This window comes from Aquarana catesbeiana, linkage group LG04, assembly GCF_042186555.1.
Source record: "Aquarana catesbeiana isolate 2022-GZ linkage group LG04, ASM4218655v1, whole genome shotgun sequence".
Classification (NCBI taxonomy): domain Eukaryota; kingdom Metazoa; phylum Chordata; class Amphibia; order Anura; family Ranidae; genus Aquarana; species Aquarana catesbeiana.
This window is the reverse complement of record NC_133327.1, coordinates 419,142,220-419,678,429: the sequence shown is the minus strand read 5'-3', so window position 1 is coordinate 419,678,429 and position 536,210 is coordinate 419,142,220. Positions and strand designations below refer to the sequence as shown.

The following is a 536,210-nucleotide window of genomic DNA, read 5'->3' as shown; positions in this document are numbered from 1 at the left end:
GACTGGGTTGTTAGTGGTTACGGGGTAGGTGGGTGTCAGTCTGTGCTGTCAGTGCATGGGGGTGGGTGGGCATCAGCCTGGAGTGTCTGTAGTTGGGGGGATGATGTCAGTCTGCGGTAAGTATAGTTTGGGGGTGTGGGTGGCTTGTTCTTCAATAGTTAGTGTCTGACCTTGTGTGAGTATGCAAACAGGAATTCTTACAATACTAGCCACGTGCTTGTGGATCAGTAAACTTCGAAAATATTAAAGAGAGAAGATCAGCATGACAGCTAGCAAGGAGCGATAAATTAACCCTGCATCTTCACTATATAATGAGAAAGCCTGCTCGTTACTTGAACATGCCATTGCACAAGTGAGAGAAAGGGACCTTTCATCCTCTTTATCCTTTTTTGGCAGCCTGCACTCCCAGTTTTTTTTTTCATTTCATTAAATATTTTACAAACTCTTTTTATTTGTTTAATCCTAGCGCTAGAGGGCATTACCAGTAATTTTTGGAAGTAGGATTAATGTGTGAATTACAGTTATCTCCACAAAGCATGTGAACTCAAGATAAGTGCATTGATGTGAAGTGGTAGCATTCTTTAAGTGGTTACAAAGTCTTAATGTTTTTTACCCTAATGCATTCTATGTAAGGTAAAAAACCTTCTGTGCCAGAGGACCCAGCCCAAGCCCCCCCCCCCCCGCCCCCAACCTTTCAACTTATCTGAACCCCATCTTAATCCAGTGCTGTGCACAAGAGCAGTGGCTCTCTCTATTCTCTCCCTCCTCACTGGGCAAATCAAATTCTGTGATGAGGAAGCAGGGGGTGGGGCATAGCCACTTTGTCTGTGTTAATAGATGCAGACAGGGTGGCTCAAGATCAAACCCGCATAAATGCCCCCGTAGAAAGCGGCTTTCCATGGGGCACTCACCAAAGAGAAGGAGCCAGGAGCGCTGACGGGGGACCCTAGAGGAGGAGGAGCAAGACTGCTCTGTTGAATACCATTGCACAGAGCAGGGGCAATATTCCCTGTCACTTGTGCTTGTTAAATTTTGGGCATTTAAGAACTGGTGGGTGGAGTTAGTTGGGTCGTTTAGAGGATTTTGAAGAAAGTTAGTGACACTAAACAAATTCTTTGTTTTTCAAAAATAATCTGCACACTCCGCTACTTAATGTCCCTGGAATCTATTTTTCATGAAATAGTTTCTGTGTATTCCTGCCTACTTGTAACATCTGTTACTTCCCAAACTTCTTCACTTTTGTCTGTGCACGTTAGTTAAGGTCATGTGCCTTGCTGTATGCACACTACACATCCCATAATCCACAGTCCATAGTCCATCTTGGGAGTGAAAAAGAGAGGGTGGCTACATACAGTGGGACCATGGAGAACAAACATAGCCCCCCCTAACAGGAAGTTGCATCACAGTAGCAAATAAAAAGGAATTTGGAGGAGGCTGACAGCAATAGAAGGTACGTTTTTGAGTTAAGAATACATAGATGAATAGAATATATTTTTTTAAATCAGAGCTTAGTGTCACACATCAAGAGCCCTCATGTGAGTACTTGGAATATTGGTCTTTGCTCTCCCTATCAGGGGAGCATCAGGACTGCTCCCAGGTGAAGATGGGAGGGAAGGATGACGATTACTCCTTCATTGGGTAAAGGATGTTGGGGGAAGTAAAATGTAACCGTGTAAACACTGGGCCCCTCCATTTGGAGCTGTTACTTTGAAAAATACAAAGTGTATGACTGTGAAGAATGCTATACCTTTGTCAGATGTTTGGTTTTGTGAACTTTATTTATACAGTAAAGAACTAATCTTTTTTTCTAAGAATGACAATTTTGTCTGGACAATTTTTTACTACTTGAGAGTTCTCCTCTTAAAGGAGGAAAGTGGGCAGACACCAGTTGGGAGTTTTGGGCTCTGTAGTGGCACTGGTCAATCTGGCTCTGCCAGGCTGGTGGGGATTTTCACACCCAGTGAAAACCCAGCTGCCCTGGGTGATTTGTGACTTCAGGTCCCTGTGAAGGGAACTGGGGGAGCCCTAGCAACAGAGGCGTAACTAGAACCTTCAGGGTCCCGATTCAAGAAACCATGAAGGGCCCCCCTGACCTCCCCCTTCCATCCAAGCCCTGGGCTTCTAGTTCTAGGAGGGCGTCCATGGACATCCTCCCAGAACCCTGCCTCCTGTGTGCCCCCTGGGGTGCGCATCCAACATTCTCTGTGACTGCTGTGTCACAGTAAAGGGCCAATCACAGCGACCCTTTACCATGTGATCATCTGATCACAGTAAAGGGCCAATCACAGTGGCCCTTTACCATGTGATCATCTGATCACATGTAAACAGACTTGCCGGTTATCGGAAATCCTTTCTTCCCACACTGTGTCTGTGTGAGGAAAGGAGAGTTGTTAACCAGCAAGACTGTCATTATATTGTTTACACTGATAATCAGGGCTCTGATCATCAGTGCCCTGATTATCAGTGCAGCCCCATCAGTGCCACTTATCAGTGCTTATCAATTCCGCCTATCAGTGCCCATTAGTGCTGCCTATCAGTACCACCTATCAGTGCTCATTAATGCTGCCTATCAATGCTCATCAATGCCACCTATCAGCGCCCATCAGTTATGCCTATCAGTGCTCATCAATGCCGACTATGAGTGCTCATCATTGCCGCCTATCAGTGCTGCCTATGAGTGCTCATCAATGCCGCCTATCAGTGTCCATCAATGCCACCTATCAGTGCTGCCTATTAGTGCCACCTATCAGTGCTCATCAATTCCACCTATCAATGCCGCCTATCAGTGCTCATCAATGCCGCCTATCAGTGCCCATCAATGCCGCCTATCAGTGCCACTTATCAGTGCTCATCAATGCCACCTATCAGTGCTCATCAATGCCACCTATCAGTGCTGCCTATTAGTGCCACTTATCAGTGCTCATCAATGCCTCTATCAGTGCTTTCTATTAGTGCCAGTTATCAGTGCCACATAGCAGTGCTCTTCAATGCGCCTATTATCAGTGATACCCTGAGTTGAGAGGTCTATCTTATACAGCTCAGTGCCCTGCAATGACAGTTCCCCTCCTCCTCCCTTGCACGGATGGGAGAGGAGAGAGCAGCCGATTTGCTCCTTCTCCTCCCGCCCCTCTACATCTGTATGTGCACCATGGAAAGTGTGAAGTCCAGCAGTTGAATGATCACATTCAGCTGCTTAGCTTCACAGTTTCCACGGTGCACACAGGAGGAGAGGGGCGGGAGGAGAAGGAGCAAATCGGCAGCTCTCGCCTCTCCCATCCGTGCAAGGGAGGAGGAGGGGGAACTGTCAGTGCAAGGCTCTGGGCTGAATGAGAGAGAGATGCTCTTCGCTCAGAGCCCTGCTGCAAGCAACCAGCATGTCACATTCTACTGATAGAGAGGTGTTCTGGACACCCAGGACAGTGCCAGCTTGAGCAACACAGAGCTCTACAATGAAGTTCAGACTGGGGAAGGGAAGACGCCTACCTCAAATGAAAGCCCGGATAATGAAGGAGCCAATCCAACGCTCCACTGTGTCTGGCCCCGCCTCTCCTTCCCGGGAGAGCTTCACCTTCTTCAGAACCGCCCACTTAACCTATCACTGCCCGCCTTCTTTGACAGTGTGAACCGAGATTGAATACACAGCGGCGCAGGAGAGAACACAGGGGCCTGGGGGCAGCAGAGGTAGGCTGGATAGGAGGGGCGGCTGGTGGCAACATATAGAGGAACCGCTCCCCTCCTCCTGTAGCCTCTGAATGTCTGTGGGTGGGAATGGAGGATAAGCAGGCGTTCGGTGGCTGCAGGAGGAGGAGAGCAGTTCCTCTATATGCTGCTGTTCCATCAGATTCGGTGACCCGTCAGATTTTGTAACGGAAGTGACGTTCCATTATGGCTATCTTGGTACACCTCACAGACGGCGGTCTCAGTAAGGATACAGTGAGAAGACGGCAAGCGGACATCTTTTTACACCCACTGGAGTCTTGCATTTCACACTTATTTTTAACAGTAAACTGAGCTTATATAGTAAAATTCAGTATTTTCAAATCCATCAGACTGTTTGGATGTTGAATTTTCAAAGCAGCAGTGTTCCGTCAGGTTAGCAAACCTGTGAGATCAGTAGGCTTGCCGCTGCGTTTAAAATTTAACATCAAAACAGTCAGACGGATTACAAAATACTGCAGGGCTGGTGCAAGGATTTTTGACACCCTAGGCAAAACCTAATTTTGCCACCCCTCCTTGACTCCACCCATTTGTCCTGCCCATATAACCCATGTGACCTATCTGACCCTACACTGCCCCCTACATTGACCTACCTAACCCCTACACTGGCCCACCTGACCTACCTGATTCCTAATACAAGGACTCCAGTGGCAACCTGTGAAGCTCTGTTGAACTCTATGCCCAAGAGGGTTAAGGCAGTGCTGAAAAATAATGGTGGTCACACAAAATATTGATACTTTGGGCCCAATTTGGACATTTTCACTTAGGGTTGTACTCACTTTTGTTGCCAGCGGTTTAGGCATTAATGGCTGTGTGTCAAATTATTTAGAGGGGACAGCAAACTTAGACTGTTATACAAGCTGTACACTCACTACTTTACATTGTAGCAAAGTGTAATTTCTTCGGTGTTGTCACATGAACAGATATAATAAAATATTGACAAAAATGTGAGGGGTGTACTCACTTTTGTGATATACTGTGTGTGTGTATATATATATAATATATATATATATATATATATATATATATATATATATATATATATATATATATATATATATACATACACACATACATACACACACACACATACACTAGGGTTGCACCAATACCAGTATCTATATCTGTGCCGATACTAGCCATTTGCGCGGGTATCGGTACTTGTGCAAATTCACCAATACTTAAAACCGATACCTCAGTTATTTTAGTTGTCAGCGGGATTTCCCCACTAGTAGCTGAAATGTAAAGAAAAGAATGCAGACAATTACTGGTTGTTAAGGAGCGGGGCTGCCGCGTTCTTAACAACCAATGACATTTCATTTTCCTCTCCCCGCCGCCTCCTTCTGCCCTCACTTGCCCTCCTATCCCCACCCGCCATCCTGCCCTCACCCCAGCCTATCCCCCCCACCTCCAAACTACCCATCTACCTACTAATTGGTATCCATGAGTAGGGATGAGCTTCGATTTTGAGTCGAACTCATATTTGACTCGAACATCGGCTGTTCGCCAGTTTGCTGAACAGCGAACAATTTGGGGTGTTCGCAGCAAATTTGAAAGCCGCGGAACACCCTTTAAAAGTCTGTGGGAGAAATCAAAAGTGCTAATTTTAAAGGCTTATATGCAAGTTATTGTCATAAAAAGTGTTTGGGGACCTGGGTCCTGCCCCAGGGGACATGGATCAATGCAAAAAAAAGTTTTAAAAACGGCTGTTTTTTCGGGAGCAGTGATTTTAATAATGCTTAAAGTGAAACAATAAAAGTGTAATATTCCTTAAAATTTCGTACCTGGGGGTGTCTATAGTATGCCTGTAAAGAGGCGCATGTTTCCCGTGTTTAGAACAGTCTGACAGCAAAATGACATTTCAAAGGAAAAAATGTCATTTAAAACTACTCGCGGCTATTAATGAATTGCTGGTCTGACAATAAACATAAAAGTTCATTGATAAAAACGGCATGGGAATTCCCCAAAGGGGAACCCCGAACCAAAATTTTTTTAAAAAATGACGCGGGGGGGTCCCCATAAATTCCATACCAGGCCCTTCAGGTCTGGTATGGATATTAAGGGGAACCCTGGCCAAAATAAAAAAAAAAATGCCGTGGGGTCCCCCTCAAAATATAGATTTTGAGGGGGACCCCACGGCATTTAAAAAAAAAAAATAGACCAGACCCTTCAGGTCTGGTATGGGTTTTAAGGGGAACCCGCGCCAAAATTTTTTAAAAAATGGCGTGGGTCTCCCCAAAAATCCGTACCAGACCCTTATCCGAGCATACAACTTGGCAGGCCACAGGAAAAGAGGTGGGGACGAGAGAGCGCCCCCCCTCCTGAACCGTACCGGGCCACATGCCCTCAACATTGGAAAGGGTGCTTTGGGGTAGCCCCCCAAAACACCTTGTCCCCATGTTGATGGGGACAAGGGCCTCATCCCCACAACCCTTGCCCGGTGGTTGTGGGGGTCTGCGGGCGGGGGGCTTATCGGAATCTGGAAGCCCCCTTTAACAAGGGGACCCCCAGATCCCGGCCTTCCCCCCTGTGTGAAATGGTAAGGGTACCATTTCACAAAAAGAGTGTCAAAAATGTTAAAAATGACAAGAGACAGTTTTTGACAATTCCTTTATTTAAATGCTTCTTCTTTCTTTTATCATCTTTCTTCTATCTTCTTTCTTCTATCTTCTATCTTCCTTCGGTTTCTTCCTTCATCTTCATCTTCTTCTGGTTCTTCTGGTTCTTCCTCCGGTGTTCTCATCCGGCATCTTCCGCCGCGGAGCCGGCGTCTTCTTCCCTTCGTCTTCTGGGCCGTTCCGCATCCATGATGGGAGGCTCCCGCTGTGTGACGCTTCTCCTCTTCTGACAGTTCTTAAATAATGGAGGCCACCCGGTGACCCCGCCCCCTCTGACGTCACAGGGAATGCCACAGGGAAGTCCCCGTGCGTCAGAGGGGGGCGGGGTCACCGGGTGGCCCCGCCCTCCGTTATTTAAGACCCGTCAGAAGAGGAGAAGCGTCACACAGTGGGAGCCTCCCATCCCATCATGCTGGATGCAGAGCGGCCCAGAAGACGAAGGGAAAAAGACGCTGGCGCTGCGGAGGAAGATGCCGGACGAGAACACCAGACGAAGAACCAGAAGAAGAAGCAGATGGAGGAAGAAACCGAAAGAAGATAGAAGAAAGAAGAAGCATTTAAATGAGACAGTTTTTGACAATTCTGTTTTGTCATTTTTAACATTTTTGACACTTTTTTTGTGAAATGGTAGGGGTAAGTACCCCCTTACCATTTCACACAGGGAGGAGGGCCAGGATCTGGGGGTCCCCTTGTTAAAGGGGGTTTCCAGATTCCAATAAGCCCCCCGCCCGCAGATCCCCACAACCACCGGGCAAGGGTTGTGGGGATGAGGCCCTTGTTCCCATCTACATGGGGACAAGGTGTTTTGGGGGGCTACCCCAAAGCACCCTCCCAATGTTGAGGGCATGTGGCCTTGTACGTTTCAGGGGGGGCGCTCTCTTGTCCCCCCTCTTTTCCTGCGGCCTGCCAGGTTGCGTGCTCGGATAAGGGCCTGTTATGGTTTTTTGGGGAGACCCAACTCCATTTTTTTTAAAATTTTGGCCGGGGTTCCCCTTAATATCCATACCAGACCTGAAGGGCCTGGTATGGAATTTAGAGGGACCCCCCACGTCATTTTTTAAAAATTTGGTTCGGGGTTCCCCTGTGGGAAATTCCCATGCCGTTTTTATCAATGAACTTTTATGTGTATTGACTTTTTTTCCTTTGAAATGTCATTTTGCTGTCAGACTGTTCTAAACACAGGAAACATGCGCCCCTTTACAGGCATACTATAGACACTCCCCCGGTATGAAATTTAAAGGAATATTACACTTTTATTGTTTCACTTTAAGCATTATTAAAATCACTGCTCCCGAAAAAACGGCCGTTTTTAAAACTTTTTTTTGCATTGATCCATGTCCACTGGGGCAGGACCCAGGTCCCCAAACACTTTTTATGACAATATCTTGGATATAAGTCTTTAAAATTAGCACTTTTGATTATTCATGTTCGTGTCCCATAGACTTTAACAGTGTTTGCACAAATTTTTTGCCTGTTCGCATGTTCTGGTGCAAACCGAACAGGGGGGTGTTCGGCTCATCCCTATCCATGAGTACTTTAAAAAAAAGGACCCCAGATCTCTCCTCTACTCTGGAAATATCAAAAAAAGTAAATAGATTTCTAACAGGTCACACTTTAAAATTGTGCATGCTCATAGAATGGAGACAAACTACAATATTTAAAAATCACCATAGGAGACACTTTATACGTTTTTACAGGTTACCAGTTTAGAGTTACAGAGGAAGTCTAGCACTAGAATTGTTGCTCTCGCTATAACGTTTGCGGCGATACCTCGCACTTGTGCTTGCGTAACCCACATATGCAGGGGGACGGGGTGCCTTAAAACATTTTTTTAGTACTATTTTTTTTTTTTTACACTGTCCCTTTAATTTTATTTTGATCACTTGTATTCCTATCACAAGAAATGTAAACATCCCTTTTGATAGAAATAAGGCATGAAAGGTCCTCTTTATGGAGATATCTGGGTTCTAAAATACCCCAGATCTCTCCTCTACCCTGGAAAGATCAAAAATAAAAAATATATCTGATGCTTTCCAAAAGGCAGTATTTACATCTGCCCTATCTGGAAGTGATGTAATCTAGTGGCCATATTTTTTTCCTAAAATACCTCAATCAGGAAAATACTGCATTATTGCCACTAGATGGGGTTGACGATTATAGGAAAGCAACATATTAGGCAGAATACAGTCAAAATTCATGATGGCTGGGCAAATGATTGTGATATCAATTAGGGCCACTAGATGGAGTCAAAATCATAGGCAATCAACATATTAAAAGGAGAAGTATGGCCAAAGCTCTTTTGGTCATATTTCTCCTGTGGGTCACAGGAATACACTGCACTTTGTTCTGCACTCCTGTGACCCAGATTCAGCTGACAGCGGGCAAAAACCTCAGGATCAGTCCAGGCTCTGCAAGGATCCCAACAATAATGTTGGGATCTGGCCAGATGCCTGACTGACAGCTAGCTCAGCCTCTCGGTGCACCACTGAGAGCCTGCCCCCTCCCTAGTCCAGTGCTCCTGTGAGCGCTGGAATGGCAGAGCATTGACTGTGCTCGGAGTGGACCTGAGAACTTAGTGATCAGCAGTCTTTGATCATTTAATTCTCATTGTGGACCTGGCTGGGTACAGCTGCAGCACCAGATCCATGCTGCAGCCATCTAGGTGTGTGTGTGTGTGTGTGTGTGTGTGTGTGTGTGTGTGTGTGTGTGTGTGTGTGTGTGTGTATATTTATTTATACACAGCAGGTAAAATAAGTATGGAATACGTTACTGTTTGTTTGGTAAATATATTTCTAAAGGTGCTATTGGCATGAAATTTTCACCACATATCGGTAACAACCCAAGCAATTCATACATACAGTACAAAGAAACCAAAACATATAAGTCCAGAAATTAGGTTATGTGGAATGGAATGACACAGGGAAAAAGTATTAAACACTAACGCTAATTGATTTTTTTTTTAAATACTTGGTACAAAATCCTTTGTTGGTAATAAAAAACTTCAAGATGCCTCCTGTATAGAGAAACTAGTTGCATGCATTGCTCAGGTGTGATTTTGAACCATCATTTTTCCACACAAACAGTCCTCAAATCTTGGAGGTTATGTGGGCCTCTTCTATGAATTCTGATCTTTAGTTCTTTCCATAGATTTTCTATTGGATTCAAGTCAGGTGATTGGCTGGGCCATTCTAGCAGCTTGATTTTCTTTCTTTGAAACCAATTGAGAGTTTCCTTGGCTTGTTTGGAATCATTGTCTTGCTGAATTTTCCACCCTGTTTCATCTTCATCATGCTGGTAGATGGCAGCAGATTTTTATCAAGACTGTCTTGGTACATTTTTCCATTCATCCTTCCTTCAATGATATGAAGTTTGCCAGTACCGTATGCTGAAAAAAAGCCCAATACCATGATGTTCCCACCTTCAAACTTCGCTGTTGGTATGGTGTTTTTCGGGTGGTGTGCAGTGCCATTTGACCTCCAAACAGTGGCGGCTCATCCATAAGGGGCTCAGGGGTGCCGCCCCCTAATCTATGCACCCGGCCCAGTGAGTGAGAGGGGGGCTTTGTTTGCCGCCCCCCCCCCCCCCAAATATTGAGCACCAGCCGCCACTGCCTCCAAACATGGTGTGTATTATGGCATTCAAAGAGTCCAATTTTGGTCTCATCTGACCGGACTATATTCTCCCAGTATTTCACAGGCTTGTCTAAATCTTGTCCAGCAAATTTTAACCACTTCCCGCCCGCCCACGTCATATGACGTCCTGGGCTTTGGACGGGTATATGTGAATGATGCCTGTAGTTACAGACATCATTCAGATATTGCCGGTTTCAGCCGGCGAATCTCTACACCATAGGAATGATCATAGCGGCCATTCCGCCGCTTGATCGTTCCTATGGGAGGCGATAGGGGACATCCCCCCCCTCCCGCCACCCACCGGTGCTTGCTCCGACTCACCGTTACGATCGGTGAGGCGGAGAGCGGATCCGCCAGCGCCGGATGTAGATCATAGAGATTTCCGGTGGACCAGATGGTCGCCGGAGTCTCTATGATCATTCGAGGCCGAGCGCGATGTTATGACGTCACACCCGGCCTCTCCATTCAAAAAAACGGTGCCGCTTCGGCTGGGAAGCGGTGATCGTTTTATTTTTTTTTTTTTATTTCAGGCTTCCCAGCCTTGTGGTGAGATATGGGGTCTTATTGACCCCATATCTCACTATTAAGAGGACCTGTCATGTTATATTCCTATTACAAGGGATGTTTACATTCCTTGTAATAGGAATAAAAGTGATCAAAAATGTTTTTTTTTCAAAAAAGTGTCAAAATAAAAAAAAACAAAATATAATTATCAATAAGAAAAAATTTTTTTTTAAAGCGCCGCTGTCCCCGTGTGCTCGCACGCAGAAGCGAACGCATACGTAAGTCCCGCCCACATATGAAAACGGTGTTCAAACCATACATGTGAGGTATCATCGCGAACGTTGGAGCGAGAGCAATCATTCTGTCATTAGACCTCCTCTGTAACTCAAAACATGTAACCAGTAAAAAAATTTCAAGCGTCGCCTATGGGGATTTTTAAGTACCGAACATTGGCGCCATTCTACGAGCGTGTGCAATTTTGAAGCGTGACATGTTAGGTATCTATTTACTCGGCGTAACTTCATCTTTCACAATATGCAAAAACATTGGGCTAACTTTACTGTTTTGTTTTTTTTTCCCCAAAAAAAACGCGTTTGAAAAATTCCTGCGCAAATACCATGTGAGATAAAAAGTTGCAACAACGGCCATTGTATTCTCTAGGGTCTTTGCTAAAAAAACATATATAATGTTTTGGGGTTCTATGTAATTTTCTAGCAAAAAAATGATGATTTTTACATGTAGGAGAGAAGTGTCAGAATTGGCCTGGTAAGGAATTGGTTAAACTAGCTTCAAGATGCTTTTTCTTCAGCAAAGGAGTCTTGCGTGGTGGGCGTGCATACAGGCCATGGCGGTTGAGTGTATTACTTATTGTTTTCTTTGAAACAATTGTACCTGCTAATTCCAGGTATTTCTGAAGCTCTCTATAAGTGGTCCTTGGCTCTAGGACATCTCTTCTGATAATTATTTTTACTCCTGTCAGAAATCTTTCAAGGAGCACCTGGTCGTGTCCTTGCAAGAAATGCTGTTCTTTCCACTTCTGGATTATGGCCCCAACAGTGCTCACTGGTAAATTCAGAAGTTTAGAAATCCTTCTGTAACCAATGGCATAATTTTGCAACAATAAGGTTGCAAAAGCTCTTGAGAGAGCTCTGTGCTTTTACCCATCAAATGTTTGTTGTGAGACAGCTTTTTATAGGCCATCAGTTGAGACTGAACCAGCTGATATTAATTTGCACTGACAAGGAGCAGGATTGCTTTTTAATTACTGGAAGAGTTCAGCTGGTGTCTTGGCTTCCAATGCCTTTTCTTCATGCATTCAATACTTTTTCCCTGTGTCATTCCATTTTATTACACATAACTTATTTTCTGAACTTATTTGTTTTGTTTTTTTGTATGTATGGATTGCATGGGTTGCTGCTGACATGTGGTGAAAAATTAATGTCAATAGTACCTTTAGAAATATATTTATCTAGAAAAATGGTGACGTGTTCAATACTTACTTTACCCGCTGTATGGATAATAGATAGATAGATAGATAGATAGATAGATAGATAGATAGATAGATAGATAGATAGATAGATAGATAGATAGATATACACACACACACACACACACACACACACACAGTATCTCACAAAAGTGAGTACACCCCTCACATTTTTGTAAATATCTTATTATATCTTTTCATATGACAACACTGAAGAAATGACACTTTGCTACAATGTAATGTAGTGAGTGTATAACGGTGTATATTTGCTGTCCCCTCAAAATAACTCAACAAACAGCCATTAATGTCTAAACTGCTGGCAAAAAAAGTAAGTACACCCCTAAGTGAAAATGTCCAAATTGTGCCCAAAGTGTCAATATTTTGTGTGGCCACCATTATTTTCCAACACTGCCTTAACACTTAATGGAGTTCACCAGAGCTTCACAGGTTGCCACTGGAGTCCTCTTCCACTCCTCCATGACGACATCACTGAGCTGGTGGATGTTAGAGACCTTGCGCTCCTCCACCTTCCATTTGAGGATGCCCCACAGATGCTCAATAGGGTTTAGGTCTGGAGACATGCTTGGCCAGTCCATCACCTTAACCCTCAGATTCTTTAGCAAGGCAGTGGTCATCTTGGAGGTGTGTTTTTGGTCGTTATTACAGTGGGGAAAGTATTCCGACCCCCTTAAATTTTTCACTCTTTGTTATATTGCAGCCATTTGCAAAAATCATTTAAGTTCATTTTTTCCTCATTAATGTATACACAGCACCCCATATTGACAGAAAAACACAGAATTGTTGACATTTTTGCAGATTTATTAAAAAAGAAAAACTGAAATATCACATGGTCCTAAGTATTCAGACCCTTTGCTGTGACACTCATATATTTAACTCAGGTGCTGTCCATTTCTTCTGATCATCCTTGAGATAGTTCTACACCTTCATTTGAGTCCAGCTGCGTTTGATTATACTGATTGGACTTGATTAGGAAAGCCACACGCCTGTCTATATAAGACCTTACAGCTCACAATTCATGTCAGAGCAAATGAGAATCATGAGGTCAAAGGAACTGCCTGAAGAGCTCAGAGACAGAATTGTGGCAAGGCACAGAGCTGGCCAAGGTTACAAAAAAATTTCTGCTGCACTTAAGGTTCCTAAGAGCACAGTGGCCTCCATAATCCTTAAATGGAAGACGTCTGGGATGACCAGAACCCTTCCTAGAGCTGGCCGTCCGGCCAAACTGAGCTATCGGGGGAGAAGAGCCTTGGTGAGAGAGGTAAAGAAGAACCCTAAGAACCCAAAGATCACTGTGGCTGAGCTCCAGAGATGCAGTCAGGAGATGGGAGAAAGTTGTAGAAAGTCAAGGCTCTATGGCAGAGTGGCCCGATGGAAACCTCTCCTCAGTGCAAGACACATGAAAGCCCGCATGGAGTTTGCTAAAAAAACACCTGAAGGACTCCAAGATGGTGAGAAATAAGATTCTCTGGTCTGATGAGACCAAGATAGAACTTTTTGGCCTTAATTCTAAGCGGTATGTGTGGAGAAAACCAGGCAGTGCTCATCACCCGTCCAATACAGTCCCAACAGTGAAGCATGGTGGTGACAGCATCATGCTGTGGGGGTGTTTTTCAGCTGCAGGAACAGGACAACTGGTTGCAATTGAGGGAAAGATGAATGCGGCCAAGTACAGGGCTATCCTGGACGAAAACCTTCTCCATAGTGCTCAGGACCTCAGACTGGGCCGAAGGTTTACCTTCCAACAAGACAATGACCCTAAGCACACAGCTAAAATAACGAAGGAGTGGCTTCACAACAACTTTGTGACTGTTCTTGAATGACCCAGTCAGAGCCCTGACTTAAACCCAATTGAGCATCTCTGGAGAGACCTAAAAATGGCTATCCACCAACGTTAACATCCAACCTGACAGAAATGAAGAGGATCTGCAAGGAGGAATGGCAGAGGATCCCCAAATCCAGGTGTGAAAAACTTGTTGCATCTTTCCCAAAAAGACTCATGGCTGTATTAGATCAAAAGGGTGTTTCTACTAAATACTGAGCAAAGAGTCTGAATACTTAGGACCATGTGATATTTCTGTTTTTCTTTTTTAATAAACCTGCAAACATGTGAACAATTCTGTGTTTTTCTGTCAATATGGGGGTGCTGTGTGTACAATAATGAGGAAAAAAATGAACTGATTTTAGCAAATGACTGCAATATAACAAAGAGTGAAAAATTTAAGGGGGTCTGAATACTTTCCGTCCCCACTGTATGCTGGAATACTGCCCTGCGGCCCAGTCTCCGAAGGGAGGGGATCATGCTCTGCTTCAGTATGTCACAGTACATGTTGGCATTCATGGTTCCCTCAATGAACTGTAGCTCCCCAGTGCCAGCAGCACTCATGCAGCCCCAGACCATGACACTCCCACCACCATGCTTGACTGCAGGCAAAACACACTTGTCTTTGTACTCCTCACCTGGTTGCCGCCACACACGCTTGACACTATCTGAACCAAATACGTTTATCTTGGTCTCATCAGACCACAGGACATGGTTCCAATAATCCATGTCCTTAGTCTGCTTGTCTTCAGCAAACTGTTTGCAGGCTTTCTTGTGCATCATCTTTAGAAGAGGCTTCCTTCTGGGAAGACAGCCATGCAGACCAATATGATGTAGTGTGTGGCGTATGGTCTCAGCACTGGCAGGCTGAACCTCCACCCCATCAACCTCTGCAGCAATGCTGGCAGCACTCAGTCTATTTCTCAAAGACCACATCTGGATATGATGCTGAGCATGTGCACTCAAGTTCTTTGGTTGACCATGGCGAGGCCTGTTCTGAGTGGAACCTGTCCTGTTAAACTGCTATATGGTCTTGCCCACCGTGCTGCAGCTCAGTTTCAGGGTCTTGGCAATCTTCTTATAGCCTAGGCCATCTTTATGTAGAGCAACAATTCTTTTTTTCAGAGCCTCAGAGTTCTTTGCCATGAGGTGCCAGGTTGAACTTCCAGTGACCAGTATGAGGGAGTGAGAGCGATAAAACCAATTTAACACACCTGCTCCCCATTCACATCTGGGTCTTGTATCTGCCCCCCTGTAGTCTTCTGTAGGCTGCCTGTAGTTGTTTGGCCTGCAGGTCCCTCCCACAGCCCTGCTCTCTGCCCAGGCTATATACAGTGCTGTGTTGATGCCACTACTACTTTTGCAAGGTAATATATTGACATACCAAATGGATTTTTATCCTTTGTGGCTATTGAGAAATACATTTCAGTGAAAGTTTCTGTGTTCAGAGCTCAGCTTTCGTTTCAATGTTTTTATTCAAGTTTTCACAAAAGAGTATACAAAAGTGTTTACAATGAACGTGTACAGAATAAAATATATACTTGAATGAATGATAGACAGATGAATATCCAAACATTTTCAAGGCAGGATATTATCCCTACAATGTTCTTTCTTTCAAATACAGATCTCTACTGGTAATATAGATTGTATTATCCATGTCTTCATGGGGTAACTCCTGTATTAATTTATTATTCTAAATGTGACATCAAAATGCATCTCAATCTTCATATACAATTAACTATTGAACCTCTATCTCTCGCAAATTCAAATTAAAGGTTAGCCTATGACTTCCAGTAGATTTCAGATGCGCTTAAGATATACCTTGTACATGTGAAAGGGGTCTACACCTTCATAGCGAGGAGACCACATCCCTCGTCAGCCTGAACAGAACAAAAACTCAGAGCTTTAAACTAAATACAGTTCACAAAATATGAACATGCTTAGGGAGGAAGGAAATTACCAAAAATTAAGTAAATGGTGAACAGTCCGCTTTAACTGTAACAAGCAGCCTTTCTCACAAACACTAGGGGCAAGGGCAAGTCAACATCTACAGAGATATCACTTCAGCTGCCTTTATCATTAGATCACTTTGATGTGCCCTTTCACCGAAGGGAACCTATGCTTATACACTTTTTTCATCATCAGTTTGACTTGCCCGAAACGTCCACTGCAAATTCAGATTTCACAAGTTCAGTCTGCTGGGCTTTAAGGACACATAGATGCAATGTTTGTTAAAGGGCCTTTTAACTTTAGAAAAACTCAGAGGAATCTTTAACAAACATCACTGAATTTCAGGTTGCAGATATAAACACCAATAGTTCTGTATTCAAGCAAAGTTATCATGTATTCTAATGCAACAAGTTCTCAACTTACCCATAGTCCTGGAGCTATATACACATTGGCGCTATACAGTATATACTTTTGTCTGGTTTTCAGTGGGAGCAATAATAAACCTTCCTTTGTTGGGGTACAGCTGTTACCTACTTGAACACATGCATCTGCACTGCTTCTTCCTTCCTCATTGATGTTAAAATGGAACAATGCTATCCACGGCAAGGGACCACTGGCAATTATGCCAGTGCTAGCATAATTACAGTGAAAAAACCGCAGAGAACATTTGAGGACTCTAGACATGCTGTTGCATAAGTTGAATAGAGGGAGACTTATTTGTAGTCCAGATCAGGAGAGCCTGCGTGACAACTATAGCTCCCCCAACAGATACAGTGAAGCAGTGAGCGTATCATGCCAAGGACAGGATGTTGGTTTTTTCCAGGATCACCAGATGAAAACAAAAGCAAAAAACTGAATAAAAGGAAAACGAATGCAGCCACTACATCTGAAATCTTGTAAGCTGCAAAATATAATGGCAGAGACAAATATCCATAGTCTCCATACCTTTCCAAATTGAGAGTAATCCCTTTAAAGTCTTGTCACTGGAACAGGTATCCCCATTGGAGGGGCTTTCCAAGTTACAGTATATACAGGAAGCTAGAGATATACTAATATTTGAAGTGTTTGCCTGAGACACTAAGTATGCCCTAGTCATTGTGGATATCCAGTTATTATTTTCATCCATTCTACATCACTTTGGCTTAATCTATACAAAAAGCCAACCAGCATTCTCACTAGCAACTGGATAACCAGTTAGAAACTGATATAATAGTGGCCCATGTACCCTAAATCTTAAATTCCTGCTACACTTCTCCTTATAGTCCAATGTGGGGTAATATACTCTATAGTTAGTCAAAATGACAGCTCACCAGAATGGAGACTCTAACTGCATTTGAAGTGTAGGGGATGATCTGTGTACTCTAACCATGTTCCCGGCAGTAGTGATGAGCACATCCAAAGATTGTAGATTGAAACTTTTTGCTGTTGCAAGTGCATGACTTGCCTGCTGACATAATGAAGTCCCAATGCCTCAAAACTTCCTTGCTATCCTATCAAGTACACTCGATATTGATGGGAATTTCCACAGCTTAAAGCGGAGGTCCACCCTAAAAAAAAAAAAAAAATTACATAAACAGGCTCTTTAAATTTCTTAAAAAAACATTTGAAAAAAAAAATATGTTTTACTTACCCGAAACGCCTGTTGCTAGGCAGTCTTCCTAATCTGCCACTTCCTTATCCGCGGAGCTGTTCCTTCTCTTCATCCCTCGTGTGGTGTTCTGGGAAATTGGGCGCGCTGTCTTCTGGGACCTGTGTGTGTCCCAGAAGACAGCCACCCATTCACAATCCACCGCGCGACTCGCACATGCGCAGTAGTAAACGGGCAGTAAAGCCACAAGGCTCCACTGCCTGTTTCCCTTAGATGGACTGATCGGCCTCTGGGGGCCGATGTCGTGGGCTCCCTGGACAGGTAAGTGTCCTTATTAAAAGTCAGCAGCTACAGCGTTTGTAGCTGCTGACTTTTATTGTTTTCTTTTTCAGCTGGAACACCGCTTTAATGAATTAGGCTGAAAATGCTTATCACATAGCAGTGGCCACAGACAAATACAAATGTAATATTCTGGTGTACACTTGACTACTACAGCTCTCGTACCTGTATAACCCTCAAAAACCTGAGCATTTTTTTTTTTCCAAATTGGGCCTGTCTATTCAGTGATAGCTTTGTCAACAAAGTAATATATTCATTGTTTTTTGGGGGAAAACTGAACATTCTATTGGCTATATTGTCTTGCAAAATTTTTTTATTTACTATGTAATTCAAGAGATATAAAGATGTAAAAAGAAATTTATAGTATATTTTTTTCTATTTTGATCAGTGTCCGTTTAAAGAAAATAAATAAAAAAGTAGTGTTACTGTAAATAAAAATTGTACTTTTTATTCTATAACGTCACTTTTATGGTATTTTTGGTACTAAATATGGCAAAGTTATGGCAAATGAAAAAAGCCATATGGCCATATCAGGTTAGTGATGTCATGAGCATACCTGACCCTTTGTTTACCTGCAAACAGCGGGCCAGCCACTGACAACTTCCTTTTGGGTTCAGACTGAACCCAAGCTCATCCTAATTATGAATATTCGTAGAAGGGTCTCATACTGATGCAATTGACACAACCAAAAATCTTCAATTTATTTTCAAATATTGTATCTGCAAACACAATATCCTCTTTAATTATGTTAGTTGATGTTATAATAATTATTATTTTCTATCAGCTTCACATTTTACTGCTTAAGTATTTAATGAGCCTTGCATTACATTAAAAGCACAACAGATGTTTGAAGCAGGTCAGGAAATACCTGTTCATTTTATCCCCGTAAAGTGTCCCTGGGGGCCAAAGTAAATGACATGGGTGTGGTGTCCATTATGGCTCAGGGCAACAACCTGAGACAGCTCAGTTCCCTGACAAGTAGCATTGTCCTGTTTTTACTAGTTTCAGGCCCAGATAGCAAGCAATTTAGCTTGCAAGTTTGAAAATGACTTGCTAAACTATTGCTAAACTTGCCAGGCTTCACACTTTTGTTGCACAATTGCAACAAGTCCACATTGCATGACTCCAGATAATAGGATTTTTTAAAACAGCTTACCTGTAAAATCCTTTTCTTTCGAAGGACATCACGGGACACAGAGCCACAGTAATTACTGATGGGTTATATAGGTATCACTGGTGATTGGACACTGGCACACCCTATCAGGAAGTTCAACCCCCTATATAATCCCTCCCCCTTGCAGGGATACCTCAGTTTTGTAGCCAAGCAATATAGTGTATTAGAAGAGGGGTGGGACCTCTGTGTTCCGTGATGTCCTTCGAAAGAAAAGGATTTTACAGGTAAGCTGTTTTAAAAAATCCTATTTTCTTTCTCGAACATCACGGGACACAGAGCCACAGTAATTACTGATGGGATGTCCCAGAGCAATGCTACCTGAGGGGGGGGAACCACGACCAAGTAGGGTGCAATCAGACCTGAGGACCCTGTACCGCTGCCTGCAGCACACTACGCCCAAAGGCGATATCCTCATGCCTTCTCACATCCACCTGATAGAATCTGGTGAATGTATGAACTGAAGACCAGGTTGCGGCCTTGCAGATTTGAGCCATAGAGGCCCGGTGATGCACTGCCCAAGAAGCACCAATAGCCCTTGTGGAATGTGCCCTGATCTGAAACGGAGGAATCTTCTGTTTCAAACCGTAAGCTTGAATGATCAACTGTCGAATCCATTTAGAAATGGTAGCTTTTGACGCTGCCTGTCCTCTATTGGGACCCTCTGGCAGCACAAACAAAACATCCGTCTTGCGGATCTGAGTAGTTGCCCCTAGATAGGCCTTAACTGCTCTTACTACATCCAACGAATGTAGAGATCTCTCTTCCGGAGAACAGGGATCTGGAAAAAAGGAAGGTAGAACAATGTCTTGGTTTAAATGAAAATCAGAAACCACCTTCGGTAAAAAACTAGGATGAGGGCGTAGTACCACTCTATCCTTGTGTATAATCAAATAAGGCTCCTTACAGGAAAGAGCTGCTAATTCTGATACTCTTCTAGCAGAAGAGATGGCCACCAGAAAAATTAATTTCCTTGTCAACAAGACCAAAGGAATCTGACTTATTGGTTCAAAAGGCCGTTTCTGTAACACAGCCAGGACCAAATTCAAGTCCCAGGGGTTTAGGGGCGCTTTAACCGGAGGATTAAGACGCATCACCCCCTGCATAAAGTTTCGGACCAAAGAATGCGAAGCAAGTGGCCGCTGAAATAATACTGATAAAGCAGAGACCTGGCCCTTGATGGTACTCAAGGCCAGCTTCATCTCTAATCCCATCTGTAGAAAATCAAGGATTCTACCTATGACATATTTCCTGGGATGCCAACCTCTGGATTCACACCAGGTTATATAAGCTTTCCAGACTCTATGATAAATCATCCTGGAAGCTGGCTTCCTTGCATTAATCAAGGTAGATATGACAGGACCTGAGAGCCCACAACTCTTCAGAACGTGGGTCTCAATAGCCAAACCGTCAAATTTAGCGTTTGTAAGGCAGGATGGAACACTGGACCTTGAGATAACAGGTCTGGGCGTTCCGGTAGTGTCCACGGGGAACCTACCGTCATCCTTACTATTTCTGCATACCAAGTCCTTCTGGGCCAAGCGGGGGCCACCAGAAGTACCGACTTCCTTTCCTGCCTGATCCTGTGAAGGAGTCGTGGTAGTAGCAGAATAGGCGGGAATGCGTAAATCAGTGAGAACCGATGCCACGGAATCACCAACGCATCCGTCCCGCATGCAAGAGGATCTTTTGTCCTTGCCACAAATCTGTCTATCTTTTTGTTGAATCGGGATGCAAAGAGATCTACATCTGGAACCCCCCATCTTTGGCATATGGCCCAAAAGACGTCGGGATGCAGAGACCACTCCCCTGGAAGTAACTGCTGGCGACTTAGATAGTCCGCCTGTTAGTCCGCCTGCCAATTCTCTATTCCCGGGATGAAAACTGCCGATATGCGTGGCACATGCATCTCTGCCCAGACTAAGATCTGGTTCACCTCTTTTTGAGCAGCTCGGCTCCGGGTGCCTCCCTGATGATTGACATAAGCCACTGCTGTGGCATTGTCGGACTGGATCCTGACCGGACAACCCTGTAGCCTGATAGTCCAGGCTTTTAGAGCTAGATGTATCGCCCGGATCTCCAGAATGTTGATGGGTAAGGTCCTCTCTGTCTTGGACCATACTCCTTGGACCGCAGCCTGTTCCAGAACTGCTCCCCAACCTGACAGACTGGCATCTGTTGTTACCACCGTCCAGGTAACTGGTAGAAAGGATTTCCCCTTCTGCAGGTTTTCGGGTATGAGCCACCAATTGAGGCTCTGACGCACCGCATGCGACAGGTGCATCGGAAAGTCTAATGCCTGAACCTTCTTGTTCCAGGTCGACAGAATACTGTGTTGCAGCATTCTTGAGTGAAACTGAGCATAGGGAACTGCTTCGAATGAAGACACCATCTTCCCTAGTAGCCTCATACAAAGGCGGACTGAGGGACCCTTCTTGGTCCTTACTGTCAGAATCAGCTCTCTCAAAGCAGTGATCTTTGCCTGGGGTAGAAATATTTTCTCCTGGCTTGTATGTATAATCAGACCTAAATATTCCAGTCTTCTTACTGGTTTTAGGAAAGACTTTTCTAAGTTGAGGATCCAACCCAGGTGTTCTAGATACCTGACCGTGGTCCTCAAGTTTCCATTCAAAGAGGCTACCGACCGGTCTATCAAGAGCAGGTCGTCTAGGTATGCTATGACAGCTATACCCTGAGCCCTTAATCTGGCCAGAGGAGGAGCCAAGATCTTTGTGAACACTCGAGGTGCAGTGGCTATCCCAAAGGGCAGAGCCATAAACTGGAAATGGCGCCCTCCTACCTCGAAGCGCAGAAACTTCTGATGAGCAGGAAAAATGGGCACATGCAGATATGCATCTCTGATGTCTATTGATGCCAGAAATTCTCCTCCCTGCAGGGTGGGAACTACTGTTCGAATTGATTCCATGCGGAAGGATTGAATCCTTAGGAATCGGTTCAGATCCCTTAAGTCCAAAATGGGCCTGACATCCCCATTTGGCTTTTGGACCGTAAAAAGGTTGGAATAGAAGCCCAATCCCTGGTCCTTTGCGGGAACTATCATAATGACCTCCTGCGACAAAAGTCGCTCTAACGCTAGAAGGAGCGACTGCTTCTTCTCTGGGTCTCTGGGAACATTTGATCTGAGGAACCGAGGAGAAGGGAATTCCTGAAACTCCAGCTTGTACCCTAAGGTTACCGTGGAGACTACCCATCTGTCCTGGAAGTCCTCCTGCCAGAGCTCTGAGAATTGTCGCAGTCTTCCCCCCACTCGAGTGAGCGGGGGCGCCCCCTCATGCAGAGGTCTTAGTGTTTTGCCTAGTAGGCTTCTTTCCCCAGGACTTCTTTTGTCCCTGGGGTTGACTCTTGTCTCTGGACCCCGATGGAGGCGGCCGTTGAGACTGCCTGGAGGCTGAAGCCCCCGGCGCTGGGGAAAGAGTCCGTTTGAAAGAGGGACGCTTACTCTTCTTCTTGACAGGTAAGAGAGTGCTTTTCCCACAAGAAATTCTCTTGATATAGTTATCCAAGTCCTCTCCAAACAACCTTGCACCACGAAATGGAAACCCAGCCAGTAGCTTCTTACATGGTGCTTCGGCTGACCAATTTTTCAACCATAGGATTCTACGTATATGCACCAACCCCAGTGAAAGACGGGAGGTTTGCACGATAGAATCTCTAATGGCGTCAACCACAAAGCATAAGGCCGCTGGAAGGTTAGCAAACCCCTGGGCCTGCTGTTCAGGTAATACTTTGATGACCTGCTTAACATGGTCTCTTAAGTATTGACAGACTCCAATCGCTGCTATTGCAGGTTGGGCCACTGATCCTGCTAAGGAGAAAACATCCTTCAATAGGGATTCCATCCTTTTATCTACAGGATCCCTGAGCTTCTGAGCATTGTCTACAGGACAAGTCAGGCTATTATTTATGGAGGAAATGGCGGCATCAATAGCTGGTATTCCCCACATTTTAATAAACTTTTCTTCCATCGGATAAAGTGTTGAAAACTTTCTCGGCGGAAAAAAACGTTTGTCTGGGTGATCCCACTCAGAATAAATAAGCTTTTCAAGTAAAGTATGAACAGGAAAAGCATGTGCTGCTTGGAAAGGTTTCAGTGACCCCAAAGCAGAAGAGGATTCTTTAGCAGTTTCAGGTATGGGCAACTTAAATGTGGAGCGGACCAATCCAGTGAGGATCTGCACTAAGACTTTCTCCTCTTGGGAAGTCGCAGAGGGTCCCTCTCCACCTGAATCCTCCGAAGAGGAATCATCCATCCCATCCTGATCCTCTGAAAGGGATTCATCTCCTTTATCCCAGAGCTCCTCTGTCTGAGGGTCTTGGGGAACAGAGGAAGGCCTAGTGCGTTTTCTTCCACTGAGTGAAGACGTAATCACGGCCATTAATCTTTCCTCTAGACCATTAATGGTTGAGGAAAAAACCTCTTGTGTAATATATACAGGGGCTGAAGTGCCAGAAGCAGGTGTAGCCCCTGACCCCGATGGCTCTCCCTGGCTAGCCGTCCCTGGCCCATCTTTAGGGGGGAAGGATGCTGCCGACAGGGGGCCCTCAGAACCTGAACGAGATCCCCTAGTGTCTCTGGTTCCTGGGGTGCTTGAACCTCTTCTACCCATAGTGCAAAGCAACAAGGTGTGAGGTATACAAATGAACACTGTCCGCTGAGCGATGTAGTCTGGCTAAAAGCCTTGCTACCCAATGCTCAGTCTGGTGTTACTTCAGTAAATGCTGCCTAGGAGAATGCCTGTGTCCCACCTTACATGCGACCGTCAGCTCTGTGTCTCTCAGAAGGCTGAGTGCACCTGTACAGAGTGCCTTTAATAGCCTGCAGCTGGCCTGAGTGGGAGTCTAAACACTCTGTGCTGACATCCCGCCCCCTCCTCTACCGCCCCCCCCCCCTCGAGTTTTGAAAAAAAACGAGCGCTTCCCGCACTGCCGACTCTCCTGTCATGCTCTGGAGAAAAGGCTGGGGATGGGGGGGGGAAGGAGGGAGACTGGTAACAAGATTTGCCTGAACGGCTATCTTCAGAGATGGTGGCCATTAGGCCACAGAGCCCGGGTGGTATAACCACTTTCTAGACCCCTGTGGCCCCTCTCTAGCCTGGGGGGGAACATTCAAACATGAGAAATCCCCCCATCCACTTTACCTGCTTGCAGCCTGCTTGATACGCTGGGACATACACAGCGATTACAACACCTGAGACAGACATTCAGCATGTGTAGGTTTGTGCTCTTGGCAGCCCCCGGTGGTCACAATAGGCGTAGCATGCATTTACCTTAAAGGAGAAAAGCCACTAGAACTCAAAAATTCTGTGGAATCTCCTCTTACCTTATCCAGCCGCAGGGTGCCGTTTACACAGACCCAATCTTCACCTCTCACGGTGGGCTCCGTTTGAAAAAACCGTCAGAGACTGGGGCCCCCATCAGTAGGGGGATCCAACAGTTCTGGGACCGTAAAGCACCTCGCCAGAAATTAGGAAGTTTAAAGCCATTTTCTGATCTGCGGGGTCCAGCTCTCTAAAAAGAGAAGCATTACGGGTAAAACCTCGTTTCTTCGGACACGAGGCCCGGGTACCATTCAATTCGGCCATGAAAAGACACTTTGAATGGATCCGGTTCGCCTGGCTTGCCCCAGTATAGGATCTTAGGATATTCCCTTTGGAGCTCAGCACAGGACATCTTTACACGTCCATCACCTAAGACACTGGCGTAAAAACTGAGGTATCCCTGCAAGGGGGAGGGATTATATAGGGGGTTGAACTTCCTGATAGGGTGTGCCAGTGTCCAATCACCAGTGATACCTATATAACCCATCAGTAATTACTGTGGCTCTGTGTCCCGTGATGTTCGAGAAAGAAATTTTTTTTTTTGCAAACATTCTGCAAGTCTGCAACAAGTTATGGCTTAGTTATGTTGTGTAATAGTTATCCCACCACAGGGGTCACTGTGGCTGAATTTGAAAAAGTGTCAACTAGAACTTCTGCTTCAAGTGCTCTGCAAGTGCACAACTTGCCAGTGATAATGCACAGCAAGTTAAAAGATTTACAATTCAACGCTGCCATAAATTTGTGGCAAGTTATCCTTGCTGTCTGGGGAATAACCAAAAGAAAACTAACTAGGTTTACCAAGCACTATCTAATGGACTTGATTTATGTAAAATATGTGAATGCTGTTACATTGGTGCTCCCGCTGAAAATCCCCAACATCAGAATATTTGTACTGCAGAATAAGCAGGTAAATATAGCACTGGTTTCCTAAAAGACCATGTATTGTTAATTATTGTGTGCTATACCTCACAGTTAAACAAAACTGGTGTAGCGTAACCAATGAAAAACACAATCACTGTAAAATAAAAAAATAAAGTCCCAACAATGTGAAAGTTCCACTGTTCGTGCAACTCAAGGTGATAGTTCATGAAATTAGAAATTCATAATATCCAGTGACTTGGGTGACCACCACCTCTGGTTGGAATGCCTGCTCACCTCCAAATATTGACCCCCACTACAGAGTCCCAAACGCGTGATTGTATGTCTCTAATGCCCCGTACACACGGTCGGACTTTGTTCGGACATTCCGACAACAAAATCCTAGGATTTTTTCCGACGGATGTTGACTCCAACTTGTCTTGCATACACACGGTCACACAAAGTTGTCGGAAAATCCGATCGTTCCAAACGCGGTGACGTAAAACACGTACGTCGGGACTATAAACGAGGCAGTGGCCAATAGCTTCCATCTCTTTATTTATTCTGAGCATGCGTGGCACTTTGTCCGTCGGATTTGTGTACACACGATCGGAAATTCCGACAACGGATTTTGTTGTCGGAAAATTTTATATCCTGCTCTCAAACTTTGTGTGTCGGAAAAACCGATGGAAAATGTGTGATGGAGCCTACACACGGTCGGAATTTCCGACAACAAGGTCCTATCACACATTTTCCGTTGGGAAATCCGACCGTGTGTACGGGGCATTAGAGTGCCATAGGATATATCCTCCTCTCGGTGTCCCTGGACCATGCTGACCTCCTCCTGGGATCTCAATCAATCGTGTGTGGCCATAGAATGATAAGGGGAAATCATAGTGCTCTCTGCTTCAAATATTTATAAAAAATACACACAGGGATAAAAATACTCACATGGGTATGTATAAAACATGCATATCATCAACTCTCCACGTTGATATAAAAACGAAAAAAAACATTCTGAATGGTGGCACCTCACACCTGTACGCGTTACGCTCTCTGAGTTTCTTCTTTTGCTGAAGAAGCTCATTAGAGAGTGTAACACATACAGGTGTGAGGTGCCGCCATTCAGGACATTTTTTCATTTTTAGATCAACATGGAGAGTTGATATTATGCATGTTTTATACATACCCATGTGAGTATTTTTATTCCTGTGTGTATTTTTAATAAAAATTAAAAGCAGAGAGCACTAGGGTTTCCAAAATTTGCACAGTAGTGTTTAGGGCTGTAACTAATGATTATGTCATAATCAGTTGGCCAATTATTGTTTTTATTAATTCAACAATAACCTTACAAAAAGTGTAGTGTATAATTTAATATGTAAGGTTTAAAAAAAAAAAAAGCTATTTATTCTTAAATATCTATTTGCAGTGATAAATATAAATAACCAACTATATGGTTAGGGAGCAAAATCTCTAATCCACTCTGAGAATAACAGACAGAAGAGATATACTGTATACACTATTAGAGGTTGAATCTGGTAAATATCATCTTTTATTTAAAGAAAGAAAATAAAGACTGTTTTGCAAATTTTCACACAGAACTGTAATATATTTTATGCTGGCCATAGAAAAACAATGTCTTCCTTCAAAAAAAAAAAAAAAAATGTAATTTTAAGAACATTTGTTTGATTTTCTAATCATTAGTGGGGTCAAATCAACGTTCTTTTCGACCACAGTGATGGGAGAATTGGAAGGAGGAGAGTAGAAAACTTATTGGTCACAGTGTATGTGGTTTTCGTTCAAAAACTGCATTCATTTTAAAACTGAATGGTAAAAGCAAGTGAAATTTTCAAATGACATTCTTTCATTTAGCAAATGTACAAAGATTTTTTGTATGAATATTTTCGTCCAAAAATCAATACGTGTATGGCCGGCATAAGGCTTGGTTCATACCTATGCAGTTTACTTTTGATCCGTTTCTGCAGTGCTTTTTGCATTTTTGCACACGCGATTTTGCTGTGATTTGTGTTTTGCATTTTGGCCAATTTGGTGTTGGGCAGATTAAAAGATGCAAATTGCCGCAAAAACACACTACATGCTTTTCTACAGCTTCTCCAGTGAAGTCCATTGAACCAAAAAAGCAAAAAAAGCACCGTTTTGCGTTAAAAAAAGTTATTGACCCTTTCCAAATACGCAGCGGCTAAAAAAAAGCATAGAAGTGAACGTGTACCATAGGAAACCATGTTCAATGAACTGTAGTGCATTTCTGCAAAAAGCATAGGTGTGAACCAGGCCTAAGACATTTAGTAGCAGCATCATGCTTTTTTTTTATCATCTGTCCTGATGGGGTTAAAAAAAAAACTAAAATTTATAGCACAAAAAGAGCAGATAATTGCTACTATAAGGGGTTAATTTATACTGTGAAACAGTATAAATAATAATTAGAGAGAGATATATATATCTATATATAGATATATATCTATATATATATCTATATATATATATATATATATATATATATATATATATATGTAGATAGATAGAGAGAGAGAGAGAGAGAGAGAGAGAGAGAGAGAGAGAGAGAGAGAGAGATCTATCTATATAATAATAATATTATATATTATAATAATATCTATATAATAATAATACAAAATATATATATATATCTTAAATATACCCAGAAGTAGGATATATGGGCATTTTAACTACGAGTCAGATATGAAGGGTGGAAAGGGTGGTTTAATATAAATATCTTTTATATTAAAGTAGTACTAAAAGCTGAGACTTTTTTTTATGGATATGATCATTTTAAATATAATGCACAATACTGGTAAAAATGTACTTTAAATGTAAATGGAATGCCTTATATTACCTCCAGTCTATCAGCCTCTACCTTCTCTGGGTTCAGATGCTGATCTTCCCTAAACTGAGTCCCTGAGTCTTTAAAGTATTTTTTCTTTTAAACAACTTGTTATACCATAGTTGCCAACATTGTAAAAAAATGTTGAGACACTTTTTCGGCTTTTATGGTTGCATTATAATTAGGGGGCGGGGCATGCGTTTGTAGGTGTGGCATAGAAAAAATAAAAATGTGGAACGCGAAGCGCCGAAAAATGGGCGTAGTTTACGTGAAATAGTGGACGTGGCTTAAATTGGCGTGGCTCAAAGGGGGTGTGGTTAGAATCTGAGATGAATGAGGGATGGAGAGGGAAAGGGGGAAAGGGGAGGAGAGGGATGGAGGGACAGCAGCCCCAGATCCTACACCACAATAGAAATATGTGTATTCCAGAGTTTAACAATCAGCAGATAAAGATACTCCAAACACCTGGTGTTAGCACTTCAATCATCCCGGCACCACGGTTGTTATGGTGTCAGAATGATGGAAGCGCATTATTTCTATTATTACATTGTAATATAAAATTAAATCATTCAACTCACCATAATGCAGAATCAGTGGGACCGACCCCTGAGCATGTAACCTGCCATGTTGCCTGCCACCAGCAGAGTCCCTCCTTGCATCAGGTGCCCCCAGCAGCGTCCGTCCTTGCATCAGGTGCCCCCAGCAGCGTCCGTCCTTGCATCAGGTGCCCCCAGCAGCGTCCGTCCTTGCATCAGGTGCCCCCAGCAGCGTCCGTCCTTGCATCAGGTGCCCCCAGCAGAGTGGTGCCCCCAGCAGAGTCCCTCCTTGCATCAGAGTTTAACAATCAGCAGATAAAGATACTCCAAACACCTGGTGTTAGCGCTTCAATCATCCCAGCACCATGGTTGTTATGGTGTCAGGATGATTGAAGCGCATTATTTCTATTATTACATTGTAATATAAAATTAAATCATTCAACTCACCATAATGCAGAATCAGTGGGACCGACCCCCGAGCATGTCACCTGCCATGTTGCCTGCCACCAGCAGAGTCCGTCCTTGCATCAGGTGCCCCCCAGCAGCGTCCGTCCTTGCATCAGGTGCCCCCCAGCAGCGTCCGTCCTTGCATCAGGTGCCCCCCAGCAGCGTCCGTCCTTGCATCAGGTGCCCCCCAGCAGCGTCCGTCCTTGCATCAGGTGCCCCCAGCAGCGTCCGTCCTTGCATCAGGTGCCCCCAGCAGCGTTCGTCCTTGCATCAGGTGCCCCCAGCAGAGTCCCTCCTTGCTTCAGATGCTCCCAGCAGAGTCCCTCCTTACATCAGTTGCCCCCCGCAGAGTCAGTCCTTACACCAGTGTCCCCAGCCTCAGTCCTTACATCAATGTCCCAGACAGAGCCATAGTTACCCCCCCTCCCCCTGTACATAATTACCCTTCTCCCCTAGTTACCCCCCTGTAAATAGTTACCCCCCTGTACATAGTTACCCCCCCTGTACATAGTTACTACCCTCCCTCCTGTACATTACAGTTACATCGCTGCTGGCCTGGGCTTTACACCAAGAGGGACAAGAGCAAAGCAAACTCCACGAGCGGCGCCATGTGTTCAGTGGAGAGGGGAGGGGCCGATCTGTGCAGCTAACCCTGGCTTCAGAATTGTGAAGAGAGAAGCCGATTCATTGGCTGCACCGATTGAGCCCCCTCCCCTCTCCACTGAACACAAGGGGAACGATCTAGCGGCGGTGCCATTTTGTTGGAGCCAGCTGCTGCAGAGCCAAACATTCCCGATTTCCTTGGACAAAAAAAGGCAAAATCCTGAATCGGGGCGGCCTCCGATCGGGACGAGGGTCCCAAAATCGGGATTGTCCTGGCAAAATCGGGACTGTTGGCAACTATGTTATACTTACCTGCTCTATGTAATGGTTTTGCACAGAGAAGCCCTAATTCTCCTTTTCTGGGGTCCCCCACTGACACTTCTGGCTCCTCCTGCCTTCAGAGTGCCCCAATAGCAAGCTGCAAAGTATAGTATAGAGCGCCCCTATAGCAAGGTAAAAAAACTTCTGCCTTTAGAACCACTCACTTCCTGCCCAGAACTACATGTTCCATGAGGCATTGCTCCTCACACTTTCACAAGTTCTCAGGCACTTACTGACATGTATGGATGGTGTACTGGACCATTCGTACCAATGCGGCGTGTTAGCACATGCAAACTACACTGTGTAATAACATGTGTTGCGTTAAGGCAGCCCATTTATTTTAATGATCTGTCTTGCGCACTGAAAAAGTACTAGTTACTTACCGGTAACTGTCTTTCTAGGAAATCTTCCAGGACGGCACACCTGAGAGATGAGAGGCTCCTCCCCACAGGAAACACAATCAATCAACAGCTGTTTTAAGTCCACAACCTTCCCCCTGATCCTCAGTTTTTAGAGAAGTAACTCCTGAACCTGGTTCACAAGGGAAATCATTCCTCATAGGCACTCACCTTCTAGTGTTCTAAAATTTTTCCCTCCTCCAACGCGTGGGAAGTAGGCCTGCCGTCCTGGAAGATTTCCTAGAAAGACAGTTACCGGTAAGTAACTAGTACTTTTCTCAAGTCATCTTCCAGGACGGCACACCTGAGAGGATAATCAAGTACCTCAGGCCTACCTTAGGGTGGGACCACTGCAAGACCCTCTTGGCGAACCTCGGTTCTGCAGTAAGCTTTACCTTCACTCCATATGCTTGATGAAGGTATCTTAGCTGGATAATGCGGCTGATCTGCCGGTCTACTCCACCGGTGTCCCTGCCTTCTCTGCTTCAGATGCAGGATCTAGGTGGAGTGGGCTCTTAAAGATGGAATCAGAAAACATGTTAAACTTGTAGGTTATCAATGTTGCCTGTCACACATCTAACAACAATGGCCTATTCTGCTTATAGGTGCTGCTTAGAACCACTAAAAAGATTAAATCGGAGACCTGTGTTGTAAGACAAGGACACTACATTGATCCATAAGGGGGCCTGTCTTAACACAACCCTGTCCAGGGAAATAAAACTGCCAAAAAAGGGGGCCCCTGACAGACAACCCCTTTTTGTTCATTTTTATCTTTACGTCAGCAAAGACTGAAGGGAAACCTACTTAAGGGAAATAGATTAACAAAAACTTAAATCCCTGGGTTTAAGGTGTTAGGTTCAACTTTTAAATAAGTTGCTTTAAGTTTATATTGCTTTGTCAAATTATTGCTTCTATAGGAATTAAGACCCAGAGTCAGAAATCCGTGTATCAGTTCTTGAGCATAATGGACTGCTGCCTTTTACGTCTTTCAAAGGCCTTTTATAGGCAATTATACAAACAATAGCATCAGCACAACCCCACAAAGGGCGAGGGTAAACAACAACAGGAGTCACCTGGGCTACGAACACAAGCTTCAACACCATGGCAATACAGTTACAAGAAAACAAAAGCAGCTTCAATTGAGTTCAACAGCCAAAAAGTTACATTCATAACAGATTTACACGTAGGCATTATATTAAGTGAGAACTCTAAATTAAATCCCTGACCTTATCAATTTCCCCCTTTGACATCATCCTCTCCTTCCCCCTGGGTCCTCATGAATAAGTTCTAGTCAGTTTTTCCCCAGAGTCCTTTCCCTGACCACGAGTTGTCAGAGGGGTAGAACCCATCCCCCTAGGTATTACCAACATCTTAAAATTCAAGAAGAGGAGTTTTATAGGAGTAGGGTGATGTCAATACACATTTATCGGTATGCCCTGTCTATTCTCCTAATTTTCCTATTTATTTTCCTGTATACACATATATTCGTGATTGTAAGTGATATTAATATTAGAATAATAATTACCATTGGACTTAACAACCAGTGAAAGGTATTGGTTGCTGTAGAAGACATTCCACTAAATATATCCCACCAATGTGGTGCAGTATCCTGTTGTATCTGTGAGGAAAGATGTACTAGTCTACCTTTGTCAATAATTGCAGATACAAAGTTATGCTGTAGGGTATGTTCTAGTGTTTCTATGTGTTGTCTTAACAACTCTGATTGTTCCAAAACCTGTTTTAGTGGGTCTAAAGAAATTATAAAGGGTGTAGTGTCAGTGAGATTATGTACCTCATAGACTGAAGAGAATATCTTATCGGCGTCTGGTTCAAAAAGATAGGTGTCGTTACCCCATTGTAATGTTTTAATCTTTTTTTGACATCCCGCAAACGGCGCCGATTTATTTAATGCTGACATGGTGCGGTTATCATTAGTAATGATACAAATATGCTGGGGTCCTATTTCTATGAATCTATTGTTCACATTTATCGGTGTTCTTTGCATTTTGCATATGCTAGTTTGGTATTTTAACAAGCAAGGTTCATATACTGGAGAACTTCTGCCACATACCATTCCCTTATTGGTTCCTTCACATAGAGTTAAATCATGGGTTCTGTTTCCTTTAGCTACATATTTCCCATATATTTCTGCATACCAAAACTCGTCTTTAATTACTAGTGGCATGACCACTATTTTACACATTTCCATTACATCTGCTACCCGGTATGCTTCGAACCTTCCTACACACCATTTCTCCTCACATTCTACCTTATCCCCTTTTTACTTGGAACCATACACCATCGTCAGTTAAACCCTTAAAATATTTCATCCAGGTATGATAATTTCCCAACTGTAGTTCAGTCCTGGCCCTATTTATTTGTATATGATAGGATAAAAGGTTAAAAGAGCACTATGTGAAATTTACAAACTGTTGACTTTGATTCCACAGCTGGAGCTCTGCTCCTATCGTGTGATTTATTAACCCTCCCAAAAATTGTAATAGGGGTATTTCTTGCAGTTGGGTTTCAAAAGCGGTGGGTAACCATTTGCTTGTAATAGTCAAGCTGTCAGCTATGTGTCCCCCTGCATGCTTCCATCTGTTGTTCATTTCTTCTATTTCGACCAAATTTAAAACTCCCATTCCTGTACCTGTTAATCCCAATAGAGTATCATACCATTCTCGCTTATACCTACACTCCGGTATAGAGGGAAAGGTGATATTGAATTTTATTTTTGTTTTCTGTTGTGATGTCGATACATTTATGCAAGTGTTTGGTACGGGTGTTAATATGGAAGATTCGATTATTGGCGTTACTTCTTTATCCATTTGTATGTGAAATCCATAGGCCTCTGCATTCCAATACCACCCATCATTTCTCTCTTCCCTCCACCAAGAGGCACAGAGGAAAGTACTTGATTGATTAACGGTAATATCTGTTAGATTAAACATCCCTTCTGATATATTTTCTCCCCCTGCTTTATGGACTAATATTTGGTACATTTGTCCTACCACCCGTTCTCGTGCTTGTTTCCATGTCTGTGAAAGGGATATTTTATGGCACCTATGATTTTTACTATTGTTAAAGGGGAAACCCATATTATCGTTCCACTGGAAAGTTACAGTTACTTCTGAGAGGGGGTCTGCCTGTATCCATGCTATACCTACATCTACATGAAACGGTCGCCTATGTCCTTCAACAGTATAATTACCCACAGTGTAATCCTTATTTATCTCATATCCTGATACATTTGCCACTTTAGGGTCATCTATGCTCCATTCGAAAGTCATTGTTTCCTCTACTTCAAGTACATTAATACCAGGAGTCCATGCATATATTTGTAAAACAACAATCTTCAACAAAAAATATGTAAGTAGATATTTCATCATGTTGTTTTCTTGGGTTGTTTCTTGCAATGTGATGCGTGTATCCAGGTAGGTTTTCCTTCCAGCTTTACTGAGGTGGCTGTGGTCAAGAGTACTTGGTAAGGACCTTCAAACCTGGGTTCCAATGTCTTTCTGGTGTGTTTCTTTACATATACATAATCCCCTGGTAGCAGAGTATGTGTACCTGCTATTGAATTAGGGTCTGGAAGAGAAGAATACACACTTTTGTGGATCTTAGTTAGACGTTGTTGTAATTGTATCACATATGCAGTCAAACTATCACATTGCAATTGCATACTCTGTGGAAAGTATAAACCTAATCTAGGTGCATTCCCAAAAAGTATCTCATATGGGGATGATCCTGTCTTTCCTGTTGGAGTGTACCTTATAGAGAACAAAGCCAAAAGGCAGACATTCAGGCCATGGTTTGTTTAACTCTTGCATGGCTTTTTGTATTTTTAACTTTATTGTCCCATTTACTCTCTCCACTGATCCCGAACTCTGTGGGTGGTAAGGGGTGTGAAAACTTTGTTGAACCCCTAACATGGTCATCACATTCTGCATGATCTCTCCTGTAAAGTGTGTCCCCCTATCTGATTCTATGGTTTCAGGAAGACCAAACCTAGGTATTAACTCAGTGATCAGTTTCTTAGCTGTGGCTTTAGCTGTAGCTGATTTTACTGGATAACTTTCGGGCCAACCTGAGAATAAATTGATACACACGAGGACAAATTCAAAGGGGCCGCTCTTAGGCATTTGTATGTAATCAATTTGCAGTCTCTGGAAGGGGTATTGGGCCCGGACCTGGTGTTTTCGTGGGGTTTTTACTCTCTGTCCTGGGTTATTCAGGAGACAGATTTGGCAGGCTGCACAGTAGTTTCTTGCAGTGCTACTGAATCCAGGGGCGAGCCATCCTTGGTTCACAATCCTATACATGGAATTGGAACTGACGTGTGTGGGTAGGTGAACTGCCGCTGCCATTACTGGGTACAGAAAGGCAGGTAGGCATATTTTGCCCCCTTCCCTCCATACATTGTCAAGGTCTGGTGCTGCTCCCATTCTGACCCACTTATCTTTCTCGCTCTCCCCTGCTTGCTCCTGTAATTTACTCAGCTGCTGCCATGTTGGTTCTGGGATACTCACCTCAACGCTGCTAAGGTCTCAGGGCTTCCTCCCCCTAGAGCTGCCTGTTTTGCAGTCAAATCTGCAAATGCATTTCCTTTTGCCTCAATTGTTTTTGCGCTCGTGTGTGCCGCTATCTTCATGATGGCCACTCGTTTAACCTTTTGAAGATTGTTCAGGACTCTCTTAATCCCTTCTCCATGTTTTACAGGTGTACCTGCTGCTGTCAGATAACCTCTAGCCCTCCATATGTGGCCATAATCGTGTGCTACACCATAAGCGTAGGCAGAGTCAGTGTAAATATTCCCTTCTCGTTCTTTTAAGTATTCTAGGGCTTGTTCTAAAGCTTTTAATTCTGCTTCCTGCGCTGACATGTGGGCTGGTAAGGGCTGTGCTTCAATTACCTGCGTATCAGTCACTACAGCATACCCTGTGTGATATTTACCCTTGTCATCAGCAAACCTACTGCCATCTATGTACAAAGTGTGCTCAGCATTTAAAATCGGTGTATCTGTAACATGTTGGGAATCCCATTGTCTCCTGTTCCATGAGCTGAAAACAATCGTGCTCATTTACTTCCTTAAACAAGAGAGTGTCAGTTTCCTCATTTCCTTTCTCACTAGTACTATTAGCACTATCATTCCCCCTTGCCAAATCTGGTGACTGAAGAGGCAAAAAGGTGGCCAAATTTAAGGTTGTACAGCGCTGAAAAGTAACATTTGGAGGTAAGAGTAAAGTACACTGTAATCTTAATTGCCTAGCCATTGAAATGTGTTTGGGCTGTACCTGAGACAAGATTGCATGTATGTCATGTGTGGTATGCACTACGACTGGATTGTCTAGAACAATCTCTGATGACTTATCTATGATAATTGACACTGCAGCTACCGCCCATACACAGGACGGTGAACCTCTAGATACTGGATCTAATGCTGCTGAAAAGTAAGCGACTGGTCTTTGTTTTACATGTGCCTGTGTCAGAACACCTGTGGCATGTCCAGTGATCTCAGCAATGTACAGATTAAATATCTTGGTGTAATCTGGTATACCAATAGCCGGGGCAGAAATCAACAACTTTTTCAAAGTGATAAACGACTCATATGCTACTTCTGTAAGCACATACGGTACAATTTTCAAACAATCGTATAATGGCTGCATCAAAGCGCTAGCATGTGGTATCCACTGTCTACAATATGACACGATACCTAAAAACATACGCAATTGTTTGAAATTCCGTGGGGGTAACATTCCCTTTATCACTTGAACCCTCTCCTCAGTGAGATGTCTCGTACCCTGTGATATACAATGTCCCAAAAAGATAACTTTTTCCTGACACACTTGTAACTTTTTCTTATTAACCTTGCAACCTTTTTCTGCCAAAAATCGCAACAAATTAAGGGTGGTGGCCAAACAAGTTTCCTTGTCAGGGCAGCATAACAATAAATCATCCACATATTGTAACAATACACAGGAATCTGGTGGTACCCATTCTCCCAACACCGTTTGCAATGCTTGCGAATACAAGGTAGGTGAATGCGCCATACCCTGAGGTAGGCGTGTCCAGGTTAGTTGCCGATTTTTGATTGAAAATGCGAACCAAAGTTGGCATTCTTCAGCAAGCGGGACGGAAAAGAAAGCATTCGCTAAATCTATAACCGTAAAGTACATACTGGTTGATGGTATTTGTGACAGTAATGTATGTGGATTGGGTACTAAAGGTGTCATCGGGGCTAGTATTTTGTTGACCGCTCTAAGGTCTTGGACCATTCTATACTTAACCGGACTACCGGCTACTAATTTCTTTTTAACCGGGTACAAGGGAGTGTTTGCCGGTGATTTTACCTCTTTTAGAACTCCAACTTTTTAAGAAGGATTGGACCTGCATTTCTATGGCCGCCTCTTGAGGTGCACTAAGTGGATACTGCTTTTGTTGGGGAAGCACTGCTCCTGGAATCAGCTGTAGGGTAACCGGAGGTATGGGCAAAAGTCCAACATCAGCTGGATGTTTCTCCCATAGTTCTCCTGGAAGGGACGACAAAATCTGATCTAAGTCTGAAGGAGGTGGGCCGGACAATTCCGATTCCTCCTCTAGGTATTGTATCAGGTTACACATCTCCATGTGTTCTTGATTATCCCCTATAGCTAAGGTGACAGTGCCATCTGGGTGATAGGTAATGTTAGCTCCTATTTTCTGCAAAATGTCAGCTCCTAACAAATTAGTGGGGGCTCCTCTGGATACCAGAAAGCGTGAAAGGAACATGTGGTTTCCTACTTTAACTTTTCAGAGGTTTTGTAAGCGGGGCGTCGGCTAAAATGCCATCATATCCAGTTATTAGTAAAGTGTCAGGTGATTTTTGGCCAGGGAGTAGTTCAGAGTCAGAAAGTAACGAGCGTGAAGCTCCTGTATCGACTAAACAAGAGATTTTCTTATTACCAACCGTTATATTTGTCTTAAGCATTGTTGTTTTGGATTTTTCTAAAACCGGGGTGAGTCATGCTCGTGGACCATCTCCCTGCTGCCTGATATGACTATTTTTGTTGTCCCTGGGCTGGTTCCTTCTCTGATTAACTGGAGAATCAACACCTTCCTCTCCTTCATCCCTTATTCTTTTCCTACAGTTGCGTCTGATGTGACCAATCTTGTTACAGTAGTGACAGGTAAGGGGTTTGCAAAAGGAACCTCTACCTTGCTCTTGGGGACCCCCGAGTGCGTTGATAGCATGAGATTTCCTCCCTTTGGTTTCTGCTAAGTCCGCCTCTATGCCTTGCGCTTTTTGTAACAACGTCCCTCTATCTCTAGTTGCCCTCCACTCTGGTGTGCAGGCTTTCAGTCTCTCACTTATCTGTGGAATTAATCTCTCCATAAATTGTCTATTGAAGGCTCGGATTGTGACTGGCAGGGCCAAGTCCAATCCCTCATCTGCCATCATACTTTCCATAGATAAGTAAAATTCCGATACAGTCTGTCCTGGCATTTGCTTCATGGGTGATATGGACCCCCTCTCCTGTTGTTTTGCCTGACAAAAAGCTTCTAATCTAGCAATAAAAGGGGCCCTTGAGTCTATATGTCTGACATGTCCTGCCTCCAGGTTGCCCTCCCCATCAACTTGTCCTGCAGGTCTGTGTGGACCTATTTCTGTCATAAACTGGTTAAACAGGGTCAGAGTCATTTTGTGTCTGCATAGATCCTCCCCATTCTGCCAGGTCGCTTCATGTGTATTCATTAACTGTGTCACAAATCTACAAAAAGCAGCTGGCTTTGCTACCGGGTCTGGGGCGCTCTGTATTAATGCCATAAGGGTGTCTGCCGACCATGGTGCCCAAGTCCTTATTTGCATTCTACGAGTGACAGTAGGTGGGGCATTTGGATGGGCTGCTTGTCCAAATTCTGGATTGTTTACCTGAACAATGCGTGTATCAGTGCGTACGGGAGCTACAGTTTCTGGATGAGGTTTTTGTGCCCCACAATGCACACATTCTACTGCCCATTCTGGGTTCTGTGCTCCACAATCCTGACAAACCCATCCTCTCCCTTCAAGTACCGGATATATCTTGTGTGGTTTACGTTCTATGTCAGTATATGGGGGTGGGATGGTTGAACTAAGATTATTTAAAATTTCAACATTTTTTGTTCTTCTGTCTTTCATATCCCAACCATCACAGTCTGGATTATACTTCCACCCCTCTTCTTTTGCTCTATTTGAAACCTTAATTAAGCATTGAACCTGACGCATCCATTGCTTCTCTAACACCTCTCCTTGTCTGTCCCTTTTTATTTCACTCCATACATCCGGGTCTAAACCCGCTGCTCCTTTCACCTTAAATTTACGAAGGACATCCTTTAAGTCCTGTGCTTCGGTTTTCCCATAAATGTTCTTAATTATCTGTGGCACCGTATAGTGCGCCACAATTCCCTGACGGGGTTTTGTGTTCCTCTGGCCCATTCTAACAGTCCTGCCTAGGTAGCGTGTGGGACACTTAGTGTACAATATAATGCGGCTACAACATATACAAGAATGAATAATTACTTTATATGCTAGCCCAATAACAAACCAGCTAAGTTACACTAGTTCCTCGTTGCCTTCCTCCTAGGGTGCTAGAATACTAGAAACCTCTTCCGGATTTCTGAAATCGAATTACTTTATATGCTAGCCCAATAACAAATAATTACTTTATATGCTAGCCCAATAACAAACCAGAATGCGGCTACAACATATACAAAAATGCGGCTACAACATATACAAGCATTCCTTTAAGTGGCCAGGTATCCGACTAGATCTCCGGACTTTTGGAGATCTTATTCCCTCCCCGTATCTGGGAATCCCTCTCATACACTCTTATCCCTGCTTTATGGAGCAGACAGGGCTTATACTCTCAACCCGTCTATGGTTTATGAGTTAGATGTGAGGTTAAGCATAAGCGTCAGACCCCCAAGCTCACAAGCCCTCAAGTTCCCAATCATGTGAGGTAAGGCGCATTCCGTTGCTTAGTTCGGCAATCCCCTTCTAACTCATACCATCCTTGACAAGGCTCATTCACTTTCTCAACAAGACAGACAAGACAGACACAGACAACAAAACAAACAAATAATTCCAGCAATATAAACTAAAATATGCAGTAATTCTAGACTCACCACTACAGAGGCTGGTGTTTTAAAACCAGGAGAACCGTAACTGACAGAACGGATAGGCACAAATCAGGGGAGCACAGAATATAAGAAAAATAAAGCTTTTTCTTACCTGGCCAGGTTTTTTGATCTGTGGTTCCCGGAATGCCTGTCCTTTCGTTCCGTCAGCGTAGCTCAGCCACCTCTTGTAGCAACTTGGTGGGTCCCTGTTCGGGCGCCAAATGTTAGGTTCAACTTTTAAATAAGTTGCTTTAAGTTTATATTGCTTTGTCAAATTATTGCTTCTATAGGAATTAAGACACAGAGTCAGAAATCCGTGTATCAGTTCTTGAGCATAATGGACTGCTGCCTTTTACTTCTTTCAAAGGCCTTTTATAGGCAATTATACAAACAATAGCATCAGCACAACCCCACAAAGGGCAAGGGTAAACAACAACAGGAGTCACCTGGGCTACGAACACAAGCTTCAACACCATGGCAATACAGTTACAAGAAAACAAAAGCAGCTTCAATTGAGTTCAACAGCCAAAAAGTTACATTCATAACAGATTTACACGTAGGCATTATATTAAGTGAGAACTCTAAATTAAATCCCAAATGTTAGGATCGACTTTTAAATAAGTTGCTTTAAGTTTATATTGCTTTGTCTAATTATTGCTTCATATAGGAATTAAGACACAGAGTCAGGTATGTCTGTATCAAAGTTCTGAGCATAATGGGCTCCTGCCTTTTACTTCTTTCAAAGGCCTTTTATAGGCAATTATACAAACAATAGCATCAGCACAACCCCACAAAGGGCAAGGGTAAACAACAACAGGAGTCACCTGGGCTACGAACACAAGCTTCAACACCATGGCAATACAGTTACAAGAAAACAAAAGCAGCTTCAATTGAGTTCAACAGCCAAAAAGTTACATTCATAACAGATTTACACGTAGGCATTATATTAAGTGAGAACTCTAAATTAAATCCCTGACCTTATCAAAGGCATGCCCAATCTATAGTTTTACTTACACCTGAGAGCCTACTCAGGAGATTAACATCCATAGCAGGAGAAGAACACTCATATTGCTACATCTAGTTTTGCTAGAAGGGCAAAATGAAGGCCATGCACCTAGCTGTAACCTAATTGGTCGGGTATACATCTTTATACTTCATCTTCAGGCCATAAAACTCCTCTGAACCGAACTTCCTAAGTTCTTATTAAACAGGGCGATTCATTATCACCTTCCTCCAGTGACCCATAACTCTACTGGGCTTCACCCTAGGAAATGGCTCTGGCATCCCTGAATGTAAGGGGTCGAGGCTTTCTGACATGTGACATCTGCAGCCAGAACTCCTGGCCCTTCCACGGAAGAGAAGGCTGAAATACAAAAAGGTGATACATGTATTATTAATATCACAAATAAAAAAAAAATCATAGATTGTGGACATAGCACAATAGATGTAGACAGAAAGGACACAAGCATAGACAATAATGTTGTGTATCTGAGTGTAGCTAGCTAAACCAAAATATTAAATATGGGAAGAGACCAAAATCTGAACCTCAGTCTGGTTTTCTGATGTGCGGCCAATATGTAAGCATTAAGACACAAACACACCTTAAATGCTGCGCATTTCTGAAGTGCAGCTAGCTAGGTCATAACTGGTAAATACAGAAAGGACGGGAACCCCCTTTTACCATGGTGTTTTACTGATGTACAGCAAAACAAGGCCATAAAGAGAAGACAGAAAGACCCAAACTTCTATGTTGCGTATTTATGAAGAACCACCAAGTACAGTTATAAGACAATCCTTCCTGTTATGCAGTTCTGTAGTCTAGTTACATAGAACCAACAGAGAAAGAACACAAGCAACCTACAGCATTGTGTTTTTCTGAAGTGCCATAAGGTAAGGCAATATGAAACAGAAAGCACCAACAAGCTTCAATGTTGAGTATTTCTGCTGTGCAGCAACATAAAAACAAAGAAAACAACAGACAGCCTTTACAGCTGCGATCTTTCTGGTCTACTGTAAAATAAGGCAATAACTCCACAATGAGTATTCCTGCTGCGTTGCAAAACCTGAACCAGAAGGGACAGATAAGCTTAGGGTTCCCACACCCGTGCGACCCAACCTGCCACTTGGGACTGCAAGACGCATGCAAAGTCATATACTATGGCTTTCAAAGGGTACCATTCGTGACTGTGCGACTCCAGGTCGCAGCATCTCCACCAGTCCCTGCTTACGGAACCACAGACCTCAAGATTACACAGGTCGCAGGAAAAGCAGTTTTCAGGTCGAACAAACAAGGGGTCCCCATGCTGTGGCTCCCTGGAGGAGTGCAGCCAACAACCCCCTACTGTGTATACCTAAGAAACCGCAAGGAAGATCAATGAGAAACACCACTTACTGCTGTGCCTTTCTGATATATGGATGATAAGGCAGTAAATATAGGACATACAGGACACAAACAAACAATGTTCAATCTTTGTGTATGTCTGATGTGTAGCATATACCAATACTGAGCAGAGATGCCATCACCCTCAATGTGTCTCCCTGCTGAGTAGCAAAAACAAATCAGAAAAAGAGAAACAACCTTCACTGTTGTGTCTTTTCTGATATGCAGCCAATAAGGCAGTAAATGTAAGACATAAAGGACAGACAACCTTCAGCCCGGGTTCACACCTATGCGAATTAGATGCGGCTTGCACCGCATCTAATTCGCAGGACATTTTAAAATACATTCATATGAATGCATCTGGTTCACATATGTGCGTTGCATTCGCACTGCGCATTGCACAAAAAACGTGTGCGTTTTTTGGGCATTGCGGTGCGAACTACAAGCCTATTATCTCCTATGGGAACGCATCTGATTCGCAGATGCATTGCGTTCTGAACAAGGATTTTCTCTTTCTCCTCACTACACCTCCCCCTCTCCCCCCCCCCTCCCTCCCCCTCTCCCTGCTCTCTAATCCTGAGCAAAAACGCAATGAATCCGTTGAACAGGAGATTGTTATCTCCCCAGTGAAACCTGAGCTTCAATTCGCACCGCACAAGTGTGAAACCAGGCTTAATCTTGTATGTGTCTGATGTGCAACAACAGTCTTGAATAGAGATAGCACATCCATATTGAAGTGATTTGGCATGTGACTCAACATGTCAAATTGCATGCCTAAAATCGGCAGCCATTGCCGTTAATAGCACTGTCTGAATCAGCACGGGCCACTTTGTGGTGCTGCACTGATTACCAATGGCAGTATGTGTACTACCCCTGGCACAGGTTCAATTTTGTATTTTCCAACAAAATCAGGACCATCCATCTTCACTGCTGCCTTTCTGATAAGCAACCAATAAAGCAGTAATACAGGACCCACAGACAGACCTCAATCTTGTATATCTCTGATGTGCAATAATATAACAGTTCTGAATAGAGATAGCACATCCATATTGAAGCGATTTGGCATGCGACTCAACATGTCAAAATCGCATGCCTAAAATCGGCAGCTATTGCCGTTAATAGCACTGTCTGAATCAGCACGACGCCACCTTGTGGTGCTGTACTGATTACCAAAGGCAGTATATGTACTACCCCTGGCACAGGTTCAATTTGTACTTCTGTTATGGAGCCCGACAAATCAGGACCATCAATCTTTCCTGCTGCCTTTCTGATAAGCAACCAATAAGGCAGTAATACAGGACACAAAAACCCCACAGACAGACCTCAATCTTGTGTAGGTCTGATGTGCAGCAATATAACAATTATGAGCAGAAATGTCATCACCAGACTCAATGATGTGCGTTTCTGGCGTGCGGCACAAAACCAGAAAGTACAGACCACCTTCCCTGTTGTATTTTCTGATCTGTAGCCAAACAAAGCAGTACCTTTAGGATATAAAGGACACCCAACAAGCTTCAGCAGAGATGTCACAAATCTCAATGTGTACTTTAGTTGTGCCACCAAACACCCCAGCAAGGACAAACCTTCACTACTGAGGTCTACTTGTGAGCAGCCAAGAAGGAGTCATGGTGTATCCCTTTATGAAATAATCAAACAGGGACAATTTATTTCATAGGCATAGCCTGGGCTGTAGATACTAATCCTTCACCACCAGTGAAGGAACCAATCCTAAAATGGTTGGACTACCTTACCTCCGTAGATTGAGCAAACGCTAGCCAGCTCATACACGGGTGGGGCTGATTAGTAACTAAAGTCTCAATGAGCCCAGCCCTAGAGACCAATTTAAGACCTCTAGAAAGGGTGGTTACCTGGAGGTAAATAGCCACCTGCAGGCCTTAAAGAAGCAATCATATAGCCATCTAGCTCTTGCATATGTTTTCACAGAAAATCCTTAATCAAAGGATATAGGAAAACGATTTATGGTAAATCGCTTTTAGATCTGTCACTGAGTGGACTGTAGCCCAAACCAACAAAAAGGGTTTTCTTACCTCCTGTCATTAAAATATAACCACAATGTAAGAGTGGAGTGGGAGGGTGGAGCTTATGAAAAGTTACCCATAGCAAGCAACCCCCAAAAGGAGGATCTGTCACAAGGGAACCCCTATTGTGCCACACAGAAGTTTGGTCCCTGCCACATTGTTGAAAGTTAGGTCAGCTTTTAAGCATCTTGGAGCAACTTTAAGCAGATTCTTAGCAGCTGGGCTAATAGGGCCAGATAAGCTAGTGCACCTGCTGAGCAAGGGAGCTTACTCCTGAATCCTTCAACCATTGCACCATTAATAACTTGTTCAGTGGTATACCTGGCCAGTAAGGAACTCTTTGTTCTACCAGGTCACCCTCTTTGCTATATTCACACCTACCAATGTACCACAACCGGGTATGTAGGGAGAGGCTGGCAACCTACTGTTGTGATAACCACAGTGTCTCTGCTGGAGCTGTGGCTGGTGGTTTTTAGCAGTAGCTTCTGGGCTATTTTGTTATGGAGACCCCAGGTCCTGCACTGCACCACTCAGTAAATACAGGTGGAAGGGGAAAAAATGCCTTACCTACCTCTTTCCCATCTGAGGTGGTTTAGGCACACTCGCTCCTCTGCACCACTTGTCCACCATACAGCATCTCAGAAGTAAGGGGGAGCTGTGGCTGGTGTCTTTAGCAAAAGCTTCTGGGCTATTTGAATCCAGACCCCAGGGGAGATTATCTCAAATGCCCAGAAACCATCTGGCTGGGATTGGGGATTTTTGACTCACCGTTGTCGTCTTCCCCTTTTGCCACAGCCACCGGGCTTGCTTTTCCATCCTTATGATCCACACGCAAGGAGGATAGCCGCCAAAGTGCCCCCCCACAACTGCTGTCCCTTTAGGGAGCTGCAAGGTTAGGCTGTGTCCTGCACTGTCCAGTCAGTATATACACATGGGGGGGGCAATGCCGTACGTTCCTCATTCCCATCTGAGGTGGTTTAGGCAGACATTCACTATAGTGAACTGGTGCCTCCTCAAAAGGAGGATGTGGGCGCCTGCTCCTGCTGACTCTCAGCCTTCCCTTCTGGGTAAGAACGCGGGTCGTTCAGGCGGTGCCCTCCCCAGCAGCCCACGCGAGCTACCAGGGGCCCAGGAGTCAGGGGATATGATCCCCCTGGAAACAACCAACGGCCAGCACCCCTGTCTGAACAGACGTCCGGACAGGTAAGGGGGGAAGACAGGATAAAGGCCCCTGAAGTTCTGGGTACACCACTGTACCCAGGGGCCTTCAGCTCTCAGGGGGGCTTTCCCAGTTTCTGCTGCCCCCCCGAGGAAAGGATAGGGGAACCCCCCGGGAAGGATAAATATATCCTGCCAGACCCAGAGGCTTCCCAGGCATTTGGTCCGGCTCCCAGGGGGAGACCACCAGCCCCAGGCTTCGGTCATTTGGAAGAAACAAACAGTTTCGCTGTGTAGGGAGAAACACAATCAAAAACTGAGGATCAGGGGGAAGGTTGTGGACTTAAAACAGCTGTTGATTGATTGTGTTTCCTGTGGGGATGAGCCTCTCATCTCTCAGGTGTGCCGTCATGGAAGATGACTTGAGAAAGGTGCATGTATCATTTCTGCATCTACTTTAGTCCGTGTGCAATGTGTGTTGAGATGCCATTTAGAATAAATGGTGCCACATTGCGCCAACACATGTAACGTATGTTATCATGCAACGCAATAGTGTAAATTGATCCTGCAGGTATTTTTTAAATACAAGCAGTGTAAGTACCTGAATTTAAACTGGCATCAGGCTCTTGCAGCTACTGTATAGCAGGTGTGGAGCGTGTGAGGAAGAAGCAGTAAAATAAGCCATTATTCAAGATAAGACAAGAAAAACTCTGATAGGAGGAGAAAACAGAGTGACCGAAAGATGATTTTATCACTGTGCTGGCTTTCCTTTTAGGCTCCATTCACACCTGATCGCGGGCGGAATTGCAGTGATCACTGCAAAATGCGGACTAGTATCAGTATTTTGACATAATTTTAATCCCCCCCCAAAAAATCTTGGTTAAAGTACTTTTAGGATTATGTATCAGTTTTCTGGCAGGATTGTGCTGATGTAGGGTGTAGTGTGTCTCCCTTTGTGGCGGTTTTATGAGAAGTATCTTTTTACTGCACCCCTGGGTGCTCATGTGACCTGCCTGAGCTCTTCTTCTCCACTCCGAGATCCCCACTGACGTCAGCCCGCTCCGGACACTGCAGAAGAAGGGGCCACAGAAGTCAGCCGGGAGGAGAGGAGAAGAGGGAAGAGCGGAGATCCCCACTGACGTCAGCCCGCTCCGGACACTGCAGAAGAAGGGGCCACAGAAGTCAGCCGGTAGGAGAGGAGAAGAGGGAAGAGCGGAGATCCCCACTGACGTCAGCCTGTTACGAGCACTGCAGAGGGAGGGAGTGCAGAAGTCAGCAGGGAGGAGAGGACCTCCGGCCGGTCAGCGGTGGCTGTGGATGGGGTATTTTGCATCATAGTTGCGGGGGGGACAACCTACACCTGCCAGTGTGGGCGTTTTACAAATGAACTTTACTAGGGCTTATTTTTGGGGTAGGGCTTATATTGCAGCCCTCCCCGATAATCACGTTAGGTCTTATTTTCGGGAAACACTGTAATATAGTTATTTGGGATTGTTCATGGACCTTAAAACAGCATTTTTTTTCTAATGAACCACTTAGTGCAAACCTATCCCCCATGTGTATCAACAAAAGTGAGGATGGACAGAGCAACAGGGAAGAACGGACAAAAAGAGACAATTAAATAGAGTGAGATAAAATGAGGATGAGAGAAAAATTAGAAAATGAAAAAGATAATGAAAGAGAGAACAATACAATTGAAAGGATTGAGGGAAAGAGAATCAAGAAAAGAAAAAGATAAAGAGCGCGAGAGAGAACAGGGAAAAATATACAAAAGAGAGAGAATGAAGGGGAAAGAGGAAGGAAAGAATGTGAGGGAGGGGGAGAGAATGAGAGCGCAAAAGAGAAACAAAAAATGAAAGCAAGAGAGTAAAATAAGGAGTGGGGGATTATACCTGTTAAAAAATGAGGGGGCGAGAGAACCAGAAAGAGATAATTGGAGGGGGAGATAGAAGGAAGGAGATAATGGGAGAGTGAGAAAGAGTGTGAGAGAGAGGGAAATAAAAAAGAAAAACAAAACAAAGGGACAGAGAATGAGATAGAGGAAGAGAGAAATAATAAAAGACAGAGGATGAAAGAGAGAGCAAGATGAGGAGGGTGAGCGAACCAGAATGAGTAAATTGGAGAGAGAGAAGAGAGAGAGAGGTAAAAGGGGGGAGAGAGAGAGAGAGAGAGAGAGAGAGAGAGAGAGAGAGAGAGAGAGAGAGAGAGAGAGAGAGAGAAAGAATAAAAGGGAGGGGGGGGGGGGAGAGAATGAAAGGGAGAGGAGGAGGAGAGAGAGAGAATGTGAATGAAAGGGAGAGAGAGAGAATAGAGGGGGGACAGAGAAAGAGAATGAAAGCGGGAGAGGGAGAGAATGAGAGAGAGAGAATAAAAGGGGTGGGAGCGAGAGAGAATAAAAGGGAGGGGGAGAAAGAGAGATAAAAGGGGTGAGAGAGAGAATAAAAGGGAGGGGGAGAGAGAATGAAAGGGAGAGGGAGAGAGAGAATGAAAGGGCGAGGGGGGAGAGGAGTGTGAATGAAAGGGAGAGAGATAGAATGAAAGGGAGAGGGGGAGAGAAAGAATGTGAATAAAAGGGAGAGATAGAGAATAAAAGGGAGGGGGGAGAGAGAAAGAGAATGAAAGTAGAGAGGGGAGAGAGAGAGAGAGGGAGAGAATGAGAGAGAGAATGAGAGAGAGAGAGAGAGAGAGAGAGAGAGAGAGAGAGAGAGAGAGAGAGAGAGAGAGGAGAATAAAAGGGGTGAGAGAGAGAATAAAAGGGAGGGGGGAGAGAGAATGAAAGGGAGAGGAGGAGGAGAGAGAGAGAGAGAACATGAATGAAAGGAGAGAGAGAATAGAGGGGGAGAGAGAAAGAGAATGAAAGGGGGAGAGAGAGGGAGAGAATGAGAGAGAGAGAATAAAAGGGGTGGGAGCAAGAGAGAATAAAAGGGAGGGGGAGAGAGAATGAAAGGGGAGAGGAGGAGGAGAGAGAGAAAGAGAATGAAAGGGGGAGAGAGAGAGAATAGAGGGGGAGAGAGAAAGAGAATGAAAGGGGGAGAGAGAGAGGGAGAGAATGAGAGAGAGAGAATAAAAGGGGTGGGAGCAAGAGAGAATAAAAGGGAGGGAGAGAGAGAGAATAAAAGGGAGGGAAAGAGAGAATGAAAGGGAGAGGAGGAGGACGTAGAGAGAACGTGAATGAAAGGGAGAGAGAGAGAGAGAGAATAGAGGGGGAGAGAGAAAGAGAATGAAAGGGGGAGAGGGGGAGAGAGAGAGGAGAGAATGAGAGAGAGAATAAAAGGGGAGGGAGCGAGTGAGAATAAAAGGGAGGGGGAGAGAGAGAGAATAAAAAGGTCGAGGGGGGAGAGGGAGTGTGAATGAAAGGGAGAGAGAGAGAATGAAAGGGAGAGGGAGGAGAGACAGAGAGAGAGGGGGGAGAGAATGAAAGGGAGAGGGAGAAAAGAGAGAGAATAAAAGGGGAGAGAGAATGAAAAAGAGAGAGAGAGGAGAAAGAACCAGAAAGAGAAAATGAGAGAGAGGTAAAGAGAAAGAAAGACAGAAAAGGAGGAGGATGAGAGGTAGAGAAAAATAAAAAGAGGCACTGGTTCCACCATTCTCCAGCATTCTTCTCCTTTGTACAAAGCTCCAGTCTGTGGGCGGAGCCATGACATCATCACATACAATAGAGGGACATTAACCCTGTATGGTATGCTGAGAAAGCTGGAGAGCAACCAGATTGAGTGACAGCTTAAAGAGCATCTGTGTTGGACTGGTTGCAGTGCTAGAGGAAGCCTGCTGGAATGAGAAGTAAGGTAAGTAATTACCCCTTAATCCTCTGCCCATAGACTAAACAAGCCATTTAACCTGCTAGTTGAACAAAGAAAACCTACATGTATACCTTGTTGGGATGTGGAAGCCCCATTCACACTTGGCAATTTAGAATCGTGATCGGAATCACAGGAGTCGCAGCGTTTCCTAATCACATGGCAATCGCTGTAAAACGTGTGATGTGCATTTGGGTATCATTTATTCTAAATGGCACCCGAAATGCGGTGCAATTTTGCCGTGATAGAAATGCGCTGCAGTCGTGACAAAACCGTGCCTTAAAAAAAAATCACATGAAGCTTGTTGCCGAAAAAGGAGCGGGAACTTATTTTGGGCGATTTCAATGCACCCTATGTGATGTGTGACATGTGGAAACGTGTGAAAATCACCCACACAAATTCGAGAATGGGAACATGAGATCCCGCTATGTAAATTTAGAATGGGGCCTGGAGGTTTACTTGGAATTTCTTGATCCCTGGCCTCAGTAAGACCGATATCACCAGTATGGAGTAGACCATGGGTCATAAACACTGAGGAACCTGCTACTTCTTCTCCCTTGCTGTTCCACCTTGGCGCCTGCAGTACCCATAATGATCCAGCAGGTGGCGGTGTACCACAGGAATTTCCCTCCCGTACAACTCACCTGTCCAGCCGGGGAGTCCCGGGGATAGGAGGTGTGGTTCCTCCTGGATGACGTCACCCTAGACATGGCGGAGACACAGCGATCGCAAACCGAGGAAATGGATAGCAGTGGGGCACACACGGAGGGCGATACGATGAAGCCAGGTAGTGTACAGGGGGGATTATTATCGGGGGGGGGATGGGTGTACAGGTGATAGGAGACACCTGAGCTGTCATGTGACCAGGAGAGGGGAGCTCACACTTGTGTACGGAGCCCACTGACCTATGACATCACTGTACACCCCCTATACATCCACACACTGTCATTGGCTGCATTACATCACTCTTCACACATTTCTACATTAGGATATTTGTCTCATCCATGCTATGGATTGTATTATTGTGTGATTGGTCATCCATAGCAAAGTGATGAGCCTGCAACGTGTACTATAGAACTGTGTACAGTGTGTGACATCATCATGTGACCACAGGCTGTGCTCCCATTGGCCTGTGGTCAGTGCACCTTGTCAGCGACCATGGATGACAGTTGTGTATCCTGCCATATCCTAAGAAAATCTCCGTTTTATGGTGGCCATATACAATACCGTGAATTAAAACTGTATTTTCTGATCGATCTCTCCCAGTGGAAATAATCAGTAGTCGACAATTGTGCCCCATACACGCTATAAGAAAATCGGGCGACTGTTTTTTCGTCCGAGGAACGATCATACGATTTTCTGATAATGTGTACACAACTTTCGACAGCCGATTCTGACCTTCTGAACAAACATTTCCAAAGGGACAAACTCCACAATGTTTCTCGTACGGGAACAAACCATTTCTGTTTAATGTGTACGATTTTCGTATGAAAAATATCAGGTATGAAAGACTGCGCATGATCAGAAACAACAAATAACAAACACAAAAAGCCTTCACTGTACGAGAATTTTCACTTGGACCGATGATGGAAATTTTCATACATTATTTCTATCCTCGGTTCCGACTTACTGTGAAACATTAAGGAAAACCGGCTGTTCACTTGCCCAATTTTCTCTTAGTGCATACGGGGCTTGGCTTATAGTGTTATTAAACCCGCACCAGTAAAATCTGTCTGCAGTAAAGCATGATTGTTATACTTACCGTGGAACCTAAGGGGTTAATCCTCTGCATTGTGTAAAAAGTCTGTTTGATCCTGTCTTCACTGATCTTCCCCTTCTTTTATTGTCCCCTAATAATTTCCTGTTATACAGAGTCTATGGAGTCAGGCTGCACATGCTCAGTTTTGGGTGTATTGCTAGAGAGGTTTTATTTTGGGAGAGTGCATGTGATCAGCACTGTCCAGACAGAGGGTCAGGGGTCTTGCAGTGTCATAGGACAGTCAGAAAAACTCCTACAAGCTTTAACCAGACACTGATAGAAGTCACAAGATTGCTATATACTGCTGATGAGAAAAGGTATATAGCAGTTTATATTTACTAAAATAATTGCATTTCCATGTTCTGTGTACTGTGGGAGACCAGATATAATGAATGCAGGCTCCTGGGTTTAGTAACACTTTAAGCAATGAGCTTGGGTGTGTTCCCACTGTGGATCCAAGCCCACCAGGGAGCTGTCCCCTGTATTGGCCAATTTTCTGCGGCTGTGGGGTGGGGAATTGGGGAATGTTCTGACTTCTTCAGATTGGTCCGTACCATTGACTGCTTTCAGGCGGGCTCAGACCCTAGTCCACACATGCCAAGCTCTTCACTGTTGACATTCCACTCGATACATATAACACACATGAGGAATTGGACTTTGATCAATAGTTGATCACGTGATATCGATCACATTTTTTTCATCAAGAAATCAAATAACCCGATCAATTGAAAAACGTTCGGATTTATGACCAAAGCATCTCAGTGCTGCCGATAAATAAAACGCATTTCAATCATTTTCTACCCTGGCTGATCGACTCAATTTCATCGAATTTCGATCAAAATTAATCGGAAGGGAAGTTATGGCCATTCGATTATTTGCCGATTTGATTATTTTGATTAAATCGCACATAATAAATTAGAAGCATACAGTATAGCACTAGTATTCTCCAACATTCAGCCTCCATTCACACTATGAATCGCACAGGAACTACACCGCGTTCCTGCTCAAATCACATCTGATTCAATGCGGTGCAATATGAACCCATTCATTTTGAATAGGCTCATATCGCACGGCATCGCACGGCATCGCACCAAAGTAGTGCATGCACTAGTTTTGGAACTGCACTGCAACCTGATCGCATGATCATTTTGTACAATCTGGTGCAGGCAAACGCACTGCATTTGCGACCTGCGTTTGGAGTGTCGTTAGGATTGCTCTGACACCCACTGCAGATCGGGCAGTGTGATTTGAATGCAGAAAACATGCACGAATCTCGGCTTTCCCACACTGCTTTTTAATGTGAACCTAGGCAAATTCAAGAACGCTCTTCACAGCTCAGCTTTGATTCCTGGTAGAATTGAAAGCAGGTCCTGTGTGTTCTTTTTACCATTATCATTACGTGAAAGAAAATCACCAATTTTGGGTTGCCACCAGAACAAACGTACAGTAGAGGGGAAACTTTCCAATGGGGGGACGACCCTATTTTCCATCCGTCTGGCGGATCGGATGAAAACAGACAGGCGGTCTGTTTTCATCCCATCCCCCCCCCCCCATAGAGGAGAGCAGAGATCTGACAGGTCCGTTTCTGCACAGTGTGCAGAGACAGACTTGTCATCCACCGGCTCAGCGGAGATCAACAGATCGATCCCTGCTAAAACGGTTCCGCACATGTGAAAGGGCCTTAGGGTCCAGTAAGGGTCAAAGGTCAGGGTCAGTATATATTGGGCAGGATTTAAAAAAAAAATTTGTATCAGTTAGGGCACTTTCACACTGGGGCGTCGGTGGTAAAGCACCGCTATTTTTAGTGGCGCTTTACCGTGGTTTTAATGGTGCTTTTTGGCCGCTAGCGGGACGCTAGGGTTAAAAGCACCGCTGCAGGGGCGTTTAGGAGCAGTGTATACACCGCTCCAAAAGCGCTTCAAAGATGCTGCTTGCAGCACTTTTTTTAGCGTCCTGGCAGCACACCGCTGCAGTGTGAAAGCACTCGGGCTTTCATACTGGAGTGACAGGAGAGGCGCTATAGCGCCTGTAAAGCGCCTCAGTGTGAAAGTAGCCTAAGGGCCAGTTCACACCAGATGCAGTTCCGTGTGCTTTTTTTCTGCACAAAATGCATGCACAGTGTTTTCCATGTATTCCAATGGCTCTAGTTCACAGCATGCAGTCACTTACTGGTGCAGAAACTGACTGCATGGTGTGAACTAGAGCCATTGGTATACAGTACATGGAAAACACTGTGCATGCATTTTGTGCAGAAAAAAAGCGCACAGAACTGTGTCTGGTGTGAACTAGCACTTAATGTCAGTCAGTGTGGTTTTTAGGTAGGACAAAAAAAAAAAGAAACAGCAAAATGCGCACTATTGTTTCTGGGCTGTACTATAGATACAGACAACAAATAACATACACATATGTGGTATTGCTGCGATCGTCAGGAGCAGAAGAATTTATTTAGGGTTGTTCTTTGGTGGCAGGTTATGGTAGTAACAAGAAATGTACAGCTAAGTTAAAAAATAATTATTTTGTTTTTTTTACTATTTTAGTTTTCCTTTGATAATAAAAAAAAAAAAATCCAGGGATATCCATAACCATTTACTACAAAACGAAAGCCCAATTTGTCCTGAAAAAGTAAGGTAAAGGTCACCTGGATGCACAAAGTAGTTGTGATGATATTATTATGGTTTTATTAACACATGTCAAAGTTGCAAAATTGTGTTTAGGCATTAAGATTTGTTTTACCATTTGGTGTGAAGGGGTTAAGATGAATACATATTCTGCATTCTATCCATTTAAAAGTAAAGAATTGCCTGGCATTTACTATTTCTAACTCCTGGGGAACTGATGTTTTTGTACTCAAGTATTTTGATGTGGTCCTGCAAGCTTTCTCTTTGAGATGTTATTTTCACTTTAGTGAAAGTTTAAAAGTGTATGTATACATGTGTTACATTATGACCACTGACAGGTAAAGTAAATTACATTGATTATCTTGTTATAATTTCATCTGAAACTGGGATATATTAGGCAGCAAGTGAACATGTTGTCCCTGAAGTTGACGTGTTGAAAGCAGGAAAAATGGGCAAGTGTGACAATTTGAGATACTTTGACAAGGGCCGAAATGTAATGGTTAGGCGACTGGGTCAGAGCAGCTCCAAAACTGCAGCTCTTGTGGGAAGCAGTGGTCAGATCCTACCAAAAGTGGTCCAAGGAAGGAAATCTGGCAAATCGGTGACAAAGTCATGGGTAACCTAGACTCGATACACAAGGGGAGCGAAGGCTGACCTGTGTAGTCTGATTCAATAGAAGAGCTACTGTAGCTTAGATTGCTCAAAAAGTTAATGCTGCTTCCAATAGAAAGGTGTCACAACACACGCTGCATCGCAGTTTGTTGCATAGCTGCAGACCACCCGTATCCACAACCAAAAGTGCCAACAAATGGGCACATGAGTATCAGAACCGGACCGCCGAGCAATGGAAGTAGGTGGCCTGGTCTGATAAATTCAAGAATGATTAGAGGAACACAACAATGAGTTTGTGGTGTTCACTTGGCATCCAAATTCTCCAGATCTCAATCCAAATGAGCATCTGTGGGATGTGCTGGAAAAAAACAAGTCCGATCCATATAGGCCCCACCTCACAACTTACTGGACTTACTGCATTTATACCTGAGCAGAGAGATCTTCAGGTGTTGTATATTATTTGAGTGCATTTTACATGCTTATTCAAGCTCCAGGCCTTTTTTTTTAGCCAATGGGACTGGTTTTCACAGGATAAAATATGCCTGAAGATGCCTTAAAAACGCTCAATTTGAGTTTTTAGGCGTTCCCATTGAAGTCAATGGGGCCCAAAACACCCAAATCTGCCATGTAGCTCTTGGAGTGTCAGGCGTTGAGCTACAGGTGCCTAAGCACTCGTATGTGAACGGCCACCATTTAACTACATAAGATTCTTTTTGTTGAGCGTTTTGGATTCTTGAAGTCTGAGTGGGACCTTGTGATCTGTGTCCATGCTCAGGAGATTCACCTCTCTATTTGACAGTGAGTGGCAATCCAGAATTTTAGAGGAGTTCTGAGAGCAAGAGATGAGGAGATATCTTGTGTGCTGATGACAAACAAAGATGTGAATCCCTCACTTTGGGGAGATTTCCTCTCCCTTCCTGTAGAGTTTCCAAAACAAGAAGTGAAGGTAAGGGCCTATTCGCTCTACTGCTTAGTGGCAACACATGTGACATATTCTAAATGGCACCTCAACACACCTTACTAATGGACTTTGCAGTGCAGTTCGCTGCCAGAAAATGATGCATTCTGGTGTATTAGGCAGCCCATAATTAATAGGCTATCCTAACGCAACAAACGCTAACACACCATAGCACACCTCTCTTCTGTCACTAGATGGCCGGGTATCTGGTGACATTAGATAAGACAAGGGCATTGCAAGGACAGAATAGGAATAGTTAGGGTATCTCAGCCAATGGACAGGGAAGGGATCTTCTTGGGTCCCTTGGCCTTCTGGGAGAGCCTATTTATTTGGGTGAGGTCAGGTGATCAGGGTTCTGTGCCACCTGGACAGCTGTGTGAGTGGACGTGTGTTGTGCTGCTCCGGGCTGCTAGGCCAGAGCCTGAGGCCTATCCCGGGTACATCTGGCTTCTAGGCTGTCTGAGGGCCTATCCAGAAGCAGGAGAGCAGCATAGGGTTGGGGTTTCGGCTTGCAGTCCAACCAGAAGTGACGGTTCTGCCGGCCGGAGAACCTGACGTGGTTGGAGGTAGAGGGGACCATCCACCTTATTACCAGGGACCACAGTGAGTAGCTGAAGCAAGTAGGCCAGTGAAGAATCAGGAAACTTCAGCAGGTGCCAAGGCAGGGACCCAGCCAGTGGGGTGAAGCTTGAGGAGTATCTGGAGTGCCAAGCCAGGGACCCAGCAGAGAAGAGTGGGTGATGCTTGAGGAAGATACTAAAGTAAGAAGATTGGAAGAACTGATGGTATTCAGTGGCAGTGAATCAGCAAGTCTAGTGAGAAAGACAGAGCTCAGTGGGCTGAGAATTTACAACAAGTGATTGTATAAAAGTAAGAGAGTTTGTGTTTTGGAACTTGTTGCCATAGGAGACAGCGCTCTTACACATGCAGATGTTGTGTCTTGCTGGATGCCTTTCCCTGCATGGTTGCCTACCTGTAGAAGTCTCAAAGTCTGGTGTCCTGGCCCTAACCCTCTTTCCCACAGTTCTGTTCAAGTGAAAATAAATCTCTTTGCATTCAAGAAGTGTCTGGCGCCCATACCTGGCATTACACCCACTATGCCTTGTAACCCACTCTACACAGGAGGATGTCAGCTCTCCCTAACTCTGGAGGTTCTCATCAGACCAAAGGGGACCCGGAACCTTGCTACAGTATGTAGCAGCATGTAATCGGAAGTGATGTTCATACGATCTGCTGCGGGTGTCAAAAGTTGACACCCCAAAAGCACGTCACAGAAAAATGCTCCCAATTACAAAAAAAACTACATTGTTTTCAGTATAGAAATGTAAGCCTAGGTCCACATCGCATTTGATTTGAGCCCATTCATTTTGTATGGCTCAAATCACACCACCTCTGAACAAAAAAGGTGCAGGCACCTTTTTTTGCTGCACTGAAATTGGATCGTATGGGTGTGCACCTTTTTTGTTCGGAGGCGTTGTGATTTGAGCCATACAAAGTGAATGGGCTCAAATCACACCGCTCAGAATCAGTGCGAATCACATGTGATGTGACAGTGTGACCCTAGGCTTAAACAAATTTCTATCCTGAAAACAATTTTTTTTTTTTTGTAATTGGGAGCATTTTTGTTGTAAATAAATATTGTTTTCATTGCCCCTTTTTCCTCCTGGGTTGTTTTCATGTGTCTGAGCATGCAAAGTCTTGGTCACATTTTTGTCAGACGAATACTGTGCTTATTTAACAAAAATAATTTGTTCTGTTATCTTATGAGAAAAAAAAAATTGTGCTTGTCCCTTAATAACAATTTAAAATAATAATTTTGCATGAACTGTTATAATCGGCTCTGGAAAGCTGTGTACTAACGAACAGATTATTGGACAAACGCTTTCTTTGGCCAATTTTCTCGCTGTGTGTACCAGGCATTAGACTCAAGTTTATATTATTTGTACAAATGTCAGTTATACTTTGAACACATGGCACGGTTTTGCTGTGATACAAACGCTACCTTTAAAGCATGTTGAGCGTCTTTTTCTAAGAGTTCACGTGTGTCATTTCATTAGCAATGGTGCTTAGTAACCTGTGAACATGACACTGGCAGCCAGAAGTCTTTATGGCCAGAAGTGATTGTGTTTATAGAGGAAGTTCTAAGGAGCCAGGTTTGACTGGACTGAGATCACCTGATGTGTGCTGTGTACTCCTCACCTTCTACGTCTACAGAAAAGGTGTGACCTTATTTATGGCAATAATATCCTCTGCTTATTTCCATACTCTCTTATCCCAGCTGCCTTCCTTTACTATCCCATGTTCTATAGATCACTTTTTTTTTTTGTCATGGAAAATATTTAAATGGAAGCAATGATGTTTTGGTTCATTTTTTTAAATCTATTTTTCGTATATATATATATATATATATATATATATAAAACACACAAATACACTATATTACCAAAAGTATTGAGACACCTGCCTACACACACATGAAATTTAATGGCGTCTTAGTCCGTAGGGTACAATATTGAGTTGGCCCACCCTTTGCAGCTATAACAGCTTCAACTCTTCTGAGAAGGCTCTTCACAAGATTTAGGAGTGTGTCTATGGGAATGTTTGACCATTTTTATAGAAGCTCTGTGAGGTCAAGCACTGATGTTGGACGAGAAGGCCTGGCTCGCAGTCTCCTCTCTAATTCATCCCAAAGGTGTTCTATGGGGTTGAGGTCAGGACTCTGTGCAGGCCAGTCAAGTTTCTCCACCCCAAACACGCTCATCCGTGTCTTCGTGGACCTTTTGTTTGTGCACTGGTGCGAAGTCATGTTGGAGTAGGAAGGGGCCATCCTCAAACTGTTCCCACAAAGTTGGGAGCATGAAATTGTCCAAAATGTCTTGGTATGCTGACACCTTAAAAGTTTACTTCACTGGAAAAAAGGGGCCAAGCCCAACCCCTGAAAAACAACCCCACACTGTAATCTCCCCTCCACCAAATGATTTGGACCAGTGCACAAAGCAAGGTCCATAAAGACATGGATGAGCAAGTTTGGGGTGGAGGAACTTGACTGGCCTACACAGAGTCCTGACCTCAACCCGATAGAACACCTTTGGGATGAATTAGAGAGGAGACTGTGAGCCAGGCGAGATACAGTATTCAGAATCACTGTTTTTGGTGATCTGACTACTTTGAAGTGCAAAGGAGGGATATGGGGTCTTTTTTACCCTCGATCCCTCAATAAAGAGCACCTGTCACCACCTATTACTGTCATAAGGGATGTTTACAGTTTTTGTAGCTGCTGACTCTTAATTTTTACAAAAATGTCTGGAGCTCCACTATAATGTACTGACTCCACCTCCCAAAAGTCTTCCTGAGCTCCTTTGTAGTTCAGAAGGCAGGCACTGTAAAATGTGGGACCCAGCAGTGCCTAATCACAGGGCATAGTAACTACGTTTCACAGAATTCAAGGGAGTAAAGGTGTGGGGGTGTTAACTTTTTAAATTTTACAATCTTTAGTTCTGGACCGCCTCCTGCTACAGTGGGCCACGCTGCACTGGATCGTGTGTGTGTGTATATAATATAATATATATGATCCAGCATTTCTGGGTCGGGGGTTCACGCACCCACCACCCAGGCTGTGCTGTCCTTCACAGTGACTGGCTGAGCGAATGACAGAAGAGAGCCCTGTGTTGGTAAACAACACAGAGCTCTCTACAGAGAGCAGTGATGTGTCTGTCCCCCTGCAAAGTGGTGACAGTGTATATTATAAGCATTAATCACTGTATTAGTGTCACTGATGATGTCATTGTCATTTAGTCAGTTCCCACTCAATGTCAGATTGTCCACTGCACTATCACAGTCCCACTATAAGTCACTGATCACCACCTTTACTAGTATAAAAACAATATTATATATATATATATATATATATATATATATATGTATATATATATATATATATATATATATATGTAAGTAGAATACATCTTGGCCTAAAGTTATGAAGACATTTGATTATTATTGTCATTTTTTTTTGGGGGGGGGGGATATGTTTAATAGCAGAAAGTAAAAAATATTGATTATTTTTTGTCTTTTTTCATTTGCAAAATAAAAATTGAAAAACCCAGTGGTGATCAAATACCACCAAAAGAAAGCTCTAGTTATGTGAAAAAAATTGATATAAATTTTGTTTGGGTACAGCATTGCATGACCACACAATTACCAGTTAAAGTAGAACAGTGCAAAATAGCAAAACATGGCCTGGTCATGAAGGGATAAAGCCTTCCAGAGCTGAAGTGATTAATAGGAGTAGATTAGAAGTAAGCTAAGTACCATGTGGAACTTAATAAAAAGTTTACATTTTGATCACTTTAATCAGTAGCAGGAAATGCACCCACCCTGCAGGCCTCCATAACGTACATGCCGTGCGTTGTACTGTACTTCTTTACATGCGTTGTCAGAGTTTGACCGATTTGCAGTGCTGAAGAATGAAAGGGATCATAAAGTTTCCAAAGACCTATTTTTTAAATACATTTTAAAGGGAAGGGTCAGAAGCTCTGCCATGTTTTTTATTGTCTGTGCCCCTACTGAGGAAAATTACCTTCTCTATATGTCTCGGTGATCGCTGTCATCTGGACTAAAAGTGAAGATAAAATGTAAAATTTTGAGTTGTCACTGAACAGAGATAAAGGGGAATTGTCATTAGAACCAGCTTTGCCAGTGGAACAAATGACTATTACACTTAGTTAAGAGAGATCTCCTCCTTCTTCCTGTTGTACCTTGAGGCAGTAAGTGAAGAAAAATCTCCCCCATCAGACTCAGCAAGAAAAAAAAAATCTTTTAGTAATTTCCTATTCTTTACAAAACAAAAAGAAAAAAGTTTGAGGTTTAGTCTCCATTTAGACATGACTGTTTTGTAGCTTGAAGCTTAAAACACCAAAATGCTCAACAAGCCAAATCCCAAACTTTTAAATTGTCCCTGTTCACATTTGAGCATTCAGGTGCATATGAAGCTTAATGCTCCAAAAAGAAGGTGCATGAGATTTTGAAGCAGAATGGGACATTTTTGTCTGATTGACTTTAATAGGAGCACACAAAACAACGTGTGAAATGCCCAATATGCATGTTTTTCAGGAAGTCCCATAATATTCGTCTGTGAGCCAAAAACATGTAATTCTGCCCCAAAGAATCTACTGTATGGCACTTCACTTTTAAAACTCACGAAAAAACTGCCTACATATGCTACGCTTAAGTGTGCTTGGGGGTTTAGATCAGTGGCGGCTGGTGCTCAAAATTTTTCGAGGGGCGCAAACTTAAAGCGGGGTTCCACCCAAATTTTGAACAATATCTGTATGTATTCTCTTCCTTGCCTAGATGCTGACATGCCGTTTAAAAAAATTTAAATCGCCGTAATTACCTTTTATTTTTCTATTCTTCTTTGCACTTCCTGGTTCTCCTCCCGTGGGAGTAGGCGTGTTTCTAGCCTCTCCCAGACTCCTGGGAGCTAGTCTCAGGCTTCCCAGGATGCCACTGAGCATGTGCGGGAACGAGCGGTGAATGCTGGGAGCACAGCATTCACCACATCCAGGAAATAAATGCTTGTGGGCTTCAAATGCCCACAATGAAGATGGAAACCGCCTGCAGTGAATAATATAAGTTATTCTTTCCGACGAAATCTGACACAGGCGGACATATTACACACAATATGTGAGTATGTAATGCTGAGAAGTAAAGTTTGTGAATGAACTCAAAAAAAAAAAAAACGATAGATAGGTGGACCCCCGCTTTAAAAATTCAGAAAAATACTGGGAAATAAACATCAATTGTAGCCTCACTGTGCCCCATAAAATGCAGCCACCGTGCCCATCATATACAGCCACTGTGACCCCCCCGCTCGCTGTCTGACTGGCACTTACCCCATCCTGGTGGCGGGTCAGGCAGCGGGTGATGGCGGCGAGCTGTGGGACATGCAGCGGACCAGGCGATGGCTCCTTCATCCTCCATGCTTCTCTGTCCTCCCGTGCGTCTCTTCTTCCATTCCATTAGGCGTCCAATTGGAGCGCCTGTGCCTTCAGCCAATTGGCGTCCAATTGGAGCGCCTGTGCCTTCAGCCAATTGGGTGATGCTGAATAGACCCGCACCTCCTGATTGGCTAAGAGGCGGTTCAGTGTTAGAAAAGCAAATAAATATTTGCTTTTCTCTTCAACACACCTGGGTGGACTGTGAGCGCAATGCTCTGCACTCCAAGTCCACCTTTTTTAAAGCCTATTAAAGCCTATGGCTCTAATCGGGTGCTTCAAAAAAACACCCCCGCCGCTGTAATTCAGGCACCCGGCGTCTGAAAAGGGGCCTGACGCCTGAATAGGGGGTGGCTACAATGACCATGGATAGATTCATGCAATGCATGAATCTATCCATTTTACATAGAGGTGCATGACGTGACAGAGGGGGCAGCGCCCGTGCGCCCTTTATGGACGCACTGCCACCGGTTTAGATATACTGGGCAAATGTTAATGGTATCAGAGATGTATGGATATTCTTAAGAGGGAGCATAGCAGTAACTGTTTACTTTCTGGCTATCTGCCCCGATTGAAAGTAAGGACACAGCAGGGTGGAAGGGTATTGGTCACTCCTCTGACTGGAGTACCTGCACTGCTTTACTTCACTATGAAAACCAAAGACTGTGATAGTGCAGCTACTCTCCTTGGTGCATTTGAGCCATGTGGCTTGAAACCCCATTTTTTTTTTCAGAGCTGTGTTTGGGTGATATGCTGAAATGTGCTGATCATGTACAGTTATGCTGTTTCTGCATGGTTTTTCAGAAATGCTTAATTTCTCTTGAATATTCGGAAATTACTAAAGCCAATGAGTGGTTGATCCTTTTTCCCATTGTAAAAAGCAATGCTGTTTTCATTTAACTCCTTAGGTTAGGACTAGTAAGGGCTTAATCACACCAGTCGGCTCTGTGTTTTGCATTGTCACAGGCACTGTTTACTTTTTTAAAATTTTTCCTTAATTTTATTAAAGTTTCAAACCTATGCACTGCAGCATCGTGTAATGTGGTCCTTTTGTTCTGGGTAAAAATGCATTATGTCTGCATTTTATGCAACACATCACAACCACACCCCATTGCAGCATTGTGGTGTGAACAGGGCACATGGAAAACTGTTTCCTATGTGCAGATTGGAGCCCTAAACCCTGCACTCTGTATGTAGCGCACCCCTTGTCCCTGCACTCTGTACGTAGCGCACCCCTTGTCCCTGCACTCTGTACGTAGCGCACTCCTTGTCCTTGCACTCTGTACGTAGTGCACCCCTTGTCCCTGCACTCTGTACGTAGCGCACCCCTTGTCCCTGCACTCTGTACGTAGCGCACCCCTTGTCCTTGCACTCTGTACGTAGCGCACCCCTTGTCCTTGCACTCTGTACGTAGCGCACTCCTTGTCCTTGCACTCTGTACGTAGCGCACTCCTTGTCCTTGCACTCTGTACGTAGCGCACTCCTTGTCCTTGCACTCTGTACGTAGCGCACTCCTTGTCCTTGCACTCTGTACGTAGCGCACTCCTTGTCCCTGCACTCTGTACGTAGCGCACCCCTTGTCCCTGCACTCTGTACGTAGCGCACCCCTTGTCCCTGCACTCTGTACGTAGCGCACTCCTTGTCCTTGCACTCTGTACGTAGCGCACTCTGTACGTAGCGCACTCCTTGTCCCTGCACTCTGTACGTAGCACACCCCTTGTCCCTGCACTCTGTACGTAGCGCACTCCTTGTCCCTGCACTCTGTACGTAGCACACCCCTTGTCCTTGCACTCTGTACGTAGCGCACCCCTTGTCCCTGCACTCTGTACGTAGCGCACCCCTTGTCCCTGCACTCTGTACGTAGCGCACTCCTTGTCCTTGCACTCTGTACGTAGCGCACCCCTTGTCCCTGCACTCTGTACGTAGTGCACTCCTTGTCCTTGCACTCTGTACGTAGCGCACCCCTTGTCCCTGCACTCTGTATGTAGCGCACTCTTGAGCTCTGCACAGCCATACTGCTGATGCGGCCCACAGTGAAACTGAGTTTGACACCCCTGGCCTACAGGTATGGGAGAAGCATAAATGCATATTTCTAAAATTGTAGTTGCTTAAAGTGATTATAAGGTCTTGTTTTTTCCCTATAAAAATAACAAACACGTGATACTTCCCTCCTCTGTTGCAGTGGATTTGCACAGAGCAGCCCAGATCCTCCTCTTCTCAGGTCCCTCCCTTCTGTTCAATGTCCCCACAGCAAGCAGCTTGCTATAGGGACACCCGAGCCGAGTCACAGCTCCCTGTGTCCATTCAGACACTAAACCCCCACCCCCTCTATCTCCTGATAGGCTAGCTAACTTTGGCGGCAGCCAATGGTGCCTCTGCTGTGTATCAGCCAATAGGGAGGGAGAATCTCAAACGGCTAAGACACTTGTTGGCAGAGGGGGACCTCAGATAAGTACTGGGGGGGGGGCCTGCTGCACACAGAAGGCTTTTTATATTAATGCATAGAATGCATTAGAATAAAAAACCTTCTGCCTTTACAATCCATTTAAAATGATGGAATGGTGTTCATGGACTACATAGTTTAGTTTTATTTTAATTTTGTTAATATAAACTAATCATTTTTAAATGGGGATTCCAGCACAGGGTTGTTCCTCTTGTGTGCCTACAGACTCTGGTGGCGGGAATCTGGCCCTGGCTACTTGTTTAACTTGCACCCTAGGCAACTATTTATTCCAGCTCTATAGCTATTGATTACACAAGTAAAAATGACCTACTTGTTTACGAATAATACTATAAGGAAACTTAAAAAATGTCTGATATCTGGTTGGTTGGAGATGAGCATAATTGGGTGCACATTTCCCTTGTATTAGGCCTCATGTACAGTGCTGCTGGTAAACGGACGTTCAGAGACAGTTGGATGCTTTTTTCAACTGCCCCTGAACTCATCCAATGTTATCTTATGTATAAATGTACACAGGTTCGTTTAATGTCGTTTTTAGGCAGTTGCGTTTATAGGCTTTCCTTTGAAGGCAAAAAAATGAGTTCAGTCGCCAGAGTTTCTGACCTTTCAGATGCCCAACACGGCTACTGCGTTTAGCCGCATTTCGTTTACAGGCGTTTTTCATTTTTGGCTATTTTGAAAAAAAAAAAAATATTTTTTTTTCAAAAGTGGCATGTAAACGCGGCAAAATGGACGTTTTAAACATGGGTTACTATCTGTCAAGTTAAATCGTTCAGGAGAGGTTGTAAAAACATCCCGTGTACATTATTAAGCCTTAGCGTGTTTTTTTCTGCCTATGTGTAAATTTATGACACAGCTCGTCGTTGTTAGAATGGTTGGGAATGTGTAGAGCAATAAACAGCTGTTTGTACATCAGGTGGATGACGACTCCACTTCCTCTAATCCCCAGAGGCTCAGTGCTGGCTGTAATGGGAGACTTTGAGGATAAAGGTGTGGTACTAGGCAAGTGTTTGTTTCAGTTCTCCATGTCTGTAGAGGGGTGGGGGGGTGCTATATTGTCCTGGCATCTTTCTAGAGACAAGGGCGGACCTGGGTGTGTCACAGACACGTAGATTTGACACTGAGCCATCCTGTAAATCGTTACCTGTAAAATGTAAACAGGTTAGACTTGCACTTTTTTTTTTCTTTTTGGTTTAACTGTGCATGTCCCTGTTTTATAGACACATCCACAGCCGGGTTTAGTCTCATGTGTCGTGATGTTTTGTTTACATCCTTGCATTTTTTCAATGCATTTTTATAGCACCGATCGATGTAAAAATGCCAATGGTCCCAAAAATGTGTCAAAATTGTCCGACGTGTCCGCCATAATGTCGCAGTCCTGATAAAAATCGCAGATCGCCTCCATTACTAGTAAAAAAAAAAAAAAAATAATAAAAATGCCATAAAACTATCCCCTATTTTGTAGACACTAGAACTTTTTTGCGCAAACCAATCAATATACACTTATTGCGATTTTTTTTTTTTTTTTACCAAAAATATGTAGAAGAATACATATCGGCCTAAACTGAGGCAAAAAATAGTTTTTTATATATATATTTTTGGGGGATATTTATTATAGAAAAAAGTAAAATGTTTTTTCTCAAAATTGTCGCTTTTTTGTTTATAGCGCAAAAAGTAAAATCCGCAGAGGTGATCAAATACTGCCAAAAGAAAGCTCTATTTGTGGGAAAAAAAGGACGTCAATTTTGTTTGGGTGCAACGTCGCACGACCGCGCAATTGTCAGTTAAAGCGGCGCAGTGCCGAATCACAAAAAGTGCCAGGAAGGGGGTAAAATCTTCCGGGGCTGAAGCGGTTAAATGATAGAGACAGAATATCAACCAAAAATCCAGAAAAAACACATGATACAAATGTTATAAATTGGTTTGCAGTTCAGTGAGTTAAATAAATATTTGATCCCCAAGCAAAACATGACTTAGTACTTGGCGGAGAAACCCTTGTTGGCAAGCACAGATGTGAGACGTTTCTTGTAGTTGGTGACCAGGTTTGCACACATCTCAGGAGGGATTTTGGCCCACTATTTTTTACAGATCCTTAAGGCTCTTGGCTGTTGCTTGGCAACTTGAAATTTCAGCTCCCTCCATAAATGTTCTATAGGATTAAGGTCTGGAGGCTGGCTAGGCCACTCCATGACCTTAATGTGCTTCTTCTTGAGTCACTCCTTTGTTGCCTTGGTGGTATGTTTTGGGTCATTGTCATGCTGACGGACCCATCCATGACCCATCTTCAGTGTTCTGGCTGAGGGAAGAGGGTTCTCATCCAACATTTTACAATACATGGCCCCATTCATTGGCCCCTCAATGCGGTATGTTTTGGGTCATTGTTATGCTGACGGACCAACCCATGACCCATCTTCAGTGTTCTGGCTGAGGGAAGAGGGTTCTCATCCAACATTTTACAATACATGGCCCCATTCATTGGCCCCTCAATGCGGTATGTTTTGGGTCATTGTTATGCTGACGGACCAACCCATGACCCATCTTCAGTGTTCTGGCTGAGGGAAGAGGGTTCTCATCCAACATTTTACAATACATGGCCCCATTCATTGGCCCCTCAATGCGGTATGTTTTGGGTCATTGTTATGCTGACGGACCAACCCATGACCCATCTTCAGTGTTCTGGCTGAGGGAAGAGGGTTCTCATCCAACATTTTACAATACATGGCCCCATTCATTGGCCCCTCAATGCGGCAGTCGGCCTGTACCTTTAGCAGAGAAACAGCCTCAAAGCATCATGTTTCCACCTCCTTGCTTGACTGTAGGAATGGTGTTCTTAGAGTCATGGTCAGCATTTTTCTTCCTCCAAACACGGCAAGCCCCCCTCCTCAAGAAGGCACATATAAAGTCATGCCAATGAACATATAAATGATTCAGAGAAGGATTGGGAGAACGTGCTGTGGTCAGATGAGACCAAAATTGAGCTCTTTAGCATTAACTCGACTCGCAGTGTTTGGAGGAAGAAAATGCTGACTATGACCCTAAGAACATCATCCCTACAGTCAAGCACGAAGGTGGAGACATGATGTTTTGGAGCTGTTTCTCTCCTGAAGGTACAGGCTAACTTTGCCACATTACGGGGCCATGTATTGTAAAATCTTGCATAAAAATCTACTTCCCTCAGCCAGAATATTGAAGATGGGTCATGGATTGGTCTTCATGCATGACAATGACCGAAAACATACCTCCAAGGCAACAAAGGAGTGGCTGAAGAAGAAGCACATTAAAGGGGTTGTAAACCCTCGTGTTTTTTCACCTTAATGCATCCTATACATTAAGGTGAAAAAACACCTGGCAGTGACCGCCCCCCCAGCCCCCCCGTTATACTTACCTGAGCCCTGGAACTTCACCCGACGGGGACTCGCTGCCTGGGGTTCTCGGCTGTTGATTGGATAGATAGCAGCGCAGCCATTGGCTCCCGCTGCTGTCAATCAAATCCAGTGACGCAGGCGCTGGAGGGCGGGGCCCCAGAAGACGAGGTTCAGGGCTACTCTGTGCAAAATGGGCTGCACAGTGGAGGTAAGTATGACATGTTTGTTATTTTTTTAAAAACATGAGCCCTTACAATCACTTTAAGGTCATGGAGTAGCCTAGTCAGTCTCCAGACCTTTTATTCTATAGAAAATTTATGGAGGGAGCTGAAACTTTGAGTTGCCAGGAGACAGCCAAGAAACCTTAAGGATTTAGAGAAGATCTGTAAAGAAGAGTGGACCAAAATCCCTCCTGAGATGTGTGCAAACCTGGTAATCAACTACAAGAAACGTCTTACCTCTGTGCTGGCCAAGAAGGGTTTCTCCACCAAGTACTAAGTCATGTTTTGCTTGGGGATCAAATACTTATTTTACTCGCTGAACTGCAACCTAATTTATAGCATTTGTTTTATGTGTCTTTTCTGTTTTTTTGGTTGATATTCTGTCTCTATCATTTAAAATATACTTATGATGAAAATTACAGACCCTACTTTTCTTTGTAGGTAGGCAAACTTACAAAATCTGCAGGGGATCAAATAACAATTGTCCCCACTGTACTTTCCTATTTACTAATGCTAGCAGCATTAAAGAGGAACTGCAGTCTGCTCACTTAATTTGTAATAAAAACATCTTTGCCATTCTGAAGCTTCCCACCAACCACTTTGCGTATTGTTTTATATATACTATGATCCTGTACTTGCCAAATGTGCTGCAGAAATCTCCCTCCCCTGAGTCTGGCTGCAACCATTTTAACTGTAGGCAGCTGAAGCTGCTGCCAGTTCACTTCCTGAATTTACACAGACACAGAGGCACACCTCCAGCTCTGCAGCTCTCATTGGCCCTCTTATGATTCATTCCCCTCTCCCTTCCTGGCAAACTGTCATGAGAGTGAGAGAGCTGTACATGATGTCATAAACCTAGGCTTTTTACCAGACAAGAAACAGGAAGTGGGCTGTATAATGGATTTACTGGCAGAAAAAAAATTGTTTTACCATCCAAAGTTAAAACAAGGGCAGAAGATTTAATAGATGAAAAGTTGAAAAAGTTGAAAAAATGACTGAAAGTCCGTTTTAAGGATTAAAAATAATCAAATGTTTGTTTGGGAGAGTGAAATTCCACTAGGTTACATTTTGGTGTCCGAGTGAGTGGAGAGGTAAGGTTTTAGGGTTAGGTTAAAGTATAACTAAAGGCAAAACTTTTTTTTAGTTTTGGATGGAGCGGAGAGGGAATAGAATCCCTGTCAGTTTTTATTGCGGTCTATGAACTTATTAAGGAGATTCACCCTCCTCTATTTGTCCTGTTTACCATTATCATAAAAAGTGCAAGTAAAAGAAAATCCCTAATTTTGAGTTGCCGCTAGAAAAGTAATGGAGGGTAAATCTTCCAATGGGGACTCTAGTTCTGGTGACCTGGGGGTCCCTAAGGAATTCCCTTAACCACTTCCGGACCGTCCCGTCATTATTTTGACGTTAAATACCGGGGTTATGGTAGCAGATAGCTGCCATAACCCTGCTATATTTTTAAACAGCTTTAACATAAAAGTGGTCTCAGCGGCGAATTCGCCACAAGATCCCTTTTATGGGCAGCGGGAGAGGTGCCCCTCCCGCCGCTTCTCGGTGGTCTCCGCCGCTTACCAGAGGCCGTAAGTAGCGGCAAAAATGATTTGATTCCCTGGGATGGATGGGCAGGAAGTCGAGTGAGAGCAAGATGGCCCCTACTCGATTCTATGCCCTTGGAGGACCGGAGCAAAGTCCAGCATCACTTCCGCCCTGCGGCCTTAAGAGGCCCATTTTTTAATTTATTTTTTTAATCTTTATTTTGCTTTTGAAGTGTAAATTTTGAAATCTATTACAAGGGATGTTTACATTACTTGTAATAGTAGTAAAAGTGATCAAATTTTTTTTTAAGGGACAGTGTAAAAATGTAAACATAAAAGTGAAAGAAATTAGATTTTTTTTTTTTTTTTTAACGCACCCCCTCCCTCCGTGCTCGTGCGCAGAAGGGAACACATACGCAGGTCGCGCCCACATATGTAAACTGGGTTCAAACCACACATATTTTTAACTTGTAAGCAACAAGTGTCAGAAATAGGCTTGGTCCAGAAGTGGTTAATTTGCAGGGATTTCCTCTCACTTCCTGTTTGGCTATAAGACAGGAAGTAAAGGGAAATCTCCGCAATGGGATGCAAATTGTAGAAAAAAATCTGACCGGGGTTATAAACCTCCCTTGCTCTATTCAAAATAAAAAAATAAAAAAAATGTTTGCCTATAGTTCTACTTGCGTGGCCGATCATCCTGTTACCTGCTGCTATCTGCAATATTTGTAACCAAGTTCAAAAGGCTTAATCCCTCTGAGCTAGACCAATTGTCTTCGATTTTCCTGGGCTTAAAGGTATCATAGTGATACCAAATGAATGAATATTGGTACTCTCAAAGAAGTATATACCTAGATGGCGCAGTTCCTTTGAGGTTTGCTGCTAGTATATGAAGTTTCAGTCCATTAATTCATTTTACCTCTCAGTATAACAGGGTGTGACTACAGGGTTATTATTCCCCCTTCATTTTTGAGCTCTTGATGGGCCCTGAGGACTTCTTGGAAGCATGATCTTTTAAAGGGTGATAATGTATTAAGGTCCTACAAATGCTCCAGAAGAAGCCACGATAGTGGTGAAACATGTAGAGGCAACCATTCTTTTGTATTGTGAACACTGAGTTGTAGTATGCTCTTTTTTTATATGTACAAAATTGTTTGTTTTTCATAAATATGTTTGTTTAATAAAATGGTATCTATTTTTGTAATATCAATTCTTATTGATTGTGTGCACCTTTAAACTCCAATTGTGTTTTGGTAATTTTTGAACCTGTGTAACATTATAGGCCTCCTCAGATGACCGTCCAAAGCACTGTGCATTACAGGCCTCCCAAAGTTTGAGAGTCCCGACCGTCCAGAGGACCAGAGCACTGTGCATTGTAGGCCTCTTCAGACCGCTTAGAGCACTGTGTAGCATTACAGTTTGTGTCAGATGACCGTCCAGGGCAGTGTGCACTACAGGCCTCCCGAGTTCTGACATTCCTGACCATCTGGAGGACCAGGGAGCACTGTGCATTACAAGCCTGCCCAGAGCACTATGTAGCATTAGGGGCCACCTCAGACAACCGTCCAGAGCACTGTGCATTACGGGCCTCCCGAGTTCCAACAGTCCCAACCGTCTAGAGGACCGGACCAGAGCACTGTACATTACAGGCATCCTCAGACTGCCCAGAGCACTGTGTGGTATTGCAGCACAGGCAGCTTCAGACGACTGTCCAGAGCACTGTGCATTAAAGGCTTTGCGAGTTCCAACAGTCCTGACCATCCAGGGGACCAGAGCACCATGCATTACAGGCCTCCTCAGACTGATTTTTTTTTTTTTTTTTTTTACTTCAGGAGTATACAGTTGTGCTCATAAGTTTACATACCCTGGCAGAATTTATGATTTCTTGGCCATTTTTCAGAGAATATGAATGATAACACAAAACATTTCTTTCACTCATGGTTAGTGTTTGGCTAAAGCCATTTATTATCAATCAACGGTTTACTCTTTTTAAATCATAATAGCAACAGAAACTACCCAAATGATCAAAAGTTTACATACCCTGGTGATTTTGGCCTGATAACATGCACATAAGTTGACACAAAGTGGTTTAAATGGCTATTAAAGGTAACCATCCTCACCTGTGATCATATGTTTGCTTGTAATTAGTGTGTGTGGATGTTAAACCCTCAGTTTTTAAGCCCTTTCACCAGCTGATTTATTAGTTAACTGAATATGCAGCTTCTTTTTTTTTTTTTTTTCTTAATCCTTGCCTATGTTCCAGTTTTATCTGGTACCATGAGGGCTCCTTTCTCTTGCAGTATTATGGGGTCTAAATAATATATAAACGTGTTGTGCTGCTGTGTCGTGACAAATACTAAGTATATATATAATAAAAGTATGTGTCAATTAATTAACGCTTATAATGAAATTAGTATGATAAATCTACTGTGAAGCAATCTATGTATGCAAATAAATATGATAAACTCTCAGTGTTGAAACTGCAAATTCTACTGGGAAGTGATACCACACTCCCAGGACTGTGTCTTGGATTTTTATCACTGGACTACATTGCACACAGTACTGGGAGATATCACTTCCCAGTATAATCTGCAGTTTCATCTCTGGAAGCTAATTATATTTATTTGCATATATTGTTTCACGGTAGATTTACCATACTAATTTCATATAAATTTTTTTGATTTGACATTTTCTTTTTTTCTATATATACTTAGTATTGATCACGACACAGCAGCTCAACATGTTTATACACTGCTCAAAAAAATTAAAGGAACACTTTGAAAACACATCAGATCTCAATGGGGAAAAATATCACGCTGGATATCTATACTGATATGGACTGGGTAATGTGTTAGGAATGAAAGGATGCCACATCGTTTGATGGAAATTAAAATTATCAACCTGCAGAGGGCTGAATTCAAAGACACCCTGAAAAGCAAGGTAAAAAAATGATGCAGCAGGCTAGTCCTTTTTGCATCATTGCAGTAGCTCAAAATGGTCCTCAGTAGTTTGTATGGCCCCCCACGTGCTTGGATGCATGCCTGACAACGTCAGGGCATGCTCCTAATGAGATGACAGGTGGTGTCCTGGGATATTTCCTCCCAGATCTCGACAAGGGCATCACTGAGCTCCTGAACTGACCGAGGTGCAACCTGGTGGCATCGGATGGACCGAAACATAATGTCCCAGAGGTGTTCTGTTCGATTTTAGGTCAAGCGAGCATGGGGGCCAGTCAATGGTATCAATTCCTTCATCCTGCAGAAAATGGCCGCATACTCTGGCCACATGAGGCCGGGTTTTGTTGTGCACCAGGAGGAACCCAGGGCCCGCTGCACCAGCGTAGGGTCTGACTATGGGTCCAGGATTTCATCACGTCACCTAATAGCAGTCAGGGTGAAATTGTCTAGCCCAGTGATGGCGAACCTTGGCACTCCAGATGTTTTGGAACTACATTTCTCATGATGCTCATGCACTCTGCATTGTAGTGGAGCATCATGGGAAATGTAGTTCCAAAACATCTGGGGTGCCAAGGTTCGCCACCACTGGTCTAGCCTCTAGAGGTCTGTGCATCCCTCCATGGATATGCCTCCCCAGACCATCACTGACCCACCACTAAACTGGTCATGCTGAATGATGTTACAGGCAGCATAATGTTCTCCACGCCTTCTCCAGACACTTTCACATCTGTCACGTGCTCGGGGTGATCCTGCTCTCATCTGCGAAAAGCACAGGGTGCCAGTGGTGGACCTGCCAAATCTGGTGTTCAATGGCAAATGTCAGTCGAGCCCCATGGTGCCGGGCAGTGAGCACAGGGCCCACTAGAGGATGTCAGGCCCTCAGGCCACCCTCATGAAGTCTGTTTCTGATTGCTTGGTTAGAGACATTCACACCCGTGGCCTGCTGGAGGTCATTTTATATGGCTCTGGCAATACTCATCCTGTTAATTCTTGCACAAAGGAGCAGATGCCAGTCCTGCTGATGGGTTAAGGACCTTCTACGGCTCTGTCCAGCTCTCCTAGAGTAACTGCCTGTCTCCTGGAATCTCCTCCATGCTCTTGAGACTGTGCTGAGAGAACCTTCTGGCACTGGCACGTATTAATGTGCCATCCTGGAGGAGTTGGACTGCCTGTGCAACATCTATAGGGTCCAGGTATCGCCTCATGCTACCAGTAGTGACACTGACCCTAGCCAAATGCAAAACTAGTGAAAAATAGTCAGAAAAGATGAGTAGGGAAAGAAAATGTCAGAGGCTTCCACTTGTAAAACCATTCCTGTTTTGGAGGTCGTCTCATTGTTGCCAATCTAGTGCACCTGTTAATTTCATTAACACCAAAGCATCTGAAACTGATTAACAACCCCCTCTGCTACTTAACTGACCAGATCAATATCCCAGGAGTTTAATTGACTTGATGCTATACTCTGACTAAAAAGTGTTCCTTGAATTTTTTTTAGAGCAGTGTATATTCTTGATTCTAGCCCATGTGAGGAACACACATTTTGTGATTGCAGCAGCTGAAATATTGTTTTATCACATCACAGATTGTTAGCAGAGCACTGTTTTCTCTCTTTTCTTTACATTTAGACCCCCTTTCACACTGGAGGTGTTTTTCAGGTGCTAAAGGGCTAAAAATAGTGTCTGTAAAGCACCTAAAAAATGCCTCACCTGCAGCCCCAGTGTGAAAACCCAAGGGCTTTCACACTGGATCGGTGCGCTTGCAGGACGTTAGAAAAAGTCCTGCAAGAAGCATCTTTGGGGAGGTGGAGGAGCAGTGTAAACACCGCTTCTAAACCTCCCTGCCCATTGACATCAAGCGGTGCTTTTCGGGCGCATTTAACCCTTCCTTCGGCCGCTAGCTGGGGGGTTAATAGCGCCCCGCTAGTGGCCAAATAGTGCCGCTAAAAGGACAGCTAACGCGGAGCGATACCAATGTGAAAGGGGTCGCAGTATCCTATGAAGTCACCCTTGCATGCAGAGTTTTGTCTCCCTATACTGTATGCATTAATAGACACACTGCCTTGTAGCATAGGATAGCAAGGCAGTCCTCTGCTCTACCATCCTCTTCCCTTCCCCAAGCTAACAGACTAACTAGAGGCTGCACTGTCTGGAAGTTCAGGGAAGCAGCACTTGAGAGAGAAGAAGCCAGCAGCATTGAAAGTTGGAAAACAAGGGAGAGAAAGGGGCACAGAAAGCCCCATAGCATAATGCCGTCTTGTATAAGTGGAATAAAAGTAATGTTATGCACTCACAGTGGGGGGGGGTATTATAAAGCATCAGTGAGCCACCATATAAAGTCCAGAGCACGGTGTGGAGGGGAGATAAGGAAGGAGCTGCCACTGGGTTATAAAACGTGAACCAATATAAGGAAAAGATGCTCTTGTCCTGGCCACTGTTGGACTCCTCTCTCTGGATTACCCCTTCAGTGGACAAACACAAGGAGTGATGGGATATGGGTTTTCGAGGAGATACATTTTCTCTTCATCAGTCTATGAAATTGAAAGTGGTAAACCGCAAATGCTGGGGTAATAGTTTTAACAAAATAGATTACTGGGGAATGTGTCAAGCGAAAAAACGCTTAGGGCTTAGTACTATTTTAAGGATTCCAGGAAAAATAATTGGGCAACTTTGTGGGAGGCGAGTATAATGTGTAAATTACAGTTCTCTGACATCCTCGTTGATATATGGCACTTTAAAATCTCGATACCATCCACCCATAAGAGACTTGCCGACTACCCAGAATACTAGAAAGTAACATGGAGACTGTAGGTCTGCAGGCAGCAGGAATGCAGAGATATAAAATCTCTCTAGAAATACAGTGTCCTGAAAAAGTATTCATACTCCTTGAAACTATCCACATTTTGCCATGTTACAACCAAAACAGAAATGTATTTTATTGGGGATTTTATGTGATAGACCAACACAAAGTGGCACATAATTGTGACATGGAAGGAAAATGATAAGTGGTTTTCAACATTTTTTACAAATATCTGAAAAGTGTGGTGTGCATTTGTATTCAGCCCCCTTTACTCTGATACCCCTAACTAAAATCTAGTGGGACCAATTGCCTTCAGAAGTGACCTAATTATTAAATAGAGTCCACCTGTGTGTAATTTAATCGCAGTATAAATACAGCTGTTCTGTGAAGCCCTCAGAGGTTTGTTAGAGAACCTTAGTGAACAAACGGCATGATGAAGGCCAAGGAACATACCAGACAGGTCAGGGATAAAGTTGTGGAGAAAATTTAAAGCAGGGTTAGGTTATAAAAAAATATCCCAAGCTTTGATCATCTCATGCAGCACTTTTCAATCCATCATCTAAAAATGGAAAGAGTATGGCACAACTGCAAACTAGGGTTGTCCCGATACCGAGTATTTGCGCGAGTACTTGTATGCCTTGCTCCCGATGCCTTATCCGATATCTGGTCAAAGGCTGCGCGCAACTGGAAGTGGGCGGGCGGAGTCAGTGGAGCGGACAGCAAGTCCTCACCTGCAGTGGAAATAGCTAGGTAAGCTGGTGGGGATGCTGGCACAGCCGCATCAGGATCTGTGACCAGAGCCGTCATATTCGGTCATGGTCCGCAGTTGAACATCCTGACGCCCATCTTGGTACACCCTGCACTCGGCCGCAGTAAGCCAGCAGCGGACATCTTGTTACACCCAGCCTATATAGTTTGGGCTGGGTGTAACAAGATGTCTGCTGCTGCTTACTGCAGCCGAGTGAAGGGTGTACCAAGATGGGCATCGCAGCATAGTATTTCAAAATAAATCCTTTCCTCGTGTCATTTATTGCTGCATTTCAGTGCCTGCCCATCAGTGTCAGCCACCTGTCAGTGCCACCTATCAGTGTCCATACGTGCCATCTATCAGTGCCCATCAGTCAGTGCCATCTATCAGTACCCATCAGTCAAACTGTCACGTGACATAAAAAAAAGTATCGGTATCGGCGAGTACTTGAAAAAAAGTATTGGTACTTGGTCTTAAAAAAGTGGTATCGGGATAACCGTACTGCAAACCTACCAAGACATGGCCGTCCATCTAAACTGACAGGCCGGGCGAGGAGAGCATTAATCAGAGAACCAGCCAAGAGGATCATGGTAATTTTGGAGGAGCTGCAGAGATCTACAGCTCAGGTGAGAGAATCTGTCCACAGGACAGCTATTTATTTCAACAAACAATATCCACTCACATGGAAGACTGTAGTGTTACGTTCCGGTGCGTCTCTGAGCAGAGGAAAAGCTGGAGGACCACAAGTCTCAGCAAGTCCGTGCAGTGCTGATCCCACATCGGATCCTGGCGAGGATGGATAGTGGTAGCTGGACACAGCAAGGGCTCCCTCAGGTCTCCAGATGGCACTTCCGGGTTGGGATGGGTTAAAATGACACAGACCAACTGTCTGCGGGTTCCAAGGATGGGGTTAAGAGGACGCCAAAGTCGATCGCCGGGCGTGCTGCAGTGTGTGGTGAGGCTCGTACGGCTCCGTGGATGGAATAGTAGCGGCCGTGTAGGGAGCCAAAACGAGGCCTGGAGGGCAAGCACAGCGCGGCGCCGGGCTGTGACGTCACAGCTATGCGACGCGTTTCTGAGTCTGCGCGCTATTGGTGGCAAGAATAGCGGCACTCCTTTCTCAAGCATCTGATGCTTGAGAAAGCATCAGATGCCAGTCGCATTTTTCACATATTTATTTGTAAAACATTTTGAAAATCATTTATCATTTTCCTTCCACTTCACAATTATGTGCCACTTTGTGTTGGTCTATCACATAAAATATATTTATGTTTTTGGTTGTAAGTAACATGACAAAATGTGGAAAATTTCAAGGGGCATACTTTTCAAAGGCACTGTATTTTAGGAAGAATGCCAGGAGATTGGTTGAAAGTAAGAAGCTCCTGGGCCACCTTATTAGAAAGCCCAGTATGTTCCACAGTTACTTTTTTGGAAGCATACACTCGAATGCTTAAATGTGACATTTAAGGCTTATGTATACAGGCGTATTGGGGCACAGAATGTAAAATAGCTTTGTATTTGGGCACCTGGCAGCTACAAGTGAATGCTTACAGCTATTTGTACACAAAAACTACAGCAGGGATATGCAATTAGCGGACCTCCAGCTGTTGCAAAACTACAAGTCCCATCATGCCTCTGCCTCTGGGTGTCATGCTTGTGGCTTTCAGAGTCTTGCTATGCCTCATGGGAATGGTAGTTCTGCAACAGCTGGAGTTCCGCTAATTGCATATCCCTGAACTACAGGATACAGCTGTGGCGAGTATGTGTACAGATCTGCGCCTCTGGATGCAGTGAGCAAATTAATCTAAAGCGGGGGTCGGCAACCTGAAGATCACGATCTACCAGTAGATCGTGGACAGGTGACTGGTAGATTGCGATCTGGCCTTGCTGACCCACCATTCCAGAGCATCAGAGTGCAATGCAGAGGGACTACTTGTAAAGTTGGAGCTGTAGTAGAGAGCAAGAGCCTCAGAAGCCAATGCCTCCTCTGTAGTGCTGGCTGCTGTACTATGCGGAGTTGCCCTATTTATTTGAATGGGTCACGATTGGCAGGCAGTAGCATGCACCAAAAGCAACAGGGGGCTTAATTCCTGCTGCAGCATGTGTACACCTTTGGCTGCTGCCTCAGCAGCTAAAGAGGGTAGGGATTGGGGCAGTAAAACTGCAACTCAACCGCAGTGCCACTGCCAAATGCAACTAAGGGCTCATTCACAAGTGCAGCGAGTACTGCTGTTCCTGTAAAAAGTGATCAGAGTGTGTTTGACAGGTGGTGAGGAGGAGATATATTGCTTTATTTAAACCCAGTAGACTTTGACTTCTCCCATGTTGTTCAGGTAGATCTCCACCTCTGTAAGTTTGCCTACCCCTGATCTAAAGAATGCAGTAATGCATGTAGTTAAGTTTGAGTATTAAACTTGGCAATAAAATGCATGGGAAGGAAAATATCTCATGCGATTATACTTTGTAAATTGAGGCTGCTATGTTGTAGCTGACCAGTCCATTGATATTCATATTCTCTATGTAGCATATGTTGGGTGATTTTCTCTATACTGCTGGTAAAGCAGACACTGGCAGAGTTTGGTAACCTTTGTTGAGCTCTCAGCAGTGATGAAGACTAAATTGGATGGAATTTTCACCGGCCTGCATTCTTACTGGCAAAGATCTTCTGACAACAATGTGGAAACAGAAATTTTTCCAATTAGCCGTGCCATTACCCAGGACAGTGTCAGTTGTTCTGCTATTAAATACATGCTCAGATTTTGGTCTGATTTCGTCCCTCGCCAAGTAGCACTCTACTATTGGCTACAAATATCAAACCAGTAGTAGATTTAAAGTGGACTAGATATTTTAGAAATGTGGGCGTTTGTTAAAAATCTTCTAGAGTACGAGAACAGCAGTGATTTGCATAGATATTTACCTCAAACTTTCAGTCCTCAAACATTTTCTATCCGCTTCCTTCTTTGTTTAATTGGTAAGTCAAATGCAAATTGCTCTTATTGAAAATTGTGATACAAAATCTCTGTAAAGTGTCAGTGTCAAAAAAATGAATAAATAGCTGAGGTGCTGGCTTGATAGTTATCCACAGGTTTTAGATAAGGATGCATGGAAAGGGTAGAAAAAACACATTCAGTTGCTGGCAAAAGTAGTAGGTGGAGATGACTTTGTGTAAGGGGAAAATGGCATCACTTATCTTTGAGGTAGGTACCTCCTTTATCAGCTCCCACAGTAATAAAGGGTATCTATAAGCAAAATTTTTTTTTTTTTTTAGGTTTCACTGCTATCCATTGCTCCATTAGTGAGGTTTTCCTCACCTTCCGTTCTGAGGACAACCTTTTACCAGACAAGAAGTGAGGGAAAATCTGAAACGGGTAAAGACAACAAGAAAAAACAGACTGACAGAGGTCCCCTACATAAGGCTCTCACCTTACATGTTTTTTATGTTTTTTTTTTTTCATTCAAGTCATACTAAAGGTTATAGTTGTTTTGTTTTTTTTTACCTACTCAGTGCAATGATATTGCACAGAAAGGTCCCTTTCCTCCGCTTTTGGAGTCCCCCTCCAGCCTCTCCTTGATCTGGATGCCTCCATAACAAGCCGAGCCGGCTGCTAAGGAGATACCCTTGTATGCACACTTCTGAGCTGGACTCTGTGCGTCCATATAGTACTCCATATTCCCATCGCACACGTTCCTGGAAAAGCTCTAATGGGATTGGGTGCTGCAGCATCAACCAGCTGGGAACTGGTTCAGAAGTCACAAGGAAAATGTTTGCCAGCACACCATGGATCAACAAGGAAGCGTCCAAGCGAATTGTTTAATGCATGATCACATCCAAAGATTAGTGCAACGTTTTGGAGTCACGCAGGCCTGAGGAAGGGGTCCTGCATGACTCCGAAACATTGCACTGCTCTTTTGATGTGATCATGCATTAACCACTTCAAGACCGCCGCACGATGATGTACGTCCAAACTTTGAACGGGGATATCGTTGTTATGGCAGCAGCTAACTGCCATAACCCCGGTATCCCCGTTTTCGTGCGGCGGCCGGCTTTCAGATAAAAGCGGTCCCTGCGGCGGATTCGCCGCGAGATCACTTTTATCGGTGGCGGGAGAGGGGCCCCCCCCCTCCCGCCGCGATACGGTGCCCTCCGCCGCTTACCGGAGCCGTCGGTAGCGGCGGAGGCGATCGCGTCCTGCTCCGTGGTTTGTCTGGAGACGAGTGAGGCCAAGATGGCGCTCACTCGTCTCCATTACACTGCTGGGCGGAAGCGACGTCAAAACGTCACTTCCGTCCACGCCTCTTAAAGGCACATTTTTTCAAATGTCATTTTTCTAAATTACTTTTTTTTTTTTTTTTTTATTGCATTTTAGTGTAAATATGAGATCTGAGGTCTTTTTGACCCCAGATCTCATATTTAAGATCTATGTGCATCCATAGACACACACACAGTGCCGGTAAACCTCGCCCCCACTCCCTCCTCACATGGAGTTTGACTGACAGCAGTGGAAGCTTATGCCTCTGCTTCACTCAGTTTCTCCTGTCAAATCAAGAAGTGAGGGGAGTGATGGGGGAGCAGTGACATGGGGCCAGATAAGTGTTTAGGGACAGGTAGTGGGGTATGGTTTACCATAATGAGTAGAATGCATTAAAGGATAGGTTCACCTTTTGTAACATGGTAAATGCTTAGGGTGTAACATGTTACAAACTGACGCCCCCCAACCCCCCCACCCCCCCGCTCCTTCCTGATTTCCCCAATCTGACAGCTAGCAGGGATCTTCTCCCCCCCCGCTAGTTGTTACAATTTTTTAAAAACTGAGTGGGCCACAAAATCCCGTGAATGGAAAACTACAAGGTTTGGCAGCCTTTGCAGCTGTCAGCTTGTAGTTTTCAATGAACTATCACGGCACTGTGAGCACTGTGGTAGTTCATCCTCTCTTCCTGTCAGCTTGTATCTGCTTGCCCGTACGGGATGTATGGACACACATACACTGGCAGATCTGCTGGAGACCTGCATGGCACCAGTGATCTGCTGATCGCTGTTGCCATTCTTTACAGGTGGTGAGGAGGCGATATGTTGCCTCCTCACCACCTTATTTAAATCCATGATTACCATGCATTACCCCTGATTGTGACAGGGTAGTATGGCAATTAGGGGTTTAAATCAGGTGTGAGGAGGCGATGCTGGGCAACACTGAGCCCAGTGATCTTTTACTTCTCCCATGTTGTTTGGGTAGATCTCCACCACTTTAGGTGACACTTTTGTGACCTGTCACAATCAGGTGCATTGCATGGTAATCATGGATTTAAATAAGGTGGTGAGGAGGCAACATATCGCCTCCTCACCACATGTCAAACACACTTGGATCACTTTTCAGAGGAGCAGCAGTGGCTGCTGCACTTGTGAATGAGCCCTTAGTTGCATTTGGCAGCGGCGCCCTTGGGCTTGTTCACATATAAAGTTGGGGGGTGGTAAAGCCCTGTGGTTGAGTAGTGGTCTTACTGCCCCAATCCCTACCTCCTTTTAGCTGCTGAGGCAAGTAAATGCATGCTTCTGCGGAGTCCAAGGGGTTAAAGCAGGTGGTGAGAAAGCAACAACGCTGCCTTCTTTAACCCCTTGTTTGCTGTACTGCACAAGGTTGCAGGGCACTTGGAGAGTGGTATCACTCTGCATAGGACAGGAGCCAGCACTACAGAGGAGACATCGGCTTTTGCAGTTCTTGCTCCCTAATACAGCTCCAACTTTACAAGTAGTTCTACTGCGTTGCACTCTGAGTCTTTGGAATGGTAAGTCAGCAAGCCCAGACCGCGATCTACCAGCCACCTGTCCGCGATCTACTGGTAGATTGATGGAGGAATGCCCCCACCGGGACATTATATTTTGGCAGTGGAACCTACCACTGTCAGAATACACTGATCAGTGGCTACAGCTGACTTTTCGGCATGTCCGTTGAACGGAGGTCTGTTATCTAATTGACTTTTGTTGAGTGGGGATGCCACACACTGATTAAATTTTAGCCTGCCAAGCAGTGTATGGTCAGGTTTACATAATAAAAGCAGTTTTTCTTGTGTCTGTGCTCCTGTTAGAGAAATTTGCTCTCACTTCCTGTCATGAGGACAGTCTTTTTATCAAGCATGAAGTTAAGGAATCTCTCTAAGGCTCGGTTTCCACTAGTGCGACTTGTCCTGTGACTTGGGACTGCAAAGTTGCATGACAAGTCGTACCCCATGGTTTCCAATAAGTACCGTTCATATCTGTGCTACTTTAAGTCTCAGCGACTTCAAAGTATTCCCTGTACTACTTTGGTCCCACTTTGATGCGACTTGAAGTCCATCGACCTCAAGAACACACAGGCATTGCTTCAAGTCGTATCAAATTCGTGGCAAAATCGTGACAAAAATCACGGCAAAATTGCGCGACTTTCAGGTTGCAATAGTGGAAAAATAGCCTAAATGAGCCACCGACGACACAATATGACATGAGTTCTTATCCATCCCCACTCAAAAAACAAATAAAAGTTTTTCTATAAATACACCTTAACATTGGAGGTTTCTGCAAGATGGTTATTTTCTTTTTATAGAGCCACAAGCAAGAAAGTTTTGCAGGTATGTATCCATGCTTGAACAATTTCTCTCTAGTTTTTTATAAGGATTGCTTAAAAGTTTATTCTGCTTTAGTCACCATGCTTCACAGTGTGGATGCTGGTCTCAGGGTGATGGTTTGTGTCGGCTTTATACTTTTTAATGTTTGACACTAAGGCCTTAAAGTTAATTTTTGGTATCGTATGAGCAAAAACTTTTTCAACATGTTTTCTATGTCTCCAGCATGCCTTTCAGCAAAATCCAAATGGAAATTGATGTAATAATAAGGCTTTGTTCTCTTTCTTGTTTTGTGGAGCATCAATGTTATCGTTGGCATACGCACAGTTTGTCTGTGGATCTCTACTACCCCATCAAATAATGTTGTATTTTTGGTTGCTTGTTCAACTAATGCCCTGCTTACATAGTCACTGTGTTTTTGGTTGGTGGTCTTATGTAGGCATTTGTGCCATATCTTTTCAGTTTAGGGGCTCTAACAGTACTCTAGAGGATGTTTACAAGGTTTAGGATTGAATGGCCCAATTGTGATTTGAATACAGATTATATGACTTCTGAATGCAGCTGGTTGCACTCGAGTTTATTATGGGTATCACAGCAAACAGGATGAAAATCAAAATGTATTTAATTTTATTGGTAAATAATATGGTAATCTTTGTAGCTCAATGACATAAAATCCCAGTTGGGTGAAGCTTAGACCACCACCAGCTGTTTAACAAACCAAGAAGGGGTATGGGGCAATGGTTTTGCAGTACTGAACGTTATAGTAGGATCCTTATTCTTTTAGTAGCTTTGTCTGATATCTTGCCCTCTGCATTTACTTCATAAAAATAATGTTCATACAGTGGGTAAGGCCAGATCATTTAGGGCTAGTTTACACTTGCTTCAAAACATGGCTTCGGACACGCTTTGTTAAAGCTCTCTGAACGCTAGTCAAAGCTCCTGTCACTAAATAAAATGGTTGGCTTACAGTCCTGTTTACACCTGCTTTTTGCTTGGTGCTTCGATGAGGCATCGGTGGGGCTTTGGTGGAATTTCGGTGGGGCTTTGGTGGAATTTCGGTGGGGCTTTGGTGGAATTTCGGTGGGGCTTTGGTGGAATTTCGGTAGGGCTTTGGTGGAATTTCGGTAGGGCTTTGGTGGAACTTTGGTGGAACTTTGGTGGGGCTTTGGTGGAACTTTGGTGGGGCTTTGGTGGAACTTTGGTGGAACTTTGGTGGGGCTTTGTTGGGTCTTTGGTGTGGCTTTGGTGGAACTTGAAAAAAAAAAAAATCCAGCCAGCCTGCCAAGTTTTAACACACAAATAAGTAGAAACAATGTATCTTTTGGTTCTTTTATCAAAGTAAAGAACTCAGGCGTGTAGATGAGGGAACTTTAACCATTTAAAGGCCAAACCTTTTCTGACAGTTGTTGCTTACAAGTAAAAATCACTATTTTCTGCTATATTGATATTTTTTTTATTTTTTTTTTTTTTTTAGCAGAGACCCTAGAGAATAAAATGGTGGTTGTTGCAATATTTTTTGTCACGCTGTATTTGCACAGTGGTTTTCAAACGTAATTAAAAAAAAAAAAACTAAACAGTAAACTTAGCCCAATTTTTTTTGTATAATGTTTAAGAAGGTGCTACACCACGAGAATCGTGAGAGAATTGCGATCTTTATTCTAAGCAAAAAAATCATGATTCTCATTTTAGCCAGAATCGTGCAGCTCTAGTGACAGGAGCTTTGACTAGCGTTCAGAGAGCTTTAACAAAGCCTGTCCGAAGCCTTGTGTAAATGAGCCCTAAAGGCTAAATTTCAGTTATTTTGTTAAATAAAATTTACAAATTTAAAATTCATTATTGAGAAGATGGTTGCTGCTCCATCCCAGTATGGAATTCAGTGGGAAATGCTATAAAGATGTGGGTCGTGCAGATATTTTTTTTTATGATAAGATCTTCTATCCTACAGGATCCCAGGCATGAACACTAGCTTTAGGCTCATTCACACAGGCGTTCATCTTCATACAGCGTGAAGAGCTATTTATTTTTTTTAAGTAGCCTGAATGTGAATGTAGGCATCAGTAAACTCTTTACATTCATTTAGACCAGGGGTCTCCAAACTTTCTAAACAAAGGGCCAGTTTACTGTCCTTCAGACTTTAGGGGGGGCTGGACTAGTGGGAGTAGAAATTGTCATAGTTTCCAGTGGGAGTGAACAATGTCCTATCTTTGTTAGGGTGCCCCAATGTTGACACCATCATTAATGTCGATGGAAGGAATTCTGCCCCATCGTTGGGTGTCATTGGAAGGAATAGTGCCCCATTGTTGGTGTCAGTAGATGGAATAATGCCCCAAGGGCCAGATAAAGGCAAGCGAAGGGTCACAGTTTGGAGACCGTTGATTTAGAAGAATCAAAGCATTCTGTGAATGGCACCTGTGCTAAGTGGCCAAACTCCTGTCTTGAGAATTCAGCAGGGCAGCTGCTTGGTGTGGGACTGGAAGCAAATGGGGGATCAGTGCAGTAGTGATGTCTACTTTAGTGATTTCCAGCTTCCAGGGGCATCGGCCAGGTATGGCGCTTATTGTTACATTGATCCAAGCTAGAAAATATGCATACATGGAATTTTCTTTAAGCTTGCAGATTAGCTTTTAATCAATGTCAGTTGCTTGGTTATTTGTGACCGCTGTTTTGTCTAAGGCTTTGTTTACACTGGTGGCAAGGAAACAGTAAAACATAGTTGGTTGACCCACGGTTTTACCAGCTCGCCAAAATGAATACAGCAGGGGGTGCTAGAAAAGGTGGGAATAAACATGCAAAACAGGCCAATAGAGAGACATACTGTATGTCTGGCTAGGGGCTGACCTGGTAACCTGTAACTGGATTTTTGGTGGGGGTGACCCTTTTATTCAGTGATCGATACTAGAAGATTACAGTGCATACAGACATAAATCAAACTTGGGTACAAAGAAAGCCTCCATAGGTACATAGGTATTACAAATAGTATAAACTACTTTCTTGTTTTCACATCTACAAGCCTGGACATTTAAAGGATTTGTCTACTCAAAGTGACATTTTATCTGTAGGAGAGGCCAGTTCAGTTTGATGTGTGCTCAGTATACCATACCACCGGAAAAAAGAATCAGGCTCTGCAGGGGCAGCAATAATGAGAACCTGGCCAGATGACCGTAGCCGGCAGGATGGCGGTCTGTAAAGTTAGATATGTCCTGCTGTCTGCAGTATAATATGTGGGCAGGCAGGTAATGACCATGCAGATTGCCCACATATTTTACTGCAGACAGAAGGTAATGTCCCCAAGCATTTTCACTCACCGGCCACTTTATTAGGTACACCTTGCTAGTACCAGGTTGGACCCCCTTTTGTCTTCAGAACTGTCTTCATTCTTCAGAGCATAGATTCAACAAGGTGTTGGAAACATTCCTCAGAGATTTTGGTCCATATTGACATGAAAGCATCATACAGTTGCTGCAGATTTGTTGGCTGCACATCCATGTAAATCTCCCCTTCCACCACATCCCAAAGGTGCTCTATTGGATTGAGATCTGGTGACTGTGGAGGCCATTGGAGTACAGTAATCTCATTGTCATGTCCAAGAAACGAGTGGGGAGATGATTTGAGCTTTGTGACATGGTGCATTATCCTGCTGGAAGAAGCCATCAGTAGATGAGTACACTGTAGTCATAAAGGGATGGACATGGTCAGTAACAATATTCAGGTAGGCCGTGACATTTATACAATGCTCAATTGGTACTAAGGGGCCCAAAGTGTGCCAAGAAAATATCCCCCACACCATTAGACCACCACCACCAGCCTGAACTGTTGATATAAGGCAGGATGGATCCATACTTTCATGTTGTTTACACCAAATTCTGACCCTACCATCTAAATGTTGCAGCTGAAATCCAGACTCATCAGACCTGACAATGTTTTTCCAATCTTCTATTGTCCAGTTTTGGTGAGCCTGTGCGAATTGTAGCCTCAGTTTCCTGTTCTTAGCTGACAGGAGTGGCATCGGGTGTGGTCTTCTGCTGCTGTAGCCCATCTGCTTCAAGGTTTTATGTGTTATGTGTTCAGAGATGGTATTCTGCATACCTTGGTTGTAATGAGTGGTTATTTGAGTTTTTGTTGCCTTCTTAACATCTCTAACCAGTATGCCCATTCTCCTCAGACATTTGACATGAACAAGGCATTTTCATACACACAACTGCCACTCACTGGATATTTTCTCTTTTTCAGACTATTCTCTGTAAACCCTAGAGATGGTTGTGTGTGAAAATCCCAGCAGATCAGTAGTTTTTGAAATACTCAGACCAGCCCGTCTGGCACCAACAACCCTGCTACATTCAAATTCACTTAAATCCCCTTTCTTCCCAATTCTGATGCTCGGTTTGAACTTCAGCAAGTCGTCTTCACCACATCTAGATGCCTAAATGGGTGGAGTTGCCTCCATGTGATTGGCTGATTAGCAATTTGTTACCAAGCAATTGACCAGGTATACATAATAAAATGTCCAGTGAGTGTATATGGCCCTGGTTGCACAGGTTTTGGCAATGCAAAGTGATTGACTTGTATTGTCACATGCCACATATTTCAGACATGTCTTGTGTATGCAGGAGCCATCTGCAGTTCAGGGCCAAATCTAAGCTGCTTTGATGTCTAGATGATTTTTGGCCATTGAATCTCAGGAAGTCACATGTGTAATATGTAGCTTTTCATGCAAACTATTACAATTTGTCACCGTATTACTGCAAAATATTGTATCTGATTATTTAGTATTATGGATAACAGAATATAGTGATGGAGAACAAGTACTTCTGAAATACCAGGCCATTAGGATTTGTGTTTTCACTTTTTTCTAGGTGTTTCTACCTATTGTCTTTAGCCTAGCATGTTGTATTGTGTGTAAAGTACTCAGTTCATGTAAAGGTGCCAAGAAAGGTTGTTATTTGATTCTTCTAAACTAATGCAGTCTCCCGTATCGCTGGCAGTGGACTGCATGTCCTAATTACATATTTGCTGAATACAGAGAAACTTGTGAACATGGAATACACAGTCTGAGTAAGATAAACAGAAGGAAGGGGTGTGTGATGGAACGTTAAGTCAGTATGTGACCTTAGCACCTGCAGTGCCTTGGCTGGCTCAAATCATTAAGGTCCACCTCCAGGACAAATGTTTTATTTTTCTAATAGAATGGGAAAGGCTTATCCCTCCTGGCAGGTTTTTTTTATCTCACTATATCTCTCACTGGGACAGGAAGGCACAAATAGCAATAGAAGCATGACCGAGGTTCAAACCCTTCCCTGCTTGAATAAAAAGGTTGGAAATGATGAAATCCATCCCAAAAAAGGAGGCAAAGGTAACTTGTTTGAAGTTTCTCATTCTTGGGACTAAAACTGGCTATAAACTAGTAGATTTTCTCATGATCTCCAAACATTGGATTTTGGAATGCATGTCATTTCCACATACACTGTTAGTAATTGATTTATTCTAGAAAAGTTTTCCATCCTGCTTCTTCAGGCTGGGTTCACACTAGAACACGGAGCCGCTCACAGTAGGAGGTCCTGTGTGTCTCCATTCACCGGTTCAGATACGATTTCAGCCCGAATTTTTGGCTGAATGCAGGCCTTAAATGGACCAAAAGGCACACAGGACTCCCGTGCAGGTGGCACCGGAGCCGCTCTGGAGATGTGTGAACCAACTCTATAGAGAGTCACAATCTTCTGCTATGCGAATTGGATGCAGAGAAACACACATCCAGTTTGCAAAAGTGTGAACCCAGCCTCAAATGTTTTTAGAAAATTGAGCAAATGTTCTTAAAACAAAAAATTGCAAACAAAATTTTACTTGTTATACTGGTGTATAGGTTAAAGAGGTTTTAATCCAAAAAAACCCCCAAAAAACCCTACAAGACAAAGGCATAATGAGCTATATATAAAATACTTACCTTAGAACGATTCCCTTAATCGGCACCAGCACACCGAGTACATGGCCAACATCTTTCCCAGAGTTACTTTGCGGGAGTGACGTCACTGTGCGCGGTAGCCGCTGGTCACGGCATGGGCACGGAAGAAATGGCAAGAGCGGGCCATTCCTTCAGTGCACATGTGCTAATGACGTCGATGGCAGCGTGGGGTCCCCCCCAGGCCCATACCAGGCCCTTTGGGTCTAGTATGGATTCGGAGGAAACCCCCCACGCCAACATTTTTTTAAAAAATGGCATGGGGTTCCCCCCACCAAAATCCATACCAGACCCTTATCTGAGCATGCAGCCTGACGGGTCAGGGAAGGGAGGGGACGAGCGAGCGCCCCCCCCCCCGAACCATACCGATCCACATGCCGTCAACATGGGGAGGTGGGTGTTTTGGGGCAGGGGGGGCTCTGCACTCCCCACCCCAAAGCACCTTGCCCCTTGTTGATAGGGACCAGGGCCTCTTCCCAACAACCCTGGCCGGTGGTTGTCGGGGTCTGTGGGTGGGGGGGCTTATCGGAATCTGGAAGCCCCCAGATCCTGCCCCACCCCCTATGTAAATGGGTAACGGGTACATCCTACCATTCACCAAAAAAGCAGTGAAAAGTTAAAACAAGGGCCGGTTTTTGACAAGTCCTTTATTAATAGCTCTGAGCCATCTTCTCCCGGTGCCGTCTTCTCCTTCGCCGCTGGTTACCCGCAAAAAAAAAAAAAAAAAAAGCCGCTATTGTTGTTCTGTGGCGGTCTTCCTCCGTTGTGTTGTCGCTCGCTGTCTGGCATCTGTTATATAGCCATGGTACGTGGCTATCAGATGACATCTCCTGGAGAGCCCTCCCCCTGTGACGTCACAATGGTCACGCCCCATGGCTATATAACAGATGCCAGACAGCGAGCGACAACACAACGGAGGAAGACAGCCACAGAACAGTGGCTTTTATTTTTATAGCTAGTACAAGGCGGTGAGTAAAGAGACGGCGGTGGAAGAAGATGGCTGAGGGATAGATGGCAGCGGGAGAAGACAGCTTGGAACTATTAATAAGGGACTTGTCAAAAACTGGCTCTTAGTTTTTCTTATTACTTACCCAATCCACATTCAAATAGGCACGCAGGATCTGGGGGGGGGGGTCCGCTTATTAAAGGGGGCTTCCGGATTCCAATAAGCCCCCCCACCTGCAGGCCCCAACAACCTCCGGCCAGGGTTGTTGGGAAGAGGCCCTTGTCCCCCTCAACATGAGGCAAGGTGCTTTGGGGTGGGGGGCGCAGAGCACCCACCCCCCCATGTTGAGGGCATGCGGACTGGTATGGTTGGGGGGGGGGGGCGCTCGCTTGTCCCCTCCCTTTCCTGACCTGCCAGACTGCATGCTAGGATAAGGGTCTGGTATGGATTTGGGGGGCCCCATGCCATTTTTAAAAAAAAAATTTGGTGTTGGGGGGTCCCCTCTGAATCTATACTAGACCCGAAGGGCCTGGTAGCATGGACCTGGGGTGGAACCCCATGCCGTTTTTTTTTTTTTTGTTCGCAATTTTATTTTTTTAATACAATGTCAGCTGACAGCTGATGACCCATCGGTTATTAAGGACGTGGTGGCTGGCTTCCCGGCCCCCTTCTTAGCAACAAGCTATATACAGTGTTTGAAGTTCAGTCACTTTTTGGACATGAAAACGGATATGAAAATTGACATCCGTATCAGTTTTTGATCCCTTTTTTTGCAACAAAAAAAATGTAACTGAACTAAAAAACAGAACACCCGCATGAAACCAGCCTAAAAACAACAGATATTATTTTTTAGCCTGATTTACAAACCTGGATTAGCCAGCAGTTTGAGTAACCAATCAGGTTTCGTAAATGAGTCTGACGACACACATTTTCCACAAAACAAGTTTATTTTTGTTTAAATATATACTAAAAGTGTTTCTTTAACCACTTCAATACTGGGCACTTTCCCCTTCCTGCCCAGGACATGTTTCAGCTTTCAGCGCTGTCGTAATTTGAATGACGATTGCGTGGTCATACAACACTGTACCCAAACTAAATTTTTATCATTTTCTAACCACAAATAGAGCTTTCTTTTGGTGGTATTTGATCACCTCTGTGGTTTTTAATTTTTTTTTCTATAAATGAAAAAAAATGTCAATTAAAAAAAAAAAAATTGATGGGCACTGATAGGTGGCACTGGATATGCAGCACTGATGAGGAGCTACTGACCGGCATTACTGAGTGGCACTGATTGGCTCTTTGATGGGGCACTAACAGGCATTACTGATGGGGCACTGACATGCGTTTATTATGGGGACAGGCTGGCAGCTGATGGACACCTTTTGATGGGGGCTGTGCTGATAATCAATGTGCTGATTATCAGCACAGACCCTCCCTCTGACAGGGAGAGCCGCCGATTGGCTCTCCCTGTCAGCGTGAACCGAGGAAAGACGTGATTGGTCACAGCTGATCACATGGTAAGAACCCTCTGTCAGAGGTTTCGTATCACGTTCGGCGTTGCCGACACACAACACCTCTGATCGCGCGGGCACACGCCGGTATGTCATCCTGATCACATCATATGACGTCTGGTCAGGATAACGCAACCACTTTGCCGCCGTCATTCTGCTATATGGTGAGCGACAAGTGGTTAAAGTGTTTGTTAACCTCAGACATAAAATATGAATAAAGTACATCCCTTTATAGTGTGTACTTGTCTCAATCCAGAGCACTAAGTGTAATTTTTGTCTTCTACTTTGTTCCTCTACTATCAGCATGAATCGTTTCTGACAAGTTTTCCTGACACCAAGAGAAAAATGGTGACAGGGGAGGGATCTCCAGCTGATTGACAGCCTCAGCTCTGTTCCTGTGTGCTGTGTGGAGGTGGGTGTGTGCCTTCCCTCCAATCAGCTCTCAGAGCTCTCATTACTGAGCACTGAAGAGTGTAACTTTAGCTCTCTGCCCTCTTTTTCCTGAACTCTCAGACCAGCTTTATAATTCAGCACTTTGAACAGATGTAGAGAAGATGCAGATAAACAGGTACAACCTATGTAGGAGGATTTGTCTCATCTCTGTGTATCACCTGAGGCCAGTTACTTCACTGGGTATATGTGAGGGTTTACGACCACTTTAATATATTCTTTTGATCTGATGAAAAGTGCACACCGTGCGGGCTCATGTACAGTGGCATTTTTAGATGCAAATCCCCTCTAATTTAAAAATCCTGAAGACGGCTGCGTGTTTTTATTTTTTAATCCTGCTTTTTTTTTTTCTTTAGATTAATTCTTTTGTACTAGTAGAGCAACATATTTTCAGAATGCTACAACATTTTTTTTTTGTTAATACCTATAGAATTTATATTATAGTATGCATACACATTCCTTATGGTAAAAGCATGTTTAGATTTTTTTTTCTACTATGTGTTCTGTTGTGTGTTTTTATGTAACAAAGACTCAATGCTATGTATGATGATACAGTATCTCATTGGTGTAGAAATACTGTAGATTGCCTTATTACAATATACTGTGTATATATAGTTTGTAAATCTATTCGTATCCTTGAGAACATAGCTCAGAGTCAGTGTGATTTTTTTGAGTCGTAAAAATAAAAGATTACATTACACTTCAACCATTTTGTCTAATGCGTGTACACACGAGCAGAATGTCCGACAAAAAAAGTCCAACAGGAGCTTTTCATTGCGTGTATCAGCATTGGGGACAATGTGCTTTGGGGTGGGCGTGTGGCCTGGTATGGTCCCCCCCCTTTTCTGACCTGCCAGGCTGCATGCTCTGATAAGGGTCTGGTATGGATTTCGGGGGGGACCCCCATGCGTTTTTTTATTTTTTTTTAAAGTGGGGTTCCCCCTTAAGATCTTCGGAGCACAAGTTGCACCACAAGTCGAATCATCATGATACGACTTGGATGCGACTTCTATTCAAACCAATGGGCTCTCATAGGGAACCATTGATTTTGACATGTAAAAAAAAAAACGCTTACTGCTGTATCCAGTGTTGAGCCACGTTTAGCGGCGTCAGACGTTTTTTACAGCTGTTACGCCAGTCCTCAGAACGTGCTGGCCCTGGGGGTTTTTTGCAGCTTGAAAACACCTATGCCACTTACAGCTCCTAAAATCCTGTATGTGCATGAGGCCATAGAATAACATGGAGAGGTGTTTTTAAGCTGTAAAAACAGTTATAAAAACGCTGTGTGTGCATGAGGCCTAAGCGTGAACTATATCTTGTGCCATCAATAACCCAATACAACTACATTTGGCAGCACAGTGGTGTAGTGGGTAACACTTTCACCTAGCAGCAATAGGGTCGCTGGTTCGAATCCCAACCACGACACCATCTGCCTGGAGTTTGCCTGTTCTCCCTGTGCCTGCGTGGGTTTCCTCCGGGTACTCCGGTTTCCTCCCACACTCCAAAGACATGCTGGTAGGTTAATTAGACCCTGTCTGAAAATTGGCCAAAAAATATGTGTATGTGTTTGTAAGTGCGTCGGGACCCTATGGGGTAAAGGACCACGCTATAGCAGATGGACACCGGTGGCAAAAAGCGCCCTGAGGCGATTCAGTTTGCATAGGTAGCGCTATACAAGTCACTCATTCATTCACATTTAAAATAAATATGTTCTGGTGAAAATGCTAGCTGCTTGGCAGTCATACTGACATTCTTAGTTCAGTACCTTGAGTCCCTGACCTGCAATAAGTGTGCATATAGGGGAATTCAGACTTCTGAATACAAGTTCGGGGTCGGTGACAATATTAAAGATAGTGGGTCAGTATAACAACCAATCAAGATCAGGTTTTGAGGGTCCAGTAATGGCCGCCTGGCACTCTTTTCATATGATATGTGGGCGGCACAGTGGTGTAGTAGGTAGCACTCTCACCTAGCAGCAAAAAGGGTCACTGGTTCAAATCCCAACCACGACACTACCTGCCTGGAATTTGCATGTTCTCCCTGTGCCTGCGTGGGTTTCCTCCGGGTACTCCGGTTTCCTCCCACACTCCAAAGACATGCTGGTAGGTTAATTGGATCCTGTCTAAATTGTCCCTAGTATGTATGAATGTGAGTTAGGGACCTTAGATTGTAAGCTCCTTGAGGGTAGGGACTGATGTGAATGTACAATGTATATATAAAGTGCTGCGTAAATTGATGGCGCTATATAAGTACCTGAAATAAATACATAAAATAAAAATAAATGTTTTTAAAGGGTATATCCATGCAGTGTCCTCCATTAAACAGATACAGTAATTGGACAATTCCTTATACTATTAAGCAAAAATCCTTACCCCTAGTAGTCTTTGGCGCTGTATGGAGGCCAGAAACCTTTCGTAATAGGTTTCACTTGTATTGCCACCTTCTGGTAGTCTTTTATTATACCCTGGCTGCACAATTGTAATGGCAGTCTGTGGGTATCACTATATCTCAATGAACTTCAATCATACAAACAATGTATTTACAAGGAGGCTGCAGAAGGTAATTAAAGCGGAGTTCCACCCACATTTTGAAGTCCTCACCATCCAGTAGTAATGTGTGCAGTAACTACAAATTGGCATATAAATCATTTTTTTTCTGGATCGCTTACTTTAGTAATTCTTTATTCTCACTTCCTCCTTCACGGCCGCGGCTGTCATTTCCGGCTTTGCAATGTCTCCTGCGTGTCATCAGTCCCAGGAGACAACAGATTTTCTTGGTAGCCATAACAACGGTGCGGGCACTTCCTCCGTTGCCGCTCGTTGTTATGGCAAGAAGATAATCTTCCTGTGCTACGGCCTGTGTATACTGCGCATGCACGAGTTTGGGAGGTGCATGCTGGGTAGCCAGCAGCACCATATCCTGAAACAGGCACCTAGTGGGCTTCACGTGCCCACAGTAAGGATGGAAGCACTCTGCAAAGAAGAAAACAAACGTGAGTACATGAAAAAACCTGGGAATTGAACTGCAAATTTATTAACCACACGCATTAAAGTATTTAATGCAGTGTAGTCGAATGGATTGGCAAAAAAAAATAAAAAAATCTGGGTGGAACTCCACTTTAAGTTGCTAGTAGTGTACCAATCATACACAGTGTTTCAAATCCAATATATTTACATTGCTATGTTTTATGCATTTAATGACAGCTGACAGCCCAGAGGCGCACAATTACACCCCACCTTGTGTAAATGAAGTCTGTCCTGTGAACAAGGATGTCTAATGTGTATGTTCTTTAACAGAGGTGACTAGCACTTGTGTTTTATGTGTTTGCTGCCCCGCCAGTACATTCGATTGAAAGGAACAAACACAGAAGGATATTTTGTTAGCAGGATTTATAGTGTTTTTTTAATTCTCTATACCAGTGTTTCTCAACTCCAACCCTCAAGGTGCCAACAGGTCTTGTTTTCAGGATTGTCCTCGGATGAAACGGCTGTGGTAATTACTAAGGCAGTGAAACTGATCAAATCACCTGTGCAAAATAATGGATCAGTTTCACTGCCTTAGTAATTACCACAGCCGTTTCATCCGAGGAAAATCCTGAAAACATGACCTGTTGGGGTGCCTTGAGGACTGGAGTTGAGAAACACTGCTCTATACTACTGTTTAACACAGGGCTGGACTAATCCCAGGAGCCAGGTAGGCAATGCTCCCTAAAAATTACAGCAGGTGTCTAACTCTTGAGGCTTTCGCTAGTTGTTGACAATGGAGCTGGCTCCTAAAAAAAAAAAAAAAAAAAAAAAAAAAAAAAAAAATGTGCTGGCTCCTGGATTGGATAGATTGCTACTGAATAGCATATAAATAAATGTGAAGCCCACCCCTGGTTAAATGGTTGCCATTGTTGCTTTACAATTCTGGATCCCAAAATCATAACCCACCCATATGGAAATTTTTCAGTATTCGTTTCAGTGTGGGTTTTTTCTGGGTAAAAATATATCACCCAGACTCCAATTGTAGTGTTTATTGTTGTGTTTATTTTTTAAATAGTAAACTTTATTTAAGTTTCATCAAACAAAACAAATGGTACATCTATGTGAAACGAGCAGTGATCACATAGGTTGAGAAATACTCGTGTTAAAGTGGGAGTCTGGCGACCAATCTTTTTTTTTTTTTTGGTCATTAAGACACTTTGCTAATCCCAAAATAATACTCACAGTTTGTGTGTAATATTTCCACCTCTGTCTGTTTTCATACTGAAGAATAACTTTAAAAATGTGATGCTGGCTGTTTCCATCTTGCTTGTGGGCATGTGAAGCCCACAAGCATTGATTTCCTGGATGCGGTGAATGCTGTTCATTCACAGCTTGTTCACACGCATGATCATTGTTCCTGCACTGAATCTTGGGAAGCCTGACACTAAGCTCCCAGGAGACAGTGCGGCGCCGGGGAAAGACAGGAAGTGCCACAATAAAGTACAATATAAAGGTAATTACAGCGATAAAAAAAAATTTTGTGCGGCATTTGAACATCTATGCAATTAACTGAAGGGGGTAAGATTAAGTTAAAAATTTGAGTGGAACCCCGCTTTAAGTTGTCAGCAAAATGACTGCATAAATTGTGTCTCTACCTGAAAACCGACCTTCCTTGATGTGTTTTACCACTCCCGGAAGCTGGGTTTGTTTTCAGGTAGAGACAGGATGTAAGCGCTCATTTCGCTGACCAATAAAGACCGCAAAAAGAGCTAAGATTGGCCTGTGGCTGTCATCTTTTGATGAAGAGCAAAGACGAACTATGGGAGCCAGTGCTGGGACAAGGTCATCTAGAGCCCAGGGTGATCATGCCAAACTGCATCACCCAAGATGTATGATCATTATGTGTCAGCAAAAGCACGGAGCACTGATCTACTATCTACTGATCTGCACACTCCCCCCCCCCTTGCTGAAATCCCCCCTCTCAGCACAAATCTTTGCCCCCCCCATCCCCCAAGTCCTCCCAGCGCAAATTCACCCCTAAAATGTTCCTCCTAATACATGTCTTCTGCCCCCCACTTCAAATCCCCCACTGCCAGCACAAATTGCTCCCAACCCCCCCCCCCCCACCTAGCACAAATCTTCCCCATTCCCCCTTACAACATAAATCCCTCAAAATTTCCCCTACTGGAACGATACTAGCCTCCAAATTCCCCCTTCCGACACAAATTCCCTTCCCCCCAATCTTCTTGTGGGGCCCCCCCAACCTCACATGATTCCAGTGCTGAGGGCTGCCGCCCCTCCTGTCCACCCCTTGTCCCAGCCCTGATAGGAGCCAGAACACGGGTTGTCCGTGTATGGCAGTATGGGCAAGTCTTGAGCGGTGCTATGGTTTTGTATATTTTCTTACTGTAAGTTTTTCTTATGAGTATTATATCTTCCTCCAGAATAGGGATGAGCCGAACACCCCCCTGTTCGGTTCGCACCAGAACATGCGAACAGGAAAAAAGTTCGTTCGAACACGCAAACACCGTTAAAGTCTATGGGACACGAACATGAATAATCAAAAGTGCTCATTTTTAAAGGCTTATATGCAAGTTATTGTTATAAAAAGTGTTTGCGGACCTGGGTCCTGCCCCAGGGGACATGGATCAATGCAAAAAAAAGTTTTAAAAACGGCCGATTTTTCAGGAGCAGTGATTTTAATAATGCTTAAAGTCAAACAATAAAAGTGTAATATCCCTTTAAATTTCGTAGCTGGGGGGTGTCTATAGTATGCCTGTAAAGGGGCACATGTTTCCTGTGTTTAAAACAGTCTGACAGCAAAATTACATTTCGAAGGAAAAAACCCATTTAAAACTACTCGCGGCTATTGCATTGCCGACAATACACATAAAAGTTCATTGATAAAAACGGCATGGGAATTCCCCACAGGGGAACCCCGAACCAAAATTAAAAAAAAAAAATGACGTGGGAGTCCCCCTAAATTCCATACCAGGCCCTTCAGGTCTGGTATGGATATTAAGGGGAACCCCGGCCAAAATTAAAAAAAAAAAATGACGTGAGGTTCCCCCTAAATTCCATACCAGACCTGAAGGGTCTGGTATGGATTTTAAGGGCAACCCCGCGCCAAAAAAACCCCCAAAAAACAAGGGGACCCCCAGATCCCGGCCCCCCCCCTGTGTGAAATGGTAAGATGGTACTTACCCCTACCATTTCACTAAAAAACTGTCAAAATGTTAAAAATGACAAGAGACAGTTTTTGACAATTCCTTTATTCAAATGCTTCTTCTTTCTTCTATCTTCCTTCATCTTCTGGTTCTTCTGGCTCTTCTGGTTCTTCCTCCGACGTTCTCGTCCAGCATCTCCTCCGCGGCGTCTTCTATCTTCTTCTCCTCGGGCCGCTCCGCACCCATGGCATGGGGGGAGGCTCCCGCTCTTCTCTTCATCTTGTTCATCTTCTTCTCTTCTTCCTTCTTCTCTTCTTCTCTTCTTCTCTTCTTCATTTTCTTCTCCGGGCCGCTCCGCATCCATGCTGGCATGGAGGTAGGCTCCCGCTGTGTGATGGCGTCTCCTCGTCTGACGGTTCTTAAATAACGGGGGGCGGGGCCACCCGGTGACCCCGCCCCCCTCTGACGCACAGTGACTTGACGGGACTTCACTGTGACGTCACGGGGAATGCCACAGGGAAGTCCCGTCATGTCCTGTGCGTCAGAGGGGGCGGGGTCACCGGGTGGCCCCGCCCCCGTTATTTAAGAACCGTCAGACGAGGAGACGCCGTCACACAGCGGGAGCCTCCCTCCATGCCAGCATGGGTGCGGAGCGGCCCGGAGAAGAAAATGAAGAAGAGAAGAAGGAAGAAGAGAAGAAGATGAAGACAAGAGCGGGAGCCTCCCCCCATGCCATGGGTGCGGAGCGGCCCGAGGAGAAGAAGATAGAAGACACCGCGGAGGAGATGCTGGACGAGAACGCCGGAGGAAGAACCAGAAGAACCAGAAGAAGAAGATGAAGGAAGTTAGAAGAAAGAAGAAGCATTTAAATAAAGGAATTGTCAAAAACTGTCTCTTGTAATTTTTAACATTTTTGACAGTTTTTTAGTGAAATGGCAGGGGTAAGTACCCCCTTACCATTTCACACGGGGGGGGCCGGGATCTGGGGGTCCCCTTGTCAAAGGTGGCTTCCAGATTCCGATAAGCCCCCCTCCTGCAGACCCCCACAACCACCGGCCAGGGTTGTGGGGATGAGGCCTGTCCTCATCAACATGGGGACAAGGTGTTTTGGGGTTTTCGAAGGGTTTTTTCCTTCGAAATGTCATTTTGCTGTCAGACTGTTCTAAACACAGGAAACATGCGCCCCTTTACAAGCATACTATAGACACCCCCCAGCTACGAAATTTAAAGGGATATTACACTTTTGTTGTTTGACTTTAAGCATTATTAAAATCACTGCTCCTGAAAAAACGGCCCTTTCTAAAACTTTTTTTTGCATTGATCCATGTCCCCTAGGGCAGGACCCAGGTCCCCAAACACTTTTTATGACAATAACTTGCATATAAGCCTTTAAAATTAGCACTTTTGATTTCTCCCATAGACTTTTAAAGGGTGTTCCGCAGCATTCGAATTTGCCGCGAATACCCCAAATTGTTCGCTGTTCGGCGAACAGCCAATGTTCGAGTCGAACATGAGTTCAACTCGAACTCGAAGCTCATCCCTACTCCAGAATTTTAAAACACACTTGCACTTGGGGGGTAGTAAAACCAAGCAGTTGTGATTCAATAAATTTATTGTTTTGGGGAAAATAATACAATGTGGACATTGTAAGACGTTGTACAAGGAATTGTGTACATGACAATACATAAAGATATATTGTATAACTTGTGTTAACATATAATAGATAACGAATGATGATGAGAAACAGAAACTTATACATCTGGTATATTGAAATGGTTAGTTAGATGGTTACTCTGTAATGATATTTGATGTTTATCCCCCCAGGTGACCCCCGCTGGGACCTCTTTTGTCTCCTGGGGGGAAAGGGTTAAACCTGTTGGTACTGGGTAACCAAAGTATGTGTTTTTACAGTAATCATATATTAAGATGAGTAAATATTCGAGTATTCCGTATTGACTCGGGAATATATCATGACTAATCTAGTTATTAGTGTTCTTACATCACAGAAATTTTTCATCATAGGAATTTTTCAGCACCTACCCATTGTTCCCATGGTAACCACAGCTTTTTTTCTTTCATTAATCGGTTTCCACTGGAAGCCTTCAGTGGAACACACACTCAAACTGGTAAACATACATTATAGCTATGAACTAATCATGGATTCCAGTGGAAACCGATTAATGAAAACCAAGCAGTTGAGCTGAATTTTTGTACCTGCCCCCAGCTGCAAAATCAACCAGATGGGGTTGTATACTTGCCACCCCTGTGTAATGCTTTGCAGCAGGAATGTGACCCTCCCACCGCGTGGCATTCAGTGGGCATTACTTTCCATCAAATGAAACCCATTTAAGTAAATGAGCTGTGCTGCAACCATGTGGAATGTTGTATGCAGTGATGTGGGCTTTTAGGGGTTAAAACAGGTGGTGAGGAAGCAACATTATTGGCATCTTACAGCATGTTAAACGTCCTCTGAAAAGCGTTCTACCCGAGATCTCTCTTTAGAGGGCAACACTTATGTAAATGAGTCTTAAGGTAATCTTGCACTCACTAGATTGTGGTCTTCCTCGTACAGAAACCGATGCAAATGATTGTATATATTCTGTAAAGCAATACAAAGTTAGCTTGAAAGTGTAAAACAAATTAGGAAGACTGATCATTAGGTAGTAATAACATTTTTAGCCATTGGAAGCTTCAACAAAATCAAAGGTGTCATTTTATACTATTACCGGGTCATTTCATTCCAGTTCAGAGCATTTTTATTTTTTTGCATTCTCTGAAAAGTTTTGATGTATACGAGGGGGTTATAGATTACTGATTTCCTAAAGCTCCGTCCTCATGAAAATATACTGATCATTTGTGGTTTGGTTGTGTTTTGTAATAGACCTGTTTTTTTTTTTTAAAGGTTGTTTACACCCAGCCAGTATGTAGTTGTATGATGTACACTTCTGATTAGTCAGACGGGAGGACAGTGTAATGAAGTGGTAATTGATGCTTCTCCCCATAATTTCTGCTGAGGTTGCTCAATAAATTGTACCAATGACGAAATCTAAATTGCAGTTGCTTCTGGCACAGCCTAGCAAAGCAAAATCAGAATTTTGGACTGCCGAAAACCACATTCATGTGTTGTAATGTATGGTATAGAAATTATTTCACCCGGATACAACCAAGATGGTTTGTTAGTTAGAGACATGTTCCTTTAATTTATTATTTTTATGTTTTCCTCTTTTTTTTTTTTTTGCCAAACAAACTCTTTTTCTGCAATGATTTATTTTTTACGCTGAGAGTACAGTAACCATTAACAACCAGTCAAGATTACATTTGAGTCTTTATTGAATCAGGCGAATAGAGATAAAGTGAGTAAGCTGTTACCCCTGGCAACCCAGCTGATGCTATCTGTTAGCTTTTAATTTGTCAGCTTGTGCTGGAAAAATGTATAAGAGAAGTATGGGAATCAAACAAAAAATTCATACTCGCCTAGATGGCTGCATCGATCCCAGCTGCAGCTCTTCCCTGCCGGCTCTAAGACCGAGAACTGAGCGATCAAACACCGCAGGTTCTCAGCCTGAAGAGAGCTGGTGACTGTCAGTCACCGGCTCTCTGCTCTGTTCTGCAGGGCTCACTGGAGCTCTGGGCTGTGGAGGGGGTGGGAGTTGCTGGCTCAGGCTGTCAGTGCCTCGCTCAGAGTCAGCTGTTGGTCCAGGCTTATGGTCAGGTTATTTTCAGAGCCTGGACTGGCTATGTGAAATCCAACAACAGCAGGCTTCAGCCCGCTGTCAGCTGAAAACGGATTTCAGGAGTGCAGAACGAACTGGGCTCATGTGATCCATAGGAGAAGTACAGCCAAAAAAGCTTTGGCTATACTTCTCCTTTAATTGCTTACTCTTTGCAGAAATCTATATGTTTTAGTAAGTTATTTTAGTTTTTATAACGCAAGCCAAAGTTGTCCACTTACATACCTCTTCTTTCAGCCCTGCATCCATTCACTGTCCAGGTCTTGCTGCCTTCATCTTTGCAACATTTTCACACTTTGCCCTTTCCTCACAGCTGACACCAGAAACTTCTAATTCACACCCCTCCTGGCCTACCTTTACATACACTAACCCCCTTTCAGTCTATTGAGAATGCCGCTACCAGACTCATCTACCTTACCAACTGCCACCCTTCTCTGCCAATCTCTCCACTGGCTTCTACTCGCTCAACATATACAATTCTAAATACTAGCTACAACGTACAAAGCTATCCACAACTCTGTGTAAGATACCGGCTTCATCTCAAAATGACCACCAATACTCACCAAATATAGCCATCATCTTCACACCGCCTAAAACCTCCTGCTCTCAAGCCCTCTTGTCACCTCCACCCTTGCTTGTTTCCAGAACTTCTGCAGAGCTTCTCCCACCCTCTGGAACTGCCTTCCCCAATCTGGCTACCTCCAAAAATGGATGTAGGCTGATGTGAACTGAGACTTGTAGTTCCACAGCAGCTGGATATCTACCTGTCATGTAAAGCAGTTTAGGTTCCTACTGGGGACATGGGTCTAACCAAGTGTCCCCATGGGACTTGTCACCCCCTACAACTGACCCCTCCTTTTTTTTCCTGTGTTTTCTTCAATGGTTAACAAATTAGTACAATAAAAGGTACAAAATCTTTTTGCTGGCTTTCTAAAGCAGTTTTCTTCATACTGTGAGTAATTACATATAAATCTCTTTCAATCAAAGCATAGGAAAAAAAAAAAAAGTAAAATATGTTAGCAGCTACAAATTGTGGTTGAACATAATGAGACTTGTAGTTCCACAGCAGCTGGATATTTACCTTTCATTAAAAGCAGTTGAGGTTCCTGTGTGTTTAGCATCATTATGTAAGCACATCATCCACCGCCCCGCATTGAGAGATGGCACAGCCCAGCCTGCTCAGTAATGCTTGTGGGAAGCACAGAAGCTAGAAGGCATTCCAGCAGGCTCCAGCTGAAGAGACAACACTACGTAGTTTTCCTTTAATTAGGCAGTGTCATTGTTGTCAGGGTAACTGAGAACAGCGGCGTATCATATTTTCTCCTTCTGTGCTGCATGCTGAATATTTCAGTGTGCTCTTGCCGGCACAGGGGTTAGGGAAAGGTGCTGTAGTGCAGCAGATTCTGCTTGGCTGGAGGCCAGCAAGAAGGACCAGCTAGTGATTTCTCAAATCAGCCATTGGATCCTGTACATGAGGGGGATTCTGGCACTGGTCATCCTTCCCAGCTTTCTCCCATTGCCTATAGGGAGATCGGTGACCAGCTCCTAGATGTCCACGCTGCCCTAGTGACAGGCTCTTCTTGGGGAACTGCCAGAGAAGAGCAGGATACATGCTTATATTCCTGAGACCCAGGAAGAAGGGAAAGGTGGCAAGAAACATGCCAGGATCGAATAAAGCTGCCCGGCAGGAGAGGGGGAAGAAATCCGGGGCAAGGCCTGCACCCCCACTTTTATTCACTATTAACGAGGAAGATGAACAGCAAAAGAATGGCAGCAGCAAGAAGGTAAAAGGTAGGCACTGTAAATCCCTTAGAGCGATTGACTATTGCAGGGCAGGTGCAGGCAGCCTCATACCTGTACCCAGCTGAGTTGCTAAGGCTCAGTGTTTTGTATTTCCTGATAAGTTACCAATGCAGATATGTGCCGTACCTTGCCAGATTAATGTTTGCTACATGCGTCTACTCCTGGGCTTTATCAAGCCTTTGCCACTAATCTGTTTTTTATTTAGTCGCTCATTGCATAGCCTTAGAATATGACTATGCTTTTTAGGATGACAGTGCTGAATTTTCATGTTTGCCTGGAACCACAGCGTTTAATATTTAAATCAATGATCTGTTTTTATTTATGCATATTAAACATATGTATTCTATTTTTTTTTTTTTTAGCCATGATTTAGCAGAACTGTAGGTTGATTGCATCAATCTCTAATGCCTTGCTTGGAATCACTATGCAGAATGTAGTAGGTCTTTGAGAAATGACAGGGCCCTCCTTATGCAGATATAGGCTGCTTGGCGTTGTGATAGGACAGCGTACTAGAGTGATCTTGTCCATCATGTCGTATAGTATGTGTAACGTACCGGTGTTTTTATATCCTTGTGTCATTCTATTACAGTATTTTATCTGCTAAACAGATGAGGAGTGTCAAGGGTGTCACTGACAACTTCACATAAAGATAATCCATTATTAACCTAGCCCATAGTCATTAACACTGCCAACTAATATAGAGCCCACAGAGGAGGCTATAAATAGGTTGAAATAAGCATACATGTCTGATTCACACATGATTTGCTGTTAAGCTCATGAATATAACACTGGATCGACTGAGCTAGAAGAGGAAACCTAGGAAACATGTAGAAGTATTTCAAGGATGCGTTCATTAACCATCATCCTCCACAGTCAGCTAATTGCAATCAGTGATATGAAGAGGTCTTGGAAAATCCAGCACTCTTACAGCACAATAATATGAGAACACTAATCAATGTTCTCCATTGACCTTGATAGATGACTAGAGTCTAGAAGCGTAGCAGGCACACGTCCCGAATCTGCAGTTTTGATGGTAGCTATACCAGGGTCAAGACATTGCTAGAATAAAAGCCCTTCACTCTGGCGGTGTTCTGCAGCCATGGTAATTTGTAATCAGGCAACTCTCTGGGCTATTGATGTTATCATTAGTGGTAGTCATATACTATTGACGTTTTGCAATGTGCAGCTCTGGAAAAGTATACTGCTACACATGAAATGACATACAACATTCATGAATCATAAGGATGCATGCTTAGTACTGTTCTACAGAGTGGGGAAGGATAGCTACAGTAAAAAGCCATTTAAACAAGAATACATTTAAGCTGGATATTAACATTAAACATAGGAAAGTGGAAGTGTGACCCTTAGCTGTGTGTTTTCATATCCTGCCCTTTGCTAAAAAATGTATGGTCCAGAATTAGGCCTCATGCACACTGGTTTGTTGTAAATGCTGTTTCTCCCAAGCTTTTTAGGCGCTTTTGGGCTTTTTTTTCTTTGGCCAGAATTTTAAAGCCAAAAGTGGAACTTCCATTTTTAGCACTTCTTGCCCCCTTATGCCCACATTTGGCATGTCATTTTTTTTTGGAGGGTCGGGGGGAGTGGGTACCTTTTTTTTTTTTTTTTTTTTTTTAAGGGACTTCCTGTCCCACTTCCTCCTTCCGCTTCTTGGCCACCTAGGCAACTCCTGCTCTCCCCCTAGGCAGCCCCTCCCTCCCTGCAATCTTCTGGGACACGTCACAGGTCCCAGAAAATTGCCTGGCCAATAGCAGAGCACAGCGCAACTCGCACATGCGCAGTAAGCTGTCACGGCCGCAGTTGCTATGATGGCGCCGCAGAGAGGAGGGGGAGAGGAGCGAGGCTTCGGGCAGCCACATCACTGGACCATGGGACAGGTGAGCGTCTGTTTATTAAAAGTCAGCAGCTACACTTTTTTGTAGCTGCTGACTTTTAAATGGGTGGAACTCCGCTTTAACTTATCCTGGGCACTGAAATTAATATGCCCAAAATTTCCTCTCCTGAATGCAATTTCTGCTGCATTCTAAAGTAGCTTTGATGGCCTCTAAACTCTTCTGCTCCTAAACTTCTCTAAAAGCCTATGTGTGCATTGACACATGCAAAAAATGCCAAAAGCCCCAAAAACTTCAGTTTATGAGCAGCAGTGTGCATGAGGCCTTAGTTGTCATGAGCAGCACTTCAGATTTTCCCTTTACTCTTTATACACGAGGCCTAGTTGAGATCCAGAAAAAAGTTTATAAATCCTTAGAGCAGAAATCTGAGAAAAAAAATGTTTCCCCATATGTTAACTGCTTGTTTTGTTCAGGGGCGCACAGAAAGGCTCTACTCACCCGATCCTCTGTAAAACCGCACTCCCCCATGTTCAGCATTCAGGAAAGGAACAGTCCAGTGCACAAGACTGCTACAAGACCGCTAGCATGCGGGGGGGGGGGGGGTAGGAGCAGCAGAGACCAGTCTTGCACTCGAAGGATTGGCGAATTAGGTAAGTATATCTCGGCTCTCCTCACCCCTGGACAAAAATGAACAGTTAATCATGCAGTTCCTGGAATTCTTCTATTTTCTGTTTTTCTACATGAATGGCTTCTGAAATTACATCTCTTTATCTATATCATAATATATAGTATTTAATAAACCTGTACAGACTTTTAGCCCCTGTTCACATCAGCGCGATTTACCATGCATTCACATGTCAAATCACAGCCTATTGCCGGCAATGGCACCATCCCAATCGGTGTGACGCTTTGTGGCGCCGCACAGGTTTCCAAAAGTAGTTCCTGCACTACTTTTGGTGACTTCAGGGGGCGACTTCAATAGATATCTGTGCATGAACTTGCACAGATGTCTTTCAAGTTGCCCCCAAAGTCAGACTGAAATGTGGCTTTGAAATTGTGTGAGTTCAGATGAAGTCGCATGATTTCAAAGCCATTTTCAGTATGAACGAGGGCTTACATTGACATATCATTACTGAACAAAACAGTTCAAGGTCATTGACAGAAGGTGTGTGGAGCAATTTGATTGAAAGAAAAACCTAAACCAAAACACTTTTTTGGAGGGCATATAACAGAGAGTGTATCTTGCTATCTGCTTTCCACTGTATACTGCAAGATTAGTCCATACCACAGCTTGAATTTTATGACCCATTCTTAAAATGTAGGCTGTGGTGTTGATACACTTGTGTCCCATGGAGTTTTCTCTGTGTAATGCATGATTGGAGGAGAGGTTGATCAAATTATTATTTTTTTAATCTTTCTTTGTAACAGTGCTTAGAGTCCCAAAGCCTCTAAGCTAAGCACAGTTATGGGCCATTCACACCAAAATGCAATGCACAGCAGTGCAAGTGTTTTTGGTGCTTTGAAATACATTGCAGCACATTGCATTAGACTTTTGTTCACAATTAATAGGCTGCATCACTCTTCCACCCATTAAAATTTCCGTACTTTGTGTTTTTGTTTTGTTTTTTTGCAGTACAATGCACGTAAGCACAATGCTACCGCGTGGTGTGCCTATTGCACACGTTTGCTGCTCCTGACTACAACATGGGTAGAGGAAACATGCCCTTGTAAACTATTCTTTATAAATGTGCACTTTTTCCAAGCAGTAAACGCCATATTGCGACCTTATGAATTAATTCCTTTATGTAGCTGCTGATCTGACCTGTGCATTGGATAGTATTTTGTATTGATTGTTACAGCAAAAGAGTAATGTATGCTTTTGGCTATATTTCTTTTTCAGTGGGACAAAATACATTTCTTGTCACCTAATTGTCTTAAGCTGGTAGTGTACATTTTATAGATATTAGATGGTAGATGAACCATTACAGGTGTGATCTGATCATCATCTATAGACTTTTTTTGCTGAGCAGTGTGTCTCAAAGCAGGAATACTTGCATCAGACAACTGTTGTGCTTTGGCCTATGGACCTGGGTGAGGGAGAAGCTTTGATGGTGCTGTTGTGAGTGTGGTACGGAATCTTAATTAAGATCTCAGTGTTTTGTTTTTTCAGTGCCTCCAACCTTACGGTATAGTTTGTGAACCTGGTTCAGATAATCAGTACATACCACAATCCTTTCCTGAGTTTGTTAATTTATGGGGTTTTTCTTACCAATGTATAAATATCTCCCAACTAAATTAATAAGTAAATAATTTGACTTTATTAATTAACAAGTATAGTTATACAATTTCAAACAGAACTGGAATTTCTGGTGATTGATATTTCACACGCACGTTATCAAATCATCAAACACAGCAATGAAACAATATTTCTTAATATGTTACAAATAACTCAGGGTAGCCCAAATTGTTCTGTTAGAAAAATATGTACGGTAATTGCGCTTTACGTTCAAGAACACAATATCCCTTATCGCTCGGGGAAACAGTCCACTGAATTTCTCCGACCGGGAGGAATCCAAAGTATGTATCACGGAGTCAATAGATAGATATTGCCAATTTGAAAGAAATATTAATCTAACAGAGTTTATTACATTGAATGGGGCAATAAATACTCTCCCTGGACCACAGAAATTGAAATTGATGTTATACAAGTTTGTGTCTGAATTTCCCCAAACACGGCTTCAATAATACACAGCCTAGACAATCAATATGGGCAAATGATAATGATAAATTACCCTACACACTGTATTTGATAATGCCAACAAATAAATTATAAATTACCATCCCTACAATTATGAGAGAAAGATAATCCATATTTGTATGGCCTGTATCTTACCAATAGCTTAAAGCGGGGTTCCACCCAAATTTTGAACATTATCTCTATGCATTCTCTTCCTTGCCTAGATGCTGAAATGCTGTGTAAAAAAAATTTAAATCGCCATAATTACCTTTTTTTTCCTAATCTTCTTAGCACTTCCTGGTTTTCCTCCCATGGGAGTAGGCGTGTTTCTAGCCTCTCCCAGACCTCCCACAGTCCCCTGGGAGCTAGTCTCAGGCTTCCCAGCATGCATTGTGCAACAGCGTCATCACAACATCTCGGTGAATGCTGGGAGCACAGCATTCACCGCATCCAGGAAATACATGCTTGTGGGCTTCAAATGCCCACAATGAAGATGGAAACCGCCTTCAGTGAATTTTATAAGTTATTCTTTACAACGAAATCGGACACAGGCGGACTTATTACACAGAACATGTGAGTAGATAATCATGAGAAGAAAAGTTCGTGAATGAACTCCAAAAAAAAAAAACGATAGATAGGTGGACCCCCGCTTTAAAAGGGGGAAGATAGCCGACAAAATCTAAGTACGTCGAGTGGTTCCAGTCACGTGGTCCAGCAAGATGGGGAGTGGTCAAATATCATCAGACTTCTTGATTGTCTAGGGGTGTATCCAGCGTGTGGGTCTGTGATCCCTTCTCTAAGGCCCTCACATCCTTTATACCAAATGGGATAATAAGCTCATAAAATTATCATAAGCTCAGCCCAGAAGGTTTGGCTTATTCTCCATTGGTTTGGAGAATTCTAATGACTTACCTGTTGAATTCAGGTAATATCATCTTTAGCCACTAGGTGTGTCTGAGGACAGAAAATGTGTTCTAAACTACCGTATATACTCGAGTATAAGCCGAGTTTTTCAGCACATTTTTTTGTGCTGAAAGTGCCCCCCTCGGCTTATACTCGAGTCAAGCACTTTTCTGCAGCAGAAAATTACATTTTCCGAACCGATTTTGGGGTTCCTAGCATCAAGTGGCCCCGAGATATGGGGCCTCAAAGTTGGTTCGGAAAATGTCATTCTCTTCTGCAAAAAAGTGCTTGACATTTTCTGAACCGATTTTGGGGCCCAGTATCTCGGGGCCACTTGATGCTAGGAAACCCAATTTTAGTGTGCAAACCCAGTGGAATTAGTACCACAACATATCCAAAGCTGGGGTTCCTAGCATCAAGTGGCCACCGAGATATGGGGCCCAAAAGTTGGTTTGGAAAATGTCATTCTCTGCTGCAGAAAAGTGCTTGCCATTTTCTGAACCGAATTTGGGGCCCCGTATCTCGGGGCCACTTCGTTCTAGGAACCACAGCTTTGGATTTTTTGTAATGCTATTTCCACTGGGTTTGCATATCAAATTTGGGGTTCCTAGTACCAAGTGGCCCCGAGATACGGGGCCCCAAAGTCGGTCAACTGTGTCCATCTGCAGCAATGTCATTTCAGGACCCTTTGGGTCCAGAGACCCCAAATTTTGGCTGCAGCTAGGGGGCATCTAGGAACCCCTAACTACCGAGTTTGATGTTCGGGGGTCCTATGGCTGCAAATGGGCACAGTGAGGCATGCAAACGGGCACAGTGAGGCTGCAAATGGGCATTGTTGACCCTCTTTTCCACTTACAGTAGCTGCGCATTTCTCACCCTAGGCTTATACTCGAGTCAATAAGTTTTCCCAGTTTTTTGTGGTAAAATTAGGTGCCTCGGCTTATATTCGGGTCGACTTATACTCGAGTACATATGGTATTTGTTAAAAGAAAAAATGTTTTCTTTTATAATGGGTGTCTATCTATATATTGGGGCTTATGAATATATGTCTATATTGTTCAGGGACCCCGGCAATTGGTACAAAATATAATACATTTAGTATAAATTTGATTAATTAATATCACACACAGTGGATGTTTATATGGATAAAAGCATGACTCCTGCATATCCTATGAAAACCTAATTGTCTTGGGACAATACATGTTATATGGGTATTTTCATGTGGATGCGGTCATGGTTTCTATGTCTTTACAACAATGATGGTATCTAAACACAGTTCTTCATTTGTTCTCTATCAAAATTTAAATTTCTATCTTATGGCAGATTACTCATGGGGTCAATGGATATTAAAATTATGGTCATATCTGTGACCTAGAGTCCAATATAGCATTTGAGTTACTTATGATCACATATATTTACCATATCACATGTATACAGGTTTTAAATGTCCAAACCCAAACCATTTCTTCTGTCAGACAATTTAGGCACATATTGATTATTGACTGTTCAGAGATTTGTGCCTGTGTATCATTTTGATGTATCATTAACTTTGCATCTCTGTCTTTGTCTGAGGGAAGGCTTGAGTCAACATTGGGGTTTGACTAGGGAGGCAATTTCACCCTTTGAAACAATGGGGTTGTTTACCCAAGCTTTTCCTTTAATTAAAGGTTTTGTAACTTAGGTCTGAAAACACATATTTGACCATACTCAGCTGGTTTCATATCAGATTCATGTTTACTCGGTTTCGAGGTTTTGTCGCTTAACTTCAACTCTCCAACGGATGATGTAACTTAATCCGCCTTCCCTGTTGGTAGGAGGGAATGCTCTTCTGAAGTGATATCTCCTAATTTGAATAGTTCCATGAAAATGTAGTATTTTTAATGTATCTCGGCCATGACAGTGGCAACTGTTCATGGAAAAAAACTGTACCAATCAGAAAAGGTTTTTCTAACTTGCCAGTGATTGTCCTTCTCCTCAATGACCCTTAACCTCTGTTATCTGCAGGGGTTTTCTAAACACACATCAGATCATCTCTCATTTAATTCTGTTTTTCACATTTAAAGCAGAACTTCACTCTCACAGCCAACATTGACTATTTTTAATCCTTCTGCTGCTAGCATTCATAAATAAATATTAAAGTGTATTATTATTTACTTGTTTTAAACTTACTTTTTTTACATTTCCTCAGCAAATGATGTCATACATCCCAGGAGTCTTTAAGAGGGGAGAAGGGTTTTCTCAGCTAGGCACGCCTTTATGACTGAACTAAGGGCAGATGGATTCCAGGAAGTAAATGCTACATTAATCATCTGCCCTTACTCAAGATGGCCACAACCATAAATGCTAGGGGGGTGTTTTTCAGTGTGATTTCTGAGCAAAATAAAGCATGGAGACATGAATGAATGGGGGAGCTTGCTTTGAATACTGAAGTGAATTAAACAGCGTTTTTGGTTTGTGGTGCTTGGATACAGTGAAGATCCGCTAAGCACAGATTATAAGACTTTTTGCTGCAGCATTTCCCGCTGCTCTTGGAATACTTTAGTCCTTCAGTTATTGCAATACATCAAAGATTCTAAGGGAGCAAAGCAGCCCTACATCTCTTTATTTATGTAATAGAGAAGATAATATTCGGCTACAGCACACTACTGGTGTCCCAAATTTGGGAGCAGGTTCTCTGCGGTTGTGAGCCATTAACCATGCATTACTTTAGTGATTCAAAAAGAAAAGGGAGATCCGCTCTCCATCAGACCCAAACAGCTCTAATGCATTTCACTCCTCACAGGAGCTTAATCCTAGAGTCTATAATTATTAGGGAGTGATACATATTAGGGCTGCTGTTTGCGTCAGGTGGACGGTCGATGCAGCTGTTTGCTTCCTTAAACCAAAGCTGGACTTTACTGAGACTGGTTCTCCCTCTTTGGTGGTGATTTTGGTGATGGCATGCACCACATTACTTTCTTCAAACATATGACTGCGTTAGCTCATCATAGGTTCAATTCTTTTCTACAGAAAACTGATCTAGCTATACCACATGTGAAACATCAAGGTGATCAAGTAGTAAACTTCAGGGGACAACAGACCTTTTTAAAGTGGTAGTAAATCTCACCTTGTTTACTTGTACCCAGAGGTAAGCCTATAATAAGGCTTACCTGTAAGTACAAGAAAATATCTCCTAAACATGCACTGTTTAGGAAATATTTACAATAGGGTCACTGGCGCATGCACACTGCGCTCTTAATAGATGGCATGTCATTCATTGAGAGAGCCATGCCATGGCTGGAACTCCCGCGTGCATGCATGGGAGTGACGTCATTGCGGCTTGGCCAATCAAGCAGCCGCAGTCCGAGAATCTGGAAGGAAGACTGGGTGAAGATGGAAGCCCTATCAGTAGTGACAGCGCACTGCTGGCGGGCTTCGTTCTAATGCCGCGTACACACGGTCGGACTTTTCGTCTACAAAAGTCCGACGGACTAAAGCTGGCTGACAATCCGATCGTGTGTGGGCTTCCCCGGACTTTCAGCGGACTTTTCCAGCCTCAAATCTGACGGACTTTAGATTTGAAACATGCTTCAAATCTTTACGTCGTAACTACGCCGGACCCAGAAATCCGCTCGTCTGTGTGCTAGTCCGACGGACAAAAACCCGCGCTAGGGCAGCTATTGGCTACTGGCTATCAACTTCCTTATTTTAGTCCGGTGTACGTCATCACGTACGAATCCGTCGGACTTTTGTGTGATCGTATGTAGGCAAGTCCGTTCGTAAGAAAGTCTGCCGCAAGTCCGCCAAAAGTCCGTTGAAAGTCTGTCGGACAGGCTGTCGGACTTTTGTAGACGTAGAAAAGTCCGACTGTGTGTACGCGGCATTAGGCTTCGTTCTAAGGTAAGTCTTTCGTAATATGCTAGTATGCAATGCATACTAACATATTATGCTATTTTCCTGCAGGTGACCATATTTTTGCTTTTGTTGTTGTTTTTTGCGGTTTACTACCGATTTAAGATCGCTAGTTTATTTCATATTATTCTGTCATAGACTCTTCAATGTTTTTCTTCTAGTAGATTTATGAACACAACAGGTGCCTGCATATTTTTAGCTGACCCACTTAGGTTTACTTGCTCAAGGACACTTTTTTTTATTTCCTCCCCCGACCAACAGATCCCACCCTTCTCCTCCACAGATCCAACATGCTCGGCCTCCTGTGTTTGTTGACGTCTAGCTCTGCAAGTTCTCTTTCCTGGCTGCCCCTATGCAGTAGAGCCCCATAGACTTCTATAGAGCTGGTCTACTTAAGGTGGGGAGAAGCAGAAGGATGAGCTCCATAGACTTCACTGACAGAGAGCTATTAGTGTAGTGTTTATTCTCTGGACTCATTGTAGAGGACTGTGGTTAGCTCACCTTAGGAAAGGCTCCTTCTCTTTGAAGGCTCTTGGGCTGATCAAGGGATATATGTAGAGGAAAAATATAACCACACAAAATATAGTACTGCGAACTGCCGACTGAGCTTCATCCTTTTTAGGCTTGGAACACACATCTGACAGAGCCAGGCTCACTCACTTAGTCCAGGACACCTAGCACCGAGGCCAGGGAGGTCTTATTCCATATAGATTAGAATACCTCTCCACATTGTACACCGTCACACCAGTACTGAGGCAACCAGCCCCAGGCACCCGCTGTCACATATAACACAGGTGTTATAACAGTACAGACTTTCCCCTCATTAGAGCAGGCTTATCTCCCAACCCTCCTCAAGAAGTATGGCTCTGGGATTTTGCAGACATGTCCTTAACACTCTGAACTGGGAATGTGTACAGCTTCTAGACACCGGGTACACCCAATGCCACTCTGCCAAACACCACTGGACACCAAGATGCCAGCCCCATTGCTCACAGCCTGCAGCTCAGCTACCGAGTGTATCCATTGATGAGGGGGACTTGCCTCGCCTCTGCTAGGGGGGTCCTTTTTCGTCAGCCGGGCTGTGAGAGTTTGCAGTAATTTCTCTAGTCATCTTGGGCCCATTAAGTTGCCAGAGAGTTTTTATCAGACGCCATGACAACCAGGAATTTTCTAGCCCTGATTTAGAACTACTTTAAGGCCCCTTTCACACAAACGTTTCGATCGGGTCAGCTTGTCTATTCTCCCCATGGAGCAGCGGGTGTAAACAGACATGTCCATTTACACCTGGCTACATCCAATCTGATCCGCTAAAAACAAACTAATGGGGATCTGTTCTTCTGTCCAGCGGATCGGATGGCAGTTTGGTGTAAATAGACAGGTGGTCCATTTACATCCGACCACCCATAGAGGAGAGCGGGCTGTGTCTGTTCTGCATAAGCAGAGTGAACATGGACCTGTCATTTGCCCTCTTAGTGGGGATCAGCGGACAGATTCCATGCTGAGCAACTGAATCGCAGGCAGAGTCCACCCCGTGTAAAAGGTACCTCAAGCAGACCGAGATTTAAAAAAATGCATTTAAAGCTGTTAGGTAATTGTTTAATTTATATATATGCGGGTGACATAATGATCTGAATTCTGTTATTAGGTTTCTCTTCCTTATAAAGAAGACTTGGACTGGGAGAGGAAGGGGGACAGTGTGAGACATTTGGGCTCTGTTGTATTGGACAGTGCTGTCAGTGTAATACTGAAAGATTATTGGCAGGAGGAGAGAACAGAATGATGACCTCAGCAATGTGGTGTTGCTTTCCTAATCATTAGTGACCAAGCCTTTATTGAAGTGAGAAAACGTGAGTTTGCAGACCTGGTCATGCAGTCTGGCAGAGGAGCGAAGACTAACAGGTGGCTAAATGGGAATTACAAATTCCATTGTAGGTTAAAGTGTAGGTCATTACATATACCCAGTGAAGTTACTGTCTTCAGGTGATACACAAAGATTAAACAAATCCTCCTACATAAGTTGTACCTGTTTATCTGCAGCCATTTCTTCTTTACATCCATTCAAATTGCTGAATTCACTGTATAAGCTTGTCTGAGTTCAGTAAAAAGGGGAGGGAGAGCTGAAGTTACAATGGGAAGAGCTCTGACAGCTGATTGGAGGGAAGAGACACACCCTTCACAGAGCACACAGGAACAGAGCTGAGGCTGTCAATCAGCTGGAAGTCCCTCCACTGTCACTATTTTAATCTTGGTGTCGGGAAATATTGTCAGAAGTGATTCATGCTGATAGCAGAGGAGACCAAGCAGCAGACATAAATGATACTTAGTGCTTTTAATTGAAGCCAGTACACACTACAGAAGGGTATGCTTTGCTCATATTTCATTTACAACCACTTTAAATGTGTACACGTACTGTATGTGATGAAGCATGCATTTGGTTGATTGCCTAGCAATCAGTTTTAGGCCCCATTTATACCTCAGCGTTTTGTAGCTTGAACCTCGAAGCTCCAAAACGCTGGAGGAGAAAAGATCAATGATGTTACGCGCTTTTGAGTGTTTTTCTATTCAAATGCAATAATTAGATAAAAATAAATAATTAAACCTAAATAAATAAAATACATAAATAATAAATTAAATAAATAGAAAATAAATAGAAAATACATAATAAATTAAAAACCCTTAACCCGAATATTAACCCTTAACCCTAATTTAAACCCCAAACTCTTATAACCCCAACCCTAATCCTAAACCCTAACCCTAATATTAACCCCTAGCCCTAATCCTAACTCCTAATATTGACCCCCTAACGCTACCCCAACAAAATAAATATATAAAATTAAGTAAATAATAGAAATAAATTAACCCTTTAACGTATTAAAAAAAAAGAATGAATAAAAGTGGATGAAAATGCTGAAAAACCATAGCAACAAATGATGAGACAGATTATATTTTTCTGTATTGGCTGATAAAAAAAAAAAAGGCAAAGCTAAAAAAAGCTTTAAAAATGCTGTATAAAAATGCTCAAAAGCGCTCATAAACGCAACACTCAGGTGTGAATGCAGCTTTAAAGCAGATCTAAAAACACAATTTAATGCGGGTATGTATTTGCTGAAAACAAAATGTATGTTTCAATGGCTCCTTCAAAGCGTGCTTGCTCCTTGAATTGCAATGGCATATTTTTTTTGCGTATGGCTAGGACTAGAGCTACAGTGGCGATTAAATCTCTTTGCTGCTGAACAGTGATGAGCTTGGGTCTGTTTGAACTTTCCTTCCCACGTGTACAAGCCAGCGCAGAATATGTCACCAGTATGGATCTATGCAGCTGCACACATTTGTGGCTGTGGGGAAGGGAATGCTCTGGGCACAGATGATTGGCCCGCCAGGTGACCGCTTCCTAGTGGGCTCACACACATGGGTTCAGATCCTAGTCCCAACACACCCAAGCTCATCACTGCTTTACTGGTAGTTACCTCATTTAGGGCACACTGAAATGTGATTCTAATGAGATTACTGAACAAACCGCTAAATCTCTTAGTAACAAAGATATTCAATCACCCATGCAACCCTAGCCTAAAGTTGAATGATGTGTTTTATTTAAAGAGACCCTGGCATCATAGTTAATAGTGTCATTTTACTAGTTAAAGCTGAATTCCAGAAAAAAACAGAAATCCCCCCATGCAGTGTGCCTAATGGGATAAGTGTTTAGGTCTAGGGCACCGGAAAAAGCAGATTTATTTACCTGATCCTCCGCTTCTGCAGGCTACTTCCATGCTGCTAGACCAGTCCCTGCAGCCTGCTCTCCCCTAAGCTGTGTCAGACCCAGATCCTCGCCCAAAGACATTCCATGGCTGAAGTGTAAGGGAGTGGGAATCGTGTAAATAAAATTGCTTTATCTAGTACCCTAGACATATGAGTGTTTAACCCTTGCAGGCAGGGCTGGCCCTGCCATGGGTCCCAGTGAGTCCATTGGACCCAGACAGCACTTTGAGAGGGACAGCAAATTGAACCACGGCCACTTCTCCTTCTCTTCTATTTACCCAGCAAATTGACTAACAAGATTTTTTTACCCAGCAGTTTTGTGTGTCATGATGACAACTGCCCCTCGGGCCGCTCCGCCTGCCCCTATACTGCCCTAGCCTGTCCCTATACTTCCCTAGCCTGTCCCTATACTTCCCTAGCCTGTCCCTATACTTCCCTAGCCTGTCCCTATACTTCCCTAGCCTGTCCCTATACTTCCCTAGCCTGTCCCTATACTGCCCTAGCCTGTCCCTATACTGCCCTAGCCTGTCCCTATACTGCCCTAGCCTGTCCCTATACTGCCCTAGCCTGTCCCTATACTGCCCTAGCCTGTCCCTATACTGCCCTAGCCTGTCCCTATACTGCCCTAGCCTGTCCCTATACTGCCCTAGCCTGTCCCTATACTGCCCTAGCCTGTCCCTATACTGCCCTAGCCTGTCCCTATACTGCCCTAGCCTGTCCCTATACTGCCCTAGCCTGTCCCTATACTGCCCTAGCCTGTCCCTATACTGCCCTAGCCTGTCCCTATACTGCCCTAGCCTGTCCCTATACTGCCCTAGCCTGTCCCTATACTGCCCTAGCCTGTCCCTATACTGCCCTAGCCTGTCCCTGTACTGCCCTAGCCTGTCTATGTACTACCCCAGCCTGTCTATGTACTACCCCAGCCTGTCCATGTACTACCCCAGCCTGTCCCTATACTGCCCTAGCCAGTCTATATACTACCCCAGACCGCCCATTGGAAATGAACATAATGGTATGTCATATAATTTTGCATATAGACAAGGTGCTGTTGCATGTAAATCTGACTTGATAAATTTAATTTTAGTTTTAATTATAATATAAAATAATGGATGTGGGGGCCTTTTGGTGGGTGTGATTTATTTATTTTTTTTGTTGGAGGGGGCAGCATTTCATTCTTGGGCCAGCCCTACTTTAAAGGGGTATTTTTTTCCCTGGACATATGCTTTAACCTAATACTGCTGTATGTATAGCTGCCATTTACCCCCATAGGCTGCCTGTTGCTGCCCTCACCACTAAGTTAGCTGTGTCTGAGAGTAGATTCAGAACAGCTTTGAAATCTTACATCTGACAGCTCTGAGGCTGTGCTCAGGATAGCCTTAGTGCAGGGAAAGCATCATTGGGTAAAATCTGCATAGGATATTGCAGCTGTTCTTTTATTATATCCAGAAATACTAAGCAATTTTATACATATAATCTTCCTTTTTGGCTTTTCTTTGGTTTTAAGATCTGTCATCACGGTCCATTACTTTATTATTTTTATTATTATTGATGTTTTTATTTAGCTTTTCTGTGTCTTTACTGTCACTGGACTGGAAAACAGAAATGAGAACAAGAAGGCATCTGCTCATCATGTCTGTTTAATTTGATATCTTTGATGCCAGGAACTATAAATGTCTTCTGTGCTGCTGTGTACTGTTATCACTGGAAATCGCAAACCACTAGAAACATTTCTCTGTGGTCTGCTTTTTTTATGGTAAAGTATATTGTACCATAACCACTAGTGCAATTTTTACAACATGTCTCTTTGATGATCAAATGATTGATTTCTGTTTCTGTTAGGGATTTACCAATACCATTTTATTTTATTTTTTTAAATAAGCACGCATACCGATACTTTTTTCACCGATACCAATTACTGATACCTACCACAACTGTTTTATTTACACTTGTGTCTGCAATGGTACAAAGCATTGAAAAGTTATTTACAAATTAAATCAATGTTATGTTTTTTTTTTTTGCACTTTTTTCAATGTGAAACATGTAAATATATGTTAAAGGTGTAAAAATATTAACGAACAAAGCAAACACAAAAAAGTTTTAATTAATAGTTTATAAAATAGAAGTGAACAAAAAAATCATCAGGAAAATAATAATTAAATGGAGAAGGAGAATAAGGAGTTAATTAAATTGTTACTAAACCTAAAAACTTTTTCTAACGTAAAAGGGCTTGTAAACCCTCAAAGTTTTTCACCTTAATACATTCTATGCATTAAGGTGAAAAACCTCCTGTAGTGCAACGGCCCCCCATAGCCCCCCTTTTACTTACCTGAACCTGATCGTTCCAGTGAGGGGGACGAGCACAGCAGCTCCAGCTGCTGTCTCGGGTCCTCATTGGATAGATTGATTGCAGCGGGAGCCATTGGCTCCCACTGCTGTCAGTCAAATCCAGTGATATGGGAGTTCGGGGGGCAGGGCCGAGTCCTGCTGTCTGTGTTCATGGACGCAGCAGCGGGACGGCATGAGTGCTTCTATGGAATGCGGGGGGCACTCGAGAAGAGGAGGAGCCAGGAGCGCCGCTGAGGGACCCCAAAAGAAGAGGATCGGGGCCACTCTGTGCAAAACCCTTGCACAGAGGAGGTAAGTATAACATGTTTGTTATTATTTTTATTTTTATTTTAAAGGAACCTTTACAACCCCTTTAATGCATTGTTTGCATTAAGGTAAAAAACATTTTCAATTTCCCTGTGCCCCCCTTTACAGTGTGAAGAGTAAGCGAGAGGAGAATACAAGCATTCTTTCTTAGAAAATATACCCAAATAATCCTCACTTCTCATCCCCTGAGTATATGCCACATAGTCCTAGTGATAGTGAGATGTGAGAGGGGCAGGCCAAAGCCAGCCATCACTAGAACTCGGAGTGGCTTTATTATTGGAGCACCCCAGTTTTCCAGATTACCTGGATGTTCTTCAGGACTGCAGAAATGACATGCATGACGTGTAAGGGGCCATTATTATTTAAGTGCAATTTGGATTTGCTTTAACACATCCCTTAGCTTGTTTTGTCTGTTGGGCCTCATCAGCACATGATTGACAAGTGCCATGAGCCCACAATCTCAGGGAGCATTGCCGGAAATGTACCTAATTTAATACTCCAGTGAAGGCACTTTCAGAACGCTTTTTATGCTGACCTAGAAAAACCAGTCCCATGGTGATGAGGATCATAAGCTGACACAGCACTGTCCAGAGATCAGTGTTACAGTTCAACAAATGTAATAGTCTAAAATCTGGGAGAGTGGGCTAGTAATAGGCATGTTAGGCATGATTACACAATTTACATTGAAGTCCTATCTCCTTTTGGAGAGGCCAAATGAAAACAATTTTTTTTTTACAAATGTAAGCAATTTAAACTGTGCATGTTATTAAAAGTAATGGCAGAAGTTATCTGCAGTGGCAGGCAAATGTCAAATGTAGATCCATTGATATAGGAAACTAACATTATATAGAAATTCCAATGCCCTTTGCAGAATTCAAGATAGTCCCCACCTCTTTATCCTCTTTCTTGGTCTATTAAACTAGATATCACATTAGCCCTTTCTCTGCCAGGAACAATTTTTCATTTTTTGTACACGTTAAAATCAACATGTTAGGCCTGAAGATTACTTAAAACTTCCAACACATTATATATTTTCTAAAAGCAGAAACCATGTGGAATAAAATGGTGCCGGTAGCATTTTTTATGTCTATTTATCAAATCAAATATTTTCAGTATATCTGAACTCAAATCATTTTAGTGCACTCAAACACAACATAATACACATTTTTTGGTAAAATCTAAAAGATGAGGTTGCATCGAGTAAATAAAAACGAAACATGTAAAGCCTCAAATTTGCGTAATAGTTGGCAGCAGTGAAGGGGTTAAAGGGCAGATAGTGAGATGGGGCAATGTTTATATTTGCATGGAAACTCCACTGTCTGAGCCTCTAGCTCCACTGGTCATTCTGACTTTTGGTTTTCTGTGTTGGTTATCTCTTCTCATGCATTTTTTTTATCATTTGATTAGATTTCTCTAGGTTTACTAAGTATATAATATATATGTGTGTGTGTGTGTATGTGTGTATATGTATATATATATATATATATATATATATATAAGTGGATATAAAATGTCATGTACAAAAATGAGACAAAGATAAATCATCTCAGAACTTTTTCCACTTTTTTAATGTGAATTATAAACTCCTCTACAACTCAGTTGAACAGCAAACTGAAATCTTTTAGGTAAAGGAAAGTAAAAATAAAAAGCTCAAATAATATGATTGCATAAGTGTGCACACCCTTAAACTAATACTTTGTTGAAGAACCTTTTAATTTTATTATAGCACTCAGTCTTTTTTGGTACGAGTTTATCAGCATGGCACATCTTGACTTGGCAATATTTGCCCACTCTTTGCAAAAACACTCCAAATCTGTCCGATTTTCGAGGGCATCTCCTGTGCACAGCCCTCTTCAGATCACCCCACAGATTTTCACTCAGATTCAGGTCTTGGCTCTGGCTGGGCCATTCCAAAACTTTAATATTCTTCTGGTGAAGCCATTCCTTTGTTGATTTGGATGTATGCTTTCGGTTATTGTCATGCTGAATGATGAAGTTCCTCTTCATGTTCAGCTTTCTAGCAGAAGCCTGAAGGTTTTGTGCCAATATTGACTGGTATTTGGAACTGTTCATAATTCCCTCTACCTTGACTAAGGCCCCTGTTCCAGCTGAAGAAAAACAGCCCCAAAGCATGATGCTGCCACCACCATGCTTCACAGTGGGTATGGTGTTCTTTTGGTGATGTGCAGTGTTGTTTTTGCGCCAAACATATCTTTTGGAATTATGGTAAAAAAAGTTCAACCTTGGTTTCATCAGACCATAACACATTTTCCCACATGCTTTTGGGAGACTTCAGATGTGTTTTTGCAAAATTAAGCCAGGCTTGGATGTTTTTCTTCATAAGAAAAAGCTTCCGTCTTGCCACCCTACCCCATAGCCCAGACATATGAAAAATACGGGAGATTGTTGTCACATGTATGACACAGCCAGTACTTGCCAGATATTCCTGCAGCTCCTTTAATGTTGCTGTAGGCCTCTTGGCAGCTTCCCTGACCAGTTTTCTTCTTGTCTTTTCAACAATTTTGAGGGACATCCAGTTCTTTTAATGTCACTGTTGTGCCATATTTTTTCCACTTGATGAAGACTGTCTTCACTGTGTTCCATGGTATATCTAATGCCTTGTAAATTCTTTTGTACCCTTCTCCTGACTGATACCTTTTAACAATGAGATCCCTCTGATGCTTTGGAAGCTCTCTGCGTACCATGGCTTTTGCTGTACGATGCCTAAGAAAATGTCAGGAAAGACCTACTAGAACAGTGGAACCTGTCCTGTTAAACCGCTGTATGGTTTTGGCTACCGTGCTGCAGCTCAGTTTCAGGGTCTTGGCAATCTTCTTATAGCCTAGTGCATCTTTATGTAGAGCAGCAATTCTTTTTGTGCACAACCTCAGAGAGTTCTTTGCCATGAGGTGCCATGTTGAACTTCCAGTGACCAGTATGAGAGAGTGAGAGTGATAACACCAAATTTAACACACCTGCTACCCATTCACACCTGAGACTTTGTACCACTAACGAGTCACTTGACACCGGGGAGGGAAAATGGCTAATTGGGCCCAATTTGGACATTTTTTTTACTTAGGGGTGTACTCACTTTTTGTTGCCAGTGTTTTAGACATTAATGGCTGTGTGATGAGTTATTTTGAGGGTACAGCTAGCTGGCAGATAGGGGAATTGGGGAGGTGCAGGGGCTGGTCCATTCGTTACATGTTATACCCCGAATATGGGTATAACTGTTACGAAAGGTGAACTTCTTTAAAGCAACACTAAGCTATGATCTTATTCTTTCCTTTTTCCTGTCCCTTCCATTTGTTTGAAGAAAGCTGTGCCTGTTAGTTGTAGTCATGTACACAGCTCTATGCACACTACAAATTCCTTAGTCCATAGTCTCTGGTCCATATTGGGAGCGAGCAAGAGAGGGTGGCTACATTCCTACATACAGTGCAACCATAAAGAATAAATGTTGCCACCCTCTAACAGAAAAGTCAGATCATAGCAGCAAAAAAAAAAAAAAAGGAATTTAGAGGAGACTAATTGATTGCTATAGAAGGTACTTTTTTTTTAGTTACAGTGGGTGTAAACCCTTACATATACCCACTAAAGTGACAAGCCTCAGGTAATACACAGAGATGAAACAAATCCTCATTCATAAGTTGTACCTGTTTATCTTCAGCCCCCTCTTCAATACAGCCTTCTAAAACACACAGATCAAAGGCTTTTTCTCAGCTAAACTAGGCAAGGGATGAGGATGTGACATCTTATACTGCGCAGAATGGAGAGGATACCTGAGTGTAATCTGAGACCTCAGTGGTGGCAAAGGACACACCCCCCTCTACACAATCTCATGGGGAAACATGCTGTTAAAGCAGAGTTCCGACTAAAACAAAAAAATTTAAAAGTCAGCAGCTACAAATACTGCAGCTGCTGACTTTTAATAATCGGACACTTACCTGTCCCAGGGTCCAGCGATGCGGGGGAGCGAAGCCCCCCTCTTCTCCCCCTCCTCTCTGCGGCACCGGCGTTGTCACTGAGGGCGCCCGGCTGTGGCTTCACAGCCGGGCACGCACTACGCTGCGCGCTGTGACTGGCCGGGCAATTCTCTGGGACCTGTGACATGTCCCAGATGATTGCCCGAGAGGGAGGGGGAAAGGTGAACTTACTTCCTGCGCCGGGAGGAAGTGGGAGCTGGAACCCTCTAAAAAGAGGGTTTCCGCCCCCCCCCCCCAAAAAAAAATGCCAAATGTGGCATGTCAGGGGGTCACCTTCCCTTATTGTGGAAGTTCCATTTTTGGGTGGAACTCCGCGTTAACTAACACCTTTGTCCCAATTCTGTGGTGTTGTGATAAACCGTCAGAAGGGCTAATGCAGAGAAGTGAGTTCAGATAGAAACCACACTAGGTGCTTTGGATTGAGGCAAGTACCTACTATAGAGTGAAATGCTTTACTCATTTCAGAGATTTACAACCACCTTAAGAATACATTCTTTAGTAGAGTTTTTATTTAAAAGCCAGAGTTTAGTGTCGCTTTAAGGACACTGTCATCTTATCATGGCATTGCTACATTTTCAGCTTTTGTTTATTATAATTCAGGATTTCAGAATGTATTCCCCTTCTTATGTCAGGTAGGTAATTGTTTTCTTCCTGTGGCTAGGGCCCTTTTCAAGTAGTCTTCTAGAAAATTGCAAACTTGCATTCCTTACAATCTTTGACATCTGTATGCAAAGGACGCATTCGGCTTTTAGCAATTGTTTTAGTATCGCAGAAAGAATTGTGGTGTGTGGAGGATATAATGCATTGATTTTATGTATATGATGTGTATATATCGATAAGCTTTGTGTTCAAGTGATTAGCCCCATCTATGTCTAATAATAATGTACACACATCAAATATTTGCCTGATATACACTAAAATAGATGACGTGTCCTCCACCCATGTTTTCAAGGAGAATTAGTTTTTGTTTTGCATACCATGTGACAACACACCTATGAAAAGCATTAACCACGTAAGTTACCTGTTGTGAATATTTATAGAATGTTTGGGGTTTTTTTTCGTTGTATGTGAGAAAATTCATATCCAGCCATGGAGGATGGGCAAGCGGTTATCATTATTTGAAGCTTAGATATTGAAAGGAACAACATTACAGTCTAAAACTAGAATAGATAACGAATGTAAAGTGGACCGAAACTTTCAATGTTAAGATAGAACATTACAAAGATGCAGCATTCCTGTATGACTTCTCATCTTCTACATCAGGGGTAAGCAACCTTAAAGAGGTGGAGATCTACCTGAACAACTTGGGAGAAGTTAAAGATCACCGGGCACAGTGTCTCCTATTTACACCTGATTTAAACCTCTAATTGCCGTACTAACGTGTCACAATCGCATTCATTTCACAGCAATCATGGGTTTAAATCGGGTGGTGAGGAGGCAACATATCACTTCCTCACCACCTGTCAAACATGCTCTGAACGCTTTTCAAAGGAGCAGCAGTGCCTTCTGTACTTGTGAATCATCCCTTAGTTGCATTCCAGCAGTAGCACCCTTAGGGCTCATTCACAAGTAAAGTTGGGGGGTGGTAAGACCCTGCGGTTGAGTCGTGGTTCAGTTTGAAAGCAACCTTATACTATAATGCCCAGTGTATTGCTCCACACTGACCTGAAGATCTCTTCTTTCCTGCTGCTGACACCACTCTGGAGACCACTAGCCAGGATAAGAGGTGGAGTGCAGTTATCACTCCACATGGGACAGGAGCCAGCACTACAGAGGAGGCATCAGCTTATATGGCTCTTGCTCCCTACTACAGCTCCAACTTTACAAGTAGTCCTTCCGCATTCCACTCAGTTTGATGCTCTGGAATGGTGGGTCAGCAAGCCCAGATCTACCAGTCACCTGTCCGTGATCTACTGGTGGATAGCGATCTGCAGGTTGCTGACCCCTGTTCTACATCATTGCTGACAGGTATAAAGCTAGCTATACAGAGTCAAATTTTAAATTGACAGATAAACAACATATTTCAACATCTAATAAGGCCCATTCACACTGTGATGGTCTAGTGCATTGTGGTAACTTATTTGAATGGGCTGGCAGTGCGCCAAACTGCGATTTTTTTTTTTTTTCCAAAAATATGTAGAAGAATACATATTATTAGTGCGTTTGCCTGCACTGAATTGCATGGTACTGTAGTAGGACTAGGCGGACAAAAAACACTTGGCTATGCCCATGGGCTGTCCTCAGTCAGTATATAACCCCCCCCCCCCCCCGCTCTAGGTATTCAGTTTATTTCTGTCTAGTCGGGCGTAAGGACCTAGCTCATTGCTGGGATCTTTTAGTCCAAAAATTTTATTTTTTGTCTTTCTTCCATGCATTTTCTTCTGGAAGATCTGTAGTCAACTGCCGGGCTGGGCAACGGGCTGGATAATCTACATCCAGTGGTCTCCCCAGTCCAGCCAGCGAGTGCGTGCAGACCGCAGCTACACTCTAGGTCGGCCGCGAAATAGCCTCAACAGATGGTGGCTGGCCCACGAGTTAAACGTCTCACAGGGTCGCATACGAATGGGTTCTGGCCCGAGTCGCAACGGTCCCTTGTCCGACAGCCCCCCACTTCGGCGACGAGGAGTTCTGTCTGGAGGGTCGCCCGCACCATAGATCGGTAAGTACAGTCCCCCCTTTCCCCCTTTATGCGGTTTGGGGTGGACACGGGTACACTCCAGGGATGGTCGGACCTGCCTGCAGGATCCCTCTTCCCATCCTAAAGTCCCTTGGTTAAACTGGGCTTCCCCCTCCCCTCACAAATTGGTGGGAGTCCCAGTGCAGGCAGCAGAGACCCCCGGGGGTCTCCCCGCCATTCCCCTTCTGAGCGGTGTGTGTCCTGTCCTGCCCTGGCGGTATGGGGTGGTTCCAGTGCAGAGGGTGCAGCGGAGACCTCTAGGTGCATGCCCTGTTGTGTGTGTGTGTGTGCAGTTTGGGGATCCCAGTGCAGAGTGCACAGTGGTGTCCTCTTAAATGTTCACCCTGCCTGGTGGAGTACAGTGCCTTTTTGGAAGGGGGTCCCCTTGCAGAGGGTGCAGCGATGTTGAAGGCACAGAGGATTCTGGCAGCATGCCATGTTTGGGTGGTCCGATTACATCACGGCGGCCATTTTCCCTTGGCCCGGCTGGCGGCCATGATGTCATGGCGTCTATTTTTCGTTAGTCTAGTGAGACGCTAGAGACGGACGGAACCTCGTGGAGATGCCAGAGCTCCTCCTCTTCCTCCCCTATGCGTCTCTTCCTGTCCCGGAATATATGAAATGGACGCCGACATTGGTGTCACTGGGTCCAAATTGCTGTGCTCCTCTCTTTGGTAGGGTGAGTCTTTTCTTGTGTATCTCCCTCTCTGCTGATAGGTACCCCGGCCATTGGGGTGTCTTTTAGTGGTGCCAAAGTTCCTTTGTACTACAGGGTCTTCTTCTCTCTGGCGCCTTAGGGTCACATCTCACCCACTGATCCCCCTCATGGAGGTGGAAGGTCCCACGGAACCCCAGCTTCCCATGGTTGCGCCATGGTCCTTGGTCATTGGTATCCCCAGGTGGAAGTAGCGTGTGGACAAGGACCCAGGAGGAAGTGTCCCCCGCCTTCCCCTGCTCAGTCTGTCTCATCTGATGCCGCCGGGGACGCGGCCCGTCCCAGGGGGTGGGTTAATATCTTGCCCCCTGACCTGTCCGATAGTGAGGATGAGTCCTCTGCGGTCTCAGCAGTGAGTGAAAAAGCGCTGGTGGATGCACTTGTTACTGCAGTGCGGGAGACTAAAGATGGAGGATGCGGCTGACAGGACCACAGATGTGGCTGTGTCCTTTTGTAAGCATAAGTCACCTCGCACACCAAGGGCTTTTCCTTATCTGCCTTATTTTGATAGGTTTACCAGTAGGATACCACTTTGAAGAATCACTTTTAAAAAAGTGGACTACCCCACCAGTGGTGAACCCTCCTGTTTCCAGGTTGAATAAAGCAACCATGATCCCAGTAGAGGAATCCCTGTCCTTTAAGGACCCGGCTTACAGGAAAGCGGAGGCTGTGGCACGCAGCATGTTTACTATGGCTGGGTCGGCATTGCATCCAGTCTTGGCCTCGGCCCTAGTCTCACAGACCCTAACTGAATGGGCCAAGCTTTTGCATCAGGGTCTGAGTAGCGAGCAGGTTCCCGCTGCTTACGTTGATTTAGCAGACCAGTTGGTCCGTGGGCTGCAGTATATTTGTGATGCAGCTCCTGTGCTGTCCAAGCTTTCTGTTTCAGTGGTGGTGATTAGATGTGTGCTGTGGCTTAAGAATTGGGCGGCAGACCAAAAAAAAAAAAGCTCTCATTGATCTGCCCTTTCATGGTGACCGCCTGTTTGGGGCTACACTGGAGACATCATATATGACATTGGATCCACCGAAAAGACTCCTTCAGCATGAAAGTCTGCCCTCACCCATTGCTGGAGTGGGGGGTTGCTGGTTTCCAGATTTATGGACCTCCTTCGTGAGCATCAAGGGGGTCCACAAATGAAACCTTTTTGGGGGTTACCAAAGAAGGGTGACAAAATTTGTCCACTTCGTGGGGCTCTGTGTCTCCTTGTGTGGGTATAATTCCTGTAAAGGTTCAAGTGATGCCCGAACTACCCAAGGTCCCCTCCAGCCCTGTACAGGAAATTGGACTACCTGGGTCTGACTCTGGTGTGAATGCTGACCAGGTTAGTAGTTTTTCTTCTCAATCGTCGGCCCGCTCAGCAGGTTGAGTTCCATGGGAAGTAACTGAGGCTCGTGGCAATCTCGCGAGTTCCTCTGGTAGACACCACAGTCGTCCTAGTGCCACTGCGGGGCCAACACTTTCCTCTTCTGCGGTGCCTGCGAAGGACCGAGGTCGAAAGTCTTCCGGTGGCCGTAAACGTCTCTTGGAAGCTACCTCTCAAAGTGGACCAGTTGTACCGATGGCTGAGCTTCAATCCTGCTTTACAGTAACTGGTTTTAATGGCCTAGCCTTTGAAAGCCAGGTACTAAGAGATAGAGGTCTGTTGGGATCAGTGATCCCTACTATGGTGAAGGCGAGGAAGCCGACTTCTAGTAAGATATAACATCATATGTGGAAAGTGTACATTTTTTGGTGTGAGTCAATTGACGTTCATCCTCGATCCTTTTCTGTGGCTCGGATCTTAGCTTTTCTTCAACAGGGTGTTGAGCAGAAGTCAGCTTTGAGCACCATCAAGGGCCAGGTGTCTGCCTTGGTCTTCTTTCAGCGACCCCTAGCCACTCACTCTTTAGTTCGTACCTTCATTCAAGGAGTCTGGCATGTGGCTCCGCCTATACGATCTCTTTTGCCTCCATGGGATTTAAACTTTGTGCTATCGGTTCTCCAGAAACCTCCATTCGAGTATATTCGGGAGATTCCCTAACCTACGTTGTCCCAGAAGGTGGCATTCTTGGTGGCTATTACCTCGGCCCGCAGGGTTTCAAAGTGGTTCTTCGTCCCTGTCCGTCATTTCTGCCCAAGTTTGTCTTTGACTTCCATTTGAATAAGGACATTGTGTTGCCATCCTTGTGACCCAAGCCGGCTCATCCCAAGGAATTTGGTTTGCATACCTTGGATGTGGTACGTGCGATTCGGGTGTATCGGGCAGCTGCATGTCAGACTCACTTTTTTTGGTTACACATGGACCAAGGAAAGGGCTGACGGCTTCTTCGGATGGATCAGACAGACTGTGACTCAGGCCTATCCTATTAAGCGTCGGGTTCCTCCTTTCCCTGTCACGGCGCATTCCACTGGGGTGCTTAGTACTTCTTGGGCCTTCCGTCATCAAGTGTCAGTATCACAGGTTTGCAAGATGGCCACTTGGCCGCAAGGTTTTGCAGGCTGCTGTTTAAGAGGGGGGTTCCCTCTTGAGGGGTGTTTTTTCTTTAAAAATTTTTTATTTCGGATGGGGCTCCTGTGTCCTGGTTAGGGCTCTTGTGGTTAGATTTGGGTTATTTTGCCCACCCCCTCATTTTTCTTTGGCACTGCTTTTGGACGTCCCAATGGTCAAGATTAAGGAGGTGCGGTGTCCGTCGATGAACGAAAGAGAAAATTGATTTTTGCACTCACCGTAAAATCCATTTCTCTGAGTTCATCAACGGACACAGCACCCACCCCTCTATGGAGTTTTTGATACTTCTATTACTGCTTGCTACTAAACTGAATGCCTAGAGCAGGGAGGGGGTTATGTACTGATTGAGGACACCCCATGGGCGTAGCCAGGTGTTTTTTGTTCTGCCTAGTCCTACTCCTGCGAAGGCGATATAACCCAATGGTCAAGATTAAGGAGGCACCGTGTCCGTCAAACTCAGAGAAATGGATTTTACGGTGAGTACAAAAATACCTTTTTTTTTTTTTTTTTTTTTTTTTGCATATTGTGAAGGATAATGTTACACTGAGTAAATGGATACCTAACAACAAGTTACGCTTTAAAATTGTAAAAGTAAACATCCCTTGTGACAGGTACTCTTTCTGGAGGGATCGGTCATCTAAAAGCCCCCAAATCCCTCCTTTGCTCCTCAAAGTATTCAAAATTGGCGTTTTGGAATACTGACATTTCTTTAAAATCAGCGCCATTGGCAGCCGAGTAGACTGTAAGTGGCGTTGTGACGTTGCTTCCAGGTTTTTACATTGGAGACCCAATTGAAGTCGATTACGGCCTTGTTCGGGACTCCACGCAGCCAGCGGACGTGGCAGATGGTCGCTTCGGTCTCCCGGTGGGATGGGAGACCTGGGCAGAGTGCTGGAAGGCAGCGGGGGGGTGGGGGATATGTCCCCTCCTGCTCCTTTTGAGAACGGCCGAGCAGCTCATTAGCCGCATCTGTTGTTATCATGAGAGAGCCGACCACTAGCTCTAAAAAAAAAAAAAAAAAAAAAAAAGGCAGGGTGCAGGCATCACCCTGGTACAACCACTTTAACCAAATAACGTACAGGTCCGTGATTTGGCATGAAGTGGTTAAAGTTGAACTCGATGCAGATATAACAAATATGATCAATGCAGCTAGTTGAACAATAAATGTAGCTAGTGTATGTACCTGAATATGACTCAGTACCAACATGGCAGCACTAGTGACCAATCACATGTGTTGTATGAATATTAATGAGCAGGCTGAATGTACCAAGTTGATCTATCAACTTGAGTGCAACCAGCCTGCTGGATTGGCTTCTGAATATCGCAAGCGGCTGCTATAGCTGCTAGTGACAGTCGCTGTCATCCGCCACCGCGGATGTGCGTACTCAGCTTTCCAGGGTTATACTGGGATGATGCCCGCAGCTGCAGGCATCATCCCGGTACCGTTGTTTAGAGCGGGCGATCGGCTATCCGAGTATAACAACCGATGCGGCTCGGCTGTTATACCGGAGGAGCGGGAGGGGACGTCCCCCCACCTCCCGCTGCCGCTCTTACCGGGCCTCCCGTGCCATCGGGAGGCCCGGTGACCAATCGGCTGCCTCCGGCGGCTGGGGGCGGGCTGGAACGAAGCCATGGGTGGCTTCGTTCCAGCCTCCTAATCGTAAACGCGGAAGCGACGTCATGACGTCACTTCCCGTTTACTCGGCTGCCAATGGCGTCGGTTTTAAAAAAATGCACAGTATTCAGAATCGCCGTTTTCGGCGATCTGAATACTTTGAAGTGCAAAGGAGGGATCGGGGGACTTTTAGACCCCCGATCCCTCCATAAAGAGTACCTGTCACCACCTATTACTGTCACAAGGGATGTTTACATTCCTTGTGACAGCAATAAAAGTCATCAAAAAAAATTTTTTTTTTTTAAACACAATTTATAAATATAAAAATAAATTAAAAAAAAATTTTTTTAAAGCGCCCCCGTCCCCGAAAGCTCGCGCAGCAAAGAAGACGCATGCGGAAGTCGCGCCCACATATGTAAACGGTGTTCAAATCACACATGTGAGGTATCGCCGTGATCGTTGGAGCGAGAGCAATAATTCTAGCACTAGGCCTCCTCTGTAACTCTAACCTGGTAACCGTAAAAAAAAATTTAAAGTGTCACCTATGGAAATTCTTAGGTACCGTAGTTTGTCGCCATTCCACGAGTGCGTGCAATTATAAAGCATGACATGTTTGGTATCTATTCACTCGGCGTAACATCATCTTTCACATTATACAAAAAAATTGGTTTAAAGAAGGGTGTATGGAGTTTTTGGTACACATATATATTAAACATAACATTTAAAAAAAAAAATAAAAATAAGTAATTTTTAGTCTTGACATAAGAGATAAAATATTGGCGGTTATACCTGCATTAGGATGTGATCATGGCCCAAAAATGCTACTGTTTAAATTAGGCAAAGCAGATTGGTTTGAACAATCCCTGTGGATAAGTGGTACCCTTTAATATGAACTGCAGTTTCTTACTGTTGAGAATTTGTCCCCAATGCGTAACTATCAGTGTTGCCAACCGTCTTTATTTTTATTGGCAGCCAGTAAAAACAGGCAATGTTCTCCTGCCAGTAAATGTCAGTAAAAGTAAAAGGTTGCCAGTAAAAAATATGGCTGTGATGGTCAGCTTGGTCCGGAGCCAGCTGAGACCATCCGAGTGCCTGCTACAGTGTGATTGAGTGGCTCTGGCGGAGGCAGTGCCTGAGCATGTCGTGTGATGTCATGGTGCAATGGAGCCAAGCAGAGTGGCCAGAGCCTTGTGTTTGCGGTATTGGAGCAAGGCAGGCTGGGGCCAGGACGTCTGTGCTGTTTAGACTGGATTGGACTGGAGGGACCACTTGGCTTGGAGAGAGACTGTCACTGTGACTCAGGAGGGGACATGTTGTGTCAGTGAGATGTCATCATCATCTGTGCTGCTGCACACTGCCATGTCATTGTCACTGTGAGAGTCAATTTTATGTGTTCTTGCCCTCCTGTCTCCTGTCCCTGAGCTACTTACTATATCAAAAATAAAATAAGAAATATTTTTTTGCCTTGTTATCTACCTTAAATCAAATTGCTAATTGCATATTGTATGTTTGTAGCCTAAATACTCAAATTTGCACTTAAAACTGTCATTTTGTAACTTTTGGAAATGCCAGCAAAAACGTGGCTGTGCCAGTAAATTTTGGGTGTTGTGTCAGTAAATTTCAATCTGGTAGGCTGGCAACACTGGTAGCTATGTACATATGACTTTTCAAAGCAGGACTATACAAAAAAAGGTTTACACTTTGAGTGACATGACCCTTTTGCATCTATGGTTTGTGTATCTGTTTGCTCATTTGGTTAGAGCAAGCCTTTCTTTGTGGCCTGGATTTCCTACAGTTGGTTAATCCTGTCCGCTGGCAGGATGTTTAACGATCCGGATTGGATTATCCCATTTTTTAACCAAAAGGTTTATTTTCTTTTGGAGAGCCCAGTGTCAAGATCCATGAATAATGAGGCAATGCTGCGTGAATGTGCTACGCTTATTTCTACATACTATCATCTTTTTTTCTTAATAAAAACCTAAGGATATATCTACCATTGTGGTAGGGCATAAATAATGCTTACTCTTCTCTGATATGTTTTTTTTTTGTTACAAATTTCTTTTTGATTTTGGTTTCAGATTTTGCATCAGTTATGGTACAAAGGTTATCAGGAATATAAAAAAGGTTTTTAATGCCCCTTTAATATCAGAGGCACGAGCCCTTTAATATTGTCAGAGGTATAGGATAGCCTTAGTTCTTTAACAACTAAAAATAACAGTGGATTGAGATTAAATGTTAACCTGAGTTCAGATAGGCACTTTGCATCTGTAGGGAATCCTGTTAAATAACTGCACTTCTCATCATTCTTTCTTGAGCCAGTAATCTAAATGTTTTTTCTCTCAATAATTAGTGTTCAGGTTTTTCCTTGTTGATTTATGGTGGCGACTGCATTTTATACTATTCTCTGCACCCTCAGTGACCTCTCATGCCATTTATTCCTAACAAAATATATGCCAGTGTTTTTCCAGCAAGAGACGGGGATGTCACCGAATGTCACACAGACATTTGTCCTTGTCTCAGCCCAATAGCAAAACCAGTGTGGTTTAAGTCATTAGCTCATACTCCATTTACATTGCACAATGACCAGTAGTTATTATTGGCCTTTTTCCCACTAGATGTATTTAGATGGGTGCTGACATTTAAAATAGAGACATTACTAGGGGAATATTCTGCATATATACACCCCTTCCTTGAATTATTGGCATCAACCAAAGCTCTGCCCATAATATGTGTGCCTGTGTGTGTGTATATATATATATATATATATATATATATATATATATATATATATATATACATATACATATATTTATATGTGTATATATACCCTGTTTCCCCGAAAATAAGACCTAGCGTGACTGTCGGTGATGGCTGCAATATAAGCCCTACCCCCCAAATAAGCCCTACCATGTTTCCCCAAAAATAAGCCCTACCCTGAAAATAAGACCTACAAGGACTTTAACTACAGCTTATTTGGGGAGTAGGGCTTATATTGCAGCCATCACCGACAATCACTCTAGGTCTTATTTTCGGGGAAACAGGGTATGTGTGTGTGTGTGTGTGTGTATATATATATATATATATATATATATATCTATATATATATATATAGATATATATATATATATCTCTATATCTCTATCTATACATATATATATCTATCTATACATATATATATACAGTTGTACTCATAAGTCTACATACCCTGGCAGAATGTATGATTTCTTGGCCAATATGAATCATAAAACAAGAACATTTCTTTCACTCATGGTTAGTGTTTGTCTGAATCCAATTATTATCAACTGTGTTTATGCTTTTTAAATCTGAATGACAACAGAAAATACCGAAAGGACCCTGATCAAAAGTTTACATACCCTGGTGATTTTTGGCCTGATAGCATGCACACAAGTTGACACAAAGGGGGGTTTGAATGGCTATTAAAGGTAACCACCCTCACCTGTGATTGCTTGTAATTAAGGATGAGCTCCGGACAAGCAGTGAGACATTTCCCAATGTGCGGCTGCAGAGATCGGGAATTGTCTCCCTACCTGTGATTAGCGCTGTGCCGTGCCAAATTCCTGGCGGGCTTGGCGCATGCAGCATGCGAACACGCTGGAGCTCATCCTTACTTATAATTAGTGTGTGTATATTAAAGGTTAATGCATTTCTGGACTCCTGATAGACCCTTGCATCTTTCATCCAGTGCCAACACTGACGTTTCTGAATTCTGAGTCATGGGGAAAACAAAAGAATTGTCAAAGGATCTGCGGTAAAAGCTAGTTGAACTGTATAAAACAGGAAAGGGATATAAAAAGATATCCAAGGAATTGAGACTGCCAATCGGCAGTGTTCAAACTCTAATCAAGAAGTGGAAAATGAGGGGTTCTGTTGAAACCAAACCACGGTCAGGTAGACCAACTAACATTTCAGCCCCAACTGCCAGGAAAATTGTTCGGGATGCAAGGAAAAACCCACAAATAACAGATGAAATACCAGACACTCTGAAAACATGTGGTGTGGCTGTTTCAAGATGCACAATAAGTAGGCACTTGAAGAAAGATGGACTGCATGGTTGAGTCATCAGAAGAAAGCCTCAAACCTTCTGGCACAAAGTAATTTGGAGTGATGAGACCAAAATTGAGCTTTTTGGCCACAGACATAACTCTACATTTGGAGAGGAGTCAACAAGGCCTAAGATGATAGGTACACCATTCCTACTGTAAAACACGGAGGTGGATCGCTGATGTTTTGGGGATGTGTGAGCTACAAAGGCAAAGGAAATTTGAGCAAAATTGATGGCAGGATGAATGCAGTAGGCTATCAAAAAATACTGGAGGAACATTTGCATTCATCAGCCAGGAAGCTGCACATGGGACGTACTTGGACATGACAATGATCCAAAACACAAGACCAAGTCGACCTATCATTGGCTACAGCAGAATAAGGTGAAGGTTCTGGAGTGACCATCTCAGTCTCCTGACCTCAGTATCATTAAGACACTCTAGGGAGATCTTCAAACGTGCAGTTCATGCAAGACAGCCCAAGAATTTACAGGAACTGGAGGCTTTTTGCCAACAGGAATGGGCAGCTTTACCATCTGAGAAGATAAAGAGCGTCATCCACAAATACCACAAAAAACTTCAAGCTGTCATTGATGTTAAAAAGGACAATACACGGTATTAAGACCCGGGAAGACCCAGGGTATGTAAACTTTTGATTGGGGTAATTTGGGTAGTTTCTGTTGCCATTATGATTTAAACAGAGTAAACACAGTTTGACTGATAATAAATTGCTTCAGCCAAACACTAACCATGAGTGAAAGAAAAGTTTTTGTGTTATCGTTCATTTTCTCTGTAAAATGGCCAAGAAATCATAAATTCTGCCTGGGTATGTAAACTTATGAACACATATATATATATATATAATATTATTATTATTATTCCAGGCTTCCTATTCTGTCCACATTCACACAGACATTTACATGCAACCACCAGATTACAGTGGCAAGAGTCAGCGGAATCTTGAGGCTGGAATGACCGGTGCATGCGGATGGCAGCAGCTGCTCAGCCTATTTAAACCAATGACAGACTGGCAGTGGCTGCTGCATGTAGCCACACACAGAGAGGTTATGTGCAGGCAGGGATAGATGCAGAATCTGGACGCAGTCAGTCACATCAAGACTCTGACATGAGTCTCAAACCATAGACAACCGCACTTTCTGCAGCTACACGTGAAAAGGGCGGCAGCTGTCAGCCTGTCATTGGTTTAAAGTGATTGTAAATGATCACCTTGTAAAACAACCCATTCAGTTGAAAATAGAAATGAAAGGCTTAACATTTTTGTATAGATCTAAAAAAATTATAAATACCCCTTTTCCCTTTTTATAAGTGATCACGTTCCCTCTGTTCTCAGCTGCATAGGAGCTGGGGGGAGGAGTATGATGTATATACATGCCTTTTTCATGTAAGCGCACTACGATTTCATTAAATGTGAAGCTTCTACAGTATTGCGCTGTGTGGAGTTTTAGGTCTTTCATGCCCCACAGATATTGAGTGTTAGGGAGTGTCTCTGGAAGTTGCTTCCTGGCTTGCTTGGGAGTTCACCATTGTATACCATTTGTGTCCATCCCAGAGGATGCACAGGACACAGGCTCTATTGAGTGGATTTGAGATCCAGTTGAGTGCTGTATGACCCCCTGCATCGCATACTAGCTCATTGTGAAATACGGTATTTACCTTAGAACGAAGCCCTGCAGCGGCGCCCACACATTGCTGACATGGCCGACATCTTCCCCGTTGTTTCTTCTGGATTCTCGGGCTCCAACGCTCCAAAGATGTCACTCCCGTGCATGCATGCTGGAGCTGCTGGTTACGGCACAGGCTTTGAAGAAACTGCAAGGGCGGCCGTTCCTTCAGAGCGCAAGCGCTGATGACATAACCGGTGCAGTATACAGTAAATATCTCCTAAATGGTGCAAGTTTAGGAGATATTTACAGTACCTATAGGCAAGCCTTATTATAGGTACAACCCCACAAGGGGAGTTTACTTCCTCTTTTGAATGCAAGTTAGAATGATATCCTAGGGTCTATGTCAAAGGAATTTGTTTACATCAGTACTGCTTGTCTACATGCAAGTTAATGGGAATGAAAACGTAGCTTTAATGCATCTGCAAGTTAGAAGAAGGTCAAATGCAGACCATTCTTCAATACCTGTGAAGGAACTCAGAAGTGTACCTAACTGATCTGAAATGCATGTTGAATAACCGGCAAGGTACGATGTTGATGGGTTTTTGTAGCATAGCTACTTTTTTTTTCCTCCATGCAAGTCAATTAGAATTCAGAATCAGTTTGATGCAGTTTAGACAGAGGTTAGCTGCAGGTTTAAAGTACAGTGCCTTGCAAAAGTATTCACCCCCCTTGGCTTTTTACCTATTTTGTTACATTACAGCCTTTATTTCAATGTTTTTTTTAATCTGAATTATATGTGATGTATCAGAACACTATAGTCTAAGTTGGTGAAGTAAAATAAAACTATTTTTCAGAAAAATTGGCATGTGTTTATGTATTCACCCCCTTTGTTATGAACCCCATAAAAAGCTCTGGTGCAACCAGAAATTATGTCCACCTGTGTGCAATCTAAGTGTCACATGATCTGTCATTACATATTACACACCTTTTTGAAAGGCCCCAGAGGCTGCAACACCTAAGCAAGAGGCACCACTAACCAAACACTGCCATGAAGACCAAGGAACTCTCCAAACAAGTAAGGGACAATGTTGTTGAGAAGTACAAGTCAGGGTTAGGTTATAAAAAAAAATATCCAGATCTTTGATGATCCCTAGGAGCACCATCAAATCTATCATAACCAAATGGAAAGAACATGGCACAACAGCATACAGAGGCTTTATGGCAGAGTGGCCAGAAGAAAGCCATTACTTTCAGCAAAAAACAAAATGGCACGATTTGCGTTTGTGAAAAGGCATGTGGGAGACTCCCAAAATGTATGGAGGAAGGTGCTCTGGTCTAATTAGACTAAAATTGAACTTTTTGGCCATCAAAGAAAACGCTATGTCTGTCACAAACCCAACACATCTCATCTCCCAAAGAACACCATCCCCACAGTGAAACATGGTGGTGGCAGCATCATGCTGTGGGGATCTTTTTCAGCAGTCGGACTGGCAAACTGGTCAGGGTTGAGGGAAAGATGGATGGTGCTAAATACAGGGATATTCTTGAGCAAAACCTGTACCACTCTGTGTGTGATTTGAGGCTAGGATGGAGGTTCACCTTCCAGCAGGACAATGACTCCAAACACACTGCTAAAGCAACACTTGAGTGATTTAAGGGGAAACATGTAAATGTGTTGGAATGGCCTCGTCAAAGCCCAGACCTCAATCCAATAGCAAATCTGTGGTCAGACTTAAAGATTGCTGTTCACAAGCACAAACCATCCAACTTGAAGGAGCTGGAGCAGTTTTGCAAGGAGGAATGGGCAAAAATCCCAGTGGTAAGATGTGGCAAGCTCATAGAGACTGATCCAAAGCGACTTGGAGCTGTGATAGGCACAAAAGGTGGCTATACAAAGTATTGACTTTAGGGGGGTGAATAGTTATGCACATTGACTTTTTCTGTTATTTTGCCCGATTTGTTATTTGCTTCACAATAAAAAAAACAACAAAAAAAACCCATCTTCAAAGTTGTGGGCATGTTCTGTAAGTTAAATGAAACAAATCCTCAATCCATGTTAATTCCAGGTTGTGAGGCAACAAAACACGAAAAAGGGGGTGAATACTTTTGCAAGGCACTGTACCTGTGATTCATTTTGGAAGGAGCTCAGAAGCAACTTAAAGTTTTACTAAACCCACAACAGTAAAATCTGTCTGTGAAGAATAGCATGTTTGTTATACTCATTGTGGAACGTAACCTCTGTATTGTGTAAAAAGGCTCTTTTGATCCTGTATGGACAGATCCACCCCCTCCTGCAGGCAAGATAAGACACAGTGAGGGTAGTACTTCTGCACATGCTCAGTTTGGTCTCTATTGCTGGAGGGAAAATTTCTTGATGATCAGCCAGGTCACATGGTATTGACGTCACACGTGTGGGCGTGTATACAGATCCTAAATGACAGCCCAGTCCTTCTCTCCTCCTCCATGCCCAGTAACTAAAAAAGAACACAGTGGATGGGATGTCACATCTTGATTGATGGATGATCTGCCTCCCATAACAGCATGGAGACACAGGCTATAGTGGAAATCTCCTCCTACCTGAACACTCAGCACTCGGGCAGACCCTGAAGTTTCATGTGACTGTGATATACAGATCAGCCAAAAAGGTATATAGTGGCAGTATTTTAATGTAAAAAGAAGATTTATAAGCTGTGGGCACTGTGGAGGGGGGGGGGCACAGATGAACTATTTTCATATTACTGGGTTTAGTAACATTTTAACCTGATCTCAAATACAAGCAACAGGCAACCGAAAGTGTGTTGCTTTTCCCCATCAATACAAGCACTTAGCTGGAATCTTTCTGTATTTTATAGCTCCCACTTCATGGAAAAACAATGTACCTGTTATGTTTCTTTTAGCAAATGATACTTTCTTTGTGCCATTGTATATATCCATTAGTATGAAGAATAAATTGAAGTCATGTCACTTTCACTGCTCACTGAAGTCCACTGAGTGACTTACAAGTCTTGGACTGACCTTTGCAGTGAAAAAAAAATATTTCAGGGTAATTGTCAGGAGCACATTATACTTTATTGGTAGTTTATCCTGTAGTTTATTTTCTTCAGCACTTATTCTGAAAGATTGCTGTGTCACATTAAGTACTTGTTCTCACAAGCCCGAAGGCTAAAATGGTCCGTTTTGGCTTGTTGGATGGTGTTTGTTGCAAAGGAGCGGTGCCAAATGAAAATTTGACGCAGCAACCATGTAAAACTTTGGAAATGACTTGTTGCATTATTTTAGTTTACTTATTATTACCCTATTTTATTTATAGCCATAATTGAGCATTCAAAACAAAAACACTATAGAGGGAATTTACTAAAACTGGAGCAGACAGAATCTGGTGCAGCTGTGCATAGTAACCAATCAGCTTGTTCAGTTAAGCTTTGAAAATGAAAGCTAGACGCGGATTGGTTGCCATGCACAGCTGCTCCAGATTCTGTCTGCTCCAGTCTTAAGCTGTATACACACTAGAAGTTTTCTTTTCATTTCATCCAGCGGGCTAAAGGAAAAAAAACAGATCACTGTACTAACACAAGCGATGTTAGTACGGCGATCTCCCCTCTTGTGCTATTTTATTCTTACAGGCTGTCAGCACTGATCGGATGCTGGTCTTCCAGGGTACCCGTTCGACAGAAGCCAGTCTTGAGATCTGCTTCTGTAGAACAGACAGCTGTACACACAGGCCCAAAGTCATCCAGTTTCTGCCAAACCGGCTGATTTTGGAAGATTTTTGGCCATACATGGGTCAATTTCTTTCAATCAGCCAGCTGGTTGAACATAAGACTGACCTGATTCCCTCATCCATGTATTCCATGTGGGGGTAAGAATCCTCCCTGCTGCGTCATTGTATTCTGACCAGGGGCGGCTCCAGAGTCTAGTCTGGGGAGGGGCACTGCCAGAAAATACGTTTTTTTGCGAGCAATTTATGGGGGAAATGGCTGGTGTTGGCGCGTCAATCGTCCCGGCACCATGGTTGTTATAGTGTCAGGATGAGTGAAGCGCATTAATTTATTATTACATTGTTGCTATATAAAATGAAATTGTTCAACTCTCCATAATGCAAAATAAATGGGAGCCCCGAGCGTGTCACTTGCCACCGTCGCCTGCCACCAGATGCGGATTGTCACTTGCCACATGTTGCTTGTTGTCACTTGCCTGCCGCCAGATGCAGATTGTCACTTGCCACGTCACCTGCCACATGTTGCGGATTGTCACTTGCCACGTCACCTGCCACACGTTGCTGGTTGTCACTTGCCACCTCACCTGCCACACATTGCGGACTGTCACCTGCCACCAGTTGCAGACTGTCTCTTGCTGCTAAGGTGGGGATTGTCTTTTGCTGTGTCCCAGAGTCAGGCAGCAGAGAGATGATGTAATCTCTCAGCTGCCTGCACAGTGAGGGAGGGCAGCGAGAGATGATGTTGGTTTCCCTTACAAAATCTGTTTCCCCTGGCTCTCGGCTGAGATTGGAACTCCGCCCCTCCAGCCCTCTGCACCGCTGCTCCTCCTACTCTCCCCCTAATGCACGGGGGCGGTAGAAGAATGATTAGCATTTGGGGGAGAGTAGGAGGAGCAGCGGTGCAGAGGGCTGGAGGGGTGGAGTTCCGATCTCAGCCAAGACCGAGAGCCAGGGGAAACAGATTTTGTTGGGGAAACCAATCTCGGCACAACACCAGGCTGCCCGCTCTCTGGCCTGCCCGCTCTCTCACCCGCATCTAATTTCTCGGGGGAGGGGGGAAATTTCCACGTTGCCGCCCCCCCGGATCCGCCCCTGATTCTGACAGCGGTGGAAACTCTCCTTCCATCAGAATACACAGATTGGCACTGCATCTTATTGCCTACGGCACTGATTGGGTGCAAATATACTGACAGGGGTTGAACAGAAGTCAAGCAGTAAATGCTGAACTGGCTAAATTTCAATCCATGTATGGCAAGCTTGTGACATATAATCACTGGTGTAAATAGTCCTAGTTACAGAATAGTAGCAGTATTGAGAAATACATCATGAAAAAGTTCCCAACTATTCAACATATATGTAGCAATTTGCAAGCCATTAGCTCCCACTGCTGTCAATCACGGCTCACAGCCAGTGAGGAGGGTGTGAGGGGGGGCAGAGCCCAGTTCTGTGTGTCTTATGGACACACAAAGTGGGGCATGAGAGTGAGCATGCATGAGTGCCCCCATATAGCAAGCAGCTTGCCTTGAGGGCATTTGGAAAAGAGGAGGGGCCAGAAGCACCGGGGTACCCGAGAAGTGGAGGATAGGGGCTGCTCTGTGCAAAACCACTGCACAGAGCAGGTAAGTATAACATGTTTGTTATTTTTAAAAAAGAAAAATGCCTTTAAAGTGTTACTAAACCCAGTAATATAAAAATAGCTTATAAATCTTCTTTTTACATTAAAATACTGCCACTATATACCTTTTTGGATGATCTGTATACCACAGTTACATGATAAACTGCAGTTTATCCAATGCTGAGAGTTCAGGAAGGAGGAGATTTCCACTGCAGCCTGTATACACACCCACATGTGTGATGTCAATATCATGTGACTTGGTTAGCTCTGAGAGCAAGTAAATGTGCTCTCCAGCATAAAAGACACAACTGAGCATGTGCAGGTCGGCTACTCTGCCTGTGTTAGCTGACCTTCCCCAGATAGTGCAGGGAGGGGATAAAACAGCCTTTTTACACAATGCAGAGGATTAATCCCTTAGGTCCCACAGTGAGTATAACAACCATGCTATGCTGCATATACAGACTGATTTTACTGTTGTGGGTTTGGTAACACTTTAATATCACTTTAAGATCCTTTTTAACATAACATATTGGTAAGTTACTATTGGCTTACTATTGTGGGATATGACCATCAAGGAGGGCTACAAGTTCCAGCACAACCAGGACCATCACTAAGCGCTTATGACTCTTATAATATAGGAGTCCATACCAGTCGATGAGTGATAGGGGACACTGAAGGGGAGAACGATTTGCACTTTATTTAAAGAGACAGCACCTGGCACCATTAAAGATTGCACGATCGATCGTCACATGTTGAATGTATGAAGACACAAGGATATGGACTAATTTATGAATGTCACATGTTTTATTTATATAATATTTCATCTTTTTTTTCATTTTTTTTTCAATTGTTTATTGTATATCATTTTTTTCTGATTACCACAATTGTATATAAGCTGGGATTTATATAACAGTTATGAAACCAGGCAGCTCTTAAAACCAATATATGTAATTGTTTTGTGTATAGCATAAAGGGATGGGGGACAGTGCCATATAGATGAATAAAATGACAATGACTTTGGGAGCTTACTCAGTTTCTGTGCTTCTTGACTGAAAGCAGGATCTTTGCCATATGTGATGATTCTCAACCTCCTAAGCAAGTTCTATTGATCGTTTCATTGTGTCTCTTCCATCACATTGTTAGGATTCATGGCAAAGCCTGTTGGAAATTATAGTCCAAAAGGTGACATCTGAATTCCTTTTAGGTTAGCATGCAGGATTTACTATTTACTCACCAATCTTTTGATTAAATGTTATGCCTTATGTTGGTGTTTTATAGACAATGGATATTTTCAGAGACATTGTTTCAGGAGGCCTAAGTCAGGCAAAGGATTTTCTGTTGCTGTGACTTGTCGAGCTGTTCTCTTGAGGAATTAGGCCACGAGGGGAAGCAGCTGCCAGCACCAGTGACCAGTTTGCTTTGGGCTTAGCATAAGATAAGCAGCTCAACACATTGACGCAGCATTTCAGAGAAGGTGATCAGAGGCGCCCCTGTCCCCTCCCCAAGCCTCTAATCTCTTGCTGTGGAAGTGACCAGCTCCATTTTGGCCAGTCTGGAAGTGTAGTGTGATGACACGGTCACCTAGCTAACATGTGGCTACAGGTTTTCCCACTGACCTGTTTCTCTTGACCTATGTGAAGGCTTGGAAATGGAATTACCCCGTTATTAAAGATTTTCTAGATTGTTCTACTGTGGAAGATGTAACGATTATGATCTGTGGAAGTGACACGTAGTAGATGTCTAAGAACAGTTCTGGAATCTCTTATGGCTCGGCAGTCACTCCTAATCAATGACTGAAAAGATGGGTAAGATCTGAAATGTGCTGCTATTTTGATTTATAGCTTTAATGTAGTGGCTCTGTCTGTAACAAGTGGTTGAAATATCATTATGGTTTATTGTGTGTTCACTGTAAAGATTTCTAGCATCCTGGGGTCTAATTTTATTATTTTTTGAATGATTTGTCCTTCAATATTGTTTACATTGTTAAAAACTGTACTTGGTAATAAATAAATGAGCTGTTGGCTGTTTAATTTAATGGAAGACGTCTGATGGGTTAGTTCGTATATAGAATGGTATCCCTTAATGTCAACATAGTAAAATTTCTAATTTGTTTTCAGTGAGAAAACTTTACAAACAGCGACCTTCCTAGTTAAGTAGTAATTAAAACAGCTAGCCCTCCTTTCTGTTCAGCAATTGAATAAATAGCCATAGTGTTTTACTCTATTATTTGAAAGCAGTGCAATATTTGGAGTTTTACGTCCTGAAATGTGTGGTCCATGAAAATTGGGACTTTTTTCTTCTCTATTGCCTTCAAGCTGGGTAGCTCAACCCATATGATCAGCACCATCATTTAGAATATGTTGTAGATGTGTGGCACAGCATTGTGAAAGTATATAATATAATAATGTGAGTTAATTTTGTGGTGTTTTAGTTGCGTTACTTGATGATTGACTTTTTGAGATAATTAGCCAGTTAGGGGCTCATATCAGGATTGTAGGGCATGTGCATGATTGTTGCTAGTTTAATAGTAGAGCAAGCATCTTGGGCATATGTTGGAATGTGTGTATGTTTGTAGAAGTTACCTATAGCAACTGGGTTTCAGCAGTTTATATTAGTCAATGGTTTGGATTAGCTGGGTTGCAATTTTTAGTGGTGTTTAACCACTTGCTTACTGGGCACTTAAATCTCCTGTCCAGACCAATTTTCAGCTTTCATTGCTAATGCACTTTGAATGACAATTGTGCAGTCATGCAACACTATACCCAAATGAAATTTTTATGATTTTTTTCCCCACAAATAGAGCTTTCTTTTGGTGGAATTTGATCACCTCTGCGGTTTTTATTTTTTGTTAAAAAAATCTAAATTAAAACGGATTTAAAAAAAAATGTTTTATATATTTTTATATTTTGTTATAAAATTTTGCAAACAGGTAATTTTACTCCTTCATTGATGTACGCTGATGAGGTGGCAGTGATGGGCACTGATGGGTGGCAGTAATGGGCACTGATCGCCACTGGTTGGTTACACTGATAGGCAGCACTGCTAGGTGGCACTGATTGGCACCACTGGTGTGCATTGATAGGTGGCACTTGTGGGCATTGATAGGTGGCACTCATGGGCATTGATAGGTGGGCACTGTGGGCACTGGCAGGTGGCAATGACAGGTGGTACTGGCAGGGGGTACTGGTGGGCACAGATGAGGCAGAATTGCCTCTTCCTCTTCGGGACCGATGTCCCTTGCACATAAGCCGGTGATCGGCTTTTTTTCCTCCTCATGCTGTCAGAGTGAGGAGAAAAAAAAGATTACCAAGCTTTTGTTTACATCATGTGATCAGCTGTCATTGGCTGACGGCTGATCACGTGGTAAGGGGCCGTGATCGGCCCCTTACTCGGATCTGTGATCACCTGAGTCTCAGTGATCACAGCGCGCGCCCTGCAGGGAGCGTGCAAAGGGGAGGCCGTCATATGACGGCCTCCCGGAAATTCAAGTCTGCGCTGTGGCCCTCATTCGGCTATAGCGCAGACGCCAAGTGGTAAATAAGGATTTTTTATCTGACTCTGTTTTATAATATATACAATATTACATTTTATTGGGTATGCCCACTAGTTTTAAAAACCATGTGTTTTAGCCTTTTCTACTAGTACTTTTGTATGATCATTGTTTTGTAATGTCTAGAAGTTGCTATAATGATTTGTTTTACATATTTCATCGCTGTATGCACCATGTCCCTATGTTGAGGTTTTGTACTTGTCAGCATTAGTGGATAGCTAGCTACATGTTCCTTTTATGTCTCTGGTTCTTACATTTTCAAAATATTTCATATTTGACTTGACAGGCTATATGGTTAGGTGTAGTTTCTTGCCAGTTTCCCCTTCCTTCTGCCATGTCATAGCCCTCTCCTATCCTGGGAGTCCCTAATTACTGTCTGTGCTGACACAGCTCCTCAGCCCCTCCCCTCTCCTTCCCTTCTTACAAAATTTCTTATGTAGCTGCTGGGCGGAAGTGAAGGGGAATACTACAGAGTATAAACTGGTAATATGGGGTTTGCGATTGCTGGCTTTCTTTTATAGATAAAAGATCCAGTGCTTTCATTCTTCTCCTGCTCTATATCATAGGCGTGTGCAGAGCTAATAACTACATGCACTGGCGATTCCCACTACTACCTGGGCTTCCCCCTGCCCCGCAGTGCTGCTGGCTTCCCTCCTCTCCCTGCAGCTGCTGCGGGGAATGTTTCAGGATGGAGAGTGGGGGAGGGGGCTGGTAAATGTCATTTACCAGTGCCTTCCTTTTCTAAATGAACAGTGAACACACTCCCTCACTGTGTTCATTCATAACTGAAGCATAGTAAACTGTGTTTACTATGCCTAAGTTTGTGAATGAACAAGAAGCCGCTCAGCACAGAGCACTTCCTATTCATTCATTGTCCCGTGCAGCTGAGGCTGCAGAGAAAGGCATTTGTATTTGAGCTTTGGGGTGCACAGCCTAATCCAATAGGCTGCGCACACCTGTGATCTATAATTTTTATTTTATTTTTTGGATCTCTCTACTAACCACTACAAACTACATAGGTAGGATGCATACACTTGACATAGTCCAGTACGGGTCTTTTTTTTCTTTTTTTTTTTTCTTTTTATATCTGCACCTCACGTGACAGCCAACAGCTGTTCCACCCTGCTTTTTACTGTATTCATGGCCGATTGCTTGGGAAAGGAGAAAATGTTAAGAAGATTAGCATGAAATTCTTGGTGTGCTATAGTGGATTTGTGCTTCTCAGAGACTCTATGGTATTTGTAGGCCTTTCTGTTGTCATTCTTTTCTGTAAATTATTTAAGGGAATGCCTTTACACAGCAAAATGTATGTTAAAACAACAAAATAGTTGTTATTGTATTTTTATTTCTATGTAGGTGTGAAAGACATTGTGTACCGTCATATTCAGATTACCAAAATAATTCATAATAAAACAACTCAAAGTAGAGTTGTATTGGTGGCGCATTTAGCCATTTTGATATATCCAGATAAACCAAGCATCTTTGCAAATGTGAGAATTTTTCCTTTTAGTTTTTTTGAGTTATGATAACATGCTCATTTCAGTGTAAACATTGTGTTGTCTAGATTTAATTAGTCTGCTGTCTACATTGTAATTGCAGAGCATAGCTTAGAACAACAAGGCAGCCATCATCATAAATGATACTACCTATGTTGTGATGCACCACTGGAAGAAACCAGCCTGCATTATCCATTCAGCTACTACTGTGAGGAGGATACGTGTCTGCAGACCAGGACTGATGATAAGGCATCAGATTCTGCTTAGGCTCAGTTCACACTACTGCAATGCCACTTTGATGCGATTTACAGTGTGATTATGTGGTGTGAATTTAATGCTACTTTGCATAATCTATGGGGCCAAGTCGCACTGTAAATTGCACCAAAGTAGTGCAGGGACCCTTTCCAAAATTCTAGCATTGATTAGAACAGGCACCACTAAAAACATTGAGATTTTCCTTATCATACGATTCTGTGTGACTTAAGTCATCAGAAGTTGCACTAATATGATAACTGCAGTCAAACACTCAAGGATAGGGGGTATCCTAATAGTCACAGAAAACGTCAAGAGAAGAGGGCGCACTAGCAGCTTGTATAACAGTGCAAATTTGCTGTCCCCTCAAAATAACAACACACAGCCATTATGTCTAAACCGTTGGCAACAAAAGTGAGTACACCCCTGAGTGAAAATGTCCAAATTGGGCCGAAAGTGTCAATATTTTGTGTGGCCACTATTATTTTCCAGCACTGATTTAACCCTTTTGGGCATGGAGTTCACCAGAGCTTCACAGGTTGCCACTGGAGTCCTCTTCCACTCCTCCATGACGACATCACGAAGCTGGTGAATGTTAGAGACTTTGCGCTCCTCCACCTTCCATTTGAGGATGCCCCACAGATGCTCAACTGGGTTTAGGTCTGGAGACACCAAAGGGAGGGGATCATGTTCTGCTTCAGTATGTCACAGTACATGTTGGCATTCACGGTTCCCTCAATGAACTGTAGCTCCCCAGTGCCGGCAGCACTCATGCAGCCCCAGACCATGACACTCCCACCACCATGCTTGACTGTAGGCAAGACACACTTGCCTTTGTACTCCTAACCTGGTTGCCGCCACACACGTTTGACACCATCTGAACAAAATACGTTTACCTTGGTCTCATAAGTCCACAGGACACAGTTCCAGTAATCTATGTCCTTAGTCTGTTTGTCTTCAGCAAACTGTTTGCAGGCTTTCTTTTGCATCATCTTTAGAAGAGGCTTCCTTCTGAGACGACAGCCATGCAGACCAATTAGTTGCAGTGTGCAGCGTATGGTCTAAGCACTGACAGGCTGACCCCCCACCCCGTCAACCTCTGCAGCAATGCTGGCAGCACTCATAGTCTATTTCTCAAAGACAACCTCTGGATATGATGCTGAGCATGTGCACTCAATAGTCAACCATGGCGAGGCCTGTTCTGAGTGGAACCTGTCCTGTTAAACCACTGTATGGTCTTGGCCACTGTGCTGCAGCTCACTTTCAGGGTCTTGGCAATCTTCTTATAGCCTAGGCCATCTTTATGTAGAGCAACAATTTTTTTTTTTCAGATCCTCAGAGTTCTTTGCCATGAGGTGAATATGTTGAACTTCCAGTGACCAGTATGAGAGAGTGAGAGCGATAACACTAAATTTAACACACCTGCTCCCCATTCACACCTCAGACCTTGAAACACTAACGAGTCACATGACACCAGGGAGGGAAAATGGCTAATTGGGCCCAATTTGGACATTTTCACTTAGGGGTTTATGCACTTTTGTTGCCAGCGCTTTAGACATTAATGGCTGTGTGTGGAGTTATTTTGAGGGGACAGCAAATGTACACTGTTATACAAGCTGTACACTAACTACTTTACATTGTAGCAAGGTGTAATTTCTTCAGTGTTGTCGCATGAAAAGATATAATAAAATATTTACAAAAATGTGAGGGGTGTACGTGAGATACTGTAGGCCTCGTGCTTACTCAAAATAATTCCACAATCTGATGAAATTTCCATAGAAATAACCTTATACTCTAAATTCTGCCTTTAGGGCTTCTGCACATGACTGATTGAACTTTATGCCTCCTTTATGCCAAGAATTATTGGCAAAATAAAAAATGACATGTATGTTGCAGTCTGCATTAATACAACTGTTTTTTTTTTTCTTAGTTCACGCTATACTCTCTAACTTATTACCTGTTGATCCTGCCAGTAGATCCTTTACTTTTCCACTTTCTGTAACAAGCCAAGATGCCAAAAGTTTAGGTTACAGGGGTTGTTACAAACTAACACTGGCAGGATTGCTTATAATGGTCAGATTTTATTAATATGCTTTACACCTTTTTTCCCCCAAAAATTGCTGTAACTGCTTAAAATACGTTAGCTGTGTAATTGAGCTTTTTTTGTTTGTCATTTACTTAGAGTCCATTTAAAACTATAATGGCATATTCACACGCTACATTGTGATGCACACACTAAACATGTGTTATATTAATGCAGACCATTGATTTGATTGGGCTGCTTACACATCAAAATGGTGCAAGTGCCAGTCTAATAAAAGCTTCCTAGTTTTGTTATTGCATTGTTCTCCTGTCTGGACTCATCTTTGGGCATCCCCGTTAAGGTGCTAGACTGTGGAATTTTTGTATCCGATGTGTTTGTTCTGCATGGTCTTTGAGGGACAACATCTCTTTGGCTTGTTACTAGATTCTTTTTACCTAGGGCACTGCTGACAGAGCACCCAGCTTCCTCAGCAGAGAAAGCCTAAGGAATAGACTGCCAAGTCTTCTCCCTCTTACTGTTTAAAACATTACTTTTGTTTCCTCATTTCCTCGTCTAGCCCCTCCTAGTCAGGTTTCCAGTTTGCCTGGAAGGTCTGGCATTCAGAGTCTGCCAATTCCTCGGGCAATCATTCCTCAGAATGCAGGTGCTACCCACAGTGGTGAAGGATGTTTGGATAACTTGTATTTGCAACGATTGGGTGCTGGGGGTGAAGATGCATGTGTATAACTTGCAATTCTTACACTTAGTGGCAGGAGATGTCAGCCCAAGTAGCAGATCTACATTGAGTCCTCTGGCCTCCTAGATCAAGGTTTCATTACCACAGTTCCTCTGGTGAGTGTTTTTAAGGGGCTTTTTCTTCAGCTTGTTCAACATTCCCATACACAAAGTGTGCACAAGTTCTGAATGTCCTCATTAGAATCCAGGAATTCCTCTTGGAATCCACAATACACGTATTTGCCTCACCAGGAGAACGCCCCTTCTGTGGACATCAAGGCCGTGTACCTGTATGTTGTCATCTTTTCCAGCACATCTACATTTCTTACGTTTTGCTGTGGAGCTCCTTCTCTGCCTGTTGTTGGCCCTGCCCATCAGATTTTCATCTGCACCTTAGGTGTTCACCAAACTGTTAGCCACTGTAATACCCCTGTTGTGATCTCATGGCATACTTAGTCAACCTCCTGTTGAGGGAACAGTCAGCGTGGGCTTCTATTGGACAACATAACCTTAACTGTCTAAAAGTTGCAGCAGTTCGGGTATATTCTGAAACTTCAGAAATTGTCATGGAAACTGACTCATCATGTGGAGTATCTGAGTCTAGTCCTGGACACCACTCAGGTGAAGAACATTTCTTCCACAGGGAAATATTAGGATTTTTGCTGAGCCTTCCAGTTCGAGAGTAGTTTGACTCTTCTTTTTGAATAAGAGTAGCGGACCTAATGGTAACCTTTTGAGACCGTTCCATTTCCCAAATACACTCCAGACCTCTACAACACAACCTTTTGTTGCCATGGAACAAGTCTTTCAGGTCCCTAGACAGATTGTTTTGTTTGCATTGAGAACCAGGTTATCCCTGGCCTGGTGGCTCAGGAAGTCTGCTTTGGAGTCGGTAATTTCATTTATTTGAATGTCCAGAACAATCCTTTTGATCAATGCCAGTCTGTCAGGCTGGGAGCTATGGGCACCCTGTCGATGCAGGGGACTAGCTAATTTTGGAATATCATCTCCTGGTAAACATCCTGGAACTTTGAATGATTTGGCTGGAACTGTAGCATGGGCCCATCCTCTGCTGGTAGGTCATCTGATTTTGTTTCAGTCAGACAACGCCGTGGCATACATGCATCAACTATCAGGGAGGAATCAGATGTTTGATGTGGCAAAATAGGTCGTTTGTATTCAGTCCTAGGCAGAACATCATGTTCCTGCTTTTTCTGCCTAGGTATAGAAAATTGGCAGGTGGACTTTCTCAGCCAACAGGGTCTGGAGCCAAGGGAGTGGTCCCTATATCCAAAAAGTGTTCCAGGACCTGTGTTGCAGATGGGGGATACCAAAGGTGGACTCTCTGGCTTTCAGGTTCAACAAGAAACTGGACAGTTTTATCTCCAGGTACTTGGATCCTCTAGTGCAGGGGTCAGCAACCTTTTTCCACTTAAGGGCCGGATTCAATGTATGTGAATGCATGGAGGGCCGTATTGACCTGCTAATAAATTAAGATGATAATAATCCTAACATAACAGTACGGGTTTACCTCAGTGGGTAAGGTGCTTCACTAATACAAAGCCAGTTCACCCTGAGGGAGCATTTGCTTGGGGATTCGGATTTTACTGCCCCCTCCCCCATCCTGGGACCAAAGGGTGGCTGACGCCAGCCCTGTCAGCCAGCATGGTCTGGAGATGGGGTTCCTGTCCCTAGGGGAGATGGTCCCTGTTCACAGGGGAAAAGGGGTCCCTAATAGGGTCCCCCCCACTCCATAGACATGCTGGTAGGTTAATTAGCTGCTGTCTCAATTGGCCCTAATATATGAATGTGCGTTAGGGACCTTAGATTGTAAGCTCCTTGAGGGTAGGGACTGATGTGAACGTACAATGTATATGTAAAGCGCTGTGTAAATTAATGGCGCTATATAAGTACCTTAATAATAATAATAATAATTGCAGTGTCCTCTGTACCCCCATAGCAGTGTCCTCTGTCCCCTTTCACTTTACTCCCATAGTCTCCTCTGCCCCCTCCCCCCCATAGCAGTTTCCTGTGGCCCCCAAAGCAGCATCCTCTGTCCCCTGCACCACCCCCCACTGTAGTGTCCTCTGTACCCCCATAGTGTTCTCTGCACCCCCCACACACACACAAACACACACAGTGTAGCGAGAACTCTCCTGCCTTGCGCAGGTGTACAGCAGAGCAGAGATCGGCCGGTATCACAGGGCTGGATGAGGGCGGGAACTGCTGAAGTTTACTTTTCACATTAACAGGCTGGTGATTGGTTGCTAGGATCACCCGGCAACCAATCACCTACTGTTTAATGTGAAAAGTTAACTCCAGTAGTACCTGCCCCCATTCAGCCCTGTGATGCCGGCCCCTGTACAATGAAGGGGCGAAAATGTCCATGGGCTGGTGAATTCATCACTGGCACTGACAGGCTGGACACTTAGCGGTGGCTGGCCGTAGGTTGCCGACCCCTGCTCTAGTGGATGCTTTGGTGACTCTGTAAGATCAGTACAACCTGTCAGTGACCGCCCCCCCGTTTTACTTACCTGACCCCTCGAACTTGACCCATGGGGACGCACTGTCTCTCTGCCTGGGGTTCTCGGCTGTTGATTGGATAGATTGATAGCAGCGCAGCCATTGGCTCCCGCTGCTGTCAATCAAATCCAATGACGCAGGCGCCTGGGTCGAGTACTGCATTCAGCCTCTATGGACGCCGAATGCTGGACTCGGGAGCGTGCCCACAAGGTAACCCCCTCGGGGAAGCGCTTCTCCAAGGGGGTTATCGGATGTGGGGAAGAGGCGCGAGAGCCGCCGAGGGCCCCCGAAGAGTAAGTTCGGGCCACTCTGTGCAAATCGAGCTGCACAGTGGAGGTAAGTATGATATGTTTGCTGTTTTTTTTTTTTTTTTTTTTTTTTTTTAAATTTTACCTTTACAATCACTTTAAGCATTTGGCCCCTTCCACACAGGGCGGGCCCTGTTGGAGTCCGCCTGCTCAGCGGGTAATCTGTCCGCTGATCAAGTGGTTGGCTCGTCAGTGTCTGCTCCGCTTATGCAGAGCGGACACAGACACAGCCCCACTGTGCTCTATGGATGGTCGAATGTAAATGGACTGCCTGTCTGTTTACAGCTGACTGTTATCTGATCCACCAGACTGATTTGTTGGCAGATCGGATCAGATGTTGGCAGGTGTAAACGGACACATGTCCATGTACATCTGCCCATCCATAGAGGAGATTGGAGGGTCCAATGTCAGTTTTTCGGGCAGACACGATCGGTCCACTCTTGTGAAAGAGGCCTTACACATTTCAGTTTACATTGCAGATTATTAAACATTGGTTGAGTAAACATTAAAATGTGATTGAGTAAACAGACTGTGTAAATAGGCGATCATTTGGGTAGTTTGATTGGAGTGGGCACTGGCTCCATATCTGAGAATTTTGGGACCCGTGCAAACGCGTACTGGCAGATCAGTCTCTTCTCTTTTAAAGCGGTATTAAAGCGGAAGTAAACCCTGATGGGTTTTACTTCCTCTTTATTTCCCTGCAAAGGTAAAGCATAATGGGTTACTACTATGCATCACATACTAGCCAATTATGTGTCACTTACCGGAAACCGAAGCCTGCGATGTCACCCCTGCCCCCACTAGCAGCGAGCGTCCATCTTCACCCCTCTTGCTTCCGGGGCCGCGAACTCCGGCTCTGTGACTGGCTGGAGTTGCGTGACTTCACTCCCTGCATGCACTGTGGAGATTTAGAAGATATTTCCAGCACCTACAGGTAAGCCCTAATATAGGCTTACCTGTAGGTAAAAGTGGTTGTACAGGGTGTACAACCACTTTAAACCCAATGCACACATTTATTATATTGCAGCTTCCCAATCCTTAGACATATCTGCATTAGTTTTAGTTTTTTAGATTTTCTGGTTCCTATTTTCATCTGGCGATCCAGCCAGTAAGTCTGTGTTTTTCAAAATAAAGAGATCTCTTGCAGATGTATTAGGTTACAGGGATGAGACAAACCATTTAGCAGGGGCAGGGATGCTTACAATGGTCAGCTTTTATTTATTTATGTAAAACCTTTATCTCAAAAGGAAAAAAACGGTTTGCTGTAACTGCTTATAATGTGAGAGTTGGTGTTCAGCTTCAATTTGCTAGTGTATTCATATCTGCTAGTACATCTAACACTCCTCTTCCCCCAGACTGACAATACTGTTGCCCAAAGATGCCCCCTGTGCTCCTTCATCCAGAGCGGAGGCACTCTAATACAGGAGATGTGTTACTGTTCAGATCACCAGATGAAAACAGAGGGGAAAAAGTCTGGAAAAAAACAAAAAAACAAAACAAATGCAGCCATCACATCTAATGATTAATAAGCTGCAATACACTATATTTTTGGTATTTGTCTTTACCTTAAAGCAGTATTAAACCCAAGACCAGGGGTGTCTGTGCCATACATGAACATGCACACTTGGCCCACATAAACGTTCGTGCACGGATTGTTTGGCAAGTCATAACTTTGAAATTTCACCTTATGTCTGTGAACACCAGAACATCCAGAGTGAGTATATACTTCCCACTGATTTTTTTTCTATTAAAATTAGAAAATATTGTTTGATATTCAAGAATACTATTTATGTATGGCTTGCTGACCATATAAGCATGTGCCGCATTCTGTGATCAGAGGCATCCTAATCACTTGTCTTTCATTAGCTTCTTGTAAAGTAGGCGCAGTTCCATGCAAATGAGCAGTAAAGCTGCAGCAGCTGCCAGACTTCTATGTGTTTTGTGTTTGCCAGCAGTGTCAGACAACTGTACCAGTCACTCTGTGCTTTCACATAGACTTTGATCTCCTTGCAGCTTGTTCACTGAACAAGGGGGAAATATGTGTCTCATCAGTTATTGCCCGCTATTGTCATCTAGATTATTAATGTCCCTAGTAAACTGCATACTTGCATAGTAACCTTTCGAACAAATGACTTTGTTCATAGTGCCCTTCATAAAATATCAAAAAAAAAACATAGCTATAGTAAATAGCATTCAGTTGTATGTAGTCAAAATACCTTTACTATGCTAGTGTTAGATTTTAATACCTTGTATTGTATTGTGATTCTCTGAGGGGTTATTCACATTATTATTCTTATTGTAAATACAGGTACTTGTATAGCGCTGTCAATTTATGCAGTGCTTTACAGATATATATTGTACATTTGCGTCAGTCCCTGCCCTCAAGGAGCTTGCAATCTAAGGTCCCAACTCATATTTATACATAGACATACTAGTGCCAATTTAGACAAGAGCCGATTAACCTACCAGCATGTCTTTGTAGTGTGAGAGGAAACCGGAGTACCTGGAGAAAATCCATGCAGGCACAGGGAGAACATGCAAACTCCAGGCAGGTAGTGTCGTAGTTGGGATTTGAACCAACGACCCTAGTGCTGTCAGGAGGAAGTGCTTGTTATGCCGCATTTTAGCGTGCATTGTATTAAAGTGATACTAAGGTCTTGTGTGTTTTTTTTTTTTATATGTATGAAAATAACAAACATGTTATACTTACCTGCTCTGTGAAGTGGTTTTGCACAGAACAGCCCAGAGCCTCCTCTTCTTGGGTCCCTCTTCGCGGCTCCTGGCCCCTTCCTTTTGCCGAGTACCCCCAAAGCAAGCAGCTTGCAATGGGGGCAGTCGAGCCTCAGCTCTGTGTGTCCATTCAGACACGGAACGGTGGTTCTGCCCCACCCCCTCTCTCTCCTGACTTTAACAGCAGCGGGGGCCAATGGCGCCACCGCCGTGTCTCAACCAATCAGGAGGGAGAGTCCCAGATGGCCGAGGCATTAGTGTACATCTCTGGATAGAGAGGGGGGCTCAAGTAAGTATTGGGGGAGGCTGCTGAACACAGAAGGTTTTTTATCTTAATGCATAGAATGCGTTAAGATAAAAAACCTTCTGGCTTTACAACTCCTTTTAAGGCAGCCCATTCATGCCACTGTATCAATTTCTGGCAGCGCACCTATGCCTGGTACACACAATGAGACTATCAGACCAAAGATCGTTCGTTTTTTGGGGTTTTTTTTTTTTTTTGCATGCTAGTCTCATAATGAAAATGAAGATTTTACTAAAGTGACTAAAATTTTCGTACGACAGGGAAAAAAAGTGATGTAATGTGTACTTGTATTGTATTTTTCGAACAGTAACTGTAATGATTAAACGAAAATCGGACGATCTGGTATCGTACGAGAAATTTTCGTGCTTGTCCCATCAGATAATACTGGATGAACTGTTGTGATCGGCTCTCAAAAGCTGTGTACAAACAATCAGATTATTGTACGATCACTTCGAAAGCGGTATTTTTCATACGATCTTCTGATCGTGTGTTGCAGTGCACTGCAATGCACATCCATCAGCAGGGTGTATAACAAGCATCAACGCATGTGATGCACGCAGCGCAATGGGAATGGGCCATGAAAGTATACGTAAAACCTAACCATAAACTTGTCTTATTTGCTACATTTTGGTCTGTTAAATATACCAAATAAATAGTTTTGTTATGTGTTCAGTATACAGTATAAGTAAAAAAAAAAAATTACCCGTTTTGATCCTGCCAGAAATCCAGTAAGCTGATAAGGTATAAAGTGCCAGCTGTTCTGCAAAACCATAAATATGTGATGTTAAGTGTGTAACATTTAAAGCTATACAGGCTCTCCATTGATCTAGTTATTCTATACAGACATAAGCCCATACAATAATTTTTAACATGCAAATTGTTAAAATGTAATTGCAGTATCAGGGGTGTAATGGTCCTGGAATTTAATTTAGTGTCACATGTATATTGGTACCCTATAAAATCAACTCTGCTGTTCAGCTTTGCAGTGTTAGAATGTTACAGTTAACAAAGCCCCGGGACAATATCTGTCAGTGGTTTCATTGATTACACTTAAAAGGATTGCCTCTCATTTCATGTTGTTCTGTCATCCTGGTATTTGTGTAAGGCAGCTAAACATGTATGGTCATGATAGAAATCACCTGCCACTCTATAGACCACGGTTTGTCATGTCTGCTGTAGACCTATTTCTACTGAAGATTTTGCAGTTAATATTTTTTCTACTCCATTCATGTATATGATAATTACAGTGGGTGTAGGGGAAGGTTTGGTGCATAGCCAAATAACCAGAACAGTTTTTACCTGAGATGGTCACACTCATAAATGACCTTTCCTAACAAACGGCTACTAAAGCATGTACAAGATTGTCAGGACTCGTGGCTACTTCTGAAATCTGTTTCCCATTTGTAATCCTTGGTATGTTTTTCTTCAGTTTTTGTGCCTTAGGCATGCTGCTTCACGATTTCATTGGATACATACTACACCACATGCTTTTTCTGCATTTGTGTTTACTATTGCTGTACTATTTAATGTGATTGTAAAGCATACATTTTTTGTTTTCTAATATAACAAACTTGTTATACTTACCTGCTCTATGCAATGGTGTTGCAAAGTGCAGCCCCAAACGTCCTCTTTTGTGGTCCCCACGTGCATGCTCTTGGCTCCTCCTCTTCTCCGTGCACCACCAAAGGAACCCGCTTCCTCTGGGGGCACTCCTGCGGGCTCGCCTGGTTGTGTGTGTCTATAGACACAAACTGTGCTGCTCCGCTGTGTGGTTTAAGCTGGAGACTGCGCTGGACTGGCTTGATTAGTGGTAAGCAGGTGGCTCTGTGGGCAATCAAGAAGGAATCACTTCCAGTGGGTTGAGACCAATGGATGGTGGTAGCGTACCCTCTTGGGGGCTTGAGCTGCTACCTCTCTGTGGTGGTTTCAGAGAGAAGACTTGGGTAAGGAGGAAGGAGCGCCCGGTGTCCAGAAAAATTAAACTCTATGTAGGGTTCACAAAACATTTACAAAACTTAAATGTTTACGAAATGATTTTTCAATAAAAGTTTTGTGAACCCTACATAAAGAGCTTTTCTGGACACCGGGCGCTCCTTCTGCCTCACCCAAGTCTTGTGGGGAGAGAAAGCGAGAGCAGCATTGCTGCATTCGGGCACAGCGCTAAATTGAGATTGGACTTGGCTAAGTGTATAGGGAGATGAGGGGGTAATACAATTAGTGGGACATTTTCTAACCTGAAAGGATAAGTAGGGCGAAAGCTCTTTTAGATCGTACTTCTCTTGTGGGTCACAGGAGTGCAATTCGTTCTACACTCCTGTGACCTGTTTTCAGCCAACACCAGGCAAAAGTCCACTCTGTTGTCGGCTGATGTCACTCAGCCACTCCAGACTCTAGAGGATTTCCAATATTGTCGGGATCCGTCGAAATGTCTGAGGCAGCCGCTCCCGCCCCCTCCATAGTCTAGTGCTCCAGTGAGCACTAGAGGCTAGAGGGGCAGAGCAGAGAGCCGGGGACGGACAGTCCCTGGCTCTCTGCTCACTGAAAACTGAGAGCTGAGCGATCAGCGGTGTTTGATCTCACAGTTCTCTGTCTTAGAGGCGGCGGGGGATTGCTGCTGCAGCCACCTAGGTGAGTATGCAGGGAATGCATTGAGGTAAAAAAATGCCCTGCCTTTAGAGCCGCTTTAAAGCGGAAGTAAACCCATCGATTTAACAGTTTCAAAAAATAGTTACATTTCCGGCACATGCCAGGAATGCAACTGTCACATTGGTTGTGCTCTCAATCAAACTGTCAAACCATCCAATGGCTGGTGTCATAACTGATCACATGTGCAGCATCATGGCAGTTGAAGATCAAACAGAGGCCAAGATGGCAGCTTCCTTGGCTGAAAACGATCGGAGGGTTTACTTCCACTTTAATCTGTACAAGGCAGCTATAGCATAGCTGTAACCATACAGGGCTGACCTTTTGATACAGCCCCCAGCTCTGAATTTAAAAAAAAAGTGCTCACCATCCTTGTAACCAACCCAACTGACATAAAAGAAAATGGACTTGTACATGGAAGTGTCATACCCTGATCTTCCATGTGCTTACAACATATTTTAATTTATTTGTGCAATAAACAGATTTTACACAGCAGAGAGAGAGAGATGGACGATGAGTGAAAGGGGAGGATGGTTTACAGCCTACCTTTAAAGAGAACCAGTCATGAAAAGGCATTTGGAACAATCTGAAGCCAACCTTTATAATTGGTATAATAGTGCTGCCTTACTATTGACAGAATATAAGGTGTTTGGATAGGAGGGGCAATAAAATGACACAGCAGCTTCTGTGTATGAAAGCCGCAGCTCTCATAGTCACAGCTCCAGAAGTACAGTGTTACTAGCTAAAGTATGAATTTTACTGGTTTTACACTACACAGCAGTGATCTGGACTTGGAATAAGCATAGTTAGGAGTAACTTTTTTTTTGTTTCCTCACCACCAGTGACAAAAACCTTTCTGCCTGGAATTCTACTTTCACTAAAATATGTAAAGCCTGGACACTCATAGATAATGTCAGATCATTTTCTAAAATGATTGTATTCTGATGTCACTTCTTATGGTTACTTGGAGGCTTTCTATTCTCTGGTCAATAAATCGCATTTCTTGGTTGTGTTATTGGTTCATTGCTTTTTTCCAACAGGGTGGTTGTACAGAAGTCGATCAAAAGATCAACTTCGGTTCAAAGGCAGTGGCCACACTTGAATCAAAATTTGGCTGTTCCCTCCTGAACCGACTGAATTTCAATCCACCTATGGCCACCTTAAAGAGGTTCTAAAGACTCAAGATTTTTTACGTTAATGCATTCTATGCATGACGGTAAAAAATCTTCAGTGTGCAGCTCCCCCCTAAGCCCGATCGAATCTAGCGATGTGCACAAGAGCAGTGGCTCTCCCGGGTCTCTCCCTCCTCATTGGCTGACATGCGCAGCAGGAGTCAATCACAACCGGTGAGGAGGGAGCAGGGGTGAGGCTGATCCAAGCTCTCTGTCTTTTATGAACACAGAGGCAGCTTGGGAGTGAGCATGCACGAATGCCCCCATAGCAAGCGACTTGTTATGGGGCACTCGGCAAGGGGGAGGGGTCCAGAGTGCCAGCGGGGAATCCGAGAAGAGGAGGATTAGGGCTGCTCTGGCAAAACCACTGCACAGAGCAAGTAAGTACGACGTGTTTTATTTATTTTTTTTAATATTTTTTTTTCTTTTCCAAACATTTTAACAAGTTGCATGCATTGCAACAACACTGTAATATCAGATATCGGTGTAAGAAATGACATGATGAAACATACGTTTTTACGAAAAGGCGTAAGGTATGGATCTTCAAAACAAAAAAAAAAAAGTTGGATAGCATAGCAAAGGGTTATGCAGTGATGTGGGACTGTGGACAGGTCCACCGGACAGTAGGTGGCAGCATGCGGGGAGCTGCTCAGCGGTTTCCAGGACCAGCGTGACGTCACACAGAAAATTTTTAGCAACTTATAGAAACATTGAGTATTCCATTGTTTAAACATATATTGAAGAACAAGTGAAGAAGTGACCATGTACAAGGTATTATCATTGTTCTTGGTAATCAATTTCCGCCCACCCCTAATGGGAACAAACTGTGGGCAGAGATTGTTCGCCAAAGTTTTTAAATCCACAGTTAAGGAAGAAAGGAGGAGTTCTATCACACATAGTATGCGAGTAACTCAAACTTTTGATCAAAGTCAAATTTCAGTTTTTCAGATAGTTAGAAGCTCTCGGATTGTTTAACCAGGCTTGCCATTTACTTTTGAAAATATTTGTAGAATAGTTTTTATAAGCTAAAAAAAGTTTATATTGTGCTTGGGTGTTCAGTCTGGTGATAACATTTGTTAGATTAGGAGTATCTCTAGATTTTGAAACTAGTTAAATGCTAGCTTTTCTTTTTTGATTTCTGAGCAAGTAAAATTTTTCCATTGCTCCCATTGTATACAAACTATATTGTGTTAACACATTGGCAGGGTTTGCAGCTGACATATGCAAGGCCCTTAAGCCATAGATCATGTGACAATTGTATCATGACTATTGGCTCAGTCCTCCAAAGTCTATCACGTTCATAATTTAACACGTGCTGTTCTGATAATGCTCAGTAGTATGTTAGCACATTTCTAACTGGGTTAAAGTGTTACTAAACCTAAAAACGTTTTTTTTTTTACCTTAATGCATTGTTTGCAATAAGGTAAGAAAAAATTCAATTTCCCTGTGGCCCCCCTTCCCCTATATGAAGAGTAAGAGAGGGAAGAATAGATCAGCGCTCTGCACGGCTGCATCTATTCTCCCCTTACTTCCTCTTCACACAGCAATCGAGAAGCAGCAGGAGCCATTAGCTCTTGCTGCTGTCAATCAAATGCAGTGACGAGGAAGTGGGGGGAGGGTCTAAGTCCCGCTGTGTAACTCTGTAGAGTGCGGCTCCATAGACGCACAGGTTGGGGGCGTGCAGACCACGTTTCTCCCCATAGCAAGCGGCTGGCTAGGGTTGTCCTAAAAAGAAGAGGAGGAGCCAAGGTCGCCACCAAGGACCCCAGAAGAGGAGGATCAGGGCCACTCTCTGCAATACCACTGCACAGAGCAGGTAAGTACAACATGTTTGTTATTTTAATTTAAAAAAAAATCTGACTTTAGTAACACTTTCAATAAATTTCATTGCTAACCAGTTTATTATATGCAAGCCTGCAAAAAAATGTTGTTTGGCAAAAGCAGCATTGTAGAACTGACAAGTGAAATATTTTTAGGAAATCGGTCATTATTAAAAGTAAATTTTTTATTCAAGTGTATGATTTAAGCTAATTGTGGAGCACTCAGTGTCTTCTCCTTAAAAATATGTTACCCCATCATTTTATATTCCTGATATGTGTCCGTTAAACCATGTACATGTGTTAAAAAGTGTCCTGTTCACCTTTTATTGTTTCCTTTGTGTGAAAGACCCAATGATCCTGCCAGTCCCTTTGCTTTTCTGTTTCAAACTGACCACACTAAGCAAAGAAGCTCATCCTTCGCAGCATTATCACTTTTCTGGCTGTGCTGGAAAATGGCCTGCCTTTCCTCCAATGATCAGGCTTGTGCTTGCATGCTCCCCCTAGCAAAGCCTTTCACTGGAAAGATAAGTGTGCTGGTGTTTCTCCACCCCAAGCTCTCTTAAAGTGGTTTTAAAGTCAGAAGGTTTTTCATCTTAATGCAATTTATGTCCACGAGTGTCTCAACTGTCCCGGACTCTCCCTCCTGATTGGCTCAGATACAGCAGCAGCGCTATTGGCTCCCGCTGCTGCCAAAGCCTCAATGGACACAGAGAGCTGCAGCTCAGCTTGGGTGCCCCCGTAGCAAGCTGCTTGCTGTGGGGGCACTCAACAGGAGGGAGGGGCCAGGAGCACCAAAGAGGCAACCAAGAAGAGGAGGATCTGGGCTGCTCTGTGCAAATCCACTGCAACAGAGCAGGTACATATAACATGTATGTTACTTTTATAGAACAAAAGAGTCATTACAAACACTTTAAGTTGCTTATGCAGCTGAGAAAAGACAAAGTAGTTATAATTTTTTTAATATGCAGTATGTATGCACAATGTTTTGCCTTTCTATTTTAAACTGAATGGGTTGTTTTACAAGGTAAGGGTTCACAAATACTTTCAAAATATGGTATATAATTACACTATGAAAATGTATTGCTGGCTTAAATGAAAGGGGAATTGTGGGAACACACATTACTTTTTTAATGACACCCCCATCACACCTCCAAAATGCACATGAACTACTGTGTACCACAACACATGGTACCGTGTGCATTGCGGTGCAAGCGATACAACCTGCCCCATTTTTTACATACTTTAGGATGCATCTCATCCTATTAAATTTAAATGAGCTATCTACTGTAGGATACTGCAGTGAGAGTCAACGCATGGCGACACATGCGTTGCCCTGCACTGTGTCCTGTTGTACATGGGCCCTTAAAACAAACTTGGGAGGAAAGAAACATGAAAAATCTGGATTACTGCTGTTTGTTCCATGTTGGTAACACACTAGATAGAGGAGTCTGAATCAGGATGACAGCCCACGAACCTGAATTGGGGTTGCTTGGCAGCAGGCATTATAACAGGTTTATACTTCCTCCACCACCTACATCTGTTCTCTGTCCACCCAGTCTTCAGATTTACACAACCACACCACACCACACAACACAGCCAGCCTGATGAACTTCCTTTTTTTTACAGCTAGGTGTTCTGTCCGCCTCCAACCTGTGAGTGGATAGTGAAGTCAAATTCTGCTATTTATGCTGGTTGCATTAATATAAATGTAATTATTCTTTTAATAAATGTATAGCTTGCATTCATTGGTGTTTTTTTAGTATCCTACTTGAACTCCGCTTTAAAGCAAAAAACTTTTTTTGGTATTAGTAAGTGAAAATGTATATAAATTCCCGGGCTTATGGTGTAAAACAAACAAAGAGAACTGCGGCCTCTACCAATAAATCCACCTAAAAAGTGGAAATAGAAGGAAATAGAGGAAAGAAGGGTAGATGTGGCACTGTTCTAAAAGGCTTAGAACATCTCTTGAGTTTTCATTACTGTATGTTTCCAGGGCTTCTGTTAGAAATCATGGGGCCCTGTACCATCTACTTAACAGGACCCACCACCATGCTAAATCTAAAAGATTCCAATTACTCACTGTGTTCATTCAGGAAAGAAAGGGCTGCTCTCCATCTTGAAACGATCGCCTGCAGCAGCCAGTGAGAAAGACAGTAGGGGAAGCCTGCAGGGGAAAGGGGCACACAGGAAAGCCCAAGGCGGCAGAAGGGGCAATCGGATTGTGGACAGGTGGGGGTGATCAGTGTGGCGGGGGCTGGTGGAAATTACAGGAACCGATTCCCCTGTAGTGTAGTTCCCTCCTGCAGCAGCTGAAGGCCGAAAGATGGCTTCTCTTCCTCTCCTTCCTGCCAGCATTCAGCTGCTGTAGGGAGTGCCACACAGGGGATTGGTTCCAGTAATTGCCCTCCCCACCGCACTGATCACCCTCTTCTGTCCTCCATCCTATTTCCCCTGGTGTCCAGGCCCCCTTGCTGAACTGATGTGGCCTGGACCCCGTACAGGAGGCCCGGCTGTACCCCCTTATCAGCGGCCTTGTGTGTTCCCACTGGAAAGATTTCTCTTTACTACAGTAGCAACAAAAAGTGAGGGGAGACCCACCTTTCACAGTTGTTGCCAGAACTTGTGATCTAATTAGATTTTCCCTCTCTTCCTGCTCTTGTAACAGATGTGAAATTTTTGATTTCTCCTAATTTTTTGTCTCCAGGACATGACATGTTCAAACTCTTCTTTGCTGTATCCAAAACTTAAAACTTTGGGCTGGACTTCCACTTAAACTGTATCATCTCTTCAGAGAGGGCTCAAAAAAATCCAAAATAGAATGCACATTTAACAATTCACTTTCCCTGGCAGTCAAAACAAGTGTTGCAGACATTCTAATTCCGTTGCACCACCACGTGGCGAATGTAGTTCAGGAACAGGTATGGGAATTTGTTGTAAGAGGTGAGCACTGGGGCAGCACAGGAGGCTGAACCTGATAATATCACTGGCTCATTGTTGCTGATCTCCCTGCTAGGCCACTGTCCCCATCACAGAGAGGCACATGGCCAAGGAGTTTGTTGTGGGGTGGGCAAAGCCTGATGGGGAACTCAGAGACTAGTACCATATCAGGTCTGCCACCCTTGTGAATGACAGCAGTGGGTGGATTCTTTAGCCTCTCTTGGGCTGAATAGTGGCTGTGGCTCACTGTGCCATCCTCTTCCATAATAGCCCATGATTGGCATCCTTCGCCATGCTTCAACTGCATTGCCCTGCCATCCACTGAGTCATTCATTGCCAGGACTTCAACAACCACCGGCATCCTAGCAACCCATAGGCTGTGTGCGGGAAGTTGGCGCATTTATAACCGCTTCCCAGCAATTTCATGCCCCAGTCTGAGCACTGGCATCTGTACGTACGTCAGCTCACAGTTGGTCTTAACTACTGTCCGTTTCCTAATCATGAACTGGTGGTCATTCTTTTTGACTTTTTGCTGACATAGCAACAGGTTCCTAAAGTGGTGGTATTAAGAGATACCAGAATCTGTCCCACATGTTGCAACTGCAAACAAAGCAGTCTCAAGGCTTTCTTGAATTAGTTGTTTTACAGGGACCCTACCTCCAGAAAAAGTGTTGTAAATGCTTGATTGAATTCCCTGTTATCATTTAGCCTATTCAATGGAATTTTGGTGTTGCATATTATATCACCCGCAGGATTTCTTTTTCTTGCCTCTTAAAATACTGTGACTGTTCTTCCTACATGCCTAGGAAATACTAATTTTACCACCCTGTCCTCATTCCAGTTTGTGGCTTTGGACCCTATGTAATAATCAGTGTAGCGCTGGACATAAATCTAAGTGAATGGAAATGACAAATAATAATTAAAATTATTGACAACAAAAAATATTATAAAGTACTATAAACAATCCATAATAGTAATGAGAAAGTGGAAACTCCTGCGCTGTCGGGGGGGGGCTATGCTAAAAGGACACTGCTGCAACACCTAAGTACTGATCCAAGGCAGGACAAATGGGACAAAAGTGGGGGAAGATGGTAGTTGCGCTGTGATGAAGGGGGGGGGGGGGGGGGGGGGGAGGGAAGCTACAAAGATGACTAAAGTGGAAAGTGAAGTAAAAAAGCAGAAACGGGCCAATGCATGAATAGATCCTACATGCTAAAAGAACATGGTGGGGATGCAGTGCAGTGCAACGTAGCTGATCAACATGACATGTTGCGGGCAGACAAAGCCTAATATATAAAGGTAATCGTGAAACAGTGACTGCTTGAATATAGCAAAACAAAAATGCATATACCAACACAAATAGGGTGAATAATGACACAATGCAAAAAAAAAAAAAAAAAAAAAATATATATAATGCAAGAAAAATATATGTGGGCTAGTGCCCCATTAGCAAAAACGTGCCAGATCCTGGTGAACTACAAGTGACAAATATATATAATGCAAGAAAAATATATGTGGGCTAGTGCCCCATTAGCAAAAACGTGCCAGATCCTGGTGAACTACAAGTGACAAATACCTAGGACAAACGTGAATATTAGTTCTATCATCCAGTCCAAAAAGCAAAAACACGTGATGAGAAACACAAAACAAGTCCAATCGTGAAGGGAGGGGGGTTCTTCAGTGAGGACACCTCCGTGTTTGCAAGCCGCTTACCTTACAGCTGTAAGGTGTACAGCCTGTGTTGCAAATGACCCGCAGGTGTAGACGTTCCGTGTATACAGGCAGTGACAATGATGAACATGCCAAGCGAAATATAAAAAATAAAAAGTATACAGCATGTAAAATAACTCTGCAACAACCACAGTGGAGGGGGGGCAAGACACACACAGGGGGAGGTTGCACTCACTTTCATGAAGTGAGTGTGGGCATCAATCCACGAGCGCCGAGCTCGTATGCCTCCAGGAGTGTCACCAATCTGGAATCTGTCCCCGTGCCTGGAAACTGGAATATGTCCCCGTGCCTCTCTCCTCAGTGTTCGTCAGGTAGAGTAGTGATGTACAGTGTGAGGGGGAAAGAGACGCACATAGCGTGATCCCATATAAAAGGTATATTTATTAATAAAACAAGTCCAATCAACTTACATGGACGTGACGATATGCATTAGGATTGGAGCACGGGACGCTGCCATAGACAAACAACAGGAGACGAGCTCGGCGCTCGTAGTTACTACACACTGCAGCATTGTTTTAAATGTAAGTTGATTGGACTTGTTTTATTAAATAAATATACCTTTTATATGGGATCACGCTATGTGCGTCTCTTTCCCCCTCACACTGTACATCACTACTCTACCTGACGAACACTGAGGAGAGAGGCACGGGGACATATTCCAGTTTCCAGGCACGGGGACAGATTCCAGATTGGTGACACTCCTGGAGGCATACGAGCTCGGCGCTCGTGGATTGATGCCCACACTCACTTCATGAAAGTGAGTGCAACCTCCCCCTGTGTGTGTCTTGCCCCCCCTCCACTGTGGTCGTTGCAGAGTTATTTTACATGCTGTATACTTTTTATTTTTTATATTTCGCTTGGCATGTTCATCATTGTCACTGCCTGTATACACGGAACGTCTACACCTGCGGGTCATTTGCAACACAGGCTGTACACCTTACAGCTGTAAGGTAAGCGGCTTGCAAACACGGAGGTGTCCTCACTGAAGAACCCCCCTCCCTTCACGATTGGACTTGTTTTGTGTTTCTCATCACGTGTTTTTGCTTTTTGGACTGGATGATAGAACTAATATTCATGTTTGTCCTAGGGATTTGTCACTTGTAGTTCACCAGGATCTGGCACGTTTTTGCTAATGGGGCACTAGCCCACATATATTTTTCTTGCATTATATATATATATTTTTTTTTTTTTTGTTTTGCATTGTGTCATTATTCACCCTATTTGTGTTGGTATATGCATTTTTGTTTTGCTATATTCAAGCAGTCATTGTTTCACGATTACCTTTATATATTAGGCTTTGTCTGCCCGCAACATGTCATGTTGATCAGCTACGTTGCACTGCACTGCATCCCCACCATGTTCTTTTAGCATGTAGGATCTATTCATGCAGTGGCCCATTTCTGCTTTTTTAGTTCACTTTGCCACTTTAGTCATCTTTGTAGCTCCCCCCCCCCCCCTTCATCACAGCGCAACTACCATCTTCCCCCACTTTTGTCCCATAATAGTAATGAGCCACCAGTGCGTAGACTTACATCAATAAAAATTGTGCTCAAAAGCTTAAGATATAAACCAAGCAATAATAACAAATAAATAGTGAAAAAAATAATTTGTGAAAAAATAGTCCAAAAAATATATATTAAGTGCTGAATCACAATCCAATGATCCAATCGACAGTGCTGCCCACCACCGGAGAAAATGAAGGCTTACCAAAAAGCTTGCGACCGCGCTTACTCAGGGGGGTCAAAACAGGCGCAGCAGGTCACCGTTGATATCCTGTTGGAACCGCAACCGATGTCCCTCTGATCACCTTTGATGTTAGCTTCCCAGCAGTAGCAGAAGACACTCAAGGGTAAACCATTGGTTCCAGGAAAACTCAAGTGGCCAGTAATACTCTCTCTTCCACCTACACAGACTTCAGCCTCCCTGTTGGACTCCCTTCCCCCGCACAGCACTCTGGGAAAAACGCAGTGTTAGCGGGATCAGCCCAGATACCTGCTAGCACCTACGTTTTGCCCGCTCCGCCCAGCCCAGCCCAGCCAACTCAAGTGCAGTATCGATCGATCACTGTCACTTACAAAACACTAAACGCATAACTGCAGCGTTCGCAGAGTCAGGCCTGATCCCTGCGATCGCTAACAGTTTTTTGGTAGCATTTTGGTGAACTGGTAAGCACCATCCCCAAGCAGCGTCAGGTTAGCGCCAGTAGCGCTAACACCCACACACGCACCGTACACCTCCCTTAGTGGTATAGTATCTGAACGGATCAATATCTGATCCAATCAGATCTATACTAGCGTCCCCAGCAGTTTAGGGTTCCCAAAAACACAGTGTTAGCGGGATCAGCCCAGATACCTGCTAGCACCTGCGTTTTGCCCCTCCGCCCGGCCCAGCCCAGCCCACCCAAGTGCAGTATCGATCGATCCACCTACACATCCTTCAGCCTCCCTGTTGGACTCTCTTCCCCCGCACAGCACTCTGGGAAAAACGCAGCATTAGCAGGATCAGCCCAGATACCTGCTAGCACCTGCGTTTTGCCCCCTCTGACCAGCCCAGCCCACTCAAGTGCAGTATCGATCGATCACTGTCACTTACAAAACACTAAACGCATAACTGCAGCGTTCGCAGAGTCAGGCCTGATCCCTGCGATCGCTAACAGTTTTTTTGGTAGCATTTTGGTGAACTAGTAAGCACCAGCCCCAAGCAGCGTTAGGTTAGCGCCAGTAGCACTAACACCCACACACGCACCGTACACCTCCCTTAGTGGTATAGTATCTGAACAGATCAATATCTGATCCGATCAGATCTATACTAGCGTCCCCAGCAGTTTAGGGTTCCCAAAAACGCAGTGTTAGCGGGATCAGCCCAGATACCTGCTAGCACCTGCGTTTTGACCCTCTGCCCGGCCCAGCCCAGCCCACCCAAGTGCAGTATCGATCGATCACTGTCACTTACAAAACTCTAAACGCATAACTGCAGCGTTCGCAGAGTCAGGCCTGATCCCTGCGATCGCTAACAGTTTTTTTGGTAGCGTTTTGGTGAACTGGCAAGCACCAGTGGCCTAGTACACCCCGGTCATAGTCAAACCAGCACTGCAGTAACACTTGGTGACGTGGCGAGTCCCATAAGTGCAGTTCAAGCTGGTGAGGTGGCAAGCACAAGTAGTGTCCCGCTGCCACCAAGAAGAAGACAAACACAGGCCCGTCGTGCCCATAGTGCCCTTCCTGCTGCATTCGCCAATCCTAATTGGGAACCCACCACTTCTGCAGCACCCGTACTTCCCCCATTCACATCCCCAACCAAATGCAGTCGGCTGCATGAGAGGCATTTTCTTTATGTCCTCCCGAGTACCCCTACCCAGCGATCCCCCCCAAAAAAGATGTCGTGTCTGCAGCAAGCGCGGATATAAGCGTGACACCCGCTATTATTGACCCTCCTGTCCTGACAATCCTGGTCTTTGCATTGGTGAATGTTTTGAACGCTACCATTCACTAGTTGAGTATTAGCGTAGGGTACAGCATTGCACAGACTAGGCACACTTTCACAGGGTCTCCCAAGATGCCATCGCATTTTGAGAGACCCGAACCTGGAACCGGTTACAGTTATAAAAGTTAGTCCCAAAAAAAAGTGTAAAAAAAAAAAAAAAATATAAAACTTAAAAAAATAGTTGTCGTTTTATTGTTCTCTCTCTCTCTCTATTGTTCTGCTCTTTTTTACTGTATTCTATTCTGCAATGTTTTATTGTTATTATGTTTTATCATGTTTGCTTTTCAGGTATGCAATTTTTTATACTTTACCGTTTACTGTGTTTTATTGTTAACCATTTTTTTGTCTTCAGGTACGCCATTCACGACTTTGAGTGGTTATACCAGAATGATGCCTGCAGGTTTAGGTATCATCTTGGTATCATTCTTTTCAGCCAGCGGTCGGCTTTCATGTAAAAGCAATCCTAGCGGCTAATTAGCCTCTAGACTGCTTTTACAAGCAGTGGGTGGGAATGCCCCCCCCCCCCACCGTCTTCCGTGTTTTTCTCTGGCTCTCCTGTCTCAACAGGGAACCTGAGAATGCAGCCGGTGATTCAGCCAGCTGACCATAGAGCTGATCAGAGACCAGACATCTCCAAACATCTCTATGGCCTAAGAAACCGGAAGCTACGAGCATTTCATGACTTAGATTTCGCCGGATGTAAACAGCGCCATTGGGAAATTGGGAAAGCATTTTATCACACCGATCTTGGTGTGGTCAGATGCTTTGAGGGCAGAGGAGAGATCTAGGGTCTAATAGACCCCAATTTTTTCAAAAAAGAGTACCTGTCACTACCTATTGCTATCATAGGGGATATTTACATTTAGTAGACCTCTGTAAATCTAAAGTGGTAACCTGTAAAGGCTTTTAAAGGCTTTTAAAAATGTATTTAGTTTGTCGCCACTGCACGTTTGTGCGCAATTTTAAAGCATGTCACGTTTGGTATCCATGTACTCGGCCTAAGATCATCTTTTTTATTTCATCAAACATTTGGGCAATATAGTGTGTTTTAGTGCATTAAAATGTAAAAAAGTGTGTTTTTTCCCCAAAAAATGCGTTTGAAAAATCGCTGCGCAAATACTGTGTGAAAAAAAAAATTAAACACCCACCATTTTAATCTGTAGGGCATTTGCTTTAAAAAAATATATAATGTTTGGGGGTTCAAAGTAATTTTCTTGCAAAAAAAAATAATTTTTTCATGTAAACAAAAAGTGTCAGAAAGGGCTTTGTCTTCAAGTGGTTAGAAGAGTGGGTGATGTGTGACATAAGCTTCTAAATGTTGTGCATAAAATGCCAGGACAGTTCAAACCCCCCCCCCCCGAAATGACCCCATTTTGGAAAGTAGACACCCCAAGCTATTTGCTGAGAGTCATGTCGAGTCCATGGAATATTTTATATTGTGACACAAGTTGCGGGAAAGAGACAATTTTTTTTTTGCACAAAGTTGTCACTAAATGATATATTGCTCAAACATGCCATGGGAATATGTGAAATTACACCCCAAAATACATTCTGTTGCTTCTCCTGAATACGGGGATACCACATGTGTGAGACTTTTTGGGAGCCTAGCCGTGTACGGGACCCCGAAAACCAAGCACCACCTTCAGGCTTTCTAAGGGCGTAAATTTTTAATTTCACTCTTCACTGCCTATCACAGTTTCAGAGGCCATGGAATGCCCAGGTGGCACAAACCCCCCCCAAATGACCCCATTTTGGAAAGTAAACACCCCAAGCTATTTGCTGAGAGGTATAGTGAGTATTTTGCAGACCTCACTTTTTGTCACAAAGTTTTGAAAATTGAAAAAAGAAAAAAAAAATGTTTTTTCTTGTCTTTCTTCATTTTCAAAAACAAATGAGAGCTGCAAAATACTCACCATGCCTCTCAGCAAATACCGTATTTATCGGCGTATAACACGCACCCCAATTTAGGAGGGAATTTTAAGGAAAAAAAACTTTTAGGAGGGAAGTTGAAGGGAAAAAAAACTTACATTTAAATGCCCATCATTGCAGCCTTGCTCCAGTGCAGCCTTGTCAGTGCAGCCTTGTCAGTGCAGCCTTCCCCAGTGCAGCCATGTCAGTGCAGCCATGTCAGTGCAGCCTTGTCAGTGCAGCCTTGTCAGTGCAGCCTTGTCAGTGCAGCCTTCCCCAGTCCAGCCTTCCCCAGTGCAGCCTTCCCCAGTGCAGCCTTCCCCAGTCCAGCCATGTCAGTGCAGCCATGTCAGTGCAGCCATGTCAGTGCAGCCATGTCAGTGCAGCCTTCCCCAGTGCAGCCTTCCCCAGTGCAGCCTTCCCCAGTGCAGCCTTCCCCAGTGCAGCCTTCCCCAGTGCAGCCTTGCCCAGTGCAGCCTTCGATCCCCTGTCTTCAAAATCGCCGACCGCGATTTGAAAATGGCGCCGCCAGCGCCGAAATACACAGAGCCGGTCCTCGGCTCTTTCCGGCGGCTCTCGTTCACTTTCGGCTCCACTCGTAGTCCGAGTAGGTTCGGATAGCTCCGCTCGGGACTACGAGTGGAGCCGAAAGTGAACGAGAGCCGCCGGAAAGAGCCGAGGACCGGCTCTGTGTATTTCGGCGCCGGCGGCGCCATTTTCAAATCGCGGTCGGCGATTTTTAAGTTTTGACAGCTCGGGATCGCATGGTATCGGCGTATAACACGCACCTGCGACTTTCCCCTGATTTTAAGGGGAAAAAAGTGCGTGTTATACGCCGATAAATACGGTAGCTTGGGGTGTCTACTTTCCAAAATGGGGTCATTTGGGGGGGTTTTGTGCCACCTGGGCATTCCATGGCCTCCGAAACTGTGATAGGCAGTCAAGAGTGAAATCAAAAATTTACACCCTTAGAAATCCTGAAGGCGGTGATTGGTTTTCGGGGCCCCGTACGCAGCTAGGCTCCCAAAAAGTCCCACACATGTGGTATCCCCATACTCAGGAGAAGCAGCTAAATGTATTTTGGGGTGCAATTCCACATATGCCCATGGCCTGTGTGAGCAATATATCATTTAGTGACAACTTTGTGCAAAAAAAAAAAAAAATTGTCACTATCCCGCAACTTGTGTCAAAATATAAAATATTCCATGGACTCAACATGCCTCTCAGCAAATAGCTTGGGGTGTCTACTTTCCAAAATGGGGTCATTTGGGGGGCTTTTGTGCCATCTGGGCATTTTATGGCCTTCAAAACTGTGATAGGTAGTGAGAAGTGAAATCAAAAAATCAAAAATGTACGCCCTTAGAAATCCTGAAGGCGGTGATTGGTTTTCAGGGCCCCGTACGCGGCTAGGCTCCCAAAAAGTCCCACACATGTGGTATCACCATACTCAGGAGAAGCAGCTGAATGTATTTTGGGGTTCAATTCCACATAGGCCCATGGCCTGTGTGAGCAATATATCATTTAGTGACAACTTTTTGTAAATATTTTTTTTTTTTGTCATTATTCAATCACTTGGGACAAAAAAAATAAATATTCAATGGGTTCAACATGCCTCTCAGAAATTTCCTTGGGGTGTCTACTTTCCAAAATGGGGTAATTTGGGGGGGTTTTGTACTGCCCTGCCATTTTAGCACCTCAAGAAATGACATAGGCAGTCATAAACTAAAAGCTGTGTAAATTCCAGAAAATGTACCCTACTTTGTGGACGCTATAACTTTTGCGCAAACCAATAAATATACGCTTATTGACATTTTTTTTACCAAAGACATGTGGCCGAATACATTTTGGCCTAATTGTATGACTAAAATTGAGTTTATTGGATTTTTTTTATAACAAACAGTAGAAAATATCTTTTTTTTTCAAAATTTTCAGTCTTTTTCCTTTTATAGCGCAAAAAATAAAAATGGCAGAGGTGATCAAATACCATCAAAAGAAAGCTCTATTTGTGGGAAGAAAAGGACGCAAATTTCGTTTGGGTACAGCATTGCATGACCGCGCAATTAGCAGTTAAAGCGACGCAGTGCCAAATTGGAAAAAGTCCTCTGGTCCTAAAGCAGCATAATGGTCCGGTCCTTAAGTGGTTATTATTTGTCATTTCCATTCACTTAGATTTATGTCCAGCGCTACACTGATTATTATCTATTCAATCTTTGCCTTATATCGGGGTTATAGTGTTTAGCAGCAGGACTCACATCACGGTCATTTTGTTCATTAATATTTTTTCACTGTTTATACACTTAGCGCAGTCCTTTATTTATTTTTAGTTTGGACCCTATGTGCAAGAACTCTGAGCGTACTGATCTAAAACCTGCTGGACCACCTGACCAGTATTACTCCTAGAACTTTATTTGGCTTTATATAGCTTTTTGATTGCATTGTGCATTTAGTATGTTTCTCTGCAATGGCATTTATCTGTATCTTTTCATGTAGAAGCTTTGCTCTTGTGTCCCATTATATTTCATGTTTCCTTGTATCTGGAGACTGTTTAACATTCATCAAGGCTCACATGGCTGAGCCTGTTATCCTCTGGCAGATTAAATTCTCTGGGGTGATGTGTACTCAGTGTGGCGAGATGAATGCCCTGAGCTCATTTTCTAGTGTTCCAGGATTTATATGCAGTGGATTTGCAAAGTGGTGAGTTCACATTTAGAAAACACTGCTATAGCTTGGAAACTGGGAACTTACTCAAATACAGCTGTATTCATAAAAAATAAAGAGAAATTAGTATGTGCAAATTCATATTTGATTTTTTAGTTGCCGTTTTCTTCCATTGGAAAGTTGTGCATATGCTAAAGTTGGCCAATTATAACTTGCATTTGTCAGGGGTTTAGGGTTTACAGTATGTTAATGGTGTCAAATTGGAGTCAAGCATAATGTCATGATAATTTAGAAATGTTGGATACCTTGTCGCAATCTTCTGAGTGCAAGTGGCTGATATATACTTGGCTTGGAAGCCAGTGATACTGTACATAGCACACAAGTGTTTGGTGCTTATTCATTTGGCGCTTTGTAAATAAGTGCCAAAGACTTTATTGTGTAATGTTTTTTTTTTTTTTTTATTCAGTCACATTTTCACTACTATCATCATATTTATGACAGGGGCAATATAGTATTTATCACTGTTCTTAAGTAAAATTTTGGCATGAGGTTGAAGGTTAAGTTTATGGTTTGGGTTGGGACCTTAGGGTTAGTTTAGTTTAAAGGACAACCATACCTTTGTTTAAAATCAATATTGTAACAAGCCTAGCCCCAACTACCTGCCGATTGATGGGTGCACTGAAGAGTTTTAGCAGCATTCATATGCTCATCATTCGACTTCAGCAATGCTCAATGGAAGAGCGATATACTTGTCTGTGTCATTGCACACGTGGGCAACAATGACAATAATTAGTAAGTAAGGAAAGTTTTCTTAATGTCGGGTTTCAGACAATCCGCTAACAAGTGGGCAGGGAGCAGGACCAAGAGAAGGGGAAAGGTTGGAGAGCGTTTCCTCTGGTGCATTGAGTGATGGAACTTGTAGACACAGAGTACTTTTTCTGGTCCAGTCATCGATTCAGCATTGCAGATCTAAAAGTTTGCTGTACTCACCGCTTCTCTTAAAAAGAAAACAGAAACGGTCTTTCTTATGTCTATATACCTATCAGTGGTGTTTATTCTCTTTTGTCCAGATATAAATAGTCCTAATTGGCATATGACTTGGTCACACCTACCCATACTAATCATTTCTTCATGCTTTCGTAAATATTGCTTCTTCTCAATAGTATAACAGTTTAGTGAATTTAGATTATGGTATATTTTCACTGTGATGGCCTTCTAACATTGGCCATTACATAAATAACCTTCTCAGTGGGGTTTGAAAATATCACACGGCCCTTGCTGACTCAGAAACCTACCCATTACTCATAAGGTTTTGACCCACAGGGCCCCTTCCACAAGAGATTATAATTTAGATCACCATGTGAAAAGAAGAAAGCTAAAGCCTAGTACACACAATGAGAAAATCGCAGGAATAATACTGCTCTCAAAGTGACCGTGTGATAATCTGATCGTTCATACACAGCTTTCGAGAACCGATCATGAGAAATTATCCGAAGGAACAAACACAAAAATATTTCTTGTATGATACCAGCACTAATGATTTTCGTTTATTCGGTATGGTATTAGTCCCTAAAAAATTTGAAGACCGAGACCGTGCATGCTCAGAAATGAAAGAATACATTACAATACAATACGTTACATCACTTATGAAGTTGTATTTTGTCGTACGAGAATTTTTATAACTTTAGTAACCTATTGGTTTTTGATATGAAACTAGCATCCCAAAAAACGGACAATCATTTTTCTGATATTCTCATCGTGTGTACGAGGCTTTAGAAAGACTTATTTAGAGAACTGAGTACAAACACGGGGATATTCAGCATTGCTTCTTCCCATATATATGCAAATGAAAAGAAGAAAATGTTCTCACAAACCTGTAGATGAAATGCTCTGCAAGCATGCAAATGTCTAATTCATATCAAAAGTTACTATCTGGTAAACAACACAATAAAGCAGAAATATGTCACAGCAACAAATACCATAACATTCCATAACATTAGCAGCGCTAAAATAATCTAAACATTTTAGGATTTGTTAAAAATTCACTAAAAAGTAGTTAAATAAGTATGAAGTCCACTTTATATATAAAATGAGGTAGATGTAAATGTAGGATTGTCCGTCACAGAAAAAATGTTGCAGATAGTAATTCAAAACAATTGCCTCCTCCACCTGGTAAACAACACAGTAGTAACTCAAAATGGATATTTAGAAAAAAGTGCACATGGACTTTTCTGGATGGATGTTCTGAAACTTTCCCACATCATTCGTAACTCATATGTACAGTAGCAAGTAGGGTGGAATTTGATGCCCACATGCTGCACTTAAGCTTCCATGGTGGGGAGGTTCCTGTGCTGTTACAGATGGATCCCGGTCCCTGTGTATGATCAGGAGTCGGTGGGACAGGCTTCCGATCAGGTGACCACTTTGACAGCCAGTAACAGTGTTCACGTGATCAGGAAGTCCAAGTGCAGCCGGGGGGGCGTCAGGAAGGGTTTAAGGCTCAATTTCTGTAAAACAGCAATTGTAACATATAATATGGGTGTTACATGTTACAAAAGGTTATCCTTAAAAGCCGCTTTCACACTGATGGACCAATCGTTTTTTAGGAGCACCCGATCAGACCATCTATTGCCCTCTATGGAGAGGCGGATGTCAACCTCACAGGGGATCCTCCTGCAGGTGTCAAGGCTCCCACACTGCTCTATGACTCTCCAGCTTATCGAAGAGATGAGCTGTTAGTGACTACATGCGTTCCACATCTTTAATCCTGGCGTACAACTCGATAGGAGTGTGAGGTTTGTCTTTTCCAGTGGAAGGCCACCCAGTATCTAGCAGCCTTGAGAATATGGCGCACGAAATTCATGGGAAGCCTGGGCAACCTGGGGGGAGAAATCCTAGGAGGAAAATTTTAGGATAGAGGGGGAGATCTGTATTGAGCAATCCTTGAAGAAGGTCCTGGACTAGCTGCCAATATGGTAGTATCAGTGAGCACTGCCAATAGATGTGCAACAAAGTGCCTCAACATTTACGGCATCGCCATCTGAAGTAGAGGGATATATGGCGTGAAGATGAGAGAGAGTCACCCCTGCTTGTTGGAGTGAACAGATGTTGCAGGGGGCATGGCTAATAGCATTGTCATTGCTGATTCATATGCCTGTAGCTTGTCAGTTAGCATCTGCCCACACCTAGTCCTGCCCATTGCTTTCAGGATAGACAGCTCTGCCTCTGTTGGTAAAACCCTCTTACTTTGAGCTGCAGTGCCTGGGAGGGAGAGCATGGCTGACACAAATGAAGGAGGATCTGGCTCTGTTGGGGAAAGTAAGATAATATTTTTTAAATTTGGCTAGAGTGGTGAGGAGTTAGTCACTGTCAGGTTTTTATTTCTGTCTGGGTCTCTTTTAAGTGTGATTTATACTCTCTAATTGTCCTGATCACCACTGTCACCTTGATTGAAAATTAGGGTAAATCCAAAATTTAAAATTGTGACCAGAACAGGAATAGAGGAAATATCCTCCAATGTGGTCACTTGTTGCAGTGATATCTGTCTAAGTGGAGATTTCCTTCACATTGAAAAGATTTCCTCTCACGTCCTGTTAGGTTCTGTTTACATCTGAGCGATCCAAATCGCAGACAGAATCGCATCGATTCTGCCCGCGATTTGAAATAGCAACAATCGTGGGACGCCCGTTCAATCCCCGTCACTTCTAATGGCATCCCGATCGCAGCACGATTTTGCTACGATTGTCACCCGAAGAGAGCTTCCAAAGCATAAGAGGGATCTCGTTGTTAAAAGGTATCAGTCAGGAGAAGGGAACAAAAGAATTTCCAAGGCATTAGATATACCATGGAACACAGTGAAGACAGTCATCATCAAGTGGAGAAAATATGACACAACAGTGACATTACCAAGAACTGGACGTCCCTCCAAATTGATGAGAAGAAAACTGGTCAAGAGGCCTATAGTAACATTAAAGGAGCTGCAGGAATATCTGGCAAGTACTGGCTGTGTCATACATGTGACAACAATCTCCCGTATTCTTCATATGTCTGGGCTATGGGGTAGAGTGGCAAAACGGAAGCCTTTTCTTACGAAGAAAAACATCCAAGCCCAGCTAAAAATTTTGCAAAAACACACCTAAAGTCTCCCAAAAGCATGCTGGAAAATATGTTATGTTCTGATGAAACCAAGGTTGAACTTTTTGGCCATAATTCAAAAAGATATGTTTGGCGCAAAAACAACACTGCACATTACCAAAAGAACACCATACCCACCGTAAAGCATGGTGGTGGCAGCATCATGCTTTGGGGCTGTTTTTCTTCAGCTGGAACAGTGACCTTAGTCAAGGTAGGGGGAATTATGAACATTTCCAAATACCAGTCAATATTTGCACAAAACCTTCACCCTTCTATCAGAAAGCTGATCATGAAGAGGAACTTCATCTTTCAGCATGACAAAGACCCAAAGCATACATTTATATACACTGTGTGTGTGTGTGTATAATTAAAATATATATATTAGTGCCTTGAAAAAGTATTCACACCCCTTGAAAATTTCTACATTTTTTCATGTTACAACCAAAAACGTAAATGGATTTTATGTGATAGAACAACAAAAAGTGGCACATAATTGTGAAGTAGAAGGAACATTTATAAATGGTTTCCCACATTTTTTTTTTACAAATAAATATCTGAAAAATGTGTGCATTTGTATTCAGCCCCCTTTACTCTGATACCCCTAACTAACATCTAGTGGAACCAATTGGCTTCAGAAGTCCCCTAATTAGTAAATAAAGTCTACCTGTGTGTAATTTAATCTCAGTATAAATACAGCTGTTCAGTGAAGCCCTCAGAGGTTTGTTAGAGAACCTTAGTGAACAAACGGCATCATGAAGGCCAAGTTTAAAGCTGGGTTAGGTTATAAAAAAAATATCCCAAGCTTTGAACATCTCACAGAGCAGAGCACTGTTCAATCCATCATCCGAAAATGTAAAGAGTATGGCACAACTGCAAACCTTCCAAGACATGGCCATCCACCTAAACTGACAGGCTGGGCAAGGAGAGCATTAATCAGAGAAGCAGCCAAGAGGCCCATGGTAACTCTGGAGGAGCTGCAGAGATCCACAGCTCAGGTGGGAGAATCTGTCCACAGGATAACTATTAGTCGTGCACTCCACAAATGTGGCCTTTATGGAAGAGTGGCAAGAAGAAAGCTATCGGTGAAAGAAAGCCATGAGAAGTCTTGTTTGCAGTTTGCGAGAAGCCATGTGGGGGACACAGCAAAGATGTGGAAGAAGGTGCTCTGGTCAGATCAGACCAAAATGGAACTTTTTGGCCTAAAAGCAAAATGCTATGTGTGGCAGAAAACTAACACTGCACATCACCCTGAACACACCATCCCCAACAGGAAACATGGTGGTGGCAGCATCATGTTATAGGGATGCTTTTCTTCAGCAGGGACGGGGAAGCTGGTCAGAGTTGATGGGAAGATGGATGGAGCCAAATACAGGCCAATCTGAGAAGAAAACCTTTTAGAGTCTGGAATAGACTTAAGACTGGGGAGGAGGTTCACCTTCCAGCAGGACAATGACCCTAAACATACAGCCAGAGCTACAATGAAATGGTTTAGATCAATGTTTCTCAACTCCAGTCCTCAAGTACCCCCAACAGGATTTCCCTGAAACGGCTGTGGTAATTACTAAGGTAGTGAAACTGATCAAATCACCTGTGCAAAATAATGGAAAGCCTGGAAACATGACCTGTTGGGGATATTTGAAGACTGGAGTTTAGAAACATTGGTTTAGGTCAAAGCATATTCATGTGTTAGAATGGCCCAGTTAAAGTCCAGACCTAAATCCAATTGAGAATCTGTGGCAAGACTTGATAATTGCTGTTCATGGACGCTCTCCATCCAATCTGACAGAGCTTGAGCTATTTTGCAATGAAGAACGGGCAAAAATGTCACTCTCTAGATGTGCAAAACTGGTAGAAACATACTGAAAAATACTTGCAGCTGTAATTGCAGCGAAAGGTGGTTCTACAAAGTATTGACTCAGCTGAATACAAATGCACGCCACACTTTTTAGATATTTTTTTTGTAAAAAATGTTGGAAAACCATTTAATCATTTTCCTTCCCCTTCACAATTATTTGCCACTTTGTGTTGGTCCATCACATAAAATCCCAATAAAATACATTTACGTCTTTGGTTGTAACATGACAAAATGTGGAATATTTCAAGGGGTATGTATATGTGTGTGTGTTTTTTTTTTTATATATATATATATATATATATATATATATATATATATATATATATATACGCACAAACACACACACACATCTGCTGTAAAAATGTTAATTGAAACTGCCCTTGTGTGGAGTGATATAATAATTTCTATTAGTTCATTAGTGGATACATGTTCTACATATTCTATAAGATCTGATAATAAGGATAAAAAAAAAAAAAGACTACAGAGAGATTTGGGGTTCAAAAGAAGGACTAAGCTTGGAAAATCGAACCCTAACATCTACTAGCTCTGAAGTCTTTTATGCTCATTTTTCAGCATTGTGACAACCCTGGCTGTTGTTGAGTGTCTAGATGTTTGTAGTGATCTGCTTTATTTGCTGTTATTATTATTTATAGTTGTAAAGTTAATTAAAATGGTTGTAAACCTCAGACATGAAATATGAACAAAGCACATCCCTCTATAGTGTGTATTTGTCTCAATCCAGAGCACAAAGTGTCATTAAAGCGTAACTCCACTTTTGTTGAGAAAAAAACATTCCCCCCTGGGTGATCTATGTACATCACAAGGATTTTAACAAACTTTATTGCAGAATTCTACCTTTTTGTTATTTGGAAGAAATCCTCTGTTCGTTCCTCTGTGCTCAGTGAATCTAATGGGAGTGATTTGATAATTATCAATGCAGCTGCAGCAGCTTCAGTGCACTAATAGGCAAAGCTGCTGGGTCTGCTTCCATTTAGACGTGTACCTATTGGGAGTATTTCACCAAAAATGAAATTTTTTGTTGCAGGGGATGCCTGAAATCTGACTTTTATCTTAGTGTAGACTTCTGGGAAGTTAGTGAGCCAATCGCATCAAACAGGAAATTATATTTCTGGAGGTCGTTCTGTATACATTCTGTGTACAGAACAGCTCCAGGTAGCCATATTTTCAGAAAATTACGGTACTGCAGTTTGAAAAGGAAATGTAATTTTTAATAACACTCAATTACAAATTCTTGTGTCGCAATTGTATACGCTATATTCATTTTTCTTTATTTGCTATTTTTTTCCCCCACGAAAGTGGAGTTACCCTTTAAGTGACATCACTAGTGTGGCACTAACTGCCCTCTGCCTCGTTCCTCTGCTATCAGCATGAGTAATTTCTAACAATTTTTCCTGACACCAAGAGAAAAAAGGTGACGGGGAGGGAGCTCCAACTGATTGACAGCCTCAGCTCTGTTCCTGTGTGCTGTGTAAAGGGGGGGTGTTTCTTTCCTCCAATCTCTGTGAAGCCCTCACTTATGTAATGTCAGCTCCCCGCCCCCTGCTTCAGAGCTGAGAGATCCTGCGTAAATTCTGCAGTTGGAATTAATGTTGGGAAAAGACAGCTGTAGATAACCAGGTACAACTTATGTAGGAGGATTTGTTTCATCTCTGTGTATCACCTGAGGCCAGTCACTTCACTGGGTATATGTGAAGGTTTACAACCACTTGCCGACCAGCGCACGCTGATTTACGCCGGCAGAATGGCACTGGTAGGCAAAAGGGGGTACGGGTACGTCCCCTTTAAGAAGCAGTGTCGCTGGCACATGCCTGCCGTGGTCTTTGTGGCTGTGACCGCAGGTCCCGCAGACTCGACTTTGTTTGGATGCAGCGCCGCACAACCGCGCACTTGTCAGTTAAAGTGCTCTGGTCAGGCAGGGGGTAAAATCTTCCGGGGCTGAAGCCGTTAAATGAAATATGTTTTATTATTATCTTGCATTTCCGTGTTATCGGTAACTGTTTTGCACAATATGTTCAAAAAATAATACTCCTGAGAATGTACAGTATATAGATCAGTAGGAGAATGTAATTAAAACGATGGAATTAATGAAGTGAATTGGGACGTGGCATGGCTTGGCTTTGTCTCCTGCATATTCCAAGTGCACTTAGATTTATTGAGCAATCTTTAAAGAATACTGGAGGCTTCTGGGCTTCCATTAACTAAGTGCTGCTGCTGAAATTCTGAATGAATTTGTTTGTGTATCTTAAATAAACTGATCTGATGTGACAGTATTTCATCATCACAGGTCTGTATGTAACATACAAGTCTAACATGACAGTATCTTCAAGCAGGATTCTATAATGTGCTTTTTTTGTATTATTTTCCTGTACATACAGGTGCTTAGATTGTTACTTGCAATTGTAGCAATTTATTCTAGGCCCACTTTCTTCCTCTACCCTTCTCATTACAAGTATATAGACAAGCAGAGACCTCCAGGTCAGGTATAGGGTCTTCTCAGTGTTCTAGCCTGGGCAGAACTGGGCAGACCATTTTTGTATGACCAAGATCCAGCTCATGCAGGCTTCATGCACGCAGATGCAAATGGCTATATGACGTACAATACGACTGCATTTTCTCTGCCGGGAGTGACAGGTGCAGCATACAAATGTGGCCAGTCAGCCTGTAAAAATGAATGGAAGGTGGTGGCTGTACACATATTTTCACAAACATACACAAACCAAGTGGCTAAATGTGTAAAGGGCTGTATACACCTACCCAAATACCCTTTATGGGAGATAAAATGCAGTCTTAGATTGGTGCTTTGCTGTATTTTATATTTTTGATGGTTTTGGGATTCAGGCTGGGTTCACACTGGTCCGACAAACGCTCCGACATTGGGAGCTCATGTCGCATGACGTGTGAAATTCAGTGTTTCCCTATGGGAGCCATCCTAACTGGTCCGACACAAGTCGTTCCGACTTTAGAAATGCTCCCTGTACTACTTTGGTCCGACTTTGATCCTACTTCAGCCCATTGACTATCACTGAAGTCGGATCAAAGTCGGATCGCCGTCTTGCATGATCAAACTTCGGCATGCGACTTGTGCTCAGATGATCTTGAGGGGGAACTCCGCGCCAAATTTTAAATAAAAAAACTGGCATGGGTTCCCCTCCAAGGGCATACCAGGCCCTTGGGTCTGGTATGGACCTTAAGGGGAACCCCCTACACCGAAAAAACAGCGTGGGGGTCCCCCCCAAAATCCATACCAGACCCTTATCCGAGCACGCAGCCCGGCCGGTCAGGAATGGGGGTGGGGACGAGCGAGCGCCCCCCCCCGAACCGTACCAGGCCACATGCCCTCAACATGGGGGGGGGGTGGGTGCTTTGGGGCAGGGGGGGGGCCCTGCGGCCCCCCCCCACCCTAAAGCACCTTGTCCCCATGTTGATGAGGACAAGGGCCTCTTCCCGACAACCCTGGCCGTTGGTTGTCGGGGTCTGCAGGCGGGGGGCTTATCGGAATCCGGGAGCCCCCTTTAATAAGAGGGCCCCCAGATCCCGGCCCCCCACCCTATGTGAATGAGTATGTGGTACATGGTACCCCTACCCATTCACCTAGGGAAAAAGTGTCAATAAAAAAACACACTACACAGGTTTTTAAAGTCATTTATTAGGCAGCTCCGGGGTCTTCTTCCGACTTCGGGGGTCTCTCCGGTGTCCTGATCTTCTGCCGGCTCCTCTGCTATCTTCTGCGGCTCTTTTGCTAGCGATGGCCCGGACTTCTGCCTTCTACCTTCTTCCTTCTTCCGATGTTGACACGACGCTCTCTCCGGCTGGAATGCTCTCTGAGCGCTTCCCAATGGACTTATATAGGCGGTGACCCCGCCCCCATATGAGGTCACTGTCCCGGGGCATGCTGGGACTGTGCCGTCATAAGGGGGCATGGTCAACATCACCCGGTGACCACGCCCCCTAAAACGTCACAGTCCCAGCATGCCCAGGGACTGTTACGGCATAAGGGGGTGGGGTCACCGCCTATATAAGTCCATTGCGGAGCGCTCAGATAGCATTCCAGCGGGAGAGAGCGTCGTGTCAACATCAGAAGAGGGAAGAAGGCAGAAGTTCGGGCCACCGCTAGCAAAAGAGCCGCAGAAGATAGCGGAGGAGCCGGCAGAAGATCAGGACACTGGAGAGACCCCCGAAGTCGGAAGAAGACACCGGTGCTGCCTAATAAATTACTTTAAAAACCTGTGTAGTGTTTTTTTTTTTTATTGACACTTTTTCCCTAGGTGAATGGGTAGGGGTACCATGTACCCCATACTCATTCACATAGGGTGGGGGGCCGGGATCTGGGGGCCCTCTTATTAAAGGGGGCTCCCGGATTCCGATAAGCCCCCCGCCCGCAGACCCCGACAACCAATGGCCAGGGTTGTCGGAAGAGGCCCTTGTCCTCATCAACATGGGGGCAAGGTGCTTTAGGGTGGGGGGGCCCGCAGGGCGCCCCCCGCCCAAAGCACCCACCCCCCCATGTTGAGGGCATGCGGCCTGGTACGGTTTAGGAGGGGGGGGGGCTCGCTTGTCCCCACCCCCATTCCTGACCGGCTGCTCGGATAGGGGTCTGGTATGGATTTGGGGGGGACCCCCATGCCGTTTTTTCGGAGTAGGAAGGATCCCCTTGAGGTCCATACCTGACCCAAGGGCCTGGTATGCTCTTGGAGGGGGAACCCATGCCGTTTTTTTATTTAAAATTTGGTGCGGAGTTCCCCCTCAAGATTCATACCAAACACAGTTCCGGGCATTGGCGGGGATCCGACTTGGACTTCAACTTGGTTCATTGAAAGTTGGACGCATGCCGGCTTCATGTCGCAGGGCAAAGTCGGATCCAAAGTAGGACAGCTGTCATGTCGCACCAGTGTGAACCCAGTTTCAGGCTGGGTTCACACTGGTCCGACAAACGCTCCGACATTGGGAGCTCATGTCGCATGACGTGTGAAAATCAATGTTTCCCTATGGGAGCCGTCTTAACTGGTCCGACACAAGTCGGTCCGACTTTGAAAATGCTCCCTGTACTATTTTGGTCCGACTTTGATCCTACTTCAGCCCATTAACTATCATTGAAGTAGGATCCTTGTCCTAACCATCCGACTTTGGCATCCGACATTGTGTTATTTCCTGCCCCCTGCTGTAGCCCCTCCCATTGTGTGTTAGTTTTGATTAGTCAAAGGACAAGTGTATTATCTGAAAAGTCGGATCAAAGTAGTATCCTGTTCATGAAAGTCGGATGGATGTAGGATCAATGTAGAACCAATGTAAGCAAAGTAGGATGAAAGTCGTACTACTGTTGTGTAATATAGTGTGAACCCAGCCTCAGGCTCCTTTCACACTTGTGAGATGACAAAGTCATGTAACTTGCATTGAGACTTTGATGCAACTTTAATTTGACTTTACATTCTTTGGACCACAGCCACATCAAAAGTCGGACAAAAGTAATGCAGGAACCTTTTATGAAGTTGTAGTGACTTTTGTAGTTTCAGTAGGAACGGTTCTCAAAGAAATACATTGAATTTCACATGTCCTGTGACTTGGGGTCTCACAAGTTGGATCCTAAGCCGCACAAGTGTGAAAGGTGCCTTATGCCGCGTACACACGAGCGGACTTGCCAACGGGCTAAACTCCGTCTGTATTTCCAACAGAAAGATTTATAACATGTTCTATATCTGAGTCCATCGGCAGTGCCAACAGAAAAAGTCAGAGGGGGCATACACGCGGTCGGAATGTCCGACCAAAAGCTCCCATCAGACTTTTTCTGTCGGGAAATCCGGCCGTGTGTACGCAGCGTTAGTGGTGGATAAAAGGGGAATTCTGACCAAAGGTGATAATTGCATTTTGCTGTAGTATCTGTATTTTTAATCAGACTTACCAGCTGATTAGCAGCCCACCTACCATGGCGTTTATTAATGGATTTTACTTTTTTTTAAACATTAACTGCTTCGGGGCTGCCCACCGCACATATACTGTGGCAGGGAGGCCCGGCTGTGTGAAACAACGTACCTGTGCGTTGTTTTCCCGCTCCTGCTGTTATTGGACACAGCCAGAACCAATCAGCTACCCGCGATTGTTTGTAGGAAAGGCAGATCGCCGTTCTGCCTCTCCTATGTAAACAAGGCAGACTCATTCTGTCACAGAGGAAGAGAGAGATCTGTGATTCCTGCTAATCAGGAACACAGATCTCTCTCTTCCTCCAGTCAGTACATCCCCCACACAGACTGCTTTCAAACTGAAAGAGCCGGCCATTAGCGCTAAAGCGCCGCTTGTTTTAGCTGCGCTTTTGCGCTGCTTTTCGGCCGCTAGCGGGACACTTTTAACCACAAAAAAAGGGTTAAAAACTCCTGTATTGCGGCACTTTCAAAGCGCTGCTCATTCATTCCAATGGGCAGAGCATTTTGGGAGTGCTAACTACAGCACTCCCAATCCTCCCCAAAGATGCTGGTTGCAGGACTCTTCGGAACGTCCCGCAAGCGCACCAGTCAAGCAGTCAAGTGTGAAAAGTCACACTGAAATGAATGGGAGGCGGTTTTCAGGCGCTTAACAGAGGCTATTTTTAGTGCTAAAGCTCCTGAAAACCGCCCAGTGTGAAAGGGGTCTTAGAAAGCATTCCCTAGGAGCACACTTAACCCTTTGATCGCCCCTGTGTTACCCCCTTCCCTGCCAGTGTCATTTATGCAGTAACCGTGCATTTTTGTTAGCAGTTCACTGTATTGGTGTCACTGGTCCCCAAAAAGTGTCACTTAGTGTCTGATTTGTCTGTTCCAATGTCGCAGTCCTGCTAAAAATCACTGATCATCGCCATTACTAGTAAAAATAAAAATGCCGTAAAAATATCCCATAGACGTGATAACTTTTGTGCAAACCAATCATTAGATGCTAATTGGGATTTTTTTTTTTACCAAAAATATGTAGCTGAATACATATTGGCTTAAATTGATGAAAAGGTTTGGGTTCCTGGAGAACTGGACCGACTTCTCTGTCGATCACCAGTTCTATAGCAGGGATGGACTGCACCTAAATGAGGAGAGTGCAGATCTGCTGGGAGTGAAGATGGCCAAAAATTTAGAGGGGCTTTTAAACTAGGCGACACTGAGAAGGTCGGTGTATTGCTATTTCTCTGCCTCTTGCTGACACAAAAAAAAAACACTTTTTTCTGAAAACAAGGATCCTTATCCTGGTGTGTTGGGGACATTTCACCTGGGTTGAATGTCTGAATCCACCTGTCAGTTTTTCAGATGAATCCAGACTGAAATACAAGGTATGTTGTATGAGCGGGTGGATGAAAAAGGGGGTCTGTCCATTGCATCCCCTTACATCCCAGTCTGTTTCTGTATGCAGAAAACTACGGAAAAGGTTTGTGCCCTCTTATTTTTTGTGCACAGAAACCGATGTAAATGGATGTCTGTTCAGTTTTCATCTGTTTTTAGGCAAGAAACATTTTTTGGTTTTGTCCACTTAAAGCGGGGGTCCACCTATCTATCGTTTTTTTTTTTTTTTTTTTGGAGTTCATTCACAAACTTTTCTTCTCATGATTATCTACTCGCATGTTCTGTGTAATAAAACCGCCTGTGTCCGATTTCGTTGTAAAGAATAACTTATAAAATTCACTGAAGGCGGTTTCCATCTTCATTGTGGGCATTTGAAGCCCACAAGCATGTATTTCCTGGATGCGGTGAATGCTGTGCTCCCAGCATTCACCGAGATGTTGTGATGACGCTGTTGCACAATGCATGCTGGGAAGCCTGAGACTAGCTCCCAGGGGACTGTGGGAGGTCTGGGAGAGGCTAGAAACACGCCTACTTCCATGGGAGGAAAACCAGGAAGTGCTAAGAAGATTAGAAAAAAAAAAGGTAATTACGGCGATTTAAATTTTATTACACAGCATTTCAGCATCTAGGCAAGGAAGAGAATGCATAGAGATAATGTTCAAAATTTGGGTGGAACCCCGCTTTAAGGCTACTTTCACACTGAGGCAGTTTTCAGGCGTTTTAGTACTAAAAATAGCACCTTCAAACTGCCTCTCAAGCCTCCCCAGTGGGAAAGCCTGAGGGCTTTCATACTGGAGTGGTGCGCTTGCGGGACGGGAAAAAAAAGTCCTGCAAGCAGCATCTTTGGGGCGGTGTAGGAACGCTGTATACACAGGTGCTATTAACCCCTTCGGCCGCTAGCGGAGGTTTAAAGCGCCGCTAAAACGACGGTTAAGCACCGCTAACTGACCCACCGTCCCAGCGTGAAAGTTACCTAAGACTGTTTTCTTTAACAAAAATGACCATGTGAAAAACAGGTGTATGCTAATGTAAACGAAAAAGATAGATGTTAAAGCCTCTTGTGCGCTGAAGCTTGGAAAAGCTCAGTACAGCATTTTTTAAAAATTTTTTTTTTTTACTGAGCTAAAATGTAGCCCATTGCTTACAATGTGCCTGTGCTCACAGGTACGTAAATAAGCACCAAGTATTCCTGAGCATAAATGTGAATGACTTTTACCTAGGAAGGTATTGCACACTTGAATACGTGCAAATATGCGAGGATTTGCTCAAAACAAGCACATAAATTTACTTCCAAAAAAACAGCTCAAACATCTGTACCACGTGCAAGAGGCCTTAAGGTGTTACTAAACTCAGTAATATGAAAATAGTTCACCCCCCCGCCCCTGCAGTGCCCATAGCTTGTAAATCTTCTTTTTACATTAAAATACTGCCACTATATACCTTTTTGGCTGATCCGTATACCACAGTCACATGATAAACTTCAGGGTCTGCCCAAGTGCTGAGTGTTTAGATAGGAGGAGATTTCCATTACAGCTTGTGTCTCCATGCTGTTATGGGAGGCAGATCATCCATCAATCAAGATGTGACATCCCACCCACTGTGTTCTTTTTTTAGTTATTGGGCATGGGGGAGGGAGGGAGGGACTGGGCTGTCATTTAGGATCTGTATACACGCCTAAATGTGTGATGTCAATACCATGTTACCTGAAAAGCTCAGCTCAACATGGAAATGTTCTCTCCAGCAATAGAGACCAAACTGAGCATGTGCAGCTTTACTACTCTGACTGTGTCTTATCTGGCCTTGCCCAGAGGGACCCTGCAGGAGGGGGAGGATCTGTCCATACAGGATCAAAGAGCCTTTTTACACAGTACAGAGGATTAACCCCTTAGGTTCCACAGTGAGTATAACAAGCATGCTTTTCTGCATATACAGACACATTTTACTGTTGTGGGTTTAGTAACACTTTAAACTGTTGTAAATTGAACTGAAGTGAAGGTGGATGTGTGAACTGATGTCGGCAGATGTAAGCTTCCTGCACATGGACACGTATGCCTTTCCAGACACTACGCATTTCTGATGCCTGGGATTTCTTAGAGCTGCGTGCAGCCACCCATAGACATAATTGGCTGAAGGACACTGTACGCATTTATGTGACACTAGGTTTTTACACTGAATGGGCAAGTGTACCCATGCCATAAAAAGATTGTTTTCTTTTTTAATCAGTTTTCATGAGATAACTAAAGATGCTAATGTGAAAGGACCCCTAAGGACCTTTCACACGACTGTCATCTGTTCCATCATGAAAACTAATTTGAAATAAAAAAGTATGAAAACTGGATACTTTTAAGGCCACCTGAGCACTAAACATTATTCTGTGTGCAACTAAACTTGGCGTTTTAGTGGACCCAGGAGGCTCAGCTCTCCTACCTACAGCCTGTCAAAGCAAGAAATCTGCGGTCTGGGAATTCGCCCCTAGGAACATATGGTCCTAAATGCTAGTAACATTTGGTAGAGTGTCCAGATGCATCAGATTTCAGTCTTTCATAGGCTTTTATAGGCTGCTGGCCACGGTGCTTTATGGTTCTGTGCTTTCTGCCTCCGTGAAAACACAGGAATCCCAGGCACAGGGGTTAAACGTTCAATGTGCATGAGACCTACATCAGGGTACATTGATAGCGATCTTTCCTGCTAAAATATGTAGGAAATCAGTAAGCAAGAAAGGCAAAGCTTCTAAGCTGGAACCAACGTATTCAATCTACTAAGTAAACCTAATGAAAGTGATACTAAACCAAGAACATAATTCATTCACGTAAATCATATATATCATGCCACTGTATTTTGTTTTTATTTACAAAATCTTCTAAATACCTTATTCCTGCAGCACTGTTGTGCGTGGTCACATGATCTTTCCCTGTTCTTTGGCATCTGCAGGGAAAGATCGTTGGGAGGGGCTTCTATTACTCTGCTGATGTACTGTGTGCTCTCTACAGTGCGAGTCTGTGTCTTCACAGCCCTGATTGGTGCTGTGCCAATCACATGACTAAAAAATAAAAAAAACAAGCGCAATTCAAATGAAATTATAAAAAAAAAAAAAAAACCTTTATAGCTCCCATAATTTTTTTATTGAACATCAGATGTATATTTTTTGTGCATTAATATGGTGAATGCAGAGTCAGAGATGATTGACACTAGCTTTAATTTTGTTCAGACAGCATCTGCATGCAAGGTTCTTTTTTTTTTCTTTACAGGTATTGGCACTTACATGTGATATATTTAATACTGATTTATATTAAAACTAAGCTTTTTTTGCAAGTCTCTTAGTGAATGTAAATAATCAGCATACTATATCCCGCCCCAATAGTGTTTAGCAATGGGAGGACATGGAGAAGTAAGAGAGAGGAGTCTCATTTACCACTGTGTATATGCCCACATGTGTGACTCTATAGTCACATGGGCTGCATAGACAGGAAAACGGAGGAAATGAAGAGCTTAGAAGGGAACTGAAACAGAGCATGCTCAGTAGAGGACACCATCTAGACTGCACAATCTCAGTCTGCAGTGGGAGGGACAGCTGAATGCAGAATCAATTTAGTTTATATGGCCAATAGAGGTAAACAAATAATGGAAGATTCTTCTCACCTTTGATTCAGCAGGGTATAATTAGCACTGCTGGGCAAGTATTCACTTTGCCTGGTACAATGTGAACAGGTAAAAGGTGGCCCAGAGGACCGCACTAAGGCTAAATAGGCTGAGTATCGGTGACCACATGCCTTGTCCTGTGTGTAGTATCTCTTTGAGCATTACGGGATTTCTATCATTCAGGGACTGTTTGTACATTTTTTCTTTAACTTCTTCCAACCTGCCTTGTTTCCCTGTAAACAGTTTGGAACACTTGGAGGGTCGTAAGGATCAATGATTATGTGGTCACATGATCAAAAGAGATCTTGGCCTTTCAGGTGCTCGGTTATGCATAATTACAGTTTATTGGCTTTGATCCTACCAGGATTTTGCAACTGTAAAGATTTACAAAGGACACTTCTCTGCAATAGACAGATTATACTCACCTCCCCAGTGGCTCACGCTTCCCACCTCTCTGCTGTTGCAGCACTGCAGCCTCCTAAATCCTCTTTGGAGGCATTTTTCGTATATTTTCATTTAGCAGATTTACTTTACGCTCCAGCACAATCTGATTCAGTACTCAGCTCCAATTTCTGAAGTCAATGTTTAGGCATTTTCACACCGTAAGTGAAGGACACTATGGTGACACCCTCCCTAAACTCATTTTAACTGCTTGCCGACCTCCTCATGTAGGAGTACAGTGGCAGAATGCCTCTCCTGTGCCGGATCATGTATGTAGTATATGATCCGACACTTCCGTGTAGGGGGCGCAGCGGCTGTGCTGTGACTAGTCATGGCACTACCCAATCAGCGAGTGCCAGCCACTGATTGTCCGCTGGCACCTCCCGATTGGCGAGGAGGAAGACAGGACAGAGCTCTGTTAATGTAAACATTACAGAGCTCTGTCCTGTCAGCGAGGGATGTGTCTGTTTTTGATTGCTTGCAAAGTAGAGGTGCGATTCTGCTGGGATTGTCGTGTGATAAATTGCGGCAAACTGCGTTGTGGCAAGCTTGACCCCAAAAGAAGCTCATGCACCTTTTTTTTGAGTGTGACTTGTGGTTTGTGTGATTGCAGTTCCATTTATGCCCACGATCGCAAACGCCCAGGTGTGAATGGGGCCTTAGTGTTCAAAATCTGCAGCACAGAAAAATCAAATCTTTTTTCCCTGCTTGACAGGGTTGTGCTGTGCAGAAGAATTGTGCAACTCTATATACGAATACAAAAATCTTTAGGCAAGTAAAACAGCTCCCTTGTATGTATTTCATCTGTAAATTTAGCCGTTTGCCTGGAGGACAACTTTCATTGCAATTTTAATAACCTCTGCTGCCCCGTCCAGAATTTGGCGAGGTTCACACTGATGCAGTGCAAGTTGGTGCAGTTCAGAGGCTAATCCTATGTGTTTTTCATGCAATTTGGGTGCAGCTGCGATTTCTGGTCAAATTGCATAGAAATGGTACTGCAGATATCTGAACGGCCCCCATATAATTCCAGTTATTTCTATTGTCTTGCGATTCCATGCGTTCTGGAAGGCATCTGAAATCGCAGCAGTGTTTACCAGAGCTTATTTATTTTTTCCTCTCAACATCTGTAGGAGTAGATATTTGTCAAGCATGTCTTTTTCTGAATATCTGCATTCTGTTTAATGGAAGTTGTTGTCCCCCTCTGAAACCAAAACCACCTGAAAAACTGACAGGTGGACGTGATCAAATCGCCCAAAGGGGTCTTCGGCCCTTTTCACATGGGGCAGTCTTCGTTCCAATCAGCAGGGGATCTGTGAGTTGCCCCTCTGCTGATCGGAGCTGAGTGGGATGGATGACAGGTTCTTAGGTCGCTTTCACGCAGCTGGTTTTGATCAGTTCCAAGCATCCCTATTGACAGGCAGGTGTAAACAAACTTGTGCCCATTTACACCCGCTTACCTCTGGGTCTAATTGGGTCAGCTAAAAAAGCCATTGAGGGCTGCATCCTCATCCCTGGATCGGAGGTAGCCAGGTCTAATTGGACAGCGGAGTGGACTGACCATAGATCAGAGAGGGGGTCTCTCCGAGTCCACTCTGCAGATATTTGTATGCTCATAGTGGAACTGGTTAGTCAACTTTGTGAAATAAATATATTGGAGCAAGACGTAAAGCCTATAATAATATGCCATGTCACTGATTAGTGCAGAGCCCGGAAATGGATTATACCAATAACCTGGATAGTTAAAGGAAGATCTGATATGCAGAGTATATACAGTACAGAGTAAATGTGCTGTCTGAAGCCAGTTCTGTCACATGAACATACTCTGATTGGCTACATGATTAATGACCACATTTCTGTAATGAATGCAGACATGCACTGCCCTCTAGTGTGAGAAAACAACCCTAGTGGATCTTTTCTTTCTTTTCTTTTTGATCTTAGACAGTGTTATTTTTTTTCTATTTTAGTTGAGCCTGCATTTACTTACAGAAAATAACTCAAGAGGATCCCTTAAATCCAAATTAAAATAGTTTTCTTTCTTTCATTCGCCTCATGATCTTTTATTTTTCTCTTTTTCTTTCTCTCTCTCTTGCCTCTCCTTTCTTTTCATTTACATCCTTTCCTCTCCTCACCACTTTTTATTTTCATTTTCTTTCATCTCCTCTTTTCTCTCCTCTCCTCTTTTCTCTCCTCTCCTCTTTTCTCTCCTCTCCTCTTTTCTCTCCTCTCCTCTTTTCTCTCCTCTCCTCTTTTCTCTCCTCTTTTCTCTCCTCTCCTCTTTTCTCTCCTCTCCCCTTTTCTCTCCTCTCCTCTCTCCTCTCCTCTTTTCTCTCCTCTTCTCTTTTCTCTCCTCTTCTCTCTCCTCTCCTCCTTTTCTCTCCTCTCCTCTTTTCTCTCCTCTCTCTTTTCTCTCCTCTCCTCTTTTCTCTCCTCTCCTCTTTTCTCTCCTCTCCTCTTTTCTCTCCTCTCCTCTTTTCTCTCCTCTTTTCTCTCCTCTCCTCTCCCCTTTTCTCTCCTCTCCTCTCTCCTCTCCTCTTCTCTCTCCTCTCCTCTTCTCTCTCCTCTCCTCTCCTCTCCTCTCCTCTCCTCTTTTCTCTCCTCTTCTCTTTTCTCTCCTCTTTTCTCTCCTCTCCTCTTTTCTCTCCTCTCCTCTTTTCTCTCCTCTCCTCTTTTCTCTCCTCTCCTCTTTTCTCTCCTCTCCTCTTTTCTCTCCTCTCCTCTTTTCTCTCCTCTTCTCTTTTCTCTCCTCTCCTCTTTTCTCTTCTCTCTCCTCTCCTCTTCTCTCTCCTCTCTCCTCTCCTCTTCTCTCTCCTCTCCTCTTTTCTCCTCTCCCTTTTTTTCCTCTCCTCCTCGGGCAAGGTTGTTTTGTTGTTGTTTTCACTGAACCAGCAATTGGTACATGTCAGTTATTTTAGTGTTCTGTAATGTTTTGGTTTTGGACTCTATTCACACAGATTGATTAGCTGTTTACAGGTGTTGCATGCATCTCTGTGTCTGGGTCCCATTGTTGTCTTTTGGGACACATATGGCTGTATGTGGGTAATGGGTCCTTGAACTCGCCTTGTGTGCATTTGGGGACCCCCACCCACATGTCATATTGGGACCCGGCGGGCGTGTCTGTGCAGACGTGTCCCAGTAGACAACAATGGGATGCTATCACAGGGATGCATACAACACCTGGGCATCCTGGTGCTGGTAAGACGGCCCTGCATAGGGCACACAGCTAATCACCCCGTTTGAACAGTTTGCATTATAGGAGGAATCCTTTCTATTCAGTTACATTGATACGAGTAGTTTCTAACTGCATAGTATCTCTAGGCTACTGATAAACATTTTCTGCTAGTAAATTGTTACCTAGTCTTTCTTCAGGACACCTCTCTTATAATAGCTAAATGTGCTCTTTACCACTACTTTGTTTTTATTGTTGCAATAGTTAGTTGGAATGTCAGAACCTTTGTTCTAGGATTATTTTACCAAAGTCAGAAGAATATTTAAACCAAGATGATTAAAATCCATGTAGTTTTGACTATTGTGAGACTGGCTGTACACGGATCTTGTCAGTCTACATCCAAGACGTATAGATACTCCACAACCCAAATTTGGGATAAATATTTTGTACAGCCACTCAGATATTTGGTTGCATAGTTGAATTACAGTCACAAACTAAAGTGTAAATCCAGCCATTTAATTTTACATTACACCGAGTGGAGAAAAGTTTTACACTGAAGGCAGCAGGTTCATAGGCTGTTGCTGCTGTCAGTCATATTGTTGGAAGATGGGTGGAGGAGGGAGCAGGGACATTGCCAACACCAATGAGGAGCATTCTCACACAGGTGTCTCCGTAGCAGCCACTAGCTAAGGAGATACCCACAAGCTGGAGGGGGGGGGGGGGGGGTGTATTGGCTAGATGGGAACTGCCTAGAAGACAAAAAAAAAAATCACTTTTAAAGAAGATGATGTATAATTTAAATGTCAGGAGGACCACCTCCTAACAAAAAAAAAATATGCTACCAAAATTAGTGTGTGCTGTAAATTGCCTCCAGTTTTGCTCCTGTTTCATCCTGCTGGAGGATGCCTTTTTGCTCAAACCCAGAGCCCCTGAGCAGCAGTAAATCTTTAGGCTGTCAACAGATCAGCTTCTATCTGATTTATGGCACAGTGCCAAAAATGGAGAGCAAACTGAGCATGTGCAGGGCAGGGTTGGACAGTGTATTACTGGATTTTAAAAAGGTTTGATATGTTGGGTATCTAATTATTTGGTGAAACCTCAGCTTTTATATTTTACCAAAAAATTGGGTAATTTTTTGCATTTTTGTCCCCCATAAAATCAACTTTTAATGTGTGTGTGTGTGTGTTTTTTTTTTACTGAAATTTTGTGTTTCCTAGGTAATGTTGTGTGACCTAAAAAAAAATATTTTATTCTCTAGGGTATCTGCTTTCAGAAAATATATAATGTTTGGGGGTTTTATGTAATCTTCAGGCCTAAAATGATTTTTTAAAACATGCAAAAAATGCAAATCTGGCCTTGGCTGTGAAAGGGTTAAAGGACAAGTTCCCCTTTGGGAACACGATACATGTTCCACCCATAAGATTTGTTATCTACTAATAATAGGTCTCCAAAATATAACAGCCCCCCTATACCTTGTTCCCCACCACTGCGCCTCGGAGTAAACACCAACTTTGATTGATGACAAATGTTAATGCAAATGTCTAACTACAGCTGCCACGTTGTAAAAAATCTATTATACCATATAATTTTTATCTATTATGTGTTTAGTACATGTGAATCACACGTGAAAAATAAAAAAGTGGCACTTCCTAAAAATAGATTTCACCCTTACAGTGACTAATTACTCTACTAGTGAACACCCATTAAAGTGTACATCATCATACAAAAATTACATATATAAAAATATGGTGAACACCAAGTGAACAAAATTACAAGTTGTAACACAGTGCCAATACTGCAAACAAATACATAAAAAATATATAAAGGATGAAGATGTAAAGTTATTGTATATACTTTGGCGTATATATAATAAAATAAAATTGTGACCCAATGACAGGGGAAAAAAGTTCATTTAAAATTCGTGCAAGCGCCACTTTTTTATTTTTCACGTGTGATTCACATGTACTAAACACGTAATAAATAAAAACTATATGGTACATAAGATTTGTTAGTTTAAAAAAAACTGGCTCCTAACTTTTTTTTAGCTGGCTCCTAGATTGAAAGCAAATTTGTCAAGAACTGCTCTACCTATGACATATTCTTTTTCTGTTTTCCAGGATTCTTTTTTTTATTATTATTTATAGCGGCGCTAACCCCATCAATTTAATGGTTTAAAAAAAATAGCTGTATTCCCGGCATGAAGGGAATGCTGACTGTTTTATTTGCTTAAGGCCCGGTTCACACTGATGCGTTGTGAATTTAGCGCGATTTTGACCCGATTGCGTTGCGAATCCTCTTTGCGAATTCATTACGTCTTTGTTGCGGATTTACTGCGATTCTACTGGAATGGGTTGTCATTTTGGGAGGTGACTGCGATTCCTGTCTTGCCAATGGAACCGAAACTTCCTGTTCTCTTCCTGGTTTTTGTGCAGTGTGTGAAGAGTGTGGAGGAGGAGCTGGAGGTGACAAATTCGCACATATGTGAACCATCAATGCGATTCAAGAACGATTTACATTAATGTCTATGGAGACTAAATTCGCAACGCAGTAAACTCGCACAAGACCCTTTTTTTTATCACATCGCATTCGTAGAGGAATGGCAACGCATGTATGTGAGCGACCGTCATTGAAAACAATGACTTTAGGGATGACATGCCAATTTAAAGTGTTTTTGACGCATCGCATTCATTATGAACTCACATCAGTGTGAACCGGGCCTAACTGATGTCATAATTGATCACTTGTGCTGTTCAATTTTGTCACACACATAAACCTGCTCAATGACATGTTTAAATTTTGTGTTTAACACATTTTGGTTGGGATTAATAAGGCCATGTTTTTTATTCAATTTATGCAACCAGAGTATAAATGTTGGTACTAGAATGTTGACTTACATAGTATGGTGTGTGATTCTTGACCTATTCTTTACCTGTTCTGTATCTAAAACCTAAACCAGACCCTCTGATATTACTACCATATCATCATTATTGAGCGTACTAATGTAGAATGTAAGGTAAATGTCTTACAGCTGAACGCCAGGCATACAGCTAAGTACACATTTAAAGTATATACAATGGATATAAAAAGTCTACACACCCCTGTTAAAATGTCTGGTTTATGTGATGTAAAAAATGAGACAAAGATAAATAATTTCAGAACTTGTTCCACCTTTAATGTGACCTATAAACTGTGCAACTCAATTAAAAAATAAAGTGAAATCTTTAAGGAAGGGGGGCGTAAAAATAAAAAAATAAAATAATGTGGTTGCACAAGTGTGCACACCCTCTTATAACTGGGGATGTAGCTGTGTTCAGAATTAAACAATCACATTCAAACTCATGTTAAATAGGAGTCAGTACACACCTACCATCATTTAAAGTACCTCCGATTAACACCAAATAAAGTTCAGCTGTTCTAGTAGGTCTTTCCTGACATTTTCTTAGTCATATCCTACAACAAAAGCCATAGAGCTTCCAAAGCATCAGAGGGATCTCATTGTTAAAAGGTATCAGTCAGGAGAAGGGTACCAAAGATTTTCCAAGGCATTAGATATACTATGGAACACAATGAAGACAGTCATCATCAAGTGGAGAAAATATGGCACAACAGTGACATTACCAAGAACTGGGCGTCCCCCCAAAATTTGATGAAAAGAAGAGAAGAAAATTGGTCGGGCAGGCTGCAAGAGGCCTACAGCAACATTAAAGGAGCCGCAGGAATATATGACAAGTACTGGCTGTGTGGTACATGTGACAACAATCTCCCGTATTCTTCATGTGTCTGGGCTATGGGGCAGAGTGGCAAGATGGAAGCCTTTTCTTATGAAGAAAAACATCCAAGCCTGGCTAAATTTTACAAAAAGACATCTGAAGTCTCCCAAAAGCATGTGGGAAAATGTGTTCTGGTCTGATGAAACCAAGGTTGAACTTTTTGGCCATAATTCCAAAAGATATGTTTGGTGCAAAAACAACATTGTACATCACCAAAATAACACCATACCCACTGTGAAGCATGGTGGTGGCAGCATCATGCTTTGGGGCTGTTTTTCTTCAGCTGGGACAGGGGCCTTAGTCAAGGTAGAGGAAATTATGAAAAGTTCCAAATATCAGTCAATAATGGCACAAAACCTTCAGGCTTCTGTTAGAAAGCTGAACATGAAGAGGAACTTCATCCACCAACATGACAACGACCAAAAGCATACATCCAAATCAACAAAGGAATGGCTTCACCAGAAGATGATTCAAGTTTTGGAGTGGCCCAGCTAGAGCCTGAATCCGATTTTGAAAATCTGTGGGGTGATCTGAAGAGGGCTGTACACAGGAGATGCCCTCAGAATCTGACAGTTTTGGAGTGTTTTTGTAAAGAAGCGTGGGCAAATATTGCCAGGTCAAGATGTGTCAAGATGCTGATAGACTCGTACTCAAAAAGACTGAGTGCTTTAATAAAATCAAAAGGTTCTTCAACAAAGTATTAGTTTAAGGGTCTGCACACTTATGCAACCATATTATTTTATTATTTTATTTTTACTTCCCTCCACCTAAAAGATCTCAGTTTGTTGTTCAACTGAGTTGTACAGTTTATTGGTCACATTAAAGGTGGAATTACTGAAATGATTTACTTTTGTCTTGTGTTTTTTAAATCACAGAAACCTGACATTTTAACAGGGGTGTGTAGACTTTTTATACCCACTGTAGATGGGAGCTGACTTACCAGTCACTTTGTTTTTCTGCTCATCTAGTCCTGAGATTTATGTAGCCCAATCACACAGCATAGTCAGGCTGCTGACCTATTTTTACTGCCATTTAGCAACAATACCAAGTCACCTCCCTGCCTCCAGCCTGTGATTAGTCTGTAAAAGAGCAGACTCAAACTGGTGGAGTAATTTCCTCCTACTGTCAGCTTGTTCCTTATTGGCAACTGTAAATGTAAAATTGTTCCAAGGGTTGCCCCTCCCTGTCTGCTGTAAAGTGGGGTAAGGCTCCATTTACGTTAGCGCGTCTCCTAAGTTGCGCGATTTTAATCCAACTTTTACACATAATGGATCTAAGTCGCACCAAAGTAGTGAAAACACCTTTTAAAATTTGTTTAACTTGCTGTTTACAAGTTGAAATCTGTTTTTTTTGCTAGAAAATTACTTAGAACCCCCAAACATATTTTTTTAGCAGACACCCTAGAGAATAAAATGCAGATTGCAATATTTTGTCACACCGTATTTGCACAGCGGTCTTACAAACGCAATTTCTTTGAAAAAAATACACTTTTTTTAATAAAAAAAATAAGAAAACTGTAAAGTTAGCCCATTTTTTTCTATGATGTGAAAGATAATGTTACACTGAGTAAATTGATACCTAACATGTCATGGTTCAAAATTGCGCCTGCTCCTGGAATGGCGACAAACTTTGGCACTTAAAAATCTCCATAGACGACGTTTAAAAACTTCTACAGGTTACCAGTTTTGAGTTACAGAGGAGGTCTTGCTCTGTAGAATTATTGCTCTTGCTCTAATGATCGCGGCGATACCTCACATATGTGGTTTGAACACCATTTACATATGTGGGCGCGACTTGTGTATGCTTTTGCGTGCGAGCTCGGAGGGACGGGACGCTATGCTTTACTTTTTTTTCCCTTATTTATTTTACTTTTTATTTTTACACTGTTCGTTTTAAAAAAAAAATTTGGATGACTTTTATTCCTATTACAAGGAATGTAAACATCCCTTGTAGTAGAAAAAAGCATGAAAGGGCCTCTTGTAATGTGAGATCTGGGGTCAAAATGATCTCACATTTACACTTAAAAGCAATAAAAAAAAAGTTTTTTTTTTCAATAAAAATAATTTGTCCCTTTAGGGCCGGAGGGCAGAAGTGAAGTTTGACGTTTCTCCGGTCCTCCAAGGGCATCCAGTCGAGTTGGGCATGCCCTCACTCGACTTCCTGCCCATCCATTCCGGGGATTGGTTCATTTCCACTGCTTCCAACGGCTCTGGTAAGCGGAGGAGACGCCTGGGAGGTGGTGGGAGGGGGGTGGCCCTTCTCTCGCCACCCATACAAGTGATCTTGCGGTGGAGATGCCGCTGAGACCATTTTTATGTGAAAGAGGATCGCCCGCCTTGGATAAAAATAGATAGCTGCCATAACCCCGGTATTTAACATCAAAGAAGTGACATATATCCGCGGTGGGCTGTCCGGAAGTAGTTAAAGGAGGCTAAAATCATGACCACTTTTATCATTTCTTAGTGTATTACATTACTACTTCTGTAGCGCCATCAATTTATGCAACATTTTACATATATATTGTACTTTCACATCAGTCCCTGCCATCAAGAAGCTTACAATCTAAGGTCCTTAAAGCGGAACTTCAGTAATTTTTTCAACTTTCCATCTAAATCTTCTGCCCTTGTTGTTTTAACTTTGGATCGTAAAACATTTTTTTCTTGTCTGGTAAAAAGCCTTGGCTTATGACATCATGCACAGCTGTCTCTCTAACTCTCATGAGCATTTGCCAGGAAGGGAGGGGGGATGAGTCATAAGAGGGCCAATGAGACTTGCAGCGCTGCAGAGCTGGAGGTGTGCCTCTGTGTGTCTGTGTAAATCCAGGAAGTGAACAGGCAGCAGCTTCAGCTGCCCACAGTTAAAATGGTTGCAGGCAGACTTAGTGGAGGGAGATTTCTGCTGCATATTTGGCAAGTACAGAATCACAGTATATATAAAATAATATGCAAAGTGGTTGAAGGGAAGCTTCAGAATGGCAAAGATGTTTTTATTACAAATTATGTGAGCAGATTGCAGTTCCTCTTTAACTCACATTCATACATACATGAACTAGGGCCAATTTAAACATGAACCAGTTATGTCTTTGGAGTGTGGAAGGGAACCGCACATGGAGAATATGCAAATTCCAGGTAGGTAGTGTCGTGGGATTCGAACCGATGACCCTAGTGCTGCTAGTTCAGCTTTAAGTCAAGGGGAAGAGGGCCATGCATTCAGCAGTAGTTTCTATGACTTTTAAAAATAAATAAATGAGCGTGCTTTGCATGTTATTGTTTTAAAGGTTAACTAAGATGCAAAACAGTATTTGAATGTGTATAGTCTAAGAGTTTGCCATTGTGTTATATTTTAATAAAGGACTTTACCCTCTCAGCACAGCATTGACTCGATCCCAGTGCTTTTCTAGTTTTTTAAACAGGATTGTGTGACATGTTCTGTTTCTTTACCTATATATGTATGAGAATGCAGATTGATGTACATCACCATCAGTGTGTGCTGATGTTTCTGTGTATACATTGTAGAGCTGTACGGTTAATCGGTAAAAAAATCAGGATCTCGCTTTAACCCCCCTCATGATCTTAATCCGGCATTTCCACGATTCATGTAACAGTGCAGAGCCGTTCTCTGCTCACAGCTGTCAAAAAAAAAAAAGCAGCCAAAGTTTATCACAACATTGCTCAGCCCTGAGATAAAAAGAAACAATGTATCATTTGGTTCTTTTAGATCAAAGGGATGGTCTGAAAAATGAAGTCAGTTTAACCACTTGCTGGCCTTCATATGACATTCTGGTCTTTCAGTGGTGATATCTGTATGATGCCTGCAGCTACAGGCATCATTCAGATATAGTTTTTTTATAGTTGATTCCCTTCACCCTAAGAACAATCATAGCGGCTGTTCAGCTGCTTGATTGTTCTTACAGGTGGAGGGAGGCCGCTGCATTCCGGCGCTTCTCCCGGGTCGCCTGTACGATCGGCGACCCAGAGAAAGAATCCGCCTCCGGCAGAAGTTGGCCATAGAGCTTTCCGAGGGACAGATGGTCCCCGGCAATCTCTATGACTCTCGGAGGCCCGGCCCCGACGTTATGACGTCACGTCCTGGCTGGCGTAAGTAAACAATGCCAGGGACACGGCAGGAAAGCATCAGATCATTCATTTTTTTTCAATCTGATGCTTTCCAGGCTGGAGGAGAGATGCGGGGTCTTATAGACCCCCACATCTCTCCAGAAAGAGGACCGATCTCGCACCATTCCTATTACAGGGGATGTTTCAAATGAGGGCTCTGGCTGGGCCACTCTAGGACATTCACAGTGAAGGGGGTCTGAATACTTTATGAATGCACTGTGGTTTGCAATGGTATACCTACGGTACCTGTAGGTAGCCATATTTCCTTGTTACATACTCCGGCTCAGTTCCATAGGTTGCATTGGTACAGCAGCTTTACTGAGAAATCATGTCTATGAGTCAGCTGACCCATTGCAAACAGTGCGGTTTCTGTGGCTGATTTTTAAGCAGGAAAGGTGAGCAATTGTGGTGAAGTACAGAGCTCCTTCTGGTGGCTACTCTATAAATGTCTGTGATGAACAAGAAAAAAAACTTCTTTCCCACTGTGTATTTCTTCTGTTGATCAATAAGAGTTTGTGTACTTTTGATGTTAACGGTTGCTTACTGTACATTTAATGTCTTTTTCACACTTTTATGTCCTCTGTGCTTTTCAGATTCCGACAGTTCTCATGGTAAAAGCCAAGAGAAGAAGGCGGGGTTGAGTCATCCTAGAAAAGACCATGCTTTATCAAAATCTGGTAAATTGATGTTTTTGTTTGTTTTTTCTCCCAGTGGAAGAGAAAAGTATGATAATAAATCAGATAGCAGAGAGGATGCACAGACATAAGTGGATGGAAACCCTCACGTATACCCAGTGAAGTGAACAGCCTCAGATGATACACAGATGAAACAAATCTCCCAGTGGTGGCTGGTGCTCAAAATTTTTTTTTTGGGGGGGGGGGCGCAAACAAACTTAAAATTCAGAAAAATACTTAAAAAAAACAATTGCAGCCTCACTGTGCCTATCAAATGCAGCCACTTTGCCCATCAAATGCAGCCACTTTGCCCATCAAATGCAGCCACTTTGCCCATCAAATGCAGCCACTGTGCCATCAAATTCAGCCACTGTGCCATCAAATTCAGCCACTGTGCCATTAATTGCAGCCACTGTGCCATTAATTGCAGCCACTGTGCCCATCAATTGCAGCCACTGTGCCCATCAAATGCAGCCACTGTGCCCATCAAATGCAGCCACTGTGCCCATCAAATGCAGCCACTGTGCCCATCATATGCAGCCACTGTGCCCATCAATTACAGCCAGCCACTGAGCCCATCATATGTAGCCACTGTGCCATCAATTACAGCCACTGTGGCCATCATATACAGTGGGGCAAAAAAGTATTTAGTCAGCCACCAATTGTGCAAGTTCTCCCACTTAAAAAGATGAGAGGGGCCTGTAATTGTCATCATAGGTATACCTCAACTATGAGAGACAAAATGTGGGAACAAATCCAGACAATCACATTGTCTGATTTTTGAAAGAATGTATTTGCAAATTATGGTGGAAAATAAGTATTTGGTCAATATCAAAAGTTCATCTCAATACTTTGTTATATATCCTTTGTTGGCAATGACAGAGGTCAAACGTTTTCTGTAAGTCTTCACAAGGTTGTCAAACACTGTTGCTGGTATGTTGGCCCATTCCTCCATGCAGATCTCCTCTACAGCAGTGATGTTTTGGGGCTGTCGCTGGGCAACACGGACTTGCAACTCCCTTCAAAGGTTTTCTATGGTGTTAAGATCTGGAGACTGGCTAGGCCACTCAAGGACCTTGAAATGCTTCTTACGAAGCCACTCCTTCGTTGCCCGGGCGGTGTGTTTGGGATCATTGTCATGCTGAAAGACCCAGCCACGTTTCATCTTCAATGCCCTTGCTGATGGGAGGGAAAATCTCACGATACATGGCCCCATTCATTCTTTCATGTACACGGATCAGTCATCCTGTTCCCTTTGCAGAGAAACAGCCCCAAAGCATGATGTTGCCACCCCCATGCTTCACAGTAGGTATGGTGTTCTTTGGTTGCAACTCAGCATTCTCTCTCCTCCAAACATGATGAGTTGTGTTTCTACCACACAGTTCTACTTTGGTTTCATCTGACCATATGACATTCTCCCAATACACTTCTGGTCACATGAATAGGAATGGCGGCAGAGGTGTTGGGGGGGCGGCGCCCATGCGCCACAATGCACGGGCCACCACTGAAATCTCCCTAAATAAGTTTTACATGTATATCTGCTGTCTTCAGCTTTCTATATTCTTTAGAAAGTGAACATCCTGTTAGAATTTTTACTTCCTCTTTCAGCAGTGGGAGGGGAGTCTTGGCATATACAGTGTGACAACTGATTGGAGGAAAGACACACACCCCCCCCCCTCCACATAGGCAGAGGAAGAAAGAAAAATGCTGTGCTGTGAATAGACCAGCTCTCTGCTAATCTCCCACCCTGACACAAATTTCCAGAGGAACGAAGCAGCAGAAAGACACGGGACTTAGGGCTTTGAGAGAGATAAGTAAACTCTATAGATATATGTGCCCAGGTCCGATTTTATTAATCTGTGTTTATATCCACTTCAAGCCTAGTACACACAGGCTGAATGTCGGACAGCCCGTATGTACGGCAGCTGGTCTGACAGAAGCAGGTTCATGACCGAAAAAGGTCTGCTGATCAGCTCTCAGCCAATGATAGTACAGCGTCTCCGACCTGAGCTTTTTCAGTTTTTTTTTTCCGGGTTGAATGAAGAAAAACTAGTAGTGTGTATGAGGCTTTAGTGTAATGAGAGATGCCTTTATTATAACAATGAGCCCTGCTGCCAGCCACAGAGAGGGAGCTTATGTTGTTGGACTATAAGGCTATACTGAAAGTGCTATTTCCCTGCTACCCTTGAAATTACAACATTCGTTTTTATTACAATTATTATGTCTCCATTAATATACAAGGTCTGTGCACCCTCTCTGCTCTTTTTGTCAACTTAACCAAAACCTATTTAGTCTTACATACAGTTGGGATGCTTTACAATGTCACTGAGATTTTTTTTTTTGTATTGCTACCTGTATCCTTTTTAGGGAAATTGTTTTTCTTACTTCCTTTGTGGTCACTTTGATATACAGTACAGTGCATCTGGAAAGTATTCACAGCGTTTCACTTTTTCCACATTTTGTTATGTTACAGCCTTATTCCAAAATGGATTAAATTCATTATTTTCCTCAAAATTTTACAAACAATACCCCATAATGACAATGAAAGAAGTTTGTTTGAAATCTTTCCAGTTTATTAAAAATAAAAAATGAAAAAAATCAAATGTATATAAGTATTCACAGCCTTTAATACAAAAAATAGTGCAGCGCTAGATTATAAATCAATATTAAATGTCCGTGAATGAACCATAAGTATCATCGGTGGTGCAGAGTGCTTCATGCAAATCCAAAGTGCTCTTAAATCCGTGCTCCCCCTCTTGTCAGTCAAACCGCTCACCTTGTTAAAATGACCCCTGAACTAACAGGAAGGTCTAATAAGCATTCACCACTCGAATGGTGGTCAGGGTGATGTCTTGGCTGAAAGGCAGGAACCTCTTCCTTAGTAGGGATCACCACTTATCTTTTCGGTATGCATGGAATGAACAAAGAAAATACATAGTGCTCTCTGTATAATTTTTAAAAACGATTCCTTTATTAAAAGACAGGTACTCACAAAATTAGCACTATGGCCAGTGCTAGGCTTGAAAGCGCATGGTAATTACAGATGACAGTCTAAGATGGCTGCAGGGGCGTCTAAACCAGGATGTAACCAATCCGCACGCGTATCGTCCGGAGGACTTCCTCAGCGGTCTGTGGATCCTTAGGTATAGTCAGTATTAAATAGCCTAGCACTGGCCATAGTGCTAATTTTGTGAGTACCTGTCTTTTAATAAAGGAATCGTTTTTAAAAATTATACAGAGAGCACTATGTATTTTCTTTGTTCATTCCATGCATACCGAAAAGATAAGTGGTGATCCCTACTAAGGAAGAGGTTCCTGCCTTTCAGCCAAGACATCACCCTGACCACCATTCGAGTGGTGAATGCTTATTAGACCTTCCTGTTAGTTCAGGGGTCATTTTAACAAGGTGAGCGGTTTGACTGACAAGAGGGGGAGCACGGATTTAAGAGCACTTTGGATTTGCATGAAGCACTCTGCACCACCGATGATACTTATGGTTCATTCACGGACATTTAATATTGATTTATAATCTAGCGCTGCACTATTTTTTGTATTATACCACGTGAAAGGATTTATATATTTGCCTTTAGTGTTCAGCAGCTTTGTTTTATTTGAGGGTTTTTGCGCTGACTGTTTGTCTCTTTGTATATTCACAGCCTTTGCCATAATGAAAATGGCGTTATAACTGGATGAAAACATCCAAGCTAGAGCAGATATGGCTAAACGAAATAGCGGCGGCCATATTAACCACTAACTGACCAGCTCACACAGATATACTGCGGCAGGTCTCCTCTTCTGCGCGAATCGACGCACCTGCACCTCGTTCCGTGCAAGGAGGATAGCGGGAGCGTGCCTGCATGTCCCTCGGACTCGATGTCAGCCGGCGACCCGCAATCGTGGTGAGGAGATATGGAATGGGGAACTGTAAACAAGGCGATTCTCTATTCTGCCTAGTGACATGACAGAGATCTACTGTTCCCAGTGATCGGGAACAGTGATCTCTGTCATGTCCCAGTAAGCCCATCCCCCCTACAGTTAGAACACTCTGAGGGAACACACTTAACCCCTTGATCGCCCCCTAGTGTTAACCCCTTCCCTGCCAGTGTCATTAGTGCATTTTTATAGCACTGATCAATGTAATAATGTCACTGGTCCCCAAAAAGTGTCATTTGGGGTCAGATTTGTCTACCGCAATGTCGCAGTCCCGCTAACAAATTGCAGATTGCCGCCATTACCAGTAACAGTAATTAAAAAAAATTCAAGTCCCTAAATCTATCGCGTAGTTTGTAGATGCGATAACTTTTGCGCAAACCAATCAATATACGCCTATTGCGTTTTTTTTGCCAAAAATATGTAGAATATATATCGACCTAAACTGATGGCTACATTTCTTTTTTTTTTAAGAGAAAATTTTATTAGACAAATCAGCATTACAATACAAAATAAAATAGTACATTCAGCGAAATAAGAATAAAGACAGGAAAATCTACCGACATCCGGTAGTCATAATTTATCAAATATTCCAGCAGTGCAGGTGTCATAAGTATCACCTATCAGTACACATTAGTGCACTATAGCATTAGAAAAACCTTGCAAACCTTATGTAATTATCCGATATTTGAGTGGGCCGGGGTGAAGGGAAGGGGGAAAAAAGGGGGGGGGAAAGGTATGAGATACAGAATATCCGCTTGTGTGATTCAAGTCATGGTTAGGGGGAAGGGGGTTCGGGGTCATCAGAGGCATCTATCCAAGAGGACCAGATTTTATCAAATTTCCCTGGGCATTGTCTACTTTCATATGTCAATCTTTTTTTTTTTAAATTCCTTTATTTTCACACTGAGTAGGTACAACCAGTTACATATTCATTTATAAAACAATGTCAGAATCAAGCGTATGAAATACAGAAATAAGTTTACAACCCGAGATATCAGAAACAACAGGGTCAATATATCTGATTACTTAAATTAGCACCATAATCACAGTTTGTGGGAATTGTACCCCAACATAACACTACTGCCTAAGTATGGGACCTTGGAGGTGCTCTGGGATCTTAGTTGCTTGATTAAATCCTGACTTCCTTGAATGTTAGATTGCATCACTCAGTGATAAATGATGTTTTCCCGTAAGGATGGTAAAGGTGGGGATCTAAAAAGCTATGAAGCCCAGACATGGGACCAATGAGAAGGTAGTTGATTTTAAGATTTTCTTTGTATCTGGCCCTAGAGAAACCCATGCATGGGGATGCGTTATACAGAGACTAGTATCCCCGAGGGTAGGAGAGAAGTATAACCAGGATAGGAGGGGAAGGGATGGCAAGGAAGGGAGAGGGAACAGAAAGGGGAGTAGAAGCTGGGAGGTTAAGATATTAGAGAAAAAGAGAAGAAGTACAGGAAGTATGGCATATGTCAATCTATATACAGGGAGTACCGAAGTCACTGACCTCCAAGAGGCCAGAGTAGGAGGCTCCCCTAGTTTCCATCTCAGTAAAATTTCACGTCTAGCATAATATAATGAGAAGGTAAGACACAATTTACAATACTTGTCTCCCTCAACATCTTACAGATGGTTGAGTAGTAGTATTTGAGGATCAACCGGTATGTTTAAACCTGTAACATTACTAAGTGTAGAGGCCACTGCCATCCAGAAAGGTCGGATTTTGGGACAGGACCAGACCATGTGCCAGAAGGTACCCACCACCTGCTTGCATCTCTGACAGTTGGGGTCCCTTTGATGGTAAATGCGCGCCAGTCTCTGGGGGGTGAAGTACGCCCTGTGTAGGAACTTAAATTGTATGAACCTATCTTTTGCAGCAATCATGGAAGGAATGTACGAAGTTAAACACTCCTTCCACTCGTCTTCGTCAAGAGATGGAATATCCATCCTCCATTTTTCCCAGGTTTTGGTTAGTTTGGTGTCATACTCTACTGTGAGATAAAAATATAATGTCGAGAGAGGCTTTCCCATCACACTGGAGATCAAGACACGCTCAATGGAGTCCGACTTCAAAGTGAGGGGGCAGGAAACTGGGCCTCAAAGGCGTGCTTCAACTGCCAATACCTGAACTGAAAAGAGGACGGAAGTGCATATGTGCGCCTCAGGACCTGAAAAGTCATTATCCTACCATCTTGAACTGTGTGCTTTAAGGTAATGATTCCTTTTTTTGCCCAGAGAGAAGGGTCCGGAATACTATAGAGGTGAGAGAGCATAGGGTTACCCCATAGGGGCATGTGTGGAGAAATGTGATTGGGTTTCCCGTAAATCTTCCTAGCCTCCTGCCAGACCCTCACCGTGGTTCGCATCGGAATTGTCATAGACGAACTAGCCCTAAGTCCACGAAATGGCAGGTTGCTCAGGGCTGCAAAGGATCCCATAATGGCTGCTTCTAGAGTGACCGCTGGATTCTGTGCGGGCTGGGAAAACCACCAGCGAACCATGACCAGGACGGCCGCCCAATAGTAAAGTTGAAAGTTGGGCAGCGCCAATCCCCCCCCCCTGAAAGTGGGAGATATAATATCTGTTTGGCCACCCTGGGGGGCCTCCCAGCCCAGACAAAGGATATTGGGGTATTACGGAAGAAGTATAAGTATTTGGGAAGATAAATCATTTTTAGCAGATTAACTCTGCCGACAGTGGTCAATGGGAGGGAACGCCATGCAACACACCTAGCCGCTAGATGTGTCATGAGTGGTCGCAAATTGTTTTCCATATAATCACGCACTTTACAACTAATTTTAATCCCCATGTATTTGAAATCTTCTACCCATTTGAGCTGCGGATGTGGCACTCTAGGGGTCGAGGGATGGAGCGGGAAAAGAACCGATTTGTCCCAATTAATACGAATCCCCGAGTATCGACCGAATCGGTTGATTAGTTCCAGTGCAGTCTGCAAAGATGATGATGCATCCGCTAAATAAAGCAGAGCATCATCCGCATACAGCGACAGCTTTTCCTCAATTGGGCCTACCTGAAGTCCCCTTACACCAGGATCCGCTCTCAGCAATATAGCCAGGGGCTCCATTGCTAGAGCAAATAGGCTCGGAGAGAGGGGACAACCCTGTCTCGTGCCCCGAGTTAATTGAAACTTCCCCGATAGGCCCATAGCTGAAGGCCCATGGTATAACATGCAAAGCCAGTTTGTGAAACCCGGACCAAACCCGAATTGCGAGAGCACTTCCCATAAGTAACCCCACTCGACGAAATCAAAAGCCTTCTCCGCGTCGAGTGAGGCCACTGTTCCCATTGTCGTCTCATCTGCTCTGTCTATGTGAGTAAGAAGGCGTCTGATGTTAATATCAGTGCCTTTTCCGGGTATGAAGCCTGTTTGGTCCCTGTGGACAAGGGCAGTAATGACCAAGTTAAGCCTATTAGCCAAAACCTTCGCTAATAATTTTACATCCACATTTAACAGGGATATGGGGCGATATGAGGAGCATAATGTGGGGTCTTTTCCCGGCTTGGGGATCACGACTATAATCGCTTCACTCATTGTGTCCGGAAGTTTCTCGAGGCGCGTTGATGCAGAGAAAAGACTATGGAGTTTATCAACTAGTTCTGTAGCATACTGTTTATAAAACTCCACTGGGATGCCATCGGGTCCCGGAGTTTTCCCTGCCTGCATTGATTTAAGCTCCTGAATTATCTCCAAAGTTGTAATAGGGGCGTCAAGTTTGTTACGATATGTTTCGGTAAGGGTTGGAATGTCAATGTCAGCTAAATATGCTGTCAAGTTCTCGTTACTGTAATCTGCTATAGAGGTGTAAAGGGATTTGTAAAATTCTACAAAACAGCAATTAATCCCGTCTGGGGTATGAATCAGCTGACCCGTGGGCTCCCTGATATGTGAGATGCTCATCCCTCCTGCCTGTTCTCTGGAGAGCCATGCCAACAACCTCCCCGACCTCTCCCCCTGCTCAAAGATCCGTTGGGACTAACATTTTCTTCTGGGTAAGAGAGGTACGGAGGAGAACAACCTCCTTAGTCATAAGTTGTAAATGTGAATAGTGTAGGGGGTCTCGAGTGCGAACAAAAAGAACCTCAGCGCAAATCGCCTCCCTCTCAGCCTCTGTCAAGTCTGCCCTGCGTTCCCTACGAACTCTGGCAATGATGGTCTGGTAATGTCCCCTCATCGTGGCCTTGAAGGCATCCCACACAACTGTGGGGTCCGCCGAGCCACCATTGACCGCCCAATAGCCAATCAATTCAGTTCTGAATTGAGCGTCCACAGCAGTGTCTGAAATCCAAAATCTAGATAGCCTCCATAACCTGTCAACTGAGCCCAGGGAAAGGTCTAATGACAACAGCAAGGGTGCATGGTCTGAAATTCCCCTAGGCAATATTTGTATGTCTGTGACCCTTGGAAGGACCGGACTCCCAGCAAACACCAGGTCTATGCGGGAGAATGTTCTATGGGAGGCCGAATGGCATGTATATGCCCAGGCCTGGGGGTGTCTCCACCTCCAAACATCTGTCATGCCGTAGGTATCTGCCCATTCAGCCAATCCAGGACAATGATGTCCCGCAGTCATCAGTCTGTCCAGATCCGGGTCAGGGACCAAATTGAACTCACCCAGGATGATAGCGTTGTCAGAGGCAAACTCTGCCATCTTGCTGGTGATTTGATTTAGCACCAACAGGGATGCCGGAGGGGGTAGATATAGGCCCACAATGGTCCACGTCAGAGAGTGGATCTTAGCATGAATGATAACATACCGACCGTCCGGGTCCAGGGCCCAATCCAAGAGCCGGAAAGGAAGCGACTTCAAAACCAGAATACTATCACCCCTGGAAAAACTGGAATGCGTGGAGTGGTAGTGATAGCCCACCCATGGTTTTTTAAGGGCGAGAACCCTACTCCCTATGAGGTGCGTTTCTTGGAGCACACATATGTGTGGGTTATAAGCTTTAATGAATTGGAACACCAGGGAATGCTTGACCGGGGAGTTTAACCCCCTGGTGTTCCATGAAATGATGTTAAGGGTGGACATGGGCTCTAGGGGTGATAAAAATATTAGGATCAGTGTAGATCTCGGCTCCTGAACTGGTGGACCTCCGGACCCCAAACGGATACATCTGGAAACAATGCAATGCTGATAAATCAATTATTTTAGTGCAATTATAGAACAAAAACACAACCAAACTAAAAACATTTATAAGGACCCAATAACTGAGGTAAAATAAACTGGCCCCGTTAGGGGAACTTTAGCCGCCCCCCCCACCCCACCCAACCCCCCAAACTGAGGCGGGTATCCATCCCAAACTGATTCAGCTCGCCGGCTGCAACAGGGGGTCAGTGGAAGAGGCGAGCTTAGCCCTCCGAAACTACTTGGGGGGGGGGAGGCAAGTAGCAGTTCAAGCAGCTTTCCAAGTGTGAGATTACCGCTGGTTAAATATAACAAGCTGTAGGGGACTAAGTGTCAAAAGGAGAAAGGAAAACCGTAGTGTGTCCCCACAGTGAAGTTGATCCAGCAATAGGAGAGCACACATAGTATCAACACTAGTGCTCCAGGAGGGGAACAAACAAGTATAGAGGAACGTCATATCACAACAGTCTCCTGACCATGTCCTTTGTCAGGGGCGCTAACTTAGATGTCACCGACAGGGGTAATTAACTACTGTTATCAAATCCGCACACACCATGGATGTGAACGGGGCACAACAGGTGCAACAAAGGAAGCTCATCCATGGGGTATCCTGCGTGGCAACCCAGACCCGGGCCCAGATTAATTTGAGGAAAATTTGAATTGCGTCATGCAGCACATACCATTTAATTGGTCAGCGGATCTGTGGTATCGAGTCCAGCCAAGTAGATGCCTCTCTAGGAGTGCTGAAGAATCGGGTTGTCTCGCCGTCCTGGACTCTTAGACGGGCAGGGAAGAGTACGCTGTAGCGGGTGTTGCGCGTTGGTCGAAGGATTTTCTGAGCTTCTGGGTCTCCACCGAGTAGTCAGGGAAAATCATCAACTTAGCATTTTGGTATTGGAAGCCCCAACATTTCTAGAGGCGCGGAGGACTTTGTCTCTGTCCCTGAAGTTGGGGAGACGGAGGATAAAGGTGCGGGGGGGGGGGATCCAGGAGGCCCCGGTTTAGGAGGTACACGGTGTGCCCTCTCAACCGTGCAGTGAGGCGACCAACGGGCCTCAGGCAGGAGGTCACGCAATACACCCTCTATGAAGGAGGTAGGGTTGTTTCCTTCTGCTCCCTCGGGTAGGCCGACAATACGGAGGTTATTGCGACGGTTTTCGGCATCTTCGGCTCTGTACTCCAGGGCCTTTACTTTGGTTTGAAGGGTGCGGAGTGCTGCTCCATGTTCTGCTGTTGTGTCTTCATTACTACTCAGTCTTTGCTCCGTCTCAGTGACTCTCGACCTGAGTTTGTCTATGTCTTGGCGGATTAGGCCCATATCCAACTGAACAGCCTCAATTTTTGTTGTTAGCGTAGATTGGCAAGTGGCAATGGCCGCCATGACGTCTGCCAGCCAGGGGGGTCGGGGCTCATCCGAGTCCATGGGGCTCGTCTGTGAGGCTCTGTGGGCACTGCGAGTGATGCGAACCTCCACAAAGGGGTCGATGGGCATCTGAGGGGAATCCGACTGTGGTGGAAAAGTCAATTTTTTGCCCCCTTTGCTATACGTTGCACTGGAGTTCCTGCGCCTCATTCAGATGTCTGGGGGCCCCCTCTTGGCTATAGACTATAAACAGTTGGGGGGACTTGTCAATGGGGCCAGGGGTTGTCTGGGAGATGTCTGAGCTGGGGGTGCTCCAATCCGGCTCCTGATCCTCAGTCTGTGTCCCTTAAGCCGCACGAATCACCCTCTTCCGGGCGGGGCTCACGGATCACCTCCAGGCCGGTCCGGAACCTGTGGGCCGTCGGGAAAGCCCGCAGCTGTGGCCTAGTATCACGTGGGGGGGGATTCGTCCCGAGTACAGTATATAGCCACACAAGGCCGGATCTCTCTGCCTCTGTCCTCAGGTTGTGTTGGGCGAAGAGCCTCGTCCTGCAGACCAGAGCGCACAAGGAGCCTCCGTCCCACTCTGGGGCCCGCCAGGAAAGGCCGCGGCAGCGGCCTAGCTGCATGAAGTAGGCCGGAAGACATCCGGGCGGAACGCCGATCGCGCTCCCAGAGTTGGAATCACTCACCCCCCTCAGCAGCCGAATGTATGAAAGCAGAGCTCTCTAAAAAGCAGTCGCTCACAGAGCCATCTTGGCCACGCCCCCCTACATTTCTTTTTTTATATATTTTTTTTTTTAGATATGTATTCTAGCAGACAGTAAAAAAAATAGTTTTTTTTTTTTTTAATTCTTGGTCTTTTTTTGTTTATAATGCAAAAAATAAAAACCGCAGAGGTGATCAAATGCCACCAAAAGAAAACTCTATTTGTGGGTAAAAAAGGATGTCAATTTTGTTAGGATACGCCATTGCGCGGCCGTGCAATTGTTAGTTAAAGCGACGCAGTGCCGTATTGCAAAAAATGGCCCGGTTATTAAGGGGGCAAATCCTTCCGGGGCTGAAGTGGTTAATGGAGACCAAAGAACAGGAATGCAAAAATCTCCTGAAACTAGGCTGAACTAAAAAGACCGGGCCAAATAGACACATGAATAATAAAAAATTAAAAATAAACGCATAAAAGCCAATTTGTCCTAAGCAATCGCCGCTATTTCGTTTAGCCATATCTGCTCTGGCTTAGATGTTTTCATCCAGTTATGATGCTATTTCCACTTTCGGAAACTGAGGCTTGCAACTCAATAGGGTGTAGGCGATCGTAGTCTGCCCTCTCCCTATATATATATATAGAGGAAGTGATGATTGCCAGCCAAGCCCCTGACAATGTTCTTATTGGACAAATGCGTAGGGTGGAGCCTGGGATCTGGTGTCACGTTGCTAGATGCGCGGACCGCGGCCATCTTGTGGGTTGGAAACTATTCGCTCATATGATTTTATGACACGCTTGTTTTACTTGTTCTAACTGTGAGTATGCTGATTCACTTGGAATAAAAATGTTTACTGCATTGATATAGTGCACCATGAGGAGTTGTCTGCTTCTATTTTGATGCATGAGACCTGTGGATTTACCATCCTTGAGGGATATACAGGATCCATTTGCACGCTGCCTTTGAGGAGAGGGGACCAGCCAGTGTGGAGGTCGACTAATATGGGTTTTTTTCTGGCCGATGCGGATATTTAGAAATTGGGGTGGTCAATATATGATGCCCATTTTTGTGGCCAATGTTTTAGGCTGATTTTTCTTTTTTTGGCAGGTGGCACTGATTTGCACTGCCAGTTTGCACTGGTTGCCACTGACAGGCTCTGATTGGCACTGGCAGGTGACACTGGTTGGCACTGGCAGGTGGCACTGGTTAGCACTGGCAGGTTTCACACTGAGCGGATATGTCAGTTTCACACAGTTACACTATATGTAACTGAATGCAGAGAGAGACCAGCTGTCAAAATTCAGCGGTGATGTCGGGAAGTTTACACATATTAAAAAAAACACCTTTCCTGCAGCACAGTACAGTATTCTTGCACATAATAATGTTATTACAGAAGCATGCATGCTAAAGAATATAGTTTGCATTGATGAAGACACTGCAGAGAAGACTAGATGGATTGCATGCCTAGCCGAGAGAGCAAAAATGGCAGAAAATAATGGCAGAGATCAAAAATGGCTTCAAGTGAGACCATCTCTTACGCAGCTGATCCTTTGTTCTCTCCACACCATACTTCTTCTCAAGCACATGGACAAGCTTCTCCATGATGGTGTCTTTTCTTCTATTAGGCCTGGGGTAGTTGTAGAGCCTCCCATGATAATCATTTTTATCAAGAATCTTCACTATAGTTTTCATCTCATCCAGGGACATAGATGTTGCTTTTTTTTTTCACCCTGTGCCTGCTTATTCGATCGGGAACGGCATGCTCCTTTTCTTCAGCCATCGTTCTGCTGCTAAAGATGGCGCTGGATGAAGAGAGGCGGAGCTTGTAATCTCCCATAGAGCACCACGTTACACACCGACCTGGCATACAGAACGTTGTCATGAACGATTACACTGACAACAACTAACAACTTAAGGTAAGCAGACCACTTCAATAGTTCTAGGGTATTAATTGTTTGGTGTAGTTTGGCAACTGTACAATGATGCATTGTTTCTTATTTCAGGAGCAATGGTGGACAAATTTACCTCGCCACATTTCCTGCCCCAATTCATTGAAATGTACCAAGACCTTCCACGTCTATGGAAAGTACGCACCAAAGACTATTCAGACTGCCTTAAGCTCAATGACGCGTATACTAAATTAGCAGAACTATGCACTGTTGTGTTTGCCAAAGCAGATATATCCTATGTGACCAAAAAAATAGCAAATCTGCGTACTATATTCAAAAAAGAATTGAATAAAATTGATGATTGCAAAAGATCTGGTGCAGGTGCAGATCAAGTATACGTGCCACACCTGTGGTATTTTTAGAGTATCCGTTTTCTGACTGACCAGGAGGAAGCACGACCCTCTGTATTAAGTTTAGACTGCATCAGTGGAAATATTTCAGGAGATGAAGAAGATCGAACATTAGAGGAAATGGCAGTCAGGTAAGTAATCATATAGGTTTTTATTATACACTTTTAGATGTACAGATAAGAAAATCTAGATTAAAGATAATACATACAAAATTACACCACACATCACAATTTAAAGACAAAAGTTAACAGTACCTTTTGTACATTTAATTTTTTAAGGCAAAAATAACATGACACCTGTGGTTAGTACTGAAATAATCGCTAAATGCAGACAATCAAATTTTCATATACCATTTCGAGGTTGTTTTGCCAATCTACTGCTCCACGACCCAGAAAATATTGCATATAATCCAGGCAATTCCGATGGGCTAGTTGACTAGAGAGACGTGGTGGGGCACGGCCTAGGTTTAAAAGCCATTCAGTATCATTATGCCACTCACCAGGCATTACATCCCCAGACAGAGTATCTTCCTGGTCCACCATGGATTGTGGCATGTAGGTGGAGGTAGTACGCCTTAAGAAATTATGCAACACACAGCAACAATGAACTATAGTGTCAATTTTTGGGGGGCTACATTTATTGCTGTATGAAAGATACGAAAGTGGTTGGCCATAATACCAAATGTATTTCCTACAACTTTTTAAGGGCAAATGGTTTCAACATATGGTCAGATAATGCAAATGCGTCATCTGCAACAAATATGAAGTTTAGTCCTTTCACTGTGTCCTCTTGGGATGGTAGATTCAGAAGTCCATTTTTTAAACGATGAGAAAATGTGGTTTTCTCAATTATTCCCCCATCTGATTTTCGTCCATTTTTGCCAAAGTAGCCTTTGTAATCAAAATAGAAGGAGCCAGATTTTGCTGGGGGCGTTATGCGAACATACTTCCCATCTATGGCACCACCACAGTTGGGGAAATTCCAATAGTCGTTAAATTATTTGTTGCTTTCCATTCCTCCACAGATGCCGGTAGATGTGAAAGGTAAAAATATATGTTGAAAACATTTTTAGGTTTAATGATCTATAAATTTTTATTTTTTACTTTATTATACAGGATCTATTTGGCAATGAATCACAAACTGTCATATCACCACCAGAAAGCAGGAACAAAAAGAGAAAGACGAGGCAAGAGTCTTTCTACTACAAGCATCTGCAGCGTTAAATCGGAAGAGGGATGAATGTGATGAACTGTGGGTGCATTTACGCCAGATGTCAGAAGACCAAAAACAATTACTGGAACCATTACTCATTCAGCTTCTTAACCGCTTCCCGACCAGTGCACGACGATATACGTCGGCATAATAGCACAGCCGCGCAAATGGGCGTACAGGTACGTCCCATTTAAGAAGCGTCATTGTGGGCACGCAGCCCCCCGCCGCATGCTCCGTGACTGTGCCCGCGGGACCCGCGGTCTCGATGTCCGCCCATGTCCCGCGATCGTGACACGGAGCGGTGGAACAGGCAGATGCCTATGTAAACAAGGCATTTCCCCATTCTGCCTAGTGACAAGACAGAGATCTACTGCTCCCTGTCATCGGGAGCAGTGATTGCTGTCATGTCCTAGGTAGCCCACCCCCCCACAGTTAGAATCACTCCCTAGGACACACGTAACCCCTTGATCGCCCCCCTAGTGTTTAACCCCTTCCCTGCCAGTGTCATTTACACAGTAATCAGTGCATTTTTATAGCACTGATCGCTGTATAAATGACAATGGTCCCAAAATAGTGTCCAAAGTGTCCGCCATAATGTCGCAGTCACGATAAAAATTGCAGATCGCCGCCATTACTAATAAAAAAAAAAAAAATTAATAATAAAAATACCATAAATTTAGCCTCTATTTTGTAGACGCTATAACTTTTGGTGCAAACCAATCAATATACACTTATTGCGATTTTTTTTTTTTTTTGCCAAAAATATGTAGAAGAGTACATATTGGGCAGCGCAGTGGTGTAGTGGGTAGCACTTTCACCTAGCAGTAAGAAGGGTCGCTGGTTCGAATCGCAACCATGACACTACCTGCCTGGAGTTTGCATGTTCTCCCTGTGCCTGCGTGGGTTTCCTCCGGGTACTCCGGTTTCCTCCCACACTCCAAAGACATGCTGGTAAGTTAATTGGATCCTGTCTAAATTGTCCCTAGTATGTATGAATGTGAGTTGGGGACCTTAGATTGTAAGCTCCTTGAGGGTAGGGACTGATGTGAATGTACAATGTATATGTAAAGCGCTGCGTAAATTGACGACGCTATATAAGTAAATAAATAAATAAAATAAAATATTGGCCTAAACTGAAGAAAATTTTTTTTTTTTATATATATATATTTTTTGGGGATATTTATTATAGCAAAAAAGGCAGAGGTGATCAAATACCACCAAAAGACAGCTCTATTTGTGGGAAAAAAAGGACGTCAATTTTGTTTGGGTACAATGTCGCATGACCGCGCAATTGTCAGTTAAATCAACGCAGTACCATATCGCAAAAAGTGTTCTGGTCAGGAAGGGGGTAAATTCTTCCGGGGCTGAAGTGGTTAATAAAGGCTTAAGAGGGGAGCTCACCACAAATACACACTTAGCTGTGTACAAAACCACACACACCCAATCATCTCAACAACCTCAACAAATGCATCAGTGGCATGTACCATTCACACAGCAGGATCGTCCACAAAACAACTAGGGACATGATTATCAGTACACATCTTTGTGAATCACATACATTTGGTTTAAAACATTTTATTTTTGTCAGTTTGACATGTTATGAACTAGTTTGAGTTTTCTCATATGTTTAGAGCTTCAAAATGCAAAGATTACCAAAGCAAGCTCTGTTGTACAGTGTTTGAGAGTTAAAAATAAAAGCACTGTGTCATTACCTTTAAGTATTCCTCTTGCATGATTCTTATGATGGGTTGACAGGTCTCGGGTATGATGCGGCCTAGCCACTGGGCAGAGATTCCAGTGGTGAACTTGGTCTGCAAAACTTCATCCAGTTGCCAGGAAACGAAGTATTGCTACCAGTCTCTGCTCTGCTGTGATGCTAGGTCTATTTTCTTAAGGTGGTACTGATGTAGGTGATGCAGTAGAGATGCTCACTACGCACAAGGTTCGTTTTGACGAACGCACGTTGCTCCTCTAGGCATATATGTAAACCACAGGAAGCCAGGGTGCAGAGATCAATACATTTTGTCACTTCCTTTTTATATGCAAAAACCGCACGAAAAAACTATAAATTGATGTTCATAAACGATTTATTGTTCGAACATCGGTCATTACCTGATGGCGTGATCATTTGCTCTCACGAATGTATGTTCGTTTATCGAAGGCGCACTTGGCCGATTTTTCGTCTGGTGTGTGGCCAGCACAAGCCAATGGATTACTATCATGCCTGTTTGACCATCTATAATCTAGGTGTCCATACTTTGGGGTAAGAGGCCTGGTGTGTTGGTGTTCGGTGGATGCTTCTATTGCTCACCTGTAGTTTATTTGGTCATACACCTTGGGTGTCCTCTAAAGTCCTATGGACGCTTTATGAACTTATGTGCTGTTGTACACACTAGTGTCTGATGACCTCCTGTTTTTTTATGTCTTTTAGCGCTGCAATTTATGCCAGCTGGTTTTTAGAGCCTAAGCGCAGTGAAAATCCTTAATTTATATTATTTTTAATACATTTGCAAAGATTTCAAACAAACTTCTTTCACGTTGTCATTATGGGATATTGTTTGTAGAATTTTGAGGAAAATAATGAATTTAATCCATTTTGGAATAAGGCTGTAACATAACAAAATGTGGACAAGATGAAGCGCTGTGAATACTTTCTGGATGCACTGTATATACCTAATTGAATAATATATATATATATATATATATATATATATATATATATATATATATATATACAGCACTGTGCAAAAGTTTTAGGCAAGTGTGAAAAAATTTGGTTAATTAAGAATGCTTTCAGAAATAGAAGTGTTAATAGTTTATTTTTATCAACTAACAAAATGGAAAGTAAATGAACAGAAGAGAAATCCAAATCAAATAAATATTTGGTGTGACTACCCCTTGCCCTCAAACCAGCATCAATTCTTCTACATACACTTGCACGCAGTTTTTGAAGGAACTCGGCAGGTAGGTTGTTCAAACATCTTGAGGAACTTAGCACAGATCTTCTGTGGATTTATGCTGCCTAAAATCCTTCTGTCTCTTCATTTAATCCCAGACAAGCTCGATGATGTTGAGATCAGGGCTCTGTGGGTGCCAAAACCATTCCAGGACTCCTTGCTCTTTACGCTGAAGATGTTTCTTAACCTCTTTCTGATTGCCCCACGTATATATATTGTGTGGCGGTGGCTCATGGGCGCGAAATCACATACAGGTACATGATTTCGCTCTTCCGGGTCTGCGGCATGCTTCCACTGTGATTGGCCACAGCAGGAGCCAATCAGCAGACCCGCCGATCGTTCCCAAGGGAGGCAGAACAGGAGCCAATCAGCAGACCCGCCGATCGTTCCCAAGGGAGGCAGAACAGCGGTCTGCTAGTAGAGGAGACAGAGATCCTGTGTTACTGCTAAGCAGGAACACAGATCTGTCTTCTCATAGCCAAAGCACCCCCCCACAGTTAGACAGCACTCCCTATGAGCACATTTAACCCTTAGATCACCTCTAATGTTAAGCCCTTCCCTGCCAGTGTCATTAGTACAGTGACAGTGCTTTTTCTTTTTTTAGCACTGATCACTGTATTGGTTTCACTGGTCCCCAAAAAGTGTCACTAATTGTCGGATTTGTCCGCCGCAATGTCGCAGTCCTGCTAAAAATGAGCGCCGCCATTACTAGTAAATAAACAAAATAAAATTACATAAGTCTATCCCATAGTTTGTAGACGCTATAACTTTTACGCAAACTAATCAATATACGATTATTGGAATTTTTTTTACCAAAAATATGTAGCAGAAACCATATTGACCTAAATTTATGAAGAAATTAGATTTTTTTTAGATTTTTTTTTTTCAATTGGATATGTTATATAGCAAATTGTTATATAGCAATTTTTTTTCAAAATTGTCGGGCTTTTTGTGTTTATAGCGCAAAACATAAAAACACCAGAGGTGATCAAATACCACCAAAAGAAAGCTTTTTGTGAGAAAAAAATGACATAAAATGTATTTGGGTACAGCATCACACAACAGCGCAATTGTCAGTTAAAGTAACGCAGTGCTCTGTGCAAAGTGATGCCTAATGTATACCTTGATGTACATATCTTTTATGTGGGATAATGACTACAATACCTGTGGTGTCTTGAAATGTTAGAGGGTTGGGTGACCCCCTCAAGCGGGCTATGGTATTTATATCCCTGTGCAAGTATCTCCCTGCTATCTGTGCTTTACAGGAGACTCACCTGACTCCTTGTCTTGCCTGAATTATAGGTGGGTGGGTAAGATCTATCTCTTCACTCACACCTCCTTCTCTAGGGGGGTGAGTGTTTTGATACACGGGTCACTTGACTACCAGGAACTTGACTGTGTGGTAGACGAGGAGGGGAGATATGTCATTTTATACTGCCGCCTGTTTTCCTTAAAATGTGTACTTGCATTTGTGTATATTCCACTCCCATATAGCCATCAGTTGTTGAGGGTGGTACTTGAGTACCAACTGGGTCATCCAGATGTGCCATTGTATATCCTGGGTGACTTCAATTGCTAACTAGACCCCCTTTTAGACAAGCACCCCCTGGTGGTGCGGGGGGGATGAGTTTGCCGCACAGCCTTGAAAAAATTGGTTGATGAAGTTGGGTGGTGTGATCCATGGAGGAGTAAAAACCCTGGGGAAAGACAATTTTCATGCTTTTCGAAATCCCACTCACGATTATCCCGCATAGATCTATGCCTTAGCTCAGACATTGCTGTCAGATCTGTATCAGAGATTAAATATGCACTTGGGGGGATTTCAGACAATTCCCCACAGGTTCTCACTCTTGAGGTATGCCCCCCCTCAACACTGTCTAGGACCCCATGGAAACTGAATGCCTTTTGGCTTAATCTTTTCCCGGCTCAGGCCCAGATAGGGAAGAAAATTACAGATTTTTGGCAGGATCACGTTGGGCACCCAGATGAAAGAGTGGTGTGGGAAACCTTCAAGGCCTTTCATAGGGGCATTTTTTTTTTAAGGAATTAAATGTTTTAAGGGGACATCTAATGCACAAAGGAAGGGGGTAGAACATTTATTTCATGATCTGGAGGCTGAGTTTCCTTTATTTCCAATCCTACAGAGGTCTGAAGGGTGACTTGGTTGGTAGCGCAGGATGCTTTCTGTCGTTTCACTTCCACTACGGTGGAACGGAAACGATTTTTGAGCAAACTAGCATTCTATGAGGAGGGAGAGCCATACTGGTCACCTTTTTAGCAAAAATTCCCCACTCACAGCAAACATCCCCATTCATTGGAGCTCTACCAACTTCCAATGGTGTAGTCACGAACGCACCTGATGAAATTATGTCAGTGTTTGTGTCCCTACTACTCTGATTTATACTGAACTCTGCAAACTTACACAGAGGATTCTTTACATGCATATCTTGGGGAAGTGGAACTACCGACTTTGTCGGATAGTGCAAGGCAACGGCTAGATGCCCCTCTGAGGAGCTTCAAGTGGCAACTGGGAGATTCCCGAACTCCAAAGCACCGGGGGGGGGGGGGGATGGTGTTCCTGCAGAGGTGTATAAGCAACATGACGAGACCTTATTGCCTAAATTGTTAGATGTGTTCAACAAAGCCAAAAAATAATGTGTGCCTCCCACCCTCTATGACTAAAGCCATTATAGTCTTACTCCTAAAGCACGGTAAGGACCCCCTGGAGCCCGGCTCCCATAGACTAATATCCCTTCTTCAGATCCATAATTCATTCCAAACAAGCAGGGTTTGTGCTTCAGAATTCCATGGTTATAAATTTACGCAGGCTGTTTATCAATATACAGTCCAGGTCTGATAACATGAGGGATAGAGCTTTGCTCTCTCTTGATGCCTACAAGGCCTTCAGTAGTATTGAATGGTCATATCTATGGGCTATCCTTCACAAATTTGGACTGGGGAAGGAATATATCACATGGGTTCAATTATGATATAGCTCCCAGAAGGCAGCAATCAAAGAGTCAGGGAGAGTATCTCCGTACTTTAGCCTATTTAGAGGCACAAGGCAGGGATGTCCTCTATCCCGTATTTTGTTTGCTCTTGCTATCGAGCCATTGGCAGCCTGTATTCGTGCTAATTCAAGTGTACAGGTGTTTTGGTATGGAGAGCTCCATGAAAAACTGATGCTGTATGCAGATGACACCATGCTCCTACTGGGAGACACGTCATCGGCCAATACTAGTCGTCCCTTATGATGTTGGATAAGAAACCGGACCCACAATCAGTATCCCTAATTGATATCCCTGTATCCTCTGAGTTCAGGTATTTAGGTGTACAGGTCACACCCCACCCTCTGGAATATATCACCTTGAACCTGTCCCCATTGCTGAACCGTTGCCAAGACCGGGTCAAGGTGTGGTCCCGATTGAAAATCTCACCGGTAGGTAGGATAAACTTTATAAAAATGATCCTAATGCCACAGATCCTATACATACTCTACAACTCTCTGATGATTGTTCCACTGAAGCAGTTTCGCATCATTAATTCAATCTTCCGGTCTCTCATCTGGCACAATTCAACTGCCAGGGTGAAACTGGAATAGTTGCGGCAACCCAAAGAGGCAGGTGGGTTGGCTCTTCCATACCCATGGCTCTACTATCTGCCCTTGCAATTAAAACGCATATCCAGAGTTCTATGCCCAGATAAAGATCCGGTATTGAACTTGGTAGACCCGACTGTGCAACTTCTCCGTATTGCTACAGGGGGACGTTGCAGAGGACCTGGAAGCATTGCAGTTTGCTAAATCAAATAAGCTGTACCCCACTTACAATTTGATGCAGAAAGTATGGAATAAGGTCAGGGCAGTGCAACAAGTTGAGGGATACACCAGGTTCAGCCCAATTTGGGGGAATAAGCGGTACGTGGAGTTGGGGAAAATACAATATAGCGCAAAATGGAAACAATATGGGATCACTCATATGACTCAAATATTTAGGGATGGCAAGCTACGCCCCTTCCATGCTTTACAACTAGAATTTTCACTACCCTCATCCATGCAATTTTGTTATTACCAGCTTCAGCATTCCGTTAAGGCCCAAATGGAAATTGATGAGTGGACGCAGATTCCCACACCATTTTTCAATTACATGCATGAGGTGACCTCTTACAAGGGGTTTATCTCATGCAGCTACTCCATGTTACTCAATAAGTCCCTTCCTGACAGCACCACAGCAGTGATATCCAGATGGGAAAGAGATGTCAGAGCATTTGAAGAAGACCAATGGGAGGATGCTTTTGCGGGAGTTCCCCTTTGTTCTTTGAATGTGGCCCAAAGGTTATCCCAATTGTATGTGCTTTTACGTGTCCACTATACACCGGCTAAACTGGTGAGAATGGGGGTGCGTGATGATTCATCTTGCACTAGATGCATGAGGGATCATGGCGACTTAATCCATATGTTGTGGAGGTGCCCCAAACTGCACATATATTGGAAGCAGGTGATGGGAATTATTAATCGTGTATTTCAGATTCATCGTGTAGAACACCCTAAACTATGCCTGTTGGGAATTATAGATGAAGTCCCGGTGGACGAGACGTCTAGACTGCCAGGAAATTAGTTTTGAGGCACTGGAAATAGACAAATCCCCCCACGCTGAAGTAGTGGTTGACGCAAATGGGCGACACTATAAGGCTGGAAAAATGTATCTACCTACACAGGGGCAGTGCAACAAAATTTGAAAAAATTTGGGCATCATGGCTAGCTGTTCCTGCTTTAGCCCCTGTAGACCTGATTATGGACCACTTACTCATGCTGCGGTGGCGAAAGGGCTGGATCCTCCAGCCGGGGGCCTTGGTGGTTTCAGCTACTCTGTGACTAAATGTATTCCATTGTTGCAACTGAATTGTTTGCAGTTGAAATGTGATTATGTGCCGAGGGTGCTGTATACTAAATGCAAGGTGTTTCAGGATAATGTGTGTCAATATGGAATTCTGTATTGTTTCTCAAAAAAGTTCCTTTTGATTTAAAAAAAAAAAAAAGTAACGCAGTGCCGTATCGCAAAAAATTAAGGGGGTAAACCTTCCGTAGCTTAAGTGGTTAATGACATTGGCTGTATGTTTGGGGTTGTTGTCCTGCTGCAGAATAAATTTGGGGGCAATCACACGCCTCCCTGATGGTATGTCATGATGGATAAGTATTTGCCTGTATTTCTCATTGAGCGTTGAGGACACCATTGAACCTTACCAAATCTCTAAATCCATTTGCAGAAATGCAGCCCAAAACTTTCTAGGAACCTCCACCATGCTTCACTGTTTGCAGACAGTCATTATTATATCACTCTCCAGCCTTTTACAGCCAAATATTTCAAATTTTGACTCATCAGTCCAGAGCACCTGCTGCCATTTTTCTGCTCCTCAGTTCCTATGTTTGCATGCATGGGACAGGTAAACAAGGCTAAGTGACTCAACTATGCACAAAAACATAGAAGAATTGATGCTGTTTTGAAGGCAAGGGGTGGTCACACCAAATATTGATTTGATTTGGATTTCTCTTCTGTTCATTTATTTTTTTGTTAGTTGATAAAAATAAACTATGGATACTTCTATTTCCAAAAGCATTCTTAATTTACAGCATTTTTTTCACACCTGCCTAAAACTTTGGCACATTACTGTACCTGATTGGATAAAATATAATTAGTATAGATAGATTCTCATAGTTTTGCCAGATCTATTGTTGATTGTACAGAGATTTCATAGTTAGATTGTAACGTGTATGATGAGCCTAATGCCCCGTACACACAATCTGACTTTCCGACAACAAAACCATGGATTTTTGTTCGAAGGATGTTTGCTCCAACTTGTCTTGCATACACACGGTCACACAAATGTTGGCCAACAATTGCGAACGTAGTGACGTACAAGACATACGTGATATCTCCATTACGAACGCTAGTTTTACAAGACCGAGCGCTTCCGGCTTGTACTTGATTCCGAGCATGCGTGGACTTTTTGTCCGATGGACTTGTGTACACACGATTGGAAAGTCCGATGACAAACATTTGTTGGCGGAAAATTTGAGAACCTGCTAGCCAACAATTGTTGGCGGAAAGTCAGAGAACAAATGTTCGATGGAGCATGCACACAGTCGGACTTTCCACCAACAAGCTCACATCCAACATTTGTTGTTGGAAAATCTGATTGTGTGTACGGGGCATAAGACTGCAAAAAAGTTTTGTTTGGCGTTCCACTTTATATTGGGCATGTTTGTATAGATCTCCAAGTGTTGTAACTTTTCTTTCTAATATGTGTACAGTGACAGGATAGGGAATGTCCCTCAAGGATATATCCTCATACAATTTTGAACATGTTGGGCAATCTATATTAATATTATGCTGAACCCTTGTGCTGAACTAGAACACGTACATTCTAATAATGAACAAGAGTTGTCTGTGACTGGCCATCTACTATTATTTGCCCAGAGTTGTACAAGATTTGTTGCCATTGTTTTCTGTTGCGCACATTCAGTTGGGAGAAGATGTTTGTGAATTTGTGATTTTTGCCACGGATGACTCAAGAAAGGGATCATTCTCTATTTCAAAATAAGAAAGTACTGTTTAACTAGCCATGCATATAGCACTGCTTGTCAAACCTTTGATAGGTAGAAATAATAATATAATTAAATTATTTGATATGAAAAATAAAGGTTGACACTGTATACTTTTCTAAAGTAAAACTACCGTATATAATGAAATATATGTTCAACTTGAATTGGCCAAATATTGTATATCTAGAGATCACGAGTCTTACAAAAGGATGCTAGACATAAATTACTATGTAAAGGCTGTATGTGCAGAAATGTTTATTTTTCCAAGGGTAGAGGCCATCAGCTGAATTAATAGGAACTTCAGCTGCAGGTTCTATGAGCTAGAACTTAACAGAAGTTAGCTGACAGATATTTGCATTTTCATGCTTTTTCCAGAACCTCATCTTGTCTTGAAGGTTGATGAGAGACAAAGACTTGCACGGGAGCGTCGAGAGGAACAGGAGAAAGTCATGGGTATGTTTCTTTTGTATGAATTTCTTTCTTCAGAACAGGCTCCATACTAGAGCTATTGTACATTGTTTATTGCGGTTGCAATTTTATATACCATATCTCATGAGATCATCAAAATATGTAAGTGACAAAATATGCTCTAAAGATGTTGGTGAAGTTAAACACAAAGAAATAGGTGCATTTTGAGTGGTGTCCTTAAAGTTGAACTTATAATAGCCAAACTTTCCACAGGTGACTAGTGTTTCAGAAGTAAATAAATGTTTTGTTCAAGCAGGTTGTCCTTTATGTCTCCTCTGCTGTCCAGTCTGCCCAGCAGTTAAAGACAGAGCCTCCCCTTTAAATGCCTTCAGAGGTCTATTAATTCTGCAGCATCTCAGAGCATGGTACTATTTTTTATGCCATGCAAGTCTCAAAATAAAAAAGAAAACTGTCCTACTGTTCTTTAAAATTGTTGTCTGTAGCCAGTCTGCTTAGATTGCCCATTGTGACACACCGAGGTATTTCCTAATGAAGCCTTGTAGGAAAGCGGTGACCAAGGTGTAGAGTCAGGCGGATGATGTCACAATCTCTACTGCAGCCGTTTATAGAGCGCCTTGTATTCAATAGTAAAAATACATTTCTGAATGGCTGAGGTGCCCTATAACCAACTGTTAATTTCCAGATGTAGAAGAAAAGTGTCTAGTACACGTGCAGGAAGACTGTGCAGCGACATGGAGTTCCTTTTTAATGATGTATTAATGATTACATCTACTACACGCTACTATAATTTTTGTGCTTTTATAGCTGCCTGGAGTTCAGCTTTAAGGCCTCATTTTTTTTTCTGACCCTGAACTCCCATCTACAGTGCCTTGAAAAAGTATTCACACCCCTTCAAATTTTCCACATTTTGTCATGTTACAACCAAAAAAATGTAAATGTATTTTATTGGGATTTTATGTGATAGACCAACACAAAGTGGCACATAATTGTGAAGTGGAAGGAAAATGATTAATGGTTTTCAAAATGTTTTACAAATAAATATGTGAAAAGTGCATTTGTATTCATTCCCCTTTGAGTCAATACTTTGTATAACCACCTTTCACTGCAATTACAGCTGCAAGTTTTTTGGATATGTCTCTACCAGCTTTGCACATGTAGAAAGTGACATTATTGTCCATTCTTCTTAGCAAAATAGCTCAAGCTCTGTCAGATTGGGTGGAGAGCGTCTGTGAACAGCAATTTTCAAGTCTTGCCACAGATTCTCAATTGGATTTAGGTCTGGACTTTAACTAGGCCATTCTAACACATGAATATGCTTTGATCTAAACCATTCCATTGTAGCTCTGGCTGTATGTTTAGGGTTGTTGTGCTGCTGAAAGGTGAACCTCCGCCCAGTGGTTTATTTAGGTTTTGTGCTGCCCTAGGCCTGACTAAACTTGTACACCCCCTAATTTAAATACGACCCATCCTTTTCTGTCAATGTCACGCCCCTTCCTGTTTAAGACCCACCCTGTCATCTGTAAATCACACCCTTTCCTCTTTAGGCTTCACCTTTTCTGGAACACAGACATGTCAAATCGCATGCCATATCGGCAGCTATTGCTGGCAATGGCACCACCCGAATTGGTGCGACGCTGACTTTGCGGCACCGCACCGATTCCCAAAAAGAGTTCCTGTGCCTATGCTACTTTTGGCAACTTCGGGGGCGATTTGAATAGACTTCTGTGCATGAACTGGCACAGGTGTCTGTCAAATTGCCCCCCGAAGTCAGACTGCATTGCTGGTTTCAAATTGTGCGAGTTCAGATGAACTTGCACGGTTTCTAACCTGCATCAGTGTGAACCTGGGCTAAATGTAGTCAGCAGGATGGGTAATACAATTCAGACTGATCTATGATCAGAAATTACACTTTTCTTCATATGTCAGCGTATCTCCCAACTTTTTGAGATGGGGATGAGGGACACCTATTAGCAAAAGCATGTAGGCTAAGGACATGCCCCCTGCCATGCCCCCCTTAAAGGAGAATTAACCTAAAAAAGGGCTTTTTTTACCACTACTATTCCTTTATATTGGCTTGTGAAATTTACAAATGCAGCAATTTAGAAATTGGAAGAAAGGTTTAGCTCTGGGAAACACTTTTTGAAAGATAAAAAGTGCATTTTATATACAACTATATAGATCAGACCAAAATGAGGGGCAAATGGAGAGGAAAGAGGGACCGAGGGACATTGCTCCAAATCAGGGACAGTTGGGAGCTATGTGTCAGAAGGCAGCATTAGGCTGGGTCCAATTTGCATAGCAGGAGAATGTCTCCGGCTCTCTATGGAACCGGTTCAAATATCTCTGGGGGCGGCTGCGGAGCAGCTTGCACTCCGTTTCAGGGCCGAATTCAGGCAAATATTTGGTCCTGATTTGTCCCTGAAATGGAGAACAGGGATGCACAGTGTTCCTGTGTCATCCGCGGTACCGAGCCTTAGACATACAAGTAGTTATTAAAGGTTAACCACATATACAAGCAGACACTAAGGCGTTAAATGCCATTGATTCCAGAAGCACCAGCCTGCAGATATTAAGCTATAAAGAGTTAACCATATATGTAAGCATCAGTGTACATGTCTCCATTGAAGCAGAGTAGAAAAGCACAGTCCTCCCCTAGCACCAAGAACACAGAGAGTTAATTATCAGAGAGTCATCCCTATTTCAGATAAAGGGGAGATAGGTGAAACAAATTTGGAGCACAGATAAGCTGCTGTGTGAGGTTTGCAAAGAGAGATAGTGAGGAGGATCTGTATCTTACTCTCACCCCCTCCAGGATATGTAGAATGTAGCTGGGTCTGCCCACTGAAGTCACCATCCAACTGACCCTGGAATCACAACACAGGAGAAGAAGCTGACAAGTTCTCTCTCTCTGCTCCCCTGTCTGTGTGAAGGGGAGGAGGAGGAGGGGAACTGTGAGCACACGCTGTGCTCTATGTGAGAGACACTGCAGCCAGCAACTTTCGGCACTGAATAGACTGACTCGGGAGGTGCGCCGCCCTAGGCCTGGGCCTTGTCGTCCTAGGCCAGAATATAGCACTGCCTCCGACCCAGTCTCCAGTCTTTTGCAGATTCTAACAGGTTTTCTTCTAAGATTTCCCTGTATTTGGCTCCATCCATCTTCCCATCAACTCTGACCAGGTTCCGTGTCCCTGCTGAAGAAAAGCATCCCCACAACATGATGCTGCCACCACCATGTTTCACGTTGGGGATAGTGTATTCAGGGTGATGTGCAGTGTTAGTTATCCGCCACACGTAGCGTTTTGCTTTTAGGCCAAAAAGTTCAATTTTGGTCTCATCTGACCAGAGAACCTTCTTCCACATGTTTGCTGTGTCCACATGGCTTCTCACAAACTGCAAACGGGACTTCTTATGGCTTTCTTTCAACCATGGCTTTCTTCCTGCCACTCTTCCATAAAGGCCAGATTTGTGGAGTGCACGACTAATAGTAGTCCTGTGGACAGATTCTCCCACCTGAGCTGTGGATCTCTGCAGCTCCTCCAGAGTTACCATGGGCCTCTTGGCTGCTTCTCTGATTAATGCTCTCCTTGCCCCGCCTGTCAGTTTAGGTGGACAGTCATGTCCTGGCATGTTTGCACTTGTGCCATACTCTTTCCATTGACATGTTTAAAGCTTGGGTTATTTTTTTATAACCTAACGCTGCTTTAAACTTCTCCAAAACGTTCTCCCTGACCTGTCTGGTGTGTTTCTTGGCCTTCATGATTATGTTTGTTCACTAAGGTTCTCTAACAAACCACTGAGAGCTTCACAGTACAGCTGTATTTATATTGAGATTAAATTACACAGAGGTTGACTCTATTTACTAATTAGGTGACCTCTGAAAGCAGTTGCTTCCACTAGATTTTAGTTAGGGGTTATAGAATAAAGGGGGCTGAATACAAATGCACGCCACACTTTTCAGATATTTATTTGTAAAAAAATGTTGAAAACCATGTATCATTTTCCTTCCACTTCAAAATTATGTGCCACTTTGTGTTGGTCTAGGGGTAGGAATACTTTTTCAAGGCGCTGTATTATACATTGGCATCAGTCCCTGCACAGAGCCTGTGATTGACAGCCTCAGCACTGTTCCTGTGTGCTGTGTAAAGGGGGTGTGTCCCTTCCCTCCAATGAGCTCTCAGAGCTCTTCTCACTGAGCTCTGCAGAGTGTAATTTAAAGCGGGATTCCGGCCGTAAAAAAAAAAAAATTTAAAGTCAGCAGCTACAAACACTGTAGCTGCTGACTTTAAATAAGTACTTACCTGTCCTGGGTGCCCGCGATGTCGGGCTGCCCGAGGCTGACCCGTCCCTCGGCTCTCGTGTCCCGGCACCGCCATCCTAACTAAGGGAAACAGGCAGTGGAGCCTTACGGCTTCACTGCCCATTTCCTACTGCACATGCGCGAGTCGCGCAGTGCTTTGTGAATGGGATGCGATGTTTTGTGGGACACACACAGTTCCCATAACACACCACACCCCATTCCCCAGAAGACAACGCGGGAAGGAGAAGAGACAACATCACCGCGGCGTAGGAAGAAGCAGATTAGGAAGACTGCCTAGCAACAGCCATTTCGCGTAAGTAGAAAAAATTTTTTTTTCTTTTCCTCCGTTTTTTAGGTATTTTTTTGTTCATTTTTTTTTTCAGGGTGGACCTCCACTTTAAGCTCCTACATGCAATTTGTAGGGTGTAAAAAAAAAAGCATCAATTAGCCAGGTTAGGCAGATTAGCCAGAAATATTTCTACATTGGTTCTTCATGGTTCGTGTAACTGGAAACATATTTAGAGGCGTGTTGTCTGCATTCATTCTTTGTGCTAAACATTTTTCTTGGTTTTTTTTATTAGCTGTTGTATCTTCATCTTCTTATACAATGTATTTTAAGCTTCATTAGGAAGGGCCCACTTCTGTTGTGTCTGCACATGTAATTTTTAGATTTTGTCGTTTGCTTCTTTTATTATTTGCTGTCCAGTGCTGCATAATGTTTTTGTGCTTTACAAACAATGAAAAATAATATGTTGTACTACTAATGTCTGATAAACACAGATATGACTTGTTTGGGTATTTTTGCCCTGAGTTTATTAAGTTAAGTTCTGAAGCAAGTATCTGCAAAATAAAAAGGCATTATCGCTTATATGCAACCATCATTCAGAAGTAAATGTTGAACCAAAATAGATATTTCAGTTCAAGTCAAAAAGCATTTCTATTCAAGTCAAAAAGCATTTCTATTTTTGCAGAGGCAGTGTTTGTTAGAGGTTTTATATAACTGCAGGAAACTAATGTCAGCTAAATGACACCGGCTGTGTGAATCATATCAATTAGTAGAAAAATGTCTGCAGTTACAGAAAGATGTGTATTACCTAGGCACATTTCTCATATCTTATTATATGCCTTTTCATTATTAGCTGCACGGGAGCATCTATGGTTAGAGAAAGAAATTAGAGCACGGCAGCACTATGAGAAGCATATGGAGGAACGTAGGAAAAAACTAGAGGAACAGAGGGTCAAAGAAGAAAGAAGGCGCGCCGCTGTGGATGAGAAACGGAGACAGAAACTGGAAGAAGAAAAAGTAGGTCACTTGGCTTGCCATGAAACTTTTCTCAAATTTGCCTTTTATTTTTCTTTTGTGTTGAAGGCTATAAATATAACAGACTGAAAAACAATAAAAGAAATAATCCTCACCCACACACCCTACAAATGAAAAATGAGTGCACACCTAATCAGTATCTAGATTCAAAATGGATATGCCACATTTGCAAATATATGTGAACGGTACATAGTTTCATTAAAGTGGATGTACACCCTAAACATTAAATTTGAGCTGAGCACATATATCTGTAGAGTTTTCTTATCTCTCTCCAAAGCACTGAGTCCTGTGGGTTTCTCCTACTCCATAGCTCTGTTATAAGCATGATAACATCAATTGTAAAGTATAATTAAAGGCAAAACGTTTTTTTTTTCTTTTTGTTTTGGATAGAGTTGAGAGTGATTAGAACGCTTGTTAGTTTTTATTGCAGTCTTTGCCCCGTTAAGGAGATTCGCCCTCCTCTAGTTGTCCTGTTTACGATTATCATTAAAGGTAAAAGAAAATCCCATATTTTGGGTTGTCCCCAGAAAGGTAATAGAGGGGAAATCTTCCAATGGGGACACTAGTTCTGGTGACCTGGGTGTCCCCAAGGAATTTTCTTAATTTGTAGGGATTTTCTCCCACTTCCTGTTTGGCTATGGGACAGAAAGTGAAGGTAAATCTCCCCAATGGGACACAGATGAGGAAAAAAAAAAATCTGACAGAGGTTATAACCCACTCTTGCTCTATCCAAAATGGGAAAAAAAAGTTTTGCCTATAGTTCTACTTTAGGGTGGTTTGGTAACGTACTGTACAATCCTGTTCTAATCAATGAAAGTCCTGACAGTGAGTCACAGATGAAGATTGGTGCAATTAAGGATATGATAAAAAGTCTGAGATAAAACTGCTTTTGAATTGTTTCTGTATTTTACAATTGTGCTTATTGTGCTTAACAGACCATGTTTTATTAAAAAAACAAAACTAAAAAAACAAGGTGCTTGTTTAAGTACCAAATTTATAATAATTGGTCCTGAAGGACAGCTGTCTAGTTGCGGCCCAACCCAGAGGCTTTTATGTGTGCTCTCCAAAATGTTATATATGTCCTCCACTGTTGCTTCACAACTCCCAGATCGCACAAATACTGGCAATGTGATTGAAAATTCTGGCTATTCATTCACTAGAGTCCAGCAACATTTTGAAGTCTGACACTTGATCACTCATGCAGTTACAGAAAAATGACAGAAAATATCTTACTCAAATCAATCAATCAGTGTTTCTCTCAAGCTGAGGTCTGTCTAAGAGGAACTTATTTAGAGAATGACAAAATCAAATTGGCAAAGGCAGGAGAAAAAAGATGTCTTTGAGAATGTTGGGGCCATCATATCAAAGCTAGGATCTTACAAAGTTTGTCCTGTGACTTGCCCAAAACACTGAAATGGTTTATGCACAATTAATACACTATTTCCCTCTTCTCAATGAAGAAAAGGGTGGTCAGGTCACCAGAGTTTTACTAACAAAACGGAAAAGCTTTGTGAATTGATCACTCCCACGAATAGCTGTAAATGGCCTGATCAATGCTCAGTTGTCACACTAATAAAGGATTTGGCTGTTTGAGTCTAAACTTATTTTACATCTTTGTTATTAAATAAGCCTAAAAATCTCTATTTTTCAGAGATTTCAAGTCATTTTTTATTTTTCTCATCCATTGAGGGGCACCAGAAGTTGCATGCATTTGAGTTATAGTGCTGCCTACAGGAAGATTGGACATAGGCAAACAAAAAATCTGTAATCCAGCCGAAGATAACTCCTGCTACAAGCATGCCTTTTTGCTAAGATTCTTGGATGATGGTGGGTTTTCTTCTCCGCTTTGCTGGGAAATGTCTTACCCATTTGCTTAGCTGTACATTACAGGACAAAGGATGACAAGACACAGGGTTTACATAGGGGATGTCCCAGCAGATTTCACCTGAAGGTAGCTGCAGAAAACCCATGGTAAAGCCTAAAGATTTTGTTTCGTACTGCTCTCCAAAACAGATTTTATTGATAAGACGCAAATGCTATTTCTTTCAATATTATTGTTTTATTTTTTTTTTCTCTATCCTCTTAGTCACATTTGTTTGCTACATTGTTTGATCTGGTCTCTACAACTGCAGGTATCCCAAGCGGCATTTCCTCGGGCTAACTTTGAAGTGCCATATCCAGACTGGATGTTGCAGGGTTGGAAGTGACCTTTGGACACCAAGTTCTTCATTAGATGCTTTCCAGACCCTGTTTTCATAACAGCTTGGCTGCGGAGTTCTGTCCTGCTTTGGAGCCATTGGCATTACCTCACTGTTTGCCCTGTGTGTGATGACTCGCTTGCTAAACGCCTTTAAATTTCCCACTGTTCCATAATTTTACAGCAATAGGGGTTAATGTTGAAGGAATGAACACTGATTTTATCCACACCATAGAGTGTCATTTGAGCTTTGTGCTCTCTTTCCATCTATTCAACATCAAGAAAGCATCTCCCTGGTGCTGCTCCTGCTTTGCAAAGAGCCATATAGAACTCCAGTCCATTCCCACTGCCTGTCTACAATGACTTTGGTCACCTCCGTCTATATGACCCTCAGCGGCTACCAACCGTCTGGGTTTTTGCAAGCACCGAGGCCTCGCCCAGTACCCTGAGCCCAGTTGCACCACCACCACCCGATGACAACTGTGTCTGTTTCCAGACACAGAGGGGATGGTCCCACTACAACAGATAACTGCAGCTTACACTCCACTAATGGTTCTGGGGACATTTGTTCTGTGCCTTCTGAAGGTAGAGTAAATTTCTGATCTGCCTGCAGCCTTAAAGGCAGCTAGGTCATCTGTTGCAGTGACCATCTCTCACTCTGATTTGGGTCCTGATAGTCTCTCCCTAATAAAATCATTTTTGAGTTATTGCAGTCTTCTGCGATTACCCCTGGATGGGCAGGAGACCTTTTCAGCTTTTTGATGTGGCATGTATTGCTCTGCATCTGGATCAGCCTGCTGTCTCCATTCTTGGGTCTTTCAGATCTCTTAAAGCTGCAAAGACCTTCCATTATACTTGCTCTCCTAGGTATTCCGCTATCGGGATGGGAAACACCCAGATGGGTCCTGGACACCCACTGAGTGCTTGCTGGATTTGTTCTTGTTTGGGAAAGATTTTGTTAAATAGTGGTCTAGGCGCACTGTGAATCTTCCAGTGACGCACCTTAAAGCGGAGTTCCACCCAAATTTTGAACAATATCTGTATGTATTCTCTTCCTTGCCTAGATACTGACATGCCGTTTAAAAAAAATTTAAATCGCCGTAATTACCTTTTATTTTTCTATTCTTCTTTGCACTTCCTGGTTCTCCTCCCGTGGGAGTAGGCGTGTTTCTAGCCTCTCCCAGACTCCTGGGAGCTAGTCTCAGGTTTCCCAGGATGCCACTGAGCATGTGCGGGAACGAGCGGTGAATGCTGGGAGCACAGCATTCACCACATCCAGGAAATAAATGCTTGTGGGCTTCAAATGCCCACAATGAAGATGGAAACCGCCTGCAGTGAATAATATAAGTTATTCTTTCCAACGAAATCTGACACAGGCGGACATATTACACATAATATGTGAGTATGTAATGCTGAGAAGAAAAATTTGTGAATGAACTCAAAAAAAAAAAAACGATAGATAGGTGGACCCCCGCTTTAACAGGGAATCCTCTAGAGGTAGAGGTCATTCAGGGCATGCTACTGCCAAACTAGAATCCCTCTTTGAATCCCTCTTTAACACTGTTATCGCTGGTAGGCTCTCTACCCTTCGCCCTAATCTGGCTGTGTCCTTAATTTTGCCAAACTGATGGATTGGTCTAATGGAACGATCTCTACACTGTGACAGTTATATCTTTCCTGAGAGTGTGTGGAACAATGTCTTGGATTCCTGAGCTTCAGCTATGATAGCTTGCTGGAAGCATCTACATTTTGTCTCCCATATAGGTCTGTTATGTATGCAAATGCTTAGTACTCTGGTTAAAGTGCTAGAATGTATTCAAGGAGCACCTGACCCACTTTGTCTTTGCGGCATGACGTCTTTTCGGACCTACTCTTGACGTTATCATCAAGGATATCACCATGAGAGAGAGCCCATAAAACTCAGCATAAGAAGTCCAAAGAAAGGCAGGTTCTCTGCCCGCCTGCATTGTTGGGAGTAAAAAATCTGCTAAACCCTCAGAGAAACATTCAGCATGAAGGTGGACCCCTACTTTTCTAAGTGGGGAGATGTTTGTTAATTCTGGCAGGCTCTGGAGTTGTTTGCTCTTCAGGTATTCAGGTGCAGAGAGTGTCCTTTCATATTTACAGACTCATCCTTCGTCACCAGCGCTCTCTTCAGCTCTTCTACCTGCCTATGTCACTACACAAATTGGCAGATCTACCTCTGTTCCATTGGGGTCTTATGGGTCTAAAAATTATTGTTCTAGTTCTGGCCCATTTTGGTTTCAGGAGCTGTATCTCCTCCTGGTCATTGCTCTCTTCTCAGAGCAATCATTTATCTCATATGGGACATGTAAGACCATCTGTTTTGCTTGGTACCTATCAAATCCACCATTCCTGCCCCTCCCTAGTGCTGATCACTGTCCTCCAGGGCTCTGACTCTTCAGTCTTGCCCCTTCATCCCAATCATTCCTAACAGTACTGGCTCCAGTGCCTTCTCATGAATTCCCCAATGTGGGACACTCGGAGGACCTCGTGTGGAGAAAACAGTTGCTGTAAGACCTAATGAACAATGTCTTCTTGATGGTGCAAATTTGAATGTATCATGCTTCCTCAGGATTTGTCAGTGGAAAGTTTTTATTGCCTGCACACAGTCTAAACCAGTATGTTTCTTCAGTAGACAGATCTACACAATATTTTATTTTCTTTCTCAAACATCACGGGACACAGAGCCACAGTAATTACTGATGGGTTATATAGGGTATCACTGGTGATTGGACACTGGCACACCCTATCAGGAAGTTCAACCCCCTATATAATCCCTCCCCTTGCAGAGTCTTAGGTGATGGACGTGTAAAGATGTCCTGTGCTGAGCTCCAAAGGGAATATCCTATATCCTATACTGGGGCAAGCCAGGCAGACCGGATCCATTCAAAGTGTCCTTTCTAGGCTGAATTGGATGGTACCCGGGCCTCGTGTCCGAAGAAACGAGGTTTTACCTGTAATGCTTCTCTTTTTAGAGAGCTGGACCCCGCATATTAGAAAATGGTTTTCAAGCCTAATTTCTAGCCGGGTGCTTTACGAGCCCAGAACTGCAGGATCTCCCTATTCGTAGGGGGCCCCAGTCTCTGACGGTTTTTTCAAATGGAGCCCACCGTGAGAGGTGAAGATTGGGTCTGTGTAAACTGAACCCTGCGGCTGGATAAGGTAAGAGGAGATTCCACAGAATTTTCTAATTCTAGTAGGTTTCTCCTTTAAGGTAAATGCATGCTATGCCTATTGTGACCACCGGGGGCTGCCAAGAGCACAAACCTTGTCATGCTGGATTGTCTGTCTCAGTGTTCATGCTGCACAAGTTTCACAGCATCTCTGGCCGGCTCACGGTAGGATGGATGGGGGGATTTCTCATGTCTGAATGTTCCGCCCAGGCTAGGGGGAGGCCACAGGGGTCTAGACAGCGGTTATACCGCTCAGGCACCGCCACCCCCACCGCCATCTCCGCCATTGCTGTTGTCAGGCAGGCCCTTCACTACCAGCCTCTCTCCCTCCTCCCCCTCCCCCAGCCTTCCTCCATAATATTTCAGGAGAGTCGGCCAGCGCGGGAAGCGCTCGTTTTTTTCAAAATTTGAGGGGGGGGGGGGGGGGCGGGACGTCAGCACAGGTGCTTAGCCTCCCACTCAGGCCAGGTGCAGGCTATTAAGGGCACTCTGTACAGGTGCACACAGTCTTTGGAGAGACCTAGAGCTGACGGTCGCATGTAAGGTGGGACACAGGCATTCTCCTAGGCAGCATTTACTGAAGTAACACCAGACTGAGCATTGGGTAGCAAGGCTTTTAGCCAGACTACATCGCTCAACAGGCAGTGTTCATTTGTATACTTCACACCTTGTTGCTTTGCACTATGGGTAGAAGAGGTTCAAGCACCCCAAGAACCAGAGACACTAGGGGATCTCGTTCAGGTTCTGAGGGCCCACTGTCAGCAGCATCCTCCCCCTCCTGAAGGGCCAGGGACGGATAGCCAGGGAGAGCCGTTGGGGTCAGGGGCTACACCTGCTTCTGGCACTTCAGCCCCTGTATACATTACTCAAGAGATTTTTTCCTCAATCATTAATGGTTTAGAGGAAAGATTAATGGCCGTGATTACAGCTTCACTCAGTGGAAGAAACCGTACTAGGCCTTCCTCTGTTCCCCAAGACCCTCAGGAAGAGGAGCTCTGGGATAAAGGAGACGAATCCCTTTCACAGGATCGGGATGGGACAGATGATTCCTCTTCGGAGGAATCAGGTGGAGAGGGACCCTCTGCGACTTCCCAAGAGGAGAAAGTCTTAGTGCAGATCCTTACTGGATTGGTCCGCTCCACATTTAAGTTGCCTCTACCTGAAACTGCTAAAGAATCCTCTTCTGCTTTTGGGTCGCTGAAACCTTTCCAAGCAGCACAGGCTTTTCTTGTTCATAATTTACTTGAAAAGCTCATTTATTCTGAGTGGGATCACCCAGACAAACGTTTTTTTCCGCCGAGAAAGTTTTCAACACTTTATCCGATGGAAGAAAAGTTTATTAAAATGTGGGGAATACCGGCCATTGATGCCGCCATTTCCTCCATAAATAATAGTCTGACTTGTCCTGTAGACAATGCTCAGATGCTGAGGGATCCTGTAGATAAAAAGATGGAATCCCTATTGAAGGATGTTTTTTCCTTAGCAGGTTCAGTGGCTCAACCTGCAGTAGCAGCGACTGGAGTCTGTCAATACTTAAGAGACCATGTTAAGCAGGTCATCAAAGTATTACCTGAACAGCAGGCCCAGGGGTTTGCTAACCTTCCAGTGGCCTTATGCTTTGTGGTTGATGCCATTAGAGATTCTATCGTGCAAACCTCCCGTCTTTCACTGGGGTTGGTGCATATGCGTAGAATCCTATGGTTGAAAAATTGGTCAGCCGAAGCACCATGTAAGAAGCTCCTGGCAGGGTTTCCATTTCGTGGTGAAAGGTTGTTTGGAGAGGACTTGGATAACTATATCAAGAGAATCTCTTGTGGGAAAAGCACTCTCTTACCTGTCAAGAAGAAGAGTAAGCGTCCCTCTTTCAAACGGACTCTTTCCCCAGCGCCGGGGGCTTCAGCCTCCAGGCAGTCTCGACGGCCGCCTCCATCTGGGTCCAGAGACAAGAGTCAACCCCAGGGACAAAAGAAGTCCTGGGGGAAGAAGCCTACTAGGCAAAACACTAAGACCTCTGCATGAGGGGGTGCCCCCGCTCACTTGAGTGGGGGGAAGACTGCGACAGTTCTCAGGGCTCTGGCAGGAGGATTTCCAGGACAGATGGGTAATCTCCACGGTAACCTTAGGGTACAAGCTGGAGTTTCAGGAATTTCCCTCTCCTCGGTTCCTCAGATCAAGTGTTCCCAGAGATCCAGAGAAGAAGCAGTCGCTCCTTCTAGCGTTAGAGCGACTTTTGTCGTAGGAGGTCATTATGATGGTTCCCGCAAAGTACCAGGGATTGGGCTTCTATTCCAGCCTTTTTACGGTCCAAAAACCAAATGGAGGTGTCAGACCCATTCTGGATTTAAGGGATCTGAACCGATTCTTAAGGATTCGGTCCTTCCGCATGGAATCAGTCCGGACAGTAGTCTCTACCCTGCAGGGAGGAGAATTTCTGGCATCGATAGACATCAGAGATGCATATCTGCATGTGCCCATTTTTCCTGCTCATCAGAAGTTTCTGCGCTTTGAGGTAGGAGGGCGCCATTTCCAGTTTGTGGCTCTGCCTTTTGGGATAGCCACTGCACCTCGGGTGTTCACAAAGGTCTTGGCCCCTCCTCTGGCCAGACTAAGGGCTCAGGGTATAGCTGTCATAGCATACCTAGACGACCTGCTATTGATAGACCGGTCGGTAGCCTCCTTGAACGGGAACTTGAGATCCACAGTGAAGTATCTGGAACACCTAGGTTGAATCCTCAACCTAGAAAAATCTTTCCTAAAACCAGTAAGAAGACTGGAGTATTTAGGTCTGATCATAGATACAAGCCAGGAGAAAGTATTTCTACCTCAGGCAAAGATCACTGCTTTAAGGGAGCTGATTCTGGCAGTCAGGACCAAGAAGGGTCCTTCTGTCCGCCTTTGTATGAGGCTGCTAGGGAAGATGGTGTCTTCATTCGAAGCAGTTCCCTATGCTCAGTTTCATTCAAGAATGCTGCAACACAGTATTCTGTCAACCTGGAACAAGAAGGTTCAGGCATTAGACTTTCCGATGCACCTGTCGCATGCGATGCGTCAGAGCCTCAATTGGTGGCTTATACCTGAAAACCTGCAGAAGGGGAAATCCTTTCTACCGGTTACCTGGACGGTGGTAACAACAGATGCCAGTCTGTCAGGTTGGGGAGCAGTTCTGGAACAGTCTGCGGTTCAGGGGATATGGTCCAAGACAGAGAGGACCTTACCCATCAACATTCTGGAGATCCGGGTGGTATATCTAGCCCTAAAAGCCTGGACTCTCAGGTTACAGGGCTGCCCGGTCAGAATCCAGTCCGACAATGCCACAGCAGTGGCTTATGTCAATCATCAGGGAGGCACCCGGAGCCGAGCTGCTCAAAAGGAGGTGAACCAGATCTTAGTCTGGGCAGAGATGCATGTGCCATGCATATCGGCAGTTTTTATTCCAGGGATAAAGAACTGGCAGGCGGACTATCTAAGTCGCCAGCAGTTACTCCCAGGGGAATGGTCTCTACACCCCGACGTCTTTTGGGCCATATGCCAAAGATGGGGGTCCCAGATGTAGATCTCTTTGCATCCCGATTCAACAAAAAGATAGACAGATTTGTGGCAAGGACGAGGGATCCTCTTGAATGCGGGACGGATGCGTTGGTGATTCCGTGGCATCAGTTCTCACTGATTTACGCATTCCCGTCTATTCTGCTACTGCCACGACTCCTTCGCAGGATCAAGCAGGAAAGGAAGTCGGTACTTCTGGTGGCCCCCGCTTGGCCCAGAAGGACTTGGTATGCAGAAATAGTAAGGATGAAGGTGGGTTCCACGTGGACCCTACCGGTAGGCCCAGACCTTTTATCTCAAGGTCCAGTGTTCCATCCTGCCTTACAAACGCTAAATTTGACGGTTTGGCTATTGAGACCCACGTTCTGAAGAGTCATGGGCTCTCAGGTCCTGTCATATCTACCTTGATTAACGCAAGGAAGCCAGCTTCCAGGATGACTTATCATAGAGTCTGGAAAGCTTATGTATCCTGGTGTGAATCCAGAGGTTGTCATCCCAGGAAATATGTCATAGGTAGAATTCTTGATTTTCTACAATTAGGATTAGAGATGAAGCTGGCCTTGAGTACCATCAAGGGCCAGGTCTCTGCTTTATCAGTATTATTTCAGCGGCCACTTGCTTCTCATTCTTTGGTCCGAAGCTTTATGCAGGGGGTGATGCGTCTTAATCCTCCGGTTAAAGCGCCCCTAAACCCCTGGGACTTGAACTTGGTCCTGGCTGTGTTACAGAAACAGCCTTTTGAACCAATAAGTCAGATTCCTTTGGTCTTGTTGACAAGGAAGTTAATTTTTCTGGTAGCCATCTCTTCTGCTAGAAGAGTTTCAGAATTACCAGCCCTTTCCTGTAAGGAGCCTTATTTGATTATACACAAGGATAGAGTGGTACTGCGCCCTCATCCTAGTTTTTTACCGAAGGTGTTTTCTGATTTTCATTTAAACCAAGACCTTGTTCTGCCTTCCTTTTTTCCAGATCCCTGTTCTCCAGAAGAGAGATCTCTACATTCGTTGGATGTAGTAAGAGCAGTTAAGGCCTATCTCGGGGCAACTGCTCAGATCCGCAAGACGGATGTTTTGTTTGTGCTGCCAGAGGGTCCCAATAGAGGACAGGCAGCGTCAAAAGCTACCATTTCTAAATGTATTCGACAATTGATCATTCAAGCTTACGGTTTGAAACAGAAGATTCCTCCGTTTCAGATCAGGGCACATTCCACAAGGGCTATTGGAGCTTCTTGGGCAGTGCATCACCGGGCCTCTATGGCTCAAATCTGCAAGGCCGCAACCTGGTCTTCAGTTCATACATTCACCAGATTCTATCAGGTGGATGTGAGAAGGCATGAGGATATCGCCTTTGGGCGTAGTGTGCTGCAGGCAGCGGTACAGGGTCCTCAGGTCTGATTGCACCCTACTTGGTCGTAGTTCCCCCCCTCAGGTAGCATTGCTCTGGGACATCCCATCAGTAATTACTGTGGCTCTGTGTCCCGTGATGTTCGAGAAAGAAAATAGGATTTTTTAAAACAGCTTACCTGTAAAATCATTTTCTTTCGAAGGACATCACGGGACACAGAGGTCCCGCCCCTCTTCTAATACACTATATTGCTTGGCTACAAAACTGAGGTATCCCTGCAAGGGGAGGGATTATATAGGGGGTTGAACTTCCTGATAGGGTGTGCCAGTGTCCACTCACCAGTTATACCCTATATAACCCATCAGTAATTACTGTGGCTCTGTGTCCCGTGATGTCCTTTGAAAGAAAAGGATTTTACAGGTAAGCTGTTTTAAAAAATCCTATTTTATATCCCTTCCTTTGGTCATGAACAGAGTCGTCGCCAGGGGGAGGCTATCGAGGCTGGAGCCCCGAATGTGGAGCCCATAGCCCCGAGTCTCAGCGTGTGTGGAGGAGAGATGAGCGGGCGGGTACTGGCACTGAGACATCAGACCGCCACCCCCCCCCCCCCCCCCCCCCACAGTGCTTACCTCTTCTCCCTGCTTAGTTATGCAGCACGGCTGCATACAGACATGATCCTTAGGAGTGCACACTGAGAAGCTCATCGTACGATCCAGAAGACATGCATCCGCACACAGCTGTGACATAAACTTCCTCGGCACACGTTCTCTTGTTCTTTCCTTCCCCCGCTCTCCATCCTGTCTGCTGCCATGGAGAATCTAGATGAGAGCGGGGGAAGGAAAGAACAAGTGAATGTCTGTGTACTGTCATGTCTGTATGCCGCGCTGCATATCTAAGCAGGGAGAGGAGGTGAGCGCTGGGAGGGGGGATAGAGCAGCATGGGCGGGGGGAATAGAGGAGCACGGGGACCAGAGCAGGGGGGGGACTAGCAGAGCACATGTGGGACCAAAACAGCATGCGGGGGATCAGCGGAGCATGCAGGGGACCAGCGCAGCGCACAGCACATGGGGGACCAGAGCAGCAAATGGAAATGGTGGCAAGTGACAATCTGCTAATGGTGGCAAGTGATGTGGCAAGTGACAGTCTGCAAATGGTGGCAAGTGACAATCTGCTAATGGTGGCAGGTGACATGGCAAGAGACAATCTGCAAATGGTGGCAAGTGACAATCTGCAAATGGTGGCAGGTGATGTGGCAAGTGACACGCCCAGGGCTCCCACTGATTCTGCATTATGGTGAGTTGAACCACTTCATTATATATTACAATATAACAATGCGCTTCGATCACTCTGACACCATATCAACCATGGTGCCATGATGATTGAAACGCCAACACCAGCCTTCCTTTGCCCGCAAAAAATTGCTTACCACCAGCCTGCCCCCCCCCCCCCCCCCAGGTTGGTGACCGCTGCTGTGGGCTCTATCTTTTTCAGACCTAGCAACGCCCCTGATCATGAAGTTACCCTCCTCTCTACTGTTGAAGGAGAGTCGTGTCAATTGGGTCACTCTTGCTGCTCCACACCCTTTTTCTCATGTCTCTTCTCAGACTATCTCAGTCCTCTTTGCTGCTGGAGGTAAATTTTCTGAGCAGACTAAATTGTCTGCCATTAAGGATGGGGTAGTTCATGGCCTGATGAATCAGTCTTCCAGGCCTGGGGCTGATCAGGGCTCTTCCCCAACTTAGGGAATACCCTGCCATTGAGAAACATTCTCTCCGGAGCGCATGCATGGAGTCTAACAGGGAGGACATGCACTGTTAGAGCTCCACTCCGTGAGGGGAAATAGCCGCTTCTCCGCCTAAACCCGCCGGCAACGGGAGTTATCAGTCTTCCCCGCTAATTCCCGGGAGACAAAGGTTTTGTTTTAAAAACGAAAATGGTGTTAGGAGGCAGCAGGAATAGGGCTAAAACTACCTCCACAAAAGAGGCATGGGCCGCTGTGAAGATGGCACCATCCCCCTCATCCTCTTTTACCTCAGAGCACTCACACAAGCAGAAACAGCTGCTGATAGACTCCCCAGGTGAGTCAGATACAGAAACTCTCTTTACACAAAGCTGTTCTCAAGATTTATCTGCTCCCCCAGCCCTTATGAAACAATTTGAAAGAATGCTTAACCACCTCAATACAGGGCACTTTCACCCCCTTCCTGCCCAAGCCATTTTTCAGTTTTCAGCGCTGTCGCACTTTGAATGACAATTGCGCGGTCATGTTACACTGCACCCTAATGAAATTTTTATCATTTTTTCCCCACAAATAGAGCTTTCTTTTGGTGGTATTTGATCACCTCTGCGGTTTTTACTTTTTGCGCTATAAACAAAAGAAAAGGGCCAATTTTGAAAAAACACAATATTTTTTACTTTTTGCTATAATAAATATCCAATTTTTTTTTTTTTTTAACAAATTTTTTCCTCAGTTTAGGCCGATTATGTATTCTTCTACATATTTTTGGTAAAAAAAAATTGCGATAAGCGTATATTGATTGGTTTGCGCAAAAGTTATAGCGTCTACAAAATAGGGGATAGATTTATAGCATTTTTATTATTTATTTATTTTTTACTAGTAATGGCGGCGATCTGCGATTTTTATTGTGACTGCGATATTGCGGCGGACACATCGGACACTTTTGACACATTTTTGGGACCATTCACATTTATACAGCGATCAATGCTATAAAATTGCACTGATTACTAGGGATGTCCCGATACCGATACTAGTATCGGTATCGGCACCGATACCGAGCATTTGCCCAAGTACTTGTACTCGGGCAAATGCTCCCGATGCTTCCACCGATACCTGGAAGTCAGCTGTGATCGGCGCATGGGGGAGATACAAAGATTCTCCCCCAGCGGCTTTCAGCTGCTTTAGTGACATACAGCTGTGATCGCTCACAGCTGACTGTCACTGCATCTTCCTCCGTGCCCCCTCCGTTCCTCTGTGCCTCTCCGCTGTCCCCTGCATTCCTCTCTCCTTATCTGTCCCTCTCAGCTGTCCCCTCCGTTCTGCTCTTCTTATCTGTCCCCTCCGTTCTGCTCTCCTTATCTGTCCCCTCCGTTCTCCCCCTCCGTTCCTCCGTCCCCCTCCTCCTCCTTCCTTTGTGTATGGAGAGAGTCAGCTGACTCTGTCCATTCACATAACTCAAACATTGTAATCTCCTGTGATTACAATGTGTCAGTTTATGAATGGAGAGAAGCCGCTGTCTCCTCTCCATTCATTCTCAGTGCAGCTGACGCTGCAGAGAAAGGGACTGGGGAATCTCTATCCTCTGTCTCTTTCTCTGTCTCAAGGGGGAGATATCAGAGGTCTGTTAAGACCCCTGATATCTCACCAAAGCCCCCCAAAAGGGCTGATTAAAAAAAAAAAAAAAAAAACAATAAAGAATAAAAAAAATATTATTGTAAAAAAAAAAAAAATTGTAAAAAAAAAAAAATAACACACACATACAACGTTCACCCCCCCCCCCCCCCCAAAAAAAAGCAAGCACTGTTAAAAAAAAAAAAAAAAAAAAAAAAAAAAAAAACTGTCACGTGACATTAAAACAAAAGTATCGGTAATCGGTATCGGCGAGTACTTGAAAAAAAGTATCGGTACTTGTACTCGGTCCTAAAAAAGTGGTATCGGGACAACCCTACTGATTACTGTGTAAATGTGACTGGCAGGGAAGGGGTTAACACTAGGGGGCGCTCGAGGGGTTAATGTATGACCTAGGGAGGTGATTCTAACTGTGGGGGGAGGGGACTGACTGGGGGAGGTGACCGATCGGTGTCCCTATGTACAAGGGACACGCCATCGGTCTCCTCTCCTCTCTGACAGGACGTGGATCTGTGTTTACATGCACAGATCCACGCTCCTGCTCTGTTACCCGGCAATCGCGGGTGCCCGGCGGACATCGCGGCCACCGGGCACGCGCACCGTGGCTCGGGAGGGCGAGGACGTCATATGACGTCCTCCCAGAACAACAGAAGCCTCGTCCCGCCGTCATATGACGGTGGGCGGTGGCTTAGTGGTTAATAAAGCATTGAAGCAGACTTCTGAACACATTACAAACAGCCAGACTAAAGAAATAAGGGAAATAGGTAATAGGACTGCAGCATTAGAACTCAAAATGGATGAGATAGAAAATACTGCTCAGGATTTCATGACTGAAATTGAAAATATTAAAGAGAAGAACTTAATATTACAAAACAGATTGGAAGATTATGAGAACAGAGACAGACGTTCTAATCTGCGCATTAGGGGCATTCCTGAAACAGTAACTGATATATATTCTACGGTTACTGCTTTATTTCAAGAGCTCCAACCTGCAATACCCATCGAAAGACTTGAAATGGACAGAGTCCACTGTGCCCTCACCCCCAAAAAACCGGATGGTCCTCCACGCGATATAATCGCAAAGTTTCATTATTATCGCACAAAAGACCAACTGTTGGCTGCTGCTCGAGACAAAGGTACCCTGTCCTTTCAGGGATATAACTATCAACTATTTGCTGATTTGTCACAATTAACAATATCCAAACGCCGTGCGATGAAGCCTCAATTAGCAGAATTACAACGTCATAGCATCACATGTCAATGGAGTTTCCCGTTCTCCATCCGTTTTGTTTTCCAAGGCTCCAAATACACATGTAGATCTTCTGGGGAACTTCAACGGACCCTGCAGGATCTCCATTTGGTAGAGGCTGCATCCACCTCCAATACTGCACACAAGACACCCTTCTTCCTCTCTACATAATTCTTCCCATGCCATGGAGAACAATGGAAATCGTCAATCCCATAAGAGAGGTCGATTCGCCTCCCCCCCTTTTGAAAAAGAGGATTCTATGGACTGACCATTTTTACTCCTATTGATCACTCCTTTATTCTCTCACTTTGAGAGAAGTCTATGAGTCTATCTCATATGGCCCAACAAGGCTCATTTTTGAAATGTTATGATACCTGTTACAGCTGAATTTTCTTAAACTTACACCAATGATCTTTTCTGCACCCCTGGTGTTCTCCCACTGCTCTCCCACGTAGTTTCTTTTTCGCAGTCTGCATAGTTAGACATGATATTAAGGAAAATCTTACATAAAATCCAAGGAAGGGTACAGAGCTGGTTTTATTCTAGTACTCAGACAATATCTATATGGATACCAAATTCCTTATATTCACCACTAGCTTCTTTTTTTTATTATAAACCCTATGTTAGCATACATTAATGCACTGGGAATTATTTCTATATCCTCACATGTTATTCCGTTATCCTTTGATATGTTAGACTACTGGATTTCAATTTTCACATCTATCTTTAACAAAGATCTCCTAAGCACTTTTCCTTTATTCCTTTATTGAGAGTTCCAAAGATTAATGCTCATCCTACGTTACATAGGGTTTATATAGCTATGTTCATCTAAGCTCCCTATTTAGTGACACAATTCCCTATATTTCCCCCACCCAGGTGTATCCCAGATCCTAACTCCATCTTATTCATGAACAAGTTTGTTTTATTCTTAGAAGATAACAGTTGCTTATGCTGGTTTATTTTTTCCCCTCAGGAAGTTCCGGAGAAACTTACTCTACTCTTTCCTGTTGCCTTGCGGTTTATATAACCAATCATCTTAACTATGATTTTAATAAGGCTTTCCTCTCACTCACGGATGTTCCATGTGCTCCAATATGCCTTCCTCTATTGCCCATCCATATTATGTGGGTGTTCGATGATGGGCCCTCATCCCTTGATAGGGAATTACATTCCTTATCACAGGCACTTTTTGAATCATTTTATAAGTCTATTCAAGTATTTTATTGCCTAATATTGTTTGTTTTCTGTTCTTTCCTTATTTCAGACTCTTCTAAGTCCGCTTTGCTTTTCTCTTCCTTCCAGTCCACTCAGGTTAATCCATCCGGCCAGAAACTCAAGACATCTGGCAAGTTTCATTTCCTAGATCATCTACTATGGCACCCCTAAACATTTTATCTCTGAATGTTCAGGGTATTAATATACCACAGAAGTGTTCTAAAGCGTTTCGTTCTTGCCATGCTAAGAAAGCGCACATACTGTGTTTACAGGAAACTCATTTTACGGTGAATTCCACTCCTAAATTTTTGAGCTCTTTCTATCCGCAAGTATTTACTGCCTCGGCAGCCACCAAACAAAGAGGAACACTTATTGCTTTTGACCGCTCCACCCCCTTCACTCTTAAATCAGAAATTAGAGATCCTGAAGGGCGCTATTTAATTCTCACGGGATACATAATGGACACGGCAGTCACCATAGTTTCATACTACGCCCCTAACAAACAGCCCATTCCTTTTCTCTCACACCTGTTGCAGGTATTGTCCACGCACAAGATAGGAACAATTATCATTTGTGGAGATTCCAATCAAACCCTCCTCCCATTTTTGGATAAATCACCTTACAACCTACCCCGAAATACAACTAAACTATCTTTCTCTCAGCTTCTCACTAAACATAATTTAGTGGACACATGGAGAGAATGTAATCCGACAATGAAGAGATATACCTACTACTCACACCCACACAAGTCATTTACTCACATTGATCACATCTTTCTAACAACAGGAATGATCCCTGAATTAATCAAATCAGACATAATCCCTATCGCATGGTCTGATCACAATGCGCTCTTCACTACAATCGCTTCACCTATTCCTAATGCTAGAGATCTTACATGGTACCTTCCAGATGCAATACTCAGGCACCCTTCTCACTGCCTGAGTATTGAGCAAGCACTCAAAGAATATTTAACACATAACAGCACCCCTGACATTTCACCACTAACACTTTGGGAAGCACATAAACCAGTTTTACGAGGAATTTTCCAGAGACAATCCGCATTATTTAAGCGTGAACGTAGAAATCTTGCTCGCAAACTGGAATCTGAATTTAACACCTCCTTTGAATCCTTGCAGGATAATCCAACCCCAATCGCAAAAACTAAACTGGAAAAAGCACGTCTAGAATATGATTTATTCCTCACAGAATCTGCTGAAAATTCTCTAAACCGTTCTAGACATGCTTTTTATATGAAATCTAATAAAGCAGGAACATATCTAGCTAGAGCACTTAAATCAATAAATAAGACATCCAAACCGATTAGACTTAAATTGTCTAGGGACATTTACACTAGTAATCCTATTAAGATTGTACATAAATTTCGTTCTTACCTTGACTCTTTATATTTGGAAGTAAATACATTTAACATTACGGAAGCTGATTCCTTCTTTTCCAGGATCAAGTTACCTGAGTTAACTCTAGCCCAAAGAAACCTCCTTGATAAACCAATTTTGGTAGACGATGTAACAAATGCTATTAAAGAGCTAAAAAGAAATAAGAGACCAGGCCCCGATGGATACTCTGCTTTATACTATCAAACATTTACAGAAACACTCTCCCCTATCTTCACTGATGCATTTAATGTTTTACTGGATGGTCACTCCTTCAAACAGAAATTGACGTTGACAGCATCAATCTGTATGATTCCTAAGCCTCATTCTGATGACACATCCTGTACAAATTATCGCCCCATTTCACTTCTAAATTTAGATATAAAAATTTTAGCAAAAATTTTGGCAACTCGTTTGAACAAAATTATAGGCACGCTTGTTCATCGCGATCAAGTAGGCTTTATGCCGACACGCCAAGCAGGCGACAACGTGCGTCGGGCAGTTTTGTTAGCACATATTGCAAAAAAAGACGTATCCCTTCCTGCTTTCTTTCCCTTGATGTTAAAAAAGCCTTTGATTCTGTTTCTTGGCCTTACCTACAATATTCTCTGCAGAAATGGGGCTTTGGTCCTCAATTTACTAGATGGATTGTGGCACTTTTTGATAAACCTTTAGCACACATAAAATATGCGGGGTACAAATCTGACTCCTTCAACATAGAAAGAGGTACTCGTCACGGATGCCCACTTTCCCCTCTTCTATTTACTCTTTTGATAGAACCGCTTGCTCAATTCATCAGAACAGACCCAACTATAACCGGTATAGAATTAGGAGGCTACCAACACAAGTTGTGCTTGTTTGCTGATGACGTATTATTATTTCTAACCTCTTCACAAGTCTCGGGCCCTAATCTCCTGCCCATTCTCAACAGGTTTTCTACCTTCTCAGGCCTCATAATAAATCCTAAGAAATGTTTGGTATTAAATATCTCTCTTTCACATATGGAATTGGAGTCAACAAAAATTGCACTCCCTTTCACCTGGGCTGATAAATCTATTCCATATTTAGGGATCTACCTTACAGCCTCTACTTCAGATCTCTTTTCAGCTAATTATACACCAATGTTGAGCAATGTGACAAACCTGTTGAAGCAATGGTCACACCTTCCATTATCATGGCTGGGAAGAATCAATGTGATAAAAATGACGATTTTACCCAAATTATTGTATTTGTTTAGAGTCCTACCTATCTCAATACCGGCTTATTACCTAAGAATATTACAGAAAAGGGCCACAACATTTGTTTGGGGCCCCTCCAAACCACGTGTTCCATTACCAACATTATATCTCCCTAAAACTAATGGAGGTCTAGGCTTCCCCAATTTCGCAACTTACTATAAAGCGGCACATATCGCTAGTCTTTCTAAATATCATGCAACAAATGAAATCCCAATTTGGGTATCAATTGAAGCAGCTGATTGTGATCCTTTATTGATTTCAAATCTACTCTGGCTTCAACCCAAAGACCGTCGTGTTATATCCAACCCCATCACCAAACACTTTATTACCTTATGGGATAGGCTTAAATTTAAACATTGTTTACAATCTCCACACAATCCTCTCCTCTCTTTCCTTAAAAACCCTGCTTTTTATCCAGCCTGGGTCGTTCCCTCATCATTCAAAACCTGGAGATCTTTAGATGTCAAAAAACTACACAATTTTGTCACTTCCATTCCCAACTCTCTGCGAGATCTACAATATACCGCTATCAGAATTGTTTCGGTACCTCCAAATTAAAAATTTCTTCACACCTAATACTAACATAGGCACTCCTTTGACCCAATTTTCGATTCTTGAAAAAATATGTAAAGATGATCCCCATACCAGAGGTTTGATCTCTCTCTTATATTCCCAACTTCTAATACACCCAAACACAGATAAACCATCTTATGCCCAAAAATGGGAGGAGGATATTGGATACTCTCTTACCACGGCAGACTGGTCTAAGATGGCAGGTGACTAAATCATCTTCCCCTAACATTATAGCATTGGAGGCCAATTATAAAGTACTGACCCGATGGTACCTTGTTCCATCCAGAGTGGCTAAATATGTTCCTACCTGTTCTGCTCTTTGTTTTCGTGGCTGTTCGGAGTTGGGTGATCATTTACATATTTGGTGGACTTGTCCAAAAGTTCGGATCTTCTGGGAGGAAATCTTTGATTTAGCCTCCAAAATGTTTGAGATAAAAATACCTCCTGACCTAACTATTGCTTTACTCAATTTGAAGCCAGATTGCTTGACACACACTCAATTCAAACTTTTCGTTCAGCTCCTTACGGCTGCGAAGCAAACGATTGCAAAGGCGTGGAAATCTCCTTCTTTGGTGGTAGCCGAGACAAAGAATAGGATGCATAACTCAATGATTCATGCTAAAATGTCAGCTATAGAAAGGGACCTGATCCCCAAGTTCGAAAAATTATGGCACCCATGGGTACAATTCCATTTACCATCAAATTTCGATGATAAGGTTCTCCTGCCATGGTAGATGATGTATGAATGGACTTGTTATGCTTCGTGATGGCGTTTGGATCGACCTGATGGACTCCCCTTCCTTCTCTTCTCTTTTCTGCTCCTTCCTTCTCTTCTCTTTTCTGCTCCTTCCTTCTCTTCTTTTATGGATTTCTATCCTCCCATCTCTTCTTATTATTATATTGAAGCTCCAGATCCCTCAAACTAAGACTTTCTTCCTCAGCTTATTTATCCTATTTTCAGCTGACTTGAATAAGTATTTTAGTATTAGCCTAGATTCTTATACAACTTTTACCAACGTTCATATTACATTTTTGGTTACATATTATATGTTTAGAAAGTCTATTAACCTAATACTGACGAGCTTCATTTCTGTTTGTCAATCATTATGTTTTCTGAAAATATCTGTAATGTCCTTAATGACCAAATAAAAACCATTTGACAAGGAGAAACATTCTCTCCTGGGCTACATCGTAAAGTTCCAGAAGGAGTGTTTCCTCCCCCATTGCAGGATTATTCCCTGGTCAGGTCTCCGATATGGACACGTTAAAATGTTGAACCATGTTAATTCACTGGCGTGCTATTACCATCAAGGAGGAACAGGAGTTCTTGATTTGACAATGGCAGTAGTTTGGATCCTGATTTGAATGGAACCTTGCCTTTCAGTCCTTTCCATTTTGCTTCCTTTAGGTGCAATTTTTTGGGATATCGTTTTTTTTTTTTTTTGTTTTTTTTTTTACAGGTTGTTTTTGGACACAGCAGAGTGATCCATGCACCAAGTTGCTTTCCAGATCCAGTGCTGTAGATAGAGAGTATCCGAGGTGGTACCTTGGGCCATCTGCATGCTAAACAAGATAGTTTACTGATAGAGGAAATTTTTGACATTAAAGTATTGAATGCTTTACTGACTCTCTGGGATCCATTCACCTGGCCTTCCCTCCTATGTGGTTTTGCAGACTCAAAAAGAAAGCCTTTCTGGAGGTCGTCCTTGCTTTTGGCTTACCCAGGCAAATGTTTTTTGCTGTCCTGATAAGATTCCTGATTGTTGCTTCATGAATACATTGTTGACTGTAGGGAGTCATGAGTATCTCTAGTCCTTTGACTCTGCAAGGATCCAGGATTGGCAGGTTTTTTTTCAGGCAACTTCTTCCTTAGAGCTTGCCCCAGGCATGTCTTGTTACGGTTAGGGTGGAGCTGAACCTGATACTTGAGCTCTATTAAATCTGTGTTCTTCCTTGTGAATTTTGTGGAGAAAATGTACCTTCTATCCTCTGCCTAATTCTTGCATAGGAAATGCCCATGTACCCTTCCCTGTTGTTCATGCTGACTGTGTGGAATCAACCCTTTATTTGAGCAAGCTTAAGGCTGTGAGTACTTCTCTATTGGGAAATTATTTTTTTGTTCCACCCTTCTGATCGGATCAGGTAGACCAGTTTCCACATTATGGTATTTGATTTAGGGTTTCTCCCCCGTGTTATGTCATTTTACTTACTACCTGGTTTTTGCTCTCCTATCAGGTGAGAGGTTTCTGCTTTTGGATGTCCTGGTAATTTATGACTTCCTGTATCCCCTATTGGACAAGAATAAAAGTAGGATTTGTTAATAATACAGTACAGGACACGGGCAACTTGTGATTGTATCGTTATCGCTCTTGTTTTATCTTCTAAGTCGAGTCATTTTATCCTCATCCTTGTGGTTGGATTTCTCTTCGAGCTAACCTGATTCCACTGGCTGTATGTCCATTTAAATGGGATTGATCTCTATAATCTGTGATCCACATTGTCTGTGAGCCAATTTATCCTCATCCCTTTGGTTGGATTTATCTTCGGGCTGACCTGATTCCACTGGTTGGATATTATTTAAGCGTGATTGATCTCTATAACTTGAGATCCAAATTGTCCGGTAAGGGGCGTGAATATATGTGGTGAAGGCAACTTGTTAAGCACCTTTACACGTTGGTTTGTTTTGGAGATACAGCACGACTCTTCACTGGGAGATTGAATTCACTTATTGGACTGTGTTAAAACAATACTATAATATTTTTATATTCATACTCCTATATGTATTTTATGAACTTTATGACTTTTTTTTTTCACATTATTCAGAAATGTTTTTGCAGTGTTTCTCAACTCCAGTCCTCAAGGCACCCCAACAGGTCATGTTTTCAGGCTCTCCATTATTTTGCACAGGTGATTTGATCAGTTTTCATCTGAGGAAAATCCTGAAAACATGACCTGTTGGGGCACCTTGAGGACTGGAGTTGAGAAACACTGTGTTATTGTAATGCTTGGAGATGCACACTGAATTTTTTGTATAAACATGTAATACTTACCTGCTCTGTTAAATGTTTTTGCACAGAGCAGCCTGGATCCTAGTTCCAGGTTCCCTTGCCGGTGCTCCTGGCCCCTCCCTCCTTTCGAGTGCCCCTACAGCAAGCAGCTTGCTATGGGGGCACCAAAGCTGAGCTGCAGCTCTGTGTGTCCATTCAGACATGGAACCACAGTTCAGCCCCACCCCCTCTCAACCTGATTGGCTAACTAAATTTGATTGACAGCAGCCAGAGCCAATCAGGAGGGAGAGGCCCAGACGGACGAGCATTTGTGCACATCGCTGGATAGAGATGGGGCTCAGGTAATAATGGGGGGGGGGGCTGAGGGGGGCTGCTGCACACAGAAGGCTTTTTATCCTAATGCATAGAATGCATTAAGATAAAAAAACCTTCTGCCTTTACAACCACTTTAAACCTTTATTAACCTTTATTATAAACCTTTATCATCCTGTGATTTCCTGAAATCCTAATTTGTTTCTGTCTGCCCTGCAGAAGCCACCATTTGAATCCATCAGAGATATTTCCTTGGAAATTCTTGCCAGCAAAGTAGGCTTTTTGGTCGCCATCATGTTTGTCATGTTTATCTGAACTGACCATCCTTTCTTCCCAAAGGAGGTTTCAGCATTCCATGACAATGAGGAGATTGTTCTGCCATCCTTGTACCCTGCTTCAAAGCATCCAAAATAATTTTCTTTACCTGGACATTAGAGTGTGCCTAAAAGCTACTACTTCCTTTAGACAAATAGATTCCCTGTTTGTTCTTCCATTGGGACCTTGCAAAGGACACCCTACTTCAAAATCCACCATGGCATGGTGGATCAGGAAACTAATTGCAATATGTTATGCTTTTAAACAAATACCTTCCCCTGAACTTCATCAGATCTATAGGAGTATCCTGGGCTTTTAGGCACTAAGCCTCTGTTGCCCAACTGTGTAAGGTTGCCACCTAGTCTTCTGTTCATACTTTCTCAAAGCTTTGCAAGGTTGTGGTGGTGTCCTATCTTATGTGCATGCAGCTTTTGACAGCAAGGTTCTTGCAACAGCACTCTGAACTTGGGTCCTTGACCCTAGTTGGTTTTTGGGCCTGTTGGCATATTTCCGTTTACCAAGTAGTTGCCCATCCTTTGTATTCATTGCTTCGGGATGTCCCATGTTGTATGAATAAGAGTCCTGTGTCTTGTACTGTGGGATTAGCATAATAGGAATTTTGACATATGTCTGAATTCCATATCTTGAAGTACAGTACACAGGACACCCCCCCTAACTGTTCTTGTTTACACTATAATGGGGTGTCTTCAAAACCTTGCCAGTGTCTAATCACCTAAAGGTACAAGCCTATAACCCATGGTGTATGAATGAGTTGCCTGTGTCCTGTACTCTACCCTAATATATAGGATTTACAGCAAAGTCAAAATTCCTTTTTGTACTCACCGTCAAATCCTTTTCTTGTAATCCATTGAAGGTTACAGGTCCCACCCCTCTGTGTTTACAGTCATACTTTTGGTACTGCTTGCTACAAACTGAGGCATGCTGTGGTAGTAAGAGGGGTTATCCTGGCCTACAGATTTTTCTGTTTGCCAGTGTCCAGTCCTCCCTTAGGCAACAGTATAACCCCAACGTATATGATGTCCTGTGTCTCTCAATGCATTCCAAGAAAAGGATATTAAAGTGAGTACAAAAATCCTATTATTGTCACATCTCGAACATCCTTTTGTGCTCATTACTCTGTTTCCAATAAAAAGACTTGTACAAATGTGTGTCTTTAAACTTCTACTGGTGACCACTTTTCTTCAGGCTGTCAGCTAGCTTTGCTGTGTTTTCTTTTGAAGGAACGCCATGAAGCCGTAGTGAGGCGTACAATACAAAGGAGTCAGAAGCCAAGACAGAAGAACAACAGATGGTCTTGGGGAGGCTCTCTGCAAAGCAACCAAAATATAAGTAGCTCAGGTAAAACTGAATAAAGCCAGACTGCTAGAACCTTGTCCATAGCTATCAATCTGCTTTTTATTGGATTTGGCAGCTGGAAACATGAAAGATGTTGCTGATTATAGTTACTGCATGTTACAGTGCTTTGCACTCTTCTCTCTGGATATTTAAAAGAGTGTCACTGTGGGTGTTTTGTATGCTTGGTAAAATTAGCTGGAAACTGTATCAACCTTTTTGTCATGCTGTTGATTAAATTATCCCTCATACTTTATATAGTATAGTACAGCCCTGTAATTAAGGGCTCGTGCACACTGCAGCTCAAAAAAAGCTGCTTTTATAGGCATTTGAGCTTTTATTTCAGCTTAAAGAAGCTTGTGTTTTTTGTACTCTTTTGCATGTTTTTATTGAGCTTCTTTAAGCTCCTTTGAGCTTTTTTGAGCATAAGCGTTTTTTTTTTTTTCACAAACCCTCCTATATAGTGTTTTCTTAACCACTGTATAAACAAAACTAAAAAGCTTTTGAGCTTTTTGGGGCACTAGCTCCTCTCAAAAACGCGAGTTTGGTGGGGGGTTTTTTCTGCCTGTAAGAGCATATGCCTGAAAAAGCAAAGTGTGCATAGACACATTGGCTAACGTGGAGAAGAGTTTCTAGGCAGAAAAAAATAAGAGCTCAAAGCCTGTAGGAGCCGCTTCTTTGAGCTCCTTTGAGCTGCAGTGTGCATAAGCCCTAAGATTGCTAAATTGTTGCAATGCCATTTGCATTAAATGGTGATAACTGGGGGTAATGCCATGGTATTAGAGCTATACAGATAAAATCTTAAAGCTAATGGTATACTTCACAATAGAGCAAGTGTAATCTGTTTTACCTGCACAGTGCTAACTTAAAGTGTTACTAAACCCAGCAATATGAAAATAGTTCATCCGCCCCCTCCCCCCACAGTGCCCACAGCTTATAAATCTTCTTTTTACATTAAAATACTGCCACTATATACCTTTTTGGATGATCTGTATACCACGGTTATGTGCTGAGAGTTCAGGAAGGAGATTTCCACTGCAGCCTTTATACACGCCCACATGTGTGATGTCAATATCATGTGACCTGGCTAGCTCTGAGGACAAGTAACTGTTCTCTCCAGCCTAAAAGACACAACCGGGCATGTGCAGGTCAGCTACTCTGCCTGTGTTAGCTGGCCTTCCCCAGATAGACAGTGTAGGAGGGGGAGGATCTATGCATACTGGATAAAACAGCCTTTTTACACAATGTAGAGCATTAACCCCTTAAGTTCCACAGTGAGTATAACAAACATGCTATGCTGCATATACAGACTGATTTTACTGTTGTGGGTTTACTAACACTTTAAGTTAGCAACAGTTTTGACAGAAATCTGATTTTTCATGTTCCTTTAGTGTACATTTCTTATTGTTAGTATGTAAATGTTAAACTTATGAGAACTGCAACAAGTGCTCAGCTGGTACTGTAAATTCATTGCTCTTTCCATCTCATCTTCAATTACAAACCTTTTATTTTAAATTTTTTCTTCTTTGATTTGATTTCTTTAATTTCTGCATGTTCTGTTTCTAGGTTACTTTGTTGACTCATCTTTCACCAATATCGATTTATCTGAAATGGCTCTCCATTTCCAAGCCAAGAGTTTTGTTAGAAGAGGTGGTACTTACACCACTGTTTTGTGACCCTTCTTTCCTTACCTCTGCTTTTGTGATTTTGTGAAATAGAATCTGTTTTATAACCGCTCAAAGCATTTTAGTAGTATTGATTTCAAAGGGGTTAAACAAGTTTTATACAGTGTATAGTTCAAACCTGTGGCAACAGTCCGTATGGTTGGTCTGTGAAAGGTATTTCGTATTTGGTAGTGTATATTGGAATAGCAGTTGCCTTATGCAGTATAATTGTGCAGGATATTACACAAAAACTGCAAAAGTTTTTGTTACTGTAAAAGTTTGCATTAAATGTGATGTAGTCTTTCTCTTCTGCATTGTGTGTTGTCTTTTCTGCATTGTGTTGTCATTGTGGTTGTTTTAGTCACCCTGGAATGGAGCTTTGATAGAAAGTTGTTTGTCCCATATCTACAGCTCTTCTCTGGGTCAGTAGGAGCCTTCATGTGTGCAGACTAAGCTAAAATACTGAAACAAAAAATTAAAGTTTGGCCACTACTAGTCAAATTACGATATATACCATGTTGATTTTCCAGAACAAAAAAGTAAACTGTAAGGAACAGACTCTTTCTGCAATTTATTGTATAGTTACCGCTTATTGAATTAACAGTTTGGCAAAAAGAATTAAACATGAAGCGTGGCATATACAAACAATTGATAAGTAATTGTGTGATGATGTTACTATGTATCAGAACTTAATCGGCTTTAATCCAAGAAAAGAGTTTAGAGCTTAAAGGATAAGTTCACCTTTTGACAAAAAAATATAAATGCACATCTTTTTGCAGATAAAATGCACTTATTATTTTTTGTTTTGGGAGCCTGTAAAGGATTGTACCAGCGATCTGCAGATCTCTTGCAGATCTGTCAGATACATTCTGACTGGAAGACTCAATGAACTTCTACAGCGCTCACAGCACCATGGTAGTCCATTGAAAACTTCAAGCCGACAGCTTCAAAGGCTGCCAGAACCTGTAGTTTTCCATTCACAGCCCACCCGGCCGTGTCTTTTTTGAATTTTGGCAGCAGACAAGGGGAGAAGATCCCTTGTCTTCTGTCACAGCAGAGATCGGGAGGTGGGGCATGGGGGCCGGTTCATTTAGAACATGTTACACCCTGAATATGAGTGTAACATGCTATGAAAGGTGAACTTATCCTTTAAACTGGATAAGGTAACCTTTTTAAAAAAACACAATAAATGCACTTTTTTTTTGCAAGTAAGAAAAATGTGCATTTACTTTTTTTTCTTTTTTTTTTTTTTTTTTTAAGGAGCCTGGAAAGCATTGCACCATCGATCTGCAGATTGTTAAGGCCATGCAGGACTCCTGCAGACTGTCAGTGTAAACTGTATGCTCATCATACGGGCAGGCAGGTACACCCTGACAGGAAGAATCAATGAACTACCACAGTGCTCAACAGCACCATGGTAGTTCATTGAGAACTACAAGCGGACAGCCTGATTGAATATAGCCGCTGTTCAGTTTTTTTTCTACCTGGCTCCTTTGATTTTTAATCCAAGGGATGACAGATGTGAGGCAGCTGACATGGCCACCTACTGGGGAAATGTCTGATGATTCATCAGAAAGGATGAGTATGAAAGCATCCTCAAAAACTACTTATATACTTCTTCCCTAAAATCTTTCTTATAAGGAGGCTGTTGAAGTAAGGGCAAGTTTTGTAAGACCAAGAAACTCATCACTGCAGAGAAACTGCAAGAATTTTAGCTGTTACAGGAATGGTGGTGCACAATTTTAGTGTACATTGTTACATGCACAAAAATATTTGGCATTTATTACAAAAAAGCCAAGTTCGCCAATAGGAAATGAACTGTGATTTCAATATTCTATTCTATGCATCTCTAAAGTAAGCACCACAATACTTAGACAATACCTTTTTGGAAAGAGTATCTGAGGTTCGGTGAAAATTGAGCTGTTTGGTTACAATTCTTATTGGTTCATTTGGAGGTAAAAAAGAAAAGCATTTAAAGACAACCACTTGGCTGCCAGGTAAAGTACATTTAGTAGGATCCTGGAGGTGCCTGCATGCATTGTCTGCTTTCTTGTAGAGCACCTTAGTGACCTGAATACCAGGGTACTCTGGTATGAAAATGTTAACCCCCTACCCAATTCGAGAGCCCCTCTTGCAACTCCACTGTTGGCCCATCACTTTGATAGACAAAGTCACTGGTCAATAGTAAAAGCTGACCAGGCAAAAAAAGATTTGCAAACATGCTGGTTGACAGGTTTCCCAGGCTTATTTACATATGCCACACTTTGTGTTTTATCCTTTTTTTCCAGTCTTTCTAATTGAGAATATAAATTGTGTATTGTATGAAAATGAATTAATTGATGTGGGGGCATAGTGAACTAAACAGTTGTTAGATCAAATTGGTACCATACAACAATTTTCTATGTAGTAACCCAACTTTAGTATGTTTGCCATCCTCCCTGCTGATGGTATTTTAACGGCTAGTCTGACTGGAGTGCTCTATTCAGATCTTTTACAGAGAAGGTTTAGAAACAGTACTCACATACCTAGTTTGGCCTTACTGGAATACCTATCGAAGTGCTGCCAATTAGCAATATTTCCATTTGTTTTAGATCCAGACAGGAGGTCAGTTTCAACAGTGAACCTTTCGAAACATGTTGATCCAGTTATTAACAAGCGACTCTCCACCTCTTCCGCAACATTACTTAATTCTCCAGACAGAGGTACAGTGTTATAAACAAAATGGTGTAGTGGTGAACTTCATTGTATCCGCCATTATGGAGCATATATGAAAAAGTTCCTTTACGTTATCAGCAACCCATAACTAATCTAACTAATATGTAACTTTAGTGTTTCGTTAATTACAGATCATTTTAACATAATTTGAACTTACTGCATAAAACATTTCTACAAACGTTTAGCTCACATTTGGTATCTCCTTCAAAGGATAGACCTTGTAATTGGCATTCATGAATACACATGTAATAGTCACCATTTATGCACATCGAAATGAGGTATTTGACAGTTAATTTTGATGTGCAGCCATATAGTCTCAGTTGGTTGCCATTTTAGGAAGAACAAAAAAATGACAGCAGTCTGTTTCAGTGCAGTTACTGAACAGGTGCATTGGAAAATTTTGCGCCCGTTTATTCCATCCTGTTCTGCTTGAAAGCTCCTGTATCTAAATTAAATGTATCAAAAACATTTTACAGCAGCTAAGGTTTTGTTTTTGAGTTTTAGGTTGAGGTTAAGAATAGGTGACCCATTAATAAAGGTTATTGCTGGGTTACAACTATTTTCCAGTACATACATTATCCCAGTTGAAACTGCATTTACAATCACCAGGGCCAAGGACAACTACAGTTTTGTCAATATGACTTGTCCTTGAAATTTTATACACGTTTCCCATATTCATCCATGCATTTCTCTTTGTGACAGTGCCCATTACGATCATTGTGCTTCATATCTGAGTGCAATAAATGTTGTGCATGCTGATTGTAAAGTGAAATGTGTATTTTAATGTATTTTGTATTGTGCGATTCTGCCTTTCCTAAAGTAAATCATATATCCCTTTGTACACAGTGATTTATTTGTCATGTTGCAACACATTATTTAGTTTGTTGCTTTGTCAGGATTTACAGTCCAGTACAAACTAAGCTTTTTTGATAAAAGCATGTAACAAATCCAAGCTAATTATTATCAAATGTGGCTGTGTATCCGGGAAAAATATAGAGCATAGCATAATTTCATGCTGTACATCAAATCCGCTTTAAATAAGACAGTGGCAACATTGAAGCGATTCAGCAATACAAAAAATGTATTTCTTGATAATACCTCAGAGGACACAGGCTGATAATTCATTCACCACAGGGTGTAGCTTCTCCAAGAATGGAAACTTACCATGCTCTATCACGTGGATCTGATATCAGTGTGCATATAAAGGTACTTTGGCTGAGGCTCCTGCAAACCTTTCCAACCAATAAATGCAAAAGCCGGCACCCATCTATGGGCTTGTACAATCTCCTTCATTAAATTGCTGGATACAAACACCACAGGATAATGCTAACGTGTTTCAGCCAAAGGAGGTGTGGGTATTTTTAACCTGTGATTTAATAATGAAGATTGTAGAAACCCACTGATGGGTGCTGGCTTTTTGTATTTAATGGGTGTAGCAGCTACCTTGAGGTGATTTGACACTAGCATAGTAAAAGCTGTAAGGACATCCCTACTTTATCCCTCCGAATCCCAGCATGCCTTTAGTTGTCTCTAGTATCCTAAGGTGATGGACGTCTTCTCTCCTTCTAAACTTGTTCCACTTTCTGCATATTTTCTCAATGGATTTCTTCTGGCAAGTCTCAAGCTGCTACATTCCTATTTTGCCACCCCATAGGAGCTTTATGGATCAGTTAACTCCTCTGTAGTCTGTTGGGGGAAAGTATCAGCCCCCCCGCCGGAAGAATTCCTGGCCAGCCTCTAATAATTGCTTCAAGCATTGGATACTGCATCTGGTGCTCACCTTGGCACACAGTGCATCGTGTTGAGTTAGCCACTGGGTGCTTTACAGGTCCAAGGTCCATCAGCCAGTGAAGAGCTGTCCCTGAAGCCTCGCTTATGGGGTGAACCCCAAAGAGCAAAGATTTACACCAGGCTTGTCCCCTTTAAGTTTACCACCGTTCATGTGGTGGTCTGTGAAACTGGATTCAGGTAAGTTTGACTTATGCCCTGCTTTGGTGACCAGTAGGCTGCTGTACTCAAAGCCTATTTGAGGTATTGCAGAGCACTGGCTGTAGCTCTTTTGGGTTGCAACCAAAAGTGGAAAGCAGCTCAGTACAGTTATTCGTTTGGATTTGGCACCAGTTCTGCGCATGTGCATACTATTTTGACTGGCTTCCCACACATCAGGCAATTACTCTCCATTCCCAGCAACTATGCACAGAACTGGCAAAGTGATCTCTGGATGCATTGAGACCCCTACTGAGGGTGATTGAGCACACAAGGCACTGTCCCCTGCTGCCACATCTGTTGTGAGCATCCCAGAGGAGATTCTCCTCACACACATGGTGGATCAAAAATTCAGGGCAGCTGTGGCTCTGGGATCTGCTGGCTCTTCTTCAGCTAGGTGTCCTAAGGGGTTCTGCATCACACCTTTTAGGGATTCTGACATGGTTTGGTTGGCCTCGGTGTCCTCTGCTCCTTCAGGTGTCCCTTCCTCGTCCTATTTGTCTAGTGAGGAATTTGCTGCAGCTGTGTCTGAGTTTTTGGGAAAGCTATCTGGCTAAAAGAGGCCTCTGACAGCAGGGGCCATAAGGAAGCCCCCTAGATGTCTCCTCCAGAGTCTCTTCCTGACCTTACTCTGCCCCTCGTTGAGCTCCTCGTCCTAGGAGAGGACAGTGCAGTTTTCAGTTAAGAGAGTTGGACACAAGATACTGTCAAACTTGCCAATCGTTCATCAATCTTGTTGCTTTATAGAAACTCCTCCTTCAAAGGATCATCACCCCTGTCTCGGAGCCAAAACAATTCCAAGGTTTATATTTCAACATATTTTCCACCCCAGGGCAAAAATGAACGTTTCAAATCCAGAATGGGACAATCTCCCAGGGAGATACCTGCAAGTGCAAAACTTCCGTATGCTTCTCTACACAAGGGAGATTTTCTGCTCTCTAAGGACATCAGGGATGTTCCCATCTTTCTGGCACATCGCTGCTACCTGTGTTTTGTGGTGTGAGTGCAACATTACCAGTTTGTTGCTCTTCTTTGGTCTCCCTACTGCACCTCGGATGTTCACCAAGGTGGTGGTGGCCCCTGTTCTGGATTTACTCCCAGGGAATTCTCATCATTGGATATCTGGACAACCTCTTACTGAGGGAACAGTCAGCGCAATTTCTGTCAGCCAATGTTTAACGTATGATGCAGACTCTGTAGAGATTTGGATGGATCCAAACCACCAGAAGCTCATGTTGGATCAGATTTATCACCTGGAATACCTAAGCCTAGTCCTGGATGTGGCCCGGTCCAGGGACTTTATCTCCTATGGAGAAGATGCGGTTTTACCTGGGAGACTAGGTGTGGGCCCTTTCTGGTTGTCAAGACCTTTATGTTCCAAGGAACGGCCTTCCACCCTGCTTCTCAATCGCTGGCTTTGACAGCTTGGCTGTTAAGTCCCAGGCCCTGGGGGAATGGGGCATTTCAGATGCGGTTATTCCCATGCTGCTAAAAGCTGGGAAATTGACTCTTGCAAGCTCTATCATCACACTTGGAAGGCATACTTCACTTGACGCCGTCCCAAGAACTACTCCATGGGGCGAATCCTGTTTTTTCTCCAGTTGGGTTTAGATAAACGTTTGGCCTTGAGGGCTCTCGATCCAGGGTCAAAATTCGGCCTTATTTCTTTTCCAGAAGCTGCTTGCTTTTCACTCCTTTAGTGAGGGCTATTGTATTGGGTGTTGCACACACACACTGTTTATCCTGTATGTTCAAGTCAACACTGTAGGATTTCAGTTTAGTTCTGTTGGTTCTTCGAAGACAACCCTTTGAACCTCTTATGGATTTCTTTACTGAGTAGATTGCCTTCCTTGTCGTAGTCAACTCTGCGAGCCAAGTCTCTGAGATTGTGGCCTGGTCCTTTTTAACGAGTAAGTAAAGTCTTCCTCTTTAATTGTACCTACAGGTAAGCCTATCGTAAGGCTTACCTGTAGGTACTGTAAATATATCCTAAACTTGCACCCTTTAGGAGACATTTACTATATACTCTGCCGCCAATGTCATCGGCGCATGTGTACTGAAGGAATGGCTGGGCCCGTGTCGTGATCGGCGGCACCCGTGCGCATGCGGGGGAGTGACGCCATCGCGGCTCTGGCCAATCACAGCGCCAGAGCCCGCAAACCAAGAAGTTACTCCAGCAAAGATGTCGGCCGTGGGAGTGCAGGTGGCACTGCAGGGCATCGTTCTATGGTAAGTATTTCATAATAAGCTAGTATGCGATACTAGCTCATTATGCTTTTGTCTTGCGGGGTTTTTTTTTTTTCTTTTGGAGGTTTACAACCTCTTTAAAGAACCTTTTTTGTTATTGCAGAAGATAAAGGTTGCTGTGAGACCTAGGGCCTCTTTCTCTCTCAAGGTTGTTTCTGTCTGCCACCTTTACCATATGTCCTGCATCTGAGCATTTTAAGGAAATTTATTTTCATTGTTTGTATGCGGTGTACGTAGTTCAAGTTTACCTGTCAGCTACAGCCTCTTTTCGTCAGTCTGACTCTGTCATTCCTGAGGGTCTCGCAAGGATCAGCTAGCTCCTTGCTCCACTTTTGCTCAATGAACTCAGGGACTCCTCATTCAGGCCTAAGACCTTTATGGTCAAGGAACACTCCTCTAGGAGTGTTGCTGCTTCCTGGATTTTCACCATCAGGCTTTGGTTTATCAGATCTGCAAGGCTACCGCCTGGTCCTCAGTTTGCATGTTTAACTTTTACCAGGTGGACATCCATGACGATCAATGGACGCAAGCTTTGAACAGAAGATGACCCTATGACCTCTTGGGCCTTGCCTGACTTTTTCTTTTTAGTTGCCTTGCTTGGGCCTGTTGGGTTAGTTTGGGACTTTGTATTGATGATTGATTTACCCAGCCTGTGTCCTAGGATGTATAATCAAAAAAATAGGATATTTCTTACCCATAAAATCCCCTTTATGGAGTACATCACGGGACACTGTCCCCTCCTCTCTTTTTGTCAATCCATTCTTGTAATTTCTTGCTGCTAAACTGTAGCCTTGCTGGGAGTGGGAGAGATTAGGCAGGGCTGTCCTTACAGCTTTTGCTTTGCCAGTCTCTAGTCACCTGAAGGCAGCTGCATAACCTATTGGTCTGTGTCCTTTGATGTACCGCAAGAGAAGGATTTTTCAGGTAAGACAAAAATCCTTTTATATACTTTATATGCAAAAATGGGTACTACGTCTGCATTCAGTTACATTAGCTTGTAGGTTACAAAGAATGAAACGGGGTTCTCCACTTTAGTTATAGAAATATGTTAAGGTTTAAAGCTAAGCTCTAGGCAAATATAATACATCAATAAATTATTTTTTTCAATGCATGCAGTGTATGTCACGCTACATTCACAAGGGGGTTTAGCCACGGTGTGAATCCCAGTGGCAGGAATCTACTGATTACTGCTGCCAGGATTGACAGCTATGTGCATATAGCAGCTGCCACCGAGCCCATACACTGCAGTAACAGGCTGTTTGCAGCCACAGCTGTTCATACCTGTTTGCACAGCCAGCAGTCACCTGCAGTGATCGTGACTGGATGCACTTTGCTATACACCCTTGTGAATTCAGCCTAAATATCAGCTCCTTGCAGTCCCTGATCCCTGCTCCTGAAATGTGAGTGGAAAAAGCAGCAGAAAGAGCCTGTAGGTGGATGACAAAGATCATGCCCAGAGGCAGAGAAGGCAAGGGAGTGAGGGATGAGCTGATCACTGCGTCTGCTTTCACTGTCCAGTCACGGGCTTGGGCAGATCTAGGACAGTCTGAGCTCAGCAGAGTTGGGTGAAAGAATGATGTACATGAGACTGTGGGGCATCTAGTGGCAGAAAAGAAGTACTGTAGAGGAAGAGCTGTGGATAGAAAGTGAATATATAACAACAGCTGCTTTGTTAAATTTTTTTTAGCTTTTTATGGGCTAATAATCTTTATCTTGTTTTTGGTGGGAATTCTGATTCTTATTGTGCACCTACTAGCCACTTATATGTCTGAGAGTCCAGCAGTATGGTCTCACATTATACGTTCTTGGCCCTGCCTCCAATGTAGCTATTGTAAAACCACAGAAGAAATGCGCTCACTCCCGCTTCACTTTCTTTTTTGTAAAATAAAAGAAGAATCCTGCCATCTTATAATAGATGCATAGACCATCAGCCTTGGCTCGACTGGCATATATTCTTTAGCAGGGAATTAAAATAAGAGGACCCCACCAACAAAAAAAAAAACAGATTACATCCTGTGTGTCCCTGTTTTTTTAAGACCACGATGAAGACCCCTACTATCGGAATATAAGAGGCAGACGCATTTAACCTACTTTTTAGCCAGATGCTTCTGCTGGCTGTATAAATTTAAGCTGCCCAACACTTCTCTTCCTCAGTAGAAGGACCCCCCCTTCTGCTGGAGTTCTGACCTTAAAGTGTATTTAAACTAAAACAAACATGTAATATTTTGCAGTTTACCAATCATTAAATTGGGTGGCTGCATTCATTTTTAAAGGATAACTCCACTTTCCTGAGAAACGATTAGAAATTTAAAAAAAATACTATAGTGTATACAGTTGCGACTCAAGTCACATTGTAATTGAATGTTATTAAAAATGACCTTTCCTTTTCAGTCTGCAGTGCTGTAATTTTCTGTAAAATGCAATGCAATATGGCTACCTTGAGGCATTCTGTACACAGATGGTGTACAGAACGCCCCCTGAAAGTTCTCTGCTTGTGTGATCAGTTCACTGATTTTTGGCATTATTTTTGGTCAGATACTTCCAAAGGGAAATCACGTCTAAGGCCTGGTTCACACTGATGCATTTTTTGGTGCTTTTAGCAGAAACGCACTACAGTCCAGTTTAACATGGTTTCCTATGATACATGTTCACATCTTTGCTTTTTTAAGCTGCTGTGTTTTTGGAAAAGGTCAGGAACTTTTTAAATTGCAAAACTGCATTTTTGGTTCAATTGTTCAATTTGTACTTCAATGGAGACGCTGTAGAAAATCATGTAGTACATTTTTGATGTGTTTTGTGTTTTTTAATCTGCCCGGCAACAAATTGGGCAAAAAAACCCCCAAAAAACATAAAAAGATGCAAAACTCATCAAAAATGCATCAAAAACAAACTGCACATGTGTGAAAGGCCTAAAGGGATGCAGACCCTGCAATTTTCCTTATTAGAGCCCCGCAGGTGTAGCAGCTGATTGATAATTATAAAACCACTCTCATACAGATTCACCTCCCACATGGATATTTATTCAGAATAACAAAAGGTAGGGATTTGCCACAAAGTTTGTTTTGTCAAAAATCCTTGCAATTTACATAGATCACCCAAAGTGGAATGTTTTTTTTTTTTCAACAAAAGTGGAGTTACTCTTTAAGGCTTTTTTCCTTTTTTTTTCCCTGGTAATCCTGCAGATAACACACTTCCTGTCCCTGGGTGGCTGTGCTTTTTTCTCCATTGTATCTCTAGAAGAAGCCATGGTTGCTACCCAACTCGACTTCAAATGTGTCTGGATTTATTAATCTATATTACATTAGGCTGCAGATATAAGTAGTTTAATGCTTCGTTCACACCAAGAAGTGTGACTGAGCGTGCTCTACTTGGTGTGTTTAGGGCAGCCCATTCATTTCAGTGGGCTGCCCTATGCACAGGAAAACTCACAACAAAGGTGCCTGCATAATTTTCAAAATCGAATCACAGCAGGCAACATGGTACTGCATTGCCATGTGTTTTGACGAGCATGAACATATGTGCACTTGCAATATGCATGAGGGCGTCATTAAGAATTTTTGTAAGGTCTGGGAAAGCGCACAATTTACACTTAATATGGGGCTCTCCTACACACTGAAGCCGCCACTGACAGCGCAGCCTGGGACCAAACCAGAGGGCTAGATAGATTAGGCTTAGAATGGGTAGTGGGAGTAGGTTTAGAGTTGGTTAGGTTTTGCCTTTACTTCCACTTTAATCGGAGGACTGCTAAGCTTTACTGGCCCCTTAAAATAGTAAATAGCAAAGATCAGGTCATATTACAAAATGTTGGATTCTCTAGATATATCTTTAAATTCCCAGTGAAATAATGCTAGTCCTATTATAAAATTATTTTTAAATTACTGTAATAAAATTAGTAACATCTTCTAATTAGACGACTCTATTTCTTACATGAATATGGGACAGATATAAGTGTCTGTCCTTGTGTGTCACTGTGCTTTTTACATTGATCCAACTTGTGTCTGATATTATATTTGTGTCATCTAGGTCGGCGACCACAGCTTAGCCTATGGGAGTCCAGTGTGGTGTCAAGACTGCTGACACCAACACATTCGTACTTGGCTAGGAGTAAAAGCACAGCTGCTTTATCTGGAGATGCAGGTAAAATGTTAAGACACATGGCTTGGTGCGTGATATTATTTGACTGATTTTATTACGTTTTTTTTTTTTTAATCACTGAACTCTGTTTATAGGGCCATGTAAGTTTTTTCTGTTTAAGCATACAGCATGGGTGCTCAACCTGTGGCTCTCCAGCTGTTGCAGAACTACAGAAAGTCCCTTGAGGCATGGCAAGCCGTTGACAGTTACAAGCATGACTCGCAGAGGGCATGATGGGATGATAGCATGATGGCAGAGGCAACAACTGGAGGGCCACAGGTTGAGCACCCATAGCATACAGCATGGTTTGGATTTCTATACATGCATGTTTTAGATTAATTTTCCATTATAACTGACCTTTCTGTGTTTGAAAAGGAAGTAATGGGTTCTTCCAGGAGACTATATAGAATGGTATCCTGTGTGTATCCACCATTATGTCATATGTTTAGTTCTGGTTCTCATCCCTCAAATGATACTTGAAATACAGTTGTCTATTTTTGAGAACAAAACCTCATTTTCTTTATAATAAAGTTTGAAAATAATACATTTGAAAAAAAGATTTTCCATTATAAAAATGTTTTCAAGAACAAAGATTACAGCTTAATTTCCTTTTTCTGCTAAATGGCAAATTCATTATTCCATGAAACTATTTTATAAGCCTTGCAAGCAAGGAGTGTCTCACAAAAATCATTAAAACAAAAAAAAGTTTTTTTTGTTTTTTTTTTTTTTTGTTTTTAAACCCTTGTTTCACTATAGAAGGTTTTATCGAATGCACTATTGTGAAACTTCACCACTCTGTAAACAAAATAAAGAGAAGGGGCATGTGCTGCTTACATGGTAGCCGTGTGTTATACCATCTCACCCGTTCACTAGGTTTGTATGGTTTGACCTGAGCTTTTGCTGACCCAGAACATCCATTGGTAGGCTAATAAATGTATTCTTTGAAGTCAAACTTTAGTCAGGAAATTTAAGTCCTGCTTGATCACTTCAGGCTGGCCTCTTTTGCAGGTATAGCTGTGTAAAACATTAAAAATAAATGTCTATACTGGGTAAAACACAGTATTACACTATCTCACCCTGCTCTGCACATGCTCAGTTGCTCTCTATTTTTAAGCACTGCCGAATTTGTAGAGACCGATCTGCTGACAGCTTCAAAGTGGAATTAAACCCTCCTATCCTTTACAGCCAAGGAAGCTGCTTCTGTTTGATCTGTGCCTACCATGGTGCTGCACATGTGATCAGTTATGATACCAGCCATTTGGTGGTTTGGTTGAAGACACAATCAAATGTGACAGTTAGCAATCCCGGCATTCCAGGAATGTAACTGTTTTTTGAAACCGTTAAATCAATGGCATTAGTTCTGCTTTATGATTTACTGCTGCTCAGGGGGTCTGGGCTTCAACAAAATGGCAGCCTCCAGCAAATAGAAACAGGAGCAATGCTGGAGGCAATTTACAGAACACAATAATTTTGGTATCATTATTAATGTGGAATGTATGTTCCTTGCTAAAGAACATTATTTTTTTTATCATGTTGTTATGGGTAAAGTTCCACTGTAAGGAGACCTTACTGTGCATTTTCTAACTGAATTGTTTTGTTATTGAGGACTTTTAAAAGTATATAATGTGTTCATTATACAAGTGTTATATTTGTACCAGACAGTAATGATGATGTATTTTACATGTTTATGCTCTGCCTTTCTGCCTGCTTTGCACTTTTACTGCTGTGTTTATGGTGGATTAGTCTTTAGATATTATTTTCTCTCTTGACTTCTCTTCAAGCTAAGAGGAAGTCTTCTCAAAACTGACTTTCTTCGATGCTGGTGAGTTAAATCACCCATCTCTGGTGGACTCCAGCCGTTCAATCTCAATGCCTCACTCTGCCCACTTGTAGCTGCCATTTTCATAGGGGCTCATTTTCCAATCCAGACTCTCCATACATTTTCCTTTATGGCAATTTATGCAAAAAGATTGAAATTGTTATCGTGATTATATTGATGTAGTGGGCAGAAGCATAAATTCCTGTGGGAGAGTATTGTTGCTAGAGTCCATCAGAAGACCAATTGTCTGGTACAGCCTGCCAATGTCTGCATAAAACCAAAATATCAGTTTTAGGCTGACATTAAACTCGTTAAAATGTTTTGAGATTACTACCTTCACTAGTCGGTGATTCTGTAATTACTGTGGGATAAAGTTTGTGATTACAAAAGCAATTCCAGATCCATCACTGCTAATTGATGCCATTTTTACTTTGTTACTGTCTCAGTAAATCAGAATCATTTGCAGAGGGGATTCTGTAAATGAGAATAAATTGAGCATCGTGCCATTTTTTCATGTTTCCAAATTGACTAAAATGTTGAATTGCCTGCTCATTCAGTAATATTTAGTCCCTGATAATGCTTTAAGGTTACAAATGACAAAAAAAAATCAGGTTGCTGTGATGGTTTTGGCTTGGAATACATTTTCCTGTTGATATTAACAGGCTCTCTCTTCTTTTCAATCTTTTCCTCCTGCCTCATGCTTCCTGCTGTTGTCTTACTCATTGCACACATCTCCATCTATGTTCTATTAAAAACACCCTAGTTATCCCCATTTGTCCTCGTTCAGCATCTTGCAGCCCCATAAGTCCTCAGGCACAAAAGACTCCAACAATTAAAAGTTCAGAGAGACACAAGACTTTCCTTACAACTCCAGAGGCTGTAGCTAGGCGGAGAACCACACACATGGCGGGATCTGGCAGTGTAAGTATAGAAGACTATGTTTCAGATCAATACATTATACACTGAATTTGATTTTTTTCTCTTTCGTTGAGTTGCACCGGATTCAGAGAAATTAACTGCCATCTACAGGAGGATTTGGTCATTCGCTATCGAAAAAGAGTGGCCAGCCTGGTATAACTCTTCCCATTCCTAGCATGCCTCAGTTTTTTACTAGTGTCCTAGGAAGATTGATGCCTTTTCTCTACGGAGAAATGTAACCCCTTCCCGCCGCCGCCTCCCGGCCCTTTAAGAGGTTCTAAATCAGTGTTTCTCAACTCTAGTCCTCAAGGCGCCCCAACAGGTCATGTTTTTAGGCTTTACCATTATTTTACAGAGGGGATTTGATCAGTTTCACTGCCTTAGTAATTACCACAGCCGTTTCATCTGAGGGAAATCCTGAAAACATGACCTGTTGGGGCGCCTTGAGGGCTGGAGTTGAGAAACACTGCTGTAAATGCTAGAAGGCAGAGGCGGGCATTCCGATCATGTGACTGCTGTGATTGGGAGTCCCAGTGGTCACATGATCGGAAAGCTCCCGATCGCAAGTATGCATCAGGAGCTTTCCAGTACCCTCCAGTTACTGTGCTAGGAGTGTGTTGGGAGGGCGCTCTCAGAATATTAATATGTTTACATATGGCCACATATATGTGGCCTCTCTGCATTAAAGCCCACCAGTCGAGAGGCCGCATATATGCATACGGCCCGCAGGAAGTGGTTAACCATTTTCACTAGCAATGTTTTTTTTTTTCTTTGCTACATGCTATCTGAGCTAGTCTATTCATGCGACTGTCTGGATGGGCAAATCTTCAGTATTAGCTTTTGAGACCGTATTTAGACCTTGCTAGGCTGGACAATTGCAAGTCTTGCCTTTTATGATACTTATGGACATTGGGCTATGGGCATTGTGGCACTTTTCAGACCTTGGCATACTGTGTTAGATGCAGAGCGCTTTCCAGGTCCAGGGCTGTGGCACTACCTCTAGTGTTGACCCTGCCTTTTAAGTACTCATTTATGGGTAGGCTGTGTGACTGAGCTTCAAGGAATACTCCTTTTATTAGAACCATTGGGTGCAATTACTAATCATATTTTTTTTTTATTTCCTGGGGGATTAAAGTGGTTGGAGACCCTCTGCACCCAAATAGTCCTATGCAGTCATTAATGTAATATAAACTGATTCATGTACCCCAAAATACAAAAATTGCTGTTTTCCTTCCTTTATTTTGGGTCATTTATTGCCTATCCCATGACCACAATCCTCCCTTCTGAGCCTGAAAGCAGCTGGTGGGCATGTCTCACTTTCGGCTCTCAGTCACTCCCATGAGCCAAACCAAGACTAGGATGAATGGAGGAGCTGCTTCCCCTGTGGGAGTTCTCTCATAAATAACATTGCTTGTGTGTCCTCATTCATGAGAAAGCATGTGACGTGACCAAAGGAGGGGAGGAATGGAACAGGGTTGGGAGAACAAACACTGACAATGGTATGAGGAAGTGCCTGTGTGCAGACATTGTCGGTGGAAGAGAGGAGCATCTTGCCATAGCTCATAGGCTTAGAAACACAATGTAGTCTCTTATTGATGCAGTGCATGCCACGTAACAATTGGAAAAAAGCTGGTAACTTCTACAGGCCCTGTTGCTAGTCTGGGATGCCTTAGAGGCCCTAAGATTTAAAAAAAAAACTTTTCTGGTGGACACCATACTCAAAGATGTTCTGTATAGAGACTGGGAAACACCTGTTAAACTAGTTACACCTTTCAAACATTTTGCAGGTTAATATCCATTTCAGGAGGCCTTTTAAAGAAGTGTCATGACTTAATAAAGCATTACTGTTTCTGTAGAGGGTGTGTCAGTGTTTCCTCTGTTAGGCCATGCATTGCATCCTGCTGTAGCTGTGATGTTAGTCTATCAAACGATGGGAAATGGATTGAACTCTTAAAATGATCAAGTTTCCTTTTATACTGCTGATCTATTCATAGAACACATATATGCTTATGCTGTCTGCCCTACACTACTGCATTAACAGCTTAGTAGATGTCTCCTGCTTTCTTACCCAAATGAGTTTCCTATCTATGAGTGTACAGAGAACTCTTCAGTTGATATATTGGTCTGTAGAGTAGTCATATAAAAAGTTTCCTCTGCGCATGTGCTTTGAAAGTAATTGTTGCTGCAGAGCTGCATTGGACACCTTAATGGATGTCACTGGGGATAAGAGTACGTCTTTCCCCCCAGCAATAGAAATCTAGGTTTCAAGCTGGATCAGGGGGTTAATACTCCAGTTCCTGTAGCAGAAAGATATTCGGGATATTATTCCAACCTTTTCACAGTTCTCAAACCAAAACCGGGTATTCATCACATTTTGGATCTCAAGGTTATAAGTGTCTTCTTTCAGTCCCAAAAATTCCACATGGAATCCATTAGGTCTGTCATAGCCTCCTTCTATCTGGGAGACTTTCTGGCCTCTGTAGAAATCAAGTACCCTACTTGCATGTCCATATTTTTCATGAGTATTTTCACATTGCAGTCGGTCCCTAACATTTTCAGCTCATGGCTCACCATTCGGCCTTTCTTCTGCACACTGTATTTTCACCAAAGTTCTAGCCCCTGTGCTTGCCTTGTTACACTCCCAGGGCATGTCTATTGTGGGATTTATGATAGACCTTCAGTTGAAGTTAGCACAAGTCTGGACTAGCAATTTCATGTGGACATTTCAAACCCTACAACAGTTTGGTTGGATCCTGAACCTTCAGTAGTCAGTGTTGGAGTCGACTAATTGCTTAAAATATCTGAGGCCTTATTCTAGACACAGCTCAGGCAAAATGTTGTATTCCTTGGGAGGAATTTCAAACTCTCCTGTCCTAGAATCGGACTCTCCTGTCCAAGAGTCAACTGACTCCTCGCTTTTGCGTGAGCATCAAAGGGCTCATGGCAGCCACCTGCAACCTTGGACAACCTGACTTGTGGGTCATCTGTTCAGGATCCAGTCAGACAACGCTGCAATTGTGTCACACATCGACAATCCGAAGTCGTGCTGCAGAGAGCGGTACAAAGAATTCTGTCATGGGCAGAACCTCATGTCCCACCCTTGTATGCCATTAACATTCTAGGTAAAGAGCATTGGCAGGTGGACTTCCTCAGCCAGCAGCTCTTTAATCCAGGGGAAAGGTGCCCTACAGCTGAAGGTAGTTCAGCACCTGTGTCTCAGGTGGGGGATGCTGGATTTTGGACCTTTTGACTTCTAGGTTCAACAATAAACTGGATATGTATGTCTCCAGATACAAAGATCCTCTAGTGGAAGAGTGGAGGCTCTGGTGGCATTCTCGGAACAGAACAGCCTGATCTATGCTTTACTTCTCCTAAAGACCACTCCCTTGTCTGTTCTGCAAGATTGAAATTGAGGGCATTCTCGTGATCCTCATGGCTTAGATGGATGTAGTACTCTAACCTGCTCAGACTCCTGGCAGATGCTCAGTGGGCTCTTCCACATTGTCATGATCTTCTATCCCAAGGACCTGCTTACATCCTGCTTCACGGTCACTGGCTTTAACGGCGAATGACTTTTGAATCCCAGGTCTGTAGGACCCTCTGAATTGATTACTACAATGCTTAAAGCTAGGAAGTCCACTTCCCATAAGGTCTACTATCGCACATGAAACCTTGTTTTTGCTTAGTGCAAAGAAAGAAACTTTCATCCTAGAAATGTTTTTGTGGGGTGTGTCCTGAGCTGTTTCAATTCAGTTTGGGTATGCAACTGGCCATGAATACTATCAAGAGTCAGAGCTTGGTGTTTTCAGTCTTGTTCCACAGGCCGCTGGCCTTGTATTCTTTAAGACTTGCACAGGGTGTCTCCCTTGTGTCTCCCCTCTACGTAGAATTGAAATTTGGCTCTTCCAGCACTTAAAAATCTGCCATTTGAACCTATTAATGATAATGCAGTTACTCGCAAGGTTGATTTCCTTGTTACCATCATGCTTTTCTTTCAGTTTTTGGCTGAAGCCATTTATTATCAATCAACTGTGTTTACTCTTTTTAAATCATAATGGCAAAAGAAACTACCCAAAATGACCCTGATCAAAAGTTTACATACCCCAGTTCTTAATACAGTGTATTGCCCCCTTTAACATCCATGACAGCTTGAAGTCTTTTGTGGTATTTGTGGATGAGGCTCTTTATTTTTTCAGATGGTAAAGCTGCCCATTCCTCTTGGCAAAAAGCCTCCCATTCCTGGAAATTCTTGGGCTGTCTTGCATAAACTGCACGATTGAGATCTCCCCTGAGTGGCGCAATGGTATAGAGGTCAGGAGACTGAGATGGCCACTCCAGAACCTTCCCTTTATTTTGCTGTAGCCAATGACAGATCAACTTGGCCTTGTGTTTTGGATCATTGTCATGTTGGAACGTCCCATGCGCAGCTTCCTGCTGATGAATGCAAATGTTTCTCCAGTATTTTTTGATAACATACTGCATTCATCTTGCCAACAATTTTGACCAAATTTTTTGTGCCTTTGTAGCTCACACAACCCTAAAAACATCAGCGATCCACCTCCGTACCTTTCATCATAGGCCTTGTTGACTTCTCTCCAAATGTAGTGTTTATGGTGTGGCCAAAAAGCTAAATTTTGGTCTCGTCACTCCAGATGATTTTGTGCTAGAAGGTTTGAGGCTTGTCTTTGTGCTGTTTGGTGTATTGTAAGTGGGATACTTTGTGGCATTTGCGTAGTAATGACTTTCTTCTGGCGACTCGACCAAGCAGCCCATCTTTCTTCAAGTGCCTCCTTATTGTGCATCTTGAAACAGCCACACCACATGTTTTCAGGGAGTCCTGTATTTCACCTGAAGTTTTGTGGGTTTTTCTTTGCATCACAAACAATTTTCCTGGTAGTTGTTGCTGAAATTTTAGTTGGTCTACCTGACCGTGGTTTGGTTTCAACAGAACCCCTCATTTTCCACTTCTTGATTATCGTTTGAACATTGCTGATTGGCAGATTCCTTGGATATCGTTTTATATCCATTTACTGTTTTATACAGTTCAACTACCTTTTCCCACAGATCCTTTGATAATTGTTTTGCTTTCCCCATGACTCAGAATCCAGAAACGTCAGTGCAGCACTGGATGAAAATGCAAGGGTCTGAAAGGAGTTCAGAAACTCATTGACCTTTTATACACACACACACACTAATTACAAGCAAACAGATCACAGGTGAGGATGGTTGACTTTAATACCCATTCAAACCCCTTTGAGTCAACTTGTGTGCATGTTATCAGGCCAAAGTCAAAGTCAAAGGGTATGTACACTTTTGATCAGGGTCATTTGGGTAGTCTCTGTTGCCATTATGATTTAAAGAGTAAACACAGTTGATTGATAATAAACGGCTTCAGCCAAACACTAACCATGGGCGAAAGAAATGTTTTTGTGTTATCATTCATATTCATTGAAAAATGGCCAAGAAATCATTTTGCCAGGGTACGTAAACTTATGAGCATAACTGTGTGTGTATGTGTGTGTATATATATATATATATATATATATATATATATACACAGTATTACACAAAAGTGAGTACACCCCTCACATTTTTGGAAATATTTTATTATATCTTTTCATGTGACAACACTGAAGAAATTACACTTTGCTACAATGTAAAGTAGCGAGTGTACAGCTTGTATAACAGTGTAAATTTGCTGTCCCCTCAGAATAACTCAACACACAGCAATTAATGTCTAAACCACTGGCAACAAAAGTGAGTACACCTCTAAGTAAAAATGTCCAAATTGGGCCCAATTAGCCACTTTCCCTCCCCGGTGTCATGTGACTCGTTAGTGTTACAAGGTCTCAGGTGTGAATGGGGAGCAGGTGTGTTAAATTTGGTGTTATCGCTCTCACTCTCTCATACTGGTCACTGGAATTTCAGCATGGCACCTCATGGCAAAGAACTCTCTGAGGATCTGAAAAAAGAATTGTTGCTCTGCATAAAGATGGCCTAGGCTATAAAGAAGATTGCCAAGATCCAGAAACTGAGCTCCAGCACGGCGACCAAGACCATATAGTGGTTTTAGGACAGGTTTCACTCAGAACAAGCCTTGCCATGGTTGACCAAAGAAGTTGAGTGCATGTGCTCAGCGTCATATCCAGAGGTTGTCTTTGGGAAATAGACGTATGAGTGCTGCGAGCATTGCTGCAGAGGTTGAAGGGCTGGGGAGTTAGCCTGTCAGTGCTCAGACCATACACCACACACTGCATCAAATTGGTCTGCATGGCTGTCGTCCCAGAAGGATGATGCACAAGATGGTGCACAAAAAAGCCAGCAAACAGTTTGCTGAGGACATGGATTACTGGAACAATGTCCTGTGGCCTGATGAGACCAAGATAAAGGTATTTGGTTCAGATGGTGTCAAGCGTGTGTGGCGGCAACCAGGTGAGGAGTACAAAGACAAGTGTGTCTTGCCTACAGTCAAGCATGGTGGTGGAAGTGTAATGGTCTGGGGTTGCATGAGTGCTGCCAGCACTGGGGAGTTACAGTTCATTGAGGGAACCATGAATGCTGTGACATACTGAAGCTAAGCACGATCCCCTTCCTTCGAAGACTGGGCTGCAGGGCAGTATTCCAACATGATAACAACCCCAAACACACCTCCAAGACGACCACTGCCTTGCTAAAGAAGCTGAGGGTAAAGGTGATGGACTGGCCAAGCATGTCTCCAGACCTAAACCCTATTGAGCATCTGTGGGGCATCCTCAAATGGAAGGTGGAGGAGCACAAGGGCTCTAACATCCACCAGCTCCGTGATGTCATCGTGGAGGAGTGGAAGAGAACTCCAGTGGCAACCTGTGAAGCTCTGGTGAACTCCATGCCCAAGAGGGTTAAGGCAGTGCTGGAAAATAATGGTGGCCACACAAAATATTGACACTTTGGGCCCAATTTGGACATTTTCACTTAGGAGTGTACTCACTTTTGTTGCCAGCGGTTTAGACATTAATGGCTGTGTGTTGAGTTATTTTGAGGGGACAGCACATTTACACCGTTATACAAGCTGTACACTCACTAGTTTACGTTGTTGCAAAGTGTCATGTCTTCAGTGTTGTCACATGAAAAGATATAATAAAATATTTACAAAAATGTGAGAGGTGTACTCACTTTTGTGAGATACTGTGTTTGTATATATACACACACACACACACACACACACACACACACACAGTTATGCTCATAAGTTTACATATTTTAGTGGGCCTGCTGGGATTTTGTTTTGCTGTGTCCCCTTTTGGACATCCCTCCCAACTGTCCTGTGTCCTTCAATGAACAAGAGAAAATAGGATTTTTGTACTCACTTTAAAATCCTTTTTATGGGAGTTCATTGAGAGACACGGCCCCCCTCTCATTTATGGTCTTACTCTTGCCACTGCTTTGTTACAAGACTGAGGCATGCTGGAACTGGAAGGGGTTATAGCAGTGCCCAAATGGTGAGTTAAAAAATCCTGTTTTTGAAATTATTCCAATCTACATAATTCAGAGGATTTTCATACATCTATGTTGGTGTAATTTTTCATTACTAAAATAGCATAGTCTCATCTGAGAATCAGTCATTAATAGTTAGTAATCATTATGTGTTTTATGTATGATGATGTATGCACTGGGTCCATTGAGATATGTTCAAATGATATTGTTTGTCTGTTGAATGCTTTGAATTTCTCAACTACAATTCAGGCATGCCAACAAATACATTTCCTATAAAAGTTACAGTTATGTTAAACCCAAAACCAAAAACTTAATATATTGCAGCTTACCGATCATTAGATGTGATGGCTGCATTTTTGTTAGGCTTTTTCCCCTCTGGTTTCACTTGGTGATCTGCCCAGTAACACACTAAATGTATTAGGGTGTCTACACTCTGGATGAAGGAGCACAGAGAGAGCAACATTGTCAGTCTGGTGGGAGGGGAGTGTTAGATGTACTAGCAGATTTAACCACTTAAAGGGGTTGTAAAGTCTCAATGTTCTCCAAGGGGGCACCCAATGGAGAGGTGGAGCCTGGAGCACAGACAGGGCACCCCAGAAGAGGAGGATCCGGGCTGCTCTGTGCAAAACCCATTGCACAGAGCAGGTAAGTATAACATGTTTGTTTTTTGTTTTTTGTTTTTTAAACTGAACCTTTACAATCACTTTAAGCTCTGAAAATTTTTACCCCCTTCATGACACTGCCATTCTTTGCTATTTGACACTGCGCTACTTTACCTAGCAATTGCACTCTCATGCAACGCTGTAACAAAATATAATTTAATATAATTTTTTTTCACACAAATATAACTTTCTTTTGGTGGTATTTAATCACCACTGTTTTTTGTTTTTTTTATTTTATAAATTAAAAAAGTCTGAACATTTTTGAAAAAGATCTATATATTTTTTACTTTCTGCTATAAAACCTATTCAATAAATAATTGTAAAAAATCTAATTTCTTCATACATTTAGCCACGTGTAAGTTATAGTGTCTACAAACGATGGTATATATACTGAAATATATTTATTTCATCATTTTTTATTTTATTTTTTTTACTAGTAATGGCAGTGATCAGTGACTTATAGTGGAACTGTGATAGTGTGGCGGACAATCTGACACCAACTGACACTTTGTGGGAACTGACTAACTGCCACTGACATCTGCAGTGACACTAAAACAGTGATCAGTGCTAATAGTATACACTTTCACTGTACTAATGACACTGGCTAGGAAGGGGTTAACATCTAGGGGCAATCAATGGGATAGTTGTGTGCCTAACAATGTGTAATATATGCTGTTTTTTTACTACAGATCAATTTGTTTCTTTCCCCTGCTTTGCAGGAAAAGAAACAAGGTGATAATTTCCTCTGTATAGAGCTCTGTGTTGATTGTCAACACAAGTCTCTGGGCTGTGATTGGACACAGGTCCCGGCCATGATTCATTGGCCAGAATCTGCTGACAAACTATCGATATGTCAAATCACGGGGAAGTAAGCGGACGGGGGAACTCCCAAAACCCAGTAACAGGCAGTGACATACGGGTACTTTGCTGTGCCTGTAGGAGCCACCCTGTCGCAGTATATGTATTGCGGTGGGTCAACAAGCAGTTGAAAAATATTAAGAAATTAAGGCCAAATTCCAGCCAACACATTATACATGGCTATATAAAGGTTTTGTATAAATAAATAAATAAAAGCTGATCATTGTAAGCACAGCTGTCAGTGTTAAATGTTTTTTTCTCAACACCCTAACTGCTACATTTGCAGAACAGTTTGTTAATTTGAAAAACAGACTTACTAACTGGATCACCAGGTGAAAATAAATAAAAGAAAGCCCAAAGTAGAAAACTAGTGCAGCCATCACATTTAAAAAAAATGGTAAGCTGCAATTTAATAGAATATGTGTTTGATTTTGGGTTTAATACCGCTTTATTTTTATAGGCATGTAAAGTCTCAATGTTTTTCACCTTAATGCATTCTTACCTGAGCCTGATTCATTCCAGCGCCAAGCACAAGCCCAGCGTCTTCAGCCGATGTCTCTGTCCTCATTGGATAGATAGATAGATAGCAGCAGGAGCCATTGGCTCACGCTGCTGTCAATCAAATCCAGTGACATGGTAGCGGGGGTCGGGGCCGAGTCCCACTGCCTGTGTTGATGGACGCAGCAATGTGACTCAGGAGCGCGCCCACACGGGTACCCCCAGGGAGAGGGGCTCTCCAAGGGGGCACCCAATGGAGAATAGGCTTTGTATGCGACAGTGGTGCTTGACCTAGCTGGCATCCCGCATAGCAGCTAGTGGGATGCTACTGTGTACACAATCAAGAAGTTTAGGTCTGATCAACAGTTATATAATTGTACACAAATTCTTGTGGTGAAGGAAGACTGCATTTTGTTATGAAAATATGTATGGAATTGTAGAATATTAAGGATGGCGGCAGACAAATCATTATCCAGATGTGTGTAAGCTATGTGACTCAACAATTCTTATTTGGCAAATTTATACGTGGATTACCATTTTAAGAACCAAAGACACATCTTAAAGTCTAGTTATCACATATAGACATGCTGCATTCCATGAACACCATTTTACCATATATAAAAACAAACCGTAGATGTACAAGACACTGACAATTTTTTTTTTTTTTTAATTGGAACATAGGGAGAAAAAAAAGAAAAACGAGAGGATGAAAAGGAACATAAATTACTAACGCCTACTTCCACTGTCAAGAGAGCCCATTCTCCTAGAATCCCAAGAGCAAAATCACTAGCAGCTCTATCTGGAGGGTAAGTGTGCAGATTTCACATAGACAGTCCTCATTGACGTGCCACAAATTCATGAATACAAAGCATGATGAAGTGAAACAACACCGCCTTGGGTCTTCTGTGCAGTATTAAGTCCTGACAGCAGGGGGAGCTTAGGTTAAATGTGTTGAATGGGAGCAGCTGGAGGGTGTGGAAAGGTAGAAGGTTGGGGCAGTGTGGAGTTAGGGGATCACAATATTCACAGAACAGGAGTTTGTTGCCCTTCAGTAAACTGTATAGTAACGCTGCCACTAGATAGTAGGTCAAAGCTTTTTGTGGTTTTTGCCTAAGATTAGTCAGATTGCCCCCTGGCAAAAATGTGAAAATGTAGCTGGGTTCAGCTGAGACCATCTTATCAGTGCCATAGTGCCATCTTATCTAAAAGGGAACAATGGAACAAGATTTTTAAACCTATCCTCTTGTATGCCCCGTAGAACAAACACAGTGGCTGCTCTGAGGTGGTACCTTTATAAAGAACATTTTGTTAAAGGGGGGGATTCTGGTCACCGTAATACCTGTGAAATGTTGCCTACACTGGCTATTAAATCTCTGTGCTACTGACAGGTTTACCCACAATGGTCTGTTAAAGTGATACTGTACAAGTAGTTAAATCTCTCAGTAGCAAAAGATGTAATCATCTGTGCAGTCCTGGACTTAGTGTTTGTGTTGATGGGCAAATGCAGCAGTGCATTCAGCCTTCATTTGAAATCAGGTGGAGGAATTTTTAGGATCCTCTGGAGTTCGATGGGTGCGTTCAATCTGCATTCGACCTATTTCTAAGCTGTATTAACCTCCTTGTTTCTGTTTTTGCATTTTCCTTGATTTGTGTGGGAAAAGAAAATGCTATGATGTGAGTAAAATCTCATTGAGGCAGGCCCTAAAACACTTGGCAAAAAGGCCGAAAGACGCATCCTTATGGCAATGTTGTTGGCTTTGTGATTTTTTTTTTTTTGTTTATTATAGTTTATATAGAATATATAGACACAGTCTGCACGGTGTAATAGTTGGTCCCCCAGGTTTCAATCGATACCTTCCACGTTCAGAGGGCCAAAAGACTCAAGATTACCTACTGTACATTGAATAGGGGGGGAGTTTGGGACTTTGAATGAAGCACACAGTGTGTGCGCCTCCATCAATGGCGTCCCTAGGGGGGGCCCTGACCCCCCCAACATTATGCTGTGCCCCACCATGTGCCCCCCAATAAAAAAAAAAATATTTTTTTCTTTTACAAAAAATCAATGTCTAAGAGGGAGAGAGTCCCCAGTCAGCTCCTGCGGGTGATACCTCCCCCCTCCCTCTGCTTGCTGACACTGCATAATGCGAGCGCTCACACAACCACGGCCTTCCGATCTGCTCCTTACCCTGCATCCTCATTGGCAGGGAGAAGAGCGAGTTGCAGGAAGGACTCCACCAGGACTCTCAGTTACTGAAAAAACAGACTGATTTCTCCCATCCTTAGGACAGGAGAACCAGCCTGTAAATTCCAAGAGATGCCAGACCAGCGCAGTCAATAGCAGGGGCAGGACAGCAAGAGGAGGCTGGGGAACCCCACAGTGGCAGAACACCAGGGCCCGGAGGCAAGACAAGCTTTGCAACCCTGATAGTTCTCCCACTGCTTTGGATCCTTATATTTTCTTGGTATGCCGGTGACATACAGTATATCTCTTGTTTTCTGCCACCCTGGGGGGCCCCAATACAGTAGGAAGGGAGCTCACTGCAGAACATGTGAAAGGGCAGTTGTGAGGTCGTAGTAAAGGGCCCCAGGATATATATATATATATTATATATATATTTTTTTTTGCATTTTATAGTAGCCCCCCTACTTTTGTCCCTGTCCCCCCATGTGCCCCCCCTAAATATGAAAGCTGGAGACGCCACTGACCTCCATCCCTGGTTCAGGTATGAGAAAAAAAAAGGTGGGACTTTAAATGAGGCTATTGATTTGTGGGGGTGAGATAATTAAAAAGTATATTCAGTTGGCATATTGAGTCTGACAATACATAACAATGATGCACTTAGTAAAAAAAGTTTAATATGTATACACACACATGTACATGGTATTGACCTCATGAATACGTTACATATACATATCAAAGGGATGGCATATAAAATTGACGAGATTTAATATGGATAAAATGAATTAGGTGCAGTGCTTTGTAATTTAGGTGCAAATCTAGTAAGCCTATACAACCCCGTTGTTTAGGAAGTGTAAGCGGCGCATGGCGCATCCTAACTGCCTTGTCACTTCATATGAATTTGGTCAACGTCGTACACAGAGAGAGATGAAAAAGGACTGGGGAATTCTAATGGGGGTAGTCTGTATAAGATATAGTATCTGAGGAAGTGAGGTAATTTTAAAGGTGTTTCATCTGCCAAACCATGTCAAGGTAAGATTAAGCCACAGTTGGAGGTCTGTGCGGACTCTGGCAAGTAGGCTTTATTAAGCATGACCAGATCGGGGGTGAGTCAAATGCCCAGATATCTTAAGGTGGAGGAGGGCCATTGGAAAGGGAACAAACGTTGTAGAATAGCATGACCGCCTGATGGGAGTGAAATGTTTAAGGCTTCAGATTTTGAATAATTTATTGAAAAGTTGGAGATCTTCCCGTATTGGGCAAACAATTGGAATAGAGCAGGAAGGGAGGACTCTGGATCCGTAATAAAGAAAAGAAGATCATCTGCGTAAGCAGGGATCTTGTATTCAGTAGACGAGAGCTGTAGTCCCTAGATGGACTGCTCCGCTCTAACCTTACAGAGGAGGGGCTCAAGGGTCAGAATTAAAATCAGGGGGGGATAAGGGACAGTCCTGTCTAGTATCATTGGATAAGGGGAAAAAGGAAGAAAGAAAGGATTTTGTTCACCCAGACAGCAGCTATAGGGCAGGAGTAGAGGGCGAACATCCATGCCAACATAGGACGTGGGGGCATGCAGGAACTACCAGTTCACCCAGTTGAAGGCCTTCTCTGCATCGGTGGATAGAAGAATAAGTGACTGGGCCCCTGATCGGGCAGAGTAAATCAGATCCATTCCCTTTGTGGTATTGTCCAGCGCCTCTTGTTGGGGGGATAAACCCCACCTGATCAGCATGGGTGAAATGAGGAATATAAGGGAAGATTAGCAAGGATTTTTGAGAATATTTTGAGGTCCAAGTTAAGAAGAAGCTATGGGATGATAGTTGCCACATAGCGTATGATCTTTGGTTTCGGAAGAACTGCAAGGTGAGCCCATAATGTATCCTGAGGGAGTGGGTGGCCTTTGGGTATAGAGTTAAAGGCTTTCGGAAAATACAGGGAGATAATCTGACGAAAAGATTTGTAGTAACTGAGGGGTAGACCGTCAGGGTCTGGAACTTTGCCTGGTTTAGAATAGTATAATGCAATATCTATTTCCACAGCTGTGATCAGTAGCTCCAGGTTCACTGATGATTCTAAATGTGACTTATCTGTCTAGCCTCTACCAAAAATTGTTAAATACAGGGGGTCCCCGGGTTACAAACAAGATAGGGACTTTAGGTTTGTTCTTAAGTTGAATCTGTTTGTAAGTCGGAACAGGTACATTTTTTAAGTGTAGCTCCAGCCAAAAAATCTATTTTTAAGTTTTGTAGATAGCATAGGGAAGGGTTATCACCCCTGTAACATTTGTTTTGCTGTCTGTGCCCCTGTTCAGAAGATTTCACCTCACTTTCTGTCCCAATGACAATTGGATTTTGAAAATTTGGGGTTATTAGGGAAATAAGGATAGGTGATAAAGCATCAGTGGAGACACCTTTTTCCCATATTAACTCTTACAGGAGTGAATTTCCCTTCCTAGGGGTAGATTTCCTCTCACTTCCTGTTGTCTCCCTCCGTTTGTAAGTAGGAGTCGTTTGTAAGTCGGATGTTTGTAAGTAGGGGACCCCCTGTATAGTACCTGTGTTGCAGGCATCAGTGTGTTTGGCAAACTGTGGCCTAAAGCCTCCTAGTGTTATGCATATAGCCAGCCTGCTATGTTCACAAGGAAACTACTTGTAACTGCACTTAGTATGGTGCTTTTTTTAGCCAAATGAAGAGCACCATTTTTATCTCTAAAATGTGTTTTCTAGTAGTGGTTAGTAATAGCTTCATCAGAACTGCAGTCTTTTTTATATGCCCATCTAGATGGTGAAAATCAACACAATCAGGCCCAGCAGGACAGGTATTGCATTCAATTTATCTTTAAGGATAGGCTGCAGGGGCAAACATTAGTTGAACTGCACTGAACGAGTACTTAAGCTATAAGCATGGTGCATTGGTAATTCTTGTTTCCTTGAGTAAAGGTTCACTGTTTACATTATTTGGAAAAATTAGGATAAAACTTGTCCTAATTGTTATCACTCCCCTCTCTATTAGGAGTGCCAAGCCAAACTTTCCTGTTTATAGAACACTCTTGTCTCACAGGTGCAGTGAAAGTGTAAAAGTCACTTTATCAGCATCATAGCTAGGCAGCCAGAATGTACAAGACGATGGCATACTTCCTATGCACTCATAGATTGTGTGTAATCCAGAGCTCTTATATAAATGTATCAATGCTAAGACAGACCAATTGTTAGGGGTGGTACTGCCATAGATGCCCTTTTCAGTTTTTTTCATCTGTAGAACAAACAGCAGGTCTCAGGATAGCCGAGTAAATGAGAGAAGTGGTGTATGTCACAGAACAATCTTGCTTCATAAATGAGTAAAATGAGTTTTACTGGAAAAGCACTTTAACTTTCCCCTCGTTGGCTTTGTGGTCAGTATTTTACTTCTTCCCATAAATATCGGATATCTCTTGTATGGTACCTGTGTTGCAGATGTAAGGCAAGTACCCTTGGGTCACCACTGTCATTGTTTCAGTTGGCAATTGTCCAGACTATGTTATCCCTATCAGTCTTTTTTAGGTTGCATGTCTACCAGTCCTTCTGAATAATTGCAGACACACCAAGCCCAAGTCGATCAACCAAGTTTGATTTTTTTTTTTTTCTTTCCCCAGGCATATTGCTGTTTTTTTATCCCACGAGAGGTCATGTCTGTAGGGTGCACCCCCTACCCTCTCAATAGGTACAAGCTTTATATGCTTGATGTGATTGTTCATGTTTATGCCATTATTTTCCATTACAGTGATTATTAGCAGGTGAGATGATCAGTGTGTCCAGGTAGTTTTATCTTGTTTCCAAAATCTGAAAGAAAAGATGGCTACTTGCACAAGCACTCCCATAGAACATGAGCAATTATGTGTCAGTCAGTGGTGGTTACTGGTGAGCATACCACTGCAGGGACAGGAGCTCCAATTTGGACATATTTTTGTTGGGTTTAAAGGAATATTAGAATAACAATGTTAAATCTGGTTTTATGCCTTTCAATTTTTCTGATTTCAGACATCAGCAGAAGTCATCAGTCACTTTATCTAATGCAGCTAAGCCAGCACCATCCCCATCTAACAGTTCCAAAGTGGTAACTACCCCTCAGCGCCCACCATCACCTGGAAATGTCCGACCAGTGAAAAAGGAAAGCAAAAAAAAGACTGAAGACAAGCAGGCTGAGGTCACAGCTAAGGAAAACACAGAGCCTGGGAATCCTTTACCAGCAGATGTAGAGCAAACTAAGGAGGAAAGGCTTCGCAGCCCAAGTCCTGTTACAAACGAAACTGTACAAGGTACTGAGACTTTTTTTTTAACAGGTCATTATTAACGGGTAGTGGAGCAGCTGCCTGGGCCAGTTAGTAAGAATAATGCTTTCAGTTCTTTGTAGTCATGTGGACCAAGCCAAACATTCATATCAAAGGTGAACTATGATACATTGCTGCATTCCTCATAATATATCAATGTTAATGGTTTACTTTGAGAAAAAGGAATTAGAGCAGTTTCTTTTGTAAATGTTAAACATTAGAGCACACAAGGTACAAACAGAAAAGTGTATATAGGCTACATGTCTAAAAACAGCCTATGTGGAGTTTGGGTGTTTTATTTTCATATAAACAAGATAGATTTATATTCTGCTGTTATGCTTGGATTAGTTTTAATTGTGTTATCTTAAAGAGGAACTGCAGTCTGCTCACATAATTTGTAATAAAAACATCTTTGCCATTCTGAAGCTTCCCTCCAACCACTTTGCATATTATTTTATATATACTGTAATTCTGTACTTGCCAAATATGCTGCAGAAATCTCCCTCCACAAAGTCTGGCTGCATCCATTTTAAGTGTGGGCAGCTGAAGCTGCTGCCTGTTCACTTCCTGGATTTACACAGACACACAGAGGCACACCTCCAGCTCTGCAGGTCTCATTGGCCCTCTTATGACTCACCCCCTTCCCTTCCTGGTAAACTCTCACGAGAGTTAGACAGAGAGCTGTGCATTATGTCATAAGCCTAGCTAATGACCGGACAAGAAACAGGAAGTGGGCTGTTTAAGGTATTTACTGGCAGAAAAAAAAATTACTATCCAAAGTTAAAACAGCAAGGGCAGAAGATTTAATAGATGGAAAGATGAAAAAATGAGTGAAGGTCTCCTTTATTATGTCAGGGATAAAGAATGACCGGAATTATAGAGGGAAAACGGTAACTGCATTCGTTGCGGTCCACATAAAACTGATACAGTGGTTTTGAAAAATGCTGCAGAGTTAAACTACCTGACAATTTCTTATACCGCTTTGAACTTTGTGAGCTATCTGAGACAATCCATTCTTTTTAGATTTTTTATTTCATGGAGAATAGGGCCGGTGGCTACACCTAGCTGCTCAGATGCTGCAGGGCCTAAATCGCCAGTGTGAATGAAGGGGGCTTTAGTCATTTCTTTAAAAATTAAAAGTCATAAGCTACAAAAACTGCAGCTGCTACCGTTTAATGAACAGACACACTCCTGTCCAGGGATGCATTTCTGTCCTCCAAACCAGTGTCTTCACTGTCTTTGGGTACCAGTGTTGGCATGTTAACTGGGGGCAGCCCGGCTGTGAGTCCTGGCGGCTTCACAGCCAACTGTCCACTGCGCATGCGCTTAGTGAATGGTCCCACAGCTTTCAGGGACTTGTGATGTGTCCCAGAAGTCTGCAAGCAGGGAGGGTTGCCTCAAATTGCCTAAGGTCAAAACTAGGTACCCACTCATTTACTTTTGGGTGAAGTTCTGCTTTAACCACCTTTCCCACCTATCCTTGAAATATCACTTTGTTGCACTGACCCTATTCCAAAAAAAAAAAAAAAACATTTTCTGCTTATATTAGTCTCTGCATCACAGAAGCTTAAAGGGGTTGTAAACCCTCAAGGTTTTTCACCATAATGCATTCTATGTATTAATGTATTATGTTGAAAAACCTCCTGTCATGCAGCAACCCCCCCCAGCACCCCTTTTACTTACCTGAGCCCCATAGTTCCCGAGACAGGAATGAGCACACCAACTCCGGCCATTGTCTCGTGTCCTGATTGGATAGATTGATAGCAGCACAGCCATTGGCTCCCGCAGCTGTCAAATCCAATGATGCTGGAGCCGGGGGGCGAGGCTGAGTCCTGCTGTCTGTGTCAATAGATGCAGCAGCACGGGTGTCCTGAAGGAGAGTGCTTCTTCGACGGGGCACTCGAGAAGAGAAGGAGCCACCAGCACCTCTGAGGGACCCCAGAAGAGGAGGATCGGGGCCACTCTGCAAAACCAACTGCACAGAGGAGGTAAGTATGATATGTTTGTTATTTAAAAAAAAACAAACAAAAAACAATGAGGGTTTAGTAACACTTTAAAGTAGAACTATAGGCAAAACTTTATTTTTTTCATTTTGGATAGAGCAAGAGTGGGTTATAACTAGAGCTGCACGATTCTGGGAAAAATGAGAATCGTGATTTTTTTGCTTAGAATAAAGATCATGATTCGCTTACAATTCTCGTGGCATAATATCATCTTTTACATTATAGAAAAAAATTGGGCTAATTTTACTGTTTATTTTTTTTTTATTCATTAAAGCGTATTTTTTCCAAAAAAATTGCATTTAAAAGAACGCAGCGCAAATATAGTGTGACCTAAAATATTGCAGCAACCACCATTTTATTCTCTAGGGTCTCTGCTAAAAATATGTATGTAATGTTTGGGGGTTCTAAGTAATTTTCTAGCAAAAAATACTGATTTTAACTTTAAACCAACAAGTGTCAGAAAAAGGTTTAGTCTTTAAGTGGTTAACCACTTCAGCCCTGGAAGATTTGGCTGCTCAATGACCAAGCCATTTTTTGCGATTTGGCACTGCATTGCTTTAACTGACAGTTGTGTGGTCGTGCTATGCTGTACCCAAACAAAATTGATGTCCTTTTTTTCCCACAAATAGAGCTTTCTTGTGGTGGTTTTTGATCACCTCTGCGGTTTTTATTTTTTGCGCTATAAACAAAAGAAGAGCAACAATTTTGAAAAAAAAAAAAATCAATATCTTTTACTTTTTTGCTATAATAAATATCCCAATTAAAAAAAAAATAAAAAATTCTTCAGTTTAGGCCGATATGTATTCTCCTACATATTTTTGGTAAAAAAAATCGCAATAAGCGTATATTGATTGGTTTGCGCAAAAGTTATATCTAATCCTTCTCCACTCTATGCAAAACTAAAAAAAAAAAGCTTTGCCTTTAGTTATACTTTAAATATATACGTATATTTTTGTTTTTTATCTCAATATGTAATAGTATCATATGCAATGCTGTATCGAGAACATTGTTCTTCAGTGAAACCTAATATCTTTATAACAGACGTGACTGTTTATCATATTGATCCTGTTGATAATTCTACAGCGTTGCCATCTACACCAGTTACACCATCACCTACAGTGTCTAATAAGCCATTTGCTGGGACCAATAACCCAGAAGAAGCAACCAGAATTCTTGCAGAAAAAAGGAAACTTGCTCGAGAGCAACGGGAGCGAGAAGACCAGGAAAAGAGGGAAAAAGAGGAGGAAGAACGGTAAATATATATGAATATCCCACATATTATTTATTATTATTTTTGTTTTTTATTTTGTTTTTTTTATTATTTTATTTTTTTATTTGTACTTATATAGCACCGTCAATTTACGCAGCGCTTTACATATACATTGTACATTCACATCAGTCCCTACCCTCAAGGAGCTTACAATCTAAAGTCCCTAACTCTCATTGTTATAGTAGGGCCAATTTAGACAGAAGCCAATTAACCTACCAGCATGTCTTTGGAGGGTGGGAGGAAACCGGAGTACCCGGAGGAAACCCATGCAGGCACAGGGAGAACATGCAAACTCCAGGCAGGTAGTGTCGTGGTTGGGATTTGAACCAGCGACCCTTTTTACTGCTAGGCGAGAGTGCTACCCACTACACCAATGTGCCTCCCACGTATAGCCAAGGTTTACCAAAAGTGGATATCAGCCCCAATTTTGTATAAAACACAATCCGCAAGGGAAATGGGGAGGAGCACCGGGGATTTGTGACGCCCAAAGAGTAGATAGGTAAGTGTACATGCAAAAGTAGCATAAAAACAAATGTTTATTTGAAAAAAAGCTAAAATATCCCCTCTACATGTGAGTAGGGGAAATTGCTAAACATGAAAAAACAGAGTTGGGTACCTGGTAACTCCTTTTCTAGGAAGTCTTCCAGGGCAGCATCTGAGAGATAGGCTTCTCCTACAGGAAACACAATGTCCACCATTAATAAGATTACACATACCTGCATGAATCAGTAATATAAAAGTACAGACAGAACAACAGGTAATTATCATTCCGATAATTTTCCCTTTTCCTCCTCCTCCTTTATTTATTTATTTATTTATTTTTTAGGGAGGGAACGAGTGCTGCCCTGGAAGAAAAGGAGTTACCGGGTACCTAACTCTTCCAGGGCAGCATCTGAGAGGATGTAGCAAGCAATACTTACTGGGGGGGGGGGGGGGGGGGGGGCACCGCCTGGAGCACTTTCCTAACGAAAGTTTGATCTTAGTCGTACAGGCGGTCAATGCGATAGTGCCTCAGGAAGGTCTTAAAGCTCGAACATGTCGCTGCCCTGCAGATCTGCTCTGGTGTAGCCCCAGCTTTTTCTGCAGAGGAGGAGGCCCATGCTCTGGTAGCGTGGGCTGTGATTCCCTCTGGTCTATGTAGGTTCTGGGACTGGTATGCCAGTGCGATACCCATTTTGATCCATCTTGCTATAGAGCTCTTTGAAGCTTGCTGACCTTTATTTTTCCCTGAGTATAGGACAAAGAGAAATGAGGTCTTTTTCCAGTCCTTGGTCCTTTCTAGATAGGCTATCAGGTTTCTTCTGACATCTATTTTGTCATATGTTTCCCTTTTGTTGCTATGAAGGTTAGCTGGGAGGGAGGGTATGATAATGTTCTTAGACCTGTGGAATGTTGAGGGGACTTTCAGGGGTGCTGTAGACATAAGTTGAGGGGATCTGGTTCCCCCCTGGCTGTTTATGTATGCTATGCTTGTAGAGTTGTCTGTTTATATCTGGATATGTCTGTCCTTGATCTGTGTTTTGAAGGATTTCAGCGCTAGACGTACTGCCTCCTCTCTCATGTTCAATAAGGCAAGAGACCAGTCCTGGTTCCAAGAGCCTTGGGCCAGGTGTTCTGCTAAGTGTGCTCCCCAGCTGTGGTGCTCTGTAGTTATACAGATCACATTCGTTTGTGTCCATAAGCCTCCCTGGGTGTATATGTGTAGTTTGAGCCACAGTTTCAGCGACGATTTGATCTCTTATGGGATTGTGACCCAGGACTCCATGGAACGTGGGTTCTCGTCCCACTGAGCCAGAATGAAGTTTTTTAGCGGTCTTGTGTGCATTTGTGCCCACCTGATGGCCAGTATGGAGGAGGTCATGGGGCCCAGCACCCTCATGCTCTTCCTGATGGTAAATGCATTGGGAAGACATAGGGTCTTGATCTCTTCCATTAGTCTTGCGACCTTGTCCTGTGGTAGAAGCATCTTTGTTTCTCTTGCGTTTAGCACATAACCTAGGTAGTTTACCCTTTGGGAATTAGGTAGGACTTTTGTTTATTTATTATCCACCCGAATTCCTTTAAATAGTTGAGACTTGACTGGAAGTTGGCTGCTAAGTTCTCTTTGGTGCTGGGGAAAAAGAAGAGGTTGTCCAGATATGGTACGACTTCTATGCTTTCTAGTCTTAAGCCCTTTAGTGCCTCTGCCAGTATTTTGGTGAATATTCTGGGTGCTGACTAAATTCTGAAGGGCAGGGAGGTGTACTGGAAGTGCAGGGTAGCCTATGGACCCTGTATTGCGAATCTTAGAAACTTGTGGTGGTCTCTGTTTTTTGGTATGTGCAGGTAGGCATCCTGCAAGTCTTTCATGGCTATAAAAGCCCCTGGCGGTAGTAAGTTCCTTGATGAGTAGATGGATTCCCTCCAAAATTTTTTGTATTTTATTTTCTTGAGGGGTTTTAGGTTCAAAATGAGCCTATACTTCCCGGAGGGTTTTTTCGTTTTGCGGAACTGCCGTAATGACGTTCCTTGTTAGTAGGCTTTCTAGTGATGACAGGAATCCCTCTGCTTTCTCTTTGTCTCTGGGGAGCGCCGTCATCAAGTATCTGATTGGTGGGGTGTTGGAAAATTCTATGGAATACCCTTGTTCTACTGTGTGGAGGACAAACTTGTTCGAGGTGTCTTCTCGCCACTTGTCTATGAATGCAGAGAGCCTGCCCCCCACCTGCTGGGCATCATTGTTTTTTGATGTTGCCCCTGAAAAGCTTAAAGTGATTGTAAACCTTTACAGGCCACTTTGACCTACAGGTAAGCCTAGATTAAGGCTTACCTGTAGGTCCAAGAAATATCTCTTAAACCTATACGGTTTAGGAGATATTTGCAAAAAGACAGGCACCGCTGTCTACGGCGCATGCGCCGTAGACAGCGGCACGCAGGCGCACTGAGCATGCGCGGGAGTGACGTCATCGCAGCTCCAGCCAATCACAGCGCCGGAGCCACGATACCCGGAAAGAAGATGGACGCTCCATAGCAGAGGGGACAGCGGTGACATCGCAGGCTCCTGTGTCAGGTAAGTGACACATAATGGGCTACTATGCGATGCATAGTAGCCCATTATGCTTTACCTTTGCAGAGAAACAAAGAGGAAGTAAAACCATCAGGGTTTATTTCCTCTTTAAGGATGACGTTTTCCCTATTCTTCCCCCCTTTGAAAGGACCATCTCTTACTGTTTTCACTTTGTTCGTACCTTTTTTTTTTCTGCTGCCGAAAAGGCATTTTGCTTTGCTTTTTATTTGGCTGCGGCAACCCCTTTTCTCTGCCTGCTGACCTGTCTAGTACCTGTTCCAGGCCTGGTCCAAAGAGAAGGTCCCCTGTGAAGGGGATACCACATAATTTGTTTTTGGAGGCACCGTCCCCCATCCACTCTTTAAGCCATAGTGCCCTCTTGGCTGAATTTATGAAGGCTGTTGTCCTTGCTGTGATTTTAACTGCCCTGGCTGATGCGTCTGCTACGAAGCTCGCTGCACGTGTCGGGGTGGGCATAGTTTTTAGTATCTGTTCTCTGGGAGTGTCTCCTTCTAGGAGTTCTTGCAGTTGGTTTAGCCAAAGCAGCAGGGTTTTTGCTGTCCATGTGGATGCAATGGCGGGATTGAGGTTTGCTGCCCCTGCTTCCCATGCCCTTTTTAAGTAGCAATTCTGCTTTTTTTATCCATGGGATCTTTTAGCGTGACTGAGTCTTCAAACGAGAGGTCCGACTTGTTTGCTATCCTTGACAGTGATGCGTCTACCTTAGGGCATTTAGCCCAAGATTGCGTGTCTTCTTCAGCAAATGGTTACCTGTGTTTTATTGCTGAAGGTGTAAAAAGTATTTTCTTGGGTTCTTCCCATTCCTTGTTAATAATATTTTTTAAGGTTTGGTATACATGGAATTCCCTAGGCTTTTTGGGCTGTAGGCCTTTGTACATCTTGTGACAGCTCTGGCTTTTGTAGTAACCTTTTAAGGGTCTTCCTCTTCATCCTCTGAATATAAGCCTTTGTTGGAGTCAGAGGACGAGGTTGCTGGACAGGGGTGGCTGCCTGACTGGTGGAAGGTTTACTGCTAAGTGCTTCTTTGGTCAGGGTTTGCAAGTTTTTATTGCTGTGCGCAAGGGGTTAAATGTGTCCCACATTTTTTTTTTTTTAAAGTTGACATAAGTTCTTTAAAACACCACTGTGATTCCTTTGCCACCAGTTTGCTAAGACATTTTTGGGTTAGCAGCTTCGTCCAATCTGACGCTAGTTTGTGTCCGCATAAAGCAAATGTTTTGCTGCTGGACCTGGACTTTTTCTCTTCTGGGGCTTTTGTCTGTGAAGTGAGATAAAAGGACCCAGAATGAGAAGGATGCAGATAGTGTGCTGCATACCACTATATAACCTAAGCGCAATAGTGGTTAGTAAGTGCAGAGGTGGCCTGTGCATGCTTTGGCTTACCTTGTAGCTTTCTTGGCTTGCAGGATCTGCGGGGCAGGGTGATGCAGCTTCCAACATTGTTAGCCCACTAAGCCTCCTGTCAGATGCTCTTTTATAGCTCCCTGTCCTAGCTCCGGCCCCGCCCCCAGCCGCCCTGATAGAGGTATGGGTGGACACATACCTCTGCATGTGACTCCATCTAGTGTGTCCCGAGTGCCGTCCACGGCATGGAAGTGCCGCCTTTGCTGCTGGGTGTCCCCCCTCTATGTACAGGTATCCACCAAAAAGATGGCGCCTGCAGCCCCGCATGACCGGAAGTAATGCGCTTGGCATCTGGAATTCACTTGCCGCCATCTTGCTACACCCTTCTGAACTCTCAGTGATAGAGAAGAGCTCAGGTGACCGCCAGTAGTTGCCCCACCGGTCCGGATTGCCTACTGCTGCATCACAGCACTGGAGGGGAGGGGGGTTTCAGGGAGGAATCATAAGATATCTTTGTCGGCTGTGGGGATGGTTGCTTAACACACCCCCCATGGGGGGCAAAACCTTAGGCTTGTTGTGGGCCCTAGAAGCCCTAGCCTAAGTCGTCTGACCCCCCCTGGCAACTGGAGACGACCGGCCAGGGAGTCCCTTGCAACTAAGCACAGGGACTGGAAGAAAATAATAAACTATGAGTTGATCCTGTTGGTCCAGAGGAAACACAAGAACTGAGGCATGCAGGTAAGTGCAATCTTTTTATAATGGTGGACATTGTGTTTCCTGTTGGAGGAGCCTATCTCTCGGATGCTGCCCTGAAAGACGACTTCAGAAAAATGCATGACATGGAACGTGTAGAAAACCAAGTACAGAATGATACAATACACCCGCTTGGAAAAGGCACCATTTACTATACCTATTTGGGTGTATTGTATCATTCTGTACTTGTTTTCTACATTTTCCATGTCATGCATTTTTTTTAATGTTCAGCCATTTCCCCTGCTCACACGTAGAGGGGATATTTTAGCTTTCGTTTTCATACATCTTGGGACACAGAGTCAGGCTAATATTCATTACCTGCTGGGTTTTACTTCATCATCAGGTGAATGGACACTGGTAGACCAAAGGTCTTCAGACAGGAAGTGATCCCCTATATAACCCCTACCATACAGGAAGTACTTTAGTTTTTTACCAGTGTCTGCAAGGTAGATGGCACTGTTTGTTTGAGCTCACTGAGCTCCAGGTCTCTAGTCCCACAAAATGTTCCAAAAATGAATCGAGGGATTGACCATTTATCTAAGCTTTTATGCTTAGATAAATGATACCCGAGCCTCGCAAAGAAGACTCAAAATCCTGCAAGGTTTTGCCTGTAATGTGGCTTCCAGGCGCTGGACCCTGCAGAGTGGAAATCCTGGACACTACAGCGCTAAGGCATTTCCTGCAGGGTGCTGTACTGGTCCAAGGGAGTGGACCCTAAACATGAAAGGGTACCCAGTCCTAGAAGGTCCAAATGACAGGAACCCGCCGTGAAGGGTGAAGATTGGACCCTTAGTTCCTAAGTGACCCTGTGCCTGGACTGGTAAGTGAATCCCCTTTATTTTTGTGGGGTGTCCCAGTGATTGTAACAATCAGTCAAGCTAGCTAAAGGCTAGACACCTGTGTGCGGTGACCATACAGGGGAGTTTTGGGCTAGCTGTGGGTGTTTGCAAAGTGTACCTTTTTTGCTTGTGTCTGGCTGTTTTTTACCTGTATGATGCATCATACACAAGGAGACTCCGGGGAGGGGGATTCCTGCCACCCTGCAGGATGGAAACAGTCATGCCGGGAATCCTGTGCTCTAACCCAGCTAGGGCTGTGGACAGTTCATCCTTAGTGATAAAGGGTGAAGCAGCAGCGTTGACTGTAGGCACATCGCAAATCTTTGTGCGCCCTGATTAAGGCTACGGCGTATGTGCGGCAAATCCGTGTGCGCCATGGCTGCCAAACAAACTGCTGAGCCCAGCGGTGCTCTTGCGAAAGCACGTGCGCCATGGCGACTCAAGGCGAAATGTCGCACCGAACCTGCGTTCGCAAGAGTGCCGCTGGGCTCAGCAGTTTGTTTGGTGGCTATGGCGCACGCGGATTCGCCGCACATGTGCCGTAGCATTAATCTAGGCGCACGAATATTCGCGTTGTGCCTACAGTCAACGCTGCTGCTTCACCCTTTTTCACTAAGGAACTGTCCTAAGCCCTAGCTGGGTTAGAGCACAGGATTGCTGGCATGATTGCCTGCATCCCGCAGGGTGGAAGGAAGCGTGACAGATCCCCCTCCCCAGAGTCTCCTCGTCTGGAGCGGGAATAGGTTGAGGATGGGGAGGAGCTTAGGATTCGGTGGAGTGCCCAGCAGATGAGTCTGCTTCTGAGCAATCTGGACAAGAAGATATCCACTCGATGTCTGCCTCTCAGTCGCAGAGGTTTTTGATCCTCACTGACCGAAATGGTTCGTTCTGCCTTTAAGTTGCCTCTTGCAGAGGTCACTGAGCCCCCCTGGTCTTCTTTGGGATCTCTGAGACCTTTTCAGGTCGCAAAGACTTTCCCTCTACGCCCCCTGCTGTAACAAGCGGTTTATGCTGATTGGAAACATCCTGACAGAACTTTTTTTTACCTCCTAAAAGGTTTTCCCATGGATGAAAAGTTTGTTAAAAAATGGAGCATGCAAGCTGTAGAGGCAGCAGTCTCTTCCTTAAACAAGAACTTAACTTGCCTGGTAGATAAAGCACAGGGCTTGAAAGAACCTGTTGACAAGAAATTGGAGTTAATATTAAAGGCTTCTGTAGCGCTGGTAGATTTTTTTTTAATCTACCGCTGATAGGTTAATCTTGTGGGTTACTTGTTAGAGGAAGTTAGATTTACCTCTGTTCCAGCTTGGCTGAGTTGCATGTGGTTCCACATTGTGCCGGTGGGTGTCGTTGTCACCATCGGCTGATGTTGGAAAAGCAACGTGTTGAAGCGTATGAGTGCTCCTCTGTCCCGGAGACAACTCGGTGGAGGTGGTCCTCCGAGTTGCATTCTGGGAGAGGGTGTTTATGGGACAGACGCCATGTTTAGGGGTTTGTTTCCAGCCACCTGCTGGCCCTCCTGAGCCGACAGGTATGCGTTAAGAGTACCACCTCGTGGTCCTCCGTTCCGGAGGCCCACGTCGCTGCGGCCTGTGGGTGGGCCCAGAAGCCTGTCTGGGGCCTACCACAGCAGCAGAGGAACGGTCCTGACCTTTCTATCCTGAGTGAAGAAGCTGGACAAGGTTCAAGTACTGTGTCTGACATTCATCATAAACCAATACATCCTGTGGCAGAGGATCGTACGGGTTTTATTCCAAACAAGTCTGTGGCAGAGACTTTTGTTCGTGCTGCGTACTGGCTGCTAGGCAAGTGAGAGAGGCCTATCCAGGCGGGCAAAGATTGGGTCCCACAAGGGGGAGCGCATTCAACCATTCAACCGCAAGTGTTCAACTCTAGAGAATGTCCTAAAGAATACTAAGGAAAGGTATTTGAGCTTCCCTGCAACTTTCCTTCTGCCTCTTTCCTGCTACTTCATTTGTTCATTAAAGCATTAGAAAATCTACTCAAGTGTTGGTGTCTACATCGTCCAGAGGTAAACTCAACGGGACCCTAGACCTGGTGCCGGTGAAACAGAGGTGTCAAGAGTGAAGGTAACAGCCCGCTTTAAACCAGCAGCTCCACCGAGAGTTAGTGCTACACTTCTTTTCTTTGGCCAGTTCAGCCATTCAGCTAGCTGTTGCAGCAATTGATATTTGCCAGTCCGTAAAGGATCAAGTCAAACGGCCGGATACGCCTAACCAGGAGAATGATCTGCCTGAAAGTAAGACAGGTATTCCTCGAGCACTGTGCTTTGCTGTTGATGCTTTAAAGGATTTAATACAGCAGGTTTCTCGTCTGGCTCTCTTGTCTGTACATATGCGCAGACTTTTATGGCTTAAGAACTGGTCAGCCAAGCTTCCTTGTAAAAAGTTATTGGCAGGTTTGCAGTTTCATGGGGAACGTCTATTCGGTGATCACTTGGACAAATATATCCAAAAGATTTCCGGAGGGAAGAGTTCTCTACTTCCTGTGAAGAAAAGCACCTAACGTCCCTCGTTTAAAAACCCAGGAACTGCTTCCTCAAATGTCTCAGTGTCGGGGCGGTTCCGCCGCCAACAGGATGCTAGAGTCAGGGGCAAGCCGCATGGCCAGGGCCAGAAAAAGCCCTGGGTCCAAAATTCTTCTAGTGGGGGTGTCTTTTAAAGGGGACGCCCCCACTCCATTGGGTGGGAGGGGGGGAGGCTGCTGCACTTTGCGGACATTTGAAAAACAACAATTCAGAACGAGTGGGTCACCTCAGTTATATCTTGCGGTTACAAGCTGGAGTTACAGGGGGGTGCCCCCACAGAGGTTTCTAAGATCCAGCGTTCCCCTGGTTCCTCCAAAAAGAAACATATTGCTACAGGCACTACATCATCTAGTTCATCAAGGAGTGATTGTAGAGGTTCCGGTATCCGAAAGGTGCACAAGGTTTTACTCAAACCTGTTTACGGTTCAGAAACCAAACGGGGACCTAAGGTCCCTGAACAAGTATCTTTTGATATAATCCTTTCGGATGGAGTCTGTCCGCTCATTAGTAACCTCACTCCAGAGGGGAGACTTTTTCGCCTCCATCGATATAAAGGACGTGTACTTACACGTACCTATCTTTCAGCCTCATTAGAGGCTCATACGTTTTGCAGTAGAGGAACGTCATTTTCAGTTTGTGGCTCTACCCTTGGGCTTGCTACAGCTTCACAGGTGTTCACAAAGATCCTAGCACCAGTACTGGGTCTTTAAAGGGCCCAAGTGATCCTGGTGCTCTGGTATCTGGACGACCTTCTGGTTAGAGAACACTCAGTACAGGCTCTAGAACAGAGAATAATATACACAGTGAGGTATTTGAAAAGCTTAGGCTGGATCATAAAAACTGAAAAGTCAGCCTTGAGACCAGCTGTCAGAAACCATGAAATCAGGCCAAGATGGAAGTACAGTTAAATCACACTTGTTTAATAATAAAAGTAACAAGAACAAACGTAGAGTTCAGTAACCGGAACAGATAGTCTGCCAAGCCAGGGATCAAAGTAGTGGAACAGCAAGCATGTGATGTGATCAAGGCGAAGGCAGAGCTCCTCTGGACTGGACGGCTTAAGTAGGCAGGACTGATGAGCAGGATCATCAACAGCTGAGTAACTGTGGAGAGAGATGGGAGCTGGAAATTAGCCGACAGCTGAGCGGCCAGCCCAGAGAAGGAAGGGCTGAGCCCAGCCCTGACAGTACCCCCTCCTCAACGACCCCTCCCCCTTGGAGGACCAACAGGCTTGAGGGGAAAACGTCTATGGAAATCACGGAGGAGGACAGGGGCATGTACGTCCGAGGATGAGACCCAAGAACATTCCTCCGGACCGTACCCTTTCCAATGCACCAGGTACTGTATGCGCCCACAGAACCTACGGGAGTCAACAATGGGCTGTACCTCATACTCCTCATGGTTCTCAACCTGTGTAGGCTGAGGACATGGCACCAAGGCGGTAAAGTGGTTGCAGACCAAAGGTTTTTATAAGGAGACATGAAATACATTCAAAATAGAAGAAGGAAAGTCTAATGCGTAAGCCACTGGGTTAATCCTGCAAAGAATACGGAAAAAGGCCCAATAAACCGAGGTGCGAACTTCAGTGAGGGAACACAAAGTCGGACATTGCGAGATGACAGCCAGACCCTGTCTTTCAGCTGGTAGGAAGGCGCAGGCAGGCGTCTGCGGTCAGCATGGAGTCTGTACCTATCATTAGCATGATGCCATGCCTCCTGGACTTGTGCCCAAGTGGAACGAAGACCACGGAGATGCTCCTCTAACACAGGAATGCTCTGAGGAACAAACGAGTCAGGCAACATGGAAGGTTGGAAACCATAATTCGCCATAAACTGCGACAATTGGGAAGCAGAATTCAGGGCACTGTTGTGAGCAAACTCTGCCCACAGTAATAGGTCTGACCAGTTGTTATGATGGTCAGAAATATAGCAACATAGGAATTGCTCCAAGGACTGGTTGGCTTGTTCTGTGGCCCCATTAGACTGCGTGTGATTTTCAGAGGAGAATGCTAGCTGAAATCCCTACTGTGCACAAAAGGCTCGCCAGAACCGGGACACAAACTGACTACCCCTGTCCGAGACAATCACCTTGGGTAGAGGTAGGACGTTGAACACCAGTCTCAGAAGCATCAACCTCAAGGATAAAAGGTAACATAGGATCAGGATGTGCCAACACAGGAGCAGAAACAAAGGCAGCCTTGAGACTCTCAAAGGCCTTAATGGACTCCGGCGACCAACTCTGTGGGTTACCGTCCTTTTTGGTAGTCAGGGGCTTGACCAGAGTCGAGAAGTTACGAATAAACTTCCTATAATAGTTGGCAAAGCCCAGGAAACGCTGCGGAGGACGTAAACCCACGGGTCGGGGTCACTGTAGGACTGCTGAAAGTCCATCGACTTTTCACTTTTTACTGGGTCCATCGAAAAACTAGCAGGGGAAATGACATAACCCAGGCATTTAACCTTTTCACGATGGAACTCGCACTTCTTCAGTTTACAATAGAGATTGTTCTCTCTTAGTTTCTGAAGCACACCACAGACATCTGTGTGGTGGCTCTCCAGGGACTTGGAAAATGAGGATATCATCGAGATAAACCACCACACATAACTGCAACAAATCTCTGAGGACATCATTAATAAATTCCTGGAAAACTGCCGGGGCATTACAAAGGCCAAAAGGCATTACGAGGTACTCATAATGGCCTGTTCTGGTATTAAATGCAGTCTTCCACTCGTCGCGCTCCTTAATCCTCACGAGATTGTATGCCCCTCTCAAATCAAGCTTCATGAAAACCGTTGCTCCCTTGAGGAGGTCAAATAACTCTGTAATCAACGGAATTGGATAGACATTCTTAATCGCAAACCGATTGAAACCCCTATGATCAATACAAGGACTTAGTTCACCACTCCTCTTCTTCACAAAGAAGAAACCAGCACAAGCAGGAGATGAGGATTTGCGGATGAAACCTTGAGAAAGTGCGTCTGCAACATACTCCTCCATGGCCTTATCCTCCAAGACCGACAAAGGGTAAACCCGGCCACGAGGTGGTGTGGTACCAGGCTGAAGGTCAATTGCGCAATCATACGACCAGTGTGGGGGGGGGGCAAACTACCGGCTTGACCTTTGACAAAGACTTCGCTAAAATTGCGGTACTCCTCCGGCAGGGAGGAGAGTGAAGAGGTGCACAGGACCTTGGCTACCTTCTGGAAGCATGTCTCACTGCATTGTGGTGACCAAGACAGAACCTCAGCACTGAGCCAATCAAAAGAGGGGTTGTGCCTCTGTAACTAAGGATAACCAATAACCAGCGGAAACTTAGGTGAGGAAATAACTTGGAATTGGATTATCTCATGGTGAAGAGCCCCTACGGCCATGGACAACGGAACCGTCTCATGAGTCACATGGGCAGGCTGTAGAGGTCTCCCGTCAAGCGCCTCAATGGCAAATGGAGTGTCACACAGCTGCAGCGGAATCGAGTGCTTTGATACAAAGGCAGCATCAATGAACAGGCCTGCAGTCCCAGAGTTGATTAGAGCCTGTATTTCGATGGACGACTCAGCCCAAGAAAGGGTGACCGAAACCAGGGCCTTATCCTTCTGGGGGCAAAACAACGCCACACAAGACTTCAAAAAGTGACCTGCCTGCCCACAATAAAGGCACAATTTCTCCCTCCTCCTAAAAGTTCTCTCACCTGCAGAGAGACGCGTGAAGCCCAAGTGCATGGGTTCATCTTCACTGACTGACTCTTTACCAGGAGGCATGGGAGGTGAGGGAGGCACGGGTGGGACTGCAAAGCTCAGAGGCAAACGTACAGGAGGCTTCCGCAAGTGCTCCTTAAGAGTCTTTCTCTGAGTCTGGAGTCAATGAGGATGGCAAACGTGATCAACTTCTCTAGCTCAGTGGGTATATCTCGGGCTGCTATCTCATCCTTGATAGAATACGAGAGACCATGAGAAAAAGCAGCCACGAGGGCTCATTGTTCCACGCAACCTCTGCTGCCAGAGTACTTAATTCAATGGTGTAGTTGGCAACTGTTCTCGTACTCTGATGGACATGAGACACTGGGCAGCAGAAGCGGAGCATGCGGGAATGTCAAATACCCTTTTAAAGGAGGCCACAAACTAAGGGTAACTCAAGACAACAGGTTTTTGCGTCTCCCATAGAAGGTTTGCCCAGGCCAAGGCTCTCTCAGGAAGTAAAGATATCATGAAACCTACTTTGCTTCTGTGGGAAACGCCTGAGGCAGCATCTCAAAGTATATCTCAACCTGGTTGCGAAACCCTCTGCATTGAACTGGATCGCCCCCAAATCGCTGTGGAAGCGGAGCAGAACCAGACATACCTCTTATAGAGGTAATACTCAAGGCGGGTGCCTGCACAGAGACTGGCACAGCAGCAGGGACGGTCTGCAACTCAGGTTGAACCGGAGCAGCCACAGTGGGAGATTCCAGATGAGTTGTGCGACTCAGGAGCGTTTGTAACACCATGGCAAACTGATCCATGTTTTCATCTTGCTCATCCAATCTGGAAAAATATTACCAACAAGTGGAGTGACTGCATCTTCTGAATTCATGGACTTCGCCTACTGTCAGAAACCATGAAATCAGGCCAAGACAGAAGTACAGTTAAATCACACTTGTTTAATAATAAAAGTAAAAAGAACAAACTTATTCAAAATATAGCCAAAGTTCAGTAACCGGAACGGATAGTCAGCCAAGCCAGGGATCAAAGTAGTGGAACAGCAAGCAGGATCTGGAGCCAGAAGGGATGTCAGCAAAGCCAGTCTATAAACAGGAATGCAGGAGATAGTTTCTTGTGATGTGACCAAGGCAAAGGCAGGAGCTCCTCTGGATTGTATGGCTTAAGTAGGCAGGACTGATGAGCAGGATCAACAACAGCTGAGTAACTGTGGAGAGAGATGGGAGCTGGCAATTAGCCGACAGCTGAGCGGCCAGCCCAGAGAAGGAAGGGCTGAGCCTAGCCCTGACACCAGCTCAAAGTCTAAAATATTTAGGTCTGATTCTAAACACGGTCCAAGCAAGTGTATTCTTGCCACCCGTAAGGATCTGTGCCCTGAAGAATCAGGTGCGTCAGATAAGGGGCACCAGACAACCCTCCATTCGGCTCTGTATGAGTCTTCTAGGGAGGATGTATCCTCCTTTGAGGCAGTGCCCTATGCCCAGTTCCATTCCAGGCCTTTACAACAAGACATCTTGTTGGCTTGGAACAGAGGTAGAAAAGCCCTGGATTATATGTGCTCATCTCCTCAGGCATGATTAAGCCTAAACTGGTGTTTGCAGGATCAGAATCTGCAAAAGGGAAAATCCTTTCTCCTGGTAACTTGGAGAGTACTCACTACAGATGCCAGTCTCTCAGGCTAGGGAGCGACCCTAGATGGGCTCACAGCTCAGGGGAAATGGTCAGGGACGTCTGACCCTACGATCCTGGACGGTGACGCTTCAGGACTGCTCCATCAGCGTTCAGTCCAACAATGCCACGGCAGTGGCCTATATAAACCACCAAGGCGGTACCAGGAGTTGTTCAGCTCTGAAGGAGGTGAACTACATACTAGCCTGGGCAGAGGGACATGTGCCAATAATATCGGCAGTCCGTATCCTGGGAGTAGAGAACTGGAATTCAGATTATCTCAGCCGCCAGCAGATCTGCCTGGGGAATGGTCCCTACACCCGGAAGTGTTCCAGGAAATTTGCCAATGTTGGGGATGGCCAGAGGTCGACCTACTGGCATCCAGGTTCAACAACAAGCTACAGCAGTTTGTGTCTCGAACAAGAGATCCTCTGGCAATTGGAGCAGATGCTCTGATCGTTCCATAGAGCCAGTACTTCCTGGTTTATGCTTTCCCTCCGATCCCTCTCCTTCCACATTTGTTGAGCAAGATTCAGAGAGAGGGGATTCCAGTCATTATGGTGGCATCAGCCTGGCTCAGAAGGCCCTGGTTCCCGGAGATTGTGAGACTGACAATAGATGGGCCATGGCCACTTCCACGTCGCCCCAATCTACTGTCTCAAGGTCCTATATTCCACCCCAATTTACAGTCTCTAAATTTGACGGCATGGCTATTGAAGCCAGGGTGTTAAAGGACCGTGGCATCTCAGGACCAGTGGTGTCTACTCTAGTGAATGCTAGAAAAGCTATCACTAGGAAGATATATCATAAGGTCTGAAAGACTTGTATTGCTTCGTGTGAAGCCAGAAAATGGCATCCTCGGAAATATGTGATTGGGAGAATTCTCTCTTTTCTACAGTCAGCTGTGGAAATCAAATTGGCTTTGAGTACAATCAGAGGTCAAGTTTCAGCCCTATCAGTATTCTTCCAAAGGCCTTTAGCCTCTCATTCACTGATCTGAACATTTATGCAAGGGGCAACTCGCTTGCTTCATCCATTAGGTCACCTATGTGTCCTTGGGACTTGAACTTGGTGCTGTCTGTGTTACAGAAACAACCATTTGAACCTATTTAGGAAATTCCATTAGACTTGCTGTCACGCAAGATAGCCTTTCTGATGGCTATCACCTCGGCTAGAAGGGTGTCGGAGTTGGTGGCCCTTTCATGCAGGGAACCGTACTTGATCCTTCACCATGACAGAGTTGCGTTACGACCTGTTCCATCCTTTTTGTCAAAAGTGGTGCTGGCCTTTCATTTAAATCAGGACATTATTTTGCCTTCTTTTTTCTCTCAGCTTCGTTCGGCGGAAGAGAGACGACTGCATTCTTTGGACGTTGTCCATGCAGTCAAGGTTTATTTGTCTAGATCTGCGGAGATCCGAGGATCAGACTCTTTTTTTTGTTTTGTTTTTTTTTTTTGTTTTACCAAAAGGACCCAAGAAGGAGCAGGCAGCTTCCAAAGCTTCCATTGCCAATTGGGTCCGTGTGGGTCATTCAGACCTATGGTCTGAAACATAAAGCTCCTCCCTTTATGGTGAGAGCTCATTCTACCAGGGGTGTAGGAACCTCCTGGGCTTTTCGCCATCGGGTATCTGTGGCTCAGATTTCTAAGGCTGCCAACTTGTCTTCAGTGCATACGTTCACAAAATTTTATCAAGTGGATGTTCGAGCAGCCGAGGATTTGGCTTTCGGATGCAGTGTACTGCGGGCTGCCGTATAAGTTCTGATGGCTATTGTTTGGCAGGGTGTCTCCTTCCCCCCAAGTCTATTGCTCTGGGACGTCCCAGCAGGTAATGAATATTACCTTGACTCTGTGTCTCATGATGTATGAAAAAGAAAATAGGATTTTTACGTCATACTTACCTGTAAAATCCTTTTCTTTGAGTACATCATAGGACACAGAGATCTCTCCCCTCTTTTTTGAGCATTTAGTGCTGATGTATAACCAAGCAGGTAATGAATATTAGCCTGACTCTATGCCCCATGATGTATTCAAATAAAAGGATTTTACAGGTAAGTATGATGTAAAAATCCTATTTTTTTCAAATAAACATTTTTTTATGCTACTTTTGCATGTATAAAAACTTGCCTATCTACTCTTTGGGTGTCACAAAGCCAAGGTGCTCCTCACCATTCCCCATTTCCCTTGTGCACTGTGTTTTATAAGAGGCAATTATTCTTTTACTACTTTGGCATCAATGGATTGAACATGTATACTAATTAACATAATTTTGTAGGAAAAAGAAGGAGGAATTAGCTCGGCGGAAAGCTGAAGAAAGAGCTAAACGAGAAGAGGAGGCACAACAGCAGGAAGAAGAAAGAAAACAGGAGGGGGAAAAGGAGCTCCAAGAAAGGGAGAAGATTCTTAAACAGCAAGCAGAGGAGCGAGAACAGAGGGAACGTGAGGAAGCAGAACGTCTGCAGAAACAAGTATGTGCCCAATCTAACATTAGATGCTTGTATTACAGAGGATATATGTGATTCAGTTGTATTGTATTATACTGTATTTCTGCTACAGAATAACACAAAGGTGTAGCAGTTGATTGATGAGGGAGGTAGAACCCAGATGTAAGCTGGAGTCTGAGGATACAAAATAAGGTAGTACTGAGTATTACCAGGGAGGCGGACTTTTTAGGCTAAGAACCAGTGGAGAAGATATAGCAGTATAAAAAATATAAATTTATTGAAAAATACAATATATAAAAAAACAATGACAATTGTAACATATAGCATCTATGATTATTGTGCAGTGAGCCCTTGTATGTCTACGCGTTTCACCGTTAGGCTTCCTCAGGACACGGCCAAGGTTCACAGATGAGACAGAGAAGGAAATATGTCTCTCTATCTAGAATGAGATATAATGTCATTAGACACACACAACTAACACATAAACAAACTGTTAACGATAAAAATCATGCGCTAAGCAACTGCGAGCATAGGAAAGAACACCAAGCCGGTACCTTAAATTGGAATGCAAAATTATGCAAGTCATGGTAGCATGAGAAAGTTCAATCAGCAGTAAGAAAGCTGGAATTAAAGCAAATGCAACCAGCGTTAATAAGCGAAAATATGCATTTGGGCAGAGAAAACTTTATAGGTTTGTTAAAGAATGAGATTTACTATATTAGATATAGCTAAATATCTCAGCAGGGGCATGTAAACAATATTCCTAATTAAGGGAGCAGCCATTAGAGGGAGGAGGGCCAACACCGGATTCACCACTTAGATCCTGGATTTAGTATCAGCAATGCTGTAGGCTCAATACAATCCCAACGCTGCATCTATAAGCATATAATGACAGATTAAGCTAAATATAGTAATCTCATGTAGAAATTTTACTGCAGCAATGGTGATAGCATATAGTGTGTTTGATGCAGCAAGGGCCAAGTGATAGTATATAGCTAAGTACTTACATTCAGGATACAAATAATCCAGCGTGCCCCTGGGGGACAGAAATACACTGCACACAGGACTAGCAGAAGCTGACAGATATTTATATCCTTGATCAGTCACAGCTGATCCTGAGAACTAGCATCATGTGATTCCAGGATAGCAGATTGAATTATGGGGATTGTAGGCCAACAGCAACAAAGCTTTCTGCACATATGCAGGAAGATATCCCGGAAAAAAAAAATCCTATCTGTGAAGAGAGCCGAACGAGTACAGCGTCCGAGCAAGAAGACCTCGCACATACGCCGGCTCTTAGTGCATTGTGGGCATTGTAGGATAGTGCCTCTGTCCATTACTATACTTTTGATCTGTATCGAAATAGGCGGATTGCCAGTGTTGCAGTGACATCGCTATCTAGAAAATGCATGAACCTCCAGAACTCTGCGCAATAATTGTTGTCTCAGCTATGATTAGCAAAGGTCAGCAGGTGCTAAACAGTAAAAAATCTCTTTAAAAATATACCGTGATCAGTATGCTACCCCAGACATACATATCTGAGGAGCTGCATACTTGAAAGTAGATGAACAGCAGGTACTCAGCTTCAGATATTCCATCAATATCGCTCACAGGTGGCTAGGGCATGATACATCATAAAAACAGAACAAAGATGCATATAACACAGTATATAAACAAAATGATACACATATATATTAGAACAATGTCTAGACCATGCGTGAATTCTCCAAATCACATTCAGTTTATGATTAATGCTCATTATGCGTACATGACATTATATCGGTATATGACATTATATCGGTATTATACTTTATATTATATATGTCGATATCTCCATTCAAATCATCTACCAAATCTTACAAATGATACAAATACGGACTAAGTATGTTTAACATATGTTACCTTATCTAAAAGGAACAGAAAGGGGAAAAGGGGGGATGGGGGGGAAATAAGGAAGCAATTGAGGGATACACAAGAGCTGCAAGTGAAGCAAATCGCGTGGTACAACATAGGATGACCGTATTAGAGAAAGGGTTTGAAACTGATCATGTCATTCATGCCTGGATAGACCGTGGCTCGCAACTTATGTATCCATTGCGTTTCACGCTGGAGTACTTTTTTTATCAAAATTGCCCCCACGGGGGTCTGCGTAGACAATGTCAAGAGCTGCAAATTTAAACATCACGGGGTCATACATATGCTTGAAGGCTATGCGATAACCCAATGTGGTGTTTAAAAGACCATTTGTAGCATAGTATATGTGGTCTTTAATTCTTCTCCAGAAGGGCCTAATGGTTTTGCCCACATAGAAGGCTCCACATGGACAAAAGATGATGTAAATAACTCCTTGAGTTTGACATGTGATGTGGTGCCGTAGGACGTGTGTGTGTCCATTTGGGAGAGGAACTGAAGGTCCTGTCAGTAGCAAATCGCAAAAGTCCCATTTGCCACATTTAAAGTGGCCCACAAGGGATTCTGTTGCATCAGTGGCTTTGCAATAGTGACTTCGTACTAGAGGGCCTTTTATGGATCTCGCTCGCCGAAAAGTAATCTCGGGGCGGGATCCTATATACTTACTGATGATGGGATCAGTAGTTAGAATGTGCCAATGTTTTTGGATAGTTGAACGTATGGTTTAATGTTGGTCAGAATAGGTTGTGATGAACCTAACTACCTCTGAATTAGTTTGTTTTGGTTCCGGAAATAGCAGGGCGTTTCTCGGTTTGGTTATAGCTTTTTTAAAAAGTTTTTTTGAGAGTGGTTTTGGTGTATCCTCTCACTAAGAGACGCTGATAAAGAAGGTCTGCTTCATATTTGAAGTCAGCATCCATTGAGCAGTTGCGTTTTAAACGTATGTACTGACTAAACGGAATACTCTGGACTAGAGGGCGTGGGTGCGCACTCCGCGCGTGTAGTATTGTGTTCCCCGCTGTGGGTTTTCGAAACAGTGATGTATTTATTTGGCCCTCCTGATTAATTTTGATAGTAATGTCTAGATATGTAATTGTAGAAGGGCTGAACTGCATGGTCAATTTCAGGTTGTAGTCATTCTGACTTAGAACGACCATAAATTCCTCTAGTGCTACTGGTGGTCCCGCCCATAGTAACAAGATGTCATCTATGTAGCGGAACCACCGCAGCACATAGGCAAAAAGATTTGAGTGTCTATCATTGGCAAATAGGTCCCGCTCCCACCCCCCCTGGTACAGGTTCGCATAGGAGGGTGCACAACATGTGCCCATAGCGACCCCCTGTACCTGGAGGAAGTGGGAGCCATAGAAAGAAAAGACGTTTTTAGAAAGAATATGTGACAGAAGTCGCAAAACAAAGCCATTCAGGTCCGAAAACGTGGGTCCTCTTTCATTCAAAAATCTAGCAACTGTGTTTAGACCTAATTCATGTGGAATAGATGAGTACAAGGTTTCCACATCAATAGTTTCCAAAAGGCATCCATAGGGGACAGTTAGTCCCTCCAGATTTTTTAACAGATCTGGGGTATCTTTTATATAGGAGGGTAAAGTGGTGACATGGGGTCGTAGATATTGATCTACAAAAATGCTCGCTCTTTCAGTTTTTGAGCCTATACTTGAGACAATTGGGCGACCGGGTGGTTTTGTAGGGTGTTTATGGATTTCGGGCAGAGAGTAAAAAGTGGGTACTCTCGGATGAGCCACTTGAATACCTTTAAAAATCTCTTGCGTGATCAGGCCGTTGGCGAGGGCGGATTGTAATAGATCATCATACTGTTGATCAAATTTGGTTAGGATATTAGCAGTAATCGGTTTGTACCAGAGTCGTTTTTTTAAGATGTCCCAACACATGTTCCTGTATGATAATGTATCCATCAAAACCACATTGCCGCCCTTATCTGATGGCTTGATCACCACATCAGTATTGTTACTTAAATTAATTAGGGCTGCTTGATGAGCCTCATTTAGATTGGGGTTTACTATCTTCCTTAGTGGCATAGATTCAATGTCTTTAATGGTTTGGACCAAGAAAGTCCATATATTAGAATTAATATGTAAAGACGGAAAGTTGGTAGATTTTTTTCTTTATTGCCTCTCCTAGTGACTTGATGTCTTCTAGAAATAGAGTCGTTTGTATTCGTTGGCCACGAATTACATACGATTCAAGAGTATTTTGGGTAGTTGGGACAGATTCATTTTCCTCCAGGAGTAGGACCAAATTTTTTAGGGCTCTACATTCGGCCACTGAGAAATCTTTCCAGATTTCCTGGTGGGCGATTTGCGCTTGTTTACCCCGTCTGTCATTATCATACATTAATTTTAAAGTCAGCTTTCTTGCAAACAAATACAGATCTTTAATGATGTCAAACTTATTTGGTAGTGAGTTGGGACAGAAACTGAGGCCAAGCTGCAGGAGCTCCCGTTCAAAAGTATTCAGGGGATATGATGATAAATTGATCACTTCCAATTTATCTTTCTTGGTCGAAAAATTCTGTTCAACTACTAAAGGTGTACTCGTTATAGGGTCAGAAAGTGGTCTATTGTCAGTTAGCGCTTACCTGTTTAGTGGTAATCTGGAAAAATTGGTCTATGCGACATTTCTTAGTATCTTTCTGGATTGTTCCAGCTGTCGCAGTACTTGCTGGTCTAGATGCCATCAAGGTTTTAGCGCCGTCTCTAATGTGTAATCAAGTATCCAGTTCTCTGTTGGAAGTTGGAGGTATAGTAATAGAAGAGAGATCAGAAGAGACACCCTGTGCTTGATTCGGAAACATAGTTAACCCCGTGTTTTCCACTGCGGTATCCGTCTTTGCAGTGTTTGTATCAGTATTGGGGGGATTTAATTCACCCAGTGCTCTTTTCTTATCTGTACCTGTTTGGTGCCCACCACCTGTTTGTGTTCTCTTTCTTGAATTACGGCCTCTCTGTCGTCCCCGATCACATGTCCTAGAGCCTTGTGATAGATAAAAATTAACAGAGGAATCAGAGTCGCTTGCTTTCTCATTAAATTTCCGTCCATTTCTTTGTACATTAGTGAACTTACGGTTCCCTCGTTGACCATTAGTGTGTGGCCAGTTGTACGCATACCTGCCTGCAAAGGCTAGTTTGTCACGTGCGAGTTTGTCCTCTTTCTTGACCAACAGGTCTTTTGTGAACGTTTGAATGTGTTCCTTTAAGCGGGTATCAAAAGTTGAAAAATTAGAGTTATTTAATATGTTGGTTTTTTCATCGTAGATTTGTTTTATCTCACAGTCTACTAGTTTTAGTTCTTACATGTAATACTCTATCATTAATTCTATCATTTTCCTGGAACAATCCTGGAGGTTTTGCTCCCATCGGGCCTTAAAGTCATGGTCAGTGGCCCAAATATTGGGGAAGACCTGGACTCTCAGGCCTTTTGGGTTAAGATTCTCCCGGATATATTGTTCGAAGTACTTAGTGTGCCAAAAAAGACTGGCTTTCCGCTCAAAGACTTGCACTAGTTTGTGATAGACAATCTCCATTTCAACATTGTTATTTACCTCCCAATTGCTTCCTGCCAGTTCCGCCATTCTGGTAAACACTTGCAAAAAATAATGACTAAGATAATATAATTGTGGGAAGGAGAGAGTAAAAAAAGGCTAAGTTCAGAAAAACAGCAATGTGCACTAATAGATTAGATTAAATGGTGTTTGCCACCTACATATAGACACAAAAAAAAATTGATGTGGAAACCTTGTACTCATCTATTCCACATGAATTAGGTCTAAACACAGTTGCTAGATTTTTGAATGAAAGAGGACCCATGTTTTCGGACCTCAATGGCTTTGTTTTGCATCTTCTGTCACATATTCTTTCTAAAAATGTCTTTTCTTTCGACTGCTCCCACTTCCTCCAGGTACAGGGGGTCGCTATGGGCACATGTGCACCCTCCTATGCGAACCTGTACCTGGGGGGGTGGGAGCGGGACCTATTTGCCAATGATAGACACTCAAATCTTTTTGCCTATGTGCTGCGGTGGTTCCGCTACATAGATGACATCTTGTTACTATGGGCGGGACCACCAGCAGCACTAGAGGAATTTATGGTCGTTCTAAGTCAGAATGACTACAACCTGAAATTCACCATGCAGTTCAGCCCTTCTACAATTACATATCTAGACATTACTATCAAAATTAATCAGGAGGGCCAAATAAATACATCACTGTTTCGAAAACCCACAGCGGGGAACACAATACTACACGCGCAGAGTGCGCACCCACGCCCTCTAGTCCAGAGTATTCCGTTTAGTCAGTACATACGTTTAAAACGCAACTGCTCAACGGATGCTGACTTCAAATATGAAGCAGACCTTCTTTATCAGCGTCTCTTAGCGATACACCAAAACCACTCTCAAAAAAGCTTTTAAAAAAGCTATAACCAAACCGAGAAACGCCCAGCTGTTTCCAGAACCAAAACAAACTAATTCAGAGGTAGTTAGGTTCATCACAACCTATTCTGACCAACATCAAACCATACGTTCAACTATCCAAAAACATTGGCACATTCTAACTACTGATCCCATCTTCAGTAAGTATATAGGATCCCGCCCCGAATTACATACGATTCAAGAGTATACAAAGTCACTATTGCAAAGCCACTGATACAACAGAATCCCCTGTGGGCCTCTTTAACCGGTTCAATACCGGGCATTTTCACCCCCTTCCTTCCCAAACCAATTTTTAGTTTTCAGCGCTGTCGCACTTTAAATGACAATTGCGCGGTCGTGCAACGTTGTACCCAAACAAAATTGACGTTCTTTTTTTCCCCACAAATAGAGCTTTCTTTTGGTGGTATTTGATCACCTCTGCGGTTTTTATTTTTTGCGCTATAAACAAAAGAAGAGCGACAATTTTGAAAAAAACACAATATTTTTTACTTTTTGCTATAATAAATATTCCAATTTTAAAAAAAAAAAAACAAATTTTTTCCTCAGTTTCAGCCGATATTCGTCTACATATTTTTGGTGAAAAAAAATCGCAATAAGCGTATATTGATTGGTTTGCGCAAAAGTTATAGCGTCTATAAAATACGGGATAGATTTATGGCATTTTTTAAAAAAAATTATTTATTTTTTTTTTTTACTAGTAATAGCGGCGATTGCGATTTTTTTTTTTCGTGACTGCGACATTATGGCGGACACATCGGACACTTTTGACACATTTTTGGGACCATTCACATTTATACAGCGATCGATGCTATAAAATTGCATTGATTACTGTGTAAATGTGACAGGCAGTGAAGGGGTTAACCACTAGGGGGCGGGGAGGGGTTAAATGTGTTTCCTAGGGAATGCTTCTAACTATAGGGGGAGGGGACGCACAAGGGGAGGAGACCGATCAGTGTTCCTCCGTTCTGGGAACACAGATCGGTCTCCTCTGAGCTGACAGGACGTGGATCTGTGTGTTGAATGACATGATCAGTTTCAAACCCTTTCTCTAATACGGTCATCCTATGTTGTACCATGCGATTTGCTTCACTTGCAGCTCTTGTGTATCCCTTCTCAATTGCTTCCCTATTTCCCCCCCATCCCCCCTTTTCCCCTTTCTGTTCCTTTTAGATAAGGTAACATATGTTAAACAGACTTAGTCCGTATTTGTATCATTTGTAAGATTTGGTAGATGATTTGAATGGAGATATCGACATATATACCGATATAATGTCATGTACGCATAATGAGCATTAATCATAAACTGAATGTGATTTGGAGAATTCACGCATGGTCTAGACATTGTTCTAATATATATGTGTATCATTTTGTTTATATACTGTGTTATATGCATCTTTGTTCTGTTTTTATGATGTATCATGCGCTAGCCACCTGTGAGCGATATTGATGGAATATCTGAAGCTGAGTACCTGCTGTTCATCTACTTTCAAGTATGCAGCTCCTCAGATATGTGTGTCTGGGGTAGCATACTGATCACGGTATTTTTTAAAGAGATTTTTTACTGTCTAGCACCTGCTGACCTTTGCTATTTATAGCTGAGACAACAATGATTGCGCGGAGATTCATGCGTTTTCTAGATAGCGATGGTGTAGCACACTGATCACGGTATATTTTTAAAGAGATTTTTTACTGTTTAGCACCTGCTGACCTTTGCTAATCATAGCTGAGACAACAATGATTGCGCAGAGTTCTGGAGGTTCGTGCGTTTTCTAGATAGCGATGTCACTGCAACACTGGCAATCCGCCTATTTCGATACAGATCGAAAGTCTATTAATGGACAGAGGCACTATTTCCTACAATGCCCACAATGCACTAAGAGCCGGCGTATGTGCGAGGTCTTCTCGCTCGGATGCTGTACTCGTTCGGCTCTCTTCACAGATAGGATTTTTTTTTTTTTTTCCGGGATATCTTCCTGCATATGTGCAGAAAGCTTTGTTGCTGTTGGCCTACAATCCCCATAATTCAATCTGCTATCCTGGAATCACATGATGCTAGTTCTTAGGATCAGCTGTGACTGATCAAGGATATAAATATCTGTCAGCTGCTGCTGGTCCTGTGTGCAGTGTATTGCTGTCTCCCAGGGGCACGCTGGATTATTTGTATCCTGAATGTAAGTACTTAGCTATATACTAGCACTTGGCCCTTGCTGCATCAAACTCCCTATATGCTATCACCATTGCTGCAGTAAAATTTCTACATGAGATTACTATATTTAGCTTAATCTGTCATTATATGCTTATAGATGCAGCGTTGGGATTGTATTGAGCCTTCAGCATTGCTGATACTAAATCCAGGATCTAAGTGGTGAATCCGGTGTTGGCCCTCCTCCCTCTAATGGCTGCTCCCTTAATTAGGAATATTGTTTACATGCCCCTGCTGAGATATTTAGCTATATCTAATATAGTAAGTCTCATTCTTTAACAAACCTATAAAGTTTTCTCTGCCCAAATGCATATTTTCGCTGATTAACGCTGGTTGCATTTGCTTTAATTCCAGCTTTCTTACTGCTGATTGAACTTTCTCATGCTACCGTGACTTGCATAATTTTGCATTCCAATTTAAGGTACCGGCTTGGTGTTCTTCCTATTCTCGCAGTTGCTTAGCGCATGATTTTTATCGTTAACAGTTTGTTTATGTGTTAGTTGTGTGTGTCTAATGACATTATATCTCATTCTAGATAAAGACATATTTCCTTCTCTGTCTCATCTGTGAACCTTGGCCGTGTCCTGAGGAAGCCTAACGGTGAAACGCGTAGACATACAAGGGCTCACTGCACAATAATCATAGATGCTATATGTTACAATTGTCATTGTTTTTTAGATATTGTATTTTTCAGTAAATTTATATTTTATATACTGCTATATCTTCTCCACTGGTTCTTAGCCTAAAAAGTCAACCTCCCTGGTAATACTCAGTACTACCTTATTTTGTATCCTCAATGATTTATGGACGTGGCTTATTTTTGGTGCACTTTCCTCTTTTTTTTGTGTAAGCTGGAGTCTCTCAGAGGTATACTATGTCAGTGGGTAAGTTGCGAGCAGTCTGACTTTTACCTATGTTGCTATGACAGAAATAGGTTGTATAACCAATGACCGGTTTACCCCTTCTTTTCTTCAGCTTTATAGACAACATTGAGGTAATATAAGTGAGTCAATTATCAAAAACATATAATTCCATATAGTTGTGTTTAGGTCATGGGTGCTGCCAGCTGGTCACACTTAAACATCTTTGAAATTGATAAAGAGAGTTTGTGTTTATGCATGAATACTACACTCACTGCTGGAAAATGTCACATTAACAGGAAAATTTGCACTTTAGCTGGATTTAAAACATATTCCCAGAAGCGTGTTATACCCAAATTTTACTATCTATATTTTCTTTTACAAATAAAAATTGAATACATGACAAAGGATTCCCAGAGCACTATAGCTAAAGAGACAGCACAACTGATGCTGCCTCCTTTCAAGACATGATTTGGCTGACTGAATATTCAGACTTAAAGCGGATCTTCACTACATCTGAGCACCACGAACCAAAAACACTATATGTATTTGATGTTAATATTCAAAGAAAACTCCCCCATCCATTCATGTCTTTGTTTTATTTTGTTGACAAATCACTTTGAAACACAACCCCCTATCATTTCTGGCAATGGCCATCTTGGGTAAGGGAAAATGATTCATGTAGCGTTTACTTCCGGGAATCCATCTGCCCTTAGCTCAGGCATGCAGGCAAGAGAGTGTGCTTAGCTGAGAAAACCCCTCCTCTTCTCCTCCCTTCTTGAAGACTCCTGGGATGTGACATTGTTTGTCTAAGCAAGTAACCAGGCAGTAACTGAAGAAATGTAAAAAGTTACGTACAGTAAATATGATATACTTTCCTTTCTATTTAATAATGCTAGCAGCTTGAGCAATTAAAAATAATCAATGTTGATTGGGTGAGTGAAGTTCCACTTTAACAGTCTGATAAGGGACAGGTTATTTCTCTGTCCAATCATTTACTGGTGTGTGTAAATTTCAGTTTGAGTTATTGAGTTATTACAGGCTATATATCAAAAAAGCAAACTAAGAGATTAGAAAACGTTTAACAGGGCCTTAGAGCTGATCACCAGATTTCCTGTGACTTTAATTCATGTGAACCAAGCTGGTCCAAATTATCTATTCCTTCCACTATGTGCTATACCGGCCTCAAGCCAATCCCATGAAGCTTTGTATTCAAAAACTGCTTATGAATGGCTGAGCGTCACTCAGTTTTGTCCAAACAATTTAAAAATCACAGGAAACCCAGATCAGCTTTAAGCTCCACCTGTTGGTTCAAATTGAAGAGTTGTCTACATGACAACTTTACATTTCCTCTAATGTATGTTTAATAAATCCATAACTGGAATAAATAGTGGCTTTTTATATCTGTCCACAATTCAGGTTTAAGTAATTACCGGTATCTATGAAATGGGACAGTAATTACTTTTTTGGCAGTTCAGGAGAACTGTTTTTTATTTTAATAAATGTATCATGCTGATTGGAATTCTTTATAAACTTTGCAGGCTTTCATCCCACTACTAGGCTGAAGAGAGTGATACCAAAATCATAGTGTTAAAGGACTGACCAGATCACTTCAGATTTAGCTAGAAAACAATATTTTGTGAGATAAGGAAAAAAAAATCAGCTTCAAACGCTACTTAGAAAATGTGATGGAGACTGCATCATGCCTGTGTACCTTTTGGTTAGAGCATTTAATGCTTTCTGCTTTTGGATTCATTATTTGATATATAGTACATGTAGAGAGGGCTTATGTTTTGGTAGTGGTTTGGATGTGATGAAGGGTTTTAAACGTAGGGCAGTAGTAAAATGTTTGCATTGTCTGTCCTCATAATTCACAAGCTATTATAGTTGTATACTTTAATATATAGTATACTTTTATTTCTGTACATACAAAAACTGTATGTACAGAAATAGCAAAGTAGCAAAGTTTTAATAGTCTCTTTATAATCTAATTAGAAAGAAGAAGCAGATCGCATAAGATTAGAACGCGAAAAACATTTCCAAAATGAGGAAAAAGAGCGCTCTGAGAGGAAGAAGGTAAGTGGTGCTTTTGATCCTCATGTGTCAGTAGCCTGATTTCTAAAGCTGAAGTTTAAGATGAGAAACGAATAATTCTTAAACATAATTTTTTTATCGTTTATTAAGGGACAAACGAATGTAGTAATTCTTAGTCATTTGTGTTACAAGCTGCCTCCTACAGAAGGTTTGGACACTGGCAGAAAAACCATTGAAAGCGAGCCCTCATTTAACCCTGCTTCTGACCGTCATACCTCAGTTTTTTGCTAGTGTCCTAGGAGGTTGGATACAATTTCCTCAGCTCAGCTGAGAAAAAGACTTTTTAATCTTATTTTTTTTTTTGTTTTTGTTTGTTTTATTTTTTCTTTAGTAAATACTCTGTTTTTGGTCTATACACAGCAACTGTCTGGATTGGCATATCCTCAGCAACAGCTTTGGAGGCCGTATCTGGACCCCGCAGGACTAGAATGTAACCTTCGAGCTCTGCATTGTGGCGTCTTCCAGTCCTTTGTCTACTATGTTAGGTAAAGCGGAGTTCCAGACAAAAATACAACTAGGTCTTGAACAAAAGCCCAACCCACCCCCCTTAGTTTTTGGATATTTTTTTCTCTTTTGTTATGTACCTTTTGAAGTGTACAAATCTGTCCTAACGCCGCTGCCGCGAGGTATGTCAATTCTGCATCTGGATTCCCCCCCCCCCCCCGCTGCCTTCTGGGACCTGTGTATGTGTCCCAGAAGATGACGGGCCCATTCAGAAAGTGCAGCAAGACTCGTGCGCAGCAGCAGGAAACCGGTCGTGAAGCCTGAAGGTTTCACGGCTGGTTTCCCTTAGTTGCAATGGTGGCGCCTGCACCCGAGCCAATGGACTTCGGGCGGCGACATTGCGGGATCCCTGGACAGGTAAGTGTCCTTATATTAAAAGTCAGCAGCTACATTATTTGTAGCTGCTGACTTTTAAACTTTTTTTCTAGAGGCTGGAATTCTGCTTTAACTGCAGAGTGCGCTCCCGGTCCAGAGACCTGGTACAGCCTGTGGAGTAATCCAGTCTTTAAAGACTTGTGTAGAAAGTATGCCTCTGGGCGTGGCACAGCCTGGATGGTGGCCCTGTCTGTGGAGGCTCTTTTAGTGAGCAAGACTGGTCAAGTTGAAGCTATACGAGCTACCTCATAGTTACCCTTAGGTGCCATCTTTAAAATTTCCCACCTCCACTATTTTCATTGCAGTATAGCAATGCTCCATGTTTTCTTTCCCTGTCTACTACAGGTGACCTTAGCACATACTTATGGTTCTGGGGTGTTTTTCCTTGTATACCCAAATCAAATTAACACCTGTAATCTGGAACCTGGGACCCCTCTTTTCATCTACAAGGTCTCTATAGTCTATTTCAGATCTGCCAGGCCGGGTTGAGGCCCCCTTCAAATTCACTGGGTTTTTCAGCCTCTGTTTGTTGTCATTTCTATTTCAGATTCAGATTCTCAACATTTGGAGAGGCTTTTTCTTTGGGTCACTGCAGTCTTCTTCAGCTGACTTGAATTTGCAAGGGGTTGTTTTAAGCCTTATGCAGTTTAAATCACCCTGCGTTTGGATGATCAGCCTGCTGTTATAGGCTTTGAATCTTTTAGTTTCCGTCCAGATATTGCTTAGCGGGATTGTGGGTTCCAGCTAACAAATCAAAGTGTGATTTACATAAGGAAACATGTAGTATTGCTCATAAAGCAGCCCATTTACTTGAATGGGCTGCCTTATGCGCATTTGTCTTGCCAAAGAAGCTCAGGGACCTAATTTTGTCTGAGCCAGGCATGATTTTTACACAGACGTTTTGCCAGAACTGTTGTGCAACAATCGCAGGAAAATCGTGTTGCGTTTGGGGTGCCATTCAGGATGAATGGCACTCAAACGCATGCCATGTGTTTTGCCACAATTCCAAATCGCCTATGTTGATGGAACCTTAGATTTCCCCGCTATACGTTATATGTTATTGACGAACACCCTGAAAAGCCCTGGACCCAAAACAGTCGCTCAGTTACCCAGGGTACCCATGTGGAAGACCTCATGTGTACTACAGTATTTACTGAGTCTAGTCATGGAGAAAATGCATGATATAAATATTTGGCTCTCTCATGCCACTTAATCTATCTTTAATAGTCTCTCCTCTAAAATAAGAGATGGTGAAACTCTCAGGATAGATTAAGTGTTCTTACCAAGACTAGACTCAAAATACTAATAATAATGTAGTACATCATGTTTTCCACAAGAGTTCTCTGGGTTAAGTCCAAGACTGCTATAGCTTTATATTTTGGTAATGTACCCGCGCTATGGCAATATAATAATAATCTGATCGTACTACCCAACTATTTCTAAAATATTAAATCAAGGCTGTGAAAAACCTTGATAAACCAACTGAAAAAGCCACAATGCTGCTCCTTAAATGCCTTAATCTATACATAAATATCCTGTGCTCAGAATATACAAAAATTCATACATACAATGTGCAATACTGCAAAGCCAAACCACAAATAATAGTCCATGAATACACTTAAAAAAGGGTTAGGTGCAGTTCAAAGTGCAGTAGTGCAAGAAACTCCCCTTTTGTGTTTTCCCGCTCACCAACGGTTGTTGACTTTTGAAGTCAAAATGGCATATTGTTATCTTCCTGCTATGTTCTGGATGACCTTTCTCCTTCTAACATCCTCCACTCTTCCAATATAATGGCCAGATTCAGATCAATATGTTCATACCATAGAAAGGATTATAGAATAGATCTCCATAGTGTAATTCTGTTTGACTTTATTAGGGAACTCTGGCTAAGTCTGAAGGATTCTAATGAGACATCCATGGAACAGCTGATTCATTTTTTGCTTTAAGGGATGTTGTGCCTTTGAACCAACTTATGTCTCTGTCACTAGCAATGCCTGAGGCAGCCACAGTATGCTCCTACCAGTGGCAGAAGATCTGTGGAGAGTTCAGAGGAGCCTCATTCCTCTACCTCTTCTACCTTAACAATGCATTCTTGCAAAACCTTTCGAGTCTGTCTCCCACTGATCCCATAAGTCCAAAAGCTGGGAATCTGTTCATGCCTCTGGCAAGTCTTCAACTTTAAAGTAGAACTAAAGGCAAAACTTTTTTTTTCATTTTGGATGGAGCAAGAGAGGGTTATAACCCCTGTCAGATTTTTTTTCTCCATCTGTGTCTCATTGCTGAGATTTCACTTCTTGTCTCATAGCCTAACAGGAAGTAGCCTAAGAGGAAATTCCTGCAAATCAAGAGTATTCCTTGAGGACCCCCAGGTCACCAGAACCAGTGTCTCTATTGAAAGATTTCCCCTCCAATACTTTTCTGGGGACAACCTAAAATTTGGGATTTTATTTTACTTTCAATGATAATGGTAAACAGAACAAATATAGAGGGTAAATTTGCTTAACCACTTGCTTACTGGGCACCTAAAGCCCCCTCCTGCCCAGACAAATTTTCAGCTTTTAGCGCTGTCACACTTTGAATGACAAGTGCGCGGTCATACAACACTGTACTCAAATGAAATTTTTATCATTTTTTCCCACAAATAGAGCTTTCTTTTGGTGATATTTGATCACATCTGGATTTTTCATTTTTTGTTAAAAAAATTAAAAAAGAACGATTTTAAAAAAAAAAAAGCAAAACCGTTTTATATTTAGTTGATACATTTTGCAAACAGGTAATTTTTCTCCTCCATTGATGTACGCTGATGAGGCTACGCTGATGAGGCTACACTGATGGGCACCGATAGGCTGCATTGATGGGCACCGATAGGGCTGCACTGATGGGTACTGATAAGGCGGTACTGATGGGCACTAATAGGTAGCACTGGTGGGCACTGATGGGTGGTAATGATGGGCACTGATAGGTGGCAGTGATGGGCACTGGTAGGTGACACTGATAGGCAGCACTGATGAGGCACCGCTTGGCACCACTGGTGGGCATTGATATGTGGGCACTGATTTGTGGCACTGGTTGCTGGCATTGGCAGGCGGTACTGGTGGGCACAGAGGCTCTTCCCCTTCGGGACTGATGTCCCTTCAAACAGAAGCCGGCGATCGGCCTTTTCTCTTCTCAAGCTGAAAAAAAAACGATTACCGATCCTCTGTTTACATCACGTGATCAGCTGTCATTGGCTGACAGCTGATCACCTGGTAAGGGGCCTGGGACCATTGACCCGGGTGATCACAGCACGCGCTGCACGGGGCCCTTCGGGGGGGCGTGGCAAGCTTTAAAAGGGGAGAACGTCAATAGATGGCCTCCCAGCAAAGCAGATCCACGCTGTAGCTGTCATTCGGCTGTAGCACAAATCTGAACTGGTTAATGGAGGTACAGACAGCAATAGAAACTGACAGGTGTTCTAATCCCTCTCCACTCTATCCAAAAAAAAGTTTTGCTTTTAGTTATACTTTAAGGTGCACTCCCACGTCTACAAGCAAGGGGACTGTTTGAATAACCAGTATTTGTCCCCAGGTTCAGGCCTCCTTGGTTTTGGATGCTTATGATACTTCCCTTTAGCCCACAGGACAATTACTTGGAGATGGCATCTATTTCAGCTGCCTGCAGCATCTTTCATTTGCTAGCTTGTGCCTTTGTTGGGGCTTCCTGGGTTTCCTGCACTCTAGGACCCACTGTTCCTCTCTTAGTAGGAACCTACCCTTGGAAGTCATTCCCTTCAAAGCTTCGCCTCAGGAAAATTTTTTATCTTCAGGTCCTCAGTATTCCTTTCCCCAGAGGGATCTTCTGTGTTACAAGTTGAGATCGGTTTCCACTGTTCCCTCTTTGACTCTTCTAGCAGGGACCTGACCCCTAAGTGTCCTTTAACGGCACTTGTAGTAGTTGACAGCTCTGGACCATATGCCCTCCCTAATGCCTTTTCTTGGCAGCCCTGTTTGGATCATTCTTCTGAACTCTGATAGGTAGAATTTAATTTAAGTGTCCAACTTCTGCTAGTTTCCATTAGCTGGAACCTTAGAGATATTTAGTGATGGTAACTATCAGTCTTCAATGATTGAGGCTGAACAGCTCTGATCCTTACTGAAACACTCCTCTAGGCTAGTGGAATCTTCCCTAGCAGTTTTGTCACCACCCCACTACTTTCCGATTTAAGGGCTAGCGGGGTACTGGTAAGGGCTAGTGGGGTACTGATGGCTTGCCTTCTTTACATCGCCTCTCCTGCTGCAGGCCCTGCATGAGGTTTTCCCTGACAGGTTCTAGTTACACCTTTGAGTGTCCTTATGAATGACTCTGCTGATCCTGCTGGCATTTCTGTACCAGTATGGAGTTGTTGTCTCACACTCTTGTCTTTTTTTTCTGAGGGGTACTTTTTGCATCCCGTTTTCCCCTTTGTTGGTCAGTCTCCATTGGGTTTGTCACCAACTGCTTAGGTCCTTGACGCTCCCCTTGGGATTTTATGCTAAATAGTTCTCTATCTTGATTATCTCCTACGGTTGGTTGTCTTAGACATCTCTATTACTTGGAGCCTTCTTCCCTGATGCCTAGGGATGAAAATTTAAGGCTATGGCCTTTTGCCATGCCTAGAATGCCTGGTCTTGCTTTGTGAGCCTGTTGTCCAACTGGTTCTTTTTTTTTTTTTTTTTTCAATTCTTTATTTATATTTTCAAAATACAAAAATCCATGTATTGACATACATATAGATAAAATCCATCTTTAATGACCCCCAACTTAGGAAAGAAACAAAAAAACAAAATACCCACCCCCCCTCCCTTCCCAATCCTGCTGAGTTACAATAATATAATTCAATAACCTAATTCCCTCACCTAGTTTCCTTGTTTTATACCCGTTTAACCTTTAGCCAGTAATCTCCTCCACATAGCTCCAGGTATTCTTATACCTTCGCCACCCTGCCCATTTATCTTTTGGTTCAGTCCCCTCCTCAAACTCTGCTTCGGCACCCTCCTCACTCTCCATTATATAAATTTCATTAACATAGAACAACCATTCACGAATTTTAGGGCTCTCAGGCTCCATCCATTTTTTAGGAATCTGACTCTTGGCAGTATCCAACAAAATGGGAACTATCGATGTTTGATATTGCTTGATTGCCTCCTCAGTCCCATGGAATAAACAGATCCATGGGTCTTCTTGGATCGTCTTATTAGTAATTTCCTTTATTAGGTGTATAATTTTCTTCCAATACACTTTGATGGTGGGACACTCCCACCCTATATGGGCCATTGTGCCAATATTTTTACACCCTCTCCAACATTCCCCCGATTTCTCCGGTTGGAATTTGCTAAGTTTGTCTGGGGTCGCATACCACCCTGCCAAGCACTTGAAATTTGTTTCCGTCATCCTTGTGCTCACTGAGGAGGTATGCAGCATTTTCAGGATTTTCCCTATCACGTGATTACTACATTGTGTCCCCAATTCCCTTTCCCATTTCCTGATGTAGGGAGGTACATCCAGCTCCTCACTAGTCATTTAAATTTTATACAGCCGAGAAATTATATTTCTGGATTCCTTTCTCAAACAAAGCTGCTCAAGCGGCCTATAATCTTCTTCGCCTCTGATTGGTTTCTGAAGTTTCTTTACAAAATGTGTCAGCTGGATGTACCGCCACCCATCAATCTCCATTAAATCTGTCTCAGTTTTCAAATCGTGAAATGTGCGAATTTTCCCTTCTTTAATTACGTCTTTTAATTGTGTATTAACGTTCTTAATCCAATTCCCCCCACCTCCCTCATCCCGGGTTCAAAGAATTTATTATCCCTCAAATAAATCAAAGGAGAATTATAACTCCATTTATTTTGAGTGTGAATCTGATCCCATAATTTTACTGTATTAAGTGTTATATCCGATGTGTTTGTGCTAAGTGCTCTGTATTTTGGGGGATTCCATATAGTGTGCCCTAAGTGTGTGCTACTTAAACTATGTTCGATATTAACCCATCTTTTTTCTGATGTCGACTTTGACCATTCCATCACCCGTGAAAGCATCACTGATTTATAATATTTACTTAAGTCCGGTAGGGCAAGCCCACCCTGTTTTTTACCCCTAGTCAGGACCTTATATGCTATTCGTGGCTTTTTATTACCCCAGACAAACTTTGCCATTAGGCCTCGCAAGGCTCTCAAATATGGCTGTGGTAGGGAAATTGGAAGCATCTGAAATTTATAGAGGATTTTTGGGACCAACACCATTTTTATTGTATTTACGCGGCCAAACAGGGAGAGTGGTCGCGTGGACATTTTTTGTATTTCTTGCTTAATTAAATTCAATAAGGGTATATAGTTAATTAAATACAATTTCTTTAGAGAGTTGGATAGTTTAACTCCTAAATATTTTATCTCCCTTCTCCAGGGGAAGTGGAATTCCCCTGAAAGTTTTTCTTCTTCCTGTTTGTCTATGTTAATATTTAAGATTTCAGACTTGCTGAGATTTACCTTAAAATTTGAGATGTCACCATATCTTTTTAAAATCTGCAGCAAGTTTGGAATCGATATCCGGGGATTCGTAATATAGAAAAGAACATCATCGGCATACGCCGCTAGTTTATGTTCCTCAGTTCCTATCCTTATCCCACTACAGTCTGGGTTTTTTCGGATAGTCGCCAGCAGGGGTTCCAAGGTTAAGATGAATAATAGGGGAGACAATGGACACCCTTGTCTAGTTCCATTCTCCATCTTAAATGGCCTTGAGAGGACCCCGTTAACCTTAACGGATGTTGGCGGGTGATTATACAACATTCTGACCCAAGCAATAAATCTTGGGCCAACTCCCAAACATTCCAATGTTTTAATCATGAGTCCCCAGTCTACCCTGTCGAACGCTTTTTCGGCATCCATTGACAGGAATAGAGCTGGGGACCCACCAGACTTGGTAGACTCGAAGAGGAGAAGCGAGCGAACTCCATTGTCCCTCCCCTCTCTACCCGGGACAAACCCCACTTGGTCTGGGTGTACCAGAGTCGTCATTTTGTCCTTCAGCCTGCCCGCCAAGACCTTAGCATATAATTTGGTATCCGCGTTTAGAAGGGCAATAGGCCTATAGCTGGAGCACAGCATATTATTTTTTCCCTCTTTTAGTATCAGGGTAATAGTTGCGAACAAGGAATCCTCCCCCATCACACTTTTGGTACCTAGATCATTCCAGAAATGGCACCAAGGTTTCTTTATATTTATTTAAAAAAAAGGTAGTGAACCCGTCTGGGCCCAGGCTCTTTCCTGCTGGAGAATCCTTTAATGCGGAGTAAATTTCTGCTTCAGTTATGGGTCTGTCCATGTCTATCCTGTCTCCTTCCGCCAGCCTTGTCAGCCCTGCTTCACTCAGGAATTCCTCGACCCTCCTACCCTTTGTCTGCTCTAGGTGTCCCTTTTGACCTACTGTATAGAGTGCCTCATAATATTTCCTGAACTCTTCTGCTATACCTTTAGTTGTGAATACTGTCTCACCCTTTTTATTTTGGATTCTTTCGATGAAGTTTAGGTCTCTCTTACTTTTTAATAACCTTGCAAGGTGCTTACTTGACTTGCTGGTATCTGTAATGCACCACTGCAGCGGTAGGTAGAGCAGCAATGAGACTGGTGCCAGCAGGAACAGGTTAGGACAGCCAAGTTGTATTGGTGGTGAGTCTGGTAACTAAACTCTAGACCAGCTGGGTCACATATGCATAGACCAAAGCCAAATGGTACCAAAACAGCAGCAAGGAAACAGCAGGGTCAGAACAAGTCGGGTCATTTGTGGTATACACAGAACAGGTACAAGCCAGTTCATATGTGGTATACCCAGAGCAGATATAAGCCGTGTCATATGTGGTATACACAGAGCAGGAACAAGCTAGGTCATATGTGGTATACCCAGAGCAGATATAAGCTGGGTCATATGTGGTATACACAGGGCAGATATAAGCCGGGTCAAGCAAGAGCAGTTCTTTGAGGTAAGAGAGGGTTAATTTTCATACCTTGAGATGAGTCATTATCTTATCTCCATACCTTCCATGCTTTTCTAGGAAACAAACTTGTTATCTGCAGGCTGCTGTGCTTAGCTGATAATTGCTCAGTGTGTCAGGGGTCCAAGTTCACCTAAGGCATAGGCTGTTCACCCCCTCTTCCTCAGTTCCTCTTATCTTTACTTGTGGCTTATGGATGGCTTATGGGGAGTGAGAAGGGCTGCAGGGGGGGGGGGGGGGGGGGGGGATCTCACAAGGGGAGAAACGTTCTCCCAGCTACACAGGGACAAGCTCCCCACATGGAGGGATCGTTAGCCTCCAGCTTCTCCCAGCGGCTGCAGTAGCTCTGAAGTGATGCAGAGTGAGGTGGTCTGTCCCATGGCTTCCTCTGTCAAACCCTCTGCAGGCTCTCACCCTGCACTGCGTCCTTACTGCTCGGTCCGACCATCCCTCCTCAGCTCCCACACACCAGCCCCGTCGGCAGGCCCCTCCCCACGCTCTGACGTGTCACGTCAGCATCCTCCCACCTGGGCAGGCTAATTCTAATCAGGCGTCCAACTGGTTCTTGGGCATATTTTTTCAGGCTGGAAAACCTTAAAGTGTTCTCTTTGTTGACCATTCTTGTTGCTGGTCTGTTCTCCCCATTTGGGTAGTTATATTATGTCACCTGTCAGTGGTTGTTTAGATCACATCTTCTGCTGGTGTGGAACTGGTGGCCTTAAAACTAGTTTTTCCCTTGGGTGGCAATTTGAATCCTGGTCTGAGTATCAGGTTGATCCTCTGTGACCACACCTGGATCTTTACCACTTCCACTACCCTGTTGGAAATGCAACCTCCTCTTGAGCAGACTCTGGCCTTGGTCCTTCTAGTTGTTAGAGATGGTTTCTGGTTCTATCCTAGATCCATTAGTGCTTGTAGCCCACCCCTCAATTGGACTGCTTTTGGACATCCCAAATGTCTAACAATTACTACATTTCTGTGTCCCCTAATGGGTGGCAATTCTTTTTCCTGCTCTGAGCACCGATTTAATCCTCTGTGACCTCCTCTGGGTCTTTAGCACTTCCTTTGTCCTGTTGAAACTTAAACTCTTCTGGTTTCAATTCAGGAATTGGTCCTTCTGGTTGTTAGAAATGGTTTCTGGTTCTATCGTAGACTTGTCAGTGCCTGTTGCCCATCCCTAAGTTGGACTGCTTTTGGACATCCCAAATGTCTAACAAGTTGTATATTCCTGTGTCCATCAATGGATAATAAAGATAATACAATATATGTACTTACCATAAAGTCTTTTTGTTGGAGTCCATTAAGGCACATTGGATAGGTCTCACTCCTCTGAGGCATTGCGATTAGAGGCACAGTTATATGGGGGCTGGCCCTCTTCTTTTTTTTTTTTTTTTTTATGTTGGTGTCCAAACCTCTTGTAGGTGGTAGGATATAACCCAAATGTGTCTTAGAATTACTGAATTCCTGTGTCCCTCAATGGACTCCATCAAAAAGTTTTTATGGTAACTAAAAAAATCTTATTTTCTAGCTTAAAGGGGTTGTAAAGGCAGACTTTTTTTTATCTTTATGCATTAAGATAAAAAGCCTTCTTTGTTCAGTGGCCCCCCTAATATTTACCTGAGATCCCACTCTGTTCAGCGATATCCACGAGTGTCCCAGCCATCCAGATTCTCCTTCCTGATTGGCTGAGGCACAGTACAGGCGCTATCGGCTTCCGCTGTTGTCAATCAAAGTCAGCTAGCCAATCGGGAGAGAGGGGGAGGGGCCGGGGCGGGTGTCTGTGTCTTAATGGACACAGGGAGCTGTTACTCGGCTGCCCCCATAGCAAGCTGTTTGCTGTGGGGGCACTGAAAAGCAGGGAGGGGCCAGGAGCACAGAAGAGGGACACGAGAAGAGGATCTGAGCTGCTCTGTGCAAATCCACTGAGGAAAGAAAATGAGACTTTACAATCTCTTAAAATAGAAACCTGTTTTAGTGGGAACAATAGCTAGGTTTCTCATGTGGCTTAATTTGGTAATAACATTATACAAATAAATAAGCTTACAAGCACAAATGTAACTGCCTAATTTTGAAAGCAGCATTCATAGAATTCAGTGATTCTGACAAGGCACTTTCAGAGTATTTAACAAGACTACTTTATTTTATTCCACAGCGACTGGAGGAGATCATGAAGAGAACAAGACGTAGTGAACCTGGGGATAAGGTAGAATCATTTTATGTAAAGACCTAGCTAAAATAAGTGCTTCAAATTTCTGGAAAAAAATCAAGTGCTGTGTGTCATGGAAACCCATGGATGTGCGTGCCATGGACGTTCAGTTTATTGCATTAATCTCTGTTGGATCTCTATCCAACACTTTTATTTAACTTTTGGATAGAGTGGGAGAGGTTACAAGTTGGTTTTATTTCGGTTTGTGTCCCTTTTGGGATGGTTTCCCCTCAATTCCTGCCCTAAAGACATCCAAGGTATTGGTCTTAAATTCTTCCTGTTTCTATTGCATTCCCTATTAGGTGCAGGTGACCTGCCACTGTGTTTTCAGACGGCAGTAAAACAGAGAATCTTACAACATTTTACTGTATACCAGTGGTTCTCAACCTGGGGGTCAAATGACAATTTGCCAGGGGTCACCAAATCCTGGGCTGTTCCTGAAGCTCGTGCTGTTCTCCCAGCCTTTTCGCAGCCGCCCAGCAGGGCTGTCCTTGGGGCCTGCGGTCGCCCACTCAACCTCTTCGCAGCCGCCCATTCAGTTCACAGCATGGCTGGGGGGCAGAGACTAGAGGTCAGCTGACTGGTGAGGAATGAAGTGGGTGGGGCAGGAGGAGACCCTATCTCCTGATTTCGGCATAGGTGTCACTGCTGCGAGACACCACAAAGTCGGAGGCACAGTGAAGCCGGAGACACAGTGAGTAACACTAACTGTGATTATAGTTGCCATTAAAAGTCCCCACTACAGTTCTCAGATCAGCAGATGACCTTGATCAAGAGCACCTAAGCTGGCTGATCAGAACCCCCGCCAGCACTGCCACTCATCCCATTCCCTCCACCAAGGAGTAAGAGAAGGAATAAAAATAGAGAATACATGGAAGGGAGAGGAAAAGAGGGGGAGGAACAAAGAAAAAGGGAGAGAAAGGAATAAGAGAAAGAACAAGAAAGCCAACTAGAGAGAGGGATTGGGGGGACAACAAATTAGGATAGAGAGGGATAAAAGGGAATGAAAGGAGAACAAAGAGAAAGAGTGGTACATCCTAAAATGTACCATAAGGGGTTTTAATACTGTACAAGTGGAAGGGACTCAGGGAGCGCTAAATGTCCGTGGGTTAGGGGCGCAAATTACTTGTTTTGCCTTGGGAGCTGACAACGCACGCTACGAAAATAATTTTACTATTAGGGGTCCCCACAACTTAGGAAATTTTATCAAGGGGTCATGGCACTAGAGGGTTGAGAACCACTGCTGTATACAAACGTTATAGAAAAAGGTTATGGCTCTTGGGCCTTGAGACGTGGAATCACCCCTTTCCATGGGTGGTCAACATGTGGCCCTCAAGCTATTGCAAAACTTCAAGTCCCATGAGGTGGTGCAAGGCTGACAGTTTACAAGCATGACTCCCAAAGGCAAAGGCATGATGGGACTTGTAGTTCCGCAACAGCTGGAGTGCTACAGGTTAAGCATGCATGCAACAATCTCACAAAAATGAATTGGTTAGTGGTAAGTGCATAGGTACCCACTCTGTTCTCTGAATATCTATCATGACAGTATCCCCAACCAGTTGAGAGAAGATTTTAAACTTCATTTCTGTCAAAACACTATGTTGCTGATTGGTCACTGAACTTGTCTACACCACTGCCTCTCTAAAGCAGGAAAGTTGCTGCCCCTGGCCACTGAACATAACCTAATAATGCAATGGAAAGTGATGAAAAAACTTTGTGAAACTGTTTTAGAAATAATTGTAGTTTAAACAAAAACACCCCCCTTTCTTCAAAGTCCCACACTGGGTCCTCTCCTTTGATTCTTTTTCACTCTTTCTTTCTGCCTTTATCAAGGGTTAAAATTCATCCCCAGGAGTAGATATGGCGCCGTTCCAGACCTGATGGAGTTCAGGTGTATGCTGCTCCCTTAGATGGGAGGGGAAAATTATTGGGGTGGAGGAAGAAATATATAGTGCCTATTAAATGGGTATCCACTGCCCAAAACCAGATGCAAAATAAATAAACAAATAAACCTAGATGTGAAACCAAATATGAACTACCGTAAATAAACTCCTGAATGTGGCAGGCTGTGTGCCTGACTCAATATAAAGTGCAACGCCCCCTTTATATATGATAGATGTAATTAAATAAATATGTGAACAAGTGCTATAACCTAATGGTTAATAAGCATATACAATGATCATATATATACAAGGTTAAACAAATATGCAAATATAAAGTGCTAGTGTGAGTGAACATGTTACTGTTATATGTATTGGATTATAAGGTGCTGTTGTGCCAGTGAAGGGATCCGTTCTGGTGGGCTCTTCAATGAGTGAACATTTAGTGCGTGCCTTATCCATGATCCTATAGTGACTGCACTCACCAGATCCTTCACCCCCTCTTGGGGTCTCACACCTCCACAGTATATGCCATTGTGTAGCAATGCAGGGTAACTCCATCCTTAATGTTGATTATGGGGAGGTTCCATTATAGAAAGAGGGAGCCCACATACGTAATACTGTGTAAAAACGTATTTATCGGTGCAAACGCTAAAAAGGTACTCACATTCGGTAAGAGTAAAAAAAGCATATATTGCTGACACAAGCTTCTGTGACAGGAAGTGATGCAAGGACGTATGCTGACTCTTCCCAACGCGTTTCATCACTCTGACGTCATCATACAGTATTACGCTATGTGGGCTCCCTCTTTCTATAATGGAACCTCCCCATAATCAACATTAAGGATGGCGTTACCCTGCATTGCTACACAGTGGCATATACTGTGGAGGTGTGAGACCCCAAGAGGGGGTGAAGGATCTGGTGAGTGCAGTCACTATAGGATCACGGATAAGGCACGCACTAAATGTTCACTCATTGAAGAGCCCACCAGAACGGATCCCTTCACTGGCACAACAGCACCTTATAATCCAATGCATATAACAGTCACATGTTCACTTGTTTATTCACACTAGCACTTTATATTTGCATATTTGTTTAACCTTGTATATATATGATCATTGTATATGCTTATTAACCATTAGGTTATAGCACTTGTTCACATATTTATATATTTATTTAATTACATCTATCATATATAAAGGAGGCGTTGCACTTTATATTGAGCCAGGCACACAGCCTGCCACATTCAGGAGTTTAGTTAGTTCATATTTGGTTTCACATCTAGGTTTATTTGTTTGTTTATTTTGCATCTGGTTTTGGGCAGTGGATACCCATTTAATAAGCATTATATATTTCTTCCTCCACCCCAATAATTTTCCCCTCCCATCTAAGGGAGCAGCATACCCCTGAACTCCATCAGGTCTGGAACGGCGCTATATCTACTCCTTCTTTTCTTTTCAAACATTATACTCCACCTAGTGGAAGTAACCTGTAGAGGCAGCAGTTCCAATATACATATCAATCCCTACAGTACACGGTCCATTGCACGGGGACCCCTTTTTCTTTTCAAAATTCATCCCCAGACTAAATTATTCATATAGAGATTCATTACAGCAATCAGATATTTGAAAAATTCCCATGCTCCACTTCAGTGCTGTTGTTCTGTAGAAAACATGGCTTGTAACAAGAAATGTTGGTCTCTATCTAAAAATCTTGTTAAGCTCATATAGTTAGCGTTTTACTGAAAATTAAAACTGTTTTTGTTTTTCAGCAATCCTCTGTTCAAAGTAATGGAGAAATACCAAAAACAATAGAGAATACAGGTAATTATTTTAACATACCAGTAGCCATGACTTACAATTATGACAAATCACAGAGAGCTATAATTTACAATCTCAGCAGCGTTGGCAGACAGTGACTCCACCCAAATGACAACTTGCAGATCGTAGAAAGCTTAAATCGAAAACTTGTGCAGATCTTCACAGATGAACATCAGATCATGAATCATAGTATGTCTAGCTCCAGCACTTACATATGCTCAGAACAGATTAGTGAGCATCTCCTCCCTACCGAGTGCGGAAGGGACAAAATTATATAAAGGCAAACAGCAATGCATGTGTAACTAGTTAATCTGTCATATATGATTTTCAATGTACATTAGGTGTACAATTGTAGCTGAACAAGCTATTTAGGCTCTCCAATGTTGCTTAATCAATTTCAGTTGAAGGTTATTGAAAATGAAACAGTTAAGGTTTTCATGTTGTTAAATTTACTTCATATTTTTATATTTTATTTACATTATTTAGTTGGCCTTAAAGTGCCTCATACATATTTTGAAAGTATATAGAAAAGGGAGGAAAAGGGGTTCTTAAGCCTCTAGATATGGCAGGATTTTAATGGCACTAGTCCAAAATATGGTTAAAATGTATAAAGTTTATTACAAAAGTGCATTTGAGCAGTATGTATTGTGTCAAAATCTCCACAGAACTCAACGCATTCCTTGGACTTTGATCCACTTTTTCAGGAGCTTATTTGTGGAACACACACACACACACACACATAGTGTGCATATATATATATATATATATATATATATATGTGTATATATATATGTATGTGTGTGTGTGTGTGTGTGTGTGTGTGTGTGTATATGTATGTATATATGTATGTATATATATATATATATATATATATATATATATATATATACATATACACATACTATCTTCATAGATCCAAAGAGAACATACATTTATTACAATCACGTTTTTCATAAGTCATATAGTACAGAAAAACATATAAATATATATGCACACACTCATGAGATTGTTTTTCTGTACTATGTATCCATGAAAAACGTGATTATAATAAATATATGTTCTCTTTGGATCTGGTGAAGAGAGTCCAAAATCCAAGAAACTGTAGATTTTGACATGATACATACTGCTCAAATGCACAACTGGATATAGGTCTGTAATAGGGTCATTGGTGTAATACCTATGTATTACACAGATTTTGTTTTTATTAAAATGTCTGTTTTATTTTTTTTAGAAATGCACATTTATAATAAACTTTGATATATTTGCCATTAAAATCCCGCCATATCTAGGGGCTTGCGAACAACCCTTTTCTTCCCTTTAAATTTTATTTAAAGAGAAATAGACTTTACCCTACATCACCATACATACTACAAGCATGCTCAGTGTACTCTAGCACAACCTGACTTATTCCCCTCTGTGTCTTAAGTTGTCCAAGCCGTTTGCTTGCATACAAGTCCCACTTCTTAGAAAATCATCTCCTGACAATTTCAGGGCTGTGGAGTTGGGTGCGTTTAGTGGCAACAAGAGTAGATGTGAGTTTAAAGCTGCCTCTTGGGCACATAAAGGATGCAAAGGAGGATGTGCCAGTTACGTGGTGCATCATTACTCCTGACATTTTGTAAACTCTTTTTCAATTAGATATGAAATATGCACTTTAAAGGCAAGGATAACTAGAACATTACAAAATAAAGATAGAATGTGCTTACATGTTTAATCTCAATATAGGTCTTAACTTTCATACATCACGCAGCAGAGTTAGGCAGCTTGATAACTAGTTTGTTGTTTTTTTGCAGCCATCACATCATCATCTTTACCAGAGGAACAAGAACCTGCGTTCCTTCAGGGTACAGCAGAAACTCCTCGCAATGGAGAATTATTGACTTCCTCACCAAGGATTATTACTTTTCAACAGACTTTAACTGTTGACAGGTGAGACTTGTAAGGCTGGTACCTGCCCTGCATAAAGCATGTTGCCCCACACCAGTGCCCATAACCAAACTTTGATGTGGCCAATGAAGCAGCAATATTATATGAATTGCTCTTTGTGTTGACTCAGAGAGTATCATTGTGAGACACGTACAGTTGTGCTCATAAGCTTACATACCCTGGCAGAATTTGATTTCTTAGCCACTTTTCATAGAATATGAATGATAACACAAAAACTTTTCTTTCACTCATGGTTAGTGTTTGTCTGAAGCCATTTATTATCAATCAATTGTGTTTACTCTTTTTAAATCATAATGACAACAGAAACTAGCCAAATGACCCTGATCAAAAGTTTACATACCCAAGTTCTTAATACCGTGTATTGCCCCCTTTAACATCAATTATAGCTTGAAGTCTTTTGTGGTATTTGTGGATGAGGCTCTTTATCTTCTTAGATGTTAGCCGCCATTCCTCTTGGCCAAAAGCCTCCAGTTCCTGTAAATTCTTGGGCTGTCTTGCACGAACTGCACATTTTAGATCTCCCCAGAGTGGCTCAATGATATTGAGGTCAGAAGACTGAGATGGCCACTCCAAAACCTTCACTTTATTCTGCTGTAGCCAGTGACAGGTTCGACTTGGCCTTGTGTTTTGGATCATTGTCATGTTGGAATGTCCAAGTACGTCCAATTCGCAGCTTCCTGGCTGATGAATGCAAATTTTCCTCCAGTATTTTTTGATAACATACTGCATTCATCTTGCCATCAATTTTGACCAAATTTCCTGTGCCTTTGTAGCTCACACATCCCCAAAACATCAGTGATCCACCTCCGTGTTTCACAGTAGGAATGGTGCACCTTTCATCATAGGCCTTGTTGACTCCTCTCCAAATGTAGTGTTTTATGGATTTGGCCAAAAATTTGGTCAAATTTTAAATTTTGGTCTCATCACTCCAAATGACTTTGTGCCAGAAGGTTTGAGGCTTGTCTCTTTGCTGTTGGGCGTTTTGTAAGTGGGATACTTTGTGGCATTTGCGCAGTAATTGTTTTCTTCTGGCGACTTGACCATGCAGTCCATCTTTCTGCAACTTCCTTCTTATTGTGCATCTTGAAACAGCCACACCATATGTTTTCAGAGAGTCCTGTATATTACCCATGTTATTTTGGGGGATTTTGTTTGCATCCCATATTTTCCTGGCAATTGTGGCTAAAATTTTAGTTGGTCTACCTGACCATGGTTTCGTTTCAGCAGAACCCCTCATTTTCCACTTCTTGATTAGAGTTTGAACACTGCTGAATGGCATTCTCAAATCCTTGGATATCTTTTTATATCCATTTCCTGTTTTATACAGTTCAACTACCTTTTCCTGCGGATCCTTTAACATTTTGCTTTCCCCATGACTCAGAATCCAGAAACGTCAATGCAGCACTGGATGAAGGATGCAAGGGTCTGTCAGGAGTCCAGAAGCTCATTGACCTTTTATACACACACACACACTAATTACAAGCAAACAGGTCACAGGTGAGGATGGTTACCTTTAATAGCTATTTAAACCCCCTTTATTTTAACTTGTGTGCATGTTATCAGGCCAAAATCACCAGGCTTTGTAAACTTTTGATCAGGGTCATTTGGGTAGTTTCTGTTCTGATTATGATGAAACAGTTGATTTATAATAAATGGCTTCAGCCAAACACTAACCATGAGTGAAATAAATGTTTTTGTGTTATCATTCATATTCTCCGAAAAATGGCCAAGAAATCATAAATTCTGCCAGGGTATGTAAACTTATGAGCACAACTGTATATAAAATATACAGGTTACTGTCATTTTCGGCCACACGCAGCTTCTTTTAACAGGATAAACATTATTCTTCAGTTTGCATCCACTAAAGGAAAGTTTCTGGAATATTGGTGGTGGAACTCTGCGCTCCAAACTTGGTAGAGGTTCTAAATAGTTGTTATAGTGTGGCAGCTCTCTGGCCTGTGCCAGCCTCAGTAGAGTCCTTGGCAGATATATAAGCCTTGTTTTGGGGGCAAATTGCAGGACACCAATGTATCTGAACTAGAAATGTAACCACTAAACCAGAGCTATATACATGGTCTGGTCTTGAAATGCTGTGTAAATTAAACTGATATGGCAAAGTACTAATGCGCTACCAACAGTGTAACAATACAAATAAAGTGCTAATTAATAAAGTGCAAACATATAAATGCTAAATGGAAAAAAAGCAGCTAAACTTCTATAGTCTAAACAACACCTCTAAAAATGTATATCGTGTAGTGAAATAGCACGTCTTTTTTTTTTTTTTGACGTGCTATATTAGCGCTACTTCACTACATGATATACACTGTGTAAATTAAAGCCATGTCCTGATGTATTTTTCCATTTTTTTTAATACAATTTAGCACAGAGAATCAACCCAATGAAAATGGGTTATGTACACCAAACAACAACTTTGAAGAGATCATCAATTTGCCTGTTGGAACTAAACCAATCAAACTTGATGCTCTAAATAATGAAGGGAACAGTATGGAGAACCTTCCTCGGAATCCAATTATAGCTTTTGAAGTTGATAATGTGCAAACGCCACAAACGGCAGGTATGTTGGTCTACAGATGTCTATAGGTCAGAATAGGGCGGAGATTTTTATGATTGTGTGTGTCTTTGTTATGGAGATTTTTTTTTGTTTGATTTTTAAATGCTTTGTTTTTTCTTAAAGGCAATTTCTCTTCCCTTCCTTTTTGTGTCTGATAGCCAACAAGGCATACAGGCAGCAATCAATTCTCAACAAGGGGTTAGGTTCTATCCTCAATTAGCTAAAAAATGTGTTTATTGCTGTATGTGTGTCCCTTGGGGAGGTTTTTCCCTTACTTCATGTCTGTTGTGCCAAATATACTGGAATTAGGGAGGTTTTCTCTCACTTCCTGTTCTATCATAAGTAATGTATAATCTTCGAAACAGGGAAACAGACAGCAAAAAAAAAAAAAAAAATGATGACAGATTCTAATTTTTTCCCAGTCTTTTAAAAACTAGATATGGGTTTCAGTGTTATTGTTTTGCAGTATTTTGACTTACCTGAGGAAAGGTTTAATAATAACAGGCACCAGTTGAGGTATAATGTTGAATTTCTTAATCATACATCATAAGACACAGGAGAGTTAATTCTTTGACCACTGGGTTATGCTCAAGCTCCAAGTGATTCGACACTGGCAAATATCAAAGCTTGACAATGCTCAGCGTTGAGGTATAATGTTGAATTTCTTAATCGTACATCGCAAGACACAGAAGTGTTAATTCTTTGATCATTGGGTTATGCTCCACCTTCAGGTGATTGGACACTGGCAAATATCAAAGCTTGACAATGCTCAGCGTTGAGGTATAATGCTGAATTTCTTAATCGTACATCGCAAGACACAGAAGTGTTAATTCTTTGATCATTGGGTTATGCTCCACCTCCAGGTGATTGGACACTGGCAAGTATCAAAGCTTGACAATGTTCAGCATAACCCCTCCCACTCCCAGCATTGCCTCAGTTTTTTGCTAGTGTCCATAGGTCATGAATCTGTGCAGAGAGAGGATTTTCTGTTTTTAATGCATTGATTTCTGCTTGAACTGCCCTTCTCTGCTGAGCTTTGGTAACTGTTATAGCAGTGGCTGTTTTCTGGATCAGTCCCCACGGATGCTTATATCCCACAGGAACAGTACCTGGACCTCAGGGGAAAAACAGGGACAGCCAGTAAGCTGCATTGGCATTGGATCCCATGTATGGGGCTCATTTTGGTAGGCATTTGCTTTGTGAGTTAGCTGGTGGGATGCTTTACAGGTCGAGGACCGTGGTCTGCTGCAGATTGATATTTTTTTTTCTGAGTCTGCTCTGTGCCCTTGTTCTGGTAGGGTGGTGCTGTCTCTCTACCATATGAGAGACTGAGGGCACAGGGGTTATTTTGTAAGCCCCAGCACCTAGGAGTGGAGCAAGTTCTGGGTGGTTGGCACCAATAAAAGGTGCTGTGGACATCCACTTGTACAGGGCGCATGCACGCTGCCCTGTTTTGAAGTACAAACTCCTCCTATTGGGTGCTATTGAGCTCCTTTTGTCCGAACCCTGGGGTGTAATAGAAAAGTTCCCCTTGTAAAAAGTTCTGAAGCTCCAAACCAGCAAAGTCGAGCAAAAAACCTTCTTCCCAACTTTTGCAGGTGTGAGGAGGGGGGTGCTGCTTGGCTGCCTTTGCAGCTGTTTGGGCTTGAGATATTTCTGATGTCTGGATTTAAAAAGTTGTGTACAGAAGCTACAAGGTGGAGGTTTGAGTCTTGCAACCTCCATGCTGTCTTCTGCAACAAAAGAACAGCCCTGTTGGCTGCAGTGGACCAGTTTCACTCTCAGGGGTCATTGCCCCTGTTCTGGAATCGGAAAGGTTTTGTGGTTACCTGTTCAGGATGCCCACGCCAAATGGCAATTTGCAGCCTTTTCTGGAACTAAAGCACTTTAACAAGTTCTTATATATTCAAAAGTTTCATATGGAATCTGTAAGGTCATTGGTTACCCTCTGGGAGATTTCCTGGCCTCAGTGAACATCAAGGATGTCTACCTCTACATCCTTATATTTTAGTTTCATCAGAGCTAGGTAAACCAACTCAACGCTGAAGTCGGAGAGATCCTTTCTCCCTGTAATTTGGAAGGCGCTGACAATGGATGCCAGACTTCCAGTGTCTCCTGTTAGTGGATATTGTCATCACAGGAAGCTTAGATACTAATAAACATCCTGGATTTCGGGGTGATTCAACTTGCCCTTTACCACTGGACCCCCCTGCTACGGGGACTGCCAGCCAGGGTCCAATCTGACAATGCCATCATGGCAGTAACATATATATAAATCAAGATGGTACCAGAAGTTAGGCTGCTCTTCAAGAAGTGATCATTTTGACTTACAAAACTCTGTATTCCAGTTTTGTCCATGGTACACATTCCTGGCATAAAAAATTGGCAAGTGGACTTCCTAAGCTGCCAGCAGCTGCATCCAAGAGAGTGGTCGTTCTACATTTGGGGAGTTTTACCAGCTCTTTCTTTGGAGTGGGACAACAGATGTAGATCTAATGGTGTCCAGGCTCAACCACAAACTGGACAAGTTCTGTCCAGGAATCCTTAGGCCTTCAGAGTAGGTGTCATAGTCACTCCACGAATTTAAGTCAACCTAATTTATGCATTTCTGACTTCCCTTCTCAAGATCCTGCCTCATCTGCATCACAGGATAGAAAGGGAAGGAATTCCGATGATTTTCATTACCCTAAAGTTGCACAGGAGGGAGTGGTTCTCAGACATAGTCATACTCCTGGCAGACTCTCTGTGGGCCCTACTGCACTGTCCAGACCTTCTCTCTCAACTCCTCACGTTCCATCATGCTTCACAGTCACTGTCTAGATGGCTTGGCTGATGAAGCTCAAGTCCTGAGGGACAGGGGTCTTGCATACCCTGTGATTCCCATTTTTGAAGGCCATAAAGGCCTCCTCTTGTAGAACTTACCAGCGTACATGGAAAGCATGCTTTTCTTAAAGCGAAAAGGGAGCATGTGTTTTTTCCTTCAGTCAAGATAGGACAAGTCCTTAGCCCTGAGCTTTTTGTAAAAGAAGTTTCTCACATTGTTCTACCACTCTCTGCACTAACTTTGTGAGACCTCAGTCTGGTGGTGTTGTTTGAACCCATTTGGGAAATTTTTCTCCCTCTTCTGTCATGCAAGGTAGCCTTTCTCGTGGCTGATACCTCAAGCAGGGTGTCTGAGCTTGCTGCTTTGTCTCGTGAGAAACATGTTCTTGTGTTTTTTTTAAACCACGTATTTCCTACTGGCTGAAGGTGAACATTGTGTTGCCTTTCATTTTGTCCGTCTTCAAAACATCATAAAGATATTTGGTTCACTTCTTGGATGTGATTAGGGCTGTGCTAATCTACCTTGTAGCCACAGCCTTGTTTTGTCAATCTTACACCTTGTTCGAGTTGCCTGAAGGCTGCCTGGTGTTCTGCTCATACAGTTGCTAAGTTTTACCAGGCTGAAATTCAGGCTTGGACAGACACTGACCCCTGTCGGAAAATCTAATAGATGGCCCTGTAAGGGTTTTCTCAGTTATTCCTTCCTTGTGTTCTGTTAAAAGGATTGTTCCTGTTGGGATCATCCCAATGATTAACAAATTAAATCTCCTAGGTAGTAGACAACAAAAAACACTTTATCGCTAAACCCAGGGGAGAATCAATCTTTCTTCCAAAATGCCAATCAAGGGTGCAGCTTTGCTCCGACCGGGAAATCCTCTGAACACACTGCAACAAACGCCACAGGAGCGCACAACCACCTTGTGCATTACCATTGCTTATATTTATTGAATCCACACAGACAAATGGATACTCACATGCGAATAAAAAACTCTGCAAGGGTTCAAAGAAAACAATTGTTCTCTATGTGCCCTGTTCACACCACAACACTTGTATCACGTGCACATTTTTTCTGCGCAGGAATCTGTAACACGTATGCAGTTTTCTTCATGGAAAAAAATTGACTTGACATCAACATTGTGTTATGAACAAAGCACATAAGACGCATGAAAACTGATGTCAACAGGCATAAAAACTGTAAATTGTAAGGTAAACTCGGGTCTCTGCAAGTGAAATCTGCATGGTTTTTCCATCAGTTTTTATGCAGGTTTGGTGTGAATGAGGCCTGAGACAATGTTGGGGTTATGCCAGGTGGTGTAGAGCTTTGCTGTTTGCCAGTATTAAATTATCTGGTGGTGGAGAATAACTGAATGAGTTAAGAATTAACAATCCCATGTTCAGTGATGTATTCCAAGAAAGGGATTTTGTATGAGATGCTTTGTGAACCTCGTTGCCCACTATTTTATCTATCGAAACTAGTCTTCTATAACTAAGTCATTTGTTTTGTTTATAACAGTAGTATCCATTTTATGCTGCTATATTCTAAATGCTTGCGAGTTCTGTGTAATTTTGAGCTTAAAAAGTTTGGGGCCCCGAAAAGTCAAATCCCCCCCCCCCCCCGTTTTTCTTTGAAACTGGTACATATACAGTATATATAGTATAAAACGTAAAGTTGTGTGGGTTTAACATGTTCTACAAATGTTGTCATACGTTGTGTTAAGGCAGCTTTTCACTTTAAATGGGCCTTCAGGTTCCTGAATGCATGAAGTAAGGCACCTACCCTATTTTTGTCAGCACAGCGCACCCATCCTTCACACCTGTATGTTGCCTTTTGTTATAGTGCTGCTGCACTTGTTTTTAATGTATTCGTACAGTGGGGTGCCATTGAGAATAAATGTCAATACATTGCAACACCTGTATTCAACACCACGTCATCATGCCCAGGTTTTAGTTGTGCAAATGTATACAGTGGGGACGGAAAGTATTCAGACCCCCTTAAATTTTTCACTCTTTGTTATATTGTAGCCATTTGCTAAAATCATTTAAGTTCATTTTTTTCCTCATTAATATACATACAGCACCCCATATTGACAGAAAAACACAGAATTGTTGACATTTTTGCAGATTTATTAAAATAGAAAAACTGAAATATCACATGGTCCTAAGTATTCAGACCCTTTGCTCAGTATTTAGTAGAAGCACCCTTTTGATCTAATACAGCCATGAGTCTTTTTGGGAAAGATGCAACAAGTTTTTCACACCTGGATTTGGGGATCCTTTGCCATTCCTCCTTGCCGATCCTTTCCAGTTCTATCAGGTTGGATGGTAAACGTTGGTGGACAGTCATTTTTAGGTCTCTCCAGAGATGTACAATTGGGTTTAAGTCAGGGCTCTGGCTGGGCCATTCAAGAACAGTCACAGAGTTGTTGTGAAGCCACTCCTTCGTTATTTTAGCTGTGTGCTTAGGGTCATTGTCTTGTTGGAAGGTAAACCTTCGGGCCAGTCAGAGGTCCTGAGCACTCTGGAGAAGGTTTTCGTCCAGGATATCCCTGTACTTGGCTGCATTCATCTTTCCCTCGATCTCAACCAATCGTCTTGTCCCTGCAGATGAAAAACACCCCCACAGCATGATGCTGCCACCACCATCCTTCACTGTTGGGACGGTATTGGAAAGGTGATGAGCAGTGCCTGGTTTTCTCCACACATACCGCTTAGAATTAAGGCCAAAAAGTTCTATCTTGGTCTCATCAGACCAGAGAATCTTATTTCTCACCATCTTGGAGTCCTTCAGGTGTTTTTTTTTTTTTTTAGCAAACTCCATGCAGGCTTTCATGTGTCTTGCACTGAGGAGAGGCTTCCGTCGGGCCACTCTGCCATAAAGCCCCGACTGGTGGAGGGCTGCAGTGGTGGTTGACTTTCTACAACTTTCTCCCATCTCCTGACTGCATCTCTGGAGCTCAGCCACAGTGATCTTTGGGTTCTTCTTTACCTCTCCCACCAAGGCTCTTCTCCCCCGATAGCTCAGTTTGGCCGGACGGCCAGCTCTAGGAAGGGTTCTGGTCCTCCCAAACGTCTTCCATTTAAGGATTATGGAGGCCACTGTGCTCTTAGGAACCTTAAGTGCAGCAGAAATTTTTTTTTGTAACCTTGGCCAGATCTGTGCCTTGCCACAATTCTGTCTCTGAGCTCTTCAGGCAGTTCCTTTGACCTCATGATTCTCATTTGCTCTGACATGCAATGTGAGCTGTAAGGTCTTATATAGACAGGTGTGTGGCTTTCCTAATCAAGTCCAATCAGTATAATCAAACACAACTGGACTCAAATAAAGTTGTAGAACCATCTCAAGGATGATCAGAAGAAATGGACAGCACCTGAGTTAAATATATGAGTGTCACAGCAAAGGGTCTGAATACTTAGGACCATGTGATATTTCAGTTTTTCTTTTTTAATAAATCTGCAAAAATGTCAACAATTCTGTGTTTTTCTGTCAATATGGGGTGCTGTGTGTACATTAATGAGGAAAAAAATGAACTTAAATGATTTTAGCAAATGGCTGCAATATAACAAAGAGTGAAAATTTAAAGGGGTCTGAATACTTTCTGTCCCCACTGTAAATGCATCATAAGGCTTGGTTCACACTATGTTCGGCCGGGGGGGCACAATAGGGGGTCCGGTGTATCCCCATTCACCGTTTCAGGTCAGAATTTTTGGCTGAATTCGGACCTGAAATAGAGCCAAAGACGCACAGGACCCTTATGCTGTGCGCTCCGCGGGCACCCCGGAGATGTTTGAACCGGCTCCATAGAGAGCCGTTCACACTCTCCTGTCATGCGAATTGGATGAGAAGAGACCCCCCGCAGCCAATTCGCAAAGTGTGAACCCAGCCTTAATATTTATTTTATAGAAGGGAATAAAAGTGTGCTCATTTTTCCCATTTGGGCAAAATTCCCTATCTGTTTTCAGTGTTGAATCATGATTTTTATAGAATTGCCAAGCTGCACCAATTTCTTCCTGATTTCTAAGTATCTGTATCTTACATATGCTTTTGAATTCACAGAGGTCATCTGAACAACCAGACGGAACATAGAAATCATCTTTAAAGCCCCAAGGATTCTTTCCAAGTAATGAAGGAAGGATTGTTTAATTTATAAGTTATTGACTGAATATCTGAAGAGGGGAAAAACTAGATTCATACCAGCTTTTGGGATTGCTGCTCTGTGTAAGCTGACCCTTGATTTTTAGTGTGCAGTGCATAAAAAGGGATTTTCCCTCAAATTTCTGCTTCTGGCACCTATTTTTGAAGTTTTTACCAATGTTGAAGGAGATGATCTATAACTGAAAGCACCAAGGCAGTTTGTAGGACTTTCTCAAGACTGGTCTGTTTTAAATGTAATTGTTTAACCTGCTAGTAATATTTTACACTGTATATGTTTAATACTTGAATACACCCTCATAGCTCTACATGTAGGGCTATAGAGTGGTCTCATTTAAACCATCTGGTTTAAATATTATTGCCGAGAACTCCATTTATAGGGGCTTTAATGTATAGGCTACTGTATCAGGTTCTTTGAATTGTAATTACTACTTGGCTGTTTTAATCATCTCATCTCTTTATTTCTTTTTCATTTTATTTGAAACAAAATGACATTCCTTCATCGGATAAATAGGTACAATGATTTTAAGTTTTTGTTTTTATCACTTTAAAATCAAGCTTTCCCATAACAAGTTATACCAGTTTTTATTGTACACTTGAATATTTTGCTGTACAATAACAAATCTTTAAGGAAAACTCTATATTATAACTGTATTTTTGTCAGCTTTTCTTACCCGCGGATGTTTATTTGCCTTACTAAATTCTTAAACACATAGACCTATATATATAAAGATGTTTATGTATAAAGAGGGATGGAGTCAAATAAAAGAGTAATTATAAGTATGAGAATAGCTCTATGCTCGTTTCAGAGCAAAAGAAAATGAACGATTCTTCTAAATGAACACTTTACTTTTTTGGGGGGATGTGGGTCTCTATTTTTACACTATACCACACACAAGCTCTCAGTTTGTACTTCCCTGTATTTGTCTTTCAGATGCTATTTCATAAATGTGCACTTCTTAAACCACACTGCTCTTATTCAGTTATTTGTGTTGTCTAACGAAGCACGCCGGGTGATGAATAATGAAACGCTGGCTCATAAGTCCATATTGATGATTGTAAAGGAGCCCTCATAGGTTAGAGATAGCCTGTCTAGGAATACAGCACAGTATGCACAGTCACATGCCACTTCCTTGGGAGGCTAATGCTGTAACTAGTGAAGGCATCTAGAAATGTGTTGATGGGCATTACTGGCTAGTCTACAGTTTGCAGCCATTTATGTCTTACAGAGTACATACACTGTGCAAAGAAAACATTTTTCCTGTTACAGTGCAGCAAATGTCACAAGAGAAACAGATTTACTTTAAATGCTATTCAGTTCACTTTTCACACAGGATCCAGTGTAGTATATCAAATTGAGTTTGTTTTTTGTTTTTTTGGTTGTCCTTATGTCCATGTACATAGAAGTTCTATTTAAGATGATAACAATGCTTAAATCATGTGGTTTTTATTTCTCTACTCTATATATAGCATGTCATTAATGAATAAATTTGTTTGAAGTAATTTTAAAGAATTGTAAGTCTTGTGTAATCATTTGTATTAAATTCATTCCCCTTTTGTACAGGTCATTTTGTACAGGTCAACTGCAGGCCATTGTAGCAAGAAGATTTGAGTTCATTTTAGAAAATATCTGGCTGCAAACTCAGTTAAACAAATCCTATATAATATATACAAATGTGTGAAACAATCAACGCCACCATAAATTAATCAAGTGCAAAGTTGCAGCCGCTATACACTATAAGTGAAATCGCTACACTTTAAAAATATATATACTTGCGCAGCCACGGTGGTGAGCGAGCGGATGCTCTCAATACATATAACAAGCACATTTTGTTTTTATATCTAGTAAGTGTCCTCTTTTAGCGGGGTTTTAATTAAAAGTTTTATAGGAGAGAGCACTGTCAGCTGTGTTTTTGATTACATGATACATGAGTCCCTTAAAGTGGAGGAACAGCTGAATAATCTTGAAGATCAACCCACTATATGTGAGGGATACATTGGGTGGAGTGGAAATCGTGAAAGGGAGAAATTGAACTGCTGAGTCCTGAGAGAAAGAAAAGATATTTGGGGAGTGAAAATAAAGAGTTAATTTTGAGTCTTCCTGACTCATCCTTGAGGTGAGCAGATTAAATAGCTGGTGGTGGTTTGCACAAGCAATATGAATTATTGAGAAGCACCGTGATATGATAATAACACTGGAGCACTACTGTCAAGATTTCATATTGATATATGGGACATTTATTATGAATTTTTTATGAATCTGAATTTTATTGCATGTACAGTATACATAGCACTAAGTATAGCATTGAATTATCACTGTAGTAGCGCTGCACTGTGTGTGTGCGTCTTTTGGTACACATATATATTCTATAGGTGTATATATATATATATATATATATATATGTGTGTGTGTAACAAGCCTAAACTTTTAAATCAAGTAGTAAATGATTAAAAGGCATCATATTTGTTTTTCCTCCCATTGGCAACATTTCCCATTGCTGCCTGCCATACGTGTAAAACAGGAAGTGAGCAAATCTCCCCAAATTAAGGAAAAATCCCCACATATGTTTGCAACTGCAAAATTCTGGATTCCCATTTTTTTCTTATTTACACTGATCGCTAGGAGAGTTGGAGGGGTAAATCTTTACAGACTAAATGTTTTGTCTTTAGATACGCTTTAGTACCATGAAATTACAGAACTGCTTGTATAGCGGGTATGTAAATACAGTGAAGGAAATAAAGTATTTGATCCCCTGCTGATCTTGTACGTTTCCCCACTGACAAAGAAATGATCAGTCTAGAATTTTAATGGTAGGTTTATTTTAACCTGAAAAGGGAAGGGGGGGGGGTGGAGGTGCCAACTCTGCTGACACTGTTATATGTTACACCCCCCTTCCCTTTTCAGTACTATGCTCACAGAGGCTATGGACACCCTCTGAGGAAGGCTGCCTCCTCTCTCTCCCCCCCTCTAACATTAATGTTCTATCAGAACCATCATTATACAATTCAATTCCTGACATCACAAAATCTGAGCGCCGTGAAAACCTTTCTTCAAAAGGTTTATTTTAACCACTTGCCGTCCACGCTATAGCCGAAAGACGGCGGCTACAGCGCGGACTTAATTTGTCGGGAGGGCGTCCATGGACGTCCTCCCGTGCTTGAGCGGCCTGCGCGCTCCCTGTGATCAGCGAGTCTATGAGACTCGCCTGATCACAGATCTGAGTAAGGGGTTGATCTCGACCCCTTACCACGTGATCAGTTGTCAGCCAATGACAGCTGATCATGTGACCTAACAGAGCTGGTAATCGGCTATTTTTTCAGTGTAAGGTATTAGTTGAAATTCAATATTTATGTATGTATATATTTTCGTGATAATGATTCAGAGTTTGGAAAGTCGTTTGTTTATTGAATCTATGAAAACACACGCAATGACAATATCTCTTCTCCTCTGCTCAAATACAATACAACACCCTTCTCACGCAGTTCTCAGGAATGCACTTTGCCAGTTATCCAACCTCCAGCACAAAATTAATCCGCTGATTGGACTGTAAGATTTACTTTAAGTTGACCTTTTGTTTCATTAGATCTTTAACGAATCATGCCGAATTCGTTCGTTATATTCGCTATAATTTTTTTCGTATTAGTTGAAATTTGTTATTTTTTTTATTCGGATGCATCCGAATGTCCGAAAGATGCAAAATTCGGCCAAATTTTGATTCGTTATGAAACGAATTGCACATGTCTACACTGTTATACAAGCTGTACACTCACTACTTTACATTGTAGCAAAGTGTCATTTCTTCAGTGTTGTCACATGAAAAGATAGAATAAAATATTTACAAAAATGTGAGGGGTGTACTAACGTTTGTGAGATACTGTAAACCATCACATATACCCAGTGACAAAACAAATCTCCCTACATAAGTTTTATATGTATATCTGCAGTCTTCATCTTTATATACTGTTTAGAAAATGCTCTTCGGGTTCGAAGACTTTCTCTTCCTGGTTAACACTGCAGTGCAGCCTAAGCAAACCGCCAAGGCAGCTGATTGGAGGAAAGGCGCACCCACCCCTCCCTCTCTCTCCTCATAGGTAGAGACTTTATGCTCTGTGCTAATCTTTTTATAGCATCCTCCCCAACACAAAACTAAAAGGCTGCTTTAAGCATATGTGAGGAAAACCTTGTCAGGAGTTATCAGGCTGATAACAGAGGAATGGGCAACAGACAGCTAATGAACAGAGATAAAACACTGCAGATATACGTGCCCAGCTCAAGTTTCTGAATCTGGTTTACATAGAATGTATGAAGATTAAAAACCTACTGACTTTACAACCCCTTTAATTCTCACTAGTATTATGGCATATATCTTGAGCTTGCTTAGCCACACTGATATGTTTAGCGATTTATGTATTTATGTGTGGTTTATTCTCATAAACCACACATTTCCCCCACAACATGTGGCAACTTTGTTGTTTTTGCAGAAATAGAAATCCTTTGGCAGATAAACTGCTAACCACATGGTACCTAAATGTTGTCTTTTTGGGTTGCAATCAGGTAGAGAGGTAAAGTCCAACTAGACTGCTGTGAGTGCAGACAGGAAGCTCATCCTAGCTCCAAGCTGCAGCAATATCAAAGGAAAATCTCCATAAGCCAAACATCATGAAGCAGTCCCATGTGCATGAAGTGAGAATAGCAGTCTTAGCCTGGATTCCAGTCAGGCCCCACCCCACATTACATTGCTGTATGTGGTTTAGTGTTGTGGCTCCTTTAAATATGTAAATCCTACTGCATAGCAAGCCTGCTGGCATTCTTTTTTTTACAATGCAGCAGCTTTTAACCACTAGCAGACCCCCCGCGTCATTATAAGTCGGCTGTTTGAAGAGGGATATCCTTGTTATGGCAGCATCTAGCTGCCATAACCCGGTACCCTCTTCTTCAGCAGGCGGTCTGCTTTCAGATAAAAGTGGTCTCTGCAGAGGATTCACCGCGTGATCACCCCCCCCCCTGGCAGAGGCGATCACGTTCTCCTTCCTGTTGGGTGTGGAGATGAGTGAGGGGGAAGATGGCCCCCACCCATCTCCATACCACTGCAGGGCCAAAGCGACGTCAAAACATCACTTCCAATAAACGCAAACTTTTTTTTTTTTTTTTTTTGAATGACATTTATTTTATTTTTTTTTTATTGCATTTTAGTGTGAATATGAGATCTGAGTTCTTTTTGACCCCAGATCTCATATTTAAGAGGTCCTGTCATGCTTTTTTCTATTACAAGGGATGTTTACATTCCTTGTAGTAGGAATAAAAGTGATTTTTTTTTTTAAAGAACAGTGTAAAAATAAAAAGGTAAAATAAGTAAGAAAGAAAAAAAAATTTTAACGCACCCCATCCCACTGAGCTTGCGTGCAAACGCATACGTGAGTAGTGCCCGCATATGAAAACATTGTTTAAACCACACGTGAGGTATCGCCACGATCGTTGGAGTGAGAGCAATAATTTTAGCCCTAGACCTCCTCTATAACTCAAAACATGCAACTTGTAGAATTTTTTAAACGTCGCATCTGGAGTCTTTTAAGCGTAAAAGTTTGTCGCCATTCCACGAACGGGCGCATCTTTGAAGCGTGACATGCTGGGTATCAATTTACTTGCATAACATCATCTTTCACAATGTAAAAAAAAAAATTGGGCTAATTTTACTGTTGTCTTATTTTTTAATTCCAAAAAGTGGATTTTTCCTACAGCTTACCTGTAAAAATCCTTTTCTTGGAGTACATCACGAGACACAGAGTACTATAATAATGACTATCTGGGTTATACGCCACCTATAGGTGAATGGACACTAGCAACTAATAGTCAGGAAGTTCCCCCCCTATAACCCCTCCCATACAGGAAGTACCTCCGTTTTTGGAGCAAGCAATGAGGGACCTCTGTGTCCCGTGATGTACTCCAAGAAAAGGATTTTACAGGTAAGCTGTAGGAAGAAATCAATTTCTTTATTGTACAATACGGGACTCAACCATAATAATGACTATCTGGAATGTCCTAAAGCAATGCCCCTGAGGGGAGGGAGACACTATTATAGAAACTGCCACCAAAGAAGGACCTACTCCGCTAGTTGTAATAGGCTGAGGCCAAAGGCAGTATTTTCTACGTGATTGACATTGACCTGCTAAAAACCCTGTAGATCAGTGGTTCTTAACCTTTCTAGGGCCGTGACCCCTTGATAAAATTTCCCAAGTTGTGGGGACCCCAACAGTAAAATTATTTTTGTGGCGTGTGTTGTCAGCACCCAAGGCCAGACAAGTAATTTGCGCCCCTAACCCACAGACATTTAGCGCTCCCTGAGTCCCTTCCACTTGTACAGTAGTAAAACCCCTTATGGTACATTTTAGAATGTACCACACTCTTTGTTCTCATTTATTTCCCTTTTATCTCGCTCTATCCTATTTTCTTGTTTTTTTCCCCCATCCCTCTCTCTAGCCATCTTTCTTGTTCTTTCTCTTATTCTTTCTCTCCCTTTTCTTTGTTTCTTTTCCTCTCCCTTCCATGTATTCTCTTTTTATTCCTTCTCTTACTCCTTGGTGGGGGAAATGGGATGAGTGGTGGGGGGGGTGGGATCAGTGTCAGCGGGGGGGGGGGGGAGTTCTGATCAGCCAACTTTGGTGTTCTTGATCAAGGTCATCTGCTGATCTGAGAACTGTAGTGGGGACTTTTAATGGCAATTTAGGTACTATGATTACATAGGTAGTGTTACTCACTCTGTCTCAAGCTCTGTGGTGTCTCGCAGCAGTGACACCTATGCTGAAATCAGGAGATAGGGTTTCCTCCAGCCCCTCCCACTTCACATTGCTCACCAGTCAGCTGACCTCTAGTCTCTGCCCCCCACTCATGTCGTGAACTGAATGGGGGGGAAGCGGGCTCCAGGGACAGCCCTGTAGCGCGGCTGGGAGAGGGGAGCGGGCTTCAGCAACAGACCAGAATACGGTGCTCCCCTAGAAAATCGTCATTTGACCCCCAGGTTGAGAACCACTGCTGTAAATGTATAAATCAAAGACCAAATAGTGGTCTTGTATACCTGGACTACTGGCATCTGCTGATGGATGGCCCAAGATACTCCTGGTAGAGCATCTCTCCCCAGAAAAAAAAAGTTTTGTTTTTTTTTTTATTTGTTGTTTGCCATTTAAACAATAGGCTTTATTGATAAACTGGTAGATCCACTGCTAAATATTCGACCTGGATGCCATTTGCCCTTCCTGGGCTCTTCTGGCAGCACAACCAGGATTCGTGACTTGTAACGACAACTCAAGTAGACCCTGAGCGTGTGAACCACCTCTAGAGTAGGTAGCGATTTTTCTCCTGCCGATCGGATTTAGGAGAAATATAAACGGCAACCACTGTCCTAAATCATGTGAAAAAATAGAAACCACTTTAGGCAATAAAAAAAAATGGATAAGGCTGCAAGATCACCTTGTGATGCGAGACCAAGAATGGTTCCTTGCATGAAAGAGCCGCCAATACTGACACTCCACTTCATGAAGTGATAGCAACCAAAGAAGCCACCTTTTGAGATAAAAGTACCAGCAGAATCCCCTGATTGGTTAAAAAAGTGGCCTCTGCAAGGACAGTCAAGACCAATTCAAGTTCCAAGGACACAAGAATGGCCGGACAGGCGGAACTGTCCAAGTTACCTGCTGTATGAAAAAAGGAGTGAGAAAGAATGACCCCTGGAAAAACATGGATAGGGATGAACCCTGACCCTTAATTGTACTTAAGGCCAAACTCCTTTCTTCTACCGATTGGAGAAAGAAAGAGAAAACCTCCCACCCACATATTTCTGCGGGTGCCACTTCCTAGCTTCACGTCAGGCAAAAACAAATATTAAAGTCCTGTAATTGACGTTGCCCTAAGCTGGCTTCCAGGGGCTCAACAGTGCTGAGATACAGGACTCAAGACCATCAGGTCCTGTTGGACTGGGAGTGTCCAACGGGAGTAACCCCCACAAGACCCGATATGTCTGCGTAGCAAGCCCCCCTGGGCTAATTCAGCCAACACTAATATCAGTGTTACCACCTTACAGATTCTTCATAAAAGATGTGGCAGAATCCGAAACAGGGAAAAAAAATGTGTCAAATAAGGAAGAACCAAACCTTAAGGTATTACCAGTATATATACCACCATTGGCAGTGGGACGCTTGTCTTGGACACACCTGTCCCAACTGTTGTAGAACTTGGAATCTTGTAGGTTCCCCTTGCCACTATCCTATACCTGGAATATATATTGGAAACAGCACTTGTACTGTCCCAAACAGAGGCATTTCCAGATTGAACTGCCAACAGGTTTATCCTATAATCCAGATCAAGGCATACTGGCAAAAATAAATTCAAAGCTATTGGACAGTATTTTCTCCTGTGGACATCAGGCCCACTGAACTGTAGCCAGCCTCAGATCAACTTAGAGAGACTGGCATCAGTGGTTATCTTCCAGATTCCTGAAAAGGAAGAATATCAAGCACCAATCTATGCTCTGCAACACCCTGGAAACAGAACCTTCCGGCAAAGCAATGCCTGGATCCTCAAGTTCCCGACAGGGAATGAACCTCTACCAAGACATGGAATAGGGCTGGATGTAGCGAACGTTCTTTGATTCAAACACAGCTTCCTTCTATAGAAATATATTGAAGGAACCCCTGGAATTGACTGCTTCTTGAGCAAAGATTGAGGTAAAGGGTATCTTCAGCAAGCCCAGCACTGGGGATAGATGCTTTGAGAATCCTCCTGAGCTGTGGCCAACCCAAAAAGGGAAGATTCACAAAAAACAGCTTTTCACTGCAATTACAGAAATCTTTGATGAGCCTGGGGACAAACCGCCCCATGAAGATGAAGGTTTTGAGATGAGTATGGACCCCGAAATCTACCTCTTGCAGAGAGATCATCACTGAACCATCCAACTTATCTGAAAACACAAGGATGTTCAGCGGGTTGAGAATCTTAAGATAGACCTCATGCTCCTATTTGACTTTGGAACTGCCACCATTTAATTGTCTCACAATTGGCCCATAATTCCTGCTCCAAGAGCAAATATAAGGCAAAGACTGATGACTCTGTGACAGATCCCCACCCAAGAGGTGCCCTTAACCCACCAGGTTTCTGCCAGCAAAAGATGGAACAAACCACCTCAGAGACTGCCCTAAGATGCTTCCCTCACCCCGGTGGGGAATAGCTTATCCCCGGGCAGGCTCCCATCTGTATACTAACCAGGCTTGATCCTGCTTAGGCTTCAATCAACCAAGATTAGGCATGAACAAGGTGATGTGGCCGCAGTCTGATGAAAAATAAATTTGCCAGGACATACTGCAATGCCAAACATGACAGTGGTTCAGATGCACCCAAAACCACAATCCAGAGGGGGATGTGGATACCTGCCAGGTCACTGAACCTGAGAGCGGTGCCCCTGCTTCCGCCGGCTGCCTCTCTTTTTTTGAACCGTTTAACTGGTATAACAGGTAATCTAATAAACAGTCCTCCAAGAATGCAGGCCTAAAACAATGTTGGTTTACCTCTATGCAAGCCCTTAGGTATGCAAGTACCTAGGCATGCAAACATGCAGGTATACAAGTGCTCTTGCCATTCATGCATGCAGTACAGGGTCAATACGCTCATACAGATGTACCCTCAGGCAAACAAGCACCCAGGCAAATAGGCCCATATGCATGTAATCCTATGTAAATAAGTACATATGTACTTGTTTTCTCCGGGACTATTTATGTATACAGCTTAATGTAATAAACATATGTATGCAGTACAAATGAAAACATGCCAGCAAGTGTTCATGCAAATATGCATTTGGGAAAAATATGAACGTGTGCGCTGTATACACGCATTCATGCAACATGTGCCCATGGAAACAGGCATTCTCTCAATAAGCAAGCATGCATTTATGAAACGTGTTTATGCAATATTACGCAACACGTATCTATGTAGACATGTATAAACATGCATCTTTATGCAACCATGTATTCTTATCTGATCATGCATCCTTATGCGATCATGTATCTTTATATGAGCCAGCATCTTTTTGCGATCCAGCATCTAGATATGATCAAGCATCTTTATGCGGTCAAGTATTTTTATGCAACCATGTATCCTTATGTGAACATGTATAATCATGTATCTTTATGCAATCAAGCATTTTTATTGTATCCTTATGTGAACATGTATAATCATGTATCTTTATGCAATCAAGCATTTTTATGCGTCCATGTAAAATCATGTATATCTATACAAACATGTCTAAACACGCATCTTTATGCAACCATGTATCTTTATGTGATCATGAATAATCATATCCATTTATATAAATATGTCCAAACATGCATCTTTATGTAAACATTAACAACCATGCATCTCTGTGCAACCATGAACATGTATATTTATGCAAACATGTAAATTCTTGTACATTTATGTAAACAGGAATAAACATGTATCTTTGTGCATCCATGCATGCGTAAGCAACCATGCATTCTGTGCAACCATGATCATGCATTTCTATGCAAACATGTATATTTATGCAAAACATGAACAAAAATGCATCTTTGTGCAATCATGCATCCTTGTGCAACCATGCATTCCAGCAACCATGACATTTTAGCAGGTTTGCAAGCAAGCACCTGCTTAACTGCAGCTGGGCCCATATGCACTATACCGTACTGGAGATACAAACTCCTTAAAAAAAAAAATGCATCCATGCTCACATTTTCCCAAAACGTGTATATTTAAACATGCGTTTTAGCAACAAGTTTGCAAGCATGTATACTATGCTGGACCTGCATATAGAGCAGTCAACACTTTAAAGTGAACTGCTAACCATCCAAGGGCGTTTTAACTTACAGTTGTACCCCACCCCCCTTCCCACGCCCACCGGATAAGCAGTAAATATGCAGCATATAATCATGACTTGTCTTCACATAGTTCTCCCATAGTAAGTACTCACACTTTGTTAGTATCTTTAGGCTGCCGCTATGTCCCCAGAGGCCTACTGAACCTGTTGCCACATGGCATGGCCACCCTTCCACTTCCTGCCTATATAAAAATATGCCATACTGAGTGAGCCTGCACCCTCTAGTAGCTAGAGGAGAAACCACAGCCACATATATAAGAGTACATAGCATGATTAAACAGCACACTGCTCACAGTGGCCACCGGGAGAACAGTCAGATTTTTCTCTCTTTTTAAAAAAAAAAGAAACTGCAAACAAATGAAGACTTACTATTCCTGCTGCAGGACTCCAATCTTCACCCATCACAGTGAGCTTTGTCATAAAAGATTTTTTTAGAGACTGGGTCCCCCTTAATCTGGGGTCCACTCCCCTGGACCTGTATAGCACCCTGCAGGAAAGCACCTTGGTCAGAACAAACACTGCACAGGTTTCCATTACACAGAGTCCAGTGCCATAAGGCTGCATTACAGGCAAAACCTCGAGGAATCTTCTCTCCTTCCGATGAGGCTCGGGTATCATCTATTTTAGCCTTCATGCCATCCGAATGGATCCGATCATGACGCCCTTTACTGGGACATCATTAAGTTTTGAAGAGCTTCAAACAGCCATGACCATCACCTTCAAGACAATGCTGGAACAAACTGAGGTACTTCCATGTTTGGGGGTTCTAAGTAATTTTCTAGCAAGAAAAAATTATTTTAACTTGTAAACAACAAGCTTGAAAAATAGGCCCGGTCCTTAACCACTTAAGGACCAGCCTCGTTTTGTAATTTAGGTGTTGACATGTTGAAACAGTTTTTTTTGCTAGAAAATTACTTAGAACCCCCAAACATTATATATTGTTTTTTTCTAACACCCTAGAGAATAAAATGGCGGTCATTGCATTACTTTTTTTCACACCGTATTTGCGCAGCGGTTTTACAAGCGCGCTTTTTTTGGAAAAAATTCACTTTTTTGAATAAAAAAAAATAAGACAACAGTAAAGTTATCCCAATTTTTTTTTTATATTGTGAAAGATAATGTTACGCCGAGTAAAATGTTACCCATGTCACGCTTCAAAACTGGAATGTCATCAAACTTTTACCCTCAAAAATCTCCATAGGCGACGTTTAAAAAATTCTATAGGTTGCATGTTTTGCGTTACAGAGGAGGTCTAGGGCTAGAATTATTTCTCTCGCTCTAACGATTGTGGCGATACCTCACATGTGTGGTCTGACCACCGTTTTCATATGCGGGCGCTACTCAAGTATGCGTTCGCTTCTGCGCGCGAGCTCGTCGGGACAGAGCGTTTAAAAAAAAAAAAAAAAAAAAAAAAATTCTTATTTATTTTACATGATTTTATTTATTTTTTCAGTTTAAAAAAAAAATGGCATCACTTTTATTCCTATTACAAGGAATATAAACATCCCTTGTAATAGAAAAAAGCATGACTGGTCCTCTTGAATATGAGATCTGGGGTCAAAAAGAGCTCCCATCTCATATTTAAAAAAAAAAAAAGTCATTTAAAAAAATGACATTGAAAAAAAATGTGCCTTTAAGACGTATGGGCGGAAATTACGTTTTGACGTCGCTTCCGCCCTGCAGTGTCATGGAGATGAGTGAGCGCCATCTTCCCCTCACTCGTCTCCATGCACAGCTAGGCAACAGACACGATTGCCTCCGCCGACGACTCCGGTAAGCGTTGGAGGGCACCGGATCGCGGCAGGAGGGGGGGGGCCCCCTCTCCTGCCACTGATAAGTGATCTTGCGGCGAATCCGCCGCAGAGACCACTTTTATCTTGAAGCCGGGCGAAAACGGGGATACCGGGGTTATGACAGCTAGCTGCTGCCATAACAACGATATCCGGCCCCAAAAAAGGGACGTACATCGGCGTGCGGCGGTTGGCAAGTGGTTAACAAACCATCCATGCTCCTCTATATGTTGTAATTATGAAAGAAAATTAAAAAGAGGGAAATATCTGTGTGCTGAATAAAATCTAAAGTTTTAATCACAGGGCACAAAGTGTAATAAAGGCATGCTAAAACAAAACCGATCACAGGTACAGCAACTCCCAGAAGAGTGGTAAAATGCTTCCAAAGCTTCCCCTCAGCTGAGCTATATACTTTGTGCTGCCTTTGATCTGAAGGTCTGACACTGATGGTAAAATATTTTGGCACCCAGATCCTTTTCTGTAAGTACTTCTATTACCTGCCTGCGTTTAGTTTGCAGTGGAGCAGGTGGTGACAGGGCCTCTTTAAGCATGTATGGATTCCTCTGACACACCATTTCAAATCCCAATGCTTCCTTTTACAGATTACATTGTTTGAAAATGCAGGAAAAAAAATACAGCATTCCATTTGAATTAATATTTAACCGCTTATATTTTTATATGTCCACCAGTGCACAACGGGACCAAACCAATACATATTTTTACAATACATTAACAAGTTGAAATTAATAAATCTGGTAAAAAACACAAATTAACATATAAAACATATCACTAAAAAGGTATGCTTCAGTAAACACATACAGATATAATAAATAAGAAGGAAGAAATGTGATGTACGTGGAAGATGATCTGTCAAAAGGATTAGGGTTTGACTTCTGCCGTTATGTTGCCAATGCCTTTTATTAGGAGTATGCACTGACAAGAATTACAGAATTAAAAGACCACATCACAAATTATCTTCCTTGATTGGAAAATAAAACACTACATAAAACAGTCAGCGGGGATAAATGTGTCTGCCCCACAAGCCAAAAAGACCATGTAAACATTTGATATATGGTGTTTAGACCAATCACTCATTTAAGCTTAAACTGTCTGTCTGACTGATGGCCAGTCGGAGCAATGTCTGGGTCTCCTCTGTCTGCTGCCGCACTTGCTCAAGCTGTTCCTTCAGTGGACTTTGACTGATCGCCATTGAAAACTCTGTATCTGAAATAAAAAAACAGTGGTTGGTTAACTTTATTTGTGGCCTCATGTGAGAAGAGAATAAGAAAAACAGTCAAAAATGGTGTAGTCAATGCTAGCCTATTGTTTTCAACTTTTTTTGGTCTATTCAGCTGTACTGGCTTGAGGTTCTAAGATACAGTGCATCCGGAAAGTATTAACAGCTCTTCACTTTTTCCACATTTTTCTTCATTTTTAATAAATGTGCAAAGATTTTGAACTATCGCTCTTCCAAGTTATCATTATGGGGTATTCGTAGAATTTTGAGGAAAATGAATTTAATCCATTTTGGAATAAAGTTGTAACATAATAAGAAACACTGTGAATACTTTCTGGATGCACTGTATGTCATTGCTCTAATTTTCTGTTCACTCAATGAAGCCAAATGCCTCAATAGCAGGTGGTCAATGGAGCACTGGTTGGCCTGGATGCTAAAGAACCTAATTCCCTTTCCATTGCTTCCCTCTGCCTGAGAAAGCACAGGACCAAAGCCACAGGCTCAAACTTATACAGTCTATCACAAAAGTGAGTACACCCCTCCCATTTTTTGTAAATATTTTGTTATATCTTTTCATGTGACAACACTGAAGAAATGACACTTTGCTACAGCGTAAAGTAGTGAGTGTACAGCTTGTAGAACAGTGTCAATTTGCTGTCCCCTCAAAATAACAGCCATTAATGTCAAAACTGCTGCCAACAAAAGTGAGTACCCACCTAAGTGAAAATGTCCAAATTGGGCCCAAAGTGTCAATATTTTGTGTGGCCACCATTATTTTCCAGCACTGCCTTAAACCTCTTGGGCATGGAGTTCACCAGAGCTTCACAGGTTGCCACTGGAGTCCTCTTCCATGATGACATCACAGAGCTGGTGGATGTTAGAGACCTTGCACTCCTCCACCTTCCGTTTGAGGATGCCCCACAGATGCTCAATAGGGAGGGGATCATGCTCTGCTTCAGTATGTCACAGTACATGTTGGCATTCATGGTTTCCTCAATGAACTGTAGCTCCCCAGTGCCAGCAGCACTCATGCAGCCCAGACCATGACACTCACACCACCATGCTTGACTGCAGGCAAGACACATGCCTCACCTGGTTGCCGCCACACACGCTAGACACCATCTGAACCAAATACCTTTATCTCGGTCTTATCAGACCAGGGGACTGCAAATTTACACTCATTACTTTACATTGTAGCAAAGTGTAATTTCAGTGTTGTCACATGAAAAGATAAAATATTTACAAAAATGTGAGGGGTGTACTCACTTTTGTGAGATACAGTACTGCAAAGTATGTGGTGTTCTGTCTGCTTGTAATTCGAACTGAAGCTGTGTGCAGACGTCTAAAAAAAAAAAAAAAAAAAAAAAAAAAAAAAAAAAAAAAAAAAAAGCTGGTCAGCCATTTACAATAGGGTATTTCTGTAAAATCCTGAACATACATTTGCAGGGCACTCGCTGAGACATCTGCCTACATAATGTGGGCACTTCCTAGTGGCTGTCCAGCAGGAAGGTGGTCCCCTGCCCCTGTGAACCAGGCAGCTGATATATGCAAGTATAGTTTGCTTCACAAGGTGAAAAAAAATAAAATAATGCACAATGGGTGGAAGGGGGTTGGGGTCATTTTTTTTGCCCAAAAAAAAAAAAAAAAAAAAAAAAAAGGCATTTTAATAAAATCTAAGCCTCCTTTAGGCCCCTATTCACACGGCCATAAAAAAATGTTTTCACAACTGTTTTGTTATTTACGGATCTGAATGTGGCTGCATGGTTTTCAATGTGGTAAGTAGGTGTGTAGGCATTTAATGCCTTCAGATCAGCAACACAAAATCTAAAAACTTGAATTTGAGGACATGCATATACACATATACCATTATATATATTAAAAAATGAATAAAAAAAATAATTTATACATTACAAAAACAGATCTATTTTGTGATCAATATGCAGGATCTTCAATAGCTTGCCTTTATAATAAGTACATTTTTAAACCTGTGTTTCAGCCATGTGAATGAGGCTTTATGGTTGTAAAAATAATTCTCATTTCCAGAGTGTTGCACTGCTCAGGGGAAGTATAAGCTACGGGCGAGTCCACTTAAAAGATTGGTTTGTGGGCAATTGATATTTTAATTAAAAAAAATTCCAGTCTCAGGGCAAGAACCCCTGCCCATGTATGGAAAAGTAAAGTAAACACCAGCTACCTGAAAATCCTGCTTTAAAAAAAAAAAAAAATTGAATTAATCTGTCTGTACCTTCGCTTAACAAGCACAGGGTGGCAATGCCCATCTGCTGAAACTTCAGCTCTGGGTGACTAAGGAAACTCATGAGGTAGGCTTGAACATCCTTCATTAAAGGTTTTAAATATGGAGCGATTCTCCCTGTAAGAAAAAAGAACATGCATCGATAATGAATCAAGTCCTTAGACGTTTTGTCATTTATAGACAAAAACAGACACTGATCTTCAGGATATATCACAATGGGTTCAAAATAAAGCAATTGGCAAGTAAGGAAGCTGACAATGTGAGAGGTATGCTGACAGATATATGTGTGGATATCTCCTGTAAGAACTGGAAGAAGAGAGCCTGAAGAGCTGATTGGTAAAGCAGAGGGGCTCAGTTCTAGCTGGAGACATCCCAAAGCTCAGTGGCATGCTGACAGTGGAGGCATTGCAGGTCAGACAGGAACAGCTGAAGAGGCTGAGGGGAAAAAAGTATTTGATCCCCTGCTGATTTTGTACATTTGCCCACTGACAAAGAAATAATCAGTCTAAAATTTTAAATGGTAAAATATGTAAATACAGCGCTCACAAACAAAAACCCATAATAAGTGATAACAAAAAACATAGTCCATACAAAACTATGAAGGTCCTTTGATGACCCCCTGTGGGAGGGCGAAATGCATTGATGTGACTTTCGGTTCTGACGTCATTTCCGGTCTCGTGGGAACGCTGTTAATGGTGTTTGCTGCATCCTCTGATTGTTTCAATACCTGTTTTTAGCTTACTTTTGTAAGTATTACCTTTTATGCGCAATACATTTTCAATCTTAGCATACTTCACTATTGGTCACCCCTTTTTCTTCCCTTTTGGGTACCCATTTTTCATATGGCTGAGTATTAACGTTGAAGGATCGTTTATCATTTCATCAGTAAACCTGCCATCCTGCAACATTCTTTGGATATTGTTACAATCTTTTACTGACTCCCAGACTGAAAAGCTGGGTGTCATTGTGTTCTGGTGAGTGGGGACACACACGTGGGGGTGTCTTGTACACCTGAAAATTTTTCTGCAACATTTTCTCTGCACTTTCCGCACACCAGATGTGAAGAATTCCTTGCATTTTTACACACTATTTGTAAAGCACCTTCATAGTTTTGTATGGACTTTACATTTTCTGTTATCACTTATTATGGGTTTTTGTTTGTGAGCGCTGTATTTATATATTTTACCACTATGTTAGTTTATATATTCAGATTATATATTTTCCCTATAATTTTAAATGGTTACATAGGTTGAATAAGACACAAGTTCAACCAAAAAAAAAAAAAAATACAATCCCATACCCACAGTTGACCCAGAGGATGGTGAAAAACCCCAGCAAAGCATGCTCTAATTTGCTACAGCAGGGGAAAAAAAAAAAAAAGTTTCCTGATCCCCCGAGAGACAAATCGGATTTTCCCTGGATCAAATTTACCTATAAATGTTAGCACCCAGTTATATTGTGTACATTTAGGAAAAGAATCCAGGCCTTTTTTTTTTTTTAAAGTGATCTACTGAGCTTGCCAGAACCACCTCTAGAGGAAGTCTATTCCACATTTTCACAGCTCTGAAAAAACCTTTCCGTATTTGGAGATAAAATCTTTTTTCCTCTAGACATAAAGAGTGCCCCCTTGTCCTCTGTGATGACCTTAACCACTTAGGACCAGAAGGATTCGCACCTTTAATGACCAAGCCATTTTTTACAATACGACACTGCGTCACTCTGACGATTGGGCACAACGTCACACGACCGTGCAAACAAAATTGATGTCCTTCCCCCCCCCCCACCCCACATAGAGTTTTCTTTTGATGGCATTTGATCACCTCTAGATCAACAATTTCTAAAAAATTTTTTTTTCCTTTTTGCGATAATAAATATCCACCCCACGCCCCCCCCCCCCCCAAAAAAAAAGGCCCGTGTAGGCCAATATGTATTTTAGGTTAAAAAAAAAAACAATGCAAATAAGCGTATATTGATTGGTTTGCGCAAAAGTTATAGCTTCTACAAATTATGGAATAGATTTATGGCATTTTTATTGTTTTTTTTTTTTTTTTTTTTTTTACTAGCAATGGCAGCGATTTACAATTTTCAGAGCTAAAATAGCCACTGATTACTGTATAAATGTCACTGGCAGGGAAGGGGTTAACACTAGGGGTGATCAAGGGGTTAAATGTGTTCCCTGGGAGGTGTTGCTAACTATATGGGGGCTGGGCTGACTGGAGGGGGAGAGAGATCGTTGTTCCTAATCACTAGGAACAGACAGTCTGTCTCCCCCCCCCCCTCCCCGGAGCGATCGCCCACAAATCGCCGTGTACGCTCCCGACGCACAATGACGTCGATTCGAGCTAACTTGCCGCAGTACAATAGCGGGCGGTCGGTAACTAGTTAAAGTGAATAACTCAACACCAAGTTCACTATATGGACCACTTATGTATTTATACATGTTGATCATATCATCCCCCCTTAATCTCCTCTTCTCAAGAGGGAATAAATTCAGTTCCTCTAATCTTTCCTCATAGCTTAGCTCCTCCATGCCTCTTATCAGTTTGGTTGCCCTTCTCTGCACTTTCTCCAGTTCCCCGATATCCTTTTTGAGAACTGGTGCCCAAAACTGAACTGCACATTCCAAATGAAGTCTTACTAATGATTTGTACAGGTGCAAAATGATATCCCTCTCTCTCTGGAGTCCATACCTCTCTTAATACAAGAAAGAGCTTTGCTCGCTTTGGAAAGCGCATCTACTAAAACCTCCAGATCCTTCTCCACCATTGATGCATATTCTTAGTCCCCAAGTGCATAACTTTACATTTATCAACATTAAACCTTATTTGCCACTTAATTGTCCAATTAGACAAGAGCATTGAGGTTGTCTTGTAAAATGGTGGGTTTATTTTAACAGTGAGACAAAACAAACAAAAATGTCCAGAAAAACGCATTTCAAAAAAGTTATAATTTGATTTGCATTTTAATAAATGAAATAAGTATTTAATCCCCTATCAATCAGTAATACTTCTGGCTCCCAGGTGTCTATACTGGTAAAGAGCTGAGATGCCTAATCTCAGCCTGTTACCTGTATAAAAGAAACCTGTCCACAGAAGCAATCAGATTCCAATCTCTTCACCATGGCCAAAGACCAAAGAGCTGTCTAAGGATGTCAGGGACAAGATTGTAGACCTACACAAGGCTGGAATGGGCTACAAGACCATCGCCAAGCAGCTTGGTGAGAGGGTAACAACGATACGATTATTCTCAAATGGAAGAAACACAAAATAACTGTCAATTGGCCTTGGTCTGGGGCTCCATGCAAGATCTCAACTCATGGAGTTTCAATGATCATGAGAAAAGTGAGGAATCAGCCCAGAACTACATGGGAGAATCTGGTCAATAATCTCAAGGCAGCTGGGACCATAGTCACCAAGAAAAACAATTGTAAATGCACATTCTGCGAAGGACTAAAATCCTGCAGCGCCTGCAAGGTCCCCCTGCTCAAGAAAGCACATGTACAGGCCCATCTGAAGTTTGTTAATGAACATCTGAATGATTCAGAGCAGAACAGGGTGAAAGTGTTGTGGTCAGATGAGACCAAAAATAAAGCTTTTTGGCATCAACTCAACTCGCTGTGTTTGGAGGAGGAGGAATGCTACCCATGACCCCAAGAACACCATCCTCACCAAACATGGAGGTGGAAACCTGCTTTAGGGGCGTTTTTCTGCTAAGGGGACAGGACAACTTCACCGCATCAAAGGGACGATGGACGGGGCCACGTACCGTCAAATCTTGGGCAAGAACCTCCTTCCCTCAGCCAGGGAATTTAAAATGGGTCATGGATGGGTATTCCAGCATGACAATGACCCAAAACACACGGCCAAGGCAACAAAGGATTGGCTCAAGAAGAATCACCTTAAAAAAGGTCCTGGAGGGGCCTAGCCAGTCTCCAGACCTTAATCCCATTGAAAATATTTGGAGGGAGCTAAAGATTCAAGTTACCAAACATCAGCCTCAATCTTAACTTGGAGAGGATCTGCAAAGAGGAGTGGGACAAAATCCCTCCCGAGATGTGTGCAAACCTGGTGGCCAACTACAAGAAACGTCTGACCTCTGATTAATAAGTAATAAATCATGTTTTGCGAAGGGGGTCAAATACTCATTTTTTAACCACTTGCTTACTGGGCACTTAAACCCCCTTCCTGCCCAGACCAATTTTCAGCGCTGTCACGCTGAATGACAATTGCACGGTCATACAACACTATACCCAAATTACAGTTTTATCATTCCCCCCCACAAATAGAGCTTACTTTTGGTGGTATTTAATCACTGCTGGGTTTTTTTTTTTTTGCTAACAAAAAAAAAAAAAAAAAAAAAAGACAAATTTTTGAAAAAATAAAAAAACAGTTTTAGTTTGTTATAACATTTTGCAAACAGGTAATTTTTCTCCTTCATTGATGGGCACTGATAGGTGGCACGGGTGGGCACACATACTTGGGTGATGTCTCACCCTCTTCGGGACCGCTGTCCCTCTGACAAAAGCCAGTGATCGGCTTTTTTTTCTGTTTCGCTGTCAGCACGAGTAGAAAAAAAAGCCGATTACCGATATTTTGTTTACATCGTGATCAGCTGTCATTAGCTGATTACGTGGTAAGGGGCCGGGATCAGCCGAGTCTCATTAACTCGGTGATCACCGAGTGTGCCGCAGGGGGTGTGCAGGCAGCTCATGCACAGGAGGACGTCTATTGACGTCCCCCGGGCAATTAAGGTCCACGCTGAGACCGTCAGCACAGACAGAAAATGGTTAAACTGCAAATCAATTTATAACTTTTTTGAAATGCCTTTTTTATGGATATTTTTGTTGTTATTCTGTCTCTCACTGTTAAAATAAACCTACCATTAAAATTATAGACTGATCATTTCTTTGTAAGTGAGCAAACGTACAAAATCAGCAGGTACAAACTTCAGAGTCATCGCAACGTGATCTCCTGGAAGTGGGGGCAAGTACCTGCCAAAAACAGGTCAGATAAGCAGAGCTTCCACTGTTGGGTGGAACTCCGCTTTAAGAAAGTGATCTATCTAAATATGAGATCTAGAACAGGTGGCATCTATCCCATTCCACTTTTACCTCCTGATAATTTATTACAGAATGCATGAACTTTATTTTTAATGTGATACATTACAGAGGATAAGATTTCAGAGCAGAATTTGTCCCTCTAAAACAACCCACACAGATATGGGAGTTAACCAGTTTGTTTTTCTTTTAATTTGTTACCACAATTCTTAAGTTACAGACTGTCCTTTCAGGGTATACTTTAACTCCTTTGGTCTTAATTGATGTTGACAGTTATACTGCAATGCCTTATATAACACATATATATATATATATATATATATATATATATATATATATATATATATATATATATATATATATATATATATATATATATATATATATTTTGTTATGCCTTATGCCTCCAATGCCCATAACCCCACAAAAGGTTTTATAAGTGTCCGCAATGAGGATGTCAGGAGAAAACATTGGGGCAGCAACTGGATTCAACACTATCAGGGATTATGTGGTTCCAATCGACCATTCAAATCAGCAGGTTGCTTTGGGAGAAACAGGGGTGGTAAAACCTGCACACAGTTAGGTCCATATACAGTGGGGACAGAAAGTATTCAGACGCCCTTAAATTTTTCACTCTGTTATATTGCAGCCATTTGCTAAAATCATTTAAGTTCATTTTTTTCCCTCATTAATGTACACACAGCACCCCATATTGACAGAAAAACACAGAATTGTTGACATTTTTGCAGATTTATTAAAGAAAAAAAACTGAAATATCACATGGTCCTAAGTATTCAGACCCTTTCCTGTGACACTCATATTTAACTCAGACGCTGTCCATTTCTTCTGATCATCCTTGAGATGGTTCTACACACCTTCATTTGAGTCCAGCTGTGTTTGATTATACTGATTGGACTTGATTAGGAAAGCCACACATCTGTCTATATAAGACCTTACAGCTCACAGTGCATATCAGAGCAAATGAGAATCATGAGGTCAAAAGGAACTGCCTGAAAAGCTCAGAGACAGAATTGTGGCAAGGCACAGATCTGGCCAAGGTTACAAAAAAATTTCTGCTGCACTTAAGGTTCCTACGAGCACAGTAGCCTCCATAATCCTTAAATGGAAGACGTTTGGGACGACCGGAACCCTTCCTAGACCTGGCCGTCCGGCTAAACTGAGCTATCGGGGGAGAAGAGCCTTGGTGAGAGAGGTAAAGAAGAACCCAAAGATCACTGTGGCTGAGGTCCAGAGATAGTCCGGAGATGGGAGAAAGTTGTAGAAAGTCAACCATCAGTGCAGCCCTCCACCAGTCGGGGCTTTATGGCAGAGTGGCTCGACGGAAGCCTCTCCTCAGTGCAAGACACATGAAAGCCCGTATGGAGTTTGCTAAAAAAAAAAAAACCACCTGAAGGACTCCAAGATGGTGAGAAATAAGATTCTTTGGTCTGATGAGACCAAGATAGAACTTTTTGGCCTTATTTCTAAGCGGTATGTGTGGAGAAAACCAGGCACTGCTCATCATCTGTCCAATACAGTCCCAACAGTGAAGCATGGTGGTGGTAGCATCATGCTGTGGGGGTGTTTTTCAGCTGCAGGGACAGGACGACTGGTTGCAATCGAGGGAAAGATGAATGCGGCCAAGTACAGGGATATCCTGGACGAAAACCTTCTCCAGAGTGCTCAGGACCTCAGACTGGGCCGAAGGTTTACCTTCCAACAAGACAATGACCCTAAGCACACAGCTAAAATAATGAAGGAGTGGCTTCACAATAACTCCTGACTGCTCTTGAATGGCCCAGCCAGAGCCCTGACTTAAACCCAATTGAGCATCTCTGGAGAGACCTAAAAATGGCTGTCCACCAACGTTTACCATCCAACCTGACAGAACTGGAGAGGATCTGCAAGGAGGAATGGCAGAGGATCCCCAAATCCAGGTGTGAAAAACTTGTTGCATCTTTCCCAAAAAGACTTATGGCTGAATTAGATCAAAAGGGTGCTTCTACTAAATACTGAGCAAAGGGTCTGAATACTTAGGACCATGTGATATTTCAGTTTTTCTTTTTTAATAAATCCGCAAACATGTCAACAATTCTGTGTTTTTCTGTCAATATGGGGTGCTGTGTGTACATTAATGAGGAAAAAAAAATGAACTTAAATGATTTTAGCAAATGGCTGCAATATAACAAAGAGTGAAAATTTTAAGGGGGTCTGAATACTTTCCGTCCCTACTGTATATTTGGACACGGGCACAATTTTCATACTTTTGGCTTTGTATGCCACTAGAATAGAAATTAAAATGAAACAATCCAAATGAATCTGAAATGCAGACTTTCAGCTTTAATCCAAGGGGTTGAACATAAATATCATGTACAAATTTTAGGAACTGCAACCATTTTTATAGACAGTCCCCCCATTTTCAGGGGCTCAAAAGTAATTGGACAAATGAATAGAATGTCAATTTTTAATATTTTTTTGAGAATCCTTTACTGACAATGACTGCCTGAAGTCTGGAACCCATGGACATTACCAAAGACTGGGTTTATTCCTTTCTGATGCTTTGCCAGGCCCTAACTGCAACAGTCTTCAGTGGTTCTTTGTAGGTCTTTCTGCCTTTAGATTTGCCTTCAGCGAGTGAAATGCATGCTCAATTGGGTTTAGATCAGGTGATTGACTCAGCCATTGCAGAATATTCCACTTTTCCTTCAAAAGGTCCTGGGTTGCTTTTGCAGTGCGTTTTGGATCATTGTCCATCTGTACTGTGAAGTGCCATCCAATCAACTTTGCTGCATTTGGCTGAATCTGGGCTGACAGTATATTGCTAAACACTGAAGAATTCATCCGGCTGCTTCTGTCACATCAATAAACATCAATGACCCAGTGCCACTGGAAGCCATACATGCCCATGCCATCACACTGCCTCCACCATGTTTTACAGGCGACATTGTGTGCTTTGGATCATGAGCTGTTCCAAGCCTTCTCCACACTTTTTCCCCCCATCATTCTGGTACAGATTAATCTTAGTTTAATCCATCCAAATAATGCTTTTGCCAGAACTGGTCTGGCTTTTTTAGATGTTCTTTCCTATTCCTCAGGGTTTTGAATGGTTTGCACCTTGTGGTGAACCCTATGTATTTGCTCTCGTGAAGTCTTCTCTTGATTGTAGACTTTGACAATGATACGCCCACTTCCTGGAGAGTGTCCTTCACTTGTCTGGGTTTTTCTTTAACAAAGAGAGGATCCTGCGATCATCCACCACTGTTGTCTTCTGTGGACATCCAGGCCTTTTTATGTTGCTGAGCTCACAAATGCATTCTTCTTTCCTCAGAACGTACCAAACTGTTGATTTGGCCACTCCTAATGTTGCTGCTATCTCTCTGATGGATTTCTCTAGTTTTTGAAGCCTTACAATGGCCTGTTTCACTTGCATGGACAGCTCCTTTGAACGCATGATTTAGGTTCACAGCAATAGATTCCAAATGCAAATACCACACTTAGAATCAACTCCAGACATTTTACCTGCTTAATTGATGAGGAAACAATGAAAGGAGTAGCCCACACCTGGCCATGAAACAGCTTTTGATTCAATTGTCCAGTTACTTTTGGGCCCTTGAAAATGGGGAGGATGGCTATTAACAGCTGTAATTCCTAAACCCTTCCGCCAACTTAGATGTACATACCCTTAAATTAAACCCGAGAGTGTGCACTTTCAGCCCATATCCATTATATAACTATAGCTTGAATAGGTTTTGGTAAATGCCTGAAACAAACTAAAATTGTGCCTGGGTCCAAATATATATGGACCCAACTGTATGTCATTAACCGTTGGCCTCACATGTCCCCAGGGAAACAAATTCTGGGAATCAGTGACATCCTTGAGAATGTCAAAAGGTAAGGCCCCTTCACACAGGACAGAATCCTGCTCTTTGCTGATCCCCGCTGAACAGGTGGATGACAGGTCTGTGTCCGCTGTTCTCTAAGGGGCGGTCAGATGGAAACGGACTGCATGTCCGTTTCCATCCGATGGACGGGTAACAAACGTATCCTCATCTGTCTGTTTTTAGCATATCAAATGCCAGTGGGTGACAGCAGACACCTGTCCGCTGACATCCATTGCCCCATAGAGAACAATGAGCAGTCTGACCATGTCCACTGAAAAACCGACAGTCCGCTGATGTGAAAAGGGGCCCAAGATTGATGCCGGTGTTCTGTCAAAAAAGCCATCTCATCAAAATCACCAATTACGTCACTTCTGGTGACTCTCCAGCAGCAGTAAATTGCAGATTTCAACTACTTGGCTATTTTGACAGAACACTGGCAGCATATACGCTACACAATATAACGAGTGGACATTGTTAGTCCGCCCGCTACTAATATGGCTACCTCCAGGGTGGCAACAAGTTTTTTACTCCTTACCCGGTGTTCTGTCAAAACAGCCAACTCATAGTGTACTGTAGTGTATACGCTGCCGGTGTTGAGTGAAAACAGGCAAGTTGTCGAAATCTGCAATTACTGCTACTGGAAAGTCACTGGCAGTAACAAAATTGGAGATTTTGACGAGTTGGCTCTTTTGACAGAACACCGACTGATCTACAGTCTACTGCCCTCTATTGGGTAATAACTCCTCCTACAGACTACTCTTATACCCTTCAGAAAGATATCGGCCAATAACCAAACTTTGGATACACCAGTGCGGTCATCCACACACACACCACATCTTGTACAGTAAAGAAGTAGTTGCAAATTATAGTCTGCATGCAGCAATGACAAATCTGAGGAAGCGTTAAACAATATGATTAGTTTTGCAGTAATAACATATAGCAACTCAGAGAAACTTCCATGTACAAAATGACAGCTTCTGTGACAATGAAACTTTGCAAACTTTGGAGGTTAGGGATAGGAGGTGGTGCATCATAGTAAAATTATGCAGCTGGGCCTGGATTACATTATATTTATAGGGAATATGGGCTTAGTTTCAGTACATTACCAGAATGAGACAGATGTTTAATAACTGTGGCAGCTTGGAAGGAGAGTTCTTTATGTTCTAGGTATCCAGAAAATTTCACCAAACACTTGAGGAAAGCTTTATCCTTCCTTTTAATGAGATTCTCCCTTGCATAGTCTGTGAAAAGAGCATTATTACACAAACACTTTAGGCTCTCACTACAGTCAAAATTTACCTTTTACTATGCATAAAACAGAAAATACAATTTCATTATAAAGCCTTATGTAACCAAAAATGCTATGGTGACTGCAGTGAAAACATAAAACACAAGTGTTTAATTTTCTGACAAGCTTATTCTAAGCCTCATCTATCTAGATTACTGAATGTACCTTTTACTTGCGTGTAAATATATATATATATACACACACACACACACACACACACACACACACACACACACATATATATATATATATATATATATACATACATATACATATATACACATATACACACATACATACATACATATACACACACTGCTCAATAAAATTAAAGGAACACTTTGAAAACACACTGATCTCAATGGGGAAAAATATGTTGGATATCTATACTGATATGGACTGGGTAATGTGTCCAGAACGAAAGGATGCCACATCGTTTGATGGAAATGAAAATTATCAACCTGCAGAGGGCTGAATTCAAAGCCCCCCCCCCCCACCCCTCCCCCCCCTCACTCACTCAGTAGTTTGTATGGCCCCAATGTGCTTGTATGCATGTCTGACAACGTTAGGGCATGCTCTCAATGAGATGACGGATGGTGTCCTGGGTCATTTCCTCCCAGATCTGGACCAGGGCAACACTGAGCTCCTGAACAGACTGGGGTGCAATCTGGCGGCGGCGGATGGAAACATAATATCCCAGATGCGTTATTGAATTAAGGTCAGACACGCCTGGGGGCCATTCATGGTGTCAATTCCTTAATCCTCCAGGAACTGGCTGCATACTCTCACCACATGAGGCCGGGTATTGTTGTGCACCAAGAGGAACCCAGGACCCACTGCACCAACCTAGGGTTTGACAATGTGTCCAAGGATTTCATCTCGATACCTAATGGCAGTCAGGGTGCCATGGTCTAGACCGTAGAGGTCTGTGCGTCTCTCCATGGATATGCCTCCCCAGACCATCACTGACACACCACCAAACCAGTCATGCTGGTTTGGTGCATATTATAGGCAGCATAATGTTCTCCACGCCTTCTCCAAACCCTTTCACATCTCTCACATGTTCTCAGGGTGAAGCTGCTATCATCTGTGAAAAGCACAGGGCGCCAGTGACGGACCTGCCAATTCTGGTGTTCAATGGCAAATGCTAATTGAGCTCCTGTCACGGTCCCTACCGTGCCATGCAGACGGCCAGGCGTGGTCACGCCCCAAGTGGCTCAAAGAGGTATTGAACCTAAGACTGCCTGTTTGGTTATCCTGTTACTTTGCCTCTGAGCCAGACCTCAGTTGCTTTCAGCCTGCCTTCCCAAGTTCTGCATGAAATACCAGGGCCATACTCTGGATCTTGTTGCAATTAGTACCTGTCACTCCTGGTTCAGCTGAGGCAGTTTATCCAATCAGCTGGGTATAAAACCCTGTCTCACTGAGGGCTTGGTCAGTTCATTGTCTTCTGTTTTGCCTAAGGTTCCTGTGTTCTAGTTACAGCGTTCCAAGACTGACTCCGGCTTCTGACCCTGGCTCTGCTTATCGTTTATTCGGTCTTCTGGATTCCCTGATTGCGGCTTTACCTCAACTATCCTTTGGCAAATTCCTGTCAAGCCCCCGTGCACAGACTCACAGCCCAGGTAGCTTATAACCCTGTTACCATGGGCTGTGTGTATTTGCAAGTGTGAGCATACATCTCTGCATCATGGACTCCAACCTAGGTAAGCCCTGACAGCTCCAAGGTGTCGGGCAGTGAGCATAGGGATTACTAGAGGACGTCAGGCCCTCAGGCCACCCTCATGAAGTCCGTTTCTCATTGTTTGGTCAGAGACATTCACATCAGTGGCCTGCTGGAGGTGATTTTGTAGGGCTCTGGCAATGCTCATCCTGTTCCTCCTTGCACAAAGGAGCAGATACCAGTCCTGCAGATGGGTTAAGGACATTCTACAGCCCTGTCCAGCTCTCCTAGAGTAACTGCCTGTCTCCTGGAATCTCCTCCATGCGCTTGAGACTGTGCTGGAAGACACAGCAAACCTTCTGGCAATGGCACGTATTGATGTGCCATCCTGGAGTCGTCGGACTGCCTGTGCAGGTATCCAGGTATCGCCTCATGCCACTAGTAGTGACATTGACCCTAGCCAAATGCAAAACTAGTGAAAAACAAACAGAAAAAAGAGTAGGGAAAAAAAAAAAAAAAAAAAAAACAAAAACCACCAAAAAAAAAAAAAAAACCAGCAATGGCCTCCACCTGTTAAACCATTCCTGACTCGATCCCCAACCCAGCACATTTCAACCGCAACCTGATGACTTTTGAAGATTATTGCGCAGACGAGGGAACCTTACCTCAAGTGCTATCCAAAATGTACGAATTACTCAATTCCCCAGTAGAACAACCTGACCTGATATTCATACAGAAATGGGAAACCGATCTACAATGTAAGTTTACCAACGCCCAAATTCAAACGATCATTAGATTTTCTTTAAAAGCATCTAACTGCACAAAAATGAAAGAACTTAATTATAAGATCTTGACCAGATGGTACTATACACCTCAAAGGCTACACACATATTTTCCTAACACCACAGACAGATGTTGGAGATGTCAGACGGCCAAAAGGGACACTCCTCCACATTTTCTGATCTTGCCCTCTGCTTCAGTATTTCTGGACAACATTCGGAAGATCATTCAACAAGTTACGGACCACACGATCAGTGACAACCCAGCTGTCATTCTGCTCCATGCCACTACAATACCAGCACAGAGCTACAAAAAGTCGATAATAAGAAGACACGTGTTGAATGTAGCCAAATCTTGTATCTCACTGATGTGGAAGAAAAGCTCACCACCGACTATTGGGTTGTGGCTACACAGAGTGGAGGAGATCAGGAAGTTGGAGGAGTTAGTCCTGACAGCACAAAATAAACAGGAACAACATTCCAAAACATGGTTGCCCTGGAACTTATTTATATACTCTGATGAAGGAATGGCTATGCTTGCTACCTGTATAATGGAAGCCCCACAGACCTGATGATAACGCGCCCTTCCCACCCGAGCCAATTCCTTTCCTTTTTCGCCCCCTCCTCCCTTATTCTCTCCCTTCCCGTTATCCAGCCTCACTGGAACCTTTACATCCTATTCTCTCTAGTCGCAACGCCTCTGCTCACTTCTTCTTTCTCTTTCATCTCTCTCTTCTCTGGTTTTATGAGATATTTGTTCTCAGGGACTAAGCAGTATAACCTGACTCGTAATTAGGAAGACATGATGAGGCTTCTTACCTCGTGCACTTTTTTTTTTTTTTTACTTTACCCTATAAATGGGGAGTACATAAGATTATTGTACCACCATAATGTTGACTAGTACTGATATGGCTGTTATCACTACTGCATGTACTTACCTGTGCACATCAGCTGTTAAGGCTGGCATTGTACTGTATTGTCTGTTTCCTCTTTGGTTTTCTTTGACCCTTTTCCTTTTGTTTCTTCTTGAAAATCAATAAAAATTTATATTTGAAAACCATTCCTGTTTTGGAGGTCATCTCATTGTTGCATATCTAGTGCACGTTATTTTTTTTTAACACCAAAAGCAGCTGAAACTGATTAACAACCCCCTCTGCTACTTAACTGACCAGATCAATATCCCAGGAGTTAAATTGACTTGATGCTATACTCAGATTAAAAAGTGTTCCTTTAATTTTTTTGAAGCAGTGTATATACACACACACACACACACACACACACACACAGTTTCCTATATTTTGAATGGTCAACACCCATAACTTGCACGGTGCTCTGAAGCTATACAGACTTACAAAAGGCATGTCTTTTCCTGAATTTCCAATAATCCTGTGCACCCATATACAAAATAAAGCTGCAAGCAAAAAGTGGGATAAATCAAATAATGTAAAAAACAAACGTGCTGTGCCTTCACAAACTTAAAGCGGAGCTCCAGCCACCCCACCCCTTTAAAAATCTAAAGTCAGCAGCTACAAATACTGTAGCTGCTGGATTTTAATATTAGGACACTTACCTGTCCAGGGGTCCCGCGATGTCGGCACCCCAGACGATTTTTTTTTTTTTAATTGGCTCTTGGGTGCTGCCACCGCCATTCCTTCTAAGGGAAACCATCAGTGAAGCTTTGTAGCTTCACAGCTTGTTCCCCACTGCACATATGCGGAGTGCGCTGCGCTTTCTGAATGGCCTGGCAGCGATGGAAAAAGGGGGGCGTGGGGGGGGGGGGGGCAAACTTTTGGGCAAACGCCCGGAAGTAGGGACGGGTACCTGTCAAAAACAGGTACCTGCTCCACCACGAAAGGTGCCAAATCAAATATGGCGCCGGGGGGGGGGGGGGGGTGTGTGATCAGGAAGCAAACTAGCGCCTTTTGGGTGGAGCTTCGCTTTAATAATATAAATTAAATATATGTGGAGCGCAATAACTATCAGCAAATAAGAAAATTGCAAAGAAACCAAATTATTATTATTACATTCCACAACAGCCTCTACAAGTGAAAAGTTCAAAAAAAAAAAACAGTCATAGAAGTGAAACTGCTTGATTCCAGCAAGTGCAGAAGATATGTCGAAGTGAAAAACACTGCCACAGGTTATGCTCTCACCTTATTATAGTGACCCTGACAACAAAATGCGCTGTTGTACTAGAGCTGATTTATTACACAACAGTGCATTTGGACCTTTGTTGTCAGGGTCAATATAATAAGGCTAAAGTATGCCCTGTGGGAGTCACCATGGTGGAGGTGCTTTTCATTTACACATATCTTCCAATAGATGTGTACTGGTCTCCACTTAGACAATCTGCTTTATAACAAAAAGAAAGAAAATGTGAAGATTGCATCCACACTAACAAAATTGTATATTTCTTTGCCCTGCGCAAACTAGAGAAAACCTATAATGGTAGCATAAGTTTAGTAACACAATCTTAATTGTACAGTACAGGACATGGGTTATAGACCTGTACCTTCAGCTGATTGGACACTGGGAAAGCTTTAAAGGACATGCCCCTGGGCACCTCTTCTATAACCCTACCCACTTCATAAGTCCTCAGTTTTTTACTACTGTCTGAAGGGGATGGACCTTTTCCTCTTAAGTACTTTATTTTTATTTTATTTTCGGGTTCCTCAATCAACCCCTCACGGTCTTCCTAAGCCAAAATAGAAGCAATGTATTTGGATTTGTGCAACCTCGGTAAAAGCTTGGGAGCCGACCGTACCCAAACCCTTTGCTGTTGGGACCACCTGTAATGTTGCTTTGGGCACTTACCTTGGCACCCCACAGAGGAATGCCCTCACTTGTAGTTATGGCTGAGACCAGGCAAAAGGGAGTCAATGCAAAAATCACAAGTGAACAGTCACTCTGCCGAAAGCCTGCACTAAACTCAACCTCAGTGACGAAACATCCCTTGCACCAGAGCAAGAGCCAACTCTAACATAAGTGTCAGTAGACCATTCTAGCTCTATTTTTGGCACAAACCAACGGTCTATTTGACAAAGGCAGAATCACATTTTCTCAGATTACCGCCATGTTTGTCCAGGGCCACTTCTACTCCTGTTTCTTAATCCCAATATGTCAGTCCTAGAGGACGCAAAAGGGAATGAAGAGGATATTAAGGCAGTATTGGAGGAAGCTGTGGAATATTTTTTTCCCCCAGACTGTCACTAAATTGAAGAAAGGGGTGTCATGCAACATATTTGAAAATGTTGAACTATTCTGTGCCTCTGTCTGCACAAAAACATTGTGCAACCTGACTCACCATGTCCCTTTGCATACAAAGAGACCTGTAAAATCTTGCAAAACATTCTCTGTTCATAAGTGCAGTCTATGATGAATGGGTCACTCCTGAAAGGATGTTAGTTCCCCCCATAATCTTTGCTGAACTCTATGCAGTAGGAAAACGGGAATTTTTATACATCTTGAAGTATAGGACACAGGCAACACATTCATACACCATGTGTTAGAAGTTTACCTTTGGGTGATTAGACATTGGAAAGCTTTTGCAGGACATGTGCGTGCCCCCCCCCCCCCCCCCCCCCCAGAATGCTTCCTATATAATTCTAGCCCACTCCATCAATGCTCAGTTTTGTAGCATGCATTGCAAAGTAAACAAAAAAAGGTAATGGAGGGTGTCTTGTGTCCTATACCATAGTCTAAGATATAGAATTTACAGGTAAGTCAGTATTCAGAAATCTTGTCCACTGGTTGAAGAGCTGCAATCAGTAGGCTACAGGGATTAACCAATCTCTCTAGGAAGCATAATGTTCATCGCCACAGCTAATGTATGATCAGTTAAAGACAACAGGAAGTGATAAACTGTGGGATGCTTGGCTCGATGCACCAGGAATAAGCCCCATGGAATTGGTACAAATGAGGCTGCTAAGGGGAGTATAGGTACATATTGGGAAAGAGACTCAGATATTGCAATATTCTCGGGAACAAGGGTGTGAGGTCCGGTAGTGCAGAAATGCAGCTAATAGGTAGACGTATGGCGCAGACCGTGATAAATTTGATGGCATAGAAATGTAAGAACAATAAAAAGAAACTAAATTCATTGAAAATGTTGACAAATGTAACTATGGATTATGTGTTGGAGAATCTTAAGATATGAACAACGTGTATTATGCTTCGTTTCTGAAAATATTGTATGTTTTTTGTGTGCAATAAAAACCTTTTTTTTTTTTTAATCAAAGACAACCGGAAGTACATCTAGATTCCTTTTTATAGGACACTTAAAACTATATATATTATTTATATATAATATTTCCATATGCAAATAAAAAATACTGTGGAAAAAGGGAAAAGATCATGAAGACTTTTTTTTTTTTTTTTTTTTACTTGTACTGCCAACTACCAATAAGGAAAAAAAGCAATGGGTAACTATAATGTTAGAATCCTACCAAGTTTAGTTAGGTCAGCAATGCATGATGCCAAATACTGCAGAGATTCCTCTTCATTATTAGGATCCAGAAGGGCCAGTAGTAATTCCTCAAAGCACTGACTTTGTACAATGACCTATAGCAAAAACAAAAGAACTATCCTCAGACATTTGTGAATGTTTAACACCACTCAAGTTAATACTAGTGTACAAAAACACAGTACTATTATTAAGTTAGAATAATAAAGATTATTTTGCTGATCCAGGGTGTCACACAGCATAGTTAAAATGTAAATTAAAAAAGCACCCCAGCCTGTTAAACTGGGGTTTGGCAAGCTGTTGATCGCCATCTACTGGTCAACCACTGGGAGCCGACAGGTAGACTGTGAACACGGCTCTGCGCCCCCCCCCCCCGGGCTCCATGGCTCTCGTATTTACTGCAGAGCGGAGATTGGGAGGCAGCATAGTGCTGGATGGGGGCAGGAGAAGCCTCAGTTAACCTTTTGTGTTAACCAGCAGGTGATTGGTTGCTGGGAGGTCCTATTAGCAACTTGTTATTATGAAATTAATATTATTATCAAAAAGCGCCGCTAAAAATAGCGGAGCTTTACTGCCGACGCGCCCCGCCCCAGTGTGAAAGTGTCCTTACACAAAATTGTACATGTATGGTCAGCCTAAGGAAAACTGTTTAACACAGCTGCACGGTTTCCTAGATATCAATTGCAGTTCACTGATTGATTTCACCTGTTGCTTTAAATTGCTCCTCAATTGACGTGAACATCCATGCTCACTAAAAGCATTGTCCAACCTACTTTTTATGTCACTAGAAAGCATCTAATAGACAACTTCCACAAAACATTACCAGCCATGATCATGACAAATAGGGATGCCTCTAATGTTTTCCTTAGCATGAACAGCACCGCTCCTTATCCTTTGTAGGAGGTACTGGAATACATAGGAAGAACACTGCTGATTTATACACATGCTGGAGTTCTGAATCAATCTCCAGGCACTGAAGTACATTGTGGTGTGCTGTGTCAGAAAAATGGTTTATGGTAAATGTTTGGTCTATTCTAGTGCATTGGCAGCCTATTCATTTGAATGGGTTGCCTTAATACAACGTTAATGCAATGTACCAGAATGAACAGGTCCACAAGGGCCCTTAATATCTTACAGAAAAGTCCTTTTGACTAACATAGAAAATGCTCCTATGGGAATCACCCTTTGACTTCAACATTTCCTAGCAGATATAGGTACCTCGATGTTCTCTGCTTGGCACAGATTCTGGATTGTGCAAGCTGCATGGATCACAACCACAGGGTTTGCCCTCTCAGTCTGCATCAACATGGCTAAATGCTGAAGCATTTCTTCGCACAAGACATCCTGAAAAAAATAAAAATAAAACCAATAATGAATGTGTTCTGACAGTATAAAGCAGACAACATATTTTCCTAAAAAACATAACAAGCTTACTGAACTCTGCAGATTAAGTTTAAACTGCATTTATTATGTCAATTAAACACTACACCCAAGCAATTCATCTTAATCTCACAAACAATTTAGGTTTTATCCTGACACAGTACTCTTTGATGTTCACTTGTCACCCATAAAATATTTTATAAAACAATAGTGTTTAAAAACCTTTGATCAGGCTTTATGATTTGTTCATTCTCCCAGGACCCCTGATTCAAAGGTCAAAATCAACATAAGTTTAATCATCTATGTTCTTCTACGTTTTCTGGGTGAGAGGGCTTTGGATTCAGGGCCCCCAAATATCACTTTATTCTGCAGAAAACATTCTCAGTATTTTCTATATTTTTGCTCCCAACAATTAAAAAGTAGTAACACCCATGGTATATCTATGAGCGGGGTAAAGATTAGCCATCAGCACCACTACTCCCTAGGACCCAAGTCAAGTGATGATAACAATGTAGTGACCAATATGGCATGGGAGTGGAGTAAGGGTGAAGAGAACATGTCCCAAAAGAATGTTAGTCTTGAAGAGGAGGTGATGTGGCTAGGCCATTATAGAAAGAGACACAAAATTACATGAAAAAAAAAAAAAAAAGGAACAGCTTTTTAAAATGGGCAGTTCTGACTATGCTCTTACTTATTGCTGCGGGAGTATTCAAAGGCCAGTATGGGCAACTTCAATGTTTGAATTTTAGTGTACTGCACAGGATGACATCATTCATTGTGTGCAAAGCATGTATGTAAAGGCTGAGAAACCGCCAACCACGAACAGGGATCCAGCAAGAACAGAATATATATACACACATATACACACACACACTAGGGATGAGCCGAACACCCCCCTGTTCGGTTCGCACCAGAACATGCGAACAGGCAAAAATATGTTCGAACAACGTTAAAGTCTATGGGACACCAACATGAATAATCAAAAGTGCTAATTTTAAAGGCTTATATGCAAGTTATTGTCATAAAAAGTGTTTGGGGACCTGGGTCCTGCCCCAGGGGACATGGATCAATGCAAAAAAATTTTTTATCCCTTTAAATTTTGTACCTTGGGGGTGTCTATAGTATGCCTGTAAAGGGGCGCATGTTTCCGATGTTTTGAACAGTCTGACAGCAAAATGACATTTCAAAGGCAAAAAAGTCATTTAAAACTACTCGCGGCTATTAATGCATTGCCGGTCCGACAATACACATACAAGTTCATTGATAAAAACGGCATGGGAATTCCCCACAGGGGAACCCCGAACCAAAATTAAAAAAAATGACGTGGGGGGTCCCCCTAAATTCCATACCAGGCCCTTCAGGTCTGGTATGGATATTAAGGGGAACCCCGCACCAAAATTAAAAAAAAAAAAAACGGCGTGGGGTCCCCCCAAAAATCCATACCAGACCCTTATCCGAGCACGCAACCTGGCAGGCCGCAGGAAAAGAGGGGGGACGAGAGAGCGCGCCCCCCCCCCCCTCCTGAACCGTACCAGGCCACATGCCCTCAACATTGGGAGGGTGCTTTGGGGTAGCCCCCCAAAACACCTTGTCCCCATGTTGATGATGACAAGGGCTTCATCCCCACAACCCTGGCCAGTGGTTGTGGGGGTCTGCGGGCGGGGGGCTTATCGGAATCTGGAAGCCCCCTTTAACAAGGGGACCCCCAGATCCCGGCCCTCCCCCCTGTGTGAAATGGTAAGGGGGTACAAAAGTACCCCTACCATTTCACTAAAAAACTGTCAAAAATGTTAAAAATTACAAGAGACAGTTTTTGACAATTCCTTTATTTAAATGCTTCTTCTTTCTTCCTTCATCTCCTTCTTCTGGTACTTCCTCCGGTGTTCTCGTCCAGCATCTCCTCCGTGGTGTCTTCTCCCCTTCTTCTCCTCGGGCCGCTCCGCATCCATGGCATGGAGGGAGGCTCCCGCTCTTGTCTTCATCTTCTTGTCTTCATCTTCTTTTTGGGCCGCCCTGCATCCATGCTGGCATGGAGGGAGGCTCCCGCTGTGTGACGCTTCTCCTCTTCTGACAGTTCTTAAATAACGGGGGGCGGGGCTACCCGGTGACCCCGCCCCCTCTGACGCACGGTGACTTGACGGGACTTCCCTGTGGCGTCACGGGGAATGCCACAGGGAAGTCCTGTCATGTCCCCATGCATCAGAGGGGGGCAGGGTCACCGGGTGGCCCCGCCCGGGTGGCCCCGCCCCCCCCCGTTATTTAAGAACCGTCAGAAAAAGAGAAGCGTCACACAGTGGGAGCCTCCCTCCATGCCAGCATGGATGCGGAGCGGCAAGAGAAGAAGATGAAGAGAAGAAGATGAAGAGAAGAGCGGGAGCCTCCCTCCATGCCATGGATGCGGAGCAGCCCGAGGAGAAGAAGGGAAGACGCCGCAGAGGAGATGCTGGATGAGAACACTGGAGGAAGAACCAGAAGTACCAGAAGAACCAGAAGAATTAGAAGATGAAGGAAGATAGAAGAAAGAAGAAGCATTTAAATAAAGGAATTGTCAAAAACTGTCTCGTCATTTTTAACATTTTTGACAGTTTTTTAGTGAAATGGTAGGCCCTTACCATGTCACACAGGGGGGAGTGCCGGGATCTGGGGGTCCCCTTGTTAAAGGGGGCTTCCAGATTCCGATAAGCCCCCCGCCCGTAGACCCCCACAACCACCGGCCAGGGTTGTGGGGATAAGGCCCTTGTCCTCATCAACATGGGGACAAGGTGTTTTGGGGGGCTACCCCAAAGCACCCTCCCAATGTTGAGGGCATGTGGCCTGTTATGGTTCGGGGGGGGGGGCGCTCTCTCTTCCCCCCCTCTTTTCCTGCGGCCTGCCAGGTTGCGTGCTCGGATAAGGGTCTGGTATGGATTTTTGGGGGGACCCCACGCCATTTTTTTTTTTTTTTAATTTTGGCGCAGGGTTCCCCTTAATATCCATACCAGACCTGAAGGGCCTGGTATGGAATTTAGGGGTACCCCCCACGTCATTTTTTTTTTTTAAATTTTGGCCGGGGTTCCCCTTAATATCCATACCAGACCTGAAGGGCCTGGTATGGAATTTAGGACCCCCACGTCATTTTTTTTTTTTTTTTTTTTTTAATTTTGGTTCGGGGTTCCCCTGTGGGGAATTCCCATGCCGTTTTTATCAATGAACTTCTATGTGTATTGTCGGATCGGCAATGCATTAATAGCCGCGAGTAGTTTTAAATGACTTTTTTTCCTTTGAAATGTCATTTTGCTGTCAGACTGTTCTAAACACGGGAAACATGCGCCCCTTTACAGGCATACTATAGACACCCCCCAGGTACGAAATTTAAAGGGATATTACACTTTCATTGTTTCACTTTAAGCATTATTAAAATCACTGCTCCCGAAAAAACGGCCGTTTTTAAAACTTTTTTTTGCATTGATACATGTCCCCTGGGGCAGGACCCAGGTCCCCAAACACTTTTTATGACAATACCATGCATATAAGCCTTTAAAATTAGCACTTTTGATTTCTCCCATAGACTTTTAAAGGGTGTTCCGCGGCATTCGAATTTGCTGCGAACACCCCAAATTGTTCGCTGTTCGGCGAACTTGCGAACAGCCCATGTTCGAGTCGAACATGAGTTCGACTCGAACTCGAATCTCATCCCCAATACACACACACACACGTTAAACTGGCTTCAACTGCTCAAATAGACATTCTTTACAACTCTGACGGGCGGAAGGGCATACCTGAATACAATGGACCCCAAACCATGAAGTAGAGATATCATGTCTGTCAGCCAAGAATTAAAAGCTGAAGCTACAGTGGGCACAAAACGGGATAAGTGCAAGCTGGAAAAGTGTTGACTAGTCTGATGAATCGCTATCTGGTAAAATGCGCAAACATGCCTAGAATGTAGTAAGCAACATAAATGAATCCTGTTTTTTTTGGTGTCAAAGTTAAACACTAACGTTGGAGTTGTAATGGGGTGAGAAATGTTTACTGTGGAAAACACATTAGGCCCCTATATAAAATCGGCAGAGTGTCATGTGAAAGCCACATTGAAGTGAAAAATAGGATCCATGGTACCACTAATCAAGGAACAATTAACTATGATACTTGATGACCAACAAAACAAATCTGGCAACACAACACTGTCACAGCATATTTGGGTGGTATTATAGGAGATATCACAGAAGCAACCAGTTAGATATCGGAAGGAGCAGATTTTTTTTATATTCTATCATCTAGTATTATGTTTAAACATGTGTAATATAAAAGAAAAAAGGGAAAGTCACAGCCATGTTTTGGCCACCAACTCTTGTAATTGGATTTCTTTTTACGTTTTATCAACACATAACTAGTTTTATCAATTTGTAAAGGAGTACACCTGATGTCATAAAACGAAGTTCACGTCAACATAGGCATGAAACAGGACAAAATGCAACAAAGCTTAAGTCACATGGTTACCATGATTCCAGGTGAATGAGACATGGTGCATAGAAGAGTAATGGAAGCTTGCCGGACATCTCTACTGCTAGAGTTAAGCAAGTAAAGGACGAGAGGCATAATGTCCATAGCTAGGAGGTGAGTTTGAACTTCCCCTTAAAACAAAGAGAAAAAAAAACAAAAAACAAAGTCTTTAGTAAAATGAAAGAGGACAGTCATGTCAGACATTATTCTTGAAATAAGAATGAATATACAATTCAATGATGTGCCATTTTTTATCTGTCACATATTACTCATACAAGCCAATGCTGTCTAATCTATGGCTCAGGGATACATTAAAAAGATACTAGATATCCTTTATACCTGGTCGGTTTCTAAAGGAAACCTGTACTGAGGACAATATGTAGGCCGCCATTGCTAAATTTGCCTTTTAAAAATTGGTTGCCATGGCAACTCAATGACATTGGTATTTTTGGAGTTAATGATCCAGTACTGGAGTCAAAGACAGACAAGCAACTAGAATTTTCAAAAGGTGGTTAGGGAAGGATATTGTAAAAAAAGTATTTTATACAGGTTTCTTTAAGAAAATGGCAGTTGAACGGAATATTTTATTTAAATGTATTTTCAAAATGTACACCGCTTGACAGACAATAAAAAAAAATGTTCTCAATGTTTTTTTTTTACCTTGAACATATTAAATAAAAATATATAGAAAACCCTGTACATTTCACTTTAAACTAAGCCATATCATATGAAATACTGTAACCCTTGTATTTTTTTAATATAAAATAAAAGTTTAATTATTAGTAAAAAAAAGCAATAAAGAAATGCCTTACCACTTGAAGCTAGGTTATTTAAACAAAGACACGCCTGACTTGAGACCTGGTTAAAACAAACAAAAAAAATTGACAAGTTTATACCACAAAACTGATTTGCCGTTTATGATCAGGCAGAGTTCAACCACTCCTCTGTGCAAACAGAAAAAGTTAATGTAGGTCGTATTCAGTATATCCCTGCAAGACATGCAACATTCCCTCATTTTTAGACGGTTTAAAAAATGTTGTATAGAGAATGGCATCAGGGATGGCAACTCCCATAGTTCCAGCCCCGCAAGATTACTTTGAAGAATGTAAATAATGTGCATCACCTTCTGCACAGAGGAAGACATCAGAGACACCAGCATTCGGAGTAGGAATTTGTCACCAATGGCTAGCATAGCTTTATGATGCTCTGGATTAGCAGCAATGTTACCCAATGAGGCACAGCTATAGTACTGCAGAAAAGATAAAAACAAAAGAAAGTGATATTATCCTTTAATAGGTCATAACACCAATTGGCAATAAATACATGTTTCACAAACATCCCATCTTTGAGGATATAATTAGTTGAATTTATACAGAGTATCATAAAAAAAAACACCAATTATTTTAAAGAACACTACAATAAGCCATTGAACGTAACAATGGGACACAATATAAAAACACATTTTTAACAATAAAGAACAAAAGAATTACAATCAAATGTCAAACTTAGGACACGGTGGGGCATAATGTAAAACACACATTCAGGGAAATTCAAAATGGCCACAACAGTTTTCTGGTGGTAATTCCCTTAACCGCTTCCCGACCAGCCGCCGCAGTTTTATTGCGGCAGAATGGCACGGGCAGGCGAATCGCCGTCATGTTACGGCAGCCACGACGATCGGATTCGATCCAGAACCGATCAATCCCCAGGCCCAGGCCAATGATATCTGGCCTGGACCTGGTGATCACTCCTGGCGAATGAGATCCTTCCCCTGCATGTGTAAGTGTAAACACTGCAGGGGAAGTGATGTCATCTCTACTCGTGGAAGTCTTTTAGTTCCAGACAGAGGAGAGATAACATAACTGAGTTGCACCAACACTACACTGACATCAGTAGACACAGGCACATATTTCACCCCCCGATCATCCCCCAGTAAACCCCTTTACCCCCTGTCACTGTGTCACCCAGTGCAGTGTTCATATTTTTTTTTGATCACTGTACTGGTGTCATTAGTGACACTAATCAGTGTTAGGGTACTTAGTGTAGGCCCAGATAGGTCTAGGAACCCCCCCCTAATAAAGGTTTAACCCCTTGATCACCCCATCACCAGTGATCACTGTATAAGTGTCACGGGTGACACTGGTTAGTTAGATTTTTTTTATAGCGTCAGGGCACTCGCCGTATATTACCCAATAAAGGTTTAACCCCCTGATCACCCGGCGGTGATCAGTTAGGTTTTAGGGTCAGTCAGGGTCTGCGTTGCCCCAGGCAGCGTCAGATTATTGCCAGTAGCGCTAAAACCCATGCACGCACCATACACCTCCCTTAGTAGTATAGTGTCTGAACGGATCAATATCTGATCAGAACTATATTAGTGTCCCCAGCAGTTTAGGGTTCCCAAAAACACAGCGTTAGCAGGATCAGCCCAGATACCTGCTAGCACCTGCGTTTAGCCTTTCCGCCCAGCCCAGCCCACCCAAGTGCAGTATCAATCAATCACTGTCACTTACAAAAACACAACACACATAACTGCAGCGTTCACAGAGTCAGGCCTGATCCCTGTGACCGCTAACAGTTTTTTTGATAGCGTTTGAATCAGTCGCTGACAGGTGCTTTTCTTCCTTGGTGTACCAATAAATTTAGAGACCAAAATGTCAAATCGAAGGTACACTTGTGAAGAGGCCTACATGTTTCTTAGCATGACAGATAGTGAAGAGGAAGTCACTCATATGTCAGATTCAGGCTCAGAATAGGAACCAGTAGACAGCAGTGGCAACCTGACAGATAGCTCCGACGACAGAGTTGTGGTCCCTGCCAAGGTCAGGCATACCAGACCCCGTTTTTCTGCTGTCATTGAGGTGCAAGAACCGCAGGGCTCGCGTATGGAGCAGAGAGCCAGTACTAGTACATCCTTCTGGTGAACTGGCAAGCACCAGTGGCCTAGTACATCCTGGTCGTACATCCAACCCTGCAGTATCACGTGGTGACGCAGCGAGTCCCATAAGTGCAGTTCAAGCTGGTGAGATGGCTAGCACGAGTAGAGTCCCGCAGCCACCAAGAAGACAAAGACAGGCCCGTCGAGTCCATAGTGCCCTTCCTGCTGCATTTGCCAATCCTAATTGGGAGCCCACCACTTCTGCAGCACCCGTACTTCCCCCTTTCACTGGCCAACCCGGAATTCAGGTGGAAGCAGTTGATTTTACGTCACTTGATTTTTATTCGCTGTTTTTCACAGAAGATCTCTATAGCTCTATTGTGGACCAAAGCAATTTATATGCTGGTTAATTCATCGCCGCTAATCCCCAGCTGACCCTTGCCAGAGATTGGAAACCTATTACGGTTTCCGAATTTAAGACCTTCCTGGGCCTATCCCTCCCCATGGGCATAACTAAAAAGAGTGAGTTGCGGTCATATTGGTCCACTGACGCAATTCACCATATGCCCGTGTTCTCTGCCTCCACGACCAGGACACGATACGAGCAGATCTTGCAGTTCATGCACTTCAATGATAATGAAGTCTGTTGTCCTCGGGGTGACCCTGGATTTGATCGGCTCTACAAAATTCGGCCCCTTGTAAACAACTTCAACCAACAGTTTGCAGCCTTGTTTACTCCACATCAAGTTGTCTGTGTTGATGAGTCCCTGATTAAGTTTTCTGGCCGCTTGTCATTAAAACAGTATCTTCCCAGCAAGCGTGTCAGATATGGGGTCAAGATGTTTAAAGCTCTGTGACAGGGCCACAGGCTATACATATAGTTTTATGGTTTACGAGGGAAGACAGAGTTATATAGAGCTGGAGAACTGCCCAGACTACATAGGGAGCGCTGGTAAGATTGTGTGGGACTTGGTGTCACCCTTATTTGGAAAGGGGTACCACTTATATGTGGACAATTATTACACGAGCGTGCCAATTTTTAGTCACTTGTTTGATCACGGAATTGGCGCATGTGGCACCTGTGTGATCTAATCGCCAGGGCTTACCCCAGCGGCTTGTAGATTCCCGTCTTAGGCTGGGGGAGAGAGCCTGCTTTAAGTGTAATAATTTGCTCGCTGTGAAGTGGAGAGATAATAAGAATGTTTTCGTTCTGTCCTTCCTTCACGCAGACACGACGGCCCAAATTCCTATGACGACTGGTGTTGTGGAGAAACCCCTCTGTGTCCACGAATATAACCTTAATATGGGAGGGGTGGACCTCAACGACCAGTTGTTGGCGCCGTACCTAACTCCCCATAAGGCCAGACGCTGGTACAAAAAAGTGTCTGTATGCTTCTTTCAATTGGCTCTACTGAATGCTTATGTGCTATACAAAGCTTCAGGACAAACTGGATCCTTCCTTAAATTCCAGGAAGAGATCATCACAGCCCTTCTGTTTCCAGACAGAGCTGTGGCCCAACTTCCAAATCCAAATGCAGTAAGCCGGCTGCACGAGAGGCATTTTCCGCATGTCCTCTCTGGTACCCCTACCCAACGAGCCCCCCAAAGAAGATGTGTCTGTAGAAAGCGCGGATATAGGCGTGACACCCCCTTTTATTGTCCCTCCTGTCCTGACCAACCTGGTCTTTGCATTGGTGACTGTTTCGAAAGCTATCACACACTAGTGGACTATTAGCGTAGGGTACAGCATTGCACAGTCCTAGGCATACTAACACAGGGTCTCCAAAGATGTCATGGAAATCACATTTTGAGAGACCCTAATCTGGAACGTTTACAGTTTATATAAAAGTGCAAAAAATAATTAACCACTTCCCGCCCACGGTCATATGACATCCTGGGCTTTGGTCGGGTATATCTGAATGATGCCTGTAGTTACAGACATCATTCAGATATTGCCGGTTTCAGCCGGCGAATCTCTACACCATAGGAACGATCATAGCGGCCGTTCCGCCGCTTGATCGTTCCTATGGGAGGCGAGAGGGGACGTGTCCCCCCCCCTCCCGCCGCCCTCCGATGCTTGCTCCGACTCACCGTTACGATCGGTGAGGTGGAGAGGGGATCCGCCGGCGCCGGATGTAGATCATAGAGATTTCCGGCAGACCAGATGGTCGCCGAAGTCTCTATGATGGTCGGAGGCCGGGCGCGATGTTATGACGTCACGCCCGGCCTCTCCATTCAAAAAAACGGCGCCGCTTAGGCTGGGAAGCGGTGATCGTTTTATTTTAATTTTTTTTATTTCAGGTATTCCAGCCTAGTGGTGAGATATTTGGTCTTATTGACCCCATATCTCACTATTAAGAGCACCTGTCATGTCATATTCCTATTACAAGGGATGTTTGCATTCCTTGTAATAGGAATAAAAGTGATCAAAAATGTTTTTTTTTATTCAAAAAAGTGTCAAAATAAAAAAACTAAATATAATTATCAATTAAAAAAAAAATTTTTAAAAGTGCCACTGTCCCCGTGTGCTCGCACGCATTAGCGAAGGCATACGTAAGTCCCCCCACATAAGAAAACGGTGTTCAAACCATACATGTGAGGTATCGCCGCGAACTTTGGAGCGAGAGCAATAATTTTGTCACTAGACCTCCTCTGTAACTCAAAACATGTAACCAGTAAAAAAATTTCAAGTGTCGCCTATGAGGATTTTTAAGTACCGAACATTGGCGCCATTCCACGAGCGTGTGCAATTTTTAAGCGTGACATGTTAGGTATCTATTTACTCGGCGTAACTTCATCTTTCACAGTATGCAAAAACATTGGGCTGACTTTACTGTTTTGTTTTAAAAACACAAAACTGTTTTTTTCCCAAAAAAAAACACGTTCGAAAAATTCCTGCGCAAATACCGTGTGAGATAAAAAGTTCCAACAACCACCATTGTATTCTCTAGGGTCCTTGCTAAAAAAAACATATATAATGTTTGGGAGTTCTATGTAATTTTCTAGCAAAAAAATGATGTTTTTTACATGTAGGAGAGAAATGTCAAAATCGGCCTGGTAGGGAAGTGGTTAAACAAAAAAAAAAAAAAAAAAAAAAAAAAAAAAAGCCAAAAATAGTTGTGTTTTTTTTTTATTCTTTTCTCTATTGTTCTCTCTCTTACGTCCGCTCTCTATTGTCTGCTCTCTTGTTCTCTCTCTTTTGTTACTGTATTTTAGAACTGTAATGTTTTATTGTATTTGCTTTACAGGTATGGTAAGTCTTACCGTTATTGTTAACCATCATTTTCTTAGCAGGAATGCCATTCAGCTGCAGCACGGGTTTATTTACTCTGACAGCAACAGCGCTTGCTCCCACGATACATAAAGCTGTGACTCCAGCGCTGTAGGAGGTGATTTCACCACCAGTTAGAAAAAAAAAAAAAAGAGCATATATGCCAAAGAATGGGGGCAGGGGTGGAGGTGCGATTTGCTCCTAACATTAGGGGCGGATTGCCCCCATGCGTCGGCATATATTTTTTAGGCACAGATGTTTTATTTTGACTATGTTTTATTGTATTTGCTTTGCAGGTATGGTAAGTCTTACTGTTATACTGTAATGTTACTTTGTTTTATTGTTAACCATTATTTGCTTAGCAGGTACGCCATTCAGCTGCAGCACTGATTTATTTATCTTGACAACAGCGCTTGCTCCCACGATACGTAAATCAGCGACTCCAGCACTGTAGGAGGTGATTTCACCACCACAGACAAAAAGAAAATGGTTCATGTATGCCCATCATTAGAAGCGGGTGGATGAAGGGCGGTATTCTAATGGCGGGCATACCCACCGATCAATCTTTTTTTTCGTTCAGCCCACAGGCTGCATGAAAAAAAGAACATTACAATATTTCATGTAAAAGCAATCCTAGCGGCTAATTAGCCTCTAGACTGCTTTTACAAGTCCCCCCACCGTCTTTCATGGTTTTCTCGGGTTCTCTTGTCCCAACAGGGAACCCGAGCATGCAGCCGGTGGTTCCGCCAGCTGACCATAGAGCTGATCAGAGACAAGAATGGCTCCAATCATCTATATGGCCTAAGAAACCGGAAGCTACGAGCGTTTCACGACTTAGGTTTCCCCTGATATAAAAAGCGCCATTGGGAAATTGGGAAAGCATTTAATCACACCGATCTTGGTGTGGTCAGATGCTTTGAGGGCAGAGGAGAGATCTAGGGTCTAATAGACCCCAATTTTTTCAGAGAACAGTACCTGTCACTACCTATAGCTATCATAGGGGATATTTACATTCCCAGAGATAACAGTAAAAAAAAAAAAAAAAAAAAAAAAAAAATGAAAAGGAACAGTTTAAAAACAAAACAGCAAAATAAATAAAAAAAGCACCCCTGTCCCCCGTGCTCACAGCTCACACGCAAATGCGAATGCAAGTGTCAGTCTGGTATCAGATGTAAACAGCAATAGCACCATGCATGTGAGGTATCACCGAGAAGTTCAGATCGAGGGCAGTAATTTTGGCAGTAGACCTCTGCAAATCTAAAGTGGTAACCTGTAATGGTTTTTTAAAGGCTTTTAAAAATGTATGTCGTTTGTCGTCACTGCACGTTTGTGCGCAATTTTAAAGCATGTCGTGTTTGGTATCCATATACTTGACATAAGATCATCTTTATGCCATCAAACATTTGGGCAATATTGTGCGTTTTAGTGCATTAAAAAACGTGTTTTTTTTCCCCAAAAAAATATGCGTTTGAAAAATCACTGGGCAAATACTGTGAGGAAAAAAAAAAAAAGTTGCAACACTCATCATTAAAAAAAAAAAATTTTTTTTTTTTTCATGTAAACAAAAAAGTGTCAGAAAGGGCTTTGTCTTCAAGTGGTTAGAAGAGTGGGTGATGTGTGACATAAGCATCTAAATGTTGTGCATAAAATGCCAGGACAGTTCAAACCCCCCCAAATGACCCCTTTTTGGAAAGTAGACCCCCCAAGCTATTTGCTGATAGGCATGTTGAGTCCATAGAATATTTTATATTTTGCCACAAGTTTCGGGAAAATTACAAACTTTTTTTTTTTTTTTTTGCACAAAGTTGTCACTAAATGATATATTGTTCAAACATGCCATGGGCATATGTGGAATTACACCACAAAATACATTCTGCTGTTTCTCCTGAGTACGGGGATACCACATGTGTGAGACTTTTTGGGAGCCTAGCCGTATACAGGACCCCGAAAACCAATCACTGCCTTCAGGCTTTCTAAAGACGTAAAATTGTGATTTTACTCCTCACTACCTATCACAGTTACGGAGGCCCTGAAATGTCCAGATGGCACAAACACCTCCCCCCCCCCCCCCCCCCCAAATGACCCCATGTTGGAAAGTAGACACCCCAAGGTATTTGCCAAGAGGCATGTTGAGTATTTTGCAGCTCTCATTTATTTTTAAAAATGAAGAAAAAAAAAAAGAATAAAATTTTTGTTTTTTCTTTTTTCAAATTTCAAAACTTTGTGACAAAAAGCGAGATCTGCAAAATACTCAACATGCCTCTCAGTAAATAGCTTGGGGTGTCTACTTTCCAAAATGGGGTCATTTTGGGGGCCCTTAGAAAGCCTGAAGGCGGTGCTTGGTTTTAGGGGTCCTGTACACGACTAGGCTCCCAAAAAGTCTCACACATGAGGTATCCCCATACTCAGGAGAAGCAGCAGAATTAATTTTGGGGTTTGACTCCACATCTAACCATGGCACATGTGAGCAATATATCATTTAGTGACAACTTTGTAATTTTTTTTTTGTCATTTTTCAATCACTTGTGACAAAAAAATAAAATATTCAATGGGTTCAACATTTGGGGGGGGGGGGGGGGGTTGTACTGCCCTGCCATTTTAGCACCTCAAGAAATGATATGCAGTCATAAACTAAAAGCTGCGTAAATTGATGAATGATTGATAACTTTTGCGCAAACCAATAAATATACACTTACTGACAATTTTTTTTTGTACCAAAGACATGTGGCTGAATACATTTTTGCCTAAATGTATGACTAAAATTGAGTTTATTGGATTTTTTTTTTCAAAATCTTCAATCTTTTTCCGTTTATATCGCAAAAAAAAAATAAAAATAATAAATCGCAGAGGCAATCAAAATACCATCAAAAGAAAGCTCTATTTGTGGGGGGAAAAAAAAGACACAAATTTAGTTTGGGTACAGCATTGCATGACCACGCAATTACCAGTTAAAGCAGCCCAGTGCCAAATTGTAAAAAGTGCTCTGGTCGTTGAGCAGCCAAATCCTCCAGGGCTGAAGTGGTTAAAGTGGAGCTAAAGGCAAAAGGTTTTTTACCTTAATGAATTCTATGCATTAAGATAAAAAGAAAAACCTTCTGGGTGCAGCTCCCCCCCCCCCCCCAAATACTCACTGGAGCCCCATCTCAATCCAGTGATGTGCATGAGAGCAGCAGCCATTAGCTGTTGCATATAAAGTATCAGAATGCAGCATTCAAAAGAAACCAGTCATGAAAAAAGTATATATACGCTTCCAATACTGTATAATCCAGTGGTTGCCACTGCACACATACAGTTAGGTCCATAGATATTTGGACACAGGCACAATTTTTGTTTTTTACAGGTATTTAACAAAACATATTCAAGCTTTAGTTGTGTAATGGATAGGGATTGAAAGTGCACACTCTCAGGTTTAATTTGAGTATGTACATCCAAATCGGCAGAAGGGTTTAGGAATTATGACTCTTAAGAAAAGTCAACCCCCTCTTTTTTAAGGGGACCAAAAGTAATTGGACAATTGAATCAAAAGCTGTTTCACGGCCAGGTGCAGGCTACTCCTTTGTTATTTCTTCATCAATTAAGCAGGTAAAAGGTCTGGATTTGATTCTAAGTGTGGTATTTGCATTTAGAATCTATTGATGTGAACCTACATCATGCGTTCAAAGGAGCTGTCCATGCAAGTGAAACAAGCCATTGTAAGGCTTCAAAAACGAAACAAACCCATCAGAGAGATAGCAGCAACATTAGGAGTGGCCAAATCAACAGTTTGGTACATTCTGAGGAAAGAAGAATGCACTGGTGAGCTCAGCAACATAAAAAGGACTGGAAGTCCACGGAAGACAACAGTGGTGGATGATCGCAGGGTCCTCTCTATGGTAAAGAAAAACCCATTCACAATATCCAGACGAGTGAAGGACACTCTCCAGGAGGTGGGCATATCATTGTCAAAGTCTACAATCAAGAGAAGACTTCATGAGAGCAAAAAGAGAGAGTTCACCACAAAGGTGAAAATCATTCATAAGCCTGAAGAATAGAAAAGCCAGATTAGACTTTGCCAAAAAACATCTAAAAAAGCCAGCCCAGTTCTGGAAAAGCATTCTTTGGACAGACGAAACTAAGATTAATCTGTACCAGAATGATGGGAAGCAAGGTGGAGGCAGTGTGATGGCATGGGCATGCATAGCTTCCAGTGGCACTGGGTCATTGGTGTTTATTGAAGATGTGACAAAAGACAGAAGCAGCTGGATGAATTCTGCAGTGTTTAGAGATTTACTGTCAGCCCAGATTCAGCCAAAAGCAGAAAAGTTGATTGAACGGTGCTTCACAGTACAAATGGACAATGATCCAAAACACACTGCAAAAGCAACCCAGGAGATTTTGAAGGAAAAGAAGTGGAATATTCTGCAATGGCCGAGTCAATCACCCGATCTCAACCCAATTGAGCATGCATTTCACTTGCTAAAGGCAAATCTAAAGGCAGAAAGACCCACAAACAAAGAATAACTGAAGACCACTGCAGTTAGGGCCTGGCAAAGCATCAGAAAGGAGGAAACCCAGTCTTTGGTAATGTCCATGGGTTCCAGATTTCAGGCAGTCATTGCCAGTAAAGGATTCTCATCAAATTATTAAAAATTAATATTTTATGATTATATTAATTTGTCATTTGAGATCCTGAAAATTGGGGGACGGTGTATAAAAATGGTTGCATTTCCTAAAATGTGTACTTGATATTTCTGTTCAACCCCTTGAATTAAAGCTGAAAGTCTGCACTTCAAATTTATTTGGATGGTTTTGTTTTAAGTTTATTCTGGTGGCATACAGAGCCAAAAGTATGAAAATTGTGCCCGTGTCCAAATATATATGAACTTAACTGTATATGAGAGAAAATGGACCGGCTGCTCAGCAAAGCATGAAATACTTATAACCCAAAAGAGGCGGTGCCATTTATGGGACTTGAAAGGTGAACACTTAGCGATAAGGTTTATTTTAACAAGGCACAAGCCTGTCTTCCTGAGGACATCAGTGCTTCCAATGCTGAACACCTTTTGAATAGTATAGGTTACTGGCTGTCATACTGAAGGGTTGAATTACTAAAGGCAAATAGACAGTTGCTCTGTGTAAGTACAGTTGCTCCAGAGCTTTGTAAATGAGCAGAAGCTCTCCTGACTACCATCTTCCAATCATGTGCAAGCAAAAATGCATTTTTTTTCCCTTGCACGCAATTGGGTTTTCTTTACAAAGTGAAGCTTTACCTCATTTACTAAGCTCTGAAGCAACCACACTTGCAAAGTGCACAGTCTGTTTGCCTTTAGTAAATCAACTCCTGTGCATTCAAAACTGAACCTATGGGAATGATTTACTAAAACTAGAGAGTACAAAATCTGGTGAAGTTGTGCATGGTATCCAGTCAGCGTCTAAGTTCAGCTTCTTCAATTAAAGAGGAACTTTAGTCCGAAAATTAAGTCCTGCTTGATGACTTCAGGCTGGCCCCTTTTGCAGGTATCTATGTAAAACATTAAAAATAAGTGCCTATACTGTATATAATCCAGTAATACACGGTTTTACCCTGCTCTGCACATGCTCAGTTGCACTCTATTGTTCAGCACTGTGCTAAATTTGTAGATGCTGATGTGTTGACAGCCTAAAGATGAAAACAGAACTAAACCCATTGATGTAAAAGTAAAAAAAAAAAAAAAAAATAGCTGCATTCTCGGCATGCCAGGAATGCTGACTGTTATTTGCTTGTGTCTTCAAACAAACTATCAAATGACTGGTGATCGCATGTGCAGCACTATGGCAGTTACAGATCAAACAGATGGCAGCTTCCTTGGAAATGAAAAGGATAAGAAGGTTTAGTTCTGCTTTAACTGCTGCGCTCAGGGCTCTGGGCTTCACAAAACAGGAACAATGCTGGAGGCAATTTACAGCACACGCTAATTTTGGTAGCATAATTATTAATGTGGAGTGTATGTTCCTAAAGAATGTTTTGTTTTGTTTTTTTATCAATTGTTAGGAGTAAAGTTCTGTTTTAAGCTCTGACAAAAAAAAAACAAAAAAAACTGGAAGCCAATTGGTTTCTATGCAGAGCTGCACCAAATTATGCACTCTCCAGTTTGAGTAAAATCAATCCCTATGTGTCTGGGTCAAAAATATAGAGCAAGTGAAGACATAATGTCAAACCTGTATACGTTTGGGTCAGTAACTCATGTTAAAGCAAAAAATGATATGACAGCCAGGCAATTACCATTATTAGAATGATGGCAGCAACCATTGGCTACATATTTCTCTGACAATTTTGAAGGCCGATGAACTTTGATAATTTTCTTGTAAAAAAAGGATAAAAACCAAGCAATAACTTCCTACAGAGCTGTTGACTAAGATCATAGGTAGATATGAAGGATAATGCAATAAGTTAAAGAGGAACCAAAGTCTTGGTTATGACAGACTGTGAGCAGGCAGGCTATTATCGCAGAAGAGGCATGCGGTACAATAATATGCACCTACCCGCCTGCCCGCAGCGCTTTCTGGCATGTAAACTGATCTGCGCATGTGCAGCCCAGTTTACAATGCCGAGCCAATCTGTGTGCCTGGTTGGGTGGCTCCTGTGCATAAGTGATGTCAACCTGTGCCATCCAATGAAGATGGCCGAAGACCAGCACACGGAAGAAGATGCTGGTGAGGAACAGAAACCATTGGAGGAAAGGCAAGTAAGGCTCCCTTTATTTCCACTTTAAAGCCAAACTCTCCTATTCTTTTCAGCCATGGAAGCTGCCATCTTAGCCTCTGTTAGATTTGAAACTGCCATGATGCTGCACATGTAATCAGTTATGACACCAGCCATTTGATGGTTTGATAGTTTGGGTGAAAGCACAAGCAAATTTAAAAATAAGCAGTCCCAGCATGCCTGTAAAATATTAAATGTTCGCTTTTGGATTTAATACTGCACATTTTAAAGTCATTCAGCCCATACAGGTCCTCTAAATTCCAATTTCCATGAATGATTACCAGAAAGAGTATTTCCTCTAATGCTATCCATAAGCATTGTCTTTTCATCCGAATGGCTACTCAATCATCAAATATACTACATCAATACTGAAAGTGTCCGCAAGAATTTACTTTGAAAGGCGTTGAATAATGCTGTGAAAACAATCACCCTAAAGCCCCGTACACACGGGCAGAATGTCAGGAGACATTTGCCAGTTCAAAAAAAAAACAAAAACAGGCAACATTCTGCCCGTACGGCCGACTTCTGTCGGACGTGCATGCTGGAAAACCAGCCTCCGACCGACTCCCAATCGGTGGTCTGTGTTTTGGTGGGGGGGCGTCCCCCTGTCAGAACACAACAGCTCATAGGGGGGGAAGAAAAAGAAAAAAAAAAAATCGCTGAACTAATGTTGCATGGTTAGTACAGCCGACAGTTTTGGGTTTTTTTTTGTTTTTCGTGCAACCCGCTGGATTGCACAAATTAAAAAAAAAAAAAAAAAAAAAAAAAAAAAAAAAACACTGTAGTGTGTACCCAGCTTTAGCTTGTTTGACCAGAAAATGTGAAATGCTTCCTTTATGTTGCAACCAATTCATATGGTACCGAAACTAAAGAATTTTAAACAATAGTTCATTGAATTTTCCATCCCATTCACTCATTCTAACCTTGGGGTTCATGCCATGAAATTGGTCACATGTAATCCAAATAGTGGAAAACAAATATATTTGCTAGACTAGCTCAAACGTTCTGTTTGACTGAAACTGGATTGAAAAAAAAAAAAAAAAAGTACTGCCAGCATTCTTCCTTGTACACAGGCACGGTGAGCAATAGGAGTAGAACAGTGTAACAGAGATTGTCACTGAAACAAGGCTACATCTCTAGGGGGCCCAATAAGACCCACCAAGCCATTTCCATAACAACTACTTTTGAATAAGTGTGCAGCTAAGTTTCTTCTTCTGGAGGAGAGGGAACAAACTGTGCAAGCTGGAAAAGTTACAGGAGCTGGAAGTAGAGAGGTAGGTGCCAAGGAGGGGTTTTGAGGGTTGGTGGTTTAAGTACAGGAGGGAACGGGTGGGCATACTAACTACAGGGGATGTCAAAGGAGCTAGGGATGAGAAATCCAGAGCAGCAGGTATGGGACTGAAACTCGGGGGGCTCTGGCTAATATCTTGCAATGGTATTGTGGCATGTCAGGCTATACAAATGACTGGATATGCTGGTATACAGTTCTTCTACAACTTTTATACAAGCCAAATTAAAGGCTGTATTATAGCAATTACCAGATTCTCACATTCATTCATTAATAGAAATGTGGAATCTGCCTTATTGCCGAGGGCCATAAAAAGAATTGCTTTAACATCTGAAACCATAAAAGGAGCTGAATACCAAATGCCTTCTTAATGGTTTAAAAAATAAAAATAAGTAATTAGTACATAGCTATGGCAACAGTAATTACTATTTGGGATGCAGCAGGACTTTTAATCACTTGATCTGTGCTTTGGCTCTTATTCCCTCCTTATGCCTAAATACCGTGTCAACTTTTTCCTCTAACCAGCTATCATATTAGGTACGCTCACAAATGTATGACTTAGATCTGGAATTCAGATTTTTGATTATATATTATAAATAAAAAAAAATAAATAGAATACATACATATATAAATAAACCCTAAAGTGTCAGGGCTGGGCTCAGCCCTTCCTTCTCTGAGCTGGTCGCTCAGCTGTCGGCTAATTGCCAGCTTCTATCTCTCCACAGTTACTCAGCTGTTGATGATATCCTGCTCATCAGTCCTGCCTACTTAAGCCGTCCCAGTCCAGAGGATCTCTGCCTTCACCTTGGTCAACATCACAGGATCTCCCGCGATCCTGTTCAAGACTTGCTTTCCTGACATCCCTTCTGGCTCCAGATCCTGCTTACTGTTCCACTACATTGTTCCCTGACTTCTGGCTTGGCTGACTATCTGTCCTGGTTACTGAACTTTGGCTATGTTTTGACTACGTTTGTTCTTTTTGCTTTTATTATTAAACAAGTGTGATTTAACTGTACTTCTGTCTCAGCCTGATTTCATGGTTTCTTACATAAAGATTTATCAGTATATTCAATGACTTGTTCCACTTCTCATTTATAACTCTAGTTCTTGGGTGAACTCTGGAATGCGCAGCAGAATGATTGTTCTGCCCTATAGAAAGCTTGTCATTTACAAGTTCTAAAAGTCTTTCAGGAAGATATAACTACTGGTATTCAGATGCACGTCCATAGTCTCTGATTGCCAAAACAGAATTCAATTTGACATGACAGATTGAAATGAAGCAAAAGAGGGGGGGTATTTTGAGTTTGTTTATAGTGGTGGTCTTCGCTAACAGATATAAGCCAACAATCTTTATCACTGACCTAAAATCTACTTATGTGAATCCTAACAATCAAAATTCTTTTTTTTTATCATTTTAAGCTTGTTAAATAGAACACTGGAAATGTGTTATCTGGTTAAGGGCCAGTTCCCACTGCTACGATGTCAGACACCGCATGTGATTCGCACTGCACTGCTGTGCAAATCACATGCAATCTCTGTGCGATGCAAATTCAGCCATACAGCTGGTATAGCTGAATTTGCATCTCATTCGGACCAAAACTCGCACAGGACCCTTTTTTGGTCCGCAGCAGAATCGGATCGTATAGTGTTCACACCTATGCAATACGATTTGTCCGAATTGACAGTTCACACTGCTATATGCAAACCAATCTGGGGGTGTGATTAACTTTGTATTGACACTCCCAGTGGTTCGCATCGGGCAGTGCGAACTGCCTGTGAATTGTATGCGATGCTGGAACCCGCACTGGATTCGCAGGGTTCTCGCATCGCAGCAGCATGAACAGAGTATGAGAAATGGAAAAACCCTATTGATTGTCAGAAATTCAGGAGCCGTCTTGTGTCCTCTGCACACTTCCTGTGTTATCTCAAAGAGCCTTCCTATTTCTCATCTTGGACGACGAATAAATTAGCCTTTATGTTGTGGAGAGCTGAAAGCACAAGTGATTGAATAATTTGGTAAAAGAAACAGGGCCCACAACAGTGCATTTTTGACAAACCAACAGGTATTTTTCTATTCCTCTGGATAAATCACGGGAAAATATGCATGCATTGCAGAGATTTCTTTTCCTTATGCACTTCATTTTAACAGTGAAAATACAGCCTGCTACTGTGACATTCCATTATTCGTTACCTTGCTTGCGTACGTGTCCTTTTCATTATGGTTTTTTTTTTGCTACGACTAAGGCTGTTGCCGAAACACGTCAGCCGTTTTGCTTGTCACTTCATGTAACCAACCATTAAAATCGCTATTATGGACTACAGAGTTACCAATCATTTTACTTGTTTATGGGGTTTTTTCCCCATGACATCAGCTGAGTCTCTGAAGATACACAGAATACATGTGCATTGACAAGGTCCATGCAGAATGTGTGCGTGTGCACGCCATTCCCTAGTCAGCGCTAAAACCACTGCCAGGTCCCTTCCCTCCACGTTGTACAGTTCCTGAATAAACTTTACCAAGTTATCTTCCAGGAAGGCTAAGAGAGGCTTTTCCCACCTAGCACAGGAAACACAATCTTTATTATCATTTAAAGTATGCACCACAGTATACCCTCAGTTCTTGTGTTCCCTCCGGCCAGAGAGCAGCACACATCATGCTGCAATTTAGTTTTTCTGTAGGCCTTCGTGCTAGGTGGCAGGGGCCTCCCGGCTGGGGCATCCTTTAAACCGGGGCAGTGAACCAGGGGAGGCTACCAGTGCAGGGCTCTTTTCTGCCTAAAAAGAAAGATTGATGCCCCCCTTTTGTTTTCAAGCTGGGTCCAGTCCATGAGGGCGGATGCTGCTGTCCAGGACCTTGAGGTGGCCGATCTCATTAGGCCCCCCATCTATCCCCATGCTGGCACCGGATCCACAGCACCAGGTCAAGATCTTTCCTGCAGGAATTAAGGGCATGGAGGAGGCAGCACCGGGCGCCATCTTTTTTCTAACTTGCAGTGTGCTTGTGCCGTTGCAGGTCTGGAGATGCCTGGAGACTCCTGCCCTATTGTAAGGAAAAAGGGGGCTGTGGCACCCACTTGTTTCCTTTTATTCCTGGTGGAGGGGGCACTGGATATCAATCATTGGGGTGTCAGGTGGCCCTCTACATGCTATGGTTTGGAGTTTTTTTTTTTTTTTTTTTTTTTTTTTTTTTTACAATAAATAGGTTTGATGTGGTATACGCCTGGTGGTGAGCTTTCACTCAAATATGGCGGTTATTTTTTATTCACCCTTTGTCCCTCTCCTTTCCGGTGGTGGCTTCATCCCTGCTTGCTGATATGGGGGCTTATATTTTAGGTCACCCCCCTTCAGAACGTTTTTGGCTAAAGGGGCCTTTTCTCCTCCTTGTGTCCTTGCTTTAGCAGGATATGCTGCATCAAAAGGCAATAAGCTCGATTCCTTTTCAAGCAGAAGGTTGTTTTTTCTCCCACATATTTTTGAGGAAAAACCCTACCCTCAGGAAAATTCTGATTAATTCTGAACTTGAAAACAGCCAATGTGTTTCTGAGGTACAGGAAGGTCAAGATGGAATCTATCTACGCAGTAAGGGAACTTCTGTCTCTCCCAAGGCATTCATGGTTTCCCTCGACTTGTCGGACGCCTACCTGCATATACCAATCCATCTGGAATCAAAAAGATTTGCAGTAAAAAGGATCAGGAAAGATGCTGTTCTTCCAGTGTAATGCGCTTCCCTTGGGCCTTGCCTCAGCCCCTTGTATTTTTTACCAAGGTCCTGGCAGAGGTCTTGTCTTATTAGTGTTAAGAATGTAGGGTGTACAGATCATCCCATATGTGGACGACCTTCTCATCTTCGGGGACTCAGCGGAAGTAGTAATACAGTATTTGAAATTAACGATCAACCATCTTTAGAAATTAGGGCAATTAATAAACCAGGGAAAATCACAACTCCAGCCAACCCACAAACTGACTTTCCTAGGCTATGTGATCGATTCTACAGGTAACAAAATCCTAACCAACGTCAGCAATATCAGCACTTTACCAGAATCCTCAATAAAACACTGAGTTTTAGGAACGATGACAGCATTTATTCCCAGAGTTCAAAACTTCACGGTCTTAGTTTGGAACGGGCAGGTAGAAGTCCCTCAATCAGTGAAAAAAAATCATTAAGATGGTGGCTAGACGCAGAAAACCTATCAATAGGCCGGCTATGGTCTCAGCCAAAACCGATTGTAGTAACTACAGACACAAGTGCGTGGGGATGGAGAGTACAAGCTCTCGTCGCATTCGAGGTCCCTTTAAGAGCCAAACATATTCAAATTTTCGGACAACATAACAACAATCTGTAACAAAAACAAGCAAGGCGGCACAAGAGCTGCAGGACTGATGGAGATAGCAGAAGACCTTTTGGCCTGGGCAGAATCTCTTTTGGCTCTGCATTTAAAAAGGAGAAATGAACAGTCTGGCAGATTGGCTGAGCAGGAGAAAAAAAAAAAATAGTACAGACAGAATGGTCCGTGAATCAAGCAATCTTCGATCAAATCTGTCTAAAATGGGGAAATCAACCTGACTGCCACCCAGGAAAAAAGAAAGGTGGTCAAGTTTTATTCCTAGCAGAGGGATCCCCTTACTCAATCCTGGGGGAAAACCCTGGTGTGTGCCTATAGAGCATCAGCGATAACCAATTCCAGTATGTATTTTGCGATTATGATTTTTATTCACTATATGCATTGTACTTTTTTAGTACTTGGTGATGCCTTGGTTCAGCGCCCTCTCTGCATCCAGGGGTGAGTACCTCGGTCTTCATCCAACTTCCCGGCACAAAAGAGAGAAGCATTGTATGCCTGTCTCCCACCTTTTGCTCCCGGTTGGTGTAATCTCCAATTGGCACCACAAGAGGGAGCCTCATCGTGCCAGCGGTGTTCCACGATCATCACTGGAAGTTTTGGGATGTCGTGCACATTCGCGACGTAGTCGCGTGTGCCATCACGACGCCAGTTGCCACGGAAATGACAGTGATGGCTGGGGCTTGGCCTTCCAGAATGCCGGAAATCGCCATGCTGTCGGCTAGGACATGTACGGGGGGAAGGAGATTCTGGGGGGGAGCAGATACTGGGGGGGGGGGGGGGGAAGCAAGCACCTGGACTTGATTAGAAGCAAGTATAAAATAATACAATCTCCTGAGGATCTTAGAGTGATCCCAGGAGAGCTGCTGACACATAGACACATTGGAAAAATCTCAGTATCAAGTAAATGCCTTGGGTGGGATGTGCCAAACTATTTTAAAAAATCCATGCTTTTGAATAAATAACACAGAAGCTTCTTTCTGATTTAATTTTTATATAGATACAGATGCTTAGAAATCATTTGAGTCCTGTCATCCGCATCATAGATTTGTTTTACAACCTCCACTGCAGGTCATGATTCACTTTCACATATTCTAAGGTAATTACTTGGGGTTTTTTTTCTTAATATAAGTAATTGGTGGTTTTGCACTTATTTTCCTGTGCACCACATCACATTTAAAAAACTCTTTCACACTGAACAGATCACAGTTCAACATCACAATTTGTTTGGATGTTTTTCTTTCTAATATCAAGCTCATTAAATACATTTCTTATACTAAATGTATTTAGTTACTTTCAGTAAACGAATTTACAATTAACTACATCACATTTATTCATTTTCACACATATATATACATATACACACACATATATACACACAGATCTTTATGGTCTCTCTGTTGTCGGAGTAACAAATATATCGCAATAACAATTAATTAATACACCAACCCGTAGGAGTCAAAATAAATAAAATCATTTATAATTAACAAATAAATAAAAAATTAATGATTTGGTAGGTTAATTGGATCCTGTCTAAATTGTCCCTAGTATGTATGAATGTGAGTTAGGGACCTTAGATTGTAAGCTCCTTGAGGGTAGGGACTGATGTGAATGTACAATGTATATGTAAAGCGCTGCGTAAATTGACGGCGCTATATAAGAACCTGAAATAAATAAAATAAATAAATTTAATTATCCAGTTTGGGAACCATCTAATATTTAAAAAATCCCTTTGAATTTTTATTGTAAAATAATATATCACATGTGCTTGCTTGCTCTCCTCTTTGTCCCCTGGGAAGTCCAAGAGAGTGGTCTCTTCTAAGTTCTTTGGAGGTGGGGTTCGTTCCAAGGAGAGCGGAGATGACACATGGAGGCTTCCGGATCACCAAGACCAAATTTTAAAGGAATCTCTGGCTACAGGACATATCTATCCCCCCCCCCCCCCAATCATCATCATAATTGGTAAATATACACCATTTTATGGCCAGATGTAATGCCTAATATAAAATGATGATTACACATTAAAAATGTATTTTTCTTTCCCCGCATAGCACAAAAAACCCCCTTTGAGGAAGACCATAATTAGAAGGGTTGAAACGCGTAGGGGTATCAAGTGGATGACCACGGTGACCACTTTGCAGTAAAATGCTAAATAACGGGTTCAATATAAAATGTGTAGTTTTATCATGATTGATGGGGTAATACTATTTTCATGTAAATGCCAGAGCTAATTTTTTTACAACTTTCATGGGATTGTAATTGTTTTTTGATAAAATAAAAGAATTTTAAGACAAATTTGAATATTTTTCTTGGCTGCTAAAAAAAAAACAAAAAAACCCAGTGAGGGAATTTTCCATTTTGTACCCTGGGGTGTATGCCATTCCTCCGTTTTCATTAATACCAAAAGTAATTCAAAATATACATTTTTCAGCAGTGAAAGTGATCCTGATTGCCCCCTACTGGCCCAGGAGGGCATGGTTCACCAGGCTTCTCTCAAACTGAGTATGGCGGACACTTGGAAGCTTCCTCGCTCCACATACCTCATCTGTCAAGGGGTGTTAACATCAGCTGTGGACCAGTTTTCACTGACGGAATTGCTTCTGAGGGGGAATTACTCAAACGAAAAGGAATTATCTTAAGAAGTAATTGAAACAATTCTCAGCAGTAGGAAAGATACAACTAAAGTGATCTACAACAAAGTGTGGAAAAGATTCTGCAGTTGGCAAACAGATAATGATAGAATATCTGGTCCCATTATTCCGCCAGTTTTGGACTTCCAACAAATCGGGGGCAGACCTTAATCTGGCCCCTAGCACTTTAAAAGTACACGTAGCAGCCCTTTCTAATTTTCTGGATATGCGAATGTACTAAGGCGATCTTCCTCTAGTCTTTTTGTGCAGTTTTCTGGGCCCAACAAATGAAAGAATGCTTATATAAAAAAAAACAAAAAAAAAAACAAACAAACACAAGAGCTTCCCCTATCCAGATCTGTAAAGCAGCCACCTGGTCTAGCTATCAAACCTTCATTAGGCATTACCGGTTGGATCTGCTGTCTAGCATGAATCAGTCCTTCGGGAGAAAAAGGTGCTGCAGGCCATACCCCCCTAATCAGGTAGTTCCTTTTTGGTCCCCTCTCGTAGCCGTCCAGGAAGATGGCTTGGAAAAATAGAGTTATTACCTGTTAACTAATTTTCCAGAAATCTTTCAGACGGAGCCAATTCCCACCCTGAAATGTATGCATTAAAGTGTACACGTTATGGGTATTACTGTTACATTTGTATATATTGTCACCTTGCCTACGGTCATGTTATAACTGGGGGTATACTGTGGTGCATGCTTTAAATAATGTGAATCATGCGTTTCCTGTGCTAGGTGGGAGGAGCATCTCTCTCTTAGCCATCCTGGAAAGCGAGTCAACAGGTAATAACTCTGTTTTTCTAGGAAGTCCACCTGGCTCAGATTATGACCAGCTCTCCCTTCATCCTGTAACTTTATACTCAGGCCACAAAAAAAAAAAAAAAAAAACTGTTGATAGCAAATTTAAATTGATATACATTTTGTTGATTGTTAAAAGAACTAGATGTGTAAAAGAAATAGATTTTGGGTGGATGTCCTGTCCTGTGTTTACCTCCATCTTAGAACTACTAAAAACAGCTGTGTTTATGCCAGTAACATAGTTACATAGTCAGGTTGAAAAAAGGACAAAAGTTCATCTAGTTCAACCTTAAAAAAAATAATATCAAACAAACCCATATACCCACAGTTGATCCAGAGGAAGGCAAAAAAACCCCAGCAAAGCATGATCCAATTTGCTCGTGGGGGGAAGAAATTCCTTCCTGACCCCCAAGAGGCAATCAGATTTTCCCTGGATCAACTTTACCTATAAAATGTGAGTACCCAGTTATATTGGGTGCATTTATCCAGGCTTTTCTTAAAGCAATCTATTGAGCTGGCCAGAACCACCTCTGGAGAAAGTCTAGTCCACATTTTCACAGCTGTTACTGTGAAGAAACCGTTCCGTATTCGGAGATGAAATCTCTTTTCCTCTAGATGTAAAGAGTACCCCCTTGTCCTCTATGTTGACCGTAAAAGGGAATAACTCAACACCAAGTTCACTATATCGAGCCCTTATATATTTGTACATGTTGATCATATCCCCCCTTAATCTCCTCTTCGTAACACTCGAGGACTTTAACTAAAAAGTGTGCATTCTAGAAAGCAGAGTCATACCTCTGTATTTCTGTAGCTAGAACAAAGGACAACCGTGTTTCACCGAACCTCTGATATGTCACTTCCGGTGTGAGAGTGGACATCATGTCCGGTTGCCACTCAACCACACCCCAGACAGAGTTTGTATTTTGACATGGAGTTAAAAGAGTGTGATAGGTGGGCATAAATTCTGTGTTGCCTTGCCACCCAAATTACCCCCTGGACAAAGTCATATTAGACAAAACGCTCTGGGGCGTGATCAACGTACCGGAAGTGACATGCCTGAGGTGTGGTGAGACCGATGTTTTCAATGGCTGTTACTATATACAAGATGATATATTATTGCTGGGTCACTATTTAAAGCTGGATTCATAGTTTTATCTTGTGAGCAGCTTTCATTTTAAATAAGTGTGTTGTATATACAGTTTTACACTATTGGAGCCTCTACTACTTTCATATACCATAAAAAGGAGCCTTCCCCTGAGTATGAATATAAGACCGGAAGCCGTGTTATATGGAGTTTGTTAACAATCGCTAAATGTCGGTCTGTAGAAAGAGGCATTTATGCTGGGCAGTGGAGCACTTGTGGGCATATAGATCTACAGTACATTTGTCATGCAGATAGCAAAGCTTAGTATTTAGGTTATTGAGTGTTTCAGAAGGGTATACAAGTATAATACAATAAGAGAGGTAACAAATATTATACACTTACACACACACAGTCCTTGGGTTACAAACAGGTTCTGTATGTTTGTTCTTAAAGCGGAGTTGGAAAAAAAAAAAAAGTTATAAAAAAATGCAATGCCATTTGTCTATATGCATGTTTTAGTTTATAGTAACCTTCCTCTTCCCTTCCGAGCGAGCTCCCACTTTCACTGTGGCAATGTGAAGCCCACTAGTAGCTTCTTCCTGGATAAGGTGCTGCTGGCTACCCAGCATGCACCTCCTGTTCTCACACATGCACATACAGCGCGGCGCACGTATTGTTTTAAAATGTAAATTAAAAAAAAAAAAACAAAAAAAAGAAAAAAGAAAAAAAACACACCCTTTAAAAGATGCCGCTTATCGCCACCTTGCATCGCGTCATTTCCGCTTGCAATTGGCGATGCCGATTGACTCTGGGATTGGTGACAAGCATCTCCCAGGAGCCATTAGCATGGCTGGAAATTACGTACCTCGCCGTAGCGAAGTATACAGGAAGAGAATAATTATACCATAGAAAACAAGGTAAAATCAAAAGAATAAATAAAATTGCCAATACGTTTTTTTCATGCAAAAATTGATTAGATGGTGCAAAGTCTTTAACGCGGGTGGGACTCTGCTTTAAGCTAAATTTGTATGCATGTTTGAACAGTAACTCCAGCCAAAAAATATATATTTTTATGTTTTTTTGGATAGCATAGGGAAGAAGGGTTTACCCCCCTGTAACATTTGTTTTACTGTCTTTGCCCCTGATCAGAAGATTTCATCTCACTTTCTGTCCCTGTGGCAATTGGATTTTAAAAAATTTGGGTAGTAGCGGAAACACAGATTGATGATAAAGCTTCAGTGGAGACACCTTTTTCCCTTGAGAAGTCATACAGGAGTGAATTTCCCTTCCTAGGGGTAGATTTCCTCTCACTTCCTTTTGTCTACCTTTGTTTTCAAAAGTATGAGTTGTATACAAGTCGGATGTTTGTAATTCGGGGACTGCCTGTATATCTTTCTACCACTGCTCCTTATTGTTAAGAAAACAAGAAATGTTTGTATAAAGGCAAAAAGTCAAAAATTTCTGACCGGAGTGGGGTCCCAAAGCATCAGCTGATAGAATCTTACACTTCGTTACACGAAGGGTAAAGTATCTAACAGTCATGTGGTTTCTTTGAAAATACCAACAATCCATCTATTCATATAGACTATAGCAACTGACACAATTTCATACCTGGATTTCTGAATCAGCTGACTGTAGAAGCAGAGTCAGGACTGGAAGAGCTCCTTCTCGACACAATATACTTTTAATGCGCTCTACAATGACATTTACACAAAAACAAAAAAATAAAAACAAACCACACATTAAATACTCCAGGCAAACAATATTTGATGAAGATTCAACCACAGCATGTTAAATAAGAAAAAAAAATGTAAAGTAGCTTTGCTTTAAAGCAGCGATATGCAAATTAGCGGACCTCCAGCTGTTGCAAAACATGACTGGGTGTCATGCTTGTGGCTGTCAGAGTCTTGCTATGCCTCATGGGACTTGTAGTTCTGCAACAGCTGGAGGTCTGCTAATTGCATATGCCTGCTTTAAAGCAATATACAGTGGGGCAAAAAAGTATTTAGTCAGCCACCAATTCTGCAAGTTCTCCCACTTGAGATGAGAGGGGCCTGTAATTGTCATCATAGGTATACCTCAAATATGAGAGACAAAATGTGGAAACAAATCCAGACAATCACATTGTCTGATTTGGAAAGTATTTATTTGCAAATTATGGTGGAAAATAAGTATTTTGTCAATATCAAAAGTTCATCTCAATACTTTGTTATATATCCTTTGTTGGCAATGACAGAGGTCAAACGTTTTCTGTAAGTCTTCACAAGGTTGTCACACACTGTTGCTGGTATGTTGGCCCATTTCTCCATGCAGATCTCCTCTAGAGCAGTGATGTTTTGGGGCTATCGCTGGGCAACACGGACTCCCTCCAAAGGTTTTCTATGGTGTTGAGATCTGGAGAATGGCTAGACCACTCCAGGACCTTGATATGCTTCTTACGAAGCCACTCCTTCATTGCCCGGGCGGTGTGTTTGGGATCATTGTCATGCTGAAAGACCCAGCTACGTTTCATCTTCAATGCCCTTGCTGATGGGAGGAGGTTTGCACTCAAAATCTCATGATATATGGCCCCATTCATTCTTTCATGTACACGGATCAGTCGTCCTGTTCCCTTTGCAGAGAAACAGCCTCAAAGCATGATGTTGCCACCCCCATGCTTCACAGTAGGTATGGTGTTCTTTGGTTGGAGTTGTGTTTCTGCCAAACAGTTATACTTTGGTTTCAGCTGACCATATGACATTCTCCTAATCCTCTTCTGGATCATCCAAATGCTCTCTAGCAAACCTCAGACAGGCCCGGACATGTACTGGCTTAAGCAGGGGGACACGTCTGGCACTGCAGGATATGAGTCCCTGGTGGCGTAGTGTGTTACTGATGGTAGCCTTTGTGACGTTGGTCCCAGCTTTCTGCAGGTCATTCACTAGGTCCCCCCCCGTGTGGTTCTGGGATTTTGCTCACCGTTCTTGTGATCATTTTGACCCCACGGGGTGAGATCTTGCGTAGAGCCCCAGATCGAGGGAGATTATCAGTGGTCTTGTATGTCTTCCATTTTCTAATTATTACTCCACAGTTGATTTCTTCATACCAAGCTGCTTGCCTATTGCAGATTCAGTCTTCCCAGCCTGGTGCAGGTCTACAATTTTGTTTCCGGTGACCTTCAACAGCTCTTTGGTCTTCACCATAGTGGAATTTGGAGTGTGACTGTTTGAGGTTGTGGACAGGTGTCTTTTATACTGATAAGTTCAAACAGGTGCCATTAATACAGGTAATGAGTGGAGGACAGAGGAGCCTCTTGAAGAAGATACGGGTCTGTGAGAGCCAGAAATCTTGCTTGTTTGTAGATGACCAAATACTTATTTTCCACCATAATTTGCAAATAAATTCTTTAAAAAAAAAAAAATGTGATTGTCTGAATTTGTTTCCACATTTTGTCTCTCATAGTTGAGGTTTACCTATGATGACAATTACAGGCCTCTCTCATCTTTTTAAGTGGGAGAACTTGCACAATTGGTAGCCGACTAAATACTTTTTTGCCCCACTGTACATAAACACAGGAGTGGCTTATTTGCCCAATTTTTATGAAAAATTGAAAAAAAGAGGTATTTAAACTACCATCTATCAATTGTTTCTTGCACAAATATAAGACATTCAATCCAAGTACTATTCATCTGGTATAATATTTTTTTTCTAACATTATATCTGATCTTGACAGTTTTTATTCTAAAGTGAACCTGTAGCCAATCTACGGACATAAAAATATTTAAATAAAACGTAACTTAGCAGTAAGTGAGCATTTAAACAACCTCTTAGTGATCTCTGTAGCTGCAGATCCTGTGGAGTAATTTATCCTCAAATATCACAGAAGTACAAAATTTTAGTTCTAGTCCATTTTCCCTGCAGCTCAGCTCACTCTGCCAAGTTAGGGGTTACTGTTACATAAATACTTCTACTGTTCAATTTGGGGGATAAACTACTCGACAGTGCCCACAGCTACACAGGTAATTTAGGGCTGGCTTTAACCAGGTGCTTATCTTCGATGTAGGAGACTGAAAAACAAACTCAACCTAGGTCGTATCTCCGACTTCCTGCACATCTCCCCCTGCTGTTCTGGAGCGTTTTTGTGTGCAGTGGCACACACACAGCACTCCAGAACAGTCATTATCATATTAGAACACAGACTGTATTGACTATGACCAACAAATCTCAAACTACCAAAGCCATGAAGAATTGGGGAGCCCAAATTACATTGGCTAGGTTTTATGTCAAATAAGTAATCATTGTTCAACTGGCTGGACTTTTCAAGACAGCCATTCTATTCACACATCCACCTTCACAATCTTCACATCCTTAATCCCACATTTTGAGGACTCTCCACGAGTCGAGCTGCCACAGACCCACTCACCACCAACAGGGTCTAGCGCTACCTCACTAATACATTAGGAATCCTATATATATATCAACCTGATCGAGTCAAGTTCAGAATAGCCCCAACAGCATTCTGCTGGACTCTGGGATCATAAGACTTTGCCAATGTCAGAAGAGGAAGGATCCCTCCAGCAATACCAATGGCCTCTCGATTTGTTTCTGAAAAATAAAAAACATATTGAAAATTAGATTTACCACAGTACTTGCAATCTGCACAAAACCCACTATTATACATTTGCCCCCCTGCTACCTTTCACTTCGGTATGTTAAAGTGGTAGGAAAATTACAATGGAAAATACACTGAAGAAAATCTAATAAAAATAAATACACATACTATTGTGTCACTATTGCTTACCAGAGATGGCCAAAGTCATGATGCATGCACAGGAGTTACACTGTACAGCAGGATCCCCTGACTCCAGCAGCTCGAGTATTGGCTCAAGCAATCCCACTTGGACAACAAGCTCCTTATTCACTGTACGCAAAAATGAAAAAACATTAAAGTGTAATTAGGTTTGCTTTTCTAGAAAGCAGAAGTATTTTAAAATCCTACTGAAGAACTAGTCACCCTATATTTGTGTTACATGAGCATATGAAATAGTAAAGTATAGGGTAGGATTTGAAGCTTCCAACCCTGTAGGTCTGGAATCTCTGGCACCTTACCTCCTGCCTACCCACAGCCTTTGAAAAATATAGTAAGACATAGCCAGTGCAATACTACTTCCTGGAATGGAGTAATGTTACCAGAGAGGTAACGTTACAAGAGGGGTCATGGTACCAAAGATGCAGAAGGTGGCAATACCAGAAGAATGCCGGCGTCCGCACACTTATGTTTACCAGATGTATTATATTGACTTCAGTTTCTCTGTTACAGGGTATGTATGCCATGTGACTAAGAAAAATTATGCAATGATCCAAAGGAAGAGTATCAAAAGATATTACAGAGGTTTCACAAACACCTCTCCCTAGGTTCAATAGAAGTGTCATATGAGGAATGTCTCCTCCCAGCATAAGCCTCAACCTCTACATATGTGGTCATTTAGAAATCACAGCAAATGCAGCTGTTCATAAGTGGATGTTGCACGCATGGCGATTTCTTCTCTAGAATGCAGTACTAATGATGTCAACTGTCATCGGGAGCAGGCCTGCCGATGCAGATGTCCAGGTTGGGAATCGATGCATGTGCTCTACACAAGAATGTTGTGCATTTCAGAGTGGAAATTGCTTTGGATTAGCCTCCACCTGTCTAGGTCACAAGAGTTACTGAACAAAATGAAAATCCAAGTTAACAGTTAAGGCTTTGTTGCCATTAGAACACATAATGGAGGGGTTTCTGAAAGACCCCATTTAAACTGACTTGAATGACCAAATGTATGTCCACATAAAAACGTACTATGGAAGACTTTCTAAAAACAAAAAAACAAAAAAAAACATCAAAACAAAAACAACCACCCACAACAAAAGCAAATCATTTAATTGAACAAGTTCTAATAAAAGCAATGGATTTTCCTATGTCCATTCATTGTCATCACCCTAAAAAATGAAGAAAAATGCAGAAGGGTAGGATGTCTGAGGAACATGGACTGCTTTGCCACATTAACCTGTGCTAAAATTGGACAACCAAAATAAAATATATATTTTAAAACACAAATCTGCTTTGAGCTGTTTGAAGTTCACATACCAAGAACAAAAATTAAAAGCGCACTGAAATTGAGCAATAGTTAGTAGCCAATGATGTAGGAAAATCTTGTCCCAGAAGAGATAAACGACAATGAAATGATGTCCAATATGGAAGAATAAAAACAAGTCTTTAGTTACAAAAGTGTGCAACAATGTATAAAACAACAGCCATATGGTGGTATAGGGTCATGGGTATAGCAATACTTTCTCACTGGACCATCCGGAGACAGAGAGACACAGGCACACTGGAACAGAGATTTGCAAAAAAGCTGTGACATCGCTAGTGCGATGTGGAGAATATTCACCTCCCAGGCCCTCACATTTCCACCCCCAGGGTTGTCAATATATACAATAGAATTCCTTTGTTCAATATTTGAATTTGATAAAGAAGCTTTTGCTTTGAAGTGCGTTATCCATCAGCAGAGGCATCACCAGGGGGTGGCTATTGGGGCTATAGCCCCGAACCTGGGTCCCATAGCTCCGAGTCTCTTGCTGCAGAGACTCGGGCCGCGGCAGGCAAACTGCATGAGAGGCGGATGAGAGGAGAGCCTGCCCTATATCACCCGAGCCTGCCCTATATCACCGCAAACTGCCCTGTGCCACCCCAGCCTGCCCTGTGCCACCCCAGCCTGCCCTATATCACCCCAGCCTGCCCTATATCACCCCAGCCTGCCCTATATCACCCCAGCCTGCCCAATACCACCCTATACTTTAATTTACAGGGACCATTTGGAGGTGCGCCTGCAGGGCGCTGGGCAGGATAGACAGGAGAGGGGTGACACCATTTTTTGCCGCACCAGGTGACACCAACCCTAGTGACGCCACTGTCTGCCGCCTCACAGATTTATTCATGAAGCACACAGCAGTCCAAGATGGCTCTGCAGAGAACGTCCGCCCTGCCTCACCACAACCACACTTTTTTGATTTTCACCACAACCACTGCCCAGAGACTTTGTCACCCAGACTCTGACATGGACAAAGCCTCCCTCTCCTCCTCATCGGACAGAAGTAAGAGAGCTGCAGTCTCCCCAGCCTCATCCCCCACTAAGTTGCCCTCAGCCAAAAAGCAGCACTAGGCTTCACTGCCGGCACAACCCGCTGATCATGAGGAGAACACTGACTCCCTCTCTGCCTTCCCTGCAGCAGATGTCCCACACACAGAGGCTACTCTAAGGGCACTTTCACACTGTGTCGGGGGGACATTGACGGTAAAGCGCCTCTATTTTTAGCGGCGCTTTACCGTAGTTTAAGCAGTGCTTTTCGGCCACCAGCGGGGCGCTTTTAACCCCCCGCTAGCGGCCGATTAAGGGGTTAATAGCGCCCGCAAAGCTCTGCTACTGAAGCGATTTGCAGGTGCTTCAGTGGCGCTGCCCATTGATTTCAATGGCACTCGGGCTTTCACACTGGAGTAACAGGAGAGGTGCTTTACAGCCGCTTTGCAGGCGCAATATTTAGCGTAAAGTGCCTCAGTGTGAAAGTAGCCTAAAAGAGAGGAAAGAAGTGAGCGGGCGGACGAGCAGAGATGACATCATCTCTCACTGCTCGCCCGCATCACCGCTCTCCTGCCCTCACTAAATGGACCAGTGCTGCCAGCCTGCCACCAATGCAGCAACAATGCACATTTGGTGGCCCTGGCTGGCATGGCAAGTGACAATCCACATCAGTTGGCAAGTGACAATCCACATCTGGTGCCAGGCGACATGGCAAGTGACAATCTGCAAATGGTGGCATGGGGCCATGGCAAGTGACAATCCGCATCAGGTGGCAAGTGACAATCTGCAAATGGTGGCAGGTGACGTGGCAATCTGAAAATGGTGGCAAGTGACAATCCACATCTGGTGGCATTATATAATAGAATGTAACAATAGAAACAATGCGCTTCAATCACCCTGACACCATATCAACCATGGTGCCATGATGATTGTACCGCCAACACCGGCCATTGCCCACGAAAAATTGCTTACCACCAGCGTACCCCGCCCCCCGGTTGGCGACCGGTGACCGCTGCTATGGGCTCTAGCCCCAGAACTTTTGCAGACCTAGCAACGCCCCTGTCCGTCAGGTTGGCTTTTTTGGGTCCTCTCAGGCACCATCCCATCTACATCATGGTCTGTGGATGTCACATCCAGCCGAGTGGTGACATGAATTTCAGTCACGGACATCGTGGTCCTAGAGAGCAGCCATACTGTTGGCTACCTGTCAGTTACCTTGTGGACAGCATCCGCATACAAGAGCGGCTTTGACTGGAGAACCCTGCGGGTGGATTACTAGCGATGCAATCTACAACCACAGTGTTCTCCACAGCCCACCAGGAGATATTACCACGGGTCCGGTGAGAAAGTATTGATATGCCCATGAGCCTATACACCATATGGTGGTCATTTTATATATTGTTACACACTTTGTAACTATTAAAGACTTACTTTTATTCTTCAATGTCGGACAGCATTGCATTGTTTTTTAACCTCTACTTGGACAAGATTTTCTTACATCATTGGCTACAAACTATTGCTCTGTGCCGTTTTCATTTTTGGTTTGTACTACTTTGCTTCCACTCCCAGGAGGTTCATACAGCTGCATTTGATACTCGTTGGTCCACTCGGCTCCTTAGACCCACTGTTTTTTGACGTTTAACTTTCAGATACACCGAGATTTGTGTGCAGCTAGCACTTCTAGTAGGGAGATTGCAGATATCACTTAATTTATATCAAAGATGAAACACTAGATTATGAAATTATGAACATATTCACAATTTACTACTATTTTCAGTCCTGCAAAAAATGGATTTCCATTTTTAGATAACTATATATTCTAAATTTATTGTAAGTTTATCTGGCAATGTGTAAGTTTAAATATTTTAGGCAATTATTCTGTATTGTCCACTTACAGTTTCCTTCAAGAAGAAAATTCACAAGAGACAAGGAAGACATCTGTTGGACCTCCAGGTCAGCAGACTGTAGCAAAGGCTGATATGGCTCCAAGAACTCTGCAGGCAGCTGTGTATTCACTAATGTGATAGACATGTGAAATGAGATTTAGTATCGCCTCATGTAAAGAATGTTGGGCGTATAAAGCTTTTTATGCAATCCTAAGTAATAGAACGTCAGCACACTGGAGCAAACTAGCTCATCCTACCTGCAACATGCTCCACATTTGGAAATTGCTATATAAAATGTACTGGATCAGTTGTGTGACAATGGTGATTTACAACATATAGTAAACGTATCCAGGCACTTACTTTGCTGGCTTATATGCAAATAGTAAAGGGCAGCAGAATGTTGTAGGTCAGCATTTTCTGAAAAGGCCAAGATCATCAAAGCATCCAAGGTTTCTTTTCCTACCGGGGACTCGTTTAAACCTTTTTAAAAAGAAGTAAAAGTTATGAAAACATCAAATCACAGATATCGGGACGCGTTTACAACAACATTTATAAAAGTCTTGAGTTTTAAAGTGAATGTACATTTTTTTTCCCCCACATAAAAAGGATTTTTCCTACAGCTTACCTGTAAAATCCTTTTCTTGGAGTACATCACAGGACACAGAGAAGCTATAGTAATTACTATCTGGGTTATACGCCACCTACAGCTGAATGGACACTGGCACACCAAAAGACAGGAAGTCCCCCTCTATATAACCCCTCCCATACAGGAAGTACCTCAGTTTTGAAGCAAGCAATTCCCAAAAAGAGGGGAGGGGACCTCTGTTTCGTGATGTATTTTACCTGTAAAAGGATTTTACAGGTAAGCTGTAGGAAAAATCCTATATTCTTTATCGCACATCACAGGAAACAGAGCAGCTATAGTAAATGACTATCTGGGATGTCCCAAAGCAATGCCCCTGAGTGGAGGGAGACACCATCATAGAAACTGCCAAAGGACCTACTCTGCTATATTTGTAATAAGCTGAGGCCAAAGGCAGCATCTTCTATGTGATTGACATCGACCTGGTAAAAATCCTGTAGATGTGTAAACAAAAGACCGAAATAGTGGTCTTGTACACCTGGGCCACTAACACCCGATGATGAATGGCCGAAGATACTCCCACACCTGGTAGAGAATCTCTCCCCAGAAAAAAAAAATGCAAACATGCATCCTTATGCGACCATGTATCTTTATGCAAACATGTATAACCATGTATATTTATGCAACCATGTATCTCTATGCAATCATGTATAACAATGTATATTTATGCAAATATGAACATGCATCCTTGTGCACCCATGATCATGCATCTTTATGCAAACATGTATCTTTAGCAACCGTGCGTTTTAGCTAGTTTGCAAACATGCACCTACTTAACTGCAGTTGGCCCCATACTATTCCTGCAGGATTTAGCCAAGCACATATGCACTATACTGGAGATACAACTCCTTAAAATGCACCCACACATGTTTTTCCAAACCTGTATATTTAAACATGCATTTAAGCAACAAGTTTGCAAGCATTAATACTACACTGCACCTGCCTATCGAGCAATCAACACTTTAAAGTGAACTGAAAACTATCCAGGGGTGTATCGACTTACAGTTGTACAGTCCCCCCAGATAAGCAGTAAATATGCAGCATATAGTCATGACTTGTCTGTCACACAGTTCTCCCATAGCAAGTACTCACACTTTCGGTAGTATCCATGGGCCACTGCTATGCCTCCAGAGGCCTGCTGAACCTGTTGCCACATGGCATTGCCCCCCTTCCACTTCCTGCCCATTTAAAAATAGGTCATACTGAGTGAGCCTGCACCCTCTAGGGGCTGGAAGAGAAACAGCAGCCCACATAACCAAGAAGTACATAGCATGATTAAACAGCACACCGCTCCCAGTGGCCCTGGGAGAACAGTCAGATCTCTCTATTTTTTTTTTTTTTTTTTTTTTAAAGAGAAACTGCAAAAATGCAGAATTACCATTCCTGCTACCTGATGCTGAACATAACAGGAGTCCAATCTTCATCCATTACGGTGAGCTTTGTCATAAAAGACCTTCAGACACCAGCTCCCCCCTTAACTGGTTCAATACCGGACATTTTCACCCCCTTCCTTCCCAGACCAATTTTTAGTTTTCAGCGCTGTCGCACTTTAAACGACAATTGCGCGGTCGTGCGATGTTGTACCTAAACAAAATTGACGTCCTTTTTTCCCCCACAAATAGAGCTTTCTTTTGATGGTATTTGATCACCTCTGCGGTTTTTATTTTTTGCGCTATAAACAAAAGAAGAGCGACAATTTTGAAAAAAAACACAATATTTTTTACTTTTTGCTACAATAAATATCCCAATTAAAAAAAAAAAAAAAAAAAAATCGCAATAAGCGTATATTGATTGGTTTGCGCAAAAGTTATAGCGTCTATAAAAATACGGGATAGATTTATGGCATTTTTTTAAAAAAAATTTTTTTTTTTTTTTTTTTTTTACTAGTAATAGCGGCGATCGCAATTTTATTTTTTTTCGTGACTGCGACATTATGGCGGACACATCGGACACTTTTGACACATTTTTGGGACCATTCACATTTATACAGCGATCAACGCTATAAAATTGCATTGATTACTGTGTAAATGTGACAGGCAGTGAAGGGGTTAACCACTAGGGGGCGGGGAGGGGTTAAATGTGTTTCCTAGGGAATGCTTCTAACTGTAGGGGACGCACAAGGGGAGGAGACCGATCAGTGTTCCTCCGTTCTGGGAACACAGATCGCTCTCCTCTGAGCTGACAGGACATTTACACACAGAGATCCACGGTCCGGTTAACGGGCAATCGCGGGTGCCCTGCGGACATCGCGGCCGCCGGGCACACGCACCGGGTCCCGAGCAACGCGGCGGGCGCGCGCGCCCCCTTGGCGGCCGGGAACCCGAGGCCATCATATGACGTCCACCAAAGGATGGGAGATCCCATCTGTGGACGTCATTTGTCTATGGCCGGGTAGGGAAGCGGTTAATCTGGGGTCCACTCCCCTGGACCTGTATAGCACCCTGCAGGAAAGCACCTTGGTCAGAACAAACACTGCACAGGGTTCCATTACGCAGGGTCCAGCGCCAAAAGGCTGCATTATAGGCAAACCAAGGAATCTTCTCTCCTTCCAATGAGGCTCGGGTACCATCCATTTTGGCTGACAGCTTTTTCGAATGGATCCGATTGAAGCCCATGATTCTTAATAGAACCGTCCAGACCTCCATGTATGCTCCAAAGAGCACATGTATCACATCAGTGACCACTACCTTGCAGACACTGGCGAAAAAACTGAGGTAATTCCTGTATAGGAGGGTTATTCAGAGGGGGACTTCCTGTATTTTTGGTGTGCCAGTGTCAATTCACCTATAGATGGCGTATAATCCAGAGATAGTAATTACTATAGCTGCTCTGTGTCCCCTGATGTACGATAAATAAATATTTGTAATCGGATTCCAGCAAGCAGGTGGGAAATGTGCATCTAGTACTCCATGGATTCAAAAATCTGGTTTATTGCTCCGTTGAAAAATACTGACTGGAACAGCAAGATCCTGGGTTGGGCAGGTGGAGCCAAGTGAGGCAGCTAATTCATTCAGATGACAAACATACCCATCCTCCTATCTTGTACAGAAGGGAGTGTGTGGTTTAAATCTTTAGACCTCTTTCACATGGCCATTTGACCACATACACTGGATTCCAGCAGCAAGAAATGAGCAGCTGGAATAACAGGTAGATGCAAATGGCGGCAGCCGCTCAGCCTGTACAAAGTATTAACAGCAGCCATCACTGATGTAGCTGCACACTAAGTAGTTACCTATGATTAGGGAAGAATGTTTGAGCCTGGATGGAGTCATGCATGTCCAGGCACGGACACCCGTCACTCACACGGCAGTTTAGCTGCATACACTGGAATCTGGTGCATTTGGCTAAAAGGCCGTGTGAAGGAGGCCTAAGTCTGAAGGAAAAGTCAACAAATGTACACCTAGTGCTGGGCTTTCGCATTAGACAAACAGAGCATTCCCTATAAACACTGAAACATGAAACATCTACATTAACTGTTTGGTTGTCAAGACAGACAGACAGAACCAGAAGACTGTGAAAGCTGAACACATTCAGACACATAGGGGTTGATTACTAAAACTAGTGCAAAATCTGGTGCAGTTTTCAGATTTTTTTTTGTCAAAGCTTAACTGAACTAAAATTAGAAGCCAATTGGCTACTAGGGTTGCACTGATACCATTTAACAGCGAGTACCGATACTTTTGGTCAAGTACTCGCCAATACCGAGTACCGATACTTTGCGGTGCGATTTGTGTCAATACAAAATAAATGATCGAAAATGAAAGCCACTGGAGGTGCTCACAGGGCTGGCGGAGACGTTTCGGGACCCAATGGGTATAGGAATGCAATTGTTTGCAGTGTGATTTGCGCCCATTCATTTTCTATTGACGCAAATCGCACCGAAAAAGTATCGGTTTCGGTATTGGGAGCATTTTCACGCGTACAAATACTCGTGAAAAAGCTCGGTATCGGCACCAATACAGATCCTGGTATCTGTGCATCTTTATTGGCTGCACCAGATTTTGTATTGTCCAGTTTTAGTAAATCAACCCCATACGGATCGTCACTCCCTCCCTATCAGTTCTACAAACTGTCATCTCCTTCCACAATCTCAAGTGTGATCTGGTACATAGTACCATAGTATAGAGTACAGATGTACCTCCATCCCTTATATTGCAGGAGAACAAAATGTTGAATGCCCAAGCGACTTTATTAAACGGTATATCTACACAACAAACTATGTGAAAAAATAAAAACACACCGTCAGTCTATTTAACATAACCACTGACAGGGTATCTATAACGTGAAAATTAACAAATTAGTAAAAACATAAAAAAGGGCAGACAGGTGGAGTTGTTCATTAGAGCCTACATGTTCAATGTATATAGAAGATCCTATGCGATGTAATACAATAGGATTAGCCATAATAAAAAAGTAAAATTTAGAATATTGTGTATATGCTGCCATCTAAGCAGCAATAAGATCATGCTCTAACGAACAATTACACCTGTCTGTCCTTCCATTGTCTAGCTGGATCGCGTGTGTCCTCTTCCCACAGCTCTCGGGACAGACATCCCTCGGTGGTTACCACCCAAAAAGTATTTTGGCACTTAATTTCCTTTTAAAGAGGATTTGTAAGTGTATAACTTTTCCAACCTGCTATGAGGGTAAATGTATCCTCCTCAGGTGAATGAATTTATGATTGTATCATTACTATATTATTTGTTAAATTTTCATTGTATAGATACCGTCAGTAGCATCCAGTCCTGATGAAGTGAATTGATTTTAACAAAAAGGTGTTAAGATTTGTGATGCATTTTGTCCATCCATTCAGTTTGTAAGTTTATGTAATAAAATTTTGAAAATCTGTATTTTTTATTTTTTTTTTTAAACAACTGGCTATGTTAAATAGACAATCGTAAATCAGTTCTCTTTATATTTTAAACACTTTGTATAAGAGAAAAAAAAAAAAGGGGGGGGGGATTCATCTGCAGATATTTCAAATTTAAATGAAAAGGTTATTTACATATAGTTTGCTGTAGCTAAATAAAGTCCCATGGGCATTCAGCATTGGTTTTCCCGTCATCTCCTTCCAAACCACTCCCAAAGAGTTTGTTGGATGATGCTGAAAGTAACCAGGTGTTGCAATGCAATTTATAAACCGCACATTCTTAGGTTTGGGTGTGTTTATACTACATATATAATTAGCCTTTGTTTATGTTTACAGATAACTAACAGAAATGTTTTATTATATCACATGCTGTTAACATTTAATAGGAAACTATAACGGTGTTAGAGCATTTTTATTTATATTAGCTTTATTATTTGTATAAAATCCTTATATTCCAGCATCTGCAGACATAAAACGGTGCTTGCTAGATTTGTGGAATCAAATTAACAATCTTAATGGCAGAAAAGATTTCTTATTTACATTCTAATTTTGTTAGGGTGCCAGATATTGAGGAGGAGTCTTATAGGTACAGCAAATGCTTCTTTGTATTCTGTACGTGGTCTGGTTGACACTAGCGCAACTTGGTTCACACAGAATCACATGACAAGGGTAATCTAATTGTTTTCAATGGTGCACGTTTTAATCAATGTGACTCAGAATGGTGTGATTTTGGAAAAGGTTCCTGCACTACCTAGGTGGGATTTACATTGCGATTTGGCCCCATAGAATAGGTGAAGTCCCACCACACAATCACGCTGTAAATCGCATCAAAGTCACATTGTAGTAGTGTGAACTAAGCTTCACTGAATTTTGTTGAGATGCAAAAATAGAAAAAAAAAAAAAAAAAGAAGAAGGAGGATAGCATCGTATGTGTGAAAACAGGTGCGAAATATCAGGTGTTCAGATGACATCTATTTATGACAGCTCTTTGAGACAAAAGGTTTACTGAACAATTGAAAAGGCTTTAAAAAAAAAAAAAAAAAGTTAATAAATATTATATAAAAAAGTTGTGTTCATATTTCTATTTTGTTTTAACAGAAAATGTGAGACTAACATTCCACGAAGGATTTGTTATTTTTCAGAAGCTGTTCAAAGATTCCAATGTCCAAGAAACAGACGTCAGCAACATACAGAGGTCAGCAGTGTCACAGGATAAGTATTGACAGACCAGAGCAATTAAAAAAAAAAAAAAAAGACTTGGACTTAGAAGGTATTTCTAAAAGCTTTTCAGGACAACCTCCGCCCATTTTCCAGGAAACACATGCAGCCTTTAAATCCTTCCCTCTTCCACTATGGCTTCAGTTATTATGTGGTCTCCGACATACTGGAAAGCAAAGCACAGAAAACCACCAACAACCATGACAGACACTTAAAACCACTAAGATAAAAGGGAGGGAAGTAGCAGTTGTCCTGAAGGCTCTTAGAAAAACCGTCACCGGTAAGTCTAACCAAGTCTTTCTCAAATCGCCTTTCAGAACAACCTTGGAGAGGATAACCGAGAAACTTACCCTTGGGTGGGTCTACTACCTGCAGTACCTTCTTGCCAAAGGCTTGATCTGCGGCGGACAGCAAATCCAACCTATAATGTCAGAGAAATGTCAAGTAGTTGGACCAAGTGGCAGCCTTGCAAATTTGTTCAGGAGTAGCACTGGCCCTTTCGACCCAAGAAACTGCCGTTGATCTCGTAGAATGAGCAGCAATACACCCGAGGGAGGTATTTCTCCCTTAGCTTTGTAGGCTTCCGTGACTGCCGATCTAAGCCATCTGCCCAGCGTGCAGACCTCGGACCGCGCAGCCACAGGCTCCCTGCAGGGAGGACCCCAAAACCAAACAGCCAACCACAACATAAGCTCATATGGACAAGAATAAAGATACCACTGTACCCCTCTAACCTGGGCCTGACCGGTGCCTGGGGGCACGTGCTTCTGCCGTAGCTGTTGCCCTCTCCTCCACCTTAGCAGAGGATGCAGCGGGGTACTAAGAAAACCATCTGGTTTTTGAATTACCCTGTCCCAGCGCCATCAACAAGGGCTGGGAGCGCCGGCGCTTGGAACTACCTGCACCACTGATTATGATGTCACCCGCCTGCCGGGACCCAGAACCGACATGTGGGACACGCCGCTGACCAGCAGCGGCACCCGTCGGCCACCAGGGCCATGCCAGCCCCCGGGCACATAAACGCTGCTGCCTGTGGGCCTTTGCATCTCCTGAGCTGGAGAGACCGGGGGACTCCGGAACCCCCCCGCACGTACAGGGAGGGTGTGGAGATGGTCACTGCACACAAATCACAAAGGTAAGCTTTCTCCCTCCACCTTGGAGAGAGCGCAGCTCCCTGGTTCTAGCATGTACTTCCACCATGGCGGAGGAAACACAATAACTGAAGCCACGGTGGAAGAGGAGGGATTTAAAGGCTGCATGCGTTTCCTGGAAAATGGGCGGCTCTCTCTCCAAGGTTGTCCTGAAAGGCGATCTGAGGGAAAAAAAAAGGCAAAAGTTAGATCTCAACCAAGAGTGCACAAATTTTATGGAGGATAAAAAGCCAAGTCACTTTGTGTGTTGAGCAACAGAACGGTGTCCATCAAAATAAATGATCCTTAATACATTCTTGTCGAGGAATTTGTTGCCAGCACATGAGAAATGTATGAATTTGTCAAACCAGCACAACTGACACTAGATAGTGTGTACCCCAGTCTATCTTTCTATGAAAAGCTGTGGAGCTACTGAACTACAGATACACCAGTATAGTGCAAGTATAGTGCAGTGTCAACATAATGGGGCTGATTAAAGTACCCCCACATCCCCCCCCCCCCTCCCCCCGGATTGTACTTGGATCCTGCTGTGAGACATCAGGTCCCACATTACTGGCCCAGGTTTTGAAAGCTGCGGCTTTTCTCCAATGCTGACAGGACGGGCTAGGCAGGTTCTGATTGGTCACATGGGCAGGTTCACATGAACGGCGCCGACCAATTAGAATGCCACTTATACGAGGTACGTTTAGGAGATTAAGCCACAGGGATTTTAATTTTGGGATTCTGGGCTAGTCCAGTAGAAGAGTGAACTGACTTGCAGTCCTCTAGGCATTAGTAGTGGCTTATTTGGGACCTAGAATTTGGGCGGAATGGAGCAACATTCGTGTGGGAAAAGGACCTCCACTCCTGACTACAGGGACCCCAGTCCCTACAGGGTTAAGCAGCCTCCAGAAAGCAGCACATAAGACAGGAAGCTCCTAATGCTAGGGGGTAGCAGTTGAGGAAACCTGTCTGTGTGCTGAAAACTGGCAAACATCTGAAGCTTGACACTGCTAACCCTGGGGTAAAGCCCTTATATGAACTTTACACTTTTGCACTGTTTTCTGAGGTTTTGTTTTCCTGCTGGATATTATACTCTGTTTGCTTTAAAGAGAAATAAAAAGACTTATATAATTAAAATAAATGTCTGTTGCACGCAATTCCGAGGTGCTATACCCCTGAACTTTACATTCCATCTCTTATCAACACCCGCATGCAGACTGCAAGGGCAGCATGTTCACCTGCAGTGCAGGAAACATGCATGTAACGCGCCTTTCCCACATTGCATTTTGATGTGAATATTGAACTGTTAATGGCAACCAAACATAAATCGCAAACACGGCATGTGGTTTGGTGCAGTGCATTTTGAAAAAGTAGTGTTTGCGCTACTTTTTCTGCATTCCAAAGAGTTCTGCAGCACATTTATTCTTTTTGTATGTTTATGGGCCATTCAACATGAATAAGCTGCCTAACGCAATGCACCTTAGGGCATTTGTAACTTGGACCTTACACTATAAGGAATCTCCCTGCCTGCCTGCCCCCTCCCCTCCCCCCCCCACTGTCAATGATGTGAGCCTGAAAAAGGGAATGACGAAGTCCCAGCAGTCAGGTGTGGGTCAGAGGAGGAAAGTATCCTTTCATTTCACGTCATTAAAGTATATGCCCAGCCAAAACCTGTTAGGGAGAGTCACCCTCTCTAAGGGCTAGTTTACGCCATAAACACATACATACATGTTTTTTGCACATTAACATGAGCCACATTTAGGACAACACATTCGTTTAAAACCGGCTGCCAAATGTGCAAAAACTACTGTAGGCAAAATTTTTTAAATTGCGCTACACCAAACCATGTATTTTTAGGGGCTGCAAAACACACACAGCGTAGGGCCAGGCACATCTGCAAAGTGCAGCTTTTTTCCGAGTAGTGCTGGAAACCATGCGCTCCTGCACTGGAAGTGGTCCAAACCAGCCCTAGAGCTCTTGGTGACTATTGTCACTGAGACAGAAAGTAATGGTAAACCTTTTGAGTTTTCAAGCCCATTCATAACAGTGACAATTAGAGGTCGACCGATATGGGTTTTTCTCTGGCCGATGCCGATATTTAGAAATTGCGGTGGCCGATGGCCGATATGTGATGCCGATTTTTTTGGGCCGATATATTAGGCCGATTTTTTTTTTTCCTTCATCTCATAAAATTTAAGTTCGACCCCTTTCACACTGGGGCATTTTTCAGGCGCTTTTGGGCTAAAAATAGTGCCTGTAAAGCGGCTCCCCTGCAGTCTCAGTGTGATATCCCGAGTGCTTTCACACTGAGGCGATGCGCTGGCAGGATGTTAAAAAAAAGTCCTGCAAGCAGCATCTTTGGAGCGGTGCATACCGCTGCTCCACCACTCCTGGCCATTGAAATGAATGCGCACCGCTGCCAAAGCGCCTGCAAAGGGTTTCGGCAGCGCTGCTTCAGGACGCATTTAACCCCTTCCTTGGCTGCTAGCTGGGTTATAAGCGCCCCGCTAGCAGCAGAATAACGCCGCTAAAACTAGCAGCGTTTTACCGTCAACGCCTGCCCACTGCAGTGTGAAAGCAACCTTAAGTGATACAGAAAATGTTTTACATTTAAACATTTATTAAACAAAACAAACCTCCAATCAGTTCACTTGTATGTAGAATTTAGATAAAAAAAAAAAATTAAAAAAAAAACTATATCTTAAAAATAAATACACAAAAACAGGTAATCAAAACTTTTGGACAAAAAAAAAAAAAAAAAAAATGGGCTAACTTTACTGCTTAGTTTTTTTTAAATTTATTAGTGTATTTTTTTAAAATAAAATTGCGTTTGAAAGACCGCTGCACAAATACCGTGTGACATAAAATATTGCAACAACCACCATTTTATTCCCTAAGGTCTCTGCTAAAAAAATATATATATATAATGTTTGGGGGTTCTAAGTGATTTTCTAGCAGAAAATACAGGATTTTTACTTGTAAGCAACAAATGTCAGAAAAGATTTAGTCTTTAAATGGTTAAACTGAGAGCTTCTACACAAGGAGCTCAGTTCATTCATAAGTGTAAACATTGTATCCTTCAGGTTCTTTTATCAGATTTGGCAGGCTGCCCAGAGAGGGGAGAAGTCACTTCACAGAAGAATACAAGCAACTTGCATTGACTTCTATTACAGAAGTCATTTGCAAGTCGTGCTGAAGTTATATCAGCCTTTTTTATCAGCACAATCGGCCGATGCTGATTAAGTAAAAAAACACCAAATATCAGCCGACCTCTAGTGACAATGCATTATTCTCTGTATATTGCACATCAACTGGTATGCATTGTGTAGGGGTAATGCAATGCATTGTTTCAAATCAATGCAATGTTTACACTGTCTTTATAACTTCCTTGAAACGTCAAAAAATGACAATTTCTATGCAACGCAGTGAGTTTGCATGCGCTGTAATGCTTTGTAACCTGCTGTATTGTGTAAAAATGCAGCATGTCCTACTTTTTTTCAGGGCCCACCAACTCAGCTGGTGAACAATGGCATGAACTGAACAGTACAAACTGCCCCGTTTTTATCTTGTGACTGTGTGGGCAAAGCTGCCCAATGCTGTGACTGTGCTCCTTCAGTTGTCACCAGAACAAAGAGGTGAGGGAAAGCAGGGAACATTTAGTGGGCCATTTTTTTTTTTTTTTCATGCACCTTAACCACTTGCCCCCCACCATATAGCAGAATGACGGCGGCAAAATGGTTGTGATATCCTGACCGGACGTCATATGACGTGATCAGGATATCTTAGCCAGCGCGTGCCCGCAGCACAGCAATCGGAGGTGCTGTGTGTCTGACACACCACAACTCCGATGGTGGTATGAAGCCTCCGACAGAAGCTTCTTACCACGTGATCAGCTGTGACCAATCACAACTGATCACAGCGTGAACCAGGAAGTGCAGGTAAACGAGGGGGGTGGGGGGTCTGTGCTGATAATCAGCACAGCCCTCATCAAAAGGTGCAAAGGTTCACCCTGACAGGGAGAGCCGATCAGGGGCTCTCCCTGTCAGAGGGGGGGGGGGTGTCTGTGCTGATAATCAGCACAGCCATCATCAAAAGGTGCCAATCAGTGGCCAACACCTGCCAGCCTGTCCCCATGATAAATGCCTTTCAGTGCCCACAACAGTGCCCCATCAGTAATGCCTGTCAGTGCCCCATCAAAGTGCCAATCAGTGCCACTCAGTACTGCCTGTCAGTAGCTCCTCGTCAGTGCTACCTATCCAGTGCCGTCTATCAGCTGCCATCAGGTTTTTTGTTTTTTTTTAAATTGACTATATTTTTTCGTTTATAGCGCACAAATTAAAAACCGCAGAGGTGATCAGATACCAGCAAAAGAAAGATCTATTTGTGGGAAGAAAATGATAAAAATTTAGTTTGGATACAGTGTTGCATGACCGTGCAATTGTCATTCAAAGTGCGACAGCGCTGAAAGCTAAAAATTGTCCTAGGCAGGAATGGGGGAAGTGCCTGGTATGGAAGTGATTAATGCAGGGAATGCACAAGTTAAAAAGTTAGACTTTAGAACCACTTTAATAAAAAGACATAGTATGCACAGCACTATGTGCAAGGCCCGCCATTTAAAGTTGGCAGATTTTCCAATAAACACTTGTACAAATATTCTTTGTATATTCAATGACTGGACGAATGTCATACAAAAGTACTTAAAAATTTTGTTTGCTTTTAAACACAATTTTCCATGCTGCGCCTTTGAATTGTCTCCTTAATGCAGTCAAAAATGAACGGCAATTTGACCTCGCTAACAATTGGAAAACGGAACAAACTTTCTTAAAACAAAAACATTTCTAACAAAATTCTACTAGCATATAGCCAGCTTAAGCGGCCGCCACCTTCCACTTGCTAAAGGCCAGAGAGTAATTGTAAAAAAAATCAAACACACCTTTAGAGAAAATACTGATGCCTAAACATTTTTTTTTACTTCATGCAAGAAATGTTACTAAGCCGACAATAGTAGGCACAGTGGAGCAGTGGGTAGCACTCTCGCCTAGCAGTAAAAAGGGTCGTGGGTTCAAATCCCGACCACGACACTACCTGCCTGGAGTTTGCATGTTCTCCCTGTGCCTGTGTGGGTTTCCTCCGGGTACTCCGGTTTCCTCCCACACTCCAAAGACATGCTGGTAGGTTAATTGGCTTCTATCTAAATTGGCCGTAGTATATGAATGTGAGTTAGGGACCTTAGATTGTAAGCTCCTTGAGAGTGGGGACCGATGTGAATGTACAATGTATATGTAAAGCGCTGCGTAAATTGACGGCGCTATATAAGTACCTTACATAAATAAATACAAACAGTCTGTATATGCAGTAAAGCATGCTTGGTATACTTGCTGTGTAACCTAAGGGGTTAATCCTCTGCATTATGTAAAAATGCTGTTTGATTCTGTCTACTCTGATCCTCCCCTTATTTTACTGTCCTCAATCCATCTGCCGATAGCACAGAGTCCTAGAAGGCCCTCTGAACATGATCAGTTTGGTGTATATTGCTAGAGAGGTTTTTTGTTTTGTTTGTGATCAGCACAGGACCAATTCGTACTGTCCAGACAGAGGGCCAGGAGTCATGCAGCCTCATAGGACAGTCAGATGAGAATGGAAACTGCTCCTACAAGCTTTAACCAGTGCTCGGCCAGAGACTGTTAGAAGTCACAAAACTACTATATACATGTTAATTTCCATATTCTGGGTACTGTGGAAGACCAGATAGTGAATGCATGGTCCTGGGTTTAGCAACACATTGAGGTAAAATATTGTAGGGCCGCAACAACTAATCAATTAAATCGACAACTAATCGATTCTGAAAATAGTTGTCAACTATTTTCTTAATCGATGAAATCAGTCAGCTGATTAGTTGGCCTGCATACAGAATGCATTATTTGTTTACATATCCGGAAATACTGTTCAGCACACATACAGCTCAGTACACCGTCCATACATGTCAGTAAGTGCCTGAGAACCTGTGAATGTGAAGAGCAATGCCTCATGGGACATGTAGTTCTGGGCAGGAAGAGAGTGGTTCTAAAGGCAGAAGTTTTTATAAACCTTGCTATAGGAAAGGGTCAAGGACTTTTTTAAATGCAAAACGGTGCTTTTTCGGTTCATTAGACTTAAATGGAGAAGCTGCATAAAAAGCATTTAGTGCCTTTTTGCCACAATTTGCGTTTTTTAATCTGCCCAACAAATTGGCCAAAAAAAAAGCATAAGCCATGCAAAACGCAAATCGCAGCAAAACGCGTGTGCAAAAAGAACTGCAGAAACGGATCAAAAGCAAACTGCACAGGTGTGAACCGAGCCTTATGCTGGCCATACATAGATTTTCAGACGAAAATATTCATACAAAATATCTTTGTACATTCGCTGAATGAAAGAATTTCGTTTGAAAATTTAACTTGCTTCACCAGTTTTAAAATGATAATTTCTGAATGAAAACCACATACACCATCTGAAAATTTCTTTGACCAAGAAGTTTTCTATTGTGCTCCTTTGAATTTTCCCATCACTGTGGTCCAAAACGAACATTGATTTGACCCCACTAGTGATTAGAAAATCAAACGAATGTTCTTAATTAAAATGCTATTTTTTTTGAAGGAAGACATTGTTTTGTTAGGCCAGCATAAGTGACAGCAGGAGCAGGGAGCTTTTATTAAGCCTCCTGCCTATGACAAGGGAGCCTGTAATATATTACAGTTCCGTCTGAAAATCGTCAAGACAGTCTTTAATTTTTTTTTTTCTCTTTAAAGTAGAAGTACGAGGAAAGCTTATTTGGCTGGGCTTCTCCTATGGGTCAGAAAAGTGCAATTCATTTTGCACTCCTGTGACCAGTTTTCAGCAGAGAGCAGACTTAAGTCCGCCCTCTGCTGACATCACAGAAATCAGTCCAGTCACCGCATCACCACAACAATAAAGTCTGGATCTGCCAGGTGCCTGGACTGATACCCATCTCAGCCTCTCAGCAAACCGCTGAGAACCTGGGATGACCGCTCCTTTGTCCTTGACAGCTCAGCTCTCCAATGAATGCAGTGGGGGGTAGAAAGGAGGGACACCGATTGACAGTCAGCAGCTCTCTACAAGAACCGAGCCATCGGTGGTGTTCAAATCGCTTGTTCTCTGTGCAGAGGCGGCAGGGGACAGATGCAGCATCCACCCCTAGTCAAGTTCGGTTATGGGGACACACACACACACACACACACACACACACTTCTCTTTTGAATAAAAATTTTGATCTCTGAGTCTGATGATATTTACCAGATTCAACCTCTAATAGTATATACAGTATATCTTTTCTGTCGGTTATTCTCAGAGTGGATTAGAGGTTTTGCTCCCTAACCATATATAATCCAATCAAATTAATAAAATCGGTCAACGAATCGATTATGAAAATAATAATTAGTTGCAGCCCTAAAATATTGTTATGGGTGCTCAACCTTTGGCCCTCCAGCTGTTGTGAAACTCCAAGTCCCAATCATTCCTCTGCCTCAGGTTGAGCACCCATGTGTTTAGAACCACTATAAAAAAGAAATAAAAAAAAAGTAGTTGTATTGCCTGGTGTTATATGGACACACAGCCTGGCTCAAGAGCGTACCCCTACAGGTGCCCCACCAGAATACATCTTGCTGAGGGGGCACTGGGAGAAGGAAATGAGCAGACAGCGCAGGAGGGGAACCCCCAAAAAAAGTAAGTAAGGGACCACACTGTGCAATACCATTGCACAGACCAGGCAAGTATAAAATCTTTTTTTTTTTTTATTTTAGGGGGAAAAAAAACAAACAGTCTTTATAAACAACTTTGAATATTTATTCTACATTTCAGAAAAGGGGTGGGGGGCACTAAAAAAGTTGACTTTGCATTTTAGACACAAGGTCTGCTTGATTACTAAATTTGGCATTAATGAGGACAGCTGTATGATTCTGATTACAGTAACAACAAATCAAATTTTTTTGAGAGAGAAATCCATGTAAAAGGACATCATCCTCTATGATCTGTTTCTTACGATAAGGGTTACTATGTAGAGCAAGCAAACATTTACTGATACAGTCATTATTGGTTATCCTAGCATACAATAACATGAATCCTAACAAGCCTACGTGACTAATCAAACACAAAGAAATGAGATGCAATAGCCTAACAATTTATACAAATTACAGAGGGAGGGGGGAGGTAGATTTATCACTATTGATTTGTGAAGTTTGTGTCCATCTGGTTCAGAACCGAATTCTAGCATCAAGGAAGATCATCTGTACATCCTAAACACAATATCAAGCTGGTTTACAAGGCATGCATGTCTCATTATGTCTGCAAAAATGGCCGTGGTAGCTTCTAATTCTGGATCAGCTCAATAAAATGCCAGCCATCTCAATGTGAACTATGGTACTGCATGTAAAATGATAGGATAATGGCATGGGTATAACAATGTGCTCATACTCTATTCTACAAACTACAAGGATGCACACAAAGGGATTGCCAGAAAATTGAGTTCAGGACTGATGTTCAGAGGCATTTGAAACGCCAAATACCTGTAACAGCTTGTAAACACATAATCGCAGTAACTCCTGTTTAGCTGCCTTTTGTTTACAGGTGTTTTTAAGGGATGCATTTGACTATTTGCAATGCAAAAACGCTTCTAAACGCAAACATGGCTAAACGCAGCATGTAAACGCAGCACAACGGACGTTTTTAACTGTCTGTTACCATCTGTCAAGTTAAATCGGTCAGGGGAGGTTTTAAAATGTCTGTGTAAATGAAGCCTAAGCAGGCAACTCTAAACCTAATAGGATTTTTTTTATATATAATGAAAAATGAGGTTATGGCTAACAAATGACAAACTGATCTGCTGAGCAACAAAAGTCACTATACAAGGCCCACATAACAAAATGTGAAAGGAGAAAAAAAAAAAAAAAAGTTAATGGATGGGCTGTAAGCATTCAATGATTTTTAGTCATATAATTGCAGGGCACGTCGCTCAATTTAAACAGGAGATTACACATGCTGCGATTTTCAGTGACAAGAATCTGCAGATTCCTGTGGTGTGAATGGACTGATCTGGGCGAATAGCCGTGGCCACTGAGCCAGTACAAAGCAAAGAGACAGACTGTCGGAGGCCGCAGCTATTCCACAGCTACCAATTACCTGCTGTGATTGTGGCATACAATTGGCATTCTACTGGCTCAGCAGCCACAGCTATTTGCACACATCTGTCGACTCTGCAGGAATCTGCAGATTCTTGCCACTGGAAATTGCTGTGCATAATTTCCCCGACCAAAATGACAAACTACAAACAATTAATTGTCTACACATAAGGGGCAATGGAAGAGAGTTCATGTGTGATGTTAGTCTAATCATCTATCGATCACAGGACAATATCACATGCTCTAAATCAGTCAGGTCAAGAACAACTGCCACTATTTTTTAGCTTATTGATTTTAATGGGAGGACACAAGTGATCAAGCGATTTAATAAACTTATTTTTCTTGGAGCATTTTTTTTGTTTTAGTGCCTGTGAGAACACAAAGAAATCCATGACAGGATAGCTTGGTCGGTTGGTAAAACCAAAACCTAAAGTAAAAGCTGCCCCTGTAAAGGGGAACTTGGATAAGAAAACACACCTCTCCTGTTGACCATGCTGCTGATCTGCACCGTAATGAAGAGAAGCTGCCAGCGAAAGACTCTTCAGCAAATGACGCTTCCAGCAGTGTTGCCAACCATCAGTATTTTTACTGGAAGCCAGAAAAAAAAAAAAAAAAAAAAAAAAAAAAAAAGGCACTTTTCTCCTGCCAGTAACAGAAAAAGGTTGCCAGCAGGGTGGATAAAAAGAAGAAAAAAAAAATCAGAATCTATTCAAGATACTTTATTAATTGAGTTGATTCAGCATGAAAGTGAGCTTAGTTATTCTGTATATTCTGAAATATTTACATTTTTGGTAAACCTATTCAAGGAATCCAAGCTCAGATAACATGCACTGAATTGATGCATTCACACAATTTCACAGTAACCATGGGGAAAAAAAACAAAGTTCAGGAGTATTCCTTTAACCCACTGTTTTGCAAACCTATGTACACTTCAAACTGTATGACTGTTTGAAGAGAAATGCATCTGTACCATCAATGAGGAGGAAGGGCAAGCAGTATAAATGAAAGTGAAACATTCTAAGCAGCTTTTAAACCTTGTGATCTTTCTGCACATAGCTTGAAGTGCTTTATTCCTCCCTTAGGCTCGATTCACACCTATGCATGTTGCTTTTGAGCGTTTTTGGAGGGTTTTTTTTTCATGCTTGCCACGTTTTTGAGCAGCGTTTTTGTCGCGTTTTGCGTTTTTTTTTTACAGTCTTAAAAAAAAAAAAAAAAAAAAAATTAAGAAAACAGCAAAAACGCATCAAAAACGCACCAAAAACGCTGCAAAAACGGTGCACTTGCGTTTTTGATGCTTGTCCATTGAATTCTATTACATGCAAAACGCTGCATTTTGCATGAAAAAAAGTCCCTGACCCTTTCCAAAAATGCAGAGAAACAAAAAGACATTGATGTGAACATGTTCCATAGGAACCCATGTTAAAAAATTCCCGTGCATTTCTGCAAAATGCAAAATGCATCAAAAAACGCGCTAGTGTGAATGGAGCCTTATGGAGGAAAACGGCAGCAAGCCGTAAAAGAGACCCAGTTTGGGAATATTTACTAACCTGACAGCTTATTATTCTAAATAGGAAACCTTAATTGTGTTTGCAGATATTAAAGATTCTAACTACAAGCAAGAATGAGTCTTTACATTTAATTAAAAAAAAATAGAAAATTAATATAGCCTTAATATAGACTTACTGATTTTCCCAGAGGTCTGCACTAAGATACAACTTAGACCCCCCCCTCAGGGTTTGAAGATCACTAACATCTATTGTCAAACTTTGTATTGGATAGCAATAATAATAGGTGAATGACTGTTTGATATACACCCACACAATCTAAAGTTGGTTCTTCTTTGGATCCTCCTCAAACTATTGTAACTATTACCTTATACCATGCTTCTGTAATACTATGACCTGAAATAATGTTTTTACACTGATCTTTGTGTAAAAAGTATGTGTAATGCACGGTTAAATTATACCCCATCCCTTGCAGCAAAAAAAATGTTGTTTTTGGTAAAATGCCCCCAAAGGGTAATCACATCAAAAAGGAAAATTAAACCCTTACACTTTCCTCTGAACTCTGCAAGTGCAGAAACTGATTGAGAATTAGAAAGTCACCACCATTCACATTGCACATAAAACAGACAAACAGCTGTTTCTTTAGAATAACAAAACATAGGAATCTGACAAAACAGATTTAGTTTAATCTCTGCATGTACAGTGCTATGAAAAAGTTTTTTTTTTTTTGCATATTTCTTACACTTAAATGATTCAGATCAACAAATTTTAATATTACACAAAGATAACCCAAATAAATCCAAGATGCAGTTTTTAAATGATTATTTCATTTAAGAGAAAAAGCTGTTCAAACCTGCATGGCCCTATGTGAAAAAGTAATTGCCCCCTCCCATGCTGAATCATGAATGAACTGTGATTAACCACATTTTTTTTGAAAGTTGAGTTAAATTTCACTTGCCACACCCAGGCCTGTTGAATCAAGAAATCACATAAATAGAAGCTGTCTGACAAAGTAAAGCATGCTAACAGCTCACAAAAAAACAATCTAAAAAAAAATTCAAGAACAGATTAGAAATAAACACGTATTGGTCTAGGAAGGGTTTCGAAGCCATTTCAAAGGCTTTGGAACTCCAGTGAACTACAGGGAGAGCCATTATCCACAAACGAAGATAACTTGGAACAAAGGTGAATCTTCCCAGGAGTGGCCGGCCTACAAAAACTACTCTAATGCCGTGTACACACGACCGGACTTTGACAGCGAAAAATCAGATGGACTTTAGAAATAGAACATGTTTAAAATCTTTCCGACGGACTCGAGTCCGGTCGAAAAATCCGTTTGTCTGTGTCCGACGGACAAAAAAATAAGCAAGGGCAGCTTTTGGCTACTGGCTACAAACTTCCTTATTCTAGCCCCTTTGTACGTCATCACGTTCAAATGAACAGACTTTAGTCCGTTCGTGTGTGGGTAAGTCCGGTCGTTCGAAAGTCCGACGTAACTCAGTCGAAAGTCCGTCAGAAAGACCGTTGGACCTTTGATGCTGAAAAGTACACGGCATAAGAGCATGACGACTCATCCAGAAGGTCATAAAAATAACCCAGAACATCTAAAGAACTGCAGGCCTCACTTTCCTCAGGTAAGATCAGTGTTCATGATTCAACAAGAAGACAGACTGGGCAAAAAATAACATCCATAGAAGAGTTCTAAGGCCAAAGCCACTGCTGACCAAAAAGAACACAAAGGCTCATTTCACATTTACCAAAAAACATCTTGATTATCCCCAAGACTTTTAGGCAAATATTCTGTGGACTGATGAGACAAAAAGGTAATCTTTTGGAAGGTGTGCGTCCCGTTACGTCTGCCATAAAACTAATACAGCATTTCATAACAAAAACATCATACCAACAGTCAGAAATGGTTGCGGTAGCGTGATGGTCTGGGGCTGCTTGGCAGCATCAGGACCTGGTCAACTTACCACAATTGATGGAACCATCAATTCTGAGCTCTACCAGAAAATTCTAAAGAAGAATGTCCGGCCATCAGTTCGTGACCTTGAGCTCAAGTGCACTTGTATTTCCGATCATTGTCCTGCTGCATAACCCAACAGCAAGCCGACCTCCAAATGGTTCAAACAAAGCAAAAAATTAGGTTGAATGGCCTAGTCAAAGTCCAGACTTAAATCCAGTTGAGATGCTGTATCATGACCTTACACAGGCTGTTCATGCTGGAAACGTGGCTGAATTGAAAAAATTCTGCAAAGAAGAGTGGGCCAAAATAGCTCCACAGCAATGTGAAAGACTCATTGCCAGTTATCGCAAACGCTTGATTGCAGTTGTTGCTGCCAAGGGTGGCACAACCAGTTATTAGGTTTAGGGGCAATTACTTTTTCACATGAAGCCAGGCAGGGTTGGACAGCTTTTTTGCCTTAACCACTTCAGCCCTGGAAGATTTAGCTGCTCAATTACCAGGCCTTTTTTTATGAAACAGCATTGATTGGTTTGCGCAAAAGTTATAGCGTCTACAAAATAGGGGAAGATTTATGGTATTTTTATTTTATTTATTTTTACTAGTAATGGCGGTGATCAGCGATTTTTATCGAGACTGTAATATTATGGCAGACAGATCTGACATTTTTGGGACCATTGGCATTTATACAGGGACCAGTGCTATAAAAATGTAAATGTCACAGTAATGTCTGCCTGGGTGAGGAGAGCAATCGTCGTTGATACTTAGTATGAACAACAGATCGCTCTCCTCACCCCTGACAGCATGGAGATCTGTCTGTTTACATTGACAGATCTCCGTTCTGTGTGGAGCGAACACGGGTGTTCCGGCATGGCACCTCCGGCAGCGCCCGCCTCCTAGTGGTCAAAAGGCGAGCCGACATATAGCTACGACGGTTCGCCCAGGGGAGCCAACCTGTCGCAGTATAACTGCGGCATCTGGTTGGGAAGGGGTTAATAAATTAAACCCCTTACCGGTCGGTAACAATGACACTCGCTGTGGCTTGCATGAACACCGTGCGATTTCAATGCAGTTTGGGAAACACACAGGATTCGCTGTGCTTTCCACACCGCATAAATGTAAGTTGAGGCTTAGTGTTCCATAAACACATGTAGAAGCCCGCCGCGTTTGTGCGTGTTTTTGCCCAATGTGCATAGGTTAGCCCATTGATTTTGCCTTACAAAAACGTGGCAAAGTTCACGCACCTTTCCGATCATCATGTTTTGTGCATTTTATTAACCGTGTGTTTGGCAGCATACGATGCACTCTGTGTGGCAAACATGCATTATTTGGGGAGCCCTGACAAAAAATTTGGGCGCTTTTACACAAGTTTGCGGAAAGCTAAAAAAACGTTGCTGCTGGGGGAGTGAGGGATTTTTTTTGTACCCTAGATTAAAAAAAAATAAAATAAATAATAATGAGCAATTAACCCTTGCAGTACAGGGGAACTTGACTACAAAAAAGGTGCTAAAAAGGACAGTATACAGCAGCTAATGATGTGACAGTTTGTAGTGTGTCCAGTCTATTAATAGAAAGCAGAGGAAGTGAGTTCCCAGCTGAAGAAACATGTGTAGGCCAAGAAAAAAAAAAAACACACTGACAACACAAGCCTTCCCCCCTCTCCAGGATGCATTTCCTATAGTCCTCAGTCCCAGCTACTGAGTCCAAAGGAGGGAAGTGCTCCTACCCCCCCCCCCCCCCCCCCAATCGGTGGCCTCCCGGCGCACACTGCTCCTACCGCCCCCCCCCCCCAATCGGTGGCCTCCCGGCGCACACTGCTCTTACCGCCCCCCCCCAATCGGTGGCCTCCCGGCGCACACTGCTCCTACCGCCCCCCCCCAATCGGTGGCCTCCCGGCGCACACTGCTCCTACCGCCCCCCCCCAATCGGTGGCCTCCCGGCGCACACTGCTCCTACCGCCCCCCCCCAATCGGTGGCCTCCCGGCGCACACTGCTCCTACCGCCCCCCCCCCCCCAATCGGTGGCCTCCCGGCGCACACTGCTCCTACCGCCCCCCCCCAATCGGTGGCCTCCCGGCGCACACTGCTCCTACCGCCCCCCCCCCCAATCGGTGGCCTCCCGGCGCACACTGCTCCTACCGCCCCCCCCCCCAATCGGTGGCCTCCCGGCGCACACTGCTCCTACCGCCCCCCCCCCCCCCCAATCGGTGGCCTCCCGGCGCACACTGCTCCTACCGCCCCCCCCCCCCAATCGGTGGCCTCCCGGCGCACACTGCTCCTACCGCCCCCCCCCCCAATCGGTGGCCTCCCGGCGCACACTGCTCCTACCGCCCCCCCCCCAATCGGTGGCCTCCCGGCGCACACTGCTCCTACCGCCCCCCCCCAATCGGTGGCCTCCCGGCGCACACTGCTCCTACCGCCCCCCCCCAATCGGTGGTCTCCCGGCGCACACTGCTCCTACCGACCCCCCCCAATCGGTGGTCTCCCGGCGCACACTGCTCCTACCGACCCCCCCCAATCGGTGGTCTCCCGGCGCACACTGCTCCTACCGACCCCCCCCAATCGGTGGTCTCCCGGCGCACACTGCTCCTACCGACCCCCCCCCAATCGGTGGTCTCCCGGCGCACACTGCTCCTACCGACCCCCCCCAATCGGTGGTCTCCCGGCGCACACTGCTCCTACCGACCCCCCCCAATCGGTGGTCTCCCGGCGCACACTGCTCCTACCGACCCCCCCCAATCGGTGGTCTCCCGGCGCACACTGCTCCTACCGACCCCCCCCCAATCGGTGGTCTCCCAGCACACACTGCTCCTACTGACCTGTCTCCATATGATTGAGGAACTCCTGGGCTGCCTGCTTCTCATGGTTCTGCAGCACAGGTTGGTACAGCTCCTTGACTGAGGGGCCCTTACGGTTGAAGCAGCAGCAATCTCTGAGTATGGCCGTGCACTCCTTTATGTGCTCCACTATCCTGGACGAGAGTCTCCTCACAAAGTTCACAAAGTCCTGGAAGAGCTGAGCGCACCTCTCACACAGGCGACCCATGGTGTCACTTGTTCCCTGTGAGCTGAGGAGCCTTCCCTACCGTCAGCCTGCACAGAGCTCTTCCTTCACACACAATGCCTCCTTCACAGACCCATAACAACCGTCCACCCCAGACTGGGCATCTCCTTCCCAGGAGCTCCGTACACTACAAGCGGCAGACAAAGAAATGAAGTCACCAAATCCCTCCGCACAATCACACAGTGAGGTAATGCTCGGCCCCGCCCCCACACACTGCCTCATTCCTATTGGCCGCAGGGGGAGCAAGGCTTGATGTATAGAACTGGCTGTTCCAGTTCTATGAGGAGAGCTTGTGTCCAATCAGAGCACAGCACAAGAATTCTATTATCCCTGACTAGGGGAGTGCAGACACAGGGCGACACAGATGTTCTGCTGCTTCATGTCCTGGAAAAAAGAGCTTCCATTTAGTATTTATTGTGTGTCATTACAGCAGTCCTTGACAGGCTTCTTCATACTATATCCACTGAGGCTCACAGTTTTCGATGTGCCCTGTTCACTCATAACGCTGCGTTGAAGGGGAAGTGCGTAGCATAAGGCCTTGTTCCCATCTGGGCGTAGCAGAAACGTGCGTTTCACAGCGGCGGCCGGTCCATAAGGGGCGCTGGCCACTAATCTCCATGCAGGGTGCCGGACGCATAGATTTCTACAAGCTTTTTTTTTTTTAATGCACAGCCTTTAATTGGCGCTTTAAAAAGGTTGGCCTCGGTGGCGCAGAGCCCACCCACTTGTGACATTAGCGAATCAACAATTGCTATTGTCTTCCTGCTTCTCCTCCCGGCCAATCAGGACTAGATTGGCCAGGAGGAGAAGCCAGGGAAGCTGCCCGCGACTTGAATGGTGTAAGTGCAGACCTGGCGGCGGGGCTTTGTTTGCCAACCCCCCCCCCTCCAAAAAAAAATGGAGCACCCTGTCTGTGTTTCTGCAAACGCACGAAAAATGTGCAATGCGCTTGCACAAACGTAGGTAGCAGTTACGCGTTTTCCACACAGCAAGAGACCTGTTGCAAAATCCACTTGGCTCAGTGTCAACATTTGGTAGATGAGCTTTTTTTAGTGTGTTTTTGGAGCATTCCATGGTGCTTCTCCAAAAATGAGATGCAGCAGCGTCGCTCAAGTGTGAACCAATGTTAATTTCGTCAATGAAAATACTTTCCTTATCATTTTCGACAGCTGCCTTTTTTTTTTAATCAGGAAATAGTTTATTGAGAGGTTAACAAACCATGCAGAAAAAAAAAATACAAGAACATTCCAGAGATTCCATACATAATGAAATGCAATGTCATAGAATGGAAACATAATATAATCCTGACATTGGCATGTATAGTGGTAAGGATTTCACCTCATGTGAACTATAACATTGTGAACAGTAGCAAAAAATAGGACTTAAGCCTCGTACACACAATCAGATTTTCCGATGACAGGCTGTTGGCGGAAAATCCGACCGTTTGTATGCTCCATCAGACAATTGTTGGCCAACTTTCCGTGGACAGATGTTGGATGGCAGATTTATACATTTTCAAGGGACAACGGTGTGTTGTCAGATTTTCCGAGCGTGTGTACACAAGTCCGTCAGACCAAAATCCAAAGTACAAACACGCATGTTTGGAATCAATGCTCACCAAACACAACATTAGCAGAAGGTGCCCAAAGGGTGGCGCTAAAGAGATGAAAAAACACGTAGTACTTCACTATGTTTGTGTTTGTTGGCCAACAATTGTGTGCCGTTTGAATGCAAGACAAGTTCCTGGCCAACGCCCTTCGCACAAAAGTCCAACACTTTGTCTGTGGAAAATCCGTTTGTGTGTACAAGGCTTAAGTCCCAGCTTCATTTGTGCCCCTAAGCTTAGCTGTACCCCAAAACAGCCAGTCAGTACTTTTGATAGCCTTGGATCTTACAGTAAGAGTCTATCCATAATTAAAGTGTTACTAAACCCACAACAGTAAAAATCTTGTATGTCTGTATATGTAGTAACGCATGCTTGTTATACTCACTCTGGAACCTAAGGGGTTAATCCATCGTGTAAAAAGGCTGTTTGATCCTGTCTTCTCTGATCCTCCCCTTCTTCCACAGTCCACAATCCATCCCCTGATAAGACAGAACATTTGGAGTCACTCTGCACATGCTCAGTTTGGTATGTATTGCTAGAGAGTTTTTTTTTTCTTCGGAAAGTGCATGTGATCAGCACAGGGCCAATCATCACTGTCCAGACAGAGGGTCAGGGGTCCTGCCGCCTCATTGGACAGTCAGAGGAGAATGAAAACTACCTCCTTTAACCGGACACCGATAGAAGTGACAAGACTGCTGTATACTGCTGATGAGAAAAGGTATTTAGCAGTTTATATTTACTAAAATAATTGCATTTCCATGTTCTGTGTACTGTAGGAGACCAGATATAGTGAATGCAGGGTCCTGGGTTTAGTAACACTTTAAGTCTACTGAAGCCAAGCCAGGTATGGCCAGCCAGTTCCCCCTCACTCTTTCAATTTTATATGGGTTACCTCTGTGTTTGTAAATCAGTTTTTCATATCTAAGTGTGGTGCGTATCTGATCAACCCACATCTACATTGCTCGTATGGTCGGGGAGATCCAGTGCATTAGGATAAGCTTACAGGCCTAATGCTGCCTGCTTTCAGTGACAAAAATGAAAATAAAATTCAAATTAAGTCAATTGACGAAAACTATGATGGAAATCAATTTCAATTTTCGTCAACGAACAAAAATGGAATTGAAAGGTGAGGAGGGAGGTTTACCCACCTGAACGTTCGCTTTCCTTGGAGCTCCGCCTGTAGCTAAGCTGAAATGATTTTAAACTAATAGTCAACCAGCCGCTGTCATTATACTGTGGCAGGTTGGCCTATCCTGCGCAAACCACCGTAGCTGTACGACGGCTTGCGCAGGCTCGATAGGGGGCGGGCACCCGTGCCCGCGGGTTGGGCAGACTCCATGTCTGCCTGTGACCCGCAATTGCTTAGTACAGAGGCAGAATGGGGATCTGCCTTTGTAAACAAGCCGGATCCCCATTCTGACAGATGATATGACAGAGCTCTACTGTTCTAAGTGATCGGGAACAGTGATCTCTGTCATGTTCCTGCCAGCCCATCCCACCCAGTTAGAACACACCCAGGGAACACACTTAACCCCTTGATCGCCCCCTAGTTTTAAAGTGGATGTAAACGCACTCTCATCCTTTCTAAACTACTGCCATAGTGGTTATTTATAAGGATATACATGCCTCCTGCATGTATCCTTACCTGTCAAATGTCTCCCCTCTGTCTGTTATGAGACCCAAAAAACTGCAGATTCTGTGGGTGAGTCTGTTGTCCGGAGCTCGGTAGGTGGAGTTGTGATGTCAGTAGACTCCCCGTCAACCTCTACACTCCCCTTGTCAACATGAATTTTCTCCTGTGTATTTCTTACACTGTACTTTTGCTATGAACACTAACATCCAGTCAAAACATAGAAAATTCACCACATGACTTCAGCATGCCCAATCATGCTGAGGTGTGGAGCAGCCAATCCTGGGAGAGCTGTAGAAGAAAGGAGGAGGGGATCGGAAGTACACAGAATGCCTCTCTCAGGCTAGTGCATGAGATATGTAAATCACCAGTCACTCACAGCAAGGGGGAAGAACTGACTCATATTTCTCTGTGTGTCAGTTTTTATCTAACTGAAAAAGATAAGAGGACTGCTCAGAGCTGGATTAACTCTTCATGGCAAGACTGAGCACAGATGACATGAAATCCTATACTGTACAAGGTGCAAGCCTTAATTTAAAAAAAAATGGGTTTACCTCCACTTTAACCCTTCCCTGCCAGTGTAATTTTTTTTTTTTTTTTTGGAAAATACTTTTTATTGAAAATTTTTACTGTGGAGGTACAAAACAGGGCCATTGGGGCATACCCCGGCCAATTGAGGCATATAGCCATGTGCATAACAGCGTACAACTCACCATGTATCTCAAAACTAAACATTTCTAACTATCGTTAAAAATACAAAAACACATATCTAGTTCCCAGTTTTCACATAGTAGGATAATGGTAGGAGATATCTATTCCTGTAGGGCCTCTCATCCCTCTGATCTGTCTGAGCTGGACATTAGGAGGACAGCTAGGGTCGAGTGTGATCACTCCACCTCTGGACTAACACCACCACTCACTTGTCTTGTGCCTGGACCTTAACACTCAATAGGGCCAGGTAGTTATTAAGGGTATCTAACCAGGGCAGTCCCCAACAGTCTGATCATCTGTTGTTGACTCTGAGTCTGTCCACAAGTGCCAGACTTTTTCATATTTTTTAGGGCATCCTCAGGATAAATATGTTGCTTTGTAGAGGGGTATCATTGTATTAATTAATATTTTTTATGACGACAAGGTAGGGGGCTTGGCTGACTTCCATTTTAGTACTATGGCTTTCCGTAAAATAATAGGATACCTATTAGGGTGCGGGTTGCTGTAGCTAACGCCAGTTGTTCCACAAGGCCGAGGAGACAGACACTGATTGTCAGAGGAATAGGTATGGTATGGCCAGTGTCATTTTTAGAAATAAAAAAGATATATCTCTGCGCTTTGGTGAGGCGGCAGCTGACACAGATAAGTAATACACCAAACTTATAAATAATCGAAAGAAAAAGTGTGTAGCACCAAAAGTAAAAAAAAAAAAGCACTGAGGTGAGAATACTGTGTTACAAATGGACAGCACATTAAAATACAGTCCAAAAAAAAAGTGTTAAAAGTGAAAAAAAAAAAAAAAAAAAAACTGTGTATATATAGAAGTCCAATCATGTGGATGGAAATTAACCGCTTGACGCTCACCGTCCGTCATATGACGGCCAGGCAGCGCGGCTCTCATTCTTGGAGGGTTCTGGGAGGCCCTTTAAACAGGGAATGCGTGCGATCGTGCGTGCGCATCCCTGTACCCTCAGTGGCGGCGTTTTATGGAGACACCGCTCGCCACCGACGGGGGTGAACAGCCATTGGGCATGGCTGTTTACCACGTGATCGGCTGTGATGAAGTCACGGCCGATGACAGATGGTACCACCCCTATTGTGCACAGCGCATGCTCGCGATCGGGAGCGCACCCGTCGGTGGCAGCGTGTTCCCGGGAACACTGCTCGTCACCGACGATGGTAAACAGCCATTGGCCGGCGGCTGTTTACCACGTGATCAGCTGTGATCCTTTCACAGCCGATCACTAAATGTAAACACAGGGCGGTAACTACCTGTTACCAGCTCTTCTGGGTAACTCACTGCTCCTGGCTCTACTCTCCTCACACCACTGGAAACGGTGTGTGAGGAGAGAAGAGCCAGGAGCAGTGAGTTACCGATCTGTGTCTGTATTGTACTGCACCAAGCACAACACTTGTCCCATCGCCCCCCCATTGTCATCTGTCACCCAACAGTCACCACAGTCACCCAATAAAATGCACCTGTCACATAAGAGACTGCCATCAGTGACCGTCAGCGGTGCACCTGTCACCCATCAGCCATCACCCGTCACCCATCAGTGACCGTCAGCCATCACCCGTCACCCATCAGTGACGTCAGCCATTACCCGTCACCCATCAGACAGTCAGCCATTATCCGTCACCCATCAGTGATCATTAGCCGTCACCCATGACCCAACAGTGACCGTCAGCCACCACCCGTCAGCCATCACCCGTCACCCATCAGTGATCATCAGCCATCACCCGTCACCCATCAGTGACGTCAGCCATTACCCGTCACCCATCAGTGACCGTCAGTCATTACCCGTCACCCATCAGTGACCGTCAGCCATCACCCGTCAGCCATCACCTGTCACCCATCAGTGACCATCAGCCATCACCCGTCACCCATCAGTGACGTCAGCCAATACCTGTCATCCATCAGTGACTTCAGCCATTACCCGTCACCCATCAGTGACCGCCAGCGGTGCACACATCACCCATCAGTGACTGTGGCCTGTCACCTGTCTGTGACCATCACCCGTCACCGTCCATGGCCTGTCAACCATCAATGACCATCGCCTGTCACACCATCATCACCTATCAGTGAACGTCACCTGCCACCCATCTCACAGCCCATCAGTGACCGTTACCTGCCACCTGTCACACAGCCATCAGAATCATGTCCAAAAGAGTTTACAACAGTGAGGAGGCGTTCCAGATCCCCTCCATGACTGATGACAGCAACGGGGAGTTCTCATCAGATTCCAATTCTGATTCCGAATCAAATTCGGCATTTGAACCGAATAGTGAATCGGCAAATGATTCGGAGGAAGAATTGGTCCCTCCTAAAAGGGAACGGCACTGTGGAAACCAGGATTATATTCCCAGGTCCAAGTACCAGCGCTGCCGCCAGCAATAGGCCCCAAGAACAAATTCCCAGGCCCAGTACTAGCGCTGCCGCGAGCGATAGGCCCCGGGAACAAATGCCCAGTACCAGCGCTGCCGCCAGCGATAGGCCTCAGGAACAAATGCCCAGACCCAGTACCAGTGCTGCCACATCACGCCTGAGTACCAGCACAGGAAATTCAAATCCCCCAACTACTGGAGTGTCACATCCCCCAAGAGCCAGGGCTTCTACATATGTGTCAGATGGTCTTGCCAACCCAACATGGCTGCCATCTGACTCGGGATCACCAATTATTCCCCCTTTCATAGCACAGCCAGGTGTGCAGGCCAACACCCAATTTCTCAACGATTGATTGCTTTCATCTGTTTTTGCCCGACACTTTGCTGCAATTCATTGTAGACCAGACAAATTTGTAGTATATTGCCAACAACCCCCAATCATCCTATGCCCATCCGTTTGAGTGGAGAGATCTGAATTTGGAGGAGTTCAAATTGTTTATGGGCCTCACCCTAAACATGGGGCTTACAAAAAAAAATGAAGTACGTGCCTATTGGTCCACCAACCCCATCCACAACATGCCCATTTATTCTGCCGTAATGGCCAGGTCCTGATACGAAATGATAATGCGCTTTCTTAATTTTAGCAACAACACCCAGTGCCCTCCCCGCAATCATCCAAATTCCAACAAATTATATAAACTTCGCCCACTGATAAATTTCTTTTCCCAACAATTTGCAGAACTCTATGTCCCCGATCAGAATATAAAAAAATGAAAAAGGGACTTTGTATGAAGCAATTGAGTAGTGGAGGTAAATTGCAATAAAAGCATGTTTATTAGGTAGCATGAATTTGCATACAAAAAAATAGATAAAAGAATGTTTCATATCATATATACATGAGAGACATGCACAAAGGCTGAATATGCAAGAATGGAAAAATACATGCATAACATCATGTGGTCAAAACAATAAATACATATATGCGTAAGAATAACATGTACATGCCAATAGCAGCAGGCCTACCACCGGCACATGCATGGTACATCTATGTCCACCAGATGGTATAAAAAACATCATATATTCAAAATAAGTAAATCTCAATCCATATGGAGTAAGTGGCTGCGGCATCATATAAAGCTCTACGCGTTTCGTGGGTGTTCCCACTCGTCAGGAGCGGATGCGTCAGACATTTCTATGGAATAAAAAAAGGGGATTTAAGGAACCGTACTTCTCAGAAAAGTTCAAAAATGTTGTTTCTATTAGTATGGGTGGTTGACCACTGACACTCACCAGCCCAGGCATGGACCGCGAGGTGGAGTGATCTCCCCCCCATTTTTTCATACAGATACCGGGATGGAAGCAATTGAGTAATTGGAGTGGCAGTGCTCCCCTGCCATCCCAGTGTGAGGCCCACCCTCATTCATAGTGTACCTTTATTGAGGTTTAAATTTTGTCAATACAAATATTTATCTAGATCGTTTATTTAACATCTATGTCTTCATGTTTTGCATATGTCATTCTTGATAGGCAGCAGTTTCTTCACCAAGTTTCATGTACCCACATGGACTGCCCCCAATCACATGTTCCATGCACACTCCCTCTGCCTGCTCATGGTCTGACGTGGGTGGATGGGTCGATGTTTGGACATGGCTGGGCTCCACCTCTATCACGGGAGCTGCGATGCGCTCATTGGACTCTCCCCCTCCTCCCCCCGCACCTTGTATGTTTGGGAGGACGGGGCATCTGCCGCTTTGCGCATCGGCGCCACGCCTGTCACGCTCTGTGTGTGGCGGCTTCACTCCGTGCGTGTGACGTCAGTAATGAGGTCATGACGCCGGCGTCTAGCCAGAACATCTTGTGTCCTGGTATGGTGAGATCTCCGCGTCGGCTGTTGAGTGTACCACTCACTTCAGGTGCGGCTCCCTCGCCTCCATTGGCTCATTAGCGTGGCGTTGGCGGCATAACTACATCCCCCATTTAGGTGAACTGCCCAATTCTCCAGTCCCCCTTTGGGGTCTTTACACACCAGCTACACGTCCTGCTGGGAGTTGTTTTGTTGCAGCATTAGGGTAGGTGTTCTCCTTTGCTTTTCCAACCTTTATCTTTTTTTCCTTTCTCTCTCTTGGTGGATGTGTTTTCTGTTCACACTATTTGCCCTTGTTTCCATGCGGCATTCCTATCAGCATTGATACCACAATCTGTTGTATGTTCATGTTCATCATTTTTTATACACAGATACTTGCACATCTTTGGGCATCATTTGTATCTTCCTTACCTTTTCCATATTATTTATACACCTCCTATATGGATCTCGACTGGGTTCATTTACCTTCATCACCATCTCTCACTATATATCATCATTATGATTAATATATTATAGTTATACATATATTTATATATATTTATTTTAATCTTGTTCCCAGATATCCTTGCTCCATTGAGTATACACGACTTTCTTGGCCACATGAGCTCTCATTCCTACTTTAAGCTCTTATCCTATCCGTTGCTGCAACCCTGTATTATGCCGCCTCAGCTCCCGCGTTGAGGCTATTGTCTCGGCCGGCCCTGCTCCGATCACTCCACCTCGCGGTCCATGCCTGGGCTGGTGAGTGTCAGTGGTCAACCACCCATACTAATAGAAACAACATTTTTGAACTTTTCTGAGAAGTACGGTTCCTTAAATCCCCTTTTTTTATTCCATAGAAATGTCTGACGCATCCGCTCCTGACGAGTGGGAACACCCACGAAACGCGTAGAGCTTTATATGATGCCGCAGCCACTTACGGATTGAGATTTACTTATTTTGAATATATGATGTTTTTTATACCATCTGGTGGACATAGATGTACCATGTGGGTGCATGTGCCGGTGGTAGGCCTGCTGCTATTGGCATGTACATGTTATTCTTACGCATATATGTATTTATTGTTTTGACCACATGATGTTATGCATGTATTTTTCCATTCTTGCATATTCAGCCTTTGTGCATGTCTCTCATGTATATATGATATGAAACATTCTTTTATCTATTTTTTTGTATGCAAATTCATGCTACCTAATAAACATGCTTTTTTTGCAATTTACCTCCACTACTCAATTGCTTCATACAAAGTCCCAAACTTCCCTTTTTCATTTATTTACAGGGATGGAGGCACCTTAGGGTGCTTCATTCAAAGTCCCGCGGGATGGAGGCACTTATGGTGCTTCATATAAAGTCCCAAACTCTCCCCCCCATTTTTTCATTTTCGATCAGAATATAGGTGTCGATGAGTCCCTGGTACCCTTTTCAGGCCGACTAGGAATGAAGCAATATATTCCTAGCAAAAGGGACAGATACGGAGTAAAATAATACAAGCTCTGTGAGAGAGCCACAGGATATTTGTATGCGTTCCACATATATGAAGGAAAAGATTCCCAGCTCCAGCCCCCTGAGTGCCCGGCCTACATGGGCACAACTGGAAAAATTGCATGGGACTTGGCAAACACCTATACATTGCAAAAACCCTAGCCTGCGGAACCTCAAGAAAAAATAGGAAGGGCTTCCCACAATCTCTAGCAAACAAAAAGCTGTGAAGGGGGAAAGAGCAGCATTGAGATGCAACAAAGTGCTGGCCTTGTGGTGGAAGGATAAAAGGGATGTGCACATGATGTCCACCATCCATGACGACACTACAATTGAGGTTCAAAGAAGACGAGGTCCCATTGAAAAGCCAGTATGTGTCCAAGATTATAATCTCTACATGGGGGGGGGGATTTCAATGATAAAATTATTCAGCCCTATTTGTCGATAGGTCCCGTTTCTGGTACAAGAAGGTAGCAATTTATCTCATCCATTTGGCCGTTTATAATTCCTACGTAGTCTACACCAAATCCACAGAAAGCCCGCCCCCTCCCTACAATTCATAGAAGAAGTTGTTACGTCCCTCATCTATCACCAAAGACCCCCCCCCCCAGAAGACCTTCGCTCTGAGGCTGTTTGAAGACTTCATGAGTGCCACTTCCCCTTCAACATTCCACCATCTGAAGCAGGCCAAAGACGGCAAAAAAAATGTTGCGTGTGCACCAAAAGAGGATTTCGAAAAGATACCAGCTACCATTGTCCCCAGTGTCCCTGCCAACCTGGCCTTTGCATTGGTGAATGCTTCCAACTTTATCATACATCCCTAAAATATTAACCCATATTTTTAACCATTTCCCCATTTTCATCATCTGTGCTGACCATTTTCCATGCTTTCCCAAATAACCATGCCACTGCCTTCCACGTGAACTGACCTTGGCCTCCAGGTCTATTGAGTCCCTGGATGTCATTCTTACGGGGGATAACTCTGAGATCACCTCTAAGTTATACAGGAAGCCCAGTGCAGGTAACACACTTCTTTGAGCCAAATCCAACCATCCTGGGCATACAATTAGGAACATCCCACGTTGGCAGTTCCTAAGGCTCAGGAGAATTTGCAGTAAGGAAACAGATTTTGATGGAGAAGCTGCCCTAATGTTTTCCAGGTTTAAAGATAGGGGGTACCCTACAGCCACTATCAATAAAGGTCTATCTATAGCTAAAAGAACACCTCGCCATAACCTTCTTGTAGATAAAGCCAAAGGTAGAAGTGAACATGGTCATTATAATAGATCCTCTTTCACCCCTACCTTTTCTACACCCTATAGTGTCGATTTCCATAAAATAAAGAAAATTGTAACTAAATACCTTCCAGTTTTGTCCCATGACCCCATATATTCTAGAATCCTGGCCAGGGGCATTCTCACTGTATCTAAAAAGGCACCGTCCCTTAACAGTTTTTTGTCACCTAGTTTATTCTCTAGTAGAAATAAATCTAGCCATTGGTTATCCTTTCGAGGAACTTTTAAATGTGGCACACATAACTGTAATTATTGCCCATTTATTAAAGGTGGTGACACAGTGACATCTGTGTCAACAGGCAAATCCCATAAAATTCACTCCTTTATTAATTGCAATACACGCTATGTAATATATGTAATTACGTGCACCACATGCTCCATACAATATGTGGGCAGAACGACACATAGACTCAAAGACCGTTTGTATGACCATCTTTATGATATAGATAAAGATCATGCCACAAGTGTTGCGAACACTGGAATGAGGTCCATCAAAAAGATACTTCCAGCCTTGTTATCCAAGGCATTGATAAAATTGTGACACCACTCAGGGGCGGTGACAAGTTCAAAATATTATGTAAACATGAAGTCCGATGGATTTTCTTTTTGAACACTAGACGACCTTTTGGACTCAACTTCGAGTGGGACGTGTCACACTTTTATGAATAGCCTATTAACTTTAAACGAAACTAGATATTTCATGGTCATCTTCTAATGTTTATTTTTTATTTTTTAAGTTTACCCATCTTTCTATCTTTATTTCATAATTAGTCTAATACACTATAGCCAGATGTAATACTGTTTTTCTACACCTAGGTTTGCCCGTATTTAGTGGAGCGCGATGTTTCTGTATCTGTCTATAAGTGCTGTGGTATGGTGCAATCCTTATGTTTCAGTATAGTGAATTTCAGCACACTGAGTGAGACTCTTTTCTGGCTCTCCCCGTGTATGGTAGCATGTGCAGTTTTTTCTTATGGTGAGCCCTTACTCTTGACTTGTAGTTTTTCCGTTCCATGAACAACCCTTATGGAATTCCAGCACAACGTGCCTTTCCTCATTTATTTCAGTGGACGGAATTATACTCCTTGCCCTGTCTTATATATGCCCATTGTCACTGCACTGCACAGCCAGTCAACATAGCTCATTATAACCGGCCTTTTTCATTATTCATTTCAGTTTTTGATTTTTTACTTCAGTGGACGGAGCGAGACTCCTTGTTCCGCTTTGTATATGTTGTTACTGCACTGTGGAGCCAGTTAACATAGTCTATTATAACCGGCCTTTTTTCCATCCCTTTCCTCTCCCAAGTTCATTCTCTTCATATTTATTTAATCATCAGTGAGCGTCCGGCTCAATATCAACGGTTTGTCACTGACTTACATGATCTATCCGATATGTAACTCATTTTTTGTATTTCTTTTTCTTGTTCAATAGGACACCGTTTTGTCCCTTTTTTGATTGAGAGATTAAATTCAACTCGAGACTTCAGTGTTACCATCTATATGGATAGTATTGTGTTGTTGTAGATATCTACGTCGGGAAGATTAACATTTATTATTACTCAATATTTTACTAATACAAACGCGATACAGTTTGATACTTGTAAATGGAAACTTGTTTTATGTATGTACATTTTGTTTCCAATATTATGACAAAGTTTAATTTATTTCTGGCCATGCATTCATTGTGTATGCACATAGTATATATATATTTTTTTTTTGTTTCCATTTTCACAAAGAAATACATGGTGTATATATATATATTTGTGTATGGTTTTTCCATAGTAATATCTTAACAGACACGTACACACATGTTGTTTTCTTTCTCCATATCTTCTCCGGTGCTTTTATCATCTCATTGATATGTCCTCACCTGTGACGGGGTGGTGTGGTATTCAACACATTTTGTTTGTTTTGATACATTTTGGTATATGCTGATACGGAGCTTTAGTTTAGTTTTTATTCTTTTTCCTTTTTGGTCTAAAGTTGATGCCTCCCCACCCCGATCTACAGGTGTTGTCCTATTATGGGATTATCAATTATTTTAATCACATGTAATAAGTGTGGTTTTGAGTGCGGTGCGCTGATTGGTTGCTCCACCGGCTCATGTACTCCACCCTTTTATCTATTTATTCACATTCATATTCTTGTCCCTCTTCAGCTATGAGTAAGCATCCTATGATGTGAAACGCGTTAGTTCATTTTTGACCCTGTATCTTCCTTTCATGTGACTGCATTTTGGACTTTTTATACTTCAATAAAGATGTCTTTTCTTCAGTGTGCGGCTATCCAGGAATTTCCTTACTTCAACCCTGGCCTGTTTTTTGACTATGCCTCTGCCTACCGTTTGGACTGCTTCCACGTGAACTGACCCTGGCCTGTTTTTTGACTATGCCTCTGCCTACCGTTTGGACTGCTTCCACTTGAACTGACCCTGGCCTGTTTTGTGCCTATGCCTCTACCTACCGTTTGGACTGCCTCCATGTGAACTGACCCTGGCCTGTTTTATTAACTACGCTACTGCCTACCGCTTGGACTGCTTGTACGTGAACTGACCCCGGCCTGTTTTATGACTATGCTTTTGCCTACCGCTTGGACTGATCTGTTGACCTGCTACTGTAGTACACAGGGGTCTCACATATGTGAGGGGCTCCAGAATTGTTGTTCTGGATGGAGAAAACAATTTTTTTTTGTTTTCTCTGGGTTTTGGAATTTCCGGATTAGGGTCTGGAGTCCGGAGGCTTCAAAGAGATTTGGATGGGTCAAAGCCTCTACCCCTGTGCCCCTGTGCACAGGTCTTACCTGACTGCGGCCCTCAGCCTGCTGCTGACTTACTGCCATTATGCCTGCCGCATGAACTGACCACACCGCTACCTGGACTATGCAAATAATTAGCTGTAGCAAGAGGCAGTATGTTTATGAAGGGCTGGAGAGTGGTACAATGAGTGTCTGCAGGTAACAGTGTACCAGGACCAATATTATGGCTGTGCTGGCTGTCTCTGCCTGGACAATTTCTATGTACTGTGCTGTGCTGACAATATCCTTGTGCTGACTATAGACAATATTCCTGCTTGCTGCCTGGATAATTACTATTGCTGTCACTAAGCACATCCCTGCCTGCTGTCTGGACCAGTGCTCTCCTCTGTGGATACTACTAAAAGCACAGGTAATGCTTTTTTTTTTACCCTTTCCGCAAGGGCCTTCAAAAATGATAGGTTGCCAGGAAATTATATATGTCATGTATGCTCCTAGAATGCCTGATGGTGCTACTTGGATGTTGGGCCTCTGTATGTGGCCAGGCTGTGTAAAAGGCTCACACATGTGGTATCACCATACTCAGGAGGAGTAGCAGAATGTATTTTGGGGTGTTATCTTTGCTATGTACATGCTATGTGTTGGAAATATCTCATAAATGGACAACTTTGTGTAAAAAAATGCGTTTTCATTTTTTTTCCACATTTTCCAAAAACTTCTGGAAAAAAACGAACAGTTCAAAAGACTCATTATGCCTCATAGATTATCTGTTGGGGTGTTTGCTTTCCAAAATGGGGTAATTTTGGGGGCAATTCCATTGTCCTGGTGCTCCAGGGCCTTCAAAAGTGTAATAGGTGGTTGAGAAATAAGATGTGTCATTTATGCTCGTAGAACGCCTGAAGATGCTACTTCAATGTTGGGCCTTTGTATGTGGCCAGGCTGTGTAAAAGTCTCACACATGTGGTATCGTCATACTCAGGAGAAGTAGCAGAATGTATTTTGGGGTGTCATCTTTTCTATGCACATGCTATGTGTTGAAAATATCTCATAAATGGACAACTTCGTGTAAAAAAAATGCGTTTTCATTTTTTTTCCACATTTTCCAAAAACTTCTGGAAAAAAAGGAACCGTTCAAAAGACTCATTTTGCCATATAAATTATACGTTGGGGTGTTTGCTTTCCAAAATGGGGTCATTTTGGAGGCAATTCCATTGTCCTGGTGCTCCAGGGCCTTCAAAAGTGTAATAGGTGGTTGAGAAATGAGATGTGTCATTTATGCTCGTAGAATGCCTGAAGATGCTACTTCAATGTTGGGCCTTTGTATGTGGCCAGGGTGTGTAAAAGTCTAGTGTAAGAGCCTATCATCTACTAGGACCCCCAGGTCCTTTTCCATCCTAGATTCCCCCAGAGGTTCTCCCCCCAGTGTATAGATTGCATTCATATTTTTGCCACCCAAATGCCTTATTTTACATTTTTCTACATTGAACCTCATTTGCCATGTAGTCGCCCACCCGATTAATTTGTTCAGGTCTTTTTGCAAGGTTTCCACATCCTGCGGAGAAGTTATTGCCCTGCTTAGCTTAGTATCGTCTGCAAATACAGAGATTGAACTGTTTATCCCATCCTCCAGATCGTTTATGAACAAATTAAATAGGATTGGTCCCAGCACAGAACCCTGGGGAACCCCACTACCCACCCCTGACCATTCTGAGTACTCCCCATTTATCACCACCCTCTGAACTCGCCCTTGTAGTTTTCAATCCATGTACTCACCCTATGGTCCATGCCAACGGACCTTATTTTGTACAGTAAACGTTTATGGGGAACTGTGTCAAATGCTTTTGCAAAATCCAGATACACCACGTCTACAGGCCTTCCTTTATCTAGATGGCAACTCACCTCCTCATAGAAGGTTAATAGATTGGTTTGGCAAGAACGATTCTTCATGAATCCATGCTGATTACAGCTAATGATATCGTTCTTATTACTAAAATCCTGTATATAGTCCCTTATCATCCCCTCCAAGAGTTTACATACTATTGATGTTAGGCTAACTGGTCTGTAATTCCCAGGGATGTATTTTGGGCCCTTTTTAAATATAGGTGCTACATTGGCTTTTCTCCAATCAGCTGGTACCATTCCAGTCAGTAGACTATCTGTAAAAATTAGGAACAACGGTCTGGCAATCACTTGACTGAGTTCCCTAAGTACCCAGAAGGATGCAAGCCATCTGGTCCCGGTGATTTATTAATGTTAAGTTTCTCAAGTCTAATTTTAATTCCGTCCTCTGTTAACCATGGAGGTGCTTCCTGTGATGTGTTCTGAGGATAAACACTGCAGTTTTATTTACTGAAGCCCCCCGATTCACTCGTGAAGACTGAGGAGAAGAATAAATTCAATACCTTCGCCATCTCCCCAACCTTTGTAACCAGATGTCCTTCCTCATTCTTTATGGGGCCAATATGGTCTGTCCTCCTTTTTTACTGTTTACATACTTAAAGAATTTCTTGGGATTTTTTTTGCTCTCCTCCGCTATGTGTCTTTCATGTTCTATCTTAGCTGTCCTAATTGCACCCTTACATTTCCTGTTGCATTCTTTATAAAGTCTGAATGTTTTGGATGATCCCTCAACCTTGTATTTTTTGAAGGCCTTCTCCTTTGCTTTTATATGCATTTTTACATTGGAGTTAAGCCATCCAGGACTTTTGTTCGCTCTTTTAAATTTATTACCCAATGGGATACATTGGCTAATGCCCTTATTTAATATGCTCTTAAAGCAAACCCATCTCTCCTCCGTATTCTTTGTTCCTAATATTTTATCCCAGTTTATGCCTTTTAGCAAGGTTTGTAGTTTAGGGAAGTTGGCTCTTTTGAAATTCAGTGTCTTTGTATTCCCTTTATGTTTCTTATTTGTGTGATTTATACTGAAACTAATTGACCTGTGATCGCTGTTACCTAAATTGCCCCGCATTTCCACATCCGTAATCAGGTCTGTATTGTTGGTAATCAGTAGATCCAGTAATGTTTTATTTCTAGTTGGTGCGTCTACCATCTAACCCATAAAATTATCCTGCAAAACATTAAGGAACTGGCGAGCCTTAAATGAATGCGCGGTTCCCGCCGCCCAGTCTATGTCTGGATAATTAAAATCCCCCATTATGATAACACTTCCCATCCTTGCTGCAACTCCAATTTGGGATAGGAGATCCGTATCCACTTCCTCCCTCAGGTTAGGGGGCCTATAGCATACTCCCAGTATTATTTTCCCCTTAGATTTATCCCTTTGGAGCTCTACCCATAAGGATTCCACCTCCTCTCTAGCTGCCTCAGTGATGTCATCTCTCACATTCACTTGTACATTATTCTTGATATATAGGCATACCCCTCCCCCTTTTTTACCCTCTCTACAGCTGTATTGTTAGAGTAATATGAGCAGGAGGTCTGCACCTCCACTTTGAGTGTATAAAAGCCTGTATTTTGTCAATAAAGAGAGATTCCTGTTTGAACTTACATACAGCCTGCCTGGTGTTTGTTCTGAGCTATCACAACTGGGTTAGAACGGCACATAGCTGAAGTTCTAATCCTGGAGCATTGGATGACCGAACCATCAGACGTTGCAATCTGATTCTATAGCTGCAGAGGAGTGTCGGGAGAGTGGAACCGAGCTAGCAAGGGGCTCGTTACACTTAATTTTGCAAAGAATTGTGGGGAAAAATTACAACTTAAAAAAGCTTACCATGCTACTTACTTAATACCTTGGAATGTCTACTTTGTAAAAAGGGGTAATTTGGGGGGTATTTGTACTTTCCTGACTTGTTAGTGTCTCAAAAAATGAGATAGGCCTTCAGTACATCAGGTGTGATCAGATGTGATCAATTTTCAGTGATTGGCACCATAGTTTGTAGACTCTATAACTTTCACAAAGACAAAATAATTTACACTTATTTGGATTATTTTTACCGAAGATATGTAGCAGTATAAATTTTGGCCAACATTTATGAAGAAAAATCACTAATTTGCAAAATTTTATGACAGAAACAAAGAAAAAGGCATTTTTTTCACAAAATTTATGGACTTTTTTATTTATAGCACAAAAAATAAAAAACCCACTAGTGATTAAATACCACCAAAAGAAAGCTCTATTTGTGTGAAAAAAAGGATGCAAATTTTATGTGGGTACAGTGTTGCATGACTGAGTAATTGTCATTCAAAGTGTGAGAGCGCTGAAAGCTGAAAATTGGTCTGGGCAGGAAGCGGGTGTAAGTGCACTGTATTGAGGTGGTTAACAATAAAAAAAAACAATGTAGTGAAAAATATAGATTTAAATGCACAGTCCCATGATAGGATCAGCAATGTAAACTTATGGGTCATCCACCGCACCCCTGTTAAATGGACACTCACCAGAAAAGCTGGCTGCCATTACAGCAGCAAACATGCATTCAGTGTAGATCCGCCATCTGTTGTGGGGAAGGCTGTTCAGCAACTTGCACCATCCAGATGTAGCTGTAGTAAATAAAGCTCACCGGTAGCCAGATGAAGTCTCCATAGTGTAGTATTTATTAAGTTAAAAGCCACAATAAAATGAATCATAAAAACATATGACAATGGGTGCCACTGCCGACCCAGTATCAGACTAGTGTCTGCTCCCCGAAGCTTTTGGTCCAATAGGACGTTATCAAGGGGTCCTTTCTCTAGTGTAATTTTTACATTGATCACTGCATTTTTATAGCACTGATCAGTGTAATAATGTCACTGATACCCCAAAAAAGTAATTTGGGGTCAGATTTGTCTGCCGCAATGTCGCAGTTCCCACGAAAAATCGCAGATCACCGCCATTACCAGTAAAAACAATTTTAAAAAAAAGTGCCTAAATCTATCCCATAGTTTGTAGACACGATAAGTTTTGCGCAAACCAATAAATATATGCCTATTGCAATTTTTTTTTTTTTTTACCAAAAATATGTAGAAGAATATATATTGGCCTAAACTGATGAATAAATTCGTTTTTTTATATTTTTTTTGGATATGTATTATAGCAAAAAGTAAAAAAAAATTTTTTTTTTCAAAATTGTCGCTCTTTGTTTATAGTGCAAAAAATAAAAACTGCAGAGGTGATCAAATATCACCAAAAGAAAGCTCTATTTGTAAGGAAAAAAGGACGTCAATTTTGTTTGGGTACAACCTCGCACGACCACAAAATTGTCAGTTAAAGCGACGCAGTGCCGTATCACAAAAAATGGCCTGGTCATTAAGGGAGCAAATCCTTCTGGGTGTGAAGTGGTTAACCACTTCACTACTCAGCACTTTCATTGCCTTCCTGCACAGGCTAATTTTCAGCTTCAGCGCTGTCACACTGTGAATGATAATTGCGCGGTCAAGCAACACTGTAATCAAATTACATTTTTATATATTTTTTTTTACACAAATAGAGCTTTCTTTTGGTGGTATTTAATCACCACTGGGTTTTTTTTATTGTTTGCTAAATAAACGTAAAGAGACCAAAAATGTGGGGAAAAAAAACACGTTTTTCTTTGTTTCTGGAATAACATTTTGCAAATAAATAACCTCTCTTCATAAATTTAGGTCAAAATGTATGCTGCTACATTTTTTGGTGAAAACGATCCAAATCAGTGTATATTATTTAGTCTGTAGGAAAGTCATAGAGTCCACAAACTATGGTATATACTGTAAAATCTGAAAATCGATCAATCCTGTTATACTGGTGGCCTATCTCATTTCATGAGGCCTGAAAACACTAGGACAGTACAAATAATGAACCCTTTTTGGAAAGTAGACAGTCCAATGTATTTAGTAAAAGGTATGGCGAGTTTTTTTGATGTTTTTTTTTTTATCATGATTTTTTTTTTAACATACTGTGACCAGAGTTGCTAACCTCCCGAGGAGCGGAGGTGGACGGCAGAGGGCCGTTACCATGTTAACACTGTACTACTCTGGGGAAGTGATCAGGATTTTTTTTTTTTTTACACATTATGATTGTTTATACCAGTGAATGTCACTGGTATAAGCAAACATCTTTACTGAATGAAACTGATTCATTCAGGGCATTTTGTTGTGATTAGCTGTGATTGGCCACAGCTGATCACATGGTACAGATGGGATGTGATTGGCCCTGTCTGTACCATGATACTGTGACCAATCACAGCTAGCAACCCAATTGTACAAAATTATTGGCATGAAAGGAAGCCATCCATTGTTTACTATTGTCATGTGATCTGCTGTGATTGGTCAAAGCAGTCACATGGTACCGGCAGCGGGCCAGCATGCTGATGCGTCATCGGCTGTGTAGATAGACACAGCTGGTGACAGGTCATGCCATAGCATGGCCTCATTTTGAAGGACATCATGTGACGTCCACCCGGATCGACAAAAATCCTGCCCAGCCGTCATTTTGCTATAGGCTGGGCGGGAACTAGTTAAAGCCTCAGCCCGCTGACAAGCTGTATTGGCTGAAAGATGAAGGCTCCCTCTGCTTGCTGCCTCGGATTTCTGGAACAATGCCCTGCAAACAACGTGGTGAGTGTTTCCCCTCCCAGCAAGGTAGCAGTGCTTAGCACTGTGTAAAATAACAGCCTCCCCAGACCAGTTCTCTGCCCTGTGCACTCCCTCACTCCCATTTACTTCCCCATCCCCACTACATGTTTTTTTATTTTTTTTACTCCAGGAGTATATAATGCTAGAGAAATGCTTAAATAATGGATTGCAATTTATCTAAACCCATTTTTTTACATGATAGCTGTATTTGTTTTCTATTTTTTATTTTTTTTTAAACTGATTTTCACCCGGTGATCTGGCCAGTTGCACACTTCAGGTCTTCGAGTGTTTCCACTCTGGATGGAGAAGCAACAGAGACACCATTGGACAGCAGTATCGTTTAAGTGATTCTAAACTCTCACATTTAACTCGTCAGAGGAGGCGGGGTTTCTAGTGGGGCGCTGGAGCGCAGGGGGAAGGACCGGTTCCCAGCTGGTGTTTATTTCAGGTCCTTGCAGCGGCAAGAGTTGACAGGAAATTCAAATTTGCCTCAGGATCTTTGATGCGCCCTCTGCAAGCATGGAGTCAGTGGAGCCAGCAACAGTGGCTAGAGCAGGAGCCACAGGCACCAGCCAGACCCAGGTAGAAAGATGCAAGGGCACCTTGGTTCTTTTACCTAAAAGTTTATTTTCTCTCTACCCCATTCCCCTGGGTTTTGTTTGGAGGGGAAGCGGGGGGTGGTGTACTTCTCTGGGGAGTGCAGTGTGGTTGGCGGATGCTTTGTCTGGGGGACTGTGCAAGGGGGGCTAGGAGTGACTCTCTTTTTTTCCCTTGGTTCATGGCTTGTTTGTCTGTCGATTGTGTTTTGTCAAGCCAAAGCCATGGAAAAAACAAAACACTCTCCTCCTCCACCAAAAAGCAGATGTCCCTCCAGTAAAACCACCCTCAGGGTTTCATGATCCAAGCTATTATGCAGGGCTTGTGTAGCGAGTTTGGTGAAACAGGAATTTTCTTTGCAGTGCAGAGAACTCGTTGCTCCAATTAAGCAGGACCTTTCATATATTTTTCCATCTTTCTGCTCTTTGTTAGTGAAGTTTACTGCACAACAGTCTGATAGTTAGCATAATGTGCCATCCAGCCCTCTGCCATCCACCTCTGCTCTTCGGGAGGTTAGCAACTCAGAAGAGTGAATCTGTCCTACTCTCTGAAAGGTTCGGAGGACAGGGAAGAGGAGAAAAAAAAAGGATAAAAGAAATTGACAATTTGGTAAAGACTATCTATGCTGGAGATTCAGGGGGAAAAAGTTCAGTTATCCTTACAGGATCTTACAGTATGTACAAAGGCCTGGATGAAGTAAACCGTCTGTTTTTTCCGATACATAAAGTCCTTTCGGAGGCAGTAAAGAGAGAAAGAGCACTTGGAGAGGGCTCTTTTTTTCTCTCTAGATCACCCAAGGGAAGATTTCCTTTCGATAAGGATGAATCTCAAGTTTGGAACAAAAATCCCAGATTAGATGCCTCTTTTTCTCAAGTATCTAGGCATACAGGCCTGACTTTTGAAGATATAGGTATTTTAAAGGATGCCATAAATAAAAGGGTGGATTCCCGTCTAAAAAAGGCATGGGACTCACCCTTAGCTAATCTTAAGCCAGCTATGACCTCGACCGTTGTATCCAGAAATGTTGAATATTGGCTTGGTCAGTTGAAGGATCATGTTGAGGCTGCAACACTTCTGGAAGATCTGTTAGAAACCTTCCCCACGACATATGTAGCGCTACCCCCTTTGGAGCCGCTTCTTTTAAAAAGGTTCACCCTGGAGGCATTCCAGCCCGACAGCCAGGCAACCAGCATCTGTAACAGTCACTTGCAGTCAATGGAATAGTTGTTTTTGTATTTATTAGGGGATTTTAACTTGGGTGGGGTATGGGAAAGGTCCAGGATGCCATTAATCCATTAACTTTATACATTGAGGATTCCGTCACTTTAGATAATCTTCAGACTGCCCGAGAGAAGCCTCTCATATGTGGCACAATCTCTTTCACAACAAAACTTCACATAAACTGCAGCAACTGTATTTCCACTCCTCTTCACATCCCACAGTCTCTGAATGCAGAATCCTCCTATAGCAAGGGGTGTGATCTCTCTTGGATCTCTGGAAACTAGCTGGGCCCTGCGCTTGACTGCTTCTATCCCCTCTTCTGGTTATAGAGGTTTAAGGTAACAGATGCCCCACTTTCACTGATCTTTGTTTCTAAGGGGGATGGTTACTCACAGTACAGCCCGCTTGGGTGCCTGCTCTTCAGTAGCCTTAGAAATGCCAGCAGCCAGTCCTGACTGTGGTGCAGGAACAGCAGTGGTCTCCTCAACCACACATCCAGCCAGAGGCAGCACCCCCCCTCCACCCAGGGGTCCCCCTCCTGGCTTAGGACTCCATCTTAGCACTTCATCTCCATCTCTCCACACGACTCCCACATGGCAGGCCCCAGCAGTATTTATGTGGTGCCTCCCCCCCCCCCATCAAGCTCTCAGCTTGGGATTGGCCAGGCCTCCCACAATACTGTCAAGCAGTGTCTCTCTTCCCTGTCAGTCAATCCCTGGGGAAACCCTGTAGATCTCTACCCAGGATGCTGAGGGGGACCCAGCAAAGCCAGCCCACCTGGGTCTGCCCTGCCTACCAAAAAGCAAAAAGATGAACTATTTACAAACACTAGTATCAGCAGGGTACTACACATGGTCTGGGGATTTGGCTTCTAAAAATAAACTTTGCAGTATTCCTTTTTCTGGGGACCTGTTGTTTAGTCCTGGTCTGGAGACAGTTTTAGACAGAACTTCAGGTAAAAAGAAGGCTTAACCTGCTAAGAAAAAGAAGATGCCCATGGAGAAAAAATTTTCGGACCTTTCAGCAAGCTCAGAGTACAAAGGAACTGGTCCAGAAGAAGGCCTAGAATCCTCAGAAGGGTTGAGTTAAAGCAAGGGATCCGTTCAGGTCTCCAGAGCAGTCCAAAAGAGTCAGTGACAATGTCCTGCCTGTGGGAAGGAGGGCTTCAGTCCTTCCTTCCACAATGGGAGAGTGTGACGTCCAGTTTGTGCAGAAGTCGTAGCTCAAGGATACAGGCTGGAATTCTCAGCAGTGCATCTAAGCAAGTTTTTTGTGACTTAACTTTACAGAGTTTGGGAAAAATCCCTGGAAATGATGTCTCTTTTGCAAGAGCTGATGCAGCAGGGTGTTGTGGTTCCAGTACTCCAGCAGCAGGAGGGGCTGGGATTTTATTCTCACATTTTCCTGGTCAAAAAGCCTTTGGTTAGGTTTAGTTTAATTTTAAACTTGAAGATATTAATCAGATCAATCTGTTACAAGAAATTTCACATAGATTCAATTTTTTCGGTAAGAAAGCTTCTTACTATGCTTTATGGCATCCATCGACCCAAGGGATGCGTATTTGCACATTCCTATCTACCAGTCCTGTCAAAAGTATCTTTGCCAGTCGATCAGTATGGGGGATAGGATATTCCATCTGCAATTCAGGGCTCTTCCCTTCAAGCTATCCTCAGCTCCAAGGGTCTTCACCAAGGTCATGTCGCATGGTGGAGGCCTTGGCACCTCTAAGAATGAAGGGGATCTTGATTGTTCCAATACTTGGATAAGCTCTTGCTGTTTGCCAGCTCCAGGAAGCAGCCAGTGACAAACTTGTGAAAGATGGAGGAGCACCTAGAACGGGGGTCAGCAACCAGTAGATCGTGGACAGGTGACTGGTAGATTGTGGTCTGGGCTTGCTGACCCACCATCCCAGAGCATCAAACAGAGTGCAATGCAGAGGGACTACTTGTAAAGTTGGAGCTGTAGTAGAGAGCAAGAGCCGAATAAGCTGATGCCTTCACTGTAGTGCTGACTCCTGTCCTATGCAGAGTGATAACTACACTCCATCTCAGTGTGAAGCAATACACTGGGCATAATAGTATAGGGCTGCTTTCACACTGGTGAGCTGCGGTGTACCCACACTGTGGGTGCAATGCAGTGTACCTGTGGCTTTTCTGCAAGTTTGCTGTGCTTAGCCATAGACTTCAATTATATCTCGCGGGTTTGGTGCATTTTCTGAATGCAGGAGATTTGGTGCACTTTCAGAAAGTGCACCACACCTGCAGGATATAATAGAAGTCTATGGCTAAGTGCAGCAAACCCAGGAAAGTTGCAGATGCACTGTGCTGCACCCACGGTACAGGTAAATCGCAGCACAAAAGTGTGAAAGCAGCCTTATAGTGGCTCAAAACAGTAAGGGTTCGTTTTCATTTGCAGTCTGGGGGATGGTAGAACCCCATAGTTAAGACCAGGGCTTTTTTGCCCAGACAATAGGTGCAGGAACCCCCCCTTTCCGAGTCATCCCTTGTCTCCACCCCCTACCCACCTCCTGCACCATTCCTTGTGTAGCCAAGGTCAGCTATTATGCTTATAAGTTAGAGACATTTTCTGTGTTGTTAATGTGGGGTTGGCTCCCTCTAGTGTTTGCTGGACTCTAATTGTGAATTTCTGCTCTTCCTGTGTGAGAACATAAAGCAAAGCATCATAGGACGTGCAGTTCAGAATGCTGAAGTGACACTGCCAGCAGGACTGATCTGAACTACAAGGAACAGAATGCTGAGTGCACAGAACAGACTGCTGGGAGAGGATATAAAAAGGGCTAGCGCAGAATAGATCAGCCTCTCTGGACATCGTTTTGACTCTGCCAGCAGGAGGTCTGTGTGACAGGGAGTTTGCTGACGATTTGTGGCCTACACAGCGGGGAGCCGGACAGCTATACCCAGAGGGATCTCTGCGGACAGCATCGCTTCTTCAGTGCAGTGGCCCGGCGGTTGTTCCGGGTCATCCAGAGGCACCTGCATTTCAGAATTCAGTGAGCTGCAGCGCTGCGTGTCGGCCGCCATTTTCGAGAGCAAAGACACAGAGAGAGAGTTCCGGCTGGAGTCTTCTCATCATCTGCACAGTTATCTAATCCATCTGAGATTTGGAGTGGTTAGAGGGCATAACCCATGTTAAGGACACTGCTGTTAAACAACACTCACACAGTTTAGCTGGTGATATTTGTAGTCCCACGGAAGTTAAACTCTCTATTATAATGGACACAGCCAGTAGATGCCTATGCTCAGTACACATTACTGATTTCAGTAGCCATATCAGATGACATCTTTAGGATTATAAAAAGAAGGAAGTTATACTACTACCAGGATATATCACAGCTTTGCTAACTTTGCTACACCTTGCCTTTTTGGATTACTTTATTCACAACTTGAAAGAGGCTAACTGAGGACATCTGGATGTCAAGGAATACCCTTTCTCACCTTTTTATAATTTTCTCTCCTCATCTGCTCAGATTGCATTGAACTGCTAAAGGGAGCCATCCTATTGAATATAATATTGTTTATACTGTTTTCAATATTGTGCAGGATTCCTGGCCTGTGAGTTGAGGAGGCAGAAGGGAGAGATCTGACACATAATATATTGTGCCAGGTGTCTACTCTCCTGTTAACCTGTTCACATAGGTCTCTTTATTGAGTTAATATTTGTGTTCATTCACAATTCAGGGAACTTTACACCAATATATTGTGTTTACTAGATAAGCTTGAGATAAAGGACGGTGATACAGGAGTGTTTCCGTTATTGACCAAAGTTGGTATACATATGTATCTTGTGTTTTGATACCACAGTAAACATATTTGAATTGTTTCTTTAATATTCAAAGGAGAGAAATTTTTGCTGAGCATCTGAGAATCATTTAACGCCACTTCCCTTGTATAAGCAAAGCATATCAGAGAAGAATTTGGGGATTTTAAAGGTGCACAAATACAACAAAAAAGTAAAAAAATATAAATGTATTTAAAAAACATTAAAAGCAATATGAAGACATAAATATGCCAAAAATGATCATACAATACATAAACAGACGCAAACTGATTGAATCTCTACATGTTTTGCAATGCCAATGGCTTCTTCAGAAGAATTATTATCAGGCACTGTACAAATGATCACTAAAGAGTCAAAAATAGAAAAAGATTTTTTAGAGAAAGACAAAGAATATAACAAATACAAAATATACAACTATACATTTTAAATTTCATTTCCTGGGTTGGCAAGAATTGAGCAACAACAAAACTTAGGTCAATAGATTACCTATGTATTCAAAGAGTACATTTAAAAGATTTTGAAGGCTCCAGAGTCATAGGGATGAATCAATTTGGATCAATCTGGTGTAACCATAGAGAGAGATATACAGTATCTCACAAAAGTGAGTACACCCCTAACATTTTTGTAAATATTTTATTATATCTTTTCATGTGACAACACTAAAGAAATAACACTTTGCTACAATGTAAAGTAGTGAGTGTACAGCTTGTATAACAGTGTAAATTTACTGTCCCCTCAAAATAACTCAACACACAGCCATTAATGTCTAAACCTCTTGCAACAAAAGTGAATACACACCTAAGTGAAAATGTCCAAATTCGGCCCAATTAGCCATTTTCCCTCCCTGGTGTCATGTGACTCGTTAGTGTTAGAAGTGTTAATGCGGTGCAGGTGTGTTAAATTTGGAGTTATCGCTCTCACGCTCTCATACTGGTCACTGGAAGTTCAACATGGCACCTCATGGCAAAGAACTCTCTGAGGATATGAAAAAAATAATTTTTGCTCTACATAAAGATGGCCTAGGCAAGACCCTGCAACTGAGCTGCAGCACGGTGGCCAAGACCATACAACGGTTTAACAGGACAGGTTCTCGCACCAATGAAGTTGAGTGCACATGCTCAGTGTCATATCCAGAGGTTGTCTTTGGTAACAGACATATGAGTGCTGCCAGCATTGCTACAGAGGTTGAGGGGGGGGGGGGGTCTGTCAGTGCTCAGACCATACGCCGCACACTGCATCAAATTGGTCTGCAAATCTGTCGTCCCAGAAGAAAGCCTCTTCTAAAGATGATGCACAAGAAGGCCCAGCAAAAAGTTTGCTGAAGATTACTGGAACCATTACTGCAATCTGATGAGACCAAGATAAACTTATTTAGTTCAGATGGTGTCAAGCGTGTGTGGCAGCAACCAGGAGAGGAGTACAAAGACAAGTGTGTCTTGCCTACAGGCAAGCATGGTGGTGGGAGGGTCATGGTCTGGTGCTGCATGAGTGCTGCCAGCACTGGGGAGCTACAGTTCATTGAGGGAACCATGAATGCCAACATGTACTGTGACATACTGAAGCAGAGCATGATCCCCTCCCTTCAGAAACTGGGCCGCAGGGCAGTATTCCAACATGATAACGCACCTCCAACACACCTCCAAGATGACTACTCCCTTGCTAAAGAAGCTGATGGACTGGCCAAGCATGTCTCCAGACCTAAACCCTATTGAGCATCTGTGGGGCATCCTCAAACGGAAGGTGGAGGAGCACAAGGTCTCTAACATCCACCAGCTCCATGATGTCATCATGGAGGAGTGGCAACCTGTGAAGCTCTGGCGAACTCCATGCCCAAGAGGGTTAACGCAGTGCTGGAAAATAATGGTTGCCACACAGAATATTGATACTTTGGGTCCAATTTGGACATTTTTACTTAGGAGTGTACTCACTTTTGTTGCCAGAGGTTTAGACATTAATGGCTGTGTGAGTTATTTTAATGGGACAGCAAATTTACCCTGTTATACAAGCTGTACATTAACTATTATACATTGTAGCAAAGTGTCATTTCTTCAGTGTTGTCATGTGAAAAGATATAATAAAATATTTTAATGTGAGGGGTGTACTCACTTTTGTGAGTTACTGTATATGTATAAACAGATGCCCACTAATGGTCCATCTATGTGGAAAGACAAGGGATAATCAATATCAAGGATAAAGATCCACTAATCCAAAAAATATGGCACAAAGGCCTACCTGAGGCTAAAAATCTTAATGACAAATTCCAAAGATTTAGATAGTTCCCATTATTCCCTTTTCAGATAGGTGGAAAAACCAGAAGGGGAATGGAGGGGAGAAATAAAGAGGGTTTTTTCCTTAGAGCGCCAACACTTCAAAGGCCACCTTTTAAACCAACAACAAATAACAAAATCAACACAAATAAATCTCCCATCAATCAAGGATAAGAGCCAATAAACCGTTACCTCCAAGGTAGCTTAGTTACCTGCCATGAAAAACCACCAGGATATTTTCTCCCCCTCCTATGTTGGACCATCAAAACTAACTGTGACTGGCATCCTTTTATATCCCCCTCCACCCCCCTATGGAGATAATTTGGCTCCAAAAGAGGGGTGAGGACGCCTTATTGCACCAGTGCACATGCCGAGGTTGCGCCGGAAATGACGTTGAGACGTCAAGGACACACCGGAAATGACGTGAGAGCATCAAGGACATCAAGGAAGGAAATTGTTGAGAACAAGGGCGTCAAAAAATACCAGACGTCACACACTGGAAATGATGCCAAACGTTAGACACGTTGGACATCAAGAAAATTGGACGTTAGAAAGATGTAAGACGTCCCGCGTACAAATGTGGATCCGGTGCCATGATGACACCAATGTCCAGAGGGAGGCCTGATCAGGGGAAACCTAAACTGCTGCCCTCCACAACTGCGCGCAAGATGATAAAAGCCACAGGATGTGATGGAGATCACAGAATGGGCAACTGGCATATGGCGCCATCTAGTGGATTTCAAGGAAGCAGACACTACAAAAAATGATGCCCTGAGCGTCCATATGGTCACCTGTTCCAGATCCAATCCCTAATAAATCAATTTGACAAACAGATAAATGTATATTCAAATGTCTCAAAGTAAGAGAAACATCATATATTATTAATAGACAAAAACAACTCATTGGCCCAATATTAACTTTAGTTAAATCAAACCCTAAACAAAAGTAAATGATCTATAGAAGTATGAGGCGCAATCAAAGAAACTTGCCAATCCAGGTTACAGGTTAATTACAGACAAAATTGGAATGAAAAAAATATTTTTACTATACAAATATGATTGGCGAGAAATAAATCTCATAGATAATGGCTGAGTTTAACCTATACAAAAGGCTTAAAGCTGATGAATTCATTCAAACCCGGATGGAAAGTGGCCGCCGGGGAATTAATCAATTTGGTCTCACGTTGAAGAATTTTATCCACATCTCCCCCTCTTTCGTGAATAGGCACATATTCAAGAGCAAAGAATTTAATCTTTGATGCTTGGAAGGAATGATATAATTCCATGTGCCTACTGATTGGTCTCTATTTTCTTCTTTGTAACAAGGGAGACATGGTCCCTTATTCGATGAAAGAAGGGCCTTTTGGTCTTTCCTACATAGAATGCTTTACATTCACACTCCATGTAGTAGACCACCACTATCAACTGTCAGTTTGTCAGTTAGCATAGAAATTTGGTTTATATGTATTGCCGTTTGGGAGAGCTAACACCACAGAGTTCATCAGAAATCTGCAGAATTCGCATCTTCTGCAAGGAGCTGTGCCCCTACGAGATTGACCTACTGCTTTAGAAATCAGGTGACTATGGACCAATTGGTCCTTCAAAGATCTGGACTTCCTGTAAGTAATCTGAGGATAAGGATTCACATACTTAAATATCACATCATCAGTGGCCAGGAGGTGCCAATATTTTTGAATGATATGATGAACTTTATTGTGTTCCTCCGCATATCGTGTTATTAGCCGCACCTTATGATCCTCTTTTTTGGATTTCTTAGAGTGAATCAAATTCACTCTAAGTTTACTCTATGGTAAGCTTTTTTCAAACAAGATCGGCTATAGCCTCTGTCAATAAGACGAGACTGTAAAGCCCTTGCTTCAGACTCAAAATCCTCATTACGGTTATAATTTCTTTTTGGTCTAAGATACTGACTGTACGGTATGCTCTGGACTAGGGGTTTTGGATGGGAGCTCGCGGCATGTAAGATCGCATTACCAGCTGATGGTTTTCTTTACAAGGAAGAACCAATGGTACCATCAGGGTTAACATAGACCGTGATATCCAAAAAATTAATAATTTTCTGGTCAAAGGTCATGGTAAACTTAAAATTGTAATGATTTATCTTTAATTTAATCAAAAAAGAAAGAGATAATCCATGGTTCCTGTCCAGAAGATAAAAATATTGTCTATAAATCTGCGCCAAATAAGCACCTTCTCAAAAAATCTTTAAATTCGTCAGAGAAAAAGATCTCACGCTCCCACCCCCCCAGGTACAGATTGGCGTACGATGGGGCACATTTGGTCCCCATCGCCACACCCTGTACCTGAAGGTAGTGGGACCAATCAAAAATAAAGATGTTATTGGTCAAAACAAAGTGTAACAACTACAAAACAAAGTTATTATATGAACTGCCCCGAGGGCCTCGCTCAGAGATGAATCCCTCCACAACTCGTACCCCCAAATTGTGGGGAATCGAGTTGTAGGGGGCCTCTACATCAATGGCCACCAACCATGATTCCTGGGGAACACAGACACCATCCGGAGATCTCAAGAGGTCCGCTGTGTCCTGCATATATGAACTCAGGGACTTGACATGGGGACATAGGCAATCATCTATTAGTTTACTGGCTGACTCTGTTAGGCAGCCATTTCCAGATACAATTGGGTGGCCAGGAGGAGATTCCACATTTTTCCACAAGTTTTTCTATCAATCAGACTCTCGATAAATGCTCGAGAAATCAAGATTTGCTATTTGCTTTGAGCATAATTCACCTGAGCTAAGAATATAGGTCTATACTATTGGCGATTCAGCAGAAGATCCATAACCATTGCTTTGTATTTTTCTATATTCATAGCCACAATATTTCCCCCTTTATCAGAGGGTTTTATGATTACCATAATTGATCATTCTTTTTGAGGGAAATTAAAGCTTTCTGTTGTGCTGGGTTTAAATTGGATTGTCTGCTGAACCGTTTCCACTTAGTAGCTTGAATCTCTTTTGTTACCTGTTGGGTGAAAGCCCAAATATTTGGATTTCGGCAAAAGATCGTGATTTTGGTTTATAGAGATGTGGTGGAGGAAAACATCCCTCAATTTGAGATATCAAAGCTGGAGATGGATTCAGTGAGGGATCCTCTAAAGGATCATCAAAAGGATTACTCTCTTCCCATAATTGCATTAGATCATTCAGGGCCTTTATTTCATTTATAGTTTTATTTTTCCAAAAATCCTGAGAGGATGCTTCCCTTGGAGGACCCTTAGGGTCCTTATCAAAAATTTATTTTAAACATAAGCTTTCTGGCAAACAGATTCACACCCTTGATGACTTCAATGGCATCCACCTCTTGATCAGGACAGAACGTCAAACCCAGGCTGAGAACCTGGATCTGATCTTCTGTCAGTGAATAAGAAGATAAGGTAATTACTTGTAACCTGTCTTGTTTACCATCTTGGGTGTTGTCGTGGATGCATTGAGGATCTTTTTGGAATCTACAGTGAGTTGAGGAGAAAAAATTGACACTGTGCAAAAGATCCCCTATAGTGGGAATGACAAGTAAGTTCCTCGAAATCGTGTTAGACAGAGACTGGCTTACCTTTTGTCAAGCTATGTGCACGCCACCGCGCATGCGCCGCCCCGTTCCATCGCAAACCCGAATGCACCTAATCGCCATTCTGCTGCACATACGCATGGGAAAACGCCGATAGCACCTGTTATTGCCATTTCCCTGACCCACTGCCAGCTGTAACCATTTGTTGAAGGTAACCAGCACACCAGGGTGTTTGTGCAGCATTCCTCTCAGTGGATTGAGACTGCTAGCTGGCATAGGTCCCCATTGTTGATCAGGTCATATGTCTTGTAAATTGGGGAGAGATAGGAACATGGGGCTAGAAGGCTCACAGGTACACTCAGGCTAGGAAGATCCTATACACAACCCCCTGGTGTAATTTCCCCTTAGGGTCGGGGGGGGGGGTCTCGAGAAGTTAAGAACTCCTTTCCTTGTCAGGTATTTTAGCTCCTTCTAGGACACCTGACTCTGTAACTAAAGAGGATTTGTTGGGGATACAGCGATGGCTGTCCAGAAAGCTCACCACTGTGGGTCAGGAAAGTCAGAAGAATCTTATATCTATGGGTATTTTTACAGTGACTAAATTCTTCTTCTTCCCTTCCCCCTCTTTCTGGTTTAAGAAGAAATTGTTGGGCGATGAGGAAGAGGCAGATGATTGAGGGCCGGAAGAGTGTGGGCAAAAACTCCTCTTCTGAGGATATGCACAGAGGAACCCCAGGGTTAGAGTTTATCGGAGACCTGGAAGGCATTTGTGGGTTTTCTGTCCAGGATGATTCACGCTGATATAAAGCTGATATAAAGCTGCCAATTCCGAAGTCCTCATCTCTGAAGGTTTTAGCCCTGGAATTATTGCAGCCGCCAGAAGATGCCAAGTCATTCCAGAAGAAGCAAAACCTCAATCCCATTTCTGTAAAAAAACCTTGAATTCCAAACCAGCAGAATTTGACTGGTATGCCGCGTACACACGACCGGACTTTTCGACAGCAAAGGTCCGACGGAACAAATCCGTCAGATAATTCGATCGTGTGTGGGCTTCAACGGACCTTTTCTGTCGAAAAATCTGACAGACTTTAGAAATAGAACATGTTTCAAATCTTTCCGACGGAACTCCACCAGAACCAGTTCCTATCCAGAAATCCGCTCGTCTGTATGCTGTTCTGATGGACCAAAAACGACGCATGTTCTGAAGCAAGTACGAGACGGAAGTGTTCGGTCTGGTAAAACTAGTGTTCGTATTGGAGCTAGCACATTCCTCATGCTGCAAATTCTGTGATCTTTTAATGCAGTGCATTATTGTCTTCTTTATAATGCTAGAAGAACAAAGTTGTTTTGCTGCTCATATTCACACAGAGTTCTCACAAACTGATTTCTGGATTATTTCTCCTGAACTCATGAATAATACTGTATTTTTTAAAAGCCCGATCTCCATAATAATGTTTACAAATTTTTTTTTAGAGTCATCTTTTATTATTTTTGATTTCATGAAGATGTTTTTTAGGATTATTTTAAAATTATTTTCTAGTGATCTCCATTTTTTTTGTGTCAAGTTACCACAATAACATTATTATTTTTTTTTTTTTTTGAACCTCAAGGAGATTGGTGTCCCTTGTTAATTTGACATTGTCTTTTAGAAATGTATTTGAATAAAAACACATAGGCAAGTATTTTCATAAAATATCCATTTATTCTGGTTAACAAAATAAAGATGAAGGCAATGCTGGAGAAACTTCAGGAATTTGTGAAGCCTTTTGGCCCCAGGGCACACATCAAGTCTGTGGAAAAGAAAATTGGGATCTTGAGGAGTCCATATAATAGGGAACACAATCTGGTCCAGGAATCCCAGAGATCAAGACCAGCAACAGATGACATATATGTCCTCAGGCTGTGGTACTACACCAGCCTGCATCTTCTGTCAGACCAGGCTGAACCCAGGTCATCACTTTCTTCTCTTCGCTGCAGCCTTCCCTCCACACTGCCCTGCAGCCTTCCCTGCACCCTTCCCTGCAGCCTTCCTTGGAGGCTGTGGCTCTGGTGGTGGACTTGTGGCAGGAGGAAGAGGAGGAGGATAGGCTTGCTCATATATGTGGCTGCTCTCAGTTAGCTGGCCCCTCAGCCCCTTCTGAAGGGCCTCAGTAACAACTCCCTCACAGAGGAGGCGTTGGCCCTTCTCCAATTCTAGCAACCTGGTGGCTATATAGCAGCCATAGGCCTCTTCAGCATCAGGGGGGCTCGTGAGTAGATTTGTAGCTTCCCTAATGAGGTGCAGTGATGCCTCCTCTGTCACCGTCCCCTTCCTGGGCATTTTTGTATGAAGGCGGAGGGGAGGCACCTGTGATTGGGTGAGGCTCCTACTGGGCCCGGCCACCTCCTGGCTGACACTGGCCCCCCCCCACCTCCTGGCTGTCACTGGGCCCGGCCTCCTGCCTGCCACTTTCCAGAACTTCCTCCTGGCTGAGCTCATCCTGTGTATAAAAAAGGGGCATAGTTTTATTTTTTGGTTCATCAATCACACACAATTTTCAGTTCATGACTTGCAAATTCAGTGTTAATATATATAAAAGAGTATCATTCTGACCCCAGCATTTTTTCAAGCTGGTGACAAACATTTTTGGCCACTACTGTCAATTGATATGTATACATCATTTTTTGGATAAAATCCTTAATAGGTAATCAATTATAACATCTAGTTAACATCATTAATATTAGGACACTAAATATGTATAAAAACAATATACCTGGCTCAAGCTGGGCACATCCGCTTCTTCCAGGATGGAAGGCCCAGGTTGTTCCTCATCAGCCTCTGCTGGGGTGGAGGAAAGGGTGGAGGGAAGGCTGCAGGGAAGGGTGGAGGGAAGGGTCGAAAGAGATTCCCTGTCTTCAGTCTGGTCGTCAAGAAAACGCAGTTTTTTGAAGTACCACAGCCTGGGTACTTACACATCATCTGCTGATGCTCCTGATCTCAGGGAAGCCTGGATCTTCCTATGCTCCCTCCTATACATGTTCCTCAAGATCCCAATTTTACTTTCCAAAATCTCCATGGTTGCTTCTGGGATCAAAGTCTGCACAAATTCCAGAAGTGTCTCCAGCGTTTCCTTCCTTGCTTGTTTATTGTAATATAAACTGTGTTTGACCTCCCACAGATTCCTCAGCTTCCTGTACTTGTCAATAAATTTGCACATAAATCCAGGCTCCTTAAACTTATTATTCATGTTTTCTCTAAGACAATACACAAGACAAAACACTAATGTTAGCCTACAGTCTCATAATCTTATCCCAATATAGGCCTCAATTTTTAAGCAGTATAGGCCACTGATGTTCCAAAATAGTAAAAAAAAAAAAATTTACCTTCGTTTCGGACGCTCGCAACTTCCATTCCCCTTCCCTCCACGCACGTACGGCACATGCGTGTTAGCTTTATATACACTGCTCATGTGTGAAACTCCGCCTGCGTCGCCCACCCCTGATGTTATTTTTCACAAATATTCCCCGCCCCTTCTCTCTACGTACAGAACGTACGTACGTACGTATGGCACATGTGTGTTAGCTCTATATACACTGCGCCATGCATGAAACTCCGCCTGCGTCGCCCGCCCCTGATGTTCTTTTTCACGAATATTCCCCGCCCCTTCTCTCTACGGTGCGCAGTAGGAGCAATATGGTGGAGACACAGCAGGTGTTTGGAAATTATTATTCCAGTAACGAGGAAAGCCCGGAGCCCGAAACATCCCGATCTGGGAAGAAGAGATTTAAGGCCTCCAATATGGCCTTTGAAGAGATGGTGGAGATGGTGGACATCTTGCAGAGGAAGAATCATCAAAATCATGTCAAAAGTTGTGAAGACTCTGCAGCATAATTTTGGGGTACACCGCTCCAAAGACCAATTAAGGAAACGCTGGTCCGACCTTAAACTGAGGGAGCTGGATCAATACAGAAGAATAAAGAAAGTGCTTCAAAAAAGTAAGTACCGTACTTGTCGTGTGTTCCTATTCTGATTATTAACTTGCATGCTGCTCCATGTGCTTTTCTTTACTGTTGTACAGTTTTAAATGGCTACTTTCATGTTCGTGGACACAGTAATTGTTCGTAGGAAACATCGTTCGTAGGAAACTTTGTTTGAAAATATATACAGTGTATTTAGTTGATACAGGGTTTTAACAACATTTTGGTCTTGCTAATTTGTCTTATTAAAATAAGTTTAGGACATTGTTGTCTAGATGTGTTTGAAACTAGAATGAATAGCAAACTTCATTCAGTGGAATGTAAGGAGAGGACACTCAGCAGCTGTTTTCACATCTGGACTCAGGAGCACTAGTGTGGGACACCAGAATACATTTTTTAGGGTAACCCACACAGGTGCTCCAGTGGATACTTGGGGTGTCTCTATCTGTGAAACTTGGCCAAAAAAGGTAAATATTCCAGCTTGGTTAAAAAGGAGTTTTAATCATGTCTTCAACTTGGATCTCTGCCCAAACAGACAATTGTACACAACTTCAAAGCAATGTTTCATATTCCTATTTCTGTACTCAAATATCTGTGTGCTAAGTATACCTTTTGTTTCATTCTCATAGGGGAGAAAAGACTCAGACAGCAGTCAGAGGATACCAGGGACCCCCGACATCGCCAACCTGATTGGCAAATTAGCCCAAGCCCCCCCGAGGATCTTGAGTAAGGAGAGGTGGAGGAAGTGGGAGAGATGTGCACCCCACCAGGTGAGTGTCTGACACCCCAGCTTCAGGTAATCTATGTATGCCTGCATATTTCTAAATACATGTTTTTTCATCAATTTTAGGTGATGTACTGGTTGTGGAAGGGGAAGCGGCCGAACCATTTTCAAGCGACAGCGCACAAAGACTCATTGGCCAGATCATGGCCTGGAATGGGGAGATTGATGGAATGAGCAATCGCCTGGACATCATGCAGCAGGAAATGAAGAACATGATCAATGTTTTGGGGAGAATTTAATCTCTTTTTCCCTAAAATGAAATCGATCATGTTCTTTATTTCCTTTTTAGAGGACCACATTCAGTGCTTTTCATTTTTTACAATTTTAAAAGCCAAATTTTGAAGATACACACGGTGTGTCAACATGTGCTATCTGCCAGCAGGGGATCTCAATGTACATGTTTTGTGGGTGCAACCCCTTCCTCATAAGTAGGTGAGAGTAAGGGATTGCACCCACTAAACACGTCCATTGATCCCCCATGATGGGAGATGGCACATGTTGACATTACCCATTTGGAATCCCAATTTGTGTGCATCTTCAAAATTTGGCTTTTACAGGGGTGACATCACCCCATCTGATTTTTGGCAATATCAAGACATTTTTGACACTATAATGTCTGATATTGCCTTCATTTTCTAGATGTTGAACTTTGTAAGTTCAAGAGTTGTGTGTATGTTATGTTTTAAAACATGCCTGTTTGTAAAAAAAAAAAAATTATATATATATATATATATATATATTGTTAAAAAAAGAAATATATATTTAAAAAAAAAATTAAACGCACATGTGAATGTGCACAGATTTAAAATTTTACTAATCAACAATGTGTGGCTTCTTCTTTCAATGCTCAATACCAGTTTTGTAAGTAATTTGGTGTTTACAGTGACAATGGGGCTTATTTACTAAAGGAAAATACACTTGGCACTACAAGTGAACCTAGGAGACAGCCAAAAAGAAAAGCAAGCAATAAATACATTTCGAGATTTTATCTTATAATTTTTTTTTATTAATAAAAATTAGACATTGTCTGGCATTGCAATGGCCCCCCTACCCGCAAAAAAAATTAACATATTTATCCCTAACTTCACGGGCACTTTGGGGGGCCAAGCCAGTACGGCCAGTATCCAGGCCAGTCAGAAGATTCTCTGGAATAAGTCCGGTCTCAGGTCCAACTAAGGCTATATAATTTCTTGAATTTTTTCTTAAAAAATTGTGCAGGATGCAGCATGCTAGGACAATATGATTAAGTTTGTAGTCCGCCATGTGTATTGCTGTCAGAAACAGGTGGAACCGGCTGGCCATTATCCCGAAGGAATTCTCCACAACTCTTCTCGCTCTGGCCAGCCGGTAGTTAAAAACCCTCCTCTCTGGGGTGAGGGTCCTTTGGGTCTGCCATTCCTGTGGCGTTGAAGGAAACTGGGGAGTCAAACAAGAAAAAAGAAAAAAAAAAAAAAAAAAATATATATATATATATATATATATATATATATTAGAGTATAAGCCGCGTTTTTCAGCACATTTTTTTGTGCTGAAAGTGCCCCCCTCGACTTATACTGGAGTCAAGCACTTTTCTGGTGCAAAGAATGACATTTTCCGAACTGACTTTGGGGCCCCGTATCTCGGGACCACTTGGTGCTAGGAACCTCAACTTTGGATATGTTGTAGTGCTGGCTCCACTAGGTTTGTAAACCAAATTTGGGGTTCCTAGCAGCAAGTGGCCCCGAGATATGGGGCCCCAAATCGGTTAGGAAAATGTCATTCTCTGCTGCAGAAAAGTGCTTGACATTTTCCGAACTGAATTTGGGGCCCCAAATCTCGGGGCCACTTGGTGCTAGGAACCTCAACTTTGGATATGTTGTAGTGCTGGCTCCACTAGGTTTGTAAACCAAATTTGGGGTTCCTAGCAGCAAGTGGCCCCGGGATACGGGGCCCCACAATCAGTCAACTGTGTCCATCTGCAGCAATGTCATTTCGGGACCCTTTGGGTCCAGCGACCCCAAATTTTAGCTGCAGCTAGGGGGCATCTAGGAACCCTTAACTACCGAGTTTGAATTTCGGGGGACCTATGGCTGCAAATGGGCACAGTGAGGCATGCAAATGGGCACAGTGAGGCTGCAAATGGGCATTGTTGACCCTCTTTTCCACTTACAGTAGCTGCGCATTTCTCATCCTAGGCTTATACTCGAGTCAATAAGTTTTCCCAGTTTTTTGTGGTAAAGTTAGGTGCCTTGGCTTATATTTGGGTCGACTTATACTCGAGTATATATGGTAAGTACTTTTGCACATAACATTGCAAGCACATTACACAAAAAACATTCTTGCCCAACATCAGTATAACATTTATTTTAAGTATTATTTAAAGACTAAAATATAAGGCCCACTTATCAGATTCCTTACCCCCTCTGATGGCCCATTGATAAAATTTAAGGGGCGGGGGTTATAAATTAATTTAAGGACACACAGACCATTTGGAAACATTTTAAGGGGGGGTATAAATGAATTTTTAGGACACACAGACCATTTGGAAACATTTTAGGGTGGGGGAGTTTATAAATTAATTTAAGGACACACAGACCATTTGGAAACATTTTAAGGGGGGGTTATAAATTAATTTAAGGAAAGATAGACCATTTGGAAACATTTTAAGGAGGGGGGGTTATAAATTAATTTAAGGACACACAGACCATTTGGAAACATTTTAGGAGGGGGGGGTTATAAATTAATTTAAGGACATATAGACCATTTGGAAACATTTTAAGGGGGTGTTTAGTGTAAAGCACTACAATGGAGCTGACAAAATACATTGTTAAGTGACTAGACTAGGTGGATATGGGCCCAGCATGGCATGCTAGGGAGGTTAGTGAAGGCAAATATGCATGAAGGACAAAAAAGGAGCATTAAAAGATTACAACATGCATGAGGACAAAGGGGACATTCACAGAATATTGCAATCATGGTAATTAGGGATTGAGGAAAGAAATACAATACATTAGTAAACATTAAATACAATAAAATGTGATGTTAAAGGATAAATCTTACCTTAATATAGTCCTTCTGCAGGACAAGAATTATAGCAGAACAGGTCTCTGGGATAAGAGCCTGGGGGGAGATGCCTGTCGAGAACTTGAGGTCCTGCAGGCTTCTCCCAGTTTCCAAGTACTGCAATGTGGTGACTAGCCTCTGCTCCGGAGTGATGGCTTGCCTCATGCAGGTATTCTGCCTGCTGATATAAGGGGTCAGCAAAGCCAACAGACGGTGAAAAACGGGGTCCGTCATCCCGAGACAGTTCCTGAAATCATCAGGATTATTCTCCTGGATCTCACGAAGCAAAGGCATGTGAGAGAATTGGCTGGAGTAACCAATTCTTGGTCCATGAACTCCTCCCCACCCTGTTTATGGACTGGGCCTGGGTCGAAGAATTAACTACAACACCAAGCCCAAGCAAAGCACGAACTCTACAATGAGTACGTATACGCAACATGGCTTCAAATCGGCTTCAAAAACTTAACAGAACACACTGAAGAACAACAAGGCCCGTGAAGAGCGAGCTGAAAATCAGCAATGAGCGGACAAGAATGTACTGAATTAACAAATGCGAACTCACTACACGCACTGAAAAAGCAGATACAAACCCCACAAGCACAAACTGAATAACAGTTAAATGATCTGAAAAAACAGGAGTCTGAAAAGTGCGAATTGTCTCTCACCAAACTTCTACTAACACGAGATAAACATGAAATTAGCAGAAGGGGCCCAAAGGGTGGCGCACTAGCTAACTGAACTTCAGTTTTATAGTCCTGTCGGACCTGGTGTACATCACTGCTTTCTAGACAGTCGGACTTTGGTGTGATCGTGCGTAGGCAAGTCCATTTCAGCGGAACTCCGTCGGAACGCCGTTGAAAAGTCCTTCTGAGTTCAGACCGGTCGTGTGTAAGTGGCATTAGACTTCCTGTTAGTAAAGGGGTGCCCCGACTCGTTCAGGTCGGGAAACAGTTGCCAGCTTTTGTGGAAATATGGCAGGGGGACATAGTGGACGAATAGGTTTTCCCCTCCACATTTTATGCTTTTACCGGGTTCTTTAAACCACAAAAAAATGTATGCTTTTGCAGGCTCAAAAAGTGATTATTTCTGTTCCAGAGAAAGAAAGATTTTGTGGTTTTTATTTACACTTTTTTATGGTTCCAAAGCCAAAAAGCCAAATTTGCATTTTTTTCACATTTTTGAACTTTATGAATTGGGATTTTTATTATTCATTTATATGAATTTATAGAGTTCTATGTACGGTATATGTTCTATCATTTTGTAATAATTTAGTCACACTATTAGATTTATTTTTGCACTAATTTGGTATCACAGATTTTGGTGTAGGCTGCTTTTATGTGTTAAAATCTTCACCAGGGCAAAATTATTTTTGTTTTTATATTTTGTGATCATTGAATACTGTCAACTCGCCCAGACCTCCTTCTGCAAGGTCCAATTTTCCATCCTTCTTTATGGTTGGTGACTTTGATGGCATGACAATTGAAGCAAGAATACTGAACAGGAAAAAATCTGATGTGGTTATCCCAATGTTTATTAGAGACAGAAAGGCTACTTCAAAGGAAGATTTACTGTAGGATCTGGAAATCTTGTGTGACCTGTTGTAAGGCTAGAAGTTTAATCAATGCAATTGGCTTTTTTCCAGTTGGGGGTTGATATGCGACTGGTCTGGCCTTGAGTACAATCAAGGGGCAAATTTCGGCCTTGGCAGTTCTTTTTCAAAGTCCAATTGCTTCTAGTTCCTTGGTGCATGTCTTTGTTCAGGGTAGAAATAAATGTTTTGCTTATACAATTTAAGGTGATGTTACCCGTCGAGGAGTTCAAGAGATTGTACATTAGCGACAGAACCCTCGAAGGGCTCTCTTCCTTCGTGCAGTACTCCTCGAAGATCGTGGTCTATTGAAACGTTGCGGATCCGGTATTTATACTTATGCCGCGTACACACGACAGGACTTTTCGGCAGAAAAGGTCCGACGGAATAATTTCATCGGATATTTCGATATTGTGTGGGCTTCATCGGACTTTTTCTTTCGAAAATTCTGACGGACCTAGAAATAGAATATGTTTTAAATCTTTCCGACGTAATCAATTCCTATCGGGAAAACCGTTTGTATGCTATTCCGACGGACCAAGAACAACGCAAGGGCAGCTATTGGCTATTGGCTATTTAACTTCCTTTTTCTAGTCCCGTCGTACGTGTTGTACGTCACCGCGTTCTAAACATTTGGACTTTGGTGTGATCGTGTGTATGCAAGTCCGTTTCAGCGGAACTCTGTCGGAACTCTGTCAGAAAAACCATCAGAGTTTATTCTGACGGAAAAACCGGCCGTGTGTACATGGCATAAAAAGTGTCTCACTTGAAGGGCGGGCCAGAATGTTAGTTTGAAGGGACCTGACCTGTGTCACATCTTAATGCTTCTAAAGAGGGCCATGCGCCATTCAATAAAAAGTGTTGTGCTCTTGTGCAATTCGCAGCGTGTAGTACATCTCCGACTGATGTATCTAGTCCTGGGGAGAACTGTGGGTTACCTATGATAGGGAACAGGGGTGAGTCCGGTGTAGACAGTGAATGTGCGAAGCATGCTTGTGATCCTATGTGGAGGGTTGTGCCTATTAGTGGGTGCTTTTTTAGTATCTGTGATAAATGGTCATAGCACCAGATCGTTCCTGTCAGTGGAACCCGGGTCTGTTCCTACTCCAATCTTGTCCATAGCTTCGAGTCCCAATGTCGACACCAGTCAATGAGAGCAGCGGTTTTCTTATTGTACGGACTTGGATGCCTCCAGCATTAGTGTCCTTCATCATCAGTGTCTTCCACCATCAGTGTCCCCCACCATCAGTGTCCCCAACCATCAGTGTCCTCCATCCACAATCAGTGTCCCAGTGTAGGTTACTAGGCATAGCGGGTGTAGTGCAAGGTAGAAAGATTGGGCGCCCGTCACTTTTTGTAAAAATGAACAAAGAGTGTTTTATTTCTCTTAACAGGAACGGAGGGGATAGAGGGTTTAGGGCATAGGACATCCTTAGGCAAATGCAATAGCCATTAGGGCAAACTCCACAAACAAAAATAGAACTAGGCAGACAGCGATACAGAAAGAGGGCCTTTAAGCTGAATGCAACAATCTGTATCTTGTAGGAACTGCTGTCTTCCATGGCAACAACTTCTTGCACAATATCCTACTGTAGATCTTCCAGTTTAACTCACAGTAACCCATTGTACATCTTCCACCTTAACTCACAGTATCCCACTGTAGATCCTTAAGCTCAGCTCGCCGTCTCTCTCACTAGAGTTCTTGGACTCTCAGCCACCTGTTGAATTCCCCGAGCTTCACTCACAGCTAACCGCTGTACTTTATCTTCAAGCTTTACTTACAGCTACCCGCCTTACTCCTTCAAGCTTTACTCCCAGCTACCCGCTGCATTCCCTGATGAGTCTCTACTGAAGCTTTCCCACTTACTTAGAAATATGTGCGAAAATCTCACGCTAATTATAAGTGTAGACTTGCTTCATTTTACCACTCCTTGGATACAAGGAGATAATGGAAAAAAAACTTGAAAATATAAAAGGTTGTATGTCTAATAAACAAAGAAAACACTTATCAAAAAATATAACAAACACAGTGTATCAACTGGTGATAAATAAAGAGTTCAATAAACAAGTGACCATGTGTATCAAAAATTATTCCATTGGTATTCCACCAACTGGATGTGCAATCCACCGTTCCCAGTGATAATAATGTAGCACCCTAGAGTTTAGTCAGGGAGCTCCTCACAAATTTACTTGCCAAGAGTAGTTATCTTGGTCGATTGATAGGGATCTATTGATTTCTTCCTAAGCTTGGTCTTGTTGCACTTTTCTCTTCTACCACTAGGTGGCCAGGTACTTAGACATGTGCACACTGAAATATTTCGTTTCGGAATTTCGTTTTCGTCTGAAAAATAAATTTATTTAGTTACTCCCGAAATTCGTTTTTATTTATTTCATTTTTCGTTAAAAATTGCATTCGCCTGAAAATCCAAATTAAGGTCGAATCTGTCATTGAAGGCTTATGGTGTCTGTCGAATGTTCAAAGAAGATTCGACAGAGCAGCTAAACTGTACAACGCCATATAGTTTACCTGCTAAACTGTACAACGCCATATAGTTTACCTGCTCTGTCGAATCTTCTTAGAACTTTCAACAGACACCATAAGCCAAAGTACGTGTGTACTTAGTTCTAGCTATTTTACTGCTCCTCCTCTTTGGTTACAATCAGCCAATAACATTCATCATCATCATTATTTTTATTTATCTTTTCTCCCCTACGTCGAATCTTTTCTCTCCTACGTCGAATCTTTCCTCCCCTACGTCGAATCTTTCCTCCCCTACGTCGAATCTTTCCTCCCCTACGTCGAATCTTTTCTCTCCTACGTCAAATCTTTCCTCCCCTACGTCGAATCTTTCCTCCCCTACGTCGAATCTTTTCTCTCTATGTCGAATCTTTTCTCTCTATGTAGAATAATCTTGGACTAATAGAGCTAAGGTTAGGCACATTCGACCACAGGTTTGATGGACACATTGTTATTGTCATCATCATGTCGAATCTCCTATCTATATCGAACTGTTGTAGCAACGAAAACGAAAATAAAGCATTTGTTTATGTCGAATCTTTCGTTTTTCGGACTCTGCACTTTCGTTATCGTTTGTTAAAACGTTAACGAAAATACCTAAAATTCGGACGAAAATGCATTTGGACGAAAATTAATGCACATGTCTACTTGGTGGTACTAGATACGAGAAGGGCAACCCAAGGTCAGGTTATGGGTATGTTGGTGTCCCAGTCAGTGGGTTTTCTTTAAGCCCTTTGCCGCCTATATATTCGGGTGAGGTCAGGTGATCTGTGTTCTGTACCACCCGGGCTGCCATCTGGGTGGATGTGTGTTGTCTGCCCCTAGCTGCTAGGCCAGAGATTGGGCCTATCACAGGGGCATCTGGCTGCCAGACTGTGTGCGCAAATACTGGAGTCATATTCTCACCGAAGGGCATGGTGGAGAATCGGGAAACTTCAGGCGGTGATCAAGTCAGGGACCCAACCAGCAGAGGAGACACTTGCAGAGCAGCCTTGTGTGTCAAGCTAGGGACCGAGCCGGTCAGCAGGGGTGAAGCATGAGAAGTATCTGTGCCAAGGAGTGCCAAGCTAGGGACCCAGCAGAGAAGCGGGGGTGACGCTTAAGGGCATACCACCGCAAACCTTGGAGGGGCTCAAGGGATTCATAGTCAGTGAATCTAATGAGAGACCAGGAGCTCAGTATTGAAGAACTACAAGGAGCAGTTGTAGTGGAGCTAAAAGAACTGATACGTTTGAGTTACGAACTGTTAAAGGACCATAGGAGACAATCCTGCACGTGCAGAAGTGGGCGCCTTGCTGGGGCCTTTCCCTGTACGGCTCTTCTATTGAAGTCTCGGAGTCTGCCAATTGAGTTTGCAACTATCTAAGGGTGTCCTGGCCCTAACCCTCTTTCCCCCAAAATATATAAAAAGGACTGTCAAAAGAAATAAAACCTCTTTTACATCCAAGAAGTGTCTAGCACCCAATGACTTTCACCATCTTTGCACCCACTATGCCTCACAACCCACCACATATTGAAGGATGTCAGCGGTCGGTGGCCTCAAAGGCTCTCATTAGGCTGGAAGAGGTAAGAGATTCTGCTACAATAAAGTATAACAATCCAAATGAAAATTAAATTGGCCCCTGTGTTGCATTTGTTACAATATGATTTTTTTTTATTAATCAGACTTATGATACATGAGACATAACATTACACAATAGTGGTTGGTCATAGAGATATTGTCAGTTTTTGGCTTGAGTAGATTTCTCAAACAAATGCTGTTTTATACAATGGGGGTAAATATAATTGTTGTATTTAATTGACAGTTCAATTAACAGACTATTGTCTCTATAGCTACAGTAAACAAGTAAGTAATGTACTTTTCTGAAGTTCTTTCAGCTCTCAAACTGAAAGAATGACTGTTAGATAACTGTCAGGTGTTGGCTTGATTAGACAATGGGTGTCACGGACTAATACTCACCGAGGCCGAGATGCCGAGAGCGGCTCGCCCTTACGACCACGCGCACCCAGACCCCCGAAATGGGTACAGGGAGCTGGGGGCACGCGGAGGCACGGGCTTCTGGTAGGTAGGAGGTCCGAAGATTGGAAGCGGGTGCTCTGGGGTCTGCAGGAGGGACCAGAGATCAGGGCGGAGTATAGGCAGAGGCAAGACTGTAATAATAAGCAGGGGTCAGATGTGTAGCAGGCAGTGATCAGGGTATCAGGCTATCCAGTAAAGTAATGGTTAAACAGGCCAAAGTTCAGTACACAGAGCAGGCAGGTAATTGGACAGTCCAGAAGAGTAGTGTTTTAACAAGCCAGGGTTCAGTACACAGAGCAAGCAGGTAATGGGACAATCCAGCAGAGTAGTGGTTAAACAGGCCAGGGTTCAGTACACAGAGCAAGCAGGTAATGGGACAATCCAGCAGAGTAGTGGTTAAACAGGCCAAAGTTCAGTACACAAGCAGGCAGATAACTGGAGATAACAGGCACAGGGAAACAGGGAGAGCTGACGACGAACCAGCAACCCGACTGGGCGCTGGAGCCGTCAGAAATAGTCTCCCTGCCCGGCGAGCGGAGATGCTCCCTGGCTCCTGACAATGGGTATGTAGATACAGTTTTCAACAGTCCATTGTTTCTACAGCTACAGTAAACAGGCATGTTTTCTGTTGTTTGGTAACTATGGCAAACAGCCTGACACATAAAAGGGGTGAGTAGGGAGACACAGACACACACCATCATGCTGTAACATCAGAAGCCACCCATGATAGAAAAACAGTGCCTGACGCTCCAGAAAAAATCGTTGCCAATGGAGATCACGAACATACAGTAACAGAAGATAAGTAACCTTTAAGTGTATTTGTACTATTATAGACCATAGGCTGTTCAGTTTGCTAGGCATTTTGCTTGTTATAGATATCTGTCAGTCTTGTATTGTATTCCTAATATTGTAATAGTTTTTGTACGGACAGCATCTTTGTATAGTAAAAGCACATTTACACACTGCAGAAATCTCAGCTTCCTTGCTTATACCACACAGTAACCTTGCTAGATAGACGCAAGCAAAACAGCCCCTTACCAACTTCCGATGATCTCTAGATTATAAGAGATCATCAAACGCATAAGGTAAGTAAATGCCCGATGTCTGGCCACATGCTCTGTGTGTCTCCCTACCTCCAAGATGGATGGATGGATCTGACAGCTCCCATCTCAGAGCCCCCACACTGCTAACTCTGGACTCTGATTCCATACTAAAAGTGTACTCCACAGCCTCCCAGCACAGTTTGCTTCACTCAGGATGTTCACTGTGCTTCATTCAGGTGTGTGTGCAGGATAAGGGAACACAGAAAGAAGGCTCATTTTCCACTTACTTCACTGTCCCCGGCTAGTGAAGCATCTGCTCTGGTACTCCTTCAGAACTTCATCCCTTCCAAACTTTCCTCTGGTAACAGGAGTGGTCATCCCTTTGTGGCAACTGCATCTCCTTTACCTCCGGCAACAGTCAGGCTCCCCTCAGGCTGAGCCTCTAACACACGCGGTTCTGCCCCAAGCTTCGGGTTTAACCTTGGCTGCTCCTCTTTTGCAGAATCCTAAACTGCTGGATAGGCCTTAAGTGCACCTAGCAGTCAGCATGCCTCCTGGATAGGACAACAGCTTCGGGCCTAGCAACCAGGAGCTTCTCAACACATGCCCACCCAGGCCACAGGCTTGGGTTGGAAGAACCCCGATCCCCTGACTCCTCCCAAATAAATAGCCTATCCCAGCATACACAGTGGTCAAAGAAACTCCTGCTGATCGGCTGAGAAAACCTACTTAAGGCTCCATTCACACTAGCGCGTTTTTTGATGCATTTTGCATTTTGCAGAAATGCATGGGAATTTTTTAACATGGGTTCCTATGGAACATGTTCACATCAATGCCTTTTTGTACCTCTGCATTTTTGGAAAGGGTCAGGGACTTTTTTTCATGCAAAATGCAGCGTTTTGCATGTAATACAATTCAATGGACCAGCACCAAAAACGCATGTGCACTGTTTTTGCAGCGTTTTTACAGTGTTTTTGCAGCATTTTTGATGCGTTTTTGGCGTTTTTTTTTTTAATTTTTTTTTTTTTAACTGTAAAAAAAAACAAAAAAAAAAAAAACCGCAAAACGCGGCAAAAACGCTGCAAAAACGCTGCTCAAAAACGTGGCAAGCATGACAAAAAAACCTCCAAAAACGCTCAAAAGCAACATGCATAGGTGTGAATCGAGCCTAACTCAGACTTAGGAAAGGAATCAGTGGATCAACCTACCAATTAGCCAGGCTAGTTACCACCAGACAACCACACCACAACTAGATTTATTATCTGATACTAGATTTACTTAGAACCAGGGTGCTACAATCTCCCCCTACCAAGGAAACTACGTCCCAGAGTCTGCAACAAAAAAAGAAGTACAGTACTCTCAATCCTGAGAGTGGATGTCCTGGCAAAAAGTGAATAGGAAGGGGTAACAGGGAAGGAGGAACAATAGTAACAAATACATGTGACGTACCACATGCAAATAAATTAACATAACTTATGTACAAAGACAAGTGGCATTTCACACAAGGATAGATAAATATAAGACATTATGTACAGTTAACTTGTGGCATACCACATGCAAATAAGAGAGGGGAATGCAATGAACAATAACCTTACATGCTAACTATCTATCTAATAGTAACACAATAGGAGATAAAAGATTAGCATTTTTATACAATTTAAATAAATTGTCTCTCCTTAGCCAAGGAAGACGTGAGAGGGGTGCAGGAACACCTAAAAGAGAAAAAAAACAGGCAATATAGAAATACAACCTACTATTCTAGAATGAACTTTTGTTTACTCTCAGCCGAGAGCAACAAAAATGATTCAAAATAAACACAATAATATATCTTACTCCACATATATACTTCTATCATCTATTACACCTAACCGTATGTACAGTTGAAAACTGGCCCCACTGCCTCAAGAATGACACCTGTTTTTCCATAGCAATTCTAGCATATCTAAAAAAAATGAAAAATTCACTTAGCAACTTATATTGAACCACGTTGAAGTAGGACTTATGACTCACTCAGAATGGCACACTCACGCCATTTAGTGGTCAGTAAAGGAGATAACAGACCACATATAACATTTCAGTCCATGAAATCCAAGGTGCAGGTAAAGACTTGCCATTTTGCCACAGCACAACCTACCTATCTAACTAAACATCCCTTTGTCCTTGGAGCCCCAAAGTCCAATAGGCATGTTCCTGGCAGTGCAGCAACATGGTCAACAACTTTCCAGTACGTTCCCTTCTTCACAGGGACAAACTCTGGAATTGTATTCATGGCTACTTTCAACAGCACTTTTAGCCACACAACATGCAAAGGACTGTAATCATAAAGAACTTTCCCTCTTCCAGAACAACAAAGTCCCTTTGCACTTTGAACAGATCTCTGCCTGTCCTTAACCCACCTGGGGACTGAGATCGCTTTTCTGCACACATGAAGAACAGGACATGCTGATAATCCAGGGCAGCAGATCAGCATATCTATTTGCAGAGTGAGGCATACTGGCAATTCCGGGGCACAGGCCAGTATGCCTTTTTTTCTTTTTTAAGGCACTCCCTGCAACTGCTGGTATCAGGAACACAGTCCAGCAGTCACAGCACAGGCAGGAGTGTCCCCACATTAACATTTTTTTCAACTGTAGAGTAACTTCCGGTGGAACTGACACGGACAAATTGAGCATAACTCTGGGTTCCACTTTAACTGGACTCAACATTCAACATCTTTTCCATTTCGTTACCAATAATAACGAGGGTCAGGCAATTGAATAAGCTTTCTGGTTGAGCCAATAGTGGTGATATAATGTTGCACATCCTCCTGCTTGGGCTGTCAGATGGTCTGAGTAAATCCGACAACCTGAATCCCATATTAGTGACGATATGATTCTTTACCCCTGCCATGAGTGGGTGAGCACAAATGAATATGGTACGGACAACACAGTCCTTAGCCCCTGCCATGGGCTGTGAGCACAAAGTGAACAGGTCATGCATAACCTTTCCTTCCTTCTGGGACAGCAACATTGCAACAGATACTTTACTCAGAACAGAACCAACAACTTTCATTGGCAACAAGTGTCTTGGCCATAACTTTAAACGACAAAGGCCATAACCGCAGCAAAGGTAGATATCTTTCACAGTAGAGCATACTTCAGAAGACATGTAAATAGTTATTACTCATTCCTCGCATTCTTCCTCCCAGTTTAGCTTACCCGCTTCAGGCACCGAATTGACTGGGTACGGGACCGACTCCTCATACTGTCACAGAACAAACAGGTATACCTAGGCTGACTGGCAGTAATGGTAGGCTGACGGCCTTCAATTGCGACCTCACCTGTAGCATACCTCCCAACTTTCTGAGATTGTAACGAGGGACACCTATTAGCAAATGTATGTAGGCAAAGGACACACCCCCTGCCACACCCCCTTAAAGGAGAATTACAGTGTCTCACAAATGAGAGTACACCCCGCATATTTTTGTAAATATTTTATTATATATTTTCATGTGACAACACTGAAGAAATGACACTTTGCTACAATGTAAAGTAGTGAGTGTACGGCTTGTATAACAGTTGTAATAGTGAGAGTCCCTGTCACTATGAAAATGGGGTTAAAGTGGACACAGAGTCTGCATATTGGCTGAGTGCAGAGCTACAGAGTGTAAATTTGAAACGGAGAAAACTGCTCTGGCAGTTTTCTCCAGGTTTTGGTATTCGGTCATGGGGCTCTGTAGTTTGGAGATTCCATAGTGTCTTGGGTGGGACGGGATCTCCAACCCTGTGTCCAGACTTTGTAGATTACCAGCAGGGTGTGTGCTCAGGTGAGCACAGCACTTATAATGAGGGTATGGGAAGACCTCATGGCTCCCAGTTGGAGACTGCTCCACACCCAGAGAGACAGGAGGTCTTCAGGAGTCAGAGGGGCTGCAGGAGGCAGCCAGAACGTGTAACTGCAAGAGGCAGTGGAACGGCCTGAGGACTAAGGCCAAAGCAGAGCTGTGGGCGCTAAAGTGAAGCCATCCACATTGAGGAATCCTGTGGTCTGTGTGACCAGGATAAAGAGCAGAAGTTACTGCTAAAGAGAGCCAGGTGGGCTAGCATTTTCTATTGTGTTTATTTGCTGGAGATGAACCCCTGCGTGGGAACACTTTATGTTACGGACTTTTATTTGCCTTTTTAATAAAAATGGGCTACCATGCCCTTAAATATAGTTCCTGACTGGCTTGAATCACTGACAAACGCATCTGCCACGAGAGCTAAATACCCCAATATTACACAGTGTAAATTTGCTGTCCCCTCAAAATAACTCAACACACAGCCATTAATGTCTAAACCGCTGGTAACAAAAGTGAGTACACCCCTATTAGCCATTTTCTCTCCCCGGTGTCATGTGACTCGTTAGTGTTACAAGGTCTCAGGTGTGAATGGGGAGCAGGTGTGTTACATTTGGTGTTATCGCTCTCACTCTTGCATACTGGTCACTGGAAGTTCAACATGGCCCCTCATGGCAAATAACTCTCAGAGGATCTGAAAAAAAAGAATTGTTGCTCTACATAAAGATGGCCTAGGCTATAAGAAAATTGCCAAGACCCTGAAACTGAGCAGCGGTTTAACAGGAAAAGGTTCCACTCAGAACAGGCCTCGACATGGTCGACCAAAGAAGTTGGGTGCACAGCTTTGGGAAATAGACGTATGAGTGCTGCCAACATTGCTGCAAAGGTCGAAGGGGTGGGGGGTCAGCCTGTCAGTGCTAAGACCATATGCCGCACACTGCATCAAATTGGTCTGCATGGCTGTCCCCCCAGAAGGAAGCCTATTCTAAAGATGATGCACAAGAAAGCCCCCAAACAGTTTGCTGAAGACAAGCAGACTAAGGACATGGATTACTGGAACCATGTCCTGTGGTCTGATGAGACCAAGATAAACTTATTTAGTTCAGATGGTGTTAAGCGTGTGTGGCAGCAACCAGGTGAGGAGTACCAAGACAAATGTGTCTTGCCTACAGTCAAGCATGGTGGTGGGAGTGTCATGGTCTGGGGCTGCATGAGTGCTGCCGCACTACAGTTCATTGAGGGAACCATGAATGCCAACATGTACTGTGACATACTGAAGCCGAGCATGACCCCCTCCCTTCGGAGACTGAGCCGCAGGGCAGTATTCCAACATGATAACGCACCTCCAACACACCTCCAAGATGACCACTGCCTTACTAAAGAAGCTGAGGGTAAAGGTGATGGACTGGCCAAGCATGTCTCTAGACCTAAACCCTATTGAGCATCTGTGGGGCATCCTCAAATGGAAGGTGGAGGAGCTCAAGGTCTCTAAAGTCCACCAGCTCCGTGATGTGATCATGGAGGAGTGGAAGAGGACTCCAGTGGCAACCTGTGAAGCTCTGGTGAACTCCATGCCCAAGAGGGTTAAGGCAGTGCTGTAAAATAATGGTGGCCACACAAAATATCGACACTTTGGGCCCAATTTGGACATTTTCACTTAGGAGTGTACTCACTTTTGTTACCGGCGGTTTAGACATTAATGGCTGTGTATTGAGTAATTTTGAGGGTACAGCAAATTTACTCTGTCATACAAGCTGTACACTTACTACTTTACATTGTAGCAAAGTGTCCTTTCTTCAGTGTTGTCACATGAAAAGATATAATAAAATATTTACAAAAATGTGAGGGGTGTACTCACTTTTGTGAGATACTGTATACAAAAATTATTAGTTAAACCTACAACCTTTATTTTTTAACTACTATTATTCCTTTATATTGGCTTTTGAAATATACAAATGCAACAATTTTGAAACTGGATAAAAGAATTAGCATTGTAAAACACTTTTTTTGATAGATAAATAGTGCATTTTATATACAGATATATGCATCAGACCAAAATGAGGGACAATGAGGCGGAAAGAGGGACAGAAGGACTTTGTTCCAAATCAGGGACAGTCCCTCGAAATTAGGGACGGTTGGGAGCTATGCCTGTAGTAGCGATGGGTGCCGTGGGCACTACTTGGTCAGAGCTAGCAGTGACAGCAGAAGACTCACAAGAAACGATGGCAGTGGGAACTAACACTTCCACCGCGGGAACGATAAGTCTGGCAGATGCAGTAACCCCCGACTGGGCAGGATCAGGACTAGAATCAGCAGCAGCCATAATAGTGAATTGGGGTTCCTCCACGGTTGTATATCCTCGTGCCCAGTCCACCTTCAGCATCTGAGATGGTAGGGGTGGGGAGCAGCCACCAGCAATAGTTCCCCGCAATGGTAACACCGACTCCAGGGGCGCAGAAGCACTGCAAAGCCGGAACATCGCCTGCAAACGATTCCCATAGCTGCGGAACTTTGGGAGATGTACAAGGCTATCTCCTCACAAAGCATTATTTGAAGGCCCATATCAGTAATAGTGTCTCCAGAGGTGAAAAGACTAGCAATGACCCTTGGATGATACCCAGCTGAAGCAGGATGGATGAATTAGGACATTTTGTCCACTTTCAGCAATTTTTCTCTTTTTTTTTTCAACGATTTTAGAGCACATGTCGCATGGACGGCTGTGCATACACTTGCAACTCTGTCTCCTCCTCTGCAGAGCGGCAACCCCCCCCCCCCGCCAAGGGATTGGTTCACATGCTCTTCAGTAACTTCAGCGCCCGCCTCTTTTCTCCAGGAGCACTCCAAAACTATCATGGAGTCTGCCTTAACCCCTGCAGCACTGGCATAAAGTGACAAAACACCAGACTGACACTCCAAGAGCAAAAAGACACTTAGGTTCTTCCCCACACAGTTCACAATGATAATAACACAGTCTCTGAGGAATAAAGATGTTACTTACCACTTTCCCACAGAGCCAGACAAAATCTTGCTGTAGTGGCAGTCCGTTGTCGGGGGGCGACCACAGCAAAAAATGACCTTGAGCCCCACGTTGGATGAGAAATGTAGCGGTCTCCCCGACTTCCAAGGGCCTAATGGTGACCCCCAGAGCCAGGGAGAACTGACATTCTTCCTCAGGGTGCACGTTACTAGGCATAGTGTGTGTAGTGCAAGGTGGAAAGATTCTGCTCCAGTCACTTTTTGTAAAAATGAGCAAAAAGAGTTTTATTTCTCTTAACAGGAACGGTGGGGAGAGTGGGTTTAGGGCACAGGACACGCTTAGGCAAATGCAATAGCAATTAGGGCAAACTCCGCAGACAAAAATTGAACTTGTGCGTAATGAGAACAGGGAAATGGCGCTGCTGAAAAATTATATGATGACCTCTCTGATCCAAGGAGGAAAACAGACAAAGGTGGGTAAATAAAACCCTAATAAAATAAGAATCTAAATTCCAAACACATGTGAAGTACAATACACTAAGCGGTGTAAAAAGGTTTCTAATAAATGAGAGAGCCTTTCTCAACAAAGAACATCAATCAAATAAAATTATTAAAAATCAACAAGTAGTAAATGTAACATTGATTCAATGTAAAGTGTCCAAAATGATTATTTGATAAAAAATCTGTGAGTAACTGAATGAAGGATTATATATGAAACGTATATGCCACTATAGAGAAACAAGTCCATATAGCAGTATAAAAAAGGTTCTACTTCGGTGCAGTGACGAACAGAGAAACTTGAAAACTGGAGAGGTGGATGTCGGTCTGTACATACTTTGGTTCGCATTAGGCGAGTTCATCGCGCTCTGGGAACATCCGGATTGGTCAAGCATTTCGTTACACACTCTTTACCCCTGCAGGGGTGAGGGCTACTGGTGAATGTACATACTTATGGGGGAGCACAAGAAGTCACTTTACTTGGATGCACTTGGTCACCTTATTCTATGCACAAGAAGTCACTTTATTTTGCACAGAAGAGGACATAAAGTTGTTATATATTTTTTGGATATTTTTTGAATACTAGCACAACAGCACTTTTTTGGAAATATGCACATGGGACATTGAAAGGATTTTTTATACTGCTATATGGACTTGTTTATCTATAGTGTGATATATGTTTCATATATAATTCTTCATTCAGTTACTCACAGATTTTTTTTAGCAAATAATAATTTTGGACACTTTGCATTGAATCAAGGTTTCATTTACTACTTGTTGCTTTTTAATAATTGTATTTGATTTATGTTCTTTGTTGAGAAAGGCTCTCTCATTTATTGGAAGCCTTTTTACACCACTTAGTGTATTGCACTTCACATGTGTTTGGAATTTAGATTCATATTTTATTAGAGTTTTATTTACCCACCTTTGTCTGTTTTCCTCCTTGGATCAGAGAGGTTATCATATCATTTTTCAGCAGCGCCATTTCCCTGTTCTCACTACGCACATTTTTTGAGGGAACACTTGGTGGTGTCCTTTTTTTGGGAGGCAGCAGCCTATATCCTAAGCGCGGATTTTTGTTTTTATATAGAAATTGAACTTGGCAGACAGCGATACAGAAAGAGGGCCTTTAAGCTGAATGCAGCAATCTGTATCTTGTAGGAACTGCTGTCTCCTATGACAACAACATCTCACACAACATCCTACTGTAGATCTTCCAGCTTAACTCACAGTATCCCACTGTAGATCCTTAAGCTCAGCTCGCCGTCTCCCTCACTAGAGTTCTTGGACTCTCAGCCTCCCACTGGATTCCCTGAGCTTCACCCACAGCTAACCGCTGTACTTTACCTTCAAGCTTTACTTACAGCTATCCACCATACTCCTTCAAGCTTTACTCACAGCTACCTGCTGCATTCCCAGGTGAGTCTCTACTGAAGCTTTCCCACTTACTTCACTGACCCTGGCTAGTGAAGTGTCTGCTCTGGTACTCCTTCAGAATATCATTCCTTTCAAACTTGCCTCCGGTAACAGGAGTGGTCGTCCCTTTGTGGCAACTGTACGGCTCTTCTCCTATTGAAGTCTGAGTCTGCCAATTGAGTTTGCAACTATCTAAGGGTGTCCTGGCCCTAACCCTCTTTCCCCCAAAATATATAAAAAGGACTGTCAAAAGAAATAAAACCTCTTTTACATCCCAGAAGTGTCCGGCACCCAATGATTTTCACCATCTTTGCACCCACTATGCCTCACAACCCACCACATATTGAAGGATGTCAGCGATCAGTGGCCTCAAAGGCTCTCATTAGGATGGAAGAGGTGAGAAATTCTGCTACAATAAAGTATAACAATCCAAATGAAAATTAAATTGGCCTCTTACCAACTCCCCATGATCTCTAGATTATAAGAGATCATCAAACGCATGAGGTAAGTAAATGCCCGACACCTGGCCACATCCTCTGTGTGTCTCCCGACCTCCAAGATGGATGGATGGATCTGACAGCTCCTGACTCAGCGTCCCCACACTGCTCACTCTGAACTCTGACTCCATACTGAAAGTGTACTCCACAGCATCTCAGCACACCTTGCCTCACTCAGGATGATCACTGTCCTTCACTCAGGTGTGTGTGCAGGATAAGGGAACACAGAAAGAAGGCTCATTTCCTACTTACTTCACTGTCCCCGGCTAGTGAAGCGTCTGCTCTGGTACGCCTTCAGAACTTCATCCCTTCCAAACTTGCCTCCATTAACAGGAGTGGTCATCCCTTTGTGGCAACTGCTTCTCCTTTACGTCTGGCAATGGTCAGGCTGCCCTCGGGCTGAGCCTCTAACACACGCGGTTCCGCCACAAGCTTCGGGCTTAACCTTGGCTGCTCCTCTTTTGCAGAACCCTGAACTGCTGGATAGCAGTTAAGTGCACCTAGCAGCCAGCATGTCTCCTGGATAGGTTGCCGGCTTCAGGCCTAGCAACCAGGAGCTTCTCAACACACACCCACCCAGGCCGCAGCCTTGGGCGGATAGAACCCCGATTCCCTGACTCCTCCCAAATAAATAGCCTATCCCAGCATACACAGTGGTCAAAGAAACTCCTGATGATCTGCTGAGACAACTTAGTTACCCATTACCTGAATGTATGGTAATCCATCATTCTAATGCCAAAAGCAACAGTGCCACCTATTGACAGAAGAGAGAGACTACCCCAAACTCAGACTTAGGACAGGAATCAGTGGATCAACCTACCAATTAGCCAGGCTAGTTACCACCTAGCACAACTAGATTTATTAGCAGCCCTGTTAAGGACCAGGGTGCTACATGTATTTTGAGTGGGGCCAAAGCACAGGCTCCTGCAGACTAGACAGACCAGGCTGATACCCAGGTACAGGCCTTCAGTTACAAGGCTGGAAGAAGTTTAATGTGACGAGTGCAGTTATTTCCCTGTTTCTTTGAAAAATATTAGGCCCATTGCCATGGTGCCCTGTGAATAAATTATGTGTATGTGCTCTCAGAACCACATTGTATTCAATGACAGGAGCCTTCAGGGAGAAGATGCCCCATATTCTTTTAAAATGAGGAGTGTTTGGTTTGAAAGACTGCAGTATGTGACCATATTTCATGTTATACCTTAAAATTGAAGTCCGAGCTAGTTCTAGCTAAGATTAAAACTGCTCCCGCCACTTTTCTAACACCAATACTAACTTCCCTGTAGAAGGAAGATGCTAATGCTTACCTATTCTAAGGGCGCTCTGGTCCCATCAAGTGATCAGCTCCCTGCGGCAGCATCAGGGACGAGGAGAGACAGCTGACAACAGATGCCCCATAGTAAGCCTATGGGTGACGTCACCGCCCAGGCAGCTGTTGTCAGCACTCTCTCCCCTGAAGCTGGCAGACAAGACCAGAGAGCCCTGAGAATAGGTAAGTATAAGCATCTTCCTTCTCCAGGGTAGTTGGGATAGCAGTTAGAAGGGGGTGGTAGCGGGGGGCGTGGCCTGGCAAGCAATGGAGTGAGACGTAGATAGAGAGAGCTCCCTGCACACAAACTCCTGTAAGAAATCCTGCGGATCAATATACCGTTACAGACCATCCCACGGGCTTCCCTTCTATCCCGGGATCGTTGCGGACCATGTCTCTGCCAAAAAGGAACACAGGAACTGCAGATAAACTCTCTCAATACCGCCGCCAGGAGAAAGACATGCAGCAGGAAGATGGCGCCGACACGTGTACGGGCCCTGATCCTCAGGCATCAGACACGACCAAAGTACTGGACGCCATAGCCGCTTTACAAGGTACCCTGACTGCAAAGATTGACGAAGTAAAAATTGATATATCCCTCATAAGACAGGACTTTTCAAAATTGAAAGACAGGGTCACAGAGGCAGAAACTAGAATTAGCAACGCCGAGGATGCGTTGCACCCCATGAGACATACTACAGAGGAGATACAGAGGCAGATACAGCAACTCCATGCCCACCAGGATGACATGGAGAACCGCCTCAGACGCTGTAATCTCCGTTTCATAGGATTGCCAGAGAAAGAGGAAGGCGCAGACCCAACTACTTACCTAGAAACGCTCCTGCTCAAAACATATGGCCAGGAAGCCTTTTCAGTAATGTTTGCGGTGGAGAGAGCGCACCGCATTCCAGCGCGGCCCCCACCACCCGGAGCGCCTCCCCGCACATTCATCGCCAAATTTTTAAACTTTCGGGACCGAGACAAAATTCTCAAACTCACCCGGGAGAGAGGAAATATACAGATCTGAAACAGCCAGATTGCAGTGTTCCCGGATTTTTCCAGCGAGGTGCAAAGGAAAAGAGCACAGTATCAGGAAGTGAAGCGCCGTCTGAGGACCCTCCATCTCAAGTATGCGATGTTATTCCCCGCCAGGCTGCGGGTGGAAGAAGACGGAAGAGCACAGTTCTTCGATGATCCGGCGGCAGCGGCAGCTTGGCTGGATCGCAGAGACAGACCTGTATAATCTGTCCATGTTCACATAACCACAGTGAGTACCTTTTGACATTGAACAAAAACCTACAGTACATATGTCATTGCGACCTCTCAGTGGGGAATCAGAATCCTGTATAGGGATATTAAGAATGGGGACATATGTAGCCCTGCTTGTGTAAAAGCGAAGAGGAAAAGGTTAAGAGAACTAGCTCCTATATAACTTTGTTATGGAACACGCAGGATTATAAATAAAGTTGCGCAGGTTACCGTTTGCGCCTTTACAACATGAGAAGAGGGGGGACATTCAACAAAAGTTTGCTTTGCAGGACTCCTCGAAGACAGGGATGAACTGTACCACAATATCCTGGAATTTGGGAAATAATTTGATCAAATGTAAGGAGAAGAAATGCAGAAGGAACTCATTGACTGCAAAGTGTGGTAGTCCTGATTATAATCGCTCCATGATTGACAGGGGAACAGTCGCCCCCATAGCAAAGATGGTTCAGCATAAAGGAAGAACACATTTATTGCTTTTAAGAATTGTGCCTCCAGCGGAGTGTAACCGCTGGATGATATGTTATATGCTGACAGTTTGGGTGTATATGCTCACATCAAGTTGGGGAGATGTGCAGCTGGGAGGGCGGGGAATAGTTAAAAGGATAAGTTTTAGTTTTTGTTTTGGGAGTATAAGTACTGATGTAATATCACTATGGCTAGAAAGGCAATATGTATTCAACAGCAAGACATGTAACAGCAGAATGGTATTGAGGAAAAGGCAGATTATATGGGTTATACTATCTTGTGATCTTACTGGATGGCAACTATACTAATTATATCTAGAGACCAACATGGCCAATGTTAAATTTTTGACGCGGAACGTACGCGGTCTGCGAACCGCAGCATTAACATTTATAAAATCGCAAAAAGCCAATATCATAGCTATAACAGAAACACATGTCACAGGCCAGTTGCAGGTAGCTTTAAAAAAACCGTGGATAGGATGGTTATACCACAGCACGCATACCAATCAAGGGGGGTATCGATATTGATCGCCAAAAGAGTGCCCTTTGAGTTAATCACACTAGAATCGGATAGATTAGGAAGATATATCTTCCTGCATGCCACCATAGGAGGCAACTCCCTATTGATTTTGGCGTGTTACATTCCCCCCCCTTTTTCGATTGAGGTGGTGTTGAAGGGACTGGCATTCATGGCCCAGAACCCATCAGTTCCAGCGGTTTGGATGGGTGACTTTAACCAAACCATGAGTCCAAACATGGACAGACCAGGCCAGGGGGATACACCCAGGGTTCTACCTCACCAAACCAGGCTCTGTAGACTATTTACAGAATTTGCTCTCACAGACGTATGGAGATGGCAAAACCCGACTAAAAAAGCATACACATGTCACTCGGTAGGCTGTGGTACGATGTCCAGAATTGATTTTATATTGGTCTCAAACTCACTACTGCCCAAAATTACAGGGTCAGGTATGGCTCCAAGAGCTCTATCAGACCATTCACCCTGCTGGATAACAGCATCTCTATTAAAAGCAACGCCCACCTCTACTTGGAGGCTGAATCCATTCTGGTTGTCGGTCCTGCCTGATCTCGAGAGTATAGGGCAAGAGCTACAATATATCCTAAGCAACTTAAGATTTACAGATTCAGACACTGCAGTCTGGGACAACTTTAAAAATCAAGCTAGTAGACTAATATCATCAAGAATAAACAGATTCAAAAGTTCCTCTAAACTGTTACTACAAATGACCACTGACAAAATGCAGGAATTAGAACAGGTATACGCACAAGATCCCAGTACTGACAATCTTCATAAAGTACAATTGCAATCCAGAGCAGTAACCCAAATGCATACAGAAAAAGCCAAACAACAGGTTTTTTTCAAAAAACAAAGAATTTTTGAACACGGAGAGCAAGCAGGTAGACTACTGGCATATTTAGCTCATTTAAATGAAAAAACCCCAGTGGTGGTGTCCCTGGCTACCCAACAGGGAGACTCGGTGACCGACCCACACCAAGTAGCAGACATCTTCCTAAACTTTTATAGGAATTTATACAAAACTCAGAGTACACACTCCACGCAAGAAATTAAAAATCACTTACACAGTATTCAGTTTCCTAGACTCACCACAGAACAGGTCAAGCTACTAGATGCCCCCATTAGCCAAGAGGATATATCTGAAGCACTATCCCAGATAGCTAAATCTAAGGCACCTGGTCTGGATGGCCTACCACTAGAATTCTACACTGCATTCCCTGACATTCTAATCCCGAAATTGCAAAAATTATATCAACAAATATTTAAACATAAAACATTCCCTCCATCAATGCAAGAAGCACAGATAATAGTTCTACCCAAACCAGGAAAAGACCCTAGATATCCCGAGTCCTACCATCCAATCTCGCTACTTCAAGTAGATATTAAAATATTGGCCAAAATCCTAGCATCCCATCTAAATAAAGTCATACTATCACTAATTCACCCTGACCAGACAGGCTTTATGCCCGGAAAAAATACGGCCATGAATATAAGAAGACTTTTTTTAAATCTCCAAGCGCAGCACGACAATCAAGGTACCAGAGTAGTGGTGGCCCTAGACACAGCAAAGGCCTTTGATTCAGTGGAATGGTCTTTTTTATGGGAGTGCCTACGAGAATATGGGTTTGGTCCAAATTTTATACAGTGGGTACAAATTCTCTATCAATCACCAAAAGCACGGGTCTTCGTTAATGGCTGCATGTCAGGGCAATTTCCTCTTGAAAGAGGCACACGCCAGGGATGTCCCCTTTCCCCACTGCTATATACCCTGGCAGCCGAGCCATTGGCCATAGCCATAAGAGGTGACACTGACATAGTTGGACTAAGATTAGGTAACTACATCGAAAAGATCGGACTATACGCAGATGACACGATACTCTATCTAGCTGATCAAGGCCCGTCGCTACAAGCGGCTTTGGACACTATAGATAAAATGGGAAAATTCTCAGGCCTACATATAAATTGGGAAAAATCACAGATACTCCCCATTGACCAGTTTCCTCCAACCAATATACATCCAGACCTACCATTAGTCAGGGTAAACACTATTAAATATCTAGGGGTACTAGTTACAAGGGACCTACGCGAGTACACAACCAACATAGAACCTCTGTTTGCCATGATAAAAACAAAAACGCAAGCCTGGTCCAAACTACCACTGGGAGTAATGGGGAGGATAAACATCATAAAAATGATTATCCTGCCCAAGATCCTATACATAGTATGGCACGCCCCACTATATGTACCTACTGGGATATTTAAAAAAATGGAATCTATTTTGAACACCTTTGTTTGGGGACATCAAAGACATAAGGTAGCTTGGCATGTCCTTAAAAACCCTGCAGATATGGGGGGAACATCTCTACCGGATCTGTAGGAATATTATATAGCGGCACAGCTGTCACACATGCACCACTACCATAACAATGAAAAACAGCGGTATAGTACACTAGTATCTAGTAGCCCAGACAGCCCCTTAACTACCCCACTTCAAGTTATACTACGGGGAGGTCAGGTTAATAGGAAAGGTCCACAATTTAACGACAGGGTACTCAATCATCACCAAAAAATATGGGGAATAGCCCAGAAAAAACTTAGAATAGGGTACATCCACTCCCACACTCCTTTATGGGCCAACAACCAGTTAGCGGAGCTTAAAAAAATACCAGACCCTAATTTATGGGCTAAATATGGAATTATATACCTACACCAAGTAATGACAGATTCTAGGCCTAAAGCATTTCAAACTCTTAAGGAAGAATACTCCATTCCGCAACAATTATTGTTCAAGTATTTACAACTCCGGCATGCCTTACGCTCTCAATTTAGGAATGAAAGTTGTAACCTGGAATATCCCCAAATCTTAGATATAATAATGGGAGCCGAATCGCAAAAACTGATATCTAATCTGTATTACTCTATAAGGATACCCAGAATCAAAGAAGTGGTACAAAAAGCCAAAATAAGGTGGGAGAGTGATATAGGAGCCGTTAGTGACTCAGATTGGGAGGAAATACTAGAAAATGTAAAAACAACATCTCCAAAACTGTCTGATAGATTAACGCAGATATATATCATTCATCAAGCGTACCTGACACCCAACAAACTAAGGAAGTTTCAACCCACACGCAATATATTGTGTCCTCACTGTTTGGGCAAGGTGGGTAGTTTCTATCACTTAATTTGGGAATGCACTATCCTTCAAACATACTGGAGTCAAGTGATTAAGTTCTTACACGACCAAATGGGCTCCCCTGTAGTACTAGATCCAAAGCTTTGTATACTGGGTCTCCTTCCGGACGCGGATATTGATAAATACCAAGCCATATTTATATCTGAAGTTCTATTTTTGGCCAGAAAAGTAATTGCCAAAACTTGGATGCAGAACGTAACCCCCACCATAGCAAGTTGGAAGAGAGATGTTAATAATTCCCTCCCATACAAACAACTGATTTACAAACACAGGGGAAACAGCCATAAATACTCAAGGATTTGGGATAGGTGGTTGGGAGACGGGGAGACATGTGTATAGTAATGCGTGAAAATAAGTCTATCAGCACCCAGCAACTAAAAACACAACCATATATTAAGTAACCCAGACCTGACTGTAAGATCTTTACCTGATTAATAACAATTGGTATGCCTTTGTTATGTAATGCCAGCCTCACAAGGTGCTAATGTATGTAAACGTACCACTTGTGACTGTATTGTATGTACTTACATATAGACCTCAAATTTGCTGTATAAATTCTGCCTAATTTCAATAAAGTTTGTTTTCCCAATAAAAAAAAAAGAAGGGGGTGGTAGCAGTTTTACAGTGGTTGTAAAGCCTAATTTTTTTTTTACCTTAAAGTATATGTAGCACCTCTAGCTGTGTTGCTAGAGTTTTTTGTGTTAGTGTAGGTAAATATGTGTGTTTTTTTGGGTCGGGTGAGTGACTCAGGTAGGCTGGATGACTCATCAGCAGTTTCTCTGGTGACTCCCCCTGCTATCTGGAAACTAGGAGAAGATTCCAGAAGCAGTTGGGAGGAGGAACCAGCTGGAGTGTTCTGAGGACCCTGTCCAATCCCCAACAGAAGGGTTGGCAGGGGGCAGGCCCCCTCAAATACTCTGGGTCAGCCCAGCGGGGGGCAATGTGGAGTCGGGTGATGGAGTGTCAGACTGTCGGGCCTTTGGGAGTAGCTCCCCAGTCTGGGGGAGGGGGGGGGGACTCAGGCCTGGGCTTGGGTGCGGAAGAGTTGGTACTGGGAGCAGTAGCCACAGGACAGCTAGCACCAAAAACCTCTCTATTTTGCTACACCAAAAGGGACCCGCGGTCCCTGCCTACAAAGGGCAATTACAAGGATCTGATTGAGTCAGTGTTGGATCAAAACCAAAGTACAAGCTGGTCCTGGGAATTGTAGTTCTATAAGCAAGCGTGTGCTGGTGGTAGAAGAAAGGAGAGTGTATATATCGGTTGTGTATAGATTGAGTCCCTGAAGAGTTCTGCTGATCAAGTGGGCATCCCATATTAACCTTTCCCCATCCAAATTCAGATCTCCCTAATAAAAAATAAAAAAAAGCAAAGCAGCAAGGACTGTTTCTTGACTCTAGAGTGTATGGAAAATTCATGTGCCTGGTTGTGCAGGGTGGGAGATAACCAATGGGTGTAGCTCTACATATAACTAAAGGCAAAACTTTTTTTTGTTTTAGATAGAGGGATTAGAAAACCTGTTTGTACTGCTGTCTGTGACCCACTTATGGAGATTCCCCTCTTTATTTGTCCTGTTTACCATTATCATTGAAAGTAAAAGAAAATCCCACATTTTGGATTGTCCCCAGAAAAGTAATAGAGGGGAAATCTTCCAATGGGGGACACTAGTTCTGGTGACCTGGGGGTCCCACTCCCTACGGGATTCCCCTAATTTGCAGGGCTTTCCTCTCACATAATGTTTGGCTGTGGCACAGGAAATGAAGGGAAATCTCCCCAATGAGACACAGATGGGGAAACAAAAAATCTGACAGGGGTTTAAACCTTCCCTTGCCCTATCCAAAATGAAAAAAAAGTTTTGTCTAAAGTTCTATGGACCGACCCACATACATTTATTGCAGCAGGTCAGCCCTTAAGCGCAAAATCATGTACCTGTACGTGATTTTCGTCTCTAGCTCCCTGGCGCACGTGTCCAATCACAGCTGGAGCCAATCAGCGGGTCCGGCAGCCGCGATGGCCACCGGGAACCTGCCAATCATTCGTAGAGAGGCAGAACAGCGGTAAACAAGGCAGACCACTATTCTGCCAGAAAAGAAAATTGAATTCTCATGTTTCTGCTAAGCAGAAACATAGATCTCTTGTTTCCTTTAGTCAAAGCACTCCCCCTACAGTTAGAAAGCACACATAAGGAACACATTTAACCTTTTGATTGCCCCGGTTATCCCCTTCCCTGCCAGTGTCATTTATACAGTGTCAGTGCATTATTTTAGCACTGATCATTGTATTGGTGTCACTGGTCCCCAAAAAGTGTCACTTATGCCGCGTACACACGAGCGGACTTTACGGCAGACTTGGTCCGGCGTACTGGATTTCGTCAGACAATTCGATCGTGTGTGGGCTCCAGCGGACTTTGTTTGCTCAAAAGTTGGACGGACTTAGATTTGAAACATGTTTTAAATCTATCCGACGGACTCTTCTTTCTAGTGGAAAAACCGGTCGTCTGTGTGCTAGTCCGACGAACTCAAACTGACGCATGCTCTGAAGCAATTACAAGACGGAAGCGCTCGGTCTGGTAAAACTAGCCTTCATATTGTAGCTAGCACATTCCTCTTCTGTGATCTTTTAATACAGCGCTTTTTTTTTTTCTTTATAATGCGAGAGGAATGAAGTTGTTTTTCTGCTTTATATTCACACAGAGTTCTCACAAACTACTTTCTTCATGATTTATCCTCATGCCATGACTAATATGATATTTGGAAAAAGCCAGATCTCCATAAATAAAGTATTACATTAGATTTTGGACTCATCTTTTTTTTTATTGATTTCAACACTTATCTATTTTACAATGTGTGCTAAATTATACAAACATTTTTATTTTTTTTTTGTATTTTCAAGTTACCACAATAACCTTAATATTTTGTTTTGTTTTAATGAACTTTAATGAGGTTGGTGTCCCTTGTTAATTAAACATAGGGGGGTTTATTTTCCAAAAGCAAATTAATTTTTCACTACAAATGCAAATTCTACTTGGAATTGCACAGAAAGAGCATTTTGAAGTGCCTTCACTGTGGATCCGAGGGGCACATGCAAGGAACCCCCCCCCCCCCCAAAAAAAAAAAAACATTTTTCTTGCACATGATTGTATGATAAAATCAGCAGAGCTTCCCCTCATTTCAGCTCTTCACCTCAGATTTACAGCGACTGCACTTCCAACAAGTGCACTTGCTGTGCAATTTCTAAAGTTCACTTATCACTAGTACTTTTCACTTGATTTTAGAAATGATTTAGCCTTTTGGCAAAAACACACATAGGGGTTGATTTACTAAAGGGAAAAAGACTGTGCACTTTGCAAAGTGCAGTTGCCCTCTGCAAGAGCAGTTGCTCCAGAGCTTAGTAAATGAGCAGAAGCTCTGCTGACTTCCATCATCCAATCATGCGCAAGCAAAAAATGCTGTTTTTTTAATTTTCCTTGCACAGGATTGGGTACTCTTTGCAAAGTCAAGCCTTAACTCATTTCCTAAGCTCTGGAGCAATTGCACTTGCAGAGGGCAACTACCCTCTGAAAAGTGCACAGTCTATTTGCTTTTATTAAATCAACCCCATAGTCTTTTTGACCTGTACCTGCCTACTCCCAAACAAAATGTGGTGTTGGAATCAAAACACATAGTCAATAATGTAAGGTAACTCAAAAATCCATTTATTTTTTTGAAAAAAAAATTAGGAAGGCAACACTGGAGACACTTTTAGAATCTGTGAAGCCTTTCATCCCCATGGACACACATCAAGTTTTAGGACAAGATAATTGATATCTTGCGACTAGGGAGCACAGGGAGCACAGTCAGACCAGACAGAAACCAGGCAATCACTTTCGACTCTTCCGTGGAGCCTTCCCTGCACGCTTCTCTGCAGCCTTCCCTCCACGCTTCGCTGCAGCCTTCCTCGGAGGCTGGGCCTCTGGTGGTGTACTTGGGGCATGAGGAGGAGGAGGAGTGGCTTCATCGGCCAGATATGTGGTAGCAGTAAGCTCCCCTCTCAAGCCCTTCTGATAGGCCTGAAAAATCAAACCCTCACAGAGGAGGCGTTGTCCCTTTTCCAATTCCAGCAATCTGTTGGCCATATATGTCCCATACGCCTCCTCTGCATTGGGTGGTGTACTCAGGATTTGGCTTGCTTCACGAATGAGGGCTAGGGATTCCTCCTCAGTTTGGGTCATTCTCCTGGGCCTTTTGGTGAGAATGCGGAGGGGAGGCACCTGACACTCCGTGTGGCTTCTACTTGGCCCAGCCACAGCCTCCTCCTCTCTCCCACAGGGCAAGGCCTCCTCCTCTCTCCCACTCCTCCTGGCTGAGGTCATCCTGTGTCAAAAAAAAGGTACATAGTTGCAATTTTGTGTTACGCAAACACACACAATTTTCAGCTCATGACTTGCAAATATAATTCTCCACAAATAGTAAAGGCTATCTATTTGACACCACCATTATTTCAGGTGATCGACAATATCTGAAGTACATAGGCGTGCCCACAGGGTGTGCCAGGTGTGCCTGGGCACACCCTAATTGCCTTGTGTGCCTGGGCACACCCTAATTGCCTTGTGTGGTGCATATTCCCCCCTGTTTAGACCACTGATATTTCATCACCAAAAAAAAAGTTCCAAAAGAAATTTTTTTTTCGCAAAGAAAATAAACAAAATTACACTGTCCACTGCCCTACTGACACCATCAGTACATATACACATGCATATGTATTTGAGCTTTGGGGTGTACACCATAATGCAAGAGGCTGCGCACACCTATGCAGAAGTATATTTTTGGCCACTACTGTCTAGTGATATGTCTACATATTAATATTTGTGATTAAGTCATTTTTTATTAAGCACTTCAAAATTTAACACGTTAATATCATTAATAACATTTACACAATCACAAATTCAACAAAAAAGGATACCTGGCTAAAGCTGGGCGCATCCACTTCATCAGGGATGAAAAGGCCCAGTTCTTCCTGGGACTCCTCAGCTGGGGTGGAGGTGGATGGAAGGCTGGTGGGAAGAGTGGGGGGAAGGCTGGAGGGAAGGGTGGGGGGAAGGGTCGAAAGTGATTGCCTGGCTTCTGTCTGGTCATCCAGGAATCGCATTTTGTGGTAGTACCACAACTTGGGTACATAAACTTGGTCGACTGCTGCACCGGATCTGAGCGACTCCTGGATTTTATTGTGTTCCTGCTTGTACATGTTTCGCAAGATACCAATTTTCTTGTCCACAAACTTGAGGTCTGCCTGGGGGACTCGAGTCTTCACAAATTCTAAAAGTGTGCCCAGTGTTGCCTTCCTTCCATCTCGATTGAAATATAGTGGGTGTTTGACCTCCCACAGGTTTTTCTTTTCCTGATATAGGTCAATAAATCGCGACAAAAAATCTGCCTCTTTAAAGGGATTCATTGTTGCTAAAAGACAAGACACAAGATCAAAACTATAATGTCAGTCAGAACTCCCAGGATTATTTGGTGAAGAATCTAGGGACACATATATACACACACACCCCCACGTTTAATCTTACCTTAGTTTCTGACGCTCGCTACTTCTGCACGGACATACGTAGGCCATCGTAATAGCTTTATATACACTGCACATGTGTCATGCTCAGCCTGCGTCGCCCGCCCCTGACATTCTTTAGTACGATTTGTCCCCGCCCCTTCACTCTTCATTGCGCAGTGGGAGTATATCGAGAAAGATGGCGGAGAGAATCAGGGGAAGTAGCGCGGAGGAAAGCCCGATGCCACAACCATCCACATCCCAGAGGAGATATAAGGCCACCAACATGGCTTTTCAAGAGATGGTGGAGATGGTGTCCGTATTGAGAAGGGAGGACTACGATGGGGAAAAAAGGACCGTACACACGACCGAATATGCGTAAGGACAAAAAAATGTCCTCAGTTGTCACCGCTCTAGAAGCTAAATTTGGCACAAAACGGTCTAAAGAACAATTGAGGAAGCGGTGGTCTGACATCAAAAGTCGGGAGCCAGAACAATATTTGCGAATAAAGAAGCTGCTTAAAAAAAGTACTTTTTGTGTTTTCCTATTGAGATACTTAACTTGCATGCTCATCCATATTTTTTTAGTTTGTACAGCATCGTTCGTAAAGACCGTTCTTTGTAAAAAACATATGATACAAAAGAAACTGACGGGTTTTTTTTTCGCCAAATACGATGGTACAGGGCTGGACATATACATTTATGTCTTGTTAATTTTTAGTATTCAAATAATTTGTGGATGTGGTGTAGATGTGTTGGAAAATATAATGCTTCTTCAAAAATGATTCAGTGTAATGTAAGGACAGGACACAGCAGCTGGTTCCACATCTGGACTCACGAGCACTAGTGTACTATGTGACCATAAAGAAATTTTAGAGGGGTAATACACATAGGAGATCATTGAGGTATCTGCATCTGTGAAACTTGCATGAAAATGTGTATTTTTTCGAATTGTTGTTCAGAGGGAATGTTCATCCTGTCTTCTAATTTTTGGAGGACAAAAAAGTGCAATTGTCCATAACTCCTAACCAACGTTTCAGATTATTTTAAAAAATCTAAAATAACACTGTGTTTTAACTATATCTTTTGTTGACTTATCATAGGGGAGAAAAGACTCAGGCAACAGTCCAAGGATCCTAGGACCCCCCCAAGTCACCAGCCTGAGGCTGAAGATAGCCCCAGCCCAAGACCACGCCCACTCGACGAGCTGGAGGAAGGAGAGGTGGAGGAAGTGTGCGACCTTTCAACCCCACCAAGTGAGTGACTGACACCCCAGCGTAAGGTAATGTATTTAGGCGTGCATATTTTAACCCTTGTTTTTTTAACACATTTTATGTGAGCTTCTGGTTGTGGAAGGCCAAGCGGCAGAGCCATTCACCACAGACAGTGCCCAAAGACTGATTGGCCAGATAATGCTGTGGAATGGCCAAATTGATAAAATGCGTGAACAAATTCAGACAATGCAACTTCGCCTGGACTCCATGCAACAGGAAATGAAGAACATGATTGATGTTTTGGGCAGAATATAATAACGTTTGGCCTAAAAACATCAATCATGTTCTTCATTTCCTTGTGAAGTTTCTTTCTTATAGAAATGTTACCAATTTTTTGCCTTCACAAAAAATTTTTAGGATGCACACGGTGTGTCATCATGTGCTATCTTCCATCATAGGATAGCAATGTACTTGTTTTGTGTTTGCAACCCCTTCATCCTGAAAATTATTGAGTGGTGAGAGGAACAAAGGGATTGCACACACAAAACACGTAAATTGCTCACCCATGATGGGAGATAGCACATGTTGACTTGACCCTTTTGTAATGCTCAATTTTGAGCATATTAAAAATTTTCGATTTACAAGGGTGACATCACCAGCACCATTCTTCAAATGTTGAACTTTGTAAGTTCTTTGTTTTTTTTTTTTATGTTTTTCAAAAGACTGTTGGGAATTTGAAGATTTTAAACAAGGTGTATTTTTGTTTTAATATGCCTTTAATAAAGTTTTCTACAAAATAATTTATTTTTGTTAAAACAAAAAATAAATAAATAAATAAATAAAAAAAAATTCTCAATTAATGCACCTTTCAATGTGCACACAGTAAAATGTTTTTACTACTACAATGTGTGTGGCTGATTATTTCTCAATGAGATGTTTAGTAAATTTGTGTGTGGTTACAGTGACAAAGGGCCTTATTAACTAAAGGTAAATGCACTTGCCACTACTACAAGTGCATTAGGAGACAGACCAAACTAAATGCAAACAAGAATAAAAACAATATATTTTTGCCAAAATGTTTTATTTTTTTTATTTTGTACAATTAAAGCTCTTCTTGAATAGCAATGACCCCCCGACCATTAAAATAATTCACATATCACTCATGCACTTGACGTGCGGTTCGGGGGGCCAAGCCAATACGGCCAATTTCTAGGCCTGTCATTGTTGGATCTTGTACAAGTCCGGCCTCAGGCCCAACAGAGGTTAGATATGTAGCAGAATGTCTATGTAAAAAGTTATGTAGTATGCAGCAAGCAAGTATGACATGATTAATTTTATAGTCCGCCAGATTTATGGCTGAAAGGAACAAACGGAACCGGCTGGCCAGAATCCCAAAGGCATTCTCCACAACTCTTCTTGCTCTGGCCAGCCGGTAATTAAATACCCTCCTCTCAGGGGTGAGTGTTCTTTGGGGGAACGGCCTCATCAAGTGCTCACCGAGAGCAAACGCTTCATCAGCGATAAAAACTGAGGGGAGTCCATCCACATTCTGGTCATCAGGTGGCAATCCCAGGCCACCAGTCGTGAGACGCTGGCACAGCTTTGTCTGTGCAAACACTCCTCCGTCAGACATCCGGCCGTTCTTCCCCACATCCACAAACAGAAAGTCCAAATGTGCCGAGACCACTGCCATCAAAACTACACTATGGAACCCCTTATAGTTGTAGAAATAAGACCCCGAATGCGGTGGTGGCACAATGCGGACATGCTTCCCGTCAATCACCCCAACACAGTTGGGAAAGTCCCAACGGTCAGCGAACTGGGAGGCCATAGTCTGCCATTCCTGTGTACTGGAAGGAAACTGTGGAGTGAAAAAAAAAAATAAAATTAATATAAGGAATTTCAAACATAACTTGGATATCAGCTTACACAAAAACATTATTGAACAACAGCAGTCAAACATTATTAATATGTGTGTTTGTTATTTAAATTAGAACAAACATAAGGCCCACTTATAAGATTAATCACTCCCTCTGATTGCCCATTGATCAATTTTAATGTGGGGGGAGGGGTTCTAATTAGGTTAAGAAACACACCTGACATTTTTTAACCACTTAAGGACCGGACCATTATGCTGCTTAAGGACCAGAGGACTTTTTCCAATTTGGTACTGAGTCGCTTTAACTGCTAATTGCGCGGTCATGCAATGCTGTATCCAAACTAAATTTGCGTCCTTTTCTTCCCACAAATAGAGCTTTCTTTTGATGGTATTTGATCACCTCTGCCGTTTTTATTTTTTGCGCTATAAATGGAAAAAGACCGAAAATGTTGAAAAAATAAATTATATTTTCTACTATTTGTTATAAAAAAAATCTAATAAACTCAATTTTAATCAGACATTTAGGCCAAAATGTATTCGGCCACATGTCTTTTGGTAAAAAAAATGTCAATAAGTGTATATTTATTGGTTTGCGCAAAAGTTATAGCGCCTACAAACTAGGGTACATTTTCTGGAATTTGCACAGCCTTTAATTTATGACTGCCTATGTCATTTCTTGAGGTGCTAAAATGGCAGGGCAGTACAACCCCCTCCCCAAATGACCCCATTTTGGAAAGTAGACACCCCAAGGAAATTGCTGACAGGCATGTTGAGCCCATTGAATATTCATTTTTTTTGTCCCAAGTGATTGAATAATGACAAAAAAAAAAAAAAAAATTACTAAAAGTTGTCACTAAATGATATATTGCTCACACAGGTCATGGGCATATGTGGAATTGCACCCCAAAATACATTCAGCTGCTTTTCCTGAGTATGGGGATACCACATGTGTGGGACTTTTTGGCAGCCTAGCCACGTATGGGGCCCCGAAAACCAATCACCGCCTTCAGGATTTCTAAGGGAGCGTACATTTTTGATTTCACTCCTCACCACCTATCACAGTTTTGAAGGCCATAAAATGCCCAGATGGCACACCCCCCCCCCCCCAATGACCCCATTTTGGAAAGTAGACACCCCAAGCTATTTGCTGAGAGGCATGTTGAGTCCATGGAATATTTTACATTTTGACACAAGTTGCGGGAAAGTGACAAATTGTTTTTTTTTTTGCACAAAGTTGTCACTAAATGATATATTGCTGACGCAGGCCATGGGCATATGTGGAATTGCACCCCAAAATACATTTAGCTGCTTCTCCTGAGTATGGGGATACCACATGTGTGGGACTTTTTGGGAGCCTAGCCGCGTACGGGGCCCCGAAAACCAATCACCGCGTTCAGGATTTCTAAGGGAGCGTACATTTTTGACTTCACTCTTCACTGCCTATCACAGTTTCGGAGGCCATGGAATGCCCAGGTGGCACAAACCCCCCCCCCCCCCCAAATGACCCCATTTTGGAAAGTAGACACCCCAAGCTATTTGCTGAGAGGCATGGTGAGTATTTTGCAGCTCTCATTTGTTTTTGAAAATGAAGAAAGACAAGTAAAAACATTTTTTTTTTCTTTTTTCAATTTTCAAAACTTTGTGACAAAAAGTGAGGTCTGCAACATACGCACTCTACCTCTCAGCAAATAGCTTGGGGTGTCTACTTTCCAAAATAGGGTCATTTGAGGGGGGTTTGTGCCACCTGGGTATTCCATGGCCTCCGAAACTGTGATAGGCAGTGAAGAGTGAAATAAAAAATTTACGCCCTTAGAAAGCCTGAAGGCGGTGCTTGGTTTTTGGGGTCCCGTACGCGGCTAGGCTCCCAAAAAGTCTCACACATGTGGTATCCCCGTACTCAGGAGAAGCAACAGAATGTATTTTGGGGTGTAATTTCACATATTCCCATGGCATGTTTGAGCAATATATCATTTAGTGACAACTTTGTGCAAAAAAAAAAAAAAAAAAAAATTTTGTCTCTTTCCCGCAACTTGTGTCACAATATAAAATATTCCATGGACTCGACATGACTCTCAGCAAATAGCTTGGGGTGTCTACTTTCCAAAATGGGGTCATTTGGGGGGGTTTTGAACTGTCCTGGCATTTTATGCACAACATTTAGAAGCTTATGTCACACATCACCCACTCTTCTAACCACTTGAAGACAAAGCCCTTTCTGTCACTTTTTGTTTACATGAAAAAATTATTTTTTTTTGCAAGAAAATTACTTTGAACCCCCAAACATTACATATTTTTTTAAAGCAAATGCCCTACAGATTAAAATGGTGGGTGTTTCATTTTTTTTTTCACACAATATTTGCGCAGCGATTTTTCAAACGCATTTTTTGGGGAAAAAACACACTTTTTTAAATTTTAATGCACTAAAACACACTATATTGCCCAAATGTTTGATGTAATAAAAAAGATGATCTTAGGCCGAGTACATGGATACCAAACATGACATGCTTTAAAATTGCGCACAAACGTGTAGTGGCGACAAACTAAATACATTTTTAAAAGCCTTTACAGGTTACCACTTTAGATTTACAGAGGAGGTCTACTGCTAAAATTACTGCCCTCGATCTGACATTCGCGGTGACACCTCACATGCATGGTGCAATTGCTGTTTACATTTGACGCCAGACCGACACTTGCGTTCGCCTTTGCGCGAGAGCAGGGGGGGACAGGGGTGCTTTTTTTTTTTTTTTTTTTCTTTATTATTTTTTTGCTTTTTTATCTTATTTTTAAACTGTTCCTTTCATTTTTTTTTTTTTAATCATTTTTATTGTTATCTCAGGGAATGTAAATATCCCTCTGATAGCAATAGGTAGTGCCAGGTACTCTTTTTTGAAAAAATTGGGGTCTATTAGACCCTAGATCTCTCCTCTGCCCTCAAAGCATCTGACCACACCAAGATCGGTGTGATAAAATGCTTTCCCAATTTCCCAATGGCGCTGTTTACATCCGGCGAAATCTAAGTCATGAAATGCTCGTAGCTTCCGGTTTCTTAGGCCATAGAGATGTTTGGAGCCACTCTGGTCTCTGATCAGCTCTATGGTCAGCTGGCTGAATCACCGGCTGCATTCTCAGGTTCCCTGTTGAGACAGGAGAGCCAGAGAAAAACATGGAAGACAAGGGGGGGGGGCATTCCCTCCCACTGCTTGTAAAAGCAGTCTAGAGGCTAATTAGCCACTAGGATTGCTTTTACATGAAAGCCGACCGCTGGCTGAAAAGAATGATACCAAGATGATACCTAAACCTGCAGGCATCATTCTGGTATAACCACTAAAAGTCGTGAATGGCGTACCTGAAGACAAAAAAATGGTTAACAATAAAACACACATAAAACATTGCAGAATAGAATACAGTAAAAAAGAGCAGAACAATAGAGAGAGAATAGAGAGAGAGAGAACAATAAAATGACAACTATTTTTTTTAATTTTATATATATTTTTTTTTTTTTGAACTTTTTTTTGGAACTAACTTTTATAACTGTAACCGGTTCCAGGTTCGGGTCTCTCAAAATGCGATGGCATCTTGGGAGACCCTGTGAAAGTGTGCCTAGTCTGTGCAATGCTGTACCCTACGCTAATACTCAACTAGTGAATGGTAGCGTTCAAAACATTCACCAATGCAAAGACCAGGATTGTCAGGACAGGAGGGACAATAATAGCGGGTGTCACGCCTATATCCGCGCTTGCTGCAGACATGACATCTTTTTTGGGGGGGTTCGTTGGGTAGGGGTACTCGGGAGGACATAAAGAAAATGCCTCTCATGCAGCCGACTGCATTTGGTTGGGGATGTGAATGGGGGAAGTACGGGCGCTGCAGAAGTGGTGGGTTCCCAATTAGGATTGGCAAATGCAGCAGGAAGGGCATTATGGGCACGATGGGCCTGTGTTTGTCTTCTTGGTGGCAGCGGGACACTACTTGTGCTTGCCACCTCACCAGCTTGAACTGCACTTATGGGACTCGCCACGTCACCAAGTGTTACTGCAGTGCTGGTTTGACTACGACCGGGGTGTACTAGGCTGCTGGTGCTTGCCAGTTCACCAAAACGCTACCAAATAAACTGTTAGTGATCGCAGGGATCAGGCCTGACTCTGCGAACGCTGCAGTTATGCGTTTAGTGTTTTGTAAGTGTCAGTGATCGATCGATACTGCACTTGGGTGGGCTGGGCTGGGCCGGGCGGAGGGGCAAAACGCAGGTGCTAGCAGGTATCTGGGCTGATCCCGCTCACACTGCGTTTTTGGGAACCCTAAACTGCTGGGGACGCTAGTATAGATCTGATCGGATCAGATATTGATCCGTTCAGATACTATACCACTAAGGGAGGTGTACGCTGCGTGCGTGGGTGTTAGCGGTACTGGTGCTAACCTGACGCTGCTTGGGGCTGGTGCTTACCAGTTCACCAAAATGCTACCAAAAAAACTGTTAGCGATCGCAGGGATCAGGCCTGACTCTGGGAACCCTGCAGTTATGCGTTTAGTGTTTTGTAAGTGACAGTGATCGATAGATACTGCACTTGGGTGGGCTGGGCTGGGCCGAGCGGAGGGGCAAAACGCAGGTGCTAGCAGGTATCTGGGCTGATCCCGCTAACACTGCATTTCTGGGAACCCTAAACTGCTGGGGACGCTAGTATAGATCTGATCGGATCAGATATTGATCCGTTCAGATACTATACCACTAAGGGAGGCGTATGCTGCGTGCGTGGGTGTTAGCGGTACTGGCACTAATCTGAAGCTGCCTGGGGCGACGCATATCACCGCCGGGCGATCAGGGGGCTAAACCTTTATTCAGTAATAAACGACGGGTGCCCTGACACTATAAAAAATAAACGAACTAACCAGCGTCACCCGTAACAGTTATACGGTGATCAGTGGTGCAAGGGTTAACTAGGGGGCAATCAAGGGATTAAAACATTTATAAGATAGTATATGGGGCTCCCTGTCGCTATAAAACGCTGACGGCGAACCTAAATATTTACGTCCCTAACTAGCGTCACCAGTGACACTAATACAGCGATCAGAAAAATGATCGCTTACTGACATTGGCGACGGGGGGTGATCAAGGGGTTAAAACTTTATTAGGGGGGGTTAGGGGGGTACCCTAGACCTACAGGGGGCTAATACTAACTGCCCTAACACAGTAACTGTCACAAACTGACACCATGCAGTAGTCAGAAAAAAAAAAAAAAAACTGCTTGGTGTCAGTGTGACGGGGGGGGGGGGGGGGGGTGATTAGGGGAAGATCGGGGGGGGGATCGGGGGGTAAAGGGGGGTGTTATGTGTGCCTGGCATGTTCTACTGGGATGTGTGTGTGTTGTGCACTCACATTTCAGTCTTCTCTTCTCGGCGCCGGAATGGAAACTGCCGAGCCGAGGAGAGATGACATCACATCCTCTGCCTCTGTGTACTACACAGAGGCAGGGGAAGCATCTCATTGGCTGGGAGCGATCGCGAGGGGGAGGCCACGATCGGATGGCCTCCCCCTCATCTCTGATCCCTGCCAGACCAAAGGCGACCGCCTCAGGCACCGGGGGGGTCCGATAGGACCCTCCGCCCGCGGGAAGGCAATCACGTACCAGGTACGTGATTTTGCCTGCCCGTGCCATTCTGCTGACGTATATCAGCATGAGGCGGTCGTCAAGTGGTTAACATGTGAGGGGTGGGGGAGGGGGTCTAATTAGGGAGAAAAAAACACCTGACATTTTAAAACATGTGAGGGGTGGGGGAGGGGGTCTAATTAGGGAGAAAAACACACCTGACATTTTAAAACATGTGAGGGGTGGGGGAGGGGGTCTAATTAGGGAGAAAAACACACCTGACATTTTTAAACATTTGAGGGGTGGGGGAGGGTCAAACAGTACAATGGAGCTGACAATATACATCGTTCAAGGGACTATAGGCAAGAGATATAAATGGACCCAGGATTGCATGGTGGGGAGGTTATTGAATGTAAATATGCATGTAGGGCAATAAATGATTAATGTCCAAAAACAGGCATGCATGAAGATAAAGGGGACATTCACAGCATATTCCAAGCATGGTAATTAGGTAACGAGAACATTTAGACTATACATTAGCAAACATTTAAGACATATCATGTAATGTTAAAGGATAAAACTTACCTTCATATAGTCCTTCTGCAGGACCTGAATAATAGCAGAACAGGTCTCTGGGATTATGGTCCCCAGAGCGGGATGCCTGTCGAGAACTTCAAGTCCTGAAGACTTCTCCCAGTCGCCAAGTAACGTAAAGTGGCAACTAGCCTCTGTTCCGCAGTGATGGCTTGCCTCATGCAGGTATCCTGCCTGCTGATATAGGGGGTCAGCATAGCCAGCAGACGCTCAAAAATGGGGTCCGTCATCCAGAGATAATTCCTGAAATCCTCAGGATTATTCTCACGGATCTCACGGAGCAAAGGCATATGCGAGCATTGGTCACGCTGGCGCAACCAATTCTTCATCCATGAACTCCTCCTCGCCCTGTTCATGGACTGGACTCGGGTCAAAGTATTAACCCCAACACCAAGTCCCCACGCAGCACGAACTCGAGAATGAGTACGTCCACGCGACATGGCTTCAAAACGGTCGGCTGGTCAAACAAACAAACTTATAATAAACGCACTGAAGAACAGCAAGGCCTATGAAGAACGACCTGAAAATCAGGAACGAGTGGACCAGAACGGCCTGCTAGGCAGGTTACGAACTGACCAACACGCACTGAAAAGCAGATACAAACCTCACAAGCACAAACTGAACCGCAGAAAACGATCGAAATAAGCTCAAGCGCGAAAAGCGCGAATCGTCTCTAACCAAACTTCTACTAACACGAGATAAACACAAGATTAGCAGAAGGAGCCCAAAGGGTGCCGTAGTGGGGCTTGAACTTCCTTTTTATAGTCCCGTCGTACGTGCTGTACGTCACCGCGTTCCAAACCAGCGGACTTTTGCAGTGATCGTGTGTGTCCAAGTCCGTCCCTTTTTTAAGTCCAGCTCATGGAGCCGGCCAAGTCCAGCGAAAAGTCCGCCGAGCAAAGTCTGCCGTAAAGTCCGATCGCGTGTACTCGGCATTAGTGTCCAGTTTGTCCGCCGCAATCCCGCTAAAAATCGCTGATCGCCGCCATTACTAGCAAAAAATAACAAAAAAAAAGTCCCTAAATCTGTCCCATAGTTTGTAGACGCAGTAACTTTACATTTTTTATTGGAAATGTTTTATAGCAGAAAGTAAAAAATATTGTTTTTTTTTTTCAAAATTGTGTGTTTTTTTGTTTATAGCGCAATAAAAAATGCAGAGGTGATCAAATACCACCAAAAGAAAGCTCTGTTTGTGGGGATAAAAGGACATAAATGTTATTTGGGTACAAGAATGGCCTGGTCAGGAAGGGGGGTGAACCTTCCAGAGCTGAAGTGGTTTATGAGGATGCTAGCACAAACACAGCTGAAGCTGTTTGGTGCATGGCCTCTTAGGCCAGTATCGGCATGTTGAATTTCTAAAAAAAATATTTCCAGTTTACAGCAGTGTGAAATGTTTGACGTGTGACCCGTACACCCTATTGGCCCGTGAGCAGGAAGCTCTACAGGTAGAAAGAATAATCATCAGGAACCAATCAGAGAGTGCCACCAGGCCACATGACAGCACGCTGTGCTCCGTTTGTGACTGAACAGAACACCGCTTCTTCCTGTCCGAGTCATGAGGTGCACGCCCCCTCGCCTGTTCTACTTCCGGTTTTCTGGCTTCCTCTCATATTCCCCTCCTGTCGGGCCTGAGCTTGAAGAGTAATGGCGGTGTATTGGCTGCGGAAGCGGGTGTGAGGTGCGCACGTCTGTCAGGTGTGTAGGCTTTCTTCTCCCGGTTAGGACGAGCGCTGTGCATACGGCTTTGTATGCACTACTCTGCAGCCATCTTCTAGTAGATAGGCCTCCACCTCGTGAGCAGCGTACACGGTTGTATGCTGAGCCCAGACTCTCCCCTCACACTCCCATGCAGCCCAAGTGATAATATGTCGCTGGTTTTCTCTCACGGCTTGCCTGTCATTCCCATCCAGGGGTCATACTTCTTGCAGACGGGCAGTGCTGCTTTTAGCTGTCTCAAGTGCACCTAACGAAAATGAGCCCAGTATATAAATATATAATGACCATGAGCTATTTCTTTTCCAGGAGCTATCTTCTTAAAACTCTGCCGTGTTGCAGATCTACAGTCACTGCAGTCATGTGCCTTTCCAGATGTGTTGGTATACATGCTCCCCCACCACAGCACTGTGATTTTTTTAAATAACAAACATGCGCCCCCCCCCCCCCCCAAGGACTCAACACTTCAATGCGAGCTCCCTCGCATGGTGTTGAGTGCTTGCTGGCGCGCTCCTGTCATACAGCCGGCGGCCATAGCCGCTCACTGTATCACTTGGCCCCGACGCACCGTGTCATTGGATGTGATTGACAGCAGCGCGAGCTAATGGCTGCGCTGCTTTCAATCCATCCACTCTAGCCAATCAACAGCCAGGCTGAGCGGCGAAGAGGATGTCAGGAGCGAGCGCGGGACTTTCGAGGGGTCAGGTAAGTAAAACGGGGGGCGGTATTGTTGGATGTTTTTTCACGTTAATGCATAGAATGCATTAAGGTGAAAAAAACTTTTACCTTTACAACCCCTTTAATAGAAGAGTCAGGAGGAACCACAGTGCTGGAGGGGGTGCGGTGGGGCATGTATACGGGACATACTAAAAGGAATACCCATAGACTTTAACAGGGAGATAGAATGCCCATGGAGAATAATGGAACTACATGGAATGCCCATAGACAATAATGGGGAAAAAAAATTTAATTAGTGACAGTCTTTAGTCTGTCCCCATATATAGCACACATCTGGATTTGTCACATTACTGTAGATCTGCAACACAGCAGAGTTTTAGGCTATGTTCACACTAGCCTGAATGGTAAAACTTGGTATGTTACACAAGGTACTGCACAAACCTGCATGGTATTTCAGTGCATCAAACTGATTTGTTTTTTTTTCCCAACTTAGGGGGAGATTAAGACTGGAGCACTCAGAATCTGGTGTAACTGTGCATGGTAACCAATCGGCTTCTAACTTCAGCTTGTTAACCACTTGCTGACCACCCCTTACCGGGAAAATCAGAATTGCAGATATATACACACGTGATTCTGTGCAGCCGGCCTGCACTGTAGCAGTAAAGCTACAGTGTGGGACTACTGTACAGAATCATGTGTGTGTGATTTTTTTTTTTTTTTTTTTGCAGACCCCGCAGTACAATCATGAGTGTGCGTAAATAACCAAGATTACATAGCATATACAGAAAGTAAATGTATTCAAAACAAGTTACAGTTCATATGCTAGTATGTAACATTGGACCAAGTGTTTATCTCCAGCGGAGTACATATTCATCGGGAACAATATTCACTTGGGTATTATATTGGGGCTCTCCTCCCCTACTTTTCCAACCTTTATTAAAAGGGGGGAAAACCGTTTCCTTTTAGGTGAAGGTAGGCAGGGGAAGGAAGGAGAGAGACGGTGGGGGGAGGGAAAGCAAGAAGAAGAGGGACAGACATGGCGGTAACCAATTTTCGTGGATTCTTAAGAGAGATAGGGGTGGGCTATAACCCCAGCAGGCACTGCCCCTCATCAGAATAGATGAAGATATTCCATATATCTCAGGTCTTCTTATGGGCCTCTTGTTTATGTTGTGCAGTGAAGATCAAATCCTCCATTTTCTTTACTTCTTCCACCTTCCTCAGCCATTGTGCAATGGCTTGGGGGGGGGGTGTTGTTTCCAATGGAGGGGGATGCACACCTTTGCTGCATTGAGTAAGTGACTTATATGTTTTGGTAGGGATCTTTGAATGGTGCAGAAGAAAGAATGCGTCATCGTCTGGGATGATGCATTCCGTGAATTTCTGCGTGATACAGCGGACTTCTTCCCAGAACTCTTTTTTTAGCCTAGGACAAGACCAGAAGATATGGATCAAAGTTCCCTCCTCCTCAGCACAGTGCCAACACCGGCTTGAGGCAGAGGGAAAGCATCTCTGTAATCTGGAGGGTACCAGCGGGAAAGCAACTTAAAATTTGTCTTTTGCATTTTTGTACAGAGGGAGGATTTGAGGGCAAGAGTGATGATACGTTGTTTTTGTGCTGCTGAGAGCGTGCAGTTTAGGTCTCTTTCCCATCTGGTCAAACAGGGCAATTGTGGTTGTTCTTTCGGAGTGTTTAGCAGAGTGTATGTTTGAGTTAATATATGGACTGACGGGTCGGTACCTGAGCAGAGGTCTTCAAACGATGTTTGCTGGCGTGCAAAGTCTTGGGGTCTAGGGAGGGGATGGAGGAAGTGTTGCAGTTGCGCTGCTCTCCAGAAAGGGAGTTAAAAGGTTCCCGTTGGTTCTGGAATGGATGGCCATTTCCCGTCAATAACAAATTTGGCTGCATGGTCATAGTCCAATTCTCTGAGAGTGGGATATTCGGTAGAGAGTAAGCCCGGTTCAAAGTTCGGATGTCCTAGTATTGGAAACAGTGGGGAGTTTTTGGACATGAGGGAAATGTGGTTGGCAACTAGATGGCAATGCCTCAGGTTAGTACCCATTAGCAGGTATGACTTCAGTCCAGGGGGTAAGTCGCCATAGCACCATAACTCGCCTTTTAATGGTATGTGGGTTTGGGACTGTTTAACTTGTACCCAGAGTTTGGATGTCTTATTTCGTCTCCAGTCAAGTATACGCCCCAGGTGGGAGGCTAAGTAATATTGTTGTATATCAGGTAATGCTAGTCCTCCATAGTGTTTGGGGAGCGTCATTTGTGAACGACGTAGTCTGGGTTTTTTATGCGCCCATACAAATCTGGTAAAGAGGGCCTGTACTTGCTTGAAAAAGGAGTGTGGAATCTGAATGGGTAGGCCTTGGATGAGGTCGATGAATTTGGAGAGTATGCTCATTTTATTAAGGTTGCACCTTCCGAACCAGGAATGGAAACCTGGGTGCTATTTCTCCAGTAGGATGCGAGTCTTGGTCAATAGTGGGGGAAAATTAAGATCAAACGTGTGGGCTATATCAGGAGGGCTCTTTGTGCCTAGATAGGTTAGTGCCGTGTTAGACCATTTAAAATAAAAGTTGGCTTGTAGGTCAAGTAGGGTGTGAGGGGAGATTGCTATGCCCATAGCCGCAGACTTAGAAAAGTTTATCTTTAGATGGGAGATTGCCCCATATACCTTAAATTCTCGAAGGTTTGGTAAAGAGATTCTGGGGATTGTCAGGGAGAATAGAAGGTCGTCTGCATACGCTGATATTTTACAGTAAGAACTGCCCACCTTAAGCCCTACTATATCCGGGTTCAATCTGATTGTGCAGAGAAACGGCTCTAGCAAAAGGGCAAAAAGGATGGGGGACAATGGGCACCCCTGCCTTGTTCCATTTTCAATAGGAAATTCACTCAAGAGTACCCCTTTCGCCTTTACTTGAGCTGAAGGATTAGAGTAAATGTTGCTTATCCACCTCATCATCTTATCTCCTAGACCAATGTGGTGGAGAACAGAGAACATATAGTTCCAATTCACCCTATCGAAAGCCTTTTCGGCATTGGTGCTCACAAATACACAGAGGGTCTTAGTGGTGTTTGCTACTTGAAGGTTGAGTACCTTAATAGTATTGTCCCTTGCCTCTCTGGAAGGTATGAACCCGACCTAGTCAAGATGTATTAGGGTCTGGAGATATTTTGCCAATCTAGTAGCTATTATTTTCCAGAATAGCTTCAGATCCGTGTATGTGATTTTGCTTTTCTGGGTAGGGGGCTTGCGCACGCCCCAGCAGCATAAGCCAATCAGTGGGCGCAGGCACCCGCTGATCAGCGAGAAGGAAGGCAGGACACAGAGCTCTGTCCTGTCAGCAGAGGATATGTCTGTTTTTGTTTCCCTGCAAAGCAGGGAATTAAAACCGGCACGTCCCCTAGTGAAAGCACCTCACAGTACACACACACTGGTTAGGCACACATTCAACCCTTTGATCGCTGTAGATGTTAACCCCTTCTCAGCCAGTGTCATTAATACAGTGACAGTGCATGTTTTTAGCACTGATCACTGTATTTGTGTCGCTGGTTCCCACAAAGTGTCAGAATGCCCGCCATACTATTGCAGTCCTGCTATTAGTCGCTGATTGCTGCTTCCACTAGTATAAAAAAGCCAATATATACAGTATTTCACATTTTTGTAAATATTTTATTACATCTTTTCATGTGACAACACTGAAGAAATGACACTTTGCTACAATGTAAAGTAGTGAGTGTACAGCTTGTATAACAGTGTTAATTTGTTGTGCCCTGAGATCTGTCCATGTACCTCATAACTAGCCACACACTTTTTCTGTGTAAATTGGATTTGATAAAACCAAATTGCAGAAATGCAATTCTGTATATGGATGATGGCACTCATTGTTTTTTATTAAAATAATCAAGTACATTTTTTTCTAATTGGTCTACAGCTGTTGCATGACCCAGCTCTTTCCCAGCCTGTCTGCAAGGAAACATAAGCAGGAGGAGCTTCTACTCCTCTGCTGCTGGTCACATGTTAAAAAAAAAAAACAGCCTTTGGAATGCAGAGTAGAAATATAATAGTTAAAATCAATAAACTGTTTTAAATTGTCATACGAATATATATTTGAAATCAAATCTTTATACATTTTTGGCAATAATTTGGAGTGGGTGGATTTCTGCCGGTCACAGGCTGTGTCATGCCCCTCCAACCTGTGTCTTAGAATAAGAGGGTGGTGATTCTTCCTTCAATCTACTAGGGCTGGGGGAAAAAAATCGATTTAAATCTTGAATCAAGTTGAGAGGTCAAATCGATTCAAAATTTAAGTGAATCGATTTTTTTTTTTTTTTTTTTTTTTTTTTCTTTTTCATCAGGACCGGAGCTGATACTGCGCCGGTCCTGAAGAGCTTCGGGCAGGAGTTTTCAGGTGAGACCGTGGCTTCAGTCTAGTCCGCGAGGCCGGATGCTGCGGCCTCACCTAAAAACTCCTGCCCGCAACTCCTCAGGACCTGCGCAGTGTCCAAAAAAAAAACAAAAAAAAACTCAATTTAAATCATGAATCGAGTTTAAAAAAAAAAAAAAAAAATCGCCCAGCTCTACAATCTATACAATCTACATGTAATATTCTGTCCCCGTTGTGTTAAGCTGGTTAGAGGGCATGAGGGAGGGAGTGGGCTGTCATTTACCTCTGTGTATATGCCCACATGTGTGATTCTGTAGTCACACGGGCTGCTCAGATGTGATAGAGAGGAAATGCTCAGGGTATAAAATACACTGAAAACTGAGCATGTGCACTAGCTGCCAACATTGCTCTGAAAAATCACCAACTGCAGTGGGGACATGGACAGAAGGTGGAAATAAAGAACAGCAGGATCAACCATGATTTTTACAGAATACAGAAAACTAATCCCATAGTGACTGAGTATGAACAGCATGTAATACAGCTATTGTTAGTTTTTTATGATGTGGGTTTAGTGACATTTTAAGTCCAACAAGGTGCATGACAGCTCTGGACTTGCCTGTATTTACATTTGAAAGGTTTATGGCACTTTGGAGGAGACACTAGGGCTTTGAGAGTAGGGATGCGCACACACCGCAACTCTGCACACCCCTCCCTATGAGTTACCATAATACAAAAGCTTCTGTAATTGGGCAGGATGAGGGAGTATAGCAGTTGCATTGGCTCCGCTGCTGGAGGAGTGAAGACCCAGAAGGTCCAACGTCAGAGCTCTCGGATATAGCTGTCTTCCAGGAGCTCCATAAACCAGTCAGATGTATATAATAGAGATAAGTCCTCCTCAGACATAACTTTCCACTTTTTGCAAACTAGCTGAATTACTAGAGTTCAGCTGTAAAGCCAAGGTTGAGCTTAAAAATCAGCATAGGGGACATAACTTGCCTTCAAGTACTCCCCTTTACATCACCCCTTTTCTCCACCCCTACCCACCTCTGAGCACTGTCCCTTGGTTCCACCCCCTACCCACCTCCCAGTATCACCCCTTTAGGAAAATACAGAACCAAGTATCATTTGGTGGTGCTACGTAATTTGTATGGACTTTGCTAATGATAACAAGGAAAGCAGTAAAATAGATTCCCTGCAGCCAGCAACACTAGACCCCTCCACAAAAAATAGATTCCCCCCCCAGCAACAATAGACCTCCTGCCAAAAACAATACCTACTCCCCGCAAAATAGATCCACCCCAGCAACAAAAGGTCTCCCTCCCTTACATACTTTCAGTGCCGGAACTGCATTCCCCCGCGTTCCCGCTGAAAAAAGCCCCGGTCCTTCTTTAGATTACGTTTAATATGAATGAAGGAGGATCTGTAAACTGAGGAAGAGCAGATGATTGAAAGATCTACCCCCTCAACTCTTAGATCTTGTTTGTCATAAAAGTTGTAGTGCAGCGTTTGTGAATGGAATGGAACAGCTAGGCGGAAAGGGCCAGGCATAGTAGGGCTCTCTTGATGAGAGCCCATGACAGACCCTTAGCTGTATCAGCCCCTACTGCACTGGAGGAGGGGGGTTATCTAAAGGAGGACAGGGCAGTACAAGGGACACCTCCTACAGAAGGCAAGTAATATCTTTTTTGTACTTTTGTTTTTTTTTTTTTTTGCTACCCTTAGGCTTTAAAGGGTAATTCTACTTTTATACCCTGCTGCACTTATCTACTATGCTGAGAATCAATTGCTGCCCATGTATCAACCTGTACACTTTAAAGTAGAACAGGGCCGGCATTAAGTAATCTATCAGGACTTAATTATCTGATTATTTTCTACTTTAAGCCCTGGTTCACATACAATTTGACATGTCAATTCGCATGTCAAATCTGTGGCAATTGCCCGAAATGGCACTGTCCTAATTGGTGCGATGCTGCATTTGCGGTGCTGCACCGATTTCAAAAAGTAATTTCTGTACTACTTTTTGAGATTTCGAGCTGCGATTTACACATTGACATCTGTGCAGAAACATACTCAGATGTCTCCGAAATCGGGACTGGCATGCAGGAGTAAAATTGTGTGCGTACAGCTGAACTCGCACGGCTTCATTCCCGCAGCTCAGTGTGAACTTGGGCTTAAGGAACTTAAATACAATACTCGTTAAGCTAGCCATACACCATTCAAACTTCAGATGATTCTTGCTCAATCAGCTAAAATTCAAGCAGTGTGTGGTCCTGGCAGCACTACCTTGCTCAGCAAAAGTTGATTTGAGAAATTGATTGAGCCGTTTGGAAAATGTATGGGCAAACAGTAACTGCATACTATCTAATGCAGACAATGGGGTTGATTTACTAAAACTGAAGAGTGCAAAATCAAATGCAGCTGTGCATGGTAGTCAGTCAGCTTCTAACTTCAACTTGTTAAATGAAGACTTGAAAATAAGGCCTCATGCACACAGGGCGTTAAGGGAAAAAAAAAATCTGCAAAGCTAGTACCGACACCAGGAAAAAGTGGTTGTAAAAACGTACTCTTAGACCTTGTACACACTACGAAAATCAGAAGGGATCGTTAGTACGGTGAATTCGACAGACGATTTGATTTTTACATCAGACAAAAGCTGGATGTGCAGGCTATAAAATTTTTGTTCGATGTAAACTCAACTTCTGATTTTCGGATGGTCAGTACAGAAATCGTTACACAAAAGTCGAAAGTACAACCACACATGCTCGGAATCAAGCAACGACTGGGAAGGGTTCTGTCTTGCAAACTACCTTTCGTAATCTAGAATTAACATTCGTGACGCGGCAATTGATGAAATCTCAAAATGCAGCGCACATTCTCATCTTTAATGGGATAATGATGACGCTGCTTTTCTGGTGATGCTGATGTAGTTATGCCAAACATATTTTAAAAGACATTTGTTCTGTACTATCTGAAAATCGCGAATCAACGCTCACCCAACTTCTACTAACACGAAATTAACATAAGGGGCCCAAAGGGTGGCGTTTGAGAAATTAACTTCCTCTTTATACTCTCTTAGTAGGTCACTACATTCGTGTTTGTCAAACGACAATTTGCGGATCGTATGCTAGACAAAATCCTGCACACGCGCTTTTGACAAAAATCAGACGCTCGATCGTCCAACAATCAAACCGTTTGTTCGAGGCTTAAGAAGCGTTTTGCATTGGAGTTAATGGATGTTTAGCTGTGTTTATCTGCCCTCTATTTTCCACTCTCAAATCCAAATTCTACAGCTTAAAAACGCTTGACATGGCTCAACGCTGTATACAACGTTAACACGCACTTAGCCGCGGCTAGCGGTTTTACAGCTGTAATGCTGCTGCTCCAGAATGCACTGGTCCTGTTTTTTTTTTTTTTTTTTTTTGCAGCTTGTAAATGCCTGTGTGCGCATGGACACATAGAATAACATGGAGAGGCGTTTTTAAGCTGTAACTAAAAAACGCCTGATGCCAATAGAAACAGCGGTGGTGATGTCCTGTGTGAATGAGGCCTAAAACCTTCAAGCTGATTGGTTTCAATTTTAGTAAATCAACCCCAGTGTTTGGGTATTCAGACAGTTGTGGGTGCTGTGGTTGCCTAAATACAGTCCTATTCCTCTGGCAACACTTTTTGGTGTGTATGGGGGGAATCATTTGATAAGTGTATGGCTAGGTCTACCCAATTAGATCGAAAGTGAATAAATTGTTTAGGCTCCCTCACACAACTTAGTTGTTAGTACATTCACAATGATTTGTGAGGTGCCATATTTAGCCAGCCAAATGGAAAATTTTGTTAATTGAAGCACAGTAAAAATTCTTGCGCATATAATAGTTTGTGTAAGTTTTTATAGATGGCGAACACAAGCTGGATAATCCTATTTAACTTCCTTTTTTTTTTTTTTTTTCCCCTCCAACCGTTGCATGACACCCCATTGTATTTTTATGAAAAGGATGAACTTGGAAGTGTGCTTGCTGTACCAGCAAGGAGGAGAGATTAATATATTTTAATGCACATGGCTCTCCATGCTTACCCTGAGGAATTGGCAATTTGTTACGGCTATTAACAGAGATTAATACCTTGCATATCTATGAAAGCAGTCTTTTTTAAAAAAAAAAACAGATTTTCTTTACTTGGAGCTGGGTTGTTGATTATTTGTGTATGACCTTTGAACCTTGTTATACAAAATGCATGCCAAAGTTGAAAGCATCAATTGTTTTGTTTCCCAGTTTGTTTTTTGTGGTAAGTGAAGAAGCCTGCAAAAGAAGCAACATTTTGCAATGCAGAATGAACACAAATTATTGTTGGGGAGATTGGTCATATTACTATATTTATTTTTACAGATGATTGTCAATATATAAATATACATAGAAGTCAAGCTCTAAAAGGTGAGTTAAAACAGACTATTTTGAAAAGCTTCTATTTTGTAATTTTGTAAAAATAAAATGCATATCCTAATATCTCTGTAATCTTTATTATATAAACGTGGGAAGACACACTAACCTTTAGCCTCGGTTCACACCAGAGGCAGCACGACTTGCAGGTCGCCTCACCGAGGCGACCTGCACACGACTGCCGGGGCGACTTGCAAAACGACTTCTGTATAGAAGTCTATGCAAGTCGCCCCCAAAGTCGTACAGGAACCTTTTTCTAAGTCGGAGCGACTTGCGTCGCTTCGATTAGAACGGTTCGGTTCCATTGTACTGAACGGGACGCTACTTGTCAGGCGACCTAGGTCGCCTGACAAGTCGTCCCAGTGTGAACCGAGGCTTAGGCTGCCAGAGCCATTTTTGCATTTTTTTTTCACATGTTTAAAAAAAAATAATTTTAGGACTGAAGTTTACATAAAATCCCCAAACCCTATATATTTTCTATAAGCAAACGCCCTAGAGCAGTGATGGAAAACCTTGGCACCACAGATGCTTTGGAACTACATTTCCCATGATGCTCATGCACTCTGCAGTGTAGTTGAGCATTTTGGGAAATGTCGTTCCAAAACATCTGGGGTGCCAAGGTTCGCCATCACTGCCCTAGAGCATGGGTGCTCAACCTGTGGCCTTCCAGGTGTTGTGGAACTACAAGTCCCATGAGGCATTGCAAGGCTGACAGGTAGAAGCATGACTGCCAAATACAGAGGCATGGTGGAATTTGTAGTCCTGCAACAGCTGGAGGGCCACAGAATGTGGGCACCCATGCCCTAGAGAATAAAATGACGGTAGTTCAAATTTTTTATGTCACTTGATATTACAGCAGACACACTAGAGTGAACTTTAGGGCAAACAAATGCGATAAACTACCCACATTTTTGGTAAAATATAAAAGACAAGGTTGCATCGAGTAAAGAGATACCCAACATGTCAAACTTTTCAATTTTTGTGCGCCCGTGAAATGGTTACAAACTTCAGTACCCTATATTTTCTATAGGCGACACTTCAAAAGCCCCTATAGGTAATCAGTTTAGTGTTACGGAGGCAGTCTTGTGTTTGAATTATTGCTCTCACTCCGGCGTGCGCAGCGATATGTAATGTGTATCGCAATCAACGTTTTCACGCGTTGGGGCCCCTGACGCTGTGTTTATGTTCGTATGTGGCTATATGTGTGGGGTGGTTTAGTTTAATGTTAACGTGACAAGCTCTCTTTTAATGAGACATGCAGGTTTCTTTAGACCCAGTCTCGTCAGACGGGAAAACAGAGGGCCTGACCTGGAAGTGATGTTGGTTTCCGGGTCACAGTAAGAAGGGGAGGAGAGTGGACGTGCGTCCGCTCTTCGCCTTTCCCGGGCCCGCAGATGAGCAAAAGGGGGGGGGGGGGGGGGGGGGGGTGTAGGCAATTGGGCAGCTGCGTAGCCACCCAAATGCATCCATCTGACAGGCAGTTTTGCAGATTGTGTGTGACGTACGAACCTGGCAGAGAAAGGGTTAAAGGAGAAGTGTGAGAATGCTAGAAAAATAAGCATACATGCTTACCTACCTGCTGTCCCCTACTGACTCTAAGCCCTGAGAACTGAGTGATCACATGACCACCGATTGCGCAGTTCTCGGGTCCACTCTGAGCACTGTAAGTAACCACTTTGTGCTATCCCCCTGCAGTGCTTACTGAAGCACTGGCCTTGAGAGGGGACTGGAGTGGCTGAGAGGCTGAGCCAGTTTCCTGTAAGTCATCTGCATGGATCCCAACATTGTAGGGATCTGTCCATATTCTTGAGTGGCTCTTTGATGTCAGCTGACAGCGGGCTTTGGCTGAATCTGGGTCACAGAAGAGCACATGCCGAAAGTACTTTGGGCATACTTCTCTTTAACACACTTACAGTGCTATAGTTAGTGGAAGAAAAACCTAAAACTTTTCTCAAAATGTTCCATCCCCCCTTCTACATATATTGCCTAACTTGTATAAAAATAGTTTGTGTGTGTGTCTACTTGCCTATTTTTAGTCTGGTCATGTGATCCCATAGCTCCGACAACGGCTGAGAATCCTGGGTGTCGTGAGGTCTCCCATAGACTCCCGTAGCCTGACTGTTGTGGGTGCTCCCTCCTCTCCTCTGCAGCAACTGCTCACTAGTATGGAATCTGGAGCTGGTGTTAGGTTTTTGTTCCACTTTAAAGGTTTCATACATGTTTACATGTCCCAAGCCCATTGCTTTTAATGGTATTGTGATTGGAGCTTTTTTTTTTTTTTTTTTCTATTAAAGAGACTAATCTGAAAAAACTGTTGTAGGAGAATTTTCCCCACAGTGGTCAGATATAGTGTACTGTACATCCATAACTATTTCAGACTGAACAAGAACACAATGGGGAGTAGCACATATGGGTGCTAAAAATGAAGATATTTTACCAACTACTGTTGTGTCTGCCAGATTATATTTGCAAAACAATGTGTGAAGTTTTAGATGCATCCACTATTCTGATGATACAAACTTGTGAACTCCTAATCTATTGTTTGCAGGGCTAGCCTGGGTCAATATTTAAAAAAATGGGGAGATCAAATTCAGGGTCCCGCTCTTCAAGATCAAAATCTCGGTCACCATCATCTTCACGATCAAGGTCGCATTCCAGGAAGAAAAGATACAGGTAAATGAATCCGTTACTTGAAGTCTAGCAATATTTCTAGAGAACATATCCACTAAGTGGCTTATCTGTATGACATTAAAGTGGTTCTAAAATCAGTGTTTTTTTTTTTTTTTTTTTTTACCTTTTTAATGCATTGTTTGCATTAGGGTAAAACAAAAACTCCCCACTATCTTGCTTATCCCCCCCCCCCAATATTCCTAAATGCGTATCTGACTCCTCTTACTACTCCAACGCTGTCCTTGGTTGGCTTTCTGGTGCTATGGATGCCTACAGCCTGGCTCGTGAGCGCTCGCATACGGGTGACCCCATAATACACTGCTTGCTAAGGAGGCGGGACCACTCTGTGCGATATCGTTAAACACAGCAGGTAAGTATAACCTCAAAAAACAAATGGATAAAATCCTCAAAGGCCTTGTTTATGTATATTCTTTTTCTGTAGCAAAAGAATAGTAGGGGAGCCGCCAGAATACAGAAATATACCAAGCAACCCAAAATTAAAAAAAAGCTGACACTGACTGCCACACCCACTAAACTTCTGAACAAAAATATTCAAAAAAAATCCCCAAAAAACACACCAGGATAATCAAACCTGTATAAAGGTCCGCCCCAAAGATGCTGCTAGCAGGACGTTTTTTTAACGTCCCGCAAGCACACTGCCCGAGTGTGAAAGCACTCATTGCACAGAATGGGAGGCAGTTTTCAGGTACTTTTTAGAGGCTATTTCAAGTGCTAAAACGCCTGAAAACTGCCTCAGTTTGAAAGGAATCTTAGTGCTCTGGCCCCTGCAAAATATAACTTTCCTGGGTTGTTTAGGGTTCTGGTGCACTTTACAAACTAAAGGAGCGTGAATTCAGGCACCTGTTGACATCTAGAGTTTTTGCTTCCTTTCACCACAACATTACTTCACTTACAGAAGTTTGACTAAACATACTTGTCATTCAGCTTTGTTACTTTTTAAACTGAGAAATAAACTTTTTTTTCTATCTAACTTTTAAGTTCCAGATCTCGGTCAAGAACATACTCCCGATCACGGAGCAGAGAAAGGGTTTACAACAGAGATTACAACAGAGATTTCCGTAGAGATTACAGAAATAATAGAGGAATGAGACGCCCTTATGGCTTCAGGGGAAGGGCAAGAGGTTATTATCAAGGAGGTGGTGGCAGATATCATCGTGGTGGTTACAGGCCAACATGGAACCGTAGGTATTCACGGAGTCCTCGGCGTGGCCGGTCTCGCTCTAGAAGTCCAAAGAGGAGATCTGCATCATCTCAAAGATCTAGAAGCCGATCTCAGAAATCTTACAAGTCCTCGCCGTCACCAAGGTCATCAACGTCCCGTTCTTCTTCCCGTTATAGCAAGTCGCCAGTGACAAAATCTCGTACTTCTCAAGAGAAAACAAGACCAAAAAGTGCAGGGGCTGATAAATCAGAAAGTCCCACAAATGACAAATCTGGTGATGAGCATAAAGATGCATTTGACCCCTCCGAACCAATAGATGAACTTGGCAAACTTGATTTGCATGGTGAGAGCTGGGCAGGCCTGTCTGCATATGACAACAGTCCAAGGTCTCCTAGCAGTCCATCCCAGGTTGCCTCACCACCCAGTCAGAGCTCTTCCCAGTCTGACTGTCCAATCTTAAGTGTGGTCCACTCGGGTAAGGATACCTTGTCTCAGAATTCACATTCCATCGCCCACAGTCCTGAAAGATCAGTCTCGGAATCCGCTGGCAATAGTTCAACACGCTACAGCCCCTCCCAGAACAGCCCACTTGACATCCCTTCTGAAAAGAGTCCAGCAAAGACTGTGCTACCACAGCAGCCTTTACATGATGAGGGGCACTCCCACTACTCGGTGTATACTGATGGAGAACAAGAGACTTCTAAAGGCACAAAGATACCAAAAAGGTGAGGAATAAATGTCAGCCAGGTATAATCCCTCATTTTGTCATGATTGTAATAATATAGGAATTTAAGGTGAACTCCAGGCAATCAACTCCAAACAGTTAAAGTGCCTATTTAATCTTATCCCATCAAAAGATTTCTGTCTAGCTGCTTCTGTATTTGTATTTCTGGCAGAAAGCAGAGCTTGGAGAGTGACTTTGCTTTTTCTGTTAAGAAATATATATTGGTGTCCTCTCCTTGCCTGCCTGCAACTGTCAGTATATGTACATGCAGCAGAGCCTGATTATCCTAGTGCTGGCTCTACCGGTCCTACTTAGTCTTGAGTGCTACTGTGCAGGAGATGGCTATCAATAGTCAGATATTTGTGCTAGTTTCATGTAACAATTAGAAATACACAGCTGGACTAAGTATTTGTGTTCGTTTTTTATTTTTGTATCTTTTTTTTTTTTTTTTTCCTGGAATTCAGCTTTTTATATGGTTTTAATAAGATTTGCTTGCAGATTTTAAAATGTGTGTTCTCAAAGTGAATCTCTTGCCACAAAAAAAGCCCCCCCCCCCGCACATTCTTCCCCTTTTTTCCCTGCTCAAAAACGGCACATAGCTCACTCTTGCAAGAAAAACAGCCAACAACCAGCAATACTCACCCCATACTCCACAGTCCTGTGAAAGCTGGTGCTATGATCCTCCGCTCTGTAGTGTTGGAATGTGGGCAGACATGCCTACCAGTAGCCAGGTCCCATCCTGATCTGTGCAGACATGTTGTGGACTAGAGGGCTAGCAGGAATAACAGTTGGAGATCAGTATGAAGAATGGGGAGTAAGAGTGTGAGACTGTGCAGTTTAATGTGTATTCGCCTATCCCCTTGCAAAAATCAGCAGTGGCATCTTCATGGGGGGGTGGGGGGTTGTGGGAGTTGAATGAAATTTTATGTCTCTATTTTTCTTAAAGTAGCAGGAGTTGGGCTTCTGGATATTATTTAATAGTTTTAATTGTCCAATATAGTTGCTAATAAACAGGATTTTTTTTTTTCTTTTTACATTTACAGGTATACTGATGAAGAACAAAGGTTATTTCCTATTGAACGAGTAAATGTTAGAGAGAGAGACAGCCAAAAGGAAAGGGTTATAGAAAAGTCTAAAACAGAAACAACCAGAAGCTGGGGCAGTTCTGATGCTTTAGACTTCTTTGAAAAAGAGCCTGTTAAATCTCAGTTCCAAACAACTTCTGAAAATGAAGAGGAAGTGGAGGATTATAGGCAGTTTAGGAAGGCTGTGCTGGCTGATCAAGGGAAGGGTATTTCCTCTGCATCTCATTGGGTTTCTGAGGAGGAAGGGACAAAGTTTAAGTCTAAGACTCAGACAAAGGTTGCTAAAGAAGGGGAAAAGATTAGGGAAAGTAAGGGGCACAAAGTGTCCTCTAAAGACAAGCATAAAGATGATGAACGAGATGATAGGCCTTTGGGTAAAAAAGATTCCAAGTCACCTGATACATTAATAACGGAAAAGGTAAAAGATCCATTTAGTTACAGTCTTTCATTACAGCAGAGTGAGGAAGTGAAAGAAAATATATTTAGGGAGGAAAGTCCACTTAGGCTCAAGATGACCGCATCTGAGTCTCACCGCCCTGAGGTCAAGCTTCGGATAACGTCTGTACCACTTGATGATGCCAGGTAATGAGACTTGATTTTATAGGTGGACTGTGTTTTTTTTTTTTTTTTTTTTTTTATCTTTAAGCTAAGTATTGTTTCCTGTTTTTGCCTTTTCATAAAGGCCTTCAACTCTAGCCAGCGATCGCCTGCTAGCCAGTACTCTTGTGCATTCAGTCAAGAGACAGAAAGATTTCAGATCCATCTTTGACCATATGAAGGTGCCCTTCTCCAGCAAAACATCCCCTGAATCTTTTATCTACCATGTTGTGGCTTTAGTGCAGTTCGTCAAAGGTAAGAAAATTTGCTTCGCATATAAATCACTATGTCTGTTAAAATATTCTCAGTGATTATGTTGGCAGCTAATGGTACAGTTATGAATATTCTTCTAGAGAGACACTGACACCTCACTCAGGATAGCACACCCCGCCCAAGGAAAATATACTCTATTATCTCAATTATTATTAGTCTTTTCTATATTGCGTTAAGCCTAGGTTCACACTGACAGCGGGATTGAAATTGTGCGAGTTTGGTGAACTCGCACAATTTCATACTCGCATGTCAGTCTGACTTCGGGAGCAATTTCAGAGACACCTGTGCGGGTTCCTGCACAGATGTCTTTACAAATCGCACCCCGAAGTCGCCAAAACTAGTACGGAAACTACTTTTGGGAACCGGTGCGGCAATAGCCGCCGATTTGACATGTCAAATCTCTTGCCAAATTGAATTAATATGAACCTAGGCTTAGGGAGTGGAGCTTCTATGTGAGGAAGTATGTGGCCTCCCCCATGTAACAGAGCTCATGCCTGAGTGGCAAAACCGCAGACCAGAACACTGTCGAGTGAAGGACTGTGGTATCTTTAAACCAGGTAAGCTATGACGCTGGAGCATACTTGGGGTGGACTCCTACAGAGGGATGACGGCATAGTAGCATGTATGGTTGAGTTTTTTTTTTTTTTTTTTTTTTTTTTTTTTTTTGGGAGGGTGGGCTATCAGGATGCACTGTCTTCCAGCCATAACTGTGATGGATCTTACTTTTTTTTTTTTTTTTTATTATTTCCATCCACCCCCCCCCCCCCCCCAATATAATTGCCAGGGCAGAAAGTATTGTGTGACACCATTTATTTCAATAATGCTAATATTTGGGAGTTACTCCACCTTACAACAGAAGTCCATTCACAAAGTAGTACCACTTGTGCGCCCCCCCAACAGAGCTACAGGCTTTTTGAGGGAGTCGGGGGGGCTACTGATTTTTATTGGTGACCGCTCTCACTTCTGCAGTCTCACTTAGGCAAGGATGACTCCCCTTGCCACACCACCTCCTCTCCCGCAGCTTCCTGGGACATGTCAAATGTCCCAGGAGGCTGCAGGACCATTCAGTGTGCCTCTGGGAGCCGGCTGTGGTTCCTCAGGAAGAAACAGCTGGCTCCTGTATCCAGGATGGTTGTGCCGGGGACCCGCAGTGGTAAGTAGAACCAGCTTCAGGAACACAGCACTGGACTCCATGCACTGGCAATACCTTGTTTTTTTAAAAAGTCAGCAAATGCAGTTTGTGAGGTACTGCCTGTTCTGCAAAACTTTGTCCTTTTTAATGATTTATTTTGATCAG

The 536,210-nt window shown here is 43.0% G+C and overlaps 3 protein-coding genes across 12 annotated transcripts in view; 2 read left to right on the top strand and 1 right to left on the bottom strand.

Moving 5' to 3' along the window:
• Positions 1 to 49,353: 49,353 nt before the first annotated feature.
• Positions 49,354 to 345,973, top strand: MAP7 (microtubule associated protein 7). 5 transcript variants are annotated; one of them, XM_073627341.1, is made up of 18 exons: positions 49,354 to 49,503; positions 201,450 to 201,533; positions 226,122 to 226,199; positions 231,612 to 231,775; positions 255,987 to 256,104; positions 260,354 to 260,464; positions 268,734 to 268,847; positions 271,427 to 271,584; positions 281,754 to 281,878; positions 287,268 to 287,545; positions 290,644 to 290,812; positions 307,019 to 307,211; positions 318,624 to 318,704; positions 329,759 to 329,809; positions 333,464 to 333,515; positions 335,306 to 335,441; positions 337,841 to 338,034; positions 344,909 to 345,973. In XM_073627341.1, the coding sequence occupies exons 1-18, from the start codon at positions 49,425 to 49,427 to the stop codon at positions 344,917 to 344,919; spliced, it is 2,196 nt and encodes a 731-aa protein (XP_073483442.1). In that variant the 5' UTR covers positions 49,354 to 49,424; the 3' UTR covers positions 344,920 to 345,973. The 5 variants fall into 5 exon arrangements, with proteins under 5 accessions (XP_073483442.1, XP_073483441.1, XP_073483439.1 ...); XM_073627340.1 differs by lacking the exon at positions 49,354 to 49,503 and adding an exon at positions 101,226 to 101,848 and having other exon boundaries at positions 271,451 to 271,584; XM_073627338.1 differs by lacking the exon at positions 49,354 to 49,503 and adding an exon at positions 101,226 to 101,848.
• A 12,367-nt stretch (positions 345,974 to 358,340) lies between these two features.
• LOC141140307 (uncharacterized) lies at positions 358,341 to 439,967 on the bottom strand. Its single transcript, XM_073627337.1, has 14 exons — positions 439,489 to 439,967; positions 416,529 to 416,648; positions 416,178 to 416,297; positions 411,966 to 412,085; positions 411,647 to 411,769; positions 408,797 to 408,879; positions 385,295 to 385,420; positions 384,984 to 385,029; positions 384,169 to 384,302; positions 379,528 to 379,653; positions 378,293 to 378,407; positions 371,224 to 371,358; positions 361,172 to 361,297; positions 358,341 to 358,913 (listed from the first exon to the last, which is right to left on the bottom strand). The coding sequence occupies exons 1-14, from the start codon at positions 439,712 to 439,714 to the stop codon at positions 358,777 to 358,779; spliced, it is 1,737 nt and encodes a 578-aa protein (XP_073483438.1). The 5' UTR covers positions 439,715 to 439,967; the 3' UTR covers positions 358,341 to 358,776.
• Positions 439,968 to 518,701: 78,734 nt separating this feature from the next.
• Positions 518,702 to 536,210, top strand: part of BCLAF1 (BCL2 associated transcription factor 1) — a 64,436-nt gene continuing 46,927 nt past the window's right edge. For 4 of the 6 annotated variants that reach the window (XM_073627336.1, XM_073627335.1, XM_073627334.1 and 1 more), the window contains exons 1-6: positions 518,703 to 518,857; positions 528,331 to 528,375; positions 530,930 to 531,054; positions 532,051 to 532,959; positions 534,002 to 534,625; positions 534,726 to 534,895. In XM_073627336.1, the coding sequence (XP_073483437.1) occupies positions 530,957 to 531,054; positions 532,051 to 532,959; positions 534,002 to 534,625; positions 534,726 to 534,895 (1,801 nt within the window). In that variant the 5' untranslated portion in view covers positions 518,703 to 518,857; positions 528,331 to 528,375; positions 530,930 to 530,956. Of the gene's footprint in view, positions 518,858 to 528,330; positions 528,376 to 530,929; positions 531,055 to 532,050; positions 532,960 to 534,001; positions 534,626 to 534,725; positions 534,896 to 536,210 lie in introns of all 6 variants that reach the window. The other 2 variants (XR_012243921.1, XM_073627333.1) reach the window with 2 other exon arrangements.

What these genes read in the sequence shown, in the direction of transcription:
- MAP7 (XM_073627338.1), top strand. Translation starts at nt 101,668, where the DNA reads ATGCTTATATTCCTGAGACCCAGGAAGAAGGGAAAGGTGGCAAGAAAC. An exon ending in CCATGCTTTATCAAAATCTG is followed by an intron (nt 201,534 to 226,121) that starts GTAAATTGATGT and finishes TGCTTTTTCCAG; the next exon opens with AACCTCATCTTGTCTTGAAG. An exon ending in AAAAACAATAGAGAATACAG is followed by an intron (nt 333,516 to 335,305) that starts GTAATTATTTTA and finishes GTTTTTTTGCAG; the next exon opens with CCATCACATCATCATCTTTA.
- LOC141140307 (XM_073627337.1), bottom strand. Translation starts at nt 439,714, where the DNA reads ATGGGTCGCCTGTGTGAGAGGTGCGCTCAGCTCTTCCAGGACTTTGTG. An exon ending in CATGACTTTGGCCATCTCTG is followed by an intron (nt 411,770 to 411,965) that starts GTAAGCAATAGT and finishes TTTATTTTTCAG; the next exon opens with AAACAAATCGAGAGGCCATT. An exon ending in AAATAACCTAGCTTCAAGTG is followed by an intron (nt 384,303 to 384,983) that starts GTAAGGCATTTC and finishes CTTTGTTTTAAG; the next exon opens with GGGAAGTTCAAACTCACCTC.